The sequence below is a fragment of the Homo sapiens genome, chromosome 5, assembly GCF_000001405.40.
Source record: "Homo sapiens chromosome 5, GRCh38.p14 Primary Assembly".
NCBI classification, from domain to species: Eukaryota; Metazoa; Chordata; class Mammalia; order Primates; family Hominidae; genus Homo; species Homo sapiens.
The window spans coordinates 126713586-127213555 of record NC_000005.10 but is presented as its reverse complement, the minus strand read 5'-3'; the positions used below and the strand labels follow the sequence as shown (position 1 = coordinate 127213555).

Below are 499970 nucleotides of genomic sequence, written 5' to 3'. Positions count from 1 at the left end.
CATATGTTCATTGCAGTACTATTCACAATAGCAAATACATGGAATCAACCTAGGTGCTCATCAGTGGTGGATTGCATAAAGAAAATATGGTACATCTATACCGTGGAATACTATGCAGCCATAAAAAACAATGAAGTCATATCCTTTGCAGCAACATGAATGCAGCTGGAGTCCATTATCCTAAGCAAATTAACGCAGGAACAGAAAACCAAATACCACATATTCTTACATATAAGTGGAAACTTAACACTGGGTACTCATGGAAAAAATGTGGCAACAATAGACACTGGGGACTACTAGAGAATGGAGAGAGGGAGGGGGAAAAGGGTTGAAAAATTAACTATTGGGTACTGTATTCACTCACTACCTGGGTGACAAGATCAACTGTACCCCAAACCTCAGCATCACACAATATACCCATGTAAAAAATGTGCACATGTAGCCCCTGAATCTAAAATATACATTGAAATTATCTAAATAAATAATTTATAAATTTAAAATTTAATGTTTGAGGAAATAGATGGGAGAACAGATTGTTGTGTTGCAGCCAGCCCAGTTCTATACATCTGAATAGGAGAGTAAGGGAGGTAGGCTCCATGCCTCTGGTGGAGTTCAAAGTGAACAAGAAGATGCCACCTGAGAAGGGAATTGGATGACAAACTTAGCTTTCACTCAGGACCCTCAGCTCCAACAGCCCTTGCTAGACATGCTTCTTGTCATAACCCAGGGTCGAAGTCTTCTGGGGAGAGGGGGCAGTGATCAAGCTCAAGGGCTGTGTGTTCTGCAGGGCATCTCCTCCATAGAAAGATGCCTCAGAGAAACTGGAGCCCAGCTACCATCTATGAAGAAAGGTTGCAGTGGGATCCCTGGGGACTGTGGGATGAGAGCCTTCACTGATCCTCAGGTCTAACTCATTACTTTGCAGGCAGCAACACTGTCAGCCTGATATCAGAGCTGGTGGATCAAGTGGCTATTCCTACTCTCCTGCTCAGGGAATAACATGACCCAGATGATTGTCACCCCCAATAAAGACCCCATAGAGAGAAAAGATTGCCATCCCCTATGTTAGAGAGGCAAAAGGCATATCCTCAAATATCTTAGTTCCCCTTACTAACACATTTAGCTCTGTCATTATGAATTTATCTACAGCTTTCTAAAAAGCCTGTATCTTGGGATAACAAGTTCCATGTTTTCATTATCCATAATGACAGGCGGCTGGTCATTCCACTGATTTGTTCTAAATTACTCAGCATTTTCAAGTCTGGATAATGCAACCTTTTAAATTAGGTCAACTATTCTGTCACCATGTCCAACAGTCACAGGGTTGTTATTGAACTTGAACAAGAGTCGGTCCCCATCTGGCAGTCACAAAACAAGCTGAGCCTGGCTTTAAGGATCAAAAGGCATCCATTCCTCTCCACCTTCTGGAGAACTTGGGCCTCTGGACTCATCTGGATTACTATCCCTTGAGATGAGGCTAGGGATCAGTCTCTAAGGAAATTATAGGGAAATCATGTGGTAGCAGCTTCAACAAAGCAAGATCAGTTGCTTGTGTTCTTCTTGTCACCCCAGCACTCCCCTAGACACCTGCCCTGTTCCCATAGCAAAAGTTAAACTCTTCATCTTCACATCAATAAGTAAAATATCTTTATCCAAATAGAATAAAGCAAATTCATGGACCACAGCTGAGCCTCTCTGACTATCAAGTATAAAACTATAGTCTCTCTTGCATGAACATCTATTTTTTTCTGACTATCCATCTGTTCTTTCTTCTCAGGCTCTTGGTTTTTCTATGAACTCGAGCAATCTTATCATTTTTTCAGGAGATAGCTGAATCAAAGTAGGTACATTTCTGAATCCAAAAAAAAGAGAGTGATATTAGATCAAAAGGAAATATTTTAAGTGGTTTCTAGATTCTAAGGGTATCTCAACTCTCCGTCTTTGAGCTTCATCCCTATCTTTGACATATTTCAATTGGTAAGTTATGAAGTAATTAAAATATTTCTCCCAGGCTCCCTAGTTCTTACCTAACTGCAAATTGGTTTTTCTTCAGCTCTTAGCAATTCTCATCTGATGTACTTTATGACCAGAAACTCAGGCTACCATGGGACTATTTTGACCATTTTGGAAGGAGTCAATATTGTTCTGCTGGAAAAAACTAATTCTAAAGTATCAAGCAGGCATTCATTGGCCACACAGTCATTCAGTCTGACAGTGATGATAATATTCCAAGTCACTGAATGTTGTCATTTACTTTCAAGTCATTGGGTCCTTACCATGTGCTGAATGCCTCATTCTGTGATCTGTCGAGGCTTTTGATGGAGTAATTTCTCCTAGTGAGTTTTCTGTTAAAATTTGTTCACATATAAACCACCCATATCATTTACCAATTCCATTTGACATTTGCTAAAATATAACCCCAAGATGAGTTCATGAGTTTGGAAATGGTATATAATGCAAGTCTCAAAGAAATCTGAAACACAGGTGATCATTATAGCTGATTGTCTTTTGGAATTGCTGAACAATGCTTGGGGCAAAATACTGTCCACAATGCTAAGGAGAATAGTACTTGTAAAGTTCCTACCTTCTACTTTGGACATTGAAACCTAAATAGGGGAAAATCTTAAGGCCCACTGTTAACACCATTGTTTGATGAGCTCCAAGGTTCAATATAACATAAAGTTATATTGACCCCCGAACATGCTCCCCTATGTAGGGAAGAATATTCCCTATCTTTATCAGCAGGGTGTTTTTATTCAGTACATGTGAAGGTTTTCTCCAATATATTTCTAATTTGTGGTTAAGTCACCCTCATAAGGGACATTTCAGAAGCAGATATCCCTGGAAAATATTGCATATCACACATATTGCCATTTCTAACAAAGTCTTTTAAAGTAAACTTGGGGTTGATTCACAGAAGTATTCATGTTGCATTTTCATTTTGAATATTTAAAAACTCCTCTTACCTGGTTCTTTAACAAAGAAAAGAACAAAGGAAGCCAGCCCAAGAATAGTCAGAATATCTTGGTCTGAAAACGCAAGAAAAAGGCATCTAAAGACTATCTAAAAGTTCTGGTCCCTCTAGTGTGCCTCGGCAGCCACTGGGCAAGCATCTATTCAGTAAAATCCTGCTGGTTTTCAGTTTTCACTTTGTCTTTTTACAAGCATAGCCTGCACGCTCTGGGCCCACAAGATGAATGATTAGGGAGGTGTCAAGTGGAGAAATGCTGCCAAGCCTGGCAAATGAGTTTGTAGTTAATGTCAATGCCGGTTTTTCCAGATGCTTTCAAATATTTGAAGGACATTGCTTGAATGATGAGCTTTTAACCTTGCAGCTGGTCATTTGTTTTTCTGATTAGGACATGCCACTGTCTCAACTTCCAGGTGGTTGTTCACCATAGGCAATAATGGCCTCTTGTTTACTAATCTCCAAACTGTGCCACATGTTCCTGGCTCATCATCATGTGTAATCCTGCCTCTGAGTGCCAAACAATTGTGGAGAATCACTTTTGATCTTTTTCTCTTTGTTGTGTCAGAGATAATCATAGAATATTTAAAAGTCTAGCATTTACAGAGGGAAACAAATAGTGTGTGTGTGTGTGTGTGTGTGTGTGTGTGTGTGTGTGTGTGTGTTTTAAGACAGCAAATGTGGAATCAGGGAGTTCCAAAATACAGAGCAAAACAATTCAACAAAATGCATTTTCCAAAGTAAAATAAGGAAAGATGAAACCCAGGTAAAAACACTGCACCTCAGAAATGTTTTACATTAGCCAATTGCTATGGTTTAAATGTCCCCTCCAAAATTCATGTTGAAACTTAATCTCCAATGTGTCAAGTATTGAAAGGCAGGGTCTTTAAGAGGTGAATGGATTGTATCAATTCATTCATTGCTTAATGTATCAATAATGGGTTATAATGGGAGTGATACTGATGGCTTTACAAGAAGAGGAAGAGAGACTTGAGCCAGCACATTCAATCTTCTCACCATGTGATTCCCTGTACCACCTTGAGACTATCCTGAGTCCCTACCAGCAAGAAGGCCCTTACCAGATGCAGCCCTGGAGCTTGGATTAAACCTGCATAACTATCTTTATAAATTACCCAATTTCAGGTATTCTGTTGGAAGCAACAAAAAACAGACTAAGACACCAATCAAGCCCTAAACTTTACAGTTTAGCATTTCATTTGTTGCATTTATAATTTACTTAATTTCTATCCATCCATACCCTCCCCTTGTGAACTTTAATAAAATCAGGGATTTTAGCAAAACCCCAGTGGTATGTACTTTCAGAATTGAGCAAAATTCCATTATTATAGTAGGCTCTGAATGATTGTTTTATTCTCTGGATAAGAGAAAGCCATGATTGCTAAGACTACAGTGGTGCATAATACAGTAAATCAGCTTAATGATGTGTGAATAAAACTATATTAAGAAAAAAAGGCTTGTTTCCCTGGATTCAAAAGGAGAAAGAAAAAAAACAATTCTGGGTGCTTCAGGGAGACCAGAAAATCTATACCACAGAGTTCTAGGATTTTTTTCAAAGCCTTAAACCAACATGAGAAAACTGAAGTATCTTGGCCAAAAGCAGTCTCATGAATAACCCACTGAGAGTGAGATCTCAGCTTGGTTTTATATTTACACAATGTATCCAGAAGTTAAAAATTTGAAAAGCACCAAAGAACTAATCATGGCTTGAAGGGGTATGCTGGGGAGGTGGTGAGAGAACACTCTTTTTTCCATGTCAACGTGAGATCCTAATGTTCATTGCAGTTGTCATAACAACTGTTTTTAAATAAAATTTGTATTATTCATCAAATATTGGCATCCTGAACATGGTGCCATCTAAAAATTATCACCTATTCTTATATCCATACAACTGGCTTGTGTGGCTAAGGGAGAGAAAAGGTATAATTCTGTGTCATGGCAGAGATTCTCAGCTAAGAAGGGAAGGCTTCCAAGAATGCTCCATTGTCCCAATTTGCTCCTCTAATTTCCCATTTTCAGAATCATCACCCACCTGTGCCAGAAAATATTTGGGGGATACAGCAGAGTGATACAGCCAACAAGACAATGGTTCAAGTTGCTGTACACTAAATGGGAAACTTCAGTGAATAATACAAAAGGCTACAGTATAAGCCCCTTTCCTATTCCAAGTTCCTGCCCCCTGGCCATAGCTAACCCTCATACTAGTTTGTATGCATATGCAAACATATATTTTTATTTTTTCATTATTTCATTCAACATTTAAAATTGTATACACACTGTTCTGCACCTGAATCTTTTCACTTAACATATCCTGGAGAATACTTAATAACAGTAGTATATAGAGAGCTACTTTATTTTTTTTCACGACGGCATGGCTTCATTTCTATTGGTTGCTGTTTAGCTTATTTCAGTGTTTTGGCCCTGTAAATAACACTGCAATGTGTATCTTGGCCTTTTGTCTTTATTGCCATAGCCTTTCAATGGGCCTCCTTGTCTTCCAAATTAATCCTCTCCAGCTTTCTAATTTTCCACATTCCCTCAGAATATCTCCAAATTCCTCAATAGGTAAAAATCCTCCATTTGGTGCCGCCTGTCTTTTAGCCTCACCTCCTACCACTACCCACCAAGCACTCATCATGCTGCCCGTGCTGAAGCAACAGCTAAAATACTGCTGGTTTACTCATGCTGCCATACTCTTGACATCATTTATCTTGAATCCTTCTTGGAACTTGCTGGATGTGCTAGGAATGATAGTAAGATTGACCTTGAGTTCTGAACCTGAACCCTCCAGGGAAGCCATATTTAACCGCTTGCTGCCCGCTCAGGTTCCACCTGATGATCCCAGCTAAGACTCAGACACCTACAACAAACACACCTGCAGCTTTTTGTATGAGGTGGGAGCTGACCTGTGCCTACCATCTGCCTCCTAACACCTTGCCTGGACCTCTGACCCTGCCTTGCTGTGGCTGCTCCAACCCATGAAATGCCATAAGCAAATTGCCTGGCATACAAAAAGAATACTCAAATAAAATTCTTTCCTGAAGGCACTCTAGTTCCTACTTGTGTTAGGCCATTGTCTACATGATATAAAGAAATAACTGAGGCTGGGTAATTTATAAGAAAAGAAGTTTAATTGATTCATGGTTCTACAGGCTGTACAAGCATAGTGCAGGCATCTGCTCAGCTGCTTGAGAGCCTCAGGGAGCTTTTACTTATGGCAGAAGGTGAAGAGGGAACAGGTACGTTGCATGGCCAGAGCAGGGGCAAGAGAGAGGGTAGGAGGTGCCACACACTTTTAAACAACCAGATCTTGAGAGAACTCACTATTGCGAGGATAGCACCAAGCCACAAGAGATCTGCCCCCATGACCCAATCATCTCCCACCAGGCCCCACCTTCAACATTAGGGATTACATTTCAACTTGAGATTTAGATTTATTTATTTATTTAGATTTTTCACTATGCCACTTCCCTGTTTTGATCAAAGATCCAGGCACATTTCCTGGTTCTTCACAGTTAGTCTTCTGGTCCACTTTCAATCTGACAATACCAGGCATTGCCAGTTTCACCAGTCAGCAACTTTTCTTCCTCCAAACGCCTTTCCTGGCATTACTTCACCCAAGTTAAACATCAAATTTCCTCAATTCTAAAGTAGGATGATACTGTCCAGCTGGTGAAATGCCGTTTTCCACCCTACAAAGATATTGGCACAGGACAAATATATGTTTGTTCATCAGGGCATATTCAAACAAACAGAAGTAACAAAAGTATAATACTGGCATGTCCCTTTGTCCCCTCTCCAAAACCTACCATTACTGCATGCCACAGACAGTTAAATAGAGAAGCCACACACTTCAAAATGTGACTGTGGCTAAATAGTGTACCAGTCATGCATTGTGTTCAAGGATGCAGTTGACATTGATGCAATATGCCAAGCATTTGCAGGAAGATCTTTAACCAATGCCTTTTAAAATGAATATTGAGTCTGATTCCCGCCCCTACCCCGCTTTCCCTCTATAAACACTCATGGGAGAGCTAGGGGGAAGATTCTCTTTAGAATGAGGTCAGTCTTATGAGCAAATGGATGAATGGTCTATGTGTCATAATGTAAACAATGAGGGAACTCTGTTTCAAAACATCCCCCATGGGACCAATTGTTAGATTTATTTCCTTGCACTAAGCCATTGTCTACAGAATAGCAATACTAAAATACAAATATCTCCTTTGGCAGGGGCAGCAATACATTAATGCAAGAAGAAAAATCTCTACACATTTGTATTTAGCAATTGCTACTCTGTTCAAAGATATTTTAAAGTAGATATTTAAGAAGAAAGAAAAAAAGACATAAGTCCTTTAAGAAATAGGTTGTTCTAGAAAACAGTATTAATCATATACTGTTATGTGAGGAAGGCAGATTATAAATGAATTTATAATAGTCCCATTTTTGTAAATGAAAAAATGTGTAAATACCAGACTGCCATCCTTCCTCTTAAAAAGACTGGAAGAATAGTTTCCACAATGTTCGTAGTGCTAATAGTCAAGGGGTAGAATATGAGAGATTTTTTAATCTTCATTTTATCTGCTTCTTTTGCTTCAATTTTTAATGAACATACATTTCTATAAGAAAATATCCTTAAAATTTATATGTATATATTCATGCACTTTTCTGTATGTTTCTAGGTTTAATTAAAGCATATCCTCAATGGAGAAGAGCATTTTATGTGAAGTAGAATGAATAATTAGGATTTGAAAGGGAGAAGGATACATTGCACAGATACTTTCTTTCCTGAGAGCTGAACCATGTAACCTAAGGAAAAATTTTTTTTTCTCTGAGACAAATGAGATTCAGAGCAGGTAGAATGAACAGAAAAGGCCCTGGGAATGCTTTTGGTACATGGGCACACCTTGCCTTCTTCCTGAGGAGTTCCGCGAAGGTAACAAAATTTGAGACATTTCCTTTCTGGGCTTTGACATTTGAGCGAAACTTTCTGAGTTATGGGAGTGGCTGTGTAGGTCCTTTTCTGTTTTTTGTTTGTTTGTTTGTTTTGTTTTTACTTTATTGTAGTAAGAACACAACATGAGATCTAGTCTCAAATTTTTACGTGTACAGTACATTGTTGCTGACTATAGGTACAGTGTTTTACAGATCTCTAGAGCTTATTTATCTTGCTTAACTGAAACTTTATGCCTATTGATTAGACATAATCAATAAACATTAGACATAATCAATAAGGAATCATTTAGGGAATCTCACCATTTACCTCTCCCCACAGCAAATATCATTCCACTCTTCAATTGTATGAATTTGATTATTTTTGATACCTCATATAGATGGAATCATTTGTCTTTCCATGACGGGATTATTTCATTTAGCGTAATGAAATATGCTCAAAGTTCTTTCATGTTGTTCACATATGGCAGGATTTCCTTTTTTTAAAGCTGAATCATATTTCACTGTTTGTATATACTGCATTTTCTTTATGCATGCATCTGCTGATGAACATTTAGGTTGTTTACATATCTTGGTTGTTGTGGCAATGAACATGAAAATAAAAATATCTTTTCAAAATATTTTTTAAGTAAATATCTAGAAGTGGGATTGCTGGATCAAAGGCAGTTCTATTTTTAATTTTTTAAAGAATTTCCATACTGTTTTGCATAGTGGCTGCATCATTTTGCATTCCATAAACAGTGTGCAAGAGTTCCAATCTCTCCACATGTGTGCCAATACTTGTTGCCTTTTGGTTCTTTGATAATAGTTATCCTGACAGGTGTGAGGTAATAGCTCGTTGTGGTTTTGATTTGCACTTCCCTAATGATTAGTGACATTGAGGATTTTTTCCTATACCTATTGGCCATGTGTATATCTTCTTTGAATAAACAGCTATTCATGGCCTTAGCTCATTTTTTAATTAGGTTCTACAACTATTGAGCTGTAGATGTCCTTTATATATTTCACAGATTAACCCCTTATCAGATATATGGTTTGCAAATATTTTCTCCCATTCTATTGATCATTTCTTCACTCTGTTGATTATTTCCTTTGATGTGCAGAGGCTTCTAATTTCATATAGTCTCACTTGTTCATTTTTGGTTTTGTTGCCCATGCTTTTGGTGTTATGTTCATGAAATCAGTATCAAGACCAATGTCAGGAAGCTTTTCCTCTACGTTTTCTTCAATGGGTTCTTCAGTTTCAGGTCTTGTGTTTAAGTCTTTAATTAATTTTGAGTTGATTTTTTGCATACAGTTTAACATATGGGTCTAATTCATTATTTTGCATGTGGACATCCAGTTTTCCCAACACCATTTGTTGAAGAGACTATTCCTTCCCCATTGTGTATTTCTGGTATCCTTGTCAAAGATCAGTTGACTGTATATATGGATTTATTTCTGGTTATATGTATATCATATACATATACCTGGTAATAGGTATATGGATTTATTTCTGGGCTCTTTATTTTCTTCCACTGATCTGTATGTCTGTCTTTATGTCAGTACCATACTGTTTTCATTCCTGTGGTTTTCTAAAAGAATTGTGAAATGAGGAAGTATGATGCCTGCACCTTTGTGCTTTCTGAGGATCAATTTGGCTATTCTTGGGCTTTTGTGGTTTCATATGAATCACAGAATTTTTTTTTCTATTTCTGTACAAAATGCCACTGAGATTTTAATAAGGGTTGCATTGAACCTGTAAATCACTGTGAGTATGGATATTTTAACAATACTAAGTCTTCCATTCTATGAACGCAGGATGTCTTTCCATTTGTTTGCATCTTTTTAAATTTCTTTCATCAGTGTTTTGTGGTTTTCTGTATACAAGTCTTTCACCTCTTCGGTATATGCTTAAGTTTTTATTCTTTTTGGTGCTATTATAGATGGAAATGTTTTCCTAATTTCCTTTTCAGAGAGTTTGTTGTTAGTATACAGAAACACAACTGATTTTTATATATTGATTTTGTATCCTGCAATTTTACTGAATTTGTTTAATAGTTCTAGAGGTTTTTTTTCCTTGAATCTTTAAAATGATCTTATGTACTTAGCTGTGGGCTTTTCATATACAGCCTTCATTATATTGAGGTACTTTCTATTCCTAACTTGTTGAAGTTTTTTGTTATGAAAGGGTACTCAATTTTTTCAAATGCTTTTTCTGTATCTATTGCAAGGATCATGTGATTTTTATCCTTTTTTTCTGTTAATGTGGTGTATCACATTAATTGATTTTTGTATATTGAACCATCCTTGCAGACTAAGGATAAATTACACTTGGTCATTGTGTATTTTTTTTATAATTATTATACTTTAAGTTCTAGGGTACATGTACACAACGTGCAGGTTTGTTACATAGGTATACATGTGCCTTGTTGGTTTGCTGCACCCATTAACTCGTCATTTACATTAGGTATTTCTTCTAATGCTATCCCTACCCCTGCTCCCCACCCCACGACAGGCCCCAGGGTGACACGTTCACTGCCCTGTGTCCAAGTGTTCTCATTATTCAATTCCCACCTAAGAGTGAGAACATGCGGTGTTTGGTTTTCTGTCCTTGTGATAGTTTGCTGAGACTGATGGTTTCCAGCTTCATCCATGTGCCTGCAAAGGACATGAACTCATCATTTTTTATGGCTGCATAGTATTCCATGGTGTATATGTGCCACATTTGCTTAATCCAGTGTATCATTGATGGACATTTGGGTTGATTCCAAGTCTTTGCTATTGTGAATAGTGCCGCAATAAACATACATGTGCATGTGTCTTTATAGCAGCATGATTTTAATCCTTTGGGTCAAATGGTCAAAGGTATTTGGGTCAAATGGTATTTCTAGTTCTAGATCCTTGAGGAATCACCACACTGTCTTCTACAATGGTTGAACTAGTTTACACTCCCACCAACGTGTAAAAGTGTTCCTATTTCTCCACATCCTCTCTAGCATCTGTTGTTTCCTGACTTTTTAATAATCGCCATTTTAACTGTTGTGAGATGGTATCTTATTGTAGTTTTGATTTGCATTTCTCTGATGACCAGTGATGATGAGCATTTTTTCATGTGTCTGTTGGCTGCATAAATGTCTTCTTTTGAGAAGTGTCTGTTTATATCCTTTGCCCACTTTTTGATGGGGTTGTTTTTTCTTATAAATTTGTTTAAGTTCTTTGTAGATTCTGGATATTAGCCCTTTGTCAGATGGGTAGATTGCAAAAATTTTCTGCCATTCTGTAGGTTGCCATTCACTCTGATGGTAGCTTCTTTTGCTGTGCCGAAGCTACTTAGTTTAATTAGATCCCATTGGTCTATTTTGGCTTTTGTTGCCATTGCTTTTGGTGTTTTAGTCATGAAGTCTTTGCCCATGCCTATGTCCTCAATGGCATTGCCTAGGTTTTCTTCTAGGGTTTTTATGGTTTTAGGTCTAACATTTAAGTCTTTAATCCATCTTGAATTAATTTTTGTATAAGGTGTAAGGAAGGGATCCAGTTTCAGCTTTCTACATATGGCTAGCCAGTTTCTCCAGCACCATTTATTAAATAGGGAATCCTTTCCCCATTTCTTGTGTTTCAAAGGTTTGTCAAAGATCAAATGGTTGTAGATGTGTGGTGTTATTTCTGAGGCCTCTCTTCTGTTCCATTGGTCTATATCTCTGTTTTGGTACCAGTACCATGCTGTTTTGGTTACTGTAGCCTTGTAGTATAGTTTGAAGTCAGGTAGCATGATGCCTCCAGCTTTGTTCTTTTGGCTTAGGATTGTCTTGTTAAATGGGGGCTCTTTTTTGGTTCCATATGAACTTTAAAGTAGTTTTTTCCAATTTTTTGAAGAAAGTCATTGGCAGCTTGATGGGGATGGCATTGAATCTATAAATTACCTTGGGCAATATGGCCATTTTCACGATATTGATTCTTCCTATCCATGAGCATGGAACGTTCTTCCATTTGTTTGTGTCCTCTTTTATTTTGTTGAGCAGTGGTTTATAGTTCTCCTAGAAGAGGTCCTTCACATCCCTTGTAAGTTGGATTCCTAGGTATTTTTTTCTCTTTGAAGCAATTGTGAATGGGAGTTCATTCATGATTTAGCTCTCTGTTTGTCTGTTATCGGTGTATAAGAATGCTTGTGATTTTTGCATATTAATTTTGTATCCTGAGACTTCGCTGAAGTTGCTTATCAGCTTAAGGAGATTTTGGGCTGAGACAATGGGGTTTTCTAGATATACAATCATGTCATCTGCAAACAGGGATGATTTGACTTCTTCTCTTCCTAATTGAATACCCTTTATTTCTTTCTCTTGCCGGATTGCCCTGGCCAGAACTCCCAACACTATGTTGAATAGGAGTGGTGAGAGAGGGCATCCCTGTCTTGTGCCAGTTTTCAAAGGGAATGCTTCCAGTTTTTGCCCATTCCGTATGATATTGGCTGTGGATTTGTCATAAATAGCTCTTATTATTTTGAGATATGTCCCATCAATACCTAATTTACTGAGAGTTTTTAGCATGAAGAGCTGTTGAATTTTGTCGAAGGCCTTTTCTGCATCTGTTGAGATAATCGTGTCGTTTTTGTAATTGGTTCTGTTTATGTGATGTATTATGTTTATTGATTTGCATATGTTGAACCAGCCTTGCATCCCAGGGATGAAGCTGACTTGATTGTGGTGGATAAGCTTTTTGATGTGCTGCTGGATTCGGTTTGCCAGTATTTTATTGAGGATATTCACATTGATGTTCATCAGGGATATTGGTCTAAAATTCTCTTTTTTTGTTGTGTCTCTGCCAGGCTTTGGTATCAGGATGATACTGGCCTCATAAAATGAGTTAGGGAGGATTCCCTCTTTTTCTATTGATTGGAATAATTTCAGAAGGAATGGTACCAGCTCCTCCTTGTACCTCTGGTAGAATTTGGCTGTGAATCTATCTGGTCCTGGACTTTTTTTGGTTGGTAGTCTATTAATTATTCCCTCAATTTCAGAGCCTGTTATTGGTCTATTCAGGGATTCAAGTTATTCCTGGTTTAGTCTTGGGAGGGTGTACATGTCCAGGAATTTATCCATTTCTTCTAGATTTTCTAGTTTATTTGCATAGAAGTTTTATAGTATTCTCTGATGGTAGTTTGTATTTCTGTGGGATTGGTGATGATATCCCCTTTATCATTTTTTATTGCGCCTATTTGATTCTTCTCTCTTTTCTTCTTTATTAGTCTTGCAAGCGGTCTATCAATTTTGTTGCTCTTCTCAAAAAACCAGCTCCTGGATTCATTGATTTTTTGAAGGGTTTTTTGTGTCTCTATCTCCTTCAGTTCTTCTCTGATCTTAGTTATTTCTTGCCACCTGCTAGCTTTTGAATGTGTTTGCTCTTGCTTCTCTAGTTCTTTTAATTGTGATGTTAGGGTGTCAATTTTAGATCTTTCCTGCTTTCTCTTGTGGGCATTTAGTGCTATAAATTTCCCTCTACACACTGCTTTATATGTTTCCCAGAGATTCTGGTACATTGTGTCTTTGTTCTCATTGGTTTCAAAGAACATCTTTATTTCTGCCTTCATTTCATTATTTATCCAGTAGTCATTCAGGAGCAGGTTGTTCAGTTTCCAGGTAGTTGTGTGGTTTTGAATGAGTTTCCCAATCCTGAGTTCTAATTTGATTGCACTGTGGTCTGAGAGACAGTTTGTTGTGATTTATTTTCTTTTACATTTGCTGAGGAGTGCTTTACTTCCAACTATGTGGTCAATTTTGGAATAAGTGCGTTGTGGTGCCGAGAAGAACGTATATTCTGTTGAGCTGGGGTGGAGAGTTCTGTAGATGTCTATTAGGTCTGCTTGGTGCAGAGCTGAGTTCAAGTCCTGGTTATCCTTGTTAGCCTTCTGTCTTGTTGATCTGTCTAATATTGACAGTGGGTTGTTAAACTCTCCCATTATTATTGTGTGGGGGTCTAAGTCTCTTTGTAGTTCTCTAAGGACTTGCTTTATGAAAATGGGTGCTCCTGTATTGGGTGCATATATATTTAGGATAGTTCGCTCTTCTTGTTGAATTGATCCCTTTACCACTATGTAATGGCCTTCTTTGTCTCTTTTGATCTTTGTTGATTTAAAGTCTATTTTATCAGAGACTAGGATTGCAACCCCTGCTTTTTTTTGCATTCCATTTTCTTGGTAGGTCTTCCTCTATCCCTTTATTTTGAGCCTATGTGTGTCTCTGCACATGAGATGGGTCTCCTGAATACAGCACACTGATGGGTCTTGACTCTTTATCCAATTTGCCAGTCTGTGTCTTTTAATTGGGGCATTCAGCCCATTTATATTTAAGGTTAATATTATTATGTGTGAATTTGATCCTGTCATTATGATGTTAGCTGGTTATTTTGCCCATTAGTTGATGCAGTTTCTTCCTAGCATTGATGGCCTTTACAATTTGGCATGTTTTTGCAGTGGCTGGTACCAGTTTTTCCTTTCCATGTTTAGTGCTTCCTTCAGGAGCTCTTGTAAGGCAGGCCTGGTGGTGACAAAATCTCTCAGCATTTGCTTGTCTGTAAAGGATTTTATTTCTCCTTCACTTATGAAGCTTAGTTTGGCTGGATATGAAATTCTGGGTTGAAAATTCTTTTCTTTAAGGATGTTGAATATTGGCTTCCACTCTCTTCTGGCTTATAGAGTTTCTACCGAGAGATCTGCTGTTAGTCTGATGGGCTTCCCTTTGTGGGTAACCCAACCTTTCTTTCTGGCTGCCCTTAACATTTTTTCCTTCATTTCAACCATGGTGAATTTGACAATTATGTGTCTTGGGGTTGATATTCTCAAGGAGTATCTTTGTGGTGTTCTCTGTATTTCCTAAATTTGAATGTTGGCCTGCCTTGCTAGGTTGGGGAAGTTCTCCTGGATAATATCCTGCAGAGTGTTTTCCATCTTGGTTCCATTTTCCCTGTCACTTTCAGGTACACCAATCAAATGTAGATTTGGTCTTTTCACATAGTCCCATATTTCTTGGAGGCTTTGTTCATTTCTTTTTATTCTTTTTCTCTAAACTTCTCACTTTATTTCATTAATTTGATCTTCAATCACTGATATCCTTTCTTCCACTTGATCGAATTGGCTATTGAAGCTTGTGCATATGTTATGTAGTTCTCGTGCCATGGTTTTCAGCTCCCAGGTCATTTAAGGTCTTCTCTACACTGTTTATTCTAGCCTTTTCAAAGTTTTTAGCTTCCTTGTGATGGGTTCGAACATCCTCCTTTAGCTCAGAGAAGTTTGTTATTACAGAGCTTCTCAAGCCTACTTCTGTCAGCTCATCAAAGTCATTCTCCATCCAGCTTTGTTCCATTGCTGGCAAGGAGCTGTGATCCTTTGGAGGAGAAGAGGTGCTCCGGTTTTTAGAATTTTCAGCTTTTCTGCTCTGGTTTCTCCCCATCTTTGTGGTTTTATCTACCTTTGGTTTTTGCTGCTGGTGATGTACAGATGGGGTTTTGGTGTGGATGTCCTTTTTGTTGATGTTGATGCTATTCCTTTCTGTTTGTTAGTTTTCCTTCTAACAGTCAGGTCTCTCAGTTGCAGGTCTGTTGGAGTTTGCTGGAGGTCCACTCCAGACCCTGTTTGCCTGAGTATCACCAGCAGAGGCTGCAGAAGAGCAAATATTGCAGAACAGCAAATATTGCAGAACAGCAAATATTGCTGCCTGATCCTTCCTCTGGAAGCTTCATCCCAGAGGGACACCTGCCTTTTTGAGGTGTCAGTTGGCCCCTACTGGGAGATGTCTCCCAGTTAGGCTATACAGGGGTCAGGGACCCACTTGAGGAGGCAGTCTGTCCATTCTCTGAGCTCAAACACCATGAAGGGAGAACCACTGCTCTCTTCAGAGCTGTCAGACAGGGACGTTTAAGTCTGCAGAAGTTTCTGCTGCCTTTTGTTCAGCTATGCCCTGCCCCCAGAGGTGGAGTCTACAGAAGCAACAGGCCTTGCTGAACTGCAGTGGGCTCCACCCAGTTCAAGCTTCCCCAGATGCTTTGTTTACCTACTCAAGCCTCAGCAATGTAGATGACCCTCCCCCCTGTCAGGCTGCTGCCTCGCAGGTCGATCTCAGACTGCTGCATTAGCAGTTAGCAAGGCTCAGTGGGAGTGGGATCCACTGAGCCAGGTGCAAGATATAATCTTCTGGTGTGCCATTTGCTAAGACCATTGGAAAAGCGCAGTATTTGGGCAAGAGTGTCCCATTTTTCCAGATACAGTCTGTCATGGCTTCCGTTGGCTAGGAAAGGGAAATTCCCCAACCCCTTGCTCTTTCTGGGTGAAGCGATGCCCCACCCTGCTTTGGCTTGCCCTCCGTGGGCTACACCCACTATCCAACCAGTCCCAGTGAGATGAACCAGGTACCTCAGTTGGAAATGCAGAAATCACCCATCTTCTGCATCAGTCATGCTGGGAGCTGCAGACCAGAGCTGTTCCTATTCGACCATCTTGGAACAGAATCCATGTATGATTTTTTTAATGTGCTGTTGGATTTGGTTTGCTGGTATTTTGTTGAAGGTTTTTCTTAAGAGTTTGGAAGTATTCCTTCCTCTTCAATTTTTTGGAAGAGTTTGAGAAGAATTGACATTAATTCTTTAAATGTTTGGTAGAATTCAACAATGAAATCATCTGGTCCTGAGCTTTTCTTTGTTGGGAGGTTTTTGATTACTGATTCAATCTCCATAGTAGCTATAAGATTGTTCAGACTTCTGCCATAATTTAGCCTTGGTAGATTGTATGTTTCTATGAATTTATCCATTTCTTCTAGGTTATTCAGTTTTTTTGGTGTATAATTCTTCATAGTAGTGTCTTATGAATCTTCTTATTTATGTGGCATCAGTTGTAATATCTTTTTTCATTTCTGATTTTATTTATTTGAGTCTACTCTCTTTTGTTCTTAGCCTAGCTAAAGGTTGTCTATTTTGTTTATCCTTTCAAAAATCCAACTCTTCATTTGCTGATGTTTTTCTATTTCATTTATTTCTGCCCTAATCTTTGCTATTTCCTTCCTTCTGCTAACTTTGTGATTAGTTTTTTCTTATTTTTCTAGTTACTTTAGCTATAAAGTTAGGTTGTTTATTTGAGAACTTTCTTCTTTTATAGTGCAGATTTTTATTGCTCAAACTTCCCTTGTAGTGTTGCTTTTGTTGTATCTCATAAGTTTTGGCATGTTGTGTTTTCATTTTCATTTGTCTCAAGGTATTTCTAATTTCCTTTTTTCTATTTCCCCTTTGACCCAGTGATTGTTCAAGAGTGTGTTGATTCATTTTCATATTCCTGTGAATTTTCCCATTTTACTTGTGCTATTGATTTCAAGTTTCATTCCATCAATGTCAGAAAATGATTTCAATCTTCTTAAACTTGTCAAAACTGTGTTATGATCTGACATGTAAGCTATCCTGGAGAATGTTCTATGTACTCTTGAGAAGAATAGGTGCTGTTGTTGGGTAGAATGTTCTATATATGTCTATCAGATCCATTTGGCCGATAATGTTGTTCATATCCTCCATTTCCTTATTGGTAGTCTGCCTGAATGTTCTATTATTGAAAATTGGGTAGTGAAATCTTCTACAATTATTGTATTGTTGTCTACTTCTCCCTTCATTTCTGGCAATGTTTGCCATATATATTTAGGTGTTCTGATGCTGGGTGCAAATGTATTTATTCCTGGTGGATTGAACATTTTATCATTATATAATGTCCTTCTTTGTCTCTTGTAATAGTTTTGACTTACAATTTATTTTGACTGATGTAAGTATTGCCAACTCTGCTCTCCTTTGGTTACCATTTGCATGCAATATCTTTTTCCATCTCCTTACTTTCGGCCTATGTGTGTCTTTAAATCTAAAATGAGTTTCTTATAGAGAGCGTATAGTTGGTCTCATTTTTAATCTGTTCAGCTATTTTATGTCTTTTGATTAGAGAGTTTAACTCATTTACATTTAAAGTAATTATTAATAAAGAAGAATTTACTATCACAACTTTGTTAATTGTTTTCTGTTAGCCTTGTAATTCTTCTACCTGTCTTTTCCTTTCTTGCTGCCTTCCTTTGTGTTTTAAAAAATTTTTTGGTATTGATAGGCTTTGATTCCTTTCTTCTTTTGGGTAACTTCTATTTTTTGTGTATGATTTCTTTGGGACTTACATAAAATATCTTTTACATATAATATCTTATAACAGTCTGTTTTAAGCCAGTAACAACTTAAATTTGATCATGTACCAAAACTCCATACTTTAATTTCTCCTCCCCCTACATACACTCATTTTATGTTATTGTTGTCACATTTTATATTATTCATATTGTGTATTTTAACATATTTTTGGTTATATTTATTTTTTATACTTTTGCCTTTAACTTTTATGCTTTTTAAAGCGATTTTCCCACCACCATTACAGTAATGCAGTATTTTGTATTTGTCCATATATTTACCTCTACCAATGAGTTTCATACTTTCTTATGCTATCATACTTCTATTTGGCATCCTTTCATTTCAACTTTAAGAACTCCCTTTAGCATTTCTTGTAAGGCATGTCTGGTGGTGATAAACTTCCTCAGCTCTTGTTTACCCCTGGAAAAGCTGTCTTCACCAGACAAACAAAAGCTGAGGATTTCCATCACACAGGTAATTTGTCTACGAGTTGTTGCTGGATTGATGTGTTTGTAGGAGAAGACGGGTCCAGGGCTTCCTACTCCACAATCTTGCTGACATCAGTTACTGTATATAGGTTTCTGAACAGCAGAAATATTGAAGGAAAAAGAAATATTCTCTCCAAGAAATAAAAAGGAAAAAAATGGAATTAGGTTAAGTAGAAATAGCTTAAAGTTAATGCTTATATAATCATTATACCCAGGTTAAATTATCATTCATATTAAGAAAATCAATATTTACTTTTCAAAATAAAACAGTATGTTTGAAACGGAGAAAGCTTGTTTAGTTGACCATAAATTTTTCTTGATATGCAATGCTATCCAGCTTCTCTTTCTTTTCCTCACTCCCTCCATGATTTTCTCCTCCATAAGGCCAACAAGAAAAACAAAAAGGAAAATAAGAATATGCCACAGCTATGCTTTCCCAGTAAGGCTATGCTGGTTTTATTTGCATGGGTTTATAGTGAATGTTCCAATAATCAAATCAGAGTGCAGGCTTTCAAAATCTTTCATTTCTAAACTCTGAGCAGAGTAGTACATCAGTTAATAAAAGAAGAGCCTTTTTAAAAATTGCACAGTACATTTTAGTTTATAAAATACTTTTATATTTTCTCATTTCAACCTCAAACCAACTCAATTTAAATAGCTACTTCAAGTGTTCATTTCTAGCTTTTTCCTGCATGGAATTCATTCCTTTATTTCTTTTGGTAATAGACCTCTCAATTTTCCTTTGATGAGGCACCTCCCTGCCCTTTGCAGATAATTTGGGTGAGACTGACTTTATTCCATCCCCACATCTAAGTCTGGATATGTTTCTCAGGCTTGGGCAATCAGTGTAGTCCACTTTCTTGGCCACGGTGATTGTTGAGAGACAAATACATGACTTAAGTCAGTCCCATAGACTAAATTATGGGATTTTCCCAAAGTAGATACAAGAGGCAGGTCACAGAAAGAAAGTAAGAAGGTGCTAAAGACTACTGTGATCAAATCTACCATTTTTCCAGGAGCCAGTACTCTGGACTTTGGGCCTACCCAGGGTAACCAGCCATTTCAGTTGGCTTTGCACTGAGGTGTCTCTTAGGAACGCTTAAACCAGGAAAGCCCTGGACAAACTGGGATAAATTGTTTACTCTACCAGTCACCACAGTGCCACGTAAAGTAAGAGCTTCACAGCCTGGAAGGGAGATCAAAATGTTTCTTCCTTACCAAGGAAGACCAATGGTTATCACCCTCCCCTACTCCAAGAGAATAAGTATCCAAAGTGCCAGGCAACAATTTTAGAGAAAATGAATCTAGCAGTGACCATTTCCCTTATTCTATTCAATCCTTAAATGTTTAACCAAAAAAAAAAAAAATCTAAGATCATTTTTTAACAGCCTCATTTTTCAATTATCAAGTGCTAAATTAAAATGGAATGCAAACACTAAAATTTAACACACTGCTAAAAATGTACATGTCTAAAATATTAATAGCAACTCTAAATGATTTATAATGCCCTCTTGGGCATATTTTATGATTTATTGATGTCATTTTAGTGGCTCTATGGGCGACAGAGTCACCTCACTGTGTGTGTGCTCCGGCGGGTTTCTGGGCTTGTTACTCAGTAAACTACACACTCAGACCTTTGCCGCATGCACATGAGATGATAGGTGAAGTAGAAAAAGTAAAGATGTTAAATTTTTCCATAAATCAAAGAATCCTAGGGCTAAAAGGCTTTAAAAGTGGTTATTTCTTGTTTTCTCAACTTCATGCAGGGCCACACTGGGGCTATCTTCAATGGTTGTGAATTTCACAACCTCCCTTGTTGATTTATGATATCAGTCTTTGTCGACAAGAAATGCTACTTTGGAGCTAATGTTTACCCTTTCTGTATCAAGTAAAGCTTGTTTTCTGGAGAATAGCTCATAACATTTTTGGTAGTTAACTTCCTGTCTTTGACCTAATCATGCATTTTTCAAATCCTTCTGTTCATCCCACAGACATGATTGCTCTGCCCTCCACGCTATGATTTGCTTCTAGTTTCTCTGCAAGCTTCCTAGGACTCTCTCAGATTCTGCTACTCAAAATTTGCTCTCAATGAAATTGGGTTTGTCTTTTTCTTCTTCCCTGGACACTGTCCTCCATCTCTCAGCTGTTTCTCCCTTCCCAGAAACCTAAAGCTCTGATTCTGCCCTCTGGACAAACAGACCTTCTTTCCTTTCATCTTCCTTCCACTGTCAGCCACACACACCCAAGCAGTAGCCACACAGGCCTATGCTTCTGGGAAACTGCCCATGCTCAAAGTTACTATTCCATAGTGGGTGCAGTGGCACATATCTGTAGTGCCAGCTACTTGGGAGCCTGAGACAGTAGGATCTCTTGAGCACAGGAGTTCGAGGCTATATTGTGCTATGACCACACCTGAGAAGAGTCACTGCACTCCAGCCTCGGTGATATAGCAAGAGACCCTTGCTCAAAACAAATAAATACAAGCTACCATTCTTTTCCCCCAACTGCCCCCCACTTCAAAATTCCAAACCCTTCAATATAGGGATGTATGGATATGGGAAGTTAGGAAGGCAGCGTTCTGAAAGCCCATCAAATTAAATCATGCTGACACTGCATTTCTCCCTATTTGAAAGTATAACCAAGATCCAGAATTCTGTGTAATATTCATAAACTAGCAAAAAAAAAAATCTCAGAGTCTTTTAGTCTATTTTTTTACATATAATAAACTGAAGTTATAGAGATAAATAACTTTCTTAAGGTCACAGAACTTGAAGGAATAGTACTGGGACTTGGATTAATTGTCGCATTCCAGGGCCTACCTCCTTATCCATCATACCAGACCTATACATATCTATGTAACAGTGATATCTATGCCATTTGGCCTCTGCCACTAAGCAGCAGAACATACAGCAATTGTCATATATCCCCAAAGTTTTAAAGTCATGTCCCTGCTTAGAGCGGAGATAGCTATGGAATGCTTTATATATTTTTAATTGTATATCACACCCCTGGCCCTTAAAGCCAGAATGACCCCTCCATGCCTTGTGCCTTCTCTTGCCCATCAAAGTAAGTCTTAAATTCTTGCTGGTGTCAAGACAAAGGCTCAGGTCATTCCCGAGTTATAACACTCCCTCCCATCTTTTTTAATCCTGACCTTATTTGAGTTTAACCCATTTCACTGAGCTTAGAATCCTTGGTTCCTTATATTTAAGTTTGATCTTCAGCTTTCCTGGTTGTTTTCTGTGGTAGCCCATGTTGCAGGCCCCCCCCTCAAGAAAGAACACGTTGCCCAGGAGTGGAGTTAGCAGACAATTCCAGCTGTTAACTCATTCAGGCCTGCTTCAGCTTTTGAGCCCACATCAAACTATTTTTTGGGTGGCCCCCAGGCATAACCATCCACTAATGCTGACTTCTGTAATGAGCAATCTGTGCTCAGAGCTCTCCAGTGGGCTGGCAGATACTTTGTCCGATCAGCATCATGGTCTGACAGCGCCTCACGTCCAATCCTTACTTTCCCCTTTTCTCTTCACAAACGTTACTCTCCAGTGCAGTAAATCTATTGCACTCCTCGTTCTGTCTCAGCATCTGGTCCCCAGAGGTCTGAATCAACACCTCCTACTACTCAAGTGAGAGCTCCCAGTAAACCTAGTTCCAGTTACTTATCCTAACTGGCGCCTGGCTAGGCCTGGCTAGTACTCCCTAGACATCTATGATTAGCAAGGTGCTTAATTATACACCAGCACTCAAAAAACAGGTGCATATTGAGTAACCATAGTATTTTCATGTCTTCATGAGCAGAATCATCTCTTCTAAATGTCTGAGATAAAGACGAAATGTGGCAAATTTTAACATCATGCTTCTGTGTCTCCTATAGTTCCTATGGTGAATTGTTTGTCAGAGTTTAAACTTTAGTAATTACATATAACATCTTAAGATCATTGGGTACTGCATGTGTAATTATAGTGTTGTAACTTAGTAAGGAAAAGCAAATGTCACCAAAATAAGACCAGAAGTCACTAGCCATGTCTGATGAAAAACTTCTGTGACCCTGAGTCATTTCTATGACCCTGAATCAGTGATATTGAACTGGAGTTTCAAAAGTAAGTCAAATACTGGGTAAAGAAAAATAATTGGACAAAAAATAGTACCTATCAGGTAGGGTCGTTGTTAAGGTTAAACCATGCTACTCAAAGGGTGGATCCTGGACTAGCAGCAGCACCATCATCTGGAAGCTTGTTAGAGGTGTGGAATCTTGAGCCCCATCCAAGGCCTAGGGAGTCAGAATCTACATTTTAACAAGATCTCCAGGTGACTTGTGTGCACATAAAGGTTGAAAACCATGGAGTTGAGGATATAATGTACATCAAAAACTTAATACAGTGTTTGGCATGTAGCAACCCACTCAATAGATACTAGTTGTTATTGTTTTTGTTATTATAATTGTTAATTTCATTCTGAATCATCGTGGGAAGGCATATACTTAGGAACCTGAGCTTTCCAATCTGTAAAACGAAGATCATAATAATATTAAACTACCTGAGGACCAGATGAACTTTTAAAGCCCTTTCAAACTCTAGGAGACCTCTGTGATTTGCTCAGGATGACATAATGGTAATGGTTAATATTTCAGCAGCATTAACTATGTGTCAAGCACATGTTCCTAGTGCTTTACATGTATAATCTTGTTTAATCATCCAAGGATGCCATGAGATAGGTACTATTTTAATGCTTATTTTATAGATGAATAAAATGAAGCATGGAGAGATTAAATAACTTGCTCAATAAAACACACAAGGATAGAGTCTGGATTTGAACTTTGGAAGTCTGGTGTGACAAACCACATTCTTAATGTTTTCCCTCTAGCCAGGCCATGAAAAAGAGACTTAAACTAAACTGACTGCAATACAACCAGTGCATTTAAATGTAGCATTTAACACATCATGGCCACAGCAGGCAACATTCAGTCTATAGGTTCTCAAATCTGGCTGCACATTGCATGTTAGAGTATTTTTTAAAGAGTGGAGATTTTTAAAAATACAGACTTCTTAACTGTCATTCCCAGAAATTCTGTTTCAGTGGAAGAGTGGCTCAAGCTTCTTATTTCTAAAAAATTGAAGATAAATCTGATACAGAATCAAGATTGAGAATGTGCAGGAAGATAGGTGAACAAGCCATTTTTCTGTATTCAGTATGTGGCAAGTTAAACTTCTTTTCAAAGTAATTGGAAGGAATCTGGAGGGGAGGGAGGGAGGGAAGGAGGAAGAAAGGAAGGAAGGAATTTAAAAAGAGAAGGAGACGGAGTGGTTGGTTTGTTATGGAAGTATGAGCAATTCTCCCTAACTCCTGCAACACATCCTTGTGTCTAAGTGGGTTTCCTGCACATGGCGTAGATGGGAATTGCACATCTCCTGAGCCTTTGTTGCTTGGGAATGATGAATGGCATTGAGTAGGAGCTGTCTTGGTACCACTCAGTGGAGGAATCCATTTTCACCTTGACTCCATGAGGGACATACTTTTTCAGCAAAAAAGGAGGTGAATAGAACCCTTCACATCACCTAAGACAAAGTGAGAGGACTACACCACCTCTGGAAGAGAGAGTGTGGATGCAAGACAGTGCTTAGATGAGAAGTATGGAGTGGAGCGGCTGCATAGACTCCATAGTTGGCACCCAGGTGCACAGGGAAAGTAAAGCATCTGCATTTTCCAGAGCATTCCAGACACAAGCAGGTCTATAGAAACAGTCCATAAAGCCTACACTCAAAGCAAACTTTAGCCCTGATATACATAGAGCCAAAGAAATGTCTGAAAATAGCAATATGGGCTCATCTGATAGCCTGGGACATTGAAGAGCATGGACTATTGACAAGAAAAAGGGGAAGCCCAGAGAACAGATATCCTAACAGAAAATGTTCCCTGAACCACTCATGCAGAGGAGGAAACACTGAAAAGGGATATCAAATTCCAGTTTATGATAGCTCATAGGTTGTTATCTACATTAATGCTGAAGTTGGAAACTAGTTTTAATTGTAGGGTTTGGATTCAATCATTCTCAACAAATCATTCTATTATCTTTGTAAAGCTCTTAGTTAAAGAGACCCTCGAGATTACCAGACAGAGATACCTGGACCAAAGAGACCCACTCTGGACGTTACAGTTAGGGTTGGGTGCCCAACTTGAGTAAACAGAAAAGCTTAGAAAGCACTGCCTCAAGCTTGCTTTTGCTCTCAGTGTATAACCCATATATCGCCATCCCTCAAAGCCTGTGGAAAGATAACGGGTTAGCAAACATGAAGAAAAATCACTCCTTCTGTGAACAGGGTATTTTGAATTGAAAAAGATGGCATAATGCACTAGACTACAACATACATTCATCCTAGATTTGAATGGAGTGAAATCAATAGCTGAAATTGAGGAGGCATTTAGATTAAAAACAAGTAGATAATATTTTATAAATAAAGCTTTAATTAGCATTTATTCTTAAGTAAAATATTACAAATTTCACTTTCATTGTTACTTAACATCCCAGAATTCCTCACAAATGCCCGAGTACAAGGGCATTTGTATTCATGCAGAATATAGAGCCATAGATAAAAAGAGAAGAGCAGTTGATTGGTTTTTTTTCCCAAGAAATTGTTAATGTTACATTACATTTTATTGAACCAGCCTCAAAAAATAACAGAGCCTGAACATTATTATTGCAGTTATTACCTTTCCTTTCCAAGTGCCATATCTTGTTCTCTCTTGAGTTGATACATTCTGATTACTTTTGCTTATTTTAGAGATTTTCTTTTTTTAGTGAAAAATGCTCCACTAGAACCTCTTGTATTCAAATTTCTTCAAGTTATAACCACTTGCTATCAAATTTAAATAATCTCCCATATCTTATTGGAATCAGTGTGTTCATTTCCAACCTACACCTTCTATTTAATACATGGAATTGTTCCGTAGTGCCCTTTCTCTTTCACTACAAAGGACAAATGTGTCTTTCATTAGTCACAGTCGTAGCTCCAGCCCCACATCGCCCAAGGAATCAGGACAGCTGACACAACATCTGTGCAAATATGACTATGGCGGAATTGAGTGTGACTGAATGATTCCATGAGTCCAATTCACCTTGGATTAAGCTAGGGAACCAATTTCCAGGACCTTGAAAACAGCTGTCATGGAGCAGACAGGCCATTTAGCAAGAGGCACAGATATGGGGACACTGGCTTGGGCCATTTGCTTCTTTTCATTTCCAGAAAAGCTCCAGCAGCCCGTCCTGCTCCACCTTTCCTATCAGACTTATCATTGTTTTTTGAAACTGTGTTGCTCACCCTAGTGTGTGGATCTAATGATGCATCAAGTGTTTCTGTTTGTATGGGGGGTTTTTTTTGTTTTATGATTTGGGTTTTCTTGTTTTTGTTTGTTGTTGTTGTCATTATATTTATTGGTTGCTATTCAGAGAAGCTAAGGTCAGAGTTCTTTATGTTCGGCTTTAAGCTATTAGGCTCTTCTTTCCTATCTTTGATCAAAAGTATAATTTTGCATGGAAGAAATATAGAAATTGGATTAAAGTGTATCTTTGTGAGTTGTAGAAACTAGCTTGGGTTCAACAGGGGCAACTTGAGGGGGGGTGCTTTGGACACAGAAAAATCATGTCAGATCTAGGCTTCCCTGTTTGCACTCCTTTCTCTCCCCCATCCTGTCATCTTCAGCTGCTCGAAAAAAATATTAAATTACAGGTAACCAGAGTTGCTAGTGTCAAGAGAAATTGAGAGAGAATATCAGTAAAATATGTGTAACCAGTACATCTTATTTCACAGGCTGTATCTTGAATAACAGCCAACCTCATTCCAGGAGGGTCCCTAATGCAGTGTTCCAGCCCCCAGTGTCCATATTAACAGGAAATCAGTGTATCTGTTAGACCCCTTACACCTTTCATACATCTAATACTTCCGGGATGCTAAGTAGCCTGAGAAGGGAGTCCTGCTAATTCCTATCTCACTATTTTGCTACTTTGGAGCCAAAGGTTCTCCCTTAACGTTGGAGATTTTAGCAAGCATTACAAAAGCTGATTGATTTACGATGCACAGTCACACTAAAGGCATCTGAAGCCTAAGCAGCTTGGAAGTGACTTATTCTGCACCGATCCTGCTGTTTCTCCTGGTGCTTAGATATGGTCCTAAGTGATCAGGTGAGGCGAGGCATCCACCCATTCACACCCTGCCCGGGCTACAGTGGTTTTTCCAGGTTCCATGCCTTAGAATTCCAATCCCTTAATGGTGGGCTCAGCCAAGAAGTTCCACATCAACCTTACTGGGCTTCTAGTTGTAGCTCTTTAGATTCACTCCACAGCCTTTTCCCCAGATCAGGAGGCCCACCCTGAAATCCTGGAATGTTGGTGTCAGAAACCTCATGGTCCCAAAATTACCTGCCCACCCCTTCTTTCTCTTTTTTCTTTTTCTTTTTCTTTTTTTCTTTTTTTGACAGAGTCTCCCTCTGTTGCCCAGGCTGGAGTGCAGTGGCACGATCTCGGCTCACTGTGACCTCTGCCTCCCGGGTTCAAGCGATTCTCCCACCTCACCCTCGCAAGTAGCAGGGATTACAGGCATGCGCCACCACACCTCCTTCTTTCTATTTTTAGGCCCAAGCCTAGGGTCACATCCTACCACCTAATGAGTGAAATACTCTTCAGAGGAGGAAAACCCACTAACAACTGCTACTTGAGGATCTATAACTCCTACACCCCAAAGTCTGTTTAGATACAAGGCAGTCATCTGCTTTCATATATAATGTTTTCTTGAAAATGTGTATAACAGTCAAATATGATAACATTGAAAGATTTACTGGCATCAATTCATATGCACAAAAATATATTTAATTATGTTGTTAATATACATTGTGGTGAAAGTGGTCATTTCTGATAATAAGGAAATGGGGAGGGGTGAAGTGAGGAAACAAAGGCTGCTTTTCATAAGACAACAGAACTCTTTGTCTCTTTAAAATATGACCTTTTGCCAGGCACAGTGGTTTACACTTGTCATCCCAGCACTTTGGGAGGCCAAGGCAGGAGGATCACTTGAAGCTAGGAGTTCAAGACCAGCCTGGAGAACAAAGCGAGACTCCATCTCTTTCAACAATTTTAAAAATTAGCTGGGCACAGAGTCCCAGCTACTCAGGAGGCTGAAGTGGGAGGATCTCTTGCATACAGGAATCTGAGGCTGCAGTGAGCTATGTATGATTGTGCTACTGCACTCCAGCCTGGGCAACAGAGTGAAGCCCTGTCTGTAAAAACTAATAATGATAAGTAAATAAAATATGATTATATAAAAACAGAAAAATTAAGAATAAATACTACTTTGAGATAAAACAGAAAAGCTTTAGAGAGAAGCAAATCATATACATGGTCTCAAAACGGAATGGCTTTGGACTTCTCAGCAACAACGCTAGAAACCAGAGACACTGGAGAAATGCTTTCTAATTTTTGAAGAAAATGGTTTCGAAATTAGAATTCTATACCTGACCAAACTTACGTCTTACAGAAGGACAAGGACATCTTTAGGCATACAAGGGATATATTGGCCAAGTTAGTTTAGCAAGGCAGAAATTACTGTAGCCAGTTTAAGCCAAAAGGACTAGTTATGACGTAGTGAGAGCTCAAGACTGAGGGAAGGAAACGGATTGTGCTTCCAGTTGTGACACCCAGCTCCACAGCACAACGCTGCTCACACAAGCCATGAAACCAGGAGGCTACTGCCACCAGTGCCAGTTCCAACCTATGGCCTCTGCCATCACCAGGAAGTTGACAAATCAGGTGCTATGGTTGCACATTTAGACTCCAGAGTCCTGCTGTACTGCCGGGCCCAGAGCTGCACCAGCAAAGTAACAACCTCAGACCCTGGCTTTTTCCCAAATAATTCAGTTCTGGACCCAGATTTTGAATCTGGCACAGATGCAGTTGACTGGTGGAATCAAAACCACATGTCTGCAATCTCACAACTGGAAAATGACCTGAAAAATCTTCGTTAGGAATGCAGAATTTATAACGTGGGAAACTGCTAAAACAATGTTCGGAAACTGGAGCCAGCCTGAATAACAACTGACCACTATGTATAGACATACATTTTACCTCTTACAGACTCTCTTAGGACGCTATTAGAAGATACTAGTTTCTTCACCAAACATGAGAATGAATCAAGAAAGAGGTAGATACAAAATTAGGAAACTGGAAATCTAACATAAGAAGGCAGGCAAAGGAAATTCCCAAGATCCTAATGAAGGGAAGGTGTGAACAGAATCCAGCATAGAGCAGGAAGTTAGAGCCCGCACGGAGGTTGAGGAGGAATCGGAGAGATTGCCTGATGTGTTCAACTCTATTGAAAGTATCCTACAACTGTCAGAGAATTAAGATAGGCACGTGATTCACTGAACAACTTGGGTAGCTGGGGGAAAACAAGTATTAATCCTAAGAAAATAAAATGTTATATAAGAAAAGGAATATAATCTTAGTGTGCTACATGTCTAAGGTGTGAACTGTATTCACATGGACACAATGGTATAAACATGGAGTGCTGATAATGAAAACAACTATATTGGAACTATACTGGAAGAATGAAGAACATATATTGTTCAACTATATTGGAATTGAAGAAATGAAGTAAGGAAGGGAAGAGAATCTGTAGGAAGGCCAACACAGTGATCACCTGAGCTAGCTTCTCATTCTCCATGCAAGGAAGCCAAAGAAAATAGCTAACATTTTAAAATCAAGAAATAATGATATAGGCATTTATTTAGAATGTGGAAGCAAATACCAGAAAAAAAAAAGCAAAAATAAAAGTTGAAAATTTTTGCCTTAAGGGAGCAGGATTGTGGAGTAGAGAAGGGTTAGGATTGTTAATTTTTATTATAAGCCTGACAGTATTGTTTGACTTTTAACGTATATGTACACGTGTGCATGCACACACACACATACACTAAAATAAAAAGTAAATGTAGAGAACAGCATCTCTTGCTGTACCTTCATAGCCTTTCCCTCCCTAAGACTCATCCATCTCCTGTCTGTTTCTTTCCTTTCTATGATACACCTGCTCATTCTATAAACCATTCTCTCATCCTGTCAAGATGAAAAACTACATTGGCCACTGGCTGCTTCTGAAAATCAACCCTAGAGAAACTATAGAAGCCAGAGGGAAACATATTTGAGAAACTAATGACAAACCATAAAATAAAATAAAACACTGTGATAAGGCCCCAGGGGAGTCTGAAGACTCAGGATTGTTATATGTTGGGGGAGGGAAAAGAGAGAATTGCTTCAGCCTGGGGGGAAGGCAGCCATAGGTAGCTACTAGAAGGTCAAAGGGGAACAGCGTTTCTGTTTCTGTTCTGCCACGTGGACCATCACGGCCTGCCCAATCACCACAGAGATTGGTACCAGCAACCTAAGCTACAGGTGTCAGGAGGGTACTACAAGTGCAGTACCAAAGCCCTGCAGGAAGAAGGAGGAATGAAAGGCAGGCGTGTGCCAACCAGTATCCTGGGCATTCACTGCTGTACTACTCCCATTAGGGAACGTGAATGAAATCTATGCAGACTGCTTGTAAAGAGTTTAAATATGAAACATGGACTAGAGACATTGTGTCCGGAATCGGTTCCTTCCAGTGGGTTCTTGGTCTCACTGACTTCAAGAATGAAGCTGCGGACCCTCGCAATGAGTGTTACAGTTCTTAAAGATGGTGTGTCCGAAGTTTGTTCCTTCAGATGCTCAGATGTGTCCGGAGTTTCTTCCTTCTGCTGGGTTTGTGGTCTCGCTAACCTCAAGAATGAAGCTGCAGACCTTCACCGTGTTGCAGCTCTTAAAGGTAGCGCATCCAGAGGTGTTCATTCCTCCTGGTGGGTTCGTCGTCTTGCTGGCTTCAGAAGTAAAGCTGCAGACCTTCACAGTTAGTGTCACAGTTCCAAAGCGCAGACCCAAAGAGGGAGCAGCAGCAAGATTTATTGCAAAGACCAAAAGAACAAAGCTTCCACAGTATGGAAGGGTACCTGAGCGGTTTGCTGCTGCTGGCTCCCGTGGCCAGCTTTTATTCCCTTATTTGGTGCCGCCCATGTCCTGCTGATTGGTCCATTTTACAGAGTGCTGATTGGTCCATTTTACAGAGTGCTGATTGGTGCGTTTTTACAGAGTGCTGATTGGTGCGTTTACAAACCTTTAGCTAGACACAGAGTGCTGATTGGTGCGTTTTTACAGAGTGCTGATTAGTGCATTTACAAACCTTTAGCTAGACACAGAGCACTGATTGGTGCGTTTACAATCCTTTAGCTAGACAGAAAAGTTCTCCAAGTTCCCACCTGACCCAGCAGCCCAGGTGGCTTCACCTCTCAACATGATTTGGCCGTGGTGGGAAAATTGGGATAATCACCATCAGTTCTTCAGGCCCTGAGGTTCCATCCCCTGGGCAGTTTCCAAAGTTTTAATTCATTTGGAGGTACATAAACTGCAGGCTGGGATTTAGCCCTTTTCCAACACATAGCCGTGGCTAGTAACTAATAATCCAAGAGGAAGAGTTTTCAAGACAACATAATCAAAAAGCCATATAAAGAATACAACTATCACATAAGAAAGACAACAAACTCAACAACATAAGCCATCTAAATTAGGATTATGAGAAGATTGTGAGATTATGAGAAGATTATCAGCACTCTGTAAAAATGCACCAATCAGCACTCTGTGTCTAGCTAAAGGTTTGTAAACGCACCAATCAGCACTCTGTAATTAATATAGTGATGATAAATATATGAAGAGGTTAAGGCTGATAATCAGCAATATGAAGCAAGAATGAGAACACATAAAAAAGTACCAAGTTGAATATTAAGGATGGGATATATAACAGTTGAAGTAAATAAAACAATGAATAATGTATATAGCCAAGTGGATAAAGGTGATGAATAAAGCAGTGAGTTGGAAGAACAGATGGAGAAGCTCTCTTAGAGGTCAGCAAGAAAGGGTGAAGAGACAGGAAATGTAAAAGAAAGCTAGGAGATGTGGAGGGTGGAAGGAGAGTGCAAATACTTGTGAGCAGTGGCTTTGTAATGTGTCAACGTGACTAGACTGAACTGTGCTTCCTAAAATTCCCTTTCCTGTATATTTCTAATTAGGGTGGGCCACAAGAGAGAACCCTGTGAAAGGTTTGCTGGGCATTAGCCCTTGTCTGCCAGCTCTCCTTCTTTGTGGGAAGCATCAGTGGAGCCTCCAGTTGCTCTACCTTCCCCACTAAGCTTCTCTGACTCTGGGCCAGGTGTGTGCTTGGCAACTATGATGCAGGACTCCAGTTTCTGCAATAAACAAACATGCACAATCAAAGTTAAAGGCAATAATCACTAATACAAATTGTAGTCTGTCCTCGTGGGCTCCAGTTTGTGGGTTCCAGCTTGTTCTTGCTCACCTCCACTTTACTTCACCTCCCCTTCCCAACTGTCTGCTCTGTATTTCAAAGCTCTAGCATTGGAAGTACAGGTAATCTTCTTACAGAGGCTGCTTGACCAGCTCTTACAATTTCATTAGGTCAAATCCCTGCGATGTATATATTCCCATTCACCATTCCTATCATATTGATATTGTCTCAAATTTTAATTATAAGTTGTTTTGGATAAATTGTAAGTATGGTTTTTTTCTCACTTTAGTGAGGATATACAAACTTTACCAAGGAATTTTATCACCTTTACCATATTTCTTAAATATTAAAGATTGCTTCAAACATGTTTTCAGTATGTATCTTTTTGTGGCGAAACTTCATTCTTGGTCTTATCTAAAGTATATATATTAGGCCATCATAGTTGAAAGACAATTTGGCTGGATATACAATTCTAGGTTCAAATTTATTTTCCTTTGAGACAGGATCCCACTCTGTTACTCAGGCTGGAGTGCAGTCGCACGATCACGGCTCACTGCAGCCTCCACCTCCTCAGGGTTAAGGTGATCCTCCCACCTCAGCTTCCAAAGTAGCTGGTACTATAGGAATGCATCACCATGCCTGGCTAATTTTTATATTTTTTGTGGAGACAGGGTTTTGCCATGTTGCCCAGGCTGGTCTGGAACTCCTGGGCTCAAGCAATTCACTTGCCTCCACCTCCCGAAGTGCTGGGATTACAGGCATGAGCCACTGCGCCTGACCTTTCCTTTGATATTTAAAACACATTTTTTCCCTTTTGTCGTCTTCTGTGTACTGTTCAAATCTTATTTTTGTTCTAATTGCTGATCTCTTCACTATCTCTGGAAGTTTTTTGAATTCTTTCCTTATCTTTGATGTTCTTAAATTCTATTGTGATGTTTCCAGGTTTAGACTTTTTCCCATCTCTTATTTTTCTCTCTTTCTGAAGCTGGGTATAATAGGGTTCATTCAGAGAAGCAGATCCATTAGGATATATTTCTGCAAGTTCATATATATGCATTCATATATATAAATATGAACAATAACTAATATATATACATGAGTCCACTAAATTGTCCAGTTAGGATGAATATACAGATATTGATAAATTTAAGAAATTAACAGGAATAAATAAACATGAGTAAGGGTCTTCAGGCTAGCCATAATGAAACCAAAATAGAATATATAATTTTCAAGCCAGTAGAAAACAAAAGAAAGTGGAGTAAATTGAAAATATAAAATATGGAATAAATAATTCTTAATATAATAAAAATTACAACAAATATAAATGGTTTTAGTTCACAAATGAAAAGACAAATACTCTCTATGTTATTAAGAAGTAAAAATGCAATCCAAAAATATGTTTTCTATGACAAACATTCTTAAAACCAAAAGACATAATAAGTTTGAAAATGAAAGAGTGAAAGACAAAAAAAAAACAAAAACCAGAAACCGAAAGAATTCCAGAATTGCATTCATAATAGCTGACAAAAGAGAATTTAATGTGGGGGGTAAATAAAACAACAGTGAGAAGATATAACCATTGCAAATATACATATGCACCTAATAATAGGTTACACTAACTGTATAGTAGAGAAACAGATAAATCACTGGGAGTTTTTTTTTAACACCCAACTATCAAAAATTTACTAAGCAGTATGTTGGGAGCCTCTTAGACTATCCACCTCTGCGTTGCTTTGCTGTTCGTGATATGAGACAGACAGTTGCCACGGGTGTCATCAAAGCAGTGGACAAGAAGGCTGCTGGAGTTGGCAAGGTCACCAAGTCTGCCCAGAAAGCCCAAATGAATATTACCCCTAATACCTGCAACCTCAGTCTTAATCAGTGGTGAAGGAATGGTCTCAGAACTGTTTGTTTCAATTGGCCATTTAAGTTTAATAGTAAAAGACTGGTTAATGAAAGCAATGCATCATAAAACCTTCAGAAGGAAAGGAGAATGTCTTGTGGACCACTTTGGTGTGTATGTGTCTGTGTGTGTGGCAGTTTTAAGTTATTAGTTTTTAAAATTAGTACTTTTTAATGGAAACAACTTAACCACAGCTCTCTCACAGAATTTTGAGACACATTAAAACAAATTTTAATGAGAAAAAAAGTACTAAGCAAAAATTAAACAGATTTTTATCTAAACATTATAATTAATAGACTCATACTATTAATTATATTGTTCAGATCTTTAATATGTATGTTCCAATGGTATGATTTATATATATATATATGCTACAATAGTTTATGCAACAAATAGCACATACATATTTTTAGAATCATGCACATATTTACACTAGTAGACTAGGTTTACAGAAAGTTCCAATAAACCCAGGGACAATATTATGCAGATTTTTTATTGAAACAAGATCTAACTCTGTCACCCAGGCTGGAGTGCAGGGACATGATCATAGATCATTGCAATCTCTAACTCCTGGGCTCAAGCCATCCCTACCACCTCAGTCTTCTGAATAGCTAGAACTACTACAGATGCACATCACCCCACCCAACTATTTTTCAAGAATTTTTTTGTACACACAGGGTCTTGCTATGTGCCCAGTCTGGTCTCAAATTCCTGGGCTCTAGGGATCCTCCCTCTTCTGCCTCCCAAAATGCTGGGATTACAGGCATGAGCCACTGCACCCAGACTTCATGCAGATTTTATCTTCTAAACATGAGATAATACAAGAAATTAATAATACAAAACTTTTACAAATGTCTCAAATTCTGAAGGTAACATATTGCTAAATAACTCACAGGTTAAAAATGAAATTATAATCAAAATGAGTAAATACCTAGAATTGAATGAACTTGGAAATACAAAATATATGGTACATAACTAAAGTATTATTTAGAAAGAACATTTATACCTTTAAATATGTTTATGAAGAAACAATAAAAGTTGAAACAAAGTATGCTAAGCATCCAACTCAAGAAGTTATAAAAAAGAACATCAAAGCAAACCCAAAGAAGAAAAAAGATATAATAAAGGAAACAATATAATACATTTTTTAAGTAGAAGAGATTTATAAAACTAAAAAGCTCTATTTTTGAAAAGATTGCTAAGATAAACTTTTGATAAAAGTGAATAAGGAGAAAAGGAGACAACAAAGGTAAATAAAACGCTGATCAAAAAATAAAGATAGGAAAATAATTACAGGTTTCAAAAGAGATAAAATAAATAAATTCCTGGAAAATATATAAAATGCCAAACTAACCCAAGAAGAAAAAGGAAACTTAAAATAGACTCACAAGGATTAAGGAAATTTAATTGGTAGTTAAATCTCCAAACCAAAGATCTCCAGGCCTGCCGGCATGCTTTCAAAATGAACTCTATCAAACTTGGTTTTTGTTGTTGTTGTTGTTGTTTTGAGACAGGGTCTCGCTCTGTCACCCAGGCTGGAGTGTAGTAGCATGATTGTAGCTCACTGCAATCTTGAACTTCTGGGATTAAAGGATCTTCCTGCCATAGCCTCTGGAGTAGCTGGGACTACATACGGGTATGAGCTACCTCATGCCGGCCTCTATCAAACTTTCAAAAACTAATTCCTGTTTTATAAATTATTCCAGAAAATGCAAAAAAAAAAAAGAGTTTCAATTCATTTTATAAAGTTAATATAATCTCATTTTCCTTATTGCTTCTGGATTTTAGCCATAGTTTAGAAACTTTTCCCAACTCACAGATTGTAGAGGACTTCATCCTACCTTCTCTAGAACTTGTGTGATTTCATTTTATTTTTACATTTATCTCTTAGAGCCATTTGAAATTTATTCCAGTATGTGCTATAAATAATAGGTCTGATATTCTCTATTCCCATGTAACTACACACAGCTCACAGGCGCCAATTGTTAAATTTTCAGGGATTTTGTGAGCTGATTGTTAAACATAGCCATTATTACAAAATAAATTATATCAACTTAAAATGAAATAAATCATGTTAGAAATGAAGCTAATAAATATTCACAACTTATCATTCATATTACTTTGATACATTTTACTACTATCAAGACTTCTGAGGTTATTTATATCTATCGTGTCCACACAATGGACATACTATAAGCATGGAATGCTGCTATGCATCTTTTCCCAAGTCTTTATTTCATGATGCCATACTGATAGCATGAAATTGGCTATGGTGGGAGCATTTACATCACAAAAGTTAGTGATGCTAAAATCAGGGCTTAATTTATTATTTCATTGATTGTGTAGAACAAGGATCACTATGGCCAGTAGGCCAAATCCAGCCTGCCAGCTGTTTGTGTAAATAAAGTTTTATTGGAACACAGCCACAGCTCTTTGTTCACTATCATCCATGGCTGCTTTTATGCTTTCATGGCAGTTGAATAGTTGCAACAGATACCATATGGACCAAAAAGCATAAAATATCTCCTATCTGGCCTTTACAGAAAACCCTAGTCTAGACTTTAAAAGATAACAGAGAAAATGTTAGCAGCATAGATTAATTTTAAAAGTGTATGATAGGCAGTCTCAGTATGAGGGCAGCTGAAGCAGCTGGCTCAATTAAGATGAGGCTTCTGCTACTTCTCCTGGTGGTGTCGGCAGTGGTGGCCAACCTGGGCAGCATGCCCAGCAAGAGATTAAAGATGCAATACACCACAGGGCCACCGCTCAAGTTCTAGATTTCTGTTTCCTAAGGTTACAGGTGGGTGTTTGAGGAGCACATGTGGGTTATTAGCCAGCAGTACCCAGACATCACACTGAAGGAGAGAATTACCTCCCTCAACCAATATATAGACACATAGCATCTTTCCTGACAGCCTTCAGTCTATTACTAATAGGGTTAATAATTGTTGTCAAGGATCCTTTTGCTTTCTTTGGCATACAAGCTCCTAGCCTTCGGTGAAATACATAGCATAGATAAAAAACAATCACAACTTCTGGAAATCAAGGACACACTTAGAGAAATGCAAAATGCACTGGAAAGTCTCAGCAATAGAATCAGACAAGCGGAAGAAAGAACTTCAGAGCTCAAAGACAAGGTTTTTGAATTAACCCAATCCAACAAAGACAAAGAAAAAATAATTTAAAAAATGGACAAACGCTCCAAGAAATTTGGGATTATGTTAAATGACCAAACCTAAGATTAATTGGTGTTCCTGAGGAAAAAGAGAAATCTAAGTTTGGAAAACATATTTAAGGGAATAATTGAGGAAAACTTCCCAACTTTGCTAGAAATCTAGATATCCAAATACAAGAAGCTCAAAGAACACCTGAGAAATTTATAGCAAAAAGATAATCACTTAGGCACATAGTCATCACGTTATCTAAAGTCAAGACGAAGGAAAGAATCTTAAGAGGTATGAGGCAAAGCACCAGGTAACCTCTAAAGGAAAACCTAGCAGATTAACAGCAGATTTCTCAGCAGAAATCCTACAAGCTAGAAGAGATTGGGGCCCTATCTTCAGACTCCTTAAACAAAACCATTATCAGCCAAGAGTTTTGTGTCCCGCAGAACTAAGCTTCATAAATGAAGGAAAGATACAGTCTTTTTCTGACAAACAAATGCTGAGAGAATTCACCAGTATCAAGCCAACGCTACAAGAATGGCTAAAGGAGCTCTAAATCTTGAAACAAATCCTTGAAATACACTAAAATAGAACCTCCTTCAAGCATAAATCTCACAGTGCCTACAAAACAAAAACACAATTAAAAAAAAACAGATATTCAGGCAACAAACAACAAATAGCACCACGAATAGAACAGGACCTCACATCTCACTACTAAACGTTGAATGAAAATGGCCTAAATGCTCCAGTTAAAAAATACAGAATGGCAGAATGGATAAGAATTCACCAACCAAGTAACTACTGTCTTTAAGAGACTCATCTAACACATAAGGACTCACATAAACTTAAGGTAAAGGGATAGAAATAGACATTTCATGCAAATGGACATCAAAAGCAAGCAGGAGTAGCTATTCTTATATTAGGCAAAATGAGCTTTAAAGCAATGGCAGTTAAAAAAAGACAAAGAGGGACATTATATAATGATGAAAGGACTTATCCAACAGGAAAGTTTCACAATTCTAAATATATATGCACCTAACACTGGAGCTCCCAAATTTATAAAACAATTACTATTAGGCCTAAGAAATGAGATAGACAGCAACATAATAATAGTGGGTGACTTCAATACTCCACTGACAGCACTAGACAGGTCATCAAGACAGAAAGTCAACAAGGAAACAATGGATTTAAACTATACCCTAGAACAAATGGACTTAACAGATATTTACAGAACATTCTGCCCAGCAACTGCAGAATATACATTCTATTCATCAGCACATGGAACATTCTCCATGTTAGACCATATGATAGGCCACAAAATGAGTCTTAATACATTTAAGAAAATTGAAATTAAATCAAGTACTCTCTCAGACCACAGTGGAATAAAATTGGAAATCAACTCCAAAGGAACCCTCAAATACATGGAAATTAAATAACCTGGTCCTGAATGATCATTGGGTCAACAATAAAATCAAGATGAAAATTTTAAAATTATTTGAACTGAATGATAATAGTGACACAACCTATCAAAACCTCTGGAATACAGCAAAGACCTTGCTAAGAGGAAAATTCATAGCATTAAATGTCTATATCAAAAAGTCTGAAAGAGCACAAATAGACAATCTAAGGTCACACCTCAAGGAACAAAACAAACAAGAATGAGCCAAACCCAAACCCTGCAGAAGAAAATAAATAACAAAGATCAGAGCAGAATTAAATGAAATTAAAACCAAAAAATACAAAAGATAAATGAAACAAAAACCTGGTTCTTTGAAAAGATAAATAAAATTGGCCGGGTGTGGTGGCTTACGCCTGTAATCCCAGCACTTTGGGAGGCTGAGGTGGGTGGATCACGAGGTCAGGAAATCAAGACCTTCCTGGCTAACACGGTGAAACCCCATCTCTACTAAAAATACAAAAAAATTTAGCCAGGTGTGGTGTCGGGCTCCTGTGGTCCCAGCTACTCAGGAGGCTGAGGCAGGAGAATGGTGTGAACCTGGGAGGCAGAGCTTGCAGTGAGCCGAGATCGTGCCATTGCACTCCAGCCTGGGCGACAGAGCAAGACTCCATCTCAAAAAAAAAAAAAAAAAGAAAAGATAAATAAAATTGATAGACCACTAGTGAGATTAACCAAGAAAAGAAGAGAGAAGATCCAAATAAGCTCAATTAGAAATGAAACAGGAGATATTACTACTGATACCGGAGAAATACAAAAGATTATTCAAGGCTACTATGAACAGCTTTACACACATAAACTAGAAAACCTAGAGGAAATGGGTAAATTCCTGGAAATATGCAATCCCCCTAGATTAAAACAGGAAGAAATAGAAATGCTATTCTATTCTAAAACCAATAACAAGCAGCAAGATTGAAATGGTAATTTTAAAAACCTCCAACAAAAAAAGTCCAGGATCAAATGGATTCACAGTTGAATTCTTTCAGACATTCAAAGAATTTGTACCAATCCTATCGATATTATTCCACAAGATAAAGAGGGAATCCTCCTTAAGTCATTCTATGAAGCCCGTATCACTCTAATACAAAAATCAGGAAAGGACATAGCAAAAAAAGAAAACTACAGACCAATATCCCTGATGAATACAAATGCAAAAATCCTTAACAAACTATTAGCTAACCAAATCCATCAGAATATCAAAAAGATAATCCACCATGATCAAGTGGGTTTCATACCAAAGATAGTTTGACATATGCAAGTCAATAAATGTGATACACTACATAAACAGAATTAAAACCAAAAATCACATTATCATCTCAATCAATGCAGAAAAAGCATTTGACAAAATCTAGCATTCCTTTATGATTAAAACCCTCAGCAAAATCAGCATAGAAGGGACATATCTTAACGTAATAAAAGCTATCTATGACAAACCCACAGCCGAAGTAATACTGAATGGGGAAAAGTTGATAGCATTCCCCCTGAGAACTGGAACAAGACAAGGATGTCCACTCTCACCACTTCTATTCAACATAGTACTGGAAGTCCTAGCCAGAGCAATTAGACAAGAGAAAGAAATAAAGGGCATCCAAATTGGTGAAGAGGAAGTCAAACTGTCGCTGTTTGCTGATGATATGATAGTATACCTAGAAAACCCTAAAGACTCCAACAGAAAGCTCCTAGAACTAATAAATGAATTCAGCAAAGTTTCAGGATACAAAATTAATGTACACAAATCAGTAGCTCTGCTATACACCAACAACAACCAAGCTGAGAATCAAATCAAGAACTCAACCCCTTTTACAATAGCTGCCAAAATAATAATAATAATAATAATAAATAACACTTTGGAATATACCTAACAAAGGAGATAAAAGACCTCTACAAGGAAAACTACAAAACACTGCTGAAAGAAACAAATCTGGAGGCATCACATTATCTGACTTCAAACTATACTATAAAGCCATAGTCACCAAAACAGCATGGTACTGGTAGAAAAATGAGAGCAGCAGTAGAAAGACCAATAGTGGCAGCAGGTGGCAACAGAGTCTCCACCTGGACAAGTCCAGCAGCTGAGGTGGCAGTCGTGAGTATGACACTAGTGGGGGCAACTACACTGGCGTCTTGCATAGTTATAGCTTCCCAGCACCAAAAATTACTCGGGCAGGGCGAGTCGCGCAGCAGCTCCTGGGGTGGAGGGGTGAAGGGGTGGAGTCGCTTTCCTCTGGGGCCACCTCTTCAGCTCTTGTCCTAGCTGAGTGAGGAAGCGGTGGAGGATGGCCTGTTTCATGAGTTCAAAGGCTTCAGGGATGTAAGGGTCAAAATCAATCAGCTGTCGGGTTCTGGCAGTGGAGATGAGCTGGTAGCCTTTGTGAACCTCCCACAGCCAGAGGACGCGCGGGTGGCCAAGCACACAGAGGCGGCCTGGTGCTCTCTGACTTGCCTCTGAAGACAGAAGCTGTGCATGGGAGCAGGCACCACAGCTGCTCCCCTTTAGACAAAGATATTTATCCTCCATCAGCCAGTGTGGTGGGAGCCTCTGTAGGTGGTCACCCGCACTCCCCTGGAGGTGGTGGAGGCCAGAGATCACTTTCCTCTGGTGGTGCGGCTTTGGGATACAGAGATAGGTCTGCAGCAGATGGCTCTTGGCCGCCTACCCTCTCCACCTCTGCCACCATTGCCTAGAGAGCTGGAAAGAAAAGGAGACTATCTGTTCTATGAGAGAGTGCCCCCAGCATACAGTCTTAAACCAAGGGAGGGAGCTGAAGCAGATGCTGCTCCTTTCAGAAAAGTGGATGAGATGTCACCCAAGGATCATCATAGAACTAACCAGATGCTTTTCTTGGGCAACCTAGACACAACTGTAACAGAGAGTGACATAAGAAGGGCGTTTGATTGCTTTGGAGTCATCACAGAAGTAGATATCAAGAGCCCTTTTCTTGGCCAGAGCAGTAATTACAGCCTTCTCAAATTTGAGAACCTAGATATGTCCCACAGGGCCAAATTAGCAATGTTCAGCAAAATTATAATTTGGAATCCTATCAAAATTGGTTATGGTAAAGCTACACACACCACCCACCTCTGGGTGGGTGGCCTGAAACCTTGGATGCCTCTTGCTGCCCTGACATGAGAGTTTGACCAACTTGGCACCATACACCCCACAGACTACAGAAAGGTGACAGTTGGGTGTATATCCAGTATGAAAGCCTGGATGCAGTGCACGCTGCCTGGACCCATATGCAGGACTTCCCACTTGGTGGCCCAGATCACCACCTTAGACTAGACTTTGCAGACACCAAACGTCGTTACCAGCAACAATATATGCAGCCTCTGCCCTTGACTCATTATGAGCTGGTGACAGATGCTTTTGGACATCAGGCCCTTGACCCTTTGAGGGGTGCTTAGGATAGGACACCACCCTTACTATACAGAGATTGTGATAGAGACCTTTATCCTGATTCAGATTGGGTGCCACCCCCACCCCCAATCGGAGAAGGCAGCACTGGGACTGCAGCTACTGCTGTGCCTGCTTACGAGCCACTGAATAGCCTGGATCACAGGCGGGATAGTTGTTGGTCTTTGGACAGGGACAGAGGTGATCAAGATCTGCCCAGCAGCAGAGACCAGCCTGGTAAGCAAAAGCTGCCTGATGAGAGTGGAGGACGGCATCTCGATAGGTCTCCTGAGAGTGACTGCCCACAAAAATGTCACTGCGCTCCTTCTTCTGACCACAGTCCAGAACTGAGCAGTAGCCTGGATCCTTACAACAGCGACAATGATCCATCTTCCCGTCTTCTCTTGGAAATGCCCTCTCTGATCAGAGACGGATGAGGTAGTTTGGAGAAGAGCCAGGATGACAAGCGAGACCATAAAAACTCTGCCTCAGCTGAGTGGATAGGAAGCACCACTGAGGGGAAAAACCTTCTGAAAAAAGAAGACCACACTGATGGGAGTGGACCTAGCACAAACACTGCTTCCTGGAAGCTGAAGTCCCCTTCCCAGAAACAGGATGAGGGGACAGCCCCTGTGGCAGCAGCCTCTCCCAAACTCTGTTTGGCCTGGCAGGGCATGCTTCTACTGAAGAACAGCAACTTTCCTTCCAACATTCCAACATGCAGTTGTTGCAGGGTGACCTCCAAGTGGCTAGCAGTCTTCTTGTGGAGGGCCAAAGTGGCCCAGCTCAGGATCACTCAGTGTCTCTGTTTAGACCAGCCCAAGTTGGATGAAGTAACTCGATGCATCAAAGTAGCAGGGCCTAATGGTTATGCCATTCTTCTGGCTGTGCCTGGAAGTTCTGACAGCCGGTCCCCCTCTTCCTCAGACACTGTCACTTCTACTAAGAGGCTGCTTAGGAGCCTTGTGTCCTATTTAAAGCAAAAGCAGGTACCCAGGGTGATCAGCCTGGTGAGGGGGGCACAACAAAGACAAGGAAAACGCCGGGATCCTTCTTGCCTTCCCACCTTGTGAGCTCTCCCACCAATTCCTGGATTCCAAGGCACTGGCTAAATCTGAAGAAGATTACCTGGTCATGATTATTGTCCATGCAAAACTGGTTGAACAGCAGATGGAGATGTGGAATTCAAAGCTCTAATGGACCTTTTTGAAGAGAAATTGTGGCTTATGTGGAATTTACGTGGCCCTCTGATGGAAGAAAGGTAATCTATTTAGTATTTGTGCATTTCACTAAAATGGCAGCTTAAAGTTTTGTATCTGCCATTGTGATGCCAATGCCAGTGTTTTAAGTGGGGAAAAAAATGACCTGTTTGCTTTGTGCTATGTACATAAGATTTCTAGAAGAGTAAAGAAAAACCTTTTTGATGGCTCACACAGCTTAAGAGTAGCTGTCTCTCAAACATGTACTCACAGTTGAGCTGCTTTTGTTTTATTCTAAATAAATTGTTTCTTTTGAAGAAAAAAAAGAAGTAGGCACACAGACCAATGGAACAGACTAGAGAACCCAAAATAAAGCCAAATACTTACAGCCAACTGATCTTTGACAAAGCAAACAAAAACATAAAGTGGGGAAAGGACACCCGATTCAACAATTGGTGCTGGGATAATTGGCAAGCTACATGTAAGAGAATGAAACAGGATCCTCATCTCTCACCTTATACAAAAATCAACTCAAGATGGATCAAGAACTTAAATCTGAGACCTGAAACCATAAAAATTCTAGACAATAACATCAGAAAAACACTTCTAAACATTGGCTTAGGCAAAGATTTCATGACCAAGAACCCAAAAGCAAATGCAACAAAAACAAAGATAAATAGGTGGGACTTAATTAAACTAAAGAGTTTTTGCATGGCAAAAGAAACAATCAGCAGAATAAACAGACAACCCAGAGAGTGAGAGAAAATCTTCACAGTCTATACATCTGACAAAGGATTAATATCCAGAATCTACGAGGAACTCAAACAAATTAGAAAAAAACAAACAATCGCATCAAAAAGTGGGCTAAAGACATGAATAGACAATTCTCAAAACAAGATATACAGATGGCCAACAAACATATGAAAAAGTGCTCAACATCACTAATGATCAGGGATATGCAAATCAAAACCACAGTGCACTAACACCTTACTCCCACAAGAATGGCCATAATAAAAAAATAATAGATGCTGGCGTGGATGCGGTGAAAAGGGAACACTTCTACACTGCTGGTGGGAATGTAAACTAGTACAACCACTATGGGAAACAGTGTGGAGAACAGTTTGGAGACCTTGTAGAACTACCATTTGATCCAGCAATCCCACTACTGGTTATCTACCCAGAGGAAAAGAAGTCATTATTCGAAAAAGATACTTGCACACTCATGTTTATAGCAGCACAATTCATAATTGCAAAAATATAGAACCAGCCCAAATGCCTATCAATCAACAAGTGGGTAAAAGAAACTGTGGTGTGTGTGTGTGTGTGTGTGTGTGTGTGTGTGTATATATCACATATATATATATGTGATGATTGATGAGTGCACCAAAATCTCAGAAATCACCACTAAATAACTTATTCATGTAACCAAACACTACTTGTTCCCCAAAAACCTATTGAAATAAAAAATAAAGTATACTATTAAGATTGTTTAATTTGTATATTTGTAGCTGTTACATTGTGAATAGCAAAAAAAAATGGCAAATAATCTCCCAATATTTAAAAGGTATTATCCAATGCAGCAAGGAAGTCACATCTTTGATAAACAAGTCAATATTCAATGTCTTTGTCATTTTACTCTATATGGTATGTTAAATGAAAATATCAACTGACATTCATGTGACAATTCATGTGACATTCATGTAACTTATCAATTACAATCATAAATTGGTTATGGATAGAAAAGTTCAGCAAAAATCAAGAAAAGCATTCTGTGAGAATTTATGAATCACTTAGAATTTATAATAGAAAGAATTGTATATTTTATTATTATTTTTAAATGCTTGCTAAACATCCTTTCTATCAGTAAAATTTATACTATACATACATACACACACATATATATATGCACATACATGTGTATTAAATATTTACCAGGCCAACGCCAGCTACACAGCATCCCAGTTCCACTTATTAAAAAACTTTATCACCCTAGTTTAAAGTGAACAGCACAATAGAACTATTACCTATGGTACCTACTCAGAACTATAATGCAAGGAATAATATTTTAAGTTTGATCAGCTGAATTCCATTGATACATATTGTGCAGAATTTTTCCTAGTTGTATTAATCTTTCTAAAGTAACCACAATCCTTCCTATATTTTTTAAAATACTTGTTTTTTAAAATGTATCTTTTCCTTACTGATTTGAGAGGCTGTCTTTATTGTATACTAAATTTCCAAATGCACTTCTACTTTATTTCTCATTTTTCTATTTTTTGTCCCATTAGTCTGTCTGCCTATTTGTGTGTCAATACCAAATTATGTTAATTATAAAGGGTTTATGGTATATTCTAATTTTTGGTAAAAGAAACTCCTCCCACTCTCACTTGATTGCTCTTCTTTTTCAGGGTGTTTGGCTATTCTTGTTTGATGTCCTTTCAGGTAAATTTTATAATCAACTTGTCTATTTGGGGGTTGTGGGGATGAAATCTGATTATATTCTTATTGGGTATTTCACAAGTTTATAAATTAAAATAGTGAGAATGTTATTTTTTATGATGTTGAGTTTTTCTGTCCAAGAACAAGGTACATTTTTTCATTTGTTGCAATCAACTTTTGTAATTTTCAAGTGTATTTTTCTCATGTAGGATTTGGATACTTGTAATTAAGTTTATAACTTGGCACTTACTTTCTTTGTTATATCATAAATGAGAGGATTCTCTTCCATTATATTTTGTAATGGGTTTTGTTTATATTACAAAAGCAATTGATTTTTAAATGTTAATTTTGTGAGCTGCTACGTTACTATTTTTTTATTTGAGGTAAGTTTTTATCAATTGTTTTGGATTTTCCAGATATATAATCATGTCATCTGAAAATATCTCTTTACTTCCAATTACTGTATCCTCCAGTTGTTTTCTCTTATCTAATTACAATGGTCAATAGCTTCAAAATAATGTCATATAGGAGTAGAAATTGGTCCCTTTCTAGAACCTGACTTTAGTGGGAAAGTTTTCAGAGTCTCCTTATTAAGATGCTAGGTTTGGGGCTGAATTATATTTATCATTGAGGAAGTGTAGTAGGGCAAATAGTGGCCTCAAATATCAGGTCCTATTTCCTAAAACCTGTAAGTGTTACCTCATATGGCAAAGGCTTTGCGGACATGATTAAATTAAGGATTTTGAGATAGAGAGATTATCCTTGATTATGTGAGAGGGCCCTAAATGCAATCACATGAGAGGAAGACAGAGGGAAATTTTACATATGCAAAGAAGAAAAAGGCAATGTGACCATGGTGGCATAGACGGGGGAGATGCAGCCACAAGCCAAGGAATGCCAAAAGGTGGAAGAGGCAAGAAACAGATTCTCCCCTGGAGCCTCCATAGGCAGTGCAGACCAGCCAACACCTTTGTTTTGGCCCAATGATACTCATTTTGAACTGCTTCTTATTAAAAAAAAAAAACCTCTTGTCTCCAAAACTATGAAAAAATAGATTTGTTGTTTTAAGCCACCTATTTTATGATAATTTGTTCCAGCATCCTCAGGAAACTATGACAGGAAATATCCAATAAATCTCTTTTTTTAAGTCTTTTTAACATAACTAATAACATTATTAAATGTCTCTTCTCCATCTGTGGATACAATAGTAACTTTTTTCTCATCTTTATTAATATGATGAATTATATTGACTTATTTCCTTGGATTAAATCACCTTTATATTCCTGGAATAAATTCCACTAAGTAATGATGTATTTTTTTTTAACATTCTGTTGGGTTGTCTTTGCTGATCTTTTAAGATTTTTGCATCAATACCCATAAGTGAGACTGGCGTGGGGTTTGTTTTGATTTTTCTTTTATTGGTGCAACCTGTCTCAAGTTTTGAGATCAATGTCATGCTCAATTCATAAAGCAAATTCAGAAGTTTAATTTTCTATTCTCAGCAATAATGTAAGTAGTATTATTATTAGACGATTTTCAAGGTTTGGCAGAATTCTATGCAAACATCTGAGGTTGGTGCTTTTTACTATGGGGAAACTCATTAATTACTTTTTGATATTTATATTTCTTCTGTGATATTGATCAGTATAGACTTTCTGTCTCTGTCAATTTTGAAAACATATTTATCTGTAAAAATTATCCACTTCACTTTGGTATTTATATAATATTTAATTTATATATATAATATATATAACATACATTTATATATATAATATATATAACATACATTTATATATTATATATGTATTATTTTAGAGACAGGGTCTTGCTCTGTCACCCAGGCTAGTGTGCAGTGGCAAGGTCATAGCTCACTGTAACTTAAACTTTTAGGTTCAAGTGATCCTCCCATCTCTGCCTCCTACGTAGCTAGGACTACAGGCATGCGCCACCACATTCAGCTAATTTTTTTTATTTTTTGTAGAAACAAGGTCTCGTTATGTTGCCTAGGCTGGTCTCAAACTCCTGGCCTCAAGTGGTCCTCCCACTTGGTGTTACACTTGTGAGCCACTGTGCTCAGCCTAGTATTTGTCTTTGTTTTGAATAGATTTGGGCAAAATGGCTTTATGATTATAAAAACTTCCCTTTTCATCCTTATTGCTCTCTTGTCATTTCTAATTTTATGTATTTGTCCTTTCTTTTTTCCTCCGTTACAGTAACTAATGAGTATCTATCCTGTAATTTTTTTAATGACAACTTTGGGGTATTTGTTAATTCCACTGCTTTAATTTTATCTCATTAATATCTGCTTTTGTCTTTATTAATTTTCCTGCTGCTTTATTTTGAAATACATTGTTCTTTTTCTAGCTGTTTGCATTTGGTATTTAACTCATATTCTCATTTTTAAATTATTCCTGCAATAGACACTTAATGCTATAAATATTTTCCTGATAATTGCTTTAGCCATATCCCATAGCTCTAATATGTTTTCATTTTCATGATTTTCAAAACTTTGAATTTTATATTACATTTTCCTTTAAAACCCCAAATCATTTAAGAACATGTTTTAAATTTTCAAATTGAACAGATCTTTTAATATTTTGTTATTATTTCTATTATGTTATATCAAGCTCAGAAAATGTGTTTCATTTCTTTTCTTTAGAATTTATTAAGGTTTTTTGTAATTTAAGATAAGGTCAGTTTTTATGAATGTTTCATGAACACTTCAAGAGATTATGAAGTATGAAGTCTCTGTTTTCAGTGTTCAGGGTTCAATGCATCTATAGAATTATAGTCATGCACCACATGCATGACATTTAGGTCATAATGACATATAGGTCAACAATGGACAGCCTATTTGATAGTGGTCCCATAAGATTATAATACTGTATTTTTATGGTGTCTTTTCTATGTTTAGATACACAAATACTTACCATTATATTATAATTGCCTACAGTATTCAGTACCGTAACATGAACATGAACATGTTTGTAGCCTAGGAACAATAGGCTATACCATATATCCTGAGTATGTGGTAGGCTCTACCATCTAGGTTTGTGTAAGTATACTCTATGATGCTTGCAAAATGATAAAATTGCGTAAAAATGTCTTTCTCAGACTGTAACCCTGTCATTAAATGGTGCATGGCTATGTATTATTTGTTGTTGTTTAGGTCTTCTAATTTTTTTCCACTTGATCTCTCTTGTATGCTGATAGCACTTAGCAGCCTTTACTTTTGATCAATTTGCTTTTATTTGAAGTTCATGGCTCACTTTTTCCCCCATTAAATTATTACATTTATTATTCTGGTATCTTCTGGCATAAAACAGTACTATCATAAAGTCTGGTGACAATCTGGCTTTCCCCTTATTAATGACTTTTTTTTGTCTTGGATGCCCAAAGGATTTATTTTCGTTCCTTTTTAAAATAAAGTCCAATCGTTTCACTAGACTATATCTTGGTTTTAGCTGTTCTGAGTCAATTTTCTCAGGAACACAGTGGATCTTTTCAATATATGCTTTCAAATTGTTTTTTATTTTGGGAAAATTTTCTTCAATCATAGTGTTTAATATATATTCTCTTTCATTGACTTCTCCAGGGGCTCCTTTTGTTTGTATTTTGGATCTCCTTTGCCTACATTCTATGTTTATCTCTTTCTCTTATATCATTATTCTCTCCTTTTTCATGTCTTTTTTATTTATAAAAATGTCATCCTTTCCACCTTTTACTTAAGACATTATCAGTTGTATCCACTTGCCTTCTTTATTTCTATAATGATTTTTAAATTTTATTTCTAATTCTTTATTGAGTCATCCCTCTTTTCAAGGCATTTTTTCTCAATGAACACATCTTTAGTGTCTCTCATTCTGCTTTATGTTGTTGTTTAAGTTTTGTAATTTTTAAAATTTCTGTATCTTCATTTTAAATATTAGGTAGAAATTTTAATTTATTTTCATCTCTATTGGCATGCTTTCACTGTCTGTAGAGAGGTTATTCTGCTCCTTATTCTTTTCTTTTTATAATTTTTTATGAGATGTGACTGTACCTCTAGCTAGCACTACCTTTGTGCTTTGTGCTCTAACTAAAATGACCTTTGTATCTTTGTGGCTACATGTTCTGAGATTTACCTTCTCTGCTTCCTTCACTTTTACCTGGGCCCTTTCTTTTTGTCCCTATTGTTTCTGTTCAGCTTGATTTATATTGTACTTGCTTCAGTTTCTTCTAAGAGTGGAGTTTTGTTTTGAAATGAAACTTCTGTTTATTAATTTTAAGAGTTTATAAACCCAGGTAGCTCCAGAATAGTCAGACTTTATTGTAATTATAGCACACTTGCATTCTCTTACAAATTGAACCTTGTAGAACATTACCCTCTCCCATCCCCAATTTTAGCTTCTCTTCCCTTCTTGCCTCACTGTGCTTTCCAATGAGTACATCATGGCAATTTGAGGCTTTTCCTATTCATAGGACCATTAGAAACTCAGTTGCCTTTCCTCCACTTCGTCCTACTCAAATTCTGATACACAGGACTGGGATACAACAGTGGTTTGTTCCCACTATTTAGAGGGTCATCACGATACCTTGTCATCTAGCTGTATTTTAGATATCGTCATGAGTCCTTAGTTTAGATGTTACTGTTCCTCTATCTATTTTTATGAGGCAATATGGAGAGAGTCAAAGTTATATGGCCATCTTCCCAGAATACCAACCACAATTCTTACTGGAGAAACTTTAGGTGTATTCCTTTTAAGATTGGGAACAAAACAGGAATGTGCTTGATTACCACTACTGCTTATTGTAACTCTAGAAGTCATGACCAAAACATAAAGAAAATAAGTACAAAGTGTAAAAATTGAAAGAAATAAGACAAAATTTTGGGTAAACATGTGATCATCTACCTATAAAAATCCACGAGAATGAATAAAATGATTACTATAACTATTCAGATAGTTCAGCATGGATGCCAGATAAACACTTAATATAAAAATTTAAAACTTACAAAATCACAAAACTCATATTAGAAAATTCGAAAGAAAAACTACCACTTACAATTTAAAACTATATAGTATTAGGAATTAATTTAACCAAGACTATGCAAGACTACTATAGAGAAAAAATGAAACTACAATGAAGAATATAAAGATAACCTAACAAATAAGAAGACAATTCATATTCTTGGATGAGATGACTAAATATTATAAAGATGATAATTATCTCCAAATTGATCCACAAATTCAATGCAATACCAATCAAAATGCCAGTTGCATTTTTTGAGGAACTGATAAATACAGTTTTAAAATTTTATAGGAGAACAGATATATACAAATATTTAGATAAATGATGAAAAAGAAGACTTAAGAAAAAAACTTGCCATACAAGTTTTTTTCTACAAGTACATCATCAGATATACAATGAAGCCATTGTTAAAAAAGAAAAGTGTGGTATGCACTTCAAGAACAGGCATATAGACCAAAGCAACCAGATAGAATGCTCAGCATCAGACACAGATCTGCTCAGAGTCAGACCTAGAGAGACTCTTATTTTATTTCCAATTTAGGTGACACCACAATTCAAATGGGAAAGAATTCATTATTTTGGAGTCAGTACTGGGAAAATTGAGTCATTACATGAAGAAAAATAAAGTAATTTTTGGACCAAAAGTGGTCACCAGGGGTATTAAAAATCTAAATGTAAAGATAAAACTATCAAGTTAATAGGAGAAAATGTAGGAAAGTATCTTTGTAACTTATAAGAAAAAAACTTTTTAAACAAAACCCAAAGATACAAACCATAAAGTAAGAAATTTATGAATTTGATTAAAGTAAAACTAAGGATCTCTAGTCAATGATCAAAATGATGAATAAAGTTAAGAGACTAAAATTGGGGGAAGATATTTGCAAAATGTAAAATTAATGAGGGACCAATATACAGAATAGAAATCCTGCAAAGCAACTAGAAAAAGATAGGATCCCCAAAATAAAATGGACAAAGGACATGGCAAAGTAATTTACAAGAAAGAAAACCAAAAGACTAAGAAGCACATGAAGAGGTATTCTACTTAATGAGTACTCATAGAAATGCAAATTAAACAAAAATGAAGTCAGATCTTCCCAACTTGATCTATAGATTCAATGCACTACCAGTCAAAATCCCAGCAAGTTTGACAATCTGATTGTAAAGTTTATATAGGGAGGCAAAAGACCTAGAATAGCCAACACAATATTGAAGAGAACAAAGTTGCTGAACTGACATTACCCAACTTTAAGACTTACTGTTATAAATCTAATAGTAATCAAGACACTGTGGTATTGAAGAAAGAATAGATGGATCAATGAAACAGAATAGAGAGCCTAGAAATAGACTCGCATGAATATAGTCAACTGATTTTTGACAAAGGAGCAAAAGCATTCACTGGGGAAGAGATATTATTTTTCCACAAATGGTGCTGGAACAACTGGACATCACATGCAAAAAAAATGAATCTAGACACAGCTTTCTATACCCTTCACAAAAATTAACACAAAATGGATCACAAACCTATATGTGAATGCAACACTATAAAAACTCCTGAAATACAGGAGATACAACACCAAAGGCACAATTCATTAAATAAATAATTGATAAACTGGACTTCATTAAAATTAAAAACTTCTGTTCTGTGAAAGACACTGTCAAGGGACTACAAAGACAAGCCACAGACTAGGAGGAAGTATTTGCAAGACATATCTGATAAGGACCTGTTATTCAAAATATACAATGAACTCTTAAAACTAAAATGAACTAAACAATAAAAAATAAGAAAATAAGTGGGAGATAAGGCCAAGATGGCCGATTAGAAGCAGCTGAGGTCCGTGGCACTCACAGAGAGGAACGAAAGGGCCAAGTGAATACGGCACCTTCAACCAAAATATCCAGGTACCCACACTGGGACTAATCAGGGAAACAACCCACGGAGAACGAAGTAAAGCAGGGTGGGGCTGTGGCACCAAGGGAACCCCCACCCCCAGCCAAGGGAAGTGGTGAGTGATTTTGTGACCCCCGGAAACCATGTTTCTCCCACGATCTTTGCAACCCATGGTTCGGGACCCCTCATGGGCCCACCCCACTAGGGCCTTGGGTCCCACACACAGAGCCTTGTGAAGTCTCGGCATAGCCGCTACCCAAGCATGCACAGAGAGACCCAGGAGCTTTACATACTCCAGCCCTGGGATCACTAGCAAGGGTGTCTGCAGCTCAGACAAGGTGGGAGGTCATGCATACCCTTAGGAAGGGGGCTGAATCCAGGGGGCCAAGCAACATCAGTCTGCAGGCCCCATTTCCATGGCACCTCACAAGATAAAGACCCACTAGCTTGGAATTACAGCCAGCGACCAGCAACAGGGTGGAGCCTGCCTGAGAAGGGATGGAGTCCCCGGGAGGAGGGGTGGGCTGCCATCTCTGCTGTCTGGCCAACTCAGCTCTTCCAGCCTAAGAGCTCTGGAAAATCCAAAAGGTCCAGACAAGGAAGGGTCACCACAAGCACAGCATAGCTGCTTTAACAGAATGTGGCCAGACTGCTTCTTGAAGCAGGACCCTGATCCATTCTTCCTCACTGGGCCCAACCTCCTAGCCAGGGACTCCAGCCACCCCGCCTGTATTCCATAAACAGAGCTCTGATCTCTCACTGAGATGGTGTGTGTGTGTGTGTGTGTGTGTGTGTGTGTGTGTGCATGTTTGGGAGGGGAATGGGGATGGACCGCCATCTTGGTTGTTTGGAGTACTCAGCCATTCCAGCCTGCATGCTTTGGAGAGTCCAAGCCAACGGGAGCAGATGCTGTTCCCCAGCACAGCATGGCTATTTTTTTTTTTTTTTTTTTTTTTGAGACGGAGTCTCGCTCTGTCGCCCAGGCCGGACTGCGGACTGCAGTGGCGCAATCTCGGCTCACTGCAAGCTCCACTTCCCGGGTTCACGCCATTCTCCTGCCTCAGCCTCCCGAGTAGCTGGGACTACAGGCACCCGCCACCGCGCCCGGCTAATTTTTTGTATTTTTAGTAGAGACAGGGTTTCACCTTGTTAGCCAGGATGGTCTCGATCTCCTGACCTCATGATCCACCCGCCTCGGCCTCCCAAAGTGCTGGGATTACAGGCGTGAGCCACCGCGCCCGGCCCAGCATGGCTATTTTGTCCAGGCATGGCCTGACTACTTCTTTAAGCAGGACCCTAACCTATTCCTCCTCATAGGGCAGCTCCTCCCAGCTAGGGCCTCCAGCCACCACCACCTGTGTTCTATACAGTTCTAATGTCTCCCAGGATTGGAGTGCCCAGAGGGACAGGGCAGGTTGCCACCTTGGCTATTCAGGCATCTCAGCTTGTCCAGCCTGTGGGCCTTGGAGAGCCCAAACTGATCAGGGACTGAAGGGATCCCCAACACAGCACAGCTGCTCTACCATAAAGTAGCCAGACTGCTTCTTTAAGTGGGTCCTTGATCCTGTTCCTCCTGACAAGGTGAGACCTCCCAACTGGGGTACCCAGCCACCTCCTCCAGGTGCCTTCCAGCTGACAACAGGTCAGTACCCCCCTGGGATGGAGCTTCCAGGGGAAATGGCAACCTGCCATCTTTACTGTTTCACAGCCTTCACTGGTGGTGATACCTCCTGGTATGGGAAAAACTAAGATGACCAGGGTCTGGAGCAGACCCCCAGCAAACTGCAGCAGCCCTGTGGAAGAGTAGCCAGACTGTTAAAAACAAACACAAAACAACAACAACAAAACACACACACAAACCCCATCCAAAAGTGAGCAACTTCAAAGATCAAAGGTAGATAAGCCCACAAAGATAAGAAAGAATCAGTGCAAAAACAATGAAAACTCAAAACACCAGTGTGCCCCTTTTCCCCCAAATGACCACAATACCTCTCCAGTAAGGACTCAGAACTGGGTTGAGGCTGAGATGACTGAAATGACAGAATTAGGCTTCAGAATGTGGATAAAAACAAACTTTGCTAAGCTAAAGGAGCATATTGTAACCCAATGCAAAGAAGCTAAGAATCATGATAAAACAATGCAGGAGCTGACAGCCAAAATATCCAGTTTAAAGAGGAACACAACCGACCTGATAGAGCTGAAAAACACACTACAAGAACTTCACAATGCAATCACAAGTAATAATAGCAGAATAGACCAAGTGGAAGAAAGAATCTCAGAGTTTGAAGACTATCTTTCTGAAATAAGACAAGCAGACAAGGATAGATAAAAAAGAATGAAAAGTAATGAACAAAACCTCCAGTAAGTACGGGATTATGTAAAGAGACCAAATCTACAACTGATTTGGGTACCTGAAAGAGACAGGGAGAATGGAACCAGTTTGGAAAACATACTTCATGATATCATCCAGGAGAACTTCCCCAACCTAGAAGACAGGCCAACATTTAAATTCAGGAAATGCAGAGAACCCCAGTAAGATACTCCATGAGAAGATCATCCCCAAGGCACATAATCATCAGATTCTTCAATGTCAAAATGACAGAAAAAATGTTAAGGGAAGCCAGAGAGAGAGGCCAGGTCTCCTACAAAGGGAAGCCCATCAGACTAACAGCAGACCTCTCTGTGGAAACCCTATAAGCCAGAAGAGATTGGGGGCTAATATTCAACATTCTTAAAGAAAGAATTTCCAACCCACAATTTCATATCTGGCCAAACTAAGTATCATAAGGAAGGAGCAATAAGATCCTTTTCAAACAAGGAAATGTTGAGGGAATTCTTTACCACCAGACCTTCCTTACAAGAGCTCCAGAAGGAAGCACTAAATACAGAAAGGAAAGACCATTACCAGCCACTACAAAAACACACTGAAGCACACAGACCAGTGACACTATGAAGCAACCACATAAACAAGTCTGCAAAATAGCCAGCTAACATCATGATGACAGGATCAAATCCACACATAACAATACTAACCTTAAATATAACTGGACTAAATGCCCCAATTAAAAGACACAGAATGGCAACTTGGATAAAGAAACAAGACCCATTGGCATGCTGCCTTCAAGAGACACGTTTCACATGCAAAGACGCACATAGGCTCAAAATAAAGTTGTGGAGAAAAATTTACCAAGCAAATGGAAAACAGAAAAAGGAAGGAGTTGCAATCCCAGTTTCTGACAAAACAGACTTTAAGCCAACAAAGATGAAAAAAGACAAAGAAGGGCATTACATAATGGTGAAGGGTTCAATTCAACAAGAAGAGCTAACTATCCTAAATACGTATGCACCCAATACAGGAGCACACAGATTCATAAAGCAAGTTCTTATAGACCTTCAAAGAGACAGACTCCCATGCAAAATAGTGGGAGGCTTTATCTCCCCACTGACTATATGAGACAGATCATCAAGACAGAAAATTAACAAAGATATTCAGGATCTGAACTCAGCTTGGGATCAAGTGGACCTGATAGGTATCTACAGAACCCTCCACCCCAAAACAACAGAATATACATTCTTCTTATTGCCACATAGCACTTACTCTAAAACTGATCACATAATCAGAAGTAAAACACTCCTCAGCAAATGCAAAATAACTAAAATTATAACAAACAGCCTCTTGGACCACAGCACAATCAAATTAGAACTCAAGATTAAGAAATTCACTAAAAACTATACAACTACATGGAAATTGAACAACCTGCTCCTGAATAATTTTGGGTAAATAATGAAATTAGGGCAGAAATCAAGAAATTCTTTGAAACTAATAAGAACAAAGATACAACATACCAGAATCTCAGTTGCAGCTAAAGCAGTGTTAAGAGGGAAATTTATAGCACTAAAATGCCCACATTGAAGAGCTAGAAACACCTCAAGTTAAGCTAACACCACAACTAAAAGAACTAGAGAATCGGCCAGATGCAGTGGCTCATACCTGTAATCCCAGCACTTTGGGAGGTCGAGGCAGGCAGATCACAAGGTCAGGAGATCGAGACCATCCTGGCCAACATGATGAAACTCTGTCTCTACTAAAAATACAAAAATTAGCTGGGTGTGGTGGTGCACACCTGTAATCCCAGCTACTCAGGAGGTTGAGGCAGAAGAATGGCTTGAACCCGGGAAGCACAGATTGCAGTGAGCTGAGATCATGCAACTGCACTCCAGCCCGGCAACAGAGTGGAATTCCATTTGGGAGGACGAGGTGGGTGGATCACCTGAGGTGAGGAGTTCAAGACCAGGCTGACTAACATGGAGAAACCCTGTCTCTACTAAAAATACAAAAAAAATTAGCCAGGTATGGTGGCACATGCCTGTAATCCCAGCTACTCTGGAGGCTGAGGCAGGAGAATCACTTGAACCCAGGGGGCAGTGGTTGCGGTGAGCCGAGATCGCGCCATTGCACACCAGCCTAGGCAACAAGAGTGAAACTCTATCTCAAAAAAAAAAAAAAGAAAAAAAAAAGCTAGAGATTCAAGAGCAAATAAACCTCAAAGCTAGCAGAAGAGAAGAAATAACCAAGATCAGAGCTGAACTGAAGGAGATAGAGAAATGAAAAACCCTTCAAAAAATCAACAAATCCAGAAGCTGGTTTTTTGAAAAAATTAATAAAATAGAAAGACCAGTAGCTAGACTAATAAAGAAAAAAAGAGAGAAGATTCAAATAAATACATTCAGAAATGATAAGGGGGATATCACCACTGACCCCAAAGATATCCACATAACCATCAATACTGTAAGCACCTCTATGCACAGAAACTAGAAAATATAGAAGAAATGGATACATTCCTGGACACATACCCTCTCCCAAGACTGAAAGAGGAAGGCATTGAATCCATGAATAGATCAATAATGAGTTCTGAAATTGAGGCAGTAAAAAATAGCCCACCAACCAACCAAAAAAAAGGCCCAGGACCAGAAGGATTCACAGCTAAATTCTATTTGAGGTACAAAGAAGAGCTGGTACCATTCCTACTGAAACTATTCTAAAAAATTGAAAAGGAGGGACACCTCCCTAACTTATTCCATGAGGCCAGCATCATCCTGATACCAAAACCTGGTATAGATAACAACAAAAAAAGAATACTTCTGGCCAATATCCTTGATGAATATCAATGCAAAAATCCTCAAAAAATATTGGTGAACCAAATCCTGCAGCACATCAAAAAGCTTATCTACCACGATCAAGTAGACTTCATCCCTGGGATGCAAGGCTGGTTCAACATATGCAAATCAATAAATGTGATTCATCACATAAACAGAAATAAAGACAAAAACCACATGATTATCTCAGTAGAAGCAGAAAAGGCCTTTGATAAAATTCAACATTGCTTCATGTTAAAAACTCTCAATAATCTAGGTATTGAAGGAACATACTTCAAAGTAATAAGGGTCACCTGTGACAAACCCACAGCCAATGTCATACTGAGTGGGCAAAAGCTGGAAGCATTCTCCTTGAAAACTGGAACAAGACAAGGTTGCCCTCTCTCACCACTCCTATTCAACATAGTATTGGAAGTTCTGGCCAGAGCAATCAGGCAAGAGAAAGAAATAAAGGGTATTCAAATAGGAAGAAAGGAAGTCAAACTATTGTTTTGAAGATGACATGATCCTATATCTAGAAAACCCCATTATCTCAACCCAAAAGCTTCTTTTTTTTGTCTGTTTGGTTTCTTTTTTTTTTAGATGGAATCTTGCTCTCTCACCCAGGCTGAAGTGTAGTGGCACGATCTTGGCTCACTGCAACCTCCGCCTCCCATATTTAAGTGATTCTCCTGCCTCAGCCTCCCTGGTAGCTGGGATTACAGGCACACACCACCAAGCCTGGCTAATTTTTGTACTTTTAGTAGACACAGGGTTTCACTATGTTAGCCAGGCTGGTCTCGAACTTCTGATCCCAGATGATCTGCCCGCCTTGGCCTCCCAAAGTGCTGGGTTTACAGGCATGAGCCACCATGCCTGGTCTCAGCCCAAAAGCTTCTTAAGCTGATAAGCAACTTCAGCAAATTCTCAGGATACAAAATCAATGTACAAAAATCACTAGCATTCCTATGCATCAACAACAGGCAACCAGAGAGCCAAATTGTGAATAAAGTCCTATTTACAATTGCCACAAAAAGAATAAAATACATAGGAATACAGCTAACAAGGGAAATGAAGGACCTCTTCAAGGAGAACTACAAAACACTGCTCAAAGAAATCAGGGATGACACAAACAAATGGAAAAACATTCGATGCTCATGGATAGGAAGAATCAAAAAAGTACAAATCTGGAGGCATCACGCTTACCAACTTCAATCTATGCTACACAGCTACAGTAACCAAAACAGCATGGTACTAGTACAAGAACAGACACATCGAGCAATGGAATGGAATAGAGAACCCAGAAATAAGACCACACACCTACAACCATCTGATCTTTGACAAACCTGACAAAAGCAATGGGAAAGGATTCCCTCATTAATAAATGATGCTGGGAGAACGGGCTAGCCATATGCAGAAAATTGAAACCGGACCCCTTCCTTACACCACATACAAAAATCAACTCAAGATGGATTAAAGGCATAAATGTAAAACCCAAAACCGTAAAAAACCTAGAAGAAAACCTAGGCAATACCATTTAAGACATAAGCACAGGCAAAAATTTCATGACAAAGACACTGAAAGCAATTGCAACAAAAGGAAAAATTGACAAATGTGATTTAATTAAACTTAAGAGCTTCTGCACAGCAAAAGAAACTACTAACAGACTAAACATACAACCTACAGAATGGGAGAAAATGTTTACAATCTGTGCATCTGACAAAGGTCTAATATCCAGCATCTATAGGGAACTTAAACAAATTTACAAGAAAAAAACAAGACTTCATTAAAAAGTGAGCAAAGGACATGAATAGACACTTCTCAAAAGAAGACATACATGTGGCTAACAAACATATGTAAAAAAGCTCACTATCACTGATCATTAGAGAAATGCAAATGAAAACCACAATGAGATACCATCTCACACCAGTCAGAATGGCTACTATTAAAAAGTCAAAAAACAACAGATGCTGGCAAGGTTATGGAGAAAAAGGAACACCTTTACACTATTGGTGTGAGTGTAAATTAGTTCAACCATTGTGGAAGACAGTGTGGCAATTCCTTAAAGACCTAGGGGCAGAAATATCATTCAACTGCACAATCCCATTACCAGTTATATACCCAAAGGAATATAAATCATTTTATTTTAAAGATGTACACATGTATATTCATTGCAGCATTATTCGCAATAGCAAAGACATGGAATCAACCTAAAAGGCCATCAATGATAGACTGAATAAAGAAAATGTGGTACATATACACCACGGAATACTATGCAGCCATGAAAAGGAGCAAGATCATGTCCCTTGCAGGGACATGGATGGAGCTGAAGGCCATTATCCTTAGCAAACTAACACAGGAGCAGTAAAACAAATACCATATGTTCTCACTTATAAGTGGGAGCTGAATGATGAGAACACATAGAGGAAAACAACACACACTGGAGCCTGTTGGAAGGTGGGCGGTGGGAGGAGGGAGAGGATCAGGAAGAATAACTAATGGATGCTGCGCTTAATACCTGGGTGATGGGATGATCTGTGCAGCAAACCCCCATGGCACATGTTTACCTATGTAACAAACCTGTACATGCTGCACATGTACCCCTGAACTTAAAATAAAACTTGGAAATTTAAAAAAAAGAAAGAATATAACCAACAAGAAGCCATAAGAAAGCTAAACAATAAGAAAATAACCAGCCAGGCACAGTGGCTCACACTTGTAATCCCAGCACTTTGGAAGGCCAAAGCAGGAGGATGGCTTAAGTCCAGAAGGTCAAGGCTGCAGTGACCCGTGATCATGCCACTGCATGACAGAGCAAGTTCCTGTCTCAAAACACATAAAAGAAAGAAAGAAAATAAGCAACTTGATTTAAAAATGGGGCTGGGTATGGTGGCTTATGCCTGTAATCCCAGCACTTTGGGAAGCTGAGGTGGGCAGATCACTTGAGGTCAGGAGTTCGAGACCAGCCTGGCCAATGTGGTGAAACCCCATTTCTACTAAAAATACAAAAATAAGCAGGACATGGTGGCTTGCACCTGTAGTCCCAGCTACTCTTGAGGCTGAGGTGAGACAGTCACTTGAACCTAGAAGACAGAGGTTGCAATGAGCCATGATCACGCCACCGCACTTCAGCCTGGGCAACAGAGTGAGATCCTGTCTCAAAAATTAATTAATTAATTAATTAAAAATAAAAATGGGCAAAAGACCTGGACATCTCACCAAAGAACATATCCAGATGGCAAATGATCATAGGAAAATATATTTCATATCATACATCATTAAGGAAACACAAATTCAAACAATATTGAGATACCACTATGTGCCATAAAAATGGCCAAAATTCAGAACACTGACAATACAAAATGCTGGTGAAGATGGAAGAACAGGAACTGCCATCAAGAACACAAAATGGTACAGCCACTTTGGATGACAATTTGGCTGTTTCTTAAAAAACTAAACATACTCTTACCATACAACACAGCAATCATGTTCCTTGTTATTTATCCAAATGAGTTGAAAATTTATATCCACAAAAAAACCCCATACACATGTTTATAGTGTATAATTGTTCATAATTGCCAAATATTGTTCATAATTGCCAAAACTTAGAAGCAAACATGACATCCTTCAGTAGGTAAATGGATAAAGAAACTGTGATAGATCTGTTATGGTTTGGATATTATTTGTTTGTCCCCATCAAAACTCATGTTGAAATTTGATCCCCAATGTGGTGGTTTTGGGAGGTGGGGCCTAGTGGGAAGTGTATGGGTCACAGGGAAAATCCTTCGTGAATGACTTAGTGCCATTCTCACAGTAGTGAGTGAGTTCTCATTCTGGTGAGACTGGGTTACTTCTCCAGGAATATTTTAGTTCCCTCAAGAGTGGGTTGTTATAAAATTAGGAAGCCCCTTGACTCTCTCTCTTTGTGTGTGCCCCCTTCCTCTTTGAACTTTTCCACCGTGTTATGATGTGACATAGAAGTCCTCACCAGAAGCCAGTTTAGTGCCCTTGAACTTCTCAGCCTGAAGAACTGTGAGCTAAATAAACCTCTTTTCTTTATACATTCTCAGGTATTCTGTTTTACCAACACAAAATGGACAAAGACAACATCTAACTAAAGGAATATTATTCAGTACTAAAAAGAAATTAGCTATCAAGCCATGAAAGTTAATGGAGGAACCTCAAATGCATGTTACTGAGTAAAAGAAGCCAATCTGAAAAGGATATATACTGTATGATTCCAACCATATAACATTTTGGAAAAAACAAAACTATGAAAACAGCAAAAAGATCAGTGGTTGCCAGAGGATAAGGAGGAAGAAAGGGGTGAACTGGCCAACCACAGAGAATTTTTTTTTTTCTGAGATGGAGTTCCTCTATTGTTGCCCAGGCTAGAGTGCAATGACGCGATCTTGGCTCACCGCAACCTCCACCTCCAGGGTTCAAGCGATTCTCCTGCCTCAGCCTCCCGAGTAGCTGGGATTACAGGCCTGCACCACCACACCCAGCTAATTTTGTATTTTTAGTAGAGACGGGGTTTCTCCGTGTTGGTCAGGCTGGTCTCAAATTCCTGACCTCAGGTGATCCACCCACCTCAACCTCCCAAAGTGCTGGGATTACAGGTGTGAGCCACCGTGCCTGTCTCCACAGAGAATTTTTAAAGCAGTGACACTATTGCATATGTTACTATAATGGTGAATACATCTCATCATACATTTGTCAGAACTTATAGAACATGCAACACCAAGAGGAAACCCTAATGAAAACTGCCGACTTTAGGTAATAATGATGTGTAGATGTAGGTTCATCAGTTATAACAAATATACTACTCTGGTGCCTGATGTTGATTATGGGAGAGAGTGGTGAAGGGTGGCGGGAAGCTATGAGAACTTTCTGTACCTTCCGCTCAATTTTACTGTGAATCTAAAACTGCTCTAAAAATTAAATCTACTTAAAAAAACAAAAAGAAAACAAATGAGGCATCACTTTACTCTTGTAATATGTGCAGATATTAGGAAGCTGGGAAATGCCAAGTGTTAGTGGAGAGGTGGGGATATCATGCACTTCTGGAGGACATGGAAATAGGCCTATATTCTATATCACAATTTGGTACCTCTATAGCACCATTTGGTCAGATTGGGTGTTCACATAACTAGGACCCATTCCTTAGTACCTATCCCAAATATAGTCTCTCACATCTAGAAAGGGACATCTGAGAAAATGTACATTTCAATGTTGCTTGTAGGGACAGAGAGTCAGGGTCCATCTGGGTGTTCATTACCTGGTGTAGAGGAAGTGAACGTGGATAGGTGAAGTATGATTGTTGCAGAAGTTAAAAAGCCACAGTTCTGATTTGCATATAGCAACATGTATATTAAAAATAGTGAAAAAGAAAGATACAGAATGAGATATAGAACACAGTACCATTAAAAGAAAATTTAAAATATGTGTACACCAAAGAATACATACAAATAAAAAGATCCTCATTAAATATGTTGGAATAGTTTCTTATGTGGGAGGAGAAAAATAGGAGTGAGGAATGTCCATAGAAGTTTTAATAGAGTTTAAAAAAAACTAAATAGCAGCTTTGTGTGGACCAGCAGTAATAATATACCATAAACTGAGGAGTGTGATTAATCTAAATCTCTATATGTGAGATACAACTATTAGTTGATTGGTAGCTAGATATACATGACAGACAGACATAATATATAGAGATGATAGATTAGATAGATATGACTGATAGGTAGATAGATAGAGATAAAGAGAACATTCTCTCTTCCATTATGGCCTTTGAAATACCAACACTACCACCACCAAACCCAGAGAGTTCTATTCTCAATCCATTTGACCTTGTTCTTGTTATGTAACTGTGAAACTCTTATTCAAAAAACAAAATACTAAGGCTTCTTATTCAGGACATAAGTACAGTGCACCCAATCTTCTAGATTCTGGAACATCCTAGAGGGAAATGTGCAAATGTATGGTGGCATAGAGGACACATTTGGAGAACTACATTGAGCACGTTTAGAATCCCGTTGTAACTGCAATTTAGAGTGAGAAAAGAGAGCTCTAGGAGATTAATCTACAGAGGGAGATAAGGTTAGATCAGTTCACAGATAGTAGGTGAGGCTAAGGAGTTTAAATTTGGACCTGAGGTAAATGGGGAGTCATCAAAGAATATTAAGCAAAGATGAGAATGACCTGATTTGTATTTAGAAAGATTACTCTGATTGTAACATGGAGAAAAGGGGAACAGGAAGACAGAGCCAGTTAGAAGGATGTTGCAGTTGTCCATGCTAGGGCATTCATGAATTTAACAAGGGACCTTGGTAGCCTGACTGTGTTAGTAGATTAGACATACAATTGTAAAGGCAAAGCACTAGACAAAATAATTTCCACAGGTCCCCCCCAGCTCCATGATTTTCAAATTCCATTTATGTTATACTCAATCAAAGACAGGAGTGATGAGGCATAAGCAGAGAAATTTTCAGATTTGTGATCAATATGCAGAACTCATGCTCCACAGACAGAGGCATTAAAGGCTATGCATGATGCTGATTGCCTGGATAATTCTCTGAGATCAAGCACACTTTACAATTAATGATAAACTTTTGTGGTTCAGGTGAGATCTGCTGTTTTTAAAAGTTTTGGTATTTGAAATTTCATGGCAAAACTCTGTCAAATTTAATGTTGAATATTCTAAATAGGGGCAGAAGTATTTTAACTTCACAAGAGTCACTTCTGTGTCTCCCACCCTAAATAAGATTGGATTTGATAGGAAAATCTAGGGCATTGCCATGACAATTACCGTGCTTAGTCTTAGTTCCACTTGGGCTTTATATAACTCCAATCAGACAAAAAGCAGAGGGCTGTGAGGAGCAGAGCGGGTGCTCACCTCTGCTTCTTGTTATTAGGGCATTCGGACTCCAACAGTAACCCAACATGACAGTAAGCCGCTGATTCTAAACCTTGGTTGTATGTTAGAATCACCTGAAGATCTTTAAAAAAAAAAAAAAAAATCACTGGTGCCTAGGCCCTATCCCTAGAATTTTGTATTTAATTGGTCTGGAATGAGAAGGCTTTAAAAGTTTCCCAGGTGATTTTAATGTGCAACCAGAGTTAAGAACCACCACTAGGTAATTATCACAGCAATTCTCAAGGTGCTGCCCAGAAAGAGCTGGAGGCTGGCAACATTTTCCAAGTGGCTGCCAGTCTGGATTCTTGCATGTTTGAATTATTTCACAGGTTGGGCAAAAATATGGATTTATCACACTAAAAACAAATCTGTTGTTGGGAGAAAATATTTGCAAACCATACAGCTGATATGGGGTTAATACCCAAAATATTTAAGGAATTCATAAAGCTCGATAGCAAAAAAAAAACTTAAATACTCGGTTTAAAAATGGTCAAAGGACCTAAACAGATAGTTTTCAAAAGAAGATATACAAATGAACAACAGGTATATTAAAAAAAAAAAATCCTCAACATCACTAATTATTCGGGAAATGCAGATCTAAACCACAATGAGATCTAATCTCACTCCAGTTAGAATGGCTATTACCAAAAAGACGAAAATAACAAATGTTGGCAAGAATGTAGATAAAAGGGAACCCTTGTACACCATTGGTGGGAATATAAATTGGTACCACCGTTATGGAAATGGTGTCTCCTCCAAATTTATTGAGTTTCCTCCAAAAATTAAAAATAAAACTACCATATGGATCCAGCAATCCAACTTCGGGTTATTGTATCCAAAAGCAATGAAATCATGATCTTGAAGGGATATGTGCACTTTCATGTTCACTGCAGCATCATTCACAATAGCCAAGACGTGGAAACAATCTGAATGTCTATCAACAAGTGAATAAAGAAAATGTGGTGCAGGCCGGGCATGGTGGCTCACGCCTGTAATTCCAGCACTTCGGGAGGCCAATGCAGGCGAATCACGAGGTCAGGAGATCGAGACCATCCTGGCTAACACGATGAAACCCTGTGTCTACTAAAAATACAAAAAATTAGCGGAGTGTGGTGGCGGGCACCTATAGTCCCAGCTACACGGGAGGCTGAGGCAGGAGAATGCTGTGAACCCAGGAGGTGGAGCATGCAGTGAGCCAAGATCACACCACTGCACTCCAGCCTGGGCGACAGAGCAAGACTCTGACTCAAAAAAAAAAAAAAAAAGAAAGAAAGAAAGAAAGAAAAAGAAAACATGGTGCATATACACAATAGAATATTATTCAGCCATAAAAAAGAAAATTCTGCCATTTGTGACAACATAAATGAACCTAGAGAACATTATGCTAAGCAAAATAAACTAGACACAGAAAGATATATACAGCATAGACTCACTTATATGTGTGATATGGTTTGGATCTCTGTCCCTGCCCAAATTTTATGTCGAACTGTAATCCCCAGTGTTGGAGGTGTAGCCTGGTGGGAGGTGACTGGATCATGGGCGTAGATCCTTCAGGAATAGTTTAGCACCATCCCCTTGGTGCTGTTCTAGTAGTGAGTTCTTGTGAGATCTGGTTGTTTAAAAGTGTGTAGTACCTCCCCTCTCTCTCTCCTGTGCCTGCTCCTGCTTTGCCTTCTGCCATGAGTAAAAGCTTCCTGAGGCCTCCCCAAAAGCAGAAGCCGCTATGCTTCTTGTACAGCCTGCAGAACCGTGAGCCAATTAAACCTCTTTTCTTTATAAATTACCTAGTCTCAGGTATTTCTTTATAGCAGTGTGAGATCAGCCTAATACGATGTGGAATCTAAACTAGTTAAACTCATAGAAACAGAGAGTAGAATGGTAGTTGCCCAGGGAGATGTTGGTCAAAGGGTACAATCATTCCGCTATAAGCTGAATAAGTTCTGGGGATCTCATGTACAGCCTCATGACTACAGTTAGTAATACTCTGTTGTTCACTGGAAATTTGCTAAGAGATCTCAAGCATTCTTACCAGAAATACACACACACAATCATAATTGTTAGGGTGATGGATGTGTTAATTTACTCTATTATAGTAATCATTTCACAATGTGTATATATCTCAAGTTACCACATTCACATCTTGTATATATATGTGTATAAATTGTATTTTTTATTTTACCTCAATAAAGCTGGGGGGTGGATAAAATAGATGAAATAAGACAACAAATCAGTTATATCATTGGTGACCCATCTACATCCTGGTTGGGTTTTTTTTTTATTATTATTATACTTTAAGTTCTAGGGTACATGTGCACAACATGCAAGTTTGTTACATATGTATACATGTGCCATGTTGGTGTGCTGCACCCATTAACTCGTCATTTACGTTAGGTATATCTCCTAATGCTATCCCTCCCCCCTCCCCCCACCCATGACCCACCCCAGTGTGTGATGTTCCCCTTCCTGTGTCCAAGTGTTCTCATTGTTCAGTTTCCACCTATGAGTGAGAACATGCGGTGTTTGGTTTTTTGTCCTTGTGATAGTTTGCTGAGAATGATGGTTTCCAGCTCCATCCATGTCCCTATAAAGGACACGAACTCATCCTTTTTTATGGTTGCATAGTATTCCATGGTGTATATATGCCACATTTTCTTTTTTTATTTTATTTTATTTTATTATTATTATACTTTAAGTTTTAGGGTACATGTGCACACTGTGCAGGTTTGTTACATATGTATACATGTGCCATGTTGGTGTGCTGCACCCATTAACTTGTCATTTAGCATTAGGTATATCTCCTAATGCTATCCCTCCCCCCTCCCCCCACCCCACAACAGTCCCCAGTGTGTGATGTTCCCCTTCCTGTGTCCATGTGTTCTCATTGTTCAATTCCCACCTATGAGTGAGAACATGCAGTGTTTGGTTTTTTGTCCTTGTGACAGTTTGCTGAGAATGATGGTTTCCAGCTTCATCCATGTCCCTACAAAGGACATGAACTCATCATTTTTTATGGCTGCATAGTATTCCATGTGTATATGTGCCACATTTTCTTAATCTGGTCTATCATTGTTGGACATCTGGGTTGGTTCCAAGTCTTTGCTATTGTGAATAGTGCCGCAATAAACATACGTGTGCATGTGTCTTTATAGCAGCATGTTTTATAATCCTTTGGGTGTATACCCAGTAATGGGATGGCTGGGTCAAATGGTATTTCTAATTCTAGATCCCTGAGGAATTGCCACACTGACTTCCACAATGGTTGATCTAGTTTACAGTCCCACCAACAGTGTAAAAGTGTTCCTATTTCTCCACATTCTCTCCAGCACCTGTTGTTTCCTGACTTTTTAATGATTGCCATTCTAACTGGTGTGAGATGGTATCTCGTTGTGGCTTTGATTTGCATTTCTCTGATGGCCAGTGATGATGAGCATTTTTTCATGTGTCTGTTGGCTGCATAAATGTCTTCTTTTGAGAAGTGTCTGTTCATATGTTGTTGTTGTTTTAATGAGGCAAGGGAAAGTCGGAAGAAAAGGAAAGTAGAAAGGAAATGCAGAGATTCTACTGAGAGGGTTTTTATACATGAGTTTGAGAACCTCTGGGCTCAAGAAGCAACTGTGTCCAGGGCAAGAATACAGCAGTTGTGCAGGATACCACATGATTCCCATCATGTGTTCAGGATACTTTGAGCTCTATCCAAAGCATAGTCTTCTACGTTATAACACAAAATTGTCAGATTTTTTTTAAAGATCATGGGTCACAGCATTGCCTAATGACCTTCTGAGGTCTCCTGATATTTACATAGGTAGGATCTGATTTATGGTATATTTTCTTTTTCTAAGATTATAAAAAATGATAATTATTATTAGAAGCTATATTAGTTTCCTAGGACTTTGGTAACAAAGTACTACAAACTGGGTGGCTTAAAACAACAGAAATGTATCACCTCACAGTTCTGAACACCAAAAGTCTGAAATAAAGATGTCAGCAGGTCCGTGCTCCTTCTGAAAGCTGCAGGGAAGTCCTTCATAGCTTCTGGTGTTTGCTGGCAATCTTTGGTGTTCTTGGCTTGTAGCAGCATAATTCTTTCTTCTGCCTTCATTATCACATTGCATTCTCAGTGTGTGTCTCCGTGTCTTCATATGGCTGTCTTCTCATAAAGACACCAGTCATATTGGATTAAGGGCCTGCCCTACTCCGGTATGACCTCATCCTAACTAATTATATTTGTAACAACCTTATTGCTAAATAAGTTCACATTCTGAGGTATTATGGGTTAGGTCTTCAACATATCTTTTGGGAGGGCACAGTTCAACCCATAACAATATCTGACTAGATTATTTAGGGTTTTAAAAATATACAAAGTCTAAATTTTTTACAGAATTAATTCATTAACTTCTATAGGCTAAGGTAACTTTTTATAAAGCTATTTCACTTCCAATGCTGTTTGCAAAAGACCCAAAGGCAAAGTGAATCCCTATGTTAATAAAAGAAATCCTTAGCTAAAATAGTATATCCTTGAGACTACTTTTCTATAATTTATCTTCCTTTCATTTAAAGCAAAAGAGAAAATGGAGGGATTTTTCTTTCATCCAGCCCAAAATGACAGAAACTTCTTTTCTGGTTTCTTTTTACCAAATTATAGTTGAGAGTTCATATTAAAACCTTGAGTCTTATTGTAAGAGAGGAGAATGTCTTTAGGGAATAGGAAAAGTCTCCATCTGAATTAGTGTGAAACATTAGAACCTAAAAAGATAGACCCAAAAAAACTGTAATTTTTAAAAGTTTTTTGTTTTTGTAATTCTTATGACAATGTGAACCAGAGAGACCTTGAGGACATAAAATATTATTCCTCAAAGTTTTTTATTGGTAAAACGACCCACATTGTTTTCTATGCTAATGAATGAAATTTTATCTTTCAATCTATTGAACTAAAAAGAGTATTCCTATCAAGGATCTAAGGTCACAAAACCAAAGAGAAAGAAGTTTAGAGTTGTTTCTCCTTTTATATAAACTTATACTAAAAATATTTAAGATTAAAGATATAAATAAGTAGGCAAATATCAAAACTCCAAATGTTTACTTCGCCACCACTACTCTAAAAGAGTAATAGGTTTAAAGCACAACCAGGAGGCGCTGCTTGGGCTCCAGCATGGTGACGGCGGTGCGCGCTGTGGGCCGCCTCCCTGCGCTGTGCAGCGGGACAGCGGGTCATTTATTGGGGAGGCAGCTTTCCCTAAACACCTTACCAACAGCTTCCATTTTGGCATGGGAGACTGCTCTCAGCAATGGCCCTTTGTCATCACTGGGAACCAGAGACATCCGTCCTTATGCCAGCTTGAGCCGTACGTTGCAGACACTATGCTGTATTTCTTCTCCCAGTCATCTGATGGGCCAGCAGTATAGACCGTACAGTTTCTTCACTAAATTGACTGTAGATGAGAGCTGTGGAAAGGTGCTTTAGCAGAGACTGGTGCCGGAGCAAGAAAAGGAAGAGGCAAAAGAACTAAAAAAAAGAAAGGAAAGGATCTGAACAGGGGTCAGATCATTGGTGAAGGGCGTTATGGTTTTCTGTGGCCTGATCTGAATGTCCCTCTTATGAAAAATGAAGCAAAGCAGACCATTGCCCAAAGAAGCAAGGAAGAGCAGGAGAAGGTGGAGGCGGACATGATCCAGCAGAGAAGAGTGGGACCTAAAGAGGAAGATGAAGATTAAATGGGAGCGAGGAAGGAGTGGAAACTCATGGAGAGGCATCAGTCATGGCCCCACTGACCCTGGTTCCAATGGAGAAACATATGAGGATTTTGATACCAGGATACTTGAAGTAAGAAATGTTTTCAATATGACAGCGGAAAGAGGGAAGAAAGAAATCGGTCCGTGTCCTGGTGGCTGTGGGGAACGGAAAAGGAGCTGCAGGTTTTGCTGTTGGGAAAACCACTGAACGGGTGGACGCTTTTAGGAAAGCAAAGAACAGAGCAGTTCACTATGTGCATTATGTAGAACGATATGAATATTGTATAAGACCATATAATTTTCCATGATATTTCATTAAGATTTAAAAGGACACATATCAAGATGAAGAAACAACCCAAAGGTTACGGCCTCCACTGCCACAGGGCCATCATCACCATCTGCAGTATCATTTGCATCAAAGACATGTATGCCAAGGTCTCTGGGTCCGTCAATATGCCCAACCTCACCTGGGGCCTCTTCCATGGGCTCTCCAGACAGAAAACCCATCAACAGCTGGCTGTTAAGAAGGGCCTCCATGCTGTGGAAATCCAGGAGGAATGTGGCCCTCTGCCTATCCTGGTTACCTCCTCCCGGGGGGCCTTAAGTAAAGATCCGGAGACAAATGATGAGGTTCCAGACATCAAACTGGACTGGAAAGATGTGAAGACTGCACAGGGAGAGAAACGCTCTCTCTGGTCTGGTTTAAAGAGAGCCGCCACCTAACCTCTCTGGCCTTGTGCAGCCAGTGCCTGTGCTGCCCTGCACCTAGGAGAGACTCAGCTCCTCACAGCTTGGGGTGTTGCCTTGGTTTTTTGTTTTGTTTTGTTTTGAGGCAAGTTTAATCTTTAAATTGTTTAGAAATGAATAATTATAGCTTTTGTTTATTGAGCACATGGTATATGCCAATGTGATAGGACCTTTACATACATATCTCAGTTCAAGACTACTTTAAATATTCATCCAAAGTAGCAAAAGTAAATGAATTAGGGATACAGGGCTAATAATCTGACCCAATCAGTAATAATATGCACAATAATAATTGCTATAATAATTATAGCTAATATATATGAACTCATTCATCCAAAGTGAATGTGATTAACTTCATTTTACAGAGCAGTTAAGTAACTTGACTACCTTGAGGAACGGCCAAACTGTTTTCCACAGTGGAAATGGAAGCTTGTAGGCTACTATTGGGAATGTTAAATGGTGATTAATTGTACACCATTGTAATTTTGACTTGTATTTCCCTGATGGCTGATGATGTTGAACATCTTCTCATGTGCTTATTGGCCATTTGTACATGTTTTTTGTAGAAATGTCTATTCAGAGCTTTTGCCCATTTAAAAAGTTTTTTTTTGTTATTATTGAGTTCCTTGTAGTTTCTAGGTATAAGCCCTCTATCAGATACCTGTTTTACAAAACTTTTTACCCATTCTGTGGAATATATATTTTTTTTATTTCTTGGCATAATTTTTCTGCCCCACTCACATCCTCTTTCTGGGACACTGATGAAACAAATGTTAAATCTTTTATTATCATCCTGTGAGTCCCTGAGGCTCTGTTTATTTTTTTTCAGTGTTTTCTCTCTGTTGCTCAGTTTAGGTAATTTGTATTGTTTTATCTTCAGGATAACTGGTTATTTTCTCTTTTGTTTCCATTCTGCTCTTGAACCATCCATGCAGTACTTTCACTTTGTCTATCATCATATATTTCAGTTAAAATTTCCATTTGATTTCTTTTTTATATCCCCTGTTTCTTTGCTGAGGTTTCCTATTTGCTGAGACTTTTTTTTAATGCCTTCAAGAGTGTTTATAATTACTCACTGAAGCATTTTTATGGTGGCTGCTTTAAAATCCTTGTCATCGGTTTGGTGTGGTGGCTCATGCCTGTAATCCCAGCACTTTCTGAGGATGAGGCAAGAGGATTGCTTCAGCCCAGGAGTTTGAGACCAGCCTGGGCAACAAAGTGAGACCTCATCTCTACAAAAAAATAAAAGTAAATTTAGAAGTTAGCCAGGCATGATGGTGTGCACCTGCAGTGCCAGCTACATAGGAGGCTGAAGTGGGAGGATCATTTGATCACAGGAGGTTGAGGCTGCAGTGAGCCTTGTTCACACCACTCCAGCCTGGGCAGCAGAGTGAGAACTTGTCTCCAAAAAAAAAAAATTATTGTTATAAAGTTTCAATATCTGTGTCATCTTAGTGTTGACATCCCTTGATGTTTTTTCTCATTCAAGTTTACAATTTCTTGGTTCTTGTTATGATGAGTGATTTTGGCTGTATCCTGGACATCTTCACTGTTATGTTATGAAACTCTGGGAGTTATTTAAATCCCTCAGCATGCTTCTTTTGACGGTGCTGGTGTGGGATGGGGCACTGCCTCGTTACTGCCTGGTAAGGATGGAGATCCAGGTTCCCTAATGTGGCTCTACTGGAGACCTCCACTGATGCCTTTCTGCTGGAAGTAGGAGGAGCACCCTAATGACACCATGGGATAGGGAGAAGGCTGTGTTAGGCTGGATGGTGAAAGTTCTCAGCCTGTGACATTATCCAGGTGGGGATCCTTTTTTTTTTTCTTTGGTATTTTGCTAGGGTAAGGTAGTTATTTCCTAAAAGTTACCTGTCTTGTTAGTTTATCTTCTTTCCTTAAATACCTAATAAATATCAAGACAATGAGCTTTAAGCAACAAAGGACAATGATCCTGTGGAGAGGGGAAACAAAATTATCTGTACTTACTATCTGGAGAAAGTCCATGGCTCCAGGAAGGGCTACCTCATCAGGACCTGGCAGTCTTCTGGAGTTGAGGTGTAGTTGGGCAGTCGAGGTGGCTAGAGTTCACAAGGGAGAATGCCTTTGAGGAAAGAGTTGCACAGCAGGAGAACTAAGATCTGCAGAGAGTTTTCATCAAATATTCAGTTACACACTAACAGTGCATGCCTGTGAGGAAACTCACCCAAAAGAATTAGAGGGAACAGTGTTTGGAGCTGAAAATAGTGCTTATTTCTAGGTGGCATTGGAAGAGAACTAAGATGCCCTAGTAGTAGAAAAATTAACTCTATATAAAAACTACCCTTGTCCCAACTTACAAAGCTTAAAAACAAGACCAAACTGAAACACAACTTTTTCCAAGTAACTTAATTGTGTTCCAGAACAAAGCTTAAGAATATAGGAATACAAAAAATATACCCAATAAGGTAAAATATGCAATACTTGTCATCTAATAAATCACTAGGCATGCAAAGAAGCATGACAATAAAGCTCATAATGAAGGGAAAAATCAGTCCATCAAAACTGACCCAGGAATGGCACAATGACAATCAGTAGACAAGGACATTAAAGCAGGTATTATGGCTGTATTCCATATGTTCAAAAAGCTAGAGAGAAAAATATACTAAGTAGAGGCATGGAAGATACAAAAAAACCAAATTGAACCTCCAGAGATGAAAACTACAATATCTGATGAAAAACACTGGATGAGGTTAACAGCAGATTGGACATCACAGAAGATGATATGAAAGGATTTGAAGACAGCAACTTAAAAATAAACAGGAAAAAGACTGAAGAAGAGATGGTAGGAGAAATTAGGCATTAGAGAACTATGGGACAACTTTGGGAGCCAAATATATATATAATTGGAGTCCCTGGAAAAGGGAGGTATAAAAAAAATTGAAGAAACAATAGCTGAATTGATGACAACTACTGAGACCCAAGAGATACAATGAACTGTATCAATCAAATTTCAACTAGTAATAAAGAGGAAATTCTAGAAGTGAGAAAGAGAGAGAAAGAGAAGACAGATTAGGTACAGAGGAACAAAGGTAAAGATGATAGCAGCTTTCTTGTTGGAAACAATGCAAGGTAAGAGACAGGGAACCACATCTTTAAAGTATGGAAAGAGAGACATTACCAAGCTGGAATTATTTGCCTAATGAAAATATGTTTCAAAAATGAAGGCAAAATGGAGGGTTTTCCAGACATAAAATCTGAAAGAATTAATCAGCAGACCTGCCTTACAAGAGTTGTTAAAGGACATTCTTCAAGCAGAAGAAAGATAGTAACAGATGGAAACCTGCTTCTATGCAAAGAAATGAACACTAGAAATGATAACTAGGTAGGTTATCATTATATGCATAAAGAATTTCATATATTCTTTTATTTAGATATCTTTAAAACCTAATTGACTATTTAAAGCAAAAATAATAATAACATACTGTGGTTTTCAACATGTAGAAGTAAAATATATGATAATAGCCCAAAGGCAGAGAGGGGAGAAATGGAAATATGTAGTCATGTGGTTCTTACATATTTGAAGTCATGTAGTATCATATGAAGGTAGACTGGTTTAGATGTGCACTAAAAATTCACCCTAAAGGAATCACTGAAGTAACACAGTTACAGCTATTAAGCCAACAAAGAGGATAAAAATGCAATCTTAAAACTTTTTATTATTAAGTTTTAAGATTGCATTCTAAAAGAAGGCAGAAAAAGGAAAAGGGGAACAAGGAACAAGTAAAATAAATAGAAAACAAGACGCAAGATAGTAGATTTAAACCCAGCCATATTCATAATCACCTAAAGTGTAAATGGTCTAAATGTGTCCATTATGACCAGTTGGTTGATGGTGGTGTTGCTTTCAACTGTGTCCTTACTGATGTTCCTCCTGCTAGATCTGTCCGTTTCTGAGAGGGTTGTTGATGTCTCTAACCTATAATAGTGCATTCATCTATTTCTCCCTGCAGTTTTTGCCTCATGTATTTTTTGATGCTCTATTGTTCATTAAAGATTGTTATCCAATGTAGGCAAAAAAAAAAAAAAAAAAAAAAGCACAACCAGACAAACCAGAAAAGTATAGAGTATCAGAGTCCTCACTTCTGGGGAAGAGCTCTAAGGCATTTCCTGGGCACCAGGAGACAATGTCCTCCTTATTCACGTTGCTTCAGCCCTAGATGAGTGTGGTCATGTTTGTGCCTTACAGTGACAGGTTGCAAATGATAGAAATTCAACTCAAACTGTCACAAGAAAAGAAGGAAAGGCTTGTAACTATTTAAACATATTGCTAATTAAAGATGTCTGGACAAAGTGACTCAATAATGTCCCAGGATTCAATGCTCTCATGCCTTCTTTTCCCTCTGTTTTCTTTGGTGTTGGCTTGGCTCTCCACATGGAGACCCCTGGCAGGCTCACACCATTCAGCTTCAAGTACAAAAGAAAGGGAGCACATTTCTGTAGTTCTATGAGGAACCTCTGCAACTGGCGTGTGTTCCATTCTTGAATGGTGGCCAAACAGATGGAAGCCCTTATTGGACAGATCTGAAGTCAGTACCTACCCACTGAAGAATTAAGGAAGTCAGGTCAGCATCACTTGAACTGAGTAAGAGAGGAGCTGTGACCCACATAAATCATGAGCTATTATCAGGGACTTGGAAACTGGACAGGCAAAACAACCAATGTCCACTTCAAATGAGGATAAAGAATCTAGGAGAAGAGGTCTATGTGGGGAAATGAACTGGACCCTAGGTCTCCTCTTTCTAAAGCTGTGATTAAAACATATAATTAAGTTTTACTTTTTCTGTGTCCCTCCAAAGTAGTGTATCAAATGAGAACTACTCAAATGCTACGACGTGAGTGAACCTTGAAAACATTATGCTAAATGAAAGAAGCCAGACAAAAGGTCACATATTTCATGAATACATTTATATGACTACCCAGAAAAAAAGTCAATCTATAGAAACAGAAAGCAGATTGGTGGCTGTCAGGAACCAGGATGAAGGGGACTGGAGAATAACTGCTTAATGGGTACGGGGTTTTCTTTTGGGGTGATGAAAATGCTTTGAAACCTGACATAGGTGGTGTTTACACAACATCATGAATATACTAAATGCCACTGAATTGTACATTTTTAAATGGTTAATTTTATGTTATGCTGGTTTTACCTCAATTTTCAAAAAATGACTCTAGTCAGTAGGCAAGACTTTAACTGGGGTAGAAACACTGATCTTTCTTTCCAAATACCTGTTTAAATGCTGATGGAGACTCAATAACCTCTCTAACTTTTCTTACCTGGCCTGTGAAGCGTTTAATCTGCACTCTCAAGGAAGTGGCCTTCCCCTCCTTGTCAGCCTTCTGGAAGCCCCCAACCATAAAGTTTTAGGTGATTTTATAGTACGTGGCCTCTGATCACTCACTCCCACTTTACCCTCCTGCCTCCAACAAATAGGCTGCTGGTGTGCTTTGGCTTAGGGCATGTTCTACTTCCTCATTTTCTGCATTCTGCTAAGATGGTTCGGTTTTCAGTGCATAAGAGTATAGCTAACACCACATTGATCAATTCCAGTTTTGCATTTTGTAAATTCCAGCTGAGTCCCAACATATAAACCTCATAACAACCTGTCCAGAAATATTTCCAGCAGAGAGGCCAAGCCATTTGAAGGATGGCCCTGGTGGGTTTTGCTAAAGGTTGTATTTCTTCCAAGTGTCAGATCAGATTTTTAGACTGAAGTTTCTAAAGTCTGCACAGATACCGGAAAAATTGGTTTGGAACTATAGGAAGCCACAGAGTTTTAGGAAGATTGTATAAATTTGTATCTGAATCCTGCCTGTGAAACTTCAATGGTTCAAACAAAGACAAGAGTAATTGTTTAAGACATATTTTAGTGAGGAAAATAAATTGGCATAGTGCATATGAATCCCAATGAATGAATTGAGGGGTGCTGAAAATAAAATTTCATTCTTCTGTAGCAAAACCCTTCTTCTATTCAGAAGGCCTATTCCTCCCAGATGGCAGGAAGCTCTTCTCTTCTAAGTTAAAGACTTTCACCCTTTCCTAGGGTTGTGTCTGAGTTTCAGAAGGTCAATGTCATGCCAAGTTTTGGGAAGGGAGGTATCTGGTTTTTGTTTGCAGCCCCTGCAGGCATGGCTAAGACATTCCCCAATCCCATCAGCTGACCCCATCTCCTACTTCCATGCAGGCATCATAATCACTTTGCAGGTTCTCTGCTCAATTAAGATATGGGAACCTATGGGAGCCTACAAAGCTGTCCACACTCTGTAAGTCTTGACTCTGTGCAGACATTCTCTCTTTGCAGTCTTTCAACCTCCCCAGGACTCTGCTTTCTAAGTTATAGGACCCCTTTGGTCTCAAACCACTCCCTTTCTTAGGAGTTTCTACCACCTACCCAGGACTCTGCTCCAAAAGCAGTGCTCATTCCTCTCTCTGGAATGCACCAAGCACTCTTCTCACATCAACTTCCTTTATCTCTAACCTTTGACCCTGCAGGCACACACATATACCCCCAGCTATGAGAATCTTATAGTGGGGAGACCAGAATCACCTAGAGGCTTGAATGGGTGAAAGGGAAAGGAAGGGAATAAGGGGAAGGAAGTGAACATTTTAAAATTATTCCGATTGCATTGGCGCTTTGAAGATTGCAGACTAGAATGCTAATTAACACCCCCCAACACACACACTTACACACACCCACAAAAGCAGGGGGTGAATTCTGGGGAATGCAACTGGTTTCAAGACATTTATACCGATTCTTTCCTTTCATTCATTGCTGGGGCATTGGCATCCTCCCAAGCCATCTCCTTGAGTTAGCTTCCCTGTTTGCAGGCCCTATCTAATCAAGGAGATGCTTTGGAAAGGAAACCTAACATGATTGAGATGGGGAGTGTGCCCTATCTCAGAAAACACTCAAAATAATGGCTATGACTTGTAATTATCTGTAAGACAATTCAGTACACGTCTCTATTTAAAGAGCTCTGGTCCAATGAACATTTTTGCCTAGACAGATGGAATGGTGTTCAACTCTCTGTATCATAATTTTGAGAAGTAACCTATATTGCTATGTACTATTATTAAATATGTGTGTGTGTTTATATATGGGGGAGGGCAGCATTTGCTCCCCAACTGGATATTAAGCTCCCAGGGCTTGGACCCTGTTTTACATTCTGTTGTTTGTCCCATTATTTTATTCTGTGTGCATAACATAGCATTCTGCTTATAGGAGGCACCTTAAGAAATACTTGCAAAAGAAGATGGATGAATGAAAATCATGTACTCTTAAGGCTAAAGAGATTTTGTAAAGCTATATAGTCTTTTTTGAAAACTTCAGATGGGCCATACTAAAGCCAACTCAAATAAATGAGAACTTATTCAATTTTTTTAAACCTCCAGCAAAAAGTTTCTAAATCTATTTTCATAAACTAGTATTATATGGCATTTGACAACTCTATCTAAAACTTCATCACCACATCCTACCTGAATATATCAGAGAAAATAACACACTGGACCGCAGTCTAAGAGATCTGGATGGGCCTGGTTCTGTGGTTCACAGGATTTGACCTTGGCAGCATCATTTACCCTCTACAGATTTCACTTTCTTCATCTGTGAAAGTATTGGGGTGGACAATAGCACCTCTAAGCTCACTTCCACCTCCAAATTTTTTTAATCCTTGTTATTTATGTGTCAGGATATGAATGAGTGAGACTATTTCAATATAGCAACTGTGGCTTTTCTTCTCTTGCTTTGCTGCTTTAAAGTACTTAGAATATAATGTTTCTCTTATTCTTCTGGAAGGACTTTAAGATTAACAGCCTCTCTCGCCACCCCAGGAAGGAGGGATTAGATAATTGGCCTGATAAATAATCCAGGGTCTATTTTTAAAGAGTAAGAGAAAAGATATTCAGAAGAGAAGGAGCATCTGTGATGAATACTCAAAGAAAGAGGGGGATTTCCTCCAGACGAAGAAGAAATCAGGGTCTTTGACCAGGGGTAGGGAGAGAGGGGTTGGTGAAGAAGCCTCTAACCCTATCCTGTGGAATTTACCCAAGAACTGAAAGCTAACTATAAGTTCAAAGAAGCTCATGGCTCATTACCCACCAAGTGCCCAGCCTTGAGTTAGGCATGAACCTCCCAAACCTTTGCCAGAACCCTCTCTGCTAGCTCCTGTTGGTTGCGCCAAGAGACTTCACTTTGACTGCAGCCAGCACCTCTGACAGAGTGCCCAGTGGAATGATGCCTATCAGTGCTAGACTTTGTTCAGTCCCAGCCTAAGTACCCCATGGGAAAAGCCCGCATGCAATGCGCAGGACACACATAAACACAAGAAATTTGGGGGGCCAGGACATCTAGTGGGAAGGAGCTGAAGAAAACTGAGATCCCCTGAGCCAAGGCAACTGAGGCTCCTCCCCAAAGGGGAGGATCCAGATTTTGTGGGCCCAAAACATATACGATTTGGGTCCCTCTTTAATAAATCAACACAACATTACACATACAGAAATAGGTAAGAATGGAAGTATACATTCAGCATAAGAAGCCATAACAAATTGCACATTTTTGGCCAGGCGCGGTGCTCACACCTGTAATCCCAGCTCTCAGGGAGGCAAGAGGCGGGAGGATAGCTTGAGCCCAGGAGTTCGAGACCTGCCTGGGCAATATAGCGAGAGCCCGTTCTCCAGAAAAAGGAACAAATTGCACATTTTTAAAAGCTAACAAAGACTACAAACACCACAAAATCCAGAAAAAAAACAGAATATGTTTTGTGCATTAACTGCTTGACACTACTGTCTCATACTTGTTTTCCACATTCATTGGTGACATATTATTTGATCGCCTCTTCTTATGAATGATTTTATAACATTTTCTGTAGAGAAAATAGAAAAATAAGTCAGTCTTTCCTCTAGTATAGTTGATCAAAATGTTTTTTGACAGTTGGGATGAATAAAACATGACTTCACACATGGACATCATTACTGTTTCATAGTATTGCCATAGGTTTGTGCCTCCAAATACAGAAAGTCTAATTCTATTTTGTGTAAGTCTCATGAAAAAAGGAAAAACCATATATGTGGTGTGTTTATAATTGCATATACTGCATCATAAAAGATATTCCTAAGACTCAAGAACTTCCATTTTAACTAGGCATCGATGAGAAACTAATCCTCCACTTAAAATTTTAAACATAAAGTACACCAAAAAACTGAAAGCAGTGACTCAAAAAGATATATGGACACCCATGTCTGTAGCAGCATTTTTTTAATAGCCGGGAAGTGGAAGCAAGCCAAAATGTCCATCAACAGACGAATGAATAAAGAAAATGTGGGATATACATATAATAGAATATTATTCAGCTTTAAAAAGGAAGGAAATGCTGACACATGAGACACCATGGCTGAACCTTCATGACATTATGCCAAGTGAAATATGCTTGTCACAAAAAAGACACATATTATATGATTCCATTTATGTGAGGTTCCTAGAGTAATCAAATTCACAGAGACAAAAAGTAAAATGGTGGTTGCCAGGGACAGGAAGAAAGGGGAATGGAAAACCTCCATTCTACTTCTTGTCTCTATAAATCTGATTACTGTAGGAACCTCACAAAAATGGAATCATATGAATATTTGTCTTTTTGTGGCAAGCATATTTAATAGGTACAGAGTATCAGTTTCACAAGATGAAAAGACTTCTGTAGATCCATGGTAATGATGGTTGCACAACAGTGTGAATGCAATTAATGCCACTAAACTGTACACTTAAAAATGGTTCAGACGATAAACTTTAATGTGTGTTTTACTGCATTTTTAAAATACAAAATATTGCACATCAGATCATTGAAAGAACATTTCAGAGTAACTTCTGGCTTTCTACATTTCCAACCTGGTCCTCTGTTACTGCTCAGATACTTCAGGCATGGGATGCTGTAGGGCAGTGTTTCTGGACCCACACCTTCAGGTCATGATGCCACGGTGGACAAAAGAAGATTCCTGGAATATATTTCCTCACCAAATGGCTGGGAACAGTTTCACTACACACAGAAGCAGTTGTGACGCTCATAACTATAGTCCACTAAATGCAAACTAAAGGCATTCTCAGTTCAATTTCCTCTTACTTGGATCCCAGAGATGCCCCTACTTTTTCTGCCCCCACCCAACACAAGGGAAGTATGACACAGATAAAGTCGGGCTGGAAAGAAGCAGTGATCAAAACTGATAGTGATGAAAATGTGTTAATTATAACACGAATTTTACAAAAATAGAAGAACCTGTGAACATACGTCTAGCACGTTTCCTGGGATGTTGGAAGTGGCCATGCGGATGCAGGGCCCTGAAGGGTCAGCTGCATTGATTTCTCAGTAAATCCTTCTCTGAAAGTCCATTCCGCTGTAAAATCCTTTCTATTTCAGGAGCACTCTCGCTTGTTTTGTTCTCACATGATATGTGAACTACCAGGTCAAAATTCTTTGTACAATAATCTTTTTGGATAGACATTCTATATCACTTTTTATATTCTATCCAAATATTCCTAGTCTTTTTAACTTGTGTTTGTAGTTATTGTTTTTCAAATATTTTATTGTGCCTGCATCTGCGTGATCTATCATGCATTGTGAACTACTTGAAAACAAGAAATATTCCTATCATGAAACTCAGTAGAATACTACAGGCAATCACATGCTTCATAAATCTATTTGGACAAGATAATGCATGTGTGTGGTATGTGATGAGTGTGTGTGTAGCACGGATCTGCTCTGAAAGCTTAACAAGTTGTCCAAATCCATCTTCAGTTGTGGGATCCAGAGCCAGATACAGAACTTTGGCCAGGGTTTTTAAATTTTGCTTTTTATTTTATAAAAATAAAAAAGTTTTATTTTATTTTGGGTTTTTATTTTATTTGCTTTTGTGTTTACTACACAAGTGTATATACATCTGTGTCAGTTAGAAATTTAGTTCAACTTTGAGTAGTGAGACCTAAACAAAGAGTGACTTAACTAAGATAGATTTATTTCTTTGTCATGTGGTAAATCCAATGGCGAGCAGTTCAGGGCTGGCATAAGAGCTCCATACTGTCACCAGGAATCCAGGCTCCTTTCAGCTCTCTGTTTCAACAGTACTGGCCCTTATCCTCACACTTACAAGTTGGTTGCTGGAGCATCAGCCCTTTGCAGGCCATCACATGTGCATTCTTGGCAGAAAGAAGGAGAAAAGAGGTGGGGAGGCAAGCAACATGCCTCCTGGGGGCCTGTTTCCTTTTTAGGAGTATTCCCGGAAGTTCTGCTAAACCACTTCTGCCTGTATCTTATTAGCCACCCCTAGCTGCAAGAAGTGAGATGGGGGAATATTTGGAAATGTGGTCCTTCACTGGATACATGTCTACCTAGAATGAAAATTGAGACTTTGACACCACAGAGAAGGATGGGTATTGGGTGGGTCTGCTGCAACACCCTGGGCTCTCCGGCCCTAAGCAGACTGTGGAGAGAGCATGGGCTGCCTCTTGCCTCTCCATTCTCCCTCCACTCCACTTAGAATCCATCTTCCTGCTTCAAAATAGAGCCAGACACTGAGCAATGAAGCAATAAATGATGAGAAATTTTAAACGCTCCCTTTCTATATTAGGCCGTTCTCACATTGCTACAAAGATATACCTGGCTGGGCATGGTGGCTCATGCCTGTAATCCCAGCACTTTGGGAGGCTGAGGCCGAGGTGGATGGATCATCTGAGATCAGGAGTTCGAGACCAACCTGGCCAACATGGTGAAACCCCGTCTCTACTAAATACAAAAATTAGCTGGGCGTGATGGCGGGCGCCTGTAATCCCAGCTACTCGGGAGGCTGAGGCACGAGAATCACTTGAACCTGGGAGATGGAGGTTGCATTGAGCTGACATGGCACCACTGCACTCCAGCCTGGGTGACAAGAGCAAGACTCTGTCTCAAAAAAAAAAAAAAAACTATATATATATATATATATATATATATATATATATATATATACACACACATATATACACCTGAGACTGGGTAATTTATAAAGAAAAAAGGTTTAATTGGCTTTTGGTTCCATAGGGTGTACAGGAAGCATGATGCCGGCATCTACCCAGCTTCTGGGGAGGCCTTAGGAAACATAATCATGGCAGAAGGTGAAGGGGGAGAAGGCATGTCACATGGCTGGAGCAACAAGACAGAGAGACAGAGAGAGAGAGAGAGAGAGAGAGAGAGAGAGAAGGTGCTATACACTTATAAACAATCAGATCTTGTGAGAACTCTATCACGATCATGAGGACAGTACCAACAGGGTACCACTCATGAGAAATCCATCATTCAACATGAAATTTGGTGGGGACACAAATTCAAACAATATTACTTTCCCAGGAATTTGTGTTTTAACCAGGAGCAAAGCCTTGAACTAGAGAAATAAAGTCATCTTCATATATATTCAAGTATCAATAAGTAAGATATGTGTGATTGGGTCTGGTGGGAGGGAAAGGTTTTCTCTTGTCAGATCATACAGACGATGTTTCTGTTTTGCTGCTTCTTTTTTTCTTTTAATGTGCCTGTTTTCATTTCAGTGTGTCCCTGAGCACTAATGGTGAATGTTACCCACTATGAATCCTACCGTTTTTTCTTTTTGTTTGCACATGGCTAGTCATTCTCCTGATTGTAACTATGTAGTGCATATTTTCTCCCCCAAATGGGTGAAAGTCTTTCTAACACTAATACTAATTGTGCTTAGTGCTCACAGGTTTTATTGGAGGTTTAGCATTCACACAGCAGTTGAGGAGGCATGGTGACAAAGTGCTTTTCATTTTGTGTTGTGGTTACTCAATAACAAGCCTGCTTCAGCACACACTTATGCAGTACATGAGAGATGGTGGGTGACTTTTTATTCCACTAAGTCTGTCAAGTGGGCATTAAGCAGAAAATGAGGTTTAGTTTCCCATGCTGCAGTAAAACATATGCTTTAAAGAGGAATACAATTGCCTTTGAATTACTGTTGCTTCATTTTGTGTACTACGGGGTCTTCAGGCAAATATTTCTGCAAATAGTCTTTCAGAAAGGATGGAAATAACTGACATTTGTAGAGCCTGTTCTGGTTTATAAGCCATTTTTACATTTATTGTCAGAGCCTAATTTCTCTACTCTCAGATGCTAGCAAGCAGGGAACTGAGTTTCACAGTTTTGAGATGGCCTCTGGGACATAGCTTTTGATCTCCCTTACCTCTAGAATGGCTACCGGCGGTTTTAATAATGTCCTAAATCACAGGTTTCCAGAAATAATAACAAACTTACCATTACCTGATCTTTTTCTACCCAAAAATAATGCTATTCCCTTTGAAGCAAATAGCTCTCTACCAGGGCAAGTCAGCAAGGAAATGCTCATTACAGAATGGAGAGGGATGTCACAGGGTAAGGATAATTCCTTTCCACCGTATTTCATTCTTTCCTCTGTTCTTATTCCATGGCAGCCTGACTCAATATACTATGCTAGACCAAAAAATGCACTTATGTTTCTTTGGGCCATCAATAAATCAATCAGCGAACCTCAGAGTAGACAGAAAACATTAAAGATTATTAAGATCAACCAGCCAGATCTGTACTAGTCGTCGTAGAAAGGGGTAAATTTAATCTTCTAGAAGGAGCAAAAGGATCAGGAGTTCAGGTTCCCAGGGACAACAGGCAGCCAATGTCATAGTTAATAGGACCTGGGTCCAGCCCACCTCCCATCTTACCTTCTAAACACTTGAACACTCAGCCTATTACAATGCTCAAGCATCTCTCACCTTTAAAAAAGGAAAAAGAAATGAAATGAAATGATCTCTTAGATTCCAATCACTCAAGCCCAATAGCTTTCAAACCTTTCTCACCCAAAAATTCCCTTACAGCATCCCATAGTCATTGTCACCACTTCCTCACCTCCCATATAATCCTCAACCTATTGACACCTGGTCTATTCCCATCAGTGCTCTCCAAGTACCCTCATCCTCATCTCCAATTAAATCCTATTGACAAACCCAATGAACATTCTTCAGTCATTTAATTGCAAGGCTGTAGTATTTGGCATGTTGAATCCTTTTACTCTTTTGAGAGCTGTGACACTGTACTCCCCTGGCTTCCTCATGCCTCCCTCTGGTTTGCTCTGATGCCTTCCCAAGCTGCTTTTCCAGATTCCCATCTTGGTTCCTGCACTCCTTTCTCTCTACACCTCCCTGAGTTAGCTTACTCCTTTCCTGGTCTTCAACTACTACTTTTGTGATGATTCTTCTTTAATGTGCACCTCTCACCCAGATTTCTCCCCCAGCTTGACTCAGATACCACTTTTCTAAAAAACGCACTTCCATTGAGTTGCTTAAATACGTGGTCTTCTCTCAAACCATCTTCCTTCCCTGCCCCATTTTTCATCTAATGTTTCTACCATCCCCTCTTTCACCCAAGCTAGAAAGCCTAGAGGATCCTCTCTACTCTTCATCAACCTGACATTTAATCTACATATTTCTTGATTCATCTCTTCTCTTTACTCCTGAGATTATGTCTTTAGTTCATAACTCTGTCACCTCTTGCCTAAACAACTGCCACATCTCTGAACTGATTGCCATACTTGCATATTTTTCTGCCAGGGTGCTTTATCTGAGATAAACATTTAAGCAACAGGTAACATTCAAAATCCTTATTGTGCCACAAAGACTCTCAGTGCCTTAATCCCAACTTTTTGTATCCAGTCTCACCATTCCATTCTATCTGTTATGTGCTTTATGCTCCAGGAAAATGGAGCTGCTGTCAGTACCCAGGACTTACTGTTGTGGTCTTCATTTACATGCTGGGTGCTCTGCTTGGAACACTCTGCCCACCTCCTCCTTTCCCCTCTTTTTCATCTAGTTTAATAGCACTCAGGCTTTAGAAATGATCAGGGGAAACCTCCTCCAGGAAACCATTGCTCACACCCAAAGTGGGTTAGTTGCCTTTCCTGGGTGTCCTCATAATAATCCCTGCATATTTCTACCCCAGAACTATCTCCATTCTACCTGTTATTTCCTTTTAAAATTTGTTTGTGCACACAGGTGAATTCACTGTGAAACTAATGAAGATTTAGGGTCTTCACTTGCATAGACCCCTTCCAAGGCTCTTAGCTAAATATATATAATATTGCAATTTTTTTCTTAATGAGGGCCCCAAATTTGTACAAGCCACAGGTCCCTCAAAATTCGGATCCATCCCTTTTGGGGGTCTATTTATCTTCTAGTCAGTAAATTCTATAAGGGCAGAGCCTATGTCTTATTTATCTTTGTATCAACTACATACATGAGGCACTTAATAGTCGGTTGTTGAATGAATGAAGGACCCAAAAGTCTAATGCGAGATTGAAAATGAAGTAAAAGACCAACAATGGGTGCAAGCTGTGGCAAATGTGGAAGCAGAAGTCCACAACGAGCGGTAATCCGAGAACAGCCAAGAGGAGGACATTATCCAGGATGCCAGCGTCAGAGCAAGGCAGTCAATCAGATCTCACACAGGGAGAAAGGGTCAGAAGCCAGGCAGGCAAACACAGGCCTGGAATGTGCAGATACTGGTGGGCAGCGCAGAGGAGTAGGTCCAAGTCCATGCCAATGGCCAGGAACCAGAGGAGCAAGACAAAGCTAGCAGGAACACGGAAACAAAACAGCAACAACAAGCAAGCACTTCCTGCATTGTTCATGGTTCTTCTATAGTTCTTCGGCTACACAAACCATCCCAGGATAGCCAGGGCAAAGGCAGGGTAGGGGTTCATAACACCCAGCCAAGTGATGGAGCATGAAGGGGACAAAGGATTCTGACTACCAATGTGTTTCCCACTTGGATTGCTGTCCAGGGAATATCTATGTCCAAACCTGAGCACCTACTTAAAATTAAATGATGACAACACTGCTGAGTTTACAAAGCCCTTTAAAAAAAAAAAGGAATAAATAAAAATTGTGTTATCTATTCTGTTTTGAGGTATTCCTTTAAAGATTTGCTTTCAATGATGTGACAGTAAATGGTTATGTTGCAGTATGAAATCAGGACAGCAGTTATGTAAAGGAGGCAAAACTTATTTCATTAAAATGCATGGAGGGAGAAGCAATGGATTATAGTATAGATCATGCTACAGATGAGCAGATTACTGAGCACCAGGCACACAAGGGAGACAGATTAATGAAAAATAAATAAAGGAGCTTCAGAAAAACAGCATGAAGCTGAACACTGGTCTGCTGCATATCATAAAATATGAGCCCAAAGGTGAGTGGAAAATCATTTCATTTGGAATGTTGAGTTGAAAGTTAATGTTATTTGCTTCTTTTCGTATTCTCCATTGCATTTGTTTATTTTTTAGATAATTAAAGATAATTTTTAATAATAGGAAACATCAACATAGTGGAACATCTAATGCAAGCTGCTTACCCTGGAAAAATGTCAAGGGCGTGGTACAGTTTTCTGAATGGTATGGATAATCACTGAAACTTGTAAATTAAAAAACTGACCCTTCTTGTCAAGACTTCATTATGTGTTTTTCCTGAAGATCTTCATGGTTGTTACTTTGAAGGGGAGGCCACTTAAAGCATGAGGAGGAGAATAAAATTTGGAGTCAGATGATGCAGGGTTCATAAGCCAAAACTACTTAACATTCATAGTGTGTGATTAAAACAAATCACCAAGTGTCTTTGAGCTTCAATTTTTGGCAGGGAAAAAAATGACACCTGTCTTAATTAACTCAGAGTTTTCAGTGCATCTCAAACGATATAAGGAAAAACAGGGTTTTTTTATTATTATACTTTAAGTTTTAGGGTACATGTGCACAATGTGCAGGTTTGTTACATATGTATACATGTGCCATGTTGGTGTGCTGCACCCATTAACTGGTCATTTAACATTAGGTATATCTCCTAATGCAATCCCTCCCGCCTCCCCCCACCCCACAACAGGCCCTGGTGTGTGATGTTCCCCTTCCTGTGTCCATGTGTTCTCATTGTTCAATTCCCACCTATGAGTGAGAACATGTGGTGTTTGGTTTTTTGTCCTTGCGATAGTTTGCTGAGAATGGTTTCCAGCTTCATCCATGTCCCTACAAAGGACATGAACTCATCCTTTTTTATGGCTGCATAGTATTCCATGGTGTATATGTGCCACATTTTCTTAATCCAGTCTATCATTGTTGGACATTTGGGTTGGTTCCAAGTCTTTGCTATTGTGAATAGTGCCGCTATAAACATACGTGTGCATGTGTCTTTATAGCAGCATGATTTATAATCCTTTGGGTATATACCCAGTAATGGGATGGCTGGGTCAAATGGTATTTCTAGTTCTAGATCCCTGAGGAATCGCCACACCAACTTGCACAATGGTTGAACTAGTTTACAGTCCCACCAACAGTGTAAAAGTGTTCCTATTTCTCCACATCCTCTCCAGCACCTGTTGTTTCCTGACTTTTTAATGATCGCCATTCTAACTGGTGTGAGATGGTATCTCATTGTGGTTTTGATTTGCATTTCTCTGATGGCCAGTGATGATGAGCATTTTTTCATGTGTTTTTTGGCTGCATAAATGTCTTCTTTTGAGAAGTGTCTGTTCATATCCTTTGCCCACTTTTTGATGGGGTTGTTTGTTTTTTTCTTGTAAATTTGTTTGAATTCATTGTAGATTCTGGATATTAGCCCTTTGTCAGATGAGTAGATTGCAAAAATTTTCTCCCATTCTGTAGGTTGCCTGTTCACTCTGATGGTAGTTTCTTTTGCTGTGCAGAAGCTCTTTAGTTTAATTAGATCCCATTTGTCAATTTTGGCTTTTGTTGCCATTGCTTTTTGTGTTTTAGACATGAAGTCCTTGCCCATGCCTATATCCTGAATGGTATTGCCTAGGTTTTCTTCTAGAGTTTTTATGGTTTTAGGTCTAACATGTAAGTCTTTAATCCATCTTGAATTAATTTTTGTATAAGGTGTAAGGAAGGGATCCAGTTTCAGCTTTCTACATATGGTTAGCCAGTTTTCCCAGCACCATTTATTAAATAGGGAATCCTTTCCCCATTTCTTGTTTTTGTCAGGGTTATCAAAGATCAGATAGTTGTAGATATGTGGCATTATTTCTGAGGGTTCTGTTCTGTTCCATTGATCTATATCTCTGTTTTGGTAACAGTACTATGCTCTTTTCGTCACTGTAGGCTTGTAGTATAGTTTGAAGTCAGGTAGCATGATGCCTCCAGCTTTGTTCTTTTGGCTTAGGATTGACTTGGCAATGCGGGCTCTTTTTTGGTTCCATATGAACTTTAAAGTAGTTTTTTCTAATTCTGTGAAGAAAGTCATTGGTAGCTTGATGGGGATGGCATTGAATCTATAAATTACCTTGGGCAGTATGGCCATTTTCACAATATTGATTCTTCCTACCCATGAGCATGAAATGTTCTTCCATTTCTTTGTATCCTCTTTTATTTCATTGAGCAGTGGTTTGTAGTTCTCCTTGAAGAGGTCCTTCACTTCCCTTGTAAGTTGGATTCCTAGGTATTTTATTCTCTTTGAAGCAATTGTGAATGGAAGTTCACTCATGATTTGGCTCTCTGTTTGCCTGTTATTGGTGTATAAGAACGCTTGTGATTTTTGCACATTGATTTTGTATCCTGAGACTTTGCTGAAGTTGCCTATCAGTTTAAGGAGATTTTGGGCTGAGACGATGGAAAAATAGTTTTTAAGAAGGTGTACAAACATAAATTGTAAACTATATATAACAAATTCTATCCAGTTTCAGCTGGGTGTGAGTTTCATGCTAATCGAAGAATAAGAAAGCACACAGCAACCACCTGAAAATTACATCCACTATTTATGTGTCGATACTGACAGCATAAGACAGGTAGTGACTAGTTTTTAAAATGGTATTAGTTTCTGATTATTTACTTAATCATTTTTAAATTAGGCTTATAATTTCTATAATGTGTAAGGTTAAACAAGTCACCTTTTTTGGATTTAATAAGCTACTTTATTTTTGATAATTATATATGCTTCTGAACATTTATATGCTTAATCAGTGGCTTAAAAGTTTTAAGGCAGGTAAAAATAGCTGAATTATATGCAAAAGCTCTGAAAAAAATGTAGAAAACTGCTAGCAACTATAAGACGGAAATAAAACTCTGTGAAAACAAACAATGAAAAATAAGAATGATACTGTGACAATTCCCTATATTGGAGCAGCCCTCCATGGTTCATGAACCTCTTTCCCTGAGGGGAAACTTAGAAGAAGGAGGTTAATGGGGAGAACTACCCCTGTCATTGCTGCATTTGTCCTTGGGGCTACAACTAGTAATCACCATGTCCCTTCTCCACTCTCATTCTAACTTCCCCTCACTCTCAGCTATCACCTCTGTAGGTCTAGGTGGCTTATCTGAATGTAGGACCCAAATGTTTATTCCTGAGGGCTCTGAGCCGCTGGTAGTAATACTCTTCTCAGGCCAGAGCAGCTGCACGTATTTGTTTACATTTATAATTGGGTAAGGAAGTACCAAGAGGTGTCTAAGTATATAGTCTGGGTTCCACATGTTTTCCTCCCTCCCCCACGTATAAAAGTAGCCCTAGGCCGGGTGCGGTGGCTCATGCCTATAATCCCAGCACTTTGGGAGGCCGAGGCGGTCAGATCACAAGGTCAGGAGTTCGAGACCATCCTGGCTAACACGGTGAAACCTCGTCTCTACTAAAATACAAAAAAAATTAGCCGGGCGTACGTGGTGCACGCCTGTAGTCCCAGCTACTCGGGAGGCTGAGGCAGGAGAATGGCGTAAAACCCGGGAGGCGGAGCTTGCAGCGAGGCGAGATCGCACCACTGCACTCCAGCCTGGGAGACAGAGTGAGACTCCGTCTCAAAAAAAAGAAAAAAAAGTAGCCCTACCTCCATCTGATTAGGGACAATTACCCCTGCCAAAATAGTGACTTCTGCTTTGTCTCCTGGTTTCTAAACACAGAGAGTCCAAAGGGCCAAGAACAATGATAGCTTGTAGTTCAATGGGATCCCAGCTGTGTCCCCTGGCAAGAGTATGCCCCCTTTGTGGACCAGAACCTCTAACCTTGCAAAGCCCAGAGTTGTAGTGATGAAAAGCAATGTTTCCCAAGGCGAGTACTGAGTGTGATGGTAACTGGGAACATTCCTGCTTCAACTACTTGTGATATGGTTTGGCTGTGTCCCCACTCAAATCTTATCTTGAATTGTAGCTTCCATAATCCCCACATGTTGTGGGTGTTGTGGGAAGGACCCTGTGGGAGGTAATTCAATCACAGAGGTGGGTTTTTCCCATGCTGTTCTCATGATAGCAAATAAGTCTGTGAGAACTGATGGTTTTCTAAAGGGCAGTTCCGCTGCACATACGCTGTTGCCTGCTGCCATATAAGACATGCCTTTGCTCCTTCTTCACCTTCCACCATGATTGTGAGGCCTCCCCAGCCATGTGGAACTATGAGTCCATTAAACCTCTTTTCTTTATAAATTACCCAGTCTATGGTATTTCTTCATAACAGTATGAGAATAGACTAATACAGTAAATTGGTACCAGGTGCTACTATAAGGATACCTGAAAATGTGGACATGACTTTGGAACTGAGTAACAGGCAGAGGTTGGAACAGTTTGAAGGGCTCAGAAGAAGATAGGAAAACGTGGGAACATTTGAAACTTCTGGGCTTGGACAGTTCAGAAGGCAAGAAGATGTGGGGAAGTTTGGAACCTCCTAGAGACTTGTTGATTGGCTTAGCTTTGACCAAAATCTTGATATGATATAGACAATAAAGTCCAGGCTGAGGTGGTCTCAGATGGAGATGAGGAACTTTTTGGGAACTGGAGTTAAGGTCATTCTTGCTATGCAAAGAAACTGGCAGCATTTTGCCACTGCTCTAGAGATCTGAGGAACTTTGAACTCCAGAAAGATGATTTAGGGTGTCTGGCAGAAGAAATTTCTGGTGGCAAAGCATTTAAGAGGAAGCAGAGCATAAAAATTTGAAAAATTTGGAGACTGACGATGCTATAGAAAAGAAAACCCCATTTTCTGGAGAGAAATTCAAGCCAGCTGCAGAAATTTGCATAAGTAACAAGGAGCCAAATGTTAATCACCAAGACAATGGGGAAAATATCTCTAGGACATGTCAGAAACCTTCACAGCAGTCCCTCCATCACAGGCCCCAAGGCCTAGGAGGGAAAAATGGTTTCCTGGGCCAGGTGCAGGTCCCTGCTACTGTTTGTAGCTTCAGGACTTGGTACCCTGCATCCCAGCTGCTTCAGCTGTGACTTAAAGGAGCCAAGGTATAGCTTAGGCCATTGTTCCAGAGGATGCAAGCTCCAAGCCTTGGCAGCTTTCACATGGTATTGATCCTGTGGGTGCATAGAAGACAAGAAATGAGGTTTGGGAACCTCTGCCTAGATTTCAGATCATATATGGAAATGCCTGGATGTCTGGGCAGAAGTTTGCTGCAGGGGCAGAGTCCTCATGGAGAACTTCTGCTAGGGCAGTGCGGAAGGGAAATGTGGGGTTGGAGCCCCCACACAGAGTCCCCACTGGATCACTGCCTAGTGGAGCTATAAGAAACCAGCCACCATCCTCCAGACCCCAGAATGGTAGATCCACTGACAGCTTACACTGTGCACCTGGAAAAGCCACAGACACTCAACGCCAGCCATGAAAGCAGCCAGAAGGGAGGCTATACCCTGCAAAACCACAGGGGCAGAGCTGCCCAAGGCCATGGGAGCCGACTTCTTGCATCAGCGTGACCTGGATGTGAGAAATGGAGTCAAAGGAGATCATTTTGGAACTTTAAGGTTTAATGACTGCTCTATTGGATTTCAGATTTGCATGAGGCCTGTAACCTCTCTGTTTTGGCCAATTTATTCCATTTGGAAAGGGTGTATTTACCCAATGCCTGTACCCCCATTGTATCTAGGAAGTAATTAACTTGCTTTTTGATTTTACAGTCTCATAAGCAGAAGAGATTTGCCTTGTCTCAGATGAGACTTTGGACTTGGACTTTTGAGTTAATGCTAGAATTAGCTAATACTTTGGGAGACTTTGGAAGGGCATGATTGTGTTTTGAAAAGTGAGGAGATGAGATTTGGGAGGGGGCAGAGGCAGAATGATATGGTTTGGCTGTGTTCCCATCCAAATCTCATCTTGAATTGTAGCTCCCATAATCTCCACGTGTCATGAGAGGGACCCATTGGGAGGTAATTAAATCATGGGGGTGGGTTTTTCCCATGCTGTTCCCATGATAGTTAATAAGTCTCAAGATATCTGACAGTTTTATAAAGGGCAGTTCTCCTGCACACACACTCTTGCCTGCCACCATGTAAGTCATGCCTTTGCTCCTCCTTCACCTTCCATCATGATTGTGAGGCCTCCCCAGCCACGTGGAACTGTGAGTCCACTAAACCTCTTTTTCTTTATAAATTACCCAGTCTTGGGTATTTCTTCACAGCAGTATGAGAACAGACTAATACACCTTGGTTTCAGGATCCATGTATCCTTGCTACTGGGGACATGGCCTCATATAAAGCTATCTAATTTGGTGCATGTAATACTTCTGGAACTATGGCATTTCTTCCTTGGAAAATTTTGCCTCCAAAGCAGCACTTCATGTGGCCCTTCAGTTTCTAAGCTCTACAAAACCAATTCCTTCTATATGGTGCAATTTCTGATATTTCCATTGGATCCCAGTGTCATATGCCCAGTCCTTCAATTCCTTTACTGTGAAGGTAAAGGACAGATGCTATGTTGTGTAGAATTCCATGCCTGTGGATCAGGCATTGTAGAAGCCCCTGGATAGTGTTGCTGGCTAAGACCCTGAGGGAAGGAAAAGCAAACTCATACCAGGAACAGGTAGAATAAATATCTGATCCTGAGAAGACAAACCACTGATAGCTCCAGGATAGAAGGGGTCCAGTGTAGCAAACTTGCCCCAACTAGCGGTCTTCTTGAGGAATGGTGTCATGTCGGTTGTTCAGCATTCATCTATGTTCTGACAGATTGGGCATTCAAACAATGTAGTGGCTAGGTAAGTCTTGGTAACTGGAAGCCCTACTTTTGGGCCCATGTGCAGCCTATTTCTCTGCCACCATAGTCATTCCACTCATGTGCCCATTGAGCCACTTCCATGATGGCCAACGATGGCATTAATTGGTTGAGTAATTTTGTCTATTTGGTTTTCAGGACTTTTCTGTGGTGAGTGCTTTCTGGTGTGCATTAATGTGTGACATAAAAGTCTCACACTTGAGGCCCATCCCATATGTCCATCCACATGCCTCTACCCCAGGCTTCTTTGTCTCTAATCTCCCAGTTGTTTGTCTTTTTTGCCCCTGACCAGCTGTGGCCACTCTTCTTCCACATGTAGTGAATGACTGGATGCACCACTTACAGCTTCACCCATTAGGAGGATCTCCATTCATTACTGTCTTTCAAAGCCACCCTTTTGACTGGATATAATGCAGGCACTGTCTTTTTTTTTTTTTTTTTTTTTTTTGGCTTGCACTAATTTATTGAGCCAGCCCATCTGTAAATCAAGTTTAAGGCTTTTCATCCTCTTTGAGATGAAATATATAAGACCCTCTCATACGACCATAAATGTGAGCTGGGACAGGGATGCTGGTGCAATTATGATAGGTGACAGCAGATCTGGACCACCTGCTCATACAGCTGATTCATGCCATTTTAGTTCTGCATGGGTTGAATCTTAGGTGCACAATTTCCATCTTAAGAGGCATTGTTGCTGGTTCCCCGTGACTTCATAATACATGGTCACTTGGTACCATGTAGTCAAGCATCCTATTTCAATCAGGACACTGTAATATGCCAATGTCTTAGTTCATTTCATGCTGCTATAACAGAATATCTGAGACTGGGTAATTTATAAAGAACAGAGATTTATTTCTTACAGTTTGGAAGGCTGGGAAGTCCAAGGTTGAGAGGACTACAACCTGGCAAGGACCTTCTTGCTGCATCCCATGGTGGAAAGTGGAAGGGCAAAAGAGCAAAGACTTGTGCAAAAGAGCGAAAGGTGCTGAACTCATCCTTTTTTAAAAACCCACTCCTGCAAAGTAAACCCACTCCTGATATAATGACATTATGAGGGCATAGCCCTCATGAGCATCACCTCATAAAGGACCCACCTCTCAATGCTGTTGCACTGGGGACTAGGTTTCTAATGCGTAAACTTTGAGATACATTCAAACCATAGAAGCCAGAACCATTCTCAAAATAACTGTGTAATTTTCTACTGAGATGGCATAGCCTTGCTACAGAATTCCAGGGCCTTCTTCGTGATTCTCCCTCTGGGTCTTGCCATAAATCCCATGCTGAATCTTTTCCTACCACCAACACCTCCAACTCCAGCGGCTATATCATACAGCCCTAGCAGTAGAGCTGTAATACAAGCAGCTTGGATCCCCTAGCCCAATACATGGGCCAAAGCAGGAGTCCTATGAAATGTGCTGCCTCTGGAACCCATTTGGTTGCTATATTTCTTTCTTTATTGTAGAGGATATACAATGCAATCACTTGTCTTTTACTTTAGAGGGGATATCCTAGCATACCCCTGACCATCAGACTTCCAAAAAACTTTACTGAAATTGTAGGTACCTGAATCTTCATAAGGTTTATTTTCCTATCTCTGAAAAATATGTTCTTAACAAAGGCTTCCAACATACTAGCAACCTATTGCTTGTCCTGCCAAATCAACATGATGTCATCAATATAAGATCAATGTAACAATCTGCAGGATGGTCAGGTGGTCCGGATGTCTTCAGATTATACTATGGTAAAGAGTAGGAGATGTAACATAGCCTTGGGGCAAAACTCTAGATAAATAATGTCCATCCCACAATCTGAACTATTTCTGATCCCCTTTTCTGGTTGCAATAGAAAATATTTCACCAAGTCAATGGCCATATACCATGTAGCTGAGGATTTATTAATCTCCTCCAGTCATAAAAACATGACCAAAACAACAGCAGCAACTGGGGCTACTATTTGATTGAATCTGTGCTAGTCTGCAGTCTTTCTGCAGGATCCATCCAGGTTGAGTAGGACCCAGATTGGTGAATTAAATAGAGATGATTGAGAGTATCACCCCTGCAGTATTTAGGTCTTTAGTGGTGGTACTAATCTCCACCCTTCCCCAGGATGTGAAATTAGTTTTGATTTACACTCTTGGCCATGGAGGAATGGGAGTTTTAAAGGCTTCTACTTAACCTTTCCCACCATGATAGTACTTATCCCATAGCCAAGGATCCGATGTGGGAGTTACTCCACTGGTAAGTATATCAGTTCTGGTAATGTACTCAGACACCAGAGAAATAACCACTGGGCATGACTGCAGACCCATAAGCCAGCTGGAAGCCAGACATTAAACAGGACTATATTTTCAGTCTCACTTGCCTCCACTCTAACAAAGGGGGCTACAATGATGCTTTGGAGCTCCGGGTGTCAATTTATACCTTATATACATAGACCTCAAAATGTCTAAGAATTCCTCTTTCCCCAGTGTACAGTCACCCAAGTAAATGGTCACGGGTCTTTTTGAAGAAGGATTAGAAGAGACATCGCAGCATATTCTGGCTGCAGTATTGCAAGGTCCTTCTTCCTGGGGGTCCAGCCACTCTTCAGTCAGTGAGCTCTAGTTTTGAAAACTGGCTAAGATCCAAGAACAGAGGAAGAACTTTTTTACTGGAGAATCACCTTCATGCTCCTGCTGTTCTATTCTTATCTTCTGATTAAAGATGTTCAGCAGCACGTTTATTGGCTGCCTGTCTATTCTGTCCCTAAAGATACCCTGCTTTATTAACTGTCTTCACAACCAAATGCATGTCAAGCCCCCTTGACTGCACCTCTAACCTTGCTAATCATTATAGTTATTATGACCTCCCAGCTTCAGGCAGTTAGATACCAACATCTGACCTCACTTGAGGTCGGAGAAGGGATTATTACCATGATTGTTAATGAGCCCTGCCCTGGGACTCACCTGCCCTACCATCTACCCTGACCTGCCGTGGAGGCTCTCCACTGGGTTTAGCAAAGCTGGTGCCATCTCACTGGCACATTCCTGATTGCCATGGTGAGTGGTGTGCCCTCTAGACCTTCCCATAGAACATAATTCTCCAGTAGGTCTTATGGTCTCACATAATATATTCATTCCATCTGGCCCATTTTCCTAAGGCTTTTTATTTCTTCCTCTGCTAGCTGTCGGAAAAACTCTGCTATTTTCACTTTTCTTCTCATGGGCCATTGCTTCCTGCCGATTTCTAGGAGTCACCCCAGCAGCAATTCCGCCCCATCTCCTAGGATCCTTGCCAGCGTGTTATATTTCATGTCCTGAGAAAGATCCCCCCAGTCAATGAATTCTGGTTTAAACAATCCTTTGCCTGGTTCCCTTAATGAAGGCCCCACAGAATACAATCCCAGTGATATTCCTGTGAATCCTGCTGGTACAGGACAGGCGATATTTGCAGCTCTTTCAGGGTATAATCTCTTTTCTCCCTTATTAGGCCTCATATATCTCCAGCCAGATTATGCTTGGATTTAACCCAAGTTGTGGATCTAACAGCCAGGAGAGGAGATGGGGGCAAGTGCTAGCGTGACTACGGAGGGGTGGGCCACCCCTGTAGGCTCTGAGGATTCAAGGTTTCTGCAGAGCCACAATTCTTAGGGACATCCATGCAGATGTCTCTATCCCATATTTCAGGGTCCCAGATTTTCCTAGTCAAAGACCTGAAATTAACATAACAGACATGCCTTTGCTGAGCATTTAAACGCATCCCAAACTCTGAAATGTCATTGCATTCTGAGTCTGCCTCCTAGCTGTGTCCAATCTCCCACTGCAGGGGAAAAGGGCCTCTTTGTAAACTACCAAGTCCTCTGGCATTCAGATTTAGCCTTTAGCTGTTCGTTAACTATCTCAGTTTCTCTTCAATTGTCCCTCACTCCCAAAGGCATCATTACCACCAGCTAACCTCACTGTTCTTGTAGCCATCATTCCCTCATATCTTTCAAATACCTGAATCATCACACTGATAAAAGTGTTTCTCTCCACTGGGACATTTTCCCCAAATCATCACAGGGGAAATCTTCAGCAATTGGACCACTAGCTTGTGCCAGGGATTATCTATGCCCCATGTTCCATTCAGGGTGAGATCCTTCTTACCAACCAGGCAGAAAGTGAGCCAGTCCCCACTTAGTCCACATTTTCTTAGACCACTTCTGCAACTATTTTCTTGGACCAATTCTGGTACTACCTGTGTCAATTCAGGTGCTCCAAGAAACAGACACCAAGACAGGATGAGATACGCAAGAGATTTATTAGAGACATGCCTGTGAAGGAGCAGGAATAAACAGGCAGAGAGAACCTTCAGACAGCAATGCATGTCTGACAACAGTGAAGAAAAATTGGGTAGGAAGAACTTCAGATTGCAGTGCAGCTCTGAGAATAGCCAGGTCAACATGGAGACCCCAAGCAGGGGCTGCCTGTGAGGGGAGTCAGGCACCTGCTGTCACCGATAACTCTGTCATGCTCAGTCATTGCCAGGGAAAGCATGGCCTCAACACGAACGCCTTGGCAGATTTGAAGGTATAGCCACAGCTTCTAGAAGCTGCAAGCCAATTCTGCTCCCGCAGCAAGTTCTCTCAAAGGGAGATATGAGCAGTGCTTCTCCATGGCACCACACACATGCAACAAAACACACATACAATGGCGTATTTGCACGGGAGACTTAGCTATAAATGAGTCCTATTAATGCCTATTATGCATTAATGCATATTAATGGACATAAGAACTAATCACTACCTTGGAATAATTCACACTGTGTTCAGGCAGGGCTAGATAAACAAAATATGCAAATATTAATAAAAATTATGACTTCTCAGAATGGCGTATGTTGCACCAAGTTATAGCTATTATTAAGAGTCAGTAAGGATGGCAATAGTGATAGTTGCCTTTTCTGATGAAGGAATTCAAGATTAATTGGCAATAAATCTGCAAGAAATGCTTCCATCAAATATAGAAGAATCTCAGATCTATACATTTTTTCTCATGTCTTCAAACATTGTTTACCATGCCTATGTTAGAGGTATATTATATTTATTCCAAGGTACATATTGTGAGAGGGCCATAAAATAGCAGTTTACTAAAGATATGCACACACAATGCTTTATCCTGTCTTCTAAATTTCTAATAGATCTTTTTCTTTCTCATTTAATACCTTCTTTTTTCTACACCTGAAAGAATCTGAAAGCAGTTATAATACGGTCCTGGAAGAAGGTAATTACAGATGTGATGTGAAGATTGTATCTTCATAGCAATAACCTGAAATGAGATGAGTTATCCATATTATCTGATCAATGTAGGCAGACACTATGGCTAATTCAAGCTTCAATGAGTTTGGGTGTTACTCTTTTTTAAGCAAAAATATCTGGATTAGGAGCCTTTTATTGTGCCTAATAAACCAGATAATCTACCTTAATTGTGTTGCTTTTACCTAGTCCATATTGATCTCTACTTTTTCCAAAGTCCTTGAGAATTTAATATCCATAACTTTCATTCAACACACATTTATTTGTTCTAATAATGATTTATAATAGCAATACTACCTTTTACTACCATCTTATATGTCCCAGAGACTATGTTCAGACTTGAATGTAAAAAAATTAAGAGGGACCTTGTTCTTGAGGACTCACAAACTAAACGGTAAGACAAATGTGTAAAGCCATAACTAAGGTTTTTATAGAGATATGGACAATGTACTCTGAGGATATACAATAGGCACATGAATGAATACTCTCCCATATGTTCTTTTCTTGAATAGCATATTGTCAGATATTCAAAAAGAAATCTCATACTTTTTTCCAATACCTGTAGTAAACACACTATCTAACATGTTGAACATTTATAGTAGGCATTATAACATATTTTCTCTTTTTCAGTCATTCCACCAATATTGTCAGGTTTAATCTTTGTTGATCATCTCTATCAGTAATATATATAATGATCTAGAGAAAGAACGAAGAGGCCAGGTGTGGTAGTTCATGCCTGTAATCCCAGCACTTTGGGAAGCCAAGGCAGGAGAATTGCTTGAGCCCAGGAGTTCGAGACCAGCCTAGGCAACATAGTGAGACCCTATCTCTACAAAAAATAAAAAATTAGCCATACTTGGTGGTGCACATCTGTAGTCTCAGCTACTCAGGAGGCTGAGGCAGGAGAATTGCTTGAGAAGGGAGGTTGAAGCTGCATTGAGCCATGATTGTGCTACTGCACTCCAGCCTGGATGACAGAGCAAGACCCTATCTCAAAAAAAAAAAAAAAAAAAAAAAAAAAAAAAAACTTTTATTTTAGATATGGGAGTTAAAAGTGCAGGTTTGTTACATGGGTATATTGCACCCAGGTAGTGAACATAGTACCCAGTTGGTAGTTTTTTAACCCATGCCTCATCCTTTCTCCCTACTGCCTCTAGTAGTCTGCAGTGTGTATTGTTCCAATGTTTAAGTCCATGTGTGCTCAATGTTTAGCTCCTACAAATAAGTAAGAACATGCAGTATTTGGTTTTCTGTTCCTACACTAGTTCACTTAGGATTATGGCCTCCAGCTGCCTCCATGTTGCAGCAAAGGACATGATTTCATTATTCCTGTGGCTTCATAGTATTCCACTGTATATATATATACCACATTTTCTTTAACCAGTCCACCATTATGGGGCACCTAGGTTGATGCCATGTCTTTGCTATTGTGACTAGCGCAGCAATGAGTATACGAGTACATTATGTCTTTTTGGTAGAATTATTTATTTTCTTTTGGATGTATTTCAGTCATGGGATTGCTGTGTCAAATGGTAGTTCTGTTTTAAGTTATTTGAGAAACCTCCAAATTGCTTTTCACAGTGGCTGAACTATTTACATTCCCACCAATGGTGTATAAGCGGTTCCTTTTCTCCTCAGTCTCTGCTGTTTTTGACTTTTTAATAATAGTCATTCTGACTGGTATTAGATGGTATCTCACTGTGGCTTTGAGATGCAATCCTTTGATGATTAGCAATGTGGAGCATTTTTTTTCATGTGTTTGTTGGCCCACTTACAGGTCTTCTTTTGAGACATGTCTGTTCATGTCCTTTGCCCATTTTTAATGGGGTTATTTGTGTTTTGTTTAAGCTCCTTATAGATTCCTGGATATTAGACCTTTGTTGGATGTATAGTTTGAAAATATTTTCTCACATTCTGTAGGTTGTCTGTTTACTCTGTTAACAGTTTTTTGTTTGTTTGTTTTCTGCGCAGAAGCTCTTCAGTTTAATTAGGTCCCTCTTGTCAATTTTGGGTTTCTGTTGCAATTGCTTTTGGGGACTTAGTCATAAATTCTTTGTGAAGGTTGATGTCAAGAAGGATATTTCCTCAGGTTTCTTCTAGAATTTTTATAGTTTGAAGTCTTACACTTAAATTACTATGCATTTTGAGTTAATTTTTGTACATAATGAAAGGTAAGGGTGTAGTTTCATCCTTCTGCATATGGCTAGCTAGTTATCCCAGCACCATTTATTGAATAGGGAGTCCTTTCCCCATTGCTTGTTTTTGTCAGCCTTGTTGAAGATTAGATGGTTGTAAGCATGTGGCTTTATTTCTGGGTTCTCTATTCTGTTCCATTGGTCTGTGTGTCTACTTTTGTACCAGTACCATGCTGTTTTGGTTGCTATAGCCTTATTGCATAGTTTGAAGTCAGGTAGTGTGATACCTCCAGCTTTGTTCTTTTTGCTTAGGATTACTTTAGCTGTGTGGGCTCTTTTTTGGTTCCACGTGAATGTTAGAATAGTTTTTTCTAATTCCGTGAAGAATGATGTTGGTAATTTAACAGTAGTAGTGTAGAATCTGTTCTGGGCAGTATGTTTTGGGCAGTATGGCCATTTTAATAATATTGATTCTTCCAATCCATGAGCATGGAATGTTTTTTCATTTATTTGTGTCATCTCTGATTTCTTTCAGCAGTGTTTTGTACAGATTTTTCATCTCCTTGGTTAGCTGTATTCCTAAGTATTTCATTTTCTTTGTGGCTACTGTAAATGAGTTTATGTTCTTGATTTGATTATTAGCCTGGACATTATTGGTATACAGAAATGTTACTACTTTTTATATATTTATTTTGTATCCTGAAACGTTACTAAAATAGCTTGCTGTTCTAGTAGATTTTGGTGGAGTCTTTAAGGTTTTCTAGATGTAGAATTATGTTGTGAGAGAAGAAAGATAGTTTCACTTCTTCTTTTCGTATTTGGATGCCTTTTATTTCTTTAGCTTGCCTGATTGTTCTGGCTATTACTATACTTCCCATTCATTCATTTTTTTAAAATATTGATTGAGTGCCTCATCTGTGCCAGGCACTGTGACAGGCACTGAGGACACAACCTGAGTGAACAAAGCTGACAAAGACCCCTCCCTCATGGGGCTTTTATTTTGGTAGGGCAGATAGGCAATAAACAAGTAAATAAATTAAAGGTATACTATGTCAGAGGGCAACAAACATTGCAGAGAAAAAGAAAGCAGAGATAGAAGACAGAGAGTGATGGGGGCTAGAAGGATTAGACTTTTAACTAGGTTGGTGGGGCAAGCCTCCCTAAAAAGATGATGGTAGCCAAAGGCATGGTCAAAGGAATGAGCTATACAAATATCTCAGATAAGAGTGTTCCAGGCAGATGGAAAAAACGGCCTTTAGAAGGGAGAGTACCTGGGGTATTGGGGGAACAATGAGGGGGTCCATGTGGCAGGAGCAGAACATTGGAGGAGGTTAGGGAGAGATGCAACCAAAGGAGAAATGGGAATCCAGGATGTGCTGGGCCCCAGAAACCCTTGTAAAAATTTCGGCTTTTACAATGAGAGAGATGGGGACCAGCAGAGGATTTGAAGTGGAGGAGTGACATGATTCGACTCACTTTTAAAAGGTTAACTGTCTCTACTGTGTGAAGAGAACAACAGAAGAATAGGGCAGAAGCATGGTGATGGGGAGGAAGAGTAAAACATGGTCAGTTCCACATAGATTTTGAAGGTGAAATCAACTGGATATAAGATGGGAACAAAAAAATAAAAAGGAACCAATTATGTCATTTGCAATTTTAGCCTGCCCAATTAGAAGATTGAAGTTGCCATTTACTGACCTGGAAAAGTCTACAGAAGGAGCAGTTTCAGGGAGGAGGATTAAGAGTTGTGCTTTGGGCTGGGTGCGGTGGCTCATGCCTGTAATCCCAGCACTTTGAAAGGCCAAGATGGATAGATCGCTTGAGTCCAGGAGTTCGAGACCAGCCTGGGCAACATGGCAAAACCCCCGTCTCTACTAAAAGTACAAAAATTAGCTGGGCATGGTGGAACATGCCTGTAATCCCAGCTACTTGGGAAGCTGAGGCACGAGAATGGCTTGAACCTAGGAGGCAGAGTTTGCAGTAAGCTGAGATCATGCCACTGTACTCCAGCCTGAGCAACAGACTCTGTCTGAAAAAAAAAAAAAGAAAGAGAGAAAAGAGTTCTGCTTTGGACATAATATATGATAGTATATTAGGATCCAAATGGAGATGTCAGGTGGTCAGTTGCCTATACAAGTCAGTAGTTTGGAGAGATGACGGAGCTGGAGACATATTTTGGAATCATCAGTCTGTAGATGTGTTTGAGTCATAGAAATGGAAGTAAGCATAACGGGAGAAAAGGTCTAAGGCTGAGCTCCAGGACCCATTATGTTTCAAGGCCATGAAGAAGAGTATGATCCAGCAAAGGATATTGAGAAAGATCAGCCAAGTTAGGTAGTAGAAAAAAACAAGTGGAAGATCAGCCAAGTTAGGGAGTAGAAAAAAACAAGTGCCCTGAAAGACACATGGAAAACAGTTCAAGAACTGAGAAGTCATATCAGATATGGGACGAATAGAAAATTCAAATGGATCTAGCAACCTGGTGATCATGGTAACCTTGACAAGAACAATTTCAGCGGCTCTGGCATCAGCTGACAGTGGGGATGAAGAGGAGAAGTTGGGGGTCCCTCGATAAGCATGTTGACGTTTTATATTATCTTCCCCTGATCTTTTGATTTCCTTTTTAACCTGAGCCCAAGAATTTAATAAGCAGGGAGGACACAAAATTGAAGAGGATAACCTGAAATTAAATTAGCCAATAGTTTACAAAGTATCTCTGTAAGATAATAAAATCTGTTTTGATATAATCAATTCCCCAAAGAGCATAGACCTCAATAGACCACAATCTATATTTTCTGATCCAAAGGTCTCATAAAAATATTTTCTGAGTAGTGAACTTGGTCACAGAACTTTAGTTTTACATTTACATGTGTATTGAAAATAGTAGAGGGGCAGCCAAGATGGCCGAATAGGAACAGCTCCGGTCTACAGCTCCCAGAGTGAGTGATGCAGAAGACAGGTGTTTTCTGCATTTCCATCTGAGGTACCGGGTTCATCTCACTAGGGAGTGCCAGACAGTGGGGGCAGGACAGTGGGTGCAGCACACCGTGTGCAAGCTGAAGCAGGGCAAGTCATTGCCTCACTCAGGAAGTGCAAGGGGTCAGGGAGTTCCATTTCCTAGTCAAACAAAAGGGTGACAGATGGCACCTGGAAAATCAGGTCACTCCCACCCTAATACTGTGCTTTTCCTACGGGCTTAAAAAATGGTGCACCAAGAGACTATATCCTGCACCTGGCTCAGAGGGTCCTACACCCACAGAGTCTCACTGATTGCTAGCACACAGTCTGAGGTCAAACTGCAAGGCAGCAGCGAGGCTGGGGGAGGGGCACCCGCCATTGCCCAGGCTTGCTTAGGCAAACAAAGCAGCCGGCAAGCTCGAACTGGGTGGAGCCCACCACAGCTCAAGGAGGGCTGCCTGCCTTGGTAGGCTCCACCTTTGAGGGAAGGGCACAGACAAACAAAAAGACAGCAGTAACCTCTGCAGACTTAAATGTCCCTGTCTGACAGCTTTGAAGAGAGCAGTGGTTCTCCCAGCACGCAGCTGGAGATCTGAGAAAGGGCAGACTGCCTCCTCAAGTGGGTCCCTGACCCCTGACCCCCGAGCAGCCTAACTGGGAGGCACCCCCAAGTAGGGGCAGACTGACACCTCACACGGCCAGGTACTCCTCTGAGACAAAACTTCCAGAGGAACAATCAGACAGCAGCATTCGAGGTTCACGAAAATCCGCTGTTCTGCAGCCACCGCTGCTGATACCCAGGCAAACAGGGCCTGGAGTGGACTTCTAGCAAACTCTAACAGACCTGCAGCTGAGGGTCCTGTCTGTTAGAAGGAAAACTAACAAACAGAAAGGATATCCACACCAAAAACCCATCTGTACATCACCATCATCAAAGACCAAAAGTAGATATAACCACAAAGATGGGGAAAAAACAGAGCAGAAAAACTGGGAACTCTAAAAAGCAGAGCACCTCTCCTCCTCCAAAGGAACGCAGTTCCTCACAAGCAACGGAACAAAGCTGGAGGGAGAATGACTTTGATGAGTTGAGAGAAGTCTTCAGACGATCAAACTACTCTGAGCTACGGGAGGAAATTCAAACCAAAGGCAAAGAAGTTAAAAACTTTGAAAAATATTTAGACGAATGTATAACTAGAATAACCAATACAGAGAAGTACTTAAAGGAGCTGACGGAGCTGAAAGCCAAGGCTCGAGAACTACGTGAAGAATGCAGAAGCCTCAGGAGCCAATGCGATCAACTGGAAGAAAGGGTATTGCTGATGGAAGATGAAATGAATAAAATGAAGCAGGAAGGGAAGTTTAGAGAAAAAAGAATAAAAAGAAACAAACAAAGCCTCCAAGAAATATGGGACTATGTGAAAAGACCAAATCTACATCTGATTTGTGTACCTGAAAGTGACGGGGAGAATGGAACCAAGTTGGAAAACACTCTTCAGGATATTATCCAGAAGAACTTCCACAATCTAGCAAGGCAGGTCAACATTCAGATTCAGGAAATACAGAGAACGCCACAAAGATGCTCCTCAAGAAGAGCAACTCCAAGACACATAATTGTCAGATTCACCAAAGTTGAAATGAAGGAAAAAATGTTAAGGGCAGCCAGAGAGAAAGGGCGGGTTACCCTCAAAGGGAAGCCCATCAGACTAACAGCAGATCTGTTGGCAGAAACTCTACAAGCCAGAAGAGAGTGGGGGCCAATATTCAACATTCTTAAAGAAAAGAATTTTCAACCCAGAATTTCATATCTGGCCAAACTAAGCTTCATAAGTGAAGGAGAAATAAAATACTTTACAGACAAGCAAATGCTGAGAGATTTTGTCACCATCAGGCCTGCCCTAAAAGAGCTCCTGAAGGAAGCACTAAACATGGAAAGGAACAACCGGTACCAGCCACAGCAAAATCATGCCAAATTGTAAAGACCATCGAGGCTAGGCAGAAACTGCATCAACTAATGAGCAAAACAACCAGCTAACATCATAATGACAGGATAAAATTTACACATAACAATATTAACTTTAAATGTAAATGGACTAAATGCTCCAATTAAAAGACACAGACTGGCAAATTGGATAAAGAGTCAAGACCCATCAGTGTGCTGTATTCAGGAAACCCATCTCATGTGCAGAGACACAAATAGGCTCAAAATAAAAGGATGGAGGAAGATCTACCAAGCAAATGGAAAACAAAAAAAGGCAGGGGTTGCAATCCTAGTCTCTGATAAAACAGACTTTAAACCAACAAAGATCAAAAGAGACAAAGAAGGCCATTACATAATGGTAACAGGATCAATTCAACAAGAAAAGCTAACTATCCTAAATATATATGCACCCAATACAGGAGCACCCAGATTCATAAAGCAAGTCCTGAGTGACCTACAAAGAGACTTAGACTCCCACACATTAATAATGGGAGACTTTAACACCCCACTGTCAACATTAGACAGATCAACGAGACAGAAAGTCAACAAGGATACCCAGGAATTGAACTCAGCTCTGCACCAAGCGGACCTAATAGACATCTACAGAACTCTCCACCCCAAATCAACAGAATATACATTTTTTTAGCACCACACCACACCTATTTCAAAATTGACCACATAGTTGGAAGTAAAGCTCTCCTCAGCAAATGTAAAAGAACAGAGATTATAACAGAGTGTATCTCAGACCACAGTGCAATCAAACTAGAACTCAGGATTAAGAAACGCACTCAAAACCGCTCAACTACATGGAAACTGAACAACCTGCTCCTGAATGACTACTGGGTACATAACAAAATGAAGACAGAAATAAAGATGTTCTTTGAAACCAACGACAACAAAGACACAACATACCAGAATCTCTGGGACACATTCAAAGTAGTGTGTAGAGGGAAATTTATAGCACTAAATGCCCACAAGAGAAAGCAGGAAAGATCTAAAATTGACACCCTAACATCACAATTAAAAGAACTAGAAAAGCAAGAGCAAACACATTCAAAAGCTAGCAGAAGGCAAAAGATAACTAAAATCGAGCAGAACTGAAGGAAATAGAGACACAAAAAACCCTTCAAAAAATTAATGAATCCAGGAGCTGGTTTTTTGAAAGGATCAACAAAATTGATAGACCGCTAGCAAGACTAATAAAGAAGAAAAGAGAGAAGAATCAAATAGACACAATAAAAAATGATAAAGAGGACATCACCACCGATCCCACAGAAATACAAACTACCATCAGAGAATACTACAAACACCTCTACGCAAATAAACTAGAAAATCTAGAAGAAATGGATAAATTCCTGGACACATACACTCTCCCAAGACTAAACCAGGAAGAAGTTGAATCTCTGAATAGACCAATAACAGGATCTCAAATTGTGGCAATAATCAATAGCTTACCAACGAAAAAGAGTCCAGGACCAGATGGATTCATAGCCAAATTCTACCAAAGGTACAAGGAGGAACTGGTACCATTCCTTCTGAAACTATTCCAATCAATAGAAAAAGAGGGAATCCTCCCTAACTCATTTTATGAGGCCAGCATCATCCTGATACCAAAGCCGGGCAGAGACACAACCAAAAAAGAGAATTTTAGACCAATATCCCTGATGAACATTGATGCAAAAATCCTCAATAAAATACTGGCAAACCGAATCCAGCAGCATATCAAAAAGCTTATCCACCATGATCAAGTGGGCTTCATCCCTGGGATGCAAGGCTGGTTCAATATACACAAATCAATAAATGTAATCTAGCATATAAACAGAATCAAAGACAAAAACTACATGATTATCTCAATAGATGCAGAAAAGGCCTTTGACAAAATTCAACAACGCTTCATGCTAAAAACTCTCAATAAATTAGGTATTGATGGGCTGTATCTCAAAATAATAAGAGCTATCTATGACAAACCCACAGCCAATATCATACTGAATGGGCAAAAACTGGAAGCACTCCCTTTGAAAACTGGCACAAGACAGGGATGCCCTCTCTCACCACTCCAATTCAACATAGTGTTGGAAGTTCTGGCCAGGGCAATTAGGCAGGAGAAGGAAATAAAGGGTATTCAATTAGGAAAAGAGGAAGTCAAATTGTCCCTGCTTGCAGACGACATGATTGTATATCTAGAAAACCCCATCGTCTCAGCCCAAAATCTCCTTAAGGTGATAAGCAACTTCAGCAAAGTCTCAGGATACAAAATCAATGTACAAAAATCACAAGCATTCTTATACACCAATAACAGACAAACAGAGAGCCAAATCATGAGTGAACTCCCATTCACAATTGCTTCAAAGAGAATAAAATACCTAGGAATCCAACTTACAAGGGATGTGAAGGACCTCTTCAAGGAGAACTACAAACCACTGCTCAATGAAATAAAAGAGGATACAAAGAAATGGAAGAACATTCCATGCTCATGGGTAGGAAGAATCAATATCGTGAAAATGGCCATACTGCCCAAGGTAATTTATAGATTCAATGCCATCCCCATCAAGCTACCAATGACTTTCTTCACAGAACTGGAAAAAACTACCTTAAAGTTCATATGGTACCAAAAAAGAGCCCGCATCACCAAGTCAATCCTAAGCCAAAGGAACAAAGCTGGAGACATCACGCTACCTGACTTCAAACTATACTACAAGGCTACAGTAAACAAAACAGCATGGTACTGGCACCAAAACAGACATATAGATCAATGGAACAGAACAAAGCCCTCAGAAATAACGCTGCATATCTACAACTATCTGTTCTTTGACAACCCTGACAAAAACAAGAAATGGGGAAAGGATTCCCTATTTAATAAATGGTGCTGGGAAAACTGGCTAGCCATATGTAGAAAGCTGAAACTGGATCCCTTCCTTACACCTTATACAAAAATTAATTCAAGATGGATTAAAGACTTAAACATTAGACCTAAAACCATAAAAACCCTAGAAGAAAACCTAGGCATTACCATTCAGGACATAGGCATGGGCAAGTACTTCATGACTAAAACACCAAAAGCAATGGCAACAAAAGCCAAAATTGACAAATGGGATCTAATTAAACTAAAGAGCTTCTGCACAGGCAAAGAAACTACCATCAGAGTGAACAGGCAACCTACAAAATGGGAGAAAATTTTCGCAACCTACTCATCTGACAAAGGGCTAATATCCAGAATCTACAATGAACTCAAACAAATTTACAAGAAAAAAACAAACAACCCCATCAAAAAGTGGGCGAAGGACATGAACAGACACTTCTCAAAAGAAGACATTTATGCAGCCAAAAAACACATGAAAAAATGCTCACCATCACTGGCCATCAGAGAAATGCAAATCAAAACCACAATGAGATACCATCTCACACCAGTTAGAATGGCAATCATTAAAAAGTCAGGAAACAACAGGTGCTGGAGAGGATGTGGAGAAATAGGAACACTTTTACACTGTTGGTGGGACTGTAAACTAGTTCAACCATTGTGGAAGTCAGTGTGGCAATTCCTCAGGGATCTAGAGCTAGAAATAGCATTTGACCCAGCCATCCCATTACTGGTTATATACCCAAAGGATTATAAATCATGCTGCTATAAAGACACATGCACACGTATGTTTATAGCGGCACTATTCACAATAGCAAAGACTTGGAACCAACCCAAATGTCCAACAATGATAGACTGGATTAAGAAAATGTGGCACATATACACCATGGAATACTATGCAGCCATAAGAAATGATGAGTTCATGTTGTTTGTAGGGACATGGATGAAATTGGAAATCATCATTCTCCGTAAAATATCGCAAGGACAAAAAACCAAACACCACATGTTCTCACTCATAGGTGGGAATTGAACAATGAGATCACATGGACACAGGAAGGGGAACATCACACTCTGGGGACTGTTGTGGGGTGGGGGAGGTGGGAGGGATAGCATTAGGAGATATACCTAATGCTAAATGACGAGTTAATGGGTGCAGCACACCAGCATGGCACATGTATACATATGAAACTAACCTGCAAATTGTGCACATGTACCCTAAAACTTAAAGTATAATAATAATAAAATTAAAAAAAAAAGAAAATAGTAAACTTACTTAGAGTCATAGATATTCTGGAAAATGTGAGACATCCTCTTGCCCTTAGGCAAGATTATATCTGAACCTTTGTTAATATTTAACAATTAATACTGGTCGTAACAGCATTTAACCTAATAGCTACTATGTTAAAATAATACATTGAGCACTGTTTTTTCATCAACAAATTGAGGAAAACTCACTAATCCATCACATTATACTGTCAGAAAGCTCTAATCAATTCTCTTGGAAGGATCTTAGTATGGGACATTTTGATGACTTTGGGCTCTTTTGGTGAACCTAAAAATAAACTTTTAAATATTTAATTTATTGTATTACTATGAAATGTATCCATATGAAATCCTGCCTCTATTCTTGAGTTTTAACCATCCCTGTCTCTATATTTTGCATCAAAATGCATTGCTTCGATTTGCTCTTTTTCTCTTTCAATGCGCTGGGTAGATTGGGAGGGACAAGAAAAGCTCCCATCTGTAGGATATGATGGTCTTTTAAACACCATTCATCTATCTTTGGGGTGAAACCATGACCATACCTATAATTTGTCTCCATTAGTCCTTTTCTTTAGTCCAACCATCATTTTTACCTCTCTTGTCTAATCTTGTCAAATCCAATGGGCTACAGAATTCTGGGGAAAGTCTGGCCCAATTTCACAATAATTTGATTATTCTACAGTTCTTACAAGTTCAGTTTCTCCTTTTAGAAAAATACATTACTTTTTCTTCTATTCCTCTTAAAATTAGCACTGCCCTAGAGGAATGCTGCCTTTCAAGATGTCCTTCTTTGTAAACATGCTATTTTCCATTTTTACTTAGAATTCTCATGTTTGTTTTTCCTCTTCTGTAATCTACTTTCCAGAATTTTCTTTCCTCCCTCCTATAATTAGTGCTACAAACCACTGGTAAAAGACCAACCTTATCAGAGAGAAGGAGGCCATAGGAGCATATTATGTGTCCTTGAAGGAAAATATTTCACCACATGAGTTTACATAGTCAAATAAGAAGTTGCATCCCACATTAGAAGATAAGAAAAAAATATGATTAGAAGCATGCTTTCTTTACAAGCATTCATTTATTCAACAGGTATTTAAAGAACAGCTACTATATGCAGGATATGTGGACCCTGGGGAATACAGAGATGACTCTGGCACAAATCCTGCCTTAAAGGAATTTATAGTCTAAAGGGGAGAAAGTTGGGCAGATGTTGTTAAAGTGCAGTGGAGTACAGATTAGGGAGAGAGTCTTTCCAACCAGAAGCCTAAAGGAGCGCAGTGGGGAGGTGGCATTTGAATGGCTCTTGAAGAATAAGTGGGGCTTGGAGTGGGGTTTGAAGGCTATAATGAGGAGGAGGAAATTTCCAGAGGAGGGAGATGTGTGAACATAGGACAGCATCCAAAAGGGAAATGAATCCGTGCAGGAAACCAAGAATTACTCAGTAGTGTACATGAAGGGGAGTGGGAGAAGATAAAGTGGGAAAGACAGGTTAGAGCCAGGCCTTGCAATGCTGAGAACACCAGGAGGAAGAATTCAGGCTTTGTTTCTTAGACAGTGAGAATCCCACCCCAGGGGATTTTTGAGCAGAGAAAAAGCAGGATGAGAGCATTAATATATAGACGGGGTTGGAATGAGGCAATACTGGAAAAGGAAGGCCAGTTACAGGGTTTTTGTAATAATAGGCTGGGCCTTGATGAAGTAGTAGGATAGCAGGGCAGTAGAATTAGAGAGGAGAAGGAAGATTTCAAGGGTGTTTCATAGATAGAATTGATAGAACTTGGCAGCTGATTGACTAGGGAACGTGTGGGGAAGAGAGGAGTCAGAGTTAACCCTGAGAGTTTGAGACTGGCTGATTGGGATAAGAAAATGAAGATCCCAGGAAGGAATAATGGGGAGGGAAAATGCATGAGGGAAAATGCCTGGTGACTGTTGGGAAAATAATGTAGTCTTTTCAGAAAGAATTCAAAGCTGGAGGTATAAACAAATGTGGAAATCATCTGCACAGATGTGACAACCAAAATCATGACTTTGGATGAGATTTTTAATTGAGAAAGAGCCACAATTACTGTCTTTACATCACAAAGTCAAATGGTGTTTTGCTAATTATCCACTTAATTTGATGAATGTAGACAGCCAATGTCAGATCATTACAGCCTAGATACTTTGCAGACTGAATGGCCCAGTTTTGCAGTTCACATCAATAAAATTAAAGAAATCATTGTCAAATCTGCCCTTGGCTTTGTGCTGTGTCAATACAGCCGGTGGGTACATGCATAAATTGAAATTGAAAATCTTCTTCAAGACCCTCAAGTGCCAATGCAAGATCTCTATACCTCGGGGAATCTCAACTCACACCTGAACATAATGCCTTACACCAAGGCCCCACTGTCCAGTTTACAGAGCAATTTCATGAACACTATATTCTTTAAAGGTGAAGATAACACAATAGTTAGGTCTATCTCCACTTTGTAGATGCAGAAACCTGAGGCTCAGAGAAGTTTCCAATTTCCTAGGATCATATGACTAGTAACAGATAGAGGCAGAACTAGCAACCAAGGCTTCAGACTATTAGTAAATGGCAGGGAGGAGTATTTATTTATTTTACTAAATGACACCGTCTGGCCTTAAAAAAAAAAAAAAAGAATGTTATGCTCATTACTAATTAGCACAGCTGAATGGAACAGGAGGTTTTCTGTGCCCATGGTCCACTTATTTTCCCTAATGGCCACTTTTTTTGTCTTCTCTGTGTTATTTCACTGGAATTGATTGAGTGAATGGTATGTGTATACACACACACACCTTCCTCATTAATCTCAACCTAGTAGGCCAACTTAGAAGGAAAGCTATATCTCTAACGATACTTACTGTCAAAACCATAGGCCCTATTCCTAGGTGTACTTTTTATGGTTCTTTGGCTACAAGCAACCAATACCAGCGACCGCATGTCCATGTATCACATTACACAAGACAAATCTGAAATTTGATGTAGCTTTCACACCATCAAGAACATAACTTCTAAACCCAAAAACATCATGTTGAATTGTAGGCTTTAAAATGAAGGCCACTGCACTACATAGGAAAAAAATCAGTCCAAATAAGAATGGGAGTGTATTTCCCAGGTAGGATGGTAAGAGGAGCAAGAGAACGATGAAAATCACTTTCTACCTTGCTCTGTGTTTACAGGGGTTTACAATAATTCTTCAAACTCTGCTAGATCCTAACATGTGACGTTCATGATACCATACTTAGGATCAAATTAAAAAAAAAAATCAGAGAAAACCATCCTAATATACCTTCACTTCAGCATGTTATGTCCTTCTTAGGATTGAAAAGGATTGAAAAGAAGAACCCGTAGCCGGGCGCGGTGGCTCAAGCCTGTAATCCCAGCACTTTGGGAGGCCGAGGCGGGCGGATCACGAGGTCAGGAGATTGAGACCATCCTGGCTAACACAGTGAAACCCCGTCTCTGCTAAAAATACAAAAAAAAAATTAGCCGGGTGTGGTGGCAGGCACCTGTAGTCCCAGCTACTCGGGAGGCTGAGGCAGGAGAATGGTGTGAACCCGGGAGGCGGAGCTTGCAGTGAGCCAAGATCGTGCCACTGCACTCCAGCCTGGGTGACAGAGCGAGACTCTCTCTCAAAAAAAAAAAAAAAAAAAAAAAGGAAAGAAGAACCCGTAAGACACATCTGAATTGTAACAAGGGGTCTTGGCAAGGCAGACACTGAGCCTTAAGTGCTTCTGGGAAGTAGATGGAGGAAAGAGCCTATCTCTCCTTCACCATTCAGACCCACTTATTGTCATTGGAATTGAAGAATGTCTCAGAGGAAAAGAAAAACTTGAAACATTATACTATTGGAATTCAGACACGGACCACCAGGTCTGATGGCTGGGGTGGCCGTAATGGAAGTCAGACCACAAAAAGGAGCAACCCAGCTTCTGAGAGAACATTTCAGCTAAAGCATAAGTTGATAGATGTCACAATCCAAGTTCTTTTAGATTTCCACGCAGGAACTTCAGAGTTGGTGACAAGAATTGGTGAGACATCTCTTAAACTTTTCATGTATATGGAGGGTACAAAATCACCTGAAATCTGAGGACTTAGAAAAAGGGGTTTTGGTTGGAGAGAACCATACTATGCATCCCAGGCTTCCTCTCTGTTCCCTCCTCCTTGCAGTATGGCAGGTGGGCAGTACCTGCCCCTCGTCTCATGCCTAGCAGTGATCAGGATTTCAACAGACTGCAGTTTAGGGAGCATATAGGGTAGTGTCTCACTCGCGCTTGAAAATTAAAATGAGCTAATGAATATGTCAAAGAATGAGTAGCTGTATTGGGCAGCCTATACTCTCAGAGTTTGTCAGGGAGAAAAATGGGTGAGGGTTTCCTATGGGCAGATGTGAGCCACATAACAAAGATTAATGTGGGTCTCCGTCAGTCCTGTCCAAAGAGGCTTCCCGGAGGGGTAAACAGGCCCTCATGGAAAGACACTAAAGGTATTGCCAGATATCTGGGGGCTGCAGAAGGAGTAAGCAATCAGCCATAGTAGAGGCTTCACCTGAATCAAGAGAGGAATTGCCCTCAGTGATCTCCAAAGGACCAAAGCTCTGATGAGATGATCAAACCTAAACACCTGCCAGGCCTACCAACCACAAACCCATCTAAAGAATTTCAGTCACGTGAGAACTTTTCTGCTCCCCTTTTAACTCTCCTCCTTCCCCTCTCCTATTCCAACCCGTGGGTGGAGGCTAGTAAGGGAGGAAGGAGAGAGGCAGACAGTGACTCCACCTCCCCTCCTCTACCTCTAGGGCCCCCCTTCCTGTGGCAGGACTTAACTGGAGAAGGGGAGATTTTATTTTAAATCAAGTTTGGAGTATTGATATTTTATGGTTGGACTTGCTGAATAAAGATTGTGCTTGGCAACCTAAAATTTTTACCCAGGGGTTGGGAAGGCAAAATAAAATTGCTTCATGATTACACCCCATGAGCCCTGCTTTTTCCCCATGTCAATTACACACACTTGTCTTCCTATTTATCCATTTGCCTCCAGTGATTTGCGTGGGTCTGAGGAGCCTCCTTAGACTGGGAAAAAGAAAACCTAGAAATTTACTGAGACTCAGACATATGCAGCCACATGGGACATATACAGCAGGTGGGTGAAAGTCAGATTGCAAGGGGGTAGATTGTCATCCAGACATCAGTTGAAGTCTTCTTGTCTTCTGAGAATTACATGAAATTGGCTGACAGCCACCCCATTCTATGGCTAATAAAAACCCAGTCTCCTCCTAAATATTTCTCTGAATCCCCCCAAAGGCCCCTATCCATCCCATGGCTGCTCCATTTGCTATGTATTCTAGCTACTCAGATTTGGAACGAAGACTCTTTCCTTTGATTTTCCAGAAACACCACTCACCACTCACACATGGCCTCACTGCAGGCGATTAACTTTCAACACAGAGCAAGCAGCCTGAAATGGCAATGCAAACATCCTTGTCTTTGAACATTCCCTGGCCACTGGTGATGTCCAACTTGTGGTGTTCCCCAATGACTGACAGTCTTCCACTATGTGGCTTAACCCCTCATTCCTCCCGCACCCTTGTCTGCTCTTCTCTGCTTTTATCCCCTGTAAAATCCTTGTTTACTTTTTGTGCTGATTGGTTTAGCTATCTCTTTGTTTCAATGCCTCTTTCCAAATCATGCCCTGGGGGCCTCATCTTTGCTAAATAGAAGGCTACTTACTCCAGAGAGAAATTATGCTACTTCCTTACAGGCTGAAGCTGCCGCAGTCACTCATGGTTTTAAATAGTAATTGCTTTATCTCTGCCATAAGACCCTGCAACAGGGCTTGAAGTTGTAGGCGGGAGGTAATTATGGTTTTGGGATGTGGCAGGTTCCAGAATTCACTGTCACCCAAGGAGATTGACAGCATGTGTTTGTCCTGAGGAAAAGGAGGTTCTGTGTGTTACCTGAAAACATATTAAAATGCTGGAACTCTTTGGGCTCTGGTAAACTCATTATGGGTCCTTTGGCTTTTCCTGCATCCTGCCCTTCCACCTGTACCCGCCCCCCCCCCCCCCACACACACACAAGAACTCTCGAGAGAGAGAGAGAGAGAGACAGAAGAAACTTTCTCTTCATTTGGCAGCATCAGATGTGGTAGCCATCAGGTTCCCTGACCCTGACGCACAACAGAGATATTCCTGATTCCTCAGGAGTGCTTTACCACCTGTGCATACGTAACAAAGACAAGGAGAGAGCGTTCTAGCACTTCATTGTCTCTTGGAATTACTGGACCTGGCTACTGTAGAGCTCTGGGCCTGCCATCTGCAACTGAAAGAGCTCTGTCAGCAACCACTGTGGGCTCAGACAACTTTGCTGTCACTTTCCCAACTGAGTGCAAAAAATAAAAAAATAGAAAAGAAAAATCCTCCGTCTTCACAAAAACAACAATGGGGATCGTAAGGCTTGAGGTGCAGTGGTTTGACTCCATTTTTAAAATGACATCATGTGTGGGAACCTCCATCTTCCCTAGCAGCAGCGGCAGCACCAACAGCTGCGCTGATAGGAGCAGTATGGCAAGCTGCATGCAAAACGATGTAGAGCTACACATCTGGGCTCAGCAAACTGATGAGGAATAATTGTGGACCTATGCGAGCACCCCTTGGAGGGAGCTCTATAAAAATTGGGCTTCCTTGACTCAACAAGAAGCCAGTCAAATGGGGGTTTGCTCACTGCTATTGACTTTTGGGGTTTCATATATGACTGCATTTGCAATCAGCAGCTGCTAAATCCGGAGACACTTGGATTACATGAGTATAAACAGCTTTTGTCTTTAAGTCTATGAAATTCACAGAAATACAAGGCTGCACTGCTGTAGTATTATTCTGTGACTTTAACCCATTCTATTGGCAATGTTTCCAGAATGCTACTAGATAAATTTCCACACAAACTGTTGGAAGAAGACTAGGTAATAATATCTGAACACCACTTATAAGGAATATGTTAAGTGCTTTACCTGTCTTATCTCATTAAATCCCTATCATTGCCCTAAGAGGCAAATGTTATTTATCCCCATCTTAGGGATATGAAAAGAGGCTCAGAGACTTAAATAATTTAAGGTCAGGCAACTAATTAACATTATAACTACTTAATTGAAGATCTGAAAATAAATACAAAACTAGGACAACCCAAAGACTCTGGGACACACTTCTGATGCCCTTTATCTTAAGGTGAGCTCCTCACCCCTGGCTCCCGGTCCCTACTACTCACCCTGGCAAGGGAGGATGGGTCACAGAGCTTTGCTTCAGAGCTCTCATGCACCCACTCCCATGGGCAAATTCCCTAGAAGCAGAATTTGAGATGAGGATTCATGAGCAAGCAATTTAGTAAGAAAGTCTTCCCAGACGTCACTGACGAGGGAGTGAGGGAGGCAGAACTGGGGAGGGCAGGGAATCAAGCGAAGTTGTGACCTCAGGTAAAGACCCACTCAGTGACTTCACCTGATCCCACAGGGGAGCTCTGGGATAGGGCATAAGCAACACCTCAGAGTTGCCCAACCAGAGGCTCTCTAGGAAACCAAGCCCCAGGCACTGGCCACTGAAAGCATATTTCACCAAACCCACTGGCACACACAGTCAAAAGGGAACTGAGGAGCCTGACCAAAACAACAACATATCCACTGCACCCATTCAACAGCAGAGCTGGCTCGCAACCAGCTGCAATCCTTGAAAGCCATCCCATGAGAGCAGAATTAGAGGGAGTGCTTCCATAATTTGGGCTTCAGACTGACTGTGTATACCCAGGAAGAATAGAAAGACTTAGGTCAGCCTTTTTGTTTATTGAAGCCAGTCTGTGATTGGGGAGCCCAGCTTTTCAGGTTTCTAGAAGGCGAATGAGTATGTAGTCAAAGAAGCAGCTTGATGCCGCCAAAGGAGCTGTGGCTTTTTAATCCAAACATGAGGTGTGCTTCCCCGCACATCCCCCACTGCCTGGCTCTGTGATCCTGAGCAAATCATTTAATTCATGTAAGCCTCAAGTCCCTTAGCAGGAAAAGGAAGAAAATTATTTCCTTAGAGTTTGCTAGAATAACCAGATGAGGTGATGTCTATGAAAGTTCTTTGTAAATGGTCAGCATGATATAAATATAAGTTAGTAGTAGGATTAGGTTGTAGTTGGATTAAACAGAGAGAACTGTATTTCCATTCAAATGGGCTGCATGTAGTTAAATATAAATGAACATGGTTAGATATCAATTTGAGGAAAATGGAGTGTTTTATTATTCACATGCCCATTCTCTAACATCTCTATCCAAGCCATCATCCAGCTGAGGATTAGATGGATTTGAAAAGAGAGCAGCCTTGAGCTTCAAGAACTCCAGCTCACAATGACACAACCCCGCTACTCCCTCTGAAGGCTTGGGCCTCACTGTCTGCTCCACCCTGGAGGGGCCCACACCTCACACCTCTCACACATTCTATAGCCCTGTCTCTCCAGCTTTCCCTACACAATCTGCACTGAACTCTGCAGCACCCCAAGAGAATATAACATGATAAGCACATTCTCATGAAGGCCAAATGACATAATGGAATAAACATTCCCCGCTACAGGGCACAGCTTTAACCCAAAGGAATAGCTCTCAAATATCAGTGGAAAACTGGCTGCTGAGTGTAGTGGGCAGATTTGAGCACCCAGGGCAATACTCTAGAAATCACACCAGAGACATCTTTTGGGTGAAATAAAGCTAGCATTGTTTGTGAGAAGAATGTCCCTCTTCAGAGCAATTTCCCAGTGTAGAACACAAAGGGCCTCAATTAACACAGCATATTTCTTTCTCAACTATCTCTTGGGCAAGTGAATAAAGAAAGAATAGACTTTGGGATCAGAACAACCTGAGTTTTACTCCTGGCTTCAGCATTTACTAGCTTTGTGACCTTCAGCATTATCTGAACCTCAGTGTTCTCATCTGTGAAATGGAGATGAGTACCTCCTCATGAGGTTACTATAAAAATAAAATGCATGTAAACTGTTTAACAGGCATCCAACTGCATAGCAGATATTTGACAAATGTTATCAATAAAGTCAGTAATAATATGTAAAGGAATTAATACAATGCCTATGACATCATCAGACATTTTTATCATTATTATGCTCCTCACGGAGGATTTCAGTGGTTTGTACTTGGTGGGCATGCAGTAAATACTTGTTAAATTAATGAACACAGTAATGGTTGCAGCCAGCAAGCTTGCTAACCCATAAAGGAAAGAGAACACCTCTGAATTTTCTTTCTGAAGAATCTCTTTCATCCTAAACATCTTAAAAATAGGCCCTGGGCCTCTGCTGTGGTTCCATGTGACACACTGTCATCATGGCAGGTCCTCTCTCCTCAGCCGGAGATGAGCAAGGTCCCTGAACAATTGCCAGCACACATAGCCCTCACAGGCAGGGGCTAGACTCGAGGCCATCATCATCAGCAGGGCTGTACATCACCAACTGCTTCATTTGGGATCAGGATGGAAAGTGTTCTGATGTGGGTTTGTGCTAATTTACCTAGCTCCAAAGCTAAACATCAGAAGTGGGAAGCCGGGCACAGTGGCTAACACCTGTAATCGCAGCACTCTGGGAGGCTGAGGCAGGCAGATCACCTGAGGTCAGGAGTTTGAGACCAACCTGGCCAACATGGCGAAATGCTGTCTCTACTAAAAATATAAAAATTAGGCAGGCTTGGTGGTGCACACCTGTAGTCCCAGCTGCTTAGGGGGCTGAGGCAGGAGAATCGCTTGAACCCGGGAGGCTGAGGTTGCAATGAGCCAAGATTGTGCCACTGCACTCCTGCCTGGGTGACACAGTGAGACTTCATCTCAAAAAAAAAAAAAAAAAGTGGACACATCACAGGTATTGGTGTTTGTGTCTGGGATGACACCTGCATTGACTTTATGCAAAACTTGGAGCCATTAGATATCCAGACACCTCTCCATGTCAATGAAAAAAAGCACAGAAATACAGGACATCAGCAGTACCACAGTGAGATATTCTCCAACTCTTTTTACAGCCACCTGCACAGCTGGTGGACATCGCTTTCCTTGTAGATTTTGAAGGGAAAGAAGAAGGTAGGGCAGCCAATCACAGAGAAACCACTGTCTCCTTAAGTCAGGCCTGAAAATAACCAGAGGGAAGAATCCAGACAGGAACAAGAGGCGTTAAGGGAGGGCTGGCTGACCGCTCATAAGGAGACTGGGTTGGCAGCATCCTATAGGACACAGAGGAAAGAGTCATACTGCCTGGAGTCAGGTTTCAAATAGATATCATGGAATAGGGCTAAGAAGTCCTAGAAATGACAGCCTCTTCAGGGAGAAAGGAAAGAGATCATATTTACTGATTAGCTACATGACAATAACAACTGTTATTAATTGAGAACATATGCCAGGCTCTATGCAAAAATCATCCCCTTTATCTGCATAATAAGCATGTAAAAGGTACTACTTAAGTTTGCTAAGGCTGCCATAACAAAATACCAAAGACTGGGTGTCTTAAACAACAGATGTGTGTTTTCTCACAGTTCTGGAGACAGGAAGTCCAAGACCAGGGTGCCGGCAGGATTGGTTTTCTCTCTCCTCTCTCCTTGGCTTGTAGATGGCTGCCCTCCTTCTGCCTCTTCACTTGGTGATCCCACTGTGAACATGCATCCCTGATGTCGCTTGTGTCCAAATTTCCTCTTCTTATAAGGACAGCAGTCAGATTGGATTAGGGCCCAACCTAAAGGCCTCACTGCAACTTAATATACCTCTGTAAAAGGCCCTGTCTCCAACTACAGTCATTCTGAGGTACTGGGATTAAGGCTTCAATATATGAATTTTGGAGGGACGCAATTCACCCCTAGCAGGTACTATGATTCTCTTTTTATTGATAAGGATTTTAAGATCTGTGGTGTGTAAATGTGAGTAAATGATGAAGGTGGGATTTGAATTCAGGTCTATTGTCTCCACCAAGTGACACTGCCTCTAAAAGCTGATGAGCAGTACAAAGAAATGAGGCTAAGAGTGACATACATATCAGTATTTATAAGCTACTGACATGTCTAGGTTTTGGTATGTGGTTTACTTGGAAGTCAGCTTTGAAATGCCTACTAAGTGTAAGTCCTGCAGTTGTGAATTAATTTACATTTTATTCCTTTGTTACTATAGAAAATTTCTCTAAGCAACAGAAAAATCTGTAAGCCACCCCTGCACAGGCACATACCCGCCCTGGCTAATTATTTTAGACATTGTTCAAATCTATGATCCTAATTAACAGTGTGCACAGCCTATCCAAAGCATGAGCCCAGCATCTCTCACAGTTTGTAATCCCTCTGGTTCTCCAGTCCACGCGCCAGATTCAGGTATGGCTGCCGTCCACACCATCACCTCTCCTTCTGCATGAGGTGGGAGGAGGGGTCATGGTGGGTAACGAATCAATAATGCTCAGCCAATTCCCTGAACTCGGTTGACATGCATGGCCAGTTTTCTCTTGTGATTAATTACACTTGCTTTTGCAAGAGGATTAATTCACTTTTCTAGAGAGCTTTTCTGATTTCTGCTATTAAAAAGCCAATCTCAACAATTCCTCTAGCTCAGAAGGAATGGAGTCCAGTTCAGTGTGTGTGATCAAAATTGTTGAAATTCATGGCTTAAAAGAGAGTGTGGTTACAAACAGAAGGAAGGATGTATGTGGTGGCGGGGAGGGTTGCATGTGCATGTGTATGTGGATTCATGTAATACACATACATGAGCATAAGTATAATCTCACACAATTACGATTTTTCTCATTAAGGTGACTGTATGTCCCTTTTTTCATGGTTGCCACCTATTTCAAAAGCCTACCAAATTAAATGTACAAGCAAATCAGATACTGCACATTTTAGATAATAATACAGTCAAAAAGAGGAACAGATAATTGGAGACATATTCACAATTAGATATAACTCTCTTCAAACAAAGAACGACCCCCAGTTAATTAATGTTTGTCAAGCACTTTAAAATCATATAATTCAACATTCTAGACATTCCCACCTAAAGATAGGAAGACAAAGGGGCTGGGGAAGCAGCTTAGGCTGGTTCTGGGTCTTGTCTTCTTCAGTTATTCATCAGATTTACCAAAGAAGGAGGAGAAAAAAACACATGCACACAAAGTAGCTGGAACTAAATTTCCTTAAAAGCTATTCCTCTGTCTCTTCCTCTCATTTTTCTTTATGAGTGAATGGGGAATAATTCTTCTGAGAGACAATTCACAGGAGCACAAACATCAATTCTTAATTATTAATAACACGATTTGTTATTTATCGAACATCAACAGTGCATTAGATGTTGTACAAAACACAGATAGCTTCAAATCTTAAATCAAGTTGGTTCACTTGGAAATGTGGGTCTTCGGGTGTTTTTCTCTTTCAGTTTCTGCTTTCTTGGATGGGTTCTTGGGCACTGAGCTGGATAATGAGGTGCTGCCTACCTTGGAGGGAAGCGTCTTCCTGGTACTTAGGCTTTATCACCCACAGCTCAGGTAAGAGCAGATCATTTACCAGAGACTAGAAGACTCGAAGCTAAGGAGTGGACACTGAAAGATGTCACATCCAGTAGTCTCCAAACTCAGCTGACCATGTCCCATCTTAGTAAAATATCTGAGTAGGCACCCGGTTATTTTTATATATCCACTTATAAGTTATGTACACACACTATGGTACTGACACATTATGAACATTATAACACATGCACAATAATTTAAAAGATCACGTGAAGATAAAATGTTTTAAAACAATTTTTGTTTTATTGTATTTTATATAAAGAATTTTTACTCTCACTAAAAAGCTGCCACCACTGATAACGTTTCTTTACTGAGAATAATCCACTTGAATATGCTTCATTACAAAAAAGAAAAATCTTGGTTTAGTTCCTTGTGATAGAGGAATCTGAAAGTTTGGTGCAGCCTTAATGGCTGTCATTGCTGAGAAAGATGCTTCTCCAAAATATGTTGATCCAAATGTGGGAAAGATGCATTGTTGGCTGGGCTTACTAAATCATGAAACTTATTTTAACTTGCATCCACCAGTTATGAGAAAGTTCTTTTTTTAAGTTTGCTAGTGAATTTCATTTTTTCCTGCTCTATCATTTGTTCTTGCCAGCAAGTTAGAACTTAATGAATTTTTATGTGTTTAATAAATGCGTTCTTCAAAATATCCTGAAACTCTTCACTTTAAAATCGATTTTAAAATTTTATTACTAGGTTTTCTAAGTTTCCAGTGTTCTGATTGTTAAAGGTTATACATTTACACAGCTTTGGCAACAAAAATAACATTAACGATGGAAACATTTTCAGCCATTATTTGCAAAATGCTTTTATCATTGCAGAGGTTTTTGGTTTTCTTTGTTCAAAAAGCAACTGATTTCTCACCTTAGAGAAGTAAATTAGTTTGACTGAGAAAGACTCTTCCTTTAAACCCCACTCTTTCACTGATTACTGAGTGATCTTGGGGAAGTCAGTTTTGCCTTTCTGAGCCTTGGTTTCCTCATCTGTAAAATGGAGTTAATTGTCCCTACTTTTTAAGGCTGTGTCATGAGTCAATGACTTAACCCACTGAAAGCAGAACATGCCTGGTCCATGTATTTAAATGGGACCAGTAAGTGTGTTTATTTGTTCAAAACTGTCTAAGAAGTCTACTACCATCTGCCACTTGTCACAGGAAGTCAGCATACTTGCATGATTGCATGCTTCTTCTTGTAAGAAAAAATGCACAACTTTAAGTTAGACTGTGCTTTATTTCATCCCAAGATAACCCACAAACCTCTTTGTGACACAACAATTGTCATGTTTATTTCCCATTTCATTTAAGCTAAAGCTAATACTATTTGCAATTCTGCAATTTAAGATGCATTTCTTTCACAGGGCACAGTTAAACTACAGGTGTATGGAAACATGTGAATGTAAACAAACAAAGGAAGATCCTGCTGCAGCCTTCCGTGTTGGAGGACTCCTGCTCTTGCTGCAGTGTCCTGTGTGACCTCTCAGATGTGGCACAAGACTGTCTGATTCACTAGACATCAAATGTTAGTAGGCCTACTTTCTTTTTTTTACTCTTATATAGAATGTAAATATCAAGGGGATTTCATGTATCTTGTGCCCTCCACTGTGGAGTCCATTGCTCTGGTCTAGCAGTTTCTAACAAAGATTCTCTACATACTACCAGAGCTACTAAGTCAGACTCCTTGGGTGAGGTCTGCTTCTCCACCAGCTCCCAGCCTGCTGGCGTCTGACAACTTGATGAAACTAACCTCCCCACGTGGGCAGCTCCTTTACAGCAGCCTTGACAGGTGTTCATCTTCTTGAACATTTCTGATGATGAAGAGCTTATTACCTTCCAGTGTGGTCCAGCTCATTTTTGGACTCCTATAATTGTCAGAAAACACGTTCTTCTGCCCTCCCTGTAGCTCTTCCCACTGGTATAAGTATATTGCTCTCTGGTGTCACACAGAAAATGATTCACCATCTCCTCCCCTCTTCTCCCTCTCTCCTCCCTAGACCCTTAAATCAATTCCCAACTGACTTGGTTTCTAGAATGTTTCTCCCACCCAGATTCCCCTCCCCTGGCTGGTCTACTACTTGGAAATATTGCTCAATATCTTGTGTGTCATCGGGCCAGGGCAGAGCACTGTGGGTGTGTGGCCTCCTCTGATTGCTGCTGCAATGGGACTGTTAATGCCAAAGAGATTCATCATCACCAGCTGAGATTTGCCTGCTCTCTCCAATTGGGTGCTATGTATATATGCAGCACTACATTCATGAATGGTAGAAATATCTTGCATAATTGAGTTGAGGGATTTTGAAACTCTCTTCAAGATATTTCCTCTGTGTCCACACGTACATAATATACTGGTTCATGGTGCAAAGTCCTAAAGATATGATATTCTAAAGTTTGTGTTTCTATCTTCATCTTGTTTCTTACCATTAAAAATATGGCATCAGGCTGGGTGCAGTGGCTCACGCCTGTAATCCCAGCACTTTGGGAGGCTGATCAGGAGTTCAAGACCAGCCTGGACAACATGGTGAAATCCCATCTCTACTGAAAATATAAGAATTAGGCAGGTGTGGTGGCTGGCATCTGTAATCCCAGCTACTAGGGAGGCTGAGGCAGGAGAATCGCTTGAACTAGGGAGGCGGAGGTTGCAGTGAGCTGAGACCATGCCACTGCACTCCAGCCTGGGCAACAGAGCAAGACTCCATCTCAAAAAAAAAAAAATGGCATCAGGACAAGCACTGAACCTAGGATCATGTCAGTTGGTACCATGTAGGCCCACCTCTACTGTGTGACTTTCAGCAGGACACTTACTCTTTTTGTGTCTCTCAACCCTCAACAGATAATATGAGAATATCAGTGCCTACCCTCCTGACCTCAGAAAATTTTAGCAAGAATTAAATTAGTTACAAATTGTGAAAATTTTTTACAGTAGCTTTTAAAAATAGAATGTATATATTACTACCGTTATTATTACTATGTAAGCTGTAGGCACTTAATAAATATTAATGGAGAAATGAAACATAAATGATAGAGAAAGGGCTAAATAATGACAAGAAGGAAGATCAGAGTAAGATAAGACGTAACATCAATTCAAGCTCTTGGCACCTTAAGCCATTGTCTGTCGCCGATGGCAACACAGAAAGAATCACAGTACTTTAAGTCCAGGACAGTGTTTAAAGAATTCAGGGCTTACTTTCTGGCAAGGGATCATCTCACCCATGATTTCTAAAGCTCCATGCAGTTAATGAGGCATCTAGTAGCACCTGTTCAGAATTTACCCAGGAAGAAATGTAATGGGGAAGAGGCAGAAGCTAAGAGGTAAGGCTCACATTCATCAATGCACATTGCTAGTCTTCCGAGGATAGCAAAATATTTAACTGCTGGGCAGCAAATCCCATTTGACTGTTTAAGTAAGAGGTAGTGATTAATATCAAGCTAAAAGTATGTGCCTTTCTACATTTTATTATATAAAATACACTAATGGCGTATATATGAAATAAAATTGCATTTTCAACAAGTTTTTCATTCTCCCATGAACTAAGCGTCACAGGATATTTGTTCCTATGCATTTAGTCATCCATCCATTTATTCAAACAAACATCTCTTAAGTGAATATTATGTGCTCAGCTTTGTCCCAGGTATAGCAGGACTAAAAGATGAATAACCTTGTAGTCTGGGCATAGGAGACACACACACGTACAGCGAGAGAGAGAGAGATTTAAATGCACCATGATGTGATTGAACACAGACAGATGACTCAGGGTGCAGAGGGCCTTACAGGTGATCTTTGAGCAGCAGATCAGTCAGGACTCAGCTGTAGATCAGAGAAACCATTCTAGCAAGTTTAAGTAGAACAGGATTTAATACAGGAAATCAGGTGCTAACAAAATCTTTGAAAGGTCAGGAAAAACAGTCTCTGTGAAACCTGGAGAAATATATCCTAGAACAATACTGCAGAACCGGACTCCCAGGTGGAGCTGCCTTCTCTGCCATATTCAGGAAGCTTGGAAATCAAAAGACTGACAGTGCAACCACTGGCTCCAGGAATACACCTCATTTGCAATTTTCAAGGGTACAATTGTTGGTTCCTGTTAGATCCTTGCTGGGGGGAATAATAAAGGCTAACAGACCACACAGCTCTTGCCATTTAACTCAATTCTGATTTTAAGTCTTCTGTGAATGCATCTGACTAACAGAGCCCTAAATCATATTTGGAACCTCTGCAGTACAGAAACCCCAAGAAGAGGGTTTGCATAGCTACCAGTGAGCCTGTTTAGCTCACCCAGATCAGCAGAAAATGTAAAGATGAAACAATATTAGGGTGGAGAAGGGGAAAGGACTGAAGCTAAGAGGAACAGCATGTGCATGATACTAACCAGTATTGGACCTATGCCCTTGATGAGCTACGAACAGAACCACGGAGAGCACTTGAAATGTCAGAATCTCTTTGGTCATCCTTGTTACTGATATTGTAATACTAACATCAAATCCATATGCGTGCTCTGGTACAGTAAATATGAACTCAGAGTCAAGAGACAGCAATGCAATATTCTTCCCGGCTCTGCCAGTGACAACGTCCCTTGGGAGGTCACTTAACATGGCTGGCTTCATTTTTCCTATCTGTAAGGTAGAAAGAGTTTCCATGATTCTCTTCTAACAGGAAGTAATAAGAAATAGAAACATCAAAACTCTTATCTTGGTGTGAGTGGTTATACACATACTAGTTAGACATCCTGTTTAATGGAGGAAAGGGGGATAGTTACAGTGTGTGCAGGCTCACTTTTGACTAGTCAATTCCTTTCCTAATAATACATTATTGCAGTTTTGTTGGGATAATATTAGAACAGTGGCCACTCAATAAATGCTCATTGGCATGAGATTAAAATGTAATAATTCTGGAATTCAGTTTTCTTTGGAAACGCAGAAGTCTTCCCAGCTTTCCTCTCATGACTTGTAGAAACCTGTAATTGCACAGTACATGTTGACTGGCAAGGTAAATAAGTGAGAGAGCCAGAGCTTTGCATTGTTTGCTGGGCCTTGTGCTCAGCCAGTGTGAGGGCTTGGCAAGCAGAGTTGTCTTCCATTTCACAGTTTTCATGAATATGTAATTCATCTAGTCACAATAGACGTATTTCATGCAGTTTGGAAAGCCACATGTTATTTCCTTGCTCTAATGGCCTCTTCTGCCCCTTTTTAGAAACAGAGAGGCTCAGCAGCTGTTGAAGGTCAAGCTACCATTGGGTTACTGAGTTACAGCACACAGCAATGGTGGAGACCACGTGGCGTGTAAATTACCTGCAAGAGTACAGGCGGCATGCCATGGCGAACTACCTTTAAACACCTCTCCCTTTGTCTCTTTTCCCGAGACCAAGAGGAAAGAGGAGTCCAAGCAAGCTATGAGAGATAATATACAATCAGATACGCTTTTAAGACAGGCACTGGGCAGAGAAAATATGACACATGTAGTAAGGATTCCATTTAGTTAGATTTTCTCCCTCATCATCTGCACTTATGTGAGAATCGATGATGACCAGAAAAAATAGTGCAAAACCAAAAAACCACAAATAACCCTACAGTAAGACCTGGTGGCAAAGAAACTGTGAGTGTCTTCAAAGTGACCATCTACCTCACGATAGCAGAAGGGAACAGTAAGTCTGGGGTTTGGGCCTTCCCCAGATCCAGATAGAGGGAGCTAGTAACACATGTCTCCGCTGTTTCTCCATTTCCTCATTTTTGTATACAAACATACACACACATACACAGACACACACACACAGACACACACACACATGCTTGGGAGGAAAGAGAGAAGAATTTCACAGAAATGCTCTATGCCTTAACCAATTAACAATTACAAAATAAGAAATATGACTGTATGATAATTGAATTGCCACCAGCAGTACAAGAGGACAAAGCCAGTTTCATTGTACTTATGTGTTTCTTAGATTAACTTTCTCTTATTCCACCAAACTTATGCCTTACTCCTGTCTTCTCTCTTTGACTAATGAGAATAACTGATCCCCACTTTCTAACATTCAGACCTGTCAAAGTATTGATATCCTTCAGTCTTCCTGCTTTTTCCACTCTTGGAAGCTACTAAGAAAGTAGCTACCACTCTTGATTTTATAAAGAACCTTCTTAAATATATTACCATTTCAAGAGACTTCTTCTGAATCCTGGCCAACTTTGACTTGCTCTTTATTAAAAAATGGAAATGTTTAAAATGTAAGAATGCTTTATATCTGCAAGGTAATCAGCACCAATGTGGCTAGTTCAAGCTGAGATTATTTTCCCCCTCTGTTTTAATCTTTCTTACATGTGGTAACCATTTAGAGTTTACACAGAGCTTCGGAAAGACGGTCTTGGGCTTGGGGTATGGTAAAAGCCAGGGTGCCATAGAAGACTGGCACCTTTTATATTGGCAGAATAATTTTCTTTAAAGGGTTATTGTGAGGACTAACAAGGGCAGAGCAGGAATTATGGAAAAGAACCAACCGTATACAGAACTGGCACATGGCATAGGCCTTGGGTCAGAGGGAATTTCAGAGCCCATTCCTCTAGCATTCTCTGGGTCATCTCAGGACTGCTGAGACATGAGGGCCTCTGTTGAGGACACCTTCCCTCAGCATGCAGGAGTCATGTGCACATGACTTGGTTCAAACAAAAAACCAGCTGGTTCTCAGAGGCTTAAGAGGATGACTGTGAGAGTCACCAAGAGGACGCATCTTTTCTCAGCAGCTAGAGAACACAAATTCCCTGACATAATTCAGGAGAATGGATGGGTTAGCCAATTCCTTCAGGGGTAAAGTAGAGCACCATCCAGCCCTTCTAACCAACAATCCATGCAGGGTTCACAAAGTGAGAGAAGACCCTAAAGGTTTCTTGCCTAAATATCCAAACACAGCCTCATATTGCATTCACAGTCTCTGTGTAATTGCCCGCTTTTCACTTTATTTTGCCTGGGCAGCCTCAGTGCTCATGACACAACTGAGATGATGAAAGTTTCTACTGAGGTGCGATGTGTTAGCCACCAATAATACCTTTGCCAACTGCAAATTTTCTCAATTTCCTTGAACTGCTTACAGAATAAACAAAAACCTGCTTTATTAATTATTCTAACCATTTGCCAGTTACTTAGGTTTTAAGGCGGCTTTGATATGCTTTAAAACCACATTTGTGTTAAATACCAATGTAAATGAAGCACAGAAATGAACAAAAAGGCTGCAGTGCAGGACTGTAGTTCATGGAGATGGTAGTTCTTCCCCCACTTCAGGATATTTCACTCTGAGGACATTACACTATTATTAAGATTGTCTTCCCTTCTAGGCCTCAAGGATGGATTTAATTTTGTACAGTTCTCAGACTTGATGGCTAATAGCAGTAATGCCGAACACAAACATCTGGACTCACTGCAGGAAATCATTTCCTTTGTTCTGAGAGTCGAACCAGCAACCTGAGTGAATGGCGTGGAAGAGCTTCAGTGCCTCAGCCAGCGATCCAGAAATAAAACGTTAAGCCTTACTGAAGTAAGAAGGGAAACTGACAAGACCTAAAAACTGAACTTCAGGGAACATTCTCCCACCATCAAAGTGATCGTCTATTCAGAATTTTGATATTTGGAAAATGGTAGGGCAAGAGATGTAGAATACAGGATTTGGGGTGTGTTTTTCTTAAGTAACTCATAAGCACTCTAAATATAGCGAAAACCCTGCACTGTACCCTCAAAGGGTTGACAGCACCAAATGAAGAGGAAGATTTTTAATAACTATATTTGAAACCCTGGTCCTTGCCCAACAAGATGGAGATAAAGTTTCCAAACCCGCATGCTAGAGATTGTGGAAATTCAATATTTCTCTGAATATCTGGGAGACCAGGACACACGAACAGTGGTTTACAATCACAGAATTACTTTTTCCCGCCACCCTCCCCAACCCCCACCCCCACCCCCACCGCCAGTAATTAATGGGATTACTGGATCTAATGGTAGTTCTAAGTCCTTTGAGAAATCTCCAACATCTCTTGAATTGTTCTCTGGAGGTTTCCTATGATTGCATCCTTTATGTCAGCAACCCTAACATGGGACCCAAGTCCTTCTCGGTGACCCCACTTGTCTTTTGCCCCCTCATCTCCTCCACCAAAGCATCAACAAACACATGTGTAATAGAAGTGTCACTGAAAAGGTGGGAGTCATCACCCTGGGCACAGTGGGGAGACATTTTGTAGGCTGTCATGTCTTACAAGGGAAGAAAGATACTTTACTTATTTATTTTTGGATCAGATCTTTATTTTTATAATTTTGACTTTCATTTTAGATTCAGGGGGTACATGTGCAGGTTTTTTTACATGAGTATATTGTGTGACACTGAGGTTTGGAGTACAAATGAGCCCATCACACAGGTAGTAAGCATAGTACCCAATCGGTAGTTTTTCAACCTTTATCCACTCCCTCTTGCCCCGCTCTAATAGTCCCCAGAGTCTGTGATTTCCATCTTTATGTTCATGTGTACCCAATGTTTAGCTCCCATTTATAAATGAGAACATGCAGTACTTGGTTTTCTGTTCCTGCGTCAGTTCACTTGGGATAATGGCCTCTGGCTGCATCCATGTTGCTGCAAAGGAAATAATTTCATTCTCCTTTATGGCTGCGTAGTATTCCATGGTGTATATGTACCACATTTTCTTTATCCAATCCACCATTGATGAACACCTAGGTTGATTCCATGTATTTGCTATTGTGAATAGTGCTTTGATGAACATATGAGTGGATGTGTCTTTATGATACAATGTTTTATTTTCCATTGAGTATATACTCATTAATGGGATTACTGGATCTAATAGTAGTTCTAAGTCCTTTGAGAAATCTCCAGACTGCTTTCCACAGTGGCTGAACTAATTTACATTCCCACCAGCAGTGCATAAGCATTCCCTTTTCTCCACAGCCTTGCTGCCCTTATTATTTTTTGACTTTTAATAGCCATTTTGACTGGTGTGAAGTGATACCTCATTGTGGTTTTGATTTTCATATCTTTGATGATTACTGATGATGAGCATTTTTTCATGTTTGTTGGCTACTTCTATGTCTTCAAAAAGCACTTTAAAATGCATTATTAGTCTGCTCAGCCATTCCACCACCAGCAATTTCTTAATGGCTGTAGCCACCCTAACCCCTTAACATCTCATGATTTTTCTGATCCTTCTCACCTCTCCCTGTTTACACCAGTTATGGGTAGAATTGTGTCCCCCAAAAAGATATATTCAAGTCCTAACCTCCAGTGCATGTGAATGGGACATTATTTAGAAAACAGGGTCTTTGCAGATGCAAGCAAGTTAAGATGAAGTAATTTCGGTGGACCCTAATCCAATATGACTGGCATCTTTATAAGAAAAGGAGAAGACGCACAGACAGAGACACACAAGGAGGATGCCATGTGACAACAGAGTCAGAGCTGGAGAGATGGAGTCGCAAACCAAGGAACACCAGGGATTGCACAGGCACCGGGAGTAACCAGGAAGAGGCAAGGAAAAAATCTGTCCAGAGCTTTATAGAGGGAACATGGCCCTGCTGACACCTTGATTTCAGACTTCTAACCTCCAAAGTGGAGAGAATAAATGTCTGTTATTCTAAGCCACTCAGTTTGTGGTACTTTGTTAAGGCAGGCCTAGAAAACTAATACAAAACTCCCCTTCCTTCTCTCTCACTCGCTTTTATTTTCTCAGCAGAGATATTTAGCATCTCTTTATTATCTCAACACCTATCCTCAGATCTTCATCTCTGACCCACAAGCTGCCAATGAATGCATTTTCCTGAATAAGGACAGTTCCCTTCCTAAGAGAAATTCTGATGCCAGAGGTCAAGAAAAAAAAATTTTTTTCTCCATTACCTATAGTGTATTTAGATTAGGAAAATATACAAGCCAAGTATGCAAATTAGATTTGGGGGTCTAAACTCTACAAATTGGCTGTTGCTCTTGATCAAATAAGCACACTCTCACTTCACATGCATTGGCAGCTTCCCGCTGTCGATAGAGATGAAGATCCCCTGCTCGTGAGAGCCCGGAAAGCTTGCATGAAGTGGCCTCTACCTCCTTCTGCCTCATCCAGGACTGCTCCCCAGCTGCCACACTCTGCTCCACCCACACTGCCTTCTTTGAGTTCCTCATTTTCAACACATCCTCCCTCCACCCTCACACCATTGACCCTGCTACTCCTGCTGCCTGGAACGCTTTCTCCAGATTCCTGCCCCAGCCTGTCTCTGAGGTAACTCTAATCTTCGTCTGATCTTAGGTCAACAGTCAAGTCTTTCCTAACGCCCCAGGACTGTGATGTATATATCACATCCCCCAGTCACAGACTTTTATGGCACCCACCGCTTTTCTTTAGTAATATTTATTCGTTGTTAATTATAACAGAAGCTCTCTTAATTCAGCACCGCAGGGAATTAAGTGATGCTTTCAAATCCCTTTGTAAAACGTATTGATGGATTGCCCGGATCACGATCAACACTTGAGGCTTCTGCCACCTGGTAACCTCAAGGCCTCTACTCCCACCAGCTGAGCTTATGCTTACTAAGAGTGGGTTGTTTTTGTTCCCAAACCTGTTTATGGCAGTTGTACTTGATTACTATAATTATGTAGTTTAATTAAATATCACATAAACTGATAAAATATGAGCATGAAAAGAGAGTTACTGTCTCTATGAAAGCTCAGTTAAATGCCTTGGAAAGACCTGAAAAGCTGGGGGAAAATAACTGCTCTTAAATTAGTTGTAGGCAAGACAAGTGTAAAAGATTGGGGGAAAAAATAAAAATCTAAGTGAATTCACTTAGTGAAGACACTTCACAAGTGTCTTTAAGTTTTCCCTCCACTTTAGAGTATCTGAAACTAGAAATTGTAGATGATAATGTATATCCCATCATTTTGAGTGAGCTTTATGCAAGAAAGATAACGTAAACTTTCAATGACTGGACAGATCCTAAAAGAAACCATCTTGACTCTAACAAATTTAGCAAATGAATGTTCGTTTATGTATTTTAAGTAAAAAAATAAAATATTTATATATATATAACCATACCTATATGATTAAATATATATATATCAAATCATATACATACTTCCCACTTTAACTGCATTTTCCAATTAACTAGTTACTGGTCTTACTCCCATTGGAAAATGGGTTTTCTACAGTAAATATTGACATGATCATTTCATTAATATTTGACTGTGAGCTCTATTACAAGGGGTACGTGTGTGGTTCAACACTAACATTCCAAGCTGGGTGCGGTGGCTCATGCCAGTAATCCCAACACTTTGGGAGGCCCAGGCAGGTGGATCACTTGAGGTCAGGAGTTCAAGAGCAGCCTGTCCAACATGGTGAAAACCCATCTCTACTAAAAATACAAAAATTAGCCAGACGTGGTGGCGTGTGCCTATAATCCCAGCTACTCAGGCGGCTGAGGCAGGAGAATCACTTGAACCCGGGAGGTGGAGGTTGCAGTGAGCCAAGATCCCACCACTGCCCTCCAGCCTGGGTGAAAGAGCAAGACTCTGTCTCAAAAAAAACAAAAACAAAAACAAAAAACATTAACATTCCAGGAAGGGCACAGTAGCTCACACCTGTAATCCCAGAACTTTGGGAGGCCGAGGCAGGCAAATCACATGAGGTCAAGAGTTCGAGACCAGCCTGACCAACATGGTAAAACCCTGTCTCTACTAAAAATACAAAATTAGCCAGGCACGGTTGTGCATGCCTGTAATCCCAGCTACTCAGCAGGCTGAGGCAGGAGAATTGCTTGAACCCGGAAGGTGGAGGTTGCAGTGAGCTGAGACTGCGCCATTGCACTCTAGCCTGGGCAATAAGAGTGAAACTCCGTTTCAGGAAAAAAACAAACAAACAAACACTAGCATTCCAGCGCTTGACTATGGCACATAGTAAGTAGTCAGCATTATTCTGAATAAATTGGAAATTTTCCTTTATTTTGTCCTGTGCAGACACAGCAGATAATATAGTAAAATATTTAAACATATGTCTCTGAAGGAGGTTCAAATATGTGCAAAAAGATTATCCCTCAGAATTCTTCCGAGCAATAAGTATTAACTTCAACTTTGTGGAAGACTGCTCAGTATGCTGGGGCATGTTTGAGGGCCACAGTATCTTTTCTTTCTGACTGATAGGCTGGCTGCCCTGTTTTGTCTGAACAGGACTCTCTGGATGGGGGTGAATCTGAACCAGGGAATAAAGGAGGTGCATTTTACTCTCCTCTCTTTATGCCATGAGAAATCTATCCTCCTCCATGACCTAGCCTTAGTGAACATAACAGATGGGTTTAATCCATAAAAATGAAAAACTTTTCCCATTTCAACTCCATTTCCTGCCTGTCCAGGTAAAACAAAACTTTCCCTGAGGAAATGATGTAAATGCACTCAACATTCTTAAAAGATCCTACATAGCACAAAATATTGCTAGGAACTGAACCATGTTTCTCTTCAATTACATTTAAAAAGAATTATGAATGGGGTAATGAAAAAAATATAGATGGGAGTTAGGAAATGCTTTCCAATTCCAGCTTCATTGTGATTTCCTTCATGAAGCTTCAATTGCCTTGTCTGTAAAATGGGACTGATAAAAATGCATGCCCTGTCTATCTTACAGAATTATTGTGAAGAATCATATTAAATGATATCTATAAAGATGCTTGCAGTACTACAAAGGGTGACACAAATGTGCCCTGGTATTGTTACTACAAGGTCCCCTATGCCATCTTTCCTCAACAGTGTCAGTTTCTGCCCTTCTTCTTTGTGCCTGGCAGGCTGCACTCAATTCATTTCCTTTAGCACAGACACAAGTAATCTTCTGTTATTACAGGTGAAAGGAGGTTGGAAGCTACTGATTTTGGAGTAGACAACAATGGTCTTGCTCCAACAAACCTTCTGGGGAAATCCACAGGACACTTCAACTCCTATCTTGCCCCACAATCTTTTCAAGACAGATAAAGAAAGAGGCGTGAGTCAAGGTCCCTGCAAAAACTGTAATTTCATCACCAGTATGGGTTTAAACTTTAACAGCTTTGGTATCCATCTGTAAAATGTCATTTGTTGGTTCCATCCTAGTAGCTCAAACAAAAGAAAAAACACACATCTACTTCCTTCAATAAAATGTAAAAGTCTACAGTTTCTCTATATTTGTGCACTCAAGCCATTCTAATTTATTCTACAATGACTTTTATTTTTTAGCATTTTTATGTGGCTGTTATACTACATAATTAATGGTGTTTACATGGAAAGGTTGTTTATGTAAATGACCTAAGTGGACTACTGAGCAAGCTTTAAAACAAATAAATATTTTTCTCCTTTTAAAATTTACTTCACTCTCCTCTGAATGTCTGGCAGAAGAGCAGAGTTTTTAAAATGTCAATGGGGACATAGGAATCAGGCTTTTGAGATTCATTCTCCCCTGGTGGGTCGGGCTTATAATTCTGTTTCCTGTAATGGTTGGCCTTGGGGGAGTCAACAGTGACCCCACTGACCCAGCACATCCCAGACTCAGAAGCCTGTCTTTTCTTTGGGAGGTTGCCACTGTTTTTCTCCATGACCTTAAACATAACACAATATCTGGCCCTTAGAGTTCATTTCCTGCAGAGTTTGCAGACCTGAGGATGGGCGACTCATGAGATAAATATGCTCACTATAAAGTCCAGAAATACACCAGGAAAGAAAACCTACCAAGTTTCTGAATACCTCCACCAAAACAATCGCATCACCTAATTGTGGCAATTACTGAGACTGTCCCTCCTAGTCAAAGTTCAAATTGCACGTTCTTTGAGTGGCAACACACAGCCAAATTACTGTAAAACAGAGCTGGCATGACAGTCACTACTTGCCAAGACATACATTATTTTTCTAAGGCATTCTGAAGGGAACATATTGACATCAAAGCCCACTTCTTTATTCCTGCCAGAGGCAAAGCTAAGAGGACAGGAGTGAAGATGCCTCCCTCCACACCCACACAGGCCACCTTTCAGAGGCCTTAAGAGGGAAGCCTGGCTCCAGGTCATCTCTGGAAGAATAGGTCATGTGTCCTCTAAAGTACCTTTGGAGTTATGTCAGGAGTTACAGATCAGACTGTGACAGCAGGCTTTCTCTACACCAGGCTTCTGCCTCAGAGATGACCATTGAAAAACTCAACCCAGTTGAGTTCTGAACATTCTAGCACACAGATATCCCTGCATCAGTCCTATCCAGATTGGTAGCGCATAGCCTAGAATTGCAGTCCAGACCTAGAGGAGGACATGCAAGTCAAATGCCTAATGACAAGCATGTTATTTTGTTTGTTTGTTCATTTTTTTGTTTTGTTTTGTTTTGGAGACGTAGTTTCGCTCTTGTTGCCCAGGATGGAGTCTCAGCTCACTGCAACCTCCGCTTCCCGGGTTCAAGCAATTCTCCAGCCTCAACCTCCTGAATAGCTGGGACTACAGGTGCCCACTACCACACCCAGCTAATTTTTGTATTTTTAGTAGAGAAAGGGTTTCACCACATTGGCCAGGATGGTCTCGAACTCCTGACCTCAGGTAATCCGCCCACCTCGGCCTCCCAAATGGTGGGATTACAGGTGTGAGCCATCATGCCCGGCGACAAGCATGTTTTGAATGAACAAAATTGTACAAGATCCAGAACTGTCTTAAGGCCTTCATATTCTTAAAACACTCACATCATTTGAAACATATTAAAAGGTATATACATTTCACACTTAATAATTTTTCTATAAAAGGATTTTTAAAATTTTGCTTGTGAAATTATGTGGCTAAAAGTTAAAATATAATTTCTCTACACTCATCACATATACTCAGGAACTCTCACTTGGTGAGAGCATCTCATCTAAAAATTGTTTTCCAATGTAATGAAGTTGTTATAAATGCTAAACCCATCCATTAATGAAGCTGACACAGTGTTCAATTTTGTGATCATTTAATAAATGTTCATTAATTTTGCTATGAGTGTCCTTTTTTTTCTTTTTTGGTTTTGTAGACATTTTTCCTGGCCAGACTCCAGATATTTTCCCAAGCAGAGCTCCCTTCCCCAGCACTGTAGGCCCTGGACCTAGAGGCTAAACTGGTCCTCTGAGCTCATGGCAGTCAGCCAGGCACTCCCAAAGAGGGTATCAACCATAGTGAGTTCTCAGGGATTCCTAGACATTCGACAGGACTCCCTCTAACCAAAACAATAATGTGGAGGCTCCAGGTCTTCCGCTATCACTTACAAACCCAAGAAATTCTTACTGATTAAACTCAAATTCTGAAAATTTATGAACTTTTGGCTCCTTAGAGAAATTTACTCATAACCAGTGCTAAAAGCCTTCATTGTTGGCCTTGGTTGAATCCATTCTTTTCCTTCAGTGGGTGAAATCAGGTTTCATAAGTCCAAGTGATTTTATAAACCTTTGTTTTCCAACAATAAATAAGATTTGGAAGCTGATCTGGAGTTACATTTCTAGTAAGCTTTTCTGTCACTCCACAATATCTAAGATACTCATGCCCCACCAAGGTGTTTATAACTAGATCCCAGATTCCTTCTTTAAAGGTATCCTATCAGCAACTGTTAGGTGGACTGTGCTTTATCAATTGACTTTTTTTTTTCCAGAAAAACTAAGTCTTATCAGAGTGCATCAACTCAAAAATAACTATAGGTAGTCTGTTGACAGTCACAAAATTCCCTCTTTAGCCTATCAGAAAATGCTGAAGTGACAAAGAACTTGTAAATTCTACTATCTTAATGTGGCCTCTAGCGACATCACATAATCAGTGTGGTTTGTTTAAAGAATTCATTCCTGACCTTGGTTTGCTTTGTATCTTTTTTAAAACCACTGAGTACACATTGAATTTATAGTGGTAAGCTTAAGGCGTCAGACAGCATGAGATGGAATTCCAAATCTACCGTTTTGTAACTGTGAGAACTTGAGCAAGTTATTAAACCTCCATTACTTCATCTGTAAAATGGTACTAGTAATACTTAATTGCATTGTTCTCAGGATTAAACAGACTAATGAGTATAAAGCTTTTGGTGAGCAATCAATAAATGTTAGCTTTGAGTATTACTATAATTATTATCCATCATTTTCTCATTATTTACTGTACCACCATTCAAGCCACCACACCTAGAACCTGGAATGCTCAGTAGCTTCCTCACCTCCCTGCTTGTTCTACTCTTGCCTATCCTAAACCCTTCCCATCTACTTCCCAAAGCTAAGGGGTCCTTTCAGAAGGGAAAAGCAATCAGTTCAATCCCCTTCCCACATAAAACAGAAATGCCCCCCGGCTACCCTTAGCACAAACCTGAAAGGCCCTGCATGGCCAGACTCTCGCTTACCCTCTCTAGCCTGTTTCCACCTCTCTTCCCCATTCCCTCTAAGTCTCAGCCATACTCGTCAGTCTTCCGCATACAACCCATACTGCACATCCTCCACCAGACCCTTCCCCCAGCCTGCAGAGCTCTGTCCCCAACCCACGCCCTTCAGATCCCAGCCCCAAAGCTACCTCTTCAACGAGATCCCACTCAGGTCTTTTCTCATATTCCTTCCCTGCAAAGCACTTAGCTGAATAAACCCATGGCCTATTTAATAAGGGATAATTTCCTAATATCTGCTTTCTCACACGATTTTCAGTTTGCGGGAGGGTACGGCTGCCAGTTTTGCTCATCGCATTCCCCATAACCTAGTTCAGCCAAGACCTAGTGGAGGAGGCAGTAAATATTAAATTAACGAAAGAATGGATGCATGCAGAGCGGTTAAAATGGCTCGGACTCCGCAGCCTCAAAAAGTTGGCTCCCGCACCTGAGGCCTCTTATTAAATGGTTCCCAAACATGCGGGGTCACTTTTCCGTATTTTGTTTTTTAGTTTGGCCTTGGTTTGTGTGTCACTCTTCACGAGTAAAGGTTCAGGCGCGGCCACCCTTGAGAGCGTAGACGGGACACCACCTGAGATAGAACGCCCAGCGGCAGTGCTGCCGGCGTGGGGCGGAAGTGCGGGGCCTGGGGCCGGCGCCTGGTGGGTGCGGGCGGAAGTGCCCGGCGCAGGGCGGAAGCAGAGGCGTTGGCGGCGTGAGGCTCAGGTGGGTTCCCTTAGTCCCGCGCCGAGGGTGAGCGCTCGCGGGTCTCCGCCTCTGAGCTGACGCGCAGGCTGGCGGGGGTTCGCTGTGCCGCGTGCTGCCCATTTGGATAGTCGTTATACGGAATTTAATTAAACCGGGAGCCATAAATCCATGAACTACTTGGGGGAGATTATAAACGCGTGTGTGTGTGTCTGTGATAGCGCTCTGGGAAGTAAATAAATGACGGGCGGGAAAAGGAAGCTTTTTTTTTTTTTAAGAGAAAGCAGAAAACATCTCGAGAAAGCAGAAAACATCTCAACTTCATACTCCTCCAGTGATTCGCCGATGCCCCGTCCCGGGTTTAATTGAATTCTATGAAGTGGTAGTGTAATCACACTTGGGAGCCCGCTGAGCTGACTGCCTTTTTAAATAAATATTTTTGAGCAGCCATGTTGACCTTTAATTGGGGTGAAAAGGTTGAAAGGTGCAGCAGGGAACATTGTGAGTGCCGGGGCTCTCTGGATGAGCTGTCTGGATCTCCTCTCAGCCTTATTGGGCAAAAGCAGCCCTCTGGGTACTGAACAATGAGAGAATAAATCAGAAACTGTACATTCTCAACAGATATTCACTTCTGACAAATAGCAGCTCATACAGTTTTTTAATAAGTCCAAGGGTAGAAAAGTCCCCACTAAAATGTCATTGTGAGTTAGGCTTGTGACTGTTTCTAAGGCTGTCTTTCACAGGGAATGTTTTGCTTGGGTGATCTTTATTCTTGTTTATTAATAAATAGTGTATATGTGGTACTTTATATTTTAGTGCCCTTAAAAAAAAAATCCATAGTATGGCCTTAGCTTGACCCCAAGATTCTCAATTCCTCAAGGACAGAGATGGTGTCTAAGATCTGTTATATCCCAATACTTTCTAGCGCATTTCCCAGAATTAGTATACATTGTCTTGTTTAAGCAGCCACTAGAGCTATGCCTTGGTGCACAATGCTGAACAAGTTGAGGTGTCTATTAGAGGTCGCAGTCTTCTCATTTGGTCATATTCTGAGGACTAGCTTATAAAAATGCATGTGAAGCTCTCTACCAATATTTGGAGCTGTATACATTGGGGTGCATTATAGGTAATTAGAAAGATTTAAAACACGGGGAAAAAAGATACACCCTGGAAATATTGGATAATTATGATAATACTGGGGCAAAGCAGAACTAATCATGGTTCTGTGTGAAATATCGTAGCCCAATAACCTGCGTCCTGCTCTGCTGAGGAATTGCCTGGAACCAGAAAGACCCTGTTGTGAAAATTAAGATTGGTGGGGCTGGTGCTTTAAACAGGCAGGATCCTCAGATTGTCTTTCTTCCCTCCTGCTCTGGCAGCAGTAGCCACATGCCAAGGAAGGATCAATATTTTTTTGTCTCCTTCATCAGAGGAATATGTGGCTGTGTGGTTTTATTTAGATGGACTGTTGGCAGGTAAGTAATAGAAATGAGGATTTTTCCAACTTGGGAGTTGATTGGACTGTGTTTCTATTTTGTTCCAGATGCCTGGCTCTAAAGTACTCAGAGGCACTATGAGAAATCCCTTTAAAATAGGTTATTTTTTATTATTAAAGTTTTTTTATTTCATAACTTGTATATACTCTAGCTGGCTGATGTATTCAGTTACTCTAATGCTAGGCCTTGGGGTTTCAAACATAGCAGGACCTTGAGGTGATCTGGTACAAGTAGCGAGGTGTTTTTATGTTCCTTATTTAAATCTAATTTTTGCTACTGCTTTATTCAAGGACTGTACATCAGAGGAAGCCAAAAGCCAGCTGGAATACTTCCTGAATACAGTTTTAATCTTGTTTGCAATTATTTCGAAGGGGAGAAATCATCTGGATCAGGTATGTGTAGCTACACAGCAGGGACTAGGTGAGCTTCCTCTATCCTTCCCCTAGTATTGCATAACAAATTCTAGGGACAAAATCATTTGGGGAAGAATATGCAAATGAAAAGTTTTGGCTAAGTTTATCTTAGACATGATTCCACATCCCTAACTTCCCATCCCAGTACAGCCACGGAGAACAGGAAACATGAAAATGTTACTCTCTTTTTATTCCAATCCTTACCAAAGTTAAAGTTCCTAGATATGGAGGCAAACTGAAAGAACCTACCTACTATTTTTAGAAAGTATCCATCTCCAAGGATTTCAGACCATTTCACCAGTAATATCTAGTAACAGCCTTTTTACTGTTGTAGCCTTCATCACTGTGGTATTGTGTTATTTGTTTGTGAGTCTTTCTCCTGCTCAAGGTGTGAGTTTCTTAAGGGCAGTGACAATATCTTAATCACTTTTATATTTCTAATACATGGCACAGCACCTGGCACATTGCAAATGCTCAGTACAAGCTATAGAAATGAAAAGATAGTGTCCCTGAAGGGAGGTTGGATCTATAAAAAGTATAAAACATTGAGAATGTAACAAGATACTGAAAAGAATATAAAGCAGTCACCTCCTTTCAGGTTGTTACTAGAGACAGAAGTAATGCTTTAATAAACAGCTTGGAGCAGGGAAGAGTGTATTTGGGAATACATTAGATGCTCCTCAAACTGCCTTCCAAGGAGATCTGGCCTGGTCAGTTGTGGGTCCTTTGTTGTTTAGAATATGCAAGCTAAAAGCTTCCACCAGTCCTGTCTCCACACTTTCTCCAGGCCTGCCATGCAACGCCTCACCCAAACACCTGTTTAGCAAATATTTGAAGAGTATCTGTTTGAAAGTGTGCCAAATTATTAGCTTATGTAGGGCACCAGTATCTTGGTTTGGTCTTGCCTTAAGGATAGAGGACCTCTGTAGAGTCACTATCTTAAGTCTGGTCACTATTTTAAGTCTAGGTTGCCCAAATAATATTGAAGGAAATCCACACTTGTCTTTTCTACTTTACTAACAACATTTCAAAGGAGTTCAAAGTTGACAGCTTTTTGTGTTGTAATAGGACAGTGGTGGTATATGCTGCTGCCTTCTGTTGCCAATGGGATTGCAGCAGAAATCGCATTGTTACAACTGGAAACAAATGAATTTCCTCTCATTGTTCCAGTGCTTTTTCATGTTAATCATGAAATAATGGGGAAATGATTTTTAGTCAGGAGGGAAGGACATGACGTTGAATTATTTGATTTTTTTAAAACTCTTTGTTTCTTAAAACACATAGTCCTTCCATCCAGTGAAGAAAAATGATTCTATTATTTAATAGAAAACTCAGTAAATTCAGCCATTTCTCCAGGTTCAAAAATGAAATGGATGTGAATCTTTTTAGATTTAGAGAACAGAGCCTAATTCTTATGGTAAAAGAATTCTACTGTCTGAAACTGAGACTTTCCTCATTCTCTCCATCCTTAAATTAAGCCTTATACAAAATGAAGTGTCTGTTAATTGGTATACTCTGAGGATTAATATGAAAAGTGTTTTGCGATTTTTTGGGAAGAAAGAGGATTGAACTTGGAGATGCCTTCTAGTTCTGAAATTCTGTGTTGATCTCATTATATATAAAAATATGCCATTGTTCCAGGAGAAAATACAGAGAAATGAACTAAAAAATATAGTATGAAAGACTTTAAGCATTAGTTTCCTTATACATAAAGCAAGGGGAATCTCCAAAGTCACTTCCAGTTCCAAAACATTAAAAAAATTCTATCAATGATAGCTATTAAAAAACAGAATAGGACTCAAAAGATTGTAGAATCCCACATAACTGAGGGATGCCACAGCCTAATGTCAAGCAAGAGTGGATGGCTCCCAACATTCAGATTGAAGACTGTATTTCTACAGGCCTGGGTCTTACTGTTATCACAAGTCCAGGGAAATGCTGGATTTAGCAACTCAATGTCCAAAGTCACTTGCTACAAAATGGCAAGCAATGAATGAAACATCTTTTAGGTTTTGTGGGGGCACAAAGATAACTTTATCTCTTTGACAAGATAAATTGAAAGTGGGTGGAATTTTAGGGACAAAGAGAAGACATTGCCTGGGTGGATGGTTTTTGAATTGCAAACAGTTGTTTTTGGAAATGGGATTATGTGCTTTTTAAATAGCAGGGAAACTTGCATTACTAGCTGGGTACAATAAGACTAAGATGTTTAATGAAATTGCCTTCTTTCTAGGTCAGTATTAAGTATAAGAGATATCGTCAAAGGGAATGGGTCATGTTGGTTAAGAAGGATAATGTGGAAAGGAGCCTGCCTAATTCCTTATATACTTTTTTCCCATCCCTTGAACTAGAATGATTTTGCCCTCATCTTAATGCTATCTTTATGGAATGAAGGAATTTTCAAATTGGTTTTTAAACTCTATTAAGGCCTCATGTATGATATAACCCAACCACATTATTCAGGTTTTCTTGGCTTTCAGGAACAGCTTTGCAGCCATTATGTCATAATTGAACCGAGCATTGTTGCACACTCTGAATTTGGAATATGCTGCTCTGGCTCCAGGCCAGTTGCTGAGTCAGTATCTTTGGAGTTGAGGATGGAGGGGAGGGGTGTAGTGTGTGCAAACCCCATTGTGTTAACAGGAATTAGTCCAGAATTCCCTTTGGACTCTTGGGAACTAGAGGGGGTATATGGTGAGCGTACATTACTGTTCTTGATTGGCATCATTATTTTATTTTCTTAGCTGAGTGTTTGGAAACTCTTCCCTGACATTGTCATGTGCACCAACCCCATTACTGAGTAGACTCCTCCAAAGCAATGATCTGGAAAGTGTGAATGCTAAGATCTACATATTCTAAAACAAAATCTTGCTTATACTGAAGACTCCTCTCCCCTTCCACTTTACATTTGTCAGCTTGCCACAGCTGAGGCAAAGACAGCAGTGTTTCTGGATGGGAAAGAGAATGCCAGGATGAAGAGGATCTTTCATTTAAAATCATCTTTAAAATGTGTTTAATAGTAAGAAAGAGAAATTCATTATTTTTTCTTTGTAGGGAGAGTTCCATCTTGGATGCTTAGACAGTTGCAAGATGAGTGCCTTAGTGTCACCTTCCCCATTTTCCAGCTTGGTTCCTTTTGACACCAACACTTCCCAGTTATGATTGAGAGTGAGAAAAGAGAGTATGCAGTGAACAAGTATCTTTACACTTCTGCCTGGATCTATAAGTGAATTTGAGTCCTCTTTAAGGGGCTATTTTAGGCTCCTACAGATAAAAACTACTTTGGATTTTTTATTCAAGGCCTTATTTAGTCATAGACTATTCCCATGGCATTTGTTTAGCATGTGATTTCCCCTTCTCTGATCAGGAGAATGCTTGAGGCCCAAAGCCCCAGGCACAGTTCCTTTGGGTTTCTAAAATGAGAGAATGGGACAAGTGGTAGCATTTCCATTTAATTGTGGCTGAAACTGAGGCTTTAGGAGATGAGGATTTGCCTCCCTCTTTGGGTTTTATGTTTATGAAATCCTCACCTAAAAATGCACTCAGGGAAGTCAAACATGCTGAATTTCAACGGAAACTCTATGTGAAGAATAACTTCAAAGCTCAAAATGAAGAACTATACCATTTATGCTTAATTCCTCTGACTGATTAGTTAGTAGGAGCTGTGTTGGTTTAAATTTATTTTGACCTCTCTAGACAATTTACTCAGAACCACTTGGAACAAGTTTTGTCTTTAAAGATTATCAATAAAATCCACCTTTACAATTACCTAGGCGGCTTCTTTTTTGACGTGCATGAATTGAGGATATCCTTGGTAAAATAATAATGGTACTGAATTTTTCCCTGTTTGAGAAATAAAAACAAATATTGGGAAAAACCAATTGGAAGGGAACTGGCCTTTGCTTAAAACCCATCAAGGGGAAACCTTGATTTCTCAAAATCTAAATTTCAGTACCTTCATAATTTTGTGAAGGCTGAGTAAGTTTAAGCCAATACCTGGTGCCAAGGTATTTGCTAGTCAGTCTTACCTAGGCTTAGTGACATCCTTAGGTGCAGATAAATATGTTGAATATTTAAACAGTCATATCTTAGAAATTCCTGTTTAAATAATATTTGTGAGAAAACTTTCAGTTATTTCTATTTGAAATTTTTTTCAGTTTTGCAATTCCGCATTTCTGAGACTGCTGTTAATAGAGATTTAAATGTTTCATTTGATGCCAGTAAAAGCACATTTCAGTCAATAGAATCATTATTATTAATAGTGATCTCTTACTTTTAGTATTTTTAGTAATCAGTACTTAAGCTTTACTTTTCTATTCTGCTTTATAACTTACACAGAGATTTTTACCTTCATCATCTCTTTTTAAGATACCCAATCAACTTTTGCCTTCACTCTTCCCACCCTTCCCACTCCATCTTCACCAGAAAGATCTCCTTTTAGTTAAGATGTTAAATTGGGTAAGAACCACTTAAGGTAGTTCATTTTAGGAGTAGGCATTGGTTGAAAGATTTCATTCCTTTGAAGCAACATTAGATGCATCTCTTCTGATTTGTGGTAGATTGTTTCACTGTCCCTGTTCTAGACAAGCCCTCATCAGTCTCCTTGACAATGGACAATTCTGTCATTCTGGAAACACTTTCTCATTGACTTCTGTGATGACACACTTTTCAGGTTTTCCTCCTACCTCACCAGCTGTTCTGTCTGCCTCATTTGCTGGTTCCTCTTGATCCAACCTCTAAATGTTGGATTGCTTCAGAGATCTATCCTGGGCCCTCTTTTTTTTTCTGTACAATTTTAGATGATTTCACCTAGTTTCATAGCTGTAAATATAATCCTTAAACCGATGGAGACTCAAGTCTTTATCTTTAGACCCGGATTTTTTTCCTGAGTATCAAACCTGTGTATGTCATTCTCTATGTGAGTTCTGACATGTCCCTAACCGAGCTCTTGGTCCGACATATTCTTCAATCTGTTCTTGCCTCAGTTTTCCTTATTTTAGTAACAGGCACTGCCACCCACCTAGAGGCTCAGGACCAAAACTGAGATTGACCTTACTGCCCTCTTTTCTTTTCTTTAATTCCTCATGTCCAATTCATTGGCAAGTCCTGTTGGCTCTGTTTCTGTTCTAGTCCATACCATCCCGTCTCATCCAAACTAATGCAGTAGCCTTCTACCTGCGTCCCTGCTCCACTCTTGCCCCCCAACAATCTGTTCTTCGCACAGCAGCTGAAGTTTCCTTTTAAAAATGTATATGAGATCATGTCATTTCCCTCCTCTAAATCTAACTGTACTTAGAATAAAATCTCAATTCTTTAACATAACCCACAAGGCCTACGTGATCTGATGCCTGCTTACTGTGGGTTAATCTCGTCTCCTGATTGTATCCCCTTTTCCTTGGTGTACTCTGCTTAAGCCATACAATCTTTTCTGTTTCTTTCAATAAATCATTTGTCCTCACTTACAGGCTTTTGCATTTACTGTTTCCTCTCCAGTGCAAACAACACCTGCTCAGAGAATACCTTAATTAAAGAACCTGCCTCAGTCAGCATCACATCACTCTGCTATTATCTCTCCCCTGTATGTATCACCATCTCAAGTGGCCTGACATTAAAGAGTCTCTTCACTAGCACATGGACCCCATGAAGGCAACGTACCTTACTTTCTTGTTCATCACCATACCCCAACACCTATAATAGTATCTGATACATGCAAAATATTAGATAATTGTTGAATAAATAATGCATCCCACACCTAGATTTTCATAACTGACTTCTCTTTCCCACCTCCATTCTCCTTTTCTCAACAGTCTTTTCTGCCTGCTGCTGCCAGATTAATCTTTCAAAACACTGATTTTATCACATCACTCATTCAGAACCCTTCAGTGGTTCCCAAGACATATACAACACATCACACATTGCTTAACCACCATTAAAATCCTCCACAGGCTTATCCTAGTCCACCTTCCAAAGCTTATTTTCCACTATTATTCAGCAGAAGTCTCTTTACCCCGTTCAAGGTTTCCCCCATCAGATAGCCATGTCATTCCTACCTCCATTACCTTTGTGTCTAACCCTGAATTTGGAAAGCTTTCCCTTTTTTCTACATATCCAAATTCTCAATGAAATGATTTAAGATATTTCTCTTGTGAAGCCACCTCCAATTTTAGCCTATAGTACTCTTCTTTCCCATTCTCTTATAACATTTGAATTATATGGCCCTGTTACAGTATTTCCTGTATTTCTAATTTACCTGCTCATATACATGTCTTAACTTCTGACCAGATTTTTCATGGGTTGGGATCAACCCTTATTCATTTTTAACCCATCTTTCCATCCCCATTGTGGAACTAATGAGTGAATGATATCATTGATTCACTAATCACTGTGAAGCCTGACATAAAACTTTATTGTTTTAGTTAAGAATTCAACACCTTTCTCCTGAATCTGTATAACTGAAATACATCTTGTTATTCTTGTTACTTGTATCAAACATGTGGAGTTGATTAGTCCATCTGAGAGCTTTATTTAGAGGTGAAAAAATGAGCTAAACAGCAGGCAGGATACAAAAAAAAAATTAATGGCTTAATGTTACTGAGAACTAGAAGGGTAAGGGGATGTGCATCTACTAAGTGAAGGATATGTAAATGCTGTATACCTTCAGTGAAATTGTCATCTTAGGCAAGGCCCACACTTCAAATAGCTAAAGAATGTTTTCAACTGAGCAGTGTGTTGAATACAAATTAATGTAGCACCCATCGAGTCCAAACAGTGGAATAGAGACATCCAGCTACTTAGAAATTGTCATGGTAATAACTTGAAGGGAAATAAAGAGTTTTTGTCCCAGGCACTCATGTGACCAATCCTTTCTGGAGACTGATTCTTTGCTGGCTTCTCTCATCCCCTGTGTGGTAAACCTGTTGACACTGAAATCTGGAAGTAGAAGCTGCATAGAGGGAGTGGTATGAGGAGCTGCGTCTCAGTCCCCAGGGCTGGGCCATAATATAGGCCTATTCATAGTTTAATGTGTTGTGTGGAAGCAAATCTGCAGTCCAAACTGTGTAGTCAGAATGAAGCTGAGCGTGACACCATGTATAGCCGGGCCCATAGGTGGGTGGTTAGCTCAGGATCTTTGTTGCAACATTTTGTTTGAGTTGGCTCTACCTCCTTAACACTTCCACCTGGATGCTAAGGCTGAGACACTAGAAAAGCACCTCTGATCTCACCTATGCCAGTGAGTTAGAGCTGCACTCCAGGTTGGGCCTTCTACTCCTCACTCCCTGTTTCTGTTCCAAAGCTTCATTTTCCCTCTGTGTAGCCCCTTGGAATTGACATATCAAAGTATTTACTCAATTTTCAGTTTTGGTTTTGTCCCTATATGGCACCTCTTCTTGTCACTCTTGGCTCCACGAGAGTCATTTTCTCTCTTGCCCTTGAACCCAAGATCCCAGGCTAGGTTCCCACTTGTTTGGGAGAGTGAGAGGTTTGGACACCAATGACTGACCAAAAGCACAGAGGCACACTGGGGAGGCATCAATTGTCCCTGTTTCGCTGGATTGGTAGAGCCCAGTGACCCAGATGTGTCCCCTAAGAGCAACCTCACCTCATTACATAAACTTCCAGTAATCTAAAATAATGGTTTTGTTCCCAGAAGAGGTGTGTGTGTGTGTTTGTGTGTACATGTTTCCAGTCATTTGGGTAAAAATAGGAATGTTACACTTAGATAGTAATAAATGGGAAATAGAGCACTTAACTTCTCACATGGCACAAATGACTGAACAGAAGCCCTGAGTCTTCTTTAGGGAATATAGGTTCAGTGAGAGCTACAGTAATAGTATTTAGTTAATGTCAGCTCAGCATTAAATTTACATTATATTCTTGTGAACAAGCTCCAACATTATCTGTTAAATAACCAAGGCAGTACCTGGGCTGATGTAGACTTTTTGATTTTGCACATGAACTAACACTGCAGCTTGCTGATGAGGGATCACATGAGCTTGAAAATTTGGTGTGCCAAAGGATTCTTTGTATGAATAAAAATTCTGGTCGGTGAAGGGCAGTTTCTCTACTCAAGTGAGAATAATGTTGTGTCCCTTCTAATCAGACACACACAGTGTTTGAAGAATCCAGGAGCTCCATACAAGTGATGTGCAGCCATAGCCTGGGCAGCTCCTCATGCAAGAAATGAATAATCTTTAATAAAGACTCAAACGACCCTGGCTTCTTTCTGTACTATAATCAGTTGCCTTAATGGTGTGCCCTTTAGTCCCTTGCAGGGAAAATACTATAAAGTTATTTTTCTTATGTTGCTTCAAGGAGGGCTGAATTGGTCCAGTCAGTCCTGCTCCCATGTTGTATTTGACTCTGCCATAAAGACCACTGAAATCAGCCTCAGTTTTATTGAAAGGCCAGCATTCCCTTTCTCTTTCAGGGTGATCCATGCCTCCGAGGGGCACTGGACTTGAAACGGCAGGAGTCACCATCTTTATTGTTAGGCTGTGGAATTTGTTTTAAGCACATTCTAAATCCAATCTTATGTTTTTTGCTTTTTTTTTTTTAAGTCTGTGACAAAGGTGACCCAATTGTTCTTCTTTGGTATTGTGAACACAGCTCTTTTTGCTCATATCATAGAGGCATATAACAAAATATGAAGGATAAAATCATGTCTGTGTGTGTAGTAAGGACACATATTTCATGACTAAATTCAATGACATAATCAAAAAAGTGTTGTCCTCTCACAGTCATGAGCTAACAGGCAGAGACCATGTTTCAGGATATTTTTTATAGTGCTGAGATACTGTTCAAAAATAATAGAACTAATGAAAATGTCACATTGACAGAGTAGCCCATATTAAAATTTTACTTCAAGAAGGCATGATTCAGTGAATGTGACATTGACAGCAATGGTGTTAGGGTTTACAGAGTTAGTAAAATGTTCTAAGAAGAATATTATAGAGTTCCCATTGAAGTGTATCATTTTTCATTTTATTTTTTTCTTTCTAGGATTAAGTAAATGTTAGAAATTAAGGAATTTTAGCATACTATCTGCCTAGAAGAGGTATAGGGAGCTTTTTCTATCAGGCTCTAATATAATTTTATAATACAGTGCTTCCAAAGAAATAAGTTAATTTAACAAAATGCATATACCTTAGAGTATTTGAAGAATATGCAGGTAGTAAAATTGCATAATATGGATGCATTTCTCAGTAAATAGATGTGCCATGTTTAAGCAATTTAAAATGTGTAAAAAACTAGAAATGGAGAATAACAGTGGAAAAGAGAACTAGTTACAAACAGAATGGTTGTAGCATCACTGAAGACTTTACTTAGCTCTGTAGATTGGTTGAACAAATCCTCCAGCAAATCTGGAATGAATAGCAACTCTGCTTACTATGACAGGTTTTATTTGTCTTGGGTGCAACCAAGACCACATGCTGTGTTTTGTCATGTTGGAAAAACTGAAGCAGATTTCCTTTGTGAATTTGAAGTTTTTAAAAAAGCCTTAATACTTCAGTCTCAACTCAGCCAGGTAAAAGCAATGTTTTCCTTTTCTTATCAACCAGACGTCAATAAATCTTAAATCCCTTCACCAGAAGCATGTAGCTGCAGTTCACTGCCCTGGTCGTAGTCAGATCACCACCACAGATGGCCTAATCCTCCTCATTTCCAGGGACCTTTAATAAAACTAATTTTTCTTTAATGAAGTTAATTCTTCTGCCTTTAATAAAGCTAATTTTTAATTTTCTTTCTCTTAGAAGGGTGTGTCACCATTAGCATAGAGACTTTCCACATCCCATGATGTATAAGTTTCTACCTAGAGTAAACATGGCTAACAATTCTGTACCTCCTCCCCATTTTTATAGCCTGTGTAGACAAAGCTGTGTTTAGAAGGTATGTCTCTAACTACATTTACCTATTGGAAAATTGTTCATTCTGCTGAATCTATAAAAATATGTATGTACCAGTGATTAACACTTCGTTGAGAGTAGCACAGAATGTTATGAAATTGTTTAGATCTACTTTTTACCTTGGAACAACTGGATAGCAGATCCTTGTAAAATTCTCATCATATTCCTTTTTTATGCATTTATCAGGATCATTTAGTTGGCAGAGAGATCCAAGTAGAAGTGGAAGAGTAAGGGCTGAAGAATAAGGGAATAATCATTGTTTTCATGGATCAGTATCCAGTCTTTTTGTTCTGTGGTCTTTATTCTAGCATGATATGGGTTGGTGGTTTTCTCTAAAGTCGTATCATTCTGTTTGAAATGAGTTTAAGGCTAATCTCACACTGAGGAGCCTTGTCTCTAGTGAAGATTAGCATTTAATTAATATAGTAATGCTCTGTGAAGCAGAGGAGGGCAAGATTTGAGGTGGTGGTGAAGGAGTTAGAACCAGTTGCAGTACCCCAACCCAAAATTTTGTGGGTACCCTGAGGAGCACTGATCTTTAGTTATTATATAGAATAGGCCCAAATAGTGACTGCTGTACATACTGAGTATCTAATCAGGGGTAGAGGTGAGATTAAAGAAGGTGAGAAAAGCTCACTTCAATACTTTTAACATACAAATAAATATTTGAGTGCCTATTATGTGCCAGGTTAATTGTGGGTACTTGGAGATACAGGGTTGAACAAGTACCTGTTCTTATAGAACTTGCATTGTAGTGGAGGGGACATAAATAATTTTTGATAGTAAAGGGCAAAAGAAAACTACAGCAAGATGTGAGGGTGGGGAGTGTTGGGCTGACTAACATTGGTAAGTTAGTCACTAAACCTCCAAGGAGATTACATGAGGCCCAGGCCAAGTGAGGAGAAGCTACTTCAGAGCTTTTCATGCAGAAGTAAAGCAAGTACAAAACGAGGAAGAAATGATATTGGGTATACAAAGAACAGAAAGAGAAACTTTGCAGTTGCAACTTGCCAAGGCAAGGGAGGGGAAAGTGATAGATGAAGTTGCAGAGATACAGTAAAGCAAAGTTTAAAAATGATGATCTCAGGAATTAATTCATCCTAGAAATACTGATAAATGATGAAGCCAATAGTGCACATGTGTTTTTAAAGTGAAATTATAATATTTACAGTTTTCAGGACAAAACTGGAGACTCAGTAGAATAACTAGGATTAAACAGAATGACTGTAGCATCACAGAGGACTTATGTCTTATGTTGAGCAAAGTAGCAGGATGAGGAAGCTTCAAAGCCTAGTGTTTGAGATGCTGCGATCACCAAGCTGTTCTTACTGGAATATGTCCAGTAGAAACACAAGTACATTTGTGTATGAGGTTTCCAAAAGTTATGATGATCTCCTTTTGAAACACTTCTTAAGGAGTTGAGTAGATTTTTTTTTCTGACAAGGTAATTCAGCCTGATTCTCTCCTATAGTTCCTGTAAGTAAGCTTTGTGGTTTTTGTTCTTGTTTTTGTTTTTTTTGAGATGTAGTTTTGCTCTTGTTGCCCAGGTTGGAGTACAGTGGTGCGATCTCGGCTCACTGCAACCTCCACCTCCCAGATTCAAGCAATTCTCCTGCCTCAGCCTCCCGAGTAGCTGGGATTACAGGCTCCTGCCACCATGCCCAGCTAATTTGTATTTTTAGTAGAGACAGGGTTTCTCCATGTTGGTCAAGCTGGTCTCAAACTCCCGACCCCAGGTGATGCCTTGGCCTCCCAAAGTGCTGGGATTACAGGCGTGAGCCACCACGCCTGGCCAGCTTTGTGTTTTCTTATGTCTCACAGTGGAGAAGCATAGGTCTCATAAGGGATAGTCTGAACCTTTACCTGGGGACTTATGCTGCTTAGCTGCTTACCCATTGTTTCTTTTTCTTTTTCTTTTTTTTTTTTTTTGAGATAAGATCTCATGTCCATCCCCCAGACTGGAGTGCAGTGGTGCAATCATGGCTCACTGCAGCCCCAACTTCCCAGGCTCAGGTGATTGTCCAACCTCAGCCTCCTGAGTAGCTGGGACTACAGGTGTACACCACCACACCCAGCTAATTTTTTGTATTTTTAGTAGAGATAGGTTTTGCCATGTTGCCCAGGCTGGTCTTGAACTCCTGGGCTCAAGTCATCTGCCCATTTTGGCCTCCCAAAGTGCCAGGATTACAGGTGTGAGCCATGGCATCTGGCCCTCATTGTTTTCTTTACCATGGCAGTGGCTAGGTATTGTTGAATGCTTGCCAGTATAATAAGCTATCCATGAGAATAAAAGCCATCTCAGGAAACCTCCATATTTTAGGGGATCATCAAGATGCCGGCAAAATCTGCAGATGAAATTTTATATTCAAATTAACAAACCCATGCAGTTTACTTTCAGAAACCAAGTGATTAGGCATACAGCTAATTCATAACAAGGGATTTTTTTCTATTCTAAATTCTGTTTCGTTCGGAATACAATGAATGTTGAGGCATCAGAGAGACTTGCCAAATTTATAGGTCTTTCCAACACTCCTGGACTTGAAGAAACAATTCTGAAGCCCGCAAATTCCATCATAAGCTTGGAAATTACTGTCCATATTGTAAGGAACAAAGTCTAGGGCACATAAGTTTACTGCTTTATTTTTCTTTTGGCAGAATTAAGATGCTCTGGTTTCAAGGAAATAGCATGCAACTTGCCAGATCCTCCTTTGGACTCTTCTTGAGAAATTGCTCTGCCTCTAAGACAACTCTGCCTGTGTTGACCTTATTCACAAAGGTACAAAGTGAAAAAGTAAAATTGTTGGGTGAAGAAAGTTGTACATTTAAGAAAAAGGGACAAAGTTGAAAGGAAAGGCAATGGAATAAGCTTTCTTCAGACCTGCTCTTCAATTTTTCTATCAGCACAACAGCAGCAACTCAGTTTTCTACCCAGATACCTTATTATCTCCCAATTAGCAAAGAGTAAATTGATGTATTTAATGGTCATCTGGCCCCTACATTGAAAAAAATGAAGTATAGGTTATAATATGGTGTTTAAAAATGTATCATTTAGAAATACAATCAATTATTTTTATTTGTGGTAATTATGTTCTATAAAGTCACCTTGAACGCTGAATTAATGAATATTGCTCCTAGGGGAAATACACAGTTAGGTTCCTATGAGTCTCTGGTCATAATATTTTCATCAGCCTACCAAATACAGAACCTTATTTTATGTGTGATTCTATTTAAAGATACTTTATTTTTACATTTGCACCATGGAATACTATGCAGCCATAAAATAGATGAAATAATGTCTTTGCAGCAACATGGATGCAGTTAGAGGCCATTATCCTGAGCAAATTAACACAGGAACAGAAAATCAAATACTGCATGTTCTCACTTATAAGTGGGAGCTAAACATTGAGTACACATGCACACAAAGAGGGGAATGATAGACACCAGGGCCTAATTGAGGGTGGAGGGTGAGAATCGAAAAACTACCTATCAGGTGTATGCTTACTACCTGGGTGATGAAATCATTTGTACACCAAACCCCAGTGGCATGCAATTTACCCATGTGACAAAGCTGCACATGTACCCCCGAACCTAAAATAAAAGTTGAAAAAAAAATTTTTTTAATAAAGATACCTTATTTAGTATATATTGTTGATTCATTAACACTAAACTCACAGCCAATAGCACTTGTGTATAACTCATGCCTAAATGAAGCTTATCGAACACATGTATTTTCTCCATAAGGCACATCACAGTCTTCTTGTGCTTAGGAACACTAGCCAGCACTTCAGCACTGTGTCTGGGGGCTTATTTAAACAGTGAAATCACCAATAAAAAGCACAAAAATGCAAAAATCCTGGCACTATGCACACCATGAAAAGGACACTAGCTTACATTTACAGTATGAGAGCTAAAACAAGAAGGCAGAGCATCACCTTGTTTGACCTCAGCTTAGAATGAATGCTTTGGGTAACTGAAATCTCTCACCAGTCTATGCATGTGCATGTCTGTGAATACCTGCAAAAGCGCTTCAAGTATTGACTTGGGGGTTGCAAGGAAGTTTTAGCAATTAGGCAAATTCATAAATATGGAATCCATAAATAATGAGGACTGATTATAGTTGTTTTCTTATCCCTAACACTAGTTTTAAGCCATAAAGCTAGTTTTAAAATATTTAACAGCTTTATCTCCCTGAAATTATAATACAGACATTACTGATTTCTTTTTTTGCTAATTAACATCACTTTGTGTGATTTAACAAAAAAGAAATAAAGTGCAGGTTAATAGAAGTAACTTTGGTGAATAATACTGCAATTCAAACAAAAAAGATCTCTTTTCAATAGGTTTTTGAGATTTCAGGCATTTTAGCAATTTGGATATATATGACAGTTATTTAATAACAAAGTTTAATGAGTTTTAAAAATGAATTTATTGATGAAAATATTTAATCTAAACTACTTTTTATATCTGTAAGTATATATTGCACTGTTGGAAATTATGGAACCAAAAATATTTCATCATCTGAGAGTCTATGATGGGAAACCCATGTGCAAACCACAGAAGTTAAATAATCCCTTAAGGCTGGTGTTGCTCACTCAGCCTAACAGTTCTGCACTGTTCTTCGGTTTGGGCAGCAGTTTATATAGCCAGAAACATTTGTTAAAAACAAAACGAAAAAACCACACCAATTTTCCATTCAGCTTAATATTTATACTTAATGCTTATTCTGTACCATTAGGCACACAAGAAGATGGTACTCCCACCTTTGGCAGCTTATAATCCAGTGAAGTAAATGCTTAAAAGTACAGTATCAGATTGCTATCAGTTATGAAAAATAGAAAGTACTTCCCAGAGTGAGTTAAACAAAAAGATTTTGGAGTTGCTCTGGTTTCAGGAACAGCTTGATTTAGGAACTAAACATGTTAACAATCTCTTCAGCTTTGCATCCTCAGGGTTAAATCCCCCTCTAGTTCTTCTCATGTGATATGGTTTGGCTCTGTGTCCCCACCCAAATCTCATCTTATAGCTCCCATAATTCCCACATGTTGTGGGAGACACCTGGTGGGAGATGATTGAATTATGGGGGTGAGTCTTTCCTGTGCTGTTCTTGTGATAGTGAATGGGTCTCACAAGATCTGATGGTTTTGAAAACAGGAGTTTCTCAGCACAAGGTCTCTCTTTGCCTGCTGCCATCCATGTAAGATGTGACTTGCTCCTCCTTGCCTTCCGCCATCATTATGAGGCCTCCCCAGCCATGTGGAACTGTAAGTCCAATAAACCTCTTTCTTTCATAAATTGCCCAGTCTTGGGTATATATTTATCAGCAGCATGAAAACGGACTAATTCATCATGGATGACTGCAGCCATCCCAAGCCTCAGATCTCACATCTCAGTCATCTACAGAAACTCCAGCAAAAGCCTTATAGCTACCCACTGGCTCTGATTGGCCCATTCTTGAGGGATAGGATGCACTGATTGCCTGAGCCTAAGTCAGGTTTCTCACCTTTGTTTTTCTGGGATGGAGTCAGCCACATGCTGAGAGTAGTTCCTGTGAAGCAATATTATAACACGCTTGCTACAAGAAAGGGAAGTGGGTGGTGGACAGCCAACCCAACAAATGCCCACTATGGTTAGGGACAGAGTAAATAACAAGTGCCATGGAAAATCCTAGAGAAGGATATTTGAATGGTCCATTCCACTGGTATCTTTTTTTGGTTCTTTATTGTTTTAAAATTTGATGAGCCTTTCCTCATAAAAATATATACACATATTTTCAGGTATAATTTGCATAGACTTCTGTGGACCCCAGGTCTAAAAAACAAAACAAAACAGAAAACCCAATCTAGATTCTTCTAAAGTTCTTAATATAAAAGCAAAATTTTAGCACAATTGGTACTTCTGTAATTTAGCATGCTCTTGGTTTTTTTTGCTTTTAAGATCCTGTGTTGAGTTTTTGAAACTTTCTCTGAAAATTTTAGGATGTTTATCTTAAAACATTACAAACTATCCATAATCTATGTATTGCTAATGCTAATAATAACATGATAAGCCAATTCTCTGTTCTAGGAAATTAGGGCCAGAAAGACCCTTTAATGGTGTGATTCTTATTTCAAAACAAGCTGTGAGTTAAGCTGGAGGAAAGCCCTCTCTTTTACATAATAGCTTATCTCTTCCTGTCATGTTAAAAAGAAGGTTTTATATAAGCATAAGTAATTTGGGGTCTGTTTTGAGCTCATCCAAGAGAACCTATAGCAGGTCCCTGTTCAGTCAGACCTTTAAAATCTGCCGATGTAGCCTTGTAATATAGTTTGAAGTCAGGTAGTGTGATGTCTCCAGCTTTGTTCTTTTTGCTTAGGATTGTCTTGGCAATGCGGGCTCTTTTTTGGTTCCATATGAACTTTAACGTAGTTTTTTCCAATTCTGTGAAGAAAGTCATTGGTAGCTTGATGGGGATGGCACTGAATCTATAAATTACCTTGGGCAGTATGGCCATTTTCATGATATTGATTCTTCTTCCAAGCCTACAGTAACCAAAACAGCATGGTACTGGTACCAAAACAGAGATATAGACAAATGGAACAGAACAGAGCCCTCAGAAATAATACTACACATCTACAACCATCTGATCTTTGACAAACCTGACAAAAACAAGCAATGGGGAAAGGATTTCCTATTTAATAAATGGTGCTGGGAAAACTGGCTAGCCATATGTAGAAAGCTGAAACTGGATCCCTTCCTTACACCTTATACAAAAATTAATTCAAGATGGATTAAAGACTTAAATGTTAGACTTAAAACCATAAAAACCCTAGAAGAAAACCTAAGCAATACCATTCAGGACATAGGCATGGGCAAGGACTTCATGACTAAAACACCAAAAGCAATGGCAACAAAAGCCAAAATAGGCTAACTGGATCTAATTAAACTAAAGAGCTTCTGCACAGCAAAAGAAACTACCATCAGAGTGAACAGACAACCTACTGAATTGGAGAAAATTTTTGCAATCTACCCAGCTGACAAAGGGCTAATATCCAGAATCTACAAAGAACTTAAACAAATTTACAAGAAAAAATCAAACAATCCCATCAAAAAGTGGGCAAAGGATATGGACAGACACTTTTCAAAAGAAGACATTTATGCAGCCAACAGACACATGAAAAAATGCTCATCATCACTGGCCATCAGAGAAATGCAAATCAAAACCACAATGAGATACCATCTCACACCAGTTAGAATGGCGATCATTAAAAAGGCAGGAAACAACAGGTGCTGGAGAGGATGTGGAGAAACAGGAACGCTTTTATGCTGTTGGTGGGACTGCAAACTAGTTCAACCATTGTGGAAAACAGTGTGGCGATTCCTCAAGGATCTAGAACTAGAAATACCATTTGACCCAGTGATCCTATTACTGTGTATATATAAAAATATATACACATATTTTCAGGTATAATTTGCATAGACTTCTGTGGACCCCAGGTCTAAAAAACAAAACAAAAAACCCAATCTAGATTCTTCTAAAATTCTTAATATAAAAGCAAAATTTTAGCACATTTGGTACTTCTGTAATTTAGCATGTTCTTGGGTTTTTTTGCTTTTAAGATCCTGTGTTGACTTTTTGAAACCTTCTCTGAAAATTTTAGGATGATTATCTTAAAACATTACAAACTACCCATAATCTATGTATTGCTAATGCTAATAATAACATGATAAGCCAATTATAAATCAAAGGATTATAAATCATGCTACTCTAAAGACACATGCACAGGTATGTTTATTGCGACACTGTTCACAATAGCAAAGACTTGGAACCAACCCCAATGTCCATCAGTGATAGACTGGATTAAGAAAATATGGCACATATACACCATGGAATACTATGCAGCCATAAAAAAGGATGAGTTCATGTCCTTTGTAGGTACATGGATGAAGCTGGAAACCATCATTTGGAGCAAACTGTCGCATGGACAGAAAACCAAACACAGCGTGTTCTCACTCATAGGTGGGAATTGAACAATGAGAACACTTGGACACAGGGTGTGGAACATCACACACCGGGGCCTGTCGTGGGGTGCGGGGAGCAGGGAGGGATAGCATTAGGAGAAATACCTAATGTAAATGACTAGTTGATGGGTGCAGCAAACCAACATGGCACATGTATACATGTGTAACAAAACGGCACGTTGTGCACATGTACCCTAGAACTTAAAGTATAATAAAAAGGTATAATATATATAACATATATAATAAAAGTATAATAACAAAATATAGGAGAAAGTGGGAAAAAAATAAAATAAAATAAATAAAATCTGCCGACGATCCATAGTATTCTCAACAGACTTCTCTGCTAGATGGTTTATGAGTGCAAACAATGGACACTAAAAGTTGTTTGCTCTTCAGGTGGAGAATTTGTCCAGGAAACCTATTGTTGACACTTGTAATGAGAAAACAGGCGGTGCAATAATCATCTGAAGTGAATAGAGATTTGTTTTACTTTTTAAAGATGAGGCAATTACTATCTGACTCCATCCTAATGGGTTTCTTCCTGTGGACTGATTAGGAAAAACAGGCTGGCAAGGCTCAGTGCTTTTCAGTCAGAGCAGACTTTAAGCCATCCTCGTGGTGTCAGCCAGGCCAACTGTATGAGGCCACAAGGGTGCACCTGACCTAGGAAGGACAAAGCCCTTAGATCAGTGAAAAAGAGAAACATCTATATGTATGTATTATATATACACATAGATAGATGGCTTGATTTATGGAGAAAAATCAGAACAAAACAACCAAAAAAATGCACAGAGCCTATGAAATATTAGTTATTTATAAGATTCTATGGTAGTGTTTTACTTTGGAAAAGCAGTGTAACTAACATGGTAGAAAACTATTCTTTAAAATAAGTATAATCTGCCTCTTATGGGTTTTTTGTTTTGTTTTGTTTTTGTAAGGGCAAATGCCATTCTTTGGGTTTAATCGCTTGGGTTTTTTTTCTTCCTGTAGGACCCATGCCCCCTTTGTGATGAAGCCAAGGAAGTACTCAAGCCTTATGAAAACAGGGTAATATAATACAGTGTGGCTTTTATGTATATGGATTGCATATTAGATGTGGTATAAAGTATCTGCCTGGATCCTTCCTTTAGGAAAAGAGATTAAATGATTTTTCTTTTAAATTTTCTTTCTGTTCTTCAGAGAGAGAGTTTAGTGCTTATTACCATAAAACTCATTACACCTAAGTGTTTTCCTCTGAGCAGTACTGGTTTTCTTACTCTGGCTCTTACTGAGTCAAAGTTAACTAGCAGGTGCAGCATTCATGTTTTCTTTAAACTTTTGCCCCATTCCTTTTATCTTGTTTTGCAGTTTGCACTGATGTGTTTTCACGTAACACACCATCACACCTTTCCAGTTCCTGTAACCAAAACATTTCTGTCCTGATTCTCAGTCAGCTTCCCAACTGGGACATGTTTTATTTCATTGGAACTGAGTACTGTCCTGATGCTGAATGTAACAGGGGTAACAGAAAAGCAGCAAGATCAGGAAGTAGAGAATATAATGAAACCAGTCAAGTTTTGGAAATCAGGGACATTAGATCACTGTGGACCTAAAACAAACAAACAACTATAAGGAAAATGGCATTAGAAATGGTCTGGGGATCAGTTTATCACTGCAGTTGTTACATCACCCCATGGTCTAAAATACAGAGCTTTAGTCTGTCTCTGTTTCAGTTCATTTTACAGGAGGTGAACATCACACTTCCAGAAAACTCTGTCTGGTATGAAAGGTATAAATTTGATATTCCTGTCTTTCACTTGAATGGCCAGTTTCTGATGATGCATCGAGTAAACACCTCAAAACTTGAAAAACAGCTCCTGAAACTTGAGCAGCAAAGTACTGGAGGCTGACTGATGCCCTCATGATTTTCCACCCTCTCTTCCCATAAAGCATCTTCCTAAGGAAATGACCATGGCCTGATACTCATTTTGTCACTTGTACAGAGCCCTAAGGATGTTCTGAATTCAGTGGTGCCAAATAAATGTTGACATTCCCCTTTTGGTTGATGGAAGTATCAGTGTGGGAACTGTTTGCTTAATGGCATTTTATAAAATAAGAAGAGCATATTAGCAGGGAGGGAGATGATGGAGGGAGGGAGAAGTCCATTTGTCTTATTTATCCTTTTTGTATTAATAGAGAAGCACTTCACAGTCACTGGGCAATGCCATTTATAGGAAGAAGGTTCTGCATTCCTGCTGCTGCCCCGGAGGGCTTAACTTTTTAATGAAAGAATAAATGCTCTTCCACTCAGTAGATAAAGTGAAATGTGAATTGTTAATAACTGTGCACGGTCAATAAAGCGATGTTTTAAGGAATACATCTGCATGAAGCCTATTCAGTGGGATTTAATAATACCTGTTTAAAATTAGAGTTCATTTTTGTTGAGTAGAAGAGAATTATTATCCTAGCCAAAGAGGCATCATTTGAGAAAAACAAAAGAAAAACTTAAACTCCTTAAATGTATATAAAAATCTCAACATTCTCTACACAGTCATTGAATTCATTTGTAGTATTTGAGGACTGCCTTTCATAGTTATTCAGTTACCATCAATTGAGTTAATTCAACTTATTTTAAGACAGTAGGTTTTTTTAAGTCAAATTTTAATATCTTGGAAAAAGTCACTCCTAAATATGTCATCTAAAGATAAAATACTCTTTGCCATTCTATGTAAAGTGTTAGAAATGTATTTGCGTACCCTTATTTATATTTAGTCAGATTAAGCCAGTGTAGAAATGGATTCACTTGAAAACAAAACTGTCTTTCCTCTTAAAATCTTACCACTGCAATTCCATGTATAATGAAATTATTTTTTAAACTATTTGAATGAATTTGGATATTGTGAGTCACTAGATTTTAATTTGATCAGGATGATTCAGTCTTAGTGTAGAATATTAGAGCTAGCTGACCTTAGACATTGTCTAGTCCCACTCCCATTTTATATATGAGGAGAAATCTGAAATTCAGAGAATATCAGGGACGTAACCCAAGGTCACACAGCCAGTCAGTTGGCAGGCCAGGTCTTGCCCCACAGCCCCAGATTTCCAGTACTCTCTGGACTCATTGCAGGGGGCTCCTGTTATCTCACATACAGCATCCCCAACCATTTTGGATCCAACACAAATCTGGAATCAACTTAAAAAGCCTTTTAAGCTGAGTACAGTGGTACATGCCTATAGTCCCAGCTACTTGAGAGGCTGAGGCAGAAGAGCCCAGAAGTTTGAGTCCAGCCTGAGCAACATAGTGAGACTGTGTCTCTTAAAAAAAAAAAATAAAAGAGAAAAGAACAAAATCTTAGCAATTGAATAGCAGTGTTTATCATTTACAAATTTCTGGAACATTTATTTGACATAAATATTGAGCCCTGGGGTGGGCAGAATTCTAGGATAACCCCAGTGATCCCCACTCTTGGATAATTCCCTGTCCCTTTGAGTGTGGGTGGAAATATCACTGCTGTGATTATGTTACATTATATGGCAAAAGGGAAATTATCCTGGCTGGGCCTGACGTAACTGGGTGAGCCCTTTAAAAGCAGAGAATTCTCTCTGGTTAGTTATAAAGAGGAAAGTAGAGAGATGTGCTCTAGCAAGCCTGGAAGAAAGCAAGCATCATGTGAATTGCCTAGTGGAACCACATGGCAAGAAACTGGGTAGCCTCTGGGAACTGAGTAATTCTCGGCCAAAAACTAGCAGGAAGATAGGGACATCAGTCCTATAGCTTCAAGGAAATGAATTCTGCCAATAATCAGTAAGCTTAGAAGAGGATCCCCAACGACAGATGAGAACTGCAGCCTTGACCAACATCTTGATTTCAGCTCAGTGAGACTCTAATCCAAGAATCCAGCCACACCAAGCATAGACTTCTGGTTTACAGAAACTGAAAGACAATAAATATGTCTTGTTTTAAACTGCTAAATGTATGATAATTTGTTACATAGCAGTAGAGAATGAATACAAGTCCTTACAGCATTGAAGCACCGTAGTAGGTGATGGGAGTACAGAAATGAATAAATCATAGTCCTTGTCTTTGAGATACTCACTATCTATTAAGGAGCAAGGAGAGACAAGTGAATAAAGCACAGCATAGTGCAATGAGGGCTGGAACTGACACATGTCAAATGGTACCAGGTGGGAAAAGTAGCAGGAATGATTCACAGAAAATTAGACTTAAGCTAGGTCTTGATGGCTGAATAGAAGCAATGGATGGGGATTGGGAGTAAGGAGGGTATTCTACAAGGGAACAGTATATGTAAAATATGAGGGTGTGGAAGGACACAGCATATTCAGGAAATGCTAGGTGGCTTTGTGTGGCTGGAGTAAAGGGGAGGAGAGTGAAGGAGATGAGACTGGCAAGGTAGATTGGGATCCATATTGTGAAGGCCTTAGCTAATGTGCTTTTGGCCCAGCATCAGTAGCCTCCCATGCTTCCTGCCTTTATCCATAGTCAGTCCTTCTGACTCCTGACTACTCAGGGGTGTCTGGCCTCCCTACCCCAGCCTGTTGCAGTCCTTCTTCCTGTCCTTAAGCATGCTGAGCTCAACAGTCCCTTCTAGTAGTCCTGTAGGACAATCCCACTCTCAATACAACCAGGGATGCCACAGACAAAGTCCTCCACTTGTGTGTCTGGGTGTCCTGTGTTCATTCCTGCCTTCTCCAGGCAGGGTGAGAATTGTGTAGCCCCTAGGACCCAGGTTGCTGATTCTTCTCCTAGACCACCAGTTGGAAAGGTTCCAAGAGTTTCTTTCAGTGTCTGCTCAACTAAGATGGAGAAAATCCATTGGTTCCCTTCAAAAAGCATGGCTGGCCAGAAAGCCTAGAGACGTTTGTTCTCTTGGAGCACTTCTTACCTGAGTATAACCATGTGGTTATAGTGTGCAGGAAGTGCAGAGACTAAAGGTGAAACAGTATTTCAGCAACAAATTTCTGACACTAGAATTTCAAACAAGAATCCCATGATATAGGATGCTCAAACTAAAGTACTGGCTAAGGCACTAAGAAACAATAGATGCTACATTTCAAGGAAATACTAGATCATGTGGAGGATTATTATAGACCTGGGAGAGAGGATCTTTGGAGGAGTTTTTTAAAAATAAGATGTCCTCTCACTAATTTTCTACCAAAGTAGAAAGGTTGGGAGTCACTTCATATCAAGAGGGAGGGGCATAAGTTGGACTCACTGGAAAGCGAATGTATGTCCTTGGGTAAGAAGAACATAGCGGTCTAACTCTCCTGGGAAATCAGGCAAGAGATAGTTTAGCAAGCAGATTTGGCTGTACAGTGAAGGCAGCTGATGCTGTTTCTCTGAGTTTGTCCCAGGGAAGTAAAGTAAGTTTGTGTGTGTGTGTGTGTGTGTGTGTGTGTGTGTGTGTGTGTGTGTCCTCATGGACCAAATATGAACCAAATGTGAGAGGGGACTGGTATGAGGGCACCTTCGTTGCAGGCAGGCCTCAGAAGGGGATACCCAGAGGGAAACACTGGGTTCCGAGGGGCTGAGGGGTCTGCTCGAATGGAGAGCCCATTTGCCCAAATCAGGGAACTGCAGGCAAGACATCGCCAGTAATTGGTACAGTCTCCCAATAACCTGCACAGCCTGTACCAAGTGTGGTCTGCTTTAACTGTTTATTGGGTCCAGAAAGTAGGCCAGTATACAACTCCACCACTGAAATAAGAACATTCTCACCCCTCTCCACTTTTTCTTTCTCCCATAGCAACCCTACAAGGATCAGAAGCTGCCAGGAACAAGGAGAAGACGCTCCCCTTCCTCACCTTCCCACCCCCACATGGCTTCTCAGTCGGGGAAAAGATACAACTTAACTTTAAACCAAGTCTTAAGTTTTGATTATGACATGGGATTAGATGCACCAAAAACAATTTCAAGTGACTGTGGGGCATTCTATTGCCTGAGAATGTTCAAGAGTCCTGATATGACCTGTTGTTTTTATCCTAAACAGTGAAAAATTCATCCACCAAATATATAGGAATAGAGGGAGACAGAAAGATGCTTTCTGAAGGTATCCCATATTTAGAGTATTGGTTACATATACCTAATGTTGGTTTTAACCTATAGCTCTTCAATAAACTTACTCATCAATTCTTATTTCAGAGAGGAATATGGTCATGTGACTAGGAATCCTGCAGATCTTCAGCAAACCCATGGGTCCCAACAGCTGGCAAAATGAAAGGTAGATACCTACAAACATGGCATCTAAAAGGTGGTTTGATTATCCCACTGTCAAGTATCAGTGTTATGTCACCTATTACTGTGATTTTCATGTGATGTTTGTAGCAGCAATTACTTTTCCTTTCTGAAATTATGTTTGCAAAGATCAATTTGTTTTTATATAAAGATTAACTTTGATATAAGAAGCTCATCATTCACCTCCAAAGGAAAAGGTGATACAAGCTTCCTTTTTTTCCCCCTTCAAGCTAATGCCTTATGAAGGAGTGGAATAGTTTGGGACTTCATATTGCTGCTCTAGAATAGTGCCTCTTTCTTCCACATGTCTCTTCATAACATTATGAGCTTACTGGAACACATAGCTCTTTGGCCAGTTTATTGCACGAAACAAGGGTATACTCAGACTGGGGTTTTTTAAATAATGCAGCAATCTCATGGACATCTGACAGTAGGAATCACAATACAGCCAGGCTTCAGAAGTACAATTAAAGAACCACCCAAAACTGAAACATCACCCTTCTCACAGTGCCTTGGCTTATTTTCTTCCTTGTTCTCTCCTGGCTCACAGCTCCCCTGCTTACACACACTATCTGCTTCCTCATAGCTGCAGCCTGCTTATGCCCATCATTACTGCTAACCTTTCTGTTCAGCAATACAGCACCCTGAGCCTCTCAGGCTTCTCTATTCTGAAATCCTAAAAGGAATTTTACTCAGCTTATATTTTACAACCAGGCACCCATGACCTAAGTTGGCTGACCAAATCTATAGAAGGAGCCACCTTTAGGACAGAAGCCTATCCCTGGGCCAACTGGCTATGGAAGCGGTATGCAAATCACAGTCACTGCCCACTGGCAGAGGCCAGAAGCAGGACAGGCAATGACCAGCAACTCTGGCACGCCTCCAAAAAGCTTAAGAATGTGACATTCTACCATACTCAAGAGAAGTCAGGAGGGACACATTGGTAAGTTCACTTATATCCTACTCCATAGGAGTAATAAGGACATGAACCAAAGCAATGGGAGTCAGACAGAAAGAGATATCAGGAGATATTTAGGAGTGAGGTTGACAAAACTTCATGACTGACTGGATGGGTCGGTAGTGATGTGGAGAGGGGAGTAGAGAGAAAGCATGGATTCTGGGATAACTCCCAGTTTTCTTGCTTACACTACTGGGTGAATTCTGATACTTTTTATTCCCTGAGGCAGAGAATGTAAGAGGAAGGAAAAGTTAGTTTTGGGCTGTGCTTGGTGGATGGGAAAGGTAAGACATGGTGAATTCTCCATGCTTGTGGGATATCAAGGTAAAGATAAAAGTTAGAAGTGCAAAACAAAGGTCTGGGGTTAAGGTATACATTTGAGAGCCCACTGAGTATGGTTGGAAATGTGGCCACCTGGCATATAAGGAGAAAAGCAAGCTATTCCCAAACCATGGAGAATACTAATCTTGACCCATGAGAATAGAGGAAGTTGCTAGTGAAGGAAAATGAGAGAGTGGTGGTGGAACTAGGAATGGGAGAAGCTCATCCAATTTACATTACGTGATGCCTTTTGTGATTTGATAGTGGCAGGTATTATTCCAAGCACTGGGGATAAAACAACAAACAAGATAGCCAGGATTCCTACTCTCAGAGTCTTGCATTTTAAGGGAGAGACAGACAATAAAGATATCGTATCAGAGGAAAATAATCATGAAAGTCAGGGAGGAGCTTTTCCCAGAGTAACTGACAGTATCAAATAGCAAGAGAGTTAGGATGAGGACTGAACAGAAGACATCAGATTTGAAAATTAGAAAATCAGTGCTGCTATAGGAAGAATAGTCCCCAAAGATACCCAGGTCCTAATTCCTGGAACCTGTCACTTATATGCATAAAGGACTTTGCAGATTTAAGTTAAGGATCTTGAGATGGGAAAATTATATTGCATTATCTAAGCAGGTCCTAATGTAATCACAGGTGTCTCTATAAGAGGGAGTCAGAAGGAGATTTGACTAGGGTAAAGAGAGTAGGAAATTCGACAATGGAAGCAAAAGGTTGGAGTGATACAAGAAAGCAGCCATGAGCCAAGGAATGTGAATGGCCTCCAGAAGCTAAGAAAAGAAAAAGAAAACAGATTATCCCCTATAGCCTCCCGAAGGAGCAAGCCCTGCTGACACGTTTACTTTAGTTCTGTGAAACTGATTTCTGACTTCTGGCCTATAGAACTATGAGAGAATAAATTTGTGTTGTTTTAAGCCAAGTTTGTGATAATTTGGTACAGCAGCAATAGAAAATGAATACAAATGTTTCCTTGACCTTATTGAGAACAACTTTTGTGGAGAGGGAAGAGGTAAACTAAAAGAAAATTGTGGTGGGATGATAACTGAAAGATACAGAAAAGACAGCAAAGTATCCATTTTTTAGGAAGTTTTTATATATCTCATTTGACCCACTAAGAAACGACATCCAGAAAGGAGCTAAAGACCAGAGGTAATTGATTAGCTCAGCACCCAAAAATGGCAGGCAGTGTTGGGGCAGTACTAGAATGAGGTAGCCGGCCGGGCACGGTGGCTCATGCCTGTAATGCCAGCTCTCAGGGAGGCAAGAGGTGGGAGTATAGCTTGAGCCCAGGAGTTCGAGACCTGCCTGGGCAATATAGCAAGACCCCGTTCTCCAGAAAAAGGAAAAAAAAAAAAAAAAAAGCATAGAATGAGGTAGCCATAACATTCTACCTGGCTTTTGGCTGAATTGTGGGGAGGAGAGTTCAGAGGCCTCAAAAGTGACCCTGACACTGGAGAGTAAACCATAGTAACCCATTATAGTCCACAGATATGCGCACCAGACCCATGACTCTTGTTCACCATAGAGACAGGATACTTTGATGCTGTGACCCAAAATCCTGCACCTGGAACAGATTTGGTACCTCTCTATTGACACAGAAATTCATGTTGAGCATGGAGACATAATCAAGAGAGAATGGCCTCATTCGATCGGTCTTCAGCTTAGGCACTGACATTTTGCATTTTACCTCCTCTCTCAGGTTCAAAGATGACTACCAAAGCTAAACCTCTGAATTCTAAAGTCTACAAGGACATAAAGCTTCAGGGAAAGGGGAAATATTAATATTAATATTAATGTCATACAAAAGAGGAGAAGCAGCACATAGGAGTGCCAGCTAATAGACTAGTAGTAATAAGAAGAATCCAACCATAGGCCTATATTGAGAGTCATGGGCATCCCTTCTTTATGCTGAAATGGTATATTTGAACGGAATTCCTGATGGAAAACTTTCTATCCTTAGAAATACTGTAGGCCAAATATTAATTGGAACTTTTGTTAATGATTTGAGAACACCAAAAAGTTTAGATGATACAAGTTAAAGGCAAATTGAGCCCATGGCCTCATTGTGCTACTTAGAATACCCTGTGACCCAGCTCTCCTCAGAAACCCTGATGGCTTTGTTGCAGCATTGCATTGCACAGAAGACCTCAGTGGTGGTCCTGAGTCCTCACAACAAGGTCAACCCGTGGCCTGGCCACTAAGGCAACAGAGAGGGAAATAAATTTTAGAAAACGCTTCCCTTAAAAATGAGTTAAAATGTACATTTGCATCATGAGACTAGGTTAACTGTCACCTGAGAAAGTCCTATATTCAGAAAGACTTAATCCTGGACCAGGTAAATGAGGCATTTGCTGTATGTTCTTTGTTATGAATTTAATGCTACAAAGAGAAAATGGGCATTGATGCATAATCTGGGTAAAAAAGAGATGTCAGAAGTTGGGAAAGAACTGCCAGAAGAGCTATGTTTTAGGATTTCACTCCACCTTACCCTGTGTTTTCTTGTAAAGATATTCTCAAAATTAGGCCAATTTCACTCTTTTAAGGTCAGAGGAGATTAAGATATTTAGAAATCAGATTGTGGGATTGATTCCCATTGTGATTGCTGACTTTTAGTATCAGCCTTTTGTTCTGCATGGATTCTCTCATCTTGCAAACTAGCAAGACTCCTGAATTTGGCAATGATCCTGCTCTGTGAAGCATTCTCAAGTTAGGGTTCTTATCAATGTCAGATTTCACTAAGCCAGTAATAAAGGAAAGGTTGAGAGAGCAAAGGATGTCACTGAGTTGACACCTAACAGCACAAAACAACTTGTCAGCTGGCAGGACAAGCCAGCATGTTCAGGGTGGTCACAGCCTTTGAGTTGGAAAGATAGTCTTTTAAACATTCTTACCTCACCAAATAACTTTAATAGATAAAATTTAGTTACTCCCTCCCACTTTTGTTCTATTCATTTAAAGCAGTGTTTTTTAAAAATTTATGTATATGTGACTACATGAAAAATACATTACTGTGTTTCTTGATGTTTTATGACCTGTACACAAAGTGAGACCAGCAGATGCCTTCAAGAGAAATAAAGGACACTGCTGTCATTCTAACTAAATTGTCCAGAGGAGGAAAGAAGAGTACAAAAATGATTATGAATACTTAAGAAGAGGCATGACTTTGTCATTGGTGTGGAGCCTATAATTATGTGCAATTCCCTACTTAAGACTTTTTAGTTATGCTGAACATTGAAAAAAAACTAAACAGCGGAGAGGAGAAAAGAAAAGGGGAAATTTAAACATTTAATGGAACACATTCATTAAATGGAGACATCGCTTCACCATAAGGGGGCAGTTAAGGGTTTGGTAGTCCTACTCACTTGCTATTGTCAAATCATTTGTTTTATCATGGATTTGAGATCCTTATAAGTCTTCATTATTATTTTGAATTCAAGAATGATTCCTTCTGCTCACAAAACATGATCACTTTTCATTGATTTTTTTTTTTAATATTCTGACTGGTTTTGCATATCTGGAAAAGATAAATCTTCAAAATTTGGAAATAAATATTTTTCCTCCCTGCCAAATCCATAATATGATCCCTTTCTGTCACTGACAGCACCATCAGATAAGTGGACGTGCCTTGCTTGGTTAGAAGGATGCTGCGATTTTCAGCAGGAACAAGAATGTAGTTACAGACCCAGCCTAAGACATGTTTAGGGCACGTTGTTACAGATTCTTTTTGGTTCTGTTCTAGAGATATCTTCTTAAGTCCCAATTTGACATTAGAAATTCTCATTCAGGGCCAACGTCCCCAGCAAACCAGGTATCCCACAGGCAGGATTCACCTTCAGGACTTGGGAGGAGGCCCTCAAGACGTGGGCTGCAGCAGGAGACACAAAGACAAGAGACTAAAAAAATACAGGGGCTTGGCCTCTTCAGATTCTTGGGATCTTCCTCTCCTCCTCAAACTGGAGCCTGAGTTTACCCCAGAACTGATGCTGAGAACAAATTGGGGAGGGAGAGGCAAATCTGAAGATGTGCAAACCACAAAAAACTGGAGGCATGAGAAACTGAAATCTAGGATTCTGTAATAGCACCAATATTTGTTGTTGTTCCCTTCCATCATTTATAAGTAAAATGTGAAATAAGACAAAGGGAATCAGTTACTCTACCTAAAGCTGTATTTTCTAGTTTTCCCCAGCTTTTATTTTTAAAAATACATATTTTATTTTATTTTATTCTGTCAGCAATCCCGTGATATAAATAGGGCAGGTATTACTATCCTTATTTTTGAGATGAGAACAGTGAGTCCCAGAAAGAGGAAATGACTTTATAAGGTTATGCAGTGAGTCAGACAGCCCAAGGAATAATAAATACCCAGTTCTGCTCTTATTTAATCCAGAACATTTCCCTTCCTGGCTTTAAGCATCCCTTTCCTCCTTCTCCCTTTGGTGGTTCTCTTTTGAACATGATCTCTCACCAACTGTGGATGAGTCCATGTTCAGAGTTGCAGAGAACTGTTGTTTATAGATCCCCCAAGGGGCTATTTTCGTTGCTTACCTGCGAAGCCCCTGTGATGGAAGTCCCTTAGAGGCAGTTGCTGGGATTCTTCTCACCTGAGACTGCTGTAATTAGCTCTGCTAACAACTGTGATCTGCGATTGAACATTGTTCACTGACAGGCACAGATAAGAGCTGCATCTCAGTGAGTGGTGTTCTAAATGGTGTTCTCCACTTGATAAACTCCTGTAAGGCACTTGTCAGGGTCACTGTTCTCAAACTCAGCTAGCAGCAGGCAGTTTCACCGTAACACCTTCCAAAACACACAAAAGAGGTTTTAACAGATCCCCAGGGAGTGCACCGCCATGCACTGGGAGAGACTTTATATTTTGACCTTGCCCAGGATTTGCCTGCCCCTCCTTCTAATGGAAAACATAGGTGTGGCCTTGCATGAGAAAAGGCAGTCTTTGTCTTCCTGATCCTTGAGACGCCAAGGTTTCAGATCTCCCCATAAGAACACTTGTAAGTGAAAGTATAATGGGTGATACGTTCAGACGATGCTTTTCAAAGCCTACACTCTTAATAGAAGCAAAACAAAATACTGCTTATGAACACCTGCTGGTGAGGACCCAGCCAAGAGGCAGTGTGGGCGTTGGATGGGAGGTGTTGCCCTGGCAGTAAATCCAAGTTGCTCACACCAAAGGAAGTGTTTCTAGGGAAGCTATCTGAGCAAGAGGTAAATACTTAGTCATTCGGAATAGTCCATAAATGACGACTGCTTCATCTTCAACAAGGGGAGGTCTGATTGGAAAGTGCTCACAGAATGATTGGATTGCATTTCTGTCTTCAATCCACCTTTGATTCACAATATACATTCCTTTGTTAAAAAATTGAAGAATGTCTGTAATCAAACCCTTGTTAACAGATGTAAAGAGCTACAATTTGCTTGCTGGACATTATTTCAACAAAAGTTTTTTCATTCAAAATAATTTGTCAAAAAAGGACCCATGCCCTTACGTGGTTTCAGATAGTGTGCTGTCCAATTTGTATGCTTTTCCACCTACTCCCCCAGGGCCATCAGGGGGTACGTGAGTTTAATGATTCTACTTCTTAACCATTTCTTAAATCTGCCTCCTTGGTCGGGCGCAGTGGCTCACACCTGTAATCCTAACACTTTGGGAGGCGGGAGGATTGCTTTGAGGTGGGAGGATTGAGGTGGGAGGATTGCTTGAGCCCAGGAGTTCAAGACCACCCTGGGCAACATAGTGCCCTGACTCTACTAAAAAAAAAAAATCTGTCTCCTTGTTTCAGTCCTCACGGCTTTTGCAGTAGTCGAAGGCTTCTTCATCTCTCACCTACACATTGCAATGCCTTTGCCTCCTAAATGGCCTCCCTTACTCACTGCTCTCCTATGCCATCTTCTATCTACCTCATCACCACTTCTAATTATCCTTCCAAATCACAGGTCTGATCATCCACTCACAGACCTATCGTGGCTTTCCATTGCCTACAAAAATGAAAACCAAACCACAGAACTTAGCATGACAGTAAAAGCCCTGCATCTAGCCTCCATCTACTGTATCCTTCATGCATCTTAAACTCTTGTCTATTCCAGATAACTTGCCCTTGCATGAAAGCACCCTCACTTTGAGTGTCTCTTTGAGCATACCTTCCCTCCTTTCATCCACACCATCTTACAAAAATCATCCTTTTTGAGTCAGCTCAAATATCATTTCCTCCAGGAAATTTCCCACGACTTTCTTCCAATCCAAATTAATTAATCTCTCTTTCCTCCAAGTTCATACAGCTCTATCTATCTATCTATCTATCTATCTATCTATCTATCTATCTTCCATTGTCTTTATTAGAGATACAATTTGCATATCATACAATTCACCCATTTAAAGCGTACAATTGAACGGTTTTTAGTATAGTCAACGAAGTTGTGCAGCTGTCACCACAATCAATTTTAGGACATTTCGTCACTCCAAAAAGAAACCCTGTACCCACTAGCAGTCACCCATTTCCTCCATCCTTCCCCATCCCCAGCCCTAGGCAACCATCTGTTTTCTGTCTCTACAGATTTGCCTATTCAAGACATTTCATATAAATGGAATCATACGATATGTGGTCCTTTGTGACTGGTGTCTCTCACTTAACATAGCGTTTTTAAGATCCATCCATGTTGTAGCATGTATCAGTACTACATTCCACTTCATTGTTTAATAATAATAATAATAATAGTTCATTGTATGGGAATACCACGTTTGTGACTGGCTTCTCTCACTTAGCATAGTGTTTTTAAGATCCATCCATATTGTAGCATTATCAGTATACATTCCACTTCATTGTTTGAATAATAATAATACTTCATTGTGTGGGTATACCACATTTATCCATTTATCAGTTGATGGATATTTGAGCTGTTTCCACTTTTTAGCAATTATGAATAATGCCTCATCTAACACTTTGATTATACTTTTTATTATCATATGTGTGGCTTCAGGTTTTTGTTTGGTTGGTTGGTTTTGCCTGTGTCTGTTTTTATCACTTGATTATAAACTTCTGGAAAAAGATCATTATTTTCACTCTGAAATTTCCATACAGCAAGTATTCAATAAGTGTTTGGCAGATGGATGAATGGGCAGATATTATAGGTTCTTACCATGTTGATTATGAAGAAGTACAAAGTATTCAGAATAAAAACACTAAGCACAGTAATAAACCAAGGGTGTGCCAGTAAATTTACCCAGTAAATTATAACTTTCAAAAACTGACGGTTCTTAAATAAACTTTAATCTCTGCACTATTTCCGGGAATTTCACACATGGTTATTACAGTTGATTATTTCAGGGAGGCAGTTCCTCTGCTAATAATAGTTGTGAACTGGCTGGACAGAGGCCTGGAAGACACCAGACTTTCTCTTCTGAATTAACTCCACAGTGTTTTGTTGTTGCTCTTGGCCTGACCGATGTTACTCTTCTAGCCTAGAGTAGTGGTTCTCAGCTCTGACTGAGCATCCAAATCCCCCATGGAGATTTTTCAAGGCATAATTATCTAAATCCCACTGCCCAGATTATGATTCTGTCGGCTGAGTAGGGGTCTATGTGCTCACATGTTCTAAAAACTCTAGAGACATTTCTGATGCATAGCCAGGTTCAAGAATAACTATTTCAAAAGTCACCCACAGGTTAAAAAAAAAAAAAAAAAAAGAGAGAGAATTAATATTATATACCATGTATGAGCACTTTACTCCTGAAGAGTATTTTACTCATTCTGGGATCATACCCATTAATACTACCTAACATTTATAAGGTACTTTTTATTTGGAAAGAGCTTTGTAGTCATATTTTATTAGCTAGGCTTGCATGCTGGGTGACCTTGTACAAATCACATAATCCCTTTGTATCTTAAATTTCCTCATATTGTAAACTGTAATACTGACCTACCCTCAAGGGGTATTGTGGGGACTAATGGAGGACTATGAAGCACTCAGCAAATATAAAAATGTTACATGCATGCTTATTAGACAGGTATGAAGTCCTAGTCACAGCCTTTAAAAATGAAACAAATACCAAAATAAAACGTTTCAACAGTCCTTCCTGCAACCTTCATTATCATCTGTAAGATCCTGTCCTAACACAAAAGTACTGTACAGCAATTCCCCCTTACCACCAAGACTAATAAACAACACAGTCTGCAGTCACAAAGGAAGACAGGGCCAGTGATGGCAGCAGATAAGTACAGCAAACAGCCCTGAAATATAGTTTGCTAACCGTCTCTTATTTATCATTTATAATGCAATTAGAGATTATACCTATAATTACACTCTTCTGAAAAATATTCTTAGAAAACATTTGTGCACATTCACAGTCTTTAAACTGATGCTAACTACCCCCTGTTGATAGTAAGCCTGAAGTTGTTTTCCAGTTTAGTGATGAGTTTTGCTGGTCTTGCAGAGCTACATTTAACCCCTTCTCATGTTCCGCATGTGACTGAAAGAATATGTGATCAAAATGGGACCTGGAGACCTATTTCAAGTTGGGTGTGGGTGAGAATGAAAAGGCAGAGGAGAAATCTCTAACCTGAGAACGAGGGGCAGGTATTGTAAGGATGTTGACCCACGACCAAGAGTTCATTTACACTATATTTTCAGCTTCTTGAAAAAGGGAGGCAGAAAACAAATGTGGTTTTTCCTTGTTGTCATTTTGCTTCGAAAGAGTCACATAATTTAAAGGACCATGTTCATTTTCTGTATTCTTGAAATCAAGGAAAATGTCATGGTGTTTTTAAGACAGGGCAGAAATAAGGTACAATATCCTGGTATAGTGCTTGTTTTCCACATCTTTTAGGTGGGAGCTTTAAAATCTTAGGTGAAACTTAATCATCTTGGCATATTTTTCTTTCTTTCAAACTTCCTAAAAAACAAAAGAAAAAAACAAGCAAATAAACAAACATGGAGAAACATTCAACATTTTATTCACAAATCTCCATGACTTCAGTCGTAAAGGACAGTCTGTTGTGTAGTAAATTTGGGATTTTAAAATGTTCCATTTTGGCCAGGCACGGTGGCTCACGCCTGCAATCCCAGCACTTTGGGAGGCTGAGGCAGGTGGATCACTTGAGGTCAGGAGTTTGAGACCAGCCCGGCCAACATGGTGAAACCCTGTCTCTACAAAAAATACAAAACAACTAGCCATGCGTGGTGGTGGGCGCCTGTAATCCCAACTACTTGGGAGGCTGAGGCAAGAGAATTTCTTGAACCAGGGAAGCAGAGGTTGCAGTGAGCCGAGATCGCACCACTGCACTCCAACCTGGGCAACAAGAGCAAAACTCCATCTCAAATAAATAAATAAATAAATATAAATAAAAATACAAAAATTAGGTGTGGTGGCATACGCCTGTAATCCCAGCTACTTGGGCGGCTGAGGCAGGAGAATTGCTTGAACCAGTGAGCCAAGATCATGCCACTGCACTCCAGCCTGGGCAACAGAGTGAGACCCTGTCTCAAAAGAAAAAAAAAAAGATTTCACTCCTATGTAGTTATTTTTTCTGGAACAACACTGAGCTAAGGTGAGGGGCATGTTATTGATGGGCATCCTGAGTACACTCTCCAGAATCTACACTCGTTCTTTCCATTTGTCGCCATGTAGAAGTCAGGAATCCTACTTTCAAATCTCACATATGTCAGTTATTAGCTACATGATCGTAGGCAAGTCTCAACCTCTAAGTGCATCAATTTTTTAATCCATTAAAGGAGGAATAATATGTATCTCATTAGAGTGACGCGAAGGTTAGAAAAGCTGATGTGTGGAAAAATACCTGTAGACTAAGCACATATTAGCACTAGGTACAGCACATGTTAGAATAATGAGTGAATACGAGAAGTCAGAGATAAGTCCAACCCCCATTGCCCTTGGGCTGAAATCCATGTATTCATGGATTCATCCATGTATTTTGGCTGGGCATTCAGCATCCTGGGAAACCCGCTCCTTTCTACTCTCCTGCCCTTTCCCCACAACGGCCCTGCTGTAGTCAGATATTCTCCAAAACATCTTAAATTTGCCCACCTTCATGTCTGTCATTCCCACTAGCCACACTTCCATTTGCCAAAATTCTACCCATCCCTCATGGGCCCTGAATCCAACTCTCTCCAGGAATCCTAGGGAACTCTCACCCTCTCCTCCTCTGAACCCTGGTCCTTGCTGTCTGAGCACTCTAGGAGGCATAATTCATGAACCGCTTATTGTCTCAGAGACTGCAGGCTCTTGCAAGGTAGAGGCCACATAGACAATATCCATCTCTGTGCACCACCACCACACAGACTTTGGTGCCTTGCCAAGAATAGATGCATGATTGAATGAATGAACAATTTCTCACCCTGCCCCTGGCTTTGCTCTTGGACAAACCACTTTGCCTGTTTCAGTCTCAGTTGCCTCAGCTGTGAACAGAGGATAAATGCACAGATGTACTCCCCAGGTGTGCTGTGAAGAATAAACCAATGACTGAAAAGCAATTTGAAAATGTAAAAACAAATGCTATATATAAATGTTACATAATCAAAATCATTTCCCTCTGTATTATGTTTTATTTGGCTTTATATCTTCAAATCCTTCAAGGGTTTCAGAATTTCACAGGTGTAGTACCATCCGTATTAGCACCTAGATTCTCTTGGGTAATAAACAATTTTGTATATTATAGCTCACGGCTACTTTTCCCTGGCATTCTTACATGTGAATCTGTCATAATTTGGTGTATTCATAATCAGTAATGATACAATTCATTTCTAAGGGATAATCCAGCTTTTTCACTCATTGGCTGGCCAGTTATTGTTCCCATACTGCTGTGTCAAGGGAACTAACTCCCATTAAGTCTAAAATCTAAGTGCCTATCATTAGTTATTGCTGTCATCTCTGTGAAATTGGTCATAAGTACCACTGCAGTTTCCCAGATAGGAAACTAAGATATGGAAGGTTGATGACGTGCCCAAGGTATCAGAATGAATACATTGCAAAGCTAGTATTAGAATCTGCAGCTTCTGGGCCAGGCACGGTGGCTCACACTTGTAATCCCAGCATTTTGGGAGGCCAAGGTAGGTGGATCACTTGAGGTCAGGAGCTCAAGACCAGCCTGACCAACATGGCGAAACCCTGTCTCTACTGAAAATACAAAAATTAGCTGGGCCTGGCGGCATGTGCCTGTTGTCCCAGCTACTTAGGAGGCTGAGACAGGAGAATCGCTTGAACCAGGGAGACAGAGGTTGTAGTGAGCTAAGATCGCACCACTGCACTCCAGCGTTAGTGACAGAGCAAGACTCTGTCTCAAAAAAAAAAAAAAAAAAAAAACGAATCTCCAGCTTTGATTGCATTGATTGCATTTCTTTGCTAAGATCTTTAGCTCAACCTCTTTAAATTGTGAACAACTTTCTCAGTAAATATATGTTGAGAGAGGTGGTAGGAGCCAGGGAGAGGAAAAAAATACTATCCATGTAAGTAAAATTTTCCTCAACTCTAGGTCTGCTTCTACAATTCTTCCTGTTCTGGTAACTCATTCCTATTACACCTTCAAAAACTTTAGGTAACCAAAACTTTTAGAAGCTGTATTCCTCCTTAAAGAATAAAGATGGTTTCCTCTCATTTCCACTTAAATACTGAAAGGACAATAATCTAATGACATTAAAATAAATGGGCTGGGCGTGATGGCTCACACCTATAATCCCAGCACTTTGGGAGGTTGAGGTGGGCAGATGACTTGAGGCCAGGAGTTGGAAACCAGCCTGACCAACATGGCAAAACCCCGTCTCTACTATAAATACAAAAATGAGCCAGGCGTGGTGGCCCACGCCTGTACTCCCAGGTACTCGGGTGGCTGAGGCAAAGGAATCACCTGAACTTGGGAGGTGGAGGTTGTAGTGAGCCAAGATTGCACCACTGCACTCCAGCCTGGGTGACAGAGTGTGAGTCTGAGAACGAAAGAGAGAAAGAGGGAAAGAGAGAGAGAGAGAGACAGGAAGGGAGGGAGGAAAGGGAAGGAAGGAGGAAATTGCACATGTAAATGGAAAGAAAAATGTAAATTGCACATGTAAATAGGAATTGTTCATACCACACTATTTTCCCATCTCAACATCATTTTCATCTCCTTTTTAGCAGGCAGTACTACTGTAAATGCAATGCATTTGCAGTGCTTCATAACCATTGTCATGATGTCCCCTTTATGCAGCTACACATAGTGGGCCAATTCTGCCACTACTGTTTTATGGCCAAAGAAGGAAGAGATAACAAAGGATGAGTGACTGCCAGGAGCACCCACCACAGCAGCTGTTAAGATTAGAACCCATGGCTCCTACCAATCACATCCTATTGAAATTTAGGGGATTCTAAAATACTGTTTTAGTGTCATAAAGGAGTGACAGTGCCTGAAGACAATCTTACCATCCACAAAAGAACAAGCTTTGCTTCCATGGTCCCACCTGAATCTTCTCATTCCCAAGCCATTCCGTAAATTTCTTCATCTCTTTGAGTAAAAGAAATTTTCTTTCACAAAATAGATTGGGACTAAATAAGTGACTTCTGCGTTCAGATTTTGATGGTTCTCTGTTTGTTCCATACAGATAGTGTAAGCATGGGTTATTGGAGTAGTAAGAGATCTCATTTTCCCTTGTAGAATATGGGGATGGCCCAAACTCAAGAGATTGTTAGGGGCTCTTGTTGAAAATCAATTACAACAAAAGATGGTATGGAAATATGAATATAGTCCGAATATGCTGTCTTTTCCATGTCTTCTGGTCTACAAGGGAAAATGAGACCTATTACTTGTCCAAGAACCCATGGATGATCTTGTCTGTCTGAAACAAACAGAAAACCTTGGAAATCAGGACATGAAAGTCACCTAATTCTAACTTGTTTCATGACAGGACATTTCCTTTATTTCCATTTTTCATCACTTAATGTAAATACTAAAGTAAGTACAGTCATGACCTAGTGTTTGGCTCCTATTCCCGAAATGATTTTAAAAATAATAATCAGCATCTATGAAAACCTTCACAGGGTACTAATATGATAAGCACTGTTGGCAAATGTTTTCTCTAGTTATATCCTGAAGTGTGGTAGGAAAAAAAATCCAAGGAAGTATATTTCTTCCATGAGCATTTCCTGATAATTCTAGTCAAAGATGACGTTTCATGGCAGCCTCCGTGAAAGCAAACAGAAGAGCACAATTTTAAAAACACATCAAAGTGGAGTTCTGCTGGAATCAGGTTGGGAGTCAAGTCTTCTCTCTCTTTGGCCTTCTCTCCTGTAAGGCACCTCCAGCCATGTCCTTGCCCAATCCAGACCTGGGCAGAAACCTGGTGAATATTCCATTCATGTGGTCTACATCTAATACTTTATGGGCAAAGGCCATTCTCCTAGGCCAGTCAGCAGCATGCTAAGGAACCTCTGGAATTGAGTCAGATGGTCTTCCTTGCCTGTAGCAGTCCTTTGGTCCACAAGATAGAAAATAAAGAACTTAAGGCTGGGCGCAGTGGCTCACGCCTCTAATCCCAGCACTTTGGGAGGCCGAGGCGGGCGGATCACAAGGTCAGGAGATCGAGACCATCCTGATTAACACGGTGAAACCCCGTCTCTACTGAAAATACGAAAAATTAGCCGGGCGTAGTGGCGGGCGCCTGTAGTCCCAGCTACTTGGGAGGCTGAGGCAGGAGAATGGCGTGAACCCAGGAGGCGGAGCTTGCAGTGAGCCAAGCCATAGCACTCCAGCCTGGGCGACAGAGTGAGACTCTGCCTCAAAAAAAAAAGAAAAGAAAAGAAAGAACTTAAATATGGACAATGTTTGCATTACTGAGCAATTTTTCAGGGTCTGCAAAGGGCTATCCCTGCCCTAGTCTCCTGCCCTTCTGACAACCTTCCTATGGACCTTTTCCCATTGAGAAATGGAGCTGAGGAGACAGAATTGAAACTCAAACCAGGCCAGAGCTCACCTAAGAGGGGCCATTTCACTCCTTTTCAGCCACCAGCCCTTTACATTCCTTCTCCCTGGTGACCTCATCAGAACCTTCTCATGAGAGGTCAGCTATGATGCAAGACCTTATAGAGGCCAGATGGCATTGAAATAACACCTTGCAGCTCCCTTACATGTGAATAATTGCCCATACTGAGAGACTAAAACCCTTAGGACTTCTGGGACCTGAATGAGGCAATGGTCTGAAGTGGGCTTGCGCTGGAAGCAAGACGTAAGTGGTGAAGGTGAGTATCAGGGCAGCAGGTTGACCCCTTTCTTGTTATGAGCATGCATTCCTTCATTCTTACTAATACGGGTTAGGTGCCTACCCATGGCAAGAGCAGTTCTAGGCAGGGAGAGGCCCCTACCCACCCACAGCTGACGGTCTAGGGCTTGTTTACATTCTAGGTTTCAGCGGGAAAGCAAGAACACCCAACTCCCTGCTTTTGATTCTATGTTAGTAGCTCAGCGCGCCTGTGCGAGCACGTGCTGCAGCCAGGGTAGGGGCTCAGAAACTGGTTGACAAGATGAGCAGTGGGGTCCTAGGGGGTTGGGCGGGAAGGGCCCACAAGGCCATATTCCAGGCTGTTCGGCTGCGAGTGACCCCTGAGAGGTCGGGATCTCCGAGCTCGTCCGATGTCTCCATCCCAGCCAGGAGCTTGCGAAGGGGAAGGAGGGCGGAAGCAGAGTGGGACAGATGTGGTTCGTTCTGGGGCTTCCTGTCCACGAAGATGGATAATTCTAGCGACCCGCCTGGGATTTTGGAATCCTGGCGGACCCAAAAGACAGCAGAAGTCACCGCAGAGGATGCCACCCCGCACGGCAGCCCGCCCAGAGCGACGGTCTCACAGGTTCCGGCGCCGTCGAGCGCCCAAGCCTCCTGTTGGCCGCCAGCTGTGTCCGCGACGCGCTGGGTCGGGAGGAGGAGACCCGAGGCGCCGGTAAGTCCCCCGCTGCAGGTGGCCCGGAGGGCAGGGGTGAGGACGGGGACGTGTACTGAACTTTGGGAGGTTTGCGGGGCTGGAGTTTTGTTTCAGAGATAGCCAGATCGAGATCAGAACGTTTTCCAGAGAGCCCAGGTTTCCACTTGTGGCTGGGCGACCCGGTCCGGAATTCATCCTTTCTCGGCCCTCAGCTTCCTCCGGGCGGGGTTCCGATGGGGCAGCTAAGTTCCGCGCCTCCTGCCGGTGCCAGATACTGGCGTGTCGACCCGCGCTGCGGTTGGCTTCTTGCTCCACAGCGCTATGCGCGCGGCGGCTCCGAGGGCTCCTGGTCTCTCTCAGCCAACGGCCTTCTGGGGCCGCCGCCTCCCTCTAGAGCTGCTCGGGTCCCATTGCAGAGAGTCCCGCAGCGCCCGCCGGCAGCCACGGCACTTCGCAATAACCAACTTCCCCGCCGCCGGCGCGTCCCGCCAGCCTGCCCTCGGCCGCAGGCGACTGGACGGCGGTTACGGGGCGGTCCCAGCGCCACCACGACTGGCTGTCGGCTCCGCCAGTCATGGGCTGATGACGCCCCGGGGCTGGCTCCGCCCCTAGCGGCAGCCCCGCCTCCCCTCCAGAGCCTGGTCGGCTTAGCCCTGCTTTCCGCCTCACTCGTTGAGCAGGTCCGTGAATTGTCAGCGCGCTGTGGGCGACTGTGTGGCCGCGGCGGCCGCCAGGCTTGCCGCACTCCCCCTGAGGTGCCCGCCGGAACCAATGTGCCCTGGTCCACTGGGCCGTGAGCAGCCACCGACTGGGGGCAACTTGGCACTTAGAACCGCAGCAGGGACGTCGGTTTGCTATCGGGACTCGGCGAGGACGGTGAGTGGCCGCGCGCCGGGCTAGCGGCTCCTCTCGGCGCGGTTCGGCGGCGGCGAGAGGGGACGGGACGCGTCCTGGCGCTCGGCGGTCCGTTCGTCCGAGCGTGACCGCTGTGGGGAGGTCAGGGCTGGGCGGGATTTACTCCGTGCCAATATCCCCACTCCCGAACTTCTTCTTGTCAAAGCATCCCAACTCCGCCCGGGACGCGGTTCCAGTCCGCACCAACTTGGCGTAATTGACATGGGTAGGTGGGGCCGGGACGCGTCCCCTGCCCCTCTGCGGCAACGACATGGAGCGCTGGGGCGGCCTCCGCGCCCGCGGCGTGCGGACCGCGGTTCCTGAAAAATTACCCGCGCTGTGCGGTACGGTAAGACCCGGCGTCCGCGTCTGGATCTCAAGGCTGAGCGAGCGCTCATCGGGCTCAAGGTGGGTCTCAGCGCCAGAGAACTGGAGTACCAGCCGGGTTCTGTAGCGGGGGCTTCAGTGCTCTGCAGCTACTGAGAGGAATTGAGAGCACTGCTGGGCTTTGAACTTTCTAAAGTAATTGCTTTCTATTAGCACTTGAATCCATGACCCTCCTGAGGTGCTCGGACCTCCACATCCACCCGCAAGGGGTGTCCGAAGGACTTCGTTAGGACCAGGCGGGAGCTGCTGTCGGTTCTGGTGCCCAGTGCCTTGGAGAATCCTAGAGGCTGCGAAAGGGATTGCCAGCCTGGTCGGTTGGTGTTTGTTTGAGCACCTGCGTGTTTAAGTGATGAAGTTGAGTCAGGAATTGACAGCAGAGAACTCAAGGTTAAACCTGACACTCCGTTTGTGACTCGGTCTGGGTTAGATTGTTTTCCCCCCTTAATGGTAAGGGGGTAAAAGCAGCTTGTTTTTCTGAGACCAACTACATGCATGTAGTTTATATTATGTGCGGAATAAACAGAATTCAATACGATATTTTCTTACAATTCTTATTTGACATGAATAAGAGCTTTTGAAAATACTAGACAGAAACAGGTCCAGAATTTGGGGATGTTTAGACCTTTGAAAATACATGAAAATGTTGAGATATATAGTTCTGTATGTGTATATGAAGATGTAGATGCGCATATACACACATACATACGTGTATATGTGTGAGTGTGTGTATATATAAAATTAAAAGGTGAATGAGGTAAATATATGAAGGGGAAATTCAGCCTTGAACTTCCCTTGGGTCACAGAGATGGATCCTCTGAGCTGTGGGGTGTTAGTGAGTGTGTATGCGTAAGCATGTCTGCATCTGCCTGGTCTGTCTGGGTCAGAGTATGTCCATGAACTTTACGAGCGTTCAGTTCAATACCACTCAGTGCAGAATCCGCGTTCCTGTTTTACAGCCCAGCAGCCGCCAGCCGGCCCATCTGTTAAAACATAACATGTACACTTCAGTCCGACCACTGGGGTGGAGCCTGGGTAGGGGGCAACTCTTAGCAGAAACAACATGCTACAAACAAAGCCTGCCTCTCAAGTTCTATTTTCATTCAATATTTGGCCTGAACTTGAAGTTTTGGTGAGGGAGAAGGAAGTGTTTGTCTCTAGAAATGGCAAACTGCATTTTGTGAAATAATTATAGCCACGGCTTGGGGAGGGGGAGCTTGTAGGAGAGAAAAAAAAATCCCTCCAGAAATGTGGTGCTTGTCACATCACCATGCAACACGGGTTTACAGCTTTGCAGTATGGCATGTATATCAGAAACTGTTTGCTTTTGCTTGTTAAAATAATGCATTAAAACTGAATCATTTTGCACCAAAAAAAAAAAAAAACCTACCTTAATAGAAGTAAACAGAGCTTTATTGCAGAGGCTATAATTAAGACTGCCTTGGTATTTCTAATGAAACATACTTTTAGGAATTTATAACCTGGACATATATTCATAGTCAGTCTAATCACTAGTTGCAATGATTCACAATTTATAGTTTTAAAATAATAAAAAGGCTTTATCACAAAAATTCTGATGACTAAAAGGGTATGGGAGGAGTATAATAGCTTAATAAGTTCTTGCAGCCAAGTGACTGATACTTTAAAAAACAATAAATTCCTTTAATAGCACAATTACTTTAGTGACAAAATAAAGGCAGTATTTTTGAGAAGCATAGTTCATATTTTTCCCAATAATTTTATGCTCATAATTACATTTCAATAATGGTGTTCATTATATATGGGCGGAATAAACTGAATGGTTTTTAAGGGCTTATCACAAGAAGTATTGTTTTCAATTTTATGGTATATAAACATTTTGGGGAAAACATGCAAAACACTAATCTGTGAGTGTCTTTAAATTTCTAATGGACAATGTAGACATAATAATTTTCCCACCTTGATATGAATCATCCAAATTAACTAGGCTGTTTCTTAGAAATTCAGTTCTTGGGCAGGACTTCAGTCCCAGGGTTTCAATTTAGGAGTCTGGGATGGACCTTAGGAATCTGCATTTTCACAGGCACCCGCAAGTGATTCTGATGCCAGGGATCCCTTCACTGTACTTTGAGAAACACTGGAATTGTGTTAATGACATAAAAGAACAGTTATAGTCTGTGAGTTGATTTAACAAATAATTGTTGAGAAATGTCCAGGTGGCATTTACTGGCCTTGTGAAATTTATAGGTAATGCATTAACTCTCTGTCTTCAACAATGGACCCCTTTTGTCTTACATCTGAAAGTGTTTTGGAATCCTCAGCTATCCCTATTCCAGGTTGGCCCTGATTCTAAGGAAGTCTGCCTGATGAAACAAGACCTGATGAATTTAAGACCCACCCCACAAACCCCAGTCTTAGTTCCTTCACCCCCCACTCTGAGTTCGGTGGGGTCCTGGGATGCTCTGGGGTGACTTTGCCAGTCCTAATTCACATGGTTGAGCATTTCCTCCTGCAAGGTAGAATCCTTATCTTCATGAGGCACCCTTTTTCTCTTTAAAAGCTGTTCTAGAACAAAGCCCAGCACCTCAGCTGGGCTACTACAGACTATATGAGGTCAATGATCGCCTTGGGAAGCTGTGACTATTTTGCTTGTGGCCAGGAAGAGTGTCCCAGGCCACCCACCCAGAGGCCCAGAGATTCTTACTTTCTGAAAGTCACCTTAGGAGTATTTTGAGCTGCCCAATTAATTGGGTAAATAGATTTTCTCATTGTCACAGAGATGTGGGTTGAGAATTGTTTGCTACCTCCCCTTTCACTGAGAGCACTGTGAATTTTTATTAGTTATTGCCAATTAGTTTTTTATTTATCATTTGATACTGACATTTGGATTCTGTTCTCCCATTTCAGACTGGCATAATTCTCCATTTAAGACTACTAAATAAGGTTTGAAAGAGAAAGGATCTATCAGAAGTTACCCTTCCCTCTTTCTACCATCCAAGTAGCTAAAAAAACAAATGACTTCTTTCAGAGGTGAGAAGTATCCTGATAACAAAAGGATGTGTATAGGCCAGGGTATTAAACTTGGATTGTTCCAGACCACTGGATCGTCACTGGAACTTTTACAGAGTAATTTCTGTTTAAAGAAGCACTTGGCAGGCATGTTGATAGGTCACTTACCTTAACAATCCTTTGAGGACAATGATTTTTTTCCACTTTGTTACAGATGAGCAAACTGCAGCTACAAAAGGATAATATTTAGATCTTGTCTTTCACATTCAAAGATGACACCAATAACTGAGAAGTTGGCCTTGCAACTTAAATTGTTTTGATTTAGGATTGTGGTGATATGATAGGGTTATGCTTAGTCGTTCATATCATCTACAATTTTTTAACCTTTTTCTTCAAATTGTTTCTTATATTGAATGTGACCTTGTAGTAGTTTTCTTTATAAAGTTAACTACCATATATAATAATTAGTTCAATGACCCTGACCTTAACCAGACAGTCTTGACCCAGAGAGGCAAATAATTTGCTAAAAGTCCCAGATTACAAAAGCGGCAAAGCCTACGTATAGAATCCTTTAGACATGTGTTTTAGCCCTGTGCTGTTTTGTCTGTTGTCATGTTAAGCTGCTAATGTTTTCACTCTGGCAAAATAGGGTTGCTTTTATTTGCCTAGCTTCTGTGTGATTGGATAGACTTAGAAAAATGGAAAAGCCTAAAATATACTATCCACAGCCCCTGATCATACAATGGGACTGATTTCTGCCCAGTTACAAAAACTATAGTAGAATGCTGCTTTTCTTGAAACTGGGCCATAGGTCATTGCAAGCTTCTAAGCAACAATTCTATTATAACTTTTTTTTTTTTTTAGCTATGGCATTCTTCTGGCATCTAACTTTCCTTTGACAAGTTCTTTTCAAGTTTTTTATGCTTCTTTTCTTACCCTTATCCCCATAGCAAAATCTCCTTGTAAAAAATTCACTTTTTAAATCAGTCTGCCCTCTTAACATCTCCCAGTTCTTCCATTTTAGCCATTTTACCATTTCTCCTCCGAAATGCCCCCTTAAGTTCCCAACCTTCACTTTAGCTTTTTGGGTCTAGTAATATCCTCTAATATACGACAGTCATTGAGCTACAGAAGTTTCACAACAGCTTAAGCTTGTGGATTTAATGATAGCAGTAGTAAGAAGAAAGAAAAAGATGAAGGATAATACTGAAGTCATGTTGATATGTGTGTCATATTAGATATTCCCAGCTTACAGTGTCAGTGGGGAAATTTAAGATTCAGATGAATGAAGTGACAGATGCACTCATCTGTGGCCTCACAGACACTCTCCTGATACAAGCTGAAAAATATAACTGAAGACAGCATCCTGGGTTACAGAAGGAAAACAAATGTTAAGCTCTGAGAAAAGAACTGGGCAAAAAGTGAAGGGTCAGGGGTGGGGTGGGTAGGATGGTGGAAAAGAAATACCTCCAGTAAAATGCCAGACAGGGTGGTAAGAAATTTATAGAGGTGCAGACGGTTTGGGGTTTCTTGGGGGCATTGATTCTGTTTTATATTGTCCTCACAACCTGCTCACCCTGCTTGCTTTAAATAATTTATTATAGCAGCAGGCCTTCCCCTGGTTAGTTTCTTTCTTTTTTTTTTTTTTTTTAATAACTTTTTCCTTCTCATCTCTGGGTCTAATCAGAGGCATATATAATAGTGTGGCTGCCCTGGAGTACTTAGGAAAATCTGTGATCAATATCACTATATTATAAACCTATGGCTGTTTTGTTCTATTTTGCAATGTTTTCTTCCCTGTTATATTAACTCAGTATCTGTGTTTTAAACAATATTTTATTAATCTCTGCACAATGTTACTTCTTGGCTTATTCCTTTTGGCTGGAACTATCTTTTGAGTAATCCGTCATTGGACCACCATTGATCTAATGATGTATTTATTGCTCACTGTTGCAGTACTGGCAAGAAACCTAGTGCGGTTCTAAAAATTTGATTAAAAAGAAATCAAGTTTTTGCAATGCGTAGCCATCCAACTATGTTAGGAGCTGCCGAGTATATTTTATGCTAAAATATAAACATATTTCAAGTGAGCAAAATGTGCTGGTTTTGAAGGCTTTTAAAACTTTTTGCTGTGAAATCATAGAACAACAAGAGAACTCATAATTGGGAAAATTATGAGTACACTCCCCCACCCCTGCCAAAGGTAAGATGTGGTACTTTTTCAGATTATACCCTTGAACACTAAAATAGATAGACTTATCTTTTTAATTGACAATAATGAAAACAGTGGTGATAAGAACTAGCTCCCAGTCCTTCAGTGATATTTCAGGTAATCTTTACGAATGAAAGTGAGCTGAAATTAATTAACAAATACTAATTGAGTACCTATCATGGGTAGTACTTCTCTACTTAGCCAATTCAGGATTCAGTTCAAATATTAATGCCTTTGGGAAGCTTTTCCCTGTCCCCGTTTGACCTGATGTCTTCTTCAGGCAGAACCCTTATCTGCTGTATTCTCCCTCTTGGAGCCCCTTGAGGCAAGGGACCACACTTTTCATCTTGTAGCTTCTCAAGCAAGGTTACTCAAGAAAGAGTTGCTGGGTGTGCTAGAGGCTACAAAGAATTACAAGTGAACATTTACAAGGCCTTAAAAGGATATGCATAAAGATAGTTCACCAAAAGTTTGAATGGTAGCAGTAAGTGAATCCTAGTGTTCAACTGTCAACTTTAGCAGTGATCTCAGCACTTCATAGAATTATTATATCATCCATTCCTACTCCATCCATCTCCAAAGTCCCTCTGTTTCATTTCTACCTTGCCTCCTCCTCTCACTACCTTCCTATGTGTCTTCTCTAAGGATGTCTTCAACTCCCACCCTAGGCTAGGTCATCTCCCCTGATTTCTCTTTTGTTCCCATACCCCTTGTCATATCTTGAAAAGGCAGCTGACTCATGAGTCCTACTTTGAAACTTGGGACAGCTTCACTGTAATGTCATTTGAAGTTGAAAATGGCTTGGTTCCTTTTGTCATCCAATGCAGGTGACTAAGCTTTGGCTGTGGGAGGTTTAGGGGCCTTTGAAGAGCAAAATGGTGCTTGACCTGGAGGCTGCTAATGTCTGAAGTTCAGCACGAAGGGGAAGCTTGACATTTGTTGAGGGAACCTTTTTTTATTTTTTATTTTTATTTATTTATTTATTTATTTATTTATTTATTTATTTATTTATTTTTTGAGACAGAATCTCGCTATGTCACCCAGGCTAGAGTGCAGCGGCGCAATCTCAGCTCACTGCAACCTCCACCTCCTGGTTCAAGTGATTCTCCTGCCTCAGCCTTCCGAGTAGCTGGGATTACACGCATGCACCACCACACCTGGCTAATTTTTGTATTTTTTAGTAGAAATCGGGTTTCGCCATGTTGGCCAGGCTAGTCTTGAACTCCTGACCTCAAGTGATCTGCCCACCTCAGCTTCCCAAAGTGCTGGGGTTACAGGTGTGAGCCACCATGCCCAGCCTGAGGGAAACTTTTTAAAAAAAATAATTCCAGCAATTTTTTATTTTATAAACTAATTTTTATAATACAGTTGACCCTTGAACAACTGTACAGGTTTGAACTGTACAGGTCCACTTATATAAGCAGATCAAAAATACAGTATTGGCAGGGTTTGAAAGCCACATATAGGGAGGACAGAGTTTTTATATGTACATGGATTCCTCAGGACCAAATAGGGGACTTATATTGGTGGATTTCATTATATATGGATGTCCTGCAACCAGTCCCTCGTGTATACTGAGGGAAGACTGTAGTTTTCATTTATAAATCTCCTTTTGTTTAGAAAGCACCCTCTACATAGTCATGTTTAACACATGGTCTGATGGCTTAGGTAAACACTAGTCCTGGACAATGGGTTACTGAGGTCGTGTACAGACCATGCGTCCATGTGTACAGACCAAGGATCAGCTGAATTAAGCCTAACTACCTGAAGAGGCCATTAGGATAGCCTTTTTCTATTGGATCTTATGGGGCTTTAAATGATTGCAAGAGATCAAGGTCCCCTATTTTCTGTCTCATCTGGGAGATTGAGCCTCACTTAATGCAGGTGCTTTCTTCTCATATCTGCCTGCCAAGAAGAAAATAGAGAATTGAATGGTTAAGCCTAGGAGGTACTTAAATGTTTAAGCCCACATAGAAGATGAGCAACCCCAGATTAGGTCATGAACTCAAATGCTGGTTTCTCTTGGGTCTTGCAAATCAGGAGTACCTGTTTCTGCATATCCTGGGGCTTCTGCTTTTGCCTTTGGATCCGGGGGTTGGGAGGACTCAAGGGACGTTCCAGATGAGAGTGTAGAACCAATTATGTGCGGACCCTTTCTTGCAACTAGTAGATGTTCTCCCTGTGGAAATTTGCTTTGGCATTTTCCCATATCTTCTTTTCAGTGTCCTAACTATTAAATCTTGTTCCTCTTACACTTTGCACATACTGAGGTTCTCAGTCAGAAAGTTCTTACCTTTTGTTTCCCTAATTTCAACTTACTCCTTAATTCAGCCTCCAACTTCCAATACTGTTGTCCTTCCTTTGATATTCTCTTTCCCCATCTTTTCAGGTAAGAACTCCACTTTATAAAAGCTCTGTTACCATCAGTGTCACCATTAATCTTTTCCCTTCGAGAGTAATGCATTTTTGACCATTCTCAAAGGACTTGCTTAGAGCATTCCAATGTGATTTTCCGATGGGATATTACATGCTCTGACAGCCTACACAGTAAAAAAGTGATTAGCCTCACAAAACCTTAGTTCTCACCAACATTGCCCATCCTTGCCAGTGATACCTCCCCCTTATTTGTCTAATTACTCTTACCACCTCCCGCTCACTTATCTATCATTGAGAAACAAGATCATATGGCTCAAATAGCAACACACATATTTATTACAACAAGATGAGGTTTTCTATAAAACAAAAACAAGTATACACAGAATATGGAGAAGGGCAGGCCTACCCTGATTTCTTTAAAAACAGGACATGTGGACTGGTGTGTCTTTTGTTGATAGATTCTTAATTTGTTGTTTTCACTAGCTATGGTCTGTTTGTCTTTTGAGGCTAAGTTATTACTTTTATAGCTAATGTCAACATTTGTCACTTTTTTCATTCCCTTCAGAATTATTGCCAGTGAGTTTCGGGTTTTTCTTCATTTATTTTACTCTATTTTTTGTGTTTTGGGTGATCTACCTAATTAAGTTGTGTTGTTTCTAACCTCTTCATTTATTTTTCTACCACTTTCCTGCCCCTGGCAACATCTCACAGTTAGATACCATCCTTACATTGAATGAATTTCCACTTGCACTGCAAATTAGCAATGAAGACATTAAATGGAATCCCGATAGTGACCGTTTCAAGAGCTAAGGCACCATTTACTATTCTGTTTTAATTATGGTCTCTTAGCAAATTTTCACCAGTTATAATGTTCACCCCATTTTCCAAGTAATGCTTCTCAAATACTGTATGAAATTATGAAATCTGTGTGTATTATATTTTCTGCTCTCTGTTACATGCAAAATTTATAATTCTAAAAATTTCTTGTAGGAAAAATTCTTATTAGACTGGAATGGTTAATTTGGTTTCTTGCCATCCTGCTTTTTGCATGTTGTGAACCACTAGACATTGATGTAATCTTTTATTTGACTTCATTTCTAACCCCCACCTCAGTTCCCCAAGCAATAATCCTACTCCATCCCTTTCCTCCATAGTGTGTGTGTTGGTGGGGGGTGGGTATTAAATGGATATTTTTTCTGGTCCCTAATATTTTCACTTTTTAAAACTCTACATGGCTGAAAAAAAAAGCCAGTGTCAGTTGATGATATCTTAGTCTGTTTGGGTTGCTGTAACAAATAGATCAAGTAACTTATAAATAGCAGAAATTTGTTACTCACAGTTTTGGATGCTGGGAAGTTCAAGATCAAGGTGCCAGCAGATTTGGTGTCTGGGGAGGGCCTTCTTCCCCACAGATGGTGCCTTTTCACCATAACTTCACGTGGCAGAAAGGGCTAGCTAGCTCTCCAGGGTCTCTTTTTATTTTTATTTTATTTTATTATTTTTATTTATTTATTTATTTATTTGAGACAAGGTCTCGCCGTGTTGCCCAGGCTGGAGTAGAGTGGCACAGTCTCGGCTCTGCAGTCTTAACCTCCCGAGCTCAAGCAGTTCTCCCACCATAGCTTCCCGAGTAGCTGTGATCACAAATGCGCGCTACCATGCCCAGCTAATTTCTCCATTTTTTGTAGAGACATGGTTTCACCATGTTGCTCAGTCTGATCATGAACTCCTGAGCTCAAGGGATCTGCCCAACTTGGCCTCCCAAAGTGCTGGGATTACAGGCATGAGCCACCACAACCAGCCTAGGGTCTCTTTTTATAAGGGCACTAATCCCATTCAGGAGGGCTCATAATCAATTCTCAAAGGTCCCACCTTCTAATACTATCACATTGGGGATTAGGATTCAATGTCTTTTTGGGGAGATATAAATATTTAGACCATAACAGATGGTCAAGATTTTTTTCCTCTTTTCTGTTCAGGTAAGTCTACCTCCTTACAACATTGCACCTCTTCTCTGGAGTGCTTCTCCACTTTAATCCTCTTGTCCCTAAACAGTGTGAAGCTGTTTTTGCTTCCTTAACATCTGGCCTGTGCCTGGGATCTGTGATACTCCTATGTGATCTCTATTGAAACTCCTGTAATTGGATAAGAGCTGAGTTGGCTGCTTTATAGCAACAGAAGACCAATGAAAAGTATGCTTTGTTTAGGGAGAAGAACAGATGTCTCAGACAGGTGGGAGGTGAAAGTCAAAGTTATTAAGCACGTAGGGAAAGCCACAGACAGAGATTATTTGGTACTGGCTACTCATGCTAAAGTACCATCTTTCTATTGTGATTTCTAGGGTGTTTCCCCTTGGGCTTTTCTGGGTGACTATGCCAGTGTTGTAAATTAAAAAGCTGTCTCATCTCCTATCCCAGGATTCTTGAGATCACTGGGCTAGAATCAGAGTCCTAGTTCCTGTCCTAGACCTTCTAAGAGACAAAGAAATTAGTGATACTTCCAAATGGAAATGTCCACATGGAAGTAATGTGGTACACTTGATAGTATATCTCCTGCATACAAAACAAAAGACTCCAACTCAAATTGACATAAACAGTAAGGACGTGTATTATCTCATGCGAAAAGTAAGGCAGGTGGCAGGATTGGTTGATTCAGTGGCACAGTGATGTCATCAAGGAAACAGGGTCCTTTCATCTCTCTGCCTCTGTTGTCCTCAGGGACCATTCCAATCTAAGACTGGTTATTTTCTTATTTGCAAGATGGCTTCAGCAGTTTAGATGTTACTTGGAGACAAGACAATATCTACAGCACATAGCTGCCCCCGTTCCAAGATCTCCTTTTGAAGAATATGAAATTATTGCTAAGAAGAATCCCAGAGGACTTCTCAACTCACTGATCAGAACTGCTTTGCATGTCCGTCTGTCAGTGTCACTAACAAAGGACCACCATCATTGCCTGAGGGAGGGAGGAGATGTACTTGAACAAAGTTAGGATTCTGTTAGCAACAAAGAAGTATGTATAGGTATGTTGGGGGATGGGGTAGGGGGGTAGATGTTGGCAGGCAGTGTGTCTACTACTTGTCGTGACTTGGAAAATAACTATGAAATTCTCCTCATTACTATCTGGATACAAAATGGCAAGGCCTAGGCAAGAGAAAAGGCACAATGCAGACTAATTAAGGACAGAGGAATGTGCCAAAATCAATAATTATTCTGAGTAGAACCACAATAAACCCTAATGAACTTGAATGTACTAATTTATATCTATTTGTACTAAATAAGTGTATGATCTTTTCTGAATGAAAAAGATTAAAATAATTTGCTTATTTCTTAATAATTCTATATTTCTGGCATATTATTTTGCAGTATAGGCTATTTGAATATAAAATTTTTTATTAACTTTATATTTCATAGCATTAACAATACTGATAATTACTGATGAATGTAAATGGCCATTATTTATTGAGTACCCTTTTGTAAATTAGGATTTTAGCATCCAAGAGGAGCTAGTAATTTGCTTAGGTCACATAGCTACAAAGTGGCTAAGCTAGGATTAGACTCAGGTTCATCTTGCTCTCCATGGTTTCCCTTTGCTTGGAAGACAATCCCAAGACTACCATGGCTTACAGGGCATTGGGTGATTGGGCCTGCTTATCTTTGTGACCTCATTACTTACCCTCTGGCCCTCACTCAATTTTCCAGCCATACTGGCTTCCATGTTGTTAGTCTAATGAGCCAGTCCCATTCCCACCTCTGGTCCTTTGCATTTGCTGTTCCCTCCACTTGGATCACACATCTTCAGTTTGTATGGTGACATCCTTTCCATTCAGGCCTTTGAATGTCTCCTCTTCATAGGTGCCTCCCAGGACTACCCCATCTCATCTGTTAGGATCCCCTGCACTACCACCAATTTTCTGTTTCTGCCCCATTTTTGTTTCCTTCATGGTACTTGCCATAATCTTTTTTTTATTTTTATTTTATTTATTTGTTTATTTATTTTTTGAGATGAAGTCTCGCTCTGTCACCCAGGCTGGAGTGCACTGTCATGATCTTGGCTCACTGCAACCTCCACCTCCTGGGTTCAAGCGATTCTCCTGCCTCAGCCTCTCTAGCAGCTAGGATTACAGGCGCCCACCACCATACCTGGCTAATTTTTGTATTTTTAGTAGAGATGGGGTTTCACCATGTTGGCCAGGCTGGTCTTATACTCCTGACCTCAGGTGATCTGCCCGCCTTGGTCTCCCAAAGTGCTGGGATTGCAGGCATGAGCTGCCGCACGTGGCTTCACAATCTTATGTAATTTGCTCATTTGTCTACTTGTTTTTATCTGCCTCCCCTACTAGAATATAAACTCCATGAAGGTAGAGACCCTGTTTTGTAAAGCAAATGAACAAATGAGTGAATAAGTTAATGAAGGAATGAATATTTAGAAGTTTTGGCCTCTAATAATCCAGTCTTTATCTTCTACACTAGGAATAAAGTAGGATGCTGGTTGTCATTTGAGCTGAATATATCCCTCTCAGATTTTTTTCCTATAAAATTTAAAAACTAAAAAAAAGTTATTCATTTTGTTTGAGGATGAAAAAAGATACAGATATCAAAGTTCTTTGATATAAGCTTATTATGTCAAGTTTCAAGAGAGCTTAGTGTAGATAGTCCTCGACTTAATGATGGTTTGACTTTTTTCAACTTTATGATGGTACCCATACAACCATTCTGATTTTCACTTTCAGCATAGTATGCAATAAGTTACATGAGATATTCAACACTTTATTGTAAAATAGGCTTTGTATTAGATGAGATTGCCCCATGGTAAGCTAATATAAGTGTTCTGAGCATGTTTGAGATAGGCTAAGCTAAACTATGATGTTCTAGGTGTATTAAAGCATTTTGGTATACGATATTTTCAACTTATGTTCTGTTCATAAAGACATATAAACCCCTTGTAAGTTGAGAAGCATCTGTACAAGAGGGAAGTTTGAGTAATACTCAACTTTAGTTTTTTTAATTGATTGCAGTTTTAAGGACACCATTTTTAATTTGACATATCTTCTAAAAATGAAGATACTTATAAGACTAAATTGCAAACTGGGATAATTCATTTTTTTTTATCATACTTTAAGTTCTAGGGTACATGTGCACAACGTGCAGGTTTGTTACATAGGTATACAAGTGCCATGTTGGTTTGCTGCACCCATCAACTCATCATTTACATTAGGTATTTCTCCTAATGCTATCCCTCCCCAGCCCCCCACCACCTGACAGGCCCCAGTGCGTGATGTTCCCCTCCCTGCGTCCAAGTGTTCTCATTGTTCAATTCACACCTAAGAGTGAGAACATGCGGTGTTTGGTTTTCTATCCTTGTGATAGTTTGCTGAGAATGGTGGTTTCCAGCTTCACCCATGTCCCTGCAAAGGACATGAACTCATCCTTTTTTATGGCTGCATAGTATTCCATGGTGTATATGTGCCACATTTTCTTAATCCAGTCTATCATTGATGGACATTTGGGTTGGTGAATAGTGCCTTTCTATTTGCTATTGTGAATAGTGCCGCAATACATATAGGTGTTCATGTGTCTTAGTAGCATGATTTATAATCCTTTGGGTATATACCCAATAATGGGATCACTGGGTCAAATGGTATTTCTAGTTCTAGATCCTTGAGAAATCGCCACACTGTCTTCCACAGTGGTTGAATTAATTTACACTCCCACCAACAGTGTAAAAGCATTCCTATTTCTCCACATCCTCTCCAGCATCTGTTGTTTCCTGCCTTTTTAATGATCTCCATTCTAACTGGCATGAGATGGTATCTCATTGTGGTTTTGATTGCATTTCTCTGATGACCAGTGATGATGAACATTTTTTCATGTGTCTGTTGGCTACATAAATGTCTTCTTTTGAGAAGTATCTGTTCATATCCTTTGCCCACTTTTTGATGAGGTTGTTTTTTTCTTGTAAATTTGTTTAAGTTCTTTGTAGATTCTGGATATTAGTCCTTTGTCAGATGGGTAGATTGCAAAAATTTTCTCCCATTCTGTAGATTGTGCAGTACAAATTCATTTAAAAAATAAATTTTTTTGTGTACAATACACATAATTTTTCATTTGAACTCATAACAGTAGTTCACCCTTGTCTGCAGGGAATGTGTTCTAAGTCCCACAGTGGATACCTGAAACTATGGTTAGTAATAAAAGCTATATGTACTATGTTTTTTTCCTACATGTATATACTTATGGTAAAGTTTAATTTATAAATTAGGCACAGTAGAGATTAACAACAATAACTAATAATAAAAGTAGAACAATTATAACAATATGCCAGCATCACTACTCTTAGGGCCATTATTAAGTAAAGTAAGGGTTCCTTCGATTCTGGCAACAGTTGATCTGATAATGCAGAGGGCTACTAAGTGACTGACAGGCAGGGAATGTAGACAGCATAGACGTGCTGCACAAGCAGAGGATGCATGTCCAAGTAGGATGGAGTGGGACAGCATGAGATTTCATCATCAGAACGGTGCACAGTTTAAAACTTATGAATTCTTTGTTTCTGGAATTTTCCATTTTATATTTTCGGGCCATGGTTGACCAAGGGTAACTGTAACTGCAGAAAGTGAACCCACAAATAAGTGGGGGGATGTACTGCTGTATCCACTAAAATGATTTATTCTTAGAACTATGTTCTTAGTGATTCTAGGTAATCATGAAGGTACAAGTTGAAAAATAGCTTTACCTCAGATTTTAGTTTGGAAGGGGTTGACAGAAATGAAGCAGAATGCTTTCCTCCAAAGTCCTTTTCTATGGCTTTCAGCTTGGGACCTTCTCCACTAAAGTGTGTGCTTTTGTGTTTTTTTCTTTCCCTGTCATTCTGTGGGTGGTGTCATTTGCCAACTAAATTGTGAGGCATTATTTTCTGGGGCTTGCAGTGTGACTTTCCCATTCAACTGAATAAATAATCATTTAACGTTGGCAAGAACTTCACTTTCCCCTCCTCCCTGCTCATCTTCCCTCGACCTTTCCCCAGGTGATCTCAAAAGCTCTGTTGTCTCTTCACATGGTGTCAGCCTAAACCTACTTGACATTGTTTTCTAGTCCTCTGGTGTTCCCTCTACAGAAAAACTTGTTAGAGTAACTTACTATGAAATATACTTCTGAGCTAAACTTCCCATGTCATATTTTCAAAAGCATATCTGAATTTTATGGTGAGTAAAATACATCCGTATTTGAAAGTAATTTCTCAAATTTATTTATTTTTAACTGACATATAATAATTGTACATATTTATGGGGTACATAGTGATGTTTCAGTACATACAATGTGTAGTGATCAGATCAGGGTAATTATCATATCTATCATCTCAAACATTTATCATTTCTTTGTGTTGGGAACATTTAATATATCTTTTGTAGCTATCTGAAACTATATAATATATCATTGTTAACTATAGTCATTCTGCAGTGCTATAAAACACTACAGTGCTATAAAACTAGAACTTGTTCCACCTACATAGCTGGAATTTTATATCCTTTAACCAATTTCTGCCTATCCCCAACTTCCTCCTACCCTTTCTAACCTCTAGCAATCGCTGTTCTGCTTTTTACTTCTGTGAGATCAAGTGTTTTAGCTTCTGTTATGAGTGAGAACATATGGTGTTTAGCTTTCTGTTCCTGGCTTATTTTACTTAACATAATGTCCTCCATTTCCATCCATGTTGCTGTAAAATTACAGAATTTCATTCTTTTTTAAGGCTGGATAGTATTCCATTGTGTATATATACCACATTTTTTAATCCATTCATCCATTGATGGACACTTAGGTTGATTCCATATTTTGGCTATTGTGAATAGTGCTGTAATAAACATGGGGCTGCAGATATCTCTTCAGTATATTAACTTGCTTTCCTTTGGATAAATTCCCAATTGTGGGATTGCTGGATCGTACAGTAGTTCTGTTTTTAGTTTTTTGAGGAATCTCTATACTGCTGTTGATAATGGCTGTACTAGTTTACATTACCACCAGCAGTGTATAAGATTGTCTTTTTGATAGTAGCCATCGTATCTGGGGTGAGTTATCTCATTGTGGTTTTTATTTGCATTTCTCTATCAGCGATGCTGAGCATTTTTCCATATACCTGTTGGCTCATTTTTAAATTGGATTATTTGATTTTTTGCTATTGAGTTGTTTGAGTTCTCTGTATATTCTGGATATTAATCCCTTATCAGATGAATGCTTTGCAAATATTCTATTCTTCAGGTTATTGGTTCACTTGGTTAATTTTTTTCTTTGCTGTGCAGAAGAATTTTAGTTTTATGTAATCCCATTTACTTATTTTTGCATTAGTTGCCTGTATTTTTGAGTTCTTAATCATAAAATCTTTTCTCAGACCAATGTCCTGAAGCATTTCCTCTATGTTTTCTTCCAGTTGTTTTATAGCTTCAGGTCTTACAATTAGGCCTTTAATCCATTTTGAGTAGATTTTTATATAGGGGCAGAGGTAGGATCTAGTTTCATTCTTCTGCATATGGATATCCATTGCTTTTAGCACCATTTATTGAAGAAACTGTTTTTTCCCCAATGGATGTTCTTGGCACCTTTGTCAAAAATCAGTTGGCCTTATATAGATGGATTCATTAATTTCTGGGTTTTCTGTTTTGTTACATTGGTCTCTATGTGAGAGTAATTTTTAATCTAATTCATCCAGATTGTGTTTATGTTATGCATCAGAGACAAGTCAGAAAAAGAAAGGAAGAGGATGTTATGATGTTGTCTGCATCGTACTTCCCTCTTACGGATCCTGGCAGGGATCCCTTTCCTCCTCACTTAATAACTTGGGTAGATTTGGGTGTATAATTGTGAGAACTCATCAGGATCCAGGTGAAAATGAGACCAGTAATTAAAGGGCTGGGTCAATGTATCATTATTATTTAAGTTAAATGGGTACATGGTCTATGTAAGCTCTTGTCAACTGCCTTTGACAGCAGTTTTCATATACAGTAGATTTAGCCCTGTCTTAACGGAAGCTTTTCTTTTCCTTTCCTTTTAATTTTATTGTTGTTCTTGTTGTTGCTTTCTAAGCTATGTGGGTGAAAAACAGCATGAAGTTATAACAAAATGTATAGCAAAAGCAGTAACAATGAGAAAGAGTCCATGATGGATACACACACATTGCTGGAATATTTCTCAAGTATTTTGGGGAGTGGCTGTGAGGCTTCTTTGGCAGAGGAAAAGTGGAACATGTGCTTTTCCATGTGTGAACACTGTGATTTGAAAGGTCCATTATGATTCACTTCCACTAGAAAGCAACTGCTTTCTAGCTGGTGTAGCCACAGAGTTTTGAAAATTCACTTAAATAGGTGTATTGCAGACTCCTGACATCTGTTTTGGAGATTCAGTTGAGTGTTGGGAATTTGCTTGTTCACAAGTGACATGGAATGAGTTATTCTTATGAGAGTGTTGAACTCTATTCATTTCTTTAAGGTTGTGGATTAAGTCTAACAAGAAAAGACTTAAAATTTTGAACAGTCATTTGCTGTGTTACACACACACATAAATTTGCACTGATTGCATTCTTCTTAATTTCAAAAACTATGAATGACAATTTTACTTTGCCTAGTAAATCAACTTTACTGAGGTACCCTCAGGCATATTTTGTTGTATTGTAAGGCTTTCTTGCTAGGTATTTGCAATCTTATTGTGTACTGTTTTTCAGTGAGCTTTTAGTTTTTGCCCATAGTTTTACCTAACATATCCTGTGTCTCTGTCTTTTTGTGCACTTCTGTTCCATCTCTGAGTATTAGTTTTTGTCTACTCTTTTTATCATTATTAATAAGTTATTTTCACTTCTCTAATGATTTCAAACCTCAATGATACTAGAAGTATTGTTTCCTATCACTTTCAACAAAGGTCATTTGTAGCCAGTTCTTCAAACAAAATAAGTAACTAGGACATGAGTCTTTCACTTTTTGCTAGTTAGTTTTCAATTTACTAGGTACTGACATAATGTGGCATTTTCACAGGTTGCTTTTTTAAAAAAGTGAAAGCTTTGTTTTAATGGTTCATAACTATTATAATGTTTCTAAATGACAGAGCAAAAAAAGAATTACCACAAAATAAGATTAGTGTGGATATCCTGAACTGGAAATCATTTGAAACATTTCATGGCTACATTTTGTGCTAAATATAAAAATAACTGTGTTTCCCATGTGTGAGCATCAAAAGCCCCAGTTGGAAAATCACATGGTATAGCAAGTAGGTCACTATTGATGGTAGAACATGAGACAGGAAATGTCACAGCTAAGATTAGAGGCCCAAGCACTATGTCTCACCACGCTTGCTGCATTGGTCGTCCAAAGAAGTGGAAGGACTCAACAGGGCTGAACTAACTGTAGACCAACTGGAAAATATTAGCCAAGACAACCTTTTAATCGGCCATTCCATTTGTTTCTAGATAACTCACTCTCCCAGTTAGGCAAAAGAATTGAGCTGCTTGGGTTTGCACATTGGCAGACCTCTGAATGCCAATTAAAATGGCAGCTTTTACATTCTAAAAGTATCCATGGGAAGCAATAATCAACTATATACAGTCATAGCTGTAGATTCACCTGGTGTTTGAAATTGTTAACAAGGAATAACCAACCAGTTAAAAATGAATTCTCTTAAAATCTTATTTATCTTCATATTTGAAGGTGTGATAATATAGGGATGTGGGGGAAAACTACACTTTTAGGGAATCAGTTTCCTTTTCCTTTTCTTTCCAGGCAACATGAGGAAGATTTGTTATTTATATGTAGGAATTTTTACCACAGAAGATACCTAATTTTTGCAAACATACTTGCATAGTCTAATCTTTAAGCAAAAGACTAGGAAAAAAAGCAGTGCTCTGCTGCATACCCAAATGAGAGACAATACCTCATTTTTTGGGCTCAGACCAAGATAGAGCCTTGGATTGTGAGCATAGCCATCCCCTCATGCTAGATTGAGCAGTTGAACACATGCCCAAAGAGCTTGAGGTTATTTGGATGAGTAGGTGGAGGCATGCCGCGATGACTGCATTTGGATCAGTCATCGGAGCCTTATTCATTCACTTCCAGCATTAGTCCTTCACAGAAGTATCCTGGCTGATGGATTCAGTGTACCGAGTGGATAGTTTTATTGCTTAAATCTCAGAGATCTTCCTAGGCTTACATTTTCAAAAGTCTTTAATGCAGATTAAAACATTCTATTTTGAACTAGGATTATTTCATGCAGGGTATCACTTTTAAGAGAGGAAGTTAGTAGTATGAAGGCTCCATGGAAAAAGTATTTTTTATTATTTATATTATTTTTGTGCAGTAAAATGTGCATAACATAAAATTTAACATCTTAAATCATTTTTAAATGTACAGTTCAGTGGTAGTAAATACATTCATAATATTGTGCAACCATCACCACCATCCATCTACAGAACTCTTTTCATCTTACAAAACTCCCAAGCTCCTAGCAACCGCCATTCTCCTTGTTGTCTCTGTGATTTTGACTACTCTACCTCATTTTGGTGGAATCATACAGTATTTGTCTTTTGTAGCCAACATTACAGTTGGTATAATGTCCTGAAGGTTTACTCATGTTTTAGTATATGTCAGAATTTCCTACCTTTTTAAGGCTGAATAATATTCCTCAGTGGAAAAAGTATTTTGACAGTATTTTTAGTCTTTATTCCATCTCCAGCTTAAATACAGAGCATAGATTTTCATGCTTGATCCAGGGATAGTGTGTTGGGAAAGGGATTGGAAGCTCGGCTCTCACAGACATTCCTTCAGAATGAACATTCTGGCAGTAAGAGGCCTGTTGGCTTCCAATTGGAGAAAATGCAAGAGATGTGACAGTTGGGCCTGGATGTGCCACTGTGGCCTGGTTCTCGACCCTCACAAAAGTGAGCTGGTTTGTGGGCCATGTAGGGTTAGCTCATTTTCTAGGCTTCTGTCAGGGAATGTGAGTTGACAGAGGTTGGTGGAAACTTGCTGGAAAATATCCAGGAGTGTACAAAATACTTTTTTGCTTTGAAATGAAACAGGTTGATTTTGGTTGTCCTTTATAATTTCCTAAATGTTTGAATAACTAATAAATATCTAAACCTTTATGTGCCTTGTGTAACCCCTTACCACCTTATGAAATTGGTTACCTAATTGTAGTTACTGAAAAGTTCTTTGACCTTCAAAGATTTCTCTATGAAGTCAGTGTAAATGACCGAATGGCCAAGTCTTCCATTCTGCTTCAACCCCACTCAGAACCCTGAGTGGTCTAGGCACTGTCTCTGACTGGAGATGGATGTAGAAAGTCACCAGGAGTCACCAGGTTCCTCTTCTGAGAAAGGAACAGAAAACTGGATCATTTGTATGGACTTGTTCCAATGTTAACACAATATAATTCTATTCATCTTTCCAGTCTGTTTATTATTCCTTCTTGTAGGCAGGGAAATGTAAAGTTGGCATCCAGTTGGTAACTTTTCATTGTAAGGATAATACTCACCAGGTTACTAGTTGGCTGCCTAAGTTGCAATTTTGGCTGTTTCCTTTACCTGTGTTGCATGGAAGAGCCCAACTAAATGTGTCTGATCACACACTCTAAGCAAAAGTCACCAATAGGTTTCATACTTTAATACAAGAAGAAACAAGATTTTGTGGGGGCAGAGTGTTGGCTGGTTGGGGTTGGTAGAATGTGGAGAATCTAGTTTCATGGTAAAATAAAGAGGGGAAATCCCATATGCAAACATGTAACAGGAATCCAGTTGGGATTCACACAGTTAACTCTGTCCCTTTATATAAGAAATACAATACAGGTGCTTATAAACCTGTATGTAAAGAAGTAGCACAAATAAAAATGTCATTTATAAGAGCCGTTTCTCATTTTTGAAAAGGCCAAGTGGAAAGGGTACTATAAATGAGACACAAATAATCCTTTATTATTTTAAGTTCTCTCTGATAATAGAGAATATGGGTGGAATCTCTAACATACAGAAAAACAACCTAGATTGGATATTTTTTCTTGTTTTTGTCAACAAATCTTTTTTCTGAAGAAATAAATACTGAATGACATCAATATTCTGTACACCTACATTTTCTCAAACATAGACATAAGCAATCAATTTAATTTCCCAAGAGCTAATTATCCTTGGTTTTGGGAAGGATTCTGGTTACGAGAATGCTTAACCCCTGAAAGGAATTGGGCTTTGGAATCTCAGGGAATTCCTTATAAGAACAGGAGAGAAGCAGTTTTTGTGGAGGAAATTTGGACAGATTCTGGAGATCATCTTTTGGTCCTGTCTTCCTTTATTTGAAAACCTACCTATGTTATTGTAACTTAGTACCTTAAAAAGATTTTGCTTATAGGTAACCAGATCCTGCTGCTATAAAAATAACACCTCCTCTCTCATCCTTTGAGCTGAAGCTGCAAGGTTAAAAATAAATAAATAAATAAATAAATAAATAAATAAATAAATAAATAAATAAATTTTTTAAAGAGATAACGTCTCCTGAATGTTTATAACTGTCCTTTCAGACTCTTAAAATAGGGTTCGGTCACTGGACCAGGTTGTCTGGCCCGTTGCCTGCCATATGACTTGGTTACCACTGATTGCAGTGGTATACACTGGACTTCCTCAGCTCCTGCACCTCAGGGTGGAAATATGGAAAACCATGTTCAGAGCAAATAACAGGTGATAAAGACTCTAAATTTAGAAAACTTCTACCTTCCACATAATAGAACACAGTTTATTTCTTCTTCCCACACAAAACAGAGCTGTCCAGAACAACAACTATGAAAACACATGACCCCATCGTATCCCTCCCATTTGCAGCTGTTAAGGCTTCCAAATGCAATTTGTGTGTGCTGAATAATTTTGCTGTGAGACAGACTTATTGACGTTACCCAGTTCTCCCAATTCTGAGTGGATTCACCCAGACTCTCTTCTAAGTGACTGCAGAAGAAAACTCACCCCAGTAACCTCACTTGATTCGTCTCTCAGTGAACTTTTGGTTGGAGGGTTTCTCTGGAGCCACTAGGAAAGAAACATGAATTTGGGGATTATCCAGGAGTTCTTCGAGCAATCAAACAATGAGGGCCAGTGTCCTTCCAGCATAACATTCATTAATTTTTCATTTTCAGTTGGAAACGTCACTAGAGATTATCTAGACCAAGGTTTCCAGAGTGGAGTTTGCAAGATAAACCACTGGGGTATGGGAAGAAAATACTACAACTTCAATGCATTTTTTTTATACCCAAAGAATAAGAAAAATTTTTACTAATATTAAATACATGGATTGACATTTGCACCTCCTCTGTTCTTTAGACTAGAAGGCCATGTGTTAAGTAAGATACATGATGTGTTCTGAAGGAGGACTAGGTTTTCCTCAGCATACCGAGCTCAGCTGTGGTTCCCTCATGTCTGTAGCATGTTGCATGTATTTATGTGTGTCCATATATGTATTTGTATAATATATTGCCCATATATTTATATGTATTAACGTTGATTTGCAGAATATTAATTAGTTTTAAATATACTAGCCCTCAGCAACAAAAAGGTCAAGTAGCTTAAAAAGAATTCTGACAAAAGTAGAATAAAAACAAAAACAAAATGTGATTGAAGATGTCATCACTATTTGTGCAAGCTAGCACAAATGAACAATATGAAAATGGAGTTGCTACTTTATCATAAAATAAGCTCTTTGTTAGCCAAATTAGGAATTAAAAACAATAACAATCCAATCAGATCTTATAAGTTAGCCCCCAAATCTCAAAATTGTAGAGATAACTAATTGAAATATAGATTTATACCTACTATCATTAAGAATGAATATATTGGAATGAAGTGTATACTTGGCCTTGAGAAATTTCCTAATGATAATATGAAGATACCACCATTAGAAAAACATGAAGAATAACTTCTATAATTTTTCATCAATGTTTAAATTTACATAAGAATCTTTATAAAACTTTACTAAATTAAATATGTGTTTTGAAACCTCTTTTAAGGTTTTTTTTTTTTTACTTGTATGCAAGTTAAAAAAAATCCATGTATCTTTAGGAAACATTTGTTCTTCCTCCTAAAGCAAGACAAGATAATATGTTGAAAATAACATCTATGTAAAATGAATTTCTTTGTCAGAAAAATGCTGTGGAAGGAATTATAGAAACTGTTGCCAAAATCTTGTTGAAGAAACAAGTATTGTATTAGATCAAATCATGGAGACAAAAGGCTTGTTTTATATTTGGAAGATGTTAGATCTATCTTGCTTGTTACTTTGTTTCGCTGATGAAATATACTAAGAACTTTTTGGTGAGCCACCACCAGAGATCTCTTCACAGACTTTATGAAAATGTTTTATGAAAAATTTAAAAAAAAAAAGAAGTAGTTTTCTCTTAAGAAGCAGCTGTTTCCTTGAGACGGATTCCAGGGTAATGTTACAAGACATAAATTCATTCACTGCATCATTCATAAGCAAGCTAGTGCAACCCGGATGTTAAAACCAGAGGTACACAAAAGGCTGCGGGACGTTACTAATGTTAATTTTATAAAAACAAACCTTTAATATCTTGTACAGTAGAAGCCATATAATACTATGTAGTAAATTGTGAAAGGACCATGAAAATCTTTTGTACCTCACAGAAGTTTGTTTGGTATCTTGTTGAAAAATACTTAATGAAGAACTGTCAAGCTTACAGATAGTTATATTCATCTTTCTCTTTATGAAAAGGAAAGTGTTTCATATTTCATTAACTATTTCTGTGATAATAAGCAACTTCAGTAGTATGCTACCTAGCAGTCATTTTTTAAAATACTAAACGTAATGAATTTGTTCTTTCAAGATAAAGGTGTCATCTTAAGAATAAGAAAGAAAATAACAACTATTTTAAAGAGAACATTGTGAAAAAATGTTTGTAAATGTTTACAGTCTGTGTGAATTTATGGCCTAAAACAATGACAGCCCTTAAAACTCAGCTATGTAAAATAAATTGAACTTAGAACTAGACTTCAAAATTAACATATCACAAATAATTAAAGCGAGATTTTTAAACATAATGAAGCACATTCGGTCACACTGTTCTGGATAAAAATAGTGATTATTTGGTAAGACAAAAAGGATTTGTACTATTAGATGTATTTAAAGAAATTTTTTTTTTTTTTTTTTTTTGACAGAGCCTCACTGTGTCTCCCAGGCTGGAGTCCAGTGGTGCGATCTCGGCTCACTGCAACCTCCGCCTTGCAGGTTCAAGTGATTCTCATACCTCAACATCCCGAGTAGCTGGGATTACAAGTGCATGCCACCATGCCCTGCTAATTTTTGTATTTCTTAGTAGAGATGGGGTTTCACCATGTTGGCCAGGCTGGTCTTGAACTCCTGACCTCAAGTGATCCGCCCGCCTCGGCCTCCCAAAGTGGTGGGATTACAGGCATGAGCCACCACCCTGGCCAAAAATCTTTTAAAGTATGGTTTATTTTATATTTATTTCATGCTTTTGTAATGTTGATGTTTGTTTTATAATGTACCTAATATAGTACATATGTACATATCTACATGTATGTACATAAATGTATGTTAAGTATGCATGAACATGACATGCATACTTAAAAGCTTTTTAGTGTTGGGATTCATGATCTAATAATTTTGAAGATTTCTACTCTAGGCTAAAGATTTTTAAACTTTTTGGGGCAGGGAACAGTCACAGACCCCTTTGAGACAATAAAAGATATATACTCACTTCTCAGAAAAAATGATGCACACATTCTGCTAAATAAAATTTTGCCCAGAATTTGAGGGCAGTCACATGCCTATTGATGGCTGTTGTTATGGACTCTGATAAAACCCCCTGGATGAGGATGTGAATGCCCTAAGGAGTTGTGGGACTTACCCAGGATCACGTGGTAACATAATCTGATCTTTCAATCAAAACTTCCTGGCTGGGTGTGTTGGCTCACACCTGTAATCCCAGCACTTTGGGAGTTCAAGGCGGGTGGATCACTTGACACCAGGAGTTCAAGACCAGCCTGGCCAACATGGTGAAACCCCATCTCTACTAAAAATATAAAAATTAGCTAGGCGTGGTGGTGGGTGCCTGTAATCCCACCTACTCGGAGGCTGAGACAGGAGAATTGCTTGAACCCGGGTGATGGAGGTTGCAGTGAGCTGAGATCGTGCCACTGTATTCCAGCCTGAGTGACAGAGCAAGACTCCATCTCAAAAAAAAAAAAAAAAAAAAAGACTTTCTGAGCATGTATGTCATTCCAGGCTTTGGTCTAGTTACTGAGGATGCAAACATGAGGACGGAACTCTTTTCTGGACTTTCAAGGAGTTTACAAGTCCACTGGGAACTTTAGTATTCAACAAATAATCACAATATGATTTGTGTTTAGGAAAAACTTTTTTTTTTTTTAACTCCAGCATCAGCTGACACCAGCTGTGTGAGGGCATTGTGCTGGACTCCATGGGAAAAACAGAGATGGTAAGGCAACTCGTGTAGTGAATTGGGTCTCAGTTACTTGCTTTCGTGCCCTCTGCTTTTTCTAATATGCCTTTTATATTGCCAAAGAGCACCAATGAAGGCACTCTTCACTGGGGTTTTGCAGCTCTGTTTCCTTCATGTACTAAGTGATGATGTGCATGTAAAGGAAGTTGAGAGAGGGGTCATACTCCTTCCTATGTCTGAGCAAAGTTCTCTCTTTGAGTTTATGTGCATTTACATGTACTTCTTTGCCCATGGGATAAAGACCTGAACTCTTAGCTAAATTGGCAAATAGAAGAAAACAGGGAATAATAAAGGAGGTATGGAATTTCATAAGCTTCATGATCTCCTTCCCCAAAGGCTGAACCTATGTAATGAGGTAGTAGAACAAATTCATGCCAAGTCTGAATTTATTCCTATAAAAAAGAAATGATAGGAATAAAGTAAATTTAAATTCTATTTCTGCCTTCGTCATTAATTGGTAATATTCCTGAAGGTGATACGGAGTTTTTTTCTACAAGTATCAGGCTCTGTGTAAGGGCTAAAAATAAACAGAGCAGCACACGGAAATGGGCAAGCATTATTGATCTGTGTCAGGGCCATTTCCACTTTAATGTTTGCTAAAGGCACAGCCCCGTTTTGCAGCCTATTTATAGGGAGCAGATCATTCATTGCTATATATAGATAATAAAAACAAGGTGGATTGTCAGGTAAATTTTGGTTTCTATTAGGAAATAGGACTAGACGGGCTCTCCTTTGGAATTTGTGAAAGGGCTCATTTGTTCCTGTGGAACAAAGAAAGAGCCATACAGATGGGTGTCTGGAGCTGCCTTGCCCAGGACATGTCCACACCCTGTGTGCCACCTGCAGCTGGTGTCTGCCCTCACTGGCTGCCCCCAGCCTCCCTCAGCCACTCCCCATGCTGCAAGCAGGGGCCAAAACAAACAGGGCCCCTCCCAGAACCCTGCACCCTTCATTGTTCTGTCAAGTTCCAGTTCCCCATTAGTACATACCATGTTTGTGTGCACATGTGTGTGCAAATGTGTCCACATTACATTTGTGCACAACTGTGTACGACAAATGTAACGTTTTTGTGGGATCCTCTCATGACACATAATTCACTATCCACTTTTTGTAAGTTTTTCTCTTCACTCCTCATCTACCAAGGTTGTATACTCCTCTGGCACGATCTCGGCTCACTGCAAGCTCCGCCTCCCGGGTTCGCGCCATTCTCTTGCCTCAGCCTCCCGAGTAGCTGGGATTACAGGCGCCTGCAACCGTGCCCGGCTAATTTTTGTATTTTTAGTAGAGACGGGGTTTCACCGTGTTAGACAGGATGGTCTCCATCTCCTGACCTCGTGATCCGCCCGCTTCGGCCTCCCAAAGTGCTGGGATTACAGGCGTGAGCCACCGCGCCGGCCTTTGAGACGGAGTCTCGCTCTGTCGCCCAGGCTGGAGTGCAGTGGCGCGATCTCGGCTCACTGCAAGCTCCGCCTCCCGGGTTCACGCCTTTCTCCTGCCTCAGCCTCTCCGAGTAGCTGGGACTACAGGCGCCCACCACCACGCCCGGCTAATTTTTTGTATTTTTAGTAGAGACGGGTTTTCACTGTGGTCTTGATCTCCTGACCTCGTGTTCCGCCCGCCTCGGCCTCCCAAAGTGCTGGGATTACAAGCGTGAGCCACCGCGCCCGGCCAAAAGCCTTATTTTTCTAGTTTCACACCGCACTTACCAAGCTTCCACCTCTGAGCTTTTTTTTTTTTCTTTTTTCTTTCTTTCAACTGTCAGTTCAACAAGTGTTTTGTGAATGCTGGGCACCTGCTAGGATCTGGGGCTAATGAGATAAATGACAGAATCTCTGTCCCCCAGTTGCTTAGTCCACTGGGACTTGTGATTGTTGCTTTCCTGTCCTCTCCACTCTGGTTATCGATTGCTCCCTCCAGGCAGTTTCCTGCCAGCGTACACTATTGTAGTAACAGCTAAGTTTTGGCCCGGTAGAAATTCATTTCGTCTTAACTCCTCAATATTGTCTGATTTATGAAAGGAGCTGTGTTTGTAGAAAGGGGGCTCACCCGCCCTGAAAAATGTTCCAAGAAGGGGTTGGAATCTGGGTACGTTAAACATGTCAAAGGGATGCTAATGGCCATCCACTTTCTGAACGTTCTGCAGTGATATTGTTTCACCAGAGGACAAAGTTGTCCAGGCTCTGGAAAATGGCTTGTTGACAGTTTTTCCTCTGATGTGGTGAACTTAGTGCCAATACAGCACTGGAATGCTAACGTAACTAAGCATTTTTAAATCAATGCAGAAAACATACCAACCCTAAGTAACCATGGTAACTGTTTACTCCAGTTTGGGGCTGGTGAAATTGCTTTCCATCTCTGTGCCCATCCCTTCCCTGTAGATCTTTTATATGTGTAAGTTTCTCTGCCCATCCAAATACAACAGACATCAGTTTTTTTCAATGAAAGAGTCACCAAGAATAGTGACAGGCTGGTACATCTTTAACAGTCACAAAACTATGCTGGTTATATATAAGCCAGACTTAAGTGGTAGGAAAGGAACTTGAAAACTAACAAATATTTTGTAAAAAACCCTCATCTCTACTGCTTAGTGTTCTGATAATCACCAGACAAATGTTATCAGGGCTGAGATAATATGAGATCTTTTCCCTTCAAGGCCTTGCTGTTTGGCTGGAATTCTTAACTGGTTTCATCACTCGTGATAGGGTTAACGTCTTCCTGGTGGCTGGATATTGTTGGTTTCCCAGCTTCATTCTTTAAATCCTTTTGCGCCATGTCATTCTTCACTAAGTCTACTCAGTTCATCCTTGGTCTTACTCTGTTTCTCATTCCATATCCTCCAGAATGTGTCACTATGTGTAGTGTCCATTCTGTAGTGTTCTAGTGGCATGCATCCAAATGATTACAGCTGTCTTCCTTGAGTCTCCTATAAAGTAATTCATGCTTGACTTTTCAGAGTGTAGTGATGCCATGAGATCACTGACATTACAAATCCAAATTATTCCTCATCCTCCTGCATGTTATATCAGTGGCCAGCACTCAAGGACTTACTGGCGGGACCAAATTCACTGTGACTTACTTGCATCATGTGGGCACCCTGATGACTGTCTGCTATGTGGAGAATAGATTGTACAGGGACAAAAGTGGAAGCAAGGCAACCCATTAGGAGGTTACCACAGTAATTCAGGGAAGATCTGATGATGACTTGGGTAGGGTGACAGTGGAGAGGGAAAGAAGTATATGATTTCAAGGTGGCAGTAAAACAGGACTTTATAATAAATTGCATGTGTGGGGTGAGGAATGGGAGGGAAGCAAATATGACTCCTGAGTTTTTGGCTTGAGCAACTAAGTGCACACTGGTACCATGGGGGAGAGGCAGGTTTTGTAGTTTGAGTCAAGAATTATGTATTGACCATATTATGTTCTGTTGTTTTACAGATGACAGTAAAGTTCAGTTCCATATAGAATTTAGATCAGAAGCTTTAGACTAAGATATTTGAACAAAATAAGAACCTTTCTGACCCATTATTGTAAGATGGCAAGAGTAAGACTGAATTACAAAATTCCTACCTTCTTTGTCAAATGGCATTGGAAATCCTGTGTAGTTCTACCAGTAGAACCTTTTTTTTTTTTTAGACGAAGTCTCGCTCTGTCACCCAGGCTGGAGTGCAGTGGCACAATCTCAGCTCACTGCAACCTCCATCTCCCAGGTTCAAGCAATCCTCCTGCCTCAGCCTCCCGAGTAGCTGGGACTACAGGCGTGCGTCAGCATGCCCGGCTAATTTTTGTATTTTTAATAGAGATGGAGTTTCACCATGTTGATCAGGCTGGTCTCAAACTTCTGACCTCATGATCTGCCCACCTCGGCCTCCCAAAGTGCTGGGGTTACAGGCGTGAGCCACCACACCTGGCCCTAGAATTTTTTAAAAGGTCAAACTCCACTTTGGGAGGCCGAGGCGGATGGATCACGAGGTCAGGAGATCGAGACCATCCTGGCTAACACGGTGAAACCCCGTCTCTACTAAAACTACAAAAAATTAGCCGGGCGTGGTGGCGGGCGCCTGTAGTCCCAGCTACTCGGGAGGTGGAGCTTGCAGTGAGCCGAGATAGCGCCACTGCACTCCAGCCTGGGCAACAGTGCAAGACTCTGTCTCAAAAAATAAATAAATAAATAAAAATAAAAATAAAAGGGCAAACTCAAGAGTCATGAATGATCACCACCTTTGCTCAAAGGCAGTTGCAGTTCCTTTCATTCTGCCCTGTTGGTAATGTAAAGCTGGATGGGTTATCAGGTGTTCTTTGCTAGCTTTAGTGAGTCTGTGGAGTGAAGATTGTTTCAGCAGCATCTGGTTCTCCCTGGTCCCACTTGTTACTCCTTCCTTTGGGGTGACTTGGTACTGTTGGGTTTATCTGGGGGTGTAAGGGATCATAGAGGGACCTCGAACCCCCTTGGCTCTGCTGCCATCTAACTCAGTGACCGAATAACTTAGCCACGCTAGGCCCACTGAACTGTCCAACATAGATCTGATCTGTCACATCACTTTGTGCCCTAAACTTCTATTTCTTCTAGCATCAAGAGGCAGAGTGTGAGAACAGGCATTTTTTTTTCAAAAAGATCTGAGAAACATGTTTCCAAAAGATTTTTATTGAGGCTACAGGGAGAGGGAGGTTGATTAGCAGGGAGCCATGCTAAAAGGGAGGGGGCTAGAGATAGCAAACGAAGGTTGGTTAAATGATATGAAGGATCTCTTTCAATCTGCTCTTGAGACTCTGACTTAAGATCATTAATATACTTTACAGAATAATATATATTCTATATTATATATTCTAATATTAATGATCTTATATATTCTAATGTACTTTATAGAATAATATATATTCTATGTAATATATATTCTAATATTAATAACCTTAAGTCAGAGTCTCACTAGTAGAAAAGCTACTGGAAAGCTATAAAGTTTAGAATGACTCTGAAGTATTAGTATGATTTTGCTTTGTTTCCATAATATGGATTCAATGGGGTAGCTGATTTCTATCCAGTGTGGTACATTAGTAATGGCTGAGTGCTCTGAGGATGACAGTATCTTATTTGATGTACCTTCAGCACTAACAGTCTTATAATAATCGGTGTTCATTGTTTGTTGAACAAATAAATGATGTGTATTTGATTGGTAGAGGAGTTGACCATCTGGTAACAAATAGCATGTTTTGAAAATATATCTCTCTGCCCCCCTAAAGTGGCCAGGTGCCAGAATACCAGCGACCAAGTCAGCTGAGAGACATTACTGCAATGCAACTGGATTGGCTGGTGAAGCTGTAATGGAGGGAAGGTAAATTTAGGCCTAGAAATAGAACAACGAGGGTCAAATCTGAAGGTCAGGGAGAGAGTAGCCTGAGAGAACAATGATGAAGTCTAGAGCTTGGAGGAACGGGAGCTGGGTCAAGCCATCCAGGTCTTTGCCCTGTGAACAGAATCCATGTCCCCAAGGGACAGGCTGTGCAGGAAGTTGTGTTGGACTGGCCGGCTCTAATGGACTCATTGAAAGCTGGTCTGGGCATAATTGCCATACAAATGGGTATTGTGTAAGAAAAAAAAGTCTGCCATCTGGAAAAAGGAAGAAAATGGACACATTTTCTGCATCATCTACATTAGATAAAAACTTCTTATGCAAGTTGGCAATTTTTTATGTGTTTGCCCCAACTGAGCCCTGCAGCTCACCACCCTGCCAGTATTATAGGATCAGTATAAAAATTCCTGTTGTTTTGCTGACTTAGGTATTCACCAAGGAATTATTTGTGAGGCAGACCTGAAAAGCAATTATGTGTAAAGTACAATAAGTTGGTTCTCCTTGAGAGGGGTTGCTGAGAGGGAACTTTCTGGGAGCCTCTCTGGATTTTTGGCACACATACTTTCCTCCTAATGTCTTGTGGCATGTAGTAATATTTTTTCCAACTCTTAGTCACAGTTTTTTACTTTGTTCCTTGACTTCGGGGCTTCTTTAGGTAACATCCACAGACATATTGGAGCTTTTTCTTTTTACCACAGATCTTTACAGCTTCTCAACTTATTGTGGCATGTCCTGGGGATTGACAGGGAGAGAGTGGGACAGGGGAACGAGTGAGATTTCTGCTGTTTAAAAGATGGCTTTTCTCAGGTTGGTAGCCACAGAAACATCTGTGGGCTACCTGGGAAGGATTTTAAAACATTCATGAGGTGGCCTCCTTCTTACCCTGCTCCTGACCTTCCCTTACCCCACCTCCCTGCCTGTTCTCCCCAGCGTGAGTGTGAGAAAGTACATTTGCAGCTGTCTCCACCTGATGGCTTCTGTGTGTGGCCTCAGCCGTGAAATGCTGAATGTTTGCATGGGGTTTGCTGAGAGCCAAGTCAAGGAACAAGCATGTTGGTGAAAGGCCAAATGCCCATCTTGTGTAGCTTCTCCAGTTTCACTCTTGATCCAAGCTGGAGCATATTCTCCAACTTGAAGAAAGCCAATGAGTGCTTTGAAAAGGGACCAGGAACTTGGTGTTTTATTCTTAGCTACTAGAGCAGAATTCTGGTCCACCATAAGTCAGCACTTTCTGTTTACTGATCAGCAGATGGTCCTGGCTGATTCCTGGTTGTACAGCTCACCCACTGCCACATGGGCCACTTGGACACTGCCTTTGTATTTTCATAATCCTCTCTTCCCCTTGTACATGGAGTTTTCTAATTTACTTGTGACAAAATAAAAGATAAAAGTTCTCCAAGACCCAAGATTTCCCATGTTGTGAGATATATTATTTCCTGCCATTGAACAGATTGTTTTATGATTCCAGCCAGGAGAGTTTTTAGTGATAGGGTAATATTCTCTTTTTTCTCTTAATATTTCCTCAGTTGTTCTTAGACTGCCTATAGCCTCCAATGGACTTCTGTAATAAAAGTGCTTCAATATTTTCTTTCTAGTGATAAACAGTCAATAGGCTTAATATAGTCATTCTCCAAAACAACCGGCTATGTTTCTTTGCTATATTAATACTATAGCACAAATGGTTAATTCCCCAATAGTGGTAGCAGGCAAGCCTAGGTTGACCAGGTGTACCAAATGGGCAATGAGAATTATTATTTATCTAATGTAATTTTAAGGGGGGAAGAGATTTGCAGAAAAGCATAGCCTTATCAAAAAAATTAAGTATGCAGTCATTTTGAGTAAACTGGAATTTAGAAAAATAACTGAATAGATGATTCTACTGTTTCTATTAGAAACAAGATGTGAATCTACAGGACAGACTGGCCTGAGGACCCAGTCCTTTCGACCTTGGGGTATCAGTGATAGGGAGAGATCGAAAGCCTATGGATTAGAGAGGAAGTTCTACCTGGTAAGGGGGTCCAGCCTCCCTCAGGCAGCATTCTGCCATCCCTTTTGAGACAAGTCCTCACCAAATTGACTTCCCTTCCATGTCCGTTGAAAAGCCCACCATGTTTTTTCTTGTCTTCTCATTCTGTTGCTCTTTCTGTGTTTCTTCTGCTTCACCCATCCAAACCCTAATCCCCACCTCCACCAAGAAGTCTTCTCTGACTACCTGGCTTTCCCATGCATTCACATCATATCTGTTACCTTTCTCTTTGTATTAACTTGTCCGTGTACTCTATTGACAGCTGCTTAAGGATTGGACAGTAACCTACTCAGTAACCACTTACTAAATTAAATGATTTAATAGTTGTTAAATTTAACATCTGGTATCTATTGGTCCTTTTATAACAGTAGTTGCTTGTCCTCATACTAAATTTCAGGTCAGCCCTGGGAAGTACTGTAAGTATTCTTTAATACTTACTCATTGTCATCATATGAGTTGCTTTTAACTATTTGTTAAGGGTATAAATTCAAAAGTAAAATTTTTGCTTTCTCTTATCCTCATTTTTCACTCCCCAGATATAACAAATGTTAACAGTTTGTATGCACCCTCCTAGAAGTTTGTATATATATGCGAACATAAATGGGAGCCTATTACATATACTCTTCTGCGCTCTGATTTTTAAATAATTTATCCTAGAGATCTTTCTATCTCTTCACGCTTATTTTTTTTCTTACTTGCGTTGTTGTACCCCATTGTATAAATAATCAATTATTGATTTAATCAGTTCCCTGTTGATGAACATTTAGGTGATTTCCAGTTTTCTCGGTAACGATAATATTACACTGATGGTTCTCCTGCATTCCTTATTAGTGCTTTTTGCTAATACCACTCCTCAAAGGGATTAAAGATCCTAGATCCATATCCCCACTGAAGAAGAGCTGCAACCCCTCTTAAAGCCTGCCACCAGTGTGCCCTCTTCTCCCTTTCTTTTTTTTTTTTTCCTTCCTTGCAGTCAACTCTTGCTAACCCTATGATTGCCCACAAGCAATACATTTAAACCAGGGACCCAGCTGAAATGCTTTAATGGACAACACAAAGTGGGAGACTAAATATGTGAAGCTATAGCAAGTACAAGTGACTCACCAACCTATTTGCATCTGGATCTCTTGCCCACTATCTACTAACATTTTTCCTATCAAAGCTGCTTAATGATTCCTTAATTGCCAAATCAGATAACTGGTTCTGTTCTCCATGCATCCTGACTGTGCTGCAACATTTGGAGCACTTTCTCTCCTGCTCTTTCCTCTATAACTTTCCTGCTCTTTCCTCTCCTGCTCTTTCCTCTATAACTTTAGAGGTACAGTGGGACTCATGGAGAAAAGGAGAGACCTGAGGCCTGAAGACATTGAAATTCAAAAATATTTTCAAATACTCGTGGCTTTCAGGCTCCAGGATGCCAGCTGATGTTCACTGATTTTAACAAATCTGCACTCAAAAGTGTGCAAAATTGTCCCTAAGCCTGGAATGTCTGGAGTCTCACCTCTTATTCATCTTTCAAGGACCCAGCTTAAATTCCACCTTCCCAGATTGTTCCAATTTCCTCTCCCTCTTACTGCCTTAGCAGTGTATTTATGCCTGTGTTTATAACACATCACACATTGCCTTCCATTCGAGTTATCTGAGTAGGTCTAGTAGAATGCCAAAAGGCTGGGTTTGAGTTTCTCATTCTTCCTGCCCTTAGCATTCATTTCCATTTAGTGAATTCTTAATAAATGTTTGGCTGATTTGTTTATTGGGAGAAAAACAGGGAAAAATAAAACTTAGTTGCAAGTCACAGACATTCAAAGTGGAGACAGTACATAATGGTCATGACATCAAATGGAAAGTTAAACAAAAATCTTTGAATACCCAGGATGTGAATATTGTTCAGCCAAAAATAAGTCTGTAAAAGGAATCTATGAGAATATCACAGAATTAGGGAAGTCTCTTTTTTCTGTATTATGTTCAGTCAGAATAATAGATTACTTTGCTTCATCATAGAAAACACACATGGCAGGCTTTAATAATCAGTCTGAAATAATTTCTTGACTCCAAGGATTATGAAAGCAGTGGCACCCAGGCAGTTAGAACTCTAGGAAAAGCAAGATAGGAACATGTGCAACAACCTGCAAAATAAACAGCACCTTAATGTCAGAATGCCAGAAGCTCTCATGAACAGGCTTGAAAACATCCAGTTGCACACTGGTACATTGGCTCAATTGATTTACGTATTAGTGCTTTTTTAAACTGTGTGTCCAAGAATAACAGGGTGCTATCTCGAGAGTGCTACCAGACCAAGAGTAGTGGTTAATATTGAGTGTCAACTTGATTAGATTGAAGGATGCAAAGTATTGTTCCTGGGTGTGTCTGTGAGGGTGTTACCAAAGGAGATTCACATTTGAGTCAGTGGACTGGGAGAGGCCGACCCACCTTCAATCTGGGTGGGCACCATCTAATCAGCTGCCAGTGCAGCAAGAATAAAGCAGGCAGAAGAAGGTGGAAGGACTTGACTTGCTGAGTCTTCCAGTCTTCATCTTTCTCCCGTGCTGGATGCTTTCTGCCCTCGAACATCAGACTCCAAGTTCTTCAGCTTTTGGACTCTTGGAGTCAAACCAGCAGCTCTTGGGCCTTCGGCCACCGGCTGAAGGCTGCACTGTTGGCTTCCCTACTTTTGAGGTTTTGGGACTCAGACTGGGCCACCACTGGCTTCCTTGCTCCTCACCTTGCAGACAGCCTATCATGGGACTTCACCTTGTGGTCGTGTGAGTCAATTCTCCTTAATAAACTCCCTTTCATATATACATATATCCTGTTAGTTCTGTACCTCTAGAGAACCCTGATTAAATACACCTCAAGCTTGGGAGAAAGCCTGCAGATCTTGTTGATGTAAGTGGGAGGTTAATCAGTTGTTTTGAAGTCTGCCTTTCTTACATTGAACATTTTACACTGAGATTATGTTTTTCATTGCATTTATTGAGGTAGAACTGACATGCCGTAAAATTCATTCTTTTTTAGCATACACTACTATACATTTTGACAAATGCATACAGTTATGTTAACTACTACCACAATCAAGATATAGAACAGTGCCATCATCCCCCTACCCCCTAGGTGCTCTCATCCCCTTTTAAGGTCAACCCTTTCACCACCTCCAGCCTCTGGCCACTACTTACCTGTTTTCTCACTCTATAGTTTTGCCTTTTCCAAGATGTCATATAAATGGAATCATATGTAGCCTTTTGAGTCTAGCTCCTATGACAAAGCATAATGAATTTGAGGTCTGTCCACATTGTTGTATCAGTAGTTAGTTCCTTTTTACTGCTGAGTAGTCTTCTACTGTGTGGCTGTGCAGTTTACCCATTCACCAGCTGAAGGACATTTGGGTTGTTTCCAGATATTGGTCATTATAAATAAAGTCACTATAAGCATGCGTATACCATTTTTTGTATGTATATATGTTTTCATTTCTCTTACCTAAATATCTAGGTGTGAGGTTACTAGGTAGAATGACAGGTGTATGTTCAACTCTCTAAGATGCTGCTGAACCATTTTCCAAAGTAGTTGAACTGTTTTGCATTCCTATAGTATTCACAAGAACTTAAAGGTCTAAGACTAAGGTTAAATCTATACCATTGTATATTATTTCAATAGGATTACTTGTTTCAAGTAGAGTGAAAGTCACTTAAAGGTGTTGATTGGGTTGTTCTGGCTCAGCTGCAGGTGTATTGAGAAGAAAGGAGAGAAGTGGAATGGAGATGTAGACGCCATCCCAAAGGGTTAAATTTTTTATTTATATACAGAACACTTTTTTTTCCCTGCCTGAAAATGATTAAAGTGAATGTTTGGCTGCTTGGCAAGAGTCTGCCCTGATATTCAGGGGAGATTAGAGCAGCTTTGTAGATAAGCTCAGAAAATCTACTGAGCCACATAGTTATTTCCGAGGTCCTCCAGGAAGTCACCAGTGTTGGGGTATTGATGGCATCTGATAATGTTGCCTATCTGGAACCTGAAGATGGGTACATCTTTTAGAGGATGATATTTCCATAAATTGTAACACATGTGGAAGAAAGGAGTAGTATCAACATGTATATATATTCTCAATTGCCTAATAACTGATTACTTTTAGCTCCTCATCTGAATGTTTTCAGATTCTGACCTCTGGAGATACTTTGCTTGTAAGGCTTGTTATCATCTACATTTCATATGGTTGAAATAGGAGACGATGGAGTTGGCCTCTACACCTCGCCTTGGAACTTTAGCCCTAACTCAGGAGGGATGTATCTATGTGCTGTCTGCCTGTTGCTGTAGTCAGCACCTTTTATACTCAACGGAAAAATCAGTGCAAGGACTATTTGAGTTGGAGGGCTCGTCTTTCTGTAGCCTATTGTGGATCATGATGGTCTGCTTTAAAATAACGGGGATGTCGGCCAGGCGCAGTGGCTCACGCCTGTAATCCCAGCAATTTGGGAGGCCGAGGCGGACGGATCACGAGGTCAGGAGATCGAGACCATCCTGGCTAACACGGGGAAACCCCGTCTCTACTAAAAATACAAAAAAATTAGCCAGGCATGGTGGCTGGCGCCTGTAGTCCCAGCTACTCGGGAGGCTGAGGCAGGAGAATGGCGTGAACCCGGAAGGCGGAGGTTGCAGTGAACAGAGATCGCGCCACTGCACTCCAGCCTGGGCAATAGAGCCAGACTCCGTCTCAAAAAAAAAAAAAAAAAAAAAAATCACGTGGATGTCAAAAAGAGGAAGAAAAAAAATCAGTGACTTGTAGACTTCTGATGTCCCTTTGTAATCGTCAGAGTTCTATGGTAATCGTATCAGCACCCTGACCTAAAACTCAAGCCAGTAACCTCCAGGAACCCGTAATGTGTAGTACGTAACCTCTACGTACTACGTAATTTCTACGTAGTAGAAATTAACTAGAAGATCCTGGCTAAGGGAGACATTCAGCCACGGGCACAAAACTCAACGGAGTTTTTGTATTTTACTCACTTTAACAAAATAGAAAGGAGATGAGAAAGCAAACGGAAAATGATTATTTTCTGTCTGATTTTGCTTCAGGGTAATGTCCATTCAGATGCCTGCCTATAAGTCACAGGGCTACAAATTATCTTGCCCTGAGCCTGTCTCCTCTGAGGTGCCATGGAAGGAGCTTGCAGCATCATTAGGGAGGTGCTTGTGTTTCAGGCTGATTTGACATTATTCTTATGAATGTCAGTTTGGACAGAATGATAAAGACTAATAAATATGGTATCCTGTGGTATGGAGAAGAAGTTTGTTTTGTTTCGAGCTACAGATTTGTCTGCAGGTAACTTTTTAGAGCTAAGCTAACAGAATGTGAGCGCAAAGAGAAGCTGGGGTGGGGGAACAATCACAGGTTTTGATTGTACTGAATATCCTGGGGCGACTGTTCACTCAGCATTAACTAAGCCCACAGGATGCCGTTCTCTTTTATCATCAGGTAAATTGTTTTCCCAGAGCTGCTAGTGTTTGTGGTCCAAGTGAATTGTTCAGCTTTGTATATTTCACATGGCCTGAAGAAGACCCAGTTGACAAACCCTGTTGATCAATTAGGAAAGGCAGAAAGTCAATGGAAATATCTTTGAGACTCTAACCTGCTAGGCATATGGAGAGTTGACAAAACGAGATGTTTTATCAGGTCGAGGCGTACATTTGCCAAGGAAAAGAATACAGTGAGAATGGAAGTGGGGGGAAGAAAATGCAGTAATGGAAGAAGCTGTCATGCCACTAGGTTTCTTTTTTTTTTTTTGAAATAGAATCTTGCTCTGTCGTCCAGGCTGGAGTACAGTGGTGCGTTCTCAGCTCACTGCAACCTCTGCCTCCTGGGTTCAAGCGATTCTCCTGCCTCAGCCTCCCTGAGTAGCTGGGACTACAGGCATGTACCACCATGCCCAGCTAATTTTTGTATTATTTTATTTTATTATTATACTTTAAGTTCTAGGGTACATGTGCACAACGTGCAGGTTTGTTACATAGGTATACATGTGCCATGTTGGTTTGCTGTACCCATCAACTCATCATTTACATTAGGTATTTCTCCTAATGCTATCCCTCCCCTAGACTCCCACCCCCTAACAGGCCCCGGTGTGTGATGTTCCCCTCCCTGTGTCCAAGTGATCTCATTGTTCAGTTCCCACCTAAGAGTGAGAACATGCGGTATTTGGTTTTCTGTCCTTGTGATAGTTTGCTGAGAATGATGGTTTCCAGCTTCATCCATGTCCCTGCAAAGGACATGAACTCATCTTTTGTTATGGCTGCATAGTATTCCATGGTGTATATGTGCCACATTTTCTTAATCCAGTCTATCATTGATGGACATTTGGGTTGGTTCCAAGTCTTTGCTATTGTGAATAGTGCCGCAATAAACATACATGTACATGTGTCTTTATAGTAGCATGATTTATAATCCTTTGGGTATATACCCGGTAATGGGATGGCTGGGTCGAATGCTATTTCTAGTTCTAGATCCTTGAGAAATCGCCACACTGTCTTCCACAGTGGTTGAACTAATCTACACTCCCACTAACAGTGTAAAAGTGTTCCTATTTCTCCACATCCTCTCCAGCATCTGTTGTTTTCTGCCTTTTTAATGATCACCATTCTAATTGGTGTGAGATGGTATCTCATTGTTGTTTTGATTTGCAGTTCTCTGATGACCAGTGATGATGAGCACTTTTTCATGTGTCTGTTGGCTGCATAGATGTCTTCTTTTGAAAAGTGTCTGTTCATATCCTTTGCCCACTTTTTGATGGGGTTGTTTGTTTTTTTCTTGTAAATTTGTCTAAGTTCTTTGTAGATTCTGGATATTAGCCCTTTGTCAGATGGATAGATTGCAAAAATTTTCTCCCATTCTCTAGGTTGCCTGTTCACTCTGATGGTAGTTTCTTTTGCCATGCAGAAGGTCTTTAGTTTAATTAGATCCAGTTTGCCTATTTTGGCTTTTGTTGCCATTGCTTTTGATGTTTTAGTCATGAAGTCCTTGCCCATGCCTATATCCTGAATGGTATTGCCTAGGTTTTCTTCTAGGGCTTTTATGGTTTTAGGTCTAACATTTTAGTCTTTAATCCATCTTGAATTATTTTTTGTACAAGGCATAAGGAGGGGATCCAGTTTCAGCTTTCTACATATGGCTAGCCAGTTTTCCCAGCACGATTTATTACATAGGGAATCCTTTCCCCATTTCTTGTTTTTGTCAGGTTTGTCAAAGATCAAATGGTTGTAGATGTGTGGTGTTATTTCTGAGGCCTCTGTTCTGTTCCATTGGTCTATATCTCTGTTTTGGTACCAGTACCATGCTGTTTTGGTTACTGTAGCCTTGTAGTATAGTTTGAAGTCAGGTAGTGTGATGCCTCCAGCTTTGTTCTTTTTGCTTAGGATTGTCTTGTTAAATGGGGGCTCTTTTTTGGTTCCATATGAACTTTAAAGTAGTTTTTTCTAATTCTGTGAAGAAAGTCTTTGGTAGCTTGATGGGGATGGCATTGAATTTATAAATTAATTTTTGTATTTTTAGTAGAGATGAGGTTTTGCCATATTGGCCAGGCTGGTCTCAAACTCCTGACTTCAGGTGATCTGCCCACCTTGGCCTCCCAAAGTGCTGGGATTACAGGCGTGAGCCACTGCACCCAGCCAGATTTCATTTTCAATAAAAGCAGCTTGATATTGCTGCAAGAGACACTGAAGATCAGAGTGTAATATAATAGGAAACTGTTCATAATTATAATTGATGTGCTGTAAGTATTGTGATTAATGTATACATGTTGATACTACTCCTTTCTTCTACATGTGTTACAATTTATGGTTCATCAGATCACAGTAGTGCTGAACACTCTACAAATCTCACTCCCCAGCTGAGGGAAGGTGTTAAGATGAATCTGTGCCCCTGCCTGTGGAGCTATTATCCATTTTTCCACTTAGATTTACATTGCACCAGCACTTAGACACGAACAAGATTCATGGCATCTGGGGAGGGGGAGGGGAAACTAAATTGTTGCTTAATTTTCTTCTTTAAAAAAACTTCCTTTGCTTTCTAACAAAGTGGTTAGTGTAGAAATTTCCAAATTGTCTTACTGCTTTAGCCTCTAAACCTACATTTGAAATGGTTCTCTTTAGTCCTAATATTATTATTATTATTAGTAGTAGTAGTAGTAGTAGTAGTAGTAGTACTAGTAGTAGTAGTAGTAGTAGTATTCTAGAGACAGGGTCTCTCTCTGTCACCCAGGCTGAAGTGCAGTGGTGCGATCATAGCCGACTGCAGGCTTAAACACCTAGGCTCAAGCAATCCTCCCACCTCAGCTTCCTGAGTAGCTGGGAGTACAGGTGTGCACGAGGATACTCTGCTAATTTTTTAATTTTTGTAGAGATGGGGTCTCACTATGTTGCTCAGGCTGGTCTCAAACTCCTGGCTTCAAGTGATCCTCCCACCTCAGCCTAGTCCTATTGTAGACATTTTTTCTTCAATGAAGTGTGTTGTTGATGCCAGTGGGAGTTAACTACATTTAAAAATCTCCTCTTTCATCCATGAGAGGATATTTTTGAAGAAACATCTTTTCTTTATTCCCTTTTAAAGTTTTTGTGAAAATAGTATATATATAGGTTAAGAAATAAAATAGCACAGAAATGCTTATAATGAAAAGCCATGGTTCCCTTCCAAGGACAACATGTCTCTGTGGTAATAGATGCTCACTGATGTAATAGTAGTTTACTTGCCTGATGTAATAGTAGTAATAATAATAATAAGCTTATACTCTTGCCTTTTTGCTATTTGTTCATAATCCTTCTCCCTTCCTCAACTGATAGTTATTATTTTAACTTTTCTAGTGATAATCTTTGTACCTTAAAATAATAGTTTTAAACCTCAATTTCTTGTCCCAATTTATGTAGTTAAATCTTGACTCTCCTGTCTGTTAGATCAAGATGTTAATAATCCCTGTGAAAACAGAGCATGAGTTCTCTTTTAAACTTCTCTTATGTGGTCTGAATTGTCTGTGTCTTCAGGAGTCAGGGGCCATGTTTAATTACTTGGCTTTTCTCTTTGGTGTTTCTGTTTTGTTTTTAGATATGAGTGGTGAACTTTGGTTATCCATCTGTATTTAAGAGCAAGGGGCTGAGTTTTATTTTTCTTCACAGATGGTGTGGGTTTCCCCTGCTCTTATATATGTAGATCCGGTTTCCTGTTATTGCTGCCTATGAATAGGAAATCTGCATGGAACCTTGATGTTGGGTGGGGGGCTTGTCTCCTGGAAGTTTCACTTTCAGATCAAGACTGAGAATGGGCTGGATTTTAGTCAGGAGTTTATGTGTGTGTGGTAAGGGGATTCAAAGGATTTAAATACCTGGGGATTTGACGGGGGCGGGGTGTGCTTTACTCTAGAGTGTTTGCATATAATCTGGCCCTCCTAGTTCTTTCTAGACAGTTTTTTTTAACTTTTTATTTTGAACTAATTTTAGACGTAGAGACAAGTTACTAAAATAATACAGAGTTTCTGTATGTCCCTCATGCGGCTTCCCGTAATGTTAATGTTATCTACTATATCCAGGCAGTTTTTCAATTTCTTTATAGATCAAGAGTCCTCTGATATTTGGCCCCCAAGTAAAATCATGGGTTTCTAGTGCAGTGCATGGACCTAAGGCAGGGAGTAGGGGAGGAGAGTGAGGGGTACCCACAGTGTCCCTTAGGCAGACTTCAGTTCACTTCTCTCTTCTCCACCCGGACTTGAAATCCCAGTCTCTGTTGCAGCTTCCCAGTGGGCCTGGGGTTTTGTTGGCATGTTGCTGGACAGCTCACTCCCACCCTCTGACTTTCCTGAAGTTTTCTCCAATATATTCTAGACTCTTTCATTCTTGCTTTGTATCAGGTAGGGTTCTCCATAGTGGGGGTTGGGGGATGGGGAAGTGGCAGAGGGGTGAAAGAAAGACAGAGAAATATTTGTTTTAAGGAATTGGCTCACGCAGTCGTGGGGGCTGGGAAGTCCAAAACCCATGGGGCAGGCAGACATGCCAGAAATTCAGTTAAGAGTTGATGTTGCAGTCTTGAGTCCCAAATTCATAGCACAGGCCAGCAGACTGGAAACTCAGGCAGGAATTCTATGTTACAGTCTTTTTTATTTTCTTTCTTTTTTTCTGTGGTAAGAACAAAACTTGAGATTTACCCTCGTATCAAATGTTTAAGTACACCCTGTATTATTCTTGATAATGTCAAGACAAGAATGACAGTGGATTTCTAGGGCATATTCATCTTGTTTGACTGAAACTTTATACCCACTAATGAATAACTCCTCATTTTCTATGTTACAATCTTGAGGCAGAATTCCTTCTTCTCCAAGAAAGCTCAGTTTTTGCCCTTATGGCCTTCAGCTGATTAGATGAGGCCTACCCATATGATGGAGGGTAATCTGATTGACTTAAATTCAGATGATTGTAACTGTTCATCACATCCACAAATACCCTCACAGCAACATATAGACTAGTGTTTGACCAAACAACTGGCCACCATAGCCTAGCCAAGTTGACACATAAAACTGTCATACATTCTATTCTATTTGCCATCTTCTTCCTGGCCTCCAGAAATTTGTTGAAATTTTCTTTTCATGATGTTCATCTCCCAATTGCATCACTCTCATGTCTTTTTCCTTTTAGTATTATTCTCTTAGAGTCCAGAGAATCAAAGTTTATTTGTTAAAGAGAACCCAGTTTTTCATACAGGTGCCTCTCCCAAACACTGGCATGTCAACGAAGGTCAGCAGTCTTCTTAAGGTTAAAAAAGAGAAAAGGCATATGATTTAGCTCAAATTTATTTGCCTTACATATTACTCTAGACAGTTTCATCAGTGTTCATTTTTGGGTATCTATCTCATTGTACTTATTTAGAGTTTTTTATATATTCATGTTATTTACTCTGACCTATTTAAATGAAACTGTTTTCCTATTTATTTGGAAGTAAGTTCATCCAATGTGAAATATTTTTTAAAATCTTCATACTGTGAGTTTAATTTTAAAATAATAAACTACGATTTTTAAAGGGTTTATTCACATTACCTTGAGCAATACTTTGTCTAAATTAGATGCTCAAAAAATTGCTTACATTTTCAAAAAATTATTTAGCTTTGTATAATAAAGGCATAAGTTAATATGATACTTAGAGATTTTGAATGCTTTAATTGTGGGTATTTAACTCCCTGCCCACTTTTGATGCTACTTATAAGGTAGGGAGGTGGCAGGCATTTTTAGTTTCTTGGGTAGCACACTTGGGCCCTGTCTGAAATGTTTAATAATTTGCCTGAGGTCATTTTCCTTACGGTTTCAAGACTGCTACAAACTCCAGGTCTTTTGACTCCTACTTCTGCGCTCTTTATTTTGCATATGTTACACTATGCTGTACATATCCTTGGGGAATATTTGACAATGAACATATTTCCATAAATCCCAGTACTGTTAGATATGCTTGCAATGGATTCACATGCAGAGCATGTTCTGCTAATGATTTAAACTCTTTTGTAAGAAGGTGAGTTTCCTTGGATGATCAACCACCCCACTGTGTTCCTTGTATGTTCTATATCCAGGGACCAAATAGAGTCATGCATGAAAAATACTCTCAAGGTCAGGTTCTCTCCCTGCAAACGTGTATTTAAGAATCAAAAACAACTGTGTGTTTTCAGAACCCAAGTATCCCCACCACCTCTAAAAATTCATCCAGGTAGGCCGGGCGCAGTGGCTCACGCCTGTAATCCCAGCACTTTGGGAGGCCGATGCAGGTGGATCACGAGGTCAGGAGATCGAGACCATCCTGGCCAACATGGTGAAACCCTGTCTCTACTAAAAAATAAAAAATAAAAAAATTAGCCAGGCGTGGTGGCGGGCGCCTGTAGTCCCAGCTATTCGGGAGGTGAGGCAGGGGAATTGCTTGAACCCAAGAGGGGGAGGTTGCAGTGAGCCAAGATCGTGCCACTGCACTCCAGCCTGGGCGACAGAGTGAGACTCCGTCTCAAAAAAAAAAAAAAAATAAAAGTTCATCCAGATTAAAAAAAGTATTTTTTTATCTAGTATTTACACAAACACATCAAATTAAACCCATCATATGATTCACTAAGAGCACACAGAACTGTAACCCTGTCCCTCCCATTCTTCCCAAAATGCATCTTTTCAAAAGTCAGATTGTGGTTTAATTAAATGACCAGATGAAAAGTAATAATGCCTCTGTTTTAGAAAAAGAAAAAGAGCAGCATTTCAATGTAAATCCTGGCTCACTGTCACAAATAAATATTTTTTCCTTTTTTTGTAGGCATACCATATGCCTTAATTTAGTATGAAATGCATGTTACAAAAGCCAAGAGTAGTCCCCCCAAAGGAAATCCCCATCCTCCAGGTCCATTCACCATTGTTCTGAATTAAATTTCTCCCACCACCACCTGGGGGAGAGTAGGGAGAGTTTCCTCACCACTCACACCCACCTTTGACTTCTCAATTTTTCGTTATTCCTCTTTTTTCCAGGGCTGCCTCTGAGGCCTCCCACCCAGCCTCCCAGCTCCCACCTTTCCACTAGAGTCATGCACTCACTGACAGCTTAAGTGCCTAACTAATCTTTGCTGCAAATTATGTATTATTCAGACCAGTTTCAGGCCAGACCTCATATTATTCCACTTAGTTTTCCAGAGGTTTAAAGGATTAAATAATCCTCCAAGTATTTCCTGTTATCACTCCTCTTTCTTCAGTGCATAGGAGTATCCTCTGGACCTGGGGTTCATAATCTCCAGTCTGTGGCTTGGCTTTCAGGGACCTGTGAATCCCCAGAAGTGAAAAGCAGAATTATGTGAGCATCAGTGCATTTTCTTGGCGGGGTGACTCTATAGTTTTTCTTGTATCCTAGAAGAGACCCATGACCCAAGAATGTTTAAAGAGAGTGGCTGGCTCTCAGGGGCCCGCCCTGGAAGCCCAGCTCTCGCCACCTCCTTCTGTTTTAACTTGAGGCCTAGGTTGGATTCTGTGCTGATCCTGTTTCCTACTGGTTCCCCTATGGACCTCAACCTGTGGGACGTGACCTCCTGTACTTTTTCTCCAGTATACTACCCCCTTGGCTGGACCTAACCTGCTTGGCTTTCCTTACTCCCTTCCACATCCCCCTGTCCTGCTGTAGAAGGGGTGCCTGTCCTGCTTATTTCCTAAGTACCTTTATGCTGGTTTGGTTTATTCTAGAGTTTCTCTGAATATAGAGTATCTCCAGAAGTTTTCCTCAACCCCCTTCCTCCTCATCAGTCCACGTGGCCTGTCCTAGAACCACTGTCCTCTTAAAGGATGGCACATTGCCTTCTCAGGGAATGGCATGGCTCAAAAGACAGTAGCACCCCCATGCCCTTGGAAATCCAGGCATTGTCTTTTCCCACAACCCCCTAAAATTGCGAGATCCCACATTAGCATTGCATAATATCCCCCCACCCCAGTCCTATCCAGTTAGCTGTAGATCACAAGCAGGTTTTAATCTTTTGCTACAACCTGGCTTAATAACTTCTCTCTCTTAGTTGTATGATAGTGGCTTCTGTATTTTCCAGTTAATTTCTCAATGTTGGAGTTGGGAAAAAATAGCCAACACTAAACATGAAAAAGATGAAGGAAGCTGGAGATAAGAAAAAGATAGAGGAACACAGACTTCCCATGTTCTCCTTTGGTTGCCTCTTTGCTTTGGTATAGGCCTCTTCTGAGAGAACCCTTTGCATCCTGCGCTCCTTCTGATTTGCCTCCCGTTAAGTGTCAGGGATGAGGGAAGGGACAAGTTGGAAAGCGAGGGACCTGGCTCCTCAGCCGTCTGAGCCCCAGTGGACTGACCTCAGCATCATAAATCATAAATTGGTAGCAAGGTTGGATTTGAGGCCCCGAGTAAATTGCTGTTCTAGTCCAAAGTTAGCTCTTCATGAGGTCTGCATTCTGAGCCTGCTGACAGTTCCGAGAGCCTTTGCTGATATCCAAAAGAGAGAATTTGAGTCCTGCCATATTTAGATCCCTGCCCTAAGTCAAAGTTCTGAGCTGCTCTGTCCCTGTTTCTGATACATGATCTTGTGCTGAGGAAGTGACCAGTCTGTGGCCTCAAAGACTCAGGAAAGCCTGGTCATGGGCAGAGGGCTAGTTCCTGTCCCCTGATAGGGACGGAGGCACCAAGGCCCACCAGATCGCCTGCCCACCCCTTCCCTGCCCTCCTGGAGCCGATTTTTAAGAAGGATCATCTGTCCCTTCATTTACTGAAAAACAGGCAGCATTCTTGTGAAGCCAAAGCCAACTCCCTTCTGGGACCTGTGGGGACTGCTGGAGCAGTGTCCGGTGGCATCCAGCGATGTGATTCCTCTGCATGGTTAAGCCAGCTCTTCTCTTGCAGAGGGAAGATAGAAGCACAACAGAGGAGTGCACAGCTGACCCCATACTCCCTACTCCCTCCATGCGCCACTGCTTCTCCTATCTTTTAAGAAATGAAAACAACATAAAATGCTGGGGCCCAGCTGTGCACCTATGTCAGGATTAGCTGTAAGGTCCCCAGTATGCTCAGTCAGCTCAGCTATTTTGCCTTTTATCAAAGGAGTCACCCTAACCTGGACCTTGTGGGAGACAACCACATTAGTGGTATAACAAAAACAATTCAGAACAAGGCATATATACCCCAATTCAACTCCCATCTCTGAGCTTTGTACTCTACTTTGTACTTCACATTTGATCTAATTAGTGCTCAGAGTATTTCTGTGAAGGTGCATTTATCCCATTTTACAAATGTGAAAATCTAGAGTAGAGAGTTGATGTGCCCCAGATGTTACAGCTAGCCATTAGTAGACCAAGGTTCAAACCCAGGTCTTCTGATGTGAAAGCCCTTGCTTGTCCTACTACCCCTTGCTACTGTGGCCATCTAGTAGATCCTAGGACTGTGCATTAGGTCATCTGGGACTCTGAAAATAATTAAGTCAGACTCTCTGCAGATGGGGCCCAGACTGCCTTGGGAAGAGCTGCAAAGCAGGTCAGCTTCCCCTCCAGTAGTGTTGGGACAGCCTCCCTCACTGTCAGTCATCCCGGGGCCCACTGTGGGTCTAAGCAGAATCACCAGCTCCCTTGCTGTTCCTTCCCCATCCCTGCCATCAAGACAGAGCCATTTGCTGCTGTCCATCCATGTTATGGCTCAAGGGTTCAGACATGGTATAGGGAAGATGGGAGCAGGGAAAGACATGAACTGCTGTGCTGTGTGACAAGGCCAGGGGTGTCACTGAGGATGCAACAGGAAGCAGGCAGGCAGGTGAGAGAAGCTGGGGAGGCGGGAGATAGAGAGTTATTCTAGCACAGCAGTGAATGAATTCAGTTTGAATGAAGCACAGAAGTAAATGTTTGGACAGCGGAACCAGGTTTCATGATCTTTGAGTTGTCCTCATAACATGTTGGAACTAGGTATTGAAAAGTCTGAGGTAATCTGAAGCTTAGAAAGGCACAATCTATCAAGTTAACTTAAAGGAAAGGAAGGTGTTAACAAAATTAGAAAGTGCTGTTTTAGAAACAGCCCTAGATATTTTCCAAAAAAGCCTTGGGAATATTCCAGTATAGGAATTCTAAATACCATAGTAGTCAAGTAATGTGTTCTTCTGGTAAAATTAAAAAGAGCATGCCTGGCAGCATATGAAGAACTAAATTTCACCCTGAACATAATATTTGATATTATCCTACTTCGGTACTCTGTTACTGTTGGCTTAGGTATTTGATGTAATATTTTCCTTTGTTGTTTAAGAAAAAAGGTTGGACAATTCTCAATTTGCTGGTATAGTGAGAGGGAAATTTTGTGCATGCACAAGCATAAATCTCTCTTCAAACTAAACATGTATGTAACACCTTCACTTTGAAGAGAACACTGTGTTTAGTATTTCCCAAAGCCTTGCAAAGTACATTAATATCCTACAACCATTTCTCTAATGTATTTAAAGAAAGTAAGACTCAAGGAAGTTATCTCCAAACACACTTACATCTGGAGTAGGAACAAATTCTTAAAGGTCTCAGAAGACTCGTCTTACTAAGTTAGGCTTTTCATGGCTTCCTCCATCAAAGCCTCTGAGGTTGTGTGGTCCAAAAAGCAGGCCAAGAGCCCAAGATGCTCATGGATTGGATTAGTTGATCCCTGAATGGATGAAAGTTTACTCGATGTTTTGCACAGCCTTGCTTGAGTAAAAGGGGAGGTAGAGTCCCCCTACTAGGAGAGGTTCCATTATTCTGAGAAGCTTTTCTTCCTCACTGGACAGTGACTATCCAGAGATGCCTAGGAAGCAGTCATTCATTGTTTATTGCTGGAGGCCAACTTGCTGCCCATCAGAAGTATATGTAATGTAAGAGGGAAAAGGCAGGCTGTAGATTTTTCTGCAAGTTCAACAGAGTGCTGCACACTAACAATCAGTTTGAAGAAAGCTGAAGTCGTGTGTCAGTGCTCACCAGGCTGATTCTTTGTGCAGCACAAAGATTGAATGGTGGCTTAAGGAAGGTATACACATACAACTGCTCTTGACTTTCAGTCTGGGGCCATGGATGGAATATTGGAAATCCACAGATAGTCTAAAAACAATTTTAACATCTCTGTCCACCACTTCCCTCACTAAACCTTGTTATAGAGATGCTAACAAACAAAAACTTAAAATACTAATCTTACCTCTCCTTCATGCCTATAGTATGCCACACTGGGCAGAAGATGGTTCTGGATGTTCCCCAGATGAAACTAAGTTTGCAAACTGGTGGCCCACAGGCCCACCTAACCATAGATGTGTTTTATTTGGCCTGTGCTGGGGTTTTAAAAAATATTTGAGGCCAGGCGTGGTGGCTCACACCTGTAATCCCAGCACTTTGGGAGGCTGGGGCGGGCAGATCATGAGGTCAGGAGATTGAGACGATCCTGGCCAATATGGTGAAACCCTGTCTCTACTAAAATACAAAAAATTAGCCGAGCCTGGTGGTGCGCACCTGTAGTCCCAGCTATTCAGGAGGCTGAGGCAGGGGAATCACTTGAACCCGGGAGGCAGAGATTGCAGTGAGCCAAGATTGCGCCACTGCACTCCAGCCTGGCAACAGAGTGAGACTCCATCTCAAAAAAAAAAAAAAGGAATGAATCATCAACATCTCAAACTCAAGAGATTCTACATAAAATCTGTGTTTCTGGCTTCTCTTAAAATTCTAAAGATCTAGTCACCCTGGGCCAAGGAGTGGCTATTCCCTTCATAATGGATTAGGGCTCCCACATGGCTGCCCCAGTTCACATTCACACCCAGCCCACTTGTCACTTCCAGGATCTACTAGTCTCTGCAGGCATTTGAGTTTGGCATCCCCAACAGAGAAGGTGCGCAGAAGAGGAAAGATTTTGCTTTCCTTATAGATGTTCGTGGTGACATCTCTGTGTCAGTAAGAAGTTTGATCCACTAATGAGCAAGATTGTTATACACAAGAGTTCTGGAATCAGAGACAGGTGAAATAGGCTCAATTAGTATACAGGATTTCACTTTCATTTCTTTTTTTTTTTTTTTTTTTTTTTGAGATGGAGTTTGGCTCTTGTTGCCCAGGCTGGAGTGCAATGGTGCAATCTCGGCTCACCTCAACCTCCACCTCCCGGGTTCAAGCGGTTCTCCTGCCTCAGCCTCCCGAGTAGCTGGGATTACAGGCATGCACCACCAAACCTGACTAATTTTGTATTTTTAGTAGAGACAGGGTTTCTCCATGTTGGTCAGGCTGGTCTCAAACTCCTGATCTCAGGTGATCTGCCCGCCTCAGCCTCTCAGAGTGCTGGGATTACAGGCGTGAGCCACTGCGCCTGGCCTCACTTTCATTTCTAATAAGGAATAAAGACCATTTCAAAATTAGAAAACTCTAAGGAAAAACACACTTAAATGGAGGACAGGTAACCTGAGTTCCTGATGCAGCTGCCCTGCCCCCATGCTGATACCTAGTGTCTTTACCTACATAATGGAAAGTGTTAACCATCATTCAGCATTCATTCCCTTAACAAGATTTATATAGAGTGGTTGACATCGAGGGTTTACAGTCTTCCCAAAATGGATCTGCATTTAAGACTTCGTTTTCCTCACCTATCAAATAAGGAATGAAATCACAAACACCTCAGTGTGTGACATACTCTGAATACCCAGTTATTGTGAGCTCTTATTATTTGTTAAGTACCAGATGTTTGCCAAGCTTTGTGCTAGACCTTAGAAATACAAAAACACAGAAACATGTGGTCCATGTCCTAAAGAGCCGCAGTCTGGTTGAGGAAGTAAATTCTGGGCTAACAAGTAGAGTCAGCAACCTAAACAAAAGCCCCTCAGAATGACTGTACTGTTGAAACATAAATAGGACTGATAAAGCCCCAGGTTATTACAACATCATATTAAATTAAGGAAAGTCCGTGTGCAACACCTACCTTGAGAAATAAACATGTATATACATATCTAAATATGATAGAGGTAACAAAAGTTTTCAATAATAGGATTTTTCTTAGGGGAGTTCCACATCAGACTTCTAAATCCAAGGTTCTTGACATCTGGAGTGGAGTCTTCCCATTGATAGTTCAGCCAGAGCCCTTGCTCCAGAAAATGTATGTACACAATAGTTTGCATAACATTCCAGGGATCTGAGAGCCCCAGAAGCCCATCCATGAGGCCTGCTCCATGTAGTTCCTCACTGGGCTGGTCACACAGTACATAAAAGCAGTGGCTCCAAAAGAGGTGCTCAGTTACAGAAGAGAGAGAGCCGCTCATAGAAACAGTCAGGGCAGTTCTGTGTGAGAGCAAAAAGCCGAGTTGCATAGAGGTCCAGTGGGCAGTGAGGGGAATGTTGAATGAAGAAAACGTCTTTTTTCTTTTCTTAGATAATGCTGATATGCCTGTAACAACTAATGTAGTCAGAACGAGTACTTCATATATCTGTCACATGTTTAATTGTGGACACTCTGACATCTTATCTTCTCTCCTGTGATCCTTTCACCTTTTTCATAAATCTCTGTTATCTAGGTATGAAAAGAAACCTTAGTATCTACTAAGCCAAAACATCCTTTCACATAGGGTTGATCTGGCTTTTTGTTCTTTTTCCCCCACTCTTTCCCTATTCTTCAACATTCCATTCCCAATATGTCCAGAACTAATTCTGCATGGGACCTAATTATCGGTTGGTGACCCGAATGGGGCTGGTCACTCTGGGCAGTCTCTCTCTCCTTGGCCCTTTCTGGCCTTTAGGTCACATGTAGTACTTTATCAGTTCCCTCCAAAATAAATCCAGCTGCAAAAGTATTGGAAAATAAGGTAGGTTTTACTGAGGGTTTTGGGGGTAGAGTGAAAAGAAAACTCACCACGTGAAGACAAAACATCACAAGATTCCCAACATACAATACTCAACTGCCAAAGCCTTTCTCTTGGGGGCCAGCCCCTCATCTTTCCTCGGCTCTACCTGCCTTCCCCACACTCTTGCTCTGTACTTGTGCTAATTCAGAGAATATAGCTCCCTCAGCTTCTCCAATTTTGCTTTCTCATATCTGTTAGTTACTTAATACTGCCTTGAATTATGAGAAAGCCTCTATGCTAAGGATGACAATTTTTGTTTGTACCCCTAATCACAAATGTCTTTGTGTTTTACTTAATACATTGAAGGCATCCTTGATGTTAGGACATGTATATTAATCTTGCATTTCGGAATGGCCGAATAGTGTTGCCTTGTATACATGCAACATGCTGTGTTTAGCCATTCCTGTACACTTACCTTATTTCTTTTTCTTTTTTCTATTATAAACAAGCTGCAATCAAACATATATTGCACACTTATATGAGTATGACTGTAGGATAAATTTCTGGAATTGATATTTCTGTGTCATGAATATATGCATTGTAATATTTAGTAGTTATTGCTCTCTAGAAATTTATCTTCCAAGCAACGGTGTGAAAGAGATCTGTTTCAGTTTTCCATAAAACCCCATTTTTATGTTTGTTTACCTTATTTTATGTTTGCCGATTCCTTGATTTAGGAAGGGCTTAAGGTGGCTGGCAAGGAAATATACATTAGAGGTAGATGGGTTGGGGGTAGAAGTGAAAAATGAAAGGTAAGAATATAAAATGGACCAGTGATTAAGATTATTATAAAAATTCATTCAGGTTTATTCTATGCCCTAGGTGACCTTCAGGTTTGGTGCTAAGCTTTCCAGCAGCCAAGGCAAAGAGGGGAGTCAATTATATAAGCCACTACTAAAACAAAGCTGTGCCTTGGGGTCCTTATAAAAATGAAAAAGGACTTTGTACAGGGCAACAGTAACTTCAGCAGCATGACTTCATGTGATCCCCTCAGCACCTCTGTATCTGCTATTTACCTCGGACCCAAAACATGTTGCCCTAGAGCAGAGCTCTGCCTTCAGTCATGTACGTGCTGATTATGTTGGGTGGACAGCAGTCTGGCCAAAACTGATAAAACCTGTGCCTCCAAATGTGGCCTGATAGCAGGGCATTAAGAGCAGGCATCACCTCTCATATACATAGACCTTCCTTTCTCTTCAAAGCTCCTAGGAATTGTCTTGGAGGATGGGACCAAGAAGCAAACCCAGGATCGGTGGATGTAAACCAGATCAGGAAAGCATCACTGTGGGGGCATTTCCAGGCAGGATGTGTGGGCTGCCTGCCACGTGAGCAGGTGGAGGGCCCAATGGGGCTCTCCCTGCTGCCAGGATCGGGGCGAGGATTCCCAGAGGGAGAGAGAGCCAGGTGCCATGTGTGCAACTGCAGATGCCAGAGTGGGCTCCTGAAGGAAATTGTGTCATTTCAGCTCCTGACCTCAGAAACAGGAGATAGGAGAAAGCCATGGTGACCTCAGCTGGGTGGGGAGACAACTAATCAGCCACCCCAGGTCTGAGGTGGCCCCAAGGCAGGTCAAGGATGTGAAGAGGTCTAGATAGATAGAAAGGAAATACAGAGGCTCAGCTTTTGGAAACCACACAGGGGCTGAGTGCCCCAGTAGAGGGTCAGATAGTTCTGCAAGGAAGCCAGGGTAGCCCAAAGCAGAGGCAATGAACCTGGAGACCAAGTAGCAGAGGAGCTGAAAGAGAGTTTGACTTGTACCTAGATTTGAAACCAGAGTAAGCTAACAAGAAGACAGAATGATTCCTAGGTTCAGGGCTGGCAAAATGCAAAGTGAAATTGATCGAGTCATGTAAGATTTTGTGTCCAAACTCCACTGGGCTGTGGATAATTTTACCCTCAAGGTCCTCCACACTGTAGTATGGACACCCAGGTGTGTCCCATAGAGGACATAACAAAAATGTATCTTAACTGGGAAAAAAAGATTAACAAAAAGAATGAAGATGTGCCTCAGCTGCATGAATATAGAAGGAGAAAGATCCCTCTATGTCATTCCCTGGGTGATAGCAGGAGAACATTATCCTAAGTAGGAAAAAAAGACAGTGGAAACCTGGTTGAAGGAGCTTTTTTGCACATCACCCTGGGGAGCCACAAAAGAGAGACAGGAACAAAAGAACAGCTGCAAAGGGAGTGAAAGAAACCCAAAGAGGCATTGGCACAGGCCTACTGGGAATATGATATGGCAAAGAGAGAAAATGAGGTCTGTTTTCTAGTTAGAGAAGATTGATCTATTCAAAGGACTTTAAATTTTGTTGATTCACTTTGGGTGCATCCATGTGAAGGTTTGAGTTTTGAATCATCATGATTTTTAGCCAGTAAAAGTGTTCTGGGTTTTAGCTTCACCCACATGGACCTCAACTCGCTATTTAGAAGTCTACTGCCCTTCAGGTGGGTTGCCAACAGACTCTGCCTTTGCTGTACCTGGGAGAATGGCTTCCTCATCACCACATTCTGCATCCTTCCAAGATGGCAGTGAAGATCTTCCCAGGGCATCTGGCATTAGCAGAATGCGGCTGATGAGGAAATATGACCCCAGTTTAGGCCGTTTTACCAGAATATTACACAAATTACAAAATAACTTGATAGCTAGAAGAGAGGATTTTGAATGTTTTTACTACAAAGAAATGATTAATGTTTGAGGTGGTGGATTTGTTAATTACCCTGATTTGATCCTTGTACAATGTATATCAAACATCTCATTGTACACCAGAAATATGTATAATTTTGTGTCAATTAAAAAGAGAAGAAAACTTAATAAAAAAATTTTTTTCAACTATATATGTGAACACATGAAAATGTAATAGTAAAATTTCATTGTTACAATATTATATCCCACTTCAGCCAGGCCCAGTGGCTCACACCTGTAATCCCAGCACTTTGGGAGGCCAAGGCAGGCAGATCACAAGGTCAAGAGATTGAGACCATCCTGGCCAACATGGTGAAACCCTGTCTCTACTAAAAATACAAAAATTAGCTGGGTGTGGTGGCATGCGCCTATAGTCCCAGCTACTCGGGAGGCTGAGGCAGGAGAATCACTTGAACCTGGGAGGCGGAGGTTGCAGTGAGCTGAGATTGCACCACTGCACTCCAGTGTGGTGACAGAGCGAGACTCCATCTCAATAAATAAATAAATTTTGAAAAAAAGAATGTTATATCCCACTTTAAATATAGATTTCAGAATGAATGGTAGCCAGATTACTTCAGCTGTCACATGTAACTTACATAGCTTCTCATTAAGACTTTTAAGTCACAGATAAAATTAATTTATTGGAATAAAGTAATGCTCAAAGCATGACTGAACATGTAAAAACTTAATAAGAAGCAGAGTTTAGGTTACAGAAAGAGATGTACTTTCTTATTGTCTGAGTAAACACAGTCTCCGTAACTTGTGTGTGGTGATCTGAAATCTTGGTCAAGATTCCCTGAAATCCACTTTTAAATGAGTTCATCTGACAAACAGTGCTAGAAAGGCCCTACCTTTGATCAACGCAATGATTTTGATTTCAGAACCTCCAACTGAGGTTCCTAATCATTCCTTTGGTAACAGAGAGTTTTGAACAAAATACAAGGGCAAGAGTATCAGGAAAGGTTACTTTTTTTTCCCTCTGCCTCTGATTACCCAGAGAGCAACAGTGAAAAATATGGAGGAGAAGAGCAGAGGGCTCTTTTGGTCCAATAACAGAATTCAGAAGTAGGACACACTGGGGAGGCTTCTGCCTCCTGCAGTGGTTTTCTCCAGGATTTTTTACCCTCACTTAGGTGTAGCCTTGACAGGAAAGGATGGGGGCCAGGAGCCTGGACCATCATTCCCAGCAATCTGACCTGCTTGAGGGAGGGAAGGGTCCCCATCCATCTTTTCTTCATTCTGGGCACCTCACTTTAAAAAATAGATTTTGCGGCCGGGCGCGGTGGCTCACGCCTGTAATCCCAGCACTTTGGGAGGCTGAGGCGGGTGGATCATGAGGTCAGGAGATCGAGACCATCTGGCTAACAAGGTGAAACCCCGTCTCTACTAAAAAATACAAAAAATTAGCCGGGCGCGGTGGCGGGCGCCTGTAGTCCCAGCTACTCGGGAGGCTGAGGCAGGAGAATGGCGTGAACCCGGGAAGTGGAGCTTGCAGTGAGCCGAGATTGTGCCACTGCAGTCCGCAGTCCGGCCTGGGCGACAGAGCGAGACTCCGTCTCAAAAAAAAAAAAAAAAAAAAAAAAAAAAATAGATTTTGCTTAATATTCTGGATAGAAAGTATTCCTCTTACAGATCCTTCAGTCTCCAACTTATATTTATGCCTGAAAATAATGTTCTTTATGGCCATCACCTTAGGCAATTTGGATGGTGATGAACTACAAAAACGTATATATGTTCTTACTAATACGGATAACTTACTGCTTTATCATTGCACAGAGGCAGTAATCCACATCTCTTTCCTAGCACTACTGAAGTAGGTAGAGTCATTACAATGCATTTTAGTCAAAAGGAATGTGAGAGTTGAGGATCATTGCCCCCAAATTCTCTCTGCCACCCTCTGCACTTCTGCAATTGTCTGCTTTAGCATCTAGCTAGGTGAGCTCAGATGTGGTCTGAATTAAGAGCAGTGTGACCTCAGAGCTGCCAGGTTTGCAGGCGCCTCCCCTACAGGTGGAAGCTATACTTCTGGATTGCTCCACCTGGCAGGAACCCCAGAGAGGTGGAATTCCATGCGTTGTGCTCGGACCTCCACAAACTGCAGGCTGATACAGAATGTGTTTACTGGGTTAGTGCAACCTAGCATGCAAACGTGGACACAGGATAGTCACAACTCCCACAGCAGCCTAAAGGAACTATGCAGGTCAGGTTGTGAAATGGCACCCAGAGTTATTTAGAAGGGCGTTTGGAATTCATAACGAGGTTGGTTTTGTTTTAAACCCTACTGTTGTCCTGGTAGGAAACAATGAGTGTTGATTACATTTTATTCTACTTAACATCAGTGCTTCTCAAGGGAGATATTGGTGACATGGAATTAGGTCTTATATTCAGGCATATAGCAAAAATAAATAAAGAACCTGGGGAGAAGATATTAAAATTTTAAGTAAAAGTGGAAATGAGACTACGAACAAAGGCAAAGAGAAAGAATATTTTAAACTGATATATCATGTGATATAGAGACATTAGCATACACTTTTGTTGGGTACGGGGAGAAATGTGGTATATAAATTATGCCAAAATCAAATTTTTCTCCATTGCTGGAGTGTATTTGGGATGGGTTTCAAAACTCTCTCAAATATACAGGGTTTTTTTGGTGTTTTTTTTACATCCTGTTTCAACATCCAGGGTCTAGACATTGGACTTCCTTCAAACAAGAGGCCAGTGAGAATAAATTTGAGCATGCAGTTGTTAAAACCACTCTCTTCCTCCACGTAGCTCTTGACAGCAGCTGCAGAAAATGAAACCTGTTGGGGGTGGAAGTGGATGGAGGTAAGGCAGTCTCAGATGGGAGGAATATGCTGATAGAGGAATCTGACCCTCAATTAATGAATGGCATCAACACCTTTCATGTTGAATGGCACACCCGAGGCCTGGGTGAGACAAGCAGGGAGAGAAGAGAAAGATCATATCTTGTTAATTGACCTCATCTCACCTCCTCCCCCATAAAAGCACATGACTTGTAACACAGAACTTCCTTTAATTTCATCAGACTACCTTGCCCAGAAACGAAGCACAGTAGTGATTATGAATGAACAGATACTTTGCCCCTACCTCTTGCCATTATCTCTTCCATAAACTTACTTAGGGAAAGCTAACATGAATCTCACTTCCTGGTTTTTAGGGGGTGATTTGAGGTTCTGGGAATTTTTTTTTTTTTTTTTTTTTAGTTCTTTAATTTTAAGCAGTCAAACACTCTGTTCCAAACAGAATGCAAATCCCACTCGTTGTACTCCTAACTTTGTATTATAAATGTTGGACTCTGTGAAAGCAGCAAGAGTAATGGTATAACTGGTGTGGATAATGACAGCTTTTGGTCTTGGAAAAGAAAAAAATGAAAAGACTTGTTCAGAATTGCAGAGCCAGGGAGTCTGGCAGTTTTTTCTCATATTTCTAGGTGATAGACAAATTGTTAGTTACCACATGTATAATTTATTAGTAATTGCTCTAATTTGCCTCCTAAGTTTCTAAGTTGCCGGTTCACTGAGATCAACTGTTTTGTACCCATAAAATAAGAATCATATGGTAATTTAATGAAGTAGCTAGCCAGTTAGCATGGTTTCTGTGCAAATGCAGTATTACCCTTGCAATTTAGAAAAGGGGGAGAGGAATAACAGTGTCAAACTTCTTAGAAGCCTAGTGACTAATTGTCACTTACTGGGATTAAAATGCTACACCCACATTTTCCTCTTGTGGACATATGGACACTAAGATAACTGTCTTTCCTTTGGGTTGTGTTGCAGTCTCTTTAAAACAAAATGCTTCCTTCCTCCTGGGAGCAGTGTAAGAGCTGCTGAGTGAAGGAAGCTGGATCCCTCCCATGGGTGATCTCTGGGAGAGAGGCCTAGAGCCTGCTAATGAAGTTAGAGCACAGCTTAAGGTACAATAGACCTGCTGCAAGGATGTTGGGGATAGGGTCAACATAGAACATTTGTTTTTTCTTTTCTTTTTTTTTTTTTTTTTTTGAGACAGAGTCTCGCTCTGTCACCCAGGCTGGAGTGCAGTGGCGCGACCTCGGCTCACTGCAACCTCTGCCTCCCGGGTTCATGCCATTTTCCTGCCTCAGCCACCCGAGCAGCTGGGACCACAGGTGCCCACCACCACGCCCGGCTAATTTTTTGTATTTTTAGTAGAGACAGGGTTTCACCATGCTAGCCAGGATGGTCTTGATCTCCTGACCTCATGATCTGCCCGCCTCGGCCTCCCAAAGTGCTGGGATTACAGGTGTGTGCCACCGCGCCCTAGCCTGTTTTTTCTTCTTAAAGCAAGCATTCTACTTCTCTCCAAACGTAATTAGTTGACTTCAGGTATGGCTATAAGAACATAAATGCAAAAATTTCTTCTTATGGCCAGACTGTCAGATTTCTCTCTGTTCTTGAATTTTCTCAACCTACCAACAATAAATTGTCTACTTATCTTTTAAACTCAGGAGCCAAACAAGCAGAGTCCTCATTCTGCTTCATGTGACATCAGCAAGACTGAACTCTCCTCTGCTTGCTGTGCTCTGTTCTTGCTGGTTTGTAAGTGGCAGCAATCATAAGAGGCAGGAACACAGCTTCCCATTTGTTTTTCAGGTTTAAGCTGTGGTTTTGGAAATGACAGGAAGTAGGAAAATGAAGCTTTTGGCTGGCCTTTGAAGAAACTGGAAGTAGAGGTGACAGAATACATGCGGATTGCTCTGGACCTTTTTGGAAAATCACTCTTTTGCCCAACACAGTTGGCAACCATCCTGGGACCGATAAAATTCCTTTGCACTTCATCAGAATTTAACTTTGGCTTAATCTGTCAAAGTCACAACCACATCTCTCAAGAGTACCATTTGGCCACAAGTCAAATACATTATCACAAACACATTAGATGTTCCTGAATAGCATTCCTAACCCATAGCTGATGTCCACATTCATCGAGCAAGATCAAATACCAAAAGAAAAAAAAAAAAGAAAAAAAGTAATTTAATCCATGCTAATTTTATTGAAATCAAGACACTTTCCTAAGTGGACAAATTTTTAGAAAAAGAGCATAAGCCAGCTGGGCGCAGTGGCTCACACCTGTAATCCCAGCACGTTGGGAGGCTGAGGTGGGTGTATCATCTGAGGTCAGGAGTTCGAGACCAGCCTGGCTAACATGGCGAAACTCTGTCTCTACTAAAAATACAAAAGTTAGCCAGGTGTGGTGGCATGTGCCCGTAATCCCAGCTATCTGGGAGGCTGAGGCAGGATAATCATTTGAACCCGGGAGGCAGAGGAAGCAGTGAGCTCATATTGCCCCACTGCACTCCAGCCTAGGTGACAGAGCAAAACTGTCTCAAAAATAAAAAAATTAAAAAAAAAAGAAAAAAGAAGAAGAAAAAGAGCATAAGCCTGGAACCTGAAATGACATCACCAATGGTTAGAAATTTTAATGAAATTGGGATACTTACAGCCTCTTGAATTTCTCAGTAGATTATTATCATATTCATCCCCAAGGAGAGTCACCTAGCTTCATGTTTGCTTGGTCAATGTTTGGTAAGCACCAGGGCGAGATGGTTGGCCCATGTATCTAAAGTAGTGCTACTCAGAGTGTGGTCTTAGGGCCAGCAGCATCTGGAAGCCTATTAGAAATGCAAATTAATGGCCCCACCCCAGCCTCCTGTAGCAGAATCTCTGCAGATGGGGGTCAGGAATCTGGGTTTTTATAAACTCTCCAGGTGATTCTAATGCTCGCTCAAGTTTAAGAACCACTGGCCTCACATCTCCAGAACAAACTGTCAACCAGCAACTGATGGTTTGTGGTTATGTCTGCAAATGAAAGAAGTGCAGCCATCCATGCCATCCTCCCTTGGTTGGAAACTAAGTCCCAGCTGCTGATTTTTGCTTCCTTTTCTCTACATTTCCAAATACCTGTGTTAGAACTGTGGGGCTCTATACATAGAAAATGTCTTAAAATAACAGTCTGTGTTTTTAAACTTGGGACTGTAAGGGGCTCCTCCTAAACATGTTTGGAGTATTTTATTTTGCTGATACTAGAAGCTGACCATTTACCTAAATAGTAATATACACCTTTCCAGAATCAGCTCTCTGGACAACCCAGCTGTCTGCTGCAAAAGAGCAAAAAACCCTAAAGTAGACCAAAAAAAGTTCCAATCATCCAACATATATATGTTGGGTAAAATTGTGCATCAAAGCTCATACCTTTTTCTAAACTCTTGGAGGCCATCAAAATCTACTCACTCTTACTTTCTAAAATTAGTTGTACCTTAGAAGTACATAAGTTTTTTAAAAATTCAGATGCATAAGAACTAATTGTAAGAGCTAAAATATAAAACTCATAAGAAAACACATGTAAATCTTCATGATCTTGGATTAGGCAATGGTTTCTTAGATATGCCACCTAAAGCACAAGCAATGAAAGAAAAAATAATTAAAATTTGAAACTTTGTGCTTTAAAGGACTATTTCAAGATAGAAAGTGAAAACACAGCCCATAGGATGGAAGGAAATATTTGCATATCACTTATCTGAAAAGAGTCTAGTATCCAGAACATATAAAGAATTCTTACAACTTAATAGTTGAAAAAAATAGGCTAGGCACGGTAGCTCACACCGGTAATCCCAGCACTTTGGGAGGCCTGGGTAGAGTTCAAGACCAGCCAGGCCAACATGGCGAAACCCTGTATCTACTTAAAATACAAAAATTAGCTGGGCTTGCTGGGGTACACCTGTAATCCCAGCTACTCTGGAGACTACACACGAGAATCACTTGAACCCAGGAGGTGGAGGTTGCAGTGAGCCAAGAACCCACCACTGCACTCCAGCATGGGCAACAGAGCGAGACTCTGCCTCAAAAATAATAATAACCCAATTGAAAACTGGACAAAAGATTTGAATAGGCATTTCTCCAAAGAAGGTATACATATGACCAATAAGCACATGAAAAGATGCTCAGCCTCTTTAGTCATTAGGGAAATGCAAATAAACACAATGAGATGCCATTTCACATCCACTAAGATGGATAGAATCAAAAAGATAAACAATAACAAATATTGACAAGAATTTGGAGAAACCGGAACCCTTATACATTGCTGATGGAAATGTAAAGTGGTGTGGCCACTTTGGGAAATAGTTTGGCAGTTCCTCAAAAAGCTAAACAATAGTCACCATATGACCTAGCAATTCCACTCCTAGGTGCATACCCAGTAGAATTGAAAATGTATGTGGAAACAACCCAACTGTCCAACTGATGAATGAACAAACAAAATGTGAAATGGTCAACCATGAAAAGGAACAAAGTACTGGTGCATTCTACAACATAGATGAACCTTGAAAACATTAAGCTAAGTGAAAGAAGCCAGACACCAAAAGCCACATATTGTATAATTCCATTTACATGAAATATCCAGAGTAGATAAAGCCAGAGAGACAAAGTTGATTAGTGGTTGCCCGGGGCTGGTGGAAGGGGAGAATGAGTGACTGCTAATGGGTGTGGGGTTTCTTCTGGGGTGATGATAATGCCCTGGAATTAGATAATGGTGATGGTTGCACAATGTTGTAAAATGCTAAAAACCACTGAATTGTATATTTTAAGAGAGTGAGTTTTATGATGTGTTATATTAATTATATCTCAATTTTTAAAACACAGGCAGCAGGTTGGATGTGGTCTATGGGGTTACAGTTTGCCAATCCCAGCTCTAGTGCAAAAAAAGAGGAGGGGGCAGATAGATGAAAAAGGCTGACAAAATGTTTGAGACAGAGTCTTGCTCTTGTCACCCAGGCTGGAGTGCAATGGCAGGATCTCGGCTCGCTGCAACCTCCGCCTCCTGGGTTCAAGCAATTCTCCTGCCTCAGCCTCCCAAGTAGCTGGGATTACAGGTGCCGGCCACCACGCCTGGCTAGTTTTTGTATTTTTAGTAGAGATGGGGTTTCACCATGTTGGCCAGGCTTGTCTCAAACTCTTGACCTCAGGTGATCCGCCTGCCTCGGCCTCTCAAAGTGCTGGGATTACAGGCTTGAGCCACCGCACCAGGCCTAAATGTTGAGTATTTTTGAAGCAGGGTGATGAATATGTAGTGGTTCATTACACTGTTTTCTCTACTTTTACATTTGTTCAGACACGCACATATTTTTACAAGAATCGCATATCGTGTATGCCAAATTAGATAATAGAATCACCAAGGATGGGGTCTGGGCATCTGTAAGTTTTAACAATTTTCCAGTTGATTCTTTTGAAACCAATCAATTGCTGGATTGAAAATCAATAGCTGGGGATCACTGTTCTACATATAGTTCTGTTAACTTGATTATCTTAGCAGATTAAAAGAGAGGAAAACAACTCCAATAGAAAAACAAATAGGAGTGTATACTCCTAGGGTGATGGGTGCGCCAAAATCTCACAAATCACCACTGAAGAACTTAGTCATGTAACCAAATCACCTGTTCCCCAAAAACATATGAAAATAAAAAATTCTTTAAAAAAAGGAAAATAGGTAATAGCAAAAAAAAAAAAAAAAAAAAAAAAAAAAAAAAAAAAAAAAGGCTCTCACAGCCCAACAAGAGAGAAACAGAAAAGAAGCAAATACAAGAATTTAAAGAGCTCAGTATTCTAAGGCCACTGTTAGCATAAAAGCAAACAGCCTCTGTGCCGTAATAAACTTTGAAATCATCACTGTATTACAGAATAGCACAACTTTTGATATTCCTAATGATGACCTGGAGGCATTCAGAGAGGATTAAATATGTTCAGTAAATGGTATTTAAGGTATATGGAAGTAAATATTTATTTTAGAAGATAGCATTTTAAGAATGCTCCTTTCTTAAAACCTCAAATATCTAGGAAATCTGATTCACCCAAAAGATGGTTTAAAAATCCTTAATAGCTTTATTTTAAAGTCTTCTAATTTTTCCACTTGACATTTATAAACAAAATTCTACCTTGCAACTAAGGAAAAATAACAGGATATAAACATCCTTTCTGAAACAAGCATTGGATACAGAAAACTCTTGGGGGATGGAGGGAACTGAGATGGATGAGATTGTTTTTGTTTCTTAATGTATACTGCCTTCTAATCTTATATTTTTTAAAAAATCAACTTTATTGAGATATAATTTACATATAATAAAAATTTTTAAGGCTATAAGTTGAATGCTTTTGACAAATGTATACACCTGCGTAACCATCATCCCAATAAATATATAAAACATTTCCACCTCCCCAGAATTCTGTGCCCCTTTGCAGTCAGTCCCCCACCCAACACCCACTTTGCCTCCAGGAAACCACTGATGTGATTTCTGTCACTATTGATTAATTTTGCCTCTAGACTTTCATATAAGCAGACTCATGCTGTAAACATTCTTGTGTCCAGCTTCTTTATGTCAGCATGATATCTATGAGATGCATCCATGTTGGTGCATGTTGTTAGTAGTTCATTCCATTTTATTACTGAGTAGTAATTCATTACATCAATATACCACAAATTATTTATCCATTCACCTGTTGTTTCTGTTTGCATGAATAAAAATGCGAAAGTCTTTCTTATGCACATAAGCTTTTATTTCCCTTCAGCAAATACCAGTATTGGGTCATATGTTAAATATATGTTTAACTTTTTAAGAGACTGCCAAACTCCTTTCCCAGACAGTTGCACCATTTTATACTTCCACTAGCACAACAGTACCACTTAAAATCCATGACCTTGACTTACAAATTGGTAGAGAGAAAATCCTCTCTTTCTCTCTCTCAGTGGTTTCTATCTCTCACTGACTCACTATTTTGTGTGCTGCTTTAGGCACTTCACCTTGTACTTAGGTAAACCTTCTCCCATATGTTTCCAAACTCATTTTAAGGTTCAATCAGCATTAATATTAATATGCTATTAATAGAGCAACTAAAGTTTTAAGCCTAAAAAATTTTCCCCCAAATACTAATAGCTAAAAACTGTCTCTAAAGCAGCATTTATTTATGTTTCTAATGAGTAGGCAATGAATGTGATTGAGTCCTTGACCATTCAACATCTTGGCAGTTTTTGTGGTTTACTCTTTTGAATGTCAACTTTCTGTGGAAGTCAGTGCCACCGTTCATGAAAGAGGAACAATACAGTTCAGTGATGAAGAGCTCTAGCTTAAAGAAGTGGTCAGACCAGTGTGAGAACCTTGGCTTCTTTCCATGGGCCCATTCTTTACTTTAATAGAGCATTGGTTTCTTCATCTGTAATCTGGGGAGTAGGGGTCATTATTATCCATGTCTCATATGATTGTTATGAAGACGATGATCTCATTTATGTAAAGCCTTTGGCAATGTTCCTGGTCCATATTTATTGCTCAAGAAATGGAAGCCTTAAGAGAGGAGTCATCATTAGAAACACATTCTAGAACACAAGTGTTCTAGGATGTAAATTCCCTCTTTTTTTTTTTTTTTTTTTACTAAGAACATGTTTCTTCTCTCCTTTCAGAAGTCAAGAAGGCTCCCATTTCATTAGCTTCTAATAAGCCCTATCTTTCTCAAAGTTATTCCCTCCTCCCTACCTACAGGGCTGGCTATTAGGAGGGAGGAATGTGATTCTTCTCTCACCAGGGTCTAGTCTTGCTCACTTGCCCAGATGCCTGTTCCCAAAACTGGCTCACCATGTTGTTGTCTGCTTCAGCTGGTTCAGCTGGTCTCACACTGAAACATCCTACTTCTTTTCAGAACTTGGCGTTGACCTCCCATATGCTCAGAAGACTTACCAGACCTCTGGGTTGAGAGATTAAGATGTATCTGCAATGTGGACCCCAGCCTAGGCTGTGAAATTTCCCTGACCTCTTTTCTCTTGAAAAACAACCATAGTAGGACAACAAGAAAAAAACTCACTGGACTCATATCTTAAAATTTCAGAATATCATTTTTAATTTACCAAAGGCATGTACCATAAGAAAGGGAAATTGCCGAGGCTTAGGCCTTCCATTTAAAGACCATTTTGTAAATTTGCACTTGCTCTTAGGGCCTTTATGGAGTTGCTAGTATTATATCTTCCCAAGTACTGAATCTGGAGAAATTGAAGTCTGTCAGGAGGTGAAAGAATCATACCAATAAATAAGCTAATTAAGAAATGTAATGTGTTTATGTATATCCAGCAAGTAGAGCAACCAGGGAAACTCAGGATGAACCAGCCTTGTGACATCAGACTACTCATTTGAACATCCTATTGAGGCAAATTTTGTTATCCTCACCTTTGTGTGTGCTGTGTTTTTTGATCTGTGGATTTAGTTCCACCTTCAGGCCAAGGATAGATGAGGCATAGCCAGGAGGGGGAAGAGAAAAAGAATGCAGAGGTTATGGTCTGGCAGTGTTAGGGTGAAGTAAAGCTAACCTTAGCTCAAGATCTTTCTGACTTTGTCAAATACCCTACAAAGTATCAACTGAAGATAGGCTGTCACCTCTGACCACATGATCCAAGCAAGCAGCTAGCTCACTCAGTCCCCTTAACCAGAACTAGTGAATGTATGAGACAAATACGGCCCATGGTAGGAGCGTTTATGACTCTCTCAGCCCCTGATGCTTCCCCTTAGGTGGGTTCTCTGTTACATGGAGACTAAGAAAGAATGACAGAGATTTCAGTGAATTATGTGAATAGACTTTAAGAGTTTAACGTCAGTACTCTTGATATTGTGACATCCTAATCTTTTTGTTTGTTTTCCTGACAGAAGAGTGTATACCAATTAAAGAAGAGTCAAAATCCTCTACTTGCTCTTTTTCAGCTGCTTAAAAACCCACCAGATTTTTTCTTAATTTACCAATTATAAAGCTAAATTTAAATTTTTGTCAGCTTCTATTTCTAAAAAATGCTTAGTATCTTAGATCCAATTAATCTTGTCTTAGCTCAAAGTATAAATAAATCTCTGTAGCAAATATCTCTTACGTCATGCAGAAGATGTGAGTGCTTGGTTTTTTGTTTTTTAAATTTTCTTCTTAAATGTAGCATTTTTTAATAACACTAACGTTTTAATGATTTTTTTCTCCTTGAAAATGTTGACTGTTTAAGATTGGTCAAATCTTCTATTTTGGTTTAAATGGGTATTACCATTAATATTGTCTGAATTTTTCCTACAAAAATAACAAACATGATGTATAATTACTCTAGTTTATCTTTTAAAGAAGAATTGTATTATTTTAGGGTCTGTTCTTATAATTCATCAAAAATATTTTTGTAACAATTCATAAAAATGGCTTATCTTCCAAGGAGACAAACTATAAGACTGGTCATTCTTTGCTCACTTGTTTCATAAGCTAAATAAAGAGGGTTAGAAAATAATAGAAAAACTCTATTGAGTGGCTACTCAGTGCTGCATACTAGGCTAAACATTACATACATTATCTGGTAAGGCTTACAACATGCTATAAGCAGTGATAGGTGTTGTTATCATCTTAATTTTGTATATAAGGAAAATAAAGCTTAGAGAACGTCAAGTTGCCCACAGTTACACAGGCAGAAAGAAAACACTTTCTCATGAAAAAATCATTATAAAATGGAGTCGATAACAGGTTACAGCATCACAAGTGCATATTTGTTTTATTATTGTTGCTACTATTGAAAACATATAGTTATACACACACACACACACACACACACGCACACACACACACACACACAGGTTGAGTATTCCATATTCAAAATGCTGGGACCAGAAGTGTTTTGGATTTCAGATTTTTTTCAGTTTCTGGGATATTTGCATATACATAATGAGATATCTTGGGGATGAGACCTAAGTCTAAACATGAAATTCATTCATGTTTCATATACACTTTATACACATAGCCTGACATTAACTTCATATAATATTTTAAATAATTTTGCACATGAAACAAAGTTGTGTATATTGAACTATCAGAATGCAGAGTGTCAGGTATGAAATTTTCCACTTGTGGCATCATGTCAGCAATGAAAAAGTTTCCTATTTTGGAACATTTTGTATTTTGTATTTTCAGATTGGGATGCTCAACCCATATATAAATAAATATATGTAAACACACACACATACACACACACACATATATGATTATTGTTAATAGAACATTAGACTGGAAGGGAATGACCATAGCACATTAATCCCCTCATTTTCCAAATGAAGAAATTTAGGGCCACAGAAATGAAATGACTAGCCCACAGGGACACAGCCAGTTAATTGAATTTCAAAATCAATCTGCAGAGATATATATATATAGAGAGAGAGATATATAGATATAGATATATAGGGTGTGTGTGTGCCTCCTGAGTTCCATGAATGTTTACCAAAAAATTTCTTTCCTAGGTTCTCACATTGTAAAACTATCATGTTAATGTCATAGACCCATATATTTGTTTCTTCACATGATGCTTCCTCCCTAACTCTGTAGGACAAAGAAATACACTGCATATTTATGTTAAGTTTTGCAGGTGCCTGTTTGTTTACACTGTGAATGGGTAACCATGGTTGCTTCAGCATTATCACTCTCAAGCTTGTCCATATAATTGTGTAGTGGTATCACTGGGGTTGTGAAACAACCAGTAATATTCTTCTTTGTGTTTATATTTAGTAGTGACTGTTAATGGTGTGATTATAGGATGTAAACAAGCTCCACCTAGAGTGAGCTCAAATGACTCAGTGACTGCCTGGGGGCCGGTTGCCCCATGCATATTGCATTCAGAAATGAAAATATCCAGCGTAGACAAGTTTATTATGACTATAAATTTGACTTCATACTATTACTACTTCAAGCCAAATTACATATGTTTGATGAGGCATAATTTCTTATTAGATCCAAAGAATACCAGGGCAGACTACATTGCGATGGAATTATAATTTGAATTTTAATCATTTTGTTCTTTTCCAAATTCTGACTAATGAAATAAATTCAGTACTGTAGTTACACAAATGAATAGGGGACAGCATAGGACAAAAAAGGAACAAATTGTATTGCTTATCATTAATATTTTTTATAAACATAAGCATAACTGTTGGCATTTATTCCTGCCCTTTTCATCAGCCTTATGGTGGTTGCTTCTGAAAGACAGATGTCTGAGTTTGGACATCTCTGATTGGGGATTGAACACCCCAAATTCTGCCCTCTCACGATTCTCTGAAATTTTATTTTGATAACCTCTATGCAAATCCTTCATGTAGATCAATGTTCCTCATTTTTGACAAAGAGAATGTGTTGAAACCTTTTCAACAAAATATCTTTTGTGAAGAGGGGAGGGAATTGTAGGAAGGACCTGTGTTTGTGCTTGCTATATTTCTCCCTTTTCTTCAGTACTTCTGGGATTCAGACATATGAAATAAATGTTTACAATAAAAGATGCCATTGAATACATGAAGTCATAGCTGGAATTGCCTCTAACACCTCATCTTATTATCTGTACTAAGTACACCATCAGCTGCATTTGTATAATATAAATAATAGAAGCATGGAGTTACCTGAATAATGAGCAATTTCTCCTTAATTCTAACTACTTTTAATTCATTCTAGTGAGTACTTAGCTTCTAATCAGAATATTTATTGTCTGATCATTTTTCTAAATCACAATTACATATTTGTGTATATGAACAATCAGAGTTTCATAAGGGTTAAGGAGTCAGGTGAAATAAGCCAGTGGAAACAAGATGATATATAATTTTTAATATTAAAAGTATGGTATTTGCCACACTGCTAGACAGTTCTCTCTTTTTTAATGCATAAAAATGGCAAAATATCATTGCTGTGAATGTCTTGAGAGTCTGGTGTCTGGCTATATACTGTTTTTCTAAAGTATTTAAGTCATCAAAACAGTAGCAGGAGGTCATTGTCTAATGTTACTTTACAGCTGGAGGCAGGCAGATCAGGAAGATCTTAGATTCATTTTACAAAAAATGTTCACATGGGAAAATATTAATAAGTGTTAAAAAATTAAAAAGAAAAGTTTTAGGGTTTGCATTAAACAGGAATAAGATTTATACTCTGCTTCTGTAAGGGTATTGAATATCATTTCAATTTGCAAATATTGATACAACTGTCATTATTTTCAAATTGCGACAATTTTGAGTTTTCTTCACTTGAAACATTGTCCCAAGGGGCATTATGACTATTAAACTAATCTTTATTCATGATTTATACAGCCTGAACTCAAATCTCTGGAACGAAATTAGTAAATCATGTGTCAACTGAGAGAATAGCAGAAACCGTAAACAATTTGATGAACAATTTCTAGGTGAATGGCACCACTTATGCCAACTTTTAGTTTATGGAAATTTTCTATGTAAGATATAAAAACTCTTAGGACCTCCTGGAAACAGTAGAAAGTCACGTTCTTGCTGGATTTACTCCAAGATGGGTTGAAACCAGGCTGGATCAAACCGTTGTATGGACCGTTGGAAAGATAATTAGCAGGGAATATCACACAGCTTGACTTCATAGCATTCTAAAACTCTAACTCAAACCCCTCCTGCTGCAATTTATGCCCATTTCTTCTTGCGGTTTTCTCAGAGGAGCTCTTAGAGCATAACTGAGTGCCTTCGGTGGAACTATAACTAACTAATAACCTAGGAGACAAAGGTACATTGGTAATTAGTAGAGGAAGTGCTGCTGGTCGGAATACCAAGCAATGCTTACTGTCTATTAGTTACTGAGTTGTTTTCCATGGAGGTATAGTAATTACGGCTTTAAGAACATTCAAAAATTATTGGCCGTGATCATTTAAGGTGTGATTATTTTCTAAATAAACTCTTTTTTAGAACAGTTTTGTAGTGACAGGAAAAAATTGCTAAGATATTACAGGGATTTTCCCTATTCCTTGCACCTTCTTTCCCCTATTATTAATGTCTTACATTAGTGTGGTATATTTGTCAGAACAAAGGACCAAGATTGATGCATTATTATGATATTAGCTAAAGTCCATACATCATTCATATTTACTTAGATTTTACCTAACATTCTTTTTGTGTTTCAGGATCCCATCCAGGAGCCTATGATACATTTAGTTTTCATTGCCTCCTTGGACTCCTCTTGGCTGGGATAGTTTCTCAGACTTTCTTTGTTTTTGATGACCTAGATAGTTTTGAGAAATGCTGGTCAGCTATTTTGTAAAAAGTCCCTTTTTTGGGACTGTTTGGGATTTGTTTGCTGTTTTTCACATAAATAGACTGGGATTATGGATTTAAGGGAGGAAGCCCATAGAAGTAAAGGGCTATTTTTCATCACATCATATCAAGGAAACATACTACCAACATGCCCTATCACTGTTGATGTTGACCTTGATCACCTGGCTGAGGTAGCGTTTGTCAGGTTTCTTCATAGTAAAATTATTCCTTCCCCCTTTCCATACTATAGCCTTTGGAAGAGATGGCCTATACTCAAGGAATAGGGAGTTACGCTCCACTTCCTTATGGTCAGTGTTGGTCAGTGTCCACATAAATTATTTGGATTTCATCTGCACAAGAGATTTGTCTTTTCTCCCCCTTCCCCTTTATTTATTCAATCATTTATTTAAAGCAGTGTGGACTAATGGGTATTCATTTTATACTTTGGCAATAATATAATACTTCACTTATTTCGTTACTTAGATTGTTCCACTGTTGGTCATTAGTGGTAGCTCATTCACTTGGATCCTATGTTGCTTTAAAATAGCCCCATCATTGTGGAGTTAGGTTTGTTTTAATTGCACATTACACTTAAAAATCAGTCAAATGGCCGTTGTCAACTTGTCTCCTCTGTGTGCCAGGAATCAATCAATTTCTATTCAAGTAAACAAGTGGCATTTTTAAAAAAAAAGTCACATTTGATTATTAACTAGAAGAATATTCAGTACCCTTGATCTGTCTTCTATATACTTCCCAGTCCTGACACCCTTTTTGGATTCAAAGATTAATTAATTTAAAGGCAGTGATGAGCAGATTAGATCAGAAGTAACTAGGGACCTAGAATGGAATATGAAGAATTAGATCATGAAAAAGAAAAAATACAGAATACAAAAGCAGTGGGCTTTTAGAAGTTTAAGAAAATTGAACTCTGTAAAGAAAAAGCTTTAATTCAAGAAAAAGTAAGCAAGCTAGACCATTTATTAAACTAATATACATCTTAATATAATCACTTGTCTTGGCCAGAGAAACAATATAGAGGACGGTTAATGGTAAACTGGAAGCACCTTATTAAAATCAAGTAACCTTATTAAAATGTAAAACAAGACAAAGATATTCCCTGTCATCATGATCATTCAGTATTATTCTGGAAGCTACTGCCCATCTAAGAAACAGAAAGCAGAGAAAAGGAGGAGAAAGATAGCCATGATTTGTATGTTATATTTCTGTTTACCTAGAAACTTAAAAGAATCAACACAAAGTAATAAATAAAAATTTGATAATAAAAATCTGTATACAAAATAAAACTAAAATCAATAGCTTTCCCGTGTATGGGCAATAAGTAGTTATAACATGTAATGGGAAATGTCCCATTTACAAGAGTATAAAATATTCAGTAATAAATCTATATTTGGAAAACTAAAATACTGAGCAAAATAAAAGAAAATTTGAATAAATACTATGTTCCTAGATGAGAAAACTAAATATTTGCAAGACACAATTCTTTCTATATTATTGTTCAGCTTAAATACATTTTTAACAAGGTAACAATTTTAGATGATGATTTTAAAAATATCAGGAAGGATAAACAACAGAAATGATGAGTAAAATCTGAGCACAGTAATGTTGGGAATCTTCCTCTACCAGTTATTAAAAATGAATTATAAGTCTATAATAATTTTTAAATGTGATGTTTTACAAAAATAGATTAATGAAGCAGAATCTAGGAACAGATTCAAGTATGTATAAGAATTTACTACAGATAAAGATGACATATAAATAAAGAAGTTATCAAAAATAAGATTGATCCAATTGAGAAACCATTGGGAGAAAATGAAAGTTACTTTTTAACATCATGCAATACACCAAAATAAATTACAAATGGATTGAAGGTTTTATGAAATCATAAAGCTATAGAAAAATCTAGGATGAGTATTTATCTGCACTTGGAAGTACAGGAATGATGGAAGAGACTGCAGAAAAAATGATTGATAGGTTTAACTTCTAAAGCTTATGTGTCAAATAGCCTGTAAACAAAATTAGAAGACAAATAACTGAATGTTTTTAAAGTTAAACATATGTGACAAAAGGTTACTATCTTTAATATATACATGGAATTCTTAAGCACCACTAATAAAAAGGCAAAAAATATAACTCAATAGGAAAGTAAGGAAAAGACATGAATAGACAAATAAAAAAGACTAAATACTATGGCCAAGAAACGTGATAAAGTTTTAAAGGAATATTTATTACTTAATGTATATTTACTAAAATGTTTATGTCAAAAAAAACTCTAATAAAAGAATACCATTCTTAGCCGGGCACAGTGGCACCATGGCATGTGCCCATAGTCCCAGCTACTCAGGAGGCTGAGGTGGGAGGATCACCTGAAGCCAGCAGGTCCAGGCCAACCTGGGCAACATAGTGAGACCCCATATTTTAAAAAGAAAGAAACACCGTTCTTAACCTGCCAATTCAAAGAGATGTTTTAAATGATAAAACCTAGTCATGACAAAGATTTGGTGAAATGGGCAGTTTCGTTCAACTACTGATGAAAGTAAAATGTTCACAGAAAATGGAAACTTTTAGTGAGGAAGGCATTAGTGGAAAGTGGATTGGGATGCAGGTTAAGATCTGAGTTCAAGCTTTCTGGGTTTTTTTTTGTTATTGTTTGTTTTTTTGTTTTTGTTGTTGTTTTTTTGGTTTTTTTTTTTTTTTTTTTTTTTTTTGGAGACAGAGCCTCACTCTGTTGCCCAGGCTGGAGTACAGTGGCGCAATCTTGGCTCACTGCAACTTCCACCTCCCAGGTTCAAGTGATTCCCCTGCCTCAGCCTCCCAAGTAGCTGGGATTACAGGTGCCCGCCACCACACCTGGCTAATTTTGTTTTTTTGTATTTTTAGTAGAGACAGAGTTTCACTGTATTTTCAGGCTGGTCTCGAACTCCTGGGCTCAAGCTATTTGCATTCCTTGGCCTCCCAAAGTGCTGAGATTACAGGCGTGAGCCACCATGCCTGGACCTAGTTCAAGCTTTCTAATTGTCTTGCTGTGTAAACCTGAATGGGAAATATAAGATCTCTGCATCTTTGTTTCTTCATTTATAAACAAAGAGGCTTGGTTTAAAAATATCTTCAGGGTAACTGAAGACAAAAGAAATCGTTAGGTTGCGGTACAGATGGACAATTTGAGGACTAGAAGAAAACTGTTTAAAAACAGGTTCTGACAAAAATCTGAGACCTATTCATTTTAACAGTGTAGAAACTCCGAAAACAATCTCCAAAATGTATGTGGGAATTTGGCATAGAGTAGACAAGGCATTAAAAATAAGTGGGAAAAGAAAGGATTATTTAATAAGTGATTTAGTTCTCTTCATGAAAAAGAAAGGTAGATTAATGTCTCATCCCATACAAATGGATAATTTTAAATGTATTAAGGGCCTGAGTGAAAAATAAAACTTTAAAATTATTAGAAAGAAATGCAGGCAAATATCTTTATGACTGTGGGGAAGAGATTATTTCTCAGTCGGTACACAAAAAAGGACAATTCATAAAGGAAAGATTACACTAAGAAGTAAAACTATTTTATGCAAAAGCCTCTATGAGTAAAGCTAAAAGACAAACTCTGAACTGGAAAAATATTTTTTCAACACATAAAGCAGAAAAAAACGTTTCAGACTATATAGTCAGAGAATCCTTACAAATCAGTATAAAAAAGACGGACAACTTACTACAGAAATGGGTTGCAAAGGATACCCTCAGGCAATACACAGAGGAGCGGATTTAAAGAACCAATAAACATAAGAGATGCTGACCTTACTAACAATTAGGAGAAATGCTGGCTGAAACAAAAACTACCCTTTCTCGCCCTTCATAATGGCAAAAATAAAGAAACATGACTGTCCAAATATTGGGCCGGATGAACGAAACTGGGCATGTAGTGTGGTACACCACTTTGGAAAGCAAGTTGGCAATACCTGCTAAAATTTGAAATGTGGTCCATAACCAAGCAGTTTTACCACAACAAATATTTCCCAAAGAAGCACTTGCAACAGAAGCCCTGTACAAGGATGTTCACTGAAGCATTTTTTTTGTCATGATGAGACCTAATGTCTCTTAATGGAGAGATGAAAATAAATTAGAGTATGTTCATATTTTGTTTCCTTCATTGCTGTGCTCCCAGCCACCGGAACATTTCTTGGAACATTGCTGATGCACATAAATATTTGTTGAATGAATGAATATGGTGGAACCCACATAACAGTTGAAAATGAATAAATTAGATCCATATGTATCAACATGGATAGATTTCAGAAACAGCGTTGGGCGAACAAAGTGACTTTAGAGTATGGATGTTATGGTACAATTTTAATATGCATAAAATGATACTATATGCTGTTTATAGATGCCTATGTGTAGTAAAAATATTAAAATGTACTGAAAAACACAAAAATTATAATGCCAGTTGCCTCTGGGAAGGGAAAGGAAGGCAGGATTTCTCTAGGAAAGAGAAAGAGGAAAGGAGAAGAAGGAGGGTAGGCATTGGGAAACAGGAGACTTAAGTTTACCTCTGTGGCCTTATTTCTTTTAATAAGAAAATTCATCTGAAGTACAAATGACAAAATGTAAACTTTTTTTAAAATTCTGAGTTGTAAATGCATGAGTGCGCTCTATTTATTAAACTTAAAAAAAAAAAAAAAAAGAAACTGGGGCCAGGCATGGTGGGTCACGCCTGTAATCCCAGCAATTCAGGAGGCTGAAGTGGGAGAATCACTTGAGTGCAGAAGTTTGAGACCAGCCTGGGCAACATAGGGAGACCCCTCTCTACAAAAAAATTTAAAAATTAGCTGGGCATGGTGGCACATACCTGCAGTCCTACCTATCCAGGAAGCTGAGGCAGAGGGATTGCTTGAATGCAGGAGTTGGAGGCTGCAGTGACCCATGGCCATGCCGCTGCACTCCAGTCTCAAAGACAGAACGAGACCCTGTCTCAAAAAAAAAAAAATTGTATCCATAAAATTAGAAGAGGTTAGGCCGGGCACGGTGGCTCACGCCTGTAATCTCAGCACTTTGGGAGGCCGAGGCGGGCGGATCACGAGGTCAGGAGATCAAGACCATCCTGGCTAACACGGTGAAACCTCGTCTCTACTGAAAATACAAAAAAAAAAAAAAAAAAAAAAATTAGCCGGGCGTGTTGGCAGGCGCCTGTAGTCCCAGCTACTCGGGAGGGTGAGGCAGGAGAATGGCGTGAAGCCAGGAGGCGGAGCTTGCAGTGAGCGGAGATTGCGCCTGGGCGACAGGGTGAGACTCCGTCTCAAAAAAATAAAAATAGAAATAAAAATAAAAATTAGAAGAGGTTACTACATAAATGGGAGTAAGTAATAAAAGAGTGGAAATTAAAAATATGATGGATTATATTAAAAATTCATTTACTAGGTTTAAAATAAAGTCAAGTAAATCTCCTAGACCATTGAACGAAAAGATAAAAAGGTAGAATATACAAGAGAAGATTTAATGGGCATAGACATCCAATCCTAGAAGTCCAACATCTGATTAATGAGAGCGTCAGAAAGAGCAGACAAAGGGGGAGGAACAAGCAATTAAAGAGATAATAGAACATTTCCCAGAGTGGAGGAAAGGCAAGAGCCTTCAGATTAAAAGGCAACTCCTTATGAAATTTTGAACACAAAAGATAAAGATGTGATGCTAATAGTATTCAGAGGGAGAAAAAGTTACTTACAAAGAAGTAAGAATCAGAGTGGCATTTTACTTCCATATTGTATAGCAATATGACATTAAAAGAATTACTTCAAATTTCTGAGGGAAATTTTTTGAACCTAGAACTTACGTACCATTGAGCCATTCATCAATATAAAAGCAGAATAAAGATTTTTGGAAATCCTTTGGAATCAAAGATTGTGATTTTTTTTTTGGAGAATGTTCTCTAACAAAGAAAACAGGGAACCCAAAAGAGAGAAAGAATGTTATTCAAGCAAATATTCATCCTAATCTCACAGAATACAATTTTTAAAAATCCTAGGGTAGTGGCAGGTTTAGAAAACAGTATGTGTGAATTACAACATGAAGTTTGAAAGCAATAGGAAGCATGTCTTCAAGAAGAACATGGATTTTCTGCCATGATTTGATTAAACAGTTCAATGAAATTAAAGTGAAATAATATGCTGTTTTTGTCAACAAGAAAAAAAGGCAATTAGAACTGCCTGGAAAAAACAAAAACCTTCATAAGAAATCTGTAGTGCAACTATAAAACAAATGAAAATGTTTTGATTTTGAGCAGCTTGTGGAATATACTAAAATAAAAACAGACTTGACCTTGAGGTTTGGAACATTTTCCCTCAAGCAACACCATTAAGAGACTTTGCATCTCCTTCTCTCAGGGTACAATTACACTACTTGGTTCTGAAGCAAATAATATCTATAGAATCATAATATTGAAATGTTCTTTGTTTTCATTTTCTGGAATTTATTTCTAGAGAATCTGTGGAAGACAATTAAGATTATAGGCAATTCGCGTTATAAACCTTAAGAATGCAAAATTAATTATATGGCTAAGAGGATTTGGGTAATAGAAGAAGGAGGAACAATGGAGGGAAGTGAAATAGGGCCAGTTTCCCCAACTGAAGTAATTGGGGGTGGTTAAGATACTGTCCCAAGTTGATGGATTAAGAAATAAACGTTTAGGCATATTATTTAAAGTTATAAAGATAGCAAAGGCCTTAAAAGTAAAAAAATAAAAATAAAAATAACAAAACGTGGGGAAAGGAGGGAACAATGGTAAAAAGCTAAGTTTCTATTAATTTTAAATTTCGTAAAGGACAGGAAGTTAATAGATACTACTTAAAATTGATAAATCAAGAGGAGATAAAAGCACCACCAGAAGAACTAAAATCAAGAATTGTTACAAGAGGTTACCAGGACTAGGTATAGTGTATAAAATGGAAATGTTAAGCCTCCATTTATACCACCCTTTAATGAGTGAATTTGCATTATTATGAGAATATACTACCTTTATAAATTTTGAAAGAGAGATTTTTAAAATGTAAGGTTTCCTCTGTCTCTTGCTCATTCTCCCTCCCCTCCCCCTAATAAAAAGAGTCTAGCTAGAAAAAATGCAAGTTTGCTGTCGAAGCTGGTTGTTTTGTAACTTGTGTATCCTTCTTACAGGGTAGTGGGCCTAGATTACAGTTGTACCAAAACTCAAAACCCTACTGAGGGCTGGGCATGATGGCTCACATCTGTAGTCCCAGCACTTTGGGAGGCCAAGGTGATCAGATCACCTGTGGTCAGGAGTTCGAGACCAGCCTGATCAACATGGTGAAACCCTGTCTCTACTAAAAATACAAAAATTAGCTGGGCGTGGTGGTGGGCGCCTGTAATCCCAGGTACTTGGGAGGCTGAGGCAGATTAATCGCTTGAACCCGGGAGGCAGAGGTTGCAGTGAGCCGAGATAGTGCCATTGCACTCCAGCCTGGGCAACAAAAGTGAAACTCTGTCTCAAAAAAAAAATAAACACCTACAGAGGAAACACTGAACAATGGAGAAAAATGTCCAAAGAACTCAAATGGAAACATTAAAGGTCAGTGCCTTACAGACAGAGCTGTTGTGTACATCTAATCTACTCTTGGCTGGATGCATGAAACATCACCCAAAAGCAACAGGGAAAAGATGGGTCCCATGAACTTAGCCAGCAGAGAAATAAATGGGCTCAAAATGATTTGAGCGTGGGTACAGAGGTATAATAACAAAGATGAGACTGTACACTCAAGTTCATTGCTCACGCTCAAGTTCATTGGAAGGATGGAGATGCCGCTGACTGAGATGAAGATGACTGCAGATAGAACAGTTTTGTTGGGGGTGGTGGATTCAGGAGTTCAGCTTTTAACATGTTAAATTTGAGAAGTCTCCACTCGGCTACATGGAGATGTTAAATAGACAGTTGGACATACAAGTATTGAGCAGAGAAGTCTGGGATGGAGATATAAATTTGGGACTAGCCATGTCACTAATTATGGATCATGAAGGGAGTGAGTCTAGATTGAGAGGAAAAGAAGACTATGGACTGAACCCTGGGGCCCTGTAGCATAAGATGATAGTGAGAATGGGAGGAACTAGTAAAGAGCATCAGTGAGGTAGAAGGAAAATTAATCAAGTGTGATGTTCTGGAAGCCAAGTGAAGAAAGTGTATCGCAATAGAAAGAGAAAACAATGAGATCATATGCTGTGGCGAGGTCAAGTAAGATGAGGACTGTTGGATTTAGCAACATGGAATAACTAGCGAACTTAACAAAAACAGTTTTGTTGAAGTGGTGGTGGCAGAAGCCTCATTGGAATGGGAGTAAGAAAGAAGGGAAAGGTATAGAAGGAAACTGGAGGGAGATGGATAAGTTCATTGTCTTGATTGTGGTGTGGTCTGATGGTGTTTACATATGTCAAAACTGATCAAATTTTACACTTTATATTTGTGCAATTTAGGATATTTTAGTTATACCTCAATAAAGCTGAAAAAGGTAATAGGAGACAAAAATGGAAAAGCCTTCTATTTCAGGGAGATTTGCTGTAAGGGGAGAAGAAAAATGAGGTGATAGTTATAGAAAATCTGGAGTAAAAGAGGGGCTTTTTTGAGGTGGAAGAAATAACCAGATATTTGTTTGCTGTTGAGAATGGTCTAATAAGGAGAAATTGATGATGTTGAAGAGAGGCAGAGTTACCAGAGTTAATCCTTAGAGTGGATAAGTGTGTAGAGGGAAGGGATCTAGTGCACAAATGGGAAAAGAAGAACCCAGTGGTTCCTTTGTGATAGCAGCTGGAGAGGCAGAGTCAATAGAGACAGACACCAGTAGATGAGGAGGTGGGGTGGCGAGAGTCTGTGGAAGTTCTCTGTGGATTCTTCCACTTTTCTCCATGAAGTGAAAGCAAGCTTATCATCTGAGAGTGTGAGGATAGGGAAGAAAGTATTGGAGATTTGAGGGGAGAAATGTCAACATGAAATTGTTGTCGAGAAGAGTGAAATATGAATGAAGTGAAGAATGATTGCTGGGCAGCATTAAGGGCTCACTGAGTCTGTGGTCATGAATTTAAGGTAAGACCATTCAGTAGAGTCATATGTGTTTCTTCAGCCATGATCAGTAGCAGGAGTGCAGGCATCGAGTTGACAGAGTTGGATCCTGGTTTTGCCAGGAAACTAGACAAGAAGCTGTGGGTGCACACAAGAGGTTGATTATAATGATGGGCCACTTGTTTAAACTGGGTCAGGAGGACATCAAGGGGCTGAGGAAAAGCAAAAAATGGGTAGGATCAATATTGGAGGTCCTGGGGGAGTCAAAAGATTATTGGAGTTGGGGTACTGGAGGGAGTGAGCTGGAAAGGTAAGTAGTAGACAGAAAGTGGGACACATGATGTAGTATACCATTATATGGTTATACAGATTTTGTCTAACAGCTAGGACCCCTTTGGAAGATAAGCTGATAGGATCACAGAAGCTATCTCTTTTACTTCTGCCACTCCTTATTTTTTGGTCATTGATGTTTTTCCCTGAGTTCCCAGGAATTCCTGCAGGGTTCAATTCCTTCCTTCTCAGATCGCCTAATCCCAGCCTACCTTTGTGAGAACATTTGCCTCTCTGATCCCAACTCCCTAGCAACATCTGCTTTTGAATTATGCTGGGAATTCTGCAATTCCTTTGACAACCAGGAAGGAAGTAAGGGGAAACCAGTTCACTGGCCACATGTCTGTCTCTCCAGGGCCTCCTAGGATGTATTCCACTTTGTCAAGGGCTGGGTCTCAGATGAAGGGTTGCTGGAAGGGAGAGAGATGGAGTATTTTCCTTTTACAGCGAGGGTTCTAGCTCCCTGGTCCAGGAATGCAAAGATAAAAGGTTTAGGTTTTTCAGGATGTATTAATAGCTCGACATTTTGAGGCCTCTTGCTGTATGGAATGTGATCTGTCACTTTGCCCTAGAAGATATTCCACATTTTCTGTTTCATCAGAACCGCTAGAAATGTTATTTGTAGATATACCAGCCATTTGGTGTCCTCATATTTTTCTTGGTTTAAATGATCTGTGTGTTATGATCTTTAATGGGATATCAGTTTAACAGGATAATTAAATCCATTAAGGAGGATTAATTTGAGATTTCATATCATTTATTAGCCTGCTAGTACCTTGTTTTCTTTAGCATATGTTCATGTAGGAGTTGGCATTTAGACTTGAATGCATTTATAACTGTGTTTGCCTCCTAAACAATGTCTTTTAAGGTATTTCCTCCATTGGGATTTCCTTTTAATGAAGTTAAAATTCTACTCAAAAGAATGTTTATGCATATATCATAAGCTTTGTTGATTACTAAGGAAGTTTTTTTTCTTGATGGTAAATATCCTCCCTCCTCTCCACATGCCCAAATTGTTCACCCTCCCACCTCCACCACTGTAGGCCGACAAAGGCACACTCACAAAGACACAGGGGACAAATGCTACCTATCCAAGGAGCCTGCTTTCACCTTCCTCAGCTCGCACCTGCCAGATGTGGATATTGAAGTCATCCTTTCCAGCATCACGGTAGCACCATCATATGGGGGTTTCATCCACAGTTATTAGTTCCCTGTTGTTCTTGTATCCTCTTTGTACACCAGAATCTTTCTGTAACTGTCACCAAGTTCCCTGTCTCTGATCTGTGTCACAGGTGACGCAGATGTGATGAAATCCCCAAGCACTTAAGAAATACGCCCCTAAGACATAGCCCAAGGATCACTATACAGAACTCCATGTCACAGACCCCAGTGCTCTGACTTCACGCTGCTTTCAGCTTTTGGTTCTCCCGTTCATTCTTTTATTCAGCATATTGCTTCTCCGTGGAGTATGGAAGTTATCAGCACTAAAGTTTTCCCTGTACCTTTGTGTGTTTCTGAACAAATCCTAGTGTGGGGCACACAGTAGATGTTCAGTAGAAATTACAGTTGACCCTTGAATAACACGAGTTTGAACTGGGAGGGCTACGTATTTGCAGAGTTTTTCAACCAACTGCGAATTGAAGATAAAGTATTGGCAGGATGCAAAACCTATACAAGGAGGACCAACTGCAGGACTTGAGTATGCAGATTTTGGTACACTCGGGGTTTCTGGAACCAATCTCCGTGGGTACTGATGGATGACATTCTTAGCAGACTGATTAAGAAAACTGGGCAGGCACATTGAAGATACTCAACAGAGGCTGGCACTGGCCCACCCAGGGTTGTCATGGTAGAGGCTCCCAGTAATGTCTGGGAAATGGAAGTAGGCATTTCCTGGCTCCTGCTTGATTAATGTAGGAAGTGTATATTGCCTTTTCCTTCCAACAAAAGATGATTTTGATAAGTTGAGAGGCATGGTAGGAAAAGGCACAGGAGTTGAGTACCTGCAGATCATTAATGAGAATGTCCTCTTTGACCAAGTACAGTTGTCATGGTTAGGACAACAGTTCTCACACTGCTGCCCCCCCACCCCTCCCAAACCCACGTGGGAGGCAGTCTCATAATAGTTGCAGTTTCAGTGACTGCCTGGACTGATCATATGACATCCTGCACCAAGAAAAAGATTGGCCAGGGTGAGGTAGGAAGGGGAGGAGATATTTTTCTATGAATATGTATTCAATTTGTTTGAGTTCATTTTTTTAAAGACTTGTTTTTTAGAGCAGTTTTAGGTTCACAGCAAAATTGAGAGGAAGGTAAACAGACTTCCCCTCTTCCCCATGCCCCTGTGCACACGTACGGCCTTTGCCATTATCACCATCCCCCACCAGAGGGTACATCTGTTGCAATTCATGAACCTCTAAGTTCACATAAGGGTTCACTCTTGGTGTTCTATAATCTAAGGTTTTGGACAAATGTATAATGACACATATCCACTACATAGTATCATCCAGAGCATTTTCACTGCCCTAAAAACCCTCTGTGCTCCTCTTGTTCATTCTCCTCCCTTCAAGATGTTCTTTTGTTCTTTTGCTCTTGCACCTTCCTCAGTGGAATCAAGGGTTTAAGAGGTTATTTTTAGCCACTTTTATCAGGAGGAAAGGGGGAAAGTGAAGGAGCCCTGATGTCTGTCACAGCTTGCTGTAAAGAATGGGCTTTAAAAAACATCATTGGTGAAGATTAATTCCTTTGTCAATAAATGTCGGCAGCTAATCTAGTGCCAGTTGCATATGCGGGGGAATGAGCCCTTTGGAAACTCTAGGAAACTAAATCAACATGGGGTGCTTGTTTTTTCTGCCAAACACTGACCAGGACTCTGTCATTACTTTCCATTTTTTAAATTGAAAAGGAAAAAGAAATGCCAAATGGTGTTTGCAACTCCAAAGGGCAAATTGGATATGTTTTGACATATGTTGAAAAGAAATTATTCTAAAATCTATTCACATACAGAATTATCTTTCTGGGATACACCAAACTAAAAGTCAGTTTCACATACTCAGTTCCTTCATGTGCCAATTGGTTGGGCAGCAACTTGTCTTAGATGGTTCCAATTACTGAGTTAATAAAAACAGCGGTGTTAGAGGTCCTCAGTGCCCCCTCCCCTCCACCACACACACACAGACACACACACACACACACACACACACACACACACACCCCTACTTACACGAGTCCCTCTCCCTCTCTGACCTCTGGGACCACTTCTGTGGGTTGTTCTCTTTCCTGGTTTTGGGAGGGCAGATAAGCCTATAGTCCTACCTGGCCCAAGGAGCATCCATTTTTACTGGAAACCCAAAGGACTAACTGCCTGAGACATTCCCAGTTCCTGGTGGGGTAGGACCCCTTCTCCCAGCCCCCAGGACTCGCCCACAATGTCATGTTAAAGCAAGGGCTTTCATGCTTCTTAAATGCGGGAATAAGTTTTACATGGTGACTTCATAAAACCCCGTTGTGTTCATACAAACACAAAACTTAACTTTGCAACATGTGATGGACTCTGGCATTTTTTTTTAATTTAATTCTATTCCTTTTTTTTTTTTTTTTTTTTTGACAGAATCTCGCTCTATGGCCCAGGCTGGAGTACAGTGACACGATCACGGCTCACTGCAGTCTCTGCCTCCCAGGTTCAAGCAATTCTCCTGCCTCAGCCTCCTGAGTAGCTGTGGTGACAAGCATTTGCCACCACACCTGGCTAATTTTTGTATTTTCAGTAGAGATGGGGGTTTCACTGTGTTGATCAGGCTGGTCTCAAACTCCTGGCCTCAAGTGATCCACCCACCTCAGCCTCCCAAAGTGCTGGGATTGCAGGTGTGAGCTACCACGCTCGGCCCCTGTTCTATTTTTTTAAGTGCCACTCAAGACTCACTAAATTGATTTCACCACTCACGAATGGGTCACTACCCAGAGTGACCTAGACTACCAGAAGACTAATGTTTAAGGCAGGAAAGGGCTGCAAACACCACCCCTCCACTACAGAATGTGTACATCTGCTCTGTGGTTAGCTGGTCTGTGCTTGGACATCTCTGAAGCAACTCTGATGAGCCAAACATTGTGCTAAGCACTTCAGTTATAGCTTCACAACCATCCCAGGAGATGTGAATACCATAATTGTTCCCATTTTACAGATGAGGTTCAGCTGAGGTAAGAAGTGCACCTGCTGTCACCCAGCTGAAAGAGCCAGAATTCAAACACCATCTCTCTGACTCTGAACTCAGACCCCATACTTACAACCTTTACCATGCCTGCACAAAGCCCCCTGGTAGCACCCATTGTGCTCAGGGTCAAGTTGAATCTCTTACCTCTCTAGCTTCATTCTCCTCTTCTCCCTCCCACCTGGCCCACAGAATTAAGGAATTGCCTTCAGTTGCTGTAACACTGGGGAGTTTGCAAATGTTTTTCCCTCTACTTGGAACTCTCTTCTCTCTCCCATTTGCCTGGCTGGCTCCTGCCATTATTTAGTCTCAGCTTAACCTCATTTCCTCCAGGACACCTCTGAATGCCTCTGCCCACCCTCCATAACTGTGGCAAGTGCCTCCCTATATGCGCCCAGGTTCCTCTGTGCTATCATTCCTAGCACCTGTGACAAATTGTATTTTGCTTCTCTATCCAGAGGAGTTCTGGTAAATGTTCAACAGCCAGCTCTCTGGGGGAAAGGAGGAGGGTGATTTGTAGCATTTGCCAATCCCACGGTGTAAATACTCCCACTATTGCCAATTTCAAGCCATCAATATGGCTTCATTGAATGTGAAGCTGAGAAGAGATCAGTGAGACAGTACGAGCTGGCTGTGGCACACCACTGTATGCCTCTCTTGTCATCTCTGATGACAGGGGTTAGAGGGGATCATCTTTGTCTTATTGACCATTGTGTATCTCCTCAGCAAATAAAAAGAAGGGATGGATGAGGGAGGAAGGGGCAGGCAAAAAAAGTGACTGGTATTCTGCAAAATACTAAGATTGTAAATGTATTGCTTTTTAAGAATGACTAAGGAAGGAATGGGAGAGGCAAGGATAAGGGCTATATGTAATAAAAATAATACCAACAATTACTTATTCCTCACAAGATATAAAATACCTCCTCATACATTGTGCATTTGATCATGTCAGCAGAAAGATTACAAGGACAGGTGTTATTTTGTAGATTAAGAAACTGGATGTCCTAGAGGTGAAGTGATTTACAGAGTCATACAATTTATACCTGACCTAGAACCAAGGTCTTCTGAGTTCTAGTCCCACATTCCTTTACTCTTCAAGGTGGCTTCCCATGTCAACATACCTCTTCAGGGTGTGAAAGCGGGTGATGATGATGATCATGATTATTATTATTATTACTATTATTTGAGACAGGGTGTCGCTCTTTTGCCCAGGCTGGAATGCAATGGCATATCAGGGCTTACTGCAGCCTCAACTTCCTGGGCTCAAGCAGTTCCCCTGCCTCAGCCCCCTGGGCATGTACAACCATGCCTGGATAATTTTTGTATTTTTTGGTAGAGATGGTTTTTTGCCATGTTGCTCAGGCTGATCTTGAACTCCTGAGCTCAAGCCATCCACCCACTTCACCCTCCCAAAGTACTGGAATTACAGGCGTGAGCCACCGTGCCCAGATGAAAGCCAGCATTGAGACACATGCAGAGATTAGAGGAAGGAGTGCAGTGGTTCAGAGAAGTGTGAATACTGTACAGACATGATGTTATATGCACCCCTGACAGTATCTTGGGAAAGGAATGCCTAGTGAGTGACAGAGCTGTTACATTAGTGAGATCCCTTAGTGTTGAGAGGTGGGATTATGAGTGGCTAAGATTAGGGGTTCATGGCTGGGCGCGGTGGCTCACGCTTGTAATCCCAGCACTTTGGGAGGCCAGGGTGGGTGGATCATGAGGTCAGGAGTTCAAGACAGCCTGGCCAAGATGGTGAAACCCTGTCTCTATTAAAAATACAAAAAAATTAGCTGGGCGTGATGGCGGCCGCCTATAATCCCAGCTACTTGGGAGGCTGAGGCAGAGAATTGCTTGAACCCGGGAAGCAGAGGTTGCAGTGAGCCAAGATCGCACCACTGGCACTCCAGCCTGAGCGACAGAGCGAGACTCCGTATCCAAAAAAAAAAAGAGTAAGGGTTCATGAATCTGATGCCAGGGTTCAAATAATTCTGGTTCTGCCATTTTGCTTTGCTCCTTTACTTGCCCAAGTGACATAGTTTTCTACCAATAACAATTTTTAAAAATAGTCCTTACTTGAGAGGATCATTATAAGGATTCAATAAGATAATACAGGCTAAGTGCTTAGAGAAGTGCTTGTCATATAGTGAATATTTAATATTTTGAGGGGTTTTTTTTTTTTTGGAGATGAGATCTTTTTCTGTCACCCAGGATGGAGTGCAGTGGCGCAATCACAGCACACTGCAGCCTCGACCTCCTGGGCTCAAGTGATCCTCCCACCTCAGCCTCCCAAGTAGCTGGGACCACAGGCCTGTGCCACCACACTCAGCTAACATTTGTTTTAATTATTTTGTATAGACGGGATCTCCGTATGTTTCCCAAGCTGGTCTCAATCTCCTGGGCTCAAACAATCCTCCCACTTTGGCCTCCCAAGGTGCTGGGATTACAAGTGTGAGCCATCATGCACAGCTCAATATTATTATTGAGCTCTGTTGCCCAGGCTGGAGTGCAGTGGCACAATCTCGGCTCACTGCAACCTCTACCTCCTGGGTTCAAGTGATTCTTCTGACTCAGCCTTCCGAATAGCTGGGATTACAGGCGCCTGCCACCAGGCCAGGCTAATTTTTGTATTTTTACTCAACACAGTGAGGCAGGGTTTCACTGTGTTGGCCAGAATTGTCTTGAACTCCTGACCTCAACTGATCCACCCGCCTTGGCCTCCCAGAGTGCCAGGATTACAGGCATGAGCCACTGCACCTGGCCTTAATATTATTTTTATATCCTTTATTACTTTCTCTTTTTTTCAGTGTTTGACACTGAGGAATTTTAGCATCCTTTATTGGTGTAAATCATAGAAAAAGAAAACCTTGCCAACAGTGTAGTGCTGTTAATACAGTAGTGATACAGGGCTATCTAGCTATTTGAGTTGGGGAATGTTTTAGTAAGTGGCATTTCTGAGAAAGTTTCAAAACACATGTCAGAGAACTGTCCCAAGATAGTCATAGAGTTAGAATAAAAGCCAATAACCACTTGGATTTTTCTGCTGGAAAGCTCTGATGATTTCCCTTCTTCATGTAAATTAACTAGTGGCTTTAAATGACCTAAGATAGTCATCAGTAAAACTTATAGAGATGTCAAACATCTAATATGAATGGCTTATCCTAAACTGTTATCTTATTGTGTCTGGTGTATAGTTATTTCTCTGTATTTTATTTATATGTCTTTATCAATATTTATTGTTTTAGATGGTCAACTCCTGTAGGGCAGGGATTATATCTGCTTTTTCAAACTAGAAGAGTGGTTTTTGCATTCTTATTTTTTTTTTACAAAACTAAAACAAAGAATTACATGAAATTTGAATTTTAATATCCAAAATTTAAGTTTTATTAAAATATAGCCATACTTGTTTAATGTTTGCAGCTATTTTCATGCTACCATGGCAGAGTTGAGTAGTTGTGACAGACTGTTTGGTCTGCCAAGCCTAAAATATTTACTATCTGGCCCTTTACAGAAAAGGTTTGCTGACTCCTGACCTAGAATAACTAATAGATTCTCTAAAAAGTTAAGATTTAATCAGTAAATGCTATGATGGCCATAGTGGAGCTTTCAATGTTTTTATTGCTTCTTAAGCCACATGAGAAACAGTGTTGTGATGCCATTTTTTAAAAAAGTTACAATGTGATTAAATAGCTCAAAGTGCTCAAGAAGGCTTCTTTTCAGTCTCTTAAGATAGCTGTGATGGGGTTGTGAAGTTAATTTTAGGTAAGATGCACTGAGCAGGAAGATTGCAACCTTGAGTCTCAGCACCATGATTCTGTAAACCAGGAATGAGCATACTGCCCAGCGCTGCTTAGATTAACTGAGAGGAACCATTCATTCCTCTTAGATATGAGATACCCTCATTGTATGCTTACACCTTACAGGACCTGACTCTCGTTTCCTTCCAAGGCCTCTTCCACATGCCAAGTGTTTGGATGGAAACAACAGTGGCAATGGGGTCAGGGTACCTGCTGGCAGCTCCACCAGCAGAAGGCCTCCAGATGCTTTCATGGTGCTCTCACCAGTGAACCAAGAAATGAATGAATATGCTTTCCTGGGGTCAGACCCAAATGTAACTGCTTCCTCTGCTAGAATCTTACTTTAATGCAGTCCTAGACCTAGATGCAAGTCAGTTCTGCTTTATTCAGATTCTACTCCACAAGGCACTATTAACGCATATGACACATACTTTGACTTCAGTTTTGAAAACCCAAGCATAATTCTGAAAACTGTTTTTAACAAGTGTAAATTTTTCCACCTGTTTTTTTTTTTTCTATTTATCACACCTCATTGTTGGATGGATGGTGTCAAGATTTTCCTCCACAGTTTTAGAGAATACAATAACTTTTAAAAAATAGGCTTGAACTTCTAATCCTACCTGCAGGGTTAGAAAGCCCCTAAAATGCAGCTCAGCACAAAAGTGTTTAAGAGGACAGAGACCTCGCTTTTTATGTGTTCAGTTCAGCAGCTCTCCTTTTCTAGAATATGTATAATTGTCATTCTTCTACCAAATTCTAAACATACCTTCTTTGAACCAGAATAAATTGTAATGCATTATAAAAAATAACTCTTTTACCTGTTCAAATGATAACTCAGGCTCAACACTTGCCCTATTTCTTTCTAAAACAGGTAAATGGAGAAAATTTTGTAAACTTGTGGTTTTATATTTTCTACCATCCATGTCACATTCATTAATTTTTGAAAATTAAAGTTTCCGACTTCCATTTACTTAAAAAACAAAAAGCATTAAATAATATACAGTTGCAAAAGTATAAGTGGGTTGTTTATAACACAAAAGATAAATGCTTGAGGGGATGGATACCCCATTGTCCATGATGTGGTTATTTCACATTGCATGCTTGTTTCAAAACATCTCATATACTCCACAAATATATACATAGCTGTATATTTATATATAGCTGTATATATTTATGGAGTACAGTAATTTTAACAAAAATTTAAAATTAAAAAAAAAAAGTTAGGCCGGGCACAGTGGCTCACACCTGTAATCCCAGCACTTTGGGAGGCCGAGGTGGGTGGATCGCTTGAGGTCAGGAGTTTAAGACCAACCTGGCCAACATGGAGAAACCCCATCTCTACTAAAATACAAAAATTAGCTGGGTGTGGTGGCGGGTGCCTGTAATCCCAGCAACTTGGGAGGCTGAGGCAGGAGAATTGCTTGAATCTGTGAGACGGAGGTTGCAGTGAGCTGGGATCACACCACTACACCCCAGCCCGGGCAACAGAGCAAAACTCTGTCTCAAAAAACAAACAGAAAAAAAAATTAAAAACATATATACAGTTGCACTGCAACTGTAATGGCCATCTAGCATAAAAATATTTCTCATTGTTTAGCATGAAAGATTAATTGAGGCTATTAGGAGTAAAGGAGATAAATAAGCATGATCTGCTCTTGGATAAGAGGTAGAATTTATAATCAATCCTCATTGTTCATGGATTCCATATTTGTGAGTTCACCCACTCACTAAAGTTTATTTGTAACCCCAAAATCAATACTTGAAGCAGTTTCACAGTCATTCACGGACACACAGCCCTGTGGTGAAAAATTCGAGTCACCCTACATGCAGCTGAGGTCAAACAAGGCAATGATCTGCTTTCTTGTTTTAACTCTCACACATTAAAAAGTGCCCTTTCTGTAGTCCACTTAGTGCCACATTTTCCACATTTTTTTGCATTTTGTTGGTGATCTCACTGTTTAGACCCTAAGGGCAGTGCTGAAGTGCTGGCTAGTGTTCCTAAGCACAAGAAACTTGTGATACCTTGTAGAGAAAATACGTGTGTTAGGTAAGCTTCGTTCATGCACGAGTTGCAGTGCTGTTGGTCATGAGTTCAATGTTAATGAATCAACAATATATATTAAATAAGGTGTCTTCAAGCAGAGACCCGCATAAACAAGGTTATGTATTGATTGGTAGATGAAAATGTGGCCAGTGGTCCACAGGAACCTAATCCTGCATTTTCTCTAAGAGCAATGGTTCAGTATTCACTAATTCAGTAATCAGCAATGTATAGAACATAACTACTGTAAATAACAAGAACTGACTCTGTTTAAATTTCCTTTCTATTCAAGTCTTAGATTCAGGGTTTAAGTACTTTTATTCCTGATGAATCTCTGGTGTTAAGATTACAACTAAACATTTACAAAGTTCTGGTAATAATTTCTTCCAGTCCTTCTCAGATACTATGGTTCTGTGTTTTATGTACTAATACTGTGTTCCAAAAGGAATCATAGTGAAGGCTGATCACCCAGAACAGCCCACATAAGAAGGTGTAAGGGATAAGAAAGAAATGAAGAACAGGTAGTAGCCACGGTGTTAGTAAGTGTTCTCCCAGCCCAGCCGCTCCTGGACCTTTTGTCAACCCTCGCCAAACAACTTATAACACTTTAGGGAACCTTTCCTTTCAAATGAAAGGGCATGAAGAGGGGGATTATGTAGGTGAGATGTTGAGCCTAACCTTTTCATATCTAGGGAAGGCATACTCAAGGGGGTGGGGTTGTCAATGAATAAATAATACTAGCATTTAAGTTGAGTTCACCTGTTATAATCAACCCTAGCATAAGATTATGTTTGTTGCAGAATCAATGCTAACAGGAATCTGTACATGTGCTGTTATTATACAATATCCAAGAAGGGAGAAACCTCTGGCAATCTTTCTAAGATTTTCTAAGGAAAAGAGCCATTTGCAACTTTAGTGACCAATGTATCCACAGAATTCATTTTCATTTAGTGACGGGACAAGCTTAGACCTCTTCCTCCACTCCCCAAATACCTGATTTTAATAGCAAAAGGAAATCACTATATGGTTTTTCTTGTTATGTATATAAGAAATAAGGAAAATTATTTATTTTGGCTTCTGTGAAACTGAGGAAACATTACATTTTCTTCATTGTAATGCACATGTGAAGTGATTTTCCTCAAACCAGATTCTAATTTTCTGTAATTCAGCAGCACAGCTCCCAGAAGTTTCCTGCCTACAAATGCTATGGGGGAAAAATTAAATCATTGCACAAGTTAGGAAGTGAATGAGTTGTGATGCCTAGAAAAATGCATGATGACTCACAAATATGAAGAGAAATTGTATCCACAGTGTGAGACTTGGGAAATACTAAGGATTTGGCTCTAAGGGTTTTTTTGTAAAATTTTTTTTTTTTTTGCTTTTTTTGCTTTTTTTGCCCTACATGTTAACTCCTAGCTTTTAAAAACAACAACAACAAAGTTCTCTAGAATCAGATCAACAGGCCAGGCACAGTGGCTCACACTTGTAATCCCAGCACTCTGGGAGGCCGAGGTGGGCAGATCACATGAGGCCAGGAATTTGAGACCAGCTTGGCCAACATGGTGAAACTCTGTCTCTACTGAAATTACAAAAATTAGCCAGGTGTGGTGGCACACATCTGTAATCCCAGCTACTCGGGAGGCTGAGGCATCAGAATCGCTTGAACCTGGGAGGCAGAGATTGCAATGAGCCAAGATTGAGCCTCTGTACCCCAGCCTGGGCGGCAGAGCAAGACTGTCTCAAAAAAAAAAAAAAAAAAAAAAGAATCAGATCAACAGAGCTGAGAATTATGTTCTATTCTCCCCTAAGTTAATAAAATGTGGATTGCAAAAATCCGAGGTGCTCATCAATGTCAGTGATAGCTGCTGCAACTATGTATTGTAAAATTTAGTCATGAAATTCTGCAGCTACTACACATGGTCTTGCCCAAGCATTAAATACCAGGATTCTCCTTGTTTCAAAATTTGAGTCTTATCAAAAGAGCAGATACTTTCCTTTATGCCTTCACTCCTACTCAGTGTTATTAGGAAACTCAGGAGTTTTTTTGTGGAATATGCTTGTCATAACTGCAGAAATCACCTTCTTTGTTAACTCTAATCTTGGGGGAAGAAAGCTTTTCGATTCTGTAAAAGAATTAAAAAGAATTTCCCTACTCTTTCTTCTCACCCCACTCTCACCCCAAAAACAACAACCAAGGTCACCTTGCATAGTATATCCATTTAGTCAGTATTAAATAATAATAGTGGTAGCAATTCATAGAAATTTGGGTCAGAAATCGAGTTAATCAGGTTCTTCCACTAACTTATGGTGCTAAGAAAATCATAAAATCCCTTTGTTTTAGTTTCCTCATTTATAAAACAGGTGACTACACCCACCAATTCTCATAAGGCCCCATGGTCTAAATATACAATTGCTGTCTGGACAATTTGGATATATAAATTCCAAAGAGGAATGATAAATGATGCTTTATAAAATTTGGCAGATTATTGCTGCTGGCTCCTGTTTATAATTTGTCTTCTCTAGCAAGAATATGACTTCTGTAAAGTATATGGATTTTTAATTTAAATTGGCATCTTTCTTGTTAAAAAGAAAAAAAAAGGTAACCAGATGTTAATTTAGACACATTGTAGATGTATGAGGAAAAAAGAGTATATCCTGTCTGGGTCATTGTCTGTCTACTGTTGACATCTGTGACTGCCCCCAAGTGGGGCAAAGGACCACTGAAGGGTTCAGGCATGAACTTGGTGGTGGTGACCACTGATGACCGTTTGTTACATTGCTGCAGTGCTCTGTAGCTGGGGACATTTGTGAATTTGTCACTTCATTTTATTCTGACAAAGCCTGGTATAGCTCACAGAAGCTGATTTAGTTTTTATATATTACTGTTGAGAGACCCAAAGCTGAGGGAAAGCAAATGACACACTAGTGGCCTCAATGCCAGTCTGCAGCGTGGCAAAGAGCCTGGAGCCTCTGGGGCCTGACCCAGGAGTCTTCCTACTGAACCAGCTGTTTCTAGGAGCAGGCTGCTGGGGAGAAACATTGTTGAATTTCTTTACCTGGAGATCTGTAATGTCCTTTCTGCACCTACGGAATAAAGGAAATTCTGTGGTTGCCTTTGGATTATTTATGGCGAGGGCATGTGCTTTTTTGAGTTTTGGTTGCTTGCTCTAGTTTGGCTTGTGTTTATTGTTTGTTTTCTCAGGAGGCAGTTTAATATGCATTCCCTCCTGAGGGTTATAAAATGCTATTTGTTCAACTGTTTTTTCTAAATATAATAAAAATTTATTTTAGAAAATTTCAAAAATACAAAAAGCAGAAACAATGAAAGTAAATTAAGAATCACTTGCTACCCAGAACCACTATTAACATATTGATATACCATCTTTCTCTCTCTGAATTATACTTGAAATTACAAACATAAATATTTATCCAATTTTTTTCACCAAGCCTTATATTGTGTTTTCCAGTGCTATTAAACATGTTATAAACTCATGTTAGTGCCCTCACTGGTAGTCTAGGATATGGATACACTATGTATTTATTTAACCTTTCCCTGGCTGTTGGATGATTATCTCATGTTGTGCTACTAGAAAGGAGTGTAGAAGAGTATTAAAAAGTACTGCAGATCGTGCATAAGTCCTTGTTTGCATTTCTGATTATGTCCCTAAGATAAATTCCTTTTTTAAAAAGGCTCAAACATTATGTCCTAAAAATCAGTTTCTAAAAGGAAAAGCACAGCCATCTTAAGGTTATTGATACATACTGCCAAACTGTTCTTCCGGAGGTGTGAAGGCTCATCACCCACTCTCAAAAAAGCCCATGTCATCTCTGCCCAGCACACCCCAGCAAACACTCTTTCGGTGTGTAGCAGGGATTATAGATTACTTTCTGTGTAGCCTGAGCATCACCAAGAAGGTAACTGAGAATCTGCTTAAATTTTACTTTATGACTCTTAAAGACATATGTGCATGTGTAAATATATATACACACCTGTATATACATATATTAAAGCCATATAGGCCAGGTGTGGTGGCTCATGCCTGTAATCCCAGCACTTTGGGAGGCCGAGGTGGGTGGATCACCTGAGGTCAGGAATTCGAGACTAGCCTGCCCAACATGGTGAAACCCTGTCTCTACTAAGAATACAAAAATTAGCCAGGCATGGTGGCAGGCGCCTGTAATCCCACCAACTTGGGAGACTGAGGCAGGAGAATCGCTTGAACCCAGGAGAAGGAGATTGCAGTGAGCCAAGATCACGCCATTGCACTCCAGCCTGGGCAACAAGAGCAAAACTCCGTCTCAAAAAAAAAAAAAAAAAAAAAAAAAAGCCATATATACATTCGTACTTTTTAGATTGGCTCTTTGGTGTTTTCTGCTCTGTTAGTGTTCTGCACAGAAACAGAACCAATAGGAACATATATATCTATTTCTCTAGCAAGCTAGAGACCCAAGAGAGCCACTGATGTGGTTCTAGCTCAAATGCTGGCAGGCTCAAGACCCAAGAAGAGCCCATGTTTCAGTTTGAGTTCAAAGGTAGGAAAAACTGATGTCCCAGCTGAAAGGCAGTCAGGCAGGAGGAATTCCTTCTTATTTGGGGGAGGGTCAGCATTTTTGTTCTGTTCGGACCTTCACATGATTGAAGGAGGCCTACCCACATGAGGGAGGGCAAACTGTTTGCTCAGCCTATCAATTTGAATGTTAAATGTTAAACTCATCCAGAAACACCCTCACAGAAACTCCTAGAATAATATTTGACTAAATATCTGGACATCTTATGGCCCAGTCAAGATGACACATAAAATTAGCCATCACACCTATACCACTGTGCCACTTTTGCCTGCCTATCTATCCCAACCAACAGCTACATGTGACTATTTGAACCAGCTCATAAAAGCTCAATCACCTAATAATATTTCTGAATATGGAAGTAATGATACCATTCCAACTATAACCAGACATTTTATTCCCAGTGGGAAAATGTGTACATGAGTTTCAAATCGGTGGGGGCAGAAACACAGCTCCCACCATGCTCACACACTGCCTCACACAGCAAATCGGGACCTGGGCCTGGTAGACAGGATGAGAAGATTTTTGAGCCTGAGATCCTCCTTTTCTACACTTTCAACATGTCCTGAATTGATAGAAAAATGGGACTATTTTGGCTCTGTATCCACTCGTTTCGTCATTTATTTTTTCTTTTTCTTTCTTCCCCCTCTTCCTTCCTTTCTTCCTTCCTTTCTTCCTTCATTCTTTCTTCCTTTCAATCTTCTTTTTCAACAATATTCTCCATACCAACTTAAAGAGATTTATGTGCAAGTAGGGAAGGGAATTAGGGATGCTTTGTTTTAGAGATGCTTGCAAGCCATTACTAAGTTAAGAGTTCAGATTCATGGCCTGCCTCTTAATTTTCCTAAATAACCCCTAGATCAGAGTGCCTGATTTCAAGTCTGGTAATGAACATAAGGATTATCCAAAATTCATGCAAAAAAAAAAAAATAGAGGCTACCATCAAATAGCAGTTAATACTGGACTGCTTAGAAGTTAAGTCAGATAGAAGATATTGTATTTCTAAATAGGAGGTCTGTGTTAGCCCTGTGATTGTGTCACCTAACCTGGATATAAATTTTGATATCCAGCTAGTGTATTTATTCATTTAGTGAGTCAGCAAATATGCTTAAGTGCCCATTATATGCCAAGCACTTGTGAAAAAGCAATGGGTCCTAATAATATTGTAAAAAAAATAAATAAATAAATAAGAAGAAAGTAGAGAGGTTCTGTCAGGTGGAGGGAAGTTCTATAAACTATTCCTGTGAATGCAGTCTTCCCAATGACTGCATTGCCATTAAAGAAGATTGCTCATGTAAAGAAATCGCGTATGTTTTTGTAGTTTAAAAAATAATGCAGTTTACTGAAGCAGATTGGAGCTTCATTCCTTGAAGCTAATAAAAGAGGCTTATGGGAGTTGGAAAGAAATAAAGAGAATGACTTTACAATCATTTGTAGATACACAAGTATCTTTAGATGGCCTTTTTACTCTTTTTAATGAAAATATCCAAAAACCTCCACAGTAATGGGTAATTCACCTAGGAACTCATCTTCATTATCTGTGTAATTTTTAATTCTCCCAGCTTTTAGTTTTATGTAAATCAAAAGCATTTAAGGGCTTTAAAAAGATACCAAAGAGAGGCTGGGTGCAGTGGCTCATGCCTGTAATCCCAGCACTTTGGGAGGCCAAGGCATGTGAATCACGAGGTCAGGAAATCAAGACCATCCTGGCTAACACGGTGAAACCCCGTCTCTACTAAAAATACAAAAAATTAGCCGAGCGTGGTGGTGGGCGCCTGTAGTCCCAGCTACTCGGGAGGCTTATGCAGGAGAATGGCGTGAACCCAGGAGGCGGAGCTTGCAGTGAGCCGAGATCGCACCACTGCATTCCAGCCTGGGCGACACAGCGAGACTCTGTCTCAAAAAAAAAAAAAAAAAGAGATACCAAAGAGAATGACAGGCATACAGCGGAAAATTCTGTTATTGAATTTGCCATAGTGATTATCGTTGTAAATCTAAGAAATGAGTCCAGTTTATGAACAGACCAGGCTAGAGACATCAGCATGCTTTGTTTGTGTATATATGCACTATCATCATGGATTAGCTTTGGTTGTATTTTCTCCGCTACTGAACAGGATGCATATTTTATGTAACCTTGAAAGTAGAACTTAATAAAAATCATGATACAGTGTATTCTGGCCTCTTTCAAATGTCCAGATCCTTATGACCCAGATACCCAAAAGTAGTAAATTTCCACTTTAGTATGTCCCTGTTTTGTTTTATTTTATTTTTTTAGAAACCATACATTTCCCACTATGTGCCCAGTAAACATCTAAGTGGGTCCTGTGCTGAGCTCTGCGTAAACAAGATGAAGAGAGTCCCTGGTTTCTAGAAGTGTTGGGATCAGCAGATGAAAATGGAAGTACAAATTTAGTTTGATTCTTCCCTTTGTTGTTAGGAAAGGGGAGAAAAGATATCTCTTCCCCAGAAAAAAATAGGACCATTCATTCCTCTGTATCTGTACAAAATGCTTCAGAGTAGCTACCTCATTCTGGAGCCAAAATGGTACCTGGCTCTTGGGAAAACCTGGGGAGGATAAATGGAAAGCTCCTAGAGCTATAGTGGCCCACCTAGCTCCCCAGAGCCCCGTATTTTACCCCTTGAAGCCAAAAACAAAGGGAGACAATTTTGTACTCCATATTGTACTGATGCTGTATTTTAAGATAATATTCTCTGCATACTTCACCTTCCAGTAACACCTACTTTCCTTAGGTTCCCACTGTGCCTTCGTATGTGTCCTCAGTCTTACTTACCCCATTGTTCCAATGACAAGCTCTGGCCCATCCTCCCCAGCCCAGGATCATGCCATCCAGTGGCAAGATTCAAGAGGCCCACCTCTGTCCCTTTCCTGAGCCTTCTATAATACTCTAATAATGATGAGAGCTACCACTCAGCGAGCACCCACTGGGTAAGACACTTTAAAGACTCTGTGGGCTTTAAAACCACAATTTAAAGTCTTATAATGACTGCGAGGAAGTCACCTTCTCCTTTTTCACAGGTGGGCAAATTGACATACAGAAAAGTTAAATAACTTATCCAAGGTTGTACCTTTAGTAACTGGTGGCAAAAGCCAGTACTCACAGCCATGTGTCTGATTCCTGAGCTTTGTTTCTGCTTCTCCACTCTGCCTCTCATGTTAATGTCAGTATAGTGATAAATGTTTGTTGGCTTGAACAGAAATAGCAAAAGCAACAGGGCACCCTGGAAACATTTGAGGCTGCTGTGGCCCTAACACAATCCTTGCAGCCAGTGGTGTTTGCTGTGTGCTAAGCTTTGTGCTAGGCACTTTATATATGTTATTTCATTTAATCCTCAAATGTTCTGAGATGGGCACTATTTTATCCCTGGCTTAAGGAGGCATAACTGGTAGATGGAAAATCGAAGGGATTCAAACCCAAGGTATCTAACTCCAACGCTCACATGCTGAATTATTATTATTATTATTATCACCAAATAGCCTTCCCCCGCTTTGCTTTTTAAAAAGAAAATTGTTAACAGTTTTTACTGGTGAGGCTAGTGATTTCTGGCTTCTACTCTAGTCCAGTTGACTATTCCCACCCAATATAATGGCAGCTATTTTCCTTCTGTTATCCTCATGTTACAACTTTGCGGTAGAGATTATACTTTAGTAGTCACTGGGCTCTGTGGTCAAGTCTAGGATGATGAGATTTTACAACGAATTGCTAGCATAAAGATGGCCTTCTATAGAGCCTGTGTGTGTGTGTGTGTGTGTGTGTGTGTGTGTGTGTGTGTATTCATGTATGTATTAGAGGATATGCTTTTATTTACACTAGCCAAGAAGTCAGGACCTAAACATATGACTAGAGATCTAAGTATCTGAGTAATAATATTACTTTCTAGCACAGAACCATTTACTAGAAAGATCTTTGGGAACCAAATTGCTTGTATTCGTTTATTTATAGTGTGCACTTCCCTTTCACCTTGGCTTTATAAGAAAGTATTTGCTCTTTTTCAAAATGCGTGAAAGTCCTCCACTTACAGAGTCATGGAAGCTGTTTCCTGCTGGTTCATTGGTTCAGCAGCTCTCAATGCATTCTAGGGAAACCAAAAACCAAAAAACAACAACAACTACAACAAAAACCACTTTCATCCTGGCCAGCCTCCTTGGCATGCATTTCCTAACCCATTCCCCTCCTTCTTAGAGCAACAAGCCCCACACTGGTGTCTGCAGAACCATTTCAGAATCTCCTCAGAGTCCACCCCTACATTATTTGTTCTTTCACTGCTTTGCTATTCTACACTCAATTTCAAACTAAATAGAAATGCAGATGGGCACATGAGCATCTCGATTTCCCAAAATACACATTTTTCATGAATGCTTCCCTCTCAAAGTATGTGGACAGAGCCAGCATATTATCTTCCCATTATTACTCTGTTTTAATATCTAACTGACAGATGCATGTCACTAAAACAAGGCAATCATGGGCAGAAAATGCCCCTGCTCTTAGAGAACAAAAAAGAAAGACCCTGGATTGCTGTCAGTCTCAGAGACACTTGTCAGCCACTGTTAAAGAAGGCTTATAAATGCCTCTGTGGGGAATACCTATGAACTGCCTAAATGTTTTCACCCTTATTAGTGAGAAGAAGGAAGGGGAAATGTTTCTCGTGCATACACAGATCCTTCCCACAGTGGAAGCTTGCCCCGAGTGTTAATGTGTCACCAGCATGGTGCTGGAGCAGGGTATGGTTCTGCCACATGGCACCTGCAGGCTTTTCTGGGTGGGAATGGCTTCCTGTTGGATCAGAAAGCCTGAGCTATACAGGCATGATGACCTTGAGTAGTCAGTCTACAGAGGCATTAGTTCTCCTGACCCCCTTCCACAGCCTTGGGCCACCTTCAGATGTATTCCATAAATAAGATACAGTGGAGGTCTGCAGGGGCAAGTGGCACCAAGTGATCTGTGCAGCAATAAGCAAAAGAAGATAATGGTTTAGAATTGTTCTCATTTTTCCTGAGGGACGGGTAAATATAGAAAGTTGTTGAGGAGTGTTGGACCTAAGGAAAGATTGTATCTACCATAAGGACAAAAGTCTTAGGTACCAACACAGGCAAGGAAAACAGCATCTGGCCTTCCTTCCAAGAGCACTGCAAAATGGCAGGGATGATGCCCTTGACTTGCTTTGTGTCCCTTTAAATCACAAATCCAGATCTTCTGTATACTTAAGAAGAGTTTCTTATGTAGTAGTGGTCTGACTTTTTTTTTTAATTTCAATAAAGACAGGTGGATCTTTAAGAATAGTGTATTAGTCTATTCTCATGCTGCTAATAAAGACATACCTGAGGCTGGGTAATTTATAAAGGAAAGAGCTTTAATGGACTCATAGTTCCACATGGCTGGGGAGGCCTCACAATCATGGCAGAAGGCAAAGGAGGAGCACAGTCACGTCTTGCAAGGCAGCAAACAAAAAAGAGCATGTGCAGGGGAACTCTCCTTTATAAAACCATCAGATCTTGTGAGACTTATTCACTATCACAAGAACAGCATGGGAAAGACCTGCCCCCATGATTCAATTATCTCCCACCAGGTCCCTCCCACAATACGTGGGAATTATGGGAACTACAATTCAAGATGAGATTTGGGTGAGGACACAGCCAAACCATATCAAATAGTATAAACAACAACAAATACAACTCAGTTATTATAGAACATAACTAAGGTACCAATTCCATACTCTGAAGACTGGCTATCATAGGAAAGAATTAAGCAGTGCTCATGACTTTTTTGTGTAAATCATATTTAACCAGATTGCACTGATTCTTTGTTCCAAAAGAATTCCAGCTACTAAATATAGAAGGGAAGTTAGAATTGGAAAAGCATAATTGGATAGCTCCCAAATGAAATAATTGATTCAGGCAACTGTCATCAGTGGATGCAATCATTAGACCCTTAGAATTGTGTACCTGGGGACTTCCCTGAGCCCACTAAAAGTGGGACCGCCATACATTACTTGCCATCTGATGTGATGCACCAAGAGTAGACAGTACCATCTATGAGCTAGTATTGCCTGAGAGTTGAACCTGAAATGAATCAAGCCAATCCTGGGGTTCCAGAAAATACAGGAAAGAGAGGAACAAGTGAAATGGTAACACAAGAAGACAGACAAATTTAAAAAATGGAGATTAGGACAGGGCTCTAGAGGACCTCTACGTGAATTTCTTCAACAGACAATGGCTTGGGAAGAAAGGGAGAGGCCGATGTGACTGAGAGGGACATACGATGAATAACATCCAAATATGATGTGTACAACTTGTTTGGGCCATTTAAACAAACCAACCAAAAGATTTTTTGAGACAATTGGGGAAATTTAAATATAGTCTGGGTAGTAGATGATATCAAGGGAATATTAAGTTTGTTAGATAAAATAATGGCTGTGTGGTTATATGAGAAATGTTCATATTTTTAGAAATTCATACTGAAGTATATAGGGGTGAAATGACTGATTTCTGGGATTTACTTTAAAATCATAATAAAAAGGAAGGAAGAAAGGATAGGTGAAACAAATGTGATAAAATCTTGATTAATTTTTAGATTGGCATATATACATTCTCCTGTAATAGTGTAAATAATTTTTATGAACAAAGGGAAGGAAATGCAAAAAGTAAAATAAAAATATTGGCATAAAAAATTTTAGATTGGGATAAGATATATGTGGATTTACTATCATGTTCTATTTGACACTTTTCATAATAAAAATATTAAGAAAAAAATAACAAATCTCTCTCAGAGATAATAGTGGGGGGTCCATGGCCTAGAAGCAAGATAGGACCTCTGACTAGAAAAAGGTCATTATCTGAGAATTGAACATTTTAAAAAAAATTTTTTTGACAATCTCCTTTACTTAAATTTAAAAAAACCTATTTCTTTTGGATTTTTGGTTGGTCACTAGAAACCAAGTTCCTTGCCTTATAACAGGCAATTGAAGGAGAATTTGGGAAACAAACAGTCTCTGGTGTTGAAGTTAATGCTGATCTTAGCTGGAATAACTTGCTTTCTTCAGCATCTGCAGTGGCTGGTCTCCTGGGACTTATCTGGCTACATGTATTTTTCACATTTATTAGTGAAATTGGAGATTCAAGAATAAAACACCGTCCTCAGGAACATTGTGTTAATTTGTGACACGCTAGAGATTTTTTTAGCCCATAAAACAAATGAATGAGCTCCGTGGGGGCATAAGTGTTATTTTCACCCTAGAAGGCAGTAAAGGCCTACTGTATTTATTAAGTACTTAGAAGATGGAAAATGAATAGTGCTATGAAAATAGAAAAATACACTCACACTGTTGCTATCAATAGTGTAATTTTTTTGTCTGTCCTGAAGGAAAAGTACCATCAGATGAAAACGTGTAAGGGTAGACCTCTGTATATTATTTAGTTATTTTGCCTGGATAATAATTTAATTCAGTCTCAATATAAAGTTGTTTTTGTTTCTATCAAACAGGCTGAATCCGGGTAAGAAACCTCACCCATTATTTTTGGCAGGGCTGGGCCTACAAAAAAAAACAAACAAACAGAACAACACAGATATTTGATTCAGGACCTTCCTTCTGAGTGGCTAAGTGACTTAAGGGGATGTTCTGTGTAAGCTGACACACTGTGGGCATTTCTAACAGGCCTTACACACTTGGCTTCCCAGGAGGATTGTGGAGACAGCATGCCGGTCCTCCCACTGAAAAAGTCCAGATGGAGCCAGCACTCCAACAGGTGGGGGTGTGGAAGAGAGGCCACTCTGTACCAAGATGCAGGGGACTGATGCAGCCACCCAGGCCATGATGCATGCTGTGCCCATACAGGCAGGCAGGTCCCAGCCAGGGAGCAAGTGCAGGGAGTGGGCATGTGTTCCAGTTAGAAAAAAATAGCACCTCAGAGGTTCCCTAAAGAGGTTCCCTAAAGAGGTTCCCTAAAGAGGTTCATAAGTGCTTTGCATTGAGGTACATAGAAAATAAGTATCATCACCAAGAGAGAGACCCTATTCTCCATCCATTTCATGGTCCACAAGAATCCAGGATACAGGCTATGCAGACAGCAAGTGATAAAGTGATCTCGGGTAACTCGGTCCTTGGCTATGTGTTACTTTGTTCTTGTGCTTGTTTGGTATCTTGACTGTTTAAAAGACTGGACCCATTTTAGGGAGCCAATCAAAAAGAATCTGTATTTTTTGTGTGTATATGTGAGTATGTGTGTTGGGGTTTAGAGGAGGGAAGCCATGTCTAAGGCCAAGGAAAGTAATTCCAGGGGGAGTTCCTGTGATTTTTTTTACCTGTTTATACAAGACTATCAAAGCAGATGTCAGTAGTTGTGTCTTCATGAGCTATTGGCTTGGGAAGATGGGGGCAGGGGTAATGAGAACTGTAGAAGAGGGTGGGCTGAGTGAGGAGCCTAGAGGTGGGATCTGGAAGGTGCCCCTTGTACCCCTACCCTGGCCCCGTTGTTCTGAGCTCATCCTGTTGCTCTACAGACTTAACTACTTCCCATTATCAAAAGTCCTCTACCTGCCAGGCCCACACCTACCTCAGGTCCTCAGTCTCGGGGGGAAACTGAGGTTCAGTGTCAAGTAACTCTCCTGTTGATAAGCAGCTGGGTGGTGGTTCAAAGCCAGGACTCCCTGACCCAAAACCAGAGCTCAGTCTCCTCAACCCCAAGGTTCCCAGACAGCTCCTTACTCAAAAGCTAAATGTGTGAAAAGGCCATGAAGGAACACTCAAGACAGGTTTGTTTCTGTAGAGTATACATGAAAGAACAATTGGTGTTTTGAGGACGTTTGGTATTATGTAGCATATGATAGAGAGTTCATCTGTCATGCCTAGGAGGGGGATGAAATGCAAAGTCCAAGGAGGTTTAGCCTTCATATTCCTTGGCAAGCTGAGTGACCTTGCTTATCTTGTGTGTAAATGCAAAGTAATGCAGCCAAATGTGTTGTGGGTCCTTGTGGGCCTGAAAGTGCTCCAGGGAATGCACAGGGAGGCCCAGCCTACCTGAGCCTGATGGAATGCAGAGTTTAGACTGCCCTGCCAGTGGACAAGACTGCAGCCTCCCTGTAGTCTGGGTGAAACGAGGAAGAGGAAAGTTCCAAGGAACCCTGATTTAAAATAAGCTCACAACTGGCTTTATTCTAGGCTTCTGGAGGCTTGGGTTAAGAATTAGCACATCTGTCTAGCTAATACTGGTTTGCTTATGCAGAGGAAAGTGAGGTACAACTTGGAAATGAATCCCAAATCAACGTCCTTCATGATAGGCTTTCACTTGGATGCTGATTTTTAAAAAAAATGTGTGTGAGCCCAAAAACAAATTGGGAGCCTTCAGTCCTTAGAACACATTTAGCTTTCATTGTGACTGAGATGTTTTTCTCTTGTATTATCAGACATCCTGACCAGCATGCTGTACCCTTCAGGCCTTTCCTTATGCATGCTGGACAGGTAGCTATTTGCTGCTGGTCACACTGAATATCATTTGAAGAGTACATTTTAATTTTTCATCCCTGAGTAATGTCCCATGAATGTCTCATTATGTTTTGCCTGCTCCTCTCAATTTTTGAACTTGATGTTTAAACTTTTCTGATGTGCCCTCATTGTTCCCGAGTGCCCAGAACTCATCTGTGCAACCCCCCTCCCTCAGCTCAGTGGGGCTCCGTGTGTAGGAGCCAGTTGTTATTTACAAGTGCAATTCAGCTGTCGCTGTGTCTTTGAACACATAGCATTGTTGTGGGATTTTTAATTGCCATTTTCATCTATATAATTAAAATTAAATGAAAAATGGATAGCCTCCAAAATCTGAATTAATTTCATAAGTACTTCTTGAGGGAAAAATATGTCTAAATATGATAATTGTTACTTGATTTGCCTTCAGCAGAACTAGAGGATTTTACCTGGCTGAAGAGAAAATACAGTAATTTTAAATAAAAAAAAAAGATCTGTCTGATATTTTGGATACTTCTTGTGGCTGAGAATCAGAATTAATCATGTGGATGAGAAATGATAAGTAACTCTGAATATAACTTTAAGGTAGTACACTAGGAACATATTATGGTAACTCTCCCCGGATCCAACTTGCTTTATGCTGGTCAGGTTTTTTTTCTCCCTCTAACTCATCACTGGGGCTTATACATTTCTCAAGAATATGCCATTACCCCCAAATCAAAACCTCCCTCATGCTCAGAAACAGGCATTTCACCTGCTTACTGCTTAACTGTGCCCTGTAAGCGTGACAATGAGCACCTAGCAGAAAATAATGAGACAACAAAAAGAGAAGTATTTTTTAAAATTCATTGGGCTGGCCAGTGTTTCACTCTGCAGACTCATCAAGCGCCTGATGGACATGTTTGTAAAGACTTGGATGGTCACTTTATTTGGAATGACAAATTCTGCGCTCCACATAATGAGGTCAGTGAAGCATCCAGAAAAGAAATGTATAATTTGGTAGTGCAGTCTGTAAGCACAGCCCTGCCACGGCTATTTAAGTTTAATGAAGCAACTACTTTGCCGCTACACATTCTTAGTGAATAGCCTCCTTGGCATGTTTTTGAAAACTTAAATGTTGCTGGTAATCATGTCACAGCAATCTCCTTGGAGAGCCTTTGTGTCCTGTTCTCAGAAGAAATATGCCGTTTTTCCATGTTAATGGTTTTGAAATTAGTGATTTGCTCTATTTTCATTGGAAAGGAAGGTCACTTTGTGATTTCCTACCTTCCCTCATTTTCTCTGAACATTCAGGATACTCTTAAGTCAGTTCATCAGCCATGCAGTGCACTGTCTGGTTATAACATGCCTGAAAAGCCAGAGGAATGTTCTATCAAAGAGCGGCATCCCTATTCTCAGAGACTGTTCTTAGAATTCAAAGTGTAAAGATCTAACTCAGAGAGGAAAGTTCCTGGACAGACCATTATTGCCATTTTTTTTCCCGTTTCAGTCACTGACCGCCTTGTATTGTCCATTCATTGGTCTCATTAGAGAAGGCTGTGCTCCCCACGTATTAAGCCTCTCACAGAGGACATTTAAAAATCCTTTCTGAAGCAGATTCACTCATGTAAAACTAAGGTCAGACTTATGGATCCTGGACCAGCATTAATGACGCAGAACTCTGTGGGAGCAGAAAGACGTCTAGCCATTCTCAGTTCTTCGGTGTGGGTCCCCAAACTTAGGGCCTCGGGTGGTTTCCCCTGAATGAGCAAGCGCATGATTGATTGTGGAAAAGTGCTAGGTCCTCATGGCTCTGCCACCCCAGTGAGGGTCTGGGGAATTCTCCAGACTATTTGGTGGCCTCCACATTTCCTTGGGAAATGTAAAGTAGGATTTGAGATGGCTGGACCCTGCACCACCAGAAACTTCCTAGGAATACCTAATAAGTACTCAAAAAAAAAAATAGTGAATGGATGGAAGGATGAATAAATGAATTTGCTTCTTTGATTTGCTTTGTCAACCAACTCTGGTTGTAGAGGTAACACAGGATCCTTCTAGGACATATTGAGACCTGCGGAGCCTACCTCTTCTTCTTCTTTTTAAAAATTGTATTTTATTGCAGTAAGAACACTTAACATGAGATGTACCCTCTTAACAAAATTTTAAGTAAGTGTCCAGTACATCATTTCTGACTATAGGTATAGCAGATCTCTAGAGATTATTCATCTTGCTGGACTGAAACTTTATTCCTGTTACTAAACTCATTACTTTGGGGGATCATTTCTATAGTTTGTTATCACTTCTTGAAATCTCTGGAATTGGGTATGAAGGTTGAATATGGAGGTCCAGACTTGCTCCAGACTGCCTCCAAGTTAGGGCCTGCTTAGACCGCTGTCCAGGCAGCTCACATGACCATGTCAGTGCCAGCCAGCACTCACATTCTCCTGCTCTCATTTTCACCTTTAAACCTTTTGAGTCATTTTTCTACCCAAATAGAGGTGCCAGTATAACAAATTTCTCCCACTTCTTGACCTCCATCTAAGAGACTAATGTTGACTTGGCACTGAAAATGTCGTTCTGATACAAGTAGGCCTGAAAAGGGCCTTGGGATTGGCCTGTGTTTTATTTTCTAGTGTATTTATCACATGCTGGATTAGTTAAGATAATAACTGCTGCTCTGACAAATAGACCCACGTATCTCCAACATCATAGCAGCTTTTCCTCATATATCTTTGTTTTTCTTTTTTCAACTTTTATTTTAAGTTCGGGGGTACATGTGCAGGATGTACATGTTTGTTACATAGGTAAATGTGTGCCATGGTGGTTTGCTGCACATATATCTTTATTAAGCATTTTCATGGAAGAATGACACCTATCTTCCAGATCTGAAGGCCGTGGGGTCAGGGAAAATGAGAAGTGGACATGCAAGGATGAGGCTCCCTCTGTTCTCCCTAGCCAAGAGAGATGGCATGGGCAATGTCAGAGTTCAAGTGTGATGCAAAAGGTACATCGTGGTAGAGGTTGACCAGACATGAGGAAAGACAGTTTTAAAAGACAGAAATGAGGCTGGGCGCAGTGGCTCACGCCTGTAATCCCAGCACTTTGGGAGGCCGAGGTGGGCGGATCACGAGATCAGGAGATCGAGACCATCCTGGCTAACATGGCGAAACTCCGTCTCTACTAAAAATATAAAAAATTAGCCAGGCATGGTGGCATGCACCTGTAGTCCCAGCTATTCGGGAGGCTGAGGCAGGAGAATGGCATGAACCCAGGAGGCGGAGCTTGCAGTGAGCGGAGATCACGCCACTGCACTCCAGCCTGGGCGACAGAGTGAGACTCCGACTCAAAAATAAATAATAAATAAATAAATAAATAAATAAATAAATAAATAAATAAAAGACAGAAATGAGATGTAGCCCAGGCTAGAAAAAGAGCAGAAATGAAGGTTAACATAATAATAAAGTTCAAACTTCTCTGTACATGGCATGTTCCTGCTTACAAAGTGAATTCATATGTATTATCTTGTTTTAGACCTCACAAACAACCAGGTGAGGTGGCTCAGGATGTGTTAGTATCCTAATTTCAAATATTCAGGAAATCTCAGGAAAAGTCTGAGAGGCTGAGTGATTTACCTTGGTGAGTAGAAAGCCAGAGTGTAGGCTTTGGTGTTGTGCCTCCAACAACAGAGCTTTTTCCCTAACTCATGATTCTCCTGGAGGTTTGGGGGCTGCTGAGGCAGAGGGGCTGCAGAGGTGAGCAGAGCCTGCTTCCCTTCCCTTCCCCCACGACCTGTGGCCGCATCCTCGTTATGCCAGCCATGTTCCCATGGAAATCACTTACCAGTGGCAACCTATTCAGAAACGCAGCAATGAATCGCTGCTGCCTGGTTAGGTGTCCTGCTTTTGTGAAACCTGTACCCTGTCCTTTTCAGGGGTCACAGTTTAACAGACAAGCCTTTTTATTTTAACAATTCCCTAATCAGGCTTTCATTTATTTGCCCACCCCCTCTGTTTTCACTGTCTCCCTCTTATCCACCTACTCCCGCTCCTCCCACTGTGTGCAGCTGAGTTTGGCCAGTGCCAAATCATGTTTTATTCTCAGCCTGAGAAAGAAATTATGCAAGGTGTCAAGCCTGGCCAGCAAAGGACCCATCCCACCAGTGCCGTTTGATGTTTTAAGTTTGCACATACACCGCTCCCTCCCTGAGAGAATTCTTGGGTAGACTGGGAAGTACTTTACCACAAGAGCAGTGCACTGGCATTGATAAGAAAGCAGTCAGATAGTGCTTGAAATTTTGCAGAAAGCTCAATAGAAGACCCATGCTCGACTGCAAACCAACAGCTCAGCTCTTTCTAGCATCCTCGGCAACAGCCTGCTGTTTTCCCAGGTGGCTTTGAACTAGACAAGGAAAATGCAGTGGGCCATTTGTCACTGCCCCAGGTGCAACATATGCATGCCAGTTGGTGCATGCAGCTTGTGAGGTCCGCTCCTGCCTGCCCCATGCCTGCATCTAGGCCTCTGGGCTTCCCTTTCACTGAGATCAGGGCAGAGTGTGCTTCCTTTCCTCCTCCGCCACCTGAGTAGGTGGTTAGATCCACTCTTCTGAGATTAGAACCAACTCAGCCATCCCCACCATGTTCAAGAGTGCTAATGCTTTGTGTAATCCCTCTTAGCCCATTAATTCAAGTCCACGGTCTTTCAGGGCTGTTGGGACTCATTGCTGGCATGCCAGTCTTAGAATCTTAAGGTTATTCTGATGTGTGGTATACGTAAGACATGCTGGTATGTTTTTCAGGGAATGCTGGACCGGACTATCATTTTAGTTAGGTCCTAAATTGAGCTAGGGCTTAGAGGATCTTGGATGCAGGGTTCTGCAGATATGGCCCAAGAGAAAGAGCCAGGGCTTGCTTGTAGGAGAAGGCAAGGTGTGGTTTCTTTTGTTCTTTTATGCTAAACTCAGTGCCCAGCACCCACTACGAATGGAATAAACTGATCAGGTGGCAAATAATATCCCTTTTACCTGTGAAAGAAGAAATGAAATTATGCAGAAGTGAAATTACATATATAAAATGAATTTAAGGGAAGCTCTGCTTCTAGAATATTTTTAAGGACATTTTATTGCGGATTTAGGTCACACATTTAGAACTACTTCCTTTGATGAGGACTTAATCTAGGTTACAAGTGTGTGAACTTGGGGCTATTATATGCCTGGGCGACAGGCAATTCACTGAGGGTAGCCTAACTACTGGCAGCCCTGGGTCCCATTATTTACTCTGCGCACCCCCTCCTTACCGTCTTCCAGTTCCATCAAGTAGAGGGAGGGAGTGTTTGGCCCTCTGAGCTGGAGTTATGCAAAACCCGAAAATAGACTCTCAGAGTGCATCTAGACATAATGATTCCATGCGGCAAGAAGGTCACTGTGTCTGCTTTTCCTGCCAATACACCCCTGGCTCTTAATCTATGGCTGCCTTGTGAAGCAAGAGAGCTGTGCCAGGAAGTTACACTTTGTGACTGTGAAGCATTATGAGAATTTAAAATCATGTCAATGGAGTTTTGTAAGGGCAGGCCAGAGGAGAGTAGTTATGCACAGTTTTAGAAGAGGACGGTCTTTTAACATCTCTTTGTTTTTCGGTCTGAAAGCTACCATAACTCAGTTTTTAAAAACAAAACAAAACAACTGTCTGGCCCCAGTCACAAATCAACTGCACCCTGCCAACCCTTTCAAAAAAATAAAAAGAAGATATCTACCCAAAAAATTTACTGGGGTTTTCTGAATGGTGGGATTATGAGTGAGTTTTATTGTGTTCTTTGTGCTCTTCCATAGTTTTTATAACATACCGTATACTAATTGCTTTGTAATTTTTTAAAAAAAGCAAAAAATCCTATTTAACCTAGTCAGTTAGTTGACCTATACCAACTAACTGACTGTGCTGAATGTTCAGTATTGCTGGTCTTGAAAATGGCATGAGTGGGGCAGCCTCTGCCTGTGCCCCCACATCAGGTCTCAGACAAGGACTGGAGTCCACAGCCGTCTCCCCACTGTGGGTTCAGAAGGGCTGCTGGGCAAAGGCAGACGCAGACCCTGAGAGGACGCCAGGCAGCCAATGAGGGTGGGAAAGGGAGGCTGCTGGTGCAAAGCCAGCCAGACACCTCAGCAGCAAGGAAGGGATGACAATCACGTCCGATGATTGTTTTGGACAGTCAAGCCTGCTTGACATGTGCGTGTCGGGAGGGAAACTGTCAGTTTCATCAGGAAACACTGCATTCTTGCCTGAGAACATCCAGTTGATGCACATTGTTCTGGAAGTTGGGAAGATCCTGTTTTCCAGAACCATGGGGATCAAGGAAAATGTAAGAAGTAGAGACAAATATCTGGGAGAAAACAACCCCTTGCAGAATTCCAGGAATCCTCTTGGGGTTTTGGGTTGTGCAAATAACAAGATATTTCATTTATTTAAGTCTGAGCCTTGACCACCTAAATGGGTTCTTGATGTGAGCTCAGTCTGTCAACTAATCCTGCTGCTGTCTACTGAGCCCAGGCCATGTCGAGCTCGGGAGCTTGAGGTGAGCAGGCTAGCACTCCTAGCCATGAAACTGTGTCATCTCACCTTTGGACAGAATTCTTCCTTCAAGTTTCTGTAAAAACCTCTATTTCTTATGTGTCACATGCTGACCTATTATTGAATCCAGTGGAGTTCCTCACTCCAGTGGGTCTGAGTGCTTTGAACTTGAGGTCATGACCCAAGCCTGCACCACACAGATTGGGAGCAGAATTCCTCACGGTTTATATGATAAACCATGTGCCTAGGAGGTAAGGCCCTTATTTGTAATGGATTATGTTTAATTGGTGATAGAGATCTCATTCATTATTTTCTCACGTTCTCCTATGTGTTTCCCTATGATGATGCATATACATCTGCATTTTAGGTAGTACACAAACAAGACATCATGCTAACGTATTTATTGTCACGTTCATTAGAAAATAAAAGCTCATTAAACTCATTTCATGAATAACTTGAAGACAAAGCTAAAATAGGTTCCATTTTTAAAGGAAGTTAATTTCAAGATGTATTGAGTAGAAAATTTTATTATGCAACAGATATGGCAAAAGTCGAAAGGTGGTACAGTCATTGAGTGATTCATGTTTGGCAAATATTGTCCTAGAACATACTATTAATACTTGGCCAAATTCATTTTTATTTTCCTTCCTTCTTTCTCTCTCCTTTTAATCTTAGTATCTCAGAATGAAGCTGCATGTAGAATAAATTGCTTACCAGAAAAAATAGTTCTGAATGTTTTTAATAATGATTTTAGTAACTTTTAGAGAGTGTCAACAAAAACTTATTGCTTCTCTAGCACAGAGCAGGGAACTGCTTATCTTCTCTTCAGATCTGGGCCTCAGAGTCATCATTCTGTCCCCTCGTGGAAAGCAGGGCTGCTAAATGTTTATATACACGGACATGCTTGCTGTCTTATTCATACCATATCTGCTGTTTCTTGTGGGCTCTGTGTGTGTGTGTGTGTGTGCACTTGTATTAAACAGTAACAAGATAATGTGCCACATCTAGGCTACCCCTGTTATTTGTATTAAATAATGACATGATGATGATGTTGGTGGCCCATAATTCTCCATTTTCTATTAGCCACCCTGCCCAAGTAAACTGTTTTCTGATCTCTCTTAGATGGAAATCCTGTATGAATGTGGAAGCCATTAGCAGAGTAATTGCTGTCTGTTACCATGACAACCAGCCGCTGCAGTCACCTGCCCGAAGTCCTGCCAGACTGCACCAGCTCAGCTGCACCCGTGGTGAAGACGGTGGAGGATTGTGGCAGCCTAGTGAATGGGCAGCCGCAGTATGTCATGCAAGTTTCAGCCAAGGACGGGCAGCTGCTGTCAACAGTAGTGCGGACTCTTGCCACCCAGAGGTAGTACCACAATTAAAATAAATGAATCTGTAATTGATCCAGAGAACTCTTTGTCAGATGGAAAATGCTAATGGGAATGTAATTAGTGCTCAGGTCTTTGTGTCAGGTGAGAGGAGGTGCTGGAAAAAAAAAAAAAAGACTACACGAGTTCTGTTATTGCCGTTTCTATAGCAATAGGATATAAAGCTAAAATTCACCTTATCAAGATTTCCCCTCAAATCATATTTACAAAGAGCCAGGAGGGGAAGGAACCCACAAGATACGGGGTTGTTATTTTGACATTGTTATGCTCTCTTGTTGTCTCCAGTAGGTAACAAAGGTGGTCCTATTGGAACAGGATTAAGAAGGTATCTGATTTCAGGCGACTGAGTCAAAGTGATTGGATTTGTGGGCAAAACTTTTGAAGTGACATTCTTGGTGTGCATGTGGACTGGCATTGCCTGATGGAAGCGCTGTCCAGGGCTACTTTCTGGGTGGGTGTCTTCTTATCACTTGGAGGTCTCTTCTGCTGTCCTCTCCTTCAGCCTCAATGGTCCCCCATCCCTGACCCTTCACGCACACTCTACCCTATGAAGTGCTATTGTGAAAACCTCCTGAGCCTTCCCAAGTGGTGAACTAAAGCCCGAGTGCAGGCTCTGAGCAGCTTGGAGACCACTTATCCTGACCAGCACTTTGTCTCCTCTTGTGCTCTTGTTGGATAGGGAGCTATGGGCTGCCAGGCTAATAGGAACTCCTTGGCTTCTCCAGCTTTTTCTCAGAATGGTTAAGTGGGACTTCTAACCTATGCATTTAAAAGGTGGATCAACATTGGATTTGCCCCCTAGTGTCAGTGCTGACACTTCTGACCTCTAACATAGGACCAGTCATTCACACCTTATTCTCTTACCTCTGTCTGAGTGATCAGTCAACCCCTCTGGTGCAGTGGCATCCCACCCTGGGCATGGTGGCCCTCAGACACTGAATCACACTCCCATGCTGTTGTAAACACTGCTCATATGCCCTCCATTTAAAATCTGTGCTGCTAGTGCAAAGGAAAAAATAGAAAAACCTTTAATATGTAATTTCTGACTCTTGGAGAACTTTTAACAATTGGTTAGGACTCAGAACAGGATGAGGCAGTGACTATCTTCGGTCCTCTGCGAACTGAGACTGGGTGACTGATGTGCCCCACTCACCCTTGCAGGCATCAAACAGCTCACTTGACCAGGAAGAGCAGGCTATGGTTGATGTGGTTGAGACCTGTGAGCCTCTGTGTGTGTGTGTGTGTGTGTGTGTGTGTGTGTGTGTGTGTCTGTCTGTCTGTCTGTCAGGTATTTTTACCTGCTTTCCCACCATGCGGTACTGTAAACCAGGTTTCAGAGTTTTACAGGCTCAGTGTAAATGAAGGAGGCCCAGAATCATGAGTTAAAAAAAAACTTGTCAGCTTTCTTTTCCCACTCGTGGGCACAAGTAGGCCTTTCAGGCTAGTGGGAGGGAGATCCTTTCCTTTTTTGATCTCCTTTTGGCCTTCACTCATTCCCAGGATCATTCTCAGAAAGGCCTTTGGGAAACAGCAGTCTTCCATGGCTATTTCCATTTGGACCAAAGATAGTGTTCAGGAGGATGAATGGGCATGTGCCTGGGTCACTGTCATCTTTGGGAGGCATACAGAGAGGCAAGGGAGGGCAGGTAAAGAGGCTGGTCCTAGGATTGTCACATATCATGAGGACACATTTTAAAATCTGTTGCCCAGTGAAGAATAGCACAAGCAACATAAGACATCCATCAGAGAGGCATGGTCCTCTCCCAGGGCAGGGTACCTCCCAAGCAGTGAGGCCATCCTCTTTCCATTGGCCACTGACTTACCTGATGAGGGCCAAGTTATTTGATTTTCTCTGGCCTGAGATTTTCCTTGAGAGATAGTAGCTAGCATTAACTAGGCATTTGCTGTATGCTGGTCCCTATTCTAAGCTTCTAATCTGGGCTATCTTTTCACATGCTCACTGTCATCATATGAAGAAGGCACCATTTTTGTGCCCATTTTAGAGATAAGGACACTAAAGTATGGGGAGATGAAGTTACTTGCCCAGAGTTATCCAGGTAATAGACAGCAGAGTTAAGGTCTGAGCCCAGCCAGCCAGATTCTGGAGCCTGCACTATGAACCCCTAACTACACTAAGCTGCCTTTATGAAATGTGTAGGAGTGGTTTTTCCAAATTAAAGGCAGAACTCTAGACTGAGGCTACCTCAGTGGGACATACTCATTACTCGCTTTCAGTTTGGTATCTTTGGCATCCCATAGAGCATCCTGTGAAAGCTCAAAGGACAATCCACCACTCAGCTTTGTGCTGTGGCTCAGACTGCAGTTCTGTGTAGTGGCTGCAGGGTTGGTTGCTGGCTAACTTCCCTCCTCTCATTCTCCCACCCTATTGAAAAGAGAAATGAGAAGAACCTCTGGATATGCAAACATGTCTTGGTTTGGTCCGAAAGATTCAATTTGTCATTTCAAACAATTTCTCTTCTTGATGATGAAGGATGGTTATGATTTTTGGATTAGTAGTTGACATGAACTACATTTATATTCAAGGCAAAAATATCCACTGCTTGTTTTCACTCACTTTTGATCCTGGGCCACACCCAGCTACTTTGATATTGGCAATCCCCTATTTCTTTGTGTTGTCACAAGTAGGTGACCCAAGTGCTCTAGAGTGCCCAGAATCATTTGCCCCATTGCCAAGGTCAAGTGTAGATCTAAGAGGTCTTAAAGCAGCTGCCTCTGGGGAGGGCCCAAAGGACAAGAGCTAGAGGGCCATCCACTTGGTGGAGGTTTCCAGCCCAGTGACCAGCAGGTGCCCCTCCTTCTCTTGCAGCCCCTTCAATGACCGGCCGATGTGCAGGATCTGCCACGAGGGCAGCAGCCAAGAGGACTTGCTCTCTCCATGTGAATGTACAGGGACCTTGGGGACAATTCATCGGAGCTGCCTGGAGCACTGGCTGTCATCCTCAAACACCAGCTACTGTGAACTCTGCCACTTCAGGTTTGCAGTCGAGCGCAAACCCAGGCCGTTAGTGGAGGTCAGTAAGTGGGGCACGTCCTGAAAACTTAGCTCTAATGAGCAAATGATGTCTGTTTTTATGCCTGGATCACAAGCCCTGTACAGCTTTACTGAAGCACGGTAATAGCTATGTGACTGTGTGTGTGTGTGTGTGTGTGTGTGTGTGTGTGTGTGTGTGTGTTTGAGAAAGAGAGATGTAGACAGACAGACACAGAGAAGGGAGAGCTTGCTAGCTCACTTGGGATCCAGCAGTAGAAGGAAAGCAGAATAAATTAGTATAAGGAGAAAGGGCCAGTTTAGAGACTTGATCTCCATTTTTCAATCCCTGTGAAATGGAACCAACAGATCAAACATCTTTCTCCTTGCGCACCATCTGCCCAACTTGAAGCAGGAGATAAATGGGCATTTGGGTTGCATATCCTGAGAAGTCTTCATGAAAAAGTATAGCTCCATAGTTTAATGGATATAGACCCAGATGTCCTGGGTTCTGTGACCTCGGGTTTGTTACTTTACCTTTTGGAATTACTATAAGGATTAAGGAAATTAATATTATAAAACACTTAAAAGAATACAGGGCACATATGCAACGGTTTGAATGAAAATATCTCACTTGGGAAATTACACACAAACTTTTTTCAGCCAATAACCTAATGTTATTGAACTCTTGGCTGGGCGCGGTGGCTCATGTCTGTAATCCCAGCACTTTGGGAGGCCGAGGTGGGCGGATCACAAGGTCAGGAGATCAAGACCATCCTGGCTAACACTGTGAAACCCCGTCTCTACTAAAAATACAAAAAATTAGCCGGGCATGGTGGCGGGTGCCTGTAGTCCCAGCTACTCAGGAGGCTGAGGCAGGAGAATGGCAAGAACCTGGATGGCGGAGCTTGCAGTGAGCCCAGATCGCACCACTGCACTCCAGCCTGGGTGACAGAGCAAGACTCCGTCTCAAAAAAAAAAAAAAAAAAAAAAAAAGTTGGATATTGGCAACAGTAAATATTTTAATATATTATAAGCCAGAGCTAGCTGAAGGGAGCCAAAACATTGTATCTATGATTCAGACCTGCTCCTAACCTCCTTATTTCAGCAGCTAACTCAGTGAAGCCCTGGAATGAAAACTAGTGCTGGAAATCAAGAAGCGCTTCTTGTAGACTATTTAATAAGTGTGTTAGCACCCAGGCTTAAGATGCTAGAGAGCTTTGTAGCTCTGTGTATACATTCTCTTGGGTTTGACCTTGAAAATTAAATCAAGACCTATAACCGGGGCCTGTTTTAGCTGTTATGACTTACTTGCCAAATGGCACAAAACTTACTTGACTTGCCCCAATACACTCCATGCTTTGCTTAAGAGTCGAGATCTAGTGACCTCTTAATTTAGCCATCTTGCCACTTGACATCCACTTTCAGAAATTCATATTCAGAAAGGGCCTGTGGGGAATTTGGCCTTGTGCCAGATTCATTGGGATTTAACATTTTAGAACTTAACTGTAGAGGGGCAAATATAATTAAATAATAAACAAAGGAGTTGAAAATTTCTCAAGCCTAATGGCAAAGTAAAAAGGAGCTTATTTCTCCTTTCCAGAAACTTTGTGGAACCTCCCCAATTTGATATTGCAGCCTCTCCAGGGAAGCTGGCTTCCCACAGTGAGGAAGTCCTGCTTTGAAATAGACTCTATCCAGCGATCTTTTTAACTAGCGTTTCCCCAGTAAAAATCCCAGTGTATGTGCACGTAATATATAACAAAGGAGGGTGTGTGTGCATCTGTGTGTGCACACATGCATGTACATACCCTAATTTTTCTCAGACGAAATCCATGTGGCAAATCACCCAGTGATCTCTCTCAGTCTCAGAGAGGGTAACATGTACCCACATACACAGGGGTCTTCAGAGTTGCTGAGGTCAGGTCACAGACTCATTCCTGGATCTTAGGCAACTGTCATTAAACAAGGAAACAAGGCAAATGACCTTGAGAATGTGTGAGGTGCTCTACAAGATTTAGGGCCTCGCCTACAAAAACTTCACCCAAACGGTCACCAGTGATGAAATTTTCATTGCACAAATGGAATGTGACAATTTTCAGAGTTAATGATGATTGAACAAGTTGAAAGTGAAAGGCAAACCTTCCCAAGCTGGGGGAGGCTGGCCGTTTGATCATCCCATGGCGAAATGAACTTGCTGTTTGACCACAAGCAATAAAAAGAAGTTGTCTTTGGTTTCTCAGCTGGAGGACAAATGAGAACCAGGTGCGGGCAGAGTTTTAAACAAATGACATTACTAATTGACTTTTCCCCTCTTATCAGAGGGCAGTTTATTCCTAGTGAGCATCTCTTCTCAATACTTTCACCTCAAGATAAACATGCATCTTTTTTTTAAGCAAATCAGCAAAACCTGCCTATTTGGGTTAAGGATTAAGATTAGTGTTACTTTATTTCTCAGTTTTACTCTTTTAATTGCTTAATCATTACTTTGTTTACCAGTTGGATCTGCCTTCTCATTAAAGCAAGGAAATTCCATAACATTTAATTTCAAAATCGATGTGACAATAACAGCTCTTGTTGCTCGAGGAAGCAGTTTAAAAAGTCATTTATAAATTTTATTTGTCAGCATCTAAACGCTAACATTGGTTGGAATTACTTTTAACACCTCAGACTTCCAGTTGTCAATAAACCCTCTCAGTCCTTCGTTCTGCATAACTGTTCATCCCCCTTCATGCCACCGTTCCTAAGACACTTCTTCACTTCCTTTTCTTATCTCTGCAGCCCACAGTTGGATGTTCATTTTTAACTGGGCAGGAACCCAGGGCTGTTGTATGTACACTGGCTGCTATGTGAAGTCTTTTTTTCTGCCCATAAGGGTGAGTTTCTACTCATAATGGCAAATCAATGGGCTGATTTTCATTAGAACCTCCAAACTGGGCATGCCCTCCTCACTTAGCCACTGGCCATCTGTGTGGGTTGGTTCAACTTCTCTGAGCTTCCCTGTGGAAGAGGGTGAGCAAAGAGCTCTCCATGACATCTTTTGGTCTCTATAAAGCTAAAAGTTATTGTTCAAAAAATGTGTATTCTACACTTAAAATGGATATACTGTATGGCGTACAATTAGACCTCAGTGAGTTGATTATGTGTGTCTACTTACCTCTCTACCTACTTTACCTACCTTGCCTACCTACCTACATGGCCAGTCTAAATCTTTTAGTCTCTTTTACCCTAAATATTGGTGAATCCTTTTATGGTTAGTAGATATCTATTTACTACATTCTACTGGATCATTATTCATATTTTCTTGGTGCAAGGTAAGCCAGTATAACAAGAGCTAGTTTCAACCCAAGAGCACTACATTGCAATCATCTATGTTAGTCAGATGTGAATGAATTTCTGATGAAGTCCAACTAATGCAAATCTCATAAGGTCTATGTCCAATCACACAAAGCTTGAAAGAAAAGCATTCAAAATGTAGATTATCGGGGGAACCTGCCCCTGATAGTCATGTAGGTTCTTTTCTATTTTCCCTAAGTGTCGGCCAGTCTGAGAAATAAAGGGACAGAGTACAAAAGAGAGAAATTTTAAAGCTGGGTGTCTGGGGGAGACATCACATGTCGGCAGGTTCTGTGATGCCCCCTGAGCCGTAAAACCAGCAAGTTTTTGTTAGTGATTTTCAAAAGGGGAGGGAGTCTACGAAAAGGGTGTGGGTCACAGAGATCACATGCTTCACAAGGTAATAGAATATCACAAGGCAAATGGAGGCAGGGCGAGATCACAGGACCACAGGACCCGGGCAAAATTAAAATTGCTAATGAAGTTTCAGGCATGCATTGTCATTGATAACATCTTATCAGGAGACAGGGTTTGAGATTAGACAACTGGTCTGACCAAAATTTATTAGGCAGGAATTTCCTCGTCCTAATAAGCCTGGGAGTGCTACAGGAGACTGGGGCTTATTTCATCCCTACAGCTTCGACCATAAAAGACGGCTGCCCCCGAAGCAGCCATTTTAGAGGCCTACCCTCAGGGACGCATTCTATTTCTCAGGGATGTTCCTTGCTGAGAAAAAGAATTCAGCGATATTTCTCCCATTTGCTTTTGAAAGAAGAGAAATATGGCTCTGTTCTGCCCAGCTCACCAGCAGTCAGAGTTTAAGGTTATCTCTCTTGTTTCCTGAACATTGCTGTTATCCTGTTCTTTTTTCAAGGTGCCCAGATATCATATTGTTCAAAAACACATGCTCTACAAACAATTTTGCAGTTAATGCAATCATCACAGGGTCCTGAGGTGACATACATCCTCCTCAGCTTACAAAGATGATGGGATTAAGAGATTAAAGTAAAGACAGGCATAGGAAACTGCAGTAAAGACAGGCGTAAGAAATTATAAAAGTGTTAATTTGGGGAACTAATAAATGTCCATGAAATCTTCACAATCCAAGTTCTTCTGCCATGGCTTCAGCCGGTCCCTCCGTTCAGGGTCCCTGACTTCTCACAATAGTAGATAGCAAAAAGGAGGAGCAGAGGTAACACATAAAAATACCATGACTTGTTCCCCTAAAATTTGTGCCTTGACTCCAGCCTTTTGCCATTAATGCATTTCTGGTTGACCAGTTTGCCAAGGAAGCCCATCTTACGACAAGCAAATAGCATGCTTGTAACATCAGTTTCTAGTGATGGAATATTTGCCACTAGGCTTTGAGACTCTCCTAAGACATGTATTCATAACATCCACCCTTGCCTGGAAAACTCGTGAAGTTATAGGTCAGCTCAACAATGTTGTGATTTAAATGAAACAGCCAGGAAATAGTGGGAATCTGGAGGAAAGGCCTTCTAGGATCTGATTTTTTCCTCTAATCAGGGAGCCACAGTGATTTTTCACAGTAGAAGTGATTAAGTTTCCGTATTCCTATTTCCTCTACACACAACCAGCTGATTGATAAGAACTGTATGAACAATTTAAAAGCTGTTCCCTGTGAGTCAGAGGTTTAGCTAAATTGAAACTGAGCATGTTTTCACACATAGCACTTACCCAGAATAATAGGATATAAAGCTAGGGAGATGAGGATTAAGGATTTTTTTTTCAAACTTTTTTATTTATTAACCTTTTTTATGAAGTCACTGGAGGACAATGGTTTTAAAGTGTGCCCAGAGAATAGGAACAGCTCCGGTCTACAGCTCCCAGCGTGAGCAACGCAGAAGACGGGTGATTTCTGCATTTCCATCTGAGGTACCAGGTTCATCTCACTAGGGAGTGCCAGACAGTGGGCCCAGGTCAGTGGGTGCGGGCACCGTGTGCGAGCCAAAGCAGGGTGAGGCATTGGGAAGTGCAAGGGGTCAGGGAGTTCCCTTTCCTAGTCAAAGAAAGTGGTGACAGACGACACCTGGAAAATCGAGTCACTCCCACCCGAATACTGCGATTTTCCGATGGGCTTAAAAAACAGCGCACCAGGAGATTATATCCTGTGCGTGGCTCGGAGGGTCCTACGCCCACGGAGTGTCGCTGATTGCTAGCACAGCAGTCTGAGATCAAACTGCAAGGCGACAGCGAGGCTGGGGGAGGGGCGCCCGCCATTGCCCAGGCTTGATTAGGTAAACAAAGCAGCCGGGAAGCTTGAACTGGGTGGAGCCCACCACAGCTCAAGGAGGCCTGCCTGCCTCTATAGGCTCCACTTCTGCGTGCAGGGCACAGACAAACAAAAAGACAGCAGTAACCTCTGCAGACTTAAATGTCCCTGTCTGACAGCTTTGAAAAGAGCAGTGGTTCTCCCAGCATGCAGCTGGAGATCTGAGAACGGGCAGACTGCCTCCTCAAGTGGGTCCCTGACCCCTGACCCCCGAGCAGCCTAACTGGGAGGCACCCCCAGCAGGGGCAGACTGACACCTCACACGGCCGGGTACTCCAACAGACCTGCAGCTGAGGGTCCTGTCTGTCAGAAGGAAAACTAACAAACAGAAAGGACATCCACACCAAAAACCCATCTGTACATCACCATCATCAAAGACCAAAAGTAGATAAAACCACAAACTTGGGGAAGAAACACAGCAGAAAAACTGGAAACTCTAAAAAGCAGAGCACCTCTCCTCCTCCAAAGGAACGCAGGTCCTCACCAGCAACAGAACAAAGCTGGATGGAGAATGACTTTGAGGAGCTGAGAGAAGAAGGCTTCAGACGATGGAATTACTCTGAGCTACAGGAGGACATTCAAACCAAAGGCAAAGAAGTTGAAAACTTTGAAAAAACTTTAGAAGAATGTATAACAGGAATAACCAATACAGAGAAGTGCTTAAAGGAGCTGATGGAGCTGAAAACCAAGGCTCGAGAGCAACATGAAGAATGCAGAAGCCTCAGGAGCCGATGCGATCAACTGGAAGAAAGGATACCATTGATGGAAGATGAAATGAATGAAATGAAGCAAGAAGGGAAGTTTAGAGAAAAAAGAATAAAAAGAAACGAGCAAAGCCTCCAAGAAATATGGGACTATGTGAAAAGACCAAATCTATGTCTGATTGGTGTACCTGAAAGTGACAGGGAGAATGGAACCAAGTTGGAAAACATTCTGCAGGATATTATCCAGGAGAACCTCCCCAATCTAGCAAGGCAGGCCAACATTCAGATTCAGGAAATACAGAGAACACCACAAAGATACTCCTCGAGAAGAGCAACTCCAAGACACATAATTGTCAGATTCACCAAAGTTGCAATGAAGGAAAAAATCTTAAGGGCAGCCAGAGAGAAAGGGCGGGTTACCCTCAAAGAGAAGCCCATTAGACTAACAGCAGATCTGTCGGCAGGAACTCTACAAGCCAGAAGAGGGTGGGGGCCAATATTCAACATTCTTAAAGAAAAGAATTTTCAACCCAGAATTTCATATCCAGCCAAACTAACCTTCATAAGTGAAGGAGAAATAGAATACTTTACAGACAAGCAAATGCTGAGAGATTTTGTCACCACCAGGCCTGCCCTAAAAGAGCTCCTGAAGGAAGTGCTAAATATGGAAAGGAACAACCGGTACCAGCCGCTGCAAAATCATGCCAAAATGTAAAGACCATCGAGACTAGGAAGAAACTGCATCAACTAACGAGCAAAATAATCAGCTAACATCATAATGACAGGATCAAATTCACACATAACAATATTAACTTTAAATGTAAATGGACTAAATGCTCCAATTAAAAGACACAGACTGGCAAATTGGATAAAGAGTCAAGACCCATCAGTGTGCTGTATTCAGGAAACCCATCTCACGTGCAGAGACACACATAGGCTCAAAATAAAAGGATGGAGGAAGATCTACCAAGCAAATGGAAAACAAAAAAAGGCAGGGGTTGCAATCCTAGTCTCTGATAAAACGGACTTTAAACCAACAAAGATCAAAAGAGACAAAGAAGGCCATTACTTAATGGTAAAGGGATCAATTCAACAAGAAGAGCTAACTATCCTAAATATATATATGCACCCAATACAGGAGCACCCAGATTCATAAAGCAAGTCCTGAGTGACCTACAAAGAGACTTAGACTCCCACACATTAATAATGGGAGACTTTAACACCCCACTGTCAACATTAGACAGATCAACGAGACAGAAAGTCAACAAGGATACCCAGGAATTGAACTCAGCTCTGCACCAAGCAGACCTAATAGACATCTACAGAACTCTCCACCCCAAATCAACAGAATATACATTTTTTTCAGCACCACACCACACCTATTCCAAAATTGACCACATACTTGGAAGTAAAGCTCTCCTCAGCAAATGTAAAAGAACAGAAATTATAACAAACTGTCTCTCAGACCACAGTGCAATCAAACTAGAACTCAGGGTTAAGAATCTCACTCAAAACCGCTCAACTACATGGAAACTGAACAACCTGCTCCTGAATGACTACTGGGTACGTAACGAAATGAAGGCAGAAATAAAGATGTTCTTTGAAACCAACGACAACAAAGACACAACATACCAGCATCTCTGGGACGCATTCAAAGCAGTGTGTAGAGGGAAATTTATAGCACTAAATGCCCACAAGAGAAAGCAGGAAAGATCCAAAATTGACACCCTAACATCACAATTAAAAGAACTAGAAATGCAAGAGCAAACACATTCAAAAGCTAGCAGAAGGCAAGAAATAACTAAAATCAGAGCAGAACTGAAGGAAATAGAGACACAAAAAACCTTTCAAAAAATTAACGAATCCAGGAGCTGGTTTTTTGAAAGGATCAACAAGATTGATAGACCACTAGCAAGACTAATAAAGAAAAAAAGAGAGAAGAATCAAATAGACACAATAAAAAATGATAAAGGGGATATCACCACTGATCCCACAGAAATACAAACTACCATGAGAGAATACTACAAACACCTCTACGCAAATAAACTAGAAAATCTAGAAGAAATTGATAAATTCCTGGACACATACACTCTCCCAAGACTGAACCAGGAAGAAGTTGAATCTCTGCATAGACAAATGACAGGAGCTGAAATTGTGGCAATAATCAATAGCTTACCAACGAAAAAGAGTCCAGGACCAGATGGATTCACAGCCGAATTCTACCAGAGGTACAAGGAGGAACTGGGTACCATTCCTTCTGAAACTATTCCAATCAATAGACAAAGAGGGAATCCTCCCTAACTCATTTTATGAGGTCAGCATCATCCTGATACCAAAGCCTGACAGAGACACAACCAAAAAAGAGAATTTTAGACCAATATCCTTGATGAACATTGATGCAAAAATCCTCAATAAAATACTGGCAAACCGAATCCAGCAGCACATCAAAAAGCTTATCCACCATGATCAAGTGGGCTTCATCCCTGGGATGCAAGGCTGGTTCAATATATGCAAATCAATAAATGTAATCCAGCATATAAACAGAACCAAAGACAAAAACCACATGATTATCTCAATAGATGCAGAAAAGGCCTTTGACAAAATTCAACAACCCTTCATGCTAAAAACTCTCAATAAATTAGGTATTGATGGGACGTATCTCAAAATAATAAGCGCTATCTATGACAAACCCACAGCCAATATCATACTGAATGGGCAGAAACTGGAAGCATTCCTTTTGAAAACTGGCACAAGACAGGGATGCCCTCTCTCACCACTTCTATTCAACATAGTGTTGAAAGTTCTGGCCAGGGCAATTAGGCAGGAGAAGGAAATAAAGGGTATTCAATTAGGAAAAGAGGAAGTCAAATTGTCCCTGTTTGCAGACGACATGATTGTATATCTAGAAAACCCCATTGCCTCAGCCCAAAATCTCCTTAAGCTGATAAGCAACTTCAGCAAAGTCTCAGGATACAAAATCAATGTACAAAAATCACAAGCATTATTATACACTAACAACAGACAAACAGAGAGCCAAATCATGAGTGAACTCCCATTCACAATTGCTTCAAAGAGAATAAAATACCTAGGAATCCAACTTATAAGGGATGTGAAGGACCTCTTCTAGGAGAACTACAAACCACTGCTCAAGGAAATAAAAGAGGATACAAACAAATGGAAGAACATTCCATGCTCATGGGTAGGAAGAATCAATATCGTGAAAATGGCCATACTGCCCAAGGTAATTTACAGATTCAATGCCATCCCCATCAAGCTACCAATGCCTTTCTTCACAGAATTGGAAAAAACTACTTTAAAGTTCATATGGAACCAAAAAAGAGCCCACATCACCAAGTCAATCCTAAGCCAAAAGAACAAAGCTGGAGGCATCACACTACCTGACTTCAAACTATACTACAAGGCTACAGTAACCAAAACAGCATGGTACTGGTACCAAAACAGAGATATAGATCAATGGAACAGAACAGAGCCCTCAGAAATAACGCCGCATATCTACAACTATCTGATCTTTGACAAACCTGAGAAAAACAAGCAATGGGGAAAGGATTCCCTATTTAATAAATGGTGCTGGGAAAACTGGCTAGCCATATGTAGAAAGCTGAAACTGGATCCCTTCCTTACACCTTATACAAAAATCAATTCAAGATGGATTAAAGACTTAAACGTTAGACCTAAAACCATAAAAACCCTAGAAGAAAACCTAGGCATTACCATTCAGGACATAGGCATGGGCAAGGACTTCATGTCTAAAACACCAAAAGCAATGGCAACAAAAGCCAAAATTGACAAATGGGATCTAATTGAACTAAAGAGCTTCTGCACAGCAAAAGAAACTACCATCAGAGTGAACAGGCAACCTACAGAATGGGAGAAAATTTTCCCAACCTACTCATCTGACAAAGGGCTAATATCCAGAATCTACAATGAACTCAAACAAATTTACAAGAAAAAAACAAACAACCCCATCAAAAAGTGGGCGAAGGACATGAACAGACACTTCTCAAAAGAAGACATTCATGCAGCCAAAAAACACATGAAAAAATGCTCACCATCACTGGCCATCAGAGAAACACAAATCAAAGCCACAATGAGATACCATCTCACACCAGTTAGAATGGCAATCATTAAAAAGTCAGGAAACAACAGGTGCTGGAGAGGATGTGGAGAAATAGGAACACTTTTACACTGTTGGTGGGACTGTAAACTAGTTCAACCATTGTGGAAGTCAGTGTGGCGATTCCTCAGAGATCTAGAACTAGAAATACCATTTGACCCAGCCATCCCATTACTGGGTATATACCCAAAGGACTATAAATCATGCTGCTATAAAGACACATGCCCACGTATGTTTATTGCGGCATTATTCACAATAGCAAAGACTTGGAACCAACCCAAATGTCCAACAATGATAGACTGGATTAAGAAAATGTGGCACATATACACCATGGAATACTATGCAGCCATAAAAAATGATGAGTTCATGTCCTTTGTAGGGACGTGGATGAAATTGGAAATCATCATTCTCAGTAAACTATCGCAAGAACAAAAAACCAAACACTGCATATTCTCACTCATAGGTGGGAATTGAACAATGTGAACACATGGACACAGGGAGGGGAACATCACAGTCTGGGGACTGTTGTGGGGTGGGGGGAGGGGGGAGGGATAGCATTGGGAGATATACCTAATGCTAGATGACGAGTTAGTAGGTGCGGCGCACCAGCATGGCACATGTATACATATGTAACTAACCTGCCCATTGTGCACATGTACCCTGAAACTTAAAAGTATAATAATAAATAAATAAATAAAATAAAGTGTGCCCAGGATTCAGTGTAATCTCCAGGTGTACCATAGGGAGCAGAGTTGAACTGCTATGAAGAAACCACTTTGTACCTTGGCACTTGCTATTTAATAGATTCAAGAATTCACTTAGCTGCTAATATATACAGATAGATTATATAGAGATTTTATATATATATACACACACGAGACTTAGGTGGAGACATTGCTGGACTGTTATTATAATGGATTTGGTTTGGTTTTGATTTTTAATATTCATTGAAGTAAAACTATGAGTTTTGGTTTCAGAGCATTCACTTTGATCAGCAATATAAAGTGATTCAAGAAGATTTATAGGCATGAGGACCACCACTCCATTCTTTATATGAAGGCAGACAAGCCCCTTTGTTCATTCTAACCCATGAACGCAGCCTAGTGAGTAAGGTAGTTGGACTAGTATCATAGCATGTCATAAGTGCATTGTGTTGGATCAATACTTTTATTGAGGAATTTGAATGCCTTTGGGTGGGACATGCTCTCTCTATTTCCCCAGGCCTTGCCTTTTGCTTGTACACACCTAGCCCTCCACCATCTTGCATTCCTTCCTGCATTTACAGTTGAGGTTCCAGGACTGGGTGACTTCTCTCACCTTTAAAAGAGTTCTCTAATACACTGTGCATTTCTTTCTACCAACACCTCATCTTCCTTTCAGAGTATTATAGACCGAACCTACTGATCTCCTTCCTATTGTGCCCACATTATAAGTGAGCTGAAATGACTGATTCAAAATCACAAGGTAAATGAACCTCTAAAAGACAGTGTACCAGCATGGACAGTGGTGAGAATACAATTATAACATCTTGTGCCTGAGTATGCTGTAGTGTCAGCCAAGCACTTTCTTGACCTCTGACAAGGTCGCTGAGCAGACCATCCCTCAGGCCACCTGCCTCCACGTGGACTCGTGGAACCATACTTTGTGCCAGCAGTGGAGATGACATTGTCTGATGACCACACCCCAACAATCCTTGATCCTGCAGTCGTCCAGTCTTGAATTTGTCTCTTGTTTTGGTGGCAAATTTGACAGCTGCTTTGTTACTTAAAGCTTAAATACAAAGAAGCTGTTTGAAGGTATCTATTAAATTCACAGCTTGCTTCATTAAAAATCACTTCATTAAAAAAGCAAACCACCAACCGAAGTGTTCACATGACCGTGCCAGATGGAAGTGAGCTAACTGCTCAGTGTCTGTGTTTTTAGCCCATCCACTGCTGGTAAAGGATTAATTTGGAGGGAAAATCCAGTTCTGTGTATAAAAAGAATTCCATAACCAGATTCTGTTATTTTCAATTGTTCTGATCCTTGCTGTGAACTTGGGTTGGATACAAATGAGAACCCACATTCTCAAGAGGACCTCTGTCCACCTTGATAGCAGCCCTCTTCATCTTTCCAAGGACTTCTGTGAGCAGAAACACAAAGATGCAAAACACCAATAATTGCTTCATATAACATGTTCATTTTAATCTATGTTTTTAAAAATACAGAAGAGGACAAAGAATACTATAACAAACAGGTGTGTATTCACTACCCAGAATTAACAAACGCCTTCAAAGGAATAGCCTGTTGGGGCCAGGGAGAAAACCGTGGTCTTCACTGATTCATCCCTAGGTGTTCTCAAATAGGGAGGAAATCCAGCCAGGTTTTCCTTAAGCACATGTGGACCAAGAATAAGAGGAAGTTAACAGAAGAGACAGATCATCTTGAAAGATTCCGGACCCTTTCAGCTAACTCCAAATGTACAAACAATTAGTACAGCAAATGTTGACAGCTATGGAGTTCACTTCTTTGAAAGGCAGACAATTAGAAGTTATTCCATGGGTGTTGGGGTGGTGGAAGTCAAGGTGTCTTGGGCTGCTGGCAGAAAAGCTTTGTAAGGGGGAGTCTGAGAGAGGAGAATTGAAATGTCACTGAATAACTACAGCTGGTAATCACCTTCATCCTAAGTCCTGCTGAAATAACAAGGCACAATTAACTCTCAGGAATTGCCCTGTGTTGGGTACAAGGCACCTGGTTGAGCTGAAGGGAGACATAAATTGCAGAAGCCCTGGTGCAGATTTCAGAAGCAGAGTTATAGAATATGCATAACGCTCCCTGCTGAGGGCTCCTGCCAGCCCTCCACAAGCATCTTCAGTTTTAAGTGTCAACAACTGACTTTTAACTCCAAAGAAAGAATACATAGTTTTAAATGACTAATGTGTGAAATATTGAGAACAATACATGATTATAGCTAATCCCTCACACTGCCTAACAATCAGTTGTAAACGAGTGAGCAGAGAGAAGTATCTTCAGTTAGGCACAGGGAGATCGGTGGTTGTTTATTCACTGAATGAGACCTGCTATGCCTGTTTGTGCAAAGAATTTTACTTTCCAGAATAGGCACAGATCTTGATTCCAGTCCAGTGGCATTAATTAACGTGAGTCCATCTATGTTTATCAAGATGTTCACACCCCAGAGTTTTTTCTTCTTAAATTTTGTTTACCCATTTCTGAGGCAAAGGAAAAATATTACATGCAATATTCTTTGCAATCTAGTTTTACAGAGTTAAGGGGTTAGATTTGCACTGTGATGGATATGTGAGAAGAAAGTTATGTTGTGCTTGTATACACTTTATATAATCATCTTATTTCAATGTCTCAGGTATCCTTCTCATAGCAGATATTATCGTATTCTGTAGATAAGGAAGCTGCAACTCAGACCTAAGTCACTCTTCATTGATCTTAAATACTTTCAGCCTCAGGGCTAGTAAGTGGAGAAGGCAAAAGAATAATGCAGGTGGTCCAGGCACGGTGGCTCATGCCTGTTATCCCAGCACTTTGGAAGCCTGAGGCGGGTGGATCACGTGACTAAGATCAGAAGTTCGAGACCAGCCTGACCAACATGGTGAAACCCTGTCTCTACTGAAAACACAAAAATTAGCTGGGCGTGGTGGCAGGCTCCTGTAATCCCAGCTATTTGAGAGGCTAAGCCAGGAGAATCACTTGAACACAGGAAGCAGAGGTTGCAGTGAGTTGAGATCATGCCACTGCAGTCCAGCCTGGGCAACAGAGTGAGACTCCATCTCAAAAAAAAAAAAAAAATTAAAGAAGAATCCAGGTCTATCTCCAAAGCCCACGTTCTTTCCACCACACCTAGTGGCCCAGTCCATTCTGGCTACTATAAATGAAATACTGTAAACTGAATGGCTTATAAACAACAGAAATGTATTTCTCACAGTCCTGGAGGCTGGGAAGTCCAAGGTCAGGGTGCCGACATAGTTGGGTTCTAGTGAGGGTCCTCCTCCTGGTTGCAGACTGCCAACTTCTGTCTATGTCCTCACATGGTAGACGGGAAGAGCTAGTTCTCTGGAGTCTCTTTTGTAAGGGCACAAATCTCAGTCATGGGTGCTCCATCCTCCTGACCTAATCACCTCCCAAAGGCCCCACTTCCTAATACCATCACCTTGAGGGTTAGGATTTCAAAATATGAATTTTGGAGGACACAAACATTCAGACCATTGCACCTGGCTTCCTTCCTGGCTCTAAAGTACTTTCTTGCATTTGCTCATTGGCATGAACCTATGCACACATAGAGCTGAGGGTTTCTTTGCCGATAAGCCTTTCCAAGAAACTACATGTGCTTCAGAAGGGGGAAGATGGAAAAAAAAATTATGAGTAAAGCCCTTATTTCCTCTTGACACCAGATTCGTCTATTAAATCAGAGAGTTAGCAAGGAGGGAAGGATGAAAAGGTGGAGCACAGAGGATTTTTAGGGCAGTGAAACTAGTCTGCACTATAATGGTGGATTCATGTCATTATATCAAAACCCATAGAACGTTCAACACAAGAGTTAACTCTAATGTAAGGCATGAGCTTTGGTGATGATGTGTCAAGGTAGGTTCATCACTAGTGACACATGTACCACTGTGGTGTGGGCTGTTGACAGTAGAGGGGACTGTAGGGGACAGGGGGAGACAGGGATATATGAGAACCCTCTGTGCTTTCCATTCAATTTTGCTGTGAACCAAAAACTGCTCTAAAAAATAAAGTCTGTTTTAAAAAACACCCTGAGCTGTGCCAGATCAAGTGCTGGAAGAGTAGAGTGGCACTTCTTTCCTGTGTCTCTTTGTACTCTAGTTGGAAAGCAAAGCTTTTGGCTACAGCACCCTATCAGAAGCCAGAAAAATCATTCTTCATTTTCAAGTGACTTTACATAGCCTTTCTTTTTTTCTTCTCATTTAGTTACTCTTCCTCTGCATTTGAGTCTTCAGTTTACTGAGTCATTATGTTACCAATTCCTTAGGAGGAATCTTTTAATCCAAAATTGTCAGAAACCTTTCCCTCCTTTCACGAATGGTTGTGAAGGTTAATCAGTCCTCATGTGGCTGTACACACTTGTGAGACAAATTTCTTTAAAACTACCATCAAGATAATTCAGATTGGTAAACCTTATTTTGCAACCCAGAAAGGAAAACACTGATTTTTCTCTTCAATTATTTGTGGCTCTCCCTCAATTCTTTGCCTCACTTTTTTTGACAGGTGCAGCAGATTTGGGGGAAGATAAGAAAACACCCCTGTCAGGTCTTCAGGCTTTGCCGTCCTCCTCATTCTTCATGGAATGTATGTTTCTGTGGCGTGCCTCACCACTGCCCGCCTCCTTTCTTGAAGAGATAGGAACGCTGTGAGATTGTTTGGGATAAAGCGGTTTCTTTGCAATCCATCATTACAGAGTTAGAGGGATAGATTTACACTGTGATGGATATGTGAGAAGAAGGTTATGTTGGTGCTTGTAAAACACGAAAGAGAAATAATATGCTTTTGAAGCTTTTAGTTTGGATACTAAAAAAAAAAGTTTAATTCTTAGATGTGCCACTTATGAAAATGTATAATCTGTTTGTGAAGATTGAAGTCAGATTACAAGAAGAAAATGAAATGTTTTCTACTCATTATTTCATCATTGCTTCACCTCTAGCGATGCTATTATAAATAGAAAGTTGGAATAAGTAGTGAGGTTCAAAGTCTTTTAGGGCTCCGAGGGAAAATGGCTAATATAACTTATATGAAATGCTGGCACGTAGGAGCAGCAGAAAAGTTGTAAAATAGAATTTATAGGCATTTAAGGACTTACATCTGGGAAGAGTCAGTAAAGCAGAAATTGGGAGATGAAGGGAAAATATGCACCATCCTAGAAAATAAGGCGGCCCCTTCCTTACAATTCACCGCTTCCAAAGGCTTGCTCTTTGCATTATGTAGCTGGTAGGTGATGGGAGAATAGGCATGAGAGATGGAGGTAATAAATGGCTCCAATATTTTTCTAAACACTGGTTTATCTGCTAAAAATCTGTGACTTCAATGTTGAATTCATTTATCAAAATATACCTATGTCAGCTGTTTTTAAGACATGCCTTATATGTATCTGAAAAATCACTCCGTTAGACGAAGATGTGGCAAGGCAAAGGAAATACCTACATAATAGAATTTATGCAAGATGGAGGGTTTCCTTAGAGAAATCTATAGGATACTTCAGATTTTTCTTAACTAAAGGGTCTTCCAGTCTCAGATTTTTTGAACAGCTTTATCAAGATATAAAAATTCACATACCATACCATACAATTCACCATTTAAAGTGTACAATTTCATGGTATTTTGTATTTTCACGGTTGTATAGTCATCACCACAGTTGATTTTAGAACATTTTCATCACCCAAAAAGAAACCTCATACACTGCAGCCTTCACTCTCCAGCTGTCCCTTCTCTGTCCCCCACCCCCAGCCTAGGCAGCCACTAATCTATCTTCAGCCTCTATGGATTTGCCTGTTCTGGACATTTCCTATGAATGGAATCCTACAGTATGTGGACCTTTGTGATTGGCTTCCTTCACTTAGCATAATGTTTGCAAGCTCTAGTCTCAGATTTTATAGAAAATGTATCTTAACCTTCCTTGCTAAATTTTTTATTTCTGATTTTTTTTCCTCAACATCCTGGTTACCTTAATATACTCCTCCTGCTACTACTACTAGTAATTATTTCCTGAGGCCTTACCCTGTGCACTGTTCTGGGTGCTCTAATGGTCTCCTATTTGTGGATATAAATGAGGAAACTGGCCCAGAGGCGTCAATGGTTTCTTCCCCTCTTAAACTTTGGCTTTCTCCCTGTCACTGTTCATCTTTTACTTTCTTCTTTTATGGATATCATTTGCATATTGAACTTTTTATATTATCTGAATTTTTGCCATTCTTGCTCAATAAGAGCCCTCTCCTTCCTTTAAGCCCATTAATTTAATTTGGATGCTTTCTTGATTCTGTTGTCCTATGTTATCTAAAACTATACAGTTAATTTTTTTAATCTCATATTTTGCAACCTAGGTTGATTTTTTAATTTTTATTTGAGGAGTAAGGAGAGGGTCAGGGTCTAAGGATAAATGACAATTCTCAGAAGGCATCCAAATCCGCATCCTTAAATTTCTTGGCCAGGGGCGGTGGCTCATGCCTGTAATCTCAGCACTTTGGGAGGCTGAGGCAGGCGGATCACCTGAGGTCGGGAGTTCAAGACCAGCCTGACCAACAAGGAGAAACTCCGTCTCTACTAAAAATATAAAATTAGCCGGGCGTGGTGGCACATGCCTGTAATCCCAGCTACTCGGGAGGCTGAGACAGGAGAATCGCTTGAACCCGGGAGGCAGAGGTTGCAGTGAGCCGAGATTGTGCCATTGCACTCCAGTCCAGGCAACAAAAGTGAAACTCCATCTCAAAAAAAAAAATTCTCAAACTTCAGAAAGTTGGATTGAACCAAGGATTGTCTCAAGGCAGTTTAGGGAAATGGTCCAGAACAGTGCCTCTTACCCTTTCCTGTATCTCAGATATGTGTGAGAATCTGATAAAAGCTTGAACTGTCTCCCCCAAAATAGACACACATCCATTGTCCAAATACAGGTTCAAAGGGGTCACAGATTTTCTGAAGCCCTATAACCTAAGTCAAATACCCCTAACCTAGAAAGGTAATTATGTAAACTATAAAACAGAGATTTTTCTAAAAGTGTCTCTTGAACCCTTAAAATGCCTTAAGTATGAAAAGTGAGAGAAGGTCTCAACACTTCACTGCATATTCCCTCTTCCATGAGAAGGCCATAGTATACTTCTGTGGGTTCCACGACAGTAGATATGATTTGTTAGTCTTAAAGGGAGAGCTGGTGCTTCAGTTATACATATAGACAGAGACTGGGCTAGTTATTAACTTGGGTTCTTTAATGGTTGGCTTGGTTCTGCCACAGGGACACCTAGGGGTTGCATGTCTCAGGATCACTCAAGCTAAAAATGTATATGTGTTTCCCAGTTGGAGCAGAGCTTTCCCGCAGACCCCAACTCTATTCATCCAGCTGGTTTCCTGCCTGCCCTTCTATAAATGCCAGTCCCTGATGTCATGAATCATTTCATTTGAGCTGTTACCCCTTACCCCTTAAGAATGTCTTTTCTGGGAGGAGCCAAGATGGCCGAATAGGAACAGCTCCAGTCTACAGCTCCCAGCCTGAGTGACACAGAAGACGGTGATTTCTGCATTTCCATCTGAGGTACCGGGTTCATCTCACTAGGGAGTGCCAGACAGTGGGCGCAGGTCAGTGGGTGCACGCACCGTGCGCCAGCCGAAGTAGGGCGAGGCATTGCCTCACTTGGGAAGCGCAAGGGGTCAGGGAGTTCCCTTTCTGAGTCAAAGAAAGGGGTGACGGACGGCACCTGGAAAATCGGGTCACTCCCACCGGAATACTGCGCTTTTCCGACAGGCTTAAAAAACGGCGCACCAGATTATATCCCGCACCTGGCTTGGAGGGTCCTACACCCACGGATTCTCGCTGATTGCTAGCACAGCAGTCTGAGATCAAACTGCAAGGCCACAGCAAGGCTGGGGGAGGGGCGCCCGCCACTGCCCAGGCTTGATTAGGTAAACAAAGCAGCCCGGAAGCTCCAACTGGGTGGAGCCCACCACAGCTCAGGGAGGCCTGCCTGCCTCTGTAGGCTCCACCTCTGGGGGCAGTGCACAGACAAACAAAAAGACAGCAGTAACCTCTGCAGACTTAAATGTCCCTGTCTGACAGCTTTGAAGAGAGCAGTGGTTCTCCCAGCATGCAGCTGGAGATCTGAGAACGGGCAGACTGCCTCCTCAAGTGGGTCCCTGACCCCTGACCCCCGAGCAGCATAACTGGGAGGCACCCCCCAGCAGGGGCACACTGACACCTCACACTGCAGGGTATTCCAACAGACCTGCAGCTGAGGGTCCTGTCTGTCAGAAGGAAAACTAACAAACAGAAAGGACATCCACACCAAAAACCCATCTGTACATCACCATCATCAAAGACCAAAAGTAGATAAAACCACAAAGATGGGGAAAAAAACAGAACAGAAAAACTGGAAACTCTAAAAAAGCAGAGCGCCTCTCCTCCTCCAAAGGAACGCAGTTCCTCACCAGCAACGGAACAAAGCTAGATGGAGAATGACTTTGAGGAGCTGAGAGAAGAAGGCTTCAGACGATCAAATTACTCTGAGCTACAGGAGGACATTCAAACCAAAGGCAAAGAAGTTGAAAACTTTGAAAAAACTTTAGAAGAATGTATAACAGGAATAACCAATACAGAGAAGTGCTTAAAGGAGCTGATGGAGCTGAAAACCAAGGCTCGAGAACTACGTGAAGAATGCAGAAGCCTCAGGAGCTGATGCGATCAACTGGAAGAAAGGGCATCAGCAATGGAAGATGAAATGAATGAAATGAAGCGAGAAGGGAAGTTTAGAGAAAAAAGAATAAAAAGAAAGAAGCAAAGCCTCCAAGAAATATGGGACTGTGTGAAAAGACCAAATCTACATCTGATTGGTGTACCTGAAAGTGATGGGGAGAATGGAACCAAGTTGGAAAACACTCTGCAGGATATTATCCAGGAGAACTTCCCCAATCTAGCAAGGCAGGCCAACGTTCAGATTCAGGAAATACAGAGAACGCCACAAAGATACTCCTCGAGAAGAGCAACTCCAAGACACATAATTGTCAGATTCACCACACATAATTGTCAGATTCACCAAAGTTGAAATGAAGGAAAAAATCTTAAGGGCAGCCAGAGAGAAAGGGCGGGTTACCCTCAAAGGGAAGCCCATCAGACTAACAGCGGATCTCTCGGCAGAAACCCTACAAGCCAGAAGAGAGTGGGGGCCAATATTCAACATTCTTAAAGAAAAGAATTTTCAACCCAGAATTTCATATCCAGCCAAACTAACCTTCATAAGCAAAGGAGAAATAAAATACTTTACAGACAAGCAAATGCTGAGAGATTTTGTCACCACCAGGCCTGCCCTAAAAGAGCTCCTGAAGGAAGCGCTAAACATGGAAAGGAACAACCGGTACCAGCCGCTGCAAAATCATGCCAAAATGTAAAGACCATCGAGACTAGGAAGAAACTGCAACTAACGAGCAAAATAACCAGCTAACATCATAATGACAGGATCAAATTCACACATAACAATATTAACTTTAAATGTAAATGGACTAAATGCTCCAATTAAAAGACACAGACTGGCAAATTGGATAAAGAGTCAAGACCCATCAGTGTGCTGTATTCAGGAAACCCATCTCACATGCAGAGACACACATAGGCTCAAAATAAAAGGATGGAGGAAGATCTACCAAGCAAATGGAAAACAAAAAAAGGCAGGGGTTGCAATCCTAGTCTCTGATAAAACGGACTTTAAACCAACAAAGATCAAAAGAGACAAAGAAGGCCATTACTTAATGGTAAAGGGATCAATTCAACAAGAAGAGCTAACTATCCTAAATATATATGCACCCAATACAGGAGCACCCAGATTCATAAAGCAAGTCCTGAGTGACCTACAAAGAGACTTAGACTCCCACACATTAATAATGGGAGACTTTAACACCCCACTGTCAACATTAGACAGATCAACGAGACAGAAAGTCAACAAGGATACCCAGGAATTGAACTCAGCTCTGCACCAAGCAGACCTAATAGACATCTACAGAACTCTCCACCCCAAATCAACAGAATATACATTTTTTTCAGCACCACACCACACCTATTCCAAAATTGACCACATACTTGGAAGTAAAGCTCTCCTCAGCAAATGTAAAAGAACAGAAATTATAACAAACTGTCTCTCAGACCACAGTGCAATCAAACTAGAACTCAGGGTTAAGAATCTCACTCAAAACCGCTCAACTACATGGAAACTGAACAACCTGCTCCTGAATGACTACTGGATACATAACGAAATGAAGGCAGAAATAAAGATGTTCTTTGAAACCAACAACAACAAAGACACAACATACCAGCATCTCTGGGACGCATTCAAAGCAGTGTGTAGAGGGAAATTTATAGCACTAAATGCCCACAAGAGAAAGCAGGAAAGATCCAAAATTGACACCCTAACATCACAATTAAAAGAACTAGAAATGCAAGAGCAAACACATTAAAAAGCTAGCAGTAGGCAAGAAATAACTAAAATCAGAGCAGAACTGAAGGAAATAGAGACACAAAAAACCCTTCAAAAAATTAACGAATCCAGGAGCTGGTTTTTTGAAAGGATCAACAAGATTGATAGACCACTAGCAAGACTAATAAAGAAAAAAAGAGAGAAGAATCGAATAGATGCAATAAAAAATGATAAAGGGGATATCACCACCGATCCCACAGAAATACAAACTACCATCAGAGAATACTACAAACACCTCTACGCAAATAAACTAGAAAATCTAGAAGAAATGGATAAATTCCTCGACACATACACCCTCCCAAGACTCAACCAGGAAGAAGTTGAATCTCTGAATAGACCAATAACAGGATCTGAAATTGTGGCAATAATCAATAGCTTACCAACGAAAAAGAGTCCAGGACCAGATGGATTCACAGCTGAATTCTACCAGAGGTACAAGGAGGAACTGGTACCATTCCTTCTGAAACTATTCCAATCAATAGACAAAGAGGGAATCCTCCCTAACTCATTTTATGAGGCCAGCATCATTCTGATACGAAAGCCAGGCAGAGACATAACAAAAAAAGAGAATTTTAGACCAATATCCTTGATGAACATTGATGCAAAAATTCTCAATAAAATACTGGCAAAACGAATCCAGCAGCACATCAAAAAGCTTATCCACCATGATCAAGTGGGCTTCATCCCTGGGATGCAAGGTTGGTTCAATATACGCAAATCAATAAATGTAATCCAGCATATAAACAGAGCCAAAGACAAAAACCACATGAGTATCTCAATAGATGCAGAAAAAGCCTTTGACAAAATTCAACAACCCTTCATGCTAAAAACTCTCAATAAATTAGGTATTGATGGGACGTATCTCAAAATAATAAGAGCTATCTATGACAAACCCACAGCCAATATCATACTGAATGGGCAAAAACTGGAAGCATTCCCTTTGAAAACTGGCACAAGACAGGGATGCCCTCTCTCACCACTCCTATTCAACATAGTGTTGGAAGTGCTGGCCAGGGCAATTAGGCAGGAGAAGGAAATAAAGGGTATTCAATTAGGAAAAGAGGAAGTCAAATTGTCCCTGTTTGCAGACGACATGATTGTATATCTAGAAAACCCCATTGCCTCAGCCCAAAATCTCCTTAAGCTGATAAGCAACTTCAGCAAAGTCTCAGGATACAAAATCAATGTACAAAAATCACAAGCATTCTTACACACCAGCAACAGACAAACAGAGAGCCAAATCATGAGTGAACTCCCATTCACAATTGCTTCAAAGAGAATAAAATACCTAGGAATCCAACTACAAGGGATGTGAAGGACCTCTTCAAGGAGAACTACAAACCACTGCTCAAGGAAATAAAAGAGGATACAAACAAATGGAAGAACATTCCATGCTCATGGGTAGGAAGAATCAATATCGTGAAAATGGCCATACTGCCCAAGGTAATTTACAGATTCAATGCCATCCCCATCAAGCTACCAATGCCTTTCTTCACAGAATTGGAAAAAACTACTTTAAAGTTCATATGGAACCAAAAAAGAGCCCGCGTCGCCAAGTCAATCCTAAGCCAAAAGAACAAAGCTGGAGGCATCACACTACCTGACTTCAAACTATACTACAAGGCTACAGTAACCAAAACAGCATGGTACTGGTACCAAAACAGAGATATAGATCAGTGGAACAGAACAGAGCCCTCAGAAATAACGCCGCATATCTACAACTATCTGATCTTTGACAAACCTGAGAAAAACAAGCAATGGGGAAAGGATTCCCTATTTAATAAATGGTGCTGGGAAAACTGGCTAGCCATATGTAGAAAGCTGAAACTGGATCCCTTCCTTACACCTTATACAAAAATCAATTCAAGATGGATTAAAGACTTAAACGTTAGACCTAAAACCATAAAAACGCTAGAAGAAAACCTAGGCATTACCATTCAGGACATAGGCATGGGCAAGGACTTCATGTCTAAAACACCAAAAGCAATGGCAACAAAAGCCAAAATTGACAAATGGGATCTAATTAAACTAAAGAGCTTCTGCACAGCAAAAGAAACTACCATCAGAGTGAACAGGTAACCTACAGAATGGGAGAAAATTTTCCCAACCTACTCATCTGACAAAGGGCTAATATCCAGAATCTACAATGAACTCAAACAAATTTACAAGAAAAAAACAAACAACCCCATCAAAAAGTGGGCGAAGGACATGAACAGACACTTCTCAAAAGAAGACATTTATGCAGTCAAAAAACACATGAAAAAATGCTCACCATCACTGGCCATCAGAGAAATGCAAATCAAAACCACAATGAGATACCATCTCACACCAGTTAGAATGGCGATCATTAAAAAGTCAGGAAACAACAGGTGCTGGAGAGGATGTGGAGAAATAGGAACACTTTTACACTGTTGGTGGGACTGTAAACTAGTTCAACCATTGTGGAAGTCAGTGTGGCGATTCCTCAGAGATCTAGAACTAGAAATACCATTTGACCCAGCCATCCCATTACTGGGTATATACCCAAAGGACTATAAATCATGCTGCTATAAAGACACATGCACATGTATGTTTATTGCGGCATTATTCACAATAGCAAAGACTTGGAACCCACCCAAATGTCCAACAATGATAGACTGGATTAAGAAAATGTGGCACATATACACCATGGAATACTATGCAGCCATAAAAAATGATGAGTTCATGCCCTTTGTAGGGACATGGATGAAACTGGAAAACTTCATTCTCAGTAAACTATCGCAAGAACAAAAAACCAAACACTGCATATTCTCACTCATAGGTGGGGATTGAACAATGAGATCACATGGACACAGGAAGGGGAATATCACAGTCTGGGGACTGTTGTGGGGTGGGGGGAGGGGGGAGGGATAGCATTGGGAGATATACCTAATGCTAGATGACGAGTTAGTGGGTGCAGTGCACCAGCATGGCACATGTATACATATGTAACTAACCTGCACAATGTGCACATGTACCCTAAAACTTAAAGTATAATAATAAAAAAGAAAACATACCATTACCTCAAAAAAAAAAAAAGTATGTCTTTTCTGAAGACAAGTCTGTGAGTTTTATAGCAAAGTGATCTACAAACATTAAACATAATCAAAGGAAGTAAGACCAGCAAAATAGAGAACATTGCCCTCTGCTCAGATAACACAGCGAGGTGTCTTCACCTGGTAATCTGATATTCTGGGCCCCATACCCAGTGAAAGATATCCAAAAAGTCCAGGGGAGTGGTTAACACAGATGCCTGCACAGAAAGTGAGAGATATGAGGATGCTACTAATCTAGATGTGAGGATGCTACTAATCTAGATGTGAGGATGCTACTGAGGGACATGTCTGAAATCTTGAAAATCATGAACAGCTTAGACAATGTGAACAGGGAGTGCCTCACACATTCCAAATTACTTAAATGGTGGTGGGATCCCTTTGAAATTCAAAGACAGAGTTTAGAACAAAAATAAGGAGATACCACCTCCATCGTGGTGCATGAACTTAAGCCGCTGCCTCAAGTGGAGCCTTGAATGATTCCTAATCCATTAGGTGCTAGGATGTATCTAATGTCAGCCAAGTCAGCCAGGCCCTCGTAAATATGTGGGGCCCTTTTAGGCAGCAAAACATTGGACTATAGGGACTGCAAATCCAAGAGTTCCTCTGTTTTCATGGTCCTTCTATTTGGAAGAAATTTCCCCTTTTTCAAAGTGTTCCCATTCTTGCTTACTTTGGGAGCATGTGGTGACATTGTCTGCTCTGTCGTCTGTTTTCCGTGTGCATTGTATTTCCTTGAAATCCCTCCACCATACTCTGCTTGGATAGTTTTCTTACTCACATTCTCACTACACCTGAGGGACACAGATATGTAAGTGTAGTACCATTTTGAAAACCTGGTTTTGAATGTTATTTTTTCCTCTCTATTCCTTCAAACATCCCTATTATCAAAATAGGAATTTATTGTTCATATTCATGTTATTTATCGTATTCTCATCTTTTGTCTGGTGCTCCAGTGGGGGCTCTTATTTGGTACACTGTCCTGGTACAGTGTATCCCATGATCATGTACTTCTGCTGGAAGTAATTATTCAAATGTTCAGAAACCCAGACTCCAACAGCAGTCCAACGGAGTGGTCATTAGACACCAGTAACCTTCCAGTCTGGGGGCCAGTAAGAATTAAAATGAAGCAAGATCAGGGGAATGAGAGCTGCTATTTGTGTTTAAAAAGACCATACAGGGCCAGCCACAGTGGCTCACACCTGTAATCCCAGCACTTTGGGAGGCCAAGGCGGGTGGATCACTTGAAGTCAGGAGTTCAAGAACAGCCTGGCCAACATGGCAAAACCCCATCTCTACTAAAAGTACAAAAATTACCCGGGCGTGGTGGTGCATGTGTGTAATCTCAGATACTCAGGAGGCTGAGGCACGAGAATAGCTTGAACCTGGGAGGTGGAGGTTGCAGTGAGCCAAGATTGTGCCACTGCACTCCAGCCTGGGTGACAGAGCGAGACTCCATCTCAAAAAAAGAAAAACCACACAGTATGAATTTATTGTTCCCAAAATAAATAATATCTACTTTTGGCACTATGCATTTTATCAATTTATTCTAAAAACTTCTGTTTCCTTGCTCTCCATTCTGTCTTGGTTATCTCATGTTTCTTGCTTTACATTGATCAGATATGCCACATAATTCTGAAGTATCTTCTCATATTTCAGATAAGCAATCTCCATTTGGCTGTGATCACTCCTATGCTGTAATGATCTAAAATAATTAGAGATTATTTTTATTTTGTGTATGTCTGAAGTTACAAGTGAATATATAAAATGATTTGCCATCTAATCCTGTTGTGCCACTGATCTAATCCTTGGAAAAATAAACCATTGGTGTGAGTGTGTGTAGCATTTGTTTAAATAATGTCAGAGCCAAATTACAATGTCCCAGGCATAAGCATAGTATTTATGGAGCATTATAGCCCGTTAATTGGCTTATTGGCCTAAGTCCTCCAGGGAGCATCACAAATCTCCAGGGTGTCCTTGAATATGACTTTATGCTTCAGCCAGATCACAGCTGTGAGTGCCAGAGTAACTGCTGTGCACATGTGTGTGGCAAAAATTACTGTATTTAATGGGAAGAGTCCAAGCAAATGGTCTTATATATGCATTTCAGTTATATTCATTTGATGTCTACCCAAAGTGATCCTCTCTGGCTTAGAAGGATTTATTTCTTCAGCTAATATTTATCAAGCACAAATTAGATATTTAAGAAACAGGAACGTAGCTGTGGACAGGCCAGAAGAATCTCATGTACTAACAGAGCTTCCCTGCTGGGGAGAAAGGAACAGAATGAACAAGTAAATAAATAAACAAGATTGTCTCTGGTAATGGTGGCAAAAGCTATGAAGGAATAATGGAGGCTTTGTGGCAAAGAAGAACTGGGGTGAGGGTTTGTGTGTGCTGGTTTGTGAAGGCCCATCTGAAGAAGTGTCATTCAAGCAAAGGTACAGCTGATGAGAAGGAACCTGCCATGGGTAGAGGAGTTCCAGGCAGAGGAACGGCCACTGTAAGGCTCTGAGGTAGGAGCTAGTCTGGTATTTCTGAGGCAGGAAGAAACACTGCAGGAGAGCATTGCGTGAGAGCTCAAAGGAGCTGGGTACCAGGTGCTTAAACTTTTCTGGACCCTTTGGCAATGTGTTGAAGCGCATGGATCCCTTCTCAGAATCATGTTCTTAATTGCATAAAATACACAGGAATGCAAAGGAAGCCATTTACACTAAAATACAGGTATCAAAATATTTAAAAGACACACTTGTAATATAAAATGTAAATGATTCTTTAGCACTTTTGTAGCAGATCTAATAACTAACATTAAAATAATGATATTTCAAGATATCTGCAACAATTGTAATGGGATACGAAATATCTGTATTTCTGTTTGTACTGGTGACAAAGTCGCAGGTACTGCTGATGCCACCTAGATTTTCTGCATCGCTCAATGGAATGTTCTATTTCAATTAGAGTTTATGAAAATAAAGATGTGATTTTTTTTTTCCCATTCAAAATCATAGATCCTGTGAATCCTATCTGTGGACTCCAGGGTACAAACACCTGGGCTAAACTATGCAGGGCTTTGTAGGCCATGGTAAGGTGTTAGGCTAAGGGTGATGGGGAGCCATTGGGAAATTTTAAACTAGACAAGTGTCATGATTTGCTGCTTTATAGAAACTGGATTCTAGGATAACAGGAGTGGAAGGGTGAGAAAGTAAGGAGACTATTACATGGTACCATCTTTTAGGTAAAAAATGAAGAGGGTTTGGATGGGAATAGTGGTGACCAGGGAGAGCAGTGCAAACATACTCAAGATGTATTCTGGAAGAATTGAGAGCATTTGCTGATAGACTGGATATAGGGGGAAGGGGAATGAAGAAAGGGAGAAATAAGGATGAGACTGAGGTTGTTTATGAGAGCCACCAGGTGTTGGTGTTCCCACATGCTGGTATGGGCCACCCTGAGAGAGGAATCTATTTGTGGGGGAGTTGGAATGGTGGATGGTGAATCTCGTGTTCTGCAGTGGATCTTGTAAAGCTTGTCATGTTTGCTGCACAAATGGAGACATATCAAGTAAGCAGCTGGGCACACAAGCCTGAAGCCCAGAAAAGGGTTGTCCTGAAATCCTTTAGTCAAGCCTGATGTTTTGAACTAAAATGAGAACTTATGAGTTCTATAGCATTGCTCTGACAGTAAGAGAGGCTGCTTCACCACTCCATCAAAGCCACAGCATCCTTATTCTGTTGAGGTAGACTCCCATTTTTGACTCCACAACAGAGTTAAAGAACTTCATAAAGTCACACAGCATTTGGGGGAACCACAATGCGGGGCAACTGGAAGTGGTGTCCTGTCCCCTGCCTCCGAGCCCATATCTTATCCCCAGCAAGGTGCTGCTTCTCCAACTTTATCTGTTGCAGGAGGGAACAAAAACTGGGATCAAGATTTTATGTAGTGTGAAAGTAAGTGAAAAGAAAGAATTGAAAGAGCATCAGGCTGGAGGTTTCAAATACTGGCACCTCACCATGTAACCTTAAACAAGGAACTTAACCTCACTGAGTCTTCATATCCTAATCCAAAATGGGAATAATAACAACACCTGGTGTTCCAAATTCAGTACAAATATCTGGTAGATCGTAGGCACTCAGTACATATTTTTGGTTGAATTGGAGTTGTATAACTTTTAAGAGGATATGTGGTATGTACCCTTCTCAATTATTTCAAGGTAGGTTTCTTCTAGAAAAAAAAAATTATATATATATATATATACATAGTAATTGTGACTAAAACAGCACAAGGGATCTTGAATAATTTACTAGGTTTCTCATACGACTTCATGACCTATGGAAAAATAGATGTTCCATGGTTACTTACATCTTAGGAAAAAAAGTTTGAATCGAAACTACAGGTTTTTCATCTTGTAACAACAAAACAATGTGTAGATATTTATCTTGGAAACCTAAGAAGAGCAATATGTAAGAAATGCTATCTCTAGTCTAGAAGGCTAAAAGCAATTAACTTGACAATTTGATGTTTATATGCCAACAAAGTTTCTCCTTTCCAATCAGTTTAACTAGTCTAACTAATACTGTAAGATCATTTCTGGTCAGACCTAGTGGCATCTCAGATGTTTATTCATTCATTTTCCTTTTTTCTTTTTTTAATCAAGATATATTTTTTAAATCAAGATTTTTTTTAAATCAACACTCTTGTTGCCCAGGCTGGAATGCAATGGCACAATCTCAGCTCACTGCAACCTCCGCCTCCTGGGTTCAAGCGATTCTCCTGCCTCAGCCTCCCAAGTAGCTGGGATTACAGGCATGCACCACCACGCCTGGATCATTTTGTATTTTTAGTAGAGATGGGGTTTTACCATGTTGGTTAGGCTGGTCTCAAACTCCTGCCCTCAGACGATCCACCTGCCTCAGCCTCCCAAAGTGCTGAGATTACAGGCGTAAACCACCACACCCAGCCTATTCATTCATTTTTGTTAAACATCTACTATGTTCCAGTGCTGTTCTTAGATCAAGGTATATGAAATAAACAAAAATAAACAAAGTTGAAGTGGGTAGCAATACATGGGCAACTAAACAGACAACTAAAGAAATAGCATCGTTTCAGAGAGTGTTGTGTGCTCTTGAAAATACAGCTGAGTAACATTCACAGGTGCTGGGAGTGTTTTCCATGAGAAGGTGCCGTTTGAGCTGAGACCTAAATAATGAGAAGCTGAAAAAGAATATGCGCAAAGGCTGAAAATGAAGCGAGAGGTAGCAGGAGACATGGGAACTGGTAGGAAGGGATGAAGTCAGGGCTTATAGTACCAGGTAGACAGTTTGGACTTTATTATGACCACTGGAGAGTTTTGAGCAAAGAAGCAACCCAATTTGATTTATATTTCTAGACGCTCACCCTGACTATTGTTTTGGGACTGGACAGCAGGGTGGCCAGAGTGGAAGCAGGGAGGCTATTGCCTCCCAAGTAGGAGATGATGGCGACCTAGCCTGGGATGTCAGTAGTGGGGCAGAGAGAAGCAGCCAGATTCCAGGTGTATGTTGCAGGCAGTGCCAATAGGACTTACCATGTCCTGGGCAAGTCCCTTAGCCCAGGAGGAAAGACACAGAATGGAACAGGATGACTAAGTGACAGGGGTGGATGGTCATTTACTGATATGGAGGACACTCAGCGGAAAGGAGTTATGAGGTACGTGCTAATCAGGAGTTCTGTTTTGGACAGATTAAGTTTGAGTTGTCTGTTAGTCATCTAAGCAGAGATGTTGACTGGGTCGTTGAATGTGCACGTCTAGAGGTTTGGAGAGAGGCCAAAGCATGAGCAAATACTCTGTAAAGTTCTCCTTTGAGATACTTTGTTACAAGTCTGGTTTGATGGATATCTGAAGCATGCATCTCCTAAGGTCCCCTGGGTCAGAATTTCCTTCTGTGCATCTTCAGCTGTCCTGGAAACTCATTGACAGACTGTGGAGTTCAGGGATTTAAAACACTAGTAGGAGTTTGTTTTTGTTCTCTGCTTTGTTTCAAGTTAACTGAAAAGCATGATTTTCAACTTTCATCTTCAATTTTAAATCATGCAAGAAACCTATCACTTACCTTCTGATCATTACACTGCCCCCCTCACATTCCAGCTCCCCAGATAAGCGAGAATTTAGTGTAGAATGTGTTGGGCTTACAGAATAAGACCCATCTCAAGAAAGGCAAGGTTAATAACTCTGCCAAGTGTCAGCCTAACAGGAGACTCAGGCAGATAAGCCCAAGTGAGTAAACACTGTGAGACTATGCCTTCTCTTTTTTTCCTTCTAGCTCCATAAATTTATTATGGTTTTCTATCAGTTTCTTTCATTCTTGTGATGGTTTCTCATTAAGGAGATTCATGGGGAAGGTTGTTATCGATCAGAGCTATTAGCCACCAGAGTGTAATCTGGTTTTAGTACAAACTGACCTGCACAGTGTCCTGTCTACCTTGGGGATTTAAGCTGATTAACTCAGAGCCTGGGAGGCAGAGTCTAAAGTTCTGTAACACAGCACCTCTGGCACCCCCTCTTCCCCACCAACCAGTAGGGGATTTAACATATTGACACTGTAATTAAATCCAAATCCACACTTAACCCACCTTGAAAGTAGCCACTGGTACCTGGCTTACCTTAGATGTACATTCACAGCCAGTGAATGATGCTGTGGCAAGGTAGTAGAGTGCTGCTTTAATCCCCTCTTCTGTCTCAGGCCCTTCAGTGCTGATTACGGTGGGGTTTCTAGTTTGTTTATTTATTGTACTTATTTCCAAGAATTGATCAACCTCATGGTTCAGAAATAAGTGATTAGAATGAGATTTCTACAGAAAAATAGGCAGCTCACTGCTGGGGCTTTCAACAGCATGATCTCTGTACTGCATGTTTTGATGGAACCAGAGAACAAGATGCCAGAAGGGTGCCCTTGGTTGCCCACGGAATCCCTGGCAGCCATATGAGTGGATCCACCAGGAGAAAAATGCCACAAAATTTACTAGTCTCAATCATTGACCTTGGCTTTTAAAATATAGCTAACCACCAAGTATACGCTGAAGACTAAGGTCAAACTTAAGACCCTTCAAGAATGGCATTTGAGCTGCAAAAGCTGTCCACAAGTGGGCAGGATAAATTAATTGGTATCTCACACCAGAGGAACTTCAATAAGTAAATATTCCTTCTTGTACTGATAAGTACAATTAAGATGTAACCATTTTCCTCCCCTTCCATCCAGCTACTTCCTGACCCCATGCTTTACTAAGAATTATGATATAGTAGAATGGTTAGGGGCACAGTCTTTGGAGCTAGACTTCATGAACTAAAGCCACAACCAATCTTGTGTAAGTTATTTAAATTCTCTGTGTCTCATTTTCCCTATCTATAAAATGGCAGTGATAATAATGATTCTAAGATTATTGAGGAGTAAATGAATTATTAGATGTAGCGTATAAGATAGTGCTTGGCATATAGTAGGGGCTGAAGAGACATAAGCTATTCTCATTCATTTAGCATGAGGTGCCTGATATGAGGCAGGCCACGTGCTAGACACCAGTGATGTAAAGGTAAGTTTGAATGGGAAGACAGACACACAAACAAGCCTGCCTTCTGCCTCTTCCTGTTCTTTATTAATGCTTAGGAGATGAGGATACTACTACAGAACAGGTATAATAGTCAATGTATATACCCCATAACTGATAAGAAAGGTAGAAGACATAAGAGCCAAAAATGTAATAGAACAGTAATCGAGGAGGTCAACCCCTTGTCTATTATGAATTAGGTCACAATGCATGATAATGTAGCTGAGATTAAACACCCAGAAATTAGACCTCATCGTGGTTTGGCAAAAGAATTGACACAGACCAGAACAAGAGCCTAAGAAAATTTTCTGAAACTAGCGTGATCAAATCCTGGCCAGCCAACTAAACATTCAGTTACCAGATGTACCCAATAAAACGGCAGGACTTAAATGTGTCCCACCTAGCTGAAAAGTTAAAAAACCTTGCACACGCAAGCATACACACACAAATGCCATTTGGTACAAAAAGAAAATGTTAGCAGGAAAACAAGGAAGAGAACATGTGAGGCTGGTTTAAATCTCACCTCTGATACCCACTTGCTATCTCTCCTTAGGTGAGTTATGAAACTTTCTGCTACCTGGTGTTTATATCTATGGAATGGGGATACTGTTATCACCTACTACATAGGACTGTTGTGAGGACTTAGTGAGATATTGCATAATAAACTCCAAGCTGTAGCACTGAGCCTGCCCCAGCCATCTCTCAGTAATAGCTGTTTTGCTGTTTTAGTTTGCTGTGTGCTAGCTAGATATCTGCCTCCCCTGACAGCCTTGTCTGTCCCTCTCTCTCACTCTGTGTGTCTGTCTCTCTCCCTTTCTATCTGTTTTGTACACAAGTGATATATATACATATATTTATACAAGGAATCCATGTTCATTTTATAAAGAAAATAATGTACAAAAAAAGTTTTAAACCACTCACAATGCCACCACCAAGAATAGCTATTATTTTGCTAGGTGGCCCCCTGTCTTTGTGTAAATATGTCTTACATATATAGGATCATACTATACATTCTGTCCACTAGAATTTTTTTCTGCTCAGCAGTATGTCATGCCAGTAAATATAAAATGTACATTAGCATTTGAAATTGCTATTAATGTATGGTATTCTATGTTAAGTAAATTCCATAATTTATTTAGACAATTCCATATTGCTAGGAATATAAGCTGTAATCAAATTTTCTCTGTTATAAACTTTGCTTGTATTAATATTCTGTGTCGATATATGGATATATCTGGATACTTAGTAGCTCTTACCATGGCCAAGGGTACTTTTTTCTTTTCCTCAATGAGGATGGATGATTGCTACTGATCTTGCTCACAAACCTGCGTTTGTATAATTGATAAGTAACATTTGGAGCTCTGCAGAAGATACACAATTTAACATAATAGTACCATGTAAAGTACTCCATACCTAAGTACAACCAGCAGCAAACAACACAAAGAGTAAGCCGAACCCCCCAAAACTAGAGTTAACAAGATGCAGAATTCATCTTATTGGGTGATCATGGGCACATAAATATGGAAGATCAAAGAACAGTTAGAAAACAGGAAACTGGAAACAAGCAATCATAATCTCTAGTTTGTCTTTGCACATTTATTTTGCATCTGGCAGAGATAAACACTGATTCGTAATTACCTCCTCCCCTCCTTCCATATCTAAGTCATTTCATAGGGTAATGTCAAGGGCCACATAAATAAGTAAAGTACTAAGTTAGTTTTAATAAAATGCATCCAGAATTCCCAAGCAAAAGAAAGGAAGGGAAGTCTTAGCTAATGAGGTCAGTGTTTCTGTGGACATCGGTAGCATATGTGTTCAGGGCCTACTGTTCCAAAATGGAAGTACAGAGAAGAGTACACCAGATGTCTATCTGCTTCCAGGGAAAACCTGAACCATGAGGAGAATTGGGTTGGTTTGCTATAATTTGGTCACCATTGTTTAATAATCTGGATGTCTAAATGTCTTGCGATTTTAATTTTTGAACATTCACTAACATCTAAATAAGAGTAGAGATCTCGATCCTCTTCTCAGTTCAGCTTCTGAATCACCTGGCACCATCATTTAACTTTACTGAGCCTCTATAAAATTAAGATACAATAATGCCCTATTTCTACTCTCCACTTGATAGTGATATTCCCAGTACTCAGGCAAGAACATGTTAATTAATAAGAGCTCTTTGAATTTCTTTGAAGCTGCTGAGATGTCTGAGGTGGCATGACAACACATGGCAGGATTAATATCATTTGCACTTATTTTGGTATTTATATTAAATATAATGCAGTATTTAAATTCGCAGACAAGTCAGCTCCCCATTATCTATGTTTTAATATTTATTTGTGTCCACTTTCGAGGTGAAACTGACTGTATTCAGCATTTCAGCCCGTGTTTAAGGTGGCTTGTCCCTGAAAGGTGGAGTGTTGGGGATTCATGCAAACATTTGAGGAAGGGCACCTCCCAGAAAACTTTCTTTGGTGCCTTTTACCTCCTGCTTCTTTTACTCACTCATTGGGGTTTTGCCAGGCCTTACACTGCTCTTTCCTCAACTTCTTTCCCTCTTTGCCGCTTTTCTATTTTGTCGTTCCATGCTTGAGCATGGCCTTCCCCTCCCTCTCCTGTCAGCCCCACCCACTCTTGTCTCACCCATCATGGCCCTTCTCTTCCTCCCAGTGGTTTTGTAGGATTCGCTGCCCTGGCCACTTGGGCTGCAAGTGGCCAGTGCTCCTGTTTGGCAAGCCAGCTGTGTGGCACTGCTGGGCACGCATCAGCAGACAGTCAATGCTAGGTCCCTGTTTGTTGGTAGGAACAAGATGGAAGGCAAAGAGTACCAGTGTCTCTCCTCACCCCAACCCCATCGTCTGTGTTTGACCCCACTCCTTCTCTGGACTCCTTGGCCTCTGTTTACTACATGGAACAGTGAGATGGGAATGTCAAATTATCTGTAGAGTGTTTCAATGCTAATCTGAAGAAGAGCTATCAGGCCTCATTACTCATGTGAATTGACACCAGTATGTAAGCACTGAATTAAATCTATTGTCGAATGGATTTTGGAAAGCATTATAGCAAGCATTAAGCAGGTACCCAAATGGGAGGACAGCCATCCTATTTTCCTAACTGTAGAAATTCTATTTAGTCTTTCAACAAGCATGAGGTTTTCCCCATCCTTTTGGGGATTAGTTCAGTCAAGATGGCAGCATAATCAAGATGTCAGAGGTGGTCCTAAGTGAGGAGGTTCAGGATCCAAAAGCCAAGAGTGGGCATTAATGAGTTCATGGGGTCAGGTGAGTATTATTCCGTGTTTGGTATCCCCAAGACCATCCTCAGGCTCAATTATTCACTAAAAGTACTCACGGGACTCAGAAAAAACTGTTATACTTATGGTTATGGTTTATTACAGCAAAGGGATACAGATTAAAAGCAGAAAAGGGTGAAGGTGCATGGGGTGAAGTCCAGGAGAAACAAGACACAGGCTTCCATGTGTCCTTTTCTAGTGGAGTCAAACAAATATGCTTAATTCTTCCAGCAATGATTTGTGACAACATGGGCGAAGTATTTGCCAATCTGGGAAGCTCACCTGAGCTTTAGTATTCAGGATTTGACTGGGATCAGTCACACAGACATGCAATATCTGCATGACTGACCTCAGCTACTCAAACTCCAGGCTCCCAGGGCAAAAATAGGTGTTCACCATAAATCACATTGTTGGCATAAAGTGTCTCATCATACTAGTATTGTGGGCCCAAGGCCTCTGGCATGCAAAATACTCTTATCAGGTAAAATGTTACTAGGACTCAGAGCTCATCTCTCAGAAGCTGGTCAAGAGCCAGTCCTAAAAACAGGCCTGTCTTGGGAATGTGCGGGGCTTGAGCAACTCAACCGTTTCCAGCACATATTCCCAGGGTGAAGACACTGGAAGGCTTTGGACACATGACTGAACTTCTCCTACCTCAGCTGTCACCTTCCAAGCGTAACATTCTCTCTTCCTTCCACATGGGATCATTGTGATTCTGAATAGTAACGACTATTTTCACAAAAAGTAGGTCATCTACAGCAAGGACACTATAAATTATTATTGTTATTTGTATCATATCATTATTATTCAGGGGGTGGAGCATGGGAATGAGCCCTGAACACTTCCTTGTTATCTCATAACAAGTCAGAAATGCCTTTTCCCAAGGTTCTGAAGGCAAAGATAACTTCAGAACAGCGTGTCTCCACTCCACACTGGCATTTAACCCTCTCCCTTGCTCTTCTCTGTCTCCCTTTACCTGGCAGTGGCTGAGAAACCCTGGCCCCCAGCATGAGAAGCGGACTCTGTTTGGCGACATGGTGTGCTTCTTGTTTATAACTCCCCTGGCCACCATCTCGGGCTGGCTGTGCCTGCGGGGCGCCGTGGACCACCTGCACTTTAGTAGTCGGCTGGAAGCCGTCGGACTGATTGCACTCACTGTCGCACTCTTCACTATTTACCTCTTTTGGACACTAGTAAGTATGGGCCGTGGCTGGGGTTCAGGCCATTTGGAGCTGGCAGCCTCACAGCTGGCACAAGCCTTTCCTCTTGTCTGTAACACATCTCACCTGCCCGGTAGAAAACAGACCTTCGATTGCTGGCGGGAGCATGAGATTTGGTTTATGACTATGTGTGTGTGTGTGTGTTTGTCTGTGTGTGTGTCTGTGCTGCTAAGGCGGATCACATAAAGAAAAAGTTTGGCTTCTGGGTGTCCATCAGTCAAAGACACAGACACACCATGGACGTTTCTCTCCTCTAGTAGTCTAGGACTCCATCTGTTATGAGTCTTGGCATTTTCTTTCCCTTGTTTATGTTTCTCATTTTTGCCGGGATTGTAGTATATTATGAATGATGCATTTGGCTGCTGTTGCTGTCACTGCCTGCACAGATCGTGAATCCTCCCTGCTGGTTATTTCCTTCTTACGTCCTGACACAGCCTAAAGTCTTTGTTGGACGTGGAGCCGCACTTTGCCTGGTGATTATTCTGTGTGTTGGGATATTGACTCTGCTGCCCATAAAAGCACTAATTTATCTAGCTGAGAAGCTGCCACCAAAGAAAGGCCATTTCCCAATAAGTGTTCTCGCTGTGTGTGAGGAAGAATTTTTACATATCACTTTTTTCATTCTTTTAACTTTTAACTTCATGCAGTAAGTTGATCGCTTGAGTACCAGTTGACAGCACCCACAAAATGCAACATTTGATCTCTCTCCTTATGCTTTCCTCTGGGAGCTGCAGGGAAGGACATCACTGTCTTCTAGAATATTTTCAGAAGCTGGGCCCCCTGCTTCCTGGCATTACTCTCCTGTGCCTGCTCGTTTCTAATCTGAGCACGTTCCACTGTTATTCAATATGTATTTCCTGTCTAAAGTGTACCATTCCCATATCCCATAGCACAGTGTCAGCATGTGGAAGCTGCTTCTAGCACATACTTCCTCCCTTTCTGTGTCTCCCAGACCCTGTTCCTCCAGCTGCCACTCCCACAACCCTGTTCATTTCCCTCTTCTTCATCATATGGCTCTTCCAGCTCTGTGCCTCCCCTCCAGTGAGAGTGTTCAAACAGTAAGGAGATACATTTCAGTTTCAGTAAAGAGGGAGTGTTCTAATGCTAAGAACTTATCTGAGTCTTATGGTTAATTTAGACATTCTGTTCCCAGGCTAGTGAAGCCCCAAGCAAAACTATTATTGCTTCCTTTAGAAGTCTACGCTTCCAGCTGGGCGCGGTGGCTCATGCCTGTAATCCCAGCACTTTGGGAGGCTGAGGCGGGCGGATCACTTGAGGTCAGAAGTTCGAGACCAGCCTGGCCAACATGGCGAAACCCTGTCTCTACTAAAAATACAAAAATTAGCTGGGCATCGTGGTGCATGTCTGTAATACTAGCTATTTGGGAGGCCAAGGCAGGAGAATTGCTTGAACCTAGAAGGCAGAGTTGCACTGAGCCAAGATCGTGCCACTGTACTCCAGCCTTGGTGACAGAGTGAGACTCCATCTCAAAAAAAAAAAAGTCTACGCTTCCAAAGTTCATCCTGGTTCATTTTGAATCAGGCAACGAAGCTGTTCCAGTAGCTTCCATTGTGATGGGAGGAGGGTTAGAAATAAGAAATGAAGGAGTCTAAGCAGCACTATCTAACTCCTGGTCAACAGCACCACCCTGGGAAAGTCATTTGGCTTCTGTGAGGCTCAGTGTCCTCATCTGTCAAGTGGAAATAGTGGTAATGCCCATCCTGCCAAATTCCCCTGGTGTTATGAGATTTAAGTCAAAGTGTTTATGGGAAAGTACTTTGGAGAATAATATAAGTTCTTGCCATGTTTAGAGGTTTTCTAGTCTATAATTTTTTTTAGAAGAGTGCCTATGATGAAGGATGGATGAAGTGAGCTTAAATGCTGGGCTTTCAAAACCAATGTAAGGCCTTTCTGAAATCCTGCTTTGTAAAGCATACACTTATCTAACAAGAAAGAAACAGGGTGATAGGTGGCTGGAAAAGAAGGAAGAAAGGAAGAAAAGAAAGGTTATCTCAAGAAAAAATGGATGTGACCTCGTTTCATCTCCCATCTCAGGTGAAAGGAAGGTTTGGGTAGAAAAGGTACCTAGACTAGGCTCTTTCAGGAAAATGGTAACATACTTCATTCCAGAAATGTTTCTCACGGGCAGTGCTATGCATGCGTTTAGAATCCAAGGGCCCTGTGTTTAAACCCAAGATTTATCACCCTAATAACAGTGTAAATTCAAATAGGATACTTAACCTCTCTGTTCATCCTTCCTCTTGTACAAAAAAATACAGGAAATAATTGATAACCGCTAGGTCAATCGGTTATTGCAAAGAGTAAGTGAGATAACGTCTGAGAACATACATGCAAGCACCTAGCAGAGTGTTGGCCCCAGGCTCCTTCCTGCGGCTTCCCTGCTCCCCCAGCTTCCACCCTCCCCCTGCCCTTTATAGAATGCAAAGTAGCAGGAGGGAAAGAAGGCATCTCTCCCCCTTTGACTGGTGTGAAAAACGTGCTGTGGAGTCAGCTCAGCAATAGGTTACTGAATATAGAATAACTCCGTCCCAGATAAATGCTGTGCTGAGCGGCCCTGGCAAGAGCCGTAATTCAGAAGCTGACAGCACTTGGAAACTGCCCTGCGGCAGAAACCCATTGTAAACAAGCTGTCAAGCTTAAGGAGAATATGCTGTGAAAATGTCTTAGATAAACAAACACGGTGTCAGTCCAAGCCTGGCTCCTCAGAGGAGCCGTTCCTGGAAGGGCCTCCCTGGTACTGTGAAGAAGGACAAGCGCTCACGCTGCACGCCTCAGAGTGCCTTGGAGTTTCTCGCAGGCACACGTGGCCATGCAGGTCCAGCCTTGACACACCCTCATGGAGTCCCACCTTCTGGAACCTGCTGTGTTCCAGAAGCACACCTGGGCCCCAGGAGGCCAGGGCCTTGGTCAGCTCCACCCTAAGAGCTCAGGGAGAGGTGTCCTAGAAACATCACTGTCCATGTCACAAGTGATTTGAAACCCGTAGACAGACACAAAGAGAGCTGGCTGAGAACTGAGTCCACATTAAACATGAAGAAATTGTCGGTAATGGACTTGGTATCAGCCCCAGTTTGGAGTTTGGAGGAGAATTGAGGCACCATGTACAGGAAGTCTTTCCACTCACTGCATCACTGATGCAACCAGTGTCCAGCACAGAAGGGAATGAATGAGCGACCCGGTTCCTCAAAGTGTGACTCCCAGTCCCAAGGTTTGATTGTTTAAATTCTTCTTATAAAGGGGGAACTGCCAATGGAACGCTGTCCCAACAAGGCTCACTGTGGGGCTGCTTTAGACACATCCCCCACACGGCCTACAAGCATCCTGAGGGTATTCAGCGGTATTTCCCCATGACCAATTCACTCCTATACTCCTTTTCCCCAGTGCAGTCAGAGATAGATAGGTGAGCTGGGCACATTGCTGAGGAGGCCGTTTGCCAAGGCCTAGTCCCATCGATATCCCTAAGTCACACCACTTCCAGAGAGAAAGGGCAAAATCAAAATATGTAATCAGATATCCCAAAGCCTTCTGTGACTTTTTTTTTTTTTTTTTTGAGAGGGAGTTTCGCTCTTGTTGCCCAGGCTGCAGTGCAGTGGTGTGAGCCGAGATCACCGCAACCTCCGCCTCCCAGGTTCAAGCGATTCTCCTGCTTCAGCCTCCCAAGTAGCTGGGATTACAGGCATGTGCCACCACGCCCAGCTAATTTTGTATTTTTAGTAGAGACGGGGTTTCTCCATGTTGGTCAGGCAGTCTCAAACTCCCAACCTCAGGTGATCTGCCTGCCTCGGCCTCCCAAAGTGCTGGGATTACAGGCATGAGCCACTGCACCAGGCCGCCTGCTGTGACTTTATAGCACACCTTTGCCCCAGCCGCAGTCACCTCCCTAATGGGAAGAGTGGATGCTAACATTTTCTAACCCTTCTCATAATATTCATGCGATCACAACTCTTTGTACAGCAGACTTGCCCATGATAGGAGGTTAGTTAGATGAATAAACTAGAAACTTCAGGAAGCGCATCCCATAAGGAGCAGTATTTTTATAATAGTGGCCCTATACTCTCTTCCTCCTCTCTCCTAAACTCAAAAATTTAAGAAATATCTAAGTGAAATTCCTAACATTATTGTTGGAGCATCTTTTTATGTTTTCTTTTTCCTCGCTGCCTTATTCTTCTTCTAAATTAGACCTCCTTTCTTTCCAATTATATTGCATTGCAGGGATGCAGTGTCTTGGAGCATCTAGAGAAGTAGCATTAACCCAGGGCAATGCAAACCTGTGGTCTCCTTGGCGTTGTGCTCAACTTGCCTTTATTTTCCCTGACAAAGAAGCATCTTCTTATGTTGCTTTCTTCTTATTAATTGAATTTGCCTGCAGACTGTAGTGATTAACCACAATTAAAATAGATTAATGTATAATAAGATCTCATCTGTTTGTCTACACAAGTGGGCTGAATTTTTTAATTTCCTGGCCATGGAACCAGGAGACCTGCTAAGTCGCTGACTCCCTGTGTTCCTTGAAGCAGTGCGTCTCAGGCTTGAATGCACATGCGGATCACCTGGGGGTCTTGTTAAAATGCACTCTCTCATTCCTTAGGTCTGGGTGGGGCCCAAAATTCTGATATTCTAACAAGCTCCCAGGTGATGCAGCCTGCTGCTGGTCCAGGACCACGCCGAGAGCAGAGCCTTAAAGGAAATAGCCCAATCTGTCTCTGTCTCTCTTTTTTTTTTTTTTTCTTTTTCTGTTACCCTGTATCTAAAGGGTGTCACAAAATTCTTTCTTATATTTAAGACACACAAAATACCAGCCCAAGAACACTAAAATGTATGCTCTGTGCCCTGTGCTAGGTGTTTTATATGCATTACATCAAATATCATTATTCACATCTTACAAACAAGGAAACTGAAGCTTGTTGACAGCAAATAACCTCCCCAAGTCACGTAACCACTAAGTAGAGGATGCAGATTGCAGGCCCGTGTGCCTGGCTCCGGAGCCTGCGGCCTGCACTCATAACTACTTCTCCAATTACTAATGCCAGTGTGCACAGCTCTCAGCATCATGGAAAAGGGGACTCTTGATTTGAAATCCAGCTTTCCCGTAATGTTCCCAGATTCCAGACTTCTTATATTGCCAAAGTTCCTTATTAGTATAATAATTGTCTGCATTCCACCTCTTTCCCGCTGTTGGCCCTGAACAGCTGGCTTCCCAGCCTGCCTCTCCTACATTCGTGAGTGGCACCAAGCAGCAGCAGGACAGAATAGATACAAGAGAATCACACTTGAAAAAAAAACCAAACTGATCCACTTTAGCATGTTCAGGGACTTTTGGAGAAAAGCACTTCTGTGTGAGTTTAAAAGCGTATATTTTCATACTCAACCCTCTCTGGCACTCGGCCCGTGGCATCTGCTTTCTAGCCTCAGAAATTTGAATAAGTGGCCTTGAATTTCATGATCCTGCCATGAAGACTAAAAAGCCCATTCTGATCAAGGGCCTGCCTTTCATCTACTTCCAGAAACTCGAGACCAAGTCATCAGGCCAGCCTACTTTCTGACCACCATAGACCTTTAGTGGGATCAACACAACACACCTACTCCCAGATAATTAAACAGCCCAGACCTGATTTGTCACTCCAAGCTCATGGTCTCCTTCCTTTCCAGCACTTACCTACACATCAGACTCTGAATTTCTTGGACGGTCCATCAATGTTTTATGCCAGCCTTCTCCAAAACAGACTACAGGTTTAAGCATCTCATTCCAATATATGTACATAAAAAGCAAGCACCTTGGCCGGGCACCATGGTTCACGCCTGTAATCCCAGCACTTTGGGAGGCAGAGGTGGGTGGATCACCTAAGGTCGGGAGTTCGAGACCAGCCTGACCAACATGGAGAAACCCTGTCTCTACTAAAAATACAAAATCAGCCAGGCATGGTGGCTACTCGGGAGGCTGAGGCAGGTGAATCGCTTGAACCTGGGAGACAGAGGTTGCGGTGAGCCGAGATCGCGCCATTGCACTTCCGCCTGGGCAACAAGAGCAAAACTCTGTCTCAAAAAAAAAAAAAAAAAAAAAAGACAAGGATCTCTCAGGCACCATTATGTCACTGCTTCTACCATCATGTATTATATGAGAGGTTTGGCAGGACACAGTGGCTCACGCCTGTAATCCCAGCCCTTTGGGAGGCTGAGGCAGGCAGAACACTTGAGATCAGGAGTTCGAGACCAGCCTGCCTGGCCAACATGGTGAAACCCTGTCTCCACTAAAAACACAAAAATTTGCCAGGCATGGTGGCGTATGCCTGTAATCCCGGCTTCTCAGGAGGCTGAGGCACAAGAATCGCTTGAACCCGTGAGGCAGAGGTCACAGTGAGCTGAGATCATGTCACCGCACTTGAGCTGGGTGACAGAGCAAGACTCCATCCAAAAAAAAAAAAAAGAGAGAGAGGCTTAAGTTTGAAGCAGTGTTGCAATCAGAAAATATAGGATGCTTATTCACTCATTCATTTACTCAGCAAACTCTCTTGAGCAATTTCCTAAGTGCAAGACATTGTAACAGGTGCTGGGCATGCAAAGATGAACACAACACAACGCCTGCTCTCAAGATGCTTCTAGTGCAGGGGGAGAGAAAAACATGCACAGTGCTGTTCAGGACACTCAGTGCCATGTGGGTAAGCTTGAGGCACAGTGGGCACCCAAGGGAGTCGTGCCCCACCTAGCCTGAGGCTCGAGAAGATTTATCAGGGGAGTTAGTGGCCACACTGTGATTTCCTTATTGGAAGCTATAGAATGCTGGAGCTGGATGCAATTAGGAATCACCCACTGGGGCCACCAGGCTGTTGGGCAGGTTGTCCACAGGACAGTACAAAGGGTGTCCTTCATATCATAGTATGAATGGGATCCTTTGAGTTGTGCAGGGTCTAACTTGCAGGAAGGTTCATGAAGCCCTAGCATCCCACTCATCTAACAGAGAAGAACCTAGGCACCTGATAGGCGCATTGCTGAGGTCACACAGCTGGGCGAGGGCTGGCATTGTATCCACCACTAGTCCGAAAATAAATCCAAACTCAGAAATAACCTCATTTTCCCATTTATATCCTGAATTTACCCGGTATGAGGAGGAACAAAGGAAGCCACCATGCAAGCCCTGCCCATGTGTCCACACATAGGGTGCTCTTTGGCTGGTGCCCAATCTCTCAACACTCACTGCGTGCCAGAGCCATTTTCCCAGGGTTCTTGCCCTGCCATAGTGCTTCCAGCTCTTTGAAGCTCTTTCAAATGACATATTTGTTTCTTGTATTGATTATCCACTTCTGCTGACCTGAATTCTTTTCTCTTACTTTTCCTCTCCCATCCCCAGGTGTCATTTAGGTACCACTGTCGATTGTACAACGAGTGGCGTCGGACCAATCAGAGGGTGATTCTCCTCATTCCAAAGTCTGTCAATGTACCTTCTAACCAGCCGTCCTTGCTGGGCCTCCATTCGGTCAAGAGGAACTCAAAGGAGACAGTTGTTTGATGTTTGTATGGTTGGTTGGTTGTTTGATTCATTGTTTGGGGTTTGGAAGTGTCTGCACTGGGGTCATGCACTGAGCGACCCCCAAGCCCTTCCTTAAGCCTGTGGGTCTAAGAACATCCAGAGCATATTAGCACATCACTCCAAGCAACAACCTCCGCCAGAAGAAAGCAAATGCTGTTTTACTTCAAATGATGGATGCTGCAATCATATGATATTTGCTAAGCTGCCAAACATGTTTATTTAGCAGATACTGTATGGAATTTTCTGAACACCTCTTTAACGTATGAGGAAGGTTGTCCTGCTACGGATGCAATTCAATTCTTCCTTTTTTATTACTATTTCAAACACACACACATATATATATATATTAAACTTAGATGATAATCAAAATCAAAAAGTCAACGTAAAAACTGGTTTCTTGGTTTGGTTGGGTCTTATTTGAGTTAGTTTGTTTCTCAGTTTCTCGTATGGATTCTTTGGGGTACTTTGGTAGCCTGAGTGGTCTTTTTCATCTCTTTCGCGTCCATTACTCAAGGAGACAGCATAACAGATGCAGAACAAGTCATATTTGAAGAATGTTTTGTACTAAACTTCATTTAATTATTCAGTTTTTAAAGGGAAAAAGGGCGTGAGCTCACACAGTGAGCTGTTTATTTAAATATCATTAAGGAGAAAAAAAAATATGGTGAGAAGCTCGCTCCTTTCAACTTGTTTGGTACTGACAGCTGATAGAAGCTATTTTCTAATAATAAACATCCAGTGTGTGAAAGACAAAACCCACTGATTGCAATACTCTTTTTTTAATGATAAAACCTGTGAAGTTTCCCAAAGCAGGTTTTAAAAGGAAAAAAAGGAAAAGCAAAAAGGTTGCTGTTCTCACTCCCATCTCATTTAGTGCATGTCTTAATTCGGGATTCGTAATGAATTGGAGGATCATTAGACATTTCTAGGAACCCTAGACCTGTTTTGCATGTCAATTAGCATTCCCATTGCTCTATTGAATTTCTAGCTTGACAGGTAGATGTGGCAAAAAAAAAAAAAAAAAAAAAAGCCTGTCCTAGCAGCCCTGCACTTATTCTAAGACCCCTTTGTCTGATTCTTTAAAAAGGAGCCCCACACAGTGCCTTCCCCCAACCATGAGCCAATTCTGTCACAGTCCGAAATAGACTTTTTCTAAGGGTTTCGTGTCCCTCTTTTATCCGTCGCAGTGTAAAGGGTCTGATCCGCAGCCTGCATTGTGCGCGCACCGAGGCAGGAGCGGATGTCTTCTGAGGAGAGCGCTGGCTGGGGTTGACTCTCAGGCTCCCGGCTGTCCGCCCGCCCACACGCAGCGAGGAGGGGCGGAGCCCTGCTTCCGGAATGCTTAAAATATGGAATTCTAGAACATGACCCACATTCTGAGTATCACTCCAGCATCTGCCTTGTGTTCCAAGTGGGAAAACGAGAAGTGCAAAGGAACAGGCAGCGAGGAGGGTAGCGATTTTTGTCTGCAAATTGATGGAGCTGATGCAGGTGTCCCCTTTGTAGGCGAGCCCTCCATTCACTGGCTGCTCCCAGCGCTGCCTGGGGAGGGAAACAGCTGTACTGCTCTCCGCTGCAAAACTCAGATGTGCTTTATGGCTTGTGACAATAGATTTCCTCCCCACCACGCTTCACTGGGACACTTCAATTCCAGTAATATATGTCTCAGCCCTTCTGTTTACTGCGCCCTGCTCACCCCCCTGGGCTGTCATTAGCTGCACCACCATCAACCGTTTCTTAATTGACCTTTTTAAAATGCTGGACATCACCGGCTGCACGCAGCTGCCACACATTAAATTTCCAGAGCAAAGAGTCCAACTTGGTAGCTGGTGAATTGCAGCCCTGTAATATACTTAATAAATGACGTCCACCCAGCCTTAGTCCCTGAGCTGTCAGGTGAACCCGTGACACGTCTCAACTGAATGGCACAACATTCATGAGAGGACCATACCCCTTCTCCCTGTTTCTTGCATGAATTAAGGAAGCAGCGGATTTCCAGGATGATTTCCTGTCAAGGTTGGCTGCAGAGAATTCCTGCCATCTTGGTTCATGAGATGAGATATGACATCATCAAAGGCAGCCAGGTCCCAGGCCGTTCAATGGGGATCCTGCATTAGGAAGGGTTTGCACATTAAAACTGTGCCTGTGCCACACCTCTTTCCTTCGTGTTTGCATCCCTGCCCTGTGAAGTAAAACAGAGTCCAAGATGCAAGGAGTAGATTGTGTGTGGGGTGGTGAAAGGACACCCCTGGCAGCCAGGCAGAGCATCAGTGCCTCCCTTCCCAGGTCACCAGCTTGGGACCTCCTTGTGAGAGGCTCTGATCTCCATCAGCATCAGGGCCCATAGGGGATTCTGAACTCTTGGAGGATATTTCATCCCCTCCAAGCCTTGCCCCATGGAAAGGGCTACACCTCCTGCAGGAAGGGGTGCCTTTTGTTAACAGGTATTAATGGGTACAGAGGCACCATGCAGCCTACCAGCACCCTTGCTAGCCTAGTCCTCTTCCTGTGCTTCTTTTTGAAAGATCAAGAATGAAGAGGAAGAGATGAGGAGTGGGGGTCCTTTACCTAAAGGACCCTCGTGGTTCATTGCTTCTCTTTAACTGACTTTTTAAAAAAACTCCCTCTTCCACACTCCTTGCTGTGATTCTGTCCTAATCATTTTTCTTGAGAATGTCATGTAGAGATAAATGTGTGTCACAGTGAAGCCAGAAGGTGAATTAACAACTAAGACAAATCCAGCATGCTCTTGCCTGCCCTGCATATGTGCTCATTTGGGGAAGGACGGAGGACACAGAGCATCGACACAAATTCTACAGCTCCTCAGAGAACACAGCAGAGACTCAGATGAGCTGTAAAATCCATTAAGGAAAAATAAATGGCATGATTTGGAAGTTACTTTGATTTGTCTTTCATTGTCCTAGTCTCCCCTGCCCCTAGTGCCTGGGCCCTGCCGTGGATTGTCACTTTCAGTGGGGCTGTAGCCATAGGCATTTCATTTTCAGTGAAAATAATTCATCTGCGGCATGGAGGAGCCAAAGGAGAAAATGGAGGTGAAATCGCAGCCCAAGTGACCCCACAGTTGGGCAAGCAGCCAGCTTCCGGTTCCACTTCCTCCTAGATCCTTATTGTTCCCATTGGGACACTGACCCTGGCTGGGCTCTGGGTCTGCGCCTGCACCGTGCATCTTTCTCCCATATTGGAATCCGCTCAGCCTTGCCTGACACTCCACACAGCTTATGGAGCTGTCCACACTAGGAAATGACCCATGGCCCAAAGAACCTGAGTAGGAAAGACAGCTAGAAAATGAAATCAGGAAATGCTTCCTTTCCACTTCAATCCAGAGTGTTCCTAGAAGCTGCCTGAAGATCTGCCACACAACTTGTAGTCCCTAGTGCTAGATGAGAAATGTAGAGTTGTGATTCTGATGCCTGAAGTAGAATGGGAGTTGAGCCAGTGCATGGGGACAAGGTTCAGGCTTATTTTAGGACAAGAAGTTAGGGACCATGATGGACCTGGCTTGACATCATTCTTCCCAGCCAAGCATATGAGGACCTGCTTTCTGGCAGACGGACCACATGAAGCCTGGTGCTGCTGAGGCTGGAGTCATGAGAAGTTGGCACTATGGCTTGTGATATCTGGGCAACTGCCAACTCTCTCAAAATGTGTCAGTTCTGCAGAAATACATGGGCTATGATCCACCAATTTTCTCTTTTTTTTTTTTTTTTTTTGAGATGAAGTCTTGCTCTGTCGCCCAGGCTGGAGTGCAATGGCACGATCTTGGCTCACTGCAACCTCTGGCTCCTGGGTTCAAGCGATTCTCCTGCCCCAGCCTCCCAAGTAGCTGGAATTATAGGTGCGCACCACCACGCCCAGCTAATTTTTGTATTTTTTAGTAGAGACGGGGTTTCACCATGTTGGTCAGGCTGATCTTGAACTCTTGACCTTGTGATCCACCTGCCTTGGCCTCCCAAAGGGCTGTGATTACAGGCGTGAGCCACCGCACCTGGCCTCTTTTCTTTTTTTATTGATGCCTTCAGATGATACGCTCCTTTTTTTTGGCTTCACAAAAGTCTCAGTGTCTAGGAATTGGCTTTAAGACATTTTGCCTTCCCCTTGCTATTTAAGTCATTCTGGGGTGATACTGTCTCCTCTTCCCAACGTGATAGAGTAAAAGAGAACCAGCTAGGGAGTAAGGCTACATGAAAGCTTTTTGTGCGGCTTTTTTCGAGACAGGGTCTCCCTCTGTCACCCAGGCTGAAGTGCAGTGGCACAATCTCGGCTCACTGCAACCTCCGCCTCCCAGGTTCAAGAGATTCTCCCACCTCCGCCTCCCAAGTAGCTGGGATTACAAGTGCCCACCAACACACCTGGCTAATTTTTGTATTTTTAGTAGAGACAGGGTATCACCATGTTGGCCAAGCTGGTCTCAAACTCCTGACCTCAAGCAATCCATCTTCCTCAGCTTCCCAAAGTGCTGGGATTACAGGCATGAGCCACCATGCACAGCCAAGACGTGAGTTTGAATCCTGGCTCCATAATGCCCCAGCTGCAGATTGCAGAAAAGTGACCCCATCTACCTAAGCCTCAGTTTTTGCTCCTGTAAAATGGAGACAGTATCTACCTCATATAGTTCTTGTAAGATTCACAAGGCTTAGCTCCCGCTTCACAGATGAACAGTGGTGCCACTCCCTTTCTATCCTTTCACTCACTGTTGCTACCATCTAGGTTATTTTGCCCTAGCCAGGGTTTCAAAGAACAATTTTAATAATCAATTTGAAAGACCATAAACAAATTGTTTTAACTCTTATTCAAATGGAAGAGGGATTAATTTTAAATAATCAACAGATATTTATTGTGCACTGTGCTTGGGAATAAAAAGAACTATTAAGATAACTTTCTGGAGGTTGAAATTACTGATTTGATTGAGATCTTTGAATTATGGGTAGATTTTTATTTTCCCTGTATTTCCTGATACCAAGACCTAGGGTTAATTGAGAATTCATTACAGATAAAAATTTGCTAGTTCTGGGTCTAGTGCTACAGAGGAAAACGAATATAGCCCATCAGTTGTCTGTGTTCCCAGAAATGAGACATTCGTGAGTCACTGAGCTCATACATCCAATGCTTTCTTGAGGCTCTAAATTCTGTGCACAAAGACAACAGAAGGAGAGTTGGCTCAGGGAGCCCTGCTTCGTTATGAGACACTCTCTTTTTTGGAATACACTTTTCATCTATCAATCAGGGCCATAGTTTTCCCATCAAGGAAATGAATATATGAGTCTTTAGCAGAGGTTTTAGCTTATCTGTGAACATCATGTGCAAAGAATTAAGTTAATCTTACATTTTTGGTCATGACACTATTTCTGTGACCATTAGGTCCTTGTTTTTTATTCCACAAATATGTATATAGTGCCAGGCCCTTCTCATGAGCCATGCACTATCCAGCACTTTGATTTTTTTTTTTTAAGACAAAATCCTACTCTGTCGTACAGAGCTGGAGTGCAGTGGGGGAATTTCGGCTCGCTGCAACCTCCACCTCCGGGGTTCAGTCCGTGGCATCTGTTTCTAGGGCGTCTTGAAACGGCTATGGAGGCCCAAGTCTCCTTCCTTAGCCTCCCGAGTAGCTGGGATTACAGGCGCGCGACCACCATACCCAGCTAATTTATTTTATTTTATTATTTTTTTTTTTTTAGTAGAGGTGGGGTTTCACCATGTTGGGCAGGCTGGTCTCGAACTTCTGACCTCGTGATCCGCCCGCCTTGGCCTCCCAAAGTGCTGGGATTACAGGCGTGAGCCAATGAGCCCGGCCCTATCCAACACTTTAAAACTTACCTCCTGGCCAGGCGCGGTGGCTCACGCCTGCAATCCCAGCACTTTGGAAGCCTGAGGCAGGCAGATGGCTTGAGTCCGGCAGATGGCTTGAGCCCAGGAGTTCGAGACCAGCCTGGGCAACACGGTGAGACCCCCAGCTCTCCACAAAATACAAAATATTAGACAGGTGTGTCGGTATGCACCTGTGGACCCAGCTACTCAACAGGCTGATGTGGGAGGATCACTTCAGCCCCGGAGGTCGAGGCTGCAGTAAGCCGAGATGGCGCCACTGCACTTCCTGCCTGGTGGACAGAGCGACACCCTGTGTCAAAAGAGAAAAAAATAAAATTACTTTATTTAATCCTCATAACCTTATCTAGTGCCACGTAACAGAACTTAGTGGTCCAAAACAACTACGTTATTGTATCTCATTATTCCACGGGTTGATCTGGCCACAGCTGGGCAGTACCTCTGCCAGGTGTCTTACACAGTCCGATGGCACAGTGCTGCTCCATGTGGCCCGCCTCTCCACGTGGCAGCTGTTTGTAGGACTCCGTGAAATGGCAGTGGCAGCGGCCCAAGGCTCCTGCTTAAACACGGGGCTAGGCAGTCCCAGGGCAGTGCTTACTCTGTATCCTATTGGTCAAAGCAGTCACAGGCCCGCCTCTTGTGGGAGGAGCTACACGCAGACAGGGCAGGACAGAATTTTTTGGAGCCCGTCTTCGCCTATCGTCCCCAGCCCATTTTAGGGATGAGGACACTTAACTAAAGAGGTTGTTAATTGCCCAAGGTAACAGAGCTAGTTAGAGGCACAGCTGGGATTCAGAACCATGCAATCAGAGCATGGACTCAGCCACTAGTTTTAAATATTTTCCCTTTCACTTCTAATCTCCACTCCTATCTCCTTCCTTCCTCCATTAGGCACCCACTCTCTAATATGTTTGATATTATAAATTGAATATGTATGCTTCTTTGCAAAACATATTGTTTTGTAAGTATGTCTTAATTTACATCAACGATATTACAACTGTCCTTTTTCACTGAACACTGTTTCTAAGATGCCTCCATGTTGCTGCGTGTGCTACCTCATTGCTAATGGCTGTTTGGGATTCCATTTTACTTTTCCATTCCCTTAATGTTACCTCCAGCTCCCTGACCCAGCCAACAGTGCTGTGATGGACATCCTCGTGCTCATCCACATATGAGCCTGTCAGAAAGTTTCAGTGCATCAGTGTCCACCAGTGGGAGTGCTGGGTTATTGGACGAAGACATATTTAACTTCACTATTTTGGTCTTGTTCTCCAGGAGTATTTCACTTTAGACACCCCTCCCTGTAGTAATAGTTGAGTTTTCCCATTTCTCCATATTCTTTCCAACACAAGCTATTATTTATTTGTTCATTGTCGCCAATGTGATAGTATAAATCTGTGTTTTATTGTTATATTGCTTATTTGTCCAAATTTACATTTCTGGTTTTTTTCCTGTTGGGTTCCCTATCTTTTCCTTTTTAGTCTCCTTAGTCAGTTTGATGTCAGACAAAGTCATCTCTCATTTGTTCACCCCTCTCTTAATTTTGTTTATGGTATTCTTCATTGAACAGAAATCCTTAATTTTGACATAGTCAATTGTGAGTTTTGCTATGTAGTTTGTACTATGGGTAGTCTTACTTAAATTTAAGAAGTTCTTTCTCATTCCTGAAGCACAAAGTTATTCTCTCATTAGCTTTAGTCTTATCTTTCACCCTTAGGCCTCTAATCTGTCTGGAGCTCACCTTTGTATATGGTATAAGATAGGGATCCATTGTTATCTTCTAAAGCAGGCAGTTTTTTCATCATCATCCACTAAACAATCTACCCTTTGCTCATTCATTTATAGTGTCACCTGTATCATATATCTAGTTCCATATAAACATGGGTCTGTTTCTGAGCACTGAATTTATGGTTTCAGTCTTTTTGTCTGTTCCCACATTATCTCACCATCTATCTTACTGTGGCTTTTTTTTTTTTTTTTTTTCCTAAGACAGAGTCTTGCTCTGTCTTGCCCAGGCTGGAGTGCAGTGGTGTGATCTTGGCTCACTGCAGCCTCTGCCTCCCGCATTCAAGCGATTCTCCTGCCTCAGCCTCCTGAGTAGCTGGTACTACAAGCATCCGCCACCACACCCAGCTAATTTTTGTATTTTTAGTAGAGGAGGGGTTTCCCTATGTTGGCCAGACTGGTCTCGAACTCCCAACCTCAGGTGATCCACCTGCCTCGGCCTCCCAAGGTGCTGGGATTACAGGCATGAGCCACCGCACCTGGTCTTTACTGTGGCTTTACAGCATGCCTCAGTACCTAGTGGAATGACCAACTCCTCCCCAACCCCTTAACAACTTTACTCTTCTTTTCAGAATTGGCTTAGTTATTTGTGATCAAGCTTTTTATTCTTGTGTATAAATTTTAGAATTGTTAAGTAGTTGAAAAGGTCTTAATGGAATTTTTACTGGCATTGTAGTGAATTTATAATTCATTTCATTAAAATTGACATCTTTACAATTTTTAGTAACCCCATATAATGATCATAGCATATCACGACATATTCAGCTGCTTTCTGTGTCCTGTAATAGCGTTTTAATCTTTTCCAATAAAATTCTTCTGTGTTCTCTGTTAACTTTATTCCCAAATTTTATAGTTGGTACTGCCATTATAAATGATACTGGCTGGGCACCGTGGCTCACGCCTGTAATCCCAGCACTTCGTGAGGCTGAGGCGGGTGGACCACGAGGTCAGGAGTTCCAGACCAGCATGGCCAATATGATGAAAACTCGTCTCTAAAAATACAAAAATTAGCCGGGTGTTTTGGCACACACCTGTAGTCCCAGCTACTCGGGAGGCTGAGGCAGAAGAATTGCTTGAACCGGGAGGTGGAGGTTGCAGTGAGCCGAGATCGCACCACTGCACTCCAGCCTGGCAACAGAGTGAGACTCCGTCTCTAAATAAATAAATAAATAATATCTATCTTCTATTACATTTTCTAGTTGGTTAGTGCCAGTGTAGATGTACACTAGTTATGCTGTATCTTTGTTGAACTCTGTAGGAGTCTCATAGTTTGTTGATCATGACAGTTTGTTTATACCTGGCTAGGTCTGCTCTCTCCTGTGTTAATGTAGTGGCCAGGCGCTCCGCAACTCTCCCACTGCTGTCTAGTTAGCAGTTATATTTGCTGGTTTTCCAGTCTTCAAGGGTGTGTTCTGTTTCTCTGCCAGTGTGATTTTTTTTTACATTTTTCCTATATTCTATTTCCTTTCTATTCTAATACTCTGTGTTTTAAAAATTCTTTTCAAGAACATTCAATAATAATTATGTATAATCGATAGCTGCTAATAAAACTGTATAATTATAATTAATTATGTATAATTCACAAAACATTGAGAAAGTTGTGTGACTCTCTACTTTTCATTTGCCAGTGTAGTATGATACATTAATGTTGCACCATCCTTTCATTCCTGGATAAATCTTACTTAATAAAATTTTCTACATCTATCTATATTCATATATGGAAAACCAAGAGTTCACAGTGACACCATCAATTGCAATTCAATACCACAGAGGTGAATTTTGTTTCTATTTCCATATTTCTATCCCCCTTTCCTAACAGTGAGAAAACTTGACTTTCATTGTCTTTGATTTACTTGCCTATTTAATCAATTCCTCTGCATGGAAGCCATCTCCCGGCTTCATAGCCATCCCCTCCCCAGCACGGAAGGCCTCCTCACTGCTCTCGAGCTCTGACACCCAGACCAGGCTACACCCAACCCACTATAAGGACACCCTCCTCATCCCAGTACAACTCTGGTGCACCCAATGGGTGTTCCTCACCTTCATTCAGCCTGCAGTTATCCTCTTCTTCATTTGATGTTTTATTTCCATCCTCTCTTTTACTTTTTGTCTAGGAGGAGTGGATTAATGGTGTATTCACTAATCTTTGTGAAGAGTAAATGTAGAACTTTCTTAATCTTCTCTTTCTCTCACCCTCTTTTGTCCTCTATCTCACTGATTTTAGCTTTATGTTTATTTCTTCCTCCTTTCTTCTTTTAATTTACTCTTGTTTCAGTCTTTTTTTTTTTAACCTTTGGATGAGTGATTTAAAGCTATAAATTTTCTTCTAAGTACTACTTTATCTCACACAATCTTTTAAAGTTTTCATTGTTTAAATTTTAGTTCTAAGTATGTTTTTTAAGTTTCTCTTGCTTCCTTCTTTAACCCAAGAATGCTTTAGTAGTGAGTTTTTTTTAGCTTCCAGCAAATGAACAGAAGGGAGGATGTTATTCTTTTGTGCTTTAATTATTTTAATTATTACATTATGATCAAAGAACTATGATCTCTATGATGTAGATTCTTTGAAAGTATGGCATTTTTGTGGCTTAATACAGGATTGTTGCAAATATATATATGTATATATGCTACATATATATGCATATATTCTATACATGCTATATATATGTGTCTATAAATAAACTACAGTTTATTGGGTAGTTTACATCTTCACTTTTTTCATGCTTTATCAAACTCTGAGAGGAGCATATAGCATTTTCTGATTACAACTGCTGATGTATTTATTTCTCCCTTCAGTCCTGTTAGTAGCTACTTTATGTATTTGAAGCTATGTTGATATGTTTATTATTATATCTTCTTGACATATTGTTCCTCTTACAAAAATATAATATCCCAATATTCTGCTTGTCCACTTTGATGTTTTAAACTTCTCTTTTGTCTGATATTAATACTAAATATTTCTATAACCTTTCTAACTCAGGAATAGAAAACCAAACATCGTATGTTCTCACTGATATGTGAGAGCTAAGCTATGAAGACTCAAAGGTGTAAGAATGATACAACAGACTTGGGGATTTGGGTGGAAGTGTGGGGGATGAGGAATAAAAGACTGCAAATATGGGGCAGTGGACACTGCTCGGGTGATGGGTGCACCAAAATCGCACAAATCACCACTAAAATACTTACTCATGTAACTAAATACCACCTGTACCCTAAGAACCCATGGAAAAATAAAAAATAAAAAAAGATAAAGGAATACTAGGAAAAAAATTTTTTTTTTTGAGACGGAGTCTCGCTCTGTCGCCCAGGCTGGAGTGCAGTGGCGCGATCTCGGCTCACTGCAAGCTCCGCCTCCCGGGTTCACGCCATTCTTCTGCCTTAGCCTCCCCAGTAGCTGGGAGTACAGGCACCCACCACCACGCCCCGCTAATTTTTTGTATTTTTAGTAGAGAAGGGGTTTCACCATGTTAGCCAGGATGGTCTTGATCTCCTGACCTCACGATCCACCTGCCTCGGCCTCCCAAAGTGCTGGGATTACAGGCATGAGCCACCATGCCTGGCCATGGAAAAAAATTAATAAACATTTCTATAACCTCTTACATCTATAGACAACATACTGTTAAATATTATTTTTAAAATTTAATTGGCAAATATTTGTCTTGGGATTGATGAGTTTAATCTACTTACTTTTATTTTACTATCATGTTGGTGTTAATTCTACCACCTTTTTTCTTTCTTTCTTTCTTTTTTATGAGATGGAGTCTCACTCTGTTTCCCAGGCTGGAGTGCAATGGTACAATCAGCTCACCGCAACCTCCGCCTCCTGGGTTCCAGCAATTCTCCTGCCTCAGCCTCCAGAGTAGCTGGGATTACAGGCAGCCACCACCACACCCTGCTAATTTTTGTATTTTTAGTAGAGACAGGGTTTCACCACAGTAGCCAGGCTGGTCTCGAACTCCTGACTTCAAGTGATCCTCCCGCCTCGGCCTCCCAAAGTGCTGGGATTACAAGCATGAGCCACCGTGCCCAGCCCACTACCACCTTTTTTCATGTCTCATTATATTTTCCCTGTGATCTCATATTCTCCTGCGGATCTTGACTACCTTGGCTAGTGGTGAGTATTCAGGGTGAGAAGAGCTGAATCCCTGGTGGGTCAGCAGGGAGGGCGGGGCACACACTGAGGGTGGGAGATCCTCTGGGGTTGCCGTTTGGACTCGGCCACTCCCCATTTGCCACAGTTAGCATGTGACTGTGCCCTCAGGGAACCGCCACATACCTCCATCCTGGCGGAAGTTCCATCTCCCTGAATTGCAGTCAGCTCGCCTTTGAAGAGGAGAAGGCTGGGGAAGAGGAAATTCCATGCGGTTGGCAGATCTGCCTGCACGTATTTTGTATGCACCTGCCCCCGTGTGGGTAGAATGCAGCCCTAATCTTACCCTGCTGCCCCGGAGCCACCTATTGCTATTGGTTGTTTTCTGGGGTGTGATGCTTCCATGGAGAAGCATTTCACAGGAGGGAGACAAGGATGCTACTCTCCGCCCATACCTGTCCCCTAGGTGTAGTGTCCTGTTCTCCCCCCGCACCTTCTGTAGCCCCCGTGTTCCCTGTTTTGTTTGGTTTGGTTTTTTTCTCAGACTCACCAACCATTATCTCACTTATTTGGCGCTTGCACGGGTGATTGGGGAAGGGGGCCAAAAGTCAGGGTAAATTTGCCATACTATATGCCATCAGCACTTCTCCAAAAGTCCTTCTTGGAATCCTGCAGTTGCCATGGGGACAGGCCATGGGAAAGAGACCAATCACCTTGGCTCTGGTGCCTTGGCCCCATTCAGCCAGTTTCTCTCTGCTTTATAGAGTGGGGATCTGGGCTAGATTTCACTGGAAAGAAAAGGATTGCGCTCTTAAAAATGATAATGTTGAAATTTGTTAAATCCTGTTTTATTCTAAAATTCTAGGTAGCCTCATCTGGTTCCCTGGTTCATGGGGACTCTGTGTTTACCAAAAGCAGTGAAGTGCTTGGTAGGAAAAAGCCTGCACCGCACGGGTCTGTCTTACATAAAAATGACACCCACACAGCATTCCTGGCTCTCATCCCTTCCCCAGTGCCAGAAAGGAGGCAGCCGTAACTTTCACCCAGCTGCAAATAAGTAATGCTCAGTAGACATATGAACTGTGTTTTACTCTCAGGGGGCTTAAAGACTGCTGACGTTAGGAATTTTTTTTAAGTCAGTCTTGAGATTTGTGAGAGAGAATGTCTGGAAGCCACCAAGAGGGCAGATCTGCAGAACACCGGTCCCAGTGCAGCCAATGCCAGGGAGGCCAGGCAGGCGGCAAGAAGGCCTGCGGTGGGGATATCACCAGCAAAGGGTCAGCTGCATTACTTTTACAATGTAAGAACTGGAACCGTGTTTTCCTGGCCTTTAAACAGTACACTCAGACAGGCTTTTGGGCACTTGGCAATTAACTTTGCTAATGTATAAAATGTCACTGGGTTTTCTCCATCATTGACCTTCCTTGTCACTCCCCCTGCCTCGTAACTGCAGGGCTGAAACTTTGTTAGATGCCTCTGGTTTGGCAGCTGAGGGTGCCCACGGCTCAGCCATGTCCATAAGACACCACATGATAGGTGCCCTGCTCACTCAAGGCTTGCCTCTATAAGGGCCTCTCAGCCACTAGGAGCCCAGGGAGACCAGGCTGAGCTGGCCCAGACATGGAGGTGAGATAAGGAGAGTCTAGGGAAGCCATCTAAGACTCTATCATCTGGGTATTGGTGGCTCTATTCTAGAGTCTGTGTGAGGGCCCAGGACTCAGTCCTCGTGGGCAACATCTTACAGCAAAATTAGCAGTCCTGAGTTAGGAGGTCTGCTATGTGAGGAGAGATTCCCCAGAAGCATGCACCATTCTGGACAGTACGCCAGGGTCGTGGGCAGCTCTGGCCGGGTCAACCTTTGCAGCTCCACAGAATCTTTGCATTGTGGGAGCTCTTAGGAGGAAGAGGAAAAAATCTAACATTTGTTAGTAAATCTGCTTCATCCCAGATGAGAAGGACTAAGAATCAGTCTCGGCCATGGTCTGCAAAAGTCAAGGGACTTCAGTTTTCTTGTTTTGGGGTGGTTTTTGTTTTTTTTGTTTTGTTTTCTTTTTTTAAGACAGGGTCTTGCTTTGTTGCCCAGGCTGGAGTGCAGTGGTGAGATCACAGCTCACTGTAGCCTCAATCTCCTGGGCTCAGGTGATCTGCCTACCTCAGCCTCCCAAGTAGCTAGGACTACAGGTGTGCAACACCAAGCCTGACTAATTTTGTGTGTGTATGTGTGTAGAGACTGGGTTTTGCCATGTTGCCCAGGTTGGTCTCAAAGTGGAGATCTCACCACTGCACACCAGCAATAGAGCAAGACTCTGTCTCAAACATAAAATAAAATATAAAATAAAATAAAATAGGCTGGGCGCGGTGGCTCACGCCTGTAATCCCAGCACTTTGCGAGGCCGAGGTGGGCGGATCACGAGGTCAGGAGATCAAGACCATCTTGGCTAACACAGTGAAACCCGGTCTCCACTAAAAATACAAAAAATTAGCCAGGCGTGGTGGCGGGCGCCTGTAGTCCCAGCTACTCCGGGGGCTGAGGCAGGAGAATGGTGTGAACCCGGGAGGCGGAGCTTGCAGTGAGCCGAGATAGCGCTACTGCAGTCTGGCCTGGGCGAAAGAGTGAGACTCTGTCTCAAAAATAAAAAATAAAATAAAATATGTACTGTGTACTTGAAAGTTGCTAAAAAAAAAAAAGTAGATCTTAAATGTTTTCACCACAAGAAAGATAGCTTGATGTAATCATTTCACAATGTATACATATGTCAAAACATCACATTTAACATCATAAATACATAAAATTTTTGTCAGTTATACCTCAATAAAGTGAACAGGAGAAAATAGAATATTATGTGACATACAGCGCATATGTAAATATTATCTTTAGTATATTCTGAAGAGTAAAATTGTATTACAAACTAAAAAAAAAAAAGTCATGCTATTAATGCTATATCTGGGATTCACTTTAAAATAATCCAAAAGATGACAGAGTAGAAGGTGCAAGTATGGATGAAATAAGATTGGCCACATGTAGGTAATTGTTGACTTCAGGTGATGTGTATATGGTATTCATTATACTACTCTCCAGTTTTATATAGGTTTAAGTTTTCCATTTGTGAAATCACTTGTATTTAAAAAAAAAGAGTTGGGCACTGCTGCCTGATATACGCTCTCTCTAAAAGAATTCACTGCTCTGCAGGGACTGGTTGCTGAGCAGAAGGGAGCCTATAGCTCATAGGCTGTAGGCTCAAGGTTGGTCATTTTACATAGAGATGTTAAGTATATGAAATCAAACATGATCAGAGTAGTACAGTAAGGCAATGGGCTGACTGTGCAGTAATTGTAGATAGGGGAAGGGAAGCAGAGGTCAGAGAAGAGGCCTCAGGCTCAGTGCCAAGAATGATGCTTTTGGTCACGGACAAAAGGGCTTCAGAGCATCCCGTTAAAAAAGAAAACCCACATCCTGCTGAGATTGGAGGCGGCCGATAAGGCTGTCGCCCATCTGACAGTGCTACAGTGATGGAGGCATCCCACCACACTCTAGAAACAAAAAGAAGACAAATGTCAACAGATGCCTCGATTCTGCTATCATCAAGTGTGCGTGTGCACATGGCTTGGTTTGAGGCAGGGGATGCGGGTTCCATGATGAGAGGGATGATTCTCATTAGCTTGTTCTCGATGCTGTCTTTGTGCGCCACAAGGTTAATACAGGAAATATGAAAGGCGCTCAGACTGCCAGGAGCAGCTGCTCGTGGGTAGGTCAGCCCTGAGCAAACCTTCCTTAGGTCCAGACCATGACTGTCCTGCCAATTGTTCATAGTGAGAGGTGACAGCGTGCTGGCAGCCCTCGCTCGCTCTTGGCGCCTCCTCGACCTCCGCGCCCACTCTGGCCGCGCTTGAGGAGCCCTTCAGCCTGCCGCTGCACTGTGGGAGCTCCACTCTGGGCTGGCCGAGGCTGGAGCTGGCTCCCTCTGCTTGTGGGGAGGTGTGGAGGGAGAGGCGCCGGTGGGAACCAGGGTTGGGCGCACACTTGCAGGCCAGCGTGAGTTCCGGGTGGGCGTGGGCTCGGCAGGCCCCCGCACTCCGAGCAGCCGGCCTGCGCCCCCAGCCCGGGGGCAGTGAGGGGCTTAGCACCTGGGCCAGCAGCTGCAGAGGGGGGCGCCAGGTCCCCCAGCACAGCCGGCCTGCCCGTGCCATGCTCAAATTCTCGACGGGCCTCCACTGCCACCCAGCCGGGCAGGGCTGGGGACCTGTAAGCAGCCATGCCCTACCCCCCGCCCCCCCCCCCCCCCCCGGCCCCTGCACTAGGCTCCCGCTCAGCCTGAGCCTCCCGGACGGGTGCCGCCCCCTGGTAGGAGGCACCAGGTCCCATCAACCACCCAAGGCCTGAGGAGTGCAGGCGCACGGTGTGGTACTGGCGGGCAGCTCCCCCAGCAGCCCTGGCACCGCAACCACTAGGCAAAGCCAGCTGGGCTCCTGAGTCAGGTGGGGACTTGGAGATCTTTTATGTCTAGCTAGAGGATTGTAAATGCACCAATCAGCACTCTGTGTCTCGCTAAAGGTTTGTAAATGCACCAATCAGTGCTCTGTGTCTAGCTAATCTAGTGGGGACTTGGAGAACTTTTGTGTCTGGCTCAGGGATTGTAAGCACACCAATCAGCACCCCGTCAAAACAGACCAATCAGCTCTCTGTAAAACAGACCAAACAGCTCTCTGTAAAATGGACCAATCAGCAGGATGTGGGTGGGGCCATATAAGGGAATAAAAGCAGGCTGCCCGAACCAGTAGTGGCAATCAGGTGAGGTCCTCTTTCCTGCCGCGGAGGTTTTTTTTCTTTTGCTCTTTGTAATAAATCTCGCTGCTGCTCGCTTTTTGGGTCTGTACTGCCTTTATGAGCTGTAACACCCAACACGAAGATCTGCAGCTTCACTTCTGAGGCCAGCCAGACCACGAACCCACCGGGAGGAATGAACAACTCCAAGAGCGCAGCCTTAAGAGCTATAACCATTTGCCGCGAAAGTCTGCAGCTTCAGTCCGGAAGCCAGCGAGACCACGAACCCACCAGAAAGAAGAAACTCTGAACACGTCCGAACATCAGAAGGAACAAACTCCAGACACACCATCTTTAAGAACTGTAACACTCACCGCGAGGGTCCGTGGCTTCATTCTTGAAGGCAGTGAGACCAAGAACCCACCAATTTCCGACACAATAGCACCCAAGCATCAACTTCACTCTGGTGGCTGGCGGGGGCCACTAGGAGGGCACATCCTCTGTAATCCATCCCAACGTGGGACATGGAGGGTGGGCTGTGTGTCACAGGGCGGAGCAACGATCTCTGCCACCTGAACGACGAAACAGGAGAAAAGCTTGTGAAACAAAGCCCTCCATGGCCCAGGTGAAGAAAAACATCTAGACAGATGAGCAAAATGGGTTTCCTCTCCTAGCGGAAAACTTACCATTTTAAAAGGTTATTCTGACCCAGAAAATAACGCTCTTGCCCTCCCCCCACCCCCAACACCCCACACACATACATCATGCATGAATACACACTGAAAAACTATGGCACAGACACACAGTCACACGCAGCATTAGAAGAATCCTGGGCCAGGTCAACTCTGTTGTCAGTATCAGCAAGTCTCAAAGTGAGCCCTCTGAAACCCCTGTGATCCCCTCTCCTCCCTCTCCCACACTCGTGATGACAGCTCCTTGTGGCTAAGTTCAGCACCAAGTAAGGAAGAAGTGCCTGCAACAAGCTTGCTTGAGGAGGAAAAACAGTAAGGCGGCAGGTGTCGGAAGCAAGTCACCCCCGGGAAAAGTCAGGGAGAAGTGGCCACATGCCCCTCTGGGGTCAGGATTAGAGCTCAGAAAATGACTCATTTGTCTCTACAACCCCGCAGTAGCGCTTCCAAACATGAGAGGGGGGTCACAAGCCCAGACAGGGTGAATTTGTTATTAAACAAACCAATGGAGGGCAGGCAGCACATATGTTCACGTTTCCTGCCTCTCCCATCTCTTTTTGGAACTGAATGAGCCCCTTCAAACAGCAGGCTTTTGGAATCCTGTCAGTTTCCTCGTTTACCACAGAGACAATATCTGCGCACTAAATAGTTTCCCAACTATAACCCTCCAAAATCAGGCTGGGCGCGGTGGCTCACGCCTGTCATCCCAGCACTTTGGGAGGCGGAAGCAGGTGGATCACTTCAGGTCAGAAGTTCAAGACCAGCCTGGCCAACATGGTGAAACCCCGTCTCTACTGAAAATACAAAAACTAGCCAGGTGTGGTGGCACACACCTGTAATCCCGGGATTACAGGAGGCTGAGGCAGGAGAATCTCTTGAGCCTAGGAGGTGAAGATTGCAGTGAGCTGAGATCGTGCCACAGCACTACAGCCTGGGCAAGAGTGAGACTCTGTCTCAAACAAAACAAAACAAAAAAGTCATTTGCATCAAGTCAGCCACTTCCTGCAGAGTCTGTTGAAGAGCACACACAGAAAAACAAATTGCCTAAGAGCAAGGTACCCTGGAGTACTCCGTTAAGGGGCTGATCTCATTACCGTAGTTTAGGATTCAGGTGCCAAGGATGACAAAATGAACTGCCTTGCTTTATTTCATAATTCAGTGTTTCCCAGCCTTCCACTATTCATTTTGGGAAAGAGTTGTCAAAAACCCATAGTTATTTCTCCCAGCAACCTGGGAGGGGAAGGAAGGAAAGTCACTCAGGCTTAGTCACATGTCTTTCTGGCGTGCCAGAGGCTTTGTCCATTGGGGATACTTCAATCCTCTTTCCCAGCTGAGGCCTTAAACTATTTGTTTAAATGAAAATCTGAAATAAAACTACAGCTGTTATCAAGAACAGGCAGGAGATCCTGTCATCTTGGTTCCATGGATCAAGCAGAGGGCCAGTGTTCAGTGTTTGTGAAGAGCACCGGCGTGATTTTCCAGCAGCGGAGGACAGCCCCAATGCAGTGTGCAGCCCTGTGAGCTGGGGAAGGCAGACAGAGGTTGGCCAACTGGCAGGAGCCAGAAGATTTTCTTCATGTTCGGGTCTCAATGGAAAACTCAGAAGTGACTGCCAAACACGTTCCGGGAATCTTCTCCATTTCCCATTTGAGCGCTGAGCACACGGGGCACCTCCACAGTCACAGTCTTCTTCGGTTTTAAACAACAGGGGCAAAGGTTCCAATGTGACCAACCTGTCACAAGTACTGACAGTATTCACAAATGCCTTCTTCCTGCCAGAAATGCAGAGAGACCCAACCAGGCACCCGGCACCTCCACACGGTGGAGACAAGCCACGTGACTGAGTGTTTAAAGCAAAGAGAAGGGAAATCACAGCATTGAAAAATGATTTGGAACAAACAAGCACGATGGAGGCCACTTCGGGGGAAAGCTGACATTTGTCTAAAATGGAAAAATCCAAACGCACTTTCCAAAGCATCAAGCTGGGAATAGTCATTGTCCCTCATATAATATTCAATTTGCAACAGGAAAAAAGCAGATTTTGCCACTTATTTAAGTGTTGCTTTTACTTGTCCAAACCGGGTAGGTATAGGGTGGAAGAGGATGTGAGTTATGATTCTCCCAGGTGGGGATCTCTCTTTGAAAGCACTAGGCCCTCAAACTCCAAATTAACCAGGCACTCCCACTTTCTATCCCAAATCCCATCAGAGCAGGGAGAACCAAGTCTCAGGGAACCTCAGGGGAACTCTGAATTCCATGCAATTGGCTGAGCGACATTCTCGGCACACATAGCCTGCCGTTTCCATGAAAGCACTCTGGACTGACCTGGACCCTTGAGTTCGGGTGCCTGTGAGTACCCAGGACCACTCAGGAACACCAGGGAAACAGACTGAGGCTGCAGGACTGTGGCCCCTCTTTCTCCACTGTTCTGTCTGCAATCAAGTTCTGGCTGGAGTCTAGACGGATTCTTCCAAGGTTAGAGCAAAATGCCCTATCAGGATCACCAGCTGTATCCCTTAGCTAATGCTCTGAGAGATCATGGCCAGTTTTTAATAAGCTCAAATCGTCTTAACGAGAAGTCAAAGAATTTGAACCTCCCCCTTAACGTCCCCAACCTTGGAGCTGTTGTCATGACTGCGGAGGCGAGAACTTCACCTTTGAAACTCAGCCTCCTACCAGACAATTCTTTCCTAATGACCATTTCCCATAAAAGACCAGTGCTCCTGAAGCGTGCCGTGTGGTGCCTGCCTTTTATAACAGCAGTTGACCACAGTTGTTGTTCTACACATCGGTGTGAATATTTGATTGATGCCCCCCACCCCCACCCCAACCAGGGTCAGGCAGAAATTTCTTTTCGCTCACCATTGTATTGCCAGTGCACAGCATGCAACTTAGTAAGTGATTAATCAATGTTTGTTGTGGGCCAGGCACAGTGGCTCATGCCTGTAGTCCCAGCACTTTGGGAGGCCAAGGTGGGCAGATCACTTGAAGTCAGGAGTTAGAGACCAGCCTGGCCAATATGGTGAAACCCCATCTCTACTAGAAATACAAAAATTAGCTGGGAATGGTGGCGCACACCTGTAATCCCAGCTACTTGGGAGGCTGAGACAGGAGAATTGCTTGAACTTGGAAGGCAGAGGCTGTATTGCACTCTAGCCTGGGCAACAGTGAGACTCCGTCTCTCAAAAAAAAAAAAAAAGTTTGTTTAATTAATATTAATATTTATTAATAAAATGAGTAAAATGTGGTGTTTCCAGTGTTCTCAATGGCCTTCCTTGTTTAACCACTCAGTTGACTTAACCCAGGAGAAATGTTAATTCTGACTGGCACTATTTTTGCTAATAGACTTACTTAAGCCAACAATAATTAACAGCCCTGCCATTTTATAACAGGACAGCCTCACCTTACTTCCCATCTTAATTCCCGTGATCAAAAAATTTTAAGTTAATTAGTTTTAAATTCCTATTTCTTTACAACCTACTATATTGGTATGACCATCTTACATGGCCTCATTTATTCCACTATCAACTCTTTGTAACAGGATCTTTAGTTCCAATTTACAGATAAGGAAACTGAGATGCAGGAATGTTAGCTTTTTTAGACTTACATCACTAAGTGACAGCAACTTAGTGTCATTAACTACTTCTCTTATCAAGGGTTTTCCATTCACAGACCTAGTTCAAAGGCAAAAACAATGTGCTGTTTATTCTTTCTACGTGAAGTCTATCTATGGAGAAGACCCATCTATGTGGGAAAGTATAAATTTGGGACATAACCCATGACTATAATTGAATTCTCTATCATTAAAAAATCATTTATTTTATTTCCTTTCCAATCAAAGCTGAATCACCAGTTCCAATAATTCCTGTTATTCACAGCATCCCCACCCTACCCCCATCAGGATAACTTGGATGTACTTGCATACCCTCTGGGTCATTTTCAACACTTCCTAGATACAGTAACACATTGCATCACTGGGGTCCAAACTGCTTTCACCTACTTGCTGGGTGGTGTGTTAGCTTACCTAAAGGTGACTATCCCCCCAAAGGAGAGTTTTAAATCAGAACACTTAACTACCTCCCTGATGTCAGGGAAAGTGCATCCTGAAACAGCCAGTTTAGGAAAGGTCATTCTACCAGGGCTGTGGCTTTCTGCCTTATCTGAGAGCTTACGATGCGATAGTGGGAGGAAGGCAGATTGAGCAAGAGCTGGAGCTGTTCCTGCTCCTAAGTCCATCTTCATACGCTGAGAGGTGCAAATCAGCTAATATACAAGAAAGCATTTTCTAAACCTCACCATGAAAACAATGTTTATTACATTTGCCATTAATTTGAAGAACATTAGAAACAACAGAGATTTTAAATAGGGATTTGGGGATTATCCGACAGTTGGAATTGTTCCCATTCATTTCAACAATTAATAGCACCGTTTTCATTAGTAAACTGGCTATGTTATTTTTTTTTTTGACAGCTCCCTGGGATAGCAGAATAGGCATAGTCATCAAGGATAATAGAACTGTGATCACACTGAGTTCCTCAAGAAAAGAACTGGCTGTCTCATCTTGGTATTCTTGATGCCTTGCTCAGTAGCGCCTGGCAAAACTAAATCTCCCAGTGAATGGTTGGTGAAGGAATGAACAAGTGAATAAATGACAACCTGTGGGCCTGTTATCCCATCTACAAAACAAGGACAATACTAATAATGCAGTATTGTGAGCTGTAAGGTAATGTTTGATGTGACAACTCAAGCATGAGTGAACATTCAATAAATGTTTGCCCCCTTTCCTTTCACCCTGCTTCCTCTTGATGGGTCTTATGCTGCTTTTCTGCCTTCCTATGTGAGAGTGAAAGTGTCCCGTGTGTCAGAGACCAACACGTGCTGGTGTGTACTCCCCACATGTCAGAGCAGCACTGCGTTTCCAGACCCTGCCCCTGTCGGTTTCTCCCAGTGGGGTCCCCAGTGTTCCCCAGCTGTAAGGTCCGGTAAGGGCCCAGCTTCAGGTCCCCTCTGGGATTTCTGGTATAAGGTCTGCCTGAGTGACCCAAAGCATTCACCTCTAGCACCCACGCCCTTCTTTCTCCAGGGAAGGACCCCTCCCAGAAGGATTGTAATAATACGCATTACTTTTCCTGGTAATGAAATGCAACATGTCTCGGGATAGAACCCAGGCTCACTATTTCTTTTATGACATAATATGAATGTTTGCAGATCTTGATTTTTTTTTTCCGAGTTCAAATTTCATAACAATTTTCCTCTTAGCAAGACAAAAATTTTTTAAAGAGAAATGATCTGATTCAGTAGCTGGGAAAACAGTTCATAGGAAAATTCTGTGAAAACCCTATGATCCCAGAAAGAGCTTGGGTTGAGTCCCTTCCTGGCATCTGCTGGTTGGAAGAGGCAGCGTAACAAGGGAGTGAAAGCTGGCAGTGAAGAGGAAGGCTGGGTCATGACCCCAGTCCTAGGAAGAGAATGAACTAACTGCCAGGGTCACAGTCACACTGCTCGCTAAAGGGCAGTGTGAGAGGGAGGCTCCTTGGCCTAAATGTGGACAATGGAGAGAAAATCAGAAGAGAAAAACAAGTGATCTGGGACTGTTTGTGAAACTAGATAAAAAAACAGGTCATCTGAAGATCACTCTCAACCACTGCATTAGGAAGCCAGAGAAACACATTCAGCACAGTCAGACATTTGTGTCCCTCTGGTCACAGTGGACACTTTTAACTAGTACTTGTGGCTAAACTTAAGTCATGGGACTCAGGACTAGAAGGGGCTGTGGAAACATCCGCGTGTATTCAACAGACGAAACCAGACAATTTGAGAATCATTATCCAGACTGAGTCAGGAAACACTGAAGAAAACCTCGCACTACCAAAGGGACCTCCACCCTATCACAATTACACAGTGAGGTCTGCCCCCAAAGACAGATCCATGCAGAAAAGCAGCAGATGCTACAGTGGGAGGATTAGGGCCACCAGCTGTAAGCCAAGTGGGTCACAAGATAAGTCTTAAAAGGCAAGTAGGAATTTATTTTTCATCAAAAAAAAAACAACACTAGTATTTAAGAAAATGACATATAAATGCAGAGAAATCTTCCGGTTTCACAGACTGCAGCTCATTTGGAGTAATACACAGCCAAAGTAAGTATTTAAAAACCCAAAATGGAACAGAAGCGGCATTTCTCTAAAAGCAAACTTGGCTGGCATTTAAACTGAGAATTCCAATTCAGATTGGTGGAGGAAGCACTCACATCATAAATCTGGGTGAATATGTGTTTTATTGTTATAAAGTAATTAAGCTACTGAGGCAGGCTGTGTCCCTAAATTGAGAGGTGTATTTTGTCTCTGGAGAAATGTCAGGAGAGGACAGGATTTACCATGCTGTTAAAAGTGAAAGAAAATGCATTATTGTGGAAGTGAGGGGTAGGAGGACGTAGGCAGTGAGGGATTTTACACTCTGGGTCCCATGCATGGCTCCAGGGCAAACTGGTTACTGATCTGCCTCTAAGATTGTTCTCTGTCCTCACTCTGACCCTCCAGGACAGCAAAGCAGCATCCATTTACAGTACTGTTCCCTGTTAATTCCTCTTCCCACTCAATACTGCTAATGTGACGCCTCTCCCTGAGAACTTGAAATATGACTTCTGTGAGTTTTGCATGTATTTTGCCACGTATTTGCCTCATTTTCATCAATCTGGCTCTGAATGTCCCCTTCAGTAAGGCAGCCAAATAGAAGAAACACAAAATTCTAAAAACTACTTCCTTCAATACCTTTTTTTCATGGAATTTCCCCCCCCTAATTTGGTAGACAAGGAAGGACAGTCAGTCCCAACTTCAGAATTCTGGGTTTTCCTGTGTAAACACCACAGATACTAGAGCCTTGCTTCAGGGACTCAAAGGCTTGAACCCTAAGAAACATTCCCCTCTGGTGGCACCTCCTAAAATTCCATGTTGTTACTTCAAGCAATGGAATTAAAAAGAAAAAATCTGCATTTTGTTTAGAAGCCAATGATCCAGAGGGTATGGATTATTTAAAGATTCTTTTCAATTTTTCTCATTTTATCATGTGTTTTGGCAAGAAAAGAAGGGGCATCCAAATAAATTTCTTTGTAATTTAAGATATGATGAAAAGGATGATGGGTAAGATATTGAAACCCAAGAGGAACGTGACTTAGAATCATATCTCTTAAAAATATACACAGATGCACTCATGTATGATAGCAGATTAAAATGACATGGACAACCCCTCCTTCCACTACAAGATTGAGAAAATAGAACAAAATTTGTTTTAATAGAGCCAAGCTTTAAAGAAAGAACAAGAAATGTCCAGGTGCCACAAAGAATTCAAAATCTGGAATATAAGCCTTAAGGGCTGGTAGTTGAGGACAGGAAACAGCTTTAGCTCTTTGCAAGGGAGTGAACCTAGAAACCTAGAAGATTGTTGAACAAAGCACAGAACCTTCCATTGCTCCCTGCAGCCTCACACTACCAGAATACTGCCTGTCAGCCCAGAGCAAAAACAAACTACCGGCGGGGCGGGGCGGGGCGGCGGGAGAGGCGGTGCTTTTCGGCAGGATGAGGAAGCTACTTGAGAAAAACAGAACAACCATGCATGTAAAAGTGTCACAGTAGATTTGTATTACCACGAGGTGAGAAAGTGACCCAAAAACGGTCCTGGGACTCTGGCACAGGAAACTTCCAAATTCCTCTGTAGCAATACCATCAAAACCCTGGGACACGGATTGTCAGGCCTCTGAGCCCAAGCCAAGCCATCGCATCCCCTGTGACTTGCACGTATAAGCCCAGATGGCCTTAACTAACTGAAGAATCACAAAAGAAGTGAATATGCCCTGCCCCACCTTAACTGATGACATTCCACCAAAAAAGAAGTGTAAATGGCCGGTCCTTGCCTTAAGTGATGACATTACCTTGTGAAAGTCCTTTTCCTGGCTCATCCTGGCTCAGAAAGCACCCCCACTGAGCACCTTGTGACCCCCACTCCTGCCCGCCAGAGAACAAACCCCCTTTGACTGTAATTTTCCTTTACCTACCCAAATCCTATAAAACGGCCCCACCCTTATCTCCCTTCGCTGACTCTCTTTTCGGACTCAGCCCGCCTGCACCCAGGTGAAATAAACAGCCGTGTTGCTCACACAAATCCTGTTTGGTGGTCTCTTCACACAGACGTGCATGAAATTTGGTGCCGTGACTCGGATTGGGGGACCTCCCTTGGGAGATCAATCCCCTGTACTCCTGTTCTTTGCTCCGTGAGAAAGATCCACCTACGACCTCAGGTCCTCAGACCGACCAGCCCAAGGAACATCTCACCAATTTTAAATCAGGTAAGCGGCCTCTTCTTACTCTCTTCTCCAACCTCTCTCACTGTCCCTCAACCACTTTCTCCTTTCCACTCTTCAATCTCTCCCTTCTCTTAATTTCAATTCCTTTCATTTTCTGGGAGAGACAAAGCAGACACGTTTTATCGGTGGACCCAGAACTCCGGCGCCAGTCACGGACTGGGAAGGCAGCCTTAGCCTTCCCTTGGTGTTTAATCATTGCAGGGACACCTCTCTGATTATACACCCACGTTTCAAGGGTGTCAGACCACGCAGGGACGCCTGCCTTTGTCCTTCACCCTTAGCGGCAAGTCCCGCTTTTCTGGGGAAGGGGCAAGTACCCCAACCCCTTCTCTCCTTGTCTCTACCCCTTCTCTGCTTTTCTGGGAGAGGGGCAAGTACCACTCAACCCCTTCTCCTTCACCCTTAGTGGCAAGTCCCGCTTTTCTACGGGGCAAGAACCCCCAATCCCTTATTTCCACACCCCGACCTCTTATCTCTGTGTCCCAATCCCTTATTTCCGTGCCCCGACCTCGTATCTCTGCACCCCAATCCCTTATTTCCGCGCCCCAACCTCTTAATATCTCTGCGCCCCAATCCCTTATTTCCGCACCCCGACCTCTTATCTCTGTGTCCCAATCCCTTATTTCCGTGCCCCGACCTCGTATCTCTGCGCCCCAATCCCTTATTTCCGTGCCCCAACCTCTTAATATCTCTGCGCCCCAATCCCTTATTTCCGCACCCTGACCTCTTATCTCTGTGTCCCAATCCCTTATTTCCGCACCCCGACCTCTTATCTCTGCACCCAATCCCTTATTTCCGCACCCCGACCTCTTATCTCTGTGTCCCAATCCCTTATTTTCGTGCCCCGACCTCGTATCTCTGCACCCCAATCCCTTATTTCCGCGCCCCAACCTCTTAATATCTCTGCGCCCCAATCCCTTATTTCCGCACCCCGACCTCTTATCTCTGCGCCCCAACCCCTTTTCCCACTTTTCTGGAAGGTAAGAACCCCCGAACCCCTTCCCTCTGTTTCTCTACTCTCTTTTCTCTAGGCTTGCTTCCTTCACTATGGGCAACTTTCCACCCTCCATTCCTCCTTCTACTCCCTTGGCCTGTGTTCTCAAAAACTTAAAACCTCTTCAACTCACACCTGACCTAAAACCTAAATGCCTTATTTTCTGCAATGCCGCTTGACCCCAGTACAAACTCGACAGTAATTCCAAATAGCCAGAAAATGGCACTTTGAATTTTTCCATCCTGCAAAATCTAAATAATTCTTGTCGTAAAATAGGCAAACGGTCTGAGGTGCCTGACGTCCAGGCATTCTTTTACACATCAGTCCCTTCCTAGTCTCTGTGCCCAGTGCAACTCGTGCCAAATCTTCCTTCTTTCCCTCCCGCCTGTCCCCTCAGTACCAACCCCAAGTGTCGCTGAGTCTTTCTAATCTTCCTTTTCTACAGACCCATCTGACCTCTCCCTTCCTCCCCAGCCTGCTTGCTCCTCGCCAGGCCGAGCTAGGTGCCAATTCTTCCTCAGCCTCCGCTCCTCCACCCTATAATCTTTTTATCACCTCCCCTCCTCACACCTGGTCCGGCTTTCAGTTTCGTTCCGTGACTAGCCCTCCCCCTCCTGCCCAGCAATTTACTCTTAAAAAGGTGGCTGGAGCTAAAAGCACAGTCAAGGTTAATGCTCCTTTTTCTTTATCCCAAATCGGATAGCGTTTAGGCTCTTTTTCATCGAATATAAAAATCCAGCCCAGTTCATGACTTGTTTGGCAGCAACCCTGAGACACTTTACAGCCCTAGACCCTAAAAGGTCAAAAGGCCGTCTTATTCTCAAAATACATTTTATTGCCCAATCTGCTCCCGACATTAAATAAAACTCCAAAAATTAAATTCCGGCTCTCAAACCCCACAACAGGATTTAATTAACCTCGCCTTCAAGGTGTACCATAATAGAAAAAAGTTGCAATTCCTTGCCTCCACTGTGAGACAAACCCCAGCCACATCTCCAGCACATAAGAACTTCCAAATGCCTGAACTGCAGCGGCCAGGCGTTCCTCCAGAACCTCCTCCCACAGGAGCTTGCTACACTTGCTGGAAATCTGGCCACTGGGCCAAGGAATGCCCGCAGCCCGGGATTCCTCCTAAGCCGCGTCCCGTCTGTGTGGGACCCCACTGAAAATCGGACTGTTCAACTCACCTGGCAGCCACTCCCAGAGCCCCTGGAACTCTGGCCCAAGGCTCTCTGACTGACTCCTTCCCAGATCTTCTCGGCTTAGCGGCTGAAGACTCACACTGCCTGATTGCCTCGGAAGCCCCCTAGACCATCACGGATGCCGAGCTTCGGGTAACTCTCACAGTGGAAGGTAAGCCCGTCCCCTTCTTAATCAATACGGGGGCTACCCACTCCACATTACCTTCTTTCCAAGGGCCTGTTTCCCTTGCCTCCATAACTGTTGTGGGTATTGACGGCCAGGCTTCTAAACCTCTTAAAACTCCCCAACTCTGGTGCCAACTTGGACAATACTCTTTTAAGCACTCCTTTTTAGTTATCCCCACCTGCCCAGTTCCCTTATTAGGCTGAGACACTTTAACTAAATTATCTGCTTCCCTGACTATTCCTGGACTACAGCTATATCTCATTGCCGCCCTTCTTCCCAATCCAAAGCCTCCTTTGCGTCCTCATCTTGTATCCCCCCCCACCTTAACCCACAAGTATAAGACACCTCTACTCCCTCCTTGGCGACCGATCATGCACCCCTTACCATCTCATTAAAACCTAATCACCCTTACCCCACTCAACACCAATATCCCATCCCGCAGCATGCTTTAAAAAGATTAAAGCCTGTTATCACTTGCCTGCTACAGCATGGCCTTTTAAAGCTTATAAACTCTCCTTACAATTCCCCCATTTTACCTGTCCTAAAACCAGACAAGCCTTACAAGTTAGTTCAGGATCTGCGCCTTATCAACCAAATTGTTTTGCCTATCCACCCCGTGGTGCCAAACCCATATAACTCTCCTATCCTCAATACCTGCCTCTACAACCCATTATTCTGTTCTGGATCTCAAACATGCTTTCTTTACTATTCCTTTGCACCCTTAATCCCAGCCTCTCTTCGCTTTCACTTGGACTGACCCTGACACCCATCAAGCTCAGCAAATTACCTAGGCTGTACTGCTGCAAAGCTTCACAGACAGCCCCCATTACTTCCATCAAGCCCAAGTTTCTTCCTCATCTGTTACCTATCTCGGCATAATTCTCATAAAAACACACGTGCTCTCCCTGCCAATCGTGTCCGACTGATCTCTCAAACCCCAACCGCTTCTACAAAACAACAACTCCTTTCCTTCCTGGGCATGGTTGGATACTTTCGCCTTTGGATACCTGGTTTTGCCATCCTAACAAAACCATTATATAAACTCACAAAAGGAAACCTAGCTGACCCCATAGATCCTAAATCCTTTCCCCACTCCTCTTTCCATTCCTTGAAGACAGCTTTAGAAACTGCCCCCACTCTAGCTCTCCCTGACTCATCCCAACCCTTTTCATTACACACAGCCGAAGTGCAGGGCTGTGTGGTCGGAATTCTTACATAAGGACCAGGATTGCGTCCTGTAGGCTTTTTGTCCAAACAACTTGACCTTACTGTTTTAGGCTGGCCATCATGTCTCCGTGCAGCCGCTGCTGCTGCCCTAATACTTTGAGGCCCTCAAAATCACAAACTATGCTCAACTCACTCTCTACAGTTCTCATAACTTCCAAAATCTATTTTCTTCCTCATACCTGACGCATATACTTTCTGCTTCCCGGCTCCTTCAGCTGTACTCACTCTTTGTTGAGTCTCCCACAATTACCGTTGTTCCTGACCCAGACTTCAATCTGGCCTCCCACATTATTCCTGATACCACACCTGACCCCCATGACTGTATCTCTCTGATCCACCTGACATTCACCCCAGTTCCCCAAATTTCCTTCTTTTCTGTTCCTCACCCTGATCACGCTTGATTTATTGATGGTGGGTCCACCAGGCCTAATCGCCACACACCAGCAAAGGCAGGTTATGCTATAGTATAAGCCACTAGCCCGCCTCTTAGAACCTCTCATTTCCTTTCCATTGTGGAAATCTATCCTCAAGGAAATAACTTCTCAGTGTTCCATCTGCTATTCTACTACTCCTCAGGGATTATTCAGGACCCCTCCCTTCCCTACACATCAGGCTCGAGGATTTGCCCCACCCAGGACTGGCAAATTAGCTTTACTCAACATGCCCCGAGTCAGATAACTAAAACACCTCTTAGTCTAGGTAGATACTTTCAGTGGATAGGTAGAGGCCTTTCCTACAGGGTCTGAGAAGGCCACTGCAGGCATTTCTTCCCTTCTGTCAGACTTAATTCCTCAGTTTAGCCTCCCACCTCAATACAGTCTGATAACAGACGAGCCTTTATTAGTCAAATCAGCCAAGCAGTTTTTCAGGCTCTTAGTATTCAGTGAAACCTTTATATCCCTTACGGTCCTCCGTCTTCAAGAAAAGTAGGACTAAAGGTCTTTTAAAAAAACACACCTCACCAAGCTCAGCCACCAACTTAAAAAGGACTGGACAATACTTTTACCACTTTCCCTTCTCAGAATTCAGGCCTGTCCTCGGACTGCTACAGGGTACAGCCCATTTAAGCTCCTATATAGACGCTCCTTTTTATTAGGCCCCAGTATCATTCCAGACACCAGACCAACTTAGACTGTGCCCCCAAAAAACTTGTCATCCCTACTATCTTCTGTCTAGTCATACTCCTATTCACCGTTCTCAACTACTCATACATGCCCTGCTCTTGTTTACACTGCCGGTTTACACTGTTTCTCCAAGCCATCACAGCTGATATCTCCTGGTGCTATCCCCAAACTGCCACTCTTAACTCTTGAAGTAAATAAATAATCTTTGCTGGCAGGACTATGCTGAATCTCCTTAGGCACTCTCTAATCAGATATCCTGAGTCATCCCAATTCTTAGACCTTTTATACCTGTTTTTCTCCTTCTGTTATTCCATTTCGTTTCTCAATTCACCCAAAACCGTATCCAGGCCATCACCAATCATTCTATACGACAAGTGTTTCTTCTAACACCCCCACAATATCACCCCTTACCACAAGACCTCCCTTCAGCTTAATCTCTCCCACTCTAGGTTCCCACGCCACCCCTAATCCCGCTTGAAGCAGCCCTGAGAAACATCGCCCATTCTCTCTCTCCATACCACCCCCAAAAATTTTTGCCGCCCCAACACTTCAACACTATTTTGTTTTATTTTTCTTATTAATATAAGAAGGCAGGAATGTCAGGCCTCTGAGCCCAAGCCAAGCCATCGCATCCCCTGTGATCTGCACCTATACACCCAGATGGCCTGAAGTAACTAAAGAATCACAAAAGAAGTGAATATGCCCTGCCCCACCTTAACTGATGACATTCCACCACAAAAGAAGTGTAAATGGCCGGCCCTTGCCTTAAGTGATGAGATTACCTTGTGAAAGTCCTTTTCCTAGCTCAAAAAGCACCCCCACTGAGCACCTTGTGACCCCCCACTCCTGCCCGCCAGAGAACAAACCCCCTTTGACTGTAATTTTCCTTTACCTACCCAAATCCTATAAAACGGCCCCTCCCTTATCTCCCTTCGCTGACTCTCTTTTCGGACTCAGCCCGCCTGCACCCAGGTGAAATAAACAGCCGTGTTGCTCACACAAATCCTGTTTGGTGGTCTCTTCACACAGACACGCATGAAACGGATCACTCACAACATAGCCCTTGCTGGAGATGTGTTCACAATCCTAAAAACTCCATGAGAAAGCCAACTACCATTAGGAAAGTCAACAGACACAGCTAACAGAAAAATTAGCATTCTCCAAAACTCAAAAAAATAGAATTGAGACTATAAAATATGGTTAAAATGATTCATAAAAAGAATAAAAACTATAATAAAAAATTATGAAAAAGATAAATTTGAGAAAGAATCAAAGACAACTTCAGAAACAAAAAAATGAAGCCTAAAAAGTTCAATGGCTGGAATAAACAGATAAGACAGGGCTGAGAACAGAATCAGTGAGATAAATACGAAGGAGTTAACTGAGAATATAGTGTGGAGAAACCTAAAATACATGAAACAGGACAGGTTCAACACAGGTATAAAAGAAACCCCAGAAGGAAAGAACAGACAGTGGGGATGAGATAATACTCAACAAAATAAGAACATCCAAAATTTTCTTAATGAAGAACACAGAGATAAGACCTGAACAAGAGGAATAAAAATAAATCCATATCTAGGCGTGGTGGTGTGCACCTGTAATCCCAACTACTCAGGAGGCTGAGGCAGGAGAATCGCTTGAACCTGGGAGACAGAGGTTGCAGTGAGCGGAGATTGCACCATTGCACTCCAGCCTGGGCAACAACAGCGAGACTCTGTCTCAAAAAAATAAATAAAATAAAATAAAATAATAAAATAAATCCATACCTAAACAGAGGTGAAAACAAACACTGAAGACAAAACAAGGGGAAAATGTGAATCATGCTTGTTATCAAATAAATAATCCAAAAATGTATATATATGCTGTATGCCTAACATCAATTTCATGCGGAGATGCTGATTTTAATACACAGGATGGCAGCGTGCCCTCTAGCTCACTCACATTCTGCGGGAATGGGTTTAGGTGCAGCTCAATTTCAGAAAACCTCAATTTAGTCCAAAGTTTGTCAGTCTAAACAGACTCAGGAATCTACTACTGCCACACATCCAGGGGCAACAAACTGTTTATGTTGAGCCCTGCATTTGTACTCTCAATTTCCCCAGCATACACACTATTCTACTATGTTACAACTGCCAATTTTTCTTAATGCCCAAATTAATTCAAGTGTTGGCTTTTATAACCTAATTTATCCAGCAATAAAAGCACCTAGAATGTATTTTGATGACAAGAACCCCATCTTGTGGCAAAATGTTTCACAGCTGAGTTTGGCTGTGTACTGTAATGCCATTCCCACTCTGAAGATAAATCTGCGTTGAGAAGTTATCATTTTATCTGCTTTACCAGACAGAATTTCTAACCCAGCATTTATCTTGTGTCTGCGACGGCACCAAAGTATGCAGTAAATCTGCGGAACACAGTAATTCTGGGGCTTTGTGAGTTATTTTCAAGTGAAAGCTGGTAGTCTTTGTGCAGCTTACTGCAGGAATATTTTAAGAGAAAAACAAACACTGACTAGGGTTAGCTTCTGAAATATTATCTGTCCATTCTAGGAAGAGTTCAGATATTGCACTTCCTATAAGATGAACTCACTTAACTAAAGCAATCAAGACAAAACCTCCCCAAATCCACACGAATTGACACCATAATTAGCACCATACATAATAAAGCTACCCCACACACAGCACATTCGTATTTCATAGCATTCATGTTATTTTTCTAAAAGGTGGCTTTTAATCAATTTCTCGGCCCTTCCTATTTTAAAAGACAGTAGAATTACATTCTAAAATATTCTTCCCATTTTTTCTTTTACTAGGAATGTCCAGCATGGGAAACATGACAAAATGCTCTCTACGAATACAAAAACATTAGCCGGACATGGTGGTGTGTGCCTGTAGTCCCAGCTACTTGGGAGGCAGAGCCCAGGAGAGGTCAAGGCTGCAGTGAGCTAAGACCGTGCCATTGCACTACAGCCTGGGCAACAGAGTGAGATTCTGTCTTTAAAAAAAAAAAAAAAAAAAAAGGAATGTCTTCCTCAATGTTTTCTACTGTTCCTATTTGGTTTTCCTGAAGAAATTTTAAAAGGCCTTATTGTTAATAAGCTAAAAAATGTAATGAAGCATTGAGCATGATATCTGGCTCAAAAACATTAGTTATTATTATTGCTTTTATTATTGTTGTTATTAATGACAATTAAATACTGAAAGACCCCCAAAATAGCTTATCTTCCACAACTGGCAAAGCCTTAAAGAAAAATCCAGTTCAAAGAAGTCAAATTATATTTTTATCAAAAGCAAAACTGAAACAATACTTTTCTCCCCTCAAAATCTGTTTTTAAAGCGTTAAAAAGGACAGTATATCAATATTAAAAGAGCTTTTTTATTTGTTAATGTCACATAAGAAATTTAAGCAAGTTACACTATCTTAAAAAACACAACGAATGCATTTTAATAGAGAAACCCTTCCCTCCCTCCACCTCCCTCCCCCACCCTCCTCATGAATTAAGAATCTAAGAGAAGAAGTAACCATAAAACCAAGTTTTGTGGAATCCATCATCCAGAGTGCTTACATGGTGATTAGGTTAATATTGCCTTCTTACAAAATTTCTATTTTAAAAAAAATTATAACCTTGATTGCTTATTACAAAAAAATTCAGTACAAAAGTTCAATATATTGAAAAATGCTTTTCCCCTCCCTCACAGCACCGTTTTATATATAGCAGAGAATAATGAAGAGATTGCTAGTCTAGATGGGGCAATCTTCAAATTACACCAAGACGCACAGTGGTTTATTTACCCTCCCCTCCTCATAAGAACTTAAAAAAAAAGAAAAAACACACATACAAAAAAAGTCAAAAAATTTGAGGAACCCCTTCCGAACAGTACACAGTTATTAAGTTCAGTGTCAATAATTCACATCTTGCAACAAAGTGTATGGACATGATTTCTTTTACAAAACTTTCAGTGTCAAAAAGGAAATTAAGGCCATCAGATTTGCAGCTTAAAAATTCACATAAAGGAAATATAAAAATATTCTGTGCTTCTGAGAAGGCTCTGCACTGTATACAGGTAAAGATTACCATACTTCTTTATTTTGAGGAAGACAGTTGAAAATTTTACATAATTGCACAGCTTCTATTGGATGCTCTTGGGGTTCCCTGATGAGGAAAACAGAAGGAAAAATTAATACTAAAGAAATAGATCACAGTATTCTAAAATAAGACAAAAACTTTTAACTACAGGGATACCAAACCATATTACCTAACCTCAAATGGACCCTTTATCATCTCTCATCTTTTCTAACCTTTTCTTTTTTTCTTTTTCTTTGTTTGTTTGAGATAGAGTCTCACTCTGTTGCCCAGGCTGGAGTGCAGTGGTGCAATCTTGGCTCACTGCAACCTCTACCTCCTGGGTTCAAGCGATTCTCATGCCTCAGCCTCCCGAGCAGCTGCGACTACAGGTGTGCATCACCACCACGTTAGCCAGGCTGGTCTTGAACTCCTGGCCTCAAGTGATCCACCTGCCCTTGGCCTCCCAAAGTGCTGGGATTACAGGCGTGAGCCACCGTATCTGGCCTCTAACCTTCTTTTATGGACTTCTTTCTAGAATACCCCCCAACAAATTCCAGAACAGTAATTGTCAACTCTGGCTACACATTCAGATCCTGAGGAGTTTAAAACAAATTCTGATCTAGGTCCCTTGATCAATCAAATAAGAATTTCTCATTTTACTGGGAAAGGGTAGCTATCTATATATAATTTTAAAGTAATTCTAATGTGCAGCTCAATTTGAAAACCATTGTTCAATAACCTCTTTTGATAACTTAGGAAATAGGAGATCAGTGGATCAGCTTTTAACAACCACATCGGAGACTACAGCTTGCTAGATCCTGAACTTACACATCCCAAGCCATCTGCAGTGGATTTGTCCTCCAAGGTGAAGTCAACATGGCTCCTCTACCCATTTCTTTATCACTCATTAATTTCATATAACCTCACAATATGACTTGTGACTCACCACTGATTGAACTAAAACTGGTTTTTTGAAGGTCACCAAAATATTTCTAATCAATTCAAAAGGCGATTGGATTCATCCTCAAATATGAAGTTCAAACGCCTGTTCTGCCCTTCCATCTTCCCTCTTATGAACCTTGGTATCATTAGTTTCTGTGATCACAAAAGCTAAAAACCTCATACATCTTTATTTTTTTTCTTCTCTCACCCTCAAGTTTAGTCACTAAGCCTTAATAAATTTCCATTATATATTCCCTCACTGCCTCTGGAATCTCCTCTCTAGAGTTAGTCCCTCTGATTCAGCTTGGCCAGTGATATTTTAAAATGCAGTCTTAACTTCTCCTTTGTTCCAAATTGTACAGAAGCTACATCCCTAAGCATTCCAGACTATGTCAGTTTAATTCCAATCTTTCAACTTCATTTAACTCTCACATGAACCCTACAAAATAACTGGATGAGCGGATATAGTTGGTGCATTAAGTCTTTTTTTATGAGGCAGAGTCTCACTCTGTCACCCAAGCTGGAGTGCAGTGGCGCCATCTCAGCTCACTGCAAGCTCCGCCTCCCGGGTTCACGCCATTCTCCTGCCTCAGCCTCCCGAGTAGCTGGGACTACAGGCTCCCGCCACCACGCCCGGCTAATTTTTTGTATTTTTAGTAGAGACGGGGTTTCACCGTGTTAGCCAGGATGGTCTCGATCTCCTGACCTTGTGATCTGCCTGCCTCCCAAACTGCTGGGATTACAGGCGTAAGCCACCGTGCCCGGCCACATTCTTTACACATCCTCTGTAGTGAGTTAAAGATCACCATGAATTCTTTGCCATTCCTCCCACCAACAGGTGGAGACTATTTACCCCCACTTTGAATCTGGACTGGCCTCATGACTTTGACTAAGAGAATGTTACAAAGGGCCCTTTAAGAAACCTGGTACTCTCTTGAGATTGAGATTGTCGTGGCCAACATGGTGAAACTCCATCTCTACTACAATATAAAAAATTAGCCAGGCGTGGTGGCGCATGCCTGTAATCCCAGCTACTTGGGAGACTGAGGCAGGGGTATCTCTTGAACCTGGGAGGTGGAGGTTGCGGTGAGCTGAGATTGCGCCACTGCGCTCCAGCCTGGCGACACAGCAAGACTCTATCTCAAAAAAAAAAAAGAAAAAAGAAAGAAACCTGTACCCTCCACTTACTCTGTTAGACAATTGCCATGCTATAAAGCTTTGACTAAACTCTTAAATCATAGAAATCCACACAGAAAGAGACCTAAAAGATATTCCAGCCGAGGCCAACCTCTGAGCTGAACACAGCCTGCTCGATTGAGTTCAGTCTGCAGCATGTGGAACAGAAACACTGCCCAGCTGAGCCCAGTCAAACCACAGAATTATGGGAAGTAAGAAATCACTGTTTTAAGCCACTAAGCTTTGGGGTGGTCTGTTAGTGAAGCAATGGTGAATTCCAACATCCTCAGAGCACCATCATCTGCCTTCTCTCCAATAACCAAATAATCACCCATCCTTCAAATTAGTGGACAAGCATCACCTCACAGAGTTCTTCTCAACTACTCTGCTGGCCTGGAGTACCTCCTCTAGCATCTGACATGCTATATAACTCATGCTGACCCTCTTGTCTGGTGCCTTGAGTTATCTCTTACATAATTATTTTACTTCTAGTAATTACGATGGTTCCCATTGAAGCACAGAAAATGGAACTTGTGCTTGTTTCTTGTAAGTTAAGTGTAACATATGTGTTTTAAAATATTCCTCCAAAATGTATGAGAAGGCATCCAGGTAAAAAATTCATGCTACTTCATGCAACCCACCTCAAGTGGTTCTCAACCCTGGGGGTTAAATATATGAGACAGTGTTTATTTAGACCAGGACTAGGGCTAATGAAGCAAAGCAGACTTAAGACTAAAAATCTGGAGCCATGGAAACAAAGTCTTATCAGGATAAGGGTAGACACTTTGATTAATGATCGGACTCAAACAGCTTGAGAATATAAACTGAAGGCTCATTAGTTATTAATAATTCCAATTTAATTATAATTAAAACCAAATTTGGAGTTTCTTTATTTCAAGGGCTCTCAAAAGCCCAACCATCAGCCAAAATCTATCTTCAATTAGATAATGATTAGGAACTTAATACAGCAAGAATTTTGTTTCACACTGAAGTTGAATATTACTTTGTTTTTTTAAAGTTTATATGCAGATTCTTGCTCTAAATTAGTGATCTAAACCTTTTAATCATAGGACCCTACAGAGTAAACAAGTTTGGAGTAAACATCCAATCCATAGACATGTTTTACTGTAACACATAATGCACATTAGAAAACAAAGGACAAAACTGAAACTTGGTACAATGAGAAAAAATAAAAATAAAAGTGCCAACATATTCTTCCAGTACCCTAAAGTATCACCTTGAATATCCCTTTGGGGAGTACAAACCCCACTTGGTAGATAACTGCGCTGGTTCATCAACTGATAGGGGAAAAACCCAACCACACTCTTGGTCTTCATGTAATTCTGTGAATAAAATTTGAAATAAATATATTAAATAAATAAAGTAATACCTGCTGGTGGAAAAGTTCTTCCTCAACAACCACTCCAGCTGCTTCTTCCTCCTCCTCCTCTTCTTCAGGTATGGTTGTTTTAAAGACTGTACTTCTTTGAGCAACCTCCTAAAAACAATAGTAGTTTAAGTTAAAAAACACACTTAAAATCACCAAATGCGGGGGAGAGGGACCTTTTCTTTGCTTAAGAGACAGCATTTCTTGCCAGGCGCAGTGGCTCACACCTGTAATCCCAGCACTTTGGGAGGCCAAGGCAGGCAGATCACCCGAGGTCAGGAGTTAGAGACCAGCCTGACCAACATGGTGAAACCCCGTCTCTACTAAAAATACAAAAATTAGCTGGCCATGATGGCACGTGCCTGTAATCCCAGCTACTCAGGAGGCTGAGGCAGAAGAATGGCTTGCATTGAGGTTGCAGTGAGCCGAGATCACGCCACTGCACTCCAGTGTCACAGCAAGACTGTCTCAAAAAAGAAAAAAAAAAGAGACAGCATTTCTGTTTATTATTATTACTATTATTCATCCCTTTTTTTGGAGACAGAGTCTCACTCTGTCGCCCAGGCTGGTGTGCAGTGGCATGACCTCGGTTCACTGAAACCTTCACTTCCCAGGTTCAAGCGATTCTCATGCCTCAGCCACCCCAGTAGCTGGGATTACAGGCATGCACCACCACGTGCGGCTAATTTTTATACATTTTTAGTAGAGATGGGGTTTTGCCACGTTGGCCAGGCTGGTCTTGAACTCCTGGTTTCAAGTGATCCACCCACCTCAGCCTCCCAAAGTGCTGGGATTACAGGCATGAGCCTCCACACTTGGCCCCTGTTTATTATTTTTAAAGGGGTGGGGCGGGGGGAGCTGTATATCAGTAACTTTCTGGTTACTAAACTGAAATTTCCGCATAATTAGTAGCAGTTCTTATACCTTCCATATTTCCTGCAGGGGAGGAAGTACTATCCAATTCGAAATATCTGCTGAGAAGTTTCCACTGCTTTTTATCCTATTCTGTTACTAAGAATTCTACAAATTATTTGACATACTAAATTCTTTATAAAACTCAACATGAATTCAGCTTAAAGATCTTAGCTCCTGGCAAAGATAAGGTGCTAAATAAATGCTGAATAAAATGAAGCTGGAAGCCAACTGTGATCTCAGGGACTACCAGCAACAGGACCACCTGATAAGTGAGAAGAAAGGACAAGCTCCTTTCATTCCTTTCAGCAACTGATACCTCTTGAATGAAACAAAATCAAGACAGATGAACACTGTACACTATTTACCAATAACGTACTAGTGAGGTTCCAATGTATTCTGTACAGAAATAGGTCTCCTATCATTCACTAAAGGTATGACAGAAAGCAACTATTTCCATTTTCTACTAAAAAGGTCAAATACAGATTACTTTCCTGTGGAAAATGCTGACTTGGCACAAATGCAGCAGTGTTTTTGCTTAAGCACAAGGCTAACCTGATGATCTGGCAGCAAGTAAATGAGTGTGTCCTCAAGAGTGCTGCAGAGCATATAATTTTATTCTGTACCCTGTCCTAAGGTCACTCAAGAAAGAGAATGCTACAGGGGAAGACACAATATTACTTCAGTAAAAGCTTATCTAACACAGACCAGCTAGTTTACAATGGCAGAGAAAGAAAATCAAAACCCAGTGTCACAGAAATGAGACTTCGATTTGAAATATGCCCAATAATGTGTTTTGTAAATAAAGTAAGGTGGCAGAACAGTATTTTGTGGGGATTTTTTATTACTCTTGCAGGACCAAGGAAGATGGACCATTTTGAGCCTCTCAATTAGCCAGTAACTTCAATTCTGTGAAATTGGTCTATCTTTACAAACAGAAATAGCCATTTCACAAATATCAGTGTTTTAACCAAATTAGTAATAAAAAAAATGTGATTCTTTAGATCAACCACCGTTCAAGCTATCAACTAGGAGATAGCAGCATATAAAGCAGAAAAATAAATTCTTAAAAAACTTTGAGAGTACCCAGCTTTTCTCAACTCATCTTAAAATGAGGAACGAGTCAAATAAAATCTTCTATAACAAAATTACCACATTCCAGCTTCTAGAAGCTCGTGGTATACATCCCATATGCAAACATTGGCTCTTAAGGCTCATGATGTAGCTTAAGACTATTAGCCTCAATGAGAACCTCAGAAAACAGCAACTTGCCTGTCTTCATTATTATGAATTACCTTAACATAACTACTTTAAGTGTAACCCTGCTGTTAAGCACTCTTCATTTGAAAACATGCAAAAACCAATTAATCTAATACAGAAAGCCGTATAAAAAATGGGTGAGCTAATGTCTAAAAATCTAGGTAGAAAAATAATAAATAATAATTTAGAACCAAAAAGCTGTTGGGAGGTTTAGATCAAGGAAATTGTTATTAGTCAAGATGCTACTAAATAAATGTGTTTACCCCAAGTGTCCTGAAAGGTTCACATAAATAGTCTTACATGACAGGCTTTACTCTGTCTATAAAATGCAGCATTGGTCCGCCCCTGCTGCGAGCCTTGGGCATATGAAGGTGCACTGATCTGTGCAGTGGTGCCCGGAGCTGGCTGCACCTGCTGATGCTGCTCATCACTGCACAGCTCTGTGCTCAGTCACATAATGCTGGAAGCCTGGCATCAGCCACAGTAGGAGTATTTATACCACAGAAATTAGCAAATGCTACAAATCAGGGCGATCTTATGTGGACGAAAGATGATTGTTTATATTTTATATATTGCATCTCTACATATATAAGTAATCATTTGCATATACAAAAGTTTCCATTATATCTATATTCTGGAAAGTTTGGAAGGACTGCTTTATTTTTTATTTCCCTCATAAAAAACATCTTGTTTTTGCCATGGTGACAATCGCTGTTTTTAACCACCCAGTGCCCCCTCCCTCCTGAATAAGAGCCCCTAGGTTTACCTGGGTACACACCCCCCATGGAGCACACGTGTGTCACAAGGAGCCCAGTGCAATGTGGCTGTAGAGGGGAGGAAGAAGTCTTGAGCTCTAATTCCGCCCTCCCAACTCCAGGAACTGGTTTAGAGGTGGGCACGTGACCCACCCTAGTCCAGTGTGAGTGAAGCCCAGGATGGGTGCCTCACAGGGGATGAAGTTTAGCTTCCCTCCATAATTCAAACACTCAATATCAGATTATTTGGTGGGCTGGATTGTCCATTCTTTTAACAAACTTCTACTGCCTTCTGCTTGCTAGGCTGTTCTGAGAGAGTTCTGTCAGGAACGAGGAGAGAAAGTGGTATGAATACAGGTCTTATTTCATTAGACAGTTACTTTTGGTATGTATTCATTTAATTGGGTAAGACCATGTTTATCTGTCAGTAGTACCGGACCACGTTAGCAACAATCTATAAACTCCACCATAAAGAGCACTTTTTTGAAAGATCACCTTCCCACAAAAAGCAAATAGAAAAGACGTACCTCTGGGAGCAGCCAGCAGCTATCCTGCGTCCCCAAGGGAGGCAACCAGAAGAGAAACAACAGACAGATCCCCGGGGACATGCTGTGAGCCACTGGATTAGGTCCACTATTTAAATTTTTTATTATGTGAGCCCAAAAAATTTCCATTATTTCTAAGCCAGTTTAATTGGGTTTTCTGACATTTCCAATGCCCCAGCAAGAAGAAAAAAAAAAACATAAGAAACAAAACTGACTAAGCCAGTTACCAACAATCTTACTGCAAACTGGTCTTTATGGCGGGGATTGTTTATAGATTGTTCCTAATGTGGTCTGGTCCCTACTGACAAATATGGTCTTATCGAATTAAATGAATAAATGCCAAAAGTAACTGTCTAGTGAAATAAGACCTGTATTCATAATACTTTCTCTCCTCATTTCTGACAGAACTCACTTAAAACAGAGCCTCGCAAGCTGAAGGTATTAGAAGTTTGTTAAAAGAATGGACCAACCTTGGCCGGGCATGGTGGCTCACACCTGTAATCCCAGCACTTTGGGAGGCCGAGGTGACGGATCACAAGGTCAAGAGATTGAGACCATCCTGGCCAATATGGTAAAACCCCATCTCTACTAAAAATATAAAAATTAGCCAGGTGTGTTGGCACGCACCTGTAGTTCCAGCTACTCAGGAGGCTGAGGCAGGAGGCGGAGGTTGCAGTGAGCCGAGATCGTGCTATGCCACTCCACTCCAGCCTGGGCAACAGAGTGAAACTCCTTCACCAAAAAAAAAAAAAAGAATGGACCAACCAACCAATCAATCAATCAAATAATCTACTATTCAATGTTTGAGTTATGAAATGGAGCTAAGCTTCAGTTAGCTTTACTAATATGTCATCAGTAATACTAGTAATACTGTCTGAAGATGCATCCCATGTCATAATATCTACTACTTTGTTCATGTCACTGTATCTATTTTTTGGGGCATTTAAACCTACTGCTCCATTCCAAATATCCTCCTATAACATTGTTTCTAACTTGGAACACACTTTCACAGAGAAAAAAAAAATGACATAAATAATGACTAGATTCCATGGCTCACGAAAGTCCATTTAATCTGCCTTGTACCCCTTATAACAGTGCTTTTCAGTCTTATCTGAGCCAATCACCACTCTTAACAATGTTTCACAAGAGACATGGTTACAGTGAGGGATAGACAGGAAGATGGCCATGAACAGAACTTTTTATCCAGGCACCTCAGACTCTTATAATGAATGCTGCTATTGCTTTATTTCTCTGAACGTAAGTCAAGGTCCATGTCTGATTTTTTTTTAAAAAATGCATCCAGTAAATGCTTCCTGAATTCCTGTTATGTGCCAAGCATGATACCAGGATCTACCAGAACAGGCCCTTGCCCTCAGTGTGCTTCCTCTAGTGAGTGAGAACAATGTGATGAGCACCACGCAGGTTAGAGGCCTGCCCGTGGCACTATGGGAGCAGACAAAAAACCCCTAAGGGGACGGTGTGATTTGACCCGCTGACCACTCCTTTCACAGATACTTTCCTCCCTTGGCTTTCCTGACATCACACACCATTTTCCTCTGACTTCACTGGCTGCATCTTCTACTTCCTTTGCTCTTATTCCTAATGTCAATATTTTCTAGGGCTCAATTCTGGACCCTCTCCTGACAAACTTTACTCAGCGAGTCCTGTAACTTTATTTATTTATTTGAGACACAGTCTTGCTCTGTCGCCCAGGCTGGAGTGCAATGGCGCAATCTCAGCTCATCCCGAGTTCAAGCAATTCTCCTGCCTCAGCTTCCTGAGTAGCCTGGACTACAGGCACGTGCCACCATGCCCGGCTAATTCTTGTGTTTTTAGTAGAGACGGGGTTTCACCATGTTGGCCACGCTGGTCTCTAACTCCTGACCTCAGGTGATCCACCCACCTTCGGCCTCCCAAAGTGCTGGGATTACAGGCATGAGCCACTGCGCTGGGCCTGATACCACAGTTTATCTTTATTACCTTTATCAGAAAATCACTTTATCTTATTCCCTGGCTCCCTTACTCTCTTTACAATGTGGGCTCCATGATGCCAGAAACCACGTATGGCTTTTTTCCTGCTTATTCCTAACACAAAGTGGCTGGCATACAGCAGATACTCAGGATTTTCCAAATAAATGAATAGCCCTGCACTTGTAAATATGGTTAGCTTCCCTACCAGGTTTGCCAGCCTAACATTCCCCCTATATATCTCCTTTCAGCACCACTCAGACTGAAATGCATACCCAGTCAGGTTGTAAGGTACAAACAGCAGAGCCTGCCAGCCTGGAAACTGGGTGAAAAGGTCAGAATCAGTAAGCATGTCAGAACAAGGTTATGACCAATGGCTTCCTTGCAAGCCAACTTACAGCTCTCCTGGTAGGCAAAGGATGAAAAAGCAGTATTACAACTAAAAGGAAAATGAGAAGAACAAACCATGCTGAACTCACAACAAAAGCTCCATTAACATGCTTATGGCAATAGCAACAAAGGAGGGACTCAAATTCTAAACAGAGGCTCAGTGATGCGTGGTACAGCACCTGGATAAGGTGATTCGCTAGGGAAAGACAAGGAGGAAGCCATGTTTTACTAGCTTCAAAGCACACTTTAGCCGCTTTATTAGGAAGTAGTATTTCTAAGACTAGTATTGGTAGGGGTATATGCAGTGTCTTTATGTGGCAATGGGGAAGGTAAGGTACTTTGACAAGGATTCTAAGACTGACACACTGAAAACACACACTCCAAGAAGATGTACACTCCACAATCTTCAAACTCACAGTTTCATGAACATTCTGAGAGCTAGTAACAAGGTTAATAATTTAAGCATTTACTAGATAAAGGTACTATGCCAGATACTATTCCAAGCATTTCCCAAGTACTGTCTCATTCTTATTATTAGCTCATGGATATTGTGTCATTAATATCCATTTTTAAATGACAAATCTAAGAGAGGTGAAGTAACTTGCCCAAAGTCACAAAGCTAATGTGCAGTGAAAACAGAAACAGGACACAGAAAATCTGTTCTGGAGCCTGTGCTAATAATCAGTACTCTATAATACACTCCTATTTATTCCTAAAACTTAAAGACAGCTTCAGTTCAATTAACTTAGCAGCTTTGGTCTGTTTATGCAATCGGTTATTGCACGTTTCAATCTGATCTTGATTATACTTGCACAGTGAACTTTAAGTGAAATTAACATTGTGGTGGTCCTGATAAACTGGCCATACCTCTCCCTGAGAATTTTTCAATATAACCTTCACATCTTCGCCAGTGCCCCACGAGTTCTGGTTCTTCCAGATGAGGTCAGTTGGGGGGCTGGCTGTGACACCAGCGTTTGCAGCCCAAATCTGTAAAAAACCAAAGCATGTCAGTACACCCAGAACCCAGTTCTCCCACACGCCAACGACAGCAATGCGATGAGACTCAAACACTTGATTCTAAAAGTCTGAGAACTATGCCCCAGCTACAGAGTGCTATACACAGCTATGTGGCCAGGAGAACTCACAGAGCTTCTCAAGGCCTCAGCTTCCCCATCTGATAAGTGAAGATGATAATATATAAGACCCTGAAGTAAAACTGCCTACACTCACATCCTAGTTCCTTTACACACCAGCTGACCCTGAGCAAGTTACCTTACTTTAGTCATCCATAAAACAGGGTAGAAATGGCACCTGTAACAGGTGCGATTATTGAAAAGAGCAAGTGATAACCCACATTCAGTGGCTGGCTAACTCAGTGAATGGTAGCCTCAGCGTTCTATTACTCTGTGGGTTTTATAGGCCATCCTTCCATGTTAGAGCCTTCTGTGACTCCCTCTAATAATGTTCTCTGGCTGCCTACAGCAAGAACTAAAGAGACCTTCTGCAGCAGAGAGCCTATCTAGAATAATCTTATGGAAACTGGTACGTCTCCAAACAGACAATGTCACAATACCCTAGAGTATCTGAGACTGCGCTCCAAAAAGAATGCTGGAAATGTATAAATCACTCGCTGTTCAAGGGAAAATATAATTGCTATTGAAATAGGTCAAAGAAATAATTATATTTCCCTTCTCATGAGCATGAAATTCTTTTTATATATCTACTGGCAAAAGAGAATGGATAGAGTGAAGAACACCTGGCAGTCAGAAAGCCTAGGTTTGAATTCTGGACAAATCACTACACCTCTAGGAAACTCAATGCCTTTAGCTACAGGGATACTACTAGCCCTGATCTCTTAGAAAGATCATTTAAAAACAAATAGAAACAGAAAAGTTTGTAATCCATACATTGTTATAGAATATAAAAGACTTTATGACTGCAAAAGGAAAGCTGAAGATGGCAAAGCCAAGTATTATTTCAAAATGGGGGCCAGGTGTAGTGGCTCCAGCCTGTAATCACAGCACTTTGGGAGGCCGAGGCGGGCAGATCACTTGAGCTAAGGAGTTTAAAACCAGCCTGGGCAAAATGGTGAAATCCTGTCTCTATCAAAAAAAAGAAAGGGTGGGGGGGTGGGGTGGAAACAGGAAAAAAAAAATCTATGAATTACTGATTAGGAGAGAGCCCTTACTTTTGAGATGTTCCCCTGAAGCATCCAGATCTTTCATCAGCATTACAAATGGAAAAGGGCACAAGATATTAACTGGGATTAAACTGAAAAAAAGAACTGAATCTGGTCCAACATTCAGACTATGTGGAATGTTAGTGTTTCCCTAATTGTAAGCAATATTTCTCACTAGCCTATATGTAATCACATAGTTGATTTATGTTAGTAATCATCATCATAAAATGTCAGTATCCTTGCTGGCTAACTTAACCTAAAACTAATATGTCCTATAGCCATGTCATTCAATACCGCAGCAAAATGTGGCTTGTTAGCACTTAAAATATGGCTAGTCTGAAATGAATGTGCTGTAAGGGTAAAATACACACTAGATTTTGAAGACTTAGCTAAACATAAAAAAAAAAGAATGTAAAAATATCTGACTTTTTAGACTGATTACATGTTAAAGCAATATTTTGGATATATTGGGTTTCATAAAATATAGTTCTAAAATTCATGTCTTTCTTTTTTACTTTAATGCGGCTATAAGAAAATTTAAAATTACACATGTGGTTCTCATATTTCTATTCTAGAGTTTTAAACTGATCTTTGCTTTTGCCTCTGCAATTTTACAGAAAGATCACTTATTACTACCATGTTCCAAAGAGCTGCTTATCACATTTAATGCCAGTAACTGAAGGGAAAAAAGTATCACATTATTTTATATGATAATTGAGTTATCCACTAGATCTCTAGAATCCATGTATTTAGTCCCTGAGGTAGTATACCCAGTAGAAAAAGCACATGATTGGCATAAGGCTTCCATATTACTTCTGAGATAGAGAGCACACTCAATTCTGAATCCTCTGAACTAAAATGTCAGATTCTTTTTACCACATTATACAGCTTCCATAAGACATATAATAGCAATTGCTATAGTGAGCAATTTTTTCTCACTATAGTAATTACTAACGAGAAGAAAGGATATTGTAGTTAGGATAGTTGATCCCATTTTTACCCATTATTACCAAATTAGCATTTGATATTTTCACAAAGTGGCATCATGCTCTCTGAATACACCTTTTTAAAGAGAAGTCTGAGCCTTTGATCTTCAACAGTAAGGTTTGTATCAACATAAAATTATAAACACATTTAAAACATGCGTTTAATATTTTTTAAAGAATATATAAAAGGAAAGAGACAGTCACCTCTACATTCTTTTAGGATGAAAAGAGTGACTTCTTTGAAATCTGTATCAAAGTTAACATATTTTATTGTTAGCTAAATCTACCTACTAAGTAAAAGCAAAAGAATCTTTGATTACTCAATGAAACATACTTCTCTAAAAAGTAAGCTAATAATAATTCAGTAACTATTAAAGATGTAGTATTTCAGAACATACCAATAGAGAGCCATTTAGAAATCAAGACACAGAATGCCAATTAGTGAAAATTTACAAGGGTGCCTATAATCTAAGGACTTTTATTCAAAACCTAGGCTCCTACCCCAACCCTAAAGATAGCAAAGGGTGAAGTAGGGCCTGAACACCAAAATACTACCCAAATGATTCTGAAGCTCACCCAAGGCTAGAGATTGCTGTTTTAGGCATATGTTAATGCTAAATTCTTAACAGTTCTTTATGCCAAGCAGTGTCTCCTGAATGACACTGGGCTATAAGTATCAGCCTAGAGATAGCTTTTATATCTACTGGAATAGACAAGATAAAAATAATTCAAAGGTCCATTCTTCACTACTCTCAATAAGACAGAATTTTAAAAATCTTTTATAGCACTTGTAATGCCCTAATAATATAAAAAGTACTTTAACGGCCATTTCTAAAATGCTTCTCTTTTAGCCAAAAAACTTTTTGAGTTACTTTGTTAGTTAACACAATGAAGTTAAATTAAATGATGACTAGATTCACTTACTGTAACAGTCTGGCCTGCCTTCAGCACATATCTTGAGGTATATTTATAACTGACTGATGTGTCTCCAATTTTTCTGATCATCTCCCAGCCTCCCATTGGTTGATCCTACACACAGAAAGGAGGGTGAGGGGTGTTACTTCAAAGATAAAGAAAGTTGTGGAATAATCAAATAAATTAATCCATACAGGCAGTTAAACTAAGACCGCTTTATGGTCATCTTCCCACATTTCAGGTTTTCCTACTATAAAAAGAAAACACGATTCTGTCATTTTGTCAAACAGTAACTTCAACAATGAGTTAATTAGTAAGGTACTTGACTTTAAAGAGGACAGAACTGGAAGAACAGGGTATGAACCAAATTAAATGGTCAAATTCACTGCTAGATAAGGTGGGTCTTTCAAATTTACAGCACTATCTAGCTGTCATAATCACAATTTTTAAACATCAAGTATTGGATTACTTCAAGCTTTTAAAATAGACACATAAGCTTAGAAACAGAAGAAAATCTGTCATTTTCCTTCTGCATCTGTCCCACTTCTGCCCACATTCAGCTCTCATACATGAAAGCATAAGGGGCTCAAAAAAAGGGTCAGTGGGGCTGGGCATGGTGGCCCATGCCTGTAATCCCAGCACTTTAGGAGGCCAAGGCGGGTGGATCACCTGAGGTCAGGAGTTGGAGACCAGCCTGGCCAACATGGTGAAGCCCTGTGTAAAAATACAAAAATCAGCAGGCGTGCTTGCGTGCACCTGTAATCCCAGCTACTCAGGAGGCTGAGGCAGGAGAATCTCTTGAACCCAAGAGGTGGAGGAGCCAAGATCATGCCACTGCACTCCGACCTGGGCAACAGAGCAAGACTCAAAAAAAAAAAAAAGGCTACAAAGAGACCTTAGAGCCTATTCTCTTTAGCATTAAAACTGTTGGTGCTCATTAGTGCTCCTTCACTCATCCAAATTACATATTCATCCACATGCAAGATAGTTTTAATAACTGTGGTGAGAAAAGACTAATTTTCAAAACTACTTTTAGCAGGCCCTGAACATATGTTTCAAGATGTGACATCCATCCCACTGCCGCCTGCACGCTCCCAGACCATGCCTTCCTCTAGTATCATCTCACAACCCATCATGGCCTCCAGCTCCTTGATGCAGAGCTAGGGAAGGCCCACACTACAGAGCTCCCGAAAGCCCCAGCCCTAAATTTCAGAAATCTCTGCTATGAATACTTCATGTTTACTTTTAAACATATTTCAAAATAAGGCTTCATGCTATTTTTCATGTAAAGTATTAGCATTTGTTCATTCATTTATTTGCAGGGAAAAATATTCCCTTAATATCTGAGTCCAGGCTCTTATCTCCTTCTTTCAGTAAGCTTTTTATTAAGTTAATGACCGAAAGAATATCCACCATTTTCATCCAATTGCTCCAACTTCTTCACAAATTTGGCTAGGGCAGAGAATAATAATAACTCATCCTCAGAACCACTGTGATAAAAGGAACATGCTTTTCAAAAAAGCCCTGGCCCTCTAAAGAAGGGTTAATGAAGCAAATCTTTAAACTACTAAGGGTACCTAACTCTTCCTCCTCCTATTTTAATTTTTATTTTATTTTATGAATTTAAGTAAAAAGGACATAAACCCTTATTCCATGAAGACGTAATGAATCCAAACAAAAACTAAGGAGCTATGACAATTGCAAGAGAATCTAGCAATCCACAAAGCCTTGCTAGAAAAAAAAGGGTCTATTTTATTACCTGTTCAGAAGTGTTCTTCAAGCGGATAAATTTCCCATCAACATCAATTTCTTCGATGCAAACATTTCCAGTGGCTGAGGCGGAATGAGAGATGCTAACACTACTACTCGCCTCTGATTCTTCCACATCAACCCTCTTCCGCTTTCCTCTAGTTGTACGTACACTACGACTTGAGGATGCTCGGGATACTGTCACACGGGAAGAAGGGCTTGGAGACAGCTTCAACCTATATGGGAAAAATAAAACAATTCATTTTTAAAACACATATGCCCTTCTCGCCTTAAAAAAAAAAAAAACAAAAAAACAAGGGCTGGGCACAGAGGCTCATGTCTGTAACCCAACAGCACTTTGGGAGGCCAAGGCAGGTGGATTGCTTGAGGTCAGGAGTTCAAGATCAGCCTGACCAACATGGTGAAACCCCGTCTCTACTAAAAATACAAAAATTAGCCAGGCGTGGTGGTGGGCGCCTGTAATACTAGCTACTCAGGAGGCTGAGGCAGGAGAATGGCTTGAACCCGGGAGGCAGAGGCTGCAGTGAGCTGAGATCACACCACTGCACTCTAGCCTGGGTGACAGAGTGAAAACCTGTCTCAAAATAATAATAATAAGAAGAAGAATATCCCACCCATGCATTTCTAAAGCAAAATATTACTTACAATCTGTTAGCCAAAGCCAAAGTTTACCTTAACTAATGTAAACTTCTTCATAAGGTGCCCATCGTCAATTTTCTTTTTTAAAAAATAACAATCTGAATGTTTTCTCTAGGGATGGAAGTAATATAACCATAATGCAAGAAGTCTGGTAAATGGGTAGAAAGTCATCTGATCTACCACCACCCACCACAGCCACTGTTATAGTTGGTGTACTTTTTTCTCTTTTCGTACCTGTACTTTCTTATGATCACAACGGATATAATATTAAAATTATCTGGCTTTTTATCCTAAATCAGCCACTTTCCTTTTGGAACTTTTTTTTTCTTTTTCTTTTTTTTGTGAGACAGAGTTTCACTCTTGTCACCCAGGCTGGAGTGCAATGGCACAATCTTGGCTCACTGCAAACTCCACCTCCCAGGTTCAAGCAATTCTGTCTCAGCCTCCCAAGTAGCTGGGATTACAGGTGCCTGCCACCATGCCCAGCTAATTTTTGTATTTTCATTAGAGACGGAGTTTCACCATGTTGACCAGGCTGGTCTTGAACTCCTGACCTCATGTGATCCGCCTGCCTTGGCCTCCCAAAGTGCCGGGATTACAGGCATGAGGCAATGCACCTGGCCCTTTTGGAACTCTTTTCTGAGAACAGGTGTCAAAAATATTTATACATTGACCAGATTTAAAATATATATAAAGCCAGCCGGGCGTGGTGGCTCACACCTGTAATCCTAGCACTTTGGGAGGCTGAGGCGGGTGGGTCACTTGCAGTCAGGAGTTTGAGACCAGCCTGGCCAACATGGTGAAACCTCTTCTCTACTAAAAACAAAATTAGCCGGGTGTGGTGACACACGCCTGTAATCCCAGTTACTCAGGAGGCTGAGGTAGGCAAATCGCTTGAAACCAGGAGGTGAAGGTTGCAGTGAGCCGAGAATCACACCACTGCACTCTAGCCTGGGCAACAGGCTGAGACTCTGTCTCAAAAATAAATAAATAAATAAATAAATAAATAAATAAATAAATAAATAATATGTAAAGTCTCTTTCAGCCAGTTTGGCATTTTACAATATATTAAATCACCAAAACACTTAAAATCTCAAAGGAACTAATCCATCCTGATGCAGTTCAGCATTTAAAGTAATAATAATAAATAAACTAAGAGTACTTGAGCAACATTTTCTGCGATGAGGTAGAAATATGATCTATTACTACTTCTATACCTAGGTGTTCAAAGAAATGACCAAGAAAATAAAGTTCTTTTTAAAATGCTATTTATTTTTATTTCAATAAAAAGGGTGAGAGGCAAAAAGTGGACCATAAGGTAGGGTGACCCTTAAGTTCCTTACCTCTCTTCTTCGCCTTCTAAGAGTTTCCTGTAAGCACTGATTTCCATGTCCAGGGCTAACTTTACATCAAGAAGCTGTTCATAGTCATTCAGCTGTTGCTGCATTTGATCCCTTATTTCCGCCATCTCTCTCTCTTTGTCTGTCAGCATGCGACGAGAGTTGTCTTTTTCTTTAGCAAGCAAGTCCTCTAATTCTTGAATCCTTTCCAAACATGCTCTAGACTTAAGATGCAAGGAAACATATTTACTTTCTAGGAACATTCCAACATTAGCACCAGGCAGCTATTTTAAATCATTTCCTAGACTGGAAAACAGTACAACCCTATGGAATCTCTAACTCACTAGAATTCAAGAGATTTTAAGAAATTAAAACCCAAAATTCCTCAAATACAAAACACAGACCTCAGGATAGTTTTGGCTGATAAAAGAATAAAAGACATATTCCACAAATGTAAGTTCTGTAAATATACATATAATTTTTCTGTACTTAGCCAAAAAAATGTTAAGATGTGGTTTTGGTAAAAGTCAAGTCTGGCTCCCTTACAAAGCCTTTACTTCCAAAAGTATAAATTAAATAAAGAACTTAAAAAGATAAGAACACTGGGTGGGTGTGGTGGCTTACGCCTGTAATCCCAACACTTTGGGAGGCCGGGGCAGGTGGATCACCTGAGGTCAGGAGTTTGAGACCAGCCTGACTAACATGGCGAAACCCCGTCTCTACTAAAAATACAAAAAAAATTAGCAGGTTGTAGTGGTGGGCGCCTGTAATCCCAGCTACTTGGGAGGCTGAGGCAGGACAATCGCTTGAACCCCGGAGGCAGAGGTTGCAGTGAGCCAAGATCACGCCATTGCACTCCAACCTGGGCAACAGAGCGAGACTCTGTCTCAAAAAAAAAAAAAAAAAGATATAAACACTGACTGACAAAATAAACCTAAGAGTGGGTAAAAGTACGTTTTAGCAGACTGCTGAGGAATATTCAGAAACCAAGGCAAAGGGACTCTGGTTACTATGTGGAAGGCACTACCTAGTGTCCCTTTAGGATTGCTGGGCTATCTCATGTTCAGTTAGCACACAAAGGACACACAATATAGGGTGATTTGTAAAGTATTACTGTGAATATAGAAGCTGTATATTTGGCATAAAAAAATTAAAAATCACACATCCTACACCAGAAAGTTCATCTTAGAAACCTTGTGGCTCGCTGGGTAATTATTCTTCTGTGTTTCTCCATGACAGAATTCATCTCAGTAGCCTCAGAAAGTGACAACTCAAAAAGACTGATGGATAGCTTAGGCCCTCAGAATCACAAGTACCTGCAACAGAGCAGGAGAGAAAGGGCATCTAATGTGCAAAAACTAAATCTAGAAGGCTAGAGATAAAAAGGAGCTACCAAATACATAAAAACTGTACTCTTGCTGGTAAATTTACTTTTCACAGCAGTACAGGTTCAAAATTTTGAAACTGCTTTAACATATACTGGGGCTGAACAGATAAGTAAATGGATGATAAAAACCAGGTTTCTCACTCTGAGAGAGAAAAGATACAGGTATGTCAGAAAGGAAGCCAAAATTGAATGCTGTCCTACTAGATTCAAGTCAGAGACATCTGTATGAATTCATGTTTATCTTAACACAAATGATTAGACAGAAAAAGTTATAAATATGTGCATACACATGGGTTAGCATACATAAAATGTTACCCACTTTTATCGGTGAGAGGGCCAAGAAGCAGTGATACCCAGTACCAGTGAGCACACTCAGTGCCCAGATCTTAATTTCTATATACCATTCTCCAATAACAAGAACCAGGGCTCCTTGGAGACTGGATAATTCTAGGACTGGGGCAGGGAAAATGCAAGATGAGCCTAGAGCATGTTATAGTACCAGAAAGCAACAAAGTGCTCAAAAAACAATGGGACATAGTGGCCAAGCTGACAGAACTCCCAGTGGCCAAATATGAAACAATTTAAGCCAAAAAAGTAAATACTGCAGTATTAGCTTACAACCCAAAGTATAAAGTAAATGCCCATGGTCCATACGGACACAAACAAACAAACAAACAAACCAAACAAACGGGGAATGGATAAATCGTTACAGAAGAATGCCATTTAATAAATGTAGATTTCCCTCCAGAATGTGGCGCTTAAGTCCTGCCCTGTCCTTCACCCTTGAGGGTAGGCTGGACTTAGTGAGCTGTTTTCCATGAACAGTGTATGGGAACGGAAAAATAGTAGCGCTGTTGACAGTGGAGAAACCTGACAAACACTATCTTAAACCAAACACCACCAGTGATGTCATGTGGTTATCACATACGTGCAATCCCTGATACGATGTGACAAAACGGGCACTTAAAACCCAAAACCCCAGTCTAATCACGTGAAAAGCACCGGACAAATCCAAATTGGGGGACAGTCTACAGGATACCTGGACAATCTTACTCAAGACTCAAGCTCATAAAAAACAAGGAAAGCCCAAGAAACTGTCACAGACCAGGGGAGGCATGTGGCACCTGGAACAGAAAGAAGATAACAGAAGAACTGGTGAAATCCAAATAGTCTGGAGACGAGTTCACAGTAATATACCAATGTCAGTTTCTTAGTTTTGACAAATATACTATGGTAACATAAGATGCTAACAACAGGGGAAAATGGGTGAGAGGAAAACAAGAACTGTCTATAGTACTTTGCCAACTTTTCTGTAAATCTAAAATTATGCCAAAATAACAAGGTTATTTAAAAAATAATCAAGAGTCACTGTAAACCTATTTGGGGGCAGAGGGGGTGCCTGGTTCACACGCACACACAAAAATATATTTTTAAAGAAAAAAAATTGACCAATCAATTAATTAAATTCCAGAGTAGTATATGACTTGACATGCTATTTAGACAGGCACTCCTCTTAAGATGGATATTACAAAGGTAGTCCCTGAACCTCAGAGAACTTGCATTTAACTGCGTTTGCAAAAATCATGCTATAAATGGAGAAATCCATTTCCCCGCTACCATGTTCCTTGTATTTTCTTTTTCTCCAAAAGAAAAAAAAAAAGTCATGTAAGTTCAAAATGCCTCCCTTTATTTCATATATCAGAGGTAGAAGATATATTTGAATGGGCAAAAAGGTAGAATCTAAAGGAGAGTTGATGAGAGATATAAACTACCCAAGATTCACAGATAACCTGAGCCGAGATTTATAAACCCAATGATGTCTCTGTTTGACTGCCTTTGATGTTGTAGAGCTCTTTAAGAGGGAAAAATCAAAATCTAGGTATAAAAATTTTAAAGTTACTCTGAATCATTCTGTATTTTAAATAGAAATATTTAAATTCTATTTTCAGTAGCTGCACTTACACCTGTGTAGTGAAATATAAGGAACACAGTATGAGAAGTTAGACCTAGATTCTCCTTTCTAATTCTGCCATTGAAACTACCTATGAGGCTATAAGCAAGCTGTAACTAATCTCACTAAACCAGTTTCCACATAAGGAAAATGAAGAGCTCTAACTATCTAGATGATCTCTCAGATCTTGCCACTAACCCTAAATTTTATGACTTCTGATGATCTTGGGGTTTTTAAATATTTTATAGTATGTAATGTAATTGTACTGGTTTATTAAGGTCTAGCTGCAACCAAAGTCTCCAGAATCTGGGTGTTAGAAAAACAAAAGTTAGAGGTGTTTTTAAGTACCATACTGTACTCTTCTCTAAGGCAAGCAGACTCTAACCAACCAATTCATTTGGTCCCAAGTCAAAAATCTAGAGATGCTATAAGCAATGTAAAATTTCTAATTCCAAAACATAACACTGCTACCATCTATATATTATTTAAATATATCTTGTAAAACCAGTATTTTAAAGCCATGTCAATTTTAAGTAAAATTTAAGAAGTACTTCACTAACCTGAGTTATTTAACCAAAAGGAAATTCTTATGGCCTAATAGGCAGCATGATGAAACTGATATGACTCAGCAACAAACACTATTAAGACAAACAATAGGAAAATATTCAAAAAGATAACATTTTTATTTTTGATGATTTTTCTAAGGCTAAAATTTATCAACTAATAAAAATATTCCTCAAAATATACTGTTTACCATAAAGTCTGTTACCAATAATGAACAGAGGAAAGATTCACCCCAGAGAAATTAAAAACTATTTTGGCTAAAGGGATTGCTCGTCTCCTATCTGCTAAGGAGTTAGCTCCTGGAAACCCCCAGTGCACTGCCTAACATTACTTAAAAACCACTAAGATAAGGTTAACAAAAAAAACTTGCAGCCAGGCACAGTGGCTTACACCTGTAATCCCAGCATTTAAGGCAGCAGCTCACGCCTGTAATCCCTTCCATTTTGGGAGGCCAAGGTAGGCAGAGTACCTGAAGTCAGGAGTTTGAAACCAACCTGGCTAACATGGTGCACCCCATTTCTACTAAAAATACAAAGAATTAGCTGGGCGTGGTAGCGCGTGCCTGTAATCCCAGCTACTCAGGAGGCTGAGGCAGGAGAATCACTTGAACCTGGGAAGCAGAAGTTGCAGTGAGCTGAGATAGTGCCATTGCACTCCAGCTTGGGCAACAAAAGCAAAATTCTGTCTCAAAAAAAAAAAAAAACCAACTTGCAAAAATGGGAATTCAATTAACAGGGAAACAGCCTTGAACCTAGGTTAGAACACATAGCTACTAAGTTTCAGAGCCCACTACTACTTATTAATAACAGTCTCCTCATCCAAAGCACAGTGAAGATCAACCTCAAGAGAAGATCTGTACTAAGTAAATCAAATGGATTAGGCAGCAGCCAAAAAAATAATAATACAGTAGGAAAAAATAAAATTGAGGGATAGACAGTAACTAGTAGACAACTTACTATTAGTAAATGGAAAAGAGTAGTAAATGCCAACTCAGTACAAGAACAGAGAGGCCCATTTTTGGAAAAGTACCTGTTAAGACAGTTGATATAGGCCAGGTGCAGTGGCTCACGCCTATAATCCCAACACTTTGGGAGGCTGAGGCGGGCGGATCACCTAAGGTCAGGAGTTCAAGACCGGCCTGACCAACATGGAGAAACCCTGTCTCTACCAAAAATACAAAATTAGCAGGGTGTGGTGGTGCATGCCGGTAATCCCAGCTACTAGGGAAGCTAAGGCAGGGGAATTGCTTAAACCTGGGAGGCGGAGGTTGCAGTGAGCCGAGATTGCGCCATTGCACTACAGCCTGGGCAACAAGAACGAAATTCTGTCTCAGAAGAAAAAAAAACAACAAGAAAAACAAAGACAGTGATACAGTCTGTGTGTTTGTGTTCCCACAAATTTCATGTTTAAATCCTAACCCTCAAGGTGATGATATTAAGAGGTAGGGCCTTTGAGTGGTAATTAGATCATGAGAGGAAAGCCCTAGTGAATGGGATTCATGCCCTTATAATATAGGGCCAAGGGTGCTCATTCACCCTTTAACCATGTGAGGACACAGCAAGAAGGCACCATCTATAAATCGGGGAACAGCCCTCACCAGGCAGATATCCAATCTGCCAGTGCCTTGATCTTGGACTTCCCAGCCTCCAAAACTGTGAGAAATAATTTCTGACATATCTGTTGTTTATAAGCTACCAAGTCAATAGTAGTTTGTTATAGCAGCCCAAAAGGACTAAGACAGATGGTGCAATGGAAAAAAAGATTATCTGTTAAATTTCTAAAAGTAAATCTTCTTTGAAGAAAATGAGTTATAAAAGGAAAAACTGGGAAGGAGTAGAGAAACCCATTTATCAGTCTGCAGCCTCTGGGCAACGGGCAAATCATTAAACTCACCTAGATCTGTGGTTACATGGAATGAACTCAGAGGTGCTTCCAGCTCTGCTATTAAATGAAAATCTTCAAAACACTATCAGCACAAAATAGGTTTAAAATAATTTAAAAATTTGTGCCGTAAGTAACAAAGCACATGATAGACAGTGTAAAAGCCCCTGTGTTAACTAAATTATTTTATATCACCCCATTTTATGGGACTCATTTTCTGCTTTATTTCTAAGTTCCTGCAACAGAGGTCATCAGTTTTATAATTAGAAAAATATTTTACTAAAAATGGTAAAAAGAAAAAGGAAGGAAGAAAAGCCCAATCAAGAGTAAAATAGGCTGGGCACGGTGGCTCACGCCTGTAATCCCAGCACTCTGGGAAGCCGAGGCGGGTGGATCATGAGGTCAGGAGATCGAGACCATCCTGGCTAACACGGTGAAACCCCGTCTCTACTAAAAATACAAAAATTAGCCGGGCGTGGTGGCACGCACTTGTAGTCCCAGCTACTTGGGAGGCTGAGGCAGGAGAATGGCGTGAACCCGGGAGGCGGAGCTCACAGTGAGCCGAGATCGTACCACTGCACTCCAGCCTGGGCGACAGAGTGAGACTCCATCTCAAAAAGAAAAAAAAAAAAAAAAAAAAAAAAGTAAAATAAAGTTTATTCTCATGTGGAAAATTCAAAACAAGATTTCCTCCCTTGAGGAAAATAGAAGCGGAAGTTATTTCCAAAATAATTAAGGTGACGAGTTAATTGCTGAATCATTCTGAATGCAGTATATGGAGTATATGTACTTTGTGTCCACACTGACATCACCCTAGGCTAAAACTGATCTGAAGTAGTGTCCATGCCTGCTTAAGCAGCACCTGAAGCACACCATCACACCCTGATAGGCAGCCAGTCAACACAGCCGGCAATAATGCCATTTGTCACTTAGGCGTACCAACGAATGAATGAGTCACTAAATTCTTATCGGAATATGCAAATTAAAGCTACTTTCCTGGATCCTAATTGTTATATACTTTAAGCACTAAAGAATTTGTCTAGAAACACAAAGCATTCACCACCCACAAAGAATTTTTGCATGTTTTTCTTCATTTTGGTTTTCAAATGATATAAAAAAGGAAGGTGTTGAGAATAACTCTGTAGAGATGAAGCTGTTAGACAGGTCGGAAGATCCGGGTCCTAGGGTAAGTACAGTGAATAAACTAGCAGGCTCCTTCCTCAAGGGCAAGTCCCTTAGCTCTGTGTAATCTACTAATTAGGAACAATAGTATCTGCTCACAGGATGTTTATGCAATGCAAAATGAACGAATCTAGAAAAGTACTGTGAAGACGAAAGCACAGGATGACACCATCCTCTGTAACAAACAGAGGGAGGAGTGACATCAGCCCAAGCAAAGCAGGTAGGTGCCCGTGGTGAAGGTAGCCTTCAAGTCTAACTTCTTACAGAAAGATGATTATTTACCTCTTTCTGTAGATTAGAAAGCTGGGATGAAAGGCTCTCAATTCTCATGCGGCTTTCCATCAGTTCTTCCCTGGCACTGTTGACAGTAGAAGTATTCATCTCTGATGACAGTCTGGCATTCTCAAGCTAAAAGAAGAAGCAAAGCATAGTCAGTCTTATCTAGAACTGAAACAAAAAAGGAAGCATGATTCACCTCAAGGCATTTCAAACCTAAGTCCTGCTGGTAACTGGTAGATGAAACACAGGAAAAGCATCATGAAGTTTGCTGATATGGTGTGAATGATGGTAATTCTGTGTGACTTTTAGAGTCACTTCCTAAATAATGAGCTTTAAGAATGCTAATATACCTAGGCCTTTACCCAAAGCTTATTACTTCAATATTTCATCTATTAAACCTTTAATGTCTAAGATAACACTGATAATAAGAAGACTGGGCAATAGCAACTTGACTGTGGTGGTGTCTGTAAGAAAAGAAACATCACATATCCCTAACCCACCAAATCCAATACAGAATGTAAACCAACAAGCAGAAAATACTAGTTTATAGATTCGTTCAAACCAGATAGAAACACTTCCTTTCAGAAGCAAAAAAAACTCCTTGAGTAAAATACAAATCCCATAACACTATTGTGTATGTGTGTCTCAGGGACATGCTCCTGTGTCTCCTCCCTGGCTCCCTGTGAGGCCACAGTCTGTGACGGATCCTTACTTTAGCTCCTTCACTGTATAGCTCAATGTGTGATATTAGATAAATGTTATACAACTGAAGTTACTGCTTATAATAAGATCTTTCACTTTCACTAACTGCTACTTCATACAATAGATAAAAAGCAACATGAACAGTTTAAAGCCATGCAATGAAAATTTTCAATAACTCTGTGACTCTAATATTCTAAGTCAACCACAAAAAAGTCTTTTTAATCAAATCATGTAACATTTAAAACACAAGGCAAAATCATTTACCAGGGAAAGCCTGTACTAGTTGGTGATTTTTATGAATTCTTGTAAGGTCAGCTAATATAAGTGGGAAGTTTCTACAATATTTTTTTAAGTGAATAATAGTGACAGAAGAAGAAATAGCAGAGACTTTCCATTTGGCCCTTATGCAAAAAAGCCGGAAGTGTGGTAGTCACAATCTATGCACAATGATGACATGAAAGTGAGATCTAATGCAGTCTGACATTCATTCATTACTAAATGGATGTTTATGTAGGACAGCATGATCAGTACTTGTTATTGGAAGAAAGTTATTTCACATGGTTTGGGTTCAACTACTATGGCATAGTACGAATGATCAATGGGACAAAAAGACAAAACCTAACCTCTAATAAAATTGCAACAACCCTACATTCTTCTAGTAATTTTTAATAACATTTAGTTTATAGAAAACTGCACTTTTTTGAAAAAATCAATTTTCTATATATTTCATGGAGACTAGGGGAATCATTTTTAAAAACTAGAACAAAATAAACATAAAGCCATGTTCATCATGGGAATTGTGAAGTAATGATTTTAAGTGTTCAAAAGAATCTTCTGAAGAGAGCTCACTTTGGCATGGTAAGTCTGCTCCAGCTCCTCCTTATACAGCCTCACTTGGGCATCATGTTGCTCTCTCATCTCATGAAGGGCTTGCGCCAGCTTGTACTCATACTCAATTTGACGCCCAGAATCCACCTCTACCAAGCGCGTTTCATGCTTCCTTCTGGTCTCGTTAATCTCCTGGGGAAAAAACAAAAAGCATAAAGCCAAGCTACTTACCATGGCTGCATTGGTACACATCTGAGTGACATCACAGCCATCTGAAGTTTTACACACGAACTTCCTCCTGTTTGTCCTCAGGCGGTCATGTGAATAAACACTTTTTTGCCTCTTAGTTTTCAGTTGAGGTTTTTGAAATGGAACTAATGACAGAAGTGGTAGCATCTCAAGCCTTAGGAACTTTCTATTCCTTTTCAGGAGCATAGCTATTTATTTTTCTGAAGCCAAGGAAAGGCCTGGATGGCCTACTAAAACTATCTGCAATCAAGGATTTATACACAGTATACTATACTAAACACTAAGCAAAAATTATTTTTCTGAATTGTTTCATTGATAATCTTAAGAACATCTCTGAAAAAACAGCACATGGAAAGTTAAACTTAACAGTTGTGATAAATTCATGTAAAGATTTATGTGAAATGAAACTATTTTCTTTTCTTTTCTTTTCTTTTCTGAGATAGAGTATCACTCTGTCGCCCAGGCTGTTGTGCAATGGTATGATCTCAGCTCACTACAACCTCCGCCTCCCGGGTTCAAGCAATTCTCCTGCATCAGCCTCCCTAGTAACTGGGATTACAGGCACATACCACCATGCCCAGCTAATTTTTGTATTTTTAGTAGAGATGAGATTTCCCCATGTTGGCCAGACTGGTCTCAAACTCCTGACCTCAGGTGATCCATCTGCCTCAGCCACTCAAGTTGCTGGGATTACAGGTGTGAACCACCTTGCCCAGCCATAAAACCATTTTCTTAGACATAATAATAGGCAGCACAAGCTAATTTACATGACTTCTTTAAAAGCCGGTATTAAGCTATCATTATCAAGTGACACAGGATCTTATTAACAATATTAGTTGACTAACTCAAATATTTATGAAAAATTTACCATTGAAGAATAGAAGTAGTTGTCATGATCCTTTCCTTTACTCTGTTTTAAGGAAGTGTCTAAATAAAATTAGAATGGAAGGCTGGGCGCGGTGGCTCACGCCTGTAATCCTAGCACTTTGGGAGGCCAAGGCAATCAGATCACCTGAGGTGAGGAGTTCAAGACCAGCCTGGCCAATATGGTAAAACCCTGTCTCTACTAAAATACAAAAATTAGTCAGCCATGATGGAGGGTGCCTGTAATCCCAGCTACTCAGGAGGCTGAGATGGGAGAATCACTTGAACCTGGGAGACGGTGGTTGCAGTGAGCCAAGATCGCACCACTGCATTCCAGCCTGGGCAGCTGAGCTGGACTCCGTCTCAAAAAAAAAAAAATAATAATTAGAATGGTAATATCTGAAGAAGCCACAAGAGGGAAGTATAACCCACCAAAGTTGCTGTTTGTGTATATTAGCGCATGTATTTTCCTTTGCATTTCTTCATCTTTCTCTTAACTACTACACAGGAGCATGCACTTGACAAAATCTGAAAAATCAGAAAAATCAGGAGGATTCTGCTATCACCTTCCCAGAGATCACATCTATTTCATGAAGCAAATAATACCTAAATCACAAAAATACTGAAGAGTGACTGCTAATGGTTTGTTCTTTGTCTACCTCCTCCTTCCTCTTTCGTCTTTCTCCTTCCTTTTTTCCCCCAACTGTTCATAATAAGGAAGTTAGATATTATTACTGAATATATATCATGAATGTAAAAAAAAAAAGTTAAGGCCAGCGTAGTGGCTCACACCTGTAATCCCAGCACTTTGGGAGGCTGAGGCGAGTGGCTCACCTGAGGCCAGGAGTTTTAGACCAGCCTGGCCAACATGGTATTACTTAGTAAAAAGTAAGGAAAAAAAAAAAAAGTTAGCCAGTTGTGAGGGTGTGAACCTGTAATCCCAGCTACTCGTGAGGCTGAGGCACAAGAATCATTTGAATCCAGGAGGCACAGGTTGCAGTGAGCCAAGACCGTACCACTGCACACCAGCCTGGGCAACAGAGTGAGACTCTGTCTCACACAAAAAAATTTTTTTTAAAGTAAAAAAGGCCAGGTGCGGTGGCTCACAACTATAATCCCAGCACTTTGGGAGGCCGAGGCAGATGGAGCACTTGAGTTCAGGAGTTCGAGACCAGCCTGGCCAATGTGGTGAAACCCTGTCTCTACTAAAAATACAAAACTTAGCCGGGCATGGTGGCACATGCCTGTAGACCCAGTTACTCCAGAGGCTGAAGCAGAAGAATCGCTTGAACCCAGGAGGTGGAGGTTGCAGTGAGCCAAGATCGTACTACTGCACTCCAGCCTGGGCGAGAGAGCAGGACTCTGTCTCCAAAAAGAGTTAAAAAAAACAAAAACAAAAACAAAACTGAAGAGGACTATCTTAACATCCATTCTCAAAAAGGCAAAGGCCAAAAATTCAAAGATGCTATGCACTCTAAAAATATTAAATTACTTTTTACTGATGCTATTTTTTATATAGAACCAGTGACCTTACAAAGAAAAAAAACCCTACTCCTGGTTGTCTACACACAACATCAGAAATAAGTAATGATAAATCACAATTTTTACAAAACAAAACAAAAATGTAAGTCAACCTCATATCAAAATATCTGCTTTAACAAAGCAACACTTAGTAACAATTATATGACAGCACTTGCTACAGTATCCAAAGAGTTTTCACACACAGTATTCCACTTTGATCCTTACCACTCATTGAAGAAAAAAATAGCAGTATTAGTATTTCATTTTAAATAAGAAACTGACACTAAGAGTTGTCCAAGGTCTGACTGCTTGTCTGGTGCACCTTGCACTAATATCTATTTTGTTTAAAGCCTGTAATTTTAAAAAATAATCAGATTTCTATTATTTTTCCTCCAACTAAAAAACTGGTTTGCTAACTGCTACAATGAATTCCTATTTGCACTGTTTTCAAAATTACACTACTTCTAAAAACATTAAGCCTAGCACATTAACAGCATGTTCTCCCCCATGAGTTGATTTCAACCCTCTACAATTTTCATGAAATATACATTCCCCTTTCCTCAATTTTATTACTTCCTTTGTTTGACAACGGTTTTGCCCCTGCCCCTTGACCACAGCAGTTAAGGCTTATAAGTGATATTTTAAGATTTCCACATGAGTGAGCCGGGCACGGTGGCTCACGCCTGTAATCCCAGCACTTTGGGAGGCTGAGGCGGGCCAATCACAAGGTCAGGAGATTGAGACCATCCTGGCTAACACGGTGGAACCTCGTCTCTATTAAAAATACAAAAAATTAGCAGGGCGTGGGTGCATGCGCCTGTAGTCCCAGCTACTAGGGGGGCTAAGGCAGGAGAATAGCTTGAACCCAGGAGGCAGAGGTTGCAGTGAGCCAAGATCATGCCACTGCATTCCAGCCTGGGCGACAGAGCGGGTCTCGTGTCTCAAAAAAAAAAAAATTTACACGCCTATAAATGCTGTGAGTAGCCGCATTTCCAGATGTGAGCCATAGGAGAAGGCCAAAGTGATGGTATGTAACCTCTGTGATTAGGTTATAGAAGACAATCTGGCTTCTGCCTTGGTAGCTGGTAGCATGTATTCATGTTCTCGTTGTGTTTCTTTCTCTCTCTCTCTCTCTTTCTCATCACTGACCCTTAGGGGGGCCATATCATGAGCAGCCCTATGAAGAAGACCATGAGGTGAGGAACTGACACGTCCTGCCCACAGCCCTGTGAAAGAGCTCAGATGCCATTCCTCCAGCCCAGGTTAAAAGCTGTACTGCAACCTCATGGGACCAAGAAACAGAACCACCCAGTTTAGCAGCTCTGAATTCTGACCTTCAGGAACTAAGAAATTAATACAAGTCTGTGGTTTTAGGTTGATGAACTTTGGAAGTAATTTGTTAGGCAGGAATAGATAACTAATGCTTAAACATGTTGACAGTAATTAGCTGCTGTGACCAAGCCTTTATAAGTTAAGATGAAGTGAGGCCGGATGTGGTGGCTCACACCTGTAATCCCAGCACTTTGGGAGGCCAAGGTGGGCGGATCACGAGGTCAGGAGATCGAGACCACCCTGGCCAATATGGTGAAATCCCGTCTCTACTAAGAATACAAAAATTAGCTGGGCGTGGTGGCGCACGCCTGTAGTTCCAGCTACTCGGGAGGCTGAGGCAGGAGAACTGCTTGAACCCAGGAGGCAGAGGTTGAAAGGAGCCGAGATCGTGCCACTGTACTCCAGCCTGGCGGCAGAGCAAGACTCCGTCTCAAAAAAACAAAAACAAAAAAACAAAAATAAGTAAGATGAAGTGAAATCATATCTGTTTACGGTAACAGCTTGAGTTCTCAAATGCGGTCTTTTAGCAGCAGTAGCTTGAATAATCTACCTGCAAAATTTCTCCCCATCCCCAAACCTTATTATTTCTTTATCTGATATATTTTTGTGGCAAAGAAATCATAAATAAAATATAATTACATGTTTAGCTATGACAAAGTCATTCTAGAACCCCTCCATTCCTTTACAAAGCAAAATTATATATAGTTACCTCTTCATACATGCTTTTGCGAAACTCCAAGTCCTCAGTAAGGCTCTGACAACGATTCTCCAAATCTACTTTAAGTAAAGTTTCATCTGCTAACTGTTTTTTGGCTGCAGCTAAGGAGGCTTCCAACTATTACAAGGAAAAAGAATTGTGATAAAAATTACATGGCAATCATTTAATAATGAACATAAGATATCTATGAATCAAATCAAATCAAGTGTTAAAATTCCTATATATTTATCAATGTATAATTACTTCATCTTAACATTTATCACAGAACTGGGTATTCATTTGCTGGTCCCACCCACAGAGTATCATACCAAACGACCAGTCAAATTGTTAATTGGCAACAGGGAATAGAACAGAGACGTATGACTCACTCACATTTCAAAAATCAAACTAGTTATTTTAGCTAACCACTTTCATTTTTTCCTGTGTGGAGAGCAGCATTTTGGCATCTCTTTTCTTACTTATTTCCTAACTAACAAAATAGGCTTTGAGAGCAGAGACAGAATGAGTGTGTGCACAATAGGGAAGAAGAAGGGAACCACAAGATCTGGCCAATCCAGATATAATGCCTGGGAGGTGATAATGTTTTGCATGTTAGCTACCTCAAGACTTTTCTTCAAGTAAACCATCAGAAAACAAATATATAAAATTTCAAAAATAAAATACATTTGAAAATCAATCAATCAATCAAACTATGGCTTAAGGCAGATGAGGCAATTAACCTGTCACATACGGCTCAAGAGTAGGCTTGACCTTACCTGGGCAATCTGATCCTTCAGATCCTCCAAATCTCCCTCTAAACTTTTTTTGTCACCAAGTGCAGTAGCAAGAGCTGCATCTTTCGAATTCAGTGCTGCTTCATATTCTCGAAGCTTGATCTGGGCGCCATTAAGATCAGATTCCTTCTTAGCATAGCTGGAACAGATTTAAAAAGCATAAGACATCAAACCATACTGATGACTTGAGGTCTTCTCCCTCTCTGCTGAAGGGACAAACAAAAGAAGTAGTTTAAATAAAGGCTCCCATCACCTATCAAAATTAGAGAAGCAATTCACAAGCACTGGATCTAGAGTTTTTGTTGGCTAACATTCTCTTTCAATGTCACATGATTACTAATAACTATGGGTCAAAGACGTCCATATTAAAGACCAATGTACCAGAATCCTGCTTGTCCTTGAGTGAGACTGCATGTCCCCCTTGTTCTATAAAGAGGCACACTAACACAGGATATTTTTGAAGAAATGAAAATTCATTTTTTAAATATAATGCATATTATAAGCCAAAACATACAGGAACTGTAAGTCAGGATATCATGCTGAGCGCAGTGGCTTACGTCTGTAATCACATCACTTTGAGAGGCTGATGTGGGAGGATCACTTGAGACCAGGAATTCAAGACCAACCTAGGCAACATAGCAAGACCCCAAATCTACAAAAAAAAAAAAAAAAAAAAGAGCCTGGCACAGTGGCACACATTTGTAGTCCCAGCTACTTGGGAGGCTTAGGCGGGGACATCGCTTGAGCCCAGGAGGTTGAGGCTGCAGTGAGCCATGACTGCACAACTGTACTGCAGCTGGGCAGTAGACCAAGACCCAGTCTCAAAAAAAAAAAGAAAATCAAATTACACTAAATGAGAAGAAAAGGTTATTTTAAAAAGTAATGTTATAACCCAATGCATGATACTGAAACTCCCCTGATATTAGTAAGAACTAATTGACCCCAAGCTTGCAAGTACCTCCCATTTTGTTACATAGAGGTAACAATAAATAACGGCCTCCCTAATATTTTGCATAAAAATTATTTCAGTTTATAAAACCAACTACCAAAAAACTGAGGTTCAGGGCCGGGCACGGTGGCTCATGCCTGTAATCCCAGCACTTTGGAAGGCCAAGGCTGGCGGATCACTTGAGGTCAGGAGTTCGAGACCAGCCTTGCCAACATGGTAAAACCTCGTCTTTACCAAAAAATACAAAAACTTAAGCTGGGCATGGTGGCGCAATGCCTGTAGTCCCACCTACTCGAGAGGCTCAGGCAGGAGAATCACTTGAACTCAGGAGGTGGAGGTTGCAGTGAGCCGAGACCGCACCACTGCACTCCAGCCTGGGTGACAGAGAGAGACCTTGTATCAAAAAAACAAACAAACAGGCCGGGCGTGGTGGCTCATGCCTGTAATCCCAGCACTCTGGGAGGCTGAGGTGGGCGGATCACCTGATGTTGGGAGTTCAAGACCTGCCTGACCAACATGGAGAAACCCCGTCTCTACTAAAAATACAAAAAAATTATCCAGGCATGGAGGCGCATGCCTGTAATCCCAGCTACTCAGGGGGCTGAGGAAGGAGAATCACTTGAACCCAGGAGGCAGAGGTTGCAGTGAGCCGAGATTGTGCCATTGCACTCCAGCCTGGGCAACAAGAGTGAAACTCCGTCTCAAAAACAACAAAAACAAAAAACAAGCTGAGGTTCAAACTGAAGTTTCTTTTTCTCTAAATATCACTTTTTTTTTTTTTTGAGATGGCATCTCACCATCACCTAGGCTGGAGCGCAGTGGGGCGATCTCGGCTCATTGCAACCTCTGCCTCCTGGTTTCAAGTGGTTCTCATGCCTCAGCCTCCCAAGTAGCTGGGATTACAGGCATGCGGTACTAGGCCGAGATAATTTTTTGTATTTGTAGTAGAGATAGGGTTTGCCTATTTTGGCCAGGCTGGTCTCGAACACCTGGCCTCAAGTGATCTGCCAGCCTCAGCTTCCCAAGATGCTGGGATTACAGGCATGAGCTGCTGCACCCGGCCTCTAAATAACCACTTTTTTTTAAATGGAGTTCTACATTATAAAATTATAGTTCATTTGGATATATTTTGCCCAATAATTATATTTTAAAGGTCAGTATTTCTCTCATCCAAATAATTATTAACAGTAGTTACACAGAGAAGCCTTAATAATACCAAAATTATTGCCGGGCATGGTGGGCCATGCCTGTAATCCCAGCATTTTGGGAGGCCGAGGCAAGTGGATCACCTGAGGTCAGGAGTTTGAGGCAAGCCTGGCCAAAATGAAGCCCTGTCTCTATAAAAAATACAAAAATTAGCAGGGCATGGTGGGGTGTGCCTGTAATCCCAGCTACCTGGGAGGCTGAGGCAGGAGAATTGCCTGAACCCGGGAGGTAGAGGTTGCAGTGAGCCGAGATCATACCACTGCACTCCAGCCTGGGTGACAGAGTGAGACTCCGTCTCAAAAAATAATAATAACATCAAAATTATTAATACCTGTTCTTAAAACTGCTATTGTATTTTTCTTGGAGAAACAGGATCTTAAAAATAAACTAAAAAAGTAAAAGAGTACTTTTACTTACTGATGTTTGAGGACTGGCTAAAGGAGGAATCTTTAATTAATAAAAATTTCAAAATAATATTGTAATATTAAAATAAAGTGAAGAAATAAACTGGCCAAATGTTGATCACATATGAAAAGATTTAATAGTATTCACTTTTTACTCATCATAAAAGCTCAGCAGTCATGCCACATGCTTAAATCTCATGCTTTAAAACACCACACGATGGCAGGCTTTAACTGAAGACTAGTCCAGAAGAGGAAAAAATTAACTGTTAAAAAAAATCCCATACTGTAATAATTTACAACCAAAATGCCTAGTTCACACAAGTGCTGGGTCTCCACAGGAATGAACTGACACTTGTGAAGGAGTCTCTATTTTGCCCCACTATAAAACTACCAGAAGGGCTAGGATACATGTCATAAGACATATGACTGAAAATAAAACCATATTTTAAATGCAGTATTACACAATACTTACAAAAGCTACTGACTCAAAATTAATTACTTAACAATTACAAACAGTAATTTTTAAAGCTCAGGTCATAATGTGGTACTTCTCAATGTGATCCTGCCTCATGGCAGGAGAATGACCTGTGCCTTCCAGGGACCAAAATGGTCCAGCAAGAATGATACTGCATAAAACAGCATGTCAACTTTACAAGTTATTGTATGGAACAACCTGTAAAATCGGCATATTTTATGCAGTATTGTTCTTGTTTATTTGACTTCACAGATTTAATAAGTAATACATGCAAATAGCTCAAAACTCAAGATGTCATACTACCAAGTGAAAGATACTGTGTTCAACATCTTGTGGAGTGTAGAAAACACAAGAAGCCAAAAATTAACCCAAGGCAGTACATCCAGATGACTAGAATATGGTGATTTCTTCCATAAAAATAAAAACCAAAGAAGATAAGGAGGACAGGGGATGAAGAGAGTATTTACTTGTGGTACCCTGAGGGCCACCCAATGATACCAGTGGAAATTTTATAGGAGCTTTAATTTCAATCATGACTAATGCTTCTACTGTTCATTTTATGTCAAGTTCTTAGTCACATAAAACACTGTTCTATGAAAATATAAATTGTTCTGTTATAAATTACTTCTTGGCCAAGTGCGGTGGCTCACGTCTATAATCCCAGCACTTTGGAAGGGAGACTAGCCTGGGCAACACGGTGAGACCCCATCTCTACTAAAAATAAAAAAAATTAGCCAGGCGTGGTGGCACATGCCTGTAGTCCCAGCTACTAGAGGGGCTGAGGCGGGAGAATCACTTGATCCCAGGAGGTCGAGGCTGCAGTGAGCCCTGATCGTGCCACTGCACTCCAGCCTTGGTGAGAGAGTGAGACCCTACCACCAAAAAAAAAAAAAAAAAATTATATATATATATATATATATATATATATAGTCTGGCTGCAATGGCTCACACTTGTAATCCCAGCACTTTGGGAGGCCGAGGCAAGCGGATCACCTGAGGTTGGGAGGTCAAGACCAGCCTGACCAACATGGAGAAACCCAGTCTCTACTAAAAATACAAAATTAGCCAGGCGTGATGGCACATGCTTGTAATCCCAGCTACTCAGGAGGCTGAGGCGGGAGAATCGCTTGAACCCGGGAGGCAGAGGTTGCGGTGAGCCAAGATTGTGCCATTGCACTCCAGCCTGGGCAACAAGAGTGAAACTCCGTCTCAAAAAAAAAAAAAAAAAAAAAAAAAGAAGATACAGTGTAGGGTCCAGTGTCCCATCAAGCCCCATCCCAACAGTCCTAGTTTTCTGCAAAACAGTTTGAAAACTTCTGACCACCAAGAAATATGCAAGCTCCTTGGCATGGCAGTCCCCCTAGAAAGCCCTTCAGGTCTAAGTCCTAAAGACCTTCTGAGCCTCGGACTTCACTCTCCCCCACTCCATGCCATCTATTCCCATTCCTAACTCCATCTAATTCCTAACCAACTGCCATTGGAAACTAAGACCAAGGATGGAACAAATGTCATCCTTCCTCTGTAATGCTTCCCTGCTTTACCTCTCCTAGCAGAAAAAAATCATGTACCTTTCTGGGCTCCACAGCACTTGGTGCATCATTCTCATATGGTGCATGGTATATACATCTTTTTAAAATTTAAGATTCCATGTCTGTCTCCTACACTGGAATGTGGGTAAAATGAGATTACCTTCAGATCCTCAGTGCCTGGCAATGTCTGGTATAGGGTGGGGATACTCAATAAAATTTCTGTTAAAAAATGAAAGAAGCAAGCCACAGGAAAGCAGTGCTTACAATTTTACTTTAATATAACAACTCATGAAAAGATAAGTACTCAGCCTCTGTTACAGAGGACCCAGGTTATTCTGAGACCCAAATAGTCAATCTAGATCTGCCCTGCAGTGCCTGTACAAGCCACCACAGCCTTCACAAGCAGGTGGGCAGCAGGCATTGTACCAGGCACTGAAGAGAACTCAAGAGTCAGCTACCGCCCTTGGTGCAAAGTAATTTATAGTCTCTTCTCATAAGAGGTTATGAACACACTTTTGCTTTTTCTAACCCACACAAATGTACAGTGGCATTTATATGCACTCTTATGCACAGGTACACAGGAGAGTTTCGAGACGGTGCGGAAAGGCTCAGTCCAGGTCCCTAGTTTTGAGACATATTTACCTAATCCAGCAGACATTACTGAGTATCTACTATGTACTACCAGGAAGAGAAAGATAAATAAATAAGACAGGGTCCCAACTAAGTGCGTTTTTAGTATTCCCTTCCTTCTTCTGGACCCTCAGTACCTTTACTGCTCAGGGTCAGGCACTAGGCCATGTCACCACACTTAGGTGTGTAGCTGTCTAGGTAGCATAAAGACTTATCTTGCAGATGCTGAAGTAAAATGATGAAAAGGGACTTGTGGGGCTACCTGCACTGGGAGCTCAGGGCAGACAGTTCTTACAGCTGTCCTTACCTTGTGAGCCCTTTAACTCCACAAACAAATTGTTCTGTGTTCATATATTTTTCCTCTTCCTCCTTAGGCCACAATATTAACAGTGAAAAAGTCAATGCATCGCGGCCGGGCGCGGTGGCTCACGCCTGTAATCCCAGCAGTTTGGGAGGCAGGCGGATCACGAGGTCAGGAGATCGAGACCATCCTGGCTAACACGGTGAAACCCCGTCTCTACTAAAAATACAAAAAATTAGCCGGGCGAGGTGGCGGGCGCCTGTAGTCCCAGCTACTCGGGAGGCTGAGGCAGGAGAATGGCGTGAACCCCAGGGGGCGGAGCCTGCAGTGAGCCGAGATTGCGCCACTGCACTCCAGCCTGGGCGACAGCGAGACTCCGTCTCAAAAAAAAAAAAAAAAAGTCAATGCATCATGAAGTGGCTAATAAAGAGAGAAGAACTGACTACTATCTCTTCCTCTTGCATATACAGCACTTACAGTGCATTGATCATACAAATCCCTGTATTTGTGGATATGCTTAGCTACCTCAAGAGACTGTAAACCCTTTGAGGGCAAGGCCCATGACTTATTATTCCTACATCTTCTGCACAGAAAACTCAGATAATGACTATTTTGCTAAATGTTACAAGCACACGCACACACACACACACACACACACTTCTCTTTTTTCATCCTATGTAAAATGTATCATGTGTTTTCCAGGAAGGAAAAAAAATCACACACACAGACACACACAACTTCTCTTTTTTCATCCTATGTAAAATATCATGTCTCTTCCAAGAAGAAAAAAATAATAACTGATGCTTCTATAATCTCTAAAACTCACATGCATGGGTATCCTCTCTTTCTTCCTACCAATTTCCCAGGCTGAATGAATCATGAAAAAAAATTCTTAAGGTTACACCCATGTCTCCATCAGACAATAGCAATAAATCAATGAGTTGGAGTTTTTTTGTTTGTTTGTTTGTTTTGAGACAGAGTCTCGCTCTGTGGCCCAGGCTGGAGTGCAGTAGCGCGATCTCGGCTCACTGCAAGCTCCGCCTCCTGGGTTCACGCCATTCACCTGCCTCAGCCTCCCGAGTAACTGGGACTACAGGCACCCGCCACCATGCCCAGCTAATTTTTTTGTATTTTTAGTAGAGACGGGGTTTCACCGTGTTGGCCAGGATGGTCAACTACTGACCTCGTGATCCAACCGCCTTGGCCTCCCAAAGTGCTGGGATTACAGGCTCGGTGAGCCACCGCGCCCAGCTTGTTTGTTTGTTTGTTTGTTTGTTTGTTTGTTTTGAGACGGTCTCGCTCTGTTGCCCAGACTGGAGTGCAGTGGCACAATCACGGCTCACTGCAACCTCTACCTCCTGGGTTCAAGCAATCCTCCACGATCATGGCTGACTGTAACTTACACCTCCTGGGTTCAAACAATCCTCCCATCTCAGTCCCCCAAGAAGCTGGGAGTATACACATGTGCCACTACGCCCGGCTAATTTCTGTATTTTGCTGGGGCAGATGGGAAGACAGGGTTTTCCTATGTTGCCCCGGCTGGTTTCAAACTCCTGGGCTCAAGTGACCTGTCCGCCTCAGCCTCCCGAAGTGCTGCGATTACCAGCATGAGCCACTGCACTCAGCCAAATCAATGAGTCTTCTATGTCACATGAGTTGTCAAGGATACATGGGGAGCCATGCAGTGAGTTAATATTCTGAACATATTCTTGTCATAATTTTCTAACCATATTATTTTTCATTCATCAATATAATGTAGAAAGTCCAAGTGTAATTATCAGCACATAGTCAAAGTGCAGAAACCTGTAGAACTGATATCCTAAAACATACATACATGGACTTGCTGCAGCTATCACCTAAGCACAGAATGACATCTGACAATGCCTCCAAACACAGAGCAATTTAGATAGGAATCCTAAATTACTAGAAGCTATCTAACACTTAAGATATTAGTATACATTTACTTTGAGTCCATTTCCTGACTGGATTTGTTGTGTTATCCACCTGCCTGATTAAACTATTTATATTCCAGATAAGGAGATCTTCCTATGTTAAATTCAACATGTGAATCTAATACTAGAAATATACACGCTCCTGAAAATAAGTCACAAAACATACCCATTTGCTTTAGATGTTTTACAGAAGAACCAAACTCTAACTGCAACCAGAAAAAAATAAAGTTTTATAAATGTAACTGGCATTCTATGCTAATTAAGAATTTCCTCCCTTAATAAACCAAATTAGCTTTCATTTCAAGTAAGCTTGAATTTTATTGGTCTAACAAGTAACCAGGTGTAATCAAGTATCTGGCCATTAAAAAGAAAATTAGCCAGGCTGGGTGCAGTGGCTCACTCTTGTAATCCCAGCACTTTGGGAGGCTGCAGCGGGTGGATCATATGAGGCCAGGAGTTCAAGACCAGCCTGGCCAACATGGCGAAACCCCATCTCTGCTAAAAATACAAAAATTAGCCGGACATGGTGGTCCATGCCTATAATCCCAGCTACTCGGGAGGCTGAGGCAGGAGAATCGCTTGAATCTGGGGGTGTGGAGGTTGCAGTGAGCTGAGATCGTGCCACTGCACTCCAACTGGGTCAAAGAGCGAAGCTCTATCTCAAAAAAAAAAAAAAAAAAAAGAAAGAAAAAAGAAAAAGAAAAAGAAAATTAGCTAGAAAGGATATATTTATATTCCTGCTAACATTCTACAGCAGTGACTTAAGACTAACATACACAGCTTTACTATGGTTGTACTTTCCCAATAAAACCTAGTACCATGTATCTGGGACACATGCCTATCCTCTCCTGAGGCCTATAGAACTAATCTAAATCCAGTTGGTTAACACTTTCTAAAATGCTCCTAAGCACCTTCTACCACCAGCAATACCATATACTCTGCTGCTTTAATCATGCTGGTTGTTCAACATGCCGCCAGTTTGACCTTGACTTGTTTTAAGGTCATTTCCAACCCTGGCTTCTGCATTGAACTACTTGGTTCTGGAACTTAGTGTCTGAACTTTGCTTGGCCTCTGCACTAGTCCTTCTGTGAGGATGACTCTCTCTCACTCCCTGGGTGTCCTTCATTTGTCTAGGTGTACCCTACTCCAGACTAGTCCTACCAGTCAGAAAGTAGAGATCAGTCAGCACCATAAGAAGACAGGGCAAGGCAAAAAAAGGAGATTAAAAAATGCATCCAGGGCCGGGCACGGTAGCTCACACCTATAATCCCAGCACTTTGGGAGGCTAAGGCTGGCGGATCACCTGAGGTCAAGAGCTCGAGACCAGCCTCAACACAGAGAAACCCTGTCTCTACTAAAAATACAAAATTGGCCGGGCGTAGTGGTGCATGCCTGTAATCTCAGCTACTTGGGAGGCTGAGGCAGGAGAATTGCTTGAACCTGGGAGGCGGAGGTTGCAGTGAGCCAAGATCGCACCATTGCACTCCCACCTGGGCAACAAGAGTGAAACTCCGTCTCAAAAAAAAAAAAAAAAGCATCCTGGGCCAGGCGCAGTGGCTCACGCCTGTAATCCCAGCACTTTGGGAGGCCAAGGAAGGCGGATCATGAGGTCAAGAGTTTGAGACCAGCCTGATCCAACATGGTGAAGCCCCGTCTAACTAACAAATACAAAAAAATTAGCCAGGTGTGGTTGTGCATGCCTGTAATCCCAGCTACTCGGGAGGCTGAGGCAGGAGAATCGCTTGAACCCGGGGGGGCAGAGGTTGCTGTGAGCCAAGATTGCACCATTGCACTCCAGCCTGGGCGACAGAGCAAGGCTCCATCTAAAACAAACAAATGAACAAACAAAAAAACCACATCCAATCACAGAATCGCTGGAAAATGAACCCTCAATGGAACTCTTAGAGAAATATATCATTACTAGGTGATAACTTTAGGGTACATTCTTCCAAAAGTCATACCACATACATAACATGCAGAAAGTCATTCCAGGCCTGCAATAACAATAACTACTTGAAAATGAATTAGGAGGCCAGGCCCGGTGGTTCATGCCTGTAATCCTAGCACTTTGGGAGGCCAAAATGGGCAGAATGCTTGAGCCCAGGAGTTCGAGACCACCCTGGGCAACATGGTGAAACCCCATTTCTACAAAGAATACAAAAATTAGCTGGGAGTAGTGGCCTGTGCCTGTAGTCCCAGCTACTAGAGAGACTGAGATGGGAGGATTGCTTGGGCCAGGGAGGTTAAGGCTGCAGTGAGCTGTGGTCATGCCACGGCACTCCAGCCACTGTCGCTCTGGGCAACAGAGCAAGATCCTTATTTAAAAAAAAAAAAAAAGGAAAAGGAATTAGTTAGCATATTCCAACCATAAACACTTGAAAAAATAAGATTGTCCACTTAAACAGGGAACAAAGAATTAGTGTGAAACAAATCAATAAGTAAACTTGCAGGGACAAATACAACATAATCTGAAGCTCATTACAAAATAGTTTTAATTAATTTGGTAACGGCAAATTATTGCCCACCTGTTAACATTCTCTTGGTCAGTTTGTGTCAGTACCTATCCCTAACATTTCACCTCAGGCCCATTCTTATTTAGAAAAACAAATATATTACAGGAGATGAAAGAGAAAAGCCATTTAGTTTTTCACCTGTAATCAGCTAACAGAAATCATTCTATACAAAATTCTTATTTCTAATCAAAGCCACAAAACAAGGATTTTTAAATCCCTTAAAACAGACCCACTGTACATACAGAGCCAGGCCAATTAGGCCTAGCTGGCTAAGCTCTGTTCCTGCTTTCATATACTGTAAGGTTCTTCTGAACAGCTGTCTGGTAGCCCCTGAACACCACTCAACACTAGTGCAGTACTCAAGTGACTATCACACAAATCCGTGTCTGGGGATCTCTTCACACCCAGAGCTCAGCATCAACATGCCATGTCTCTTATATCTAGCCATGCTCCAGACCTTTAGAGAAAAAATAAACCTTATTTTCAATTTAAAGTAAAATATACCCACATAAAAACCTTGTCCTAAAACTAGATAATTTTATTTCGTAACAGGCTCAAACTGCTTATCAAGCATGCATTTGCTCCAACAGCCACTCATCAGCTTCAACACTGTCCTCATGTTAACTTCCCTTCCAAAGGGAAAAAGGATGTGATCCACAGTATTTTTCCAAAGGAAAATTAATGAACTTCCCCGAAATTAAAACAAATATAACTTAATACACAAAAACTCGGCCAGGCACGGTGGTTCACTCCTGTAATCCCAGTACTATAGGGGGCCGAGGCAGGCAGATCACCTGAGGTCAGGAGTTAGAGACCAGACTGGTCAACATGGTGAAATACAAAAATACAAAAGTTGGCTGGGCGTGGTGGCTCATGCCTGTAATCCCAGCTACTCAAGAGGCTGAGGCAGGAGAATCGCTTGAACCCAGGAGATGGAGGTAGCAGTGAGTCAAGATCACTCCATTGCACTCCAGCCTGGGCAACAAAGCGAGATTCCATCTCAAAAAAAAAAATTACACAAAAACTCTAGAAGGTCTTATGATCACAATTTCTTTCTTTCTTTCTTTCTTTCTTTTTGGAGATGGAGTTTCACTCTTGTTGCCCAGGCCAGAGTGCAATGGCGCAATCTCAGCTAACTGCAACCTCCGCCTTCCGGGTTTAAGTGATTCTCCTGTCTCAGCCTCCTGAGTAGCTAGGATTACAGGCGCCCGACACTACATTCGGCTAATTTTTGGTATTTTTAGTAGAGATGGGGTTTCACCATGTTGGCCAGGCTGGTCTCGAACCCCTGACCTCAGGAGATCCACCTGCCTCGGCCTCCCAAAGTGCTGGGATTACAGGCGTGAGCCACCATGCCCGGCCTTGTGATCACAATTTCTATTAACAAGGGTCTCCTCTGGCATATGCAAAAAGACTAAGAAGATGCTTTTGCATAAACTCAAAGTTACAAAGGATAGTTTCCGGTGCCAATAAAATTCTGCTACTCACTGAATAAACTAATCTGTCAAAGAATTAGCAACAACCTAATCAGACTCAGGCAAACTCTAGTTGAAACTCGGGTAAAATTAGGAAAAATACTAAATGAGATTGAAACTGGACCACAAAACCACTTCTTTGAAACAAAAAAAAAAATCACTGTAACATAAACAGGCACAGGAGTATGGAGCAGACTCGTACAGATTAAGTCTTAATTTAAATGACTGATTCATTTAAAAAGAAAAAGAAAAACCAATAACTACTACCTTTGTCACTCATCTACAATGTGCTAGGCACTGACCTGGGTGTAAAATATTTCTGAAACAGTGTTCCAATGTCCATTCTCCAGTTTGCTGGGTGTTATGAGGCAGCTATTCCTAAAGCAATAGCAGTGGCAGCTTCCTAGTCCTGAATAGTAGCTATATACTGTTTTTAAAACAGTTTACTGGTTCCATTGGTGGCCTCACACATAAAAGCTCCCAAAGAAGGTCAGTTCTACAACAATGTTCTAAGCATCATTATTGCTCCTCTAGCCTCTCTAAAAATCATTTCTAAGCACCTACATCTCATATTGTTTCCCTTTCTGCTTAAAATCCCTAGTGCTGCCGGGCGCGGTGGCTCATGCCTGTAATCTCAGCACTTTGGGAGGCCGAGGCGGGTGGATCACCTGAGGTCGGGAGTTTGAGACCAGCCTGACCAGCATGGAGAAACCCCGTCTCTACTAAAAATACAAAATTAGCCAGGCGTGGTGGCACATGCCTGTAATCCCAGCTACTAGGGAGGCTGAGGCAGGAGAAACGCTTGAACCTGGGAGGCGGAGGTTGCGGTGAGCCGCGATCGCGCCACTGCACTCCAGCCTGGGCAACAAGAGTGAAACTCTATCTCAAAAAAAAAAAAAAAAAAAAAAAAAATCCCTAGTGCTTTCTGTTCCCTGCACTGAGTGATGACACAAAGACCTAAACAGAAAAAGAAATTAACTTAGCAAAGAGGGACTATGAAGGACAATGAAGACTTCTGCAAAGATAAGAGAAAGTACCAAACACACCAGGCACAGTGGCTCACGCCTATAATCCCAGCACTTTGGGAGGCAGGCGAATCACCTGAGGTCAGGAGTTTAAGACGAGCCTGGTCAACATGGCAAAATCCCATCTCTACTAAAAATACAAAAGTTAGCCAGGCGTAATGGCACGTGTCTGTAATCCCAGTTACTCGGGAGGCTGAGGCAGGAGAATCACTTAAACACAGGAGGCGGAGGTTGCAGTGAGCTGGGATCATGCCGCTGTACTCCAGTCTGGGTGACAGAGTAAGACTCTGTCTCCAAAAAAAAAAAAAAAAAGGAACCAAATCCATCAAATTTAGACAAAAACAATGCTATAGAGCTATCAAGAAGAGAATAGGCTGGGTACAGTGGCTCACACCTGTAAACCCAGCACTTTGGAAGGCAGCGATAGGTGGATCACTTGAGGTCAGGAGTTCGAGACCAGCCTGACCAACATGGTGAAACCCCGTCTCTACTAAAAATACGAAAATCAGCCCGGTGTCATGGTGGGCACCTGTAATCCCAGCTGCTTGGGAGGCTGGGGCATGAGAATCACTTGAACACGGAGGCAGAGGTTGCAGTGAGCCAAGATCGCACCACTGCACTCCAGCCTGGGCAACAGAGCAAGACCCTGTCTCAAAAACAAAAAAAGAGACATCAAGGGAATAAAAAAGGCTAGGCATGATGGTTCACACCTGTAATCCCAACACTTTGGGAGGCTGAGGCAGAAGGACCACTTGAGCTCAGGAGTTTGAGACCAGCAACATAGTAAGACCCTGTCTCTATGAAAAAAATCAAGAAATTAGCTAGGTGTAGTGGCACACACCCAACTACTCCAGTAGTAGTCCCAACTACTCCAGAGGCTAAGGTGAGAGGATCACTTGAGCCTAGGAGGTTGAGGCTGTAGTGAGCCAAGATCATGCCACTGCACTCCAGCCTGGGCAAGGGTAAGACCCTATCTTTAAAAAAAAGAGACAGAATAAAAAGAAGCTATTAGAAATTTAAAATACAATAGCAAAAATTGGAAAACAAAATTGAGAACATCTCTTAGTAGAGAAAAAATATTTTTTAAAAAAGGGAAGAAAACCAAAGGATCAATGTAAGAGATCCAACATTTGAATACTAGGAGTCTCATATGGTAATAAAAGAGGAGAAAATCTCAAGAAAATTTCCAACAACTGAAGGACATAAATTTCAAGACCAAAAGAATTCAATCAGATGATCAACACAATGGATGAAAAGAGATCTACAACAAGGAACATCCCTGTGAAATTTTAGAACTGGATCAAAAGAAGATCCTACAAGCTTTTAAATTTTTCACTCATCATTACTTCTGCAGCCAATGAAAGCTAGAAAACTAAAGAACACGTCTTCATTTTATTTATTTATTTGTTTATTTGTTTATTTATTTATTTATTGAGACAGAGTTTCGCTCTTGTCGCTCAGGCTGGAGTGCAATGGCGCGACCTGGGCTCATTGCAACCTCCACCTCCCGGGTTCAAGCAATTCCCTTGCCTCGGCCTCCTGAGTAGCTGGGATTACAGGCACCCACCACCACACCGGCTAATTTTTTGTACTTTTAGTAGAGTACAAATGTTGGCCAGGCTGGTTGCGAACTCCTGACCTCAGGTGATCCACCCACCTCGGCCAAAACATGCCTTCAAAAGTCTAAGAAAATAGCATTTACAACCTAGAATTCTATACCCAAACTATCAATGCTTATACAATACAACTAGACTGTAGAAAAACACAAGGTACCCAAAGGTAATTCTTTATTTAATGAGGTAAAATTAATTTAAAAATGATCCTAAATGATTTGATGTTCTAACAACTGGCATAGACTCTATATAATTATACAAAAAAGTAAGTGGGAAAAAGTACTATTTTTATAGGTGATCAAAAGGTGTGATAGGCAAAAAAAACTAATCACAGTATATTACTGAGTTCTGCTGGGGACTATGTAAGTATTTCTGCTATAACATATGTTGCTTCTGACAACTCCTGCATTCTGCACAAATTAAAAATAACACAGCAGACCAGATGTGGTGGCTTACATCTGTAATCCCAGCACTTTGGGAGGCCGAGGCAGGCAGATCACCTGAGGTCAGGAGTTCGAGACCAGCCTGGCCAACATGGCAAAACCCCTTCTCTACTAAAAATACAAAAATTCACAGGGCTTGGTGGTGCACGCCTGTAATCCCCGCTACTGGAGAGGCTGAAGCACAAGAATCACTTGAACGTGGGAGGTGGAGGTTATACTGAGCAGAGATCATACCACTCACTACTCTCCAGTCTGGGCAACAGAGCAAGACTGTCTCAAAAATAAAATAAAATAAGGCCGGGCTCAGTGGCTCATGTCTGTAATCTCAGCACTTTGGAAGGCTGAGGTGGGCGGATCATCTGAGGTCGGGAGTTCAAGACCAGCCTAACATGAAGAAACCTCATCTCTATTAAAAATGTAAAATTAGGCCGGGCACAGTGGCTCACGCCTGTAATCCCAGCACTTTGGGAGGCCGAGGCAGGTGGATCATGAGGTCAGGAGATCGAGACCAACCTGGCCAACACGGTGAAACCCCATCTCTACTAAAAATACAAAAAATTAGTCGGGCTCGTTGGTAGGTGCCTGTAGTCCCAGCTACTCAGGAGGCTGAGGCAGGAGAATCACTTGAAACTGGAAGGCAGAGGTTGCAGTGAGCCAAGGTCACACCACTGCACTCCAGCCAAGAAGACACAGCAAGTCTCGTCCTCAAAAAAAAAATTCAAAGGAAACTCCAAATGCAAAGTCCCTATTTTAAGAGGATCACAGTAAACGGGACTGAATAAAGGATTTCATGGCTAAAGAGGAGTAAACAAGTTCAACTGTGGTATGAGATGAAGCTGGAGGGTCAGACTGGGACCAGCCCATGTAGGGAAAGAACTTTTAGGTAGGATAACCTGGGCAAATATGTCCCAGATTGCCAAGGACAAGTTCCATTTATGCGAGCTGTCACTGCATAATTATTAACAGCTCCCTCTTTCATACACAAAAGTATCCCAATTTGGATGCCAAATTATATGGTCACCCTACTATTAGTAGGGTCTTAGTCTTTACCCTAGAAGCTACTAAAATGTTTTATACCAAAAGGGGTGAAATGATCACATTTTAGGACACAACCTTAGAGAGATAAGGGTTCTGGTCCCCTGTCCAATGTTTTGTTACATAAACACTGAGTAAGAATCTAGTTTAAATTGACCCTTAAGAATGCCTCCCTCCCGCCAGACACAGTGGCTCACACCTGTAATCCCAACACTTTGAGAGGCCGAGGCAGGCGGATTGCTTGAGCTCAAAGTTCAAGACCAGCCTGGGAAACATGGCAAAACCCTCTCCCCACAAAAAATTAGCCAGTCGTGGTGGTGTGTGCCTGTAGTCCCAGCTACTCCAGAGGCTGAGGTGGGAGGATCACTTGAGCCTGGGAGGTCCAGGTTATAGTGAACCATGCACCACTGCAATCCAGCACCGGCAAGAGAACAAGACCTTGTCTCAAAAAAAAAAAACAAAAAAAACAAAAAAAAACTTGTCTCCTTCCCTTCACTGCCAACATTCTTAAACAAGTATTCTAAACTCATAATCTTTTTCCTCTCATTCTCCCCTTAATTATGGCCAGTGGTTTCCTCTATTAACCAAAGGCTCTCCTCTCAGTCAACAATCACCTAAGGCACCAAAAACACCAATGACAACAGATACTTTTTAGGCTTCATCAAACAAAAAACCCTTGTTCCATGACTCACCTCTCTTTTCTCACCTTTTAGGACGAAGTGTCCCTCTGTCACACAGGCTGGAGTGCAGAGGCGCAATCTCAGCTCACTGCAACCTCCGCCCACTACAACCTCCGCCTCCCAGGTTCAAGTGATTCTCCTGCCTCAGCCTCCACAGTAGTTGAGATTAAAGGCATGTGCAACCACGCCTGGCTAATTTTTGCATTTTTAGTAGAAACGGGGTTTCGCCATGTTGCCCAGGCTGGTCTCAAACTCCTGGCCTCAAGTGATCCACACACTCAGCCTCCCAAAGTGCTGGGATTACAGACATGAGCCACCACGCCCAGCCTCACCTCTCTATTACTTATCATCCCCATTGTGGGTTCTCCTTTCTCTACCCAGTCCTCATATGCGCATGCTTTCCATGTCTCTTGAGTACTTCAAATTGCCAACTAACATTGCTACCTAAAGTCCGGCAAACACCACTAATTCACTGACTTAGGGTCCTCCAAACCTGTTCATTCCCCACCAATTTCGGTTAAGAGCAATATTGTCTACTCAGGCACCCAAGCATGGAAGCAGTCACCCTAGACTCTTTCTTCTCCCTAGTCCTTTATGTTCAGTATCTCTTAAATCCACCTTCTCTCCTTTCTTCCACCTGCCTCAGTTCAAGGGCTGCCTTGTTACTCCCCAAGTGTTCTTACTAGTGTTTGTACCTCTCCTCTTTTTTTCCCTCCACAGCATAGCCAGAATGATCATGTCACAATTCTGCCTTAAAATCTTGGGTCCACTCATTACTAAAAATACAATCCCCTTCCCCACCCCATGTATTAAATATATATATGGCTCCAGTAGGCCAGGTGCAGTGGCTCACACCTGTAATCCCAGCACTTTGGGAGGCCGAGGTGGGTGGATCACCTGAGGTCAGGAGTTCATGACCAGCCTGGCAAACATACTGAAACCCTGTCTCTACTAAAAATTCAAAAATTAGCCGAGTGTGGTGGCAGGCGGCTGTAATCCCAGCTACTTGGGACGCTGAGGCAGAAGAATCATTTGAACCCAGGAGGTGGAGCTTGCAGTGAGCCGAGACCACACCATTGCACTCCAGCCTGGGCAACAACAGGAGTGAAACTCTATCTCAAAAAAAAAAAAAAAAAATATATATATATATATATATATACCCCCACACACACACGTTATATATAACATATACTTCATATATAAGTAACATATACATAAAGTATATGTTATATATAACATATACATATAAGATGTATATATACACACACATACACATATATATGGCTCCAGTTATATAAATTATTTGACATTCAGGACAACTCACTCTCCATTTTCCATTTAGAAGCAAATCCCTACTTACCTCCCTGCACTTAGCTCAGATTCCCCTGGGATGTCTTTCAAAATTTCACACGGCTCCTAGCCTGCCTTAGGTAGCGGTCCTTGTTTCTCCACAGCAACACCTGGATACTGGCATCACAGCACTTAATATATTTTATTAGTATACTGCACTTACAGTATCACAATCCTGTAGTGTTGGTTTTCTGTCTTCCCCACTAGACTGTAAGTAACTTGATAATGGGGACTGAGTATCCCATTTCTCTATTCCCAGCATCTGGTTCAAGACCTGGCATATAGTACCTGTTCCACAAAAATGTGTCTTGAATAAAGAATGAAAGAACACCCTGTCATGAGTATTAAAGATTTATTTAGAGGTTTTAATTTCTTTTAAATTATTAAGGCATGGAATAAAGTTGGAAAGTAGCTTTTTAAGAAGAGAAAAAAGATAAAAGCGATCTCTTTCAGTAATTCATCTTCACCTTTCTTTAGCAAATGAAGCCCTCAGTATTTCAAACAGCTGTTTCAACTACTGACCACTACCCTTCTGACAAATCCAAAATTACCTCCCTTGAAGGCTACAAACTATCAACGTGAAAAACATGCAACTAGTAGCATTTCCAAAAGTAGCACCCAAAGGGATCTGAAAATCAACTATCCTATCTGAGACTTCAAGTACCAACCACAGATAATGATGCTCTGTGAGCCTGCTACATGTCGGTAAACCAGAGTAATACCTGTAGAACACTGTTGTATGGATGAAATAAGGTTATGTATGTGAACACCCTATCACAATGCTAGAAGTCAGGCTACCATCCTTTCTAGCTTTCATTACTTGCTAAGTAATACCAGGCAAAATACTTAAACTCTCTGAGCCTGAAGTTTCCTTACTCATCAGCAGTTATCATGAGCTTAAAAGATAATGTCTGGCCGGGAACGGTGGCTCACGCCTGTAATCCCAGCACTCTGGGAGGCCAAGGCAGGAGGATCACGAGGTCAGGAGATCGAGACCATCCTGGCTAACAGTGAAACCCCGTCTCTACTAAAAAATACAAAAAATTAGCCGGGCGTAGTGGCGGGCACCTGTAGTCCCAGCTACTTGGGAGGCTGAGGCAGGAGAATGGCGTGAACTCAAGAGATGGAGCCTGCAGTGAACCGAGATCGTGCCACTGCACTCCAGGACTCCAGCCTGGGCGACAGAGCCAGACTCTGCATCAAAAAAAAAAAAAAAAAAAAGATAATGTCTGTAAAGCATCTACTGTAATGCCTGGCAAACAGAATTGGCACAAAATAAATGTCAGCTTTTTTTTTTCCTGCATCTTTTCCCCCACCCCCCAAAGGGAGTCTTGCTTTGTCACTCAGGCTGGAGTGCAGTGGCACGATCTCGGCTCACTGCAACCTCTGCCTCCCAGGTTCAAGCAGTTCTCCTGCCTCAGCCTCCTAAGTAGCTAGAATTACAGGTGCCCACCACCATGCCCGGCTAATTTTTGTATTTTTAGTAGATACAGGGTTTTGCCATGTTGGCCAGGCTGGTCTCGAACTGCTGACCTCAGGTGATCCGCCCACCTCGGCCTCCAAAAGTGCTGGGATTGCAGGCATGAGCCGCTGGTCCCAACCTAAGGGTTGGGCCCAACCTAAGGCCCAACCAAGAATTTTCTTCTTGGTGTTTGTGTTTTCTCCTTTTCTATAATGAATATACATTTGCTGTTTAAAAAATTTAATTTTTGGCCTGGCACCGTGGCTCACACCTGTAATCCTAGCACTTTGGGAGGCTGAGGCAGGCAGATATTGCCTGAGCTCAGGAGTTCAAGACAAGCCTGGGCAACCTGGTGAAACCTCGTCTCTACTAAAATACAAAAAAAAAAAAAGAAAAAGAAAAAGAAAAAAAAAATTAGCCGACGTGGTGGCGTGTGCCTGTAGTCCCAGCTAATCAGGAGGCTGAGGCAGGAGAATTGCTTGAACACGGGAGGCAGAGGCTGTAGTGAGCTGAGATCGTGCCACTGCACTCCAGCCTGGCGACAGAGCAAGACTCAGTTATTAAAAAAAAAAAAAATTAATTTTTAGGCAGGGCACCGTGGCTCACACCTGTAATCCCAGCACTTTGGGAGGCCAAGGCGGGCGGATCACGAGGTCAGGAGATCGAGATGATCCTGGCCGACATGGTGAAACCCCGTTTCTACTAGAAATTAAAAAAAAAAAAAATTAGCCGGGCATGGTGGCGGGTGCCTGTAATCCCAGATATTTGGGAGGCTGAGGCGGCAGAATCACTTGAACCCGGGAGGCAGAGATTGCAGTGAGCCAAGGTTGTGCCACTGCACTCCAGCCTGGTGACACAGCAAGACTCCGTCTCAAAAATAATAATAATAAAATTAATTTTTAAAAATTCGGGCGGAGGGCAGTGGCTTACGCCTGTAATCCCAGCACTTTGGGAGGCTGAGGCGGGCGGATCACGAGGTCAGGAGATCGAGCCCATCCCGGCTAACACGGTGAAACCCAGCCTCTACTAAAAATATAAAAAAAAATTAGCCCGGCGTGGTGGAGGGCGCCTGTAGTTCCAGTTACTCAGGAGGCTGAGTGAGGCAGGAGAATGGCGTGAACCCGGGAGGTGGAGCTTGCAGTGAGCCGAGATGGCGCCACTGCACTCCAGCCTGGGCGACAGAGCAAAACTCCGTCTCAAAAAAAAAAAAAAATTCAAGCCAGGCACGGTGGCTCACGCCTGTAATCCCAGCACTTTGGGAGGCCGAGGCGGGTGGATCACGAGGTCAGGAGCTCAAGACCAGCCTGGGCAAGATGGTGAAACCCCATCTCTACTAAAAATACAAAAAATTAGCCGGGCGTGGTGGCACGTGCCTGTAATCCCAGCTACTCCGGAGGCTGAGGCAGAGAATTGCTTAAACCTGGAGGGGCGGAGGTTGCAGTGAGCCGAGATCGCACCACTGCACTCCAGCCTGGGCGACACAGCGAGACCCTGCCTCAAAAAAATAAAATAAAATAAAATAATAAAAATTCAAATGACAGCCGGCCAGGTGCGGTGGCTCACGCCTGTAATCCCCGCACTTTGGGAGGCCAAGGCGGGCGGATCATCCAAGGTTGGGAATTCCAGACCAGCCTGACCAACATGGAAAAACCCCAAGTCTATTAAAAAAAAAATACAAAATCAGCCGGGTGTAGTGGCGCATGCCTGTAATCCCAGCTACTTGGGAGGCTGAGGCAGGAGAATTGCTTGAACCCGGGAGGCGGAGGTTGCAGTGAGCTGAGATCGCACCACTGTACTCCAGCCTGGGCAACGAGAGCAAAACTCTGTCTCAAAAAAAAAAAAAAAAAAAAAAAAAAATCAAATGACAGCCAAAGCACAATCTCCTTATCAAAGAGGTACACTGTAAAAAGGGTTTAAAACTGATTTTAAAAACTTCCCTGATCCTAAAAATAATGGGACCTATACAGGGTCCCATTACTCAACTGATACCTGAGGCTCATTCTCAACATTTGTACATGAAAGAGACTTACACTAATGGCATAAAAAAAAAGTCTGAAGATTTCTAACTCAGACATATCAGAGGTGACACCATCTATACAAACGAAAGAATAAATATAACCAGCAACTGTGTAAAGACACAAAAAAGAAAAGACCCACCATATTTTAATAGTGCTTTATCTTTCATTCTGCCTGTTTACTTCCTTGAATCTGGGTATGCAAAATATTACCTAGTCTCATCCCCTAAGTTAAATAAACAACTCCAAAAGATCTTGCTTTATCAAACATCTTTTGAAAGCATGGGAAGGAAATGTCATGACAGTTTAATTACTTGGGACCTGCTTCCTAGACTTTTAAATCATTTTTAGGGGTTTGGTCCTTCCAAGTCTTCCCTTGAAAATTAAAGTAACATTTAACATAACTCTGTTATAAAAGAACTATGAAAAGCAGTTTAACTAGTTTTATAACTCTTATAAAGAAAACTAGTTTTATAACTCTTATATTTTAAGTTATAAAAATATAAAAGTTTGATAACTCTTATATTAAGGCCAAGATGTATACTGTCAATCTGCTTCAAATAGGGCAAAATCAGTACATTAAAAAAAGATATAGTAATACACAGGATGATGAAGGTTTGTTTTTTGTGGTTTTTTTGTTTGTTTGTTTTTGTTTTTGAGACAGAGTCTCGCTCTGTCGCCCAAGCTGGAGTGCAGTGGTACGATCTTGGCTCACTACAACCTCCACCTGCTGGGTTCAAGAGATTCTCCTGCCTCAGCCTCCCAAAGTAGCTGGGATTACAGGCGTGCACCACCACGCCCGGCTGATTTTTGTATTTTTATGGAGATGGGGTTTCACAGTGTTGGTCAGGCTGGTCTCGAACTCCTGACCTCATGACCCTCCCACCTCAGCCTCCCAAAGTGCTAGGATTACAGGCGTGAGCCACCACGCCCAGCCAAAGGTTTTTGTTTTTCAATTAATCATCCTATGTACAAAGAAAACACTCCTAAAGAAGATTAGCATGTTTTTGACCAGGCACAGTGGCTCACGCCTGTAATCCCAGCACTTTGGGAGGCAGAGGCGGGCAGATCACGAGGTCAAGAGATCAAGACCATCCTGGCCAACATGGTGAAACCTGGTCTCTACTAAAAATATAAAAATTACCTGGGCGTGGTGGCGGGTGCCTGTAATCCCAGCTACTTGGGAGGCTGAGGCAGAAGAATTGCTTGAACCCAGGAGGCAGAGGTTGCAGTGAGCTGAGATTGTGTCACTGCACTCCAGCCTGGGCAAAAGAGCGAGACTCTGTGTCAAAAAATAAATAAATAAAAACAAAAATTCACCATCTTTTATCTATACTTCCAGAGTTTGAAAACCTAAAATTTTTATTAACACATTTAGTGGCAAAACCTGACCTGAAACCAGGTCTATTTTCAATCTGTCTTTCTCCACTTGCCATGACAATATCTTTCCCTCAGAAATGTTTCATGATAGAGTGCTAACTCTATCTACCCTAACTCTATCTATAAACCCCACTGGGGGTGTCATATCCAGTATGTGCATCATATTACCGTCTTAAATTGGAATTGCTTTAACTTCCAAAGCACATCTGGCCCCCAGGGTTTTACAGAAAAGATACGGGACCTGTATCACTGAAGGAAAATAAATGTCTGAATCCACAAAATCAGTTATTGAAGACTGATGTAAACACTTAACTTTCTGTTATATCTAGTTTTCCCGTATAGTTAACAGTGAAAATCTGAAACAAGTCAATTTCTCTGTACTTTTTGTTTAAAGTGTTGAGTGATGGCATTCATCATCATTTTTGGAAACTGTTCTCTCAAAAAAGCTTTCAGCAAAATATAATCAGTCTTGGACTGAATCAAAGTAACTGTACCTTACATATGAGGTCTGTTTTCTATGGATTCAGACACCACCTGCATGGAAACTGTTGCCAAATTCTCTTTAGACCAAGCATTTCCATGCTCTGCCTCTAAGGTATCTTGTTTGCTGAGGAACCAAAAAGAAACTAAGTAACCTGGAATCTATAATTCTCTCAAAGCTGTTTTCTTAATCTAAATCTACCTAAATGATGATTATACTTAATTACAAACACTCTAGTTCCAAATAAAAAATTAAATATAGGCCAGGCATGGTGGCTCACGCCTATAATCCCAGCACCTTGGGAGGCCGAGGTGGGTGGATCACCTGAGGTCAGGAGTTGGAGACCAGCCTGGCCAACACGGTGAAACCCCGTCTCTACTAAAAATACAAAATTAGCCGGGTGTGGTGGTGCACACCTGTAATCCCAGCTACTTGGGAGGCTGGGTCAAGAGCATCGCTTGAACCTGGGAGGCGGAGGTTGCAGTGAGCCAAGCTCCGTCTCAAAAAAAAAAGAAAGACATTAACAACCCTAGATGCCAGAAGACAATAGGGCAAAATAATACTTTCCAAGTTCTGGAAAAATGTTAACCTAGTATTCTATACCTAGCCCAAAGCTATTTTCAGACATACAGGACTCAGAAAGTTTACCTCCTGCCATCCTTTCTGAATAAATTACTTAAGGATGTTCTTCAACAAAATATGAAGAAACCAAGGAAAAGGAAAATACACCCAGGATGGAGTGCGGTGGTGTGATCTCAGCTCACTGCAACCTCCGCCTCCCCGGTTCAAGCAATGCCTCCTGCCTCAGCCTCCACAGTAACTGGGATTGCAGGCGTCCACTACCACACGCGGCTAATTTGTGTATTTTTAGTAGAGACGGGGTCTCGCCATGTTGGACAGGCTAGTCTTGAACTCCTGACTTCAGGTGATCCACCTGCCTAGGCCTCTCAAAGTGCTTTACAGGTGTGAGCCACCGTGCCTGGCCAGGAAGCTGTCTTTAATAAGTTACAGGACATCAGTACACAGCCTACCTTAAGCAAAGAGAACTCTAGGGAAGAAAGCAGATTCATGTGATAGATATTATGATTAAATATCTTCAAAAAGTCTGCAAACACACTGAGGGCAAATTTTTCTTAACAAGAAAAATGAAAAGCTATTGAGGAATAAATCCATATAAAAAAAGTCCTAATTCAAATAAGGAGCAAACTAAAATGTGGCATGTTTTGAGCAAATGATGGTATGTTGGGGGGAAAAGAAGAGTCATCTAATCCTGGCAATAGGAATATACATACAGTAGCACAGACTTAAGAAAAATATAATCCCAGAACACTACTAACCCTCAGAGAATAGGTACTGTCAACTCCTCAGACAGGCCTTCCTTAATCACACTAACCCTTCACTCCGCTTTATTTTTATTCCCTTAGCATCTGCTATTACCTAAATTGTATCACATGCATTATTTCATTGATTCTAATACACATTATTCTCATTTTTTAACCCCGCTGAAACCAGCATGCATTTTAGAATCGATACATTTACAACTACTGTCAGCCAGGTGGCAGCCTTGTTACTGTGTGAAAAACCTCCTGTGGCTAACTCCTGGAAAGATTACAAAAGCGCCAGCATCAAAATGCTTCACATCAGACAAAAGACAATCTTTCTTTACTTGCTGGGATATAGCTCCCCCACTACACTCTCAGCAACAAAGAACAGTAATTCATTTTTTTAAAAAAATCTTCATATCCTCTAACATAGAACGGTGACTGGTACGCAACAGATATTTGATCTGTGTTAATTTTTTTTTTTAGACGGAGTCTCACTCTGTCACCCAGGCTGGAGTGCAGTGGACCATCTGGCTCACTGCAGCCTCTGCCTCCTGGATATCAAGCGATTCTCCTGCCTCAGCCTCCCCAGTAGCTGGGATTACAGACGCCCGCCACCACGCCCGGATTTTTTTTCTTTTTTGAGATGGGGTCTCACTCTGTCGCCAGGCTGGGGTGCAATGGCGCAATCTCAGCTCACTGCAATATCCGCCTCCTGGGTTCAAGCGATTCTCCTGCCTCAGCCTCCCAAGTAGCTGAGACTACAGATGCATGCCACCACGTCTGGATAATTTTTTGTATTTTTAGTAGAGACGGGGTTTCACCTTGTTAGCCAGGATGGCCTCGATCTCCTGACCTCGTGATCCGCCCGCCTCGGCCTCCCAAAGTGCTGGGATTACAGGCGTGAGCCCCCGCGTCCGGCCAATTTTTGTATTTTTAGTAGAGACGGGGTTTCACCATATTGGTCAGGCTGGTCTCGAACTCCTGACCTCAAGTGATCCGCTCACCTCGCCTCCCAAAGCGCTGGGATTACAGGCGTGAGCCACCACGCCCGGCCCTGTTTGACATTTTAATATCTATGAAACCCATCATGATGGGTCCAACAGGATGGATCCTACACAGTTGGTCCTGATGTTTTTATTTTCTTAGTGGTACACATAATAATGGCAAGTCTTACAAGCAACGATATCTAAGATTTGAAGGAATTCAGTGGCAAAAAATTTGGAGGAACATAGAAATAATAGTGTGAGTTAACTGACTGCTCATTTTAAAAGATGAAACCAAGGCTTAGTAAATCCAAGAAAGGGAAATACAAGCTTAGTATTATTTTCGAGTTGTATAACTAAATATCCAAAGAAATAAAAACAAAAAGGGATAAATGTGATTGCCTCCGGAAAGAGGTAGTGCAGTTATCGTTTTTCGCTACAAACCAGTCTATACTATTTTATTCTTACCACGTGCACATGCTTTTTTATGAACCGAAAACATATGATAGGAGGGATAAGTAAAAATACACAAAATCTCAGAGACTTCGGACAGGGACATTCACGCAGATACAGACAGAAAGACATCCAGGGGCAAAGGGTGTCAAAGTGAGAATAAGGTACCTCCAGAAATTTCAGCTGGCAGTGCTAATGGCGACCATGAATTTCAGACCCAAATTTTGCAAATCTCTAAAGCATGACATCAACACTTGTTGCCTACTGATGACAGGCCATTTTGCTTATCAGAAAGTCAAAATAAGGCCAGCAAAGGTCTGCAAATGTATCCTTGTGCACTGGAATGAAAACTCGCACTCGCTTAGGTGAATTACAAACTCTCCTTCGCTCAAACACTCAGCATTTACACAGCACCCTGTCACCTGCCCTGGTCTACTATCTGCACAGTGGTCGACTAAGGGGTACTAAGCACAGTCTCTACCCGAAAGCCTGACTATACTACGAGGAGGCAAAAGCTGGGGACAGAGGGCCGCTGCCTGAGGGGTAGGAGAACCGCAATTCTAAGAACGGTAGCCGTGACATGCACAAACCCAGCTTTCCTTCCCTGCGCAGAACCACCCGAGGGACCGCACCATCCCCGCTGGGACAGGACACATTTCCCCAGAGAAAGCTAACCAGCTAGCAAACCTAACTTGCCCGGGGCTGGCTGGAGGCGCACGGATCAAGCTCCGCCTCTCTCTCCCGCCTAAAGCAGGCGTAGAATCTTCGCAAAACGTCACAGGGCCAAGACTGAGCGCGCCAAAGCGGGACCCACCCCCAGGAGACGCGGATGCTGCGGGAAGGTCCCTCCCCTTCCTCTCTCTGCCCGCGCGAAGCTCATTCATTCTAGAGGCGGGCTGCCAGTCCTCCCCGGCCGCCCATCCCGGCACTGCAAATCCGCTAGACGCTTTGTCTCGCGCCGGCCGGAAACTGGGGCGCGCACGCGAGCGCGCGCTCGCGCTCCAGCTCCCCGCACCTGGGGCCTGAGGGGCCGCCTCTCCGCGCCGGCTCCCCGGATTCGAGTGCGAAAGCGGGAGCTCCTTCTCGGCAGTCCCAGGCGCGCACTTACCACGTCCCAGCGGGTATCCAAAATCTAGAAATGGGCATCACGGCCCCCCAGCGCTACAGCTCGAGCCCCCTCCGCGACCCCTGCTCCGCTATGAACTCTAGATTCTTTCTCCTTTCCGGAGACCGAGACCCTGTTCCTTCAGAAGGACGCGTGCATCCTGGCCTCTGCTCCCTCCCCACGGCAGAACCCGGTGAGCTGGTCGCCGCGGTTGCGCCCCCGCCCCTCCTTGGCGCTAACGCGGCCGCCAGCTAGCACTCACTTGAGGAGCAGCTGGTCGTGTTCCGCCTTGCACTTGCCCAGCTCGATCTGCAGCTTGGCGCGCTCGCGGGCCGTGTCGTCGAGCGCGCGTCGCGCGTCGGCCAGCTCGGTCTCGTAGAGCGCCTTGAGGCCGGTGAGCTCACGGCCGCGCACCTCCTCGCGCTCCGTCACCTGCAGCTGCAGCGCGCTGTTCTCCGTCTCCAGGCTGCGCACCTTGTCGATGTACACCGCCAGCCGGTCATTGAGCTCGCGCAGCTCCTCCTTCTCCTGGAGCCGCGACAGGCGCGTGGGGCTCAGCGGCGTGGTGGGGCCGCCAGCGCGGCTGCCCATCCGCGGCGGCACGGGGGTCGCAGTCGCCATGGCGGGCGGCGGAGACAGCGGGGCGGCGAGGCCGCGAGCGGGACCGTGATAAGGAGGGGACGGCAGGGGGCGAAGCGGGGACCGAAGGCACAAACCGGCGACCTGCGCTCACGTCCAGACGCTGGCGTTTAGAGGAACGGAGAAGCACCTGGGATGGCGGGAGCTCGATTACAGCACAAAGGGCAAAGGCGCGCGGGGGGGAACTACGAATCAATCGATCGATCGCGAAATACCCTTTGTAAGAAAACACACACACCCACTCACACACGCACGCGGGAAAATGCAAGACGAGGGTGACTGGAGGCCCAGCAGGGTTCGCGCCGCCGCCGTCTCCTGCTCGCAGCACTTTGTTTCCTCTCAGGCTGCACGGAGCGGCGGGCGGGGGGAGGAGGGCCGGGAGGGGCGGGCTGGAGGCAAGCCGCGGGGGGCGGAGGTGGCGCGGGCCGCGGCGCCGCACTCCCCAACATGGCCGGCACGCCCCGGCGCCTCCACGTGACTACCATGGGCCAATGGGGAGCAGGCAGCGCGCTTCGGCGGTTCGGGGGCCGGGCCTGTAAATTTAAAATCTGGCCCTTGGGCAACCGTCAGCTCGGCCCTCCCGGCTGGGCGGTTCCCGGACCAGGCTCAGGGCTGTAAGGAAGGACGCCTGGGACTGCCCACCCGCGCGGCTCTGGGCCCAGGGCCCTCCCGCCGCCCCGCGGGGACCCCTTGGAGGGGCCGGGCCTGAGAAAGGCGGGAAGGAGCCCGGAGGTTTCCGGGACGGATCTGCGCCACCGCCCACACTCGGCGGTTCAGGGAAATTCAAATATAAACGTCCCTAAAAGCCACACGCGAAACTCAGAGTGTCCCCGGCCACCGCGGGCGTGGTAACCTTATCCCCCGCTCCGCTGGAGGGCTCGGGAAACGGCCTGGAGGCCGGGACGCTGTGGAATTACGTAATAGGCACTTGAGTCCGAGGTTCCAAATGCACGGCTTGCAGGTTCCAAGTACCAGCCTTTATTTTTCTCTCCGGTGGAAAACTGTATCAGGCAACTTCTTTCCATGAAAGTGAGATCTGTGCGTCTTGAAGCCGATAGATTATCACAGAAAAACCAGCAACCCTGATTTTAAATCATTTGCCAACAGTGTTAATGGGCGGTTCCTAATCCGTTTCTTAATTTAAGGGTTTGTAAAATCAAAAAACAGCTCAGAAATGATACGATTAACATATGACGGTGAGTAACTACGAGAGCAAGCTGTTTCATACTCCGTTAAAATCAGGTACATAAAAATCTGAACTTGTGAAAATTTAAGATGAAATAATTTTTTGCTTTTAAAAAGAGGCTCCCAAGATGTCACTGGCAGCTACTTCTATTAGAAAGCACATTCATCCCTTTGAAAAGTTCCTAATTTTTAGCTAACATTTATTGGGACTGAGTGCCAGCACCAGGCTTTTCATGGATTACCCATCCACACAATCTCCGTGTGATGTGGGAAACTGGATTGTTTCTATTTGAAAATTCATCCGGGCGGGCGCGGTGGCTCACGCCTATAATCCCAACACTTTGGGAGGCCGAGTGGGGGAGGATCACCTGAGCTCAGGAGTTCAAGACCAGCCTGACCAACATGGTGAAACCCCGTCTCTACAAAAATACAAAAATTAGCCGGGCATGATGGCGGGTGCCTGTAATCTCAGCTACTTGGAAGGCTGAGGTGGGAGAATCCCTTGAACCCGGAAAGGGGAAGTTGCAGTGAGCCGAGATGGCACCATTACACTCCAGCCTGGGTGACAGGGAGACCCCGTCTCAAAAAAGAAAGAAAGAAACCATCCATTTTATAGATTCACTGTCTGAAGGCTGCTCCGCAGGACTGCGTTTGACAGGTCCCAGGATTCTAATTGACTCGAGTCTGGCCCTTAGCTATACCCTAGATGACCACCTTACCACCTATTAGGAACGCTTCTGTAATTAATGGTTACTTACTTTTAAAATGGCAGAAATGGAGACCAGGATATTCTTTAACTGTTAATCAAGTCATGTACATAAGAATTAGTGAAGAGCACTGGGAGCTGCATATTCATCCCAGATGAATTTTTGGCACTCTGTGAATGATGACATTCTCCTTATTAATGGTTCTATTTCCTGTCCGGTTTCCTAAAATACTTCCTTGCTTTTTGGGGGGTGGGGGGGTGGGGGGGAGGATGGCAGGGAGACGGAGTCTTGCTCTGTCGCCCAGGCTGGAGTGCAATGGCACAATCTCAGCTCACTGCAACTTCCACCTCCCGGGTTCAAGCGATTCTCCTGCCTCAGCCTCCTGAGTAGCTGGGACCAACGCCACCATACCCGGCTAATTTTTTGTATTTTAGTAGAGACTGGGCTTCACCGTGTTGCCCAGGCTGGCCTCGAACTCCTGATCTCAGGCAATCCGCCCGCCTCGGCCTCCCAAAGTGCTAGAATTACAGGCGTGAGCCACCGCGCCTGGCCATGAAATACTTCCTTTCTTAACCTCATTGAGAAATAAAGAATCGAAAAGCTTAGACTTTAAGTATTCAAGTAATCTTAAAGGGAACTTTAAAATCTAAATTACTGATGAGAAAACCGGCCGGGTGTGGTGGCTCAGCCTGTAATCCCAGCACTTTGGGAGGCCGAGGTGGGCAGATCACTTGAGGTCGGGAGTTCCAGACCAGCCTGTCAACATAGTGAAACCCCGCCTCTACTGAAAATACAAAAATTAGCGGGGTGTGGTGGCGCGCGCCTGTAGTCCCAGCTACTCCGGAGGCTGAGGCAGGAGGCAGGAGAATCGCTTGAACCTCAGAGGCAGAGGTTGCAGTGAGCTGAGATTGCGACACTGCCTAGGCGTCAAAGCAAGACCCTATCTGCAAAAAAATAAAAAAAATTTTTTAAAGTTAAATAAAATAAATTACCGATGAGGAAATTAGACCAAAAGAAGGTGAGTGCTGGGTCCCAGGCTGTGGAACCAGGATTGGAATGTAAATCTGCTTGTTCTCACTTGGTTGTGAGACCCTTTCCACTACGACAGGTGATATAGTCAATCCATATGGTTTTATGGTTTTCATTCCTTGCTCCCCTTTACCTGTCTTTTAAAAATACTTGGTTGGGAGGCCGAGGCGGGCGGATCACGAGGTCAAGAGATGGAGACCATCCTGGCCAACATAGTGAAACCCCGTCTCTACTAAAACTACAAAAAAAAAAAAAAAAAAAAATAGCTGGGCGTGGTGGCACGTGCCTGTAGTCCCAGCTACTCGAGAGGCTGAGGCAGGCGAATGGCTTGAACCCGGGAAGCGGAGGTTGTCGTGAGCCGAGATCGCGCCACTGCACTCCAGCCTGGCGACAGAGCGAGACTCCGTCTCAAAAAAAAAAAAAAAAAATTGTCAGTTTTCTTTTAAAATTATTTCCTGTCCATTTTTTAAGTTTTAAGATTATATGTGATTCCAGCAATGATCTCTATTGCTCTCAACCCCATGAAGCTTTGTTTTTTGTTTTTGTTTTTGTTTTTTTTTTGAGACAGAGTTTCGTTCTTCTTGCCCAAGCTGGAGTGCAGTGGCGCGATGTCAGCTCACCACAACCTCCATCTCCTACCTCCTGGAGGGTTCAAGCGATTCTCCTACCTCAGCCTCCCGAGTAGCTGGGATTACAGGCCTGCGCCACCACACCGGGCTAATTTTGTATTTTTAGTAGAGACGAGGTTTCATCATGTTGGTCGGGCTGGTCTCCAACTCCTGACCTCGTGATCCACCAGCCTCAGCCTCCCAAAATGCTGGGATCGTAGGCGTGAGCCACCACGCCCGGCCTGAAGCTTTCTATTGATAGAGTTCCTCAATTTTCAGATTATTTGAAGAGGCTCACATTATACATATCCTATTATATAAAACAACTTTCTTGGAGTCAGACAATTGAGGATGTGCTACTGATAGCTGTATAACTTTAAGAAAATTATTCCGTGATTTCCTTCAAGGAAAATGGAAATGGAGCCGGGCACAGTGGCTCACGCCTGTAATCTCAGCACTTTGGGAGGCTGAGGCGGGCGGATGACGAGGTGAAGAGATCGAGACCATCCTGGCCAACACGGCGAAACCCCGTCTCTACTAAACATACAAAAAAGTTAACTGGGCATGGTGGTGCGCGCCTGTAGTCCCAGCTACTCAGGAGGCTGAGGCAGGAGAATCTCTTGAACCCAGGAGACAGAGGTTGCAGTGAGCCGAGATCGCGTCACTGCACTCCAGCCTGGCGACACAGCGAGACTCCGTCTCAAAAACAAAACAAAACAAAAAAACACATGCCGGGCTCGGTGGCTCATGCCTGTAATCCCAGCACTTTGGGAGGCTAAGGCAGGTGGATCACCTGAGGTCGGGAGTTCGAGACCAGCCTGACCAACATGGAGAAACCCCGTCTCTACTAAAAATACAAAATTAGCTGGGCGTGGTGGCGCATGCCTGTAATCCCAGCTACTTGGGAGGCTGAGGCAGGAGAATCGCTTGAACCTGGGAGGCAGAGGTTATGGTGAGCTGAGATGGCACCATTGCACTCTAGCCTGGGCAACAAGAGCAAAACTGCGTCTCAAAAAAAGAGAAGAAAGAAAAAGAAAATGGGGGCCGGACGCGGTGGCTCACGCCTGTAATCCCAGCACCTTGGGAGGCCGAGGTGGGCAGATCACCTGAGGTCGGGAGTTCGAGACCAGTCTGACCAATATGGAGAAACCCCATCTCTACTAAAAATATAAAATTAGCCGGGCGTGGTGGCACATGCCTGTAATCCCAGCTACTCAGGAGGCTGAGGCAGAAGAATCGCTTAAACCTGGGAGGTGGAGGTTGCAGTGAGCCAAGATCGTGCCATTGCACTCCAGGCTGGGCAACAAGAGCGAAACTCGTCTCATAAAAAAAAAAAAAAAAAAAGAAAGAAAGAAAGAAAAGAAAATGGGAATGGTTTTTACCTTGCACAGGATTTGTAAAGATTTAATAAAACAATATATGCAGTGTGTTAGACATACAACATGTGAAGGCTAAATAGTAACGCTTACTAATAGTAATCATGTGTTTCCATTGAAAATCAAGGAAAAAGAATGGAAAATCTTGAAGCCTTAGAATTAGGTAATTGTGGCCGGGCATAGTGGCTCACCCTTGTAATCCCAGCACTTTGGGAGGACAAGGTGGGTGGATCACTTGAGGCCAGGAGTTTGAGACCAACCTGGCCAACACAGTGAAACTCCATCTCTACTAAAAATACAAAAAATTAGCCAGGCATGGTGGTGGGCACCTGTAATCGCAGCTACTCGGGAGGCTGAGGCAGGAGAATCGTTTGATCCTGGGAGGCAGAGGTTGCAGTGGGCCGAGATAGTGCCATTGTATTCCAGCCTGGGCAACAAGAGTGAAACTCCGTAGCAAAAAAAAAAACAAAAACAAAACACACACACACAAGAATTAGACAATTGTGCACATTTTTGGTCAGCTACTTTACAAAATATACACTTTCCTTATTCTCTAGGTGTTTCCCATACCTAATGCTAAACCTGGATTATGGCCTTCTGTTCTCTCATACTAAGTTAGTCAAGCTCCCTTTATTCAAGTAATTCCTGAAATCTTATCCCTCCAAAGTTTTCCCCAATGAATTAGAAGTAACAAATTTGTAAATTTGGTGACAACACTTCTGCATTTACTAGGATAGTGGTGATTTCAAATATCCTGCCTTTGTTTTTACTATACACCTCCATTTACTTGTCAGGGCACATGTCCTGATTATTGGTTAGACCATATATATCCCCACCAAGTCTCAAAATGCCATGCCATCATTTTCCCTTGTCCATACTCCTCCTACAACTACCTCACTACATGTAAAGAACTTAATTGACATTTGTCCTACTTTATGTATGTCATTTGGATCTGGGACAGAAAAATATATGATACATAAGACATCTGGGGAGAAGGGGCCATACTAGGATGGGGTGAGAAGGAATGGGGAGGAGAGACTGAAAGCTTAGCAGTAACCCACTTTTGTCTTGGGAGAGGGGAGTGACAGCTGGCAGATAAATTGAGTATACATTGCAAACAAATAGGATAGCTAGGACTGCGACACAAAATGAAATAAAAAATTGCTAAATGGTATCTCTTCAATATATGTTTGCTGAATGGATGAATGAAGAAATAACTGAATACATGATCTTCTCCTGGAACAGATTGTTCGACTAAATATATTTTACAAACTTGATACTTTTTCCAGTTATTATAAAAGTGTAGACATCATGTTTTAGAAGGTTGAGTGACTATCCAGAATGTCTTCCAAGTCTGATTTTGATTTTCATGTTAAAAAAAAAAGCTTAGGAGTTTTAAAGTATATTTACCATCTTTAAGAGGATTCAGGTAGCACAGCCACCTGAAGTTTTTATACTGCTCAAACTTGTTTTCCTTTTTTTTTTCTTTATAGGTAGGGGTTTTAAATTCTGAGAGTAAGAACAAAAATTTTAAAATTAAAAAAAAAATAGGGGTGAATGACCGGGAGCAGTGGCTGACGCCTGTAATCCCATGACTTTGGGAGGCCAAGGCGGGCAGATCAACTGAGGTCAGGAGTTCGAGACCAGCCTGGCCAACATGGCGAATCCCCATCTCTACTAAAAATACAAAAATTAGCTGAGTGTGGTGGCAGGTGCCTGTAATCCCAGACACTTAGGAGGCTGAGGCAGGAGAATTGCTTGAACCCGGGAGGCAGAGGTGGTAGTAAGCCGAGATCACGCCATTGTACTCCAGCCTGGGCAATGAAGCAAGACTCCATCTCAAAGAAAAAAGAAATAGGGGTGAAGGAGAGTCAAGTGACAACGAACCACATGGGATTCCCACAAGAATGAGGAATTCATCCTAAAAGGGATAAGAAGAGGCTGAACAAACAAAAACAACATACCATATGTATATCTACTTCATGGAGCTTGAATAAGAGAAACTAGTCTCCTTCAGGCCTAAATGCCCAGAGATTCACATATTTTAGAAAAACTGGCCAGATGCGGTGGCTCACACCTGTAATCCCAGCACTTTGGGAGGCCAAGGTGGGCAGATCACCTGAGGTCAGGAGCTCGAGACCAGCCTGGCCAACATGGTGAAACCCCGTCTCTACTAAAAATATAAAAATTAGCCGGGCATGCTGGTGAGCACCTATAATCCCAGCTAATTGGGAGGCTGAGGCAGGAGCATCACTTGAACCCAGGAGGCAGAGGCTGCAGTGGGGCCGGGATCATGCCACTATACTCAACCTGGGCAACAAGAGCAAAACTCTGTCTCAAAAAAAAAAAAAAAAAAAGTCATATTTATTTGCTCACTCATTAATCCGTGCATTTATTCAACAAACATTTGTTGAACACTTACTACATGCCAAGCAAGGAATGTCTAAGGTACATGATCCCTGCTTGGAGAAGCTCAACGGTCCAGCTATGGGCAGGCAAACATGTATATAATAAATTATGCCTCAAAATGTCAAGTACTAAACAGGCATGAACAAAGCGGTGTAGGCATGTTAAGGATGGAGCAAGTTTCTGTGTGCAGGAGGAGGGAGCAGACAAGATGATCTCTAAGCTGGGCTTCTGAGAATATCAGCCTTCAGGGACTGGCAAAAGGACTCAAAACCTTGTGGAGGGCTGTAAATGGCAACCCACAGCCCCCAGGGAGAATTAGAGGGAAACCCCAGACAGAATCTCTAATTCCTTATGGTGTGCTTTTTATTTCAAACCACACCAAGCAGGAGGTGGTTTAAACTAGGAATTTGTAAAGTGGTAAGAGAAGTGTATTTTAGTCAATAATCTTAACTTAGGTCTGGCTTACACTAGTCAAGAAAAATGGAAAATTGAGAAAATTACCATATAATTTTTAAAAAGCATATAATTTACTTAAGCTGTCATAACAGTTATGCCTTGCCTAAAGGCCGGACGTGGTGGCTCTCACCTGTAATCCCAGCACTTTGGGAGGCCGAGGAGGGTGGATCACGAGGTCAGGAGATTGAGACCATCTTGGCCAACACGGTGAAACCCCATTTTTACTAAAATTACAAAAAACTAGCTGGGCGTGGTGGCGGGTGCCTGTAGTCCCAGCTACTCGGGAGGCTGAGGCAGGAGAATGGCGTGAACCTGGGAGGCAGAGCTTGCAGTGAGCCGAGATCGTGCCACTGCACTCCAGCCTGGGCAACAGAGTGAGACTCCGTCTCAAAAAAAAAAAAAAAAAAAACAACAGTTGTACCTTGCCTAAAGCAAAACAAAAACAGAAAAACCAATGAAGCAAGAAATGCTAGAGTACCTCCTATGTGCAAGACACTCCACTGGATGACTGAATTTTGTTTTGTTTTGTTTCAAATTTGAAAAGAAATGAGATCTTACCATGTTGCCCAGGGTGGTCTCTAACTCCTGGGCTCAGGCAATCCTCCACCTTGGCCTCCCAAAGTGCTGGGATAACAGACATGAGCCACCATGCCTGGCCTAGGAGTTTTTTGTTTTGTTTGTTTGTTTGTTTTTAAGTATAAGATATAGTTCCTTCCTTCAGTGAAGGCACTGTATTGTTTGTGTGTGTGTGTGTGTGTGTGTGTGGAAATAAAATGTTTACATGTGATTAAATAGGGTAAGCAATGATGCCATAAATTATGAAGGCCCAAAGAACTGACATTGATGACAAGTGTCAAATCACTGAAACTGCTAAATTTTTTTTTTTTTTTTAAGACAGAGTTTGGCTCTGTTGCCCAGGCTGGAGTGCAATGGTGCGATCTCCGCTCACTACAAGCTCCGCCTCCCGGGTTCACGCCATTCTCCTGCCTCAGCCTCCCGAGTAGCTGCGACTACAGGCGCCCGCCACCACACCTGGCTAATTTTTTGTGCTTTTTAGTAGAGACGGTGTTTCACCGTGTTAGCCAGGATGGTCTTGATCTCCTGACCTTGTGATCCGCCTGCCTCGGCCTCCCAAAGTGCTGGGATTACAGGCGTGAGCCACCGCGCCCGGCTGAAACTGCTAAAATTTAAAGAAGGAATCACTTCAGTTCAGGACAACATGATAGAACATCCTGCAAGAGGACCATTTGAACTGGACATGGAAGTAGGGGAAGATGCATTCAGTTAATGATTTGAATTACACAAATTAGCTTTATAAGTTTTTCAGGAATAAAACTATCACATAAAATGAGATGACTATCTTTTGTATGAAATATTGTATTTGTGTATGTTGAGAATTTATATTGGTAACTGGGCAAGAATTATCCAGGATTTGGTTGCCCACATACTTGGAATTTAATGCTACAAAATACATTCTGTTAAAGTCTCTGAAAAGAGATGACACTGAAAAGTAAATAGGGACCTCTCCAATTTACATACAGAGTACAGGAGCAACTGAAACTTTTATATACTATTGATGGGAGTGTAAAATAGTACAACCACTTCAGAAATTGTTTGACAGTTCTCCAGCCTGACCAACGTGGTGAAACCCCATCTCTACTAAAATTTAACAACAACAACAACAACAAATTAGCCAGGCATGGTGGCGGGTGCCTGTAATCTCAGCTACTGGGGTGGCTGAGGTAGGAGAATCTCTTTTTTTTTTTTTTTTTTTTTTTTTTTTTGAGACGGAGTCTTGCTCTGTCGCCTAGGCTGGAGTGCAGTGGCGCAATCTCTGCTCACTGCAAGCTCTGCTTCCGGGGTTGACGCCGTTCTCCTGCCTCAGCCTCCCAAGTAGCTGGGACGACAGGTGCCTGCCACCACACCCGGCTAATTTTTTTGTATTTTTAGTAGAGATGGGGTTTCACCGTGTTAGCCAGGATGGTCTCAATCTCCTGACCTCGTGATCCACCCACCTCGGCCTCCCAAAGTGCTCGGATTACAGGCGTGAGCCACCGCGCCCGGCAGGAATCTCTTGAACCCAGGAGGCAGAGGTTGCAGTGAGCCGAGATCATGGTACTGCACTCCAGCCTGGGCAATACAGCCAGACTCAAAAAAGAAAGAGAAAGAAAGAAAGACAGACAGAGAGAAGAGAGAGAAAGAGGGAGGGAAGAAGGAAGGAAGGAAGGAGAAAGAGAGAGAAAGAAAGTTGTTTAACAGTTCTTTATAAAGGTAAAAATGGGTCCTATAGTCCAGCAATTCCACTCCCAAGACAAATGAAAGCATATGTACACTAAAAGACTTGAACAAGAAGTTTATAGTAGCTTTACTCATAGTAGCTGAAGGGGTTCAGAACATGCCACCCCAGAATGTCGCTTTTGGCATATTGATTATTTTGAGCTGAAGCCAATTGGGAATTACAGCAGATGTAGAAAAGACTCTGCCAGGCACAGTGGCTCACGCCTGTAATCCCAGCACTTTGGGAGGCCAAGGGGGGGGGTGTGGATCACCTGAGGTCAGGAGTTCAAGACCAGCCTGGGCAACATGGTGAAACCCCATCTCTACTAAAAATACAAAAATTCGCTTGGCATGGTGGCAGGCACCTGTAATCCCAGCTACTCGGGAGGCTGAGGCAGGAGAACTGCTTGAACCTGGGAGATGGAGGTTGCAATGTGAGATCGCACCACTGCACTCCTGCCTGGGCAGTGGAGTGCGACTCCATCTCAAAGAAAAAGAAAAGAAAGGACATTTATATAAACTCTCAGTCCTAACCACTTCTTCGGTCTGTTTTTTCTTATGAAGCCTCTGGTACAATTAAAAATATTAAGTAAAATTTGTATACTTTTATCCTATTGAAATGTCTCAGGTTGGCCGGACGCGGTGGCTCACGCCTGTAATCCCAGTAATTTGGGAGGCTAAGGCGGGTGGATCACAAGGTCAGGAGTTCAAGACCAGCCTGGCCAACATGGTGAAACCCTGTCTCTACTAAAAATCCACAAATTAGCCGGGTGTGGTGATGGGCGCCTGTAATCCCAGCTACTGAGGAGGCTGAGGCAGAGAAGTGCTTGAACCCGGGAGGCAGAAGTTGCAGTGAGCCAAGATCACGCCACAAAGAAATGTATCAGGTCAGTTTAATTCTCAGGCCCAGCCATAGAAGCTAAGAGTAGGGGAAAGTTTGTACTCCCTACACAGCCAAAACTGAAAAAGATCCAAATGTTCATCAACAGGAGAATAGAAAAATGGATTGTGGTATAAGTACTATTTAGCAATTTTAAAAAAAGGAATGGCAGGTACACCAACCACATGGTTGAATCTCATAAACATTATATTGAGCCATAGAAGCCAGGTAATAAAAAGTACATCTTGTAAGATTTATTTATATAAGTTTAAGAACAAGTAAATCAAATTTATGGTGAAAGAAATCAGAACAGTGATTTCCTACAGGGTTGAGAATTGATTGGAAAGAGTCATTAAGAAACTTTCTGGGCCCAATGTGGTAGCTCACACCTGTAATCCCAGCATTTTGGGAGGCCGAGGTGGGAGGATGGCTTGAGCTCAGGAGTTCAAAATGAGCCTGGGCAATATGGTGAGACCCCCATCTCTATTAAAAAAAAAAAAAAAAGCCAGGAGTGGTGGCTCCCAGGACTTTGGGAGGCCAAGGTGGGTGGATCACCTGAGGTCAGGAGTTGGAGACCAGCCTGGCCAACATGGTGAAATGCCATCTCTACTAAAAATACAAAAATTAGCCGGGCTTGGTGGTGGGCACCTGTAGCCCCAGCTACTCGGGAGGCTGAGGCTGGAGAATCGCTTGAACCCAGGAGGTGGAGGTTGTAGTGAGCTGAGAACAGGCCATAGCACTCCAGCTTTGCCGACAAGAGCGAAACTCCGTCTAAAAAAAAAAAAAAAAAAAAAAAAAATCCTGGGCGCGGTGGCTCACGCCTATAATCTCAGCACTTTGGGAGGCTGAGGCAGGCTGATCACCTGAGGTCGGGAGTTTAAGACCAGCCTGACCAACATGGAGAAGCCCGGTCTCTGCAGAAGTACAAAATTAGCCAGGCATGGTGGAGCATGCCTGTAATCCCAGCTACTCGGGAGGCTGAGGCAGGAGAATAGCTTGAACCTGGGAGGCAGAGGTTGTAGTGGGCCAAGATCATGCCACTGCACTCCAGCCTGGGCAACAAGAGGGAAACTCCGTCTCAAAAATAAAAATAAAAATAAAGGCCGGGTGCGGTGGCTCATGCCTGTAATCACAGCACTTTGGGAGGCCGAGGCAGCCAACATGGTGAAACCCCGTCTCTACTAAAAATACAAAAATTATCTGGGCGTGGTGGCACGCGCCTGTAGTCCCAGCTACTCGAGAGGCTGAGGCAGGAGAATCGCTTGAACCCAGGAGGCAGAGGTTGCAGTGAGCCAAGATCACACCATTGCACTCCAGCCTGGGCAACAAGAGCAAGACTCCGTCTTGGAAAAAAATAAATAAATAAAAAATAAAAGAATAAAAATAAATAAAATGGTTGGTGCAGTAGCTCATGCCTATAATCCCAGCACTTTGGGAGGCCGAGGTGGGCATATCATTTGACATCAGGAGCTCCAGACCAGTCTGGCCAACATGGTAAAACCCCATCCCTACTAAAAAAAATTGGCTGGGTTCAGTGGTTCACGCCTGTAATCTCAGCACTTTGGGAGGCCAAAGTGGGCAGATCACTTGAAATCAGGAGTTCGAGACCAGCCTAACCAACATGGTGAAACTCCGTCTCTACTAAAAATACAAAAATTAGCCGGGTGTGCTTGCGCATGCCTGTAATCCCAGCTACTTGGAAGGCTGAGGCAGGAGAATCACTTGAGCCCAGGAGGCAGAGGTTTCAGTGAGCTGACATCGTGCCACTCCACTCCAGCCTGGGTAACAGAGTGAGTGAGACTCCGTCTCAAAAAAAAAAAAAATAAAAATAAATAAATAAAAATTAAAAAGAAAATAAGAAAATGAAGAAAAAAAGAAACCTTCTGGAACAACAGGAACGTTCTATACCTTGAGTGAAGTCATGGGTACATGGGTACATACAATTACCAAGACATTAAATTGTACACTTAAGATCTGTGGATTTTACTATATGTACAATACATTTTACCATGATAAAAAATGGAAATATTGGGAGGCTGAGGCGGGCAGATCATGAGGTCAGGACTTCACGACCAGCCTGACCAATATGCTGAAACCCCGTCTCTACTAAAAAAAAAATGAGCCGGGCATAGTGGAACGAGCCTGTAGTCCCAGGTACTCGGGAGGCTGAGGCAGGACAATCGCTTGAACCTGGGAGGCAGAGGTTGGAGGTTGCAGTGAGCCAAGATTGCGCCACTGCACTCCAGCCTGGGCGACAGAGCAAGACTCCGTCTCAAAAGAAAAAAAATCAAGAAAGAAAAATAAAATATATTCTGGTCTCCTATACATTAGATTTAAAAATTTATAAGGTATATTTTGAAGCTTTTTTTTGTAAGTAGATAAAGTCTCCACCATATTTGATGCTTAATTCTAAATTTTCTGTGGACTCTTCCCTTTTTACACTCATGCTATAAAACCTGTGTGATTTCTTCAGGAGTCAGAAATTGCATACAATCAGGTTTTTTTAAGCCTATGATTTGATCAGGTTTAAAAGATGTATTTGAGTAACAAAAGCAGGTGTTAAGAGTGAAACAAAACAAAACAAAGCTGAGCGCAGTGGCTCACGCCTGTAATCCCAGCACTTTGGGAGGCCGAGGCGGGCGGATCACGAGGTCAGGAGATCGAGACCATCCTGGCTAACACAATGAAACCCCGTCTCTACTAAAAATACAAAAAATTCTCCGGGCGTGGTGGCGGACGCCTGTAGTCCCAGCTGCTGGGGAGGCTGAGGCAGGAGAACGGCGTGAACCTGGGAGGCAGAGCTTGCAGTGAGCCGAGATTGCCCCACTGCACTCCAGTCTGGGCGACAGAGAGAGACACTGTCTCAAAAAAAAAAAAAAAAAAAAAAAAAAAGAGTGAAACAAGTGACTCAAAGAGGGTTGCTGTCATTTTTGTCTTGGAAAGATTGGAATATGAATAAAGTATTATGAAACAGATCTTTAAAGAGAAAAACATCGGCTGGGTGCATTGGTTTATGCCTGTAATCCCAGCACTTGTGGAGACTGAGGCGGGTGGATGACCTGAGGTCAGGAGTTCAAGATCAGGCTGGCCAATATGGTAAAACCCCGTCTCTTTTTTTTTTTTTTTTTTTTTTTGAGAGAGAGTCTTGCTCTGTTTCCCAGGCTGGAGTGTAGTGGTGCAATCTAGGCTTACTGCAACCTCTGTCTCCTGGGTTCAAGCAATTCTCCTACCTCAGCCTCCTGAGTAGCTGGGATTACAGGCGCCTGCCACCACACCCAGCTAATTTTTGCATTTTTAGTAGGGCTGAGTTTTCATCACGTTGGCCAGGCTGGTCTTGAACTCCTGACCTCAGGCTATCCACCCGCCTCAGCCTCCCAAAGTTTTGGGATTACAGGCGTGAGCCACCGCACCTGGCTGAAACCCTGTCTCTGCTAAAAATACAAAAAGTATCCGGGCTTGCTTGCGCGTGCCTGTAATCCCAGCTACTCAGGAGGCTGAGGCAGGAGAACCGCTTGAACCCAGAAGGTGGAGGTTGCAGTGAGCTGAGACAGCACCACTGCACTCCACCCTGGCCAACAGAGCAAGACTTGGTCTCAAAAAAAAAAAAAAGAAAGAAAGAAAGAAAGAAAAGTTCAAGGCTGGGCGCAGTGGCTCACGCCTGTAATCCCAGCACTTTGGGAGGCTGAGGCGGGTGGATCACGAGGTCAGGAGTTCAAGACCAGCCTGGCCAAGACGGTGAAACCCTGTCTCTACAAAAAATACAAAAATTAGCCTGGCGTGATTGCTGGCGTCTATAATCCCAGCTACTCCAGAGGCTGAGGCAGAGAATTGCTTGAACCCAGAAGCGGAGGTTGCGGTGAGCCGAGATCACGCCACTGCACTCCAGCCTGGGCAACAAGAGCGAAACTCCGTCTCAAAAAAAAAAAAGAAAAGAAAAAAAGAAAAGTTCAGTAGTCACTGTGACATTCATTTGGGAAAATCACCCTGTGGTAACCTGAATCAACTTCTTCATAAGGTTTTCAGGAACCTGTTGTCATTTATAAGAAATTGGTTTCATTTCTCCAATCGTAACTTCTTAGTTACTTTCATTTACTATATACTTCCTTTAACAGATTTAAGTTGGGTTGATCTCAAAGTGAAGGATGGAGAAATGAATTCTCTATTGTCATAAGGAAAAGGGAAGTCATGAAGTTAGAAGGGTGAGTCCATCGTTTTTATTTTTTAAATTACAGTGAATCAAAATATCTGCTTCACTGCAGATGGATTAAGATGCCATTCTTCCTATGAACTACTATAGCAGTCATTTGGAACCCAACATATTGCTTTTTAGTCTACCTTTTCAACTAAATCATGACTCTAAGGCAGCAGAATGTCTCCCTGGGGGACAATGAAATGATGCAATGATGTCATCTTTCTGTCTGCCAGCGCCCATATGTAAGTAGAACCAATATAGGACAATGGAAGATCTAAGTACCCTTATCTTTCACCAGTCTCTTATTCCTCATAATGAATCTACCATATCAAAGAGATACTTGTGCATACTTCCTTTGAGTAAATCACCCTAATGGACGTGAATCAAGAGATACATACTTTTGAAACTTTTCAAAACAATATTTATTTATTTATTTATTTATTTATTTATTTATTGAGACAGAGTCTCGGTCTGTCGCCCAGGCTGGAGTGCAGTGGCGCAATCTCCGCTCACTGCAAGCCCCGCCTCCCGGGCTCATGCCATTCTCCTGCCTCAGCCTCCAGAGTAGCTGGGACCACAGGCGCCTGCCACCACGCCCGGAGAATTTTTTTTGTATTTTTAGTGGAGACGGGGTTTCACCGTGTTAGCCGGGATGGTCTCGATCTCCTGACCTCATGATCCACCCGCCTTGGCCTCCCAAAGTGCTGGTTACAGGCATGAGCCACCGCACCCGGCCAACAATTCTTTATAATAATTACATGTGGAATGTATCCTATTTCCTATTATTTTTGTCTGAAAATAAGAAACTGATTTGTAATGTTTATTTTAGTGAACATATATCTATTCGTGTTAAGATAGTACCAAATATAGTAAATAACATGTAATGTAAGACTTATTCTCTCTAAATACCACCAGACTATTTCAGTTTCAAGTTTACTGTGTCATGTCAAATGCTTCATCAACTGGTCATGACAACTGATGAAGAAACTGGAGGAAATCAACCACTTAATTAAAATGCATACTTTAAATACTGTGTAGTGTGCTAAGCAATGAGAGAGAGAGAGCCATGGATGTAGCAGCTGCATCAAATAGAATCTAGTTAACATTAGACATGTTACTAGAGCTGAAAGATGTTCAGCTAATAAGATACCTGCATCACATATTAATAAGCACAAGATGAATGTGAAGGTTGGGGAATTTGGCAAAAGGAGGTTACAGAATTGCACATTAGGAACAGAATTATTGGGCCAGGCGTGGTGGCTTATGCCTGTAATCCCAGCACTTTGGGAGGCCAAGGCGGGTGGATCATGAGGTCAGGAGATCGAGACCATCCTGACTAACACGGTGAAACCTCATCTCTACTAAAAATACAAAAAATTAGCTGGGCATGGTGGTGGGCGCCTGTGGTCCCAGCTACTCGGGAGGCTGAGGCAGGAGAATGGCATGAACCTGGGAGGCGGAGCTTGCAGTGAGCCAAGATCGTGCCACTGCACTCCAGCCTGGGTGACAGAGCGAGACCCCGTCTCAAAAAAAAAATAATAATAATAAGGAACAGAATTATTGCTCCGTGATAGATCACGGGCAATACACCATTTCACTTCCCTTTGTCTTTTAAAGTCCAAAAATGATCTGAATGTAGGAAAGTTAAGCCATTGAAAATCTGGTTGGGAGGCCAAGGCGGGTGAATCAAGAGGTCAGGAGTTCAAGACCAGCCTGGCCAAGATGGTGAAACACTGTCTGTACTAAAAGTACAAAACTTAGTGGGGCATGGTGGCGGGCACCTGTAATCCCAGCTACTCGGGAGGCTGAGGCAGAGAATTGCTTGAACCTGGGAGGCAGAGGTTGCAGTGAACCAAGATTGCGCCACTGTACTCCAGCCTCGGGGACAGAACGAAACTCCGTCTCAGAAAAAAAAGAAAGAAAGAAAATCGGGCCGGGCGCAGTGGCTCACGCCTGTAATCCCAGCACTTTGAGAGGCCAAGGGGGGGTGGATCACTTGAGGTCAGGAGTTTGAGACCAGCCTGACCAAGGTGGTGAAACCCCATCTCTAATAAAAATACAAAAATTAGCTGGTGGTGGTGGCACACGCCTGTAATCCTAGCTACTCAGGAGGCTGAGGCAGGAGAATTGCTGGAACCCGGGAGGCGGAGGTTGCAGTGAGTTGAGATCGCGCCACTGCACTCCAGCCTGGGGGACAGAGTGAGACTCCGTCTCAGAAAAAAAAAAGAAAATCTGGCTACAGATCTCATTCTGGCCTTTGGACTGGGAGCAATAAAAAGTGTGGAGAATGCTTTGGAGATAGAGTGGGCTAATTTTACCAATCACTAGACAGATAAAACTGGGAGCATTTGAGGGAATAATGAGGTTTTGAGGATCAGGTAAATAAATGTAAGACAGTACAGGACAGCAGGACAGTCAGGCATACCCACGTGAGAATCCTGCTCAGTCACTCCCTTTGTGACCCCTAGCAAGTTACTTAACATCTGCAAACCTTCATTTTTTCATCTGTAAAAAGCAGAGAAAGATCTACCTTATAGGGATGTTGAAAGAATTGAATATGTTAAATGTATGCCAAGGGTATCTGACACAAGGGTAGTACTCAGTAAATATTTATTCCTTTGTCTTCCCCTACAAAAATAGATATTAGGATCCTTGCTTCTCAATTTTGAAAGCAACTATTTAATTTAGCCCATAAGGCATTATACTAAAAATCAGTGCTAGTTACACATTGCATTTTCAAAATGTTAACTGTTTTACCTTGCCATACTCACTAATGTTTATATTGGCATGGAGTCAATATTTACACAAATATTGAATAGCGTATGTAGTGATTGACTTACTATAACTTGATTCAATTTAACAAACTTTCAGTTACTGTTACTATAGTCAGCTCCAGAGAAATTATGAAATGATCAAGACACAGAAACTAACAGGGTGTGCAAGGAAAGACCTGCGTTGTTAGTAACCCAACCTCTCTCCAAACACAAGATGCTGTGGCTTGAGTTTGGATTTCATAGCCAGTTGTATCGTTTTAGTGATTATTTCTTACATACCCTGGAACAGTTTGATTAATTTGAATTGACTTTTGTAATAGAAAGGATAAATCACTTTCAGTTGATGTTGTGAAACTATAAACAGGCGGCCAGGCATGGTGGCTCATGCCTGTAATCCCAGCACTTTGGGAGGCTGAGGCGGGTGGATCACGAGGTCAGGAGATCGAGACCATCCTGGCTAACACGGTGAAACCCCGTCTCTACTAAAAATACAAAAAAATTAGCCAGGCGTGGTGGTGGGCGCCTGTAGTCCCAGCTGATCAGGAGGCTGAGGCAGGAGAATGGTGTGAACCCGGGAGGCGGAGCTTGCAGTGAGCTAAGATCACGCCACTGCACTCTATCCTGGGTGACAGAGTGAGACTCTGTCTCAAAAAAAAAAAAAAAAGAAACTATAAACAGGCACCTAGTTATTGCAAAAAAATGGAAGAAGATAAGATCTATTTTTCTTAGATACACATAATATTTTAATCTACATTTTCCCTTTGTATGTCCCTACACCACATCCACATTCTGAAGACAAAAAAAAAAATGCGTGCTTTCTACGTGACCACAAGACCAACCACTACTGCCTGCTAGACAGAAAAAGGGTGGCATTAAGTGTGCAGCCATCTGCTTGTCACTGGCTCCTGGTGAGGCAAGAAAAGCTAATTAGCACCCTCACCCCACCCCCACTCTCGCCTCCATGCCCCACCATCTGGCTGGTCACCCCTTTGCCGCCAGTGCCAGTTTCTTTCTGCACCCTCTGGCTTGAGGAGGCCAGAGACATTTGCCTTCTTAGGAAGCGGCAAGAACAGGCTTCAGCAGCACCTTAAGTCATGAATTTCTAAAACTCAAACGAGATTACACAAATTACTTCCTCTCTCCATCAGCAATGCTCTCTCCTTCACTGATCCCTGTTATCTTACCTAAAACATCTTTTCCTCTCTATCCAGGAAAATAGCTCTGGAATCCAGTCCATTTTGTAATTGACAGTTGTCTAATGATCAACAGGTATCTAATTCCTATACTGAGTCTCTCTCATCAATTTTATTTAAGGATTTGGGGGCAGAAATTAGATGCCAAATTATTCAGTAAATGTAGGGTATTTCACCATAAAGCCACAGGAAATGGTGAAAGGGGACATTTAATTGAAACAGTAGTGACAGCTCAAATCCCTCACTCATTAAAGAGATGTAGAATAAATAGGACATCAGCAAAGCAGACTAAGATTTTGAGATTTCACAGAATAAGCAGCGAACTTTCTAATGAGTAAACAAATATAGACTAGCTATCACCAGACAAGAAATATGATTCTCCTATTTGCCTGAGAAATAATGCTATCTGGACAAACTGATGTTTGTTTCACTAAAAAAAAAAAAAAAAAAAAAAAAAATCTCTTGCTAACCTAGGATTCAGTTTTTTTAAAAAAACACATTGTTTTTTCCCTATACTTCTTTCTTGTTCTGACTTCTTTCTTCTCTTTTTCTAACTTGTAGTAATACAAGCCACTCACTTTTAAAAACTTAACAGTGCCAGCTTAAAAAAGGAAAGGCAATAGGAAAATAGAAAATAAACTTTGAAAATTTCAAAACTGTAAATATTGGCTTAGAATATGAATCCGATTAGAATCTTAGAGATAAGCTGTAGCTAAGCTTACTATGAAAAGACTTGCTCCACAGTTGTATTCAAAAGCAACAATGTAAACTTGGAAAAGAAGACAAACTATAAAAAACTATGGGGTTTTGATGCCAGAATTTTTACCTCGCTATAATAACTTGGTAGAATAAATTGTCCAAGTGTATCTTTTTAATAACAGAAGGAAAGGGAAGCAAACCAACTTTAGTTTAGAATAGTTTTCTAAGTTAGATGAAATAATGCTGTGACCCAGATCTGAACAGAACACCAGATGCTTCCTACCTACAGGAGACATTTGCAAATTTTTTGGTTGCTCACCCTCTGAACTGTCTTCCTACGTTTGAGGAATTCCTCACCATTTGAGTCTTAGTAAGAAACAGGGTCCTGCTCCCACTCTAGATGCTAAAAAGCCATCCACCCATGTCAGCCAACTATTTCTTTTGCAGGCCTAGGTGTCGCCAATCAGGTGTACCAGCTCCAGATTTTTTTTTTTATACAGGATCTCGCTCTGTCGCCCAGGCAGGAAAGTGCAGTGGCATGATGTTGGCTCACTGCAACCTCCGCACCACCACATCCAGCTATTTTTTCGTAGAGACAAAAAATGTTGCCCAGGCTGGCCTCAAACTCCTGAGTTCAAGCAATCCAGCTGCCTCGGCCTCCCAGAGTGCTAGGATTACAGGTGTGAGCCACCATGCCTAGCTCCAGAATTTTGACTTTGGAGCCAGTCAGTCAAAGCAATGGAAGAAAGGCGCATCCATTCTGGTAGCCACACCCAGTTTCAAAAGGCAGTCAGGGCTGGATGCTGTGGCTCACGCCTGTAATCCTAAAACTTTGGGAGGCCAAGGTGAGCAAGTCACTTGAGGTCAGGAGTTCGAGACCAGCCCAGCCAATATGGTGAAACCATGTCTCTACTAAAAGTACAAAAATTAGCTAGACTTGGTGGTGCACGCCTGTAATCCCAGCTACTTGGGAGGCTAAATCACGAGAATTGCTTGAACCTGTGAGGCCCAAGTTGCAGTGAGTGGAGATCACACCACTGCACTCCAGCCTGGGTGACAGAGCAAGACTCCATTTCTGGAAAAAAAAAAAAAAAAAAAGGCAGCGGGGACGACAGCACGATCCTACGTGCTGGTGAGTGTGGCAGCTGTAGACTCTCCTCCTTCTTGGCAGCAGCAATGACCTGCTCAGACACATCCTGGGACCCCGGTATGTAGCCTCCTTTGACCTTGGACTTCTTGCCCTCCCGTGATTCTGTGAGCTACCCAAAATGTTTTCAGTACTGTCCTTTTCTGCTTATGCCAGAATCAACTTCTGTTACTGATTCTAAAGAACCCTAAGGGACACAGAGCCTCTGGAATAGTGACTTAGAATAAAAAAAGAGAGGCTGGGTGCGGTGGCTCACGCCTGTAATCCCAGCACTTTGGGAGGCCGAGACAGGCGGATCACGAGGTCAGCAGATCCAGACCATCCTGGCTAACACGGTGAAACCCCGTCTCCACTAAAAATACAAAAAATTAGCCGGGTGTGGTGGCGGATGCCTGTAGTCCCAGCTACTCGGGAGGCTGAGGCAGGAGAATGGCGTGAACCCGGGAGGCTGAGCTTGTAGTGAGCCGAGATGGTGCCACTGCACTCCAGCCTGGGCGACAGAGCAAGACTCCGTCTCAAAAAAAAAAAAAAAAGAATTAAAAAGAGAGAGGAACCAGGGCACGAAATATAGTTTCTTATAAGCTGTATACTACTCACAAAAGACATCTAATTGAAGATAAGATCATTAATTTATGTGTATATTTTTCCTTAGTGTAAGCCAGGGAGGTGTGTCCAGGAGGACACACGGGGGAGTGGGGAGGCTGCAGAGGACAGGTGGGAGGGGCGGCAGGAGAGAGAAGGGGCCCCGGGGGGAGAGGTGGCTTTCACTGGCAGTTGGGAAATAGTGAAGGGAAACCTCATCCCTTTATCGAGGTCTAGGCCCCAAAACTCTTTTGCAAAATGCAGGGCTTGTATCTGAAGGCCTCTGGCCAATGTGCCTGCTGCCATTTCCTCTGTCCCTGAGGTCTCCAGAAGAGAAAGGAGCTCCAGCCTTGCATTCTTTGGGTGTGGAGAGGAGCAGAGCAGAATGGAGCCTGCAGGTCATGCCAGGAGTCACCGCAAGGCTGTGGCTGTCAGCTCAGGTACCAAGCTCAGGCACGCGGTTGTAAGAACACCTGGGGTGGAAAGCCATGTGCAGAGGATGATGATATTAAACAACCTCTTTTACAAACAAAACTCTTTTAGTCTAAGCCTAATTATAGTGCTCCCTTTGGCTGTACATACACTAAAATTGGAATGATACAGAGATTAGCATGGTCCCTGTGCAAGTATAATGCAAATCTGTGAAGCTTCCATTAAAAAAAAAAAACTGGAGGCCGGGCGCAGTGGCTCATGCTTGTAATCCCAGCACTTTGAGAGGCCGAAGTGGGCGGATCATGAGGTCAAGAGATCGAGACCATCCTGGCCAACATTGTGAAGCCCCATCTCTACTAAAAATACAAAAATTAGCTGGGCGTGATGGCTCACACCTGTAGTCCCAGCTACTCAGGAGGCCGAGGCAGGAGAATCGTTTGAACCCAGGAGGCGGAGGATGCAGTGAGCCGAGATTGTGCCACTGCATTCCAGCCTGGCTACAGAGCGAGACTCCGTCTCGGAAAAAAAAAAAAAAGGGGGAAGAAAATACAGCCTGGACATATATCAAGGCCTTCTCTCTAGAAAAATAAAAATAAATATAAAAATTAGCCAGGCGTGATGACTTTCACCTGTACTTCCAGCTGAGGCTGAGGTAAGTTGGAGGATGGCTTGACCCTGGGAGGTCGAGGCTGCAGTGAGCCTTGAAGCCATGATTGCACCATTGCACTCCAGCCTGAGTGACACAGCGAGATCCCATCTCAAAAAAAAAAAAAAAAAAAAAAAAGGCCTAGTTATAATAGAGCAATATTCTTAAGTGTTTTGTTTGGTGTGATGAAAAAGTTTGGAAATAGTGCTAATGGTTGCACAACATCATAAATGTAAGTAGTGGCACTGAATTGTACACTTAAAAACGGTGAAGATGGCAAGTTTTGTTGCATATATTTTACCATAATTTTTATTTTTCACAATTTTTAAAAATTAATAATTTTATATACCAAAACCCATTGAACTATACACTTTAAGTAGATAAATTTTATAATATGTGAGTTATGTCTCAACAAAGCTGTTTTCGCTTTTATTTTTTTGAGACAGAGTCTGGCTCTGTTGCCCAGGCTGGAGTGCAGTGGAGTGATCTTGGATCACTGCAACCTCTGCCTCCCAGGTTCAAGAGATTCTCCCGCCTCAGCCTCCCAAGTAGCTGCTATAACAGGCATGCACCACGCCCAGCTAATTTTTGTGTTTTATTTATTTATTTATTTTGAGTTGGAGTTTTGCTCTTGTTGCCCAGGCTGGAGTGCAATGGTGCAATCTCAGCTCACTGCAACTTCCGCCTCCTGGGTTCAAGCGATTCTCCTGCCTCAGCCTCCCAAGTAGCTGGGATTACAGATGTGCCACTGTGCCCAGCTAATTTTGTATTTTTAGTAGAGATGGGGTTTCTCCACGTAAGTCAGGCTGGTCTCCAACTCCCGACCTCAGGTGATCTGCCCACCTCAGCCTCCCACAGCACCCAGCCTTAATTAATTTTTTTTTTTTTTTTTTTTGAGACGGAGTCTCTTTCTGTCGCCCAGGCTGGAGTGCAGTGGCACGATCTCGGCTCACTGCAAGCTCCGCCTCCCGGGTTCACGCCATTCTCCTGCCTCAGCCTCCCGAGTAGCTGGGACTACAGGTGCCCGCCACCACACCTGGCTAATTTTTTTGTATTTTTAGTAGAGATGGGGTTTCGCCATGTTCTCCAGGATGGTCTCGATCTCCTGATCTTGCGATCTGCCCTGCCTCAGCCTCCCAAAGTGCTGGGATTACAGGTGTGAGCCACCATGTCCAGCCTAATTTTTTTTTTAAGGCTGAATAATAGAATGTTAGGAAAGAGCATGTCAGTTAATGTGATGATCACTGTATATAGAAAATAAGCAAAACTTGCCTTTAGCTGTAATACATGATTATAACATTAAAGTCTATGTGTGGTTGGCAATGCACTGCCCCCAGTGCTCTCTGAGAATCTCCTGATGTGTCCTCAGGAGTGGATGCTTCTCAGCCTTGTTTCTGCTGTGTGGTTCTATCCTATCATATTATCATCGCTCACTGGCCCAGAGGTGACCCCGAGCAAAGAAGGAGCAATTAGCTTCTCTTTTCCAGGAAGTAGACATTTTGATGAAGAAGCGCTTGAGGCAGCACTCTAAGGAGAAGGTCTCTGCATGAGTGCATGCTCACAGAGTTCTCCAGATGTGCCCTGGCTTCTGTCCCCTTGAGGCCTGGTCTCCCACTCTTCCTCGGATTCAGGGTTGCTCTGGTATTCTAGTAGTGCCTCTACCCCCTTGTGTTTTTGTTTTTTGCTTAAGCTGTTTTAGTTTTTAGTCCCTTGTGACCAGAGAATATTTAATTTAATATAATACAGCACAAATATTTAATATGATATTATTTCAGTGCTAACACAGAATTTCTGGCTTATGGTAAAATAAAGATCATACGGTCATCTGCCACTTCCCACTGTCCTTTCTGAAGTACAAGAACTCCAAACAGCTACAGCTGATGTGTTTTTTTTGTTTGTTTGTTTTTTAATTATTACACTTTAAGTTTTAGGGTACATGTGCACAACGTGCACGTTAGTTACATATGTATACATGTGCCATGCTGGTGCGCTGCACCCATTAACTCGTCATTTAGCATTAGGTGTATCTCCTAATGCTATCCCTCCCCCCTCCCCCCACCCCACAACAGTCCCCAGAGTGTGATGTTCCCCTTCCTGTGTCCATGTGTTCTCACTGTTCAATTCCCACCTATGAGTGAGAACATGCGGTGTTTGGTTTTTTGTCCTTGCGATAGTTTACTGAGAATGATGATTTCCAATTTCATTCATGTCCCTACAAAGGACATGAACTCATCATTTTTTATGGCTGCATAGTATTCCATGGTGTATATGTGCCACATTTTCTTAAAGCTGATGTGTTTTAAATTATTTGAAGGTAAGTTAACACAATGTTTTAGAAAATCACTTAAGGACTCTGGGGGAAATATGAGGTCTGTTAACTTAAATGTTTTTTTTTTTTGTCCTGGGTAGTTTTTGTGGGGTTTTTTTGTTTTTTGTTTTTTTGTTTTTAAGTAAAAATACGTTATACTTCCTTTCAGAATTCCATCATCACTTGGGAGATTTCTGCGAATCATCACTAAAGCCATTCACTTTCTCATAACTAAACAAGAATCTTCTTCTGGAGTTAAGTATCAGATATGAATGTTCTCACTGACCTCAGGAAGCAAAAGTCCTAAATCATTATATGGCAGTGAAGGTACAAAAAAAAAAAAAAATCAGCAGGAAATAAAGCGGAACTGCTGCCAACACATACAAGCTGCAGTAGCACCCACAAAATGTGTAGTATCTATTCTAACACATTCATTGGACTGATTACATTGGCTCATAGACTTGGTTAACTCTGGAAGAACATAATAGGTGTTTATTGTTTACTATGGGGATGGGAAACATAATTAAGTCTATAGTCTCCAATTCTTCTCAAGTTCAAATGAAACCAACACTTTTGGTTTTGTCTTAACATTCAGGATGTGTTTCTAATTAAACTGAAATCACAGTAAGCACCTCCACTTTCTTTCTTGGGATCTCTATCATGAAAATTAATTGTGTGATTTTCCCCTCCCACCCAACCCCGCTTCTTCTGGAAAAAGCTATATTTACACTTGCTATACCTGAAAATCCCCATTTGGGGCAGAGTAGGCATTATGGCATTTGTCTGATCTCTGGTGTGCCCAAAAAGAAATCGCCTGAAACTGGGGGCATATTAAGAATGCAAATGGTGATTTGGGTTAGAGTTCCAACCTGTAGCTAACTAGAACATCCTTTCATTGACTTCTACTCTCTCAATTAGTGTTTTGTTTTTTTTTTTGGTTTTTTTTTTTTGAGACGGAGTCTTGCTCTGCCGGCAGGCTGGAGTGATGCAGCACGATCTTGGCTCACTGCAACCTCCGACTTCCTGGTTCAAGTGATTCTCCTGCCTCAGCCTCCCAAGTAGCTGGGATTACAGGCACGTGCCACCACGCCCAGATAATTTTTGTATTTTTAGCAGAGACAGGGTTTCACTATGTTGGCCAGGATTGTCTTGAACTCCTGACCTCGTGATCCGCCTGCCTTGAGCCTCTCAAAGTGCTGGGATTATAGGTGTGAGCCACTGCGCCCGGCCTTTTTTTTTTTTTTTTTTTTTTTTGAGATGGAGTCTCGCTCTGTTGCCCAGGCTGGAGTGCAGTGGCTTGATCTCGGCTCACTGCAACCTCCAACTCCCGAGTTCAAGCAATTATCTTGCCTCAACCTCTCCAGTAGCTGGGATTACATGTGCCTGCCACAGGGTTTCACCATGTTGGACCAGGTTGGTCTCGAACTCCTGGCCTCAGATTATCTGCCCGCCTCGGTCTCCCAAAGTGCTGGGATTACAAGCATGAGTCACTGGGCCTGGCCTAGTGTTCTTTATCACTCAAATAATTGTTAGACGATCTTAAGAGAACTCCTAGTCCTACGTTTTTGTGAGGATGTCTTATAAGACCACACATTTCCTGGTCTAAATGCAAATTTCAAACATCTCTTAGAGGTTTTTTCGTTAAGTTCAGTGAGTGAGTCTTATTGTTACCTACAGGTAGTTGGATAGGCAGGAGCCAGACAGGAGAGGGCTCTCCCCCACCCACTAAGCCTATCAGCAATTACGGCATTGCCTCTCCGAGTGCGATAATTCGGCAGCGCCAGGGAAAAGGCATTTCCTGAGGGTCCACACCTGTTAATATGAAATGTTAATTGAATGCAAGCCTCAGGGAGAAGAAACTTCCTGGGCATGCATATTAAGAGGCAAAAATGGCGAATTATGATCTTCCAGGTAAACTCCACCGGCAAAAGGAAGAAAGCCTCAGATAGGCATGCTTATGACTCCCTAAACACACTGCGCTGTGCTCAATTCCAAAGGGTAAGGAGGGCACTGTGCAGGCGGGCAGCCCACCCTAAGGGAAGAATCATGGGAAAGAGGTGAGCTTATACAAGTCCTAGTATCACCGGGCGCGGTGGTTCATGCCTGTAATCACACCGCTGCACTCCAGCCTGGTGACAGAGGGAGACTCCGTCTCAAAAAAAAAGTCCTAGTATCACAGTTAAATGGGGCACTTGACTCTCCCTTTTTGTTCTTTGGGTCTCTTCCAAGTGTGCTTTCCTTCTTTCCTATTCTAAAGCCGTTTTAAACAAACTTCTATTCCTGCTCCGAAACTTGTCTCGCTCCTTATGCCCTTCAGTAGAATTCTTTCTTCTGAGAAGGCAAGAACCAAAGTTGCTGCGTACCTATACAGATGTAAGGCTGGATAGGTGGCTGGTAACTCAGGGTGGCTCTGATCTCTTCCGCTGGTAACATTATTGTCAGCGGAAACTGACAATTCCCGCCACACTGAGTGAGTCCTCCAGCACCAGAACCCTGACCAATTCACCTTTGCATCCCTAGTGCCTAGCATCATTCCTGCTATTAGGAAGTTCAATAAATATTTATCAAATAAGCATATCATTTATCTTCCCTACTAGACTTTTCTTCTCAGAGAGATTAAGAGCCACGTGGACTTAAACTTTAGATTGGACACAGGTCTGACAAATTAGATGCACAGGGAAAGGACTTAAAACATTTATTTAGGGCCGGGCGCGGTGGCTCACGCCTTTAATCCCAGCACTTTGGGAGGCCGAGGCAGGTGGATCACGAGGTCAGGAGATCGAGACTATCCTGGCCAACACGGTGAAACCCCGTCTCCACTAAAAAAAAAAATACAAAAAATTAGCCGGGCATGGTGGCGGGCGCCTGTAGTCCCAGCTACTTGGGAGGCTGAGGCAGGAGAATGGCGTGAACCCGGGAGGCGGAGCTTGCAGTGAGCCGAGATCGCCCCACTGCACTCCAGCCTGGGCGACAAGGCAAGACTCCATCTCAAAACAAAAAAAAATTTTTTTTATTTAACATATATTTGTCAAATTAAATAAAAAGTAGTATGTTAAGAAAAAACAAAGATATTTCAAATACAGAGTCTACAGTGAAGTTGTGGAGACTGAACAAGGAATATATTTTTTAAAACAACCAGGGTGGGCCTGGTGGCTTATGCCTGTAATTCCGACACTTTGGGTGGCTGAGGTGGGTGGATTGCTTGAGCTCAAGAATTTTGGCAATATAGAAAGACCGCGTATCTATAAAAAATCAAAATAAATTTTAAAAAAGAAAAAAGCCAGGCGCGGTGGCTCAGGCCTGTAATCCCAACACTTTGGGGGGCCAAAGCGGGCAGATCACGAGGTCAGGAGTTCGAGACCAGCCTGGCCAACATGGTGAAACCCCGTCTCTACTAAAGATACAAAAAATTAGCGGAGCGTGGTGGTGCGCACCTGTAATCCCAGGTACTCGGGAGACTGAGGCAGAATTGCTTGTACCCGATAGGCAGAGGTTGCAGTGAGCCAAGACTACACCATTGCACTCCAGCCTGGGCCACAGGGCGAGACTCCGTCTCAAAAAGGAAGAAAGAAAGAACGAATGTAAAGAAAGACTGAAAGAGAAAGAAAGAAAGGAGAGAGGGAGGGAAGAAAGAAAAGAAAGGAAGGAAGGAAGGATGGAAGGAAGGAAGGAAAGAAAGAAAGAAAAAAGAAAGAAAGGAAGAAAGAAAGAAGAAAGAAAGAAAGAAAGAAAGAAAGAAAGAAAGAAAGAAAGAAAGAAAGAAAGAAAAAGGAAGGAAGGAGAGAGGGAGGGAAGAAAGGAAGGAAGGAAGGAAAAAGAAAGAGAAAGAAAGAAGGGAGGGAGGGAGGGAAGAAAGAAAGGGAAGGAAGAAAGGAAGGAGAGAAAGAAAGAAAGAGAAAGAAAAAGAGAGAGAAAGAAAGAAATAAATAAAAAAAGAAAGAGGGAGGGAGAGGGGGAGGGAAGAAAGAAAAGAAAGGAAGGAAGGAGAGAAAGAAAGAAAGAGAAAGAAAAAGAAAGAAAGAAAGAAAGAAAGAAAGAAAGAAAGAAAGAAAGAAAGAAAGAAAGAAGAGAGAGAAAGAAAGAAAGAAAAGAAAAAGAACCACAACCCACTAAAAATCCCTGGGTTTTGTGCTTGGAGCCAAAGAAGTAGCCTTCAATGCAAGCGCCACTGAAGGGAAATCCTGGTGGGCTGGGGATCTGGGGGCGGGCCTCAAGTGAGAAGTAGAACCTACTCTGACTGTGAAGCCTGAGCAAGAGTCAGACACAACGACAAACCAACCACTTCCACCTACACAGGGTTCCTAAATAGTCACCACCCCCACTCTTTTCAGTTGGATGATGAGTCAACTAAAACTCTCATCAAAGCTGCCAGGCTTTTTGCCCCCTGCTGTTTTTAGACCCAAGACGAAATCCTCAAGGTACTGAAGGAGATCAGAATCTGCCACCCCCAAATATGCCACTTCCGCATAAAGATGATTTTGAGCTGATGGCAATTAGGAAGCAGCACATGAAGGAAGAACTCCGTGTCCTCCCACTTTCTGCCTAAAAGCAGGGCATAAAATCCTCCTTCTAAAGGTGTTTTCCTTTTCTATATCAGAGAGAGGAAAATGACTCTTATTTGCATAACAAGGCTTACTAAACGACACTTATCTACTATACATTTCCTGGTCACCTTCCTGCCATTTACCACTTTTAGAAGGCCAAACTCTTTTTCCTCTGTCTGGTCACTTCTCCACCAGTTATTGCTTTTCATTAAAATGGTATATAAGCCCTTGGGTCTAACTACCTCTTTGGGTTTCCACTTTATTTCTGTAAAGTCCCCGTGCACATACAAATGTTAACATTAATAAATGCTATGATTTGAATATTTGTCCCCTCCAAAACTCATGTTGAAATTTAATTTTCAGGCCAGGTGTGGTGGCTCACACCTGTAATCCCAGCACTTTGGGAGGCTGAGGCAGGTGGATCACCTGAGGTCAGGGGTTCAATACCAGCCTGGCCAACATGGTGAAACCCCATCTCTAGTAAAAATACAAAAATTAGCCAGGCATGGTGGTGCACACCTATAATCCCAGCTACTCTGGAGGCTGAGGCAGGAGAATAGCTTGAACCGAGGAGGCAGAGATTGCATGAGCCAAGACCACGCCACTGCACTCCAGCCTGGACGACAGAGGGAGACTCCATCTCAAAAAAATTTAAAAAAGAAAAGAAATTTAATTTTCAACGTGGTAATACTGACAGGTGGGACCTTTAAGAGGTGAATAATGAATTAGTGGGATAGTGTGGTAATGGGACTGGTAGCTTTATAAGAAGAGGAGGATCTGAGCTAGCATGCCCAGCCCCATCACCATGCAATGCCCTACACTGCCTTGTCACTCTGTAGAGAGTCTCCACCAGCAAGAAGGCCCTCACCAAGTGCAGCCCTCTGACCTTGGACTTCTCAGCTTCCATAACTGTAAGAAATATTTTTTGTTGGCGGAGCACGGTGGCTTACGGCTGTAATCCCAGCACTTTGGGAGGCTGAGGCGGGTGGATCACGAGGTCAGGAGTTGGAGACCAGCCTGGCCAATATGGTGAAACTCCATCTCTACTAAAATACAAAAATTAGCTGGGCATGGTGGCACGCACCTGTAGTCCCAGGTGCTTGGGAGGCTGAGGCAGGAGAATTGCTTGAACCCGGGAGGTGGAGGTTGCAGTGAGCCAAGATCGCGCCACCACACTCCAGCCTGGGCAACAAGAGTGAAACTCTGTCTCAAAAACAAAAACAAAAAATAAATATTTTTTGTCTATATATTATCCAGTTTCCAGTGTTCTGCTCTAAGCAACAGAAAACAAAGAGAATAAAGTAACGTATGCCTTTGCTACTGTTAATGTCTTTTGTGAGTTTAATTTGCAGGCCCCAGTTACTAAACCTAAGAGGAAAGGTTTTGTTTCATTTTGTTTTGTTTTTCTCCCTTGCAGCCTAACAAAAAACAAAACAAAACAAAACAAAACAAAAATAAACTTCTCCAATAAAATAGTATGCTTGAAGAAGGAGTTACTTACTGTTTTTGGCCAGTGTTGACTAAAGGGTTAACTCAGCATCTACCCCTTCCAAGGAGTCTGTGTGGGAGGAGAGAGGAGAGGACTGATTACATTCTTTCTCCACACAAGCTTTCACCTATCCTCCTCCTGAAAATAACTCTTTATCTAGAACTTAAGTGGGATAGGGTCTAATGGAATTTCATGTGTGAAATTTTTATTTTTTTAATATGAGAAAAAGAAACAACAAACTAGTGCAGCAAATGCCACTGAATTGTACACTTAAAAAAGGTTAATGGTTCATTTTATTTCTGTGAATTTTACCTCAATAAAAAAATGAATGAAACTACCTTAATTTGGTATCTCTGAAAATCTTTCCTGGTCATGAAATTTATCCATCCTCTTTTGTGTTTGTAAAGGGCTGGATCAAAACTGAAAAGAATTTAGCCCTGTGAAATGGCTTGGACACAAAGTTTGAGGTGTGGTCCCAGCTCTGCTTCATCTTGGGGATCCTTTACTCTCGATATGCCTCCATTTCTATTATGAAATAGCAGATTTGAATATTGGATCTCTTCCAGTTGTAAATTGTTTGATTTAGAATCAAGAGGTGATTTATATCTCTATTGTTATTTTTCAGTAGGGCTCATTTTACATTGCATTATTCTGTAAGCCTAGAGACTGTGATCTGATATAAGCCTTGAAACCCAAGCAAATCATTTTTACTGGTGTCTCCTTACCTAGGTACTCATTCATCCAGAAAAACCAACCAAACAAACAAAAAACAAAAAGGCCAGGCACTGTGGCTCACACCTATAATCCCAGCCCTTTGGGAAGCGGAAGTGGGTGGACGGATCGCCTGAGCTCCAGACCAACCTGGACAACATGACGAAACCCTGTCTCTACGAAATAAACAAAAATTAGCCAAATGCGGTGGTGCATGCCTGTAGCCCCAGGCACTGGGAGGCTGAGAAGTGAGAATTCCTTGAGCCCAGGAGTCTGAGGCTGCAGTGAGCTATGACTGCACCACCGAATTCCAGCCTGGATGACAGAGTGAGACCTGTCTCAAAAAACAAACAAACATAACACAAAATGAAAACAGTAACAATTTAACATATTCCAAGACACAAAACCCAATTCTATCCCCAAGAAATTTGCAGTCTACTGATCATTACATAACTGCAGTGGGCCCTCCCTCTCTGTGAGTTCAGCATTTGTGAATTCAACCAACTAGGGATTGACAATATTTGGAAAATGCTTTGGCATGGTGGCTCATAGCTGTAATCTCAGCATTTTGGGAGGCTGAGGTGAGTGGATGACTTGAGCCCAGGAGTTCAAGACCAGCCTGGGCAACATGGCAAAACCCTGTGTCTATAAAATATACAATAATTAACTAGGAATGGTGGTGCATGCCTGTAGCTCCAGCTGCTCAGCAGGTGAGAATGTGAGCTGGAGTCATAGCCTGAAAAGCCTCATATACACTATTATTCCTACCACGAAGATGAAGAAATCAGGCCTAGCATCAGAAACATGTGGCTCCCTACAATCTTACTTATAAAGAGAAAAATAGAATTATCTTACAGTGGAGAAAACTGGCAAACACATCCTTATCCTGAGATCAAAGTTAAAAATCACCAGATCAGAAGAAATTGACGTCATGTGCTTACTGGATATAATGCACTGAGAATTCTGTGAAGTTTTTGCCAAAAATACCTCCTCTGAATTTAATCATAAGGCTCCAGCCAAACCCAAACTTGAAGGACACTCTAGAAAATAAATGACCAGTATTTTTCAAAAATATTAATGTTGGCCAGGTGTAGTGGCTCATGCCTGTAATCCCAGCACTTTGGGAAGCTAAGGTGGGAGAACTGTTTAAGGCCAGCAGTTGGAGACCAGCCTGAGCAACATAGCAAGACCCCATATCTATTAAAAAAATTAATGTCATGAAAGAAAAAAAAGAAATTGATCGTTTCCAATTAAAGACAACTAAAGAGACATATTCACTGAACACAATACATGATGTAGGATTTCTTTTGCCATAAAGAACATTATTTGGACAACTGGAAAGATCTGAATAAGATCTATTATCAATAATAATATTGTATCAATGATAATTTCCTGACTTTCTGGTTATGTAAGAGAATGTCCTTATCTTTTTTTTTTTTTTTTTTTTTGAGACGGAATCTCGCTCTTTCACCCAGGCTGGAGTGCAGTGGTGCAATCTCGGCTCACTGCAGGCTCCGCCCCCTGGGGTTCACGCCATTCTCCTGCCTCAGCCTCCTGCGTAGCTGGGACTACAGGCGCCCGCTACCTCGCCCAGCTAATTTTTTGTATTTTTAGTAGAGACGGGGTTTCACCGTGTTAGCCAGGATGGTCTCGATCTCCTGACCTCGTGATCCGCCCGCCTCGGCCTTCCAAAGTGCTGGGATTACAAGCGTGAGCCACCGCCCCCGGCTGAGAATGTCTTTATCTTTAGGAAATAGTCACTGAAGTACTAAGGGGTAAAGCCTAAAAAAATTTAAAACGCTGGACATGGTGGCTCACACCTGTATTGGAGTACTTTGGGGGGCCAAGGTGGGAGGATTGCTTGAGGCCAGGAGTTCAAGATTAGCTTAGTCAACATAGCAAGACGCCGACTCTTAAAACAAAAGAAAACAAAACAATTTTTTTTCTTTTTTCTTTTTTTGAGACGGAATCTCGCACTGTCACCCAGGCTGGAGTGCAGTGGCACGATCTCAGCTCACTGCAAGTTCCACCTCCCAGGTTCACGCCATTCTCCTGCCTCAGCCTCCCAAGTAGCTGGGACTACAGGCACCCGCCACCACGCCCAGCTAATTTTTTGCATTTTTAGTAGAGACAGGGTTTCACCGTGTTAGCTAGGATGGTCTCGATCTCCTGACCTTGTGATCTGCCCACCTCGGCCTCCCAAAGTGTTGGGATTACAGGCGTGAACCACCACAACCGGCGTTTTTTTTTTGTTTTGTTTTGTTTTGTTTGAGACAGTGTCTCACTCTGTCACCAGGCTGGAGTGCAGTGGCGGGATCTCAGCTCACTGCAACCTCCCCCTCCTGGGTTCAAGCGATTCTGTCTCAGCCTCCCGAGTAGCTGGGACTACAGGTGTGTGCCACCATGCCTAGCTAATTTTTGTATTTTTAGTAGAGACAGGGTTTCACCATGTTGGTCAGGCTGGTCTTGAACTCCAGACCTCAAGTGATCTGCTTGCCTTGGCCTCCCAAAGTGCTGCGATTACAGGCATGAGCCACTGCGCCTGGCCTTTTTTTTTTTTTTTTTTTTTTTGAGATGGAGTTTCACTCTTGTTGCCCAGGCTGAAGGGCAATGGTGAGATCTCGGCTCACCGCAACCTCCGTCTCCCAGGTTCAAGTGACTCTCCTGCCTCAGCCTCCCTAGTAGCTGGGATTACAGGCATGCACCACCATGCCCGGCTAATTTTGTATTTTTAGTAGAGACGGGGTTTCCCCATGTTGGTTAGGCTGGTCTCGAACTCCTGACCTCAGGTGATCTACCCTCCTCGGCCTCCCAAAGTGCTGGGATTACAGGCATGAGCCACCGCACCCGACCTGACAGACATATTTTATTTAACAGTTTGTTGGCTTAACTTGTAACTTTTAAATATTTTGACATAAGGTATGTGGGATCTCCATTTATCCTTCAGTCCCAAGCCCACTATTGTTATGGGTGGGTGCTTCACAGCCTGTGAAAGAGTGGAATAACAGTTCTCTACTGGAAAGCAACCAATCTTTTTGCTGGCTGAACCTGAAAACACTTGTACTATGTAAAACATTTCTTTTGCCGTTGAGTTGCCTTTAGTACTCACAGGTATGTCATGAGTGGTCACAGTATGCCATGAGAGAGACACTCTCCCTGGTCTCTTTTATTTTCCCAGTTTCTACCCATTTGTTCTCCCTGATAAACTCCAGGCTCCAACCTGTTGACATACACCACACAGTAGGGGTCCTTGACACTGCGGCCACTGGTTCCATCCTGGGAGGACATCAGGCCTTAACATTCAGGTTCATCTGCAGCATCTACAAGCAGAAAATAAACCTTTCTCTTGCTAAAATTGTTTGCCTTTGATGGCATAAGTTCTGGGGCCTTATATTAAAAATTTGGGGGTGGAGGGTGTTACACAGGACAGAAAATCCCTTTCTTTCACATTTGGTTATGAAAACTTAAAAACTTTTCATTATCTTTATGCAATTGATATTTTGTAAGTACCTGGTGTCAAAAGAGTGAACAGACAACCTGCAGATTGGGAGAAAACATTTGCAAGCTGTGAATCCAACAGGGGACTAATATCCAGATTTTACAAAGGACTCAAACAACTCAACAAAAGACGACAAACAATTTATTTAAAAAAGATATAAATAGGCTGGGCATGGTGGCTCATACCTGTAATCCCAGTACTTTGGGAGGCCGAGGCGGGCGGATCACAAGGTCAGGAGTTCGAGACCAGCCTGGCCAATATGGGGAAACCCCCATCTCTACTAAAAACACAAAAATTAGCTGGGCGCCTGTAGTCCCAGCTACTCTGGAGGCTGAAGCAGGAGAATTGCTTGAACCCAGGAGGTAGAGGTTGCATTGAGCTGAGATGGCACCACTGCACTCCAGCCTGGGCAACAGAACAAGACAAGACTCCATCTCTAAATAAATAAATAAGTATCAGCGCCCTTTCTGCTCAGATATCCCTCTCCCTACATATAGAGAGCTGTTTCTCTTTCTCTTCTCTTCTGCCTATTAAACCTCTGCTCCTAAACTCCTTGTGTGTGTCTGTGTCCTAAATTTTCCTGATGGGAGACGATGAACCCCAGGGTATATGCCCCAGACAATGTAGCCACTTCATACTGGGGCCCTCATCCGGGATACCAAGGTACAACATTCATTGAAACGCAACATCTGGTGGAGGCAAACCAGGGTTACCACCCATTGGAATGGCTGACAGCAATCTAACTCCAATGGTGCTGTAGACAGAACCACGAATGGACACAATTTTCTTCCGAGGATGCTTAGATCGACCACAGGAGGAGCCCTAGCTGCTGTTCCCCATACAACACCCCTTTTCGGCAGGATTAGCCAGAAATAATCATCGTCCAACACCCCTAACAGCAGTTAGGGTTACCACTCCGGAGAGGGGAATGATACAGGAGGAGTTAAGATGAAATTACTTGGACAGATAATAAAGGTATGGGAGTCCTCAGCAAGGCTTTTTTTTTTTTTTTTTTTTTAGATGGAGTTTCGCTCTTGTTGCCCAGGCTGGAGTGCAATGGTGCGATCTCCGCTCACTGCAACCTCCGCCTCCCAGGTACAAGCGATTCTCCTGTCTCAGCCTCCCAAGTAGCTGGGATTACAGGCGCTGCCACGCCCGCTAATTTTTTGTATTTTTAGTAGAGACGGGGTTTCACCACGTTGGCCAGGGTGGTCTCAAACTCCTGACCTCGTAATCTGCCCGCCTCGGCATCCCAAATTGCTGGGATTACAGGTGTGAGCCACCGTGCCTGCCGGGTTGTTTCTCATTCTCTTCTCTTCTACCTATTAAACCTCCGCTCCTAAAAATAAAAAATAAAAAGAAATCCCACAGATAATCCCATTAAAAAGTAGGCAAGTGGGCAAGGGACATGAATAGACATTTTTCAAAAGAAGACATACAAATGACCACCAAGCCCATGAAAAAATGCTCAACATCACTAATCATCAGAAAAGTGAAAATTCAGCTAGGCAATGTGGCTCACGCCTGTAATCTTAGCACTTTGCGAGGCCAAGGGGGGTGGATCACCTGAGGTCAGGAGTTTGAGACCAGCCTGGCCAACAGGGGCAAACCCCGTCTCTACTAAAAATATTTTTTAAAAATTCACCAGGAATAGTGGTACACACCTGTAATCCCACCTACTCGGGAGGCTGAGACAGGAGAATCTCTTGATTCCGGGAGGCAGAGGTTGCAGTGAGCTGAGATCGCACCACTGCACTCCAGCCTGGGCGACAGAGCAAGACTCTGTCTCAAAAAACAGAAAACAAAAAGACAAAACAACAACAAAAAAGGAAAATGAAAATTAAAACCTCAGTGATATATCATCTTACACATTAGAATGGCTATTATTAAAAAGACTGGGCAGGCTCAGTGGCTCAAGCCTGTAATCCAGCACATTAGGAGGCTGAGTGGGGAGGACCTCTTGATCCCAATAGTTCCAGACCAGCCTGGGCAACATGGTGAGACCCTGTTTCTACAAAAAAATTGAAAATTAGCTAGGTGTGGTGACATACAAGACCTTGTTTATAAAATAAATAAGTAGATAAATAAATAGACTAAAAATAACTGATGGTGAGAATGCAGAGAACAGAACACTTACACATTCTAGGTGGGAATGTAAGTTAGTTCAACCTCTATGGAAAATAGTTTAGAGATTTCTCAAAGAACTAAAAATAGAACTACCATTTGACCCAGTGATCCCACTACTGGCAATCTACCCAAAGGAAAAGAAAAGAAATAGTTGGCTGGGCACAGTGGCTCAAACCTGTAATCCCAGCACTTTAGGAGCGTGAGGTGGGAGGATCCCTTGGCCCAGGAGTACAAGAACAATCTGGGCAACATAGCAAGACTCTATCACTCTCTCTCTCTCTCTCTCTATATATATATATATTTTATATATATATAATATATATATATTTTATATATATAATATATATATATATGCTGGGCATGTATATATATAATATATATATTTTATATATATTATATATAATATATATATTTTATATATATTATATATAATATATATATTTTATATATATTATATATAATATATATATTTTATATATATTATATATAATATATATATTTTATATATATTATATATAATATATATATTTTATATATATTATATATAATATATATTATATTTTATATATATTATATATAATATATTATATATAATATATATTATATATAATATATATAATATATATATAAAATATATATATTATATATATAATAATATATAAAATATATATATTATATATATAATAATATATATATGCTGGGCATGTTGGCATTTGCCTGTAGTCCCAGCTACTTGGGAAGCTGAGGCAGGAGACCAGGGAACAGGAGTTTGATGTTGCAGTGAGCTATGATGGCACCACTGCACTCCAACCTGGGCAAGAGCATGAGACCCTGTCTAAAAAAAAAAAAAAGAAAAAAAAAAGAAAGAAAGAAAGAAAAGAAAATATAAAAGAAATCACCATACCAAAAAGAAGATACCTGCATTCATACGTTTATTGCAGCCTGAGCCTAGGAGTTCAAGACCAGCCTGGCCAACATAGTAGGACTCTGTCTCCATAAAAAAATACAAAAATTGGCCAGGCGCGGTGGCTCACGCCTGTAATCCCAGCACTTTGGGAGGCCAAGATGGGTGGATCACGAGGTTAGGAGTTCGAGACCAGCCTGGCCAACATGGTGGAACCCCGTCTCTACTAAAAATACAAAATTAGCCAGGTGTGCACGTCTGTAATCCCAGCTACTTGGGCGGCTGAGACAGGAGAATTACTTGAACCTGGGAGGTGGAGGTTGCAGTGAGCCGAGATCGCACTACTGCACTCCAGCCTGGGCAATAAGAGTGAAACTCCGCCTCAAAATAAATAAAATAGAATACAATAAAATAAAAATACAAAAATTAGCCAGGAATGGTGGCACAAGTCTGTGGTCCCAGCTACTCGGGATGCTGAGGCAGGAGGATCACTTGAGCAGGGGAAGCCAGGATTCAAAGAAAGTCAAATACCATGTTCTCACTTATAAGTGGGAGCTAATCTCAGCTACTCTGGAGGCTGAGGCAGGAGAATCGTTTGAACCCGGGAAGCGGAGTTTGCAGTGAGCCGAGATCATGCCACTGCACTCCAGCCTGGGCGGCAGAGCAAGACTCCATCTAAAACAAAAACAAAAAACAAAAAAACAAAACAAATAAGTGGCAGCTAAATAATGTATATACATGGACATAGAGTGTGGGATACTATACTTTGGAGAGTTGGAAGACTGGGAGGGTGGGAGGGGGAGGAACGATGAGAAGTCACTTAATGGGTACAAGTTACACTATTCGGGTGATGGTTACATTAAAAGCCCAGACAATATATCCATGTAGCAAAACCTCACTTGTATCCCTTGAGTTGGAGGGTTGGAAGACTGGGAGGGTGGGAAGGGGAGGAACGATGAGAAGTCACTTAATGGGTACAAGTTACACTATTCGGGTGATGGTTACATTAAAAGCCCAGACAATATATCCATGTAGCAAAACCTCACTTGTATCCCTTGAGTTGGAGGGTTGGAAGACTGGGAGGGTGGGAAGGGGAGGAACGATGAGAAGTCACTTAATGGGTACAAGTTACACTATTCGGGTGATGGTTACATTAAAAGCCAAGACAATATACCCATGTAGCAAAACCTCACTTGTATCCCTTGAGTTTATACAAAAAAGGGAAAGAGGTCTCTCCTTGCGGCGCTGCACGAGAGCAGAGTACGAGGCTGCGGCGGAGGGAGTCATGTCGGGACAAACCTTTAGAAACTTTCTTCCACTCTGACCGAGTATCGGTTGAAAGGAGTACTGCCGAAACTGTAACCAAAGGAGGCATTATGCTTCCAGAAAAATCTCAAGGAAAAGTACTGCAAGCGAGTAGTCGCTATTGGATCGGGTTCTAAAGAAAAGGGGAGAGATTCAACCAGTTAGCATGAAAGTTGAAGATAAAGTTCTTCTTCAAGAATATGGAGGCACCAAAGTAGTTGTAGATGATAAGGATTTTTTTTATTTGTTTATTTTTTTTAAGACAGTCTCACTCTGTCGCCCAGGCTGGAGCGCAGTGGCGCGATCTCGACTCACTGCAACCTTCGTCTCCCGGGTTCAAGCCATTCTCCTGCCTCAGCCTCACGAGTAGCTGGGATTACAGGCATCCGCCACCACGCCCAGCTAATTTTTTTTGTATTTTTGGTAGAGACGGGGCTTCACCATGCTTGCTGGCCAGGCTGGTCTTGAACTCCTGACCTCAGGCGATTCGCCTGCCTCAGCCTCCCAAAGTGCTAGGATTACAGGCGTGAGCCACTGTGCCCAGCAGGATTATTTCTTATTTAGAGATGGTGACTTTTTTTTTTTTTTTTTTTTTTTTTGAGACGGACTCTCGCTCTGTCTCCTGGGCTGGAGTGCAGTGGCGTGATCTCAGCTCACTGCAACCTCCGCCTCGGATTCACGCCATTCTCCTGCCTCAGCCTCCCGAGTAGCTGGGACTACAGGCGCCCGCCACCACGCCAGGCTAATTTTTTGTATTTTTACTAGAGACGGGGTTTCACCGTGTTAGCCAGGATGGTCTTGATCTCCTGACCTCGTGATCTGCCCGCCTCAGCCTCCCAAAGTGCTGGGATTGCAGGCGTGAGCCACCGCGCCCGGCCGAGATGGTGACATTCTTGGAAAGCAAGTAGACTGAAATAAGTCACTATTGAAATGGCATCAATGTGAAGCTGCCCATTCCACTGAAGTTCTGAAATCTTTCATCATGTAAATACTTTCCATACCTTTTATTGACCGTGCCCGGCCAATAAAAGGTATTTTAAAGAAATCTAGGCGTTGTGGCTCACGCCTGTAATCCCAGCACTTTGGGAGGCCAAGGCGGCCAGATCACGAGATCAAGAGATCCAGACCATCCTGGCCAACATGGTGAAACCCTGTCCCTACTAAAAATACGAAAATTGGCCGGGCGTGATGGTGCTCGCCTGTAGTCCCAGCTACTAGGGAGGCTGAGGTAGGAGAATCGCTTGAACCCGGGAGGCGGAGGTTGCAGTGAGCCAAGATCGCGCCACTGCACTCCAGCCTGGGCGACAGAGCAAGACGCTGTCTAAAAAAAAAAAAAAAAAAAAAAAAAAAGCTGTTAAATGTGTTAGTTTTGTAATTTTGGGGGGCTTTTTAAAAAGGTAAGGTCTGAGTTAGTCATTCATGGAGAGCCTGAAAAGGTTAATTAGAAACAGCTGGAGGCAGGTAATGACCTTAAAACCCTAAACAGCACCCAGAGCAGAAGCTAAGCACCCTCTGGATCGCCCCTGGGGTTGCAGCAGGGAATGGTCCTCAGTGTCAGCTTGGGACTACAGATTCCTTCACTAGCAACTACAGCTACTTGTGGATCCACACCACCTAAGACAGCACCATGCCAGAGACGTGTGACCAAAATGGTCAGAGTGAGTAAATGCCCCAAGGCGGGTATTAGGAGAAAGTGTAGAGGTGAAGGAGTCAGACACCAAGGAAGATAAGAATGAGGAATATACAATTAGGACAGAGGAAAATGGTTTTGGATCAATTTCAGAGGTTTTAGTCATTGCCTAAAGATGAGCTTTACATTCTACTTACAGAATGTTGGTTGGTCAGGCTAGATGCTTTGGAATGTTTCAGAATGGAACACATCAGAGAGGATAAAAAGTTTAAAGGGGATTGATGTCAATGTGGCAAAACAAGACAGAACTGAACAGAGACAGGTGTCTGACCAACCCCCAACTCCCTCAAATGATTTGAGACTCAATGATTTGAGAGAATAGATTGAGTCAGTAACACCTAATAAGTCTTAAAAATTGGCGTTTATGGCCAGGCGTGGTGGCTCACGCCTGTAATCCCAGCACTTTGAGAAGCCAAGGTGGGCGGATCACCTGAGGTCGGCAGTTTGAGACCAGCCTGACCAACATGGAGAAACCCTGTCTCTACTAAAAATACAAAATTAGCCGGATGTGGTGGCACATGCCTGTAATCCCAGCTACTGGGGAGGTGAGGCAGGAGAATCGCTTGAACCCGGGAGGCGGAGGTTGCAGTTAGCCAAGATCGCGCCATTGCACTCCAGCCTGGGCAACAAGAGCAAAATTCCGTCTTAAACAAAACAAAACAACAACAACAACAAAACAAACAAAAAAATTGTGTTATATAGTTTAAAACTCCTAAACTCAGCTTGGCAGCTGATATGCAAGATCAAAGCAGTGGAGACACTGGATATCTGAATTTTTTTTTTTTTTTTTTTGAGACAGAGTTTTGCTCTGTCACCCAGGCTGGAGTACAGTGGCGCTGATCCTGCAATCTCCCTGAAACCTCCGCCTCCTGGGTTTAAGTGATTCTCATGCCTCAGCCTCCCAAGTAGCTGGAACTACAGGCCTGCCACCACGCCTGGCTAATTTTTGTATTTTTAGTAGAGACGGGGTTTCACCATGTTGGCCAGGCTGGCCTCGAATTTCTAACCTCAGGGGATCCACCTGCCTCAGTCTCCCAAAGTGCTGGGATTACAGGCGTGAGCCACCGCGCCCAGCCTGGATATCTTCTGGATTTAAAGGTAACAAATATAATGCTTTTTGGCCTGTAATCCCAGCACTTTGGGAGGCTGACGCTGGAGGATTGCTTGAGCTCAGGAGTCGGAGACCAGCCTGAGCAACATAGCAAGGCCTCATCTCTACTAAAAATAAAAAATAAATAAATAAAAATAAATTTAGCCGAGCATGGTGGCGCACACCTGTAGTTCCAGCTACTCAGGACACTGAGGCAGGAGAATCGCTTGAACCCGGGAGGTGGAGGTTATAGTGAGCGGACATCGCCTCCCAAAGTGCTGGGATTACCTGTAATCCCGGCTACTTTTGAGGCTGAGGCACATGAATCGCTTGAACCGGGAGGCGGAGGTTGCAGCGAGCCGAGATCGTGCCCCTGCACTCCAGCCTGGGCAACGGAGTGAAACGCTGTCTCAATAATAATAAAATAATAATAATAATAATAATAATAATCATCATCATCATCATCATCATCATCATCATCATCATCATCATCGGCTGGGCGCGGGGACTCACGCCTGTAATCCCAGCACTTTGAGAAGCCGAGGCGGGCGGATCACCTGAGATCAGCAGTTTGAGACCAGCCTGGCCAACATGGTGAAACCCTGCCTCTACTAAAAATACAAAAATTAGCTGTTCGTGGTGGCAAGCCCCTGTAATTCCAGCTACTCAGAAGGCTGAGGCAGGAGAATCACTTAAATCCGGGAGGCGGAGTTTGCCGTGAGCCGAGATCGCGCCATTGCACTCTAGCCTGGCTAGCGAAACTCTATCTCAAAATAAATAAAAAAATAAATAAAGAGTTAGTTTATCTTTGGTAATAGTACACATCTATGTAAAATACTCTGTGGGAAGAGGTGTCCTTTTTGTGTCTTAGTTTACATTCCAAAAGCTTTTCACATCCAAATCGATGTGCTACACTATTCAAAAGATACACATCTCATTTGGTAAATGCATAGAGAAAGCAAACAGCATCTTTAGGGCATGCCAAAACCTCCCGGGTATGTATCAGCTCCATCACTGACTGCTTTGACACTTTATTTTGTCAAATTGGAACTTGTATATTTTCATAATAAACAATTTAACTGTTTGTTTCTCAACCACTTAAAGCAAGGTGAAATGGTCTCCTCCCAAAGCTCAAAAATCTAATCTGCAGAAACAAATTTACAGGATTATCTTTTGTTCTGAAACAAAACGAAGTAGGACCAACTCTGCAAATAGTGAGGATCTACTATATAAACTATTACAGTTGTGATATCCAGTGAAAATTCTAGAAGAATATTGGATAGGTTTCACATTTCTAAACAGTTGGAATCCTTTTAGTTCCTTAAGCAAATCCACTTAGCATCAGATCCTCAGGATATTTAAGGGAATTACCCAAAGGGAACACAACAACAAAAGGAGGCTATTTAAGGTGATACTTAGTGACAGTATCAATTCCTCAAAACTCTTCAAAAATGGATTATTGATTGAAAACATCAAAGACATATTCTTTTCTGTTCTATGAATGTCCAGAAGAGATGAGCAAAGTACAGCTGGAATAGATAAAAGTTGCTTTTGACAGCAGGTGAACTTGTTGAAAAAAAAAAGATATAAGTTGCAGTTTTATGAATTTTTTCAAAGGATTTGTGTTTTAAGGTATATACTTTTTAGGTTCTGGTAGCCAAAAGACACTTGTATCTGACAGTTAAATAAATTTGCTTTAGAAAAAAAAGTGATAGATCTTCCAGGAAACCTATTGTTCTTTTCTTTTCTTTTTTTCCTTATCTTTTTTTTTTTTTTTTTGAGACCGAGTCTTGCTCTGTCGCCCAGGCTGGAGTGCAGTGGCACGATCTCACCTCACTGCAAGCTCCGCCTCCCAGGTTCATGCCATTCTCCTGCCTCAGCCTACCGAGTAGCTGGGACTACAGGCGCCCGCCACCACACCTGGCTAAATTTTTTTGTATTTTTAGTAGAGACCAGGTTTCACATGTTAGCCAGGATGGTCTTGATCTCCTGACCTTGTGATCCGCCTGCCTCGGCCTCCCAAAGTGCTGGGATTACAGGGGTGAGCCACTGCGCCCGGCCTGTTCTTTTCTTAACAAGGTCAATTTTCAAAAATGCTGGAAACACAGAGAAAACCACAACAATGTGGAGGGAATCTTTCAGGTACTGCAAGTGGAACGAATGGCTCTCCCAGAGGTTACTTTTCATTGGAATGTATATCCTATTAGGGGTGATACCTCAGCAGAGTAATGTGCTTAGCATCACTCAGGCAGGAATCTCACTGGCCATAAACATTTCAGAAATACACATTTAAGCCAGCCTTGACCAGGAGCCAAGACAATATACTAATCCACTTGGACAGCTGAAAGGGTGAAGTTGGGTCAGAGATAAGCAGCACCAGCTGAATGCTCATAGCTCACCTACAACCTGACAAGCCCAAGCACGGGGGTGTGCAATTGGCACAGGTGTTCTTGTTGAGCTGGCTGAAGGCTTAACAACCCCATGATCCAAACTCTGTTACTGTAACTACACTTATCCCTGACACTTCATATTTGCCAAAAAGAATAAATTTTCTAAATTCATGCATAATGGCAGAAATAAAATCCTCAGTGCTTTAAAATAATGTTAAGTTTTTCTGGGTTCTCTTTTCATTTATTTATTTATTGCCATGATCTTCATGAACATATGGGTTTTCTTTCTTTCTTTCTTTCTTTCTTTCTTTCTTTCTTTCTTTCTTTCTCTTTTCTTTTCTTTTTTTTTTTTTTTTTGTTTTTTTGTTTTTTTGAGACAGAGTCTCACTCTGTCGCCCAGCCTGGAGTGCAGTGGTGCAATCTTGGCTCACTGCAAACTCTGCCTCCAAGATTCAAGCAATTCTCCTGTCTCTGTCTCCTGAGTTGCTGGAAATACAGACACGCGCCACCACACCTGGCTAATTTTTGTATTTTTGGTAGAGACGGATTTTCACGTGTTGGCCAGGCTGGTCTCGAACTGTTGACCTCAGGTGATCCGCCCGCCTCAGCCTCCCAAAGTGCTGGGATTACAGGCATGAACCACTGCACCTGGCTGACATGGGTTTTCATTTTATTTATTCAATGAGTATTTATTTAGTGCGTCCTATGTGTCAGGGTTTTCCTTATGGTTAAGCCAACCAGGAAAGAGAGCTGCCAATACTGGCCATATTCAATTTCCTTTCAAGTGAACAAATTCCCAAAGGTGTTGGCAGTTTAGAGTTGATTTTTTTTTTTTTTTGTGGCAGCTGCCAGCGGCAAGGGAACCAAAGTATTATAGCCCACTGGCGAAAGCTGGAAGTAATGGCTTGGGTTCAGGAAAAAATGCAAGTTTATGGACCAACAACATAAAAAAGCCAAAATTATTTAGCCAGTTATGCAATATTTTAAGGTGTAAAGTAATATGAAAGTATAATTTAGATAGAACACTTTTGTGCTGTCAAAATAGTAATGCAGCTGGGAGTAGTGGCTCATGCCTGTAATCTCAGCACTTTGGGAGGCTGAGGTGAGCAGATCACTTGAGGTCAGGAGTTTGAGACCAGCCTGGCCAACATGGTGAAACCCCGTCTCTACTAAAAATACAAAAAATTAGCTGGGCGTGGTGGTGCATGCCTGTAATCCCAGCTATATGGGAGGCTGAGGCAGGAGAATTGCTTGAACCCAGGAGGCAGAGGTTGCAGTGAGCCATGATCATGCCATTGTGCTCCAGCCTGGGCAACAAGAGTGAAACTACATCTTAAAACACACACACACACGTAATGGATTTGAAAATTCAAGTATTATGATTATTAGTTTAATACCTTCTATTTACTCTTTATTTGTGGTGTAGCAGCCAGCATGCTTTCTGTTAGAAGTGACAGAAACTCAAAATAGTCTGAGCATAAAAGAGTTTATTGGCTTGTGTAACTGGTAAATTCAGGGTGTAACTGGTTTCAGGATGACAGATACAGGTTCTCAAATGAGCTTCTTAGGTCTTTCAACTTAGTTTTTTTCATTGTTCTGGACTTACTCTCTTCCTGTAGGTGGGCTTTTTCCACCTGGCAGGGGAATTATCAGATAATATTACTCAGTTAACGTCTGTCCCACCTCCATAATGCAAAAAGCAAAGCACTTTCTCCTCCATATCCAAATGTAAATCCTGGGCAAAACTCTAATTGCCCTGACTTGGGATGCATGCCCCTGTCTGGAACACTCGCTAAAGCCAGATAAATAAGACATTAGAATGTCTGGAATATCATGTGCCCACTACAGAGCAGGGTCCTGATTTAGAAAACCCATCAAAACCACATGATTGTATTGCTGTGAGACAGAAGCATTTCCTCAAAAAAAGAAGAGCTTTGTGAACAAAGACAAAAGACACTGCCTTTACTTTTTTTTTTTTTTTTTTTTTTTTGAGACAGAGTCTAACTCTGTCACCCACGCTGGAGTGCAGTGGCATGATCTCAGCTCACTGCAACCTCCAGCGCCTGGGTTCAAGCAATTCTCCTGTCTCAGCCTCCCGAGTAGCTGGGACTACAGGTGCATCCCACCATGCCCAGACAATTTTTGTATTTTTAGTAGAGACAGGGTTTCACCGTATTGGTCAGACTGGTGATCCCAAACTCCTCACCTCAGGTAATCCACCTGCCTTAGCCTCCTAAAGTGCTCGGATCACAGGTGCGAGCCACCATGCCCAGTCTGCCCTTAGTTTTTGGTTCAGCCACGTTCCCCTGAGTTTTTTTTTTTTTTTTTTTTTTAGAGGAAGTCTCACTCTGTCACCCAGGATGGAGGGCAGTGGCGCAATCTCAGCTCACTACAACCTCCGCCTCCTGGGTTTAAGTGATTCTCTTGCCTCAGCCTCCCAAATAGCTGGGATTACAGGTGCCCACCACCAAGCCTGGCTAATAGTTTGTATTTTAGTAGACATGGGGTTTCACTGTGTTGCCCAGGCTGGTCTCGGACTCCTGAGCTCATGCAATCCACCCGCCTCAGCCTCCCAAAGTGCTAGGATTACAGGCATGAGCCACCGCACCCAGCCTATTCCCTCAAGTTTTTGAGTAATCCGGTTATATTTCTAGCTCAGTGGTTCTTAAACATAAACACATGGCAGAATCATCTGGGCTGCTAAAATTCCATTTGCTGGGACCCACCACAGAGTTTCTGATTCAGTAGGTCTGTTTCCAGGTGGTGCCAAGGCTGCTGGTCTGAGGACTATACCTTGAAAACTACTGTTCTAGGATTTTATTTTTAAAATTATCAAAGAACTTCTTATTCAAATGAACACCAGTCCTGGATAAATTTCACAGGTAAATACTTTCAAATCTTCAAGGAACATGTCATGTTGATTAACTTTGTGGTCTTGGGCAAGTTACTTAACCACTCTGTCAGTTTTTTTTCTTCTCTTGTGTAGATAGAAATAATGGTACTTATATGGTTGTTGCAGAGATTAGATGAATTAATGTATTCAACATACCTAGAAGAGTTCCTGGTACATAGTATTTACAAATATTTGCAAGTATTTATTTATCTTATTTATTTTTTTGAGACAGAATCTGGCTCTGTCCCCCAGGCTGGAGTGCAGTGGCACCATCTCAGCTCACTGCAAGCTCCGCCTCCCGGGTTCACGCCACTCTCCTGCCTCAGCCTCCTGAGTAGCTGGGACTACAGGCGCCCGCCACCACGCCCTGCTAATTTTTTTGTATTTTTTAGTAGAGACAGTGTTTCACCATGTTGGCTAGGATGGTCTCGAACTCCTGACCTCGTGATCCACCCAACTCGGCCTCCCAAAGTGCTAGGATTACAGGCTTGAGCCACCGCGCCTGGCCATTTATTTTTTTGAGACAGGGTCTGGCTCTGTCGCCCAGGCTGGAGTGCAGTGGTGCAATCTCAGCTCATTGCAACCTCCACCTCCCTGGCTCAAGCCATCCTCCCACCTCAGCCTCCTGAGTAACTGGGACTACAGGCACGAACCACCACGCCCAGCTAATTTTTTTGTATTTTTTAAAGAGATGAGGTTTTGCCGTGTTGCACAGACTAGTCTTAAACTCCTGGGTCCAAGCAATCTGCCAGCCTCAGCCTCTCAAAGGGCTGGGATTACGGGCATGAACCACCACGCCCAGCCTCCAAGTATTTAAACTGCTCCAGAGAATAGAGAGGGAAGAAAATCATCCAAACTATTTACAATGGAATCAAAATTTAGATACTAATTCCTGAAAAGGATTATACACGCCAATCTCACTTATGAATTATCCATGAAAAATCCTAAATATTGGCAAATAGAATGCAGCTGTATATTAAAAGAATACAGTAACACCACCAAATGAATTTTATTGCAAGAATGGGAGGATGGCTGAACATTAGGAAATCTATCAATGTAGTTACTTTAGTAATCAATCTGATGCAAAAAATAATATTATCATTTCAAATACTGAAAAGGTAATCAACATTGACTCCCGGTGAAATTTTTAAGGAAAAATAGAATAGATGGAGAGTAGACATTTGTGGTTTCTATTCTTGCCTACTTAGCATCAGCACCCTATTCTGGGGTAGAGAGTTTGTATGAATCTTGGTAGAAAATGTGCTCCCACTGGAAAGCCAGGCACTTACTTTTCCTAACCCTGGGTGCCGTAGTGCTGGTTCTGACCCAAACTTGGCTAACCAGAGACCCTTCCCTGGGACTCTGAGTCAGGAGTAGGTAATGCACAGAAGTAGGGTGAGTTAGAATCCAGTCCGGTGGTGGCAGCAGTACCAGTGTTCAGGGTCTGCAGGGGCAACAAGAGGCATCTCAACCTGACTCCTCCTGAGGGACAGTTTTGGCTGAAGTCTGCTTTTTTTCTTTTGGAAGAGATCGAATTTTATTTTATTTTAAAAGATTAATATGGGCCAGGCATGGTGGCTTACGCCTGTAATCCGATCACTTTGGGAGGCCGAGGCAGGTGGATCACTTGAGGCCAGGAGTTAGAGACCAGCCTGGCCACCATGACGAAACCCCATCTCTACTAAAAACTCAAAAATTAGCCAGGCATGGTAGCGCGGGCCTGTAAACCCAGCTACTCAGGAGGCTGAGGCAGGAGAATTGCTTGAACCCAGGAGATGGAGTTTGGAGGTTGCAGTGGGTTGAGATAGCACCACTGCACCCCAGACTGGGCTATAGAGTGAGACTCTGTCTCAAAAATAAATAAAAAAATAAATAAATTAGCATGAATGTATCTTGTAAAGGTGAAAAAAGCATTCTAGGCAGAGGAAATAGAATGCATTAGGTTTATTGTGATCACCCAAGGGATAAAACTAGAAACAGTGTGTAGATGCTATAGGAGGTCAAAGAAAATTGGCAACACCATTACTAGCATTTAGACAGACAGAGGTTGGATGGGTGGCCACTTGGTAGAAATGTTAAAACGCAGACTTGCATATCAGATGGGTACTTGGACAGGATGAATTCATGATATTTGCAAATATCTGAGATGTCTTACTGGATGCTTCCTGGTTCAGGGAACACACAAAACTCCCAAATGCCAGCATAGTCTTGATCTGTTGCCCAGGCTGGAGTGCAATGGTGTGAACTCAGCTCACTGCAACCTCTGCCTCCCGGGTTCAAGCCATTCTTCCACCTCAGCCTCCCGAGTAGCTGGGATTACAGGTGCGTACCACCACGCCCGGCTAATTTTTGTATTTTTAGTAAGGATGGGGTTTCTCCATGTTGGCCTGGATGGTCTCAAACTCCTGGCCTCAGGTGATCCACCCACCTTGGCCTCCCAAAGTGCTGGGATTACAGGTGTGAGCCACTGTGCCCAGCTTGAAATAAAAAATTTTGATTAGAACAAGATGAATCTCTTCTTGACCTGATTTTATTTTATTATTATTATTTTTTAAGAGATGAGGCTTTACCATGTTGGCTAAGCTGGTCTAGAACTCCTGGCCTCAGGTGATCTACCTGCCTTGGCCTCCCAAAGTGCTGGGATTACAGGCATGAGCCACCACACCCGACCCTGACCTGATTTTAAAAGTGTGTGTCTCAGCCAGGCATGGTGGCTCACACCTGTAATCCCAGCACTTTGGGAGGCCAAGGTGGGTGGATCACCTGAGGTCAGGAGTTTGAGACCAGCCTGACCAACATGGCAAAACCTGGTCTCTACTAAAAATTTAAAATTAGCAGGGTGTGGTGGTGCATACCTGTAATCCCAGCCACTTGAGAGGCTGAGGCAGGAGAATCACTTGAACTTGGGAGGTGGAGGTTGCGGTGAGCTGAGATGGCACCATTGCACTCCAGCCTGGACAACAAGAGTAAAACTCTGTCAAAAACAAAACAAAATGAAACAAAACAAAAGGTGTGTCTCAGCCAGGTGTGGTGGCTCACACCTATAATCCTAGCACTTTGGGAGGTTGAGGCAGGCAGAGTGCTTGAGCTGAGGAGTTTGAGAGCAGCCTGGGCAACATGGCAAAGCCCCATCTCCACCAGAAAAAAAAAAAATTAGCCAGGCATGGTGGCACATGCCCATAATCCTACCTGTTTGGGAGGCTGAGGCAGGAGGATCGATTGAGCCCAGGAGATCAAGGCTGCAGTGAGCTGTGATCATGCCACTGCACTCCAGCTGGGGTAATAGAACAATACACTGTCTGGGAAAAAAAAAAAGTGTGTATCTCAAACCAACCAAGGGGCAACATTATATTTAATGGGGAAATGCCAGAAACATTCCCATTATTGCCAGCAAACAAGACAAGGGTGAGCTCCATGATCATCTCCCACAGGAGTCTATAGATTTTTTTTTCTTTTTTGTTGGGGTAGAATGTGGCAGGGAACAATTTTTATTTCACTAAAACCTTGTGAATACAAACATGAGCAAAGTAAGTTGAGTGGCCAGTAAAATGCCGGAATCAAGTCAAGGAGAATTTACCATAAACTGAGTCAAAGGAGCTGCAGCAGAACTTGATAATATGTCTGAAAGAGTTGAACAAATGTTCGTACCCTTGTCTCAGTGGTTTATTTCTGGGGATCCAGTCTAAGAAAATAATCAGGCTAAGAAAAAAGACTTGTGTGTAACGGGAAGAAAATTTGCACCTGGCCTCAATAGAGGACAAGCAGTCTCTTAAGTAGGAAGCTGTTTTATTTTTCTTCTTCTCCTACTTCCCTCCTCATTCTCTCCTATTCCCTTCTTTCTTCTTCCTCCTCTTCCTTCTTTTCTTTCTCCTCCTCCTTTCTCTCCCACCCCCCAATACCTGCTTTTAATTTTTTTTTTTTTTAAGACAGAGTCTCACTCTGTCACCCAGGCTGGTGTACAGGGCACAATCTTGGCTTACTGCAACCTCTGCCTTCCAGGTTCAAACAATTCTCCTGCCTCAGCCTCCCAAGTAGCTGGGATTACAGGTGTGCACCACCATGCCCGGCTAATTTTTGTATTTTTAGTGGAGACAGGTTTCTCCATGTTAGCCAGGCTGCTCTCGAACTCCAGACCTCAGGTGATCCACCTGCCTCGACCTCCCAAAGTGCTAGGATTACAGGCATGAACCATTGCACCTGGCCCCCTGCTTTTAATTTTGTCATACCTTAATATACCCTTTGGTTGTAAGAAACAAGGTCCTGGGCCAGTCCTGGGATAGGTTGGAAAAAAGTTAGTTAAGTGCCTCTGAATAACAAATGGGAATTTTCAGATTGGGCTTTGACACATCAAGTGGTAGAGGCCCTTGAACTACGAATCAAGAGAAGATTGGAGAAAACCTCTCAGGATGAGAAGGTGGACCCCAGTATCATGGAAGCAACTGGGAGCTTTGGCAAAGGATAAAAAATAGCAAGTTCCCTGTGGCTGAGAAAGATTCATGAACTGGAGGGCCAGCGATGATTGATCAGCCCTATTTTTTTTTTTTTTTGCAAGCAATTAAATTTTATTTTCCCCAGAATTTCCATGAAAATCTATAGCACATAAAAGCCTAAAGATGGTGATGTCTGGAGCTCATGCTTATGTTGGAAGTGAAAGGTGGGGGAAATAGGCACACATAAAGACCATCTGGAGAAGACCTGAAAACATGAGCAGAAGGAATTGGTGCTAGGTGACAGAGACCCTCCTGGAGAACTTCTGGATGAGTGCTGGGCTTTCTGCACTTATGTGGGGTCACAACATATGTGTTTTCTTAGGAAGGTGAAGAAAAAGGTAATCCAGAAGGCAAGGGAATTTAGGAACATTCCAATTACATTTGTGCGAGGGTGCTTAGGGCTGCATTATTTATATCCAGAATATCTACCCTCAGAAGGACCTGAAACTCTATTACCAATTCAGAATTCTCAAACTCACTGTCTGCCCCAGCTGGGGGAGGCAGACAGAGCTGGTCCATTCCCAGCTCCAGGCCCCTTCTGGCCTAGCCACTTTCCTCTCCAACTCTCAGATCTTTCCTGACCATGGGACAGACAAGTGTGCATCTGTGGGAACTTCTCATCCATGTGTCCAAACTCCACCTAAATTCTTGCCCGCCCCTTGGACCCAGAAGCAAGCACACCAGTGGTGTGGCCCATTCTCAGGAGAATGGACCAGGGAGGGGGCCCATGAAGGTCCAGAAAGTGAGCTTCTTATGGCAATTTGGCAGAAAATTCCAGGGTATCCACAGCACCCTTGAAGGGGAAACTGGACTCCAGGGCCTTGAAAATGCTTTGCTCAGCTGGGCGTGGTGTCTCATGCCTGTAATCCCAGCACTTTGGAAGGTTGAGGTGGGCGGATTGCCTGAGCTCAGGAGTTCAAAACCAGCCTGGGCAACATGGCGAAACCCCATCTTTACTAAAAATATACAAAATATTAGCCAGGTGTGGTGGTGCATGCCTGTAATCCCAGCTACTCAGCAGGCTGAGGCACGAGAATTGCTTGAACCCGGGAGGCAGAGGTTGCATTGATTGAGCTGAGATTGCACCACTGCACTCCAGCCTGGGCTACAGAACGAGACTCACACACACACACACACACACACACACACACACACACACAAGCACACAGAAAGAAAATGCTTTCCCCTTTGGGACGGGGCATGGACTTTGGGAGGAAGTCTCATTCAAGAAATGGATCAAATCCAAAAGAGCTTTATAAAGATAACCTTAGCCTTGTTTTCTCTGTGATTTCAGAAGTCTTGTTAAGGTACAAGGATATTTGAGGACACATATACTCAAATATACATGTCCTCCCCATATACCTTAGGGACGTATATACTAGAATTTAGCTTGCTGTGTGGGGGACTGGCTGTGTGATTGGGTCTGTGAAAGCAAATAAGGAGGGCATTAACCTAAGCGTATCTGGAACTGGAGCTCTGCAAATGAACTTAACTTGGAAACGTTTCTTGTAGCTAACAAAACAAAATAAAAACAAAAGTGAGACTTAGCCAGTCACAAACAGTTAACCAGCTGATTGGTCATACAACTTGGGACCTCCCATGGGAGCATAACCAAATAAGGCAAATGCTCCATCACACTATGCCCAAATATGGCAAACATCTAGCTGAAATCAATCAGGCAATTTCTTCACTTTGTTTCAGTGTTAGCTGCTCATACTGCTGGAACAGACCTCTTCTGGTTTTGAGTGATGCCCAATTCATAAATCTTTCTTTGATCAAGTAAACTCTATTAAATTTAATTTGTCTAAAGGTTTTCTTTTTTCTTTCTTTCTTTTTTTTTTTTTGGAGACAGAGTCTTGCTCTGTTGCCCAGCCTGGAGTGTAGTGGCACAATCTTGGACTCACTGCAACTCCTCTGCCTCCTGGGTTCAAGCCATTCTCCTGCCTCAGCCTCCTGAGTAGCTGGGACTATAGGCATGTTCCACCACACTTGGCTAATTTTTTGTACTTTTAGTAGAGACGAGGTTTCACCATGTTGGTCAGGCTGGTCTTCAACTCCTGACCTTGTGATGCGCCCGCCTTGGCCTCCCAAAGTGCTGGAATTACAGGTGTGAGCCACCGTGCCAGGCTGGTTTTCTTTTGACAAATCTAAAAGACTCTCCAATTAGAGGTTCAAGCCCTGTGACTGACCAGACCATAGTGGGCATTGCTCCTCCCTCTGGCTGCAGTGACAGCAGCATGGGGGTTCCTTCTACTTTAGAGCAACCGTCTCTGGTTATGGATGTCCCCAGGGCAAGAGCAAGGGGCATGATGGGAATGAGGTACACAGAGGCTGAGCATCTGAGTTTGGGCTCTGGCAGTGAGACATAAGCAAGCAGGACTCCCCTTGAAATGAAGTGTTTTGGGTGATTCCTAACATATTAGGGGAGATGGCCCAAGGGATATACACTGAACTTGCTGATAATCTCTGGATATTCAAGTGGAAGGCATTGCTTGCACCTCCAAGTATCATATGAGACACCTCCATTATTATTATTATTATTATTTTATTTTATTATTATTATATATTTTTTAGATGGGGTCTCACTCTGTTGCCCAGGCTAGAGTGCAGTGGCGTGATCTCAGCTCACTACAACCTCCCATCTCCAGGGTTCAAGTGATTCTTGTGTCTCAGCCTCCTGAGTAGCTGGGATTACAGATGTGTGCCACCACACCCAGTTAATTTTTGTATTTTTAGTAGAGATGGGGTTTCACCATGTTGGCCAGGCTGGCCTCAAACTCCCGTCTTCGGGTGATCTGCCCTCCTCAGCCTCCCAAAGTGCTGGGATTACAGGTGTAAACCACCACGCCCAGCCACCTCCATTACATTTTGAGGAGACTAGAACATTCACATTATTGCTCTGAAATCCTAAAATCTTCACATTGGACATTAGAGATGACTTTAAAAATCATCTCATTAAAGTCATACCTTATGTTTAAGTTTCCTTGCCTAGAGTCTTGCAGCCTGTTTCAACAGACTTGGAGACTGGGACTCACTATTTTCTGTAGCAACTCATTTTATGTTTGGAAAACATTAATAAAATGATATTTTGAAAATTAAACCTGCTGGGCACGGTGGCTCATGCCTTAATCCCAGCACTTTCGGAGGCCGAGGAGGGTGGATCACCTGAGATCAGGAGTTTGAGACCAGCCTGGCCAACGTGGCCAAACCTTGTCTCTACTAAAAAATACAAAAATTAGCTAGGGGTGGTGGCACGTGCCTGTAGTCCCAGCTACTTGGGAAGCTGAGGCATGAGAACTGCTTGAACCCAGGAGGCAGAAGTTGCAGTGAGTTGAGATCCCACCACTGCCCTCCAGCCTGAGCAACAGAGCAGACTCCGTCTCCAAGAAAAAAAAGAAAAAAGAAAAAGAAAATTAAACTTAAATTTGTCCCTGTAATGTGCCCCCTTTGGTCTAGGTTCTACATCCTGAGGCAATGCAGGCTAAGTCTAGTCTATTTCCCACAAAATACCCTTCACAAATGGAAAGGCAGCCAGCATAACTGAGATGACTCTTTTCAAAGCTCTTCAGGTTAGTTTTTTCAACTGTTCCTTGCTTGACATGTGTCAAGGCCCTTCAGTCTCCTGATGCATTTTGAAGTTGTGTTTTTTGGGAGGTTTTTTGTTGTTGTTGTTCTTGTTCTTTTTTTTTTTGTTTGTTTGTTTGTTTTTTTTTTTTGAGACGGAGTCTCACTCTGTTGCCCAGGCTGGAGTGCAGTGGCATGATCTCGGCTCACTGCAACCTCCGCCTCCTGGGTTCAAATGATTCTCCAGCCTCAGCCTCCTGAGTAGCTGGGACTACAGGCATGTGCCACCATGCCTGGCTAATTTTTTGTATTTTTAGTAGACACGGGATTTCACCATGTTAGCCAGGATGGTCTCGAAATCCTGACTTCGTGATCCGCCTGCCTCGGCCTCCCAAAGTGCTGGGATTACAGGAGTGAGCCACCGCGCCAGGCCTGGGAGGTGTTTTTTTTTCCTTTTTTCTTTTTTTTTTTTTTTTTTGAGTCAGGGTCTCACTGTGTCACCCAGGCTAGAGTGCAGTGGCACAATCTCAGCTCACTGCAACCTCCGCTTCCTGGGCTCAAGCGTTTCTCTGGCCTCAGCCTCCTGAGTAGCTGGGACTAGAAGCATAAGCCACCAATGCCAGCTAATTTTTTGTATTTTTGTAGACAGGGTTTCGCCATTGTTGCCCAGGCTGGTCTCAAACTCTTGGGCTCAAAGCAATCTACCCATCTCAGCCTCCCAAAGTGCTGGGGTTACAGATATGAGCCACTGTGTCTGGCCTGAAGTTATATCTTTTTAGAAATAGTTATCTGGGCCAGACACGATGGCTCACACCTGTAATCCCAGCACTTTGGGAGGCCAAGATGGGCGGATCACCCGAGGCTGGGAGTTCGAGACCAGCCTGACCGACATGGAGAAAACCTGTCTCTACTGAAAATACAAAAATTAGCCGGGCGTGGTGGTGCATGCCTGTAATCCCAGCTACTTGGGAGGCTGAGGCAGGAGAATCGCTTGAACCTGGGAGGCGGAGGTTGCGGTGATCTAAGATCATGCCCATTGCACTCCAGCCTGGGCAACAAGAGTGAAACTCTGTCTCCAAAAAATAAATAAATAAATAAAATAAAAATAGTTATCTACATCCAGAATTGAATATCATGCTTCTCAGTCGGCAGAGAGTGACTATCATATATTTTTCTGTTAATACTGACCAGTATCATATTGGCCTTTTTTTTCTTTCTTTCTTTTTTGGTGGAGACCTCAAATTTGGCGTAGACTGATAGAACTGCTGGCTACATTCCCTAAATTATTTTTGCATGAGGTATTGCTAAACCTGGCTTTTGCTTTGCTCAGGGCAGCTGCTATGCTGTAGTGAGACTCAAATGCCCTTAAGGGGCATTTGTCCATTCAATATCATTAAATCCATGTTTCGATTCAAGACAATCTAATGTTTTCAGTCACACGTTGTATCTTTTCATAAAGCAATGATTAAGTATCTTAAAATGTCAGAGGGTGTGCCTGATTCTCTAAAGTTTTTCTTTTTTCTTTATTTTTTTTGAGATGGAGTCTTGCTCTTGTCACCCAGGCTGGAGTGTAATGGCGCAATCTCAGCTCACTGCAACCTCTGCCTCCTGGGTTCCAGTGATTCTCCTGACTCAGCCTCTTGAGTAGCTAGGATTTTAGGCATGTGCCACCATGCCCGGCTAATTTTTTGTATTTTTAGTAGAGATGGGATTTCACCGTGTTGACCAGGCTGGTCTTGAACTGCTGACTTCAGGTGATTCACCCACCCTGGCCTCCCAAAGTTCTGGGATTACAGGCGTGAGCCACCATGCCCGGCTTAAAGTTTTAATAAATATGCTTTGTTCTGCAAATGTGGAAGAAGCATAAAAATTATAGGCATTTTTTATTTTCACTTAAAACTTAGATTCAATTTCCAAGTGTCTTTAATCTTTGAATTCTGAAGACTTAATGGATTCTTAAGAAAATATAGTATTGAGTTTAAAGACTAATTTTTGAAGACTGTCAGGAAAATTACTGTCTTTTTTTTTTTTGAGACGAAGTTTCACTCTTGTTGCCCAGGCTGGAGTGCAATGGCACGATCTCAGCTCACGCCAACCTCCGTCTCCTGGGTTTGAGCTATTCTCCTGCCTCAGCCTCCCAAGTAGCTGGGATCACAGGCATGCGCCACCACACCCAGCTAATTTTTGTAGTTTTAGTAGAGATGGGGTTTCGCCATGTTGACCAGGTTGGTCTCAAACTCCTGACCTCAGGTGATCTACCTGCCTCAGCCTCCCAAAGTGCTGGGATTACAGGCCTGAGCCACCATGCCTGGCCAGGAAATTACTTTTATTATCACAAAGACTAAGCCTTAAAATATAAAATTACAATTCACTTTTTAGTCTTTAAGAGTTCGAAAAAAGATTAACATTAAAGCAAGTGTTAGTGATGTTTAGAAAAATTTATAGAATGTTTCAAAGCACTAAGTTGTTGCCCTGTTGTCTAAGTTTGGCTTAGGTAAGCACTTGCAACCTCAGAAATCAATGCTATGTACAAAAAGCATTAGATCTAAGATGACAGTGCTTGGAATTAACAGTGCTTGGATGTTCTTACAAATAAGTGAGTTTCTGCAGTTTGGTTTTTTTTTAAAAACATATTTGGGTAATTAAAAAAATTTTACCATTAATTCAGCTGAAATTAGTTTGTTAGCCCAAAACAAATTACTTCATACTTCATCATTCTTTGGAACTGAAAATGTTCTAAATCACATTTGGACTCGAGCTGGTTGTAATCTTATCCAACATGTAATGCTAAAAAGGGAAGAATAAGAAATATTTTCAGCCAACTTTGGTGGTTATATACCTGAAATATTTCTTTGTTTTTTTTTTAGGTAATGAAATGAGTTTTTTAAAAAACTGAATAATAAGAATAAAAGTAATGGCATAAAGTAGTCACCTTGTAAAGACACTGTTTCACTCACCAGCGTGCAGATGGACAAGGCGGTATCTAGGACTGGCCCTTCCTATCCTCCTTACCTGGAGGCCAGGGTCCTGGGTGGAATTTCTGAACGTAGAATTTGCAGAGCTTGGCAGTGTTTTGTGAAATGTGAGCTGAGAAGTAAATGTGGCCCTCCTCCATCCTTTCCTGCCCTTATGTTCTGCTTTCTACTGATAGCCCAACCCAGTTGTGATTGCAATGGAAGGTGTCTTCCCCCATAGCCCTGCTCAGTGGGAGATGGCACCCAGCTTCTGTCTGGCCCAGTCTTGTTCTGGTGAGAGCTATCAGGCTAGGGAGGGCCAGGTGAGTACGAAGAGCTGCCGGGTAGGGAGGTGGAAAAAGCTTTGCTGGGAAAGGGGGTTGCCGTTTCTGATAGACAAGCAATGTGTGGTATGCTAACCGCTCTGTGAGTGGGATAGGGGAGAGTCGCCAGACAAGGACAATTAGCAAGGCACCTCAGCGGAGCAGTGAACCGCCCTCTCATACATGGAGACTGAACAGCCTCTGGGAGCTGACCTCCACTGACAGGAGGCTTCCTTGTTCCTGACCAACACCGATGCTCTTTCTCTGCTCATGTCTTCCTGTGTGGTCTCTCCTCTCTTTCTCTTCTTAGCGACAGTGGAATGTTAATTTGGTCTGGGAGAGCAGGAAATACTGTAAATGTGTATCTGAATATCCCTGTCTTCATCTAGACCAGTGCCTTTCTAATTCCAACATACCAGTAATGGAATCCTTCCCCTAAGCAAAGGATAACTCATCTCTAGCTTACTTTGAAGCTTTCTACAACTAATTAATTGACTTTAGAGAGAATGGCCGTGAATAACCTGTAATTAATAAAAAACCAGGCTGGGCCCGGTGGCTCACGCCTGTAATCCCAACACTTTGGGAGGCTGAGGCAGGCGCATCACCTGAGGTTGGGAGTTCGAGACCAGCCTGCCCATCATAGTGAAACCCTGTCTCTACTAAAAATACAAAATTAGCCAGGCATGGTGGTGGGCACCTGTAATCCCTGCGACTTGGGAGGCTGAGGCAGGAGAATCGCTTGAACCCAAAGAAGCCAAGGTTGCAGTGAGCCAAGATCACGCCACTGCACTCCAGCCTGGGCAACAGAGCTGTCTCAAAAACAAAACAAAACAAACAAAACCCAACAAACTAAAATTATTTACCATGAAAAGGAAATAAGCTGGGCACAGTGGCCCACGCCTGTAATCCCAGAACTTTGGGAGGCTGAGGCAGGCAGATCACGAGGTCAGGAGATCAAGACGATCCTGGCCAATATGGTGAAACCCCATCTCTACTAAAAGTACAAAAATTGGCCAGGTGCAGTGGCTCATGCCTGTAATCCCAGCACTTTGGGAGGATGAGGTGGGCGGATCACCTGAGGTGAGGAGTTCAAGACCAGTCTGACCAACATGGAGAAACCCCTTCTCTGCTCAAAATACAAAATTAGCCGGGCGTGTTGGCACATGCCTGTAATCCCAGCTACTCGGGAAGCTGAGGCAGGAGAATCGCTTGAACCCGGGAAGCGGAGGTTGTGGTGAGCCGAGATCGTGCCATTGCACTCCAGTCTGGGCAACAAGAGCGAAACTCTGTCTCAAAAATAAATAAATAAATAAGTAAATACATACATACATACATACAAATACAAATACAAATACAAAAATCAGCTGGACATGGTGGCGCGTGCCTGTAGTCCCAGCTACTCGACAGGTGAGGCAGGAGAATCGCTTGAACCCAGAAGGCAGAGGTTGCAGTGAGCAGAGATCGCACCATTGCACTCCAGCCTGCCGACAGAGTGAGACTCCGTCTCGAAAAAAAGAAAAAAGAAAGGGAGATAAAAACCAAACCAAAACCAAAACGAAAAACTAAAATTATTTATAAGGGTAGTTCCTTTAGGTTCTATACTTCAGTACGATGAAGGAATACCCATAAAAATGAAAGTAACACATTTATAATTAAGTATGTTACAAAATATCTGCAATACTTGGGGAAAATGTTAGTTAAGTGTGGTTAATGTTTATCTCTATCTGTTTTAATTCCTATTAGTGGAATGAAGTTGTTCGAGTGTCACCAATGGGCCCATGCTAGCAAATGTAATAATGGCTCCTTTCCTGTTTTCTTGGCAGTATTTAACTAGTTGGCTATACATTCTTTTTTTTTTCCTATAACCTCATATTAGAAGTGATCACTCTCATTTTGTTTCTTTTTTCCAAAAATTATATACACACACAGTGTAGAGTCAAAAAATTCCATAGTTTGTTATAAAGAAAAATCCCAGCTGCTCCTCACCATCCCAACCAGTCACCCCGCCTACATCCCACTTCAATTTCCCATTTCCCAGATCAATGCTTTTAACTACTTTTGCTCATTCTTTTGATACTTACCATGTCTCTAAATAATATGCTTATAATACCACTTCTTGAATTTCCCCTTTTGGGTGTTATCTAGTGATTTCACAGTATGGGAGATGAAGAATTAATATGGGCTCTTACACACACACACACACACACAGACACACACACACTGGCCTTGGTATACAAGTCTATTTTTCATTCCCTTTGTCTCAAAATAAAGTTACCTGTAAAAGTAATTACAAAAATATTCAGCAGCCAGCCGCAGTGGCTCACGCCTGTAATCCCAGCACTTTGGGAAGCCAAGGTAGGTGGACTGCTTGAGGTCACAAGTTTGAGACCAGCCTGGCCAACGTGGTAAAACCCCATATCTACCAAAAATGCAAAAATTAGCTGGGCTTGGTGGCGTGTGCCTGTAATCCCAATTACTTGGGAGGCTGAGGCAAGAGAATTGCTTGGACCTGGGAGGCAGAGGTTGCAGTGAGCCAAGATCGTGCCATTGCACTTCAGCCTGGGTTATAGAGCAAGACTCTGTCTCAAAGAAAAAGAAAAAAATTCGGCATTTCAATGTTATGACTATGTAAACATTATCCACTGCTAGGCCAAGTGGTATCCTGTGAATATTCTCCCTCTTCTGTGGAACATTCCTCCCTGCCCCACCTTCACTCCCATACCCCATACTTAACTTTTTCCTCCATTTGCATAATTTTCTCTGAATAGTACTTTTTACCAGCTTAATCCTAAACTTTCTCCTAGTTTTGAAATTCTTGTTTCAGTAAGATCAAATACATTAGGCACTCAGTCAGTTCCTTCTCTGTAAAGAAATCTTTCCTGCAGCTTCCCAATGGGTTCTAGTCAGGATAGGTGACCCTCAGCTGTTCTGAGCAGCTCTTGCCCTGAGAATCTTCCAATATCATCTTTCTGGAGAATCCTTTTGCCTCCCTATTGTGTTGGATCCTTGTTTCCCAGATCCTATACCTTCCTCAGTCTTTATTTAGTCTTTTTTTTTTTTTTCTTTTTGAGACAGAGTCTCGCTCTGTCACCCAGGCTGGAGTGCAATGGTGCGATCTCAGCTCACTGCAACCTCCACCTTCTGGGTTCAAGTGATTCTCCTGCCTCAGCCTCCCGAGTAGCTGAGACTACAGATGTGTACCACCATGCCCGGATAATTTTTGTATTTTTAGTAGAGATGGGGTTTCACCATGTTGGCCAGGCTGGTCTCAAACTCCTGACCTCAAGTGATCTGCCCATCTCATCCTCCCAAAGTGCTGGGATTACAGGCATGAGCCACCAGGCCCAGCCTCTTTTAATTTAGTAAAGCCACATCCTCCCATAGACTCCTGAGACTGAGTGGGTCAGTAGTTCCTTCTTTTTACTGCTGTATGTTGCTCCATTGTGTAACTATATCACATTTTGGTTTTCTTTTATTGTTGATGGGCTTTTGGATTGTTTCCAGTTTGAGGCTATTACAAATAGTGCTACATGGCCAGGCGCGGTGGCTCATGCCTGTAATCCCAGCACTTTGGGAGGCTGAGGTGGGTGGATCACCTGAGGTCAGGAGATCGAGACCATCCTGGCAAACATGGTGAAACCCCATCTCTACTAAAATACAAAAAATTAGCCGGGTGTGGTGGCATGCGCCTGTAGTCGCAGCTACTTGGGAGGCTGAGACAGGGGAATCGCTTGAACCCGGGAGGCGGAGGTTGCAGTGAGCCGAGATCGTCCCAATGCACTCCAGCTTGGTGACAGAGCAAGACTCCGTCTCAAGAAAAAAAAAAGGTAGTGCTACCATGAAAATTTTAGCACGTCTTTTGGCATCTAATTATATAATAATTTTTTTTTTTTTGAGACAGAGTTTCACTCTTGTTGCCCAGGCTGCAGTGCAATGGCGCGATCTCGGCTCACCGCAACCTCTACCTCCTGGGTTCAAGCAATTCTCCTGCCTCAGCCTCCTGAGTAGCTGGGATTACAGGCACCTGCCACCACGTCCGGCTAATTTTGTCTTTTTAGTAGAGACAGGGTTTCTCTATGTTGGTCAGGCTGGTCTTGAACTCCTGACCTCAGGTGATCCACCCACCTCGGCCTCCCAAAGTGCTGGGATTACAGGCGTGAGCCACCATGCCCAGCCTATAATAATTTTTTGTTGGTGTATACTTAGGTGTGAAATTTCTGGTATAAGATATATATATATATATATATATATATATATATATATATTCAGATTTAGTAGATATTGCCAGGAAGTTTTCCTAAGTTGTTGGACTAAGTTATAGTCCCACCAGGAATGTATGAGAATCCAAATTCCTCTACAGCTTCACCAGCACTTCATATTTTCTGCCTTGCTTCCATGTTTGAAGGTTGTAGAAGTTTATGTTTTTTTATTTTTAAAAAGCATATCTCTTCTTTTTCATTTTTAACATTTTTATTGAGATATAATTTACACATCGTAAAGGTACCCATGTATTTATTTATTTATTTATTTGAGACAGGGTCTGGGTCTGTGCCCAGGCTAGAGTGAAGTGGCGCTATCTCAGCTCACCGCAACCTCTGGCTCCTCCCACATCAGCCTCCCAAGTAGTTGGGACTACAGGCGTGCGCCACCACCCCAGCTAATTTTTGCTTTTTTTTTTTTTTTTGGTAGAGATGGTGTTTGGCCATGTTGCCCAGGTTGGTCTTGAATTCCTAGGTTTAAGTGATCCACCCACCTCAGCCTCCCAAAGTGCTGAGATTATAGGTGTGAGCCACCATGCCCGGTCCAAAGGTAACCGTTTAAAATATATAATACAAATTCAATTTAGTATAATCACAGAGCTGTGCCATCATCACCACAACGTGATTTTAGAACATTTTTGTCACTCCAAAAGACCATACCCATTAGCAGTCACTCTATTTCCCTTCCCTCACAGCTCCTGATAACCACTATTCTGCTCTCTCCATCTATGATTTGGACTATTCTGAGTGTCTCATATAATTGGCCTCACACA

General features: G+C 41.4%; 3 protein-coding genes, 2 long non-coding RNA genes and 5 pseudogenes across 24 annotated transcripts, besides 34 other annotated features; 8 read left to right on the top strand and 2 right to left on the bottom strand.

The window, feature by feature from the left end:
- The first annotated feature begins 33708 nt into the window (after positions 1–33708).
- LOC112267893 (RNA-binding protein 15-like) lies at positions 33709–43226 on the top strand (annotated as a pseudogene).
- Positions 36484–36856, top strand: SELENOTP2 (selenoprotein T pseudogene 2; annotated as a pseudogene).
- MRPS5P3 (mitochondrial ribosomal protein S5 pseudogene 3) lies at positions 69602–71375 on the top strand (annotated as a pseudogene).
- Positions 116467–117009: an enhancer, noted in NCBI's record as "NANOG hESC enhancer chr5:126432239-126432781 (GRCh37/hg19 assembly coordinates)". NCBI's record gives its function as "activates a minimal SCP1, AML or CMV promoter by ChIP-STARR-seq in naive H9 embryonic stem cells {active_cell/tissue: H9 hESC(naive)}" and the evidence as "EXISTENCE:reporter gene assay evidence [ECO:0000049][PMID:30033119]".
- Positions 117518–118017: an enhancer, noted in NCBI's record as "H3K27ac hESC enhancer chr5:126431231-126431730 (GRCh37/hg19 assembly coordinates)". NCBI's record gives its function as "activates a minimal SCP1, AML or CMV promoter by ChIP-STARR-seq in primed H9 embryonic stem cells {active_cell/tissue: H9 hESC(primed)}" and the evidence as "EXISTENCE:reporter gene assay evidence [ECO:0000049][PMID:30033119]".
- Positions 132943–133864: an enhancer, noted in NCBI's record as "OCT4-NANOG hESC enhancer chr5:126415384-126416305 (GRCh37/hg19 assembly coordinates)". NCBI's record gives its function as "activates a minimal SCP1, AML or CMV promoter by ChIP-STARR-seq in primed H9 embryonic stem cells {active_cell/tissue: H9 hESC(primed)}" and the evidence as "EXISTENCE:reporter gene assay evidence [ECO:0000049][PMID:30033119]".
- Positions 136190–136772: an enhancer, noted in NCBI's record as "OCT4-NANOG hESC enhancer chr5:126412476-126413058 (GRCh37/hg19 assembly coordinates)". NCBI's record gives its function as "activates a minimal SCP1, AML or CMV promoter by ChIP-STARR-seq in primed H9 embryonic stem cells {active_cell/tissue: H9 hESC(primed)}" and the evidence as "EXISTENCE:reporter gene assay evidence [ECO:0000049][PMID:30033119]".
- Positions 139978–140197: a silencer, noted in NCBI's record as "silent region_16290". NCBI's record gives its function as "represses an Ori minimal core promoter by ATAC-STARR-seq in GM12878 lymphoblastoid cells {active_cell/tissue: GM12878}" and the evidence as "EXISTENCE:reporter gene assay evidence [ECO:0000049][PMID:35858748]".
- Positions 140054–170994, top strand: C5orf63 (chromosome 5 open reading frame 63). 12 transcript variants are annotated; one of them, NR_170934.1, is made up of 7 exons: positions 140054–140105; positions 141871–141972; positions 154554–154674; positions 157050–157159; positions 160887–160943; positions 161609–161664; positions 162072–162252. NR_170934.1 is itself a non-coding variant. In NM_001388304.1 (6 exons), exons 3-6 carry the CDS (start codon positions 154561–154563, stop codon positions 162157–162159), a joined length of 315 nt encoding a protein of 104 aa, NP_001375233.1. In that variant the 5' UTR covers positions 140054–140105; positions 141871–141972; positions 154554–154560; the 3' UTR covers positions 162160–162252. The 12 variants fall into 12 exon arrangements, 4 of the variants coding, with proteins under 4 accessions (NP_001375233.1, NP_001157951.1, NP_001375234.1 ...); NR_170930.1 differs by lacking the exons at positions 157050–157159; positions 161609–161664; positions 162072–162252 and adding exons at positions 165641–165943; positions 166036–170994; XR_007058603.1 differs by lacking the exons at positions 157050–157159; positions 161609–161664 and adding an exon at positions 166036–170994 and having other exon boundaries at positions 162072–165943.
- Positions 171932–172775: an enhancer, noted in NCBI's record as "OCT4-NANOG-H3K27ac hESC enhancer chr5:126376473-126377316 (GRCh37/hg19 assembly coordinates)". NCBI's record gives its function as "activates a minimal SCP1, AML or CMV promoter by ChIP-STARR-seq in naive H9 embryonic stem cells {active_cell/tissue: H9 hESC(naive)}" and the evidence as "EXISTENCE:reporter gene assay evidence [ECO:0000049][PMID:30033119]".
- LOC105379163 (uncharacterized) lies at positions 174684–182213 on the bottom strand. Its single transcript, XR_007058920.1, has 2 exons — positions 177790–182213; positions 174684–176327 (listed from the first exon to the last, which is right to left on the bottom strand). It is a non-coding gene; the product is annotated as an uncharacterized LOC105379163 (long non-coding RNA).
- Positions 182116–182660: an enhancer, noted in NCBI's record as "H3K4me1 hESC enhancer chr5:126366588-126367132 (GRCh37/hg19 assembly coordinates)". NCBI's record gives its function as "activates a minimal SCP1, AML or CMV promoter by ChIP-STARR-seq in primed H9 embryonic stem cells {active_cell/tissue: H9 hESC(primed)}" and the evidence as "EXISTENCE:reporter gene assay evidence [ECO:0000049][PMID:30033119]".
- Positions 182657–183036: a silencer, noted in NCBI's record as "silent region_16289". NCBI's record gives its function as "represses an Ori minimal core promoter by ATAC-STARR-seq in GM12878 lymphoblastoid cells {active_cell/tissue: GM12878}" and the evidence as "EXISTENCE:reporter gene assay evidence [ECO:0000049][PMID:35858748]".
- On the top strand, positions 182998–345842 carry MARCHF3 (membrane associated ring-CH-type finger 3). Of its 3 annotated transcripts, XM_011543131.4 has the most exons (6): positions 183254–183632; positions 295329–295572; positions 298422–298626; positions 314290–314370; positions 335162–335371; positions 342765–345842. In XM_011543131.4, the coding sequence occupies exons 2-6, from the start codon at positions 295385–295387 to the stop codon at positions 342921–342923; spliced, it is 843 nt and encodes a 280-aa protein (XP_011541433.1). In that variant the 5' UTR covers positions 183254–183632; positions 295329–295384; the 3' UTR covers positions 342924–345842. The 3 variants fall into 3 exon arrangements, with proteins under 3 accessions (NP_848545.1, XP_016864504.1, XP_011541433.1); NM_178450.5 differs by lacking the exons at positions 183254–183632; positions 314290–314370 and adding an exon at positions 182998–183206; XM_017009015.2 differs by lacking the exons at positions 314290–314370; positions 335162–335371; positions 342765–345842 and adding an exon at positions 301365–302157 and having other exon boundaries at positions 183251–183632.
- Positions 225140–225319: an enhancer, noted in NCBI's record as "active region_23032". NCBI's record gives its function as "activates an Ori minimal core promoter by ATAC-STARR-seq in GM12878 lymphoblastoid cells {active_cell/tissue: GM12878}" and the evidence as "EXISTENCE:reporter gene assay evidence [ECO:0000049][PMID:35858748]".
- Positions 225330–225409: an enhancer, noted in NCBI's record as "active region_23031". NCBI's record gives its function as "activates an Ori minimal core promoter by ATAC-STARR-seq in GM12878 lymphoblastoid cells {active_cell/tissue: GM12878}" and the evidence as "EXISTENCE:reporter gene assay evidence [ECO:0000049][PMID:35858748]".
- Positions 240933–240982: an enhancer, noted in NCBI's record as "active region_23030". NCBI's record gives its function as "activates an Ori minimal core promoter by ATAC-STARR-seq in GM12878 lymphoblastoid cells {active_cell/tissue: GM12878}" and the evidence as "EXISTENCE:reporter gene assay evidence [ECO:0000049][PMID:35858748]".
- Positions 241003–241092: an enhancer, noted in NCBI's record as "active region_23029". NCBI's record gives its function as "activates an Ori minimal core promoter by ATAC-STARR-seq in GM12878 lymphoblastoid cells {active_cell/tissue: GM12878}" and the evidence as "EXISTENCE:reporter gene assay evidence [ECO:0000049][PMID:35858748]".
- Positions 317484–318093: an enhancer, noted in NCBI's record as "OCT4-NANOG-H3K27ac-H3K4me1 hESC enhancer chr5:126231155-126231764 (GRCh37/hg19 assembly coordinates)". NCBI's record gives its function as "activates a minimal SCP1, AML or CMV promoter by ChIP-STARR-seq in naive H9 embryonic stem cells {active_cell/tissue: H9 hESC(naive)}" and the evidence as "EXISTENCE:reporter gene assay evidence [ECO:0000049][PMID:30033119]".
- Positions 337694–338193: an enhancer, noted in NCBI's record as "H3K4me1 hESC enhancer chr5:126211055-126211554 (GRCh37/hg19 assembly coordinates)". NCBI's record gives its function as "activates a minimal SCP1, AML or CMV promoter by ChIP-STARR-seq in naive H9 embryonic stem cells {active_cell/tissue: H9 hESC(naive)}" and the evidence as "EXISTENCE:reporter gene assay evidence [ECO:0000049][PMID:30033119]".
- Positions 365393–366219: an enhancer, noted in NCBI's record as "H3K27ac-H3K4me1 hESC enhancer chr5:126183029-126183855 (GRCh37/hg19 assembly coordinates)". NCBI's record gives its function as "activates a minimal SCP1, AML or CMV promoter by ChIP-STARR-seq in primed H9 embryonic stem cells {active_cell/tissue: H9 hESC(primed)}" and the evidence as "EXISTENCE:reporter gene assay evidence [ECO:0000049][PMID:30033119]".
- Positions 367274–368243: an enhancer, noted in NCBI's record as "OCT4-NANOG-H3K27ac hESC enhancer chr5:126181005-126181974 (GRCh37/hg19 assembly coordinates)". NCBI's record gives its function as "activates a minimal SCP1, AML or CMV promoter by ChIP-STARR-seq in naive and primed H9 embryonic stem cells {active_cell/tissue: H9 hESC(naive and primed)}" and the evidence as "EXISTENCE:reporter gene assay evidence [ECO:0000049][PMID:30033119]".
- Positions 367465–367759: an enhancer, noted in NCBI's record as "tiled region #3880; HepG2 Activating DNase matched - State 23:Low, and K562 Activating non-DNase unmatched - State 8:EnhW". NCBI's record gives its function as "activates a minimal TATA promoter and a strong SV40 promoter by Sharpr-MPRA in HepG2 and K562 cells {active_cell/tissue: HepG2 | K562}" and the evidence as "EXISTENCE:reporter gene assay evidence [ECO:0000049][PMID:27701403]".
- Positions 371726–372468: an enhancer, noted in NCBI's record as "H3K27ac hESC enhancer chr5:126176780-126177522 (GRCh37/hg19 assembly coordinates)". NCBI's record gives its function as "activates a minimal SCP1, AML or CMV promoter by ChIP-STARR-seq in primed H9 embryonic stem cells {active_cell/tissue: H9 hESC(primed)}" and the evidence as "EXISTENCE:reporter gene assay evidence [ECO:0000049][PMID:30033119]".
- Positions 373213–373955: an enhancer, noted in NCBI's record as "OCT4-NANOG-H3K27ac hESC enhancer chr5:126175293-126176035 (GRCh37/hg19 assembly coordinates)". NCBI's record gives its function as "activates a minimal SCP1, AML or CMV promoter by ChIP-STARR-seq in naive and primed H9 embryonic stem cells {active_cell/tissue: H9 hESC(naive and primed)}" and the evidence as "EXISTENCE:reporter gene assay evidence [ECO:0000049][PMID:30033119]".
- Positions 373956–374700: an enhancer, noted in NCBI's record as "OCT4-NANOG-H3K27ac hESC enhancer chr5:126174548-126175292 (GRCh37/hg19 assembly coordinates)". NCBI's record gives its function as "activates a minimal SCP1, AML or CMV promoter by ChIP-STARR-seq in naive and primed H9 embryonic stem cells {active_cell/tissue: H9 hESC(naive and primed)}" and the evidence as "EXISTENCE:reporter gene assay evidence [ECO:0000049][PMID:30033119]".
- Positions 376536–436933, bottom strand: LMNB1 (lamin B1). 7 transcript variants are annotated; one of them, NR_134488.1, is made up of 12 exons: positions 435689–436933; positions 408624–408780; positions 407860–407985; positions 403206–403376; positions 401658–401783; positions 398309–398386; positions 394414–394634; positions 392421–392646; positions 390671–390775; positions 387449–387568; positions 380755–380862; positions 376536–377333 (listed from the first exon to the last, which is right to left on the bottom strand). NR_134488.1 is itself a non-coding variant. In NM_005573.4 (11 exons), the coding sequence occupies exons 1-11, from the start codon at positions 436045–436047 to the stop codon at positions 377292–377294; spliced, it is 1761 nt and encodes a 586-aa protein (NP_005564.1). In that variant the 5' UTR covers positions 436048–436420; the 3' UTR covers positions 376536–377291. The 7 variants fall into 7 exon arrangements, 5 of the variants coding, with proteins under 5 accessions (NP_005564.1, NP_001185486.1, XP_047273129.1 ...); NR_177109.1 differs by having other exon boundaries at positions 394414–396921; positions 435689–436420; NM_005573.4 differs by lacking the exon at positions 398309–398386 and having other exon boundaries at positions 435689–436420.
- Positions 433281–433370: an enhancer, noted in NCBI's record as "active region_23028". NCBI's record gives its function as "activates an Ori minimal core promoter by ATAC-STARR-seq in GM12878 lymphoblastoid cells {active_cell/tissue: GM12878}" and the evidence as "EXISTENCE:reporter gene assay evidence [ECO:0000049][PMID:35858748]".
- Positions 433381–433450: an enhancer, noted in NCBI's record as "active region_23027". NCBI's record gives its function as "activates an Ori minimal core promoter by ATAC-STARR-seq in GM12878 lymphoblastoid cells {active_cell/tissue: GM12878}" and the evidence as "EXISTENCE:reporter gene assay evidence [ECO:0000049][PMID:35858748]".
- Positions 434754–434843: an enhancer, noted in NCBI's record as "active region_23026". NCBI's record gives its function as "activates an Ori minimal core promoter by ATAC-STARR-seq in GM12878 lymphoblastoid cells {active_cell/tissue: GM12878}" and the evidence as "EXISTENCE:reporter gene assay evidence [ECO:0000049][PMID:35858748]".
- Positions 435334–435443: a silencer, noted in NCBI's record as "silent region_16288". NCBI's record gives its function as "represses an Ori minimal core promoter by ATAC-STARR-seq in GM12878 lymphoblastoid cells {active_cell/tissue: GM12878}" and the evidence as "EXISTENCE:reporter gene assay evidence [ECO:0000049][PMID:35858748]".
- Positions 435654–435703: a silencer, noted in NCBI's record as "silent region_16287". NCBI's record gives its function as "represses an Ori minimal core promoter by ATAC-STARR-seq in GM12878 lymphoblastoid cells {active_cell/tissue: GM12878}" and the evidence as "EXISTENCE:reporter gene assay evidence [ECO:0000049][PMID:35858748]".
- Positions 435859–436659: an enhancer, noted in NCBI's record as "NANOG-H3K27ac-H3K4me1 hESC enhancer chr5:126112589-126113389 (GRCh37/hg19 assembly coordinates)". NCBI's record gives its function as "activates a minimal SCP1, AML or CMV promoter by ChIP-STARR-seq in naive H9 embryonic stem cells {active_cell/tissue: H9 hESC(naive)}" and the evidence as "EXISTENCE:reporter gene assay evidence [ECO:0000049][PMID:30033119]".
- Positions 435859–436943: a biological region, named in NCBI's record as "NANOG-H3K27ac-H3K4me1 hESC enhancer GRCh37_chr5:126112589-126113389".
- Positions 436014–436093: a silencer, noted in NCBI's record as "silent region_16286". NCBI's record gives its function as "represses an Ori minimal core promoter by ATAC-STARR-seq in GM12878 lymphoblastoid cells {active_cell/tissue: GM12878}" and the evidence as "EXISTENCE:reporter gene assay evidence [ECO:0000049][PMID:35858748]".
- Positions 436294–436943: a silencer, noted in NCBI's record as "silent region_16285". NCBI's record gives its function as "represses an Ori minimal core promoter by ATAC-STARR-seq in GM12878 lymphoblastoid cells {active_cell/tissue: GM12878}" and the evidence as "EXISTENCE:reporter gene assay evidence [ECO:0000049][PMID:35858748]".
- On the top strand, positions 437070–461593 carry LMNB1-DT (LMNB1 divergent transcript). The gene is made up of 4 exons (NR_134485.1): positions 437070–437261; positions 451105–451191; positions 457844–458019; positions 461135–461593. It is a non-coding gene; the product is annotated as an LMNB1 divergent transcript (long non-coding RNA).
- Positions 437594–437643: a silencer, noted in NCBI's record as "silent region_16284". NCBI's record gives its function as "represses an Ori minimal core promoter by ATAC-STARR-seq in GM12878 lymphoblastoid cells {active_cell/tissue: GM12878}" and the evidence as "EXISTENCE:reporter gene assay evidence [ECO:0000049][PMID:35858748]".
- Positions 454675–454744: an enhancer, noted in NCBI's record as "active region_23025". NCBI's record gives its function as "activates an Ori minimal core promoter by ATAC-STARR-seq in GM12878 lymphoblastoid cells {active_cell/tissue: GM12878}" and the evidence as "EXISTENCE:reporter gene assay evidence [ECO:0000049][PMID:35858748]".
- RNU6-752P (RNA, U6 small nuclear 752, pseudogene) lies at positions 458139–458240 on the top strand (annotated as a pseudogene).
- Positions 459150–459316: a silencer, noted in NCBI's record as "fragment chr5:126089932-126090098 (GRCh37/hg19 assembly coordinates)". NCBI's record gives its function as "represses an EF-1alpha promoter that drives an FKBP-Casp9 reporter gene in an ReSE screen in K562 erythroleukemia cells {active_cell/tissue: K562}" and the evidence as "EXISTENCE:reporter gene assay evidence [ECO:0000049][PMID:32094911]".
- Positions 463343–464268: an enhancer, noted in NCBI's record as "H3K27ac-H3K4me1 hESC enhancer chr5:126084980-126085905 (GRCh37/hg19 assembly coordinates)". NCBI's record gives its function as "activates a minimal SCP1, AML or CMV promoter by ChIP-STARR-seq in naive H9 embryonic stem cells {active_cell/tissue: H9 hESC(naive)}" and the evidence as "EXISTENCE:reporter gene assay evidence [ECO:0000049][PMID:30033119]".
- Positions 465401–465450: an enhancer, noted in NCBI's record as "active region_23024". NCBI's record gives its function as "activates an Ori minimal core promoter by ATAC-STARR-seq in GM12878 lymphoblastoid cells {active_cell/tissue: GM12878}" and the evidence as "EXISTENCE:reporter gene assay evidence [ECO:0000049][PMID:35858748]".
- On the top strand, positions 475472–475790 carry HSPE1P10 (heat shock protein family E (Hsp10) member 1 pseudogene 10; annotated as a pseudogene).

Bases quoted from the DNA above. Each gene is read 5' to 3' on its own strand.
- LMNB1 (NM_005573.4), bottom strand. From the start codon at position 436,047: ATGGCGACTGCGACCCCCGTGCCGCCGCGGATGGGCAGCCGCGCTGGC. The intron at 407,986-408,623 runs GTAAGGTCAAGC...TCCTTGTAATAG, and splicing joins TGAAGGATCAGATTGCCCAG to TTGGAAGCCTCCTTAGCTGC. The intron at 377,334-380,754 runs GTATTACTTTAT...TTTCCTCATCAG, and splicing joins AAGAACTTTTCCACCAGCAG to GGAACCCCAAGAGCATCCAA.
- MARCHF3 (XM_011543131.4), top strand. From the start codon at position 295,385: ATGACAACCAGCCGCTGCAGTCACCTGCCCGAAGTCCTGCCAGACTGC. The intron at 298,627-314,289 runs GTCAGTAAGTGG...TTTTTTTGACAG, and splicing joins AACCCAGGCCGTTAGTGGAG to GTGCAGCAGATTTGGGGGAA. The intron at 335,372-342,764 runs GTAAGTATGGGC...TCCCATCCCCAG, and splicing joins TTTACCTCTTTTGGACACTA to GTGTCATTTAGGTACCACTG.
- C5orf63 (NM_001164479.2), top strand. From the start codon at position 154,561: ATGCTCTGGTTTCAAGGAAATAGCATGCAACTTGCCAGATCCTCCTTT. The intron at 154,675-160,886 runs GTACAAAGTGAA...TTCTTCCTGTAG, and splicing joins TGTTGACCTTATTCACAAAG to GACCCATGCCCCCTTTGTGA. The intron at 160,944-165,640 runs GTAATATAATAC...TTTCTCCCATAG, and splicing joins TCAAGCCTTATGAAAACAGG to CAACCCTACAAGGATCAGAA.